Source organism: Mauremys reevesii, linkage group 6, assembly GCF_016161935.1.
Source record: "Mauremys reevesii isolate NIE-2019 linkage group 6, ASM1616193v1, whole genome shotgun sequence".
Lineage (NCBI taxonomy): Eukaryota > Metazoa > Chordata > Testudines > Geoemydidae > Mauremys > Mauremys reevesii.
The window spans coordinates 73,458,922-73,981,029 of NC_052628.1; the positions used below are offsets into that span (position 1 = coordinate 73,458,922).

At 40.7% G+C, this 522,108-nt stretch overlaps 2 protein-coding genes and 4 long non-coding RNA genes across 33 annotated transcripts; 2 read left to right on the top strand and 4 right to left on the bottom strand.

Annotated features, from left to right (window-relative positions):
* Positions 1 to 46,590: 46,590 nt before the first annotated feature.
* On the bottom strand, positions 46,591 to 127,920 carry CEP120 (centrosomal protein 120). 4 transcript variants are annotated; one of them, XM_039544934.1, is made up of 21 exons: positions 127,830 to 127,920; positions 112,720 to 112,876; positions 108,274 to 108,388; positions 105,547 to 105,688; positions 102,261 to 102,409; positions 98,306 to 98,503; positions 97,015 to 97,242; positions 96,539 to 96,755; positions 89,765 to 89,878; positions 88,091 to 88,265; positions 86,468 to 86,617; positions 85,058 to 85,240; positions 80,557 to 80,653; positions 80,313 to 80,462; positions 78,240 to 78,329; positions 77,723 to 77,815; positions 74,774 to 74,935; positions 70,011 to 70,133; positions 62,999 to 63,097; positions 49,806 to 49,951; positions 46,591 to 49,149 (listed from the first exon to the last, which is right to left on the bottom strand). In XM_039544934.1, exons 2-21 carry the CDS (start codon positions 112,845 to 112,847, stop codon positions 48,912 to 48,914), a joined length of 2,997 nt encoding a protein of 998 aa, XP_039400868.1. In that variant the 5' UTR covers positions 112,848 to 112,876; positions 127,830 to 127,920; the 3' UTR covers positions 46,591 to 48,911. The 4 variants fall into 4 exon arrangements, with proteins under 4 accessions (XP_039400868.1, XP_039400869.1, XP_039400867.1 ...); XM_039544935.1 differs by lacking the exon at positions 127,830 to 127,920 and adding an exon at positions 123,738 to 123,805; XM_039544933.1 differs by lacking the exon at positions 127,830 to 127,920 and adding an exon at positions 116,769 to 117,162.
* Positions 127,921 to 148,042: 20,122 nt separating this feature from the next.
* LOC120407743 lies at positions 148,043 to 160,277 on the bottom strand. Of its 2 annotated transcripts, XR_005600229.1 has the most exons (5): positions 160,162 to 160,277; positions 155,476 to 155,529; positions 154,502 to 154,578; positions 149,747 to 149,870; positions 148,043 to 148,965 (listed from the first exon to the last, which is right to left on the bottom strand). It is a non-coding gene; the product is annotated as an uncharacterized LOC120407743 (long non-coding RNA). The 2 variants fall into 2 exon arrangements; XR_005600228.1 differs by lacking the exons at positions 148,043 to 148,965; positions 149,747 to 149,870 and adding an exon at positions 149,986 to 150,644.
* CSNK1G3 (casein kinase 1 gamma 3) lies at positions 160,194 to 319,175 on the top strand. 24 transcript variants are annotated; one of them, XM_039543712.1, is made up of 17 exons: positions 160,258 to 160,322; positions 176,759 to 176,834; positions 187,122 to 187,551; positions 196,187 to 196,227; positions 211,662 to 211,730; positions 215,337 to 215,406; positions 230,347 to 230,421; positions 250,476 to 250,624; positions 251,981 to 252,215; positions 268,975 to 269,060; positions 269,188 to 269,272; positions 270,309 to 270,457; positions 274,194 to 274,289; positions 275,935 to 276,030; positions 301,624 to 301,730; positions 302,151 to 302,174; positions 316,758 to 319,175. In XM_039543712.1, exons 3-17 carry the CDS (start codon positions 187,374 to 187,376, stop codon positions 316,810 to 316,812), a joined length of 1,515 nt encoding a protein of 504 aa, XP_039399646.1. In that variant the 5' UTR covers positions 160,258 to 160,322; positions 176,759 to 176,834; positions 187,122 to 187,373; the 3' UTR covers positions 316,813 to 319,175. The 24 variants fall into 24 exon arrangements, 20 of the variants coding, with proteins under 20 accessions (XP_039399656.1, XP_039399662.1, XP_039399655.1 ...); XR_005600224.1 differs by lacking the exon at positions 302,151 to 302,174 and adding an exon at positions 297,882 to 297,945 and having other exon boundaries at positions 160,272 to 160,333; positions 316,758 to 316,782; XR_005600223.1 differs by lacking the exon at positions 316,758 to 319,175 and adding an exon at positions 297,882 to 297,945 and having other exon boundaries at positions 160,272 to 160,333; positions 302,151 to 302,177.
* On the bottom strand, positions 211,220 to 217,295 carry LOC120407744. The gene is made up of 4 exons (XR_005600230.1): positions 217,263 to 217,295; positions 214,633 to 214,754; positions 212,069 to 212,222; positions 211,220 to 211,392 (listed from the first exon to the last, which is right to left on the bottom strand). It is a non-coding gene; the product is annotated as an uncharacterized LOC120407744 (long non-coding RNA).
* On the top strand, positions 217,317 to 220,899 carry LOC120407742. Its single transcript, XR_005600227.1, has 2 exons — positions 217,317 to 217,376; positions 220,157 to 220,899. It is a non-coding gene; the product is annotated as an uncharacterized LOC120407742 (long non-coding RNA).
* A 95,713-nt stretch (positions 319,176 to 414,888) lies between the features above and the next one.
* Positions 414,889 to 417,087, bottom strand: LOC120408254. Its single transcript, XR_005600569.1, has 3 exons — positions 416,885 to 417,087; positions 416,053 to 416,175; positions 414,889 to 415,181 (listed from the first exon to the last, which is right to left on the bottom strand). It is a non-coding gene; the product is annotated as an uncharacterized LOC120408254 (long non-coding RNA).
* Between the last annotated feature and the right edge of the window lie 105,021 nt (positions 417,088 to 522,108).

The window sequence follows — 522,108 nt, forward strand, 5'->3', positions numbered from 1 at the left end:
CTGAGAAAAGGAACTCAGGTTCTGGGAGTGTGGTTTTATGGGTACATCTATACTGGGGGAGGGTGGGAAATACCATGGCAGCAAGTCTCAGAGCCCAGGTCAAGTGAGTGGGGCTCGTGGGACTCATGCCATGTGGCTAAAAATACAGGTGTAGATATTCCTGCTTGGGCTGGAGCCTGGACTCTGAGACCCTCTTTCTTCACTAGGTTTCAGGGCCTAGGCTTCAGCCCAAGTGGGAATGTGTACACTGCTATTTTTAGCCTAATAGTGCAAGCCTCATGAGCCCAAGTCAATAGACCCAGATGCTAAGACTTGCTGTGCGTTATTTTTGGGGTTTTTTTGGGGGGGGAGGAGGGTTATTTATTACATAGACATACCCTATGACAACAAATGACAGGATCAATTATGTATTTTAAACCTATTTTTAGTTGTCAGAGAATGTTCATCTATTTATTTTATTGGATATAAACAAACATTTGGTAACCCACTTGCTCTTAACACTCGAGCATTTTTGTAGATTGAGAACCAGCTAAGAGTGAAACAGAAAACGTACACACAGCTGGCCTTTGGCAGCTGTGGGCGCAGCAAACAGAAGAGTCTTAAGACTTGCTTTCCCCTTTGACTACAGCAGAGCCAATTATAAATTAATGCAGCAGACAAACTGGATCTGAAAAACAACTGGAACCAACTTCAGGGCAAGAGGAAAAACAAAAGGGAATGACTACGTAAGTCTGTATATTAGGTACAGAGATTTGTTTTTTGGGATCTCAAAATATTTGCACTTCACCCTTCAAGTCTCACCTCTGAGAGTTACTTTGTCAAATCATGTTTTTTGTTGTGGAATAATTAGTCTTGTTTTAACTAGGCCTTTATCCTCAGTAGCCTTCCACAATCATCCTTTCGCAAGCCAGACCAGCCAGTCATAGGCAATACTTTATAGACAGACCTGTACCACAGTCGCTTTTTCCCAGATGTCTTCTCCAGGCTAGCAGCTGCAGCAGCTGATTTTTGGCAGTGTATCTTTAGGGAATTAGTCTTTTTTCTTTCTTCATGCCCCCATTCTCTCTGCTTTCACCACTCCCATCCATTATACTTTTATTTCTCTCTCTGATCATCTTTCACACCCCTCTTCCACACTTCTATGTTCAATCAAAGTCTCTTTCTCAAGTTTCTTCAAATGAGTATGCATGTGACTATCAAAAAAACCTGCCCTTGTTTATGTTTCACAGTGGATCATTGGACTTCATTTTCTTTTCCATAACCTAGGCAGAGGCATGGGTCTGGATTTTTTCAGAGTAATTTGGATTGCAGAGTTTGCACCTCTGATGAATAAAGCATGGTAGCTTTCATTGTGAATCTATTTAGCAGAATTCTTTTTTTTTTTTTGAGCTTTCTTACAAGTGGCAATTGTTTTCTGGTGTTAGTGAAGTACTAAAAATCATCACAAAACTGGGAAATTGAAGGATGGCCTTAGAAAATACAATGGAGGGTACAAAAATGCACATTAAAGTTATCCAAACCACCATTAACTGTGGTCCCTGTTTTCTACATTGTGTAACCATCATACCTTGTAGTTAAGAGAGAGACACTGGGCCAGATTCTCAACTGATATAAATAAGAGCAACTCTTTTGAAGTGAATGGAACTACACTGAGTTACACCAGTTGAACATCTGGTCTTACTGTGATGACTTTAAAAAGATTTGCTCCAGCCCGTCACAATTTCAAAGCCTCAGCGACAAGTCTGTGCTACCATGTCCCACGGAAAGACAACGCCTTTGCATTTGAAATACCCAGGTGCTTTTGTGGATATGCCCCAAATGTCAGTTATTTTTGAGGAATATAGAAGGGGAAAGCCCATCTGCGGAAGTTTGCTGTAGCACTGCACAACATGTCAGTTTAAATGCTGCAGTAGAATATGATCAGTCTGCTAACAAAAGAAAGGATCTAACTGGTGTGCCTGTCTCAGATTTTGAAACGATCAATGTGCTGAAGATGTGAACTACTGCAGGTAGGAATCTCTGACTCCGAGGCTTTTCCTTGGTCTGTGGGTAATGCCAAAAAAATAAGAGCTGGTTGGGAAATGATTGTTTTCCCTTTGGAAAATTTGAATACAATGATTTTTCTTCTTCTTTTGTTTTTTTTTTTTAAAAACCTCTGAAATTTTGAGGGGTTATGTCAGAAAACAAAATGCCAAACAAAAATTTTCAGTAAATAAAATTTCATTTTTTGGTGAAAACTGAAAAATTTCTGCAAAAAAGATAATTTTTTGATGAACATTTCCCTTCCTTCAATTTGCGAGTGACTTTCTGGTATAGACGTTCCCAGTATTAAATAATCTTGCCACGGTTGCTCCTGAACCATCCCTTTCTGATGGCATCATACTCTGCAACCCAAGAGTACATTGGATTTTCTGCTACTAAATCACATGGCAAAGTCCTATCTACTTCACTGTCCCCTATTACTTCTAGGTGCATTTCAGTAGTAAAGCTTTACAGGTTTTTCCCCTCCCATTAAGTATCTGTATTTTGGACAGCAGCTGCTTCTTTATGGACTTTGCTCATTTAAAAAAAATGTTTTAAGCAACAATAAGTGGCAGTGAACTAGCTATACTAGGAATCACTCAATTACCTGGCATAAAAGAAATTGACTGTTTTAATAACATTTTAATACAGTATATTTTATATCCTGATTACTGCCCACCTCTGGATATAACACTGCCTCTAAAAGCACAGGCACATCTAGTAATTTATATTTAATAGATTCTCAGGGTGAATTAGAATGGACACATACCATAGCCTTTGTATGTTCATAGTGTAGTGCCATTAAAAATGATTCTCTAGTGATGTTGATGAGGGAGGAGTTGTCACTGCATACCTGATTATCCCCTGCAGCAATTGTACATACATTCAGTTACGTATTCCTAATCACTGATTTGTCTTTGAACACTTGTTTCTTTTTTAAAAGAAAGACTTTGTTCATTTTTCACAAAATACTGAACCCACTTAGTAATGTCTGGGAAGATGAAATCTATCCGCAAAACTCTGTCACCAACAGAGGTTTAGTCATTTAAAATAACCAATCAAATTATCCAAGTCTTGATTGTCCGACGTTCTTTCTGGCTTTACAGTTTTGATTAAGAGGCTCAGCAAAGAGGTGAAGTTGCAGAATAGCAAAGGGTTCCTTGACCTAAGGAACTTGAAGTCAGCAGGTCACTTATAGTGACTGTGATTTATTGATCAATAAACATAGCCTTTCTAAACCCTTCTTTTTCTTGTCTCGCTGGCCTATTTTTGCAGGCATAGTGCTCTCCTTCAAAGGATGTGTGCAGTGAACTTTCTGAAAGAACATTCAACCACACATATAAAATACAGTGAATCCATATCATACTTTTTAACCCTAATCATGTGTTTTAACAAACTGGACTGTGTTTGAGCAACTATACAATGATCTTTGGGAAAAATGTGATTAACTAATATTAAAATCTGTATTGAAAGAAAGAAAAACATTAGCTCTCAGTTTGTAAAAAACCCTTCAGCCAAAACTCAATCAAGAGAAAAACTGCATATCCTGCAAATTAGGTTGCCCTTTAGTGAACCGCATGATTTGAACATTTTTGGAGAGATGGGGAGGAGCAATTTGCCCTCTAAGCAGCTTTGGTTCCAAGAAGGAGTCTGGTGGCACTTTAAAGACTAACACATTTATCTGGGCATAAGCTTTCTTCTTCAGATGCTGGGTTTTTTACCCACGAACGCTTATGCCCAAATAAATCTGTTAGTCTTTAAGGTGCCACCGGACTCCTTGTTGGTTTTGTGGATACAGAGTAACACGGCTACCCCCTGATATTTGGTTCCAAGAACTCACATAGCGCTTAGACAGCAATTTTCAAGATCTAGCTACACCAACTAAAAATGCGATGAAATAAAAATAAAAATAAAATAAAATAAAAAGAGGGGAAAACAGAAAAAAGAAAAAGATACATTGTTGCACAGAAACCAACTCTTCACTACCATCATTACAGGGAACTGATTATGATTTATAGCTATTTTAACAGATGGATTAGAAACATGAGAAAATAAATCTAATTTGACTAAAGACATAGGCAAGATTTAAGTGACTAAAACTGTTAAGAAAATATGTAATTGAAAAAAATAGTATTTTTAAAATTAACAAGCAGAATCCCAATATAGCCTATGGTCTTATTCTACTGTATAATTTATGTGCTAGAAAAATACAGTCTATGCATTTTTCTTTTCTTAAAGATCTTTAAGAAGTTTTTCATCTTCTAAATACCTAAGTTATATGTAAGTGGAGGGAAAACAGAGAATGGTCGGAGGAGGGGGATAAAAAGTCAAGTAATAATAAAAAAGTAACCATATACTAGAGAAAATTAAGGGTATGAATGTATCATACAATTTTTTCATTAAAACACTTATCACAAAATCACACAAATAAGTCCTTCATTTGTCTCTAGGTTGAAGATACTGTATTGCATTTTATCTTGCATTAAATCAAGGTTCTCTTTCCCTTGGTAGATCATCCCACTGCTGTTCTTACACACTATAGTACTTATAGCCTTCTAAACAATCTTCACTGTACATTTGAAATGAAATGTGCCACGAAGGAATAAAAATAAGCTTCTTCAAACCAAAATTGTTCAATGTGAGGTGGATAGGCTTTTTGTTGTTTCTAAAGATTCAGTCCAACATATACTGTACTTTAAGAGATTATTATTACACTTTGTTTTGTTCTGGCTGTTTTATTTGGGGTTCCAATTGATAGTTATAAACTATAATCCCGGACTGGATCCCAAATTGACTGGATTCTTTTCTTAAACCTGAAACTTGCAGAGGAATTAAAAAAACAGGAAGAGGCAAGCCCACATACTTCATTCCATACCAAATCAAGCCACAAAGAATAGACATAAATAAAGATAAATAAAGTCCTCTAAATGCCAGTCATGCTACAACAACAACTGTGTGTTCATCAGAAATAAAATCTTCAAGAAAGCAAACTTTTTGTTTTGTTTTGTTTTCACAGTTTTTAAATTGGTAACCTGGTTCAAAACTTGATAAATGGAAAATTGGCACTGCATTCCGTTCTGTCTGTTCCATTAGGACAATGTTTGGTTTCTATGCCACCCATGTCACTACAGATGAACAATGTTTCAGAGAAAATGTACCCACCACCAGTTCTGAGACCACATGTGCAACATAAATTATGTTCTTAATGCTCGTCCATGGTACCCCTGTGTTTCTAAATGCTTTATGCCACTATGAGTAAATGATTTCTTTCCACTACTGCTCAAAGTGCCAGAAGGCAGGCGAAATTTAAACACAACTAAGATCAACATTGCAAGTTTACTTGGCCTCTACATCTAGCAACACTGTCATAAATTTCTTAGGCTTCTTATTTGAGAATTTAAAAGGCCCTATAGACTTGGCAAGGTTTATATAACAACATCTCATCTATATGGATTATAAACTTTGAAATCCTGAGCAGTGGGCTTTATATCCTATTTGGTCAGTGGGTCATTGGGTGACCCAGCACTTACCCAATCAGATGCTTGTTCAGTGTTGACTATTGTGATGGTGACAATCTCGCAGTACCAAAAGCAGAATTATTAGCAGCACTTCAGGTTCCATGGGGAGGGGGGAGTTCTGACATTGTCCCTGCCTACAAGAAACATTTTTTTATTTCATTTTTATAGCTTTTAGTTTCTGGAATTATTTTTATCTGTGGGCTGTGTTACACCCCCCCCCCCCACACACACACACACCCACACACCCCTACCTAAACCAAGCTTCTAGAAGTCATATAAATGACCAGGTAATACTTAAATAGTCAATACTCTATTGTAATAGGGGTACTGTGAAATATAGGAAGAGACTGGTCTTTATTCCCGACACCAGTCACTTGACATGAGTCAGGGTTACCAAAACTTATTCCCTTGTCTCAGCGAGGTTGACATGCACCGACTCCAGTGGCTACCGCTACATTTTGACAGTGGAGAGCACAGCCATTCAAATGTTCCCTGCTACCTTCCAGTCCACTCACTTGCAAATCAATGAGATCTGTACAGATACATTACTAATGATGGTGTTTCTGCTGTTTCTGTGGGAACAGGGAGTCTTGGGATGGCCAACAAATAAAACCAGTTTAATTCTCATCGAAGACCCCTTTATTATAGTAACTCCATACAGACTCCATTAACCCCCCAAATGGATTGTATTTTCCTCCTTAAAATATACTGTGATTGAAGTTAGTGAAGCATTTTTCCTGAGCTGCATATTATGCATTATGGAAAATATTTTACAAAGGATCCACTATTGTTTCCACAGTTAGTGACTTAGCCCTCTGAGAAAAGATAATGCCGAGCATTAACATGGTACTAATAGTGTGTCAGTAAGTACTATAGATAACCTGTTACCATCATTGTACTTTGCTTTTATAGAAGAGGTGACAGCACATGTCCAGCACACACTGTTAAAAACCCTAAATTGCCTTAGCTAACATTACCTCAGTTGTTTAGCATATTCCCTACAATAAGTAGTCTTACAAATACTGAGCATCATCTAAAGAAAACTTTGAAATATGTACAGATGACCACTGTCCTATGTGGTGATTGTCTCCCTTCTATATTCCATTGTTTATTCATTTAGGTGAAAGAGACTTATAGGCCATGGGGACATTGTTTGAGATCCTGGCTCCGAACTTGCTGAGGCCCAAATGTGGGGAAATAGCCCAGTGACAGACATGACGAAACTACAGTGAATTTTCAACAATGCCTTGTAAACCTTTTTAGAACCAATGGTCTTGAGTGCAGCCTGAGTTGAGTTACTGGAAAGAAAGTGAGATATATCACAAGATCAGTGTGAAACAAAGACAAATTCAGGACTAAAATCAGGGTGTATATGTTGCTTATGTTTGGTAGTAATATGGTGAGGATTACTACATGGATTCAGATCTGCCTTTCCCTCTCATGGAATGACCTACATGTGCACAGCACAGATCTACACAGATCATTGTACAGGAATCAAGCTGCAGTCTTTGCTGAACCACGTGGGCTCTTCAGCACTTAAAGATGAACTGAAAATAGAGCTTAGCCCATATATATGGGTTGAATTTCCCCACTAACCAGACTCTAGGGGACATTCAGAACAGAAATACATTTCAACTAATCTTTTTAAACATTATTTTTCCTCTGTGAAATCCTCTAGGTTTACTGCAGCTATCCCGTAGTGCATCATTCAATGACATCACAAATACAATGGATTTAATGGCTACACTAATATTTCTCATATTTGTCATATCACCAAATGATGCATTATGGGATATCTGCAGTGAACCAGGAAGTAGCAAGAGGACTTCACAGATGAAAAAGAATTTATAAATGTCCTGTACTGAATGCTCCTACAGGGGGGCTATTCAGCAGAGAAATCAAGACTTAGTTCAATTTTCATTTTGGCTTTGCAGCTGAACTTTTAAATGTAAAGACATGAATTTGAACAAGAAGCAGACTGCAGAATTATTTGTCATGTCTCTCTGCTAAAATTCTCTTTTCCAGCAAATTAACCATCAAAATAAACAAGTCTCAGACACTTTCTTACAAACAGTAAATCACTCAGCCATGATGCTGAGGAGTGGTATATCTGCCTCCCTGCAGTGTAGTTCATCTTTGCCAAGGAAGCTGTTCTCAAATACCCCCACTCCCTAATAAGGTTATTCTAATGCTATTTCTAACATTCAGTGAAAGAAGACAGAAGTAACGGGATTAATTGGTGAGATATGACTCCTATTTGTGTTGTGGAGTAATTTTTCTTCCACGCACTTTCATTTGCTTCCCAAGTTACACAGAAGAGGCCTGTTTTTTGGGCCACAAACACAGTATGAACATATGAGTGTAACTCATTCTTTAATCCTTCTTCTCTCAAAGTCCACTTTGAAAGATGCTAGCAATTCAAAACCCTGGAAGAACCTGCTTCTTGTTGCCTATAGATCAAAATATAGGGCCAAAAGAACAATTCTGATATATACCAGCTGAGGATTTGGCCTATAGATTACAGAAAAAAGTAACTATTTTCTCAGAGTGTTAAGGCCCAGCATGACTAGAAAAGGTACAGAGAATGGCTATGAAAAATATAAATGATAGAATGAAATGTGGAGGTGATTTGTGGTGGAAAGCTCTTCCATATGTAGAGAGAGTAAAAGATTATAAATTTAGACAGGAGACATTTTTTAAAGGGGATGTGAGAGAAATATATCATTGTAGGCCTGATCAATAGCTTATTGAAGCCACTGAGGTCCCTTTATTAACTTAAATGGGTATTGGCTCAGTTCCTTAACCAACCATCCCCTGAGCTGTCCTATTAAAACTTTAATTTTGCAAATTTCATACATGGGTTGTCAGCTCAGCTACAAATGCTTAAAATCTGTTGCATTTTAAATAAAAAATAAAATTTAAAAAAACAACAATAAAAAACAGGTCAAAACTGAATAACAAGTCCTGTCCAGTGCAGTTACTGCAGGTATTTACTAATGCCTTTATTGATGCCCTTAGGACTTGATTCAGGAAGGCACATAAACGTGTAAGTCCATCCCCATTCAGGACAGCATATAAACATATGCTTAAAATCCATTTGACGTCAATGAGATTTAACAACATGCTTAAATTAAGCCCACATTCCCAAATAGGAACTCTTTCCTGAATCAGACCTTTAGTTCCCTTGATAAAAGGCTATACATACAACAAATACAATTCTTTGATGATATGTTGAGAACCACAACAACAAAACTGGATTGGTCTGTAAAGTTGTCAGAACATTGAAGCACACACCAGTTATTTTGTTTCTTAACTGAATGATCTATATCCAGTATTTGATGATTATTATATGATATTCATAAGAAAAACATGATTTTGGCAAAATCATGACAAAACATATCCCTCTCCTTCCTACAAGTTAAGTTTTAATATTAATCTGCTTGTTACAGAAACTTAGAAAGAAAAAACAGAATAATTTTTTTTCATTATTTTCCTCCAAGTTTTAAATAAAAAAAGAAAGCAAAAATGTTGAAAGGGAGTGGAAACAAATTATAAGCAATATGTTTCATTTGGTACTGTAGAAAGGAAAATTACTCTGCTAAGAGACTATGCATAACATTAAGCAATACCAGATGTGGTAGAGAAATTAATATTAGCAACTTCTGACAATTTTTATACTCAAGTTTCCTTTCCAGGCAGCTATGAACAGGTAAATGTGGTGGGGGTGAAAATGTGGTGCCAGAAGAACTCAGCTAATTATTTGAGTTAAACCTGCTGTAAAAATATCACATAGGTTAATGAAGTTTGAAAAAACACTTTGGTCCATATCTGCAAAGGTACATTAGGTGCTTAACTCTGGGCTTTAGGCACCAAGTCCCTGATTCAGATTCCTCTGCAATCCACAACCCCTCCTTGCCCTCTCCCCCCACCACGACCAATCTCTGTAGGTGCCTAAACTCACTCAGCACTTAAATTTTCAGAATAAAAGTTCCCTAGGTGTCCCTGAGCGTGCATGTAGCTCCCTGATTCTAGGTGTTCAGATGCCTATGTCCTGCCTATGGCCCCGAGTGATCCATGAACCAGGAGAAAAGAGCAGGGCTTGTGTGTTTTGTGTGGGGCCCAATCTGATAGGCATGCTCAGAGACCATTTACCAGATCACATCCCATCCACAATGTGGTGGTGGTGACAAGCCTTATAACTTTTAGCCCAGTGGCTAGAGCAGGTTCAATTCCCCACACACTGCCAGAGAGGGAGAAAGGATTTGAAGAGGGGTCTCCCACCTCTGAGGAGACTGCTTTAACCATGGAGTTATGGGATATTCTGATGGGTGAAGTGCAGGGGACTCCCTTAGTCTGTCCTGTCGCAGCTGTTCCACTGTGTATAAATAATTAAAGTCACTGAGCAAGAGATAGAAGGAGAAAGTGAAAATGACTGTAGTCCTGTGGTTAGGGCACCACCTGGGAGGTGGCAGACCAAGGGTCCAGACCCTCTGCTCCAATCACTTTTTCATTACTAGGGTCATGGCTGAAGTGCTGATGTGGTCTGGTGATTACCAGCTACCAGAATAGTCCATTGAAAATGCTCAAAGTTGTGCTAGGGGGCACTTATGCCCTTTACATGCCAAGCCTGCTTTGTGCCCCCAGCCTCCTGATCTGCACCAGAAGCTGTTCTATAATTATAGCTTATAAACTCTTTGGACCAGGGATTGCATCTTCATATGAGACCGGGGCCTCTAGATGCTACTGCAATGTAAATATTAAATAATATTGCCACATTATGATGCTGTAGCACTACATCACATGGCATTTTCACATCATGTCACTATATGAATATGTGATTTTACATATGCGACCACAATGGGAAGATTCAATGCCATTATAACGCTCTATCACACAACTATGTTGCAACATCTAAAATATATTTTCCCATGTGGAAGCTTCAGAACCCTCTTTCTATGCACCATTGTAAAAGATAACCATATATGGTAACTGTCTATTGTAGATACAAATATACAGATTATATTGGACAGGTCAAATATGTTTGAATTCTGACATTTTTTAACCAAACCAGGGACAATTTTTTTTAACTAAACAATTTCCTTTTTTTTTTTTTTTAAAAGCCAGCTCTCGCTTATATTGTAAACGCTTCAAAAACATTCTCTAGTGAACAATCCTGCAGTGCCAGGCAGACGATTAAATGAAATAATAAGGCTTTGCCAGCTGTAATTTTTCTGGTTTGTGCAGTATATTCTAAAGAGCAGATGCAGACAAAAATATCCTCTCACTGGATAGGTCAGCCCAAGAAAACTTCATAAGACTGAGCTGCAAAGCTGGCCAGCAGAAGAGAATTCCAGTAAATTAGAGCCTCACTTCTCACATTCAGCTTCTTCTCGAAGTTAGTTTGCCCATCCACGCCCCAGACTTTTCATAGATCTATATGCTCCATTATGTCTTCCACTTTTTGCCTGCCCCAAGCTTTGGGTGCAGTCTTTAGGAAAGCAGTAATTGCCTATTTTTTCCTCATTCGTGATGCTGTTTGGGACAGAGAATAATCTGTATGTTGACACGTTTCCCTCTCCCTCCTTCCCTCAAAATTTTTCTGAAATGACACCTCTGAAATGTGTTTATGTCTGCACCTGGGAAAGAACAGTGTCATGAGCCTATATTATGATTATTCAGATAGGTATTAACAGACAACATCCTAGAAAAGGTTCAGAAAAGGGCAACTAAAATGATTAGGGGTTTGGAGAGGGACGCATATGAGGAAAGAGTAAAGAGGCTAGGACTCTTCAGCTTGGAAAAGAGAAGACTAAGGGGGGATATGATAGAAGTATATAAAATCATGAGTGATCTGGAGAAAGTGGATAAGGAAAAGTTATTTACTTATTCCCATAATACAAGAACTAGGGGTCACCAAATGAAATTAATAGGCAGCAGGTTTAAAACAAATAAAAGGAAGTTCTTCTTCACGCAGTGCACAGTCAACTTGTGGAACTCCTTGCCTGAGGAGGTTGTGAAGGCTAGGACTATAACAGCATTTAAAAGAGAACTGGATAAATTCATGGTGGTTAAGTCCATAAATAGCTATTAGCCAGGATGCATAAGGAATGGTGTCCCTAGCCTCTGTTTGTCAGAGAATGGAGATGGATGGCAGGAGAGAGATCACTTGATCATTGCCTGTTGGGTTCACTCCCTCTGGGGCCCCTGGCATTGGCCATTGTTGGTAGACAGATACTGGGCTAGATGGACCTTTTGTCTGACCCAGTATGGCCGTTCTTATGTTCTTATGTTTATGTTCATGGTTGGAGAGCCCAGTAACCTATGGAGCTTCCATGGGCCAGCAGACAATGATGGTTTCTGTTCCAGGGTCTAAGAACTGATGTAATTCTTCATGAAACTCCACTGATTCAGAGTGACACCAAGGTTCTATGGGGCCATAAACATGCAGCCTCCCTGAGACTCCTCTCATATTTAATCTGTAATGAAAAGAATGCACCTCAATAAATTATGAATCAGCTGCCCAGCAAAAAACACATAATTCTAATGAAAGTAATTAATTGGGTCATCAGCATCCACCTACATAGATATTTGTCAGAGGCATATATTTGTCTGGGCCTGTTCCTGGTCTGGAGAAAGTACTAAATAATTCCTGTGTATTCACTCAACTTCTCAGCCAGTCAGATCTTGTTTACCTATTGCACACTCCCAATATATTATTATATATGCTATATTTCTTTGCAAATAAGGTTCATGCCCTAGCCTTTGTCTTGCTGTAAAATAAACGAACAAGTATGAGAGGTGGTTATTTTGTTCAGTCGTTCCACATACATTCTTATCTTCCTTCTACTTTTGTATGGTTTTATTTAAGAAAATATTGAGATATTTATATAGGAAGTCATATCTAAATGGCATGCAAGACAGGCAAGCTAAAGCCTGCAGTCCTTGTTCAGTCATTATCCTGGCACAGCTCCTACTGGAGTCAATGGGCATTTAGCCTGAGTAAAGACTAAAAGCTGCAGGATATGGCCCACTGCACATAATTACTAGAGATGGACAAACTAGTCTGGAGAGAATAAGAAAACAAAAGAAAACCTTTGCTCAAAACCCAAACCATACTGAAGCCAATTGCTTAGCCTTCTGCCGTTGGTTTTAATATTTGTGAATGACAATATTCACAGGCCCTCACATGATGTTGGCACTGAATGTGGTATCACAGGATGTTGGGCAACTTCACACAGCAGCCTTGTCTTATTGCAATAGAGGCACTGAGTTTTCTGATCACAGGTATTCTGCTATATGAGAGCAGAATTCAACTCTGCTCCGCACCACAGCAGAACCAGCAATGATACAAATACCTCCTATAAAGGTCAAGACTTACTACAGAGAAATGTTTGAGACATTTTGTTTTAGGAAAACTATGTACATTTTAAAGAGGCTGAGTTTCCATGAAATGAGGATTGAAATCCCAACTATCTAGCTATTTGTTCTGCTTTTGCTCAGCTCCCTCAATCTTCCATTCCCCTAGTTTCCCTGCAACAAGCCTCCAGTGATGTCCTGCCCTCTGCTCCATAATGAGCTGAATAAAGTGGCGTTCTAGTCATGGGGCCAGCAGACCAGTGCTCTCAATGCACCTTTCATGATAGCATGATAGTGCTGCTCTACCAGCCTGGCAAGAGAGGATGCCAACTCATTCAAACCCATCAATCTTTGTGTGCCTCTGCACATTCTGGCCTGGACCATAAAAAACTATTTTCACACCATGTTGGACCCCAACAGTGAATAAAGTCGGTTCAAACAGAAAGGTGAGCTCTCACCGCGCCAGCCAAGGAGCAGGGGGAGCTTGGAAGGAGCACTGCTAACCCACCTGGGAGAAAGGCCTCCATCCCATGCTTTCCTTTACCTTGACCCAAATTAAGGGCCCAGTTCTGCAACCTTTACTCACAGGTGTAATCCTTACCTCACATGAGTAGTCTTGTGGCTGCAACAGAACTACTCCCATGAGAAAGTGTTATTCACAAGGGAAAGGTTGTCAGATCCAGGAAGGAAGGGCTGGAAAATTCAAAAGAAATTCTGTTGTGAGATATCCAGCTGTATGTCAGGAAAAACAATGTTCAGATAAACTTTGGATAAAGTATCCAAACATGTGGATGTTTAGCTGATCTGAACCTTCTATGGCCTGAGAGTCTCATTAATAATAATCATCAGAGTAATGCAGAGAGAACAACAGATATTTGCATTTTGCTTTATAAAAGACAGAGTTTTAAATTCTGGTAGTTAATATATGTAACAGAAAACAACTCAGCTAATTTACTAGCCCTCCTGTTGGAGCAAAAAGGTGGCAAATCACTTATATAGCTTCAAGCTGGAAAAGTTCTTAAAACTCATATTTATCAATTGAGTGATTGAAAAATACACTCATATTTTGGAAGGTATTGAAAAGTAGCCTCATAAATTTAATCCTCAGATGTTATGGAGCCTCAGTGATAAAACTTAAAAAAACCCTTCTCCAGATTATTCAAACTGCAAAGGCAAATGTACCTGCTATATATTAACATTTTCAGACACCTAGGCATTACAGTGGATTTTAATGTGCTTCCTCAAAACACTTAAAGGCACTTTTTATAATATATGAACCACTAAATAAAAAACATGAAATGTAATCTTCAAGACACAGTGATTAATGCACGATTGACTCGAATAAATGCAGTTTATGGCGATAGTCCAGCTTGCTCTCTCGATGCTAAAGAGAGTCATACAATAGTTTTCCATTTTCAAAATCACATCAATTTTTACTTATAACATTTTGAAAACAGGTACAGCAACTTCCAATCAGCTGCCCTGCAATAATTTAAGATACCATTTCCATTACGTTGTAAAAGTTTGAATCATGGGAAGAGGACAAAGCTTTACAGTGTTGATCTTCTGGCTGTCATCATTTCAAGCATTGTCAATTGCTGTACAGTACATGTCTCTATGAAGACATGAATAGAGCTGGTCAATTATTCATTGCAAATAAGTTATCCTGATGAATTTAGCCCTTCCTCCCCCACTCCCATTCATGAACCAATCCTGATGTCTCCAGATATAGTTTTAATGACAAGTATTTGTGGAAAAGTTTATGTAAACAGATGCAAGGCTGGAGATTGTTCATGAACTATTTGTTTTGATTGTTTGTTGTTAGCGCTGTGCAAACTGTCACTAACTCACATAGTATTTTCTCCTCCCTAATCAGAGGGCAAACTTTTTGAAGAGGAGAACAACAAATGAAATATTTGTGAATAATTAATAACATCCAGGACCAGAAAAAAACAGACAAACATAACAACTCTGATTAACATGATTTTTAAGAATAAAAAAATTGGCTGAAATTGCAGTGTGCAAAGAGCTGAGCTGTTGTGTGAATCAGGGCTCATGTTGTGCTGAAATGCTCTGGAATGCTGTTCCAGGCACTATATGTACACACAACCCCACATACATCCACTATACATCCACGGTCAAAATAACTGAGCAATACACTATACCTATATAATATATTTTGCAACTTTTTGTGGGATGTGGCACATCTCTTAGTGAAGTGATAGACAAATCAGAGCTCACCTTTGTTAATCTGGTGTGCTCAGATCTAAATTTAGCTGAACAGAATGCAGCATTTCTTTCCTGACTGACAGGAGACTCTGTGTTCTGTACAACAGGCATGTGCATGAAAAGGAGAGCAGGTAAAGCTTTTGGGGTGATTGGCCCCTGCAATAGGTGCTTTTAAATTTTCATCAGGTTAGTGTGATATGGGAGATGGTTTGGTGACTCTAGTCTGGCCTTTTGGCAGAAATGGATTATTGAAGCTGGGAATCAAGGAGGAAGCACAAGCTCACACATTGGGTGAGCAAATCACCCAATAACAATAATGTCCATCAGACTCTCCATTGCCTAGGAGGAGTCGGACAGAAATGCCAAATCCTCATAGTGATATTTGTGGAAGTATGTCACGGAAAAAGTGCTCCTCCCCACAAACCAGCAAAAACGTTATGAAACGTTTTACACAGTGCTCTGTCTGGAACATTTAGAATGTTGGGTGCATTTCCAAGGCAATTTAGATCCCCAACTGACCTCAGCTTCTTCCATTGCTTGAAGGAAATTCAATACTGATTAAAATATCCTTTTCACAATTTCTTAGAGCCTGTGGCTGCTTTGTGACCTGGGAGTAAGGATCACAGATGAGCAACATGGAGGTGTTATTCCAGGCACCCCATCTGTAAGTGGGTCAAAAAAGGCATTAGGCACTAATGAAAGATTTCACCACACACAAAGAAAACAAAAAACAGGAAATGAAAAAGAAGCAGGGAAAATAAAGTTCAGACAAAGTCTTCACGGATTCCAACATCAATATTCATTTTTAAGACTAAAATGTTTGAACCATTTTTATGACAAGAAAAACCTTTTTTATTGGCTGCTGAAAGGTTTATGCTAGCTCTATGATCTAGTCTATAATTTCTAAATTATTCTTAAACTTGTCCCTCAGGAATCTCCCTCCTGGTTAGCCAGAGGAACTTGAAACCTCACAATGTCATAGTCATCACTACTGCTGAAAAAGATGCAGGTTCATAGTTACTGGCACAATTGTGTCTTGCCCATTTAACCTATACCAAATACATACAAGGAGGAAAAGAATGGTTACTAATCTGGTATGTAACTGTTTTTTACAAGATGAGTTGTATATGTCCGTGCTGCTTCACTGAATCAGAGGCAGTTCAATTTGGAGGTGGGTTTCAGAGTCTACCTGAACAATGACTGAAGAACTACTCGTCCAAACTTGGTATCATCCCTGGGATGCTGAGATAGAGCATAACGGAGTTGTAAGAGTATGTACTGATGACCAAATTGCAACTCTACAAACATCTGTTATAAGTACTTGAGCAAAAAACTGTGGAAGCTGTCTGAGATCTGATAGAGCACACTACCACTCTGCTTGGTGGGAGGAGGAGGGGGTTAATGTTGGCAACGTCATTGCACAGATGTATGCAGGATGAAAGGTTTTTCATCTGGTCCATGAACAGTTTGGATGAAATCTAAACAACCTAGTTCTGTCCAACTAAAAAGTCAATGCTGTTCCAACATCTAAGGTATGGAGCCTCTCCTCATTCTTATGAGAAGTGAGGTTAGGAAAGAAAGTCAGAGAGACTATATCTAGGTCCAATGAGGTAGAATTCTCATACTACTTTAGCCAGGAAATTTGGATGTGGACATAAGTATATCTGATCCTTTCAAAAGCAGTATATGGAGGTCAGCTACCAATGCTCATAAAACTCTGCCAACCTTCTCACAGGTATAATAGTTACCAAAAATGCTACTTTCATAGACAGATGCTGCAAATTCAGATAGCCATAGGTTCAAAGGGCAGACCCAGTGCTATGAGGATCACCCTGCTTGAGCTTGACCATCACCTTGGGAAGGAATGGGAGCATAGGCATGAAATTTGTCTTTCCAGGGAAGCATCTGTCAGTGAGCCCTGACTGTGACTTTCCCTGGAATAAAACAGTTGGCACTTTCTATTGAGATGATTAGTGAACAGGTCTATGTGAGGGACCCCCAAGGTTTGAAAAATTAATCTAATGAGATCTGGCCTGAGAGATCTCTTGTGATCTCTGCTGAACAATCTGCTCATGAGATCCACCAATCTGTTCTGAACACCAGGAAAGTGAGACGCTTTGAGATGTATTGTACTGGTGATACAAAACTCCTGAAGGTGTATCTTACACTTCTCTGTCTATTCATGTAGGACAACATCACAGTGTTGTCCATGAGAACTTGTAGAGTCTCTCCCCTGATGTGAGGGAGCAAAGCCTGACAGGCCAGATGAATAGACCTCAACTCTGCATCTTTATGAGGAGAATTAAAGACCCAGGGACTGAAGCCATGAATAACTGTGCATAGAATCTGGCTGCTGAATCTCCCCCATCCAAGGATGCTTTCAGAGAGATCTGAGCCATTATTTTGCCTTTGTGCAATATGGCTTGGAATTTCTGTTTAGCATCCTTTTGCAACTTGTCTGAGGACTTCTCCATATTGTCCCAGAGAGAGAACCCATAACTTGGGAAAAGATTTTGTGGTTAGCAATGCAAAATTGTAGACCAGATATGGAATACATTTTTCTGTTGAAAAGGTTTAATTTCTTTGTGTCTATGTACTTTAGGGCAGATGATCATCCTTGATGTGCTCTTTCATTTACTGCTGAGATAACTGAGGAACACAGCTAAGAATGAGTATAAAAATGTTCATAGCCATGAGACGGGACATGGTACCTTCTCTCAGTTCTGAGATGTCAGATTCAGAGAAGATGATGTTCACTACAATGATTTTGTAGGCTCTAGTATGGAATCATTGACAGGTAGAACCCTCTGCTTAAACAAAAATGTGCACCAGCCTGTGAGAACTCTCCTAGACCACCTAACAGGAACATCAAGAAAGGTAGCTATTCTCTTTAAAAGATCTTGATAAGCTCTCTAATCATTGTGGACAGGTGAGGAATCCCAGGGAAGTACAGTCTTATCAGGTGATGAGGAGGAAGAATGTGAAGGAATTGTAGGCTGATCCTCCAGAAGTGCAGTGGGTTGAGGTTCTGAAACCTGACTCAGGCTTTGAGAGTCTTGCTTGGTGTGGACAACACCCTGTTCATGTGAGCTAGTCTGTTATCTGCTAGGAGATCTGAAAGGCTGAGGAACCAGAGAGGATCTGGAAGTGGGAGGCATGCCCTATGGCCATGAGTACAGCATAGGACCTCAGCCATGACTGCTGCAAGCATCCCTTTCCCTGGACTGTCTCTAGACATCCAGTGGGTACCGGTAGTGGAATTCCCTTGATGAAAGTGAAGGGGAGTTCTGTCATCTATCCGAGGCTGAGGAGCATAAGAACTTACTGTTCTATTAATTTAGAATATAGGGGGCACAAAGATGTTAACATAACCCAGTCACTGTCCAACATTAAACTGTGTTAAAGTTCAGGAGTTGGCATACAGACACTTCGGCCTGCTTTAGTACCATGGCAAACACACCCTTAAAAATTCTTTTAACCTTTTACTAAAGATACAGAAAAGAAGGAAAAACAGCTAAAGCTTTTGAAATATAAAGGAAAGCTTTCATTTCAATAACATATTTTAGAAGGAAAAACCCCTTGTCTGACAGTATCTTAGATGGTATCAAAGAAGTTAATAACTGTCCTTTTGGGGGAAAGATAAAAAGTTGAGATGGGCTGAAGCTGTTGTTGTTGCTGCTAGTAAAGTTCAATCCTATTTCGTCTCAGGTGTTGTTTGGGATTCAGTTAGAGCTGGTAGTGGTGGTGATGTCATCTGGATCCCTCTCTTTGGCCCGGTCAAGTCAGGACATATCTCAGGGTCAGGATGACAAAGGCCCAGGGTCCCAGGAAATGGTTGCGGGTGTTAACCATGATGGTGCAGCTCGCTCCAGTAACCTCCATCTGGTTCCTCCATTTTCCAGCCTCGTGTCCCCCACAAAAGTCTCTTCCTTAAGGGAATAGCTCATCCCCTCATCATTTTGTTTACCAATTAGGCCTATTTTTGACTCACCAATTTTGGTTTACTAATTTCTGGTTCCACATCTTTTGTTTCTACTAGGCAGGATTTTAACATAGGCCTGCTCAAGGACTTTTTGACTACCGTAATTTAGTTTGTCTCTCTTTTGTACATTTTCCTATTCACCTTTGTTATTATAGGGTATTTTGACATTTTATCAGTTTTTTACATACTTTTCACAGCTGAGTTTACAATTAGTGTAAATTTGTAGGCCCAGTTATTACAACATAATCCCTCTTTTTTTAATGAGCCAATTCCACCTAGGACTGGACATATGTTTAAAAAAAACGCAATTACAAACAGAAACCTTATTTTAGTTTAAGCATTTAGAAGAAGGAAAGGAAAGATATTTGGTTATATTTTAAGGTTTGTAATTTGTGTATACCAAAATTGGGAGATATTACATAGTACTGGAGTAGATGTTACAAAAATTACAATTCAACCCTCCAAATATTAACAAAGACAAGAATTTACAACTTACTTTATTTGTAGCTAAAACAAAACTTGAAACTGTTGCTGTTGCTTGTTTGTAAGATGTTAAGAAAAAAACTAGCTCTTATCACCTCTTTGGCTGCTTGCCCATAATGAGTAAAAATGGCAAAAACTCCCTTCCCCATTTTGCTGCTAACAGTTCATGCTGTATATTTGCACAAATGACAAACATTCTATGCATTAGTGGTTACGCTTGCTTACTCAGAGAAGAACTTCAGCCCTGATGGCATTTTTAACCAAGAGTGTTGCCTCCTTTAAAAAGAAGCAACAAACTGATGTTCTTTTGGGAATCATTTTTGCATTCATGAGCTGTTTGAAACACTCAACAAAAAGGGGAGAAACACTGGGGAAAAAAATTGCACAAACAACTAGAAAAATTTAAAAAATCAAAACAATTAGAAAAGTAACCAAAAAGTTTGGTGGTGCTTGCAAGAGCCTTTGGTTTTGGTGGTTTGAAATTTAATTTTTAGTCAGTGCAGCAGCAATTCTGAATTCAGCTGGCATTTGGTTAACAAGGAGGACTACCCAATATGTTATTTTAGTAAAAAAAATCTGCATTAGAAACTTAAAAAAAATTAGTTAAACCTTTAAAATTACTAATCAAAGAAAATACGAACCTTAAAATAAAAAATTGAAACAAAACATTTGTTAACATATTTTACAAAAAAAACCTTTAAAATTGTTAACTCTTTTTTTTAAAAAAAAGCAAAAACATCAATGGATTGCTTTGTATGCTTATTTTAAACAAGCTTAAAACATAAGAATTTTTTTTTAAACTATTGTTTTAAGCTAACTTTGAAAACCATTGTTTTTTCTAAGGCATCAGCTTTTGAGTATGTATTAATCCTAATGCCAAAAATGTTGTATTAATATAGAGGGAATATAGGGGCCCAAAGATGTTAACATAGTACAGGCACTGTCCAACACTAAATAGTGTTAAACAAGGCTTGGGGTTTGGTATACAGAGACCAAACACACCATTAAAAATCCTTTAAATCTTTTATTAAAGATACAGAAAGAAGGGAAAACAGTTAAAGCTTTTGAAATATAAAGTGTTAAGAAAGCTTTTCATTTTAACATTAACATTTTTTCCCTTTCCCTTCAGCTGGAGGTTTTAGAAGGAAAAAAACCCTTGTTGGAGAGTTGCCTAGATGGTATCAAAGATGTTAATAAGCTGTCCTTTGGGGAAAAGAGAACAAGTTAGTTGAGATGGACTGGAGCTGCTGCTGCTATTAAAATCCAATCCTATTTTCATCTCAGGTGGTTTTGGGATTCAGCTGTAGCTTGTAGCGGTGGCAATGTCTTCTGGACCCCCACCTTCTGGTACAGTCTGATCTAGACACCTCTCCAGATCTAGATGACAAAGGGCCAGGATCCCAGGAAACAGTGGGGATTCCATACTTTTACATGCTTTTTATAGTTGAGCTTACAATTAGAGTAAATTTGTAGGTCCAGTTATTACAACACTGCTTCAGTTTCTGAGGAGGGCCCTGAGTCACCTGACTACAGTGGTGCTGTGCCAGGTGATACCGAAGTCCAGGGGTGTCTTTCCAGAAATATTGGCACCAGGGACAGCATGCTGGGTGTACCCCAGGACCGCACCAGTCAAGAGAGCACTGGACATTCTGAAGATCTAGACCTCCACGGTCCTGAGAGCTTAATCACAACTCTGAGGTGAGTCCACAGCCAGGACCTGATGATCCACTGGTACTGCCTGGCTTGTTTCCTGGACCATCAGAGAGTCTGGTACCAAGAGGGAGAGTAGGTCTCATGCTGTTGCATAGGCCTCCAATTTCATTTGTACTGAGAGACTTTCCTGGTGCTGTTATTCCACCGAAGGAGTCGGCACCTTAGTGGGGGTTGGTGTTAACAGCCTGGGCACTGGTGCCAACAGCCTGGGCACTGGTGCCAGAAATGATAACACCAGACAAGAAGAGGTTAGTACTGGGGAACATCTCTTTCCAGAAGATGGTCTATCCTGTCCTCTTGATTGTTTACTGGTGGACGGAAACTGGGACCTTGATTCCCTAGCAGGGCCAAATCTTGGATCCTTCAGTCAGGGGTCTGATCTTTTGTGCTTCTTTGTCAGCATTGGAGAAGAGGATTGGTGCCAAAGTTCACTTCTTACCAATGCCAAAGAAGGTTCAGAAGGCAGATGCAGGGCAGCCTCCATGAGGATGTGACACAGTTGCATCTCTGTTCCTTTTGCTGGGGTTTGAAGTCCCCGTAAATCTGGCAGTGATCTTGAATGTGACCTTCACAAGACCCTTCAGGCAGGTGGAATGATGGTCACTCACTGCCATAGATTTTTTGCAGCTGTCACAAGGCTTAAAATACAGAGACTGATGCATACCCTGGTAGTGGGCATGAATAAGAGGGAACCCACACCAAGGAAAACAACAAAGGTGACCTACACTAATCTAATACTAATGAATATCACTATCTTAACTATTTACAGAAAGGAGGATAATTTCCCTGCAAAGTGAGTTGCTACTGCAAGTTTCTCCATGCAGTTTGACTACCAATCATAGGTAGTGAGAAGGAAGCTGGGGGTGGGGTCAGAGGCAGCTCAACCTTTATACAATTGTGAACCAACATGAAGTGGCTGGTGGCACATGTGCTGCCCTGGTGTACCACTAAGAGAAAATATCAAGAACTGTGGTGCACTGGGCATGCACACACCTGAAGTGTGTAGTGCACACACGTGCAATTGCCCAAAGAAGAATACATGGGATCAGGATGTTTAAAAAGAATTGTTACTGAACAACAAGAAGCAAAAGGAAAATGGTTCTGGATCTGATATAATTAATACTTCTTGGTGGTTTGTACTTTGTGTCCTAGCAAAATATTTCAGGTTGGGGGGTGGTGGTGGGGAAGGAGCAGGACGGACTGACAACACTGACAACTTGGAAAAAGAACACAGCCCTTTAAAAGATGTGATAGCCATTGAAACAGCCATGTTAGAAATGGATAGCAGTTTAACTAAACTAGACACAATTAGGACTTATCTGTCCCCACTCTTATGCAATTCAGAGCTCCCAAGTTTGGCTGTTAAGGCTATGATTCTTCAAGGTACTTAACCACATGCACAACTTGAAGCACTAAAATCAGTGGGGTAAAGAAGAAGGGTACCATGTAGGAGATGGCAAATCCTGAAGGGTTCTTTTTGTGTTTGGGGTACAGAATGGCCTTAAACTTGGCTTTGCTCCTGATCCAAGGCCCCCTTCTCATTGACTTTAACAGACTTTGGGTCATGCTATTAAAGGTTATGTGTAAGATAATTCCCTACACCTCAGTGATCCAGTGCTACCCCAATGGGGATGTGGGCAGTCAGTATAATTTAGAGCAGCCTTTAGGCTACATTAAGCTGAGGGAAACAGCACTGGTAAGCTTTGTACTTCATCAAGCTTGTTGTAGTTCTCATGTAGCACCTGAGATAATATGGCAGAGGACCTTGGACAGAGCTTGCCAGCCAAAACAGACTGGTCCAGATCAAATAAAGCTGCTCTGTAGCACCTTGAACCATACAATGCATTAAAAAAACCACATCATTATTGACATAAGTTTACAAAAAGTGTAATAGAGATTTCCGTTACATCTAGCAAGTCTTAGTTTTGAGCAACAAAGGACTTCACTGGAGTCTTTTAAGCCTGGTGTTAGGAGTACCACAGAGCCATCAACCCCAGTGGGGGCATAAGCAGCCATTCTGTTTCAGGGAGACAGTATGCCTCATCCCAGAGCTCCTTGTCATGAGGAGGGATCATTGTCACTGCTACACCCTCTTATGGGATGCAGCTTGCACTGTCTTGGTCTGTGAACCTGTGCAGAAGAAGGTCAGAGTCATGGCCCTGCCTGCTATTTGCCTTGTTTGGGGTAACCTGTAGCCTTGGGAGAATATTCAAGGAGCAGTCTCTGCACTCCCCTCCATGCACAGGCTACATTTCTGCCTGGCCCTCTACATGCACAGTGCATAGAGAAGGGGAAAGCTCTTTGTTGTAGCCCTTCCCTCATTGTGCTCCTGCATAAAGGCCAGTTACGATTTGTCCCATTGGGAGAGCAATGCAAGGAACAGGCTATACTAGTAAGGAATTGCAAAGTTTTCACAAGGGCTTTTTATCATTTCTCACTCTATAAACCAGTTTTCATTTTGATGCTGGAAGAAAGGTGCTGATTAAAGATTCTTCAGCATATGAGTTCATAAGGTAAGAGCCTCAGGTTAAGTAGCAATACTAATGCTCTTTCAAACTTGGCTTGGGTCACTCCCCAGCCTCCCAATATCATCTCCATTTCAATTGGAAAAAAAATTAGTTTGAAGTAGCCAAACACATATAATGTTTTTCTTTCTTTTTTCTCCCACCTCCAAACCTTAAATTCTTTTGCCTTGTTCAAACTCCCTAGTGTTTTATGTGAGAATTCAGAAGTCTGGTTCTCTGGAAACAATTGTTATGTCAGCTGATATTAACACAGCAAGCACTTTAACTATTTTTCCACCATATCCATCAAAGGCAATGGCCAAAACATTTTCATTACTCTTCAACAAAGTTTCTCATTTTCCTCTAATTCCATCACTACACAGCCTCTGTGCAGGCTCACTTTACAAAGCTATCAAGTCATTTAACTGAAATGACTTTAGGAAACTTTTTTTGGTGGTCATTTATGACACATTTGAACTCTTTAGGTCATAAGAGAATGAAAAATATGCAGTTTCATTTACATGAGTAATCTAATTATCTATCACTATAACTAATTCACAAATTGGGGAAGTGAAAATGGTTTTTCTCCCCCCACAATCACCTAAAAACAGTCAGAAGAAAAACAGAGGCAAGAGATCTGCTACTAAAACTTGGAAAGATCTAGTTGCTATTGCTGCTCGTGACAATGGGACATTCATAGGATGCACAATTAAACAACAATTTTAGAGATGTCAATTCCAAGTTTTTCCAATGAACATTGTTCGAGGAAGTACAGGGGAAAATTAGCTGGAATGCAGTTTATTATATGTATTTATATCACAAGGTAGTTGCAGTTAAAGGCTTAATGTAGGAGAGAATCAGGCCCTCAGTGTTTACTAGCAATTCTACAGCAAGGTATCTAAATTACAACAGTTTTTGCCTAGGAAATGGCATCTCTGATACTTTTTACATGAAGTAAAGAGCCCTAAGAGACACCCTAATCTACATTTCAGTTTTAAATACTAGCTCAAGAATTTATAGAAAAACTACTGTTAAGAGAAGTAAGCCCTTTTGGTACATGTTACTGGATTTATTTAAACAGAAGAATCATATCAGAATAACTCCAACATAATTTCTTGATGCACTCAGGATTTATGTGCAAAAACTCCCACTGGTATTAACACAGGTTACCACCAGTAATATGCCTTGTAAAGCAAGAGGAGAGTAAGAGCCTAGGACATACAGAACTACACACACTCTGAGTGATAATATTTTGAGGAATTGATCATCACCTCAATGAGGCAGAAATAATTTGAATGTGAAAATCCTAGCAGAGTTATTAATGGTAATTATCCATTTCAATTTCTTGCACAGCCATAAGGGAGAGGGGAAAATACATACAGACACATAAAAAATGTCCATATAGATGAATCCATACTCATCCATACACAGGTTCTCAGTCTAAGGTCTATGGAGCACTGTCTAGAGCTAGCTAGCTAGCCCTCTAGGAAGAATAGCATGAAGGGCACAGATCCCAACCATATACTATCCAAAATTGCATTACTTTTTTTTCCTGCCACATCATGCTGCAAACTCACATCTAATTTTGCATGTCTAATGTTCTGTCCACTGTCACCCCCAGATCTCTTAACAGCTTCCCATGGATTTTCCCTCCTATTGAGCATATTATTAGTAATTCAGTGTTACATCCTATAATATAATAAAATAATAATAATAATAATAGGAGATATACCTATCTCCTAGAACTGGAAGGGACCTTGAAAGGGGACCCCTGCCTTCACTAGCAGGACCAAGCAGAGCCTCCCAGAGGATTCAGAGGGTCTGGGGCAAAGCAATTTTGAGGGCCCCATCCATTAAAAAACAGTTGCAATACCATAGAATACTATATTCTTGTGGGGGCCCTTCTGAGGCCTAGGGCAAAGTACTGATTTTTGCCCCAGATCCTTAAGTGGACCCCTCAAGGATTGAACTCACAACGCTGCGTTTAGCAGGCCAATGCTCAAACCACTGAGCTATCCTTCCCCCAATAACAAAACGTATGCACGTAAACCACTGCTGAACCTGTTCTCAGAAAACTACAAATGATTTGAAGCAGCATATTCCGAAGAGCAATTCAGTGGTAGAAAACAGATAACTCTAAAATGAAAATCTTGAAACACTTGTAAAGGGTTCATTTTAGCTAATATGTTCCAGAAATACAAGATAACTTTAAAAACACCTTGCAAACTGCAGATAATCCTTAATACTCAAATGTTTTGCAGAGAAAGACATTGTATTATCTAGAAAAAGACCTCTAGAGTAAAACTCCATATCTCTAGGTATTTCTTTTAAAGGGGAGTAATTTAACAAAAACAACAAAGACAGAAACCAAGAACATTAACTTTCACTTTGACTAGTTACATGCTAGTATTCTTGCTGTAATTATAACACAGAGGTCATTCCATAGGAATTACCAGCCTTCAAATGATATGAGACAATTATTCTCAAGGGAGTCAAACAAATTTGTAATACAAATACAGTTGAAATTTCAGACATCAATCTCTTTTTTACCATAGCATGGGAACAAGGGAGCTGTGAAATGTAATTTTACCCTAAGGCCCAACAAACGATCACATTAAAATGATTTTTCCCTCCCCAAAAAACCTTGACATGTGAATATATCCTAGAAAATGAACATAGTGTTCAGCTTTTATAATACAGTTTCCTGTGGGTAATAGCATTTGAAAAGAACCAAGAAACAGTTCTGAAAGGCTTTATGGATCTAGATATAAATTCACTAAACCACAACCAGTATGTAAAGACCAAGCAGACACTCATTAGAAATCAGACTGAGCATCAATATCCAGATCTAGAGCTGAACTTTCTCAAAGTTTCGTACGTTTGAATCTGGGGTAAGGATATAGTCCATTATAGGGATTCGGTGCCAGACTTCCACAAAGTTCAGATCCAGGGTTTTGATTTGGGTTTCATTCTAGTGACATTAGTGGGGACCCTTAAATTGCCACTTACTGACTTCAGTGGTATTCCCTATACTTAGGGAATTTCCACAAATGCATATTTTTAAGAGCATTCACTATCTTGAACTAGAAGCAGCTTTTGTTACAAAAAGTGAATTTCCAGGAACCGAGAAGAATGCCAGCGCTTCATTTCAGCCCAAAGTGAATAAGAAATGAGTGAATTAAAAAACCCCACAACAACCCACAACCCTTCACAAATGGGAATTATAACAGGAACATCAACAGACTTTTAATTGTAGCTGCTGCTGCGTACTGCTCTCATTAACAAGATACATTCTTTTCCCTGGGGACAGGAAAAATAGGAAATGGTGAATGTAGCCTCTTATGCGTCAGTGAATGAGCTTTATATTACCACATCATGATAATGGAAAATGTAGGGAACTTTCCCCAAGGAGAATTCTGTTCTCATGAGCCAGTTATACCAATACTTGGAAGAAATGGATAAAATTAGTTTTGAGTGCTTTTTATCCACTAATATACTATTTGTGTGTGCACCAGTGTTACTGTGGGTCTGATACTGTGAATTTTAGTATATACAGGTGGGAAAATTCTGCTGTCCTAACTCAGGTCGGTGTCTATTCATCTGTCTGCCTGAGTTATTTATATAGTGTCAGTCGTAGTAGTATTGATTTAAACAACAGGATTTAGCTCAGTATTCAAAGTTGTGAAGTCGGAATAGATAGAGGGGAACTTGTTTTTGGCTAATGTTTGATTTACAGAAATCTATAACACTCTCTTTCTTCAGATAAGTGCATTTCTTCAAATACCATTACTCAAAAAACAGGCTTCTTAGATATCTTTGCAGCTGACAAGTTACAATGTGACTTTTGACAACTTAGCAATACAGTGCTTTATGGTTTTTATTGTATTTAAATAGTATACTTATTTTTAATCATATGTGGAATTTAGGCTTAGTCTTTATGAAATAAAATCTTTTTTTTAGTTTCTCTTAGGCATTGTTTAATTTGTGCATGTGTACACATCTATCTACAGAGAGAGAGGATGTGTATGTACACACAATTTTTCTTTACTATCCATTTGTTATTATGATGCATTCTTGTCCTTGGTAACATATACTGTCAACAGCTGACTACAGGATTGCATTAGATATAGCCTGTGAAAATATTTAGGTTTACCTGCTGACTTTCGTTGATTACACAAGAATGATTCCCAAATGGAAGCTGACAAATTAATGAGACACGCAAACACATTCCGGTGCAAATGACTGCAAAACAAAGTTGTGCCTGTCTGACTGATGAGGATGATTGACTTAGGAAGCCTGTGCAGTGACCTCCCTAGGTACTTGGGATGAGGATAGTGGTTGAAATGTCATGTTTCTACTTACCAGATCGAATAATCTCATCTCCCCCTCTCATCCCAACAGTGTTTCTAAGGTACTGTAGCTTCCCCAAGAGATCTTGAAGAGTTAGAAAAAATGGAAAAATCTATGTGAAGAGCAGCAGACATTTTGAAGCTGCCTTGAAGTGTTTTCTAGCAATACACCCACATCTAACTGATGGTGGGAACCACCTTGGAGCCATATAATGCCCCAGCAAATTCCCAGCAGTACAGAAATTATGAGTCCCTTGTGTCAGTTTCCTAAATTAGTTGTAAACTAATGTGTTGTTACATTGTTAAATTGCGGGAGGGGGAGATAGGGAATGTCCAGAACAGCAATAAGCAGAACAGTTAAAAAATATATACACATGGATTTTTTTTTGTAAAATATATTTTCTTGCCCATTTTCATTTTTATCTGACTTAGGCAAGTCTCAGATCATGGCAGTGGTGGTTCTTGGATCGTTAGGATACTGTACTCCCCTGGTTTTCAAGCACACTTGAAGCTCTATTTACTGAATGTGGGGTCAGTACATTAAGCATTGGTAAGGGGGCATTTTGTTTTGATGGAGCATCTGACATGCTTCAACCAGAAGCTCTCTGCTAGCATGAAGCTGCTCATACTCCAAGCAATGTAGCACAGGATATGAGCAATAAATAACACATGCTACTATGGCCTCACCACAACCCAGGCTCCCCAGTAGCTGCAGTTCTAGGAGCACCACTGGAATGGGGTTTGCCTTCTAGTGATAGGAGTTGAAAAGTAGGAAACCTAATAGTCTAGGAAAAGTTTGGGTCTGCCTATTGAAACATATATTCAAAATCCGACAAGAACACAAAAGATTCTGCATAACTGCAGGATAGCCTGCCTATTTATGCAGTGATTCAGAAAAATTATGAAAACAGAGGCAGATACTCAGCTGGTGCAAATTGTCAGAGCTTCCTTAGCTGAAGTCAGTGGAGCTATGCCTATTGACATCAGCTGAAGATCTTGCCTTGGGAATTTTGAATTCTAAATTATTCTTGAACACCTACTACAGATTGGCAGGAAGGAATTAACAGTGAGAGTTATTACATATATGACTTACCTGTCTTCTCTATTTTTCATTCTGCTATTCCTACCCATCGCTTTTTAAAACACATATGCATTTCCTATAATTTAAGGTCCTAGGCAACAATTTCTCACCTGGATTAAAACCAAGGGACCTTGCAGAGCTAACTATAATGTCGTAGGAATTCTAATTTTTCCTGTTTTAAAATTTAATTTAGTGCTGGTGAAAGGTGCCAGATGGTTAGCTCTGAAAACTGAAATCATCCATTAATTCTCAGAATAGGGTGAGTATAGTAAGAAGCAGTACATGCACACCCCTGCCCGTTGACTTAACAGGCTTTAAAGGAATGATCTCTATAGGGTGAGAAGTTAGCTTCCTTGTACATTCAGTCCCAGGCCACTGTGTTGCAATTGTCAGACTAACAGCCAAACAGAGAGGAGGTTTTGCGATATGGATCTATGTCTACATGGAGCTAGATTTAAAGAATCAGCTCATTACATATAAGCCACTGAACACCTGGCATAGGACTCACCACTACCAATCTGGACTGAGTTAAAGACCTGGACTGGTGTGAAAGACACTGAATATTATATTTCATGTCCAACTTTCTGAGCAATGTAGTCCTCCTATCTGATGTGGGTTTCATTCAGAAATAGACACAAAATGCATCTTTTACCTCTTCTCTCCACTTCTCTGAAATACTACAGAAAGCATGGCCTAGCAGAAGACTGGGAGCCAGGATTGGGAACTTGGTCATGCCTCAATGCAGGGGGCTGGACTAGATGGCCTTTTAAGGTACCTTCCAGCCCTCACTTTCTACAATTCTACAATGCCAGTGTTCCAGTCTTAGTACTGACTGACTCCTTTTGTAGCCTTTAACAAGTCATTTAGCTTATTTACTTCTGCTTCTTCATGATAAAATATTTACTACCTCAGAGGGGTGTGGTGAAAACATAATGAAAATTAAAAGTACTATGTGTCTAAACAGTAGTAGCATACTCTTGAAACCCAAAATTAAACATACTAGTAACATTAAATGGCCCCAGAATATCAGTGATCATTCAATGTCATTCAGTGGAGGCTCACTCCAGGGAAATTTTGGTACTGCTAAAGCAGACCACTATACATGAACCGAGTAATAAGAATGATCCTCTCTCTCTGGCTTTGAGATGTGTGAGTTTTATTACAAGGAATATACAAAGCAGTCACAACAGTTTGCTCTTTTTTGCCAAAGGGGGACCCTGAAAGATCAGAGCAAAATTTCAAGTGAATAATAAACACCACCAAGTGCCAGACAGCCTACTAAAGCCTAAACCTTTTAACCTGCTGAAGAATTAATGGGACATCCCCCACTAACACTACATGTGCTTAAAGCTAAGTATGCACATAACTGCTTTCCTGAATGGGAGGGATCTTAAAGATGACTGAGGTAGAGAGAAATGGAAAAAGAACCACTGGACTATACTCTGCAAGTACATCATCTATTTTCTCCTTGAGCAAAGGACATCTGATATTAAATTGATACTATGCTTGAGCTTAACCAACAGGCCAATCTGCTGTCCTCTGTTTTACTCTGAAAACATTGTGTGTATTTACCTGCAACAACCAGTTTTTAATTGATTTTTTTTCTAAAGGTATTTCTCTCTCCCCCACCCCCTTCTTTCACTCTGATTAACAATCATATCATGACCTCATCAGGCCTAGACAAGTATTGATGGGTTATAGTATCATGAGGCTAATAAAGAGTGTTATCCAGTATTTTCTCCTGACACATAAAAACTCCCTTATGAAAGATACAGGAGACAGAGTACAATATAAATGCCATTCTAGTAACAGTGGTATTACAGAGTACATATAGCCAGACATTAGTGCATTCATTAATGGACTTAAACAGGGTTAGAAGTGTATGTGTGTGTTTGGGGAAGGGGGGTCACTAGAGGAAGGTAGAGGAATGGAGTAGTCTCCAACACAGTGAGCTTTCCAAAAGTGCAGCTGTTATGATTGGGGTGAAGTCAGACAGGTCCTGGTGCACTTCAGAGGAAAATAAATCCTCTGTGTGCTCAGTCTGAAACACTAGCTTAGGACCTGATCCAAAACCCTTCCAGTCAGTGGAAAGACTTCCATTGACTTCAATGGGCTAAACAATTGGCCTATGGAATACTACAAGAATGCTCTGTCTTTTGTGTTCAGGTCTCTCTTTCATTATTTACATACTGATATATTAATATAACACCAATACCCTGGCTATATTCCTGTAGCCCTGGCTGTGTTAGACCTTTGCCTGTTTCAAAATAAATAAAAATGTTCACTGGAGTAGAGTTCTGTTTCACACCATTTGGGGAAGTAAATGTAAACAGGAGGGATTTTGATTCAACAAATACCTCTACATCTCTTAATAAACCCGAGAACGGTACCCAAAATAATAATAAACAATCAAATATCTTACATTTATGTAACACTTTCAATCACAAAGCATTTTAAAAGTAAAAGCCCAAAATACACACAATTCACTGATTTTTTCATCCACCACTCTGGAGTGAAAGGTGGCAAATGGAGCATTCAGCAACAATGCACAGTAGTTTAGGACACGAATTTAAACTACTGCTGGAATTTAGGTAGCCAGGAAAATCAGATCTTAAGCTCAATTTTTTTACAGCTTTCCATTGGCATAAACATAACTGATGTTTTTGAGCAAGGTTAGATGATGTGATAAAAATGCCTGTGTTTGGTCTACACTAGAACTTGCTCTATTGATAGCACCAGCGCAACTGCACTACTGCTTGAAAATGGGTATAAAATGTGGCTTAAGTTTTCAGAAGCATCTGGTGATTTTGGGTGCCTCAGTTTAGACACATAGGAGGGGCCTGATATTCAGGAAATGCTGAGTACCCCCACTTCAGAAATCAGCCCTCTGTAAAGTATCTAAAGTTTGGCACACAAAAATGGAGGCACCCATCTCCTAGTGTAGATGGACACTGGATGGTTACACAAATACCACATGATTCAGCACCACAGCTAATATTTGCTCAAGATCCTAGGACAGGACTGCAAGTTTGAGGTGCTTTGGCACAAATGTGTGGCATATTTGTATATTGCCTGCTCACTGTATACTTAGTCCAGACCAAAGCTACTAAATTATGCCTGTATAGTGCCAGCCCACTGTATTCCTGGTCCAGACCAAAGTTATTAAGCCTTCACTCTAAAAGGGGAATTAAGTTCACGACATATTAAAAACAAAAAAACTGGATTCCCACATTGCTGCAAACATATCAAAACCATATATGTACCCCCACCTGCAGTATGTTTGCATGTGTTACACTCTTCACCACAGCATGTGTACACGTAGCCTATGCTATCACACAACACAGTAGGCATGCACAGATTATTTCTTGTAGGACATGCAAAAAGCTATGGCTGTTTTTCTTAAGCTATTTTACTGCTGCACTTACTGGCTTTTATAAAGAAAAGAGGGAAATCCTGATATTCACATCTGCGAGGGAGAGAAAATATCTTTCTTGAATTAAGTAATTTTAGAGGCTTGATGAGGATGGGGCCAGTCACTTCATGAAAACCCAACAACAAAAGAAAATCCCTCTTTTGTATGTCTTCATCCCCGCCCCAAACCTTTGGAAATAACTTCACTCCCACAGAGTCCTTGAATATAAACTTTGCTCAGCACACTCAGGGTAATCTTTTCACATCATAAAACTTATAATCCTCCTAAAGTGGTTTCTTAGGGTTTGAGGTATGATGCACTTATCAAATAACTGGAACAAATAAATCAGCTTATTTAGGCTGTGGGTGTGGGTGTGGGTGTGGGTGTGGGTGTGTGTGTAGAGGGAGGGAGGCCAGCGCCATACCAACATTTGTATACATTAGCAACAAAGCTGTCTGTGACAAGCTGTCCTCTGCATAACTAAACATTTAGTTGTATATTATAAGTAACTTCTGAAACGATTAAAATGAGTTAGAGTGTGCTTTTCGTTTGTACTGAATGCAATATGGGAAGCCTCACTAGTATGTAATTATAGGCAGCATGGCAGTGGTGATTACATGTGTATAGGGGATAACTTTTAGCACAATAACTTCAAGCTGAGATACAAAAGGAGAGGTTACTTACTATTCTCTGCTGCTGCCATTGCATATTCATGCTGTTGGGAAAAGGAGCCCTGCAGCCATTGAGTTCCAGAACCTTCTAGCAAAGTTGTGCCTATTGGAGACCACTTCAACACTGCCTAGTGGAACTGAATGTTCAGTTACTGAAGTTATATGAGGGAGAAGCAGTCCCAGCCACTTCAGTTCTTTTGCCCCGGCTACGCAGGAAGACAGGCAAGGTGCAATGGATGTGGTTTAATTAAGCTGCAACATTAGTCACTTAACATATCTGGGAATACCTGGCAATGAATTGTACAGTGTAGGTCATCGTTCTTTCCTTCATCATTTCCACCCATTTTGAAAGGCTGCCATCAACCCTCCCCCTTCCCAACCTGGTCCCAGCCATGAGCTGGCTGGGACCCTGCTATCCTCCTTGTGTTGTATGAGTGTTAATGGGGGGTGTCTCCCTGCTGTAGCAAATGGTAGAAGTCCCAACCTCTTTTTTCCAGTTTCCTTAGAAAATGCCTCTCACAAATCCACTTTCAACTCCTGCTACAGGCTCCCTGATAAACAAGTACCTGCACTGGACGCCTTGACAAGGAGGCATCAGCAATTAGGCCGGATGCCTCCTCCACAGCCAGTTTTCACATACTTTACAGTTCTTTCCTTAACATCAGCCAAAAATATGACTGATGAGAGCGCGCGCCTTCTGGACTGCAGGGGGTATAAATACCTCATTCTCTCCCCTCCCCCACCTGCAGTTCACACGGTGGGTCAATGCCCCCATCTGATCTAGCCACTTCTTGTTCCCCTCCTTTACTCTGCTCAGATAAGTCCACCCCCCTTTCCCCTCCCTCATACCCCAAATGCAGTAGAGACCTTTAAACAAGTCCCATCTACTTTTTCATGCCAGACAAAGACCCACCACATTGAGTTGAGGTGAGCACTTCTCTCTCTAGTCACCAGTAGGTGGAACTACCTTTTCTCTGCATAGTCTGTTTTCAACAAGACCAGCCTCTCTCTCTCTTTTTTTGGGGGGGTGGGGAGGCATGTATGAAATTTAAAATGAATCTAATTAATTGTATTTTTAAAAAAATCATATGTACATTTTATTATATATCTCACTGACTTGTAAAGATTACTGTAATGCCGTAGTTCTGTTGTGATGGTATGGCAACTCTGAGGAAAGAATTTGTGGTACAGAGAAGGATGCAAAGAGCTGATGTTATTCTTTGGTGCAAATTTTACTAAAATGAAGTGCTTGGGTTTTTTTGTTTTGAAAGAAAATAGCATTTTTTGCCTGAATAAAATTCCAAATTAAAGTTAACTGCCTTGTGGCAACTTGAGGGTGCAGAAGTTCAGTCATGTGGATCCTGTTCTATCATCTGGCCCAGCATTTGTGGTGTTTTACTATGAGAAAAAGGTTTCAGCCACAATTTGCCTACTTTGAACAAGGACGTGGAACAGACAAGTTGAACAATCTTCAATAATCTGTATCTCTTTTCCTTTAGAAGAGTCATACTATGGAACAGGACAGACAGAAATTGCCCATCATATAACAAAAATAAAAATAGTTTATGCAAAAAAAATTGACAGTTGCTCCAGTGTAATAACATAGCTAGAAATTTAAAAAAAAAAGTCCTATTCAAAACTGGCTGAAATAAATCTCACATAGCTTTGATTCCTACTGTTACTGGCCATGTTTTAGCATTCATTGAAGCCTCCCAGACACTATTGTAAGTGCTCTGACCGTGTGCCTACACTAACCTGGTCTCCACCAGCAGATGCTACCTCTAAGACTTTAAAATAGGAATGGGAAACGTATAAACTGTGGTTCTTCCCACTAGTTCCTAGTGGGAAATGGTTAAAGCAGTGCTGGTCACACGACTGTCACTGTGTTAGTTAAGGGACTGTAACAGTGTTTTCACAGACCATGCCATATCCCAGCACACAGTTACTGTATTCCGCAGTCTAACAAGGTATATACCAATACCAACAATGTGTGACTATTTCTCCATTTTAAAGATGTAAATATAAACAAAAAAACCCAAAAACATCAGAATGGTTTCAATTACAAAAATAAAATGAGTTCTATCATCTAGTTTACTGTATGCCCTATTTTAAAGATTGTACTGACACCCATTGTTGTGTAAGAGATTTCATTATATACATATGGGATTTCTGTGGATGGAGGCATAGGATTTTTTTTTAAACGTTCATGTGTTACAGGAGGTAAATAATGAAATTAAAATGAATAAACAATTGCTAGAAAGTCTGCCAGGGAAATAATCTACATTTTAAATTATCTACAGTAAATATGTATTCACATGCTAGTTCATAACAGCTCTGCAAATACTGAATAATGGATATTTTAATTATTGACATAGTAAGTATATTTGCTTGAAAATGTATGTATTTGCATAGACAGAACTATTAATGCATTCATGTAGTTTATAGCACTAATACTTCTGTTTTAAAGGGACATTGTCAAAATGGTACTACAAGGGGGAAAAATGATTTGCCTATTGTGTTTTTGAACACAGGTTTACAATACTTTCCCTAACCCCACCTGTTTTGTGGCAGTAAAGCAAAACTGAAATCAAGAGACAATTACTGCGGTTGGATTTTAAAAGAATAGGCTAACTTTATGATCATTGATAACATCTGCAGATCTGCAAGCAACAATGATGATTCTGCTCATGTAAAGTACCTTATGCTTTAAGTCTTCAGTTTAGCAGCTGTGCAGGGAATTAACTACCAGAGAGCCTAAACCTGTTGTCACTGAAGAGACTAGGAGACTTGTCATGGCTTCAATGGGTCCACATATATACAGCATTGCACAATGGGCTAGATGTGATAGTAGGATGGGGTTCATCTGCCACTGCCAAACACTTAATTTCAAGGACATAGAAAAATCCTACATTTCTATACAACAGGACTTACATCAATTTCATTTTACTGCCAGGATAAAATAAAATGGGGGAAAGCATTACACGCAACTGAGTGTATGCCCACACACATGGAAAAAGAACCCTTGCACTACTCTGGCAACATAGAGCTGAAAGTTTGAAACAAATAGATCAAACTCAACATTGCAGCCCTTATTTAATATCATCACTACCCCACCACCCAAACACTGAGCTTCTAAACAGGATACAAGGCCTAGTGCTGCAATGTACTAAGAACCCTTCCTGGACAACATAGGAGTGAAGGTCTCTCTCAGACACTTGTGAGATCTGGACCATTGTGGGCCAGTTTCTGCCACATCATATTGAATGGTACATTGTGCCTCAAGCAGGCCCACTGAGTTCTGCTTGGGACTACCCAAGCAGTGAAGTGCTACTCAGTGTGAAGAGCAGTCACTGAATCTGGCCCCATGAACAGATGAATGCTTCATTTGCTGGTCTGCAATAAAAGCTACATGACATAGGTCAGATTTTTAGTCTCAAGTGTAAATACATAATTACTGGCTTTCTAATCTACCATGAACAACACATTTTAAAAGTTAACAATTAGTGGTAACATTTTCAGGATAATCTCTATGGTTTGTAAGCATTATTACAGATGAGAGTAAACAGCAGCACAATTGAACGAGTTCCTCCCCTGGAATGCATATTAACGCGAAGTCCTGCCCTGTTTTTTTTTTTTAAACTTAATTTTTATTGAGAAATGTCATACTTGAGACAATGACAACAAATCAGCCTTTATTCAAGTGTGAAAATTAAGGCACAACTTAATTCCTTTTAGCTCTCAAAACAATGTCCCATTACAAGAAATGTGATATTTTGAAGAGAAACAGGAAAAAATGTATCAAAGTTTTTGTTATTATTGCACTATCCTCTTGCTTGATCTACCAACTATAGATATTCTGGGCCTGCTTAAGTGCTTTTCATTTTTCCCATAAGCAAATTCTGGTTGAAGACCATATATCTTTTTACTCTTGTTCACTGCTAGTCTCAGTGCCTCGTTACAGCAGAGCACTTTTTGAGACCGAGCTACAGCCCAGATAAATGATTGTATAAAGTTTTAAATAAACATACAACATTCATGTTATGTTGTTGCACTGGGATGATTTATAGTCATTTTCTTCTTCCAGTTCTGAGCTCTGGACATAAAAGACACTGAGCTCTCTGCTGTTTATCCAAGCTAAATCCTCTGTTTGTTCTGCATAAGCGTTCTTGATTCTTTAATATATTGCAGGCTTTAGTTTCAGGTTTATTCCCTCCGGGAATGGTGGAATTAGATACATTAACTGACAAAGATAAGGTACGGACGTTGTAGCTTAATAGCCATTAAAACAGATACTATGATAACAAAAATGGAACTAGAAAAAGCAGTTTAGATTGTGATATTTTAAAAACATGTATTATGAGGATGCATGAATGTAGGATTTTAAATCTTCCATTAAGAAACCTCCCAAAGCTTGTGTTAAAGAGGTGAAGGAAACAAGAACAAAAGTTGGTATTAGCGCTAACCAGGAATTCTAGCTCATGAAAACCTCATGCTTGATGTTGCCTTTAACCCTCACCAACGATACTTTTAATCCCCAATAAGTGTAATATCCATTTTTATAAGAAAATTACTACAATATTTGATGTTGGTGCCCCCAACTTTTGTGATGCTGCCCCATAAAAAGGAGGAAAAAATAAATAGCAGTATTTTCTATCTTGAAGATGTCTAACTATAACGCCTATCAACTCCATATTCTACTGTTCAGCAGCACATTTTAAAAGAAATCTTGTCTAGTGTTGTTCTATGCTTATTCCATACTTCCATCCCTTCATAAATGGATCTTGTTCCTCTTCTCTCAAAAGCAAACATTTGCAAAGGGCTTCAGCAACTTCTGTTGCTAATGAAAATGGAATAAATCTCTAGTTAAACCTCTGATTAAAATAGACATCCCTTATTATAATAGAAAAGAAATCAGTCAAGTTAAGACTTCAGGGACCATTAAAGAATTTTTTTTTTATTAAAAAGAAAAAAAGTCAGTATTAGGTAGTATATAAATAACAGTCTGGTACTTTCACTGCTAAAAGTTATCTAACTAAAAGTTTGAATCCAGCAATATAAACAACAGACCTGCCTGTTCTCACATAAGTTTGTTATTTTGTGGTACACAAGTTACTATGTTGTTCATTCTCTGTAATAGATTGCATTCCTTACAGCATGAAATGTGTTTTTATCTGAAACTTGAGTGGTAAAATAAGCAGCAGCAAAATGAAGATATGGACAACCATTTATTTTTTAATTCTAGAAGTGTTTGTTATGGCTAAGGTACATTATTTCCATTTTTAGCAGAATATTTCCATTAGAACTGGAAGGACAATGAAAATTAATTTTTATGAATAATTTATTTGATGACTGCTGGGAAATAAAACTGCCAAATTATTTCCCGAACACTATTTGTACATCTATACATGCAAGTTAAAAAATTAACACTTGAGAAAAAAATTTTGGGAAAACACTTCAGATTTTTTTGCGGGGGGAGGGGAACAGATACTCTGATCTAGTTTAATTTTGAGGTAAACACTTGAACATACAGCTTCTATTTGCATTTACCCGCCATGTGTTCATTCACACCTTTCATCAGTAACAATTTCACTATTAATTTCTGTTTGTAAGAGGAACCTGCCTCTCTCCTGCTGTGCACACTCCAAAAAGAAAAGGGGGAAAAAAGCTCCCTTGTGGAGTGCGATTTATCAGTTTTTTATCACCCGTTTAGAATGGATAGACTCTTCACTCTAATCTAAGCTCTATAGCACTAGCCAAGGAGTAAGTGGCAAAACAAAGAGCTGACTGCCAAATGGACTCTGCAGCAGCCGTTAGTCCTGCACAAAGTGTATCAGTCTCTCCCCCATCCCGCCACTAGCTCCCCCTCAGAGATCAGATATTTTCCACCATCACAAGAATGCTGGTAACTAGTTGATATATAGGGAGATTTTTAGGTTTTGTGATTCAGCAGCTGATAGTGAGCATTCTCTGCAATAGACAATCAGCCAGAGCTAATCAACTGCTTTGTCTGCCTCTTTCTCGCTCTCTCTGTGGTCCAGCATCCCCTCAGAGTGTTTATGCTAAACTCCAGGCCAGTTTAGAGAATTTATAGCTTTATCATTGGAATTAAATTCACTGATGAGGTATGTGTGTGTCTCTGTGAGGGAGACATTTGGCTTCACACAGGCTGAGGGTTATTGTACAAATGCTTCCCTCCAGCTCTTTAAGTTTCACTTTGAACATTATCAGTCATGTTTCTTAGGATAATAAGGATTCACTTTTATTAGTACTCCAATACTAATAAGTCAGGAAATGATTTTCCTATAAAAGAATTTGCTAAAACCCTCTCAATTTCTTACTCACTTAACATAAAGGATCTGATAATAAACAATGCCTTGACTTAAATGTTTTCAAAGCATCATACAAACATTAACTAGTTGATCCTCAACACCCCTATTGGGATGCATCATCTGCATTTTATAGATTGGGAAACAAAGGCAGAGAGGAACTGCCTAGAGGCCACACAGTAAATCAGTGGCAGAACCACAACTAGACTCAGAACACTATAGCACACCCCGCTCTGTGCTACACATCCATTTCTTTTTCTCTAGGAAAAAAGCAGCCTGCCCAAGGTTCTCCTGAGAAGTCATGGGACTGGAAAAACCTCATTCAATTTTAGAAATTAAAAATGAAAAAATCCTCTTTAAGAGGCTCTTTATGCTTAAATTGCTAACCAAACTAGGAAGTCATTGTTAGATTTTGCTGCATCAAAAGAAACTAACATAGGCAACTTCTATTGACTTGCTCGAGAAAGACAGTTCCAGTAGTGGCTAATCCCTCCCTCCTTCCTTCCTTCATTTTTGTGTATTAATGAGATAATAAAAACCCGCTCTGATGTATTGCTTTTCATCTGCAGGCCTCCAAGTGCTTTACAGAGGTGGTCAGAATCATTAATTCCATTTTATGTATGGGGAAACTCAGGATCAAGAAGATGAAATGACTTGCTTGAGGTCACTCAGCAGGTCCAGTCCTGTGCACTATCCACTACGTTGCACATACCACGGTGATATTAGGAGCATTAGGAGAGATCAGGTCTGTTAATTGAAGCAATTAAAATTGTCATTCCACATTGTGCGATTGTTGTAGGGATGTTCCCTTTTGTTGATTTCTCCTACCACCCCTATCTGTCTGTTTTCTGTTATGCTTCACCCACACCTCCAGTAACCTGTGAAAATTAAATTTAAAAAAAAAATCAATCTTATAAGAATCTTTACTCATTTTAAAGGTTTAGAACCCTTTTATTTTTGTGTAGAACAGTATCTGAACTGGACGCTGAAACTTAGTGATTTCAGGCATGTAAACTTAGTCTTGACTAGACTTTCAGACAGCATGAACAACCACTAAAGCTCCTTGGCAGTAGAGGTAGCAGTTGAAGATGTAATTCTTTAGACTCACTAAATCCTTGGAGTGGTAAACCAGAGACTCCACTACTAATGGAATATTTTAGCATTGACTTCAATAATTTGAAGGCTGGTTCTAATCTAAAAGGGACTCTAAAATAGCATTGTGGGGTTCCATACACACTGTTTCAAATGACTCCAGATCAGATTTGCTCAGTTAACTAATAAAGGGGTGGTTTTTAAAGCTACCATTCCATACAACCTCAATCTGGCATCTAAAAATCAAGATGTATTCATTCTGGCACATGTATCACCGAGAAAAAAAAATTCAGCAGTCCAAATTCTCCCCTCAGTTACACACGTGCAACCTCTCTGACTTCAAATGAGAACAAATGCTGGCCCTGCACAGTTTCATTTTTGCTGATGATGCCTAGTCCAGAATATAACCCAGCTCACTTTACTAGTTATGTTGGTTCTGAAGAGCTAAGCAGGAATAAATGGTAACAAGCTACTTATTGCTAAAATCAACAGATCTGACTCTCAATACAAGTATAATTCTGATCTGCTGAGTAAGAAGGATCGTTTCATTTCTGAGCTATTCTTATATCACCTCCTCTCTGAGGGGAGGAAAGCTGTGACTGTGAGCTAATCATCATTACCATGATCCTTTGGATTTAGAAAGGAGCACAACACCAAGAGCAGCTGCTCACCAGCCCTATCCCAATCACTCATCTCCTACCCCTTAAACCTAAAAAGGAACTGCTGCAGGCTTCTAAGAAGAGAAGTGTGCAGCTTCCATCCCCATCTGTACCAACCTACTCACCTCAGCACATGGTTTGCTACTTTAGTCAGATAATCAGATTCCTCCTTTTTTATCCACTCTACATTGCATATACATGCACACACACTTGTAGTCCTACAATGTGGGCATAATATTATGGTTGAGGGAGACTCTAGACACTCTCCAAATTCAACTAACTTTTGACCATTTTAGATATATGATGGGGGACCAATGATTTGTTTTGTATGCAGTAGGAAAATACAATCCCGGAGCCATAAAATTTCACTTGTCCTCTAGAGACACTGCGTTTCCCACCAAGGATCACAATGTTATTCAATGGTATTCACAAAGCAAGGCAAGAAGCCCCCAGGAAGACAAGTATAGAGGTTTGGATATAGTCTCAGGACTCACATGGTGCAAACTGGTTGTTCATGATAAGGCGGTACAATAAAAAAAATCTACAAGTGGGTCAAAAGCAGATGGAAAAATGGTGGTGGAACTGGTAGGAAACAGAAAGCAAAGTCATTCAGAAAAGCAGTGTGGGTAAAAACTTCCCCCCTTTAGAGACTGGTGACATACATGCAAGCTTTCCCAAAGTGGTAGCTTCTTCTCCCTGGTAGGGAGCCATGGTACAGATTATGGTATGTGTGTGGTAAGCCATCCTGTGCTCTTGCTGACATCCTGTGAATTTGCTTCAGGTTATTCTGGGTTGCTAACTCACCATTTCTTCAGCAGAAATGTTTGGGTTATGGTTAGCCCATAAACATCTCCAGAGAGAGATGAAATAATAAAATAGATGTTTCAAGCAACATCATAATCAGCCATGCTTCCGAAAACCATAAATAAGGAAAAAAGTATGTTAGTTAAGTGAATACATTATAGAAGTTATACAAACCTGATAACATACCTTGACAAACATGAACTTTGTTTTTAAACTCTTTTCTCCACACAAAGTTTAAAAGGTTCTCAGAGAAGTAGCCCAAACCAGCTCTCTACACTCACAGGTGTGTGACTGCTCATAAAAATAAGGGATTAATAGTATTAATTTAAATTACTGTACATAAAAATAAAGCTAATAAGCTGTATAAACTGTAAGCTGTTTGGGGTGAGAACTGTTTTCTTATGCATATACAGTGCCTAACACAATGGGACACTGCTCTTTGATAGGGGGCCTTTAGGTACTACTATAAATAAATATGACAACTATTTCCAGTCACAGCCCTGCCAATACACCTCAGTCCTGATCTGTAACACCTGGTCTGCTCAAGTCCTGGACGTCTCTTTCACAAACACAGCCAAATACATTGCACACATTAAAAGGCTGTGTGTGTTAACTTCCACTAGAATTTAAGGTGAGACCAACAAGCTCATTTTCCCATTGGTGACCTACAGCAGAACTTGAATCATGTCTTGAAGTAAAAGACTAGTGCATCATCCATCTGTACCACCTTGCAACAAATCAGCAGCTTGGTTTAAAATACATGATAATACATCATATGGAACTCATGTTAAACGATTTACCAACTAAATGCTTTGTTCAGCTGCAGTGACATTATGACTTGATGTACTTTATTTAGCATTTTATGCAATAAAACAAACAGTCTTAAACATGACATAGTGATGACACTTCTGTGAAAATAATTTTAACTGTTTCCTCTTACTGGTTAGAAACAGGATGGAGCACCCCAGTGTGATCATTTGACTTATCAAATATTGTTCTTCTGGAATCCTAAAACATGAACCTACCTTAAAGTCTCCATATATGTTCTGAATGTTCATCATGAATTATTTTGTCAGTGCAAATGTGCCTTTGTCAATACATCCGCACATGCACTAAAACCATCTGATCAAACATTCAGCATACCTCTGTACTACTACACTGGTGTATTGTGTGTACACTTGTGAGGCAAAACTTTCCTCCATAAACACACAAAACTCTCAAAATTCTGTCAAGCTGCAAGTATTTTACTTGAAATAAAACTGGCCTACAAATTAGTGGGTGCAACTTTTCCAAGAGCATTATTAATGGACACTATTTTAGTCTGCTATGACGAAGAATGACAGATTTGTGGGGGGATTTTAAATTAATAATAGAAAACAATTTCTGTACTTGCAAGAATTCAATTCCTCTATCTTAAAGCCTCCATGGGTTTACTGTACATTTATACTCAAAGTCAGTAAATTATTTTTCCATAAAATTAGTCTTTCAAAGCTGACTCCCCCCCAACCCTTTTCTTTCTATCCTGGATGCCAAACTCCTGACTGCTTCTCCACCACAGAGACTTCATATCTGGAGAGCCAACATCTGTAAAAACATTTCTAATGAAAACACTACTAATACAACCCCCCGGAGAAGCAAATGAAATGAGATCTAAGTATATAGCTGCTTTTCTGCAGCTCTGTCTTTAACAATAGCAGAGCTGGTGCTTCCTCTTCGAGACTTGACACAGGTCATGATCATTTAAGCACAGTAGTAGCAAAATAAATAATAGAGTAAATATGTATTAACTAGTATAGACATACTTCAGTAGCACTTAACAGATGTAATAGAGAACTTCCATTCTTGATCATTGCATCATGCGTTTGGGGAACCTCAGTGGATGGAAAGGAGAAGCATCTTAATTCCAGTGAAAAAGGGTAGGGGTAGAATACATGAAACCTCAGCATCAGACATAATATTACCATTGTAGAAAAGGTGCAGATCTTGAAAGTGGATTACAAATTGTCAAATAACTTAAACAATTATAGCAATGAAGTGCAATTGCCATAACTCCACACAAAAAGCAATATATAGGAAAATAAACCATGCAACTCTATTTTAAAAATCTAGTTCCAAAGCATAACACCGCTGTTTGTTTTCTTATATATATATTTCACCTGGCAAATTTCTTTATATACTGAATTCCATTGCACTGCAGTTACAAATTTTTTTAAAGCCAAGATATTTCAGATAAGCATTTTAGTAATTAAGAAAAATTCTTTCAATTTCTACAAATCTCAAAACCTTTATCAAAGCTCCACTGTCAGTTGTGAGGGTATAAAAACATTACACATCTACCCTTCTATCTTTAACCAATAGCGTTACATAGTTATTTCAGGTAACACTTCTAGTAGTGAAGTTGTGTAGTGCCAAGCAAGTCAGCATTGCTGATATATAAATATTCAACAATTAATGTGGCTAAGGGAGATGAGAAAATGGCTATCACATATAAGTAATGAGTTTGCAGATGCCCTCATTTTTGGAGGTACCAATGACCCACCACCAGTTAAAGAACTGGATTTGGACAAAAATGGGCCCAGGTCCTGCAATTGATTCCATGCAGGAGTCTGCCCATGCAGAGTCAATCACAGGGTCAGGGCCATGGCTATCTGGTAGATTAAGACAAATTGAATTAATCTCTTAAAAAAAAAACACACACACACCCTGGAGATCTATGACTCTTTGAGAGGGTGGAGGGGGGGAGACGCTTATGAAAGGGTACCTAGGGAGTTGTGACATGTTGGTGGGGAAAAGGAGCGGGGAAACTTTCTTGCATTCATGAGAAAAAAGATAAACTCCAACTGTGGCACATTACAACCAACTGTAAGCTTACACCCATGCACGTATGAGTGCAGCACAGCAAATCAGCATGTCACACAGGCACTGGGAACACCATCAGAGTGGCACCTGGACCCTCACTCTGCCAACAAGGCAGCTGAAGCTCCTACTCTCTTGGTGCTGAGAACCAGAGGCTTGCTAGGGAACAAAAATGGGGACTCCCTCAAGGGGGTCAGACATGGATGTAGGGGCTCTTGTGTCTAGGTGATGTCAGAGGGGCTAATGGAAGGGGTGAACGTCTGAGAGGTGGTTATGAGGGGGGTATGCTCCATGCCCAGTTTTTCTGCATCTTAGAGGTGCCAGCCCTATTTATAAAAGTATTATAAAATTGGGATCACACTATTGCAATTTTTTGGATGGTCTAGAAATGGTTTTTCATGCTTTTAATTTTCAAACCCTGAATCTCTCAGACCCTTCAGGGTCACGTTAACAGAGGTGAGCCCAAAGGGGTCACGACATGAAAAACTTTGGGAACCACTTAAAGCTATTTCAATCTAAGGACCTAACACTGTAAACACTTAGAGATATGAATCCCATTTACTTCATTGGTGAAATCCTGACCTACTGAAATTAACAGGATTTTTGCCATGGACTCTGATGGGGCCAGGATTTTAACCATGTGCATAAGTGTTTGCTGGAGCTGGTGCATGTGAATTTCCTAGGAACCTGTTTCAGTTATCCGATAAACTCAAATAAACCCAAGTATCTTGTTTGTGTGTGTATTGGAGGGGGGGGGGGAAGGAGAGGACAGGGAGTTGGTCTTTTTCCTGCCTCACTGAAACATTTTACGGCTGAATGAAGTGAGATTTGGTTTCACTGGATTGTTAGTGTGCTGGAACAAGACCAGATCTTCAGTTAATTCAATGCATTTAAAAACAGCTCTGGAACACAACGCACACACACAAATACATAACAAACTTCTAGAAAAATGTATTTGTACCAGACATAATAAACAGCTATTTTAGCTAGAAAAGCCTTTGGGCAAGTTATGTTTGAAATAAACTAAACCTACTCTGCATATACTAAAAAGTGCCTAAAATTCCATCCACATCCTTTTCAAAATAGAAACACAATCCATTGTCAATAGGTACTAAGAAAAATGTACAGAAAAGCTTTTATCTAGAGGGTCGCAGAATATACATTTCCCATTCTTGCAATGCTGTTTTTAAATGTAAATGCACATGGACATCTAGGTAGCATGCCTAGAAACAGCTTTATTTTTTTTTTAAAGTGTCCTTATCTTGTGTATTACTAAAAATGTTTTAGTTGATTAAAATGAAAAATGTTCATGGTGACGAGTTCTTAAAAAACAAACAAAAAAAACTTGCACCACCGCCACCTTTATTTTTGTTATAAAAGACATGTAAAAGTAGCCAATGAATTAGAAACAAATGAGTTTTCAAACAATTTGGCAACATTTTCATTGATTGAATATACAATTATGTGAAAGCATCTAACACACTAAGAATAGATTTTTTGTAACAATAAATTGAAGTAAAATGTTTTCCCGAAATATACAGTTTGAGAATAAAAATCACTCAGTCCTCTGTAAAATGTGAAGTTGTTTAAATTCAGATTTTATTTGTTAAATAACAAAAACATGAAAATCACAAAAATTTAAATTATAATTTTAAATATGAGAATCTTTACATTCACCTAAGCCAAAGTAAACGCACTTTAGTATTTTAAGAGAGTTGCCTTTTTTTTTTTTTTTTTTAGTCTAAGGCCCCCTCTAGTGTTGGAAAAAATTATAATCCCAGCAAAGGAATAAACTTTGAGAAAGATGACTCAAAGAACTCGGAACGGGTCTTCAATTCAAGAAAATAAAACATCCCACATTTATTTGACTATATTTGCATATAATCATACATCAGTGATACAGAATATGTAGCCATAGTTAAATATCTACAATTCTCCATGGATTTATAATGGTTACCTGAGCGTTCATTATTCCCATAGCCAGTGGAGGTTTTTTTGCTGTATTTTTTTTTTAAAAACTAGCATCTTTAAACCCATTAACATATTACAATAAACATTTTTTAAACACTGACAAGGTTACTAGGTATTGCTTTTTTTAGTTATGAAATGTATCTGTTTATTGATAAATGATCATTCCTCATGAAAAAGTTTTATGGTCACTTTTCCCCCCACAAAATAAGTGTTTTAAAAAGTTTGTTTTCTTCCAAAAAAGTGACCTAAACAAACCCTCCATTAAATAAATTACTGTCCTGTGACAGAATAAAGAAATACTATCCTCTTTATCAACAACATGTCAGAAGTAAACCCAGAACCAATACAAAATCTGTATTACATGAATGCAAAGCTCCAAAAGAAGAGTATGGCACTTATATGACTGGGGCACCATAAAAGTCCAGTGATTATTTTAAATAAAAAAATTAAGTTCTCTGCATTAATTGTCTTCATTCATGTTTGAAGTGAAACTGAATTGTTAGGGTTTGTTTTCAGTACTATGAGATTTGCACCAGTCACTAACATTTGCGCTAGCAGGCGATATATCAAAACCCCAGCATTCATTGATAGGAGAAGAGATTAAGTCTAAGCTTTCAGCCCTGCCCACATTACAAGTTTTAATTGTGCCAAAATAGAGTAAAGGGCTTATAATGCAGAATGATCCTTATTCAACTTTGGCAGTCAGAAAAAAAAACAAACGCCCTATTCTTTGTGCTCTTCTCTTATGGCAATTAACAAATACTGTATAACATTTCATTTTTTTAAGCTTCTTTATGTCTCAATTTCACATAAAAATTTAAAACTGAAAACCATAGATTGAAAAAACTCCATAGCCACTGCCATTTAGACCTTCATTCAGGAAAGCATCTTTGTTTACAAAAGCACTAATTATAATTGTATTGGCATTAAGCACATATTTACGTTTAAGTGTGTGCTTACAAAGAACTAGTGTTTTCCTGAATAAGGATGGACTTAAAGCACATGCCTAAGTGTTTTTCTGAATTAGGACCTTAACTGCCTCATAAGCAACTAATACCTGTTATCTCTTTGTATGCAAAACTCTCATCAATAGCAAAGAGATTTCCATGCTAAGAATGGTTACAAGATCAGACTTGGAGTTACCTAATAATTTGTGCAGTTTCAGTTTGGTAAATTATACTTCTGGTTTTATCTTCAAAACTTTGTCATCTACAACGGGTACAAGTTTAAAAAAGGTGTTCTGCTAAAAGAATGGTGAGCTACAGAATTTATGATAAAATAATTTTAACTGTGGTCACAGAAATAGTTTACAAATTAAAATACACTAAACATATTTGCAAATATAACAGGACATGACATTTGTAGAAGTGCAGCACTTGTTTTGGCTAAGAATTAATAAAACTCATATCACTGGGAATTACTGCAGTTGCTTTTTACTAATACAATTTTATTGAAAAACCTATTTTGAAAGAAATCCATAAAACAAGTTATGATAAATACTGAAGAGAAGCTTAGAATAGATATTTTTAAAATTTCTATCATAAATAAATCCAGCCAGGGTGATGGGGAGAGGTAGAAAATATTTAAACAGAAAATACAAAAAAATATGTAAGTATATTTACATATAAATATATTTTAACAAAGATGTGTTAAAAAAACAAAAATAAAAAACCTTATGCTCTGATCCTGCATAAAAACTTACACATCTGCTTAACTTCACATCCTGTGAACATTTATATTGACTTCAAAAGGTCTAAGTGCATAAAATATATCATGTGCCTAAGCCTCTTCAGGATCAGGGCCTTAGTTTGTAAAATTAATCATTCTAGTATGCTAAAACATACGGTATCCGACTTAACTTACAAAAATATTTTCCAAATATACTATTTACTGCTGCTTCTTTTTGCAAGAGCCTCTCTGATTTGGCGATCCAATTCACTTACTATATGGTCTTCATGGTTATATACACCTGTTCTCAACAATGTATCTCTCTCTTCTATCAGGCGAGTGAGATAATCATCCAAGCTTTCATTTAATTGTCTAGTATGAAGACTACCCACTCGCTCAACTGAAATATCTCTGGAATCTTGTGATTGTTTTTTGTCTTCTTGTTGCTTTAGCCTGACAATAAAAGAAGTACATCATACAGGTAAAGGACACATGGAAATTCTGTCTTGTTAAATACATTCTAGATGAATTTTTACTGAAATTTCTTACTGAAGTAGTGGAAATCAAGGAATTTTTTTTTAAAGTAACACAAACTAACCCTTGCTTGATTAAATTTAAAGGAAGCCTTTCGAATCTAAGAATACCTTAGATCACTTGTGTACATATTACCATGATTTCATCAAGGTTTCTGCACTGATAATGCAGTTTAAAAACCCACATAAGTGATCAAGCTCAGGTTTCAAAATTACTTGAAGCATAATAAATGGAGGACATCATTACATGTACTTAAAATATAAAGATATGGGCCAAGAGGAGAGTTGAAAGAATCACCATTAGTGTAGCTTTTTATGAAGCAGTTCTGCTTATGGTTGAGGGTAAAAAAGGCTTGCTGCAGTATAAGCACAATCATGACAAAAACTGGTCATAGTGGCCTTTGGCATAGATTTTCTATAATACAGGACTCTTACATTTTATAAATGAGCGATTTTTTTCCTAAGGGACACTAAACTGTGTTCTTTTACTGGATTGACAGCCAATTAAAATTTGATTTAACTGAACCTTCCCCTATTTTGAGGCAGAGGGAAAAAATCCTACAAATGCTATAATACCTGTTCAGTTCATTTCTGATATCCTCCAGTTCTTTTCGCTCTGTTTTCCCCACTTCTTTCTCCTCTGCTGCCAAATAGCGCAGTCTCATGTGTTCCAGCTCTTGTTGCTGCTTTTTAAGGCGAGCCATAGCATTTTCTTGCTCACGCTAAGGGGGAAAAAAAAATCATTTGACATTAAATATTACAGATAAAAAGTGCTAATTCTAACAAATCTTACAGTGTTTCAGAATCCACAAGTAATAATATGGAAACAGTAACTAAATAGCACAAGTCAATACAAAATATTTAATGTAGATATAAGATTAATTCTGATGTCGGTCAAAATGAATAAGATTGAGGCAAAAGATTGCCTCAGTCAAGATCACACTAAACATTTGTCCACAACAGATTGCAACCAAATCTGAGGGCAAAAGTACTAGCTCAACTAGTAGCAGACTATCCAAGGGGTATATATTAGAGGTGATGTGCATGGGTCTGAAGATTTTGCTTAAACTGAAACACAGACTAGTGTCTTAAATACCGCTCATGTAACTACAGTGACACGGGTTATATAAATACCTAGACACATAATTGTAAGCACAAAAATTCAATACAGTGAGAATTAATATTTCAAAGCCCTAAGTAGCTGTATGCGACACTCTCTCCCTAATAGCCCTGCTATGCATAGCACCACAAAGTTTTGTTCGGCAGAGATAAATTTATAATTGTGAAAAGAACTACTTTCTAAACTGGTATCCAGTCTTGGGGCATGTCTACATGAACATTTAGTTCACTGCAAGCTGGGATGTGAATCTACCCCGCAATCGCCTGTCATACACTGTCATTGTGGACCGTGTTCATATGCACTAACAGATAGCGTGCTTTAATCTACTCCCGTTTCAAAGTGTGTAAATTAAGCCACATTAATGTACTGGACATTTAAGGTGCTAGAGGATAGTGCGGGGTAGATTCATGCCAGCTTGCTGCAAATTAAATGTTCACGAAGACAAGCTCTTAGAAAGTCAGGGGTGAAAGTCTAAATACTTAGATTTCTTCTTACATTTATTCAATTTTCAAACTCAGAATAAAAGCCCAGAGGGGGAAAAACAGAACAAAAATTAACTCAATATACATTTTTAAAAAACTTCGTTCAATTCCTAAATGGGTTTTTCAAAGTCCCATAATCTAAGATATAGTGCCTTGCCCAGCATCAAAGATTACATTTTATAACAGAACCAGGGACAAAACCTAATTCTTCTTGGTGATATTCAATTGCCTTAACAAGGACTATCCTTTCTTTTCCTCTTGTTTTCTGACTAATGCTCTACATAACCCTGCTTCATTTACTGCACACAGTCCATCCTGTGCAGTACAAGAGGCAGGGGTCCTGGAGGGAAAAAAAAAACATATGATCATGTTATTAAATACTACATCATACTGCATGGTCCCCCTTAATGCTGGCACATCTTAACTTGTGCTTGCTTGACTTTGCAACATTTTACATTTTTTGCATGGGTTTTACTCTCCACTGTCTGTCTGACTTCATTAATAAAATCTATTTGCGCAGTATATGTAATTCACCAGTCCTGGCACCACTAGCGAGCAGAAAAGAAGAGAAGAATTAGGAAAGGACAGCAACCTGTAGGTGCCAGCAACTGAAGAGAGAGTGTCCAACAAGGAAGAACAGATTTTGTTGTTAATAAATAAATGAAGCAACTACCAGGTTGCAGACCTGCAAATTTCCTCATGAAAGCACTATGTCTCTCTTCCCATGAGCCAGCTGCTGACTTACAGGCTAGATGAATGTCTGCTTACTAAAGCAGAAGTAGTTTCCCTACTGACTTGCAGACTGGAGCAAAGGACAGTAAGTCTATTTTGCTATATGGGCTTTGGACACAGTGAAAAATCCTACTGAAATGGGGCATTTGTTATTAAATTCAATGGAGCAAAGAGACTATGACCTCTTTAATATCACAATATGAAACAGAGCACACAATCTGTAGAAGGATACAGTACTTATAGGTCTCAGCAGCCACATAATAAAGGCAACTTTCAGTAGGACAGAATAGGCAAAAAGGAGGAAGAGTAACGTCCTAATTAATGGTTTCAGAGTAGCAGCCGTGTTAGTCTGTATCCGCAAAAAGAACAGGAGTACTTGTGGCACCTTAGAGACTAACATTTATTTCAGCATGAGCTTTCGTGAGCTTCAGCTCACTTCTTCAGATGCATAGAATGGAACACACAGACAGGAGATATTTATACATACAGAGAACATGAAGAGGTGGAAGGTATGCATACCAACAGGAAGAGTCTAATCAATTGAGATGAGCCATCATCAGCAGGAGAAAAAAAAACTTTTGAAGTGATAATTAAGATGACCCATAGAAGGTGCCACAAGTACTCCTGTCCTAATTAATGTGAAAAGCTCAGTTCACTTGGGACAAAACTTCCAGAGTTGTTCACAATCCTACTTTTGTCCAGAAGAACTGTAGGAAAGGTTCTCCTTAATGGTTAAAGCTCCAAACTCATTTAATCTGCAGGAAGAGGTAAATGCCTAAGAAAAAGTTACTTCAATGGTAAGAACAAACAATGAACATATCATCCTGGGCTCAGATGGAGACTGGTACAATGTCAGCAAGACCAGATTAAATGTACATCTATGTAAGAAGTCAAAAGGCTGGTTTGATCATCTTGACTGCATAGAAGTTTAGAAATATGGAGAAGAGGATCCAGTGCTTCTCCATATATCCTCAAAGCTCCTGGTGCTCCCACTTGAACCTGTAAGCAGCTTAGCCTTTGTGAAAAGAAGAGAAAGAGAAAATAAAAGTCAGTCTCCAATTAAGGCAGTGTTAAGATTAATACTAAAAGTAGGAAATAAGGCTGCATACAGAGACAGTATTAAACCTTGGTTGTACAGTTTTGATTGGATTTCAGGAGATTATCCACCATCTGAATAGAGTAAATCCGGAAGTTTCAGCCTCTCAGTCTCTAGATATAAAAGAGTCTAGAAAAGTGCGTTCAAATAGCTAACCATGTAGTCTTTCAGAAGACCCTCAACAACAGGAAGTCTGAAGAGGTTTGATAGACAACTCCTTGAAACAGCTGCCACTAAAAGGTGGAATGCCCAACCACCATTATTACTTCATCTAGTCCCACCTGATTTTCCTGTTGACGCTACCTAAACAATGATAAAAGAGGTATAGAAGAACCTCACTTGAACACAGTAGTGAGAAGATTTGACCTGCCAAGCCATCTTTACCCAGTGTCTGGGAACAACTGGACCATTTTTTGTGACTGTAGGGTAAAGCTGTGTCTACCTGTGGGGTTTCCTAGAAGGCCAACACCCTGCAGAGAACCCTACTCCTTTGGCTTGAGAACTAGCCCAGATGTTGAAAGTTTCTTGTATATAGGAGGATGACATTATGATGTTCTTTCAGCCCAGATCAGAATTCTGACGAGAAGAGCTCCAAGGGCCTCTCTCTCCTCTTTAAACCTGTATCACAATACAAGCTGCTTAGTTGATATGTTCCAAAGGATTGTTATGGATTCTGGGGAAGGAGTGAATTTCTAGAAGAAATATCCTATGGTCCTTAGGTCCAGCTATACTTCAACTAACCTCCTTCTCTACTGCTGCTCCTGTCATGTAAAAGAAACTCAGATGGGTGTCCCAGGTCCTCAAACTTGTTTCTCTCAAGATTCAGATTGAGAGAGATTCTGGGGGAGATTTCACTTGATTATCGGGAAAAGTCCACCATCTCAGCAAACAAACAAGCTGGAAAGGTGATATATAGATTTAAGTTCTCTTCTTGGTAGTCTCCTCACAAGAGCAAAAAGGTCTGAAGAGGTTAAGAGTGAAGCCTGTCGGTACACAATATTATCTGTATTACCGCAGAATATCATGAGGCATGGAAGGTGAAGAAAGCATCAGAGGGCTGTGAATGGAGTGAACAGAAGTATTTTGATTGTATCCTTCAGTTTGTGGAATGTGTCACCGAGAAGAATCACCTCCCTGAGGTGAGAACAGGATCTGGCGCTTAGGTGGTCCAAGCTCCTCAAAAGGCAAGCCTGAGCTCTTGCTGAGATTCGGCATAAAGCAGTGGTTTTGGAGAACTGAAAGAACCATGTTGGGGCCTTAGGAAGCACTCTGAAAAGAAGAAACATCATACAAGGATTATCTAAGTAATGCAATAAACTGATACCTTCCCATTTAAGGCTGGCGAGTACAATCACCAGGAGTTTCAGTGTCTTGGGAACAAAGACACAACAAAAGGCAAGACAACATGCTGGTAGTATCATTTTGACAGCAAAGAAAACTCAAGTGTGCTAGAAAGTGAAAGTACACATTTTTCAGGTTGATGGACCAGAATCATCTTTGGCTGGGTGGATACAAACTAGGGAAAGGCTAGAAACCTCTAGATTCTTTCTTAGTCAAGACACAGTCTGGAAGCCCTCTTTTATGCTGGAATGGGCTAACAGTCCTCATGTCTATAAGTTTCTTGATACAGGTAATAATTACTGACCCTTTATAAGGGCCACAAATGAGGGACAAGCAGAACAGCAGTCACAAATGGGGTCTGTGGAGGTCACTGTGAGGGAGACCTTGTGGAGAAACAAGGCCTACATGAAACTATCTTTGTCCTGCATTGGTCATTTCATCCTGGCAGGATGGGTTGCATCAGGCCTTCCAGCCTTGCAAACAGGCTGAAGCAAAACTTCCCTGGAAGTGGAAGCAGAGCTGACTGGTGATTGCACAAAGCAATTTTTTCTAAATGGGCAGGGAACTGAGAGAGTGAGCTGCAGCAATGTGGCTCTGGAGATGGTTTAATTTGAGTGTGCTGAAGTGCCTCCTGTCCACACAAACTGGGAATTGGTCTCCAAGAATCTTTTCTCCAATGACAGCTGTGGACAGTATTTCCCAGCAGTGTGAAGATTAGTAAATTGGGTACAGTATGGTAATTTCTGTGTAACACATTTCTGATCAGATAAGCAAATCTTAACTAAACTTATTGCAATACAATCCTTCCACACAGTAGAAGACCAAGTCTGGTATATTTACTGCAAAGTCATTTTTTATTTCATTACTTTTGTGGGTTCACATTAGATTATTATAAAAACAATAAAAAATAAGTACCTTTATACCTTAAGAGGGTCAAACAAAACAATAATGTGAATTACCTGACTAGATGTGTCACTGGAAGATGTACTTATATTTTTAGCATTGTCCTTTTCTCCTTTTTCAATACTACTTTATCACAACTATCAAAGACCAATCTTCCCCTGAAAAATCCATAAAGTACATGGGAAGTGATCCCATAGACTACAATGACAATTTATGGTGTATAATGTAATTATGTAGTTTAAAATGCAAACCCACATTCTAAACTACATATTATTTATCCAACATAACTATTTGTAATCCTTTATAGTCTGTCAATCTGTATACTGAACATTCATAAACAAACATGATTTATGTAACAGTCTGAACAGAAACTAGCTCCCCATATAATCCTTCAATAAAGGAAAATGATGTCAGAGAACGTACATTATTTGTTTGATATGGATAGGAGAGTTAGCATACAGTATGTGAAAATCATACTATGTATGATACAATTCAAAGCTAAGATTTAGTATTAGACCAGATCAGAGGTCACAAAAGGAATGGATCCTTTGTAAAACTCAGATTTTGGGAAGGGAGGGTGAAGGAAAGATTCTTTATTCATATTTGGTAATGAAAATTGCTGCCCTTTATCTAAGGCTCTTTCAGATAACCAAAAACACAATCACACTTTCAATACCACATTATGCAACAAGCTCCGTAATCATTGGTGCTAAAAGTAGTTGATTGTGTAGGACTATTTCAATTTTCATGGAAATTAGTGAAAAACATCTTCTGAAACCAGGAAAAGATATATAAAATGATGTAGCATTCTCACCTTCATTTACAGTATCTATATTACATACTATTCACACAATTGACAAAACAAGAACAAAATTAATTTTTTGCAATTTCTATAATGTTAAATACTTTCAGTATAAATCTTCTACATATGAATATGAAATAGGAAAAAAGGTCTCAATTTTCCATTGCTGAAATCATGACACTTGGACTGCCACTGCAAAAATTTATACTGCCACTGATACTTTGGATTAATCTTTGCATTAGTGTTACCTCAATTATAAAATATCCTCTACCAGGGTTGCTGAACAATTTGTATAGTGGGGTGCTGAAAGCCATTGAACCAAACTGTAAACTCTGTATATAATGGAAATCGCAAGCCAGAGGGTATGGAAGCACCCTCAGCACCAGCACCTATGTTCTCTACCAATTTATCTTAAATGAAAAAACATGGTTAATACATTTTTAAAATGTATTTGATCTGAGCATTCCATTTGTAATACTCCTAACCTGAGGACAAACTGAAGAGTTTTTTCAGCTCTGAAACTGCACTCATTGCTTACTGAGCAGTTTGTCCCCTCTCCTCATGTGGCAAGATGTATGCCTTAGACAGATACTTTGCCTGGATGGGTAATTTTTATATTACATAATCAAATTTTGAAGTTTAAAATCTGAAGATGGTTACTGAGCCCTGGAGCAGTCTAACTGGTTTCACTAAATGGTTGGAAAAAGTGTGAAATGTTCCTGAAATATATTTCCTCAGATGAATATCTGCTCGCAGAGCAGAGAACTACAGCTGCTGCAGGAACTGCAGAAAAGCCAGAGGAACAGCAGTGTGGTAGGAGATGAAGGCTGATAGTGCCTCTGAACTGAAGGTACCTCTGGTCAAGTATACCAGGCCTCCAAATATCAGCAGTCGCCAGTACAGCAGTGGGATAAAGTAACCTCAGAAGACCCAGATGCCCATGATGTCAGCAAACTACATTTTGTATTTGCTGAAGTGATTCTTTTTTTCAAATGAGACAAGAGTCCTGTGGCACCTTATAGACTAACAGAAGTATTGGAGTATAAGCTTTCATGGGTGAATACCCACTTCGTCAGATGTTCATTGGTTATCTGATCCGGCACCATTCTATCACTCTCTTCATATTGACAGTCTCACTCTCCCTGCCTTCCATGCTGTCCTGTCCTTCCCTTCACTTTTCCTCCCTCTATAATCATTTATTCCTTTTTCATGTTCTTATCCTCAGGTTAACTCTGCACTCTTGCTATTCCTCCTTACTCCACCAATCACCAAAAAAAAAACCACCCCAAACATGTATAGTTAACAAGAGGTGTGCCAATCATCTGATTATTTATGCCTGATATATTCTTTTCCTCAATCCTTCATTTCTTTGTGTGTCTTGAGATTGCAAGCTCTTTGGGGCAGGAATGATATCTTCTTAATGTTTGCACAGTACCTTTCACAAAGGGGCTCTAAATAATGATTTTGGGCCTTTGGTACTACAGTAATTTAAACATTAATCAATCAATCAGTAAGAAAGAAAAATAATCAGATTGTAAAAGAATCCCATCATGCTGCCAGGTGCTCTAGTTAAGAGGCTCTTCAGTCAAAAGAGGACAATCTATTTTGCCATAGCTGCCTATAAATCCAAAGGGGAGATGTAAACATACATACACTAGACTAAACAATGGCTAAAGAGCAGCCACTATTCACTCTCCCACTCACGCATACCATGCAAGTGTGTGGGAAAAAAATTACGATTGAAGCTAAGGAACTCAAGTAAAGTTTTCTGAAAATAACCCAGAGCTGACAAGTCAGTAGGAGGGCCTGGATGGTTTCAAGACACAGTTTTTAACCAAGACTTGGACCTCCAACTGTTTTTTTTTTTAAACAAAGATTTACATCCCATCCTTGGCTAAATTACTTATAAATTAATCAAATTAATTACTCTGAGTGGATAAGCAGGAGGCTGGACAAGATAGAGCTGATGTCAGCCAATAAGGTCTGTGTTGTTTTAAACAAATCCATCAGTTCTGCTTTGAACAAATCCATAGAGTACAAATATGGTAAGAGACTTAAATCCTACAATAAAACCTCTTATCCCAAAATGTACATAATTCTAATTTAAGCGTAAACATTGTTTTTGTTAATTTTCCAGATCAGAAAAGGGAGATTATCAGCCTTCAAAACTGACATAACACTGTTGCTAGTTACAGCTGCAATGGTAATATGCTGCATTATTTTTAAAAAGTGATTTCCTGCATCACTCAAACATTTGTTAAATTTTACATCTCGAGCCTGTAAAGTCTTAAACGTGTGTAACTCAGCACTTGAATAGTTCCACTAACTTTAATGGCTCTACTTCCATGAGTAAAATTACACATGCCTAAATCTTTGCAGGATCTGAGTCTAAGTTGGTAAATTTTAAAGGCCAAGATTTGAAAACCTTGAGTTGTAAAGAAAAAAAAACGCTTGTACATGCACCAAATGTACACATTTTTGAATTTTTGATCTTATTTTTGAGTAAAACATTTTGTTAAACAGTACAAATTAAAAAGTTACGGTAAATACCTTCAAGAAAAAATGGGAATGAGGGAGAAAGATCTGGGGGGCCTTATGATAGTCTGGATTTTCAGAATATTTTATAAACGTTATACACCATGATCAAATCCGTTAAATGTGTAATTTTGTAGTTTTCATATTTAAAAGATGAGCCTATGTCACAAACATCGGTGTGCTTCAGGCCTTTCTCTAGTTATAACTGGTATTATGTTTTATTATCCAAAAATTCCAGAGAGAGAGATTATGAACTTCTTCCTTTTAATGTCAACACAAAATTTTCAAAGTTACAATGCACAAAACTTCATTTTCTACAGAATATAAAGCCATCACAACAGTGTTCTAACATGACTAGTTCCCAAAGAAAAAGAAAATGCTATAAATTAAGGAAACATGGACTTTTAAAGTTGAAAAATCAGAAGAAAAGAATATTTTGCTAAAATACTCAGCCAGTTGATTATGCTTCTTTATTTCATAAATTGACTGTACTAGGTCACCTTTGAGTAATGGAAATCTCTGTTTAAACAGTTCTTTGGCAATGGGCACAAAGCATTAGATCTCATTTCCAAGACTTACCAGCTGGGTTTTGTCATTAACATTTATTAACAATCTAAGATATGGCTTTCAACGTCTAATCCTCACTACACAAATGTTTTGTATAGTCCTCCAGAGGGCTTTGGTGTGACAAATTACTGGCACAGATTACAACCCTGTGGCTATTCACCCAAGGCAACACAAAATTAATATGGTACTAATCCAATTTAAACAAGAAATTGGATGAACTATTGCAATTGCACAAATCATCTGAACTAAAGCTGATGTGGAATTCCTGAAGGCAACTAAATTTCCAAATTTATATTCAGACACAGTCCACGGGTTCCTGATCAGTTTTGCTTTTTTAATTTTTAAATAAATTTAAAGTGCCAGATTGACTAAATCCTATTTATCAATAGAATAAGTACAGGATTAACAATAGTAGCATAAGCATTAATATATTTCCCACAAAAAAAAAAGCCTCCATCTAATTTTAAGTGGACTACTTTCAGGGATAAAGTTTTAGGGGAGTTTAATAAGTTGATCTTGATGTCCATTCATTTAAATGGTTCAGATGTCTAACAAGGGTTTCAGCTGGTCCTGGACTGGAACCATTAGTTTAAAGTTACCAAACTTATCGTCTAGTGATGGTTTTTGTCACTACCCATCTGGCATGACTTGAACCAGTGAACTAAAGGTGAAATGCATCTAACAGGAATCTAAAAAGCCTTTAAGGGAAAACAAACAAACAAACAAAAAACCAGGCAGGACATTTTAGTGCTTCCTTTGGGAAATCCAGCGTCTGGTGTGAAAAGATTAGAGAGGCAAATGATCACCCTGTCGTGCATAGGTACACCTCTACCCCGATATAATGCGACCCAATATAACACGAATTCGGCTATAACACGGTAAAGCAGTGCTCCGGGGGGCAGGGCTGCGTGCTTCGGCGGATCAAAGCAAGTTCAATATAACACAGTTTCACGTATAATGCGGTAAGTTTTTTTGGCTCCCGAGGACAGAGTTATATCGGGGTAGAGGTGTATTTCAGAAATATTATAGGCTAATTTCTGACACCTACAATAATTAGACAAAAAGGAACAATCTGAGGACAGCACATAAAACTGAACCTTTGATTTTCTAGCTATTATCAAATATACATTGCGCTAATTTCTTTGATTTATCTGTAAGTTATAAATAAAGAGCATTGAGAATTTGGGATCTCAAATTAATTGAGTTAGATTTGGGCACTCAAATTGATTGGCTTATCCAAAGATTTTGACAATGACCCTGCCTTAGGCTCCATATCCCTCCTTGATTAGCACCCAAATTTCTCCTCTCCTCCCAACAAGACCATTGGACTCTCACTGAAGGACCTTCTTGAAGCTTCAGTTATTCATTAGATTGTGTTTTCTCTTCACAGGGGAAGGAAAGGAAAGATAGAGAAGTAGCAGCATCCTGCTTATCCTTTCCCGTATCCAGAAAGGGTCTCCTTTTGAGCACATATCCAGATAGCTAGCTCCTCCTCCTTCCCAATCCAGTAGACTTTGCTTTCCAATCCACAGATGTAATTTTCTGAGAGCAACTGGTTGGCCTATTCTTCAGTAATGTCTCTGCTAGATCCTGCTAAGTTACCCCTTTACGGACTGCACCAGAAAGATCTCTAGTACTGCAGGAAAAAAGAGTGAGTTAGCCCCCCCCTTTCTTGCTTTTCCTCATAACTGGGTGTCTATATTCCTAGGAGATCAGAGCCCCTTTCATGCCACTGCAAATCTTATGGAAAAACAGGGAAGGCAGTTTTTATACTGCAACCTGGATCATACACATCAAAACCTTGCAATGGAAAAGCAGGGGAACATAATCCAAAGAGTTACTGGGTCCTGCTGAATCAAACTTGGATTCAGGGAGCTGAGGTGCTCACTTATTCTGTGAAGGGTGTCCCTAATGCTGGAGTGAATTAGAAGTGCCTCTCCTTGAAAAGGAGCCCTTCTAGAAAGCAAAAAAAAGGATGGGAAACAGGGGTGAAGATGGAGTATGAAAACATGAAGACGCTTGTCTGAACCCTCAATCTTTAAATGTATTAGGCTTTGTTTCGACCTAGGAATTGGTAAAATTCTTGCTTTTTCTAGTGTGTTTGACTGTACCTAATGGAAGTGCTTATGGAATCTTAAATTACTGCAAGCTCAAACCATACGATATTTATAGAAGGCAGTAGGTAAAGGAAAAATAATATACTGGCATGTATATGCATTACTGAGGATGAAGGAACTGCTGCTACATGTTTGCTTGAGACAGATTTTAAAGGCCTCACTGACACACACAGAAAAATCCACAAAAACAAACCAACCAATAAAACCCTCTACTGGCACCACTGATGGGAAAATTCAGAGACAGGAAAAAATTGTGTAACCTGTGATTTCCAGATCTCTTGAAGTTTGCTGTATTCTGCAATATTCTACAAATTCTATCACTCTTTAAAAGCTAAGGCCCAGATTTTTAAAAGGTATGTAAGTGTTGCAGTATACCACACTGAAATACCCAACTGATTTCGGAGCATACATTTTATTTTTCAAAAGTGATTTAGGCATTTAGGAGCCAAAATTCTATTGACAGTGGGATTTTTGGCTCCAAAGTACCTAAATCCCTTTTGCAAATGAAATTTAGGCTCCTAGATACCTTTAAAAATCTGGGCCTAAGTATTCTTTATGACCATATAGCTGTCACAGTGTAAACTGATGTACTGATGCCTGTTAAGTCAGTTTTGCAAAAAACAAAAACAAACAAAAACAAGCATGCCTCCTAACCAACAGCAGCAAAGATGGGTACTTACCTCTACCCTTCATTCAACACACCACAGTTAGGATGTAGACTTTGTAAGCATTAAAAAATTTTTAAAGTATTTAAACACACAAGCAATTTTTACCCTCAGTCACACTTCTGTTGGAAAATACAGAAAATTAAAAACACAAAAACCAGAGACTAATGCAACAAGGTTTAATTCAGTTAATACTGTCAAACATGAATATACAATGGATCCTCAGATACACGGGCGCCTCATCCCCACCAGAAACAGATTAAAATGCAAGAGGGTTTATTGCTCACGTTCCAGTACTACAGAATATGGCGTACAAACTTTACTGACAGTGCTATGCCATCATAACCTGAGACACCTGGAAAATAAGATATTTAACTAAAACAAAACTCTAGCTAAGGCACATTGTAGGTAGCCACTTCCTGTTTAGCAGGAAATCTCCATCCACTATTACAAAGTCTACTTCCCAACTGCACAGTACTTCTGGACACATGATTTATACCTCTACCCTTCCATTTGACATTGTAAAGGAATTTGGGGCAAATTCCATAAGAGGCTGGGCAGCAAAGAACTTTTCCAAGTAATTCTTTTGATTTTGCAGCTAGTGGTGAGGGCGCAGGTTCAGAATCAATGCTCTGTTTCTCCCTACTATTGAATGAGACATTCTAGATTTTCTTAAAGCAGTCCTGAATGCAATGTTAAGGTTACACAATTAAAGTTAGGGTGTAAAGGAGAAGAAATGCCAGTTTAGATTCAAACAGTGACATTAACTCAACTGCATTATTCATGCATAGCATTTTTCATTCTTGTTTTTCTGGTTCAATGTTGAATATGGTTAAATGTTAAATATTGCAGTTTCTGGCATAAAATATAAAAACAGCAGGATTTGCACCAGGGCCAAGATAAACCACTGTAACTTATTTTTTGACTTTTTCCAGCAGATTCTTACTGAACATCCCCAGAAGTAACCTCTCTTTTTTTAAAATCACCCCAGTTCCAAGCCAAGCAAAGGCCTTGGTCTACAATGAGAATTATGTCCAAGTTTACGTTCCAAACTTCAGCCAGTTGTTCTGTATCCTTGTTGTTTTAAAAATAAGTGTAGTCAGAATTTTTTTAAAAAATTTGGCCAATAGATATTTTTCCATTTTTCCTACACTCAAAAATAGATGAAGAGATTTTGCTAAAAATCACTGTCAGACAAAGCCCAGTTGCAAAAAATTCCAGCCCAAAGCTGACTGTTTAGGAAAGTTTTGACCATTTTAAACATACACTGGCCGTTACAATGGAGATCAATACGCAACAATAGCAGGCATGATTAGCACATAATTATTAATATTAGTTTTTATCATAGGAACACAAAGAAAAAGACAGCTACATCCTTATTGTGCATGTGCTCTACCCTATTTACATACCTGTTTTAGTCTTGCAAGTTCTTTCAGAGCCCTTGCCCACTGTTGCTTGTAGTGCAGCTTTGATTTGGTAGCTGATTCCAACTTTCTTTCAAGTTCAACCTTATTGTGAGTAAAATCATATCAGCTGAAACACTATACTAGTGGTAACAATCATGGAAAGATTATATATACACGAAGAGTCCGTTTAAGAAAAGTGCTTATGCAGTATAACATACAACATCTAAAGCTGTTATATAATTTAATGTAAATATTATGACACATGAACATTTTCTTGTTTAAAATATAGTCTTATTTTTATTGTCTAGCAGTCTATACAAAAAGAACTAGATCAGTCTTAGCCCCAAGATAGCTAATGTAAACTTTTTTTTTTTAAAGAGTCTCAAAGCGGTGAAACACACATTCATTTTTCTATAATAAGCTCTAATTGTTAGCATTCCAGTTTAAGGGGCACTCTAAACTCTTAGGGCCAAATCTTGCCTTTAGAGATGTAGGCAGCTTACTAAAGCAAATATATGTCTCAGAGGGCAGAATTTGGACCTTTGATTGTTGGGGGGGGGTGGGGGGGAAAATCAGGAAAGCTGGCCTAGGTTTCATTGTTATCCTCTATACAGAGGCAAATTTGCTCTAGAACATTGCAAAAATATTTTGTTGTTTAACTTATTATTGATCAAGATATAAAACCAGCTAAACAAATATTTGAAAATTACATTAGAATGGTAAAACATGGTAAGAGATAGTTACAATTATAGGCAAATACTTGTTCAGGCTATATTTAAAATATACGAAGGCAACTAGGCACCAGTGGTTATATCAAAAATATTTATTTTTATATGCATTAAGCAATCTGTTATACCTGCATTAAAGCCAACTTGGCTAATTTTCAGGAATGCGCTGCCTCAATGTCTCAAACTAAGAACCAAGTTAATTATTGTGGCCACCACAGAGTTTGGAGTTTTATTAATTAAGCGACAACAGAAAATCTGTCCAGGTTTCAGTATAAATTCTCTCTCATCTGATCTGACAAGTTGTGATACAAACAGAATGGCTAATTTTATCATTTCTGAATTGTGAATGATTTTGTAAAATTGTATCATAAAATTATTGTGTCATGGAAAGCCTACATATGTGGCTCCACCATGGGTTAGCAGAGTTGTGTCATAGCTCTGCCAAGCCAGAACCAATGGTGAGTGATGTGCAATCATCTATTCAACGTAAAACATCTTGGAACAATGGGTTAGCTCTAGCTGAGAAAGATGTCCTCCTCTTGTCTGAAAAGGGGGATGTGGGCAGTGTTTGAGAGAAATGGAAAGTTGCCAGGAGAACTAAAGGAAGCAGGTAAACACCAGCAGCAAACCATAAAAGGGACTCATGTGGGGGAACTAGAGAGAAAGCCTTTTTGTACCAGGTTAAGATGAGGAAGGCGGCTGCTGGGACCGTGTATGCAAGGGAAGGGGGAAACTTGCCAGTCTGCTTGCCTGACAGAACACAGATGGATCCCACAAAGACTTCCAAGAGAATCGTGAGCTAGTGAGGGACACAGCGTTTAAGATGTTTTATTGTTTTGTATGACCTGTACTCTCCTGTGCGTTATCTACTAAGTAAAAAGAGCATAAAAATGTAAGACGAAGCAACGTGTGTGTGTGTGTGTGTTGACAGCTTCACAACTACTGCATGCCCCGACAGAGTTAAACTGTAAATTAGAAGCTTCACATCTATTGGGGTGGAGTCCTGGGAGAGGGGTGTGTTTAAGTACTAGGGAGTCTGGGGCCAGTGCTGAACTCAGAGGGGCTTGGTGGCTGAACAGCAGATTCCAACATGTAGAGGGAGGTGTCAGACAGAAGGTCTGCACCTTGAGAATGCGCATAACGACCTCAAGATTGGGGCAGTGCTGGACTGTGTTCAGGCTCCAGGAGCTTGAAACATCCCAGGGATCCACAGCAGTAGAGGTTTGGAGTCCCCTCAGAGCAGTCCTAGTGGGTGGCCAGGCAGGAGTGCTCTCTAGGATGTGAGACAAGACATGGTTCAAATATAAAATAGTTCAATCTTTTTCCTGACTATTCCTGTTCTAGGCATGGAATACAACTCCGACAAAGAAAATGAAAGGTAAATGTGAAATGCCACTGCTTTAGAATTATGAATCCTCTACTTTTATCACAGAGAAGTTTAGCATGATATACAGAAGTATTAAACTTTATACTACAATTCAGCTGCAGAAATTTAAAAATAAATTACATTTTGGTAAGAGAGATCTGATATAGCATATCCGAACATTTAGCATGGCTATCCTACCTCAAATTAGCAAATGTTAAATACTTCAGAAATGGAATGACAACTCCACAACATGAAAAAGAAGGGAGCCAAACTTAACAGCCACAGCTATCTCCTGAGTAAATGCAAGAAACAAATTATCATCCCCAGAAGACTCACCACCCATAAACCTCTGGCCACTATATACAGTTTTAAATATGCTGAACAGCTCTGCATAAGGACTTCAGGAAAAAATAAAGAGACATCTACATCTCACATAATTCCACCTCAAAGAAGAAATCATCAGATGCTCCCACAGAACTGAAGGCGGGTGGGGTGGGGGGAACTCCAGAAACCTAACATACAGGAAATCCAAAGCAACTATCAAAACTTTATGACAGCCATCCAACACAAAACCAAAAAGTGGAACCGACTACAACTCCACAATCCACAGAACAACCTCCAGGAGAAACCACAGCAGCAAGACTCAGCACAGGACACTACCTGACACCCCATCAGAATCATCAGTCTATCAAGACTGTCACTAAACAGAGTTGAATTATGTAGTCTCTCCAAAGGATTGAGCTTCTGCTCTGTCACAAGCATGTGGAGGAACTAGAAGAACCCTTTCACTCACTCAAGGCTGGTCTTCACTATGGGAAGATTGCTGCTGCTGCAATCAATGCAGCAGGGATCAATTTAGTGGGTCTAGTGAAGACTCGCTAAACCAATGGCAGACTGCTCACTGGTCAACTCCAGCTCTCTGAGAAGAGTAAGGGAAGTCGACCGGAGAACGTCTCCCGTCGACACAGTGCAGTGAAGACACTGGGGTAAGTCAACATAAGCTACGTTGACTCCAGTTATATTATTCACATAGCTGGAGTAGTGTAACTTAGGTTGATTTACCCCCGTAGTGAAGACAAGCCCTCAGTCTCAAAGAATTCTTCCTCAAAGATGACACCACCCACATCCCCATCGAGAGTTACAAGAAAAGAAAATAAATCATCTGACTGGACATCTCCCAGTGGGCAAAACCACACACTTGCTTGTTACATTGATTGCTTCAGGGAAAACAAAAAACAAAACTGAACTCCTTAAACATCACATACTCTCAACCATCAAGAGGATTGCTATATAGTCCCTGAAGGTCAACCACCAAATTGTGATCAAATCAGCAGACAACCACGATGAACGTATCAATGAGGCCAACCAACATCTCTCAGAATACACCAACTATAAAGAACTCAAGCCTTAAAGACTACTTTGAGTCTACTACAGTTCCCACAGAAATTTAAGGATATAAACAAATCCTCCCCCAAAAAACTCCAAGAGAATCTCTACATCATTATTCCCAACCCCAAGGACCGTCTACATGCTTCTCAAAATACAAAAACAAGGGAACCCAGACAGACCTATCATATCTGGCCATGGCACTCTTACTGAAGAAATATTAGGACTCATAGAAACCATCCTCAAACTACTCCCCACACAAAGAGCCTGTTACCTCCAGAAACTCTGCAACATTAAACACCACCGTCTTTGCCACCATGGTCTCACCTCCTATACACCAACATCCCTCACAATGACAGCATTGCTGCCTACCTCATATATTTAGTAGACAATGGATAACCCTCAGATATCCATTTAACAAACAAACACTTTGTCCAAACCATGGAAACAGCCATGGATATTAGGATAGCCCCCCAATATGCCAACCTTCATAGGCCACGTTGAGGAAGAATTTCTGGACAAATGCACCATGAAACCAATGATATACTTGAGATACAGCAATGATATTTTCATCCTTTGGATAGACTACCTAAACTCCCTCAGTTTTCTACAACTTCACCACCACCACCCATCCTTCAAACTCTCTCTAGAATACTTCCACATGACCATTAACTTCCTGGATACCGAAATCAGCTTCAACAATGGAGACCCTAGAGACAATTATGCAGAAGAAACCCATGGATCTCCACATTTACCTTCACAGATCTAGTAACTACCGGAATACACCAAGAAATCCATTATGTATAGCCAGGGCACCACAGAACATGCTCCAAGGAGAAAGTCTGAGATATATCCTTAATGTAATTAAAACCACCTTTACCAAACAAGGACATTTCATCAGAGAAGTAGATCACATCAAAGAATGGATCACTCAAATACCCTGAGAGAACCTCCCACAATACAGGGGGAGAACACAAAACAAAACAACAAAAACACCCCACCACTGCATACTTCTGGTTGTCGCCTACAATCCCACACTGGAATCCATACCAAGTATCATCAATTACAGTCATATTTGTAGGGAACCACATCCTGAAAGAAATGTTTCCCAACCCCCAATTCTGGCCTTCGAACAATGCCCCCAACCTCACCAACATTGTCATCAGAAGTAAGCTCCCCACAGATCAGGATACATCAACTCAAAGGGGCACTAGACGCTTCCATAACAGATGTGAAACCTACAGACATACCTCACTGCTATGATGATCAATAACTCCCACAACATGCCTTTCAAGATACACGAGTCCGACACACGCGGTATAACCTCATTCAGTGCATCAAATGCCCCAACAACAGCTAGTCTGATTTCACCCATGTCACTACACACTCAAGTGAACAGAAAAATGATAAAAGACAAATACACCTTTTCACAAAGCCATCACTGCATTTCTGATCTCTCAGTCCTTGCTCTCAAAGGAAACCTGAATGACACCTTTAAAAGACTAACTTGGAAACTTAAATTCAGACGTCTTCTAGACACCAAAAAACGGACTCAGAGACACTGGTTTTTTGACTCATTACAAAAATCTGTAATCTGCTAACCCTCTTGTGCTATGACTGCAGAGGTGTTAATTGCCTGCTTCATTTTAAGTGGTTTCTTGCCCCCATGTTAAACCCTAAGGGCATGGCTACTTTAGAGAGAGTTTACAGCAGTGCAGCTGCACTGATGCAGTTGTGCCGCTGTAAACTCTCTAACGTAGCCATCCTAAACGACAGAAAAGAGCTCATCTGTTGGCTTAACTTTTCCAGTCCCTGCAAGTGGCAGAAACTTACCGGCGGGAGAGTTTCTCTCACCAACATAGCGCTGTCCACACCAGCGCTTATGTCAGTGTAACTTATGTCACTCAAGAGTGGATTTATTCACATCCCTGAGTGACAAATTATGCCAACCAAAACTGTAATGTAGACAGCCTTATTCTTAATCTGCCCGCCTTGTATTTTGTTACCTTTTTCAGACCTGAAGAAGAGCCCTGTGAAGCTTGAAAGCTTGTCTCTTCCGCCAACAAAAGTCAGGGCAACAAAAGATACTACTATCTCACCTATACTGTCTCTCTCAGATATGGAAGACATTTACAACGTCTTCTGAAGTAATACACTTAAGTGTGTTGCCATTACCCTATGAAATTCTTCCAGACTTCAGTCAGTAGTAAGTCATATTTTTAATTCTTATATGAAAAGCTAATTCTTTTGATATTTATTAAGCTATTTATCCCCCAAATCTTATGGCAGCAAGTTTCATAGGTTAATTGTATGACGTATTTAAAAAATATATATCTTATGGGTCTTAATTTGATTTTGTTAATTTTGAGTGCCTGTTATGTTGTATTCTGGAAACGAGTAAGTGTTCTACCCAAGTAGTCCTAAACATTAACACACAACTTTGATGAGATTTATAGTTTTTAATAATACAACTATTTACCATTCAGTCTTCGGGGATCTCAAAGGAAACTGGCTATGAAAAACAAACACAAACATTGAAAGGCCAAAAATTTCAAAAAGGAGACACATGGTCTGACGGCAAAAACCATATACTGAATTATGTGTGTGCATAAACCTCTGTTCTCACTTTTTAAAAATGTGAACCACAGAGAAAAATTCACAGTTTGACTCAACTCACACCACCATGGTAGGCAAAATAGGGATCAGTGGCCTGAGTTGATAACAGAATATCTGGGGCTGGATGGTTCAGTGGATTAAGCAATGATATGGTCACTGCTTCTTAGAAACCAGCTCAAGTCAGTAGTAAAATAAAGTGACCGCTGTTCAGTGACCCATTTAAAATAAGTTGATGGCTTCAGTTAAAATCTCTGTAAACAACATCCAGATGGGAAATGCACACTCTCACTGGTAGTCAAGCAAGAATGCAAAGAACAAAAGGAACACAGACTAAAACTACCCTCTCACTCCTAGTTGTGGTGCCATTCTATCTAGGGTTGAAACTCATTGAAGGAGTTGAATGGGGGTAGTTATCATTGCTAAAGCAAATGTGGTTTCTGCCTGTAAACAAACAAGGGACTTCTTTCTGGAGCACTCTTGAAAAAGTAATAGTGGAATGTCCATCTTAAACTTACCTTAACAAAAAGCTAGGAAATTCAAAACTCTCAATTCTTTTTCTCCCCAAGTTTTGCTCTTCAGAGTCCCCCAATTCTAACTACAGTGGTAGTCATTAAAACATAAGTATTTTCCAAGTGATATGTAAGTTTCTACAGTTTCCCCCTGTATTTAGAACTGGATATAAATGTGGTAATTGTTGTCAAATGTTGACTAATAGTCAAAAACTGTCAAAAAAAGTTATATAAGACTATTCTACAAGATCAGTTTTACCTACAAATGGGTTCTAAATATTTAGTGGATGAAGAAATTGGTGGAAGAGACAAAAAAAATGGAGATTAACCCATCTTGGAAACAGATTATTCTTTCATCTTCATTAATAATAAGAACATCATTATGGAAGATTAGTAAAGTCCAAAGGTACCTTTTCTAAAGTGAGAAGATTTATTTCTGATTGTAACCGGATTTCTGGTTTGCTGCATTGCTGTTCCTTGTACTGCTGGAACTCCTTTTCCAAAATCTTATACTTGTTTTCTGCTTCATAAAACTACATTAAAAAACACCCAGATATGAAATCCATTAGAATACATTAATTTAACAATAAAACACATTCACAGGGGATGGAATGAGTCACAGAACTTAAATTAGCCCCTGGACCTAACATTTTATTTCAGTCAAGTAACCGATATAAAACAGACACTGAAAGCTTCACATTCATAAGTAATGAATTCTTGATTATGGGCTATACAAAGAGCGCAACAGAAATAATGTTTAAGGAAAGTTTTGGCTACACAGGAAAGAAAGTTCTATTTCCCTCTGACATAAAAACAAAAATGTATAAATATAGCTGTTCACCAAATTTTTCAAGTGAGACTTTGTAATTCTATAGAATTACAACCAACAATGCATTTTTATCAAGTTTGTACACATGGCTGCTTTTTTTTTTTTTAAGTCAACTATATTCGTATCTTCTATATGAAGTTATTATTATTGACTCAACTTCACCAGTATAGCTTGTCCAGGAATGTCTGGAAGAGGAAATAAATAATATTTTGGTTAGCCAAATAATGATTTAAAAGGCTGAAGCAGCAAGACTTCAGTGACAAATGACTTAAATGTTAGGCACCTTTGCCCTCACAGCATACTTGCAGAGTTGCAGGAAGACAGGATTTTTGCTTTCTAGATAGAAATGGATAATTTCAAAGATGCTGTATTAACCAACGTATGACCATATCACTCCATCAAAAGAACTATGCAAGTCATATCTTTAAGTAACTAGCACTTTCAATACTCCAGATTGGAAATGTAATGTAAAGAAAATGCCTGGCAAAACAGTTTCAATTACCTACTGGGAATAGGAGTACATAAAGTAATGATTAAGTTAGTTAGTTAATCTAATTGAATAATTTTCTAACCAACTTGGTTCACCTCAATAACACATTTCACTTCATTAGTGGAAATGAAGCATTTCTGAATGTTGGATTTTGCTTCTCTTTTAACATGTAAATATAACTCTCGCCATAGGTTCTCTTTTTAGTTTAGCAGTTTACGACCAAATATTGGGGAAATTATTCATTTTGGTTAAAGGCATGAAATTGTTGCATTAATACATCTATTTATTTGGGCTCTCTTACTCAACACATTTTGGTATCCTACATTTAAAACTGTCTATTGTTTTGTATAGAAATATTATCAGAAGACGGTAGTGCTTAAAAAAAAAAAAAAACACCACACACAAGGCGCAGACATTTAGGTTCCAGTCATTCTCATTTACACCATTTGAAAAGAATTCATCATACTTGTACTGTAAAAGTAAGGCAGCTAACATACCATCTCTCTTTTTATTCCTACTAATTCCTTTGTAAATATGGCATATATATGTTGACCATCAACAAGGCAACTAACTGGCTCGGTTGTGAGGAAATGCCTGTAATGCTAAAAACATTTGCACCAAAATGTCTAATTCCTTGCTTGTTTTCCAAGACCTGAGAACCACTTCCAGGAGAAGTGTGGACATGTCTTGTAACCAAACTCAGAATAGATGCCCATGCTGTGCAAACAGTCAATGAGACTCTGCCACTAGGAAGTGTTACAAAACAATATACATAGCTGTCAAAAACAAAAACAGGATTCCATTATTCAGTAGGTCTGAAATAGAACAGTTTGAAGACGACAATCCAAATATCCGTTCTTGAAAATGATTGGGCTCACCTTCACCCATGCATGACAGTCATTTAAAATGGTATTTTGAAAGAATTCAAGCATGAAAATCAGGAATTTGAACTACAACTATCTAAAATAGGCAAATGTATGAAGAGACAAAGATAGGCCTTTTAACAGGACAGAAAAATGAAGAAGCCCACACTAGTGGATATGAAGATCCTGCATGGGGTTACAGCTGTCCAGATTCAGTTAGCTGGCACTAAACAAAGATACCACAGGTCAGACCTCTCATCTCCCATTCGCTGCAACTTTAGGCAAAGAAAAGGCAAAAGCTTTCTTAGTTTTTCATACTTTAGGTTACATTTATTTGAAGAGCCATAAAAATATCTGGGAAGCATGGAATGTAGTGAAGCATTTCTTGGTAGGTCATTCTTTAATTACTAAAATCACTGATACGTATCTGAAGGAAACTGAGTAGCATGAATTATTCCTTTATATCAACATCAGGCCACTGGCAGTGTCTTTGGGGCAAGACAGCACTTGGTCTTCAAGCAATCAATGTATCCAGGCAAAATTGAACCAGCAAATTTGAAAGCAATGCACTAGGTTGGGCAAATTTGGGGACACACTGCTGTAACAATACCAAAATGTCAAGATCCAGCAAGTGGGGTGGAAGAGGAATCTGGTTGGTGTAAACCTGCATGAATGCCAGCAGGATGCAATAAGCTTGCCCACTGTGAATTTCAGGGGGACTGATAGGTATGATGTATGTCGTATAAGGACAATGGCAGGTGGTCAGCACTATGCTACTCTGCTGAGGAAAAAAAAATATGGGCAATTAATTAGTGTGTCTTCTGGTTACTAATATTAATGAATTTTAAGGCTATATTTAATGATCATCAGAGGTTAGCTTTGTACACTAAAGGCCAGATTCAGATGTGTTATCAGTGGAGTTGAACCTGCTCATATCATGTGTGAATATGGCCCTCAGTGTCCCACGCTATGGTTTGACTGGGCCTCTGGTAATGAACTAATATACTAACTTAGGACAGGAGCAGGCAAACTTTTTGGCCTGAGGGCCACATCAGGTTTCCAAAAATTGTATGGAGGGCCAGTTAGCAGAGGCTGTGCCTCCCTAAAACAGCCAGGCATGGCCCAGCCCTGCCACCTATCCAACCCCTCCTGCTTCTTGCCCCCAACAGCCACCCCGGGACTCTTGCCCCATCCAACCCTCCCTGTTCCTTGTCCTCTGACAGCCCCCGGACCTCCGCCCCTGACTGCCCCCCGCTGCCCCATCCAACCCCTCCTCTCATTCCTGACTGACCCCTGGGGACCTCTGCCCCATCCAACCACCCCTTCTCCCTGTCCCCTGACTGCCCCCAGAATCCCTACCCCTGACTGTCCCATGCCACCCCCTTTCCTTCCTGACTGCCCCCTGGGGACTCCTACTCCCATTCAACCTCCATTCCCTGCCCTCTGACCGACCCGACCCCTATCCATACCCGTGCCCCCTGACCACCACCTCAAACTCCCCTGCCCTCTATCCAACCCCCCCCTGCTCCCTGCCCCCTTACCGTGCTGCCTGGAGCACCGGTGGCTGGCGGCGCAGCTAGGATCAGGACAGGCAGCCATGCTGCCCGGCTAGAGCCAGCCACGCCACCACGCAGCACAGAGCACTGGGTGAGGCCCCAGCTCTGCAGCTGCACTGAGGGGAGGGGCCGGGGGCTAGCCTCCTGGGCCAGGAGCTCAGGGGCCAGGCAGGAGGGTCCCGCAGTCCACATAGTTTGCCCACCTCTGACTTAGGATATGAACAGAGATGTGGCATGACCAGGTCACATAACTGTATAAAAGTATTTCATGCTCTGAATATTGAAAAATAGTTTAAATAGTCTATAATAAAAATAGTTAATATGATTTATGTGAAAATTGAAATGTATGCTTGTGTGATATATTCACAATTTAAAATGCTGGCTGAACGCAGCAGAATGAGTTTGGAAGGTGGAAATTTTTAAATGATCAAATATGAATACAACAGATGTCATGCTTGTAATCAAAAGTCAATGATTTTTGACTCAACAGCTGGGCTATTTCTAGGTTGTCAACATCTCAACACCACAATGGAAAATTTACATTAAACCTTGATAAACTGGATACTACTTTTCACATGAAAAAAAAAGTCTTAAAACCAAGATAATGCTAAATGAAAATTAAAGACATACTGAAAAGGACAAAATTGAAAAAAACCCAGCTGTTTCTAATACAAAGGATTCCTCTAGCAAGATACAGATGGATCTCTTCATTAGTCAGCGCTACTGTGGGGATTACCAATCCATAAACGCTAATGTTAAGAAATGAAAAACACATGAAAAACACTAAAGAAAAAAATATACCATTCAAATGAGCTAAACACACTGAAAAATATTTAACCAATATTCCGTAGTGTATTTCCAGTAACAATAACTGAGAGAGAGCTGTAAAATGGCTCAACGAACTGTTAGAAATAATGCTACTAGAATTAAAAAGAAAACATGCTTTATTTTTCTGTTAACAACATCCTTTGTAACATTCAACAAAAAGGGTTTACTACCCTATTCACATGATAGAAAGATAATTATACTGAGTGAAAAGAATAATGTATTCTCAAAACTATTTTTTCCATTTTCAAATATTTAACTATACTAGCACTGCTTTACGATTGGGCTGCAAAATGAAATATACACTACACTTCAGTAGCATCTCTCCCAAATACAATACACCTTTGTAATTTCAATTTGGTTTTCAGCCTCAAAAAGAAAATAATGCTACAATATCTAAATGGTAAAATAAGGCCCTGCTCCTGCAATAAGCTTCCTATAGGTGGACGTCTATGCTTGCGTCAAGCTCATTGAATGATTGGGACCAAAGTGTTGATTTCCAAGTTGCCAGACTATGCTTGTGTCTAAATATACAACTTTTTAACGTTATTTGTATATTTATTTCCACTCAACCCAGCGGGAAGGGAGGTAATTTAATTTCTTTACTTACATGCTGTTGCAGGCGGATCTTGTCCTCTTCCAACTGTTTGATCTTTGACCTCTCCAGTTCAACTTGATGTGCACATTCTTCTTTGACTCGCCGCACAGAATCCTGCAGTTCTTGAAAGTTTCGTTCGTGCTGTGCTTGTAACTCTCTCTTTACTCTTTGGAGCTTAAAATTAAAACATTTTTGAAGGCCATAACAAACAGGTTTATGATCTTTAGTTGGAAGTCTTCATTAAAACGGGTACTAGCGGTTGTAATAAATTCTCATTACACTTGGATCCACTCTTTACGGCTCATATCTATGAAGTATTATTTTCACTTCCTTGATTTCTATATTTCCAATATGAACTATAGTCATTCGTTATTCCCTCCCAGATTCGAAATAGTGACCTTCACATTACTACATACTGGCCACAGATCTAACTCTCCTCTAATTCACCTGCCTGTTATGGGCCAGAGATACCAACATCTTACTGTCCAAGCGTAGTCCACAGACATTGCACTTCCTCAGTCCATCGTAAGCCAAAGAACTGAGTTTATCCCATCTAGCCAATTATAGTGAAGCAATAACAGTGAGATCAGATTTAAGGTTGAATCAAGATGTTAAGTTCAACAGGTCTCAACCTTCACATCCAGAACTGAACATGCAATATGATCTTTCTTGGATGCTTGAATTTTCCAAAAAGATATGAACAGTAGGGTTGTTACAGGCTGAATAAAACTCTCTCAAAAAACCTCCTTCTGAAATTACATACATGCTAAAGACTTTTTTTTCTTTTAAACCATGTTGCACAGATACTGTTGAACACAACAGCTTCTTAATATCTCTAAACCTTCGGGTCAGTGTCCCATTAAATCCAAAGCAAATTTTGAGCTAAAAATATTTGTAATTCAAAATTAATAAGAATACCTTCCCTCAAGACTGAAATGACCATGGCCAAACTCTGGCCACTGGGTATTTGAATGAAAGCTAAAAAGGAAATTTGTCAGATATGACTATTTACACAGCAAGTTACATCTCAGGTATGCAGGGAATCTCAATGTAAGGCAAGGCATGGACAGAGCCAGGACAGCTCATTCTGAGAGCACTCTTATCTCTGTCCACAAACCTCAAAAGAAGTTGATGAAATGGAATGATATTCATATTGGGGGTGATAAAACCCCCATATCTACCCACACTGCTAAGAAAATGTCCAGAAAGGGGGGCAACAGAGAAGCCCTCCCCACCCCATATTCTCAATTAGCTTTCTCCTCCCCTGATGTGGAAGATCCACTTGGTCCCAGCAGCATTGTTAGGTTCTGCTGCTCCTCTTTCTCCCTTGTTCTTGGGGCTGTCATGCTAGGAGATATACAGCACACACATTTTATCTGGTTGCCAGAATCTGAACAATTCAGCCCATCCACCCCCTGCTTGGCACTCTTGTACATTAAAATGGGAACAGAGGGCAGGTCCATACTCACCGTGCGGGTCGACGCGGTGAGTTCGACTTCACGGAGTTCAAACTATCGCGTCTGATCTAGACGCGATAGTTCGAACTCCGGAAGCGCTGCGGTCGACTCCGGTACTCCACCACTGCAAACGGCGGTGGTGGAGTCGACGGGGGAGCCGCGGAGTTCGACCCCGCCGCGTCTGGACGGATGAGTAGTTCGAATTAGGGTACTTCGAATTCAGCTACGCTATTCCCGTAGCTGAATTTGCGTACCCTAATTCGAACCCCCTTTTTAGTGTGGACCAGGCCAGAGAGGAGGTGGGGGAGTCTCTTTCTGAAGCTATTCGAATAGGAGAGTAGGGTTCCTCTCTAAGCAACTTCTCCACCCAGCAATCTTCTGCTCACTTGCCAGCAGGCAAACGCATCTGGTGGCCCTGATGAGGCTGCTCAGACAACAAAGGAGCTCTGAGGTGGAAGCAGGAGTCTCTGTAAAAGGGGCAAGAATTAGAGCTGGGGGAAGGCAGAATGCCCTTGCGGGCAGATTGATGCTGTCATCTCCAACTCAGAACCACTTATACTAGGATGGGATGGTGACACTTTGGGGTGGTGCCACTACTGGGTAATGCTGATGCATCCAAAAATGCATTCCTTATAAGGGGAGGCTGACAAGGGGAGCTATTTGTGGATGTGAAGTCTTGGAGAACTCCTCCCCACTTTAGACCACTACTACAGCCACTGCACAATAGGCACTTAATACCTGCCTGCTTCTGCCTTTTGTCAAGTCAACCTCCATATTCCACACACACCCTCCCTCCCAACTGTTGGGTCCTTCACAAACAAACAAAAAAAGGCCACCCAGGAAAACAGCAAACAATCAGAGACTTTGTTAAAGTCAGTTGAGGCACATCTAGGGCATAACCCACCCACTCACAAAACCTTAAAAAAAAAACCCACCACATTGAGAAAATTGCACATTAGAGAATTTTTTCCCTGTACCTTTTCACCCATGTATCAAATTACATACTGTCTATGAGACAACGTGGCCCCCCACAGAAAAGGGATGTCCATTTCTAACAGATAGAGGTACATAATACACTCACCAAATTCATTTGACTTGCAGTGTAATGCAAAACATTAACTATGACCTCAGTCTTTCCCCAAGGACATTTCCAATGTCATCTACAACCGTTGCAGATGTCTTCTCTGCACACATACTACTGTTGCCGAGGTCACAATTCAGATTTTCCATTACCGCAAATGAACAGGTGAATTAGGTGAAAGTAGAGTATTGCCACACAGATACTGGAAATAAAATTGCACTCTTATCTATGTCCACAAACTTCAAAAGAAGCTGATGAAATAGAATGATATTCGTGTTGGAGGTGATAAATCCCCATATCCACCGAACTGCTAAGAGAATGTCCAGAAAGGGGGAAAATAGGAAAGCTCAAGAAAATGTATATGCGCATGCAGGATTTAAACAAACAAACATTCTCTTTGACATATTGATAAGTATTTTTTACCTCTGATTCTGCACTGACAAGCTGTCGTTCACGCTTCTCTAAATCTGTCAAGGTTTTCTGAAGTTGTTCTTCCAAATTTGTATATTCTGCTACCTAAAAACAAGCACCGATTTCTTGATTTTTTCTTGTAATAAAATCCCAATTTTAAATAAGCCCAGAGCTCCAGACATATATACTCCAATATTTATATAAACAGAAAAGTAATGAAACTTAAAACATGCATGTATTAGGATCAGAAATTAGGGATGAACTTCTATACTATACAAGGCAAATCAAATCTCCAAATATTAAGGCTGCCTAATATAGAAATTACATGGCATGGCAGAGATCCTTTTTCTCTTTCTAATACACTACCTCAGTACCATGATTGGTAGCACAAGTGACCTTTGTTCTAGATTTAGTCTGCCCTTTTAATGATGTGAAGTCTTGGGCCCCACTAACAGCCGCACATCCCCAACTATGCTCTTGTTGGAAGTTACCATATTGCAAAACAATTTGTATGGGTCACTCTCCTTACCTTTTTCTTTACTAATGCTTCTCTTTCTTTATCCCTTTTTTTCCACTCCTCTGCAAGTGCCTGCATGTGAGCCAACTCCTTCTTTTTTAGCTAACAAAAAAACCAAAAAAAAACAAAACACACTTCACCTTTGGAAGTCAATAAAATAAAGGCTATAGAAAAAATTAAAATGCACAGCTAGCCAACTGTAAAGTAATTATTTAGGAGAGTCTTCCTGAAGAATGAGAACAAAATTCTGTTCTCAGATCCACATAGCAGATTTTAGTTAAAATATTCTGGCTTTACACAAGCGGAACTCCTAGGGAGATCTGACCTGTAGAGGAGCAGGATACTGAACATGCTGGGCTTTTAGTAGAAGGATGCCATGAACAATACTTGTTAAAACTATTTAATACATTGAGCCACTCTGCATCTGATTTAATAGTGTAACACATACTGTGATATTGAAACATCTTTGTACTTTAATAGCATTTAGCAGTACAGCATACACACAGTATGATATGCAATAATCTTTTTTTATATTCACTATGATATAAAATTTCCTACTTAAACCCAGGATCCCTTGAATTTTTATAAGAACGTTTGCCACTATTTTTGAAACAATGTGTATGCTATAAATATTATGATTTCATGAACTGAAAGACAGCAATGGACAAAACATCCTAAGCAGTAGATTTTAATAGAGAATAAAAAATATTCAGGTTGAATAGTGGGAGAAAGTTAGAAGATAATACCTAACAGTGGTCTTTTCAACTCGAGTTTCATAAAGTTTAAAAACTCAAGAATCTATACGTTTTATTATATCCTTTAAAAATATTCTCAGGGATATATTTGAGCTCAGTGGTTCCCAAACTTTTTCCTCCCACGACCTCCTTTGGGATTACCTCCATTAACATGGCCCCCAGGAATCTATGAGGTAGGCGGTTTGAAAATTAGAAGCACAAAAAATCATGTTTAGACCACCAAAGTGACAGGAAGGGGAGCAAGTGAAGCAACTGAAACTCAGCAGTGGGAGGAGGGGGGTGCCTGGTGCCCTTCTCCTCCCATCCTCTGCACCTACCTTCTCAGTGGCTGGCACCTGTGCCCCCTGCCCAGCTGCCTGTGCCCTGTCCTTCCTGCCCCCAGTGGCTGGCCACATGCTCTGAATCCTGCCCTTCGCTGGGCCAGGTGTCTCCACCAGGTGCTACCTAACCAACCCAGGTGGACAACCCAATCTTATGCACCATATCAGCCACTCCTCCCACCCATGTCAAGAAATGGTCTGAAGTAAATATGATGAAATTCAGTAAGGACAAATGCAAAGTACTCCACTTAGGAATGAACAATCAGTTGCACACATGCAAAATGGGGAAAGACTACCTAGGAAGAAATACTGAGGAAAGGGATCTGGGGGTCATAGCGGACCCAAGCTAAAATGGGCCAAAAGAGTAACATTGTGGCAAAGAAAAAAAAAGCAAACTGGAATAAATTGCCTAGGGAGGTTGTGGAATCTCCATCATTGGAGATTTTTAAGAGCAGGTTAGACAAACAATTGTCAGGGATGGTCTAGATAATACTTAGTCTGCCATGAATGCAGGGGACTGGACTAGATGACCTCCTGAGGTTCCTTCCAGTCCTATGATTCTATGTGCATGGGGAAGGAAACATAGCCAGGGCCCACTCTCACCTCGTTAGATACAGTAGCAGAAGAAAACATTGGAGGGTGGAAACATACATCAGTCCCCTCTCCCCAATCCCTTCCTTCTCCCTCCCCCAACATCCCACAAACCCCCTGATACTCTTTGGGGGGTCGTGACCCATAGTTTGTGAAATGCTGTTTTATCTCATAGGGTCATATAAACCTGCTTCAGTCTATTGCTAGGTGATCAAGAAGTAACCTACTACTGACCAGTAAGAAAAGCTTGGTCATATGATCCTGTATCAGCCAACTGAATTGTTTGGGTTTTTTTGAACTACAAGTAAATTAAAATTTAAAAAAAAGTGTATATCTAATGATTTTCCCCCCATTTTGTTAAATGTCACTAAAGCAGAGATGCAGTCTGAATTCTGTTATAAAAATAAAGGTAAAGGAACCTGGTTCTCAAAGATGTCCTCTTGCATTTCCTTCCACATTTCTAACTCAAGTGCTGCTTTGTATTCAAGAGTTTCTCGTGGCTCGGGCTCAGTTTCTGGGACATGATGAGGCTGAGGTGGAGGGACCTGCTGCTGCCCAGCACCTAAACACTGATTATGAAAATGATGCAAATTTTACTTTTTTCATTAACGTTAATTGAAACTTTAAACAAAAAGGATTAGGTTAATGTACTGTATAATATACCTGAGAAGAATCTGATACCAGAACTTCATGCATTTTCACAAGCCCATAATCTTCCAGAGTCACAGTGTAAGAAAGTTCTGCTATTCTATTGTTTGCCCTAAAAATAACATAAGAATGATTATGCTTTATTTTTGTTGGAAGTTCCCATAAAACGTACTGTAGTTCATTTATGGCAAGGTAGTGTAGAACAGCAAGGCTAAAAAGGTTGAACAAGTTTACAGTGTACTCTGTTTGAATCTCTTCCAAAGCATAGCATGCTGTATGTGTGAGTTCTAAAACACCATTAATTTACAGAACTTACAGTACTGTTTCAAGAACAGTTAAGACTGTTGCTCCTTAGGGTTTTATTTTTTTTCTTGATTTTTTTTTCTTTTATTACACATAACACCACAAAAAAGAATCAATGCTTCAGTTGGGCTACAATCTTAAATCTCCAATCTGAAAAATATACTTCATTAAAGTATTTTCCAACTGAATTTACTCCATGAACCCTATATTCAATTGTATGCTCAACTTTTTAAAAATCAATTATAAAAGAAATGACCTAACTGAGGTACTACTTAGCAACATACCTGAATACTATTCTTTTAATCAATACATCTGCCCATTAAAGTGGAAAAGGTTAACAAATTCAAACTCTTGACATTTTAATTTAACCATTTTCTCACTAACTCTCGTCTTGTTTCATCACAGAGCAGCTAGTGAGATAGTCTGAACTATTCCTTCCAAAGCCCCAGTCTCAAATACGTTTTATACAGAATGTGTTCACAAGTGAAAAGTCTGTGGGTTCCTAATACTCATTTTAGAATGGGGAATTATTTCTCTCCACATCCTATAAAGAAAATCTGAACCCCATCTAGGGAGTCTCATGACAATGCTACTGTACTGAAACTGATATGCAAAGTGTCTTCAATAAGAGATTTACTATTCTAGATATAAAAAAAGGAGACATCTTTTACAATTTGTGAGTACACAGAGAGTAAATGATGCCTACTAGCCAAGAGAAAATTTTGCCTGCCCCATCTCTCTGGGTGTGGAAGGCAGTGGAATCAGTGTGTTTATATTGCATGAGAAGAGGATGTTTAAAGAAAAGTATGCATATAAACGCCATAGAGATGAAGGCAATCATCATTCCAACATGGACGGCTGTTTTGGTACAGAGAGTTCTGGTCCAAGTACTTCTTTATTCAGCATTGTTTAAAAAGATATACTGAAGTGTTTTTAAAAGCTATATTCCATAGGCGTAGTTTGGGGAGAGCAGGGGGCATGTTGCCCCTTTCCCTTCCCTCCCTCCTCCCCGGCAAACTGCAAGCCTTGGGCAGGCACAGAATTCCCCCTCGCCCCCCATGCGTGGCCCCATTGACCTGACTTGAGCTGTCCCCTCCCCCCCCAAATATAAAAGTCAAACTACACCTATGTTATATTCTATTTTCCAAGGGAAGAAGTAAACTAAATTTGAGAGTGGAGTATGCAAGATTATATTAATTTCTCAGAACTGTCTAAACTTCTGATTTTCTGAAAACAATATCCAAAATATTTATATTTTTCTAGGTTATATTAAATGTATGCAGTTTACATAAAGAGATGAGATGTTAAGGTAAATTGTCTCTTTGAACATGATCAAATCCAAGTATTCACTATAGTACTAAATGTTATGTCAAACGAGAATGAAACTAAAAGTCACTGCCACAATAAAAACACATGCTAATTATATTTTTGAAAGTGCCATCTATTGGTAATTAAGTTTTGTGCGATACTGCCATGTGTTTCATTTTGAACAGAGATTTTCACCTCTTGGGAAAAAGTCCATTTGATTCTATAAAGGAAGTCATAATTTAGACCGTGATCCTGCAAAGAGCTACACATATGGTTACATTTACAAACTAGGGGTAAAATCTTTGCCTTATTTAAGTTAATGGAAAAACTCCCATTGGTTTCAATGGGGCAGGATTTCATTTCATGTGTAGTCCCATTGATTTCACCGGGACTTTTCGTAATGTGTAAAGGTTGAGGCCCCTAAATCTAAGAATTTCTATTAACAAGTTATTGTACTATTAGAAAGTCCTCTGAAGGACATTGTCCAACAAACTCCTGCTCAGTTTCTTATAGATCACAATACTGATTCAGGACACCTAAATGAAACCTCTTGCACTCTGATTCAGGAAAGCACTCAAGCATATAGCTAACTTGCATTGAAGTCAATGGGATTTAAGCACATATTTGAAGTTAAGCATAGGCTTAAGTGTTTTCCTGAACGAAGGCCTTAATGAATGGGTTTTACTTTACTACTCCTTCTCTGTTGTCACCCAAGATTACAAAACATATAAAGGTTTGTAAGCTTTGATAATACTAATTCTGAAGTTTCATACTAAGGAAGTGATATTCATTTTGGGCAGCCTCAAGCTGGAAAGTTTTAAAAGAATAATATGTTCCAAAATGGAGAGCAATACAAGATGTATTTATCCTAATTTAACAAACAAAACAAAAAAAACAAACAAAAAGTATGGAAGGAGAAAAAAAGCCAACAACAATTACAGCCTACATTTTGTCAGCTAAGAACAGACCCAGACCTAATAACTTGCATGGAAGGAGGAATGAGGGTGCAGTCGTGTTTACAGCCGGATCTGAAAAAACTAAAACTGGTTATAGGCTACGTTATTTCCAGGAGGTAAAAGCCACAACAACATAACTTGTCCAAACAAATAATTAGTGGGAATTTTCAGCACTGTCACTCTCTTAATGGTCCCTGAAGTTACTGTTGTCCAACTGCCTGCTTCCCAGGCAAAAGAAAAATTTGACTTAATGCAATACTGAGAAATTGTCCATGATTCTCAATATATTTATAGTCTACAGATATTAATAAGGACAGTGTCCTAAAATATTTTGAAAAATAAAAAGGTCGTTACATGTTACTAACACCACTTCAGATTATTAAAATAAGATTTTTTTAAAAATCTAAATTTACTTTTCACTACTTGTTCTGATTACCTTTGAATTTCTTAAATTGGAAAATTAAAGTCAGTCAATACAAATTTCAGTTTCTCATACTCCAGGACTATCATTTGTACAGTTCCAGAAGGGAATGTTTATTTAACTACAAATTACAAGAAATATTTATATTGGCTTTCCAATCAGTTTTGTGAAATCTTGCTTTTACAAAAATATAAGTTTGGGGCCAAATCTGATCTACTAGTAGGACAGTATCCCTTCAAAGAGCAGCTCAACTGAATATTTCGTTGGACTGTCAAATAACATTTCTTACCTATTTTCAAATTTTAATCAGAAATTTCAGCAATAAGTTAAGTTTCTACAGCACTTTGAACAAATTCATAGTTATGATAGGTACATTTTTCTATACAGAAATTCTGTAAAGTTGTTAAAACATGGGGAAAAAAGATCAACCCCAAATACCACGACCGTATGTATTACAGCTATTCATAAAATTCTGTGAATGTAAAGTTCTATCCCTTTCAAGCATCTGACCCAATGCTTCAAATGAAAGTTAAGAGTAAAAGATTTTCAAAGTAGGATAAGGGTCAAATAGAGGGAGGAAGGGATTCTTTTATCAGGAGAAAACATTAAACAAATAAAATTAAAAGCTAAGACATGCTATTATGCAAACTCCTCTACCCTGATATAACGCGACCCGATATAAGGCAGGTTCGCATACAACGCGGTAAAGTTCTGACACGCTGCTCTGAGCAGCATGTTAAGGGTGCCGGGCCAGGCCGGGGCTGAGGGGTTTGATAAGGGGCAGAGGGTCTCGGGGACAGTCAGGGGCTCCCACCCCCCCAGGGTCTAGAGGGCAGAAGCTGTAGGAGGGCACTTTTGGGGGGCTTGCAGTGCCAGAATGGCCCGGGGGATTAGCGGGGGGCCAGGAGCAGCCCGCTCTGCTTCCCTCACCCCATTCCCAGCCATGCAGCTCGGGGGAGGGGACTTGGGGGAAGGGATCCCCCTCGCACTCACCAGCAGCAGAGCAGCCCAGCCCCCTCCGTGGCGCTCCCCTCCATGGCGCTCCACTTCCCGCTGCAGGTGAGTGCAGGACCTTTCCCCAGCTGCCCCCCAGTAACATGGCTGGGGCCGGGGCAAGGAAAGTGGAGCGGGCGCGCCGTTTCCTGCCACAGGTGAGCATCCTTTCCCCAACCTCCCCGCACTCACCGACAGCAGGAAGTGGAGCGCCGCCGACTGGTGCCGGGCTGCTCCACTTCCCGCCGCTGCCAGTGAGTGCCTGTCGGGGGCGGGGGGAATAGGGGGCGGAGCAGTCAGGGGTTAGAGGGGGTGGGGTCCTGGGGGTGATTAGGGATGGGGGTCTCTGGAGGGAACGGTCAGGGAATAAGGAATGGGGTGGGGGGGGGGTGTCAAAGCAAGTTTGATATAATGTGGTCTCACCTATAACACAGTGAGATTTTTTGTCTCCCGAGGACCGCGTTATATCGGGGTAGAGGTGTATATATATATATATATATATATATATATTTTTTTTTTTTAAAAAAGGTTTTACCCTTGTGCTGCCATAACACCAACTGTTTCACTAAAGGTCTGACGCCAACATTGTTCACCATTAGTACCCAAGAATCGGGTTTTTTCCAAGCCCAAAACATTTGAAAGCTGCAGCCTGGCAACTCCCAGAAGTATGTCTTTAGTCATTTTATCTTTGTGCCACAATTCAACCAGCAGTGGTAACCTGAAATACAGAAGAGTATTTTAGTAGTATCAGTAGGCCAGACAAAAGATGACAGTCACCTACATGGAAAAGCAAGAAATAACTTACAGAAATAACTTCCCAAACCAATCTAGCTCATTCTTACCACAGCATAAACATTCTCCTGTGGGAATCAAGGGTAAGACTGACTGACAACTCTGCATCTTCTCGTGCATTCCGTCACTTTGGCTAGATCACTACCCTGTTCCAGTTTGTATACAGAGAACAATCCTGCACTGACATGGTGATGGGCTGGATGATCTTATAGGCCTTTTCCATTTCTGAAAATGCCAATCTACAAAACCTCTCTCCTCTACCCTTCTTTCCAAAATACCACTGTGTTTTAGGCTTTAGGGTGGGAGTATGTGTGGAAGATATTCTTCACCCTACTTACATGCCTACAAAAAGGGAGCAATGTAGTGGGGAAACATTCCACTACAATTTCATTTTTCTAATCCTTACAGCAACTATGTTTCACAGGTTATGGCTGGTTTGATTGCCAGACTCCAAGTCAGCTAGAGTAGGTTGCACACCTAGGCCTGGTCTACACTGGGGGGGAAGGGGCAAGGTGGAGGGGAGAAGAAAAAAATCGATCTAAGTTACACCACTTCAGCTACATGAATAACGTAGCTGAAGTCGACGTACTTAGATCAACTTACCGTGGTGTCTTCACAATGTTGAGTTGGCTGCTGCTGCTCCCCCATTGATTCCACTTGCGCCTCTCACAGTGGAGGAGTACAGGAATCAATGGGAGAGTGCTCGAGGAGTCAATTTATCACGTCTAGACTAGACGCGATAAATTGGCCCCCACTGGATCGATCGCTACCCGCTGACCCAGTGGGTAGCGTAGACATACCCTTAGAAAACGTACTATAATTCTGCGAAAGCAGAACTGTTTTTTTCAGGCTACATCATGTAACCCTTACTTTGATAAGGGTTTACCCAAACAGATGCTCCAATTGATATCACCACATTTCCTGTTTAAGTAAATGTTCACGAATATGAGTAAGGTTTGCATGCTAGACTAGACAGCCTCAAAGGGCAAGAAAAATATCTTAAGTATTCTTGGTTAACTGCTGGATTTCTCTTTTACACAACTTAAATTATTTTAAGACACTAAATTAAAAAGTGTAGGATTTACAAATTTTTATACATTAAAAAACAGTTAAATAATGCTTCATGTAATAAGATTAAAAATACAAGTGCTACCTGAAGAAGGTGTCTTGTAGCTGATGAGGCATAGTTGCAAAATCAAATGCACAATAGGACTGGGGTAGGAAAACTTCCATGTTTTTTCTCACTTCTACAGGAGGGTTTGTCATAATAGGTGCCGCACTACCAAAAAATGGATATGAGTATCTAATGAGAAAAAAGAAAATGCAAATTTAACTCAAGTCATAGTCTTGTAGGCAAGAAAGTCAAGGAAAATCGTCATCAGTTGATGACCCTAGTAGCTTAGGACCAAATTCTACTTTTGAAATACGCATGTGCAATGTCAGTTGTACAAGCATATCCAACATCAGAATTTGGCCCTTGATGTTCAACAGCTCCCAATTATGTTAACAACGCAGAATCAGAGTCAAAGTTCATTATCACCTGAACACAAACACCCTTTATAGCTATTACTAATCTTCAGGACTATGAAAGTTATATTTAACATTTTAGCCTTCTGTAGCACACATCTAGTTTCTGTAAGGGTGTGGGAGAAAGGAATCTTCATATCGGATTTAGATTGCAGAGATCAACAAGTATTTAAATTGGATATTAGCTACAAACAATTACATTCAAATCCTGAAAACAATAAGCCTTTAACAAACAAAACCCCACAAACCAACAAGAAATTTAGGTTTCTACTCCATTCCAGATCTGTATTTGAAAAAGCTGCTTAAGTTCCTGCTGCTGCTAAAAGTCCAACTTTCTTTGGTTGTGTATGTAAATACTGCTGTTGAAAAAGTTGGTTTAGACCTTCACTGAAAATTTAACTGAAGATGCATATTAACTTGTTAGTTAGAATATTTGTCTGCTTTTTAGGACTTTGAAGAAAAAATCATCTCTGGCATCAGCACAATTATTTTGGAATATACTAAATAGGAAAAAAATATTCTTTGTCTTAACTACTAAAACAAAATGCTCATGTGATGCATGATGACAATTTGACTCTGAGCTCTGTTGTTCTGGAGTGCATTTTCTCTATTTGTTCTTCCACTTAGCAATTAGGTGGGAAGGTGTGTTCCCTTACAATCCAGAAGATCCCACTTGAGCCTAAAAAATGAATGGTGACAAACAAACAAACCAATCTTCCTGTCTTCTCTTAGGGCTGAGCGACAGTCTGTATCACATGGTCTGCAATTTTCAAGTGATAGGCACAATAGGAAAATCCAATATAAAAAAGTACAGATGCTCCCCGACTTATGCAAGTGTTCTGTTCCAGAATGCCTTGTGTAACTCGAATTTTGCGTAAGTCGGAAACGTATACTTGACCATTACGCAAAAAACCAACCCACACTCCTATTTCTAGCTTACAGAACTTTTTCCATAAGTGCGGATTTGCATAACCCGGGGGGCATCTGTACTAAGTTTTATACACTACTAGAACTCTCTCAACTTTCATTTGTGATGAGCAAACCTAACATTTCAAAGTGTTTTGCCCACTACTGAAAGGTAGCTACTTGAGAAGGCATCGGGTTGCCTGTGCTACCAATATTCCAAACCGTGTGTAGTTTTCCTTTTTTTTTTTTTTTTTTTTTAAATGGGGGAGGCAGAAGGACAAAAAACAAAACCATACCCAATACCCTTTTTCACAGTAAGGTCATCAGCTGAAATATATCATACCTTAAAATGCAATTGACTGGAAACCCAACCTCGAGATTGTGAATACTCCGTAAATCTATTGAAAAGCAAAAATGATATGATGCTGCTGGAACTGCAATTTTTTGTCCCGAAGTAGACTCAGCACTGGACGCAGCTCCAGGGTGGGACTGGGAAACAGGTGCCAGAGCATTCAAGGCTGAAAATATAAATACAAGGTGTTTTGCATATAGTTATATATAAATAAATATTATTATTTTGGATAAGACACAACATGCCTGGCACTTTAAATGGAAATAGACAAGTTGCCACTCTGAAACACACTACAATCTGTGTTACATTAGATGCGAGAAATGGCATTTCAAATTTTTAAGTGACCACTTTTCAAGTAGAGGAAACCATTTGGAAAGAAAAATCCCATATGGTCATAGCTTTACAGTGTGCATGAGAAGGAATATCGAAGGGGAGGCTACTTTACCATCCACTTTAAAATGGGCACTCATTACTTATATAGCACTGGTAAGTATATTCAATTTGACAAAATGGGTAAGGAGAGGGTCTTTTGGCACTAATTTTAGAACCTGACGCTGAGATTTTAGGGAGCATCAAACCTTGTAAAAAACACCCATTAAAGAGTTTAGAAAGTGTGTGCAATAAAACAACACATTAGCCACATGCAAATTACCAAGGAAAATGGTTGGACACAGATTCTAAAAGCTTTCCTTGAAGGCATGAAGTATCAGACAAATAGTCTGACAGATCCTTTGCTTGGAAAGAAGCAAACTCCCAGGCTTGTCCTGGGTGTGGAATGAAAGTGCTTAGATTAAGTAATAATGCCTCTCTCTTACTTAGAACTTTTCATCCTCAGATCTCAAAGCACTTCAAAGAAGTTTGATCTCCATTTTACAGGTGGAGAAACTGAGGCACAGAAAGATTGATCTTGGGCAAGACACACAATCAGCTGGCCAGCTAGGCCTCCTAAGTTCCAGTCCAGTGCCCTACCATCTACACCCTACCTTCCCAAATACTTCTCCAGGGAGCTGACAGAAGGTCAAGTTGTGGGTTTGATGAATGAGGCTACCAAGGCATAGCTTCAAATCTCAAAAGATATGTTTATTCACTCCTCAACCTATTTTACAATCTAAAATAGGGACAGGATTATCTTTTGTAATTGAAACTAATTTTAATTAGTTACTACAGCATATCCTTAAACACTGGTTCTTCTGCTTTTGGTCTTTCAAACCTGGTGCTATTTGTCATATTTTTGAAGATAGGTCTCATGCTAATAAAGAGGTAAAATAAATAAAAACTCATCTATCTTCTGCTGGCTGGTGTTTTGTAGCATTAACAGTAACAATATAAGAAAGGTACAGGAGAAAGCTAAATATGATGGCTTTCAAAGGATGCTATTCAATATATAGAGGGATCCATGGAAAACAGTTTGAGGGCAGTTTAAAATGTAGTATTTTACCCTTTATTGAAAAGATTCATTAATTGCATTATGTAGCCAAAATGACTGGACAGGAATCAGAGTTCATCACAAGCATTACAAATCTGTAGCAATTTTAAAAAAATGAATCTAAGCAATAAGGTTGACAAATTTTCAGGGGTATATGGAAACAAATACGTCTATTTTCTGTTTTTAAACAGAGTTGCACTGATTAGAGTTTTCTATGACTGAATATTAGTGAGCATTACATGAATTTTGCAGCTCTGACTGTAAAGGTGACTTTGCTTTGCTCTGAGATTTGAAAACTGCTAGCTCTTCAGACTCTTGGTTGTTAACTTCTTTGCAAGATTCAACCACCAGCTCTGAAAGATAATTATGAAATGACTTAGGAATAACTACTTCCACACTTGCAAAAATGTCTATTAAAAAAAAACAGCAAATACAACTCTGCGTTTCCCTCATAATCTACAGATTCACTCCCATGCTTGTGATTTTTATCCCTGTCATGTTTCAGATTAAGGGCCCAATCCTGCTGACTTCTCTTAGAGAAACTCTATTAATGATTAAACGGCTATTGCCTGAATAAAGGGAGCAGGATTGAGACCCAGAGTTTACCCCTGTAGTATGGTATAGGCCCATTCCCAGAAAGCTGAAGGCTGGTCTACACTAGGCGTTTAAACCGGTTTTAGGAGCGTAAAACCGATTTAACGCCACACCCGTCCACACTAGGAGGCACCTTATATCGATTTTAATGGCTCTTTAAATCGGTTTCTGTACTCCTCCCCGACGAGAGGAGTAGCGCTAATATCGGGATTAACATATCGGAATAGGGTTAGTGTGGCCGCAAATCGACGGTATTGGCCTCCGGGCGGTATCCCACAGTGCACCACTGTGACCGCTCTGGACAGCATTCTGAACTCTGATGCACTGGCCAGGTAGACAGGAAAAGCCCCGCAAACTTTTGAAATTCATTTCCTGCTTCCCCAGTGTGGAGAGCTCATCAGCACAGGTAACAATGCTGTCTCCTGAGAATCGAAAAAGAGCCCCAACATGGACTGCACGGGAGGTACTGGATCTGATCACTATATGGGGAGAGGATTCAGTGCTAACAGAACTGCGTTCCAAAAGACGAAATGAAAAAGTATTTGAAAGAATTTCTAAGGCTATGACGGATAAAGGCCACAGCAGGGACTCAGTGCAGTGCAGAGTGAAAGTTAAGGAGCTCAGACAAGCCTACCAGAAAACCAAAGCAGCAAACAGAAGGTCCGGGGCAGGTCGAAAAACATGCCGCTTCTATGCTGAGCTGCATGCAATTTTAGGGGGCTGCGCCACAACTACCCCACCCCTGACCGTGGATTCCGAGGTGGGGGTTGTAATCTCTGCCATGTCTGAGGATTATGCAGACGGGGAAGATGAAGAGGAGGACGACCTAGCAGAGAGCACACAGCACTCCGTGAGCCCCAGCAGCCAGGAGCTTTTTCTCACCCTGCCGGAATTACCCTCCTCCCAGCCCTCCCAAGCAACTATCCCAGACAATGACGCCATGGAAGGGACCTCTGGTGAGTGTACCTTTGCAAATAGCAAACATTGTTTTTTAAGCAAGCGTTTTTTAATGATTGATTTGCCCTGAGGACTTGGGATGCATTCGCAGACAGTATAGTTACTTAGAAAAGTTTGTTAACATGTCCGGGGATTGAGAGGAAATCCTCCAGGGACATCTCGATGAAGCGCTCCTGTAGGTACTCCAGAAGCCTTTGCAGAAGGTTTCTGGGCAAGGCAGCCTTGTTCCGCCCACCATGGTAGGACACTTTACCACGCCATGCATGTAGCAAGTAATCAGGTATCATTGCATGGCAAAGCATAGCAGCGTATGTTCCTGGTGATTGCTGGCATTCAAGAAGCATCCGTTCTTTATCTCGCTGTGTTATCCTCAGCAAAGTGATATCGTTCAGGGTAACCTGGTTAAAAATCAGGAATTTAAGTAAGGGGGATGGCCATTTTTCTACTGGGTTCGTGGACTGCAGCAGCTTAAAAAAAAATCCTTTCCTGCACGTAGCCAAGCGGGGAGAGGGGAGGAGTGAAATGCCGATGATCTTTTTTTGTGTTTGGTCAGCGGGGATCTTCCCCAAGCTACCAGCCACGCAGTGGGTGGGGGGGTGGGAAGGGTGTTGATTAGCAGGGAGCTAGCGTGGTATTAGCCATGCGTTGCGGGGAGGGGTAAATCACTACAGAAGCCGAAAGACAGTGGCTTACCATGGCCGCATGCAAGCTGAATTCTGATGCCCGGACCTGTGTCTGTGAGATCTGTAACTCCAGAGCTGCAGGCACTCAGTATTAAGATGAAAAATGCGACCTTGTAGGGAAATCACATGTGCTATGCAAGGTGAATAGTGCTGTTCACTGTGAAAGAGTATAACCATTGTTCTGTAAAATGTATCTTTTTAAATATTTCTCTCCCTCATGCAGCTGCAAATTTTTCAAGCGTCCCTCCTCCATCCCAAAGGCTAGCACAGATAAGGCGGAGGAAAAAGAAGACGCGAGATGAGATGTTCTCGGATATTATGGAAGTTACACGCAATGAAAGAGCTCATCTGAATGAGTGGAAGGACGTGGTATCAAATTACAGGAAAGATGCCAGTGAACGTGAGGACAGGAGGGACACCCGAGATGAGAGGTGGCGGCAGGAAGATCAGCGGTGGCGGGATGCAACTCTGGGGCTGCTGCGTGATCAAACTGACATGCTCCGGCGTCTGGTGGAGCTTCAGAAACAGCAGCAGGATCACAGAGTGCCGCTGCAGCCCCTGTATAACCACCCTCAACCCTCACCATGTTCCACATCCTCCTCACCCAGACGTGTAAGAACGCGTGGGGGGAGGCTCCGTGCACCCGCCCACTCCACCCCCGTGGACAGCCCAACCAGAAGGCTGTTACTGTGAAATTTTTTTAATGGCCTTCTCCATCCCTCCTATCCTCCTCCCAAACCACACCCTTACTTCTCTCCCTCTTTTTATAATGAATTAATAAAGAATTCATGATTTTTAAATGAGTGACTTTATTTGCATAAGTAAGCTGTACTCGAAGGGGGAGGGTGAGTTGCTTACAGGGAATGAGTCAATCAAGGGGGTTGGGTGTTCGTCAAACAGCAGTCACACTGTACCCTGGCCATTGATGAAGCTTGTTTTCAAAGCTTCTCTGATGCACACCGCTTCCTGGTGTGCTCTTCTAATCTCCCTGGTGTCTGGCTGCGCGTAATCAGCGGCCAGGTGATTTGCCTCAGCCTCCCACCCCGCCATAAAGGTCTCCCCCTTACTCTCACAGAGATTGTGGAGAATACAGCAAGCAGCAATAACATAGGGGACATTGGGTTGGCTGAGGTCTGAGCGAGTCAGTAATGTGCGCCAGCGCGCCTTTAAACGGCCAAATGCACATTCCACCACCATTCTGCACTTGCTCAGCCTGTAATTGAACAGATCCTGACCACTGTCCAGGCTGCCTGTGTATGGCTTCATGAGCCATGGCATCAAGGGGTAGGCTGGGTCCCCCAGGATAATGACAGGCATTTCAACATCCCCAACTGTTATTTTCTGGTCTGGGAAGTAATTCCCTTGCTGCAGCCGTTTAAACAGAATAGTGCTTCTGAATACGCGAGAGTCATGAACCCTCCCTGGCCATCCCACGTGGATGTTTGTGAAATGTCCCTTGTGATCCACCAGTGCTTGCAGCACCATTGAAAAGTACCCCTTCCGGTTTACGTACTGGGTGCCCTGGCACTCCGGTGCCAAGATAGGGATATGGGTTCCATCTATCGCCCCCCCAGTTAGGGAATCCCAGTGCAGCAAATCCATCCACTATGGCCTGCACGTTTCCCAGAGTCACAACCTTTCGTAGCAGCAGCTTAGTAATTGCTTTGGCTACTTGCATCACAGCAGCCCCCACAGTAGATTTTCCAACTCCAAATTGATTCCCGACTGACCGGTAACTGTCTGGCGTTGCAAGCTTCCACAGGGCTATCGCCACTCGCTTCTCTACTGTGAGGGCTGCTCTCATCTTGGTATTATGGCGTTTCAGGGCAGGGGCAAGCAAGTCACAAAGTTCCATGAAAGTGCCCTTACGCATGCGAAAGTTTCGCAGCCACTGGGAATCGTCCCACACCTGCAACACACTGCGGTCCCACCAGTCAGTGCTTGTTTCCCGGGCCCAAAATCGGCGTTCAGTGGATAGAATCTGCCCCATTACCATCAGGATCTCCAAAGCGCAGGGGCCCACGGTTTGAGAGAATTCTGTGTCTACGTCCTCATCACTGTCATCGCTGCGCTGCCGTATCCGCCTCCTCCTCGCCTCGGTTTGAAGGTCCTGGTTCAACATATACTGCACGAGAGTGCGCGAGGTGTTTAAAACATCCACGATTGCGGTATTGAGCTGAGCAGGGTCCATGCTTGCTGTGCTATGGCGTCTGCACACTTCACCAAGCAAAAAAGGCGCGAAACGGTTGTCTGCTGCTTTCAGGGAGGGACAATGATTTTTGCCCCATCAGGCACTGGGATCTCAGCCCGGAAATTCCAAGGGGTGGGGGAGCCTGCGGGAACTATGGGATAGCTACCCACAGTGTAACGCTCCAGAAATCGACGCTAGCCTCGGACCGTGGACGCACACCACCGATTTAATGTGTTTAGTGTGGCCGTGCGCAATCGATTTTATACAATCTGTTTTACTAAACCGGTTTATGTCAATTCGGAATAATCCCGTAGTGTAGACGTACCCCGAGTAACAAGAAGTGCATTTAGCAAATAAACTGAGTTCTTGTTGATTCCACTGGCTTGGGATGTTTAGCCAATCAAATTGCTTGACTAATATGCCTCTTTGAGAACTCTTGAATAATGTTCAACAGATAGTGTCAGTGTCTCTTCTGGGCTTTGTTCTTTGATTTTTATTTTATTAAATACAAATATCCCCCTTCGACCACCCCACCCAAAAAACCCACCTACACCTTTGTTGGGTCTCCTTTGTCTATGTTTTTATGCTATCATTGAATGTTTGGGCAAGATCAAAAATGCTTTATGGTTTTGGTACTTGGTATTGTCCAGGTAACCTACAGACAAATTAATGTGCATTTATAGTCATAGATGTGTTCTCAGACACCGAGTGGCCTACAATTGGGAGAGTATTTACTCACTGAACTGGTCAAAAAAAGGTCATGAACATTGTTTCCATTTTTGTCCAAGTTTCAAATTCCAAAGAATTCCAGCCAGCTTTAGTATATGTATAAAAGCAAACTGTTCATATTGTTTTGTACAATAAGGTCTTACTATTTTGCATCAGGCACTGGGGAAAAGTGATGCGAGTTAATGAGTGAGAAAACAAAAATCAAGAACAGTACATATTAAAATTATACTGTTTCCTGCCCCCCCCCCATCTCTTTTGTCAGAAGTAGTTTAAGTTATTTTATTTAGTAACGTAACTCACTGCATTCTAGTTGATTCCCTGATAAAAAAAATATGTAAAACCAGAGTTAAGGATGAGTACACATCAGTACTTTAAGAGTAAAACAAATTGTAGAGATGTTGAATTACCACAAAAACAAGCATTGCAAACCCAGGTATTTCAGAGTTAAGATTAACTGAAAAGAAATCTAGATATATTCAAGTATATAAATGCATAATTAAAGCACCCAATCCACCTTCACTCTACCTTGCAATGACTGGATGCAAGAACCACAGTTATGATTGGTGCACAATACTGATTGTAGTTACTGATTACAAGAAAACTGATTTTTTAAAAAGGTTTTTTTTTTCCTTCTTCCCACTCCCTCCACACACAGTAGAAAAATGGGAAAATTCAACTCAACCTTAGCCAAGGAACCAGGGGCGGCTCTAGAAATCGGGCTGCCCCAAGCAGTGCGGAGCGCTGCGCCGCCCTTCCCCGGTCCCGCGGCGGGTCCCCTCTTCCCGCGGCTCCGGTTGAGCTCCTGCCGGCATGCCTGCGGCAGGTCCACCGGAGCCCGGGACGAGCGGACCTGCCGCAGTCATGCGCGCGGAGCTCAACCGAGCCGCGGGAAGACGGGACCCGCCGCAGTCATGCCTGCGGCAGGTCCGCTTGTCCCGGGCTCCGGTGGACCTGCCGCAGGCATGCCGGCGGGAGCTCCACCGGAGCCAAATGCCGCCCCCCCGGGAAACGGCCGCCCCAAGCGCCTGCTTGGCGCGCTGGTGTCTAGAGCCACCCCTGCAAGGAACCAAGACTGGGGCTTCCATAATGGTTAATATTTAGTAAAATTAATTAAATCTAATCCCTCTTCTATTAAATCTCTGATGAGAAATGGGAAAGATTTGGGTTTTGAGAAAAACATTTGTGGATTAGCAAACAGAAAATTAGTGAAGTTCTTTTGTACATTTAAATATTTAATGTTAATCTGTAAATAGTTTTCCTTTTCTCTTAAGAATGTATCACTTCTAGGTTTCATGAAGTTGATGCACTACAATCATTAAAATAGGCAGCTATTCTTACAAAAAATAGATTCACATAGACCATTGTTGAGGAGCTGTTTCCCAGTTCCTTAAAGAAGTTTAACTTCAGGGTTAAATATCCTATGCTCCTCCTCTCCTTCCCCATTTAAGGTATTTTTTCATGTCAAACCTTTTCACCTACAAATTAAATAAAATATCTTTAAGATTTTTTATATAAAAATCTCTAACCCACCAATTCCCAAATTCAGAGAGAGGTCTTTAGATATTTGTGGCACTGCTGGTCAAATTGCTGTCCATGGACCACTGGTGGTCTACAGTGCAATGGTTACATGGGGCTGGCTCTTCTACTTATTTTCAGCTGCCAACACACATTAAAAAGGCAACTAGAATACATTAACTACTCTAATATTTTTTCCACATAAGTGATTCTTATTTGCCACAAGGATATGATCACAAATGGGAGAGGATAAATCCAGAAGGTAATCTGTGGGTTGCGCTATGAAAACATTTAAGAATAATTGTTTTATAAATTATGAAGATTGATAGGCATAAATCACCTACCTTTTTTGTTTAGTTTTGTGCCCCTGTCATATTGAAGACTTTCTACTTCGCTCTCTGTTGCTTCATCTTTTGTGGGAGGAGAATGGCCATTCTGAAGTGGGGCAGAAGGAGCACTGTGAGATCTTTGCTCTGGGCTCCTTGTTTTATCCCATGTGGGAGACAAAACTCTTTTCTGCGAGTGTTCTGGCTCAGTCTGAAGGTCTAAGTGGATCAATGACTGAACAAAATAATACAATTTTCTTATTAATCATAGCAGTGAAAAATTCTTTACTATATTTACAGAATTTTAGATTACTCTTATGGCATGGATAAACAGAGACAGAGCTGTAAAAATAGAGTAACAAATACACTGTAGCTTGTTCTTTCAGGCTTTTCTTTTCATGATTTCAAGTGTAAAATCTGATTCAACAAAATCAAACTTATTTTTTATCTTTTAGAACAGCACCTGAACCACAATCTAAATGAGTGGATTGTACCTGGGTATTTAAGCCTTCCTTTTGTAGGGTTACTGATACCCCAACAGTAGGAGCCATATCTAAGGCCAATGGTGGCAATTTTTGCTTGGCTCTATTTGGTGGAACAAGGTTGAAGGCCCCTTCAACTGCCACAGGGTGCTGATCAATCTCCACATTTCCTTTCTTCAGCAAGCCAGTTAGTGGTATTTCAGTGCTTCCAAGAGACTGGTCCCCACAGCAAAGATGGATCTATTGTAAAAAGAAGTGCTCAGAAAATAATTTTGATATATGCATTTACATCTCCCACTGCCAATATCTGAAACTGAACCTCTTTCTAAAAAGAAATGAAAAAAAGATGAGGAGTGAGATCCAGCCCCTCTCCAGTCTCTTTACACTGAATAAAGGGGCTGGAGTGGTGTAAATAGATCCTAAAATCTCTATCAATCTGGGTAAGGATTCTCTCAGAGCAGGCACTGTAGTATATAGACAAGATACACAATTATCTACACCACAGTGAGGTAGGCTATGTCTACAGTAGCAAGTGAAAGACAAAAAAACTTGTGTCGTTCAGAGGTGTTGTGGTTTTTTTTTTTTTTTTTTAAACACACACACACACACCCCCGAAAGACAAAAGGTTTGCCGATGGCAAGTGCCAGTGTGAATAGTGCTTTGTCAGCAGGAGTGCACTCCTGCTGACAACACTAACACTGCTCATTGGAGATGGAAATTTTTTGTCGGCAGGCGAACCAAACAAACAGCGGCTACAGTGCGCGCCTTTTAGAGGCATGGCTGTAGCAGCACAGCTGTGTTGCTAAAAGCTGCGTAGCATAGACATAACCATATGTAAAGGGAAAAAAGGTAAGTTATGTATCTGTATGCATCCACATATTTCAAGTATCATCCTAAGAATAAAGACTTTATGAACTACTAGGGGAAGTCTAAAACTGTACAGTTCATTAGAGAAAAGGTACAACAGGAAAAAACCCTCTATAAAATCAGCTCTACGCTTCACATTTAAACAACAAAAAAGGACAAAATGTGTTATGTTTGCCATATGACTTGCTCATCAACTGTCTCACTTAGGGCCCACTCCTACTCCCATTTGGGAATTTTTCTATTGACTTTAACAGGAGCATAATCAAGCTCTAAGAAGGGTTTATAAATATTACCCAATTAAACTCAAAAGATGACAAGATAAAAGATTAGCCAACAATATAATAATATTGATTTTGAAGTCTACTGCATTAAAGTTCTAGACTGGCAAGTTTAGATCTGAATTGAATTTTACCATAGGTGTGAAGAAACTATTTACCTGTATTTTTGGCTGTGCAGAAAAATAAACCTGAAGGACTTCAACAGTACTGCGTATTCGAACTGATGCTCTCTCTGGCTCAAAGTTTGGATTGATTAAATCAGTGAAGGGTTCATTTGTTACATCATTTCCCAGTAACGAATAGTAAAAGAAAAACTCAGGCTGTCGTTCTGGAAGTTTCATTGTACTAGGAATTAGCTAAGTGTGGGGAAGAAAAATCAATTTATTTTTACAAACAAATAATTACAGCTGCCTTCGAGCATCTGCTTAGAGTTATAAATACTGTAGCAAAAAAAACTGTCCCAAACTCCAGAAGACCAGACTAACCTAAACCCAGATTGCAAGAATGTTTTAAAATATCTGTATTCATGGACAGTCAGTCTTTCCATATTAATGGCCAGATTCTGCCACTTTTCCTCACACTGAGTGATACTTTACTTCAGATGCAATCCAAAAGACTTCAGTGGGACTACTTGTGGGGTAGCTTTAATTTGTATTAGGGCTGTCGATTAATCGCAGTTAACTCATGCGATTAGCTCAAAAAAAATAAATCACGATTAAACATATTTGTAATCACACTGTTAAACAATAGAATACCAATTGAAATTTATTAAATATTTTTGGATATTTTTCTACATTTTCAAATATATTGATTTAAATACAGATTACAAAGTGTACAGTACTCACTTTATATTATTTTTATTACAAATATTTGCATTGTAAAAACAAACAGTATTTTTCCGTTCACCTCATACAAGTACTGTAATGCAGTATCTTTACCGTGAAAGTACAACTTACAAATATAGATTTTTTTGTTACATAAGTGCAAAGTGACAACTCCACTCAGTCCTACTTCTCGTTCAGTCAATCAACGCAAGGTTTAAGAATCTGAAGTGCCTTCCAATATTTGAGAGGGATGAGGTGTGAAGCATGCTTTCAGAAGTCTTAAAAGAGCAACACTCCGATGCGGAAACTACAGAACCCAAACCACCAAAAAAAGAAAAATCAGCTTTCTGCTGGTGGCATCTGACTCAGATGATGAAAATGAACATGCGTTGGTCTGCACTGCTTTGGACTGTTATCGAGAAGAACCAGTCATCAGTATGGATGCGTGTCTTCTCTAATGGTAGTTGAAGCATGAAGGGACATATGAATCTTTAGCGCATCTGGCACGTAAATATCTTGCGATGCTGGCTACAATAATGCCGTGCAAATACCTCACTTTCTGGTGACATTGTAAATAAGAAGGCAGCAGTATTATCTCCTGTAAATGTAAACAAACTTGTTTGTGTAAGCAATTGGCTGAACAAGAAATAGGACTGAGTGGATTTGTAGGCTCTAAAGTTCTACATTGTTTTAGTTTTGAATTCAGGTTTGTTTTTTGTTTTGTTTGTTTTTTTAAAAACACACAATTCTACATTTGTAAGTTCAACTTTTGCGATAAAGAAATTGCACTACAGTACTTGTATTAGCTGATTGAAAAATGCTTTTTTTTTACAGTGCATATATTTAATTTTGATTACAAATATTAAGTGAACATTGTACACTTCATATTCTGTGTTATAATTGAAAATTAGTATATTTGAAAACGTAGAAAACATCCCAAAATATTTAAATAAATGGTGTTCTCTTATTTTTTTTTAAACAGAACAATTAAGCGCTTGACAGCCCTAATTTGGATTACACATTAGTGCCTAGAGGACTCAACTGAAATCAGGGCCCCAACACAATAGGAACTGTACAAACACATAGTAAGAGTCTAGATTCTCTGCACTTTGGAAACAAACAAAGGGAGGTCACAGAGACAGATGTGTAATGACTTGCCCAAAGTCAATGGTAGAGATGGAAATAGAACCCAGGTTGCCTGATTCCCATTTCAGTGCCCCAGCAACTAGATCATACTGTAGTACTAGGATTTTATAGTTGTATTTTGTATAATTTAGAATGAAAGAAAGAATAACAATGTAGCATGTATTGATGTGTGATATGATTTGACCATATTCTGCCAGCCACCCTTTCTGAAAGCAGAAAGGAATGGCCTCGTGTGCCATTGGTAAAGATGCATCTGCCAGAATCTTGTGTCTGAAGCTGATTTCAAGGCAGTAATAGACCTTTACTGTCACTGCTTTGTTGTAGGTTTAAAATCAGCATTTTGAAATAAGTAAAAGAATGCAATGATTATTTTCTCCTGCATTGCAATTTGATGTTCTTATTCAAATGTTCTCTGTAAATCAATCCTGTTTTGTGTGTGAATGAGGAACGTGTGTGTTAGAAGACAAGTGTGAAAGCCATCACCGGAGCAGATGTTCTAAGGAGGACAGACAAAAGCGCCAGAAGATTGCAACATGCCCTTATTGAGATGTCAAAGGAGGGCAGATTGATGACTCTAAAGATGAGGAAAGGACCTATCTACCAGGACAAGATAGCTGTGATCAAAACCAGCATGGGGTAATTCCCCAAGAGACTAATGAAGAAATAAAAAAAGAAGATGAACAACTTAAGAAAACAAGCACTTATCAAACGGCAATTGATTACAACATGACAGTGCAAAACTCATTGGTCCCAATGAAGGAAGATCACTATATAAACAGGATGCTTTGCCATTAAATTTTGGGTTTGTCCTCCCAAGACTTCCCCGGAGCATCATGTCGTGACTGACAGTAACTGGCTCCTCCCTGCCCGTGATCAACCTAGCCGGCCACTAGGTTGCTCCGGACTCTGGACTGGTAACTATACTATCGACTGGCGGGACAGTGTGTATGTGTGTGTGAGACTGAATGCATATGCTAATTGTTGTATCTTCAATAAATGCAGTGTGTTGCCTTTTCCCCTGAAAAAGATCCCGTGTGCTTCCTATAAATATAAGAATACCATTTTCAAACAAGGTACTCAATGTAAAAGTAGCAAAATCTGGTCCTATGATTCCAACCAGTTTCATTATAAAGCTCTAATTTTGTTTCCCTATGATTTTGGCATGGAAAATTGCCAAATTTACTCAAGGAAAAGAAGAATATTTCTGTAAGATATGAAGAAAGTTCAAATAACTTGAGCTACAGATCATTTAAACACTACACTGATTTGAAAGTATTACTTATGTTTAACAATTATTTGTGTCCTTGTAATTCAAAAAGCAGCTTGTTGTGAACGCTCCACCTTTTCCATTCGTTAAATCTCTCTAAATTTATTTATGTCTATATTTGAAGAAATAGGTTGTATTTAATTAAAGTTATTGTGTGGATAGTTTTGAGCCCAATTACTGTGTGAGAGAGAGCATGTTGTATTTTCTGGGCTGGTTGCATCTTAGAAAGAACTTAGGATGACCTAGGGTATTTCTATAGGAAACAGAGCTTCCTTAACCTCAAGTGGCAGAGATCTGTATTTTTGAAGATGAAGGACCAAAAGTTTTCAAGCTTCAGCTAAGTGTGTAACATTGTATTAGAGAGAAGTTCTCCACATTTAAACTTGCAACTACAGTTCCATGATTAAGTTGATCTGATTGCTTGTAATTCTAAATTTAATTACACAAAGAATTTTTTTTAAAAATCCAAACAACTTGGCAAGTTCCAAATAAAAAAAACCCAAAAACCACTTTTTTAGAAATCAGTTAAGGTTGCTAAGTGATGACAATGTACTTTTAATGTACCTATCTCACCACTAACAAACCCAAATGCTGAAGACAATAAATGAATGGTTTGACATCATAAATCTTACACTGTCCACATAAAATTATTCTTACCAAGTATAAAGTAAAGTAATGCATAATTTTTTCAAAATACAACTTTAAATCTAGCCCAAAATGAATACTATTCTTTCACCAGAAGATGATAAAGATTTAAAAGACAAGTCTTGTACCAGAATACAGGAAATGGGAAAACAATAGCCAAACCATTACTTTTTCACATACTATAAACGTTTTATTGGCATAATAGTCTTAAAGGTGAATAATCATCATTACCTGTTCCAACTGTGTGGCAAATGCTATAGTCACAGACAAAACAAAGTATTCTCTGCAATATTCTGCTGGCCCAATTTGATGATAGCCTTCTTCCTCATTCAGGACTGCTACAATATTTTTAAGATCTAGCCCAGAAAGCAGAGCAGGCACTTTAAGAGAAGATAATTGAATTTATATGGTTATGTCCTTCTACATCTCCAGATGTGTATTTCATCTGTTCTTAAATTAAAAAAATCATCAAAACAAACAAACACACACACACACACACACACAAACTGAAATCCTCCCTCCCCAAAATTACATCATGGAGCATCAGACTGATATCCACCTGGGCCACCAGCAGAGTTGGAACTTTTAGATCCATCACACAGACAATGATTGCTTGACCTAACAACATAACTAATAGCAGTATCAGACTGGCATCTTCTATGTGGGCCAGAACATTTTACCAGTGGGTTTCCCAGGCATTTGCTGACAGTAGAGGAACTAAGAGACTCGGGTGACTTGGGAATCCCAGGCTCTGGAGGGGAGTGTGCTCTAGCAGACACCAACTCACATGCCCATTCCCAGGCTAAGCATGATTCCTTCTGCTCTGTCTCCTCCAAATTATCCCTGTCTCTGCCCCATCACCTCGCTGTTCCTGGCTCCTCCTGACCACTCTCATTCCCTCACCTAGTTAGTCTGTCTCCACTCGAGACTTAGGAGATACCTGGTGGTGCCTATTAGTCTACAGGAAACAGGGAAGACCTTGAGTCTTCACAAACTTCGAAAACCTTTCACATATGCCCTCATTCCTCCTTCCAGGGAAGGGTGAAAATTTAGAGGAGTGAGTTAGGCTGAAGGGAGCCAACTCTGACTACAGGTTATTTAACATGATGAAATTTAACACAGCATTGAACTGTCTTGTTGTGACAGTTCTCAGGGCACCCTGGACTGACAGTCATCTTGTTACCCGTGCCTCCAGAAGAGGGAGTCTTCCCTGTGGTAGCTGAGGGTCAGCTCCCTTACACCACCATCCTTTCAGCTACTCAAGCACTTTGGTCTGGGTTATGCCAGCCCTAGCTTCGCCTTGCAGGTTAACAATAGGTGTCAACAGATTAACAATTCCTGAGTCCCTCTGAATCATTCCTCTGTGATATCCAGCCCCTGGGTACTTACAGAAATCCCAGATCCTCTGCACTCAAACATGCACCCCAGTTTTATCTTAAACCACTGCTCCTGTAAACCACAAGGAGCTTGTGAGCACTTATAATTGTGGAAGTGGAGAAAGGGACAAAGGGAATTTGAACATAGAGATCCCAGTGTCTAGGAATAGAGCAAGAGTCAGGCTACCAAAGTCAGGCTGACATGGACTCTAATAACGCGAGACTTGAAGGGCTAGGCGAGTAGAAAGCGAATGAGAACAGAATGTAAGATACGGTTTTGACCTTGTGTTAGCTAAGAATGGAACGTAGACTGTGGCAGAAATTAATGAGAAAAGTGAGATATCAGAAAGAAAAATGAATAACAAAATACATTTGTTGCTCATTATTGTATGTAATGAAAGGTATAAGAGCTTGCCTAATTGTTTACCTAATGGAGACCTGCCTTGGGAGGGGAACCCCTGCCCAAGAGAACTCTCCCGTGCATTTGCAATTGCTCGAAAATAAAGCTGCCTCTAGCTTGTTGCTTCAAACTCAGAGAACTTGTTTTTCTCCCACATAATAAAACAAAAGTAGTTTTCAAAAACAATAAAGATTGAACTAGAAATAATAAGTGGTGAAAACAAACTGTTACAATTAAAAAAAAAAAGAAAGCATGAACCTGGGTCTACACTTATCAATAGTTACCTTTCATATCTAAGAAAGTTGATTTTCTTCCCCTCCCGCCAAAATTCAGTCTGTTGCAGAACTGGCTGGTTTCTCTAGAACCAGGATCCAAACATTCATAAGGGGTTTCCTCAGTGAATGGATGCAGAGTGTCCTTCCCCATACTATATTATATTGAAAAGTTGTGGTTTCTATTCACAGATAGGACAAAACCCTGCCTAGCTGTAAAGTTTCTTTTTTTACCTCTTAGTGGTTTTGATTGTTTCTTGTTGCCTCTGCTGGTTTCCCATTCAAAAGTCTTAGACTATGTCTACACTGGCAATTGAAAGACAAAACTTTTGTCTTTCAGAGGTGTTAAAAAAAACAAAAATAAAAAAAAATCCTGAAAGGCAAACATTTTGCTGCGACAAGTGCCAGTGTGAACAGCGCATTGTTGGCAGGAGAGCACTCCTGCCAACAACCTGAACACCGCTCATTGTGGGAAGAAGCTTTTTGTTGGCAGGAGAGCCGACAAACAGCAGCTACGCTGCGCTACTTTTAATGGTACGGCTGTGGTGACCCTGCCGTGTCACTAAAGGCAGTGTATTGTAGATATAGCCTTTGTATTATGCAGGGCTAAACAACCTAGCCTTTCTACTGCATCACTGGCCAATCAAGGCAGAGTGACAACTCCCCCTTGCCCATATGGGTCATCACCAAGACACTGTCTCCTTGTGATAAATTTCTACTCCAAGTCTATCAAGCATACTTTCAGTACATTATTCCTTAAACATTACCCATACACATATTTCACAGTGATTATGACTCTTGACAAATTACAAGCATTTGGAGTTATATTACATGTTACTCTCTATAGATAAATTGGTAGTGTTTCAGATCTGGTGCAAGAAATATTTACAAAGAAAGAGGATCCTTTGCCAAGGGATCTGTGTGTCTCACTCATTTTGGAGCAGGAGAGCACCAGCTCTCTCCCATCTTAAACTAAACATTAATAACATTTTGCACCTTCTGCTTTAAAATCCATCCCTGTATCTGTATTTTATTTTCCTGCATGCCCTGATCAACTCTTACTCATGTTCTCTACTGCCTCCTTTCTGGACTACTTGATTTCAATACTTTATGATCTTAAGTACAAACTATCAAAACTACATTCTGTCAAGGAAATAAACAGCTTGTTTGTTTTTAAATGACACAAACCTCACAACCATCCTATTAAAATAAACAAACAAGTACAGACACTTTACTGGATCCTGATATGATTGGAAAGCCATTATAAAATAACCCTTGCACTCAGTGCTTACATTTATATGTACTATATGCACTGTAATAGGTTGTAAATATTTTATATAAAAATGCTATTAAAGTAAAATGCACTTGTGTCCCAAAACAATGATTTGCAATAAATTGTATGTTCTTCAGGGACATGAAACAAAACTTTTCTGAATAAAATTTAATTAAATTTGGATTATGCTACTAACCTTTCCCTTCTCTCGGAGGTGCTTCTTTTGCTTTAAAGCCATCCACCGGTGCTTTTGTATCAGTTTCCAACACTATACTTATCTGTATCTCAGATTTAAATTTAGTATATTTGTTGCTGAGCAAAGGATACCATTTTGGTGCCTGCAGAATAAATAAATAAAATAAAATAAATAAATAAAGTATGTTCCAAAAATAAGAACGCAGAGAATGGCAAAGGCATATAATGTGGTTACAGGATTAAATACATCTTTTGGCAGTTAGGCTGTAGGAGAGTTAAGATGTGCTTCAGTGTTTATTTTCAATATATCAGACTGATTCTCTGTCACGTTCTACCGTAATAGCTTTGGTTTTGTTATATCAAATTTCTTTGGTAGATTGATGTGGACCAAACCTCTCTGCCTAACAGTCTAGATGTCTAACAACAATGCCTTGATAGGCTGCTTCCCATGCACTTCCAAAGGCTAAGATGGAGCAAAAATAAAAAATTACAGCAAGATCAGAGAGGTTTACGGGACCCCATGGCAACATCTGAAACTGAACCTCTCCCTCCCCACCTGAGACCTGGGGGAGGGTGGCAGGGAGAAGAGGAGGCAGAGAGCGAGCTTGCCCCACACTCACCCTGCAGAGGCGCCTCCTGTCCCGCAAGACTGGGCATGGTTCCCTGCTCCAGGCAGTGACCTGGCACATGGGATCACTGCTCACTCAAATTTGGCCCAATGACCTTTCCATCATCACAGAGGAGTGGCTGGGCCAAATCAAAGTGGCACTGTAACCCTGTGTGCCAGATCAATACTAGGTGCTCACTTCCACAGGTTTGGGAGCCCTCTTAAGCGGGGGCTGGGGGTAAACTGCTGTTTTTGCACATGCCCCATCCCAGGCATCCCTGAGCAAGGTTTACTCAAAAGTGCCTGCCATTCACCTAAAAAGGAAAAAATAAAGCAAAAGGCTGGTGTTTGGCAGTTTTTAGGAGCTATTTTTTTTTAACATTTTTCTATCTCTGTCCCTCTTTTTCTTCTCTAAGGTAGGCTAAACTGTGGCTTAATGACTGCAGCAGAGGGAGCGAAGTCTATTCCCAGTTTTGCCCTAATTCCCTTCATAACCTTGTGCAACTCATTACCTCTCTTTGTATATTAGTTTACCTATCTGTATAATAGATTGCACCCTAACTCACAGGTGTTTTGTGAGACTGATAAGCCCGGTCTTGATACACAAAGAGGGTGTGTTTTTTTAATCCAATTAGCTTAACATAACTGAAAAACTGAATCAAGACATAGACTGACATATCTGAAGCTATATTAGCTGGCCATATTTTAGGCTAGACTCCTAGAGGAAAAAAACTGCACATATTCCTTCCAGTGCCTGGGCATAGTCAACAAGATAACAGACTAAAACCACCATAGAATCTTTAATCAGAATAGAGAAAAAAAATCTTGTTTTTCTAAGATCTCATCTGACAGACCCTCCTCACATGGTAAAACTGTATGGAACGCAAGCTTTCTCAACCCTGCTAAAATGGGAACCTATGGCTCTAGGGAATCCAGGCTATCATATGACCAGCCATGGTGTAGTTTATACACAGAGTTTAAGTCCGGTAAGGACCATTAGATCATCTAACCTGATGACCTGTTTATCACAGGCATTAAAATTTCATTGTATTGAGCACTATATTTTACATTTGGCTAAAGCATAATTTCCAAAAATGCATCCAGGACTGATTTGAAGATATCAAGAGATGGAAAATCTGCTACTTCCCTTGGTAGTTTGTTCCAGTTTCACACTGTTAAAAGTATACTTATTCTGTCAGTGTTACTGTATTGGTCCCAGGATAGTAGAGAGACCAGGTGGGTGACATAACATCTTTTGTTGGATCAACTTCTGTTGCTGAGAGAGACATGCTTTTACAGAGATCTTCTTCAAGGCAACCCTGAAGCTGTCTCTCTCAGCAACAGAAATAGCCAACAAAGAGATCATGTTTTCACCCCTCAGCCATAAGGCTGCATCACCCACCTTGTCTACCTTATTTCTAGTTAAAACTTACTGGCTTCAGCTTGTTGCACATTTGTCCTTTAGTACTCAGTATTTTCTCCCTGGGAAAGGTACTTAAATGTTGTAATCAAGTCACCTCTCAATCATGATTTTGATAAACTAAACAGATTCAGCTCTCAGTCATTTTAATCATTCTTTGAGTGTTTTTCCATGTACTATTATTTCATTGTCATGATCCGAGGGCTTTTTATTTTTTTAAGAATGGAAATTTGGTTGTTTCATCAAATAAGAACCAACTACTCAATCACAGACAAAAAATAAAAATTCAATACTAGTCTGATTATTAGACACAGCTTACAAATACATCAATAATTCTCTGTATTTCATATGAAATTTAATATTGCAATTCTCAAAATCTTTAAAATTCAGGAAGGCAAAAGAAACTTCACACATGTTTAACTTGGCCATATCACAGTAATCTCCAATGACCAATTTAAGGGTCAGATGCATTTTACATTTCATTATGTTAATAAAATGTATACAAAATATTTGTATTTGTTCTTCACACATGCTATTAAAATCTTTTTTGAAAAGGTTTTGAACCTCATCATGCTCTGATGAGTCAACATTCCTTCAAATAGGATTTTCCTTTTAAGAACTACTTCAGTACCTACAAAAATGGAAAATGTAGTACTGTCAAATTGTCAGTTATTAACATCTCTTCATAACAAATAACATACCTGTTTCTTTTCTTGAGCAGCTCTTAAATCGAGTACAATATAGCCTATATTCTCTTTAGTTGTAGATACAGGATCCAAAGCAAAACACTGGAGTTTGATAGGTGTACGCTGTAGCCTGGAAGAATACCACAATGAAATCCAATTTGTGCCAACAATCCCTGTAATCAGACTTAACTGACGAAAAATGTCACAGCACGGAAGGATGTGAAAAATAAATGTGAAAATATAGCAACTTTTTAACTGGTTTACATCAAGTTATGGTACAAACTGAATGTACTGTTAAACTTCTACAATCTAACACTTTTATAAATGATAAGGAGTAGATAAACCCACTTAAAAGAAGTTAGTTCAGGAGACCCTCCTAAAGCACAAGCGATCATGGAAAAGATATAGTGGTATTATATGAACCTGTTCCTCACCAGAAAGAGAGGCGGGTTCAGATTCTACTCTCAGACATGTAACATTCATCATCTCTTATTTTTAAATCTTAAGCTAACAGTTGGATGTATAGTATTAAACTGACACACAAAATAAGCAGCAACACTCATTACAATTGGAATTTCACCTCAGTGTTAATTCAGTGGTTAAAAAGGTATAAATACGTAAAACAGACTGTTGAGTTAAATACTTGATTACGTCCTTTGGTTATTTTCAAGTATGTCTTCAGAATGTAAGTTTAACTACATCATTAAAAACAGTGGCCTCAAAACATTTGAAATTATTTTCCCCTCCCCCCCCCATATACAACCATCAAAATAAAGATGGCTACAGCTGCACAGAAAATGCCCCCTAGTGGTTTGTGCATTATCAATATATTTGGGCAGAGATGCTCATGCACTTGTCAATGGCAAGTGTGAAAAAATTTCTCTGATGATGGTGGTACCACTACTGAAAATGCATAGTAGCTAAGTGTGATGAATCTGTTACATTGAGCATTAAGGCTTAAAATTTATGCCACATATGATATTATATATGCTTAAGTAGGCTAAGTGACGTTGCTGCAGAAACCATAACTCAGAACTGTAATAGAGTTTTTTTGCATTTAATGTGGTGTAGGATTACGTTTTCTAGTAATATATTTTAGTGTATACTGTATGTATTGTAGCGTAATGCTCTTCTGCTATAAGATTTTTTTTTTTTAATTAAAACTCATACATGAGTTTTAGACTCCTTCAATGTCACTCACACTACCACTTATCATTTGTGCTGTAGCAGCAATGCCATGGTGGAAAACTTTCAATATATACTGTAATTATACATAGCAGACTGTACTACTCAGGGTGGATAAAAATCATTGATTTTTAAAAAATAAAAATAAAATACTAGTATTTTATTTAATTTTTTTTTTTTTAATATATAAAATGCTTTTTGTGGGGGAAAAAACCTATCTAAAGATAGCAGCAAAGAATCCTGTGGCACCTTATAGACTAACAGACGTTTTGCAGCATGAGCTTTCGTGGGTGAATGCCCACTTCGTCAGATGCAAGAGTGGAAATTTCCAGGGGCAGGTAAATATAAGCAAGCAAGAAGCAAGCTAGAGATAACGAGGTTAGATCAATCAGGAAGGATGAGGCCCTGTTCTAGCAGTTGAGGTATGAAAACCAAGGGAGGAGAAACTGGTTCTGTAGTTAGCAAGCCATTCACAGTCTTTGTTTAATCCTAAACTGATGGTGTCAAATTTGCAAATGAACTGAAGCTCAGCAGTTTCTCTTAGAAGTCTGGTCCTAAAGTTTTTTTGCTAGAGGATGGCCACCTTAAGATCTGCTATTGTGTGGCCAGGGAGGTTGAAGTGTTCTCCTACAGGTTTTTGTATATTGCCATTCCTAATATCTGATTTGTGTCCATTTATCCTTTTCCTTAGAGACTGTCCAGTTTGGCCGATGTACATAGCAGAAGGGCATTGCTGGCATATGATGGCATATATTACGTTGGTTCCTCACACACAACTATTTCAAATTTGATGACAATATATATCTCCAGATCAGTGGCACCGCTATGGGCACCCGCATGGCCCCACAATATGCCAATATTTTTATGGCCGACCTGGAACAACGCTTCCTCAGCTCCCATCCACTCACACCCCATCTCTACCTACGCTACATTGATGACATCTTCATCATCTGGACCCATAGGAAGGAGACTCTGGAAAAATTCCACCACGATTTCAACAGCTTCCACCCCTCCATCAACCTCAGCCTGGACCAATCTACACGGGAGGTCCACTTCCTAGACACCACGGTGCTAATAAGTGATGGTCACATTAACACCACCCTATACCGAAAACCTACCGACCGCTATGCCTACCTTCATGCCTCCAGCTTCCATCCCGGACACACCACAAGATCCATTGTCTACAGCCAAGCACTGAGGTACAACCGTATCTGCTCTAACCCCGCAGACAGAGACCAACACTTAGAAAATCTCCACCAAGCATTCTCAAGACTACAGTACCCACACGCGGAAATAAGAAAACAGATCAACAGAGCCAGACATGTACCCAGAAGCCTCCTACTGCAAGACAAACCCAAGAAAGAAACCAACAGGACTCCACTGGCCATCACATACAGTCCCCAGCTAAAGCCCCTCCAACGCATCATCAGGGATCTACAACCCATCCTGGACAATGATCCCACACTTTCACAGGCCTTGGGTGGCAGGCCAGTCCTCGCCCACAGACAACCTGCCAACCTGAAGCATATTCTCACCAGTAACTGCACACCGCACCATAGTAACTCTAGCTCAGGAACCAATCCATGCAACAAACCTCGATGCCAACTCTGCCCACATATCTACACCAGCAACACCATCACAGGACCTAACCAGATCAGCCACACCATCAGCGGTTCATTCACCTGCACATCCACCAATGTAATATATGCCATCATATGCCAGCAATGCCCTTCTGCTATGTACATCAGCCAAACTGGACAGTCTCTAAGGAAAAGGATAAATAGACACAAATCAGATATTAGGAATGGCAATATACAAAAACCTGTAGGAGAACACTTCAACCTCCCTGGCCACACAATAGCAGATCTTAAGGTGGCCATCCTCCAGCAAAAAAACTTTAGGACCAGACTTCTAAGAGAAACTGCTGAGCTTCAGTTCATTTGCAAATTTGACACCATCAGTTTAGGATTAAACAAAGACTGTGAATGGCTTGCCAACTACAGAACCAGTTCCTCCTCCCTTGGTTTTCACACCTCAACTGCTAGAACAGGGCCTCATCCTTCCTGATTGATCTAACCTCGTTATCTCTAGCTTGCTTCTTGCTTGCTTATATTTACCTGCCCCTGGAAATTTCCACTCTTGCATCCGACGAAATGGGCATTCACCCACGAAAGCTCATGTTGCAAAACGTCTGTTAGTCTATAAGGTGCCACAGGATTCTTTGCTGCTTTTACAGAACCAGACTAACACGGCTACCTCTCTGATACTATCTAAAGATAGTTTTAGATAAGATATCTTTGAGTTATAATATATCTCAGCATGGAATAGGGATTACAAATCACTTAAGCACTTAGATTCAAAGACTGTTGAAGTGATAATCTCACTTTAACAGCAGTAGCTTCTTCCGCCAATGTAGAAAGAATATTTTCTTCCTTTGGACTAATTCATTCCAAATTGAGAAATCGTTTGGGACCTGAAAACGCAGGAAAGCTTGTTTTTCTTTTCCAGATTACGAAAAAAAGGAAAATGAAGGTGAAGATGACGGAGTTAACTGCAGAAACCAATATTTTAAGTTTCTCATGTTGACCTGACTGACACAGTCATTAATTTTTGTGGTTTTTTTAAATATTTCATTTAACTATTTTAGTTTAAAATAATTTTAACAAAAACAAACCTGATTTTAAAAAACTTGAATGTTTAACTAAATTCAAATGCTTGTTTTGTTAAAATATTATATGTTTGCTGTTGAAGAAAAAAATCCATAATACATAACGTTGTTGTTTTAGTTAAATAAAACAATTTAAATGTCTGTCTGGTGATGTTCTCCTCCTAATACAGCATGGCAAGAAAATCCTCCAAATATTAATGATTAACATGTTGAGTTGGAGATCGTTTACTCCCGATGACTTCATAAATATCTGCTTCAATTACCTTTGGTAAATGAAATAACCAAACAATTATTCATTTTCTGATATAGCTGTAAAACTAATCTGAAAAGTTTTCAAAATAAATCACTTTAAAAATGTATAGCGTGTACCTTCTAAAAATGAAACCTACATCTAGCTGAGTTCTGAAGAATATGTATTAAAGTTGTAACAACCAAGAAGAATGCACTTTAATATAGAAATGCATGATTAATCTAGTCTTCCTGACTAGTGATTTAAATCAAATCTACCTTGGTACTACTGTCATTAAAATTTTTAGAAGCCAAACACACAGCTTTCATTGGCTGTAAAGATAAAAATAATGACAAAATTGCCAGTTTTATAATATAACCTGTGCTGGTGAAGTGCTTTCCTATCAAGCTCCCAAGCCAATTCGGTGGCAAACTCTGGCTGGTCTGCATGATCCACAGGATCCGTAGCTAGCTGTTCACCATCAAACTTTGCTTCTACCACAAGCATATGCTTTGCACGTCTGGGAAAATGGCGTCCTGGAAAAAATACAAAGGCACAACTATCAGGCATCTGCTGAAAACACAGAAGAACTTCTGTTTTTTGACAAAAAAACTGTACAAATAAGTTTCCTGTATCATTCTTCTTGAAGTTGTTTTAATATGTATTAATATACTTTCCACATCTTAATTTTAAGAAGTGGAAGGTAGACTTCAATACATAAAAGGTAGAAAAGTGTCCTGAGTAAATATATGTGATAAATAAATTTCTATTAAGAAACTGGCTTTTAATGCATTCGGTCCCAATCTTGCAAACATGTATGTCAGCAATTTACTAGCGAGTAAAGTTATTAAATATAATGGAACTACTCACGTGAGTAATTTTACTCTCCCATGTATATGGGATCAGGCACTTACTATGATGTTTTGATTTTTTTCCTTTAGTTCTGGAAGTTCATTGGGTTGTTTAAATGGGTATAATATGCAATGTTTTCTAACTTTATCTCAAGAGCCAGGGCTGAATTTTTACATTATTTGTTGTACACCAATAGTGTCCTAGTACTGTCATAAGAAAGGATAATTCACTGCCTGGCATAAAGAGCTTGCAATCAAAGTTGGACAGACAATACAGTCAGATACATAGTAGGAATGTTGCTGGTGCAGATTTTTATTTATTTGTAAGTGGTTCATTACAAGCTGCCATTAAGCTTTACACCAACCTGATGAGAGGTTCTTATTTTTTTAAAACAATAAGGGGTAGCGGAAATGAAGATGGAGTCATACCTCTTGTGTTCGTTTGTTAATTTTGTGATTTGGGTGCTCATAACAGCAGGATATTAAAAACACTCAGCCAAATAGGCATTGTGCAATTTCCCCCCCAAAATTTTCATAATGCTAGTCAAATCCCTAAATTAAGTATCTATCTGAATTTGGTATACAAGTTTTCAGCCCAGGAGCATTACCTCTAAAGATGTTTGAGTTGTATTATTGGAATGTAAAAATGTAGAACCACCTCCTAAAGTAAATATAAGCTGAATCTTGAAAGCTATTGGTCCATAAAGAGTAATCAGTCTTACCAAATTTTTATATATACCTGGAAAAGGAACATTATTACGTCCGCAAATATTTATATACATCCTAAAATTCTCAACACTGCATAAAAAGTAGCCTACATTTTCAAATGTGACAAGTTATTTTGAAAGTACTACTTGGGACTTTTAAAGAGGTGGGAGCTCAGTACTCTATGAAAAGTAGGCTTCCTTAAGATAAACTAAATTGGGTACCACCAATTATCTTTTTTTGAAAATTTAGATCAGCATGCCTCTCTCAATTAGTTACTACATAGCAGTGACTCCTGAGACAAGAGAGATAAGAGAGCAGTCTTCTGGCCGAATGGATTTCTCATTTTAAAGAAACGACAGAGTTTTTCTCCTTATGACTGTGAATGTAAATCAACATGTATTTTGTATTTACTGTAGTTATGTCTCAAAAATTTGTTATCAGACTATTGGAAAAGTTATTTCAAATTATATACTGTAGTGCTGGGCACTTTACAAATAACATTTAGAACAATTTCTGGAAAAACATCTTCCTAAAGTAATTCACTGAGAATCTAATGCTGAAACCACAGACAAACACACAAAAGTGCCCCATTATGATGATGTAATCAGATATTTTCAGATAGAGTAGAGTAACATTAATTTAGGACAAACTGCAACTGAAGCATAAAGAAGTCCAAGATATTTATTTAGCCGTCCTTTCCCCACCTACCAAAATTTCTGAAAGTTAACAGAAGGCTGTAAATTACATTTACAAAGTGTATGTCCAAACTGAAACGATTTTCAGAAGAAAGCTCTCTCCCGAGTAAAGACATTTTGTGTAGAGAAATGAGGTGTGGATACACCTGTAAGGAACATGAGTCCTGCACGGAATTTAACACAACATCTAAACCTTTCAGCTCCATTTGTTCATTTATAGTTTAGCTTTTGTCTTTATATTTTAAAGAAATTGTATTTCTATAGGGTTTGGTCAGTCCAGGTATCAAACTTTATTTGATTATTATTTTGTTAAAAAAATTAAGATATAGATCATTAGGATATGGCAAATAAATGGACATACAAACTTTTTAAAAAGCTGAGTAGAGTTGAGTGCCATGAGTATATCAAGAATGATACCTGTCTCTGAGTTACATCTGTAAAATACACAAAACTTTGCAGTCACCCTGTTTGGGTTTCTCTCCCCCCACCCCTTCTTTTTTTAAAAAGTCCCCTCCTCCATTCCCTGTTTATTTATATGTGAAAGCGCTGTGCAAATGAAACCATCAAACTGATCATACACAAACTGCTATCAAATGTTCTAACAACATTGAAAATTAGCTCCTCCTCACCCAATTTCTTTCTGTTAAAGTAATCATACAAACAGCAGCTACAACACTGAAAATGTTGTTTCCCTTTTACTGTTTCAATTCTAACTTATACATAGCCGAAAACTTACTTTCCCTCAAGTAAACCAGAATCAGAGATTAATCTAAAACCCTGGAATTGATTTTTACATCATCTAATTTCATGGTGTTACATGAATGAATGTTTTCTTTCAATATTTTCTGTAATTTAAAATTGGAGAAAAAGGGAGCACCACCATAAAACAAATTAGACTAGCAAAAGTTTAATACTTCTACTCTCCAATACCTTAGAAGGAGTACCCTGTTATTTGCATGTACCCTGAATTAGCCACAACATCCAGGGCAAGCAAGCAGAAAAAGGGAGGAAGTTCTTAAAGACTGCACAGTTGTTACCTCAACACCTGCTTCACCTTCCCAGTGGAAGGTAGTGGCTAGGAGAACCTTAAAATATGTAGGCCCTACATCCCCCTTACCATTAATGTTAGTCAGTTGCACTGAGAAACATGCCCATTTAAATCAGAGTTGAATTTGGTCAACAGAGCTTTCAACAAAACTAATGAAAGTTTGCTCATTCATTTAGATTTTAAGTAATTCTGACTGTATTAAGGGTATGTCTACACTACCCCCCCCAGGATCAGTGGGCAGCGATTGATCCACCAGGGGTAGATTTATCGCATCTAGTCTAGAGGCGATAAATCAATCCCCAAGAGCTCTCCCATCGACTTCTGTACTCCACTGCACCAAGAGGCGCAGGTGGAGTCAACGGATTCATCGCAATTATGATAGTCACATTAGCTGAAGTTGCATAACTTCGATCGGGGTCGGCAACCTTTCAGAAGTGGTGGGCTGAGTCTTCATTTATTCACTCTAATTTAGGTTTCGCATTTGAGTAATACATTTTAAGATTTTTAAAGAGGTCTCTTTCTACAAGTCTATAATATATAACGAAACTATTGTTGTACGTAATGTAAATAAGGTTTTAAAAATGTTTAAGAAGCCTCATTTAAAAATTAAATTAAAATGCAGAGCCCCCCAGACCAGCAGTCAGGACCCAGCAGAGTGAGTGCCACTGAAAATCAGCTTGCGTGCCACCTTCGGCACACGTGCCATAGGTTGCCTACCCCTGACTTAGATCTATCTCCTCCTAGTGTAGACCGGGCCTTTGATGGAGACTATGCCTCTAAGGAGTAATGTAACTTCAGTTCTCAAACTATTCTTGTATATTCCTTATGAAGTACTCCCTGTTCGTAATAAAGAGAGAAATCAGACAACAACAACAAAAAAGACATCAGTTGTAAGGCAAGCCCATATACATTACTTAAAGGTAATTCAGTCCCACATCCTGGCATGTTATTACAAGAATTACTAAATCCATCATCGTGGTATTTTAGCAAAATTTACACAGTCCAAAGACAAACAGAAAGTCTATTGAAAGAGTACAAAGATGTTAATGCCAGGAGGAGACAAACGTGTGCGGAGCAAGAGCCAGCTCTGGGCTCAGAGGACAGCTCTGGGCTCTCAGCACTTTACCTTCCAGGATGGAAACAACGATGAGAAGCTGGTCGGATTTGGAGACCATTTCTGCTTTGGGGCTGTATGTAAAATCGGGGATCCGGGCTAAGGCTGGCAGCCGGGGGGGCGTCCCTGGCCCTGCGGAGGGGCGGAATCTGAGGCCGGGGCGAGCTGAGCCCGGTTACGGGGAAGGGAGTCTCGGGCCCTGGCGGGGGGTCCCCACATGCAGCGTCTCCAACCTCTATGGGGACAGAGCAGAAAGCCGCTGCCGCCGGAGAGCGAGGTCCGCCGCGCCCAGCTCAGCTCGCGGTGCCGCCACCCGCAGCCCTTTGCCGCCTCGGACGCGCTTTAAACCAAACCGCTGCCTCCGCCTAGCAACCAAGCCGCACCGGGCAGCCTGGCGGACAAAGCAACACAGAGACTGGGGTGAAAGAGGAGAGAGCGCCGCTTCCGGTCTGGGGTCACTCCCGGCCAACCTACAGCCCAGCGTTCTCAGCGGCGTTTAGGGTGGGAAGAAGCGGCGTGTGTGGAGCAGCGCCACCTGTGGCTGAGGCGGGAGAACGACACCACCAGCGCTCTAGATGGGGGCGTGCCTAAGCAAGAGAAAAAGGGGCGCGTGCAATTATGTTATCCGTCCTCCTAGCGGTGCCATAGGGCTGGAGTGCGAGGAAAATGTCCGGGGGGGGCTGCAAGGAGTGATGGCGGTAGCCTCAGTTGCATACAAATCTAACAATCCTGGGACTGCCACTTTGCACTGAAAGTGGTGTAATCTGAAGCAGGAAAAAGGAGTGCTAGGTTAGAAGGCCCGATCTACAATTAAAGTTGACATAATTACAGCACTCAGGAGTGCTGAGTACTATAGCTAAATTGACCTAACTCCCACTGTAGCAGGAAGGTCAACAGAAGAATGCTTCAAGGAGCCTAGCCACTGCTGCTCAGGGAGGAGGTGTTCCTATAGCAATGGAAAAACCCCTTCTGTCTCTACAGGGTACACTTGGCCTATGCTAAAAAAAAAAAAAAAAAAAAAAACAAGGAATCCAGGGGCACTTAAAGACTAACAGATTTATTTGGGCATAAGCTTTCGTATGTAAAAAAAAACCTCACTTCTTCAGCGGCATGGAGTGAAAGTTATAGATGCAGGCATTACATGACAACACATGAAGAGAAGGAAGTGCCTCACAAGTGGAGAACCAGTGCTGAGAGGACCAATTGGATCAGGGTGGATGTAGTCCACTCCCAATAATAGATGAGGAGGTGTCAATTCCAGGAGAGGCAAAGCTGCTTTTGTAATGAGACAGCCACTCCCAGTCCCTATTCAAGCCCCAATTAATGGTGTTAAATTTGCAAATGAATTTTAAGTTCTGCTGTTTCTCTTTGAAGTCTGTTTCTAGTTTATGCTAGCATAGTTATGGCAACATAGGTATAATCCTGGTAGTGTAGATAGCACCTTGCATGGATGCTCTGAGGTTATATCCCAGTATAATGAGAGCAGTACCTTTATAGCCATATATAGTTATGCTGGTAACAAAACCTGGTTTTAGAGTCTCCAGACTGTTGCAGACTTCCTTAAGAAAAGTAACTTAAATTTCAAAGTAATTAAATTTCTATTTGTAAAATTCCATGCATATCCTTTTCTTTATTTATATTTGTTAATAAAATATTATGGATGTAATAACTGCAAAATATAAACAGAAGAGGTGAAAAACAATTTGTTTTATCTAATAACTTATTCCTAGTATTTACTAACTTGGCAGTGAAGTGCTACGAGAAACTATTTAAAAAACATGCAAATAATGCCAGTGCTACAGAAGCTGAGAGACACAATATAATGTAAAATTGTTTTTGCCAGGAACAAAACTGAAATATCTTGAGTCTCAAAATTAAATAGCCTCAGGTCACTATTTTTCATCCTTTTGCTCCATATAGCATAGATGATTCCCCTGTCTGTATACCAAAATGCAAAAATAAGTCCAAAGACCATAGAAGTTCTTCCAATAACTTAAATAGGAAGTGGATGCAGCCTTTACTTTGCTGCAAGTTTTATGTGCTTGAAATTTGTTAATTTGTTCATTTTTAATGCTGATCAAAAATGCAGAATAATATCTCAAAAATGAAAATTGACTGTAAAATAGTTGTGCATGCAGATCTCTGACATACACTCCATACCATCTGAACACATCAGGTCAAGAAAAAATAGCCAAAAGCTTTTTTTTTTTTTTGAAATGTACATGTAGACAAGTCACCATTAAAAAACAGTGTTGTCCAGGCAACAGTTGCCACACAGTGGTATCTGAAATATCACAGTTTTCCATTTAAATGTAGAATAGAAGGTATCTGTGGTAACAGTTGACAAACATTGACTATGTAAAAGCAACTGCAGTATATATTATATTGTGCCCCACTGAAGTCAGAGCTCAAACAAAGTTGTTGTGGGTTCAGTGAATTTTTTCACTATGATGAGGAGCAGCTATTTGCACACGTATAGTTGGTCCAATAAAATACTTTACCTCACCCACCTTGTCTCTCTAATATCCTGGTACCAACAAGGCTACAACAAACACTGCATACATATATAGGTGCATCATGCATGCAGCATGGCTGTGGTTGATAAGAAAAAAAAAAAAAAGCATGATGGACCTCTAACATAAATGTAGAATAAATAACGGAGAGCAAGACATAAGTGATAATCTTAAAGAAGGATTATTTTTACAGCATCCAAAGTATGCTAGATTTAATAGATTTTAAGACCAGAAGAACAACAAGGAGTCAGTTTTTTTAAAAAAACCCACAAAAGCTTATGCCCAAATAAACCTGTTAGTCTATATGGTGCCATCGGACTCCTTGTTGTTTTTGTGGATACAGACTAACCCCCTGATACTTAAGACCAGTTATGGACTCTTAGATCATCTAGTCTGACCTTCATTATAGCACTGAACCTAATAACTTGTGTTTGACTAAAGCATCTCTTTCAGAAAGGCATCCAGTCTTAATCTGAAGAAATCAAAACATGGAGAACACACTATTTCCCTTGGTAGCTTGTTCCAATCACCCTCACTGTTAAAAATGGTGCCATATTTCTAATTTCAATTTGTCTGGCTTTATCTTCCAGCCATTGCTTCTTGTTATGCCTTTCTCTCCTGAATAAGCCACATTCCATCATAGGCCTGGTCTACACTAGGACTTTAATTCGAATTTATCCAGGTGGAGTACGCTAATATCGCACTTGCTAGGCGAATTAGGCTTGGTGTGGATGCTAAACAGTGCACCACTCTGTTGACGCCTGGACAGCAGTCCGAGCTTGGATTCTCTGGCCAGCCACACAGGAAATGACCTTTGAATTCATTTTCCTGTCTGGGCGGTTTGAATCTGACGTTCTGGTGATGCAGAGCTCTCCAGCAGAGGAGTCCGGCAATCCCAGACTAGAAAGAGGTCCCCAGCATGGACAAGTCCAGGATCTGATCGCTGTGTGGGGCGAGTTCGGAGATGTGCTCTCGGAGCTGCGCTCCAACAAGGTCTCTAAAGCCATGAAAGACAAAGGATACAGCATGATGCAGTGATGCGTGAAAGTGAAGGACCTAAGACAAGGGTATCAAAAAGTCAGAGCGCAACGGACGCCCGGGAGCCCAGCCCCAGACATGCCGCTTCTACGAGGCACTGCATGCCATTCTAGGTGGGTCTGCCACCAGTGCCCCACCAGTGACGGTGGACTGATGGGGAAGATGAGGAAGAGTCTTTAGAGGACGACGGCAGGCGACATCGAACCCCACTCGCTTTCCCTGACAGCCAGGATCTCTTCATCACCCTCACAGAGATCCGGAATCAGGGAAGGATCAACAAACAGGGAAACATTTATTTTTTAAGAAACAGGGATTTATATAAAAATAGAAATACTATATAAACATTTTTAAATATGAAACTAAACAAACAGCAGGTCTACACAAACAGCAATGGAGCAATAGTCCTCTGGGGATATTTCAAAAAGCTCTCAGAGAGCAGCTGGAAAAGCCTCAGCAAGAGGTTTCTTGGGAGAGGTGCTTATTGGGTGCTCGTTTGAAGCACACTTTCCGCGCCATGCCATCCTCAGGTAGAGGGGACCATCGCCTCTACGAGCATGGCAGCGTAGGGTCCTGGTCTGTGCAGGGCTTCTATTAACATCCGCTCTCTGTGTGCGCCTGACACGCCTCAGGGTGATGTCGTTGTGGAAGTGCTGCATCTAATTAGTGGAATTAGTGTACTGTTACTATTGTGCATGGTAGACTTTTACTTTGCATAAGAATGACCCAGAGTTTTACTTTGCATAAGAATGACCTCGCTTAACAGAGTTTTACTTTGCATAAGAATGACCTCGCTTAACAGCCACTTGTGGCAGGCCTCAGAGGAAAAGCATACAGGGTCTTTCCGTTCACTGGCGGGAGATGCATCTTTTCTGCTTTGCACATTGCCTCCAGCAGGAGAGCACAGCTAAGCACTAACTGATAAGCACTCTGTACTGTAAGGCTTACCAGGACTTTGTGCAAGAGGGATGCAGCTGTCTCCCAGTGCAATGGCGCATTCAAATCTCGGACTAGTTCTGAGATCTCCTGAGACTTGGTTCCTCTTTGGTCTTGTTCACTGAAACTGACTAGACTGTGTTTACTGTTGGCAAACATGTATGTGTTCAAGGAAATCACCTACTTTCACATCACACAGCGCAGAGGCTGGCTCGGATTAGACGCAGAAAGAAAAGACAAGGGACGACATGTTCCAGGAACTGATGGCCAGCTCCAGAGCGGAGGCGGCAGAGCAGAGACAGTCGAGGGAGAGCCTGTGTCAGCAGCATCGCACACACCTGGAACGGGAGGATAGGTGGCGGCAGGAAGACCAGCAGGCGACTCAAACGCTGCTTGGTCTAATGAGGAGCAAACGGACACGCCCGGCGCCTTGTAGATGTTCTGCAAGACCGCAGTCAGGAGGAGAGAGCCCCTGCAGTGCATCTGCAACCGCCTCCAACGCCAAGAAGTCCTGTCCCCCTCACCCAAAGTGACAAGACGGAGACCTGTCCCTGCACCGCAGCACACCGATAATGTTAGAGACCACTGTCGCGCTGTGACTTTGTCCAAGCTCTTGCTTTACAGCATCAACCAGTCCCAACTCCAAGTTCAAACCCCACTGTGTATTACATTATTAAAAGCGGTTTGGTGTTACTGACTGTTTCCCACACGTTTCTGGTGTCCGAAGACTTTCTGTTGTTCTGTGGGGGGGGGGGGTAATTGTAATGTCACTGCATAGCCCACAGTGCCATGCTACAGACTTGGCTGCAGGGTCAACTGCAGGGCACACACAGACTGCAGTCACTAGGCACCAGGGACAGTCTGTGTGGTGTATGCTGCCCCGGTCTTTCCTTGAGGTGTATGCTTGTGCAGGGTCCTGGTGCCTGACATCCCGAATGTAAAGGCAGGCTTCCTTCACATGCATTTGGACCGTAGTCACGATCCTCCCGGTGCCCCGAGCCCCAAAAATAGACCTCATCCAGGGGCAGATACTCACCCTTCCCCCTCGCCCCTTCCTGCAAACCCACCCATCAGTGCACACCTTAACCAGCACAGAATGCTTCCATGTTTCAACGAATAAACAGAAATGAAAAGTCAACGAAAGATTTATTATTAATTACTAAAACATGTCCTTAGTTTTAAAACGTCCTTGGGAAGTGGGGAAAACTTGGTTTATGATCAGGCTCTCTTAAAATCAAGTGGACAGTCACAGGTTACCCTGCTCATGAAAACTCGCTTTCAAAGCCTCCTGATGCATATGCTTCCCGCTGGGATATTCTCTCAGCACGGGTGTCTGGCTGATCGTAAACAGCAGCCAGGCGATTTGCCTCAACCTCCACAGAGATTGTGGAGCACACAGCAAGCAGCAATAACTACGGGATATTCTTTCGCTGATGTCCCACCACCATTCTGCACTTGCTCAGCCGGTAGTTGAAGAGTTCCTTTTCAGTGTCCAAGGCGCCTGTATAGGGCTTCATGAGCCAGGGCATTAGCGGGTAGGCCGGGTCCCCGAGGATCACTGTAGGCATCTGCACATCCCCAACCGTTATTTTGTGGTCCGGGAAGAAAGTGCCTGCCTGGGCGTCTAAACAGACCAGAGTTCCTGAACACGCGCGCGCATGAACCTTGCCCGCCCACCCGACGTTGATGTTGGTAAACGTCCCCTATGGTCCACCACAGCTTGCAGCACCATTGAAAGCTGGCCTGGTGGGCTGGTGCCAGGATAGGGATGTGAGTCCCATCTATAGCCCCCCATCTATGATGGCCTGGACATTTCCGACAGTCACTACCTTTGAGAGCAGTTGGAATGACAGCAATCCACGGGTAGATTTGCCCACGCCAAAGTGGTTCGCCTACGACGGTAGCTGTCTGGCGTGCAAGTTTCCAGAGGGCTATGGCCACTCACTTCTGCACAGTCAGGGCTGCTCGCATCCTTGTGTCCTGGCGCAGGGCAGGGGACAGCAAGTCACACAGTTCAAGGAAAGTGTCATCCTGAAGTTCTGTGTCATCCCAGACCTGCAGCACTATGCGGTCCCACCAGTCTGTGCTTGTTCACCATGAACTTGACCCATTGCCACCATGATCTCCACTGCCCGTCTCTGCTGAGTGAGAGGGTCTCGCCCTCTCCTCTCACGTGCTGCGGAGCCTCAGCATCTGACTGTGGAAGAGGTGGGATAACGTGCGGAGAGGAGTTGAAAACCCCAAGTGCAGCGCGATGATCGAGCGGGCTCCATGGGAAGAGAGGGCGGGATTGACGGTTCAATGATCGACACATTTTTCCCCAGCATGCATTGGGGTGAAATCCCACCAATGGGGGCAGCGGGCGGGGGGAACTGTGGTATAGCTTCCCACAGTGCACCGCCCAAAGTGTGAATGTGGACAGAAGTTCGAATTTGTGTATTTAGTATGGATACACAAAAAATAGTCCTGTAGTGTAGACAAGCCCATACTAAGTCACCTTCACATCCAGCACTTTAGTCATTCTCAGTTTTCAGTCACTGGAAGCCACTTGAAACCAGGCTATGGGCACTTGCTTTGCCCCAGTCTTCGATAGAGCCTGGAGGCAGCCAACACAGTGCCTAGGAGATGAGGAGATAAGCTGAATAAGCACATCTCCACAGCATCCTTCTCTGGATCTTAGCTATTGATCCTCCTTAGAGCAATTGCTGGGGAAGAATGCAGTCTCAAGGGCAATTACTTCAAATCAGTTGGGTCCAGCCATCTGGAAGGCTATACAGAATAAAAAATAAAGATTGAATTTATTTATTCTAGAAATCAAAGTGAGTAGGTTGTTTGGCCCAAAAATGTAATTAGATTTAGTCCCATTGTGACTCAAGGACTTCTCGTGTCAACTGGCAGAGGACACCGGGACTCCCTGTATCTGATATTTACATGCAGGTTCCACCAGACAGGAGGCACTGACTGGCCACTGTGTATTGTGTGTCTTACAATGGAAGTCTATTTGCATACTTAGTCAATGCTAATGACCATATTGCAGAAACTTCAGGAGAAGAAATTAACAGGAAGAGATGAACAGCGGGGGAGAGGAAAGTGAAGAATAAAGAACTGGTGTAATACACATAGGGGTGCAGAGACAAACCTTGGCATCTTTCATCTGGGGAGACAAGCAGCCAGTGGGCTTGGGTACATGAAAGGAGGGTCTCAGCAATGTTGGTGAAAAAATGCTGTAAGAAGGACTTTGGGTAAGCAAATATTTCTATTTTGGTTTCCAATATTTCTACTTGCTATCACTAGAATGTCTAAGCTTTGTTCAATAAACATTCTTGTTTTTGCTATAAACAAATCTAAGTGCTGTGCTTTAAGTGGAGCAGTGATCAAGAGTGTAACAATAAAAGCTGGGGTGTACTGTTCTTTTGGGAGCATAAGGTATGGGAATTCTGTCAATGTTTAGTGGATCAGTGGCTGGGCACTCCAGGGGGAGGCCTGGAGCACTCAGGGGTGGACTGTATCTATTGCTAACCTGAAAAGGGATGGCAGAGCCTTCAGATGCTGAGAGGAGAATACTTGTGTTGCCTGTGGCTGGTGGAGTTAGGAATCTGAGCTCTGACATATGCAGACAAATCGGGGAGGTGGTAGCAAGATGCTTCACAACCCTGGGAAGCACCACACACATTTAGGTTTCAGAAGGATAGCCATGTTAGTCTGTATCATCAAAAACAATTAGAAGTCCTTGTGGCACCTTAAAGACTAACACTAAATTTGTTAGTCTCTAAGGTGCCACAAGGACTCCTCATTGTTTTTACACACATTTAGGTTTCCCTCTTCCTCAACACTGTTCAACTTCTGTGTTTCATCATGTTTCTCACCTCAACTTCTAACCTTGTTCCCTCCACTCATATTCTTCCATTGTCTTCTCTAATATTCACAACTTTGCTACCTCTCATTTTCTCTCATTTTTACATTAACCCCTTTTCACTTCTTCCATTGTGACAGAGTGTATAAACCCCCACCAGTGACGAAGGGGTTAAAGAGCTACTGTGGACAAAGCTGATTTCCTCCTACCTTCTCCCCTCCCCCCATCATGTCAAGGATGGAGTAAGGGTTTAAAAGCAGGAAGTTCCAAATAGCTGGACAGCTCTGGGGGGACAGACTGTAGCTCTACAGCTCACAGAGAAACCCCCAGGGAGCTTCAGGGAAGCTACCCTCCACAAGGCCACTCACTGATTCCCAAGCCTACTGATCTACCGACAGTGGAATAGTCTTGGCTAGCCCCATGGTAGTGAATCAGACTATGCTAAGAAGGAGTTGGGGAGTGGGAGCCAGGGCCCTCCTCCCTCTTTAAATGAAGGCAGATTGTTTAGCTTAATTTAGTATAGGGGAGTCTTGTTTTTGTGGATTGGAGTGCCCCCTTATGGGTTTAACCAGAGGCCAGACAACAGGAGTTCCCAGTCAGTAATCTGAGAATTGTGACACCCACCCCACTTCACCCACATTGATCTGGTCTGATTTTCCTCTTTGGCTAGTCTTTATAATAGTTTCCTCTCCACACTCCAAGCAAGTCTTTTGGTAATAGAAATCATTTACTCTAGGAATGAAAATTCATATGGCTAAATTTCTGCACATTTTTTATCTTTGTGGTTGAAAGGTTACCAGGATGGAACAATTTAATGGCCTTAAGACTTTAACAGGAACACAGGAGCTGGAAGGGGACCTAAATTAACACAATGTAAAGCAAATGACAGCATGAGTAATATTTTAAATGTTTCAGTGCAGCATATTTGTTTTAGTTGACTGAGTGAAATAAATAAAGGTGTCTGAAAATGAAAACAAAACTTCACATTCTAAATAAATTGAGATATAATTCAGACTGAACCAAATGTATGTCATTACAATCACTAAGAACAGCCAGTGTTTTCTTCAATAAGTAGTCAACCTCTGCCCCATTACAACTATTGGTTTCTGTGTGACTACTGAAGTCACCACATAACCAAAACATTGAAATCTTTCCACTTCATTGATTTAATTCTCGTTAATGCACATGCTCTACAAATTAAACACAAAATCCCCCATTTAGTAATGGGATTAGAATTACACGAGTTTCAATATCCATCTATCATTTTATAATGAAATTTGCATGTAGTAAGTAGCCCATCCACTGTCCCATGTCTCACTTCTACCTTAACTCCACAAGGAGTCTAAGAAGAAAAATATGTATTATAAATAGTAAGCATTAATTATATTTAATTTTCTACTACTTAATGTACTTCATACATTGTATTGCTAGACTAATTATGGCATAATTTGTAAATTATGGCTGATTGGTATTGTTAAAGTCTATAATGTAAATTAACTCATTTTTCCTTCCAGTCCCAGAAACTGTTCAGCTACAGTAGTTCTCTCTAATCATTAACATTCCCCTGCAATTTCAGTTTTCACTGATCTCTCACATTCTAATTTTGCACCTGTGCCCTAATTTATCCCTCATTTTACAAGGTTCATTACTTAATTCACAATCTCTTCTTCCTTCACTTCAATAAACATTTTCAATTGCTTCTCCATTAGTGGTGTTGTTGCATCATGTTTTTACCTTATGCACTCCTGTAACCTAACTCAACCCCTAAAGGAACAGTTCCTTCTATAATTACATTTTAGTTCATTCTATTCCTCTGTTCTTTTCTACAGAGGTTCTTGTACCATGCCTATCACTGTAGTATCTAAGCACCTTTCCATAGTGCATTAAGCAATATGACTAACATATGACACATATTTGTTCTCTCATTCTCTCCCCAGGAAGAGAAGTGTGTTCAGTGGAGTGGGGAATTTGGGATTTATTTTTTATTTTTCAATAATAGAGGCAATGGCCCAAGTTCATTCATCTCTGCTATAGTTAAGGTTGAGAAGCCCTTTCTGTTTGTAGCTTGACTCTTCAAAGTGCTATAAAATCTGCACTGTTACTTGAATTGTCTTGAAACAGTGTGTGATTCAGCTGGATGTGGGGTATGGTTGGTGGTCCAAATTTGAAGCCATTTGACCCAGAGGTTCCACAGATACAGCCCCCTTCCAAAACACAACTTTTCTTCCAGTTGATACATTCTAGGAATGGTTTTTTGCTCACTGGCAGAGACCAAACTGGGGCTCAGATCATTGTGCCAGGTTATCAGATGTTCCAGGGTTACCCCACCACAGTGCATGGCACCCAGCACCCTTTGGGGGAAATTAAATTAAAACAATATTTGAAAAAGAGTTGATGCACACCTATCTGGAGAAGCAAAGCGACTCTGAGCCCTGGTCTACATTACAAACTTATGTTGGTATAACTATGTCATTCAGAGGTGTGGACACAGTTATGCTAACCTAACTCCGGGTGTAGACACCGCTATGTTGGTGGGAATGCTTCTTCTATCTACATAGCTACCACCTCCTGTCATCTTAGGTAGCGTTTTCACTAAGCGCTGCAGCAGGGCTTGTCTATACTTACAGCTGCACTGCTGTAGTGCTGTAAGTATACAGAAACCCTATGGTTCATATGCCTAATCATGCACCTAATGGATTACACTGCACATGTGCATAGAGAAATTTTGAAAATTACCTCTAGATCACAAGACCTGGGTGGCTCTAAGGTATGTTATAGTCATCAAATCCAAGCACCAAACCATGCACTGAGTGCAAACCTACCGCAGGACAGAAACCTGAAATAAAACAAAGCAGACTTTGGTTCCAGTCTTCGTCTATCAAAGGGGGGAGGGTTATTTTGAGGAACTATGATCTAAGTACAGCAGAATATTCAGGGGGTGCTGAAACCATTTTGGAAAGAAAATAAACTACACCTGCAAATTCTCATTGGGACGGGAAGGTGTTGGGGTGGAAGAGTAGGTGAGAATAAGGGAAAAGGGGGTTGAGGGGTAGTGAGGACAGGAGCCATTATGGGGAAGGGGGAAAAGGGATGGGTGGGGTGTCAGATAATAGGAGGCAGAAGGAAACTGGGAAAAAAGACATGGGTGAGAATGGCAGTGGGCCTAGGAGAGCATGAACCTCTTCTCAGCAGTATGATTGCAGCAGCTAAGTCCTTATCTCTCCAGCATATTTCATTTATACAATTAATCCTCTAATTTATTATTCTGTTATTGCCTCCCAGCAGATAACCCACAAAGCAGGTATTCCAAAAACACATCAATCTATAAGGCTTATCCATAACCATGCAATTCATAACATACACACCCAACACATCAACAAAGCAAAACATAATAACACACAAAATAAATGGTGTAAATTCAAACAAAACAAAAAAAAAACACAACACACATAACATTAATAACATAAATAAAATAAATGCATAATAAAAAAAATAATACAGCTAACACCAATTTTCTTAATATCTAAAAAAAAAAAAAAAAAACTACCCTACTGGGCAAAGCATCATCATACAATATACAATAACCCTTAATACCATCAGGCAAAAAAAGAAAAATTACATCATCAATTAAATCATTTACAGTAATACAATTGCATCCTAACACACAAAAAATCACACTTATATGCCCCGTAGCTAATACAAATACAATATTACATAGCAAATATACATTCTTTCAGCTAATGCACAAAAATATTCATAGCCAAACAGTTACAAACTAATTTCTTTACCTACATGTATTTACAAAAATTTCAAAACACAAAATTTTTAGCTTATATTATTTAGCAAACTACAGAGTTAACTTTACTTTACTGCCTAACATATTACTGCTAGTAGTTTTTTTTTTACCTTCTAACTACTCCTCAAGGTTATCAACCAGTTTTCCAAGCTTGTTGTCTGTGCCATTCTCCCAAATTACCTAAATTTATGCCTAAATAACAGGCTTTTTTTCTCACTTGAAAAAAAAAAAAAAAAAACTCTCTAAAAAGCTGGGGCAATTAATTCACCATCATCCTCCCCATGTATCCAAATATATCTCAACAACAACAAATCAAATGGTATATCTATATATCTGTGGGGCAGCCTGGTGCTCAAAATCAGAACATCTCCCCAATGGCAGCCATTCAAAAAAAAAAAAACTACTAAACATACTAGCTCCGCTGGCAATGCTTTTCCTCAAAAAAAGAAAGGACATACATTTTCAATCCAAATAGGAAGGGGCTACCATGGGGGGGGCATACATGCAAAAAATATATATATCCAAAACACAGTCCAACATTCATCATCAGCAGAAGTCCAAGTCAAATTTCTTCCTGCCAGTGTATATATTCTTGCTTTTCTTCACCAGGTTCTCTCAATGTCTTTTTTCAAAAAATTTCTGGACTTTGGCAATATCAACAACGTGAATGTTTTGCAAAAAACAAAAAAATTAAAAAAATCATCAGTAGGAAAATTCTCCTGATGTGAAGGGGTCTGAAGGGTAAAAAAAATGGGTCCAGTCAGTCTCCTCTCAAAAAAAAAAAAGGGGCAGCTGCTAGAATGGGCAGCTCTTCCATACCTGTGAAAGGAGACAGACAACACATTCCATCATTAGTGCAGGGGATTTTTTTGCAGCTTTCATTTTTTTTTAGTTTTTCAGCTCTCATTAGTGTGAGCTGTGCCAAAAAAAAAAAAAATGAGCTGTCTTTGATTAACTCATGCTGTTCTTTACTTGCCCTGCTTTTTTTTACTTAAACTCCTGTGTCTGTGTCAGAAACCCAGTTGTTGCATATACAGAGAAAGAAACACGTTTTTCCGGCACTGTCCCAGGCTCAGACCAGCCAGCGAAACAGTTTTATCAAAGACTGTATTTGGTTTATCTAATTTATTATTCTGTTGGAGAGTAGGGACAGGGATGCCAGTCAGCCCAACATTCTCCCCTTCTGTGCGCGCGCCAGGATCTAGTGTACCTCTGCCCATCTGAGGGGTTCTAGAGGGGCTTGCCTTTCTAGGGGTGTCTGAGCCCCTCTCCGAACTGGGATCTTGGGTGCTACGTCCCTCCGAAGGGGGTCTGAGACCATCTGTGCACCCACTTCCCCCATGTGAGTCAATATCAGGGGAAGCTGTGTCTTTCAGGATTTGGAGCTTAGGATGGTGCATGCTCAGAGCATACACCAAGAACACACTGATGACACTAGAGTGAGGAGCTGAGAACTGGCACGCTTAACACATATTACAGCCTCTCCAGCAGTGGGTAGGGAGGATGGGAACACCCACTGACATGAATGGAGCAATAACAAATCTCAGAGCTGTTGTTTCAGGCTATAGGCGTTGCCATGGGGTGTTCTCTTCCTTCTGAGAGCATCTCACTAAGACTAATGGACCATCTCACACTTCTCTGCACCTGCTATGCTACTGCTGGATGCATAGAGCCCCTCCTCCTTCTAATTTCATACAATATTATAGCCAAGAAGGAACTGTCACTAGCTAAGGTTGGAAAGCCTGTCCTGTTTAAAGGATGACTTCTACACATGCGCTAAAATCCTGCTTGCACACATTGTCTTAAAATTTCCTATGCCTCATGGGAGCGTAGATAGGGTTAGCAATAGAGTGTGGGGGTGATTTGAGCAATGGGTTCCCGAGATACAGCCCCAAGAAGAAAAACAGCATTTTATTAAGTTTACACATTCTTTAAAGTTGGAAACCAACTCTGAGCAGAAATCTGAGAATGAACTGTACACTTTGGGGAAAATCTGTGTGTGTTAAGGATTTGTTGTTAGTGGTGATTGTAAGTGGTGAGTTTGTTTTGTGTGTATGTATGTATTTGTGAGAAATGTAATCTGAGTATAGCAGAATATTCAGATGGCACTGAAACTATTTTTGAAAAGAACATAAATTATACATACAAGTGCTTGCTGGGAGGCATGGTGTGATGGGGGGTGCAAGAGTCGGTGGAATTATGGAGAGAAGGGTTTGGACTCTGGCACAATGATCAGAGCAAGGGATGGGAATATTATAGTGAAGAGGATTAATAGGAATGGGTAGTTGGGAGGGAAGAGGGGCTGGAGGAAGAAGTAGGGATTACAGTGAGTGGGAGGGGTTGGAAAATGTGAAGTGTAGCAAAGGAAGTTGGGGACTTGGGGGGGGTGGGGAGGGGTCAATTATTCTTTCCTGCAGTGTGTGCTTTGGGATATATTGGAGCAGCGATATGATCCCCTCTCCCTGCCATTTGTTCTGGGGACCCCTGCTCCTCTTGAGGTGTCTGTGTCCCTGTCCCTCTATGAGAGCTTGGATTGGGCGTGGGGAGTGGACTAAAGACAACACAAATATAAACATCTGAAAGCCAGAAAATAAATATTTAAGATACACATCACCCCTGGGTGGGGTGAGGGGAGCTACCAGGGAGTGTGTGGGAAGGGCCCAGTTTTGAGGCACAGTGGACTGGGTAGACCCGGGACATGGCTAGGGAACCTGGCTGAAGCCGGAGCAGGAGTCCCAGCTGGGGATGGGCAATGGGAGTGAGGGGCCCAGCTCAGACTAAATAAGCATAATTAAGGTAGTGTGCAGCCCTCCTGTAAGCTGCTGCTTGTGATATGTATACACAGTAGCACAAGGCAAGAGGCAGCAAGGAGCTGCCTCTTAATTGTTAAAGCTGCAGTGCCAACTAATGGTTTTATGGGACAGGAAGTAGAGGAGAACTGAAAGAATTGGTGGGAGGGCTGCATATTTGAGGGAATGGTGGGGAAGAGGGTAGAGGAGAAGATACACACCAGTCCTACTGTAACCATTGTGGAATAGAACTATCAAGATTTGGGGACCTAGAGCATGGATGAGATTTCTCTCACCAGCCCTGTTAGTCGCTGCATATTGCAAATACTTCAAAGCATGACCACTGTCCCCATTCCAATATAACAAAAGGGGGATGGCGGGGGGGGGGGGGGGTAGAGCAAGCATGTGACCTATGGAAAGACAATTGGAGTGGGCACTGGCCTGCTGAGTGACCTTGGGCAAGTCACCTCACCACTCTGTGGCTGATGAAAAGCACTATGTGAAAGCTGGGTCTTTTTATTATTACCTAGCCACAGTAGGCATATCAACTGCAAACCTAGGTGAGAACTGTCTAAATGGCTACTAACTACTACCAACAAACATTTCTCTTTCTGTTTAAAAAAAAACCCAAAAAAACCACCCATAAAACACTAGTAAATCAAATGACAAAAATCCCCAAATAAACCCTTTATTAACACAGAGTTAAGGTTGTCAGTGACGACAGTGATAGCAAGTTCAGCAAGCTCACACTTCTGATAGCCAGGAAATAGACTTAAGGTAAAATAGCCATATAACTTTAACACCCACATACCTGCCCTCTTTAGTGATGCCCCACAACACCCATACTCCCACACTGCCTTTTCATTGTAACAGACAGGTGCTTCCTGAACCTGTCCCATGCTTAAACACTCCTTCTACAGCATACCACACTTGTAAAATTTAACAATCACTTCATACTCTTTTATAATGCTTCACACTTGCACACAGGATACCAACTAAACCCATGCTTTCCCCTACCCATCATTAATTCGCAGCACAACCTCACTACTGAGGATATCTGTGGCAAAAAGAACCCATTGCCCTGCTACTGACAACCTACCTAAATCTGTATTGAAATGATGTGGACTGGAACCTCTTTATTTTGAAAACACTTCTTTCTTTTGATTAACTTCTTTCCGTTGATCACATACCTCGGAGGACTCCTACCCAGATCTCCTCATATCACAATCACAACTTTTCCAAACTGCTTCAAGGTTTCTCCACCATTCAACACAGCTATGCCTGAATGCACCTGGAGTGCATGAAGATAATTCCTACTGGCTATTACCAGCTCTGGGGGTTTGTGGGCATGTGCAGAGCTAAGGTGGCATGGACATTTACCTCAGCTCTGTATTTTCTGTTTTTCAAAAATTTGAGTTTTGCTGAACTTGATGTTCTGGAAGGGCTCAAGCAACCTTAACTTGTCAATCAACATTTGTTGTTACAGTTTACTATGACATCTTCTGAACTTATACACTCACTTTTTACAGCTGAGCTCACAATTAGGGTACATTTGTAGGCCCGATTATTACAACATACCCTTCTATAACTAGAAATATAGAAGGGGGAGGGGGAGCAGAAAGGATATAAAGTAATATACTTTTATACAGTGCTTTTCATTAGCAGATCTCAGAGCACATTACAAAAAAGGGCAGTATCTGTAATACAGTGAAAGCAGCAAAGAGTCCTGTGGCACCTTATAGACTAACAGACATTTTGGAGCATGAGCTTTCGTGGGTGAATACCCACTTCGTCGGATACACGCTCCAAAATGTCTGTTAGTCTATAAGGTGCCACAGGACTCTTTGCTGCTTTTACAGATCCAGACTAACACGGCTACCCCTCTGATACTGTAATACAGTGGCAACCACCCCCTTGTGGCCAGGGGTGCCTCAACAGTGCCCTGCTCCTGTTTTTCCTCCTCTTCCTTAAATAAAACTCCACAGCTTTGCTCAATTGCAGCCCTTCTCAGGGTCTGGATATTTTATTATATTAATACAATACCCAAAAGACACTCACAAAATGCATCTTCCATCCAGCCTTAAACTGGACACAGCCTCTCCTCCCTGAGGTACTGTCCCTTCCTCAGGGACTCTGCAGGAGACTCTCTCTTGCTACAGCTTTATCTGCTATTCCCTTCTAGCTCTGCTTCCTTTGTCTTCTCCTTATTTTCACTCACTTGATCCTCATATCTACTCCCCGCATCAATCCCAGCTCCACAGTCTCTCAAACTTGCCCAGCCTGCCCCCTGGCCTTGCTGCCTTTTATATTGGAATCACTTGATTCCTGTCAGCTGGGGCTCCTCTTGTACTCAGGGCTGACTTAAGTCCAGGCATTCCAGCCCAGGGGCAAGCCCCCCTGTTACACAATTGTCATCTCCCTATTACAGATAAAGCAACAGACATAAAATGACTTGCCCAAGATCACCCAGCAGGCCAGTGACAGAGCCAGGAATATTGGTGTTCTGAGCCCCAGCACAGTGCTCTATCTACTAGGCTACACAGTTCTAGGTATAAGGGGTTAACACTTGTTATGATGTAATGAAAGAATCCTCAGCTGGAGGGGGAATATTATTTAAAAGTTTTTAAATTACAAGATATATATTACTTGCAAGGTCTAAAAGGTTTCCCTTCTTCTATATCACTGTAAAGTGCATGGTAACTGCTTTTTGACTTTCTATGTAAAGTTGTCAAAAACATGCACACACTTGTAATTACTGTCACAACTGGGGTGTGTTCCCAGTGGTTGGAACAGGAGCCAAGAACAAGAGTTAAGGGTCAGAGACAGTACTCCAGTATAAGAAGGCCTGGAGGAAATGAGGAACAAAGCTGAAACAAGGCAAATACCACCCCCACACACAAGGAGTAACTAGTGAGCTGCTGCTGCTGCTGCTGAGCTTAAAAGTAGGCCTGCTGTCTCCCTTCAGCCAATCAGGAAGGCCAGCCAATCAGGTGGTCCTACCACAGCCCAGCTGAGCTCATTAATGTGCCTGGAGGCTAGGCTGCCTAGTCCTCAGCCTCAGCCAAAAGAGCTCATCCCTGACAATTACAATGGTCTTTTCAAAAAAAAAAAAAAAAAAAAAGGTTATGTAGTTAATATCTAAGAGTGTTCACAAGATATTTGTGTATAGAATTGCAAATGGTCACTCCTATTTCATTCCTAGGGTAATGCTATTTTTGTCTACCCATTTAGGACCCAACTTGATGCGCACTGAAGTTAGTGGGTTTCTTTCTATTGACTGGAATGCTCATTAGATCAGGTTCATAATACAGCACTCTTTTTTCTGTACATTATTATCTGAAAAGGAAGAACGCTGTCATTGTGTTTTCTAGATTTTCAGTTCTGGTCTATGAATCATTCAGAAGGTGATATGTTTTAGAAATGTTGTTTCAGCATTGATAGCTTAAGATGAGGTACCAAGATTACATTAGTAAAAGTATATGACCTCTCCAAAAGAAAGCTGTCAATACAAATGTTTTAATTGACTTTTTGGTCATTAAAGAGATTTACAATGATGTCAATGAAATTTTGAGTCTGGTTTGGTTTCTTGAGCCAAGAAACAACACTGTAGATCATTGGTCAAATGCTTAGCTGATATAAATCCATGTGGCTCCATTGACTTCAACTGAGCTATGCTGATTTACACCAGTTGAGAATCTGGCTCAGAATTTTAAACAAACCAGATTAGTCTACTTTATATGACAGGGGTTTTCAGACTAAAGTAATTAATGTTATGCTGCAAGTGATTGAGCAAACTGTAAATCAGTACTACAGCCTATTGATTCCTTCATAGTTGAGGTGAATTTGGGGTCATGAGTTCCATATGAGTTCATGAGAAATGGTTGAGCAATAAGATATTAAACCTGGATTATTTTAAAGGGGACTTCAAAATAATCATACAGTTGTTAAATTCTTTGTTTAAATGGAAAAAAGTTGAAATTCTTACTCTTATTCACATGAAATTATAAAAGGTGTGTTAGGAAGCCAAGCAGCTCCACTAGTTCAGTAACACTGATTTGCACACCGTACAGTTTTCTTTCATGTTATGATTTCGTGCAGATGATTATTAAGCTATCCAAAATCCATCTAGGTATTTGGCATTGCTACCAACAGTTCACAAACGTATTTCCTTTCTTCTGTTTTCTCATGAAAGGTTTTCTGTCAATTTATTTAGCAAGAACTCAAAGTCAAATTTCAGCAAGGTTACATGGGTTAAATGTGTGCCTTGCTTTGTTTTAGCTAACACATGGATTTGTTATCCACAAAAAATGGGTTAGTTTGATAGCTGTGTGCAGTTTGCACCAGGGGAATATTTGGAGTCAGTTCATAATCTCTATACTGTAAAGTTAATGGCAGGTCAATGCAGGCACTGAAAAATTAATGTAATCCTAGATTTAATCAGATCTAATTACTAGGTTGTATAAACAGCCACTTGAAACGTGAAGTCCTCATAACAACTGATTCCTGCAAAGACAGTAACAAATACCCTTCTTATAGCAATTGGAGTGTCTAAAGTGCTGTGTTTATCAAATATGAATTATCATAAATTATATAGACTGTATATTTTCTAAAATATTGAAGAATTTTCTTTGTGTCAATACCTGTCTGTCAGAGGATTAAATCCATCTAAGGTAGGTAGCAAAATGGCTTAGGATACCATGTGCAGGGCTTGCTTAAGTTAGGATATAAGGTGGATATTTAAAATGTTTCAAAGACATTTTAGAATTTTAGTACAGAAAGGTCAAGTTATATTTTAACACCTAGCTGGTTGAGAAAAACCCCAAAACTCCCCCTTAGAATGAGGTTTATCTTTAAAATGACTTTCCATTCCAAAATCCCTAATCATAAATCAATAATGGGGTTTCTTAATGCCCTGTGGTTATAAACATGTTATAACACTTACAATGAACAAAAGCATTTATTTATGACTTAATTTGAATTGTGCACATCTGCATATTTACATCTCCTGACTTCAAGCTGTCAGAAAAAAATTGGACTCCAAAAGTGGGTTATTTCCTCATTGGAAAAGAAATGAGATGACAAATGTGAGATGCTGTATTCCTTACCTAATTTATTTACCAGATGATCCCTTGTTAAACAGGGATATTGCAAGATGTAAGCAAAGTGTAGCTTATCAAATATAGCATCCTGTCTTAGGGCTTGGCTACACTTGAAAATTGCAGCGCTGGGAGTTACAGCGCTGGTCATGCAGCTGTGTAGGGCCAGCGCTGGAGTGTGGCCACACTGACAGCTACCAGCGCTGCAGTGTGGCCACACTTGCAGCACTTTCCAGTGCTGTATTGAGAGGTGCATTGTGGGCAGCTATCCCACAGAGCACCTCGTCCCATTTTGGCGCTGAGTATTGTGGGAAGGGGAAGGAAGTGTGTGGGTCATTCCGCTTCCTGTGCCAACGCCCCGTGGTGCATCGCTTCACATCCCAGCATTCAGTCTTTCCGGCAACGTTTGGCGCCATTGTGAGTGTCTTTCTGTTTTACTCTCTGTGTGTGAATCGCGATTTCTGTGGGAAATGGAGCCCGAGCTGCTGAGGACTGTGCTGATGAGTGTCGCCAGCACAACACGTTTGGCAGTCGAGCTATTCCTTCAGCTCCAAAGTGACAGTGAGGAGTCTGACGATGATATCGATATCGATTCGCCTGCCGCGTGTGACACTACAGTGCTTGTGGCATTCACGGAAATGCTCAGCACCGTTGAACGCCGCTTTTGGGCTCGGGAAACAAGCACTGAGTGGTGGGATCACATCGTCATGGAAGTCTGGGATGACGAGCAGTGGCTGCAGAACTTTCGTATGAGAAAAGCCACTTTCATGGGATTGTGTGCTGAGCTCGCCCCCACTCTGCGGCGCAAGGACACAAGATTGAGAGCTGCCCTGATGGTGGAAAAGCGGGTGGCTATTGCAATCTGGAAGCTGGCAACTCCAGACAGCTACCGGTCGGTTGGGAACCAGTTTGGAGTGGGAAAGTCGACTGTTGGAATCGTGTTGATGCAAGTTTGCAAGGCAATTAATCGCATCCTGCTAAGAAAGCCCGTGACTCTGGGGAACGTGCAGGACATTGTGGATGGCTTTGCACAAATGGGTTTCCCTAACTGTGGAGGGGCGATAGATGGGACACATATTCCGATTCTGGCACCCCCCCACCTAGCATCAGAGTATGTTAATCGGAAGGGGTATTTCTCTATGGTTCTCCAGGCGCTTGTGGATCACCGTGGGCGTTTCATTGACATTTACACAGGCTGGCCTGGAAAGGTGCATGATGCACGCATCTTTCAGAACAGTGGCCTGTTCAGGAAGATGCAGGCAGGGACTTTTTTCCCAGACAGGAAGATCACAGTAGGGGACGTCGAAATGCCCATTGTGATCCTTGGAGACCCCGCTTACCCGTTACTGCCTTGGCTCATGAAACCCTATACAGGGAAGCTTGACAGGAGCAAGGACCGGTTCAACTACAGGCTGAGCCGGTGCCGAATGACTGTGGAGTGTGCTTTTGGCCGTTTAAAGGCCCGCTGGAGATCCTTGTATGGGAAGCTAGACTTGGGGGAAAGCAGCATCCCCGCGGTTATATCCGCTTGCTGTACCCTCCATAATATTTGTGAAGGGAAGGGTGAAACATTCAGTCAGGCATGGACCACCGAGGTTCAAGTCCTGGAGGTTGAATATGCACAGCCAGAGAGCAGGGCTAATAGAGAGGCCCAGCACAGGGCTTCAAGGATTAGGGATGCCTTGAGGGAAGAATTTGAGGCTGAAAGCCAACAGTAATGTTTGCTGCCTTGCATGGGAGTGAAGTGGAGTTTTTACACTGTTATTCTATTATCCCTAAAATGATTTGCAGTGCCTGTTTCTTTACTGTGCTAAGGTATCTTTCAGTATCTGCTATAATAAAGACTGTTTTCAAAGCCAAGAATTGTTTTATTGAAAAGAAAAAAACTTCCTTGACAGACAGACAGACACACAACATTTCATGAACACAAGAGGGCAGGGGTGTGGGTTGGTGAACTGTACAGTCACAAGTTTGCATATGTCCTGTCTGGAGTGCTGTGCAATGAATCCTGCACTTCAGGGTGCATATACTGCATGGTGATGGGGGTTGAGTGCAGAGGGTAAGGGTTGTAGTTATCAGGGCTGGTTGGTGAACGTACAGGTGTTGGAGGCAGCTGGTGGTGGTAAGAACCTGGATGCTGGGGAAGGGGGGTTTGAGCTGACATTGGGGCACAAGGCAAAAAGCTTTGGGACGGGGAGGGTGGGGGAGTAGCACGGTAGTGCTCTGCTTGCATGGCTACGAGTGACTCGATAGAGTCCGCTTGGCGCAACAGGATGCTTAGCAGCTGCTCTGCGCTTTTCCTCTTGGCCACTGCATTTCTCTGGCGGATCCTGCTTTCCCTCTGGCGGATCCTGCTTTCCTTTTCTCTCCACTCCTGCAAGTTTTTACTCTCTCTAGCAGAGTGATCAATAACAGTTTTCAGCATGTCCTCCTTGCTCTTTCGGGGATTTTTCCTCAAATTCTGCAGTCTCTGTGCTGTGGTAGATCTGGTCAGTCCAGCAGTCAAGGTCACTTTAGAAAGGCAGAAATGGCAACATTTAACAGGGTAGCATTGTTTTCATTATCTCATCCAGACAGTAATTCCCACACACTGAAGGAGTTCTTAGTCCTCACTTTAGCATTCTTTTACCACACACATAACACAACAGAAGCCACGAAATGGTGAGTGAGGGGTGCTGCATCGAGGGAGAAGTGGGGCTTGAGTGATAGAGGGGTGCTGGTTGTTTCGGGGAAGTGCACCGAACAGCTGCAGTGATAGAGGGCTTGAGTGAAGATGCAGCTGCAGGGGTGATCTTCACTATCTCCCTATCTCTATCACTATCTTCACTAAAGAGTCTCCAACATTTTTCACAGGAGTTACTCCTGGAAGATATCTCCCTGCTGCGGGTCACTAGGGAAGAGCAGGAGCTCTTCTACAGCAATGTGGATTCCGCCCTGGACCCTATGCAGGTTGCCTGTGTGCAGCAATGGTCCCCCCACCCCTCATGGCACAGTAGTGTGCATGCATTAGCCTGACTGGGACAAGGACCACAGTGGCTCTCCCTATAAACCTGTGCAGGCACATTGCCCACGCTCTGGCTCAAACTTCTGAGGAGATTACTGCAGCTGATTACCGCGACGTGATAGACCACATCAATGGGCATGCATGCAGCCCTAACCCCCCTTCCTCTCCAGAAACATTTCCACCCAGAAAATAAAAGCAGCTTACCGGTAACCCGCTGCTCTGGTTGTCCTTCTGCAACTGCTGGCTGCTGCGATTAGGTACTTTCCTCCTGGCTTGAGAAGAGCTCCTGGCTGCATGCCTCCTGGGACTCTGGGGTGTCTTCCCCCATCCCAGTAGCTTCACTCGCGTTTTCCTCCCCGCCCCGCCGCCTCCGCCTCCTGTCCCCCACCCTGCTCAGAAGTGTCCATCATGGTCCTGGGATTGGCAGTGGGGTCACCCCCAAGTATCGTGTCTATCTCCCTGTAAAAACGGCAGGTCGTGGGGGCAGCTCTGGATCGGCGGTTTCCCTCACGGGCTTTGTAATAGGCACTCCGCAGCTCTTTTACTTTAACCCTGCATTGCAGCGCGTCCCGATCATGGCCCCTATCCAGCATGGACCTTGATACCTGCTCAAAGATATCGTAATTCCTATGGCTGGAGCACAGCTGGGACTGCACAGCTTCCTCACCGCAAACACTAATGAGGTCCTGCAATTCGCCAGTGCTCCATGCTGGGGCTCGTTTGCCGCGTGGAGGCATGGTCACCTGTAAAGATTAACTGATTGCACTCCACACCTGGCTGCAGCAAACAGGAAGGAGATTTTTAAATTTCCCGGGGCATTTAAAGGGCGGGTCACCTGAGGCCAGAGCAGTAGAGTGCAAACTGATGAGTAGAGTGGCTGAACAGGAATTCTGGGATAACTCCTTATTCCCTGGAGAACAATTAAAGTGCTGGTGAGTGTCCACACCTGATGAGCAGTGCTGGATCACCAGCGCTGCATTCCTTATACCCCAACCCGAATGGGTTTTTAGCCAGCGCTGCAAGCAGGGACTTGCAGCGCTGGTTGTGCCCTGCAAGTGTGGATGGGGTGTAATTGCAGCGCTGGAAAGCCTCCACCAGTGCTGCAACTTGTAAGTGTAGCCAAGCCCTTAGATATTTAACTAAAGCAATACTGTTATTGATTTAATATTTTTACCAATTTTGCTACATACCTGGACTGCACATAATGTTTTCCTCTGAAACTAAGTGCTGTATATATAGCCTGAGACCCATGTACAAATTGCTGTGAAACAGTTCATATATAATTTATCATCTAATCTATTATCTAATGAACTAGTCCCTACTAGTCTAGTTAATTAGGTGGCTTTGCAACCTCAAAAATTATTTCAGAATTTAGAAAAGAAATTTACAGACACATTGATAGTAACTAAATGGATTATGTGATTGGTGGGACCAGGGTGGAATACAGACTGGCCTACTGGGGTTCCTCACCCTCTCTCTGGCCCAATTTGGTCAGGACATCCTTCAGCATTAGGCTGACAAAGGCCCAGGGTCCCAAGAGATGGTAGGGGTAGTAACCATGATGGTGCAGCTTGCTTCAGTAGCCTACATCTGTTCTTCTATCTCCTCTGCCTCTGCATCTCTTTCTTTAACGAAAATGGAAATGATGGGTGGAATCACCCATCTCCTCATTATGTTGTCCACAATTAGGCCTAACAGTTGACACACCAATTTAGGTTAATTAATTTCTGGTTTCACATTTTCTGTTACCAAGCATAGTCCTGGAATTATATCAGTAGATCCTTTTTAATTTAAATTAATTCAGTCTCTTTGCTCATTTTCTTGCACCTTTTTAATTAGTGAGAATAACTTGGCTTATTTTTCACCAGCATTGGTTATTATAGGTTATTGTAACATTGTCACAGAGTGCTGTTTACAGGGACCCAGTTCCCTGGTTGCTGAGATCAAAAAGAGTACTGGGCATAGTTAGAGTAGGAGGGAATGTGGTAATCTCATTGGGTTAAGAAGCTGAGTGGGGATTGCTTGCATTTGTAGGGAGTCCAATGAGCTAATTAGCTCACTAGTTAAATAGCTCAGAGGAAAAAGCAAGCCATATAAAAGGCTGGGCCAAGGAGCAGGAATGAGGTCCCCTCTATCTGCTGCTTCCCTCCTGTTGTACCAGGAGCATAAGGCAAGAAATAATAATAATAATAATAATAATAAATAATATTGATTCTTGGTTAATGTACCCTGCTAGAGTGTGTGCTAGGGTGATGAGACAGCAAGTTTGAAAAATCAGAGGGAGTAATAGGTGCCTACATAAGACAAAGCCCCAAATATTGAGACTGTCCCTATAAAATCAGGACATCTGGTCACCCTAGTGTGTGCTGTTAAATCACCATGATGGCTTACCTCCCAGGGCTGAAGAGGGAACCTGCTTACAAACATCTTATGACTTTCACATACTTTTTACATTTGAGCTCACAATCAGAATACATTTTTAGGCCCAATTATCACAACACACCTTTAAGGCATTTTGTCAGGCATATAAATACTGTTACTTCAGCAAAAGGTTTAGATAGAAGGGTATTTCTGGAGAGGGAAGATTGGGTTGAACCAGGAACTGAGGGGACTTGAAAAGATTCTGAGCTAAGAAAGGGTTGGACTGGCAGGATTGAATAAAGGGGGAAACTGAGGCAGTTGGTGAATGATGTATTGGTGAAATGGTAGCATACATGGAAGGGAGACAGAGAGATGATAGGGTGAAAACTAGATTGACAAGACAGAGACTAGAAGAGAACAGTAAAGGGGTCACAGAGCAATAAATACTGTTTCCTCCCACACTGCCCTTTAGTGAGACATGTCCCAGTTTTTTTTTCATTCTGAGGAGAAAAAAAGAAGCAGCCCTTTTCCATTCCACTTCACCACTAACATCCTTCATCCCCCATCAACATGTTCCCCATGATACCCCAGCCAGTATGTCAATTTTTCACTTCATACAATTTTCACAAAAGGGGAGCTCTGGTTCATGCAGCACTGCTACTTATTTTGGGCAAAAGCCCCTCCCCTCTTTGTTTAAATGGAACTGACTGCCCATGATATCTAATGTGTTGCTCTTTAATGCTCAATATCCAAGCTTCAGCAATTTCAATTCTTGCTATCTAAGAAGTAAAGCTGATAGGAATTGTATATACTGGCTTGGACTAATCACCTACTTAAATAGTAATATTGTGTTTACATGAAGATTCCAGTAACCAGCATCCTAACAAGTTTTCCATCCTAACAGTTTGGTAGTTATTGATCTGATTCTGAAAAATGTCTGTCCTACTCATCTTTGAAATTGGTGGCAGAATTCCAATGAGTATATACTTATTTACATATTACATTTTCATAGTTGCTCCCTGGTCCAGGAAGCAAAGAGCATGCTTTCATCACTAGTACACTGATATTTGTCATTTTTTATTACATTCCCCTTTGCAACCTTTAATGTTGTACCTTCCCTCTTCACTGATTTCTTGCTTATATAATAATAAGGAACCATTTTGAATCTACTAAGATGCACAGACCTGCATGGCAGAGCTGTAGCAGCAATAAATGTAAATATTAAAAAAGCATCACTGCAGGTGCATTATCTCCTTTAATTAGAGATTTATAATTTTTGTGTGTGAGATAAGACTGTGTCTTCATGGCTTTTTTATTAATAAATTATAAACAATATCTTAATCTGGTCTAGGAATTTTAAAAAGTTTATTTTTAGCACCCTTAAATGAACAGGGAGGCAGATGAAGTATTTTTTAAATGCAGGTGACCTTGTAGAAATCACCTGTCATATGCAGTTAAACTATAAGGAAAAATTATGATGACTCCAGGCTGATTTTATTGTAGCTCTGTACGCCAGACACATTTGACATGGATATTAGATTTGGAGGGAAGAGAACACTCTTAACTCTACTGCTGTCATCTCTTATTTATGATAACTAATCTGCTAGCTGTAGGAATAAAAGCTGGATGCAGCCTCTTCAAAAATCATTATTCACAGGGGTAGGATAGTTGTGGTAACTGGGCACATCCTGGCTCTGTGCCAGCTTTGTCTTACATCCAGTGAAAATGGCATTGGTAGATCTTATCTCTTCAAAATTGAAACATATCAAATACATTTAGTTCTCTGCATAGTTTGTTAGGAAGCAATAGGACTCTTGTTCCAGAAGAATAAAGGTATTTTTATCACGTGGGAGGTAAAAATAAGTCATGCAAGAAGGATTTCTGCATTAATAATAGGGCACAACAATAATAATAATAGTAAATGTAAAGGTGGAGCACTCTTGCTTCTATTTCTCTTGTATATACAGAATCTCAGTTGGCTATTCTGATTTTTAAATCTTTTTAAATGTCAAGCAATTTTTAACTTCCCTAGTAGTATATTTAAAAAGACTGTTAGAATCCTTCTTGTGATCTTGCTGGGATTCAGGAGGAGGACCAGGCAACCCAATAGACGTGTTGCTCTGTTCTAAACACCAGTTGTCAGCTGGAAGTAGGAAAAATCAGCTGGAAATTTACAGCTGAATTTTCCACTCAGTTGTTTTTTACAATAATTTATCAATAAGAAAAACTCTAGGAAATCAGTGTATAAGTATACTATGCCATCGGTGCCTCTCAGTAATTCATAATCTGTGCAATAAACCACAGGAATGTATCATTAATATGAAAATGAATGGTATAGTCAAGTGGTCTGAAACAGAAGTGTCTACACTCTATTCTCCTCTTTGATGCAGATTCCTTCTGTAGCCATGGGTTGCATCACATACCAACACATTTTCAAAATTGGCTTATTTTGGGGGGGCTCATTTTTTGGGCCCCCAATTTCAGACACTTTGTCTTTCATTTTTCAGAGGTGTGCACCCACAGCTCTCACTGAGCTCATTGGGAGTTGTAGGCGCTCGGCCTATAAGGCCAAGGCATCTCAAGTTTGGCACCCAAAAACTGAGGCACCCAAAAATTAGATCCTGCTTGTGAAAATGTGTGCTTTAACCTGTCTGCTTCCGACCAGCTTTAAAATGGAGATAATAAAAATATTTATTTACCTGCCACCTGGGGATGTTAGTGTTTATAAAGCAATTTGAAGATGTGATGAGTATTATTTTTATTATATTGGTTTGGAATTGTATTTTTTTGCTTGCATGGGACAGTCTTCATGGAGCTCTTATGGTGATTTACATATCTTATGCCATCCTCCGTCATGCTGTGACCACCATCTTACTGGATGGATCTCTTCCCAGGTGAAAGAGACTGGTCATCAAGCTTGAGCTGGAATTGGGAGTTGAAGTCATTCTAGCACCTCCGAATGGGCTCTCAGCATCCTGTAGAATTGGCCCCATAGCAAGGACAAAGGACTAAGAACCTGAATCCAGCTCCCACTGAAATCAATAGGAGTCTTTCCGTTGTAGTCATAGAATCATAGAATATTAGGGTTTGAAGAGACCTCAGGAGGTCATCTAGTCCAATCCTCTGCTGAAAGCAGGACAAACACCAACTAAATCCCAGCCAAGGCTTTGTCAAGCCAGGCCTTAAACCTCTAAGGATGGAGATTCCACCACCTCCCTAGGTAACCCATTCCAGTGCTTCACCACCCTCTTAGTGAAATAGTGTTTCCTAATATCCAACCTAGATCTCCCCCACTGCAACTTGGGACCATTGCTTCTTGTTCTGTCTTCTGTCACCACTGAGAACAGCCTAGCTCCATCCTCTTTGGAACCCCCCTTCAGGTAATTGAAAGCTGCTATCAAATCCCCTCTCATTCTTCTCTTTTGCAGACTAAATAACCCCAGTTCCCTCAGCCTCTCCTTGTAAGTCGTGTGCCCCAGCCCCCTTATCATTTTCATTGCCCTCCGCTGGACTCTCTCCAATTTGTCGACATTCCTTCTGTAGTGGGGGGACCAAAACTGGACACAATACTCCAGGTGTGGCCTCACCAATGCCGAATAGAGGGGAATAATCACTTCCCTCGATCTGCTGGCAATGCTCCTACTAATACAGCCCAATATGACATTGGCCTTCTTGGCAACAAGGGCACACTGCCAACTCATATTCAGCTTCTCATCCACGGTAATCCCCCGGTCCTTTTCTGCAGAACTTCTGCTTAGCCAGTTGGTCCCCAGCCTGTAGTGGTGCATGGGGTCTTCCATCCTAAGTGCAGGACTCTGCATTTGTCCTTGTTGAACCTCATCAGATTTCTTTTGGCCCAATCCTCCAATTTGTCTAGGTCACTCTGGACCCTATTCCTATCCTCCAGCTTATCTACCTCTCCCACCAGCTTAGTGTCATCTGCAAACTTGCTGAGGGTGCAATTAATCCCATCATCCCGATCATTAATAAAAATGTTGAACAAAACCAGCCCTAGGACTGACCCGATTGCCACGAATTTTAAAAAATAATGGCCAATGGCTCTGCAATCACATAAGCCAACTCACTCAGCACCCTTGCATGCATTAGATCGGGACTAATGGACTTGTGCATGTCCAGCTTTTCTAAATAGTCCTTAACCCAGGGGTTCTCAAACTGGGGGTCGGGACCCCTCAGGGGGTGATGAAGTTATTACATGGGGGATCATGAACTGTCAGCCTCCACCCTAAACCCCGCTTTGGCACCTGCATTTATAATGATGTTAAATATATAAAAAAGTGTTTTTAATTTATAAGGGGGGTTGCACTTAGAGGCTTGCTATTTGAAAGGGGTCACCAGTACAAAAGTTTGAGAACCACTGCCTTAACCTGTTCTTTCCCCACTGAAGGCTGCTCACCTACTCCCATGCTGTGTTGCCCAGTGCAGCAGTCTGGGAACTGCCCTTGTCTGTGAAGTAATAAAAATACCATAATGATACATAATTAATAATAAATAGTGTATAATCATGTCATAAAAACAAATTTTATTTCCAAGATCAATGCTTTTATAATTTATGCTCAGGTAAAGGAAAAAATCCCTGGAAATATTCATTTGGGGGGGGGTGTTTCGCAAGACTTGACATTTTAGTGAAAGGGGTTCACAGGTTGTTAAAGTTTGGGAACCACTTGATGGGCAAGATCTCCTGAGAGGCTAATCTGAGGGGGCAAGGAGTCCAGGAGAGCTGTCTGTATTTTAAAGAAGCCTTACTGCTCTAGCAATATTTTGCTAGAGTAGTCATCTGTCCAAATTTTCACTTCTTTTAAGCTTCCTTTTTGAGTTTAAGCTCACTGAAGATTTCATGGTTAAGCCAAGCTGGTCACCTGCCATATTTGCTGCTATTTCTGCACTTCAGGATAGTTTGTTCCTGCGTCCTCAGTATTTTTATTACATTATGAAAACCGTAACACTCTTTCAAAATCTCACTTTTATAGCTTGTATCTCTTTGAATAAGCCTGTTTATAAGACAAGGCTCCTATGTTTCATCCAGGAGTGTCAGATGTGAAACAGCATGAAGGTATTTAAGAAGCCAACTCAAAGAATTCCTCGTAAACAAGCATTAAGGTCTCGAGCAGTCCAGGCAAACAACACATGTTACAAGAAAGCTTAAACTTGTTCTTCATAATAATTTTAAAAACAATACTAGCTGCCTATTTAATTTTAAAAACAGCAAAAAATATCCACCTCCCTTTCCATTTCTTATAAGGAGTCTTGAAGTTTAAATCTCCTCAGTGTGATAGATATGCTTGCTTTGATCTGCTTAGCTCTTGGAAGTCCAGGGGCTCCGGGCTGCTGGCCCTGTGCTGAATAAAATTGGCATAATTTCTCCTTCCATTTAGTCAGAAAAATGGGTGCTTAACACACCCATTAGCTTTAACCAGGTCTGTGATTGTCTGTAGATCAAAAACCTGCTTGATGGCTGCCACTAACATCTTCCAGTATAAGAATATTTACCTATTTCACAATTCCTAGCCTTTCATCAAGTAAAGTTCTACTCTGAATTAAATATATTAAAAGTATATAATGGAATTCCATGTTTTTTCATTTTCTTCAATAGTGAGCCTGCTCAGTTTAGAAGTTAATTTATAATTTATAGGTGTTACTATCTGTCTGTTGGGTGGTTCCTACTGGATTCTGGGTCAAATAGCCAGGGAGCATATAGCAAAAATGCAAAAAAATAAAATAATAATAATAATGTAGATAACTTATAAAAATAGGGAGAGAACTTAATGAGTGAAAGTAAAATTAGATAAACCAGTATTTTTCATAAATCATTTATCAGCTTAGAAGGAGAACTCAGAATATTAAGATGGAAAAAGAGATTGTCCAGTTCTTATCTTTTCACATGGTAAAGAATATATTTGTAAACAGTATTCTTTAATTATGACAATGTTGGATATATGGACTTCAGTTTTGTAAAATTTGGCACACAAGTTAACTCCACTTGTTCTAATTACTGAACTTATAGTGTTTAAACAAAGCATTTAAATGACAGGTAAATGAGTTTACTAAGAAAGTGGTACAAAATACAACAGTAATCTATTTCAGAATGGATAATAAACTGAAAGAGGAAAAGACTTCATAATTTCCCCTAATACTTATAGTTCCAGTTGTTAGTTTTGTCAGGTGAAAAAGATAAGACAAATATCCAGTGGAATAGCTAAGAATTTTGTTTCTGGACTCTTAATGTAAATGGATTATAGGTAGAGTATTATTCAAAGTATGTAAACTTTTATATATTAACAGATGCTATCAAAATAAATGAGAAATCTTTTGCCTTCGAAATGGAAGAGAGAGAATGGAATGAAATAATATATATTAGGAGCAGTGCACTGCCTGCAACTTGCTGGAAACACCATATACACTTTTACAGAGTCTAAGTACATGACTGCAAGGCGGTGGCCCGTGAAATTAGTGTCACACAAGTAGCACTGGAGAAAGTGCAGTGAGAATGCCCCAAAAGATAGAACTACTGGTAGAAAATGTTACTAAAAGTATAGTTGGATTAAAAAATATTAAGTTCTTTCTGGAGCAGTTAATCTTTTGGAATAGACAATACTGAAATGGCACCTAAAGAACCACAGTAATTGTAAGGATGTTACTTCTAGCTGGGAATCATGCTATATAAAGAAAGTGGAAATCTCCTTCTTTTAGTGATTTGTTATGCAGCCTGGGGAGGAAATGGAGTTTTGGACTTACTCATTTCAAAAACTAAAAAACTTTGAAGACGTGTCCTCCTCTCTTAAATTGCATGGTAGAACATGCTTATGCTCTGTGGAAAAACAGAAGAGAAAAATAAACATCTGACCAATTTAAATGCAGTAGTTTGAAAAGAGTAAATCATTTGTGTGTCAAGTGTCAGAATACATTGGAGAATTCTTCAGTTGTTGGTTTCATAATCTACAATACCAATAATGGATATTAGAGAGATTTCCTATTTTATTATGTAAACTTCACAATATTCTATTTAAATACTTTATTTGACAAAAGTATGGGTAATATGGCAAAAAATGTACATTAGTTTATGTTGAATATAGCTTGTAAATATGTATTAACCTGATTTGTATAAGAGCTGGTCCAACTTCAATAAAAAGCTACTTTTACTTTCCTCTGCAGCATGGGTCACTTGAAGATTTAAACTAGGGTAAATGGTGGATTCTCTAAAACTTGCGGTCTTTAAATCATTATTTGAGCACTTCAGTAATGCAGAGGCTATGGGTCTATTAAAAGAGTGGGTGGGTGAGATTCTGTGGCCTGCAATGTGCAGGAGGTCAGACTAGATGATCATGATGGTCCCTTCTGACCTTGAAGTCTGAGTCTAATGAATCTTTGTTGGACTCTGCAACTCCATTGGATAAATAATGGAGTAGCTCTGAAATGTGGAGTAGGACTGTTTTGTATAAAGGCCAAGGGCCTGATTATCACAGATGCTGAGTGCTTGCAGCTTCTGCTGACTTCGATGGAAGTTGGTTTTGCTCAATAACCTTTATATCTTTTTGATATTTCTTAAGGTAGGATTCCAATGAATACAAAGGAATTATAATAAATCGTACCAAATTAACTTTCTGAGCAGAATGGGGAGTTCATCCATGGAAATTCACTAAAGGGAGAACTCTCTCTTCTTCAGATGAAAATAGAATGCATGCAGTGATTCCTCCAGGCAGCAATGTATTAGTCCTGAGAAAGCCAAGGGGGAAAAATAGTATAGGCATACATTAGCTACCACTATTCCTATGCTTCATTTGATCACATAGGACTAAAATCCTTCCTCATTTATACCTAGGTGGCCTTATGGAACAAAGTGAAATTTTGTCCATAGTTGCAGAGGGAACTTTTAGACAATGTTTATTAAAATAACTAAACTCCTAAAAGAGAAAAATCTGTATTGATTTTTCTATAAATTCACATATAGCAACCAATTTGTGAAAGCTCACAACACTCATCTATCTTTTTTCCAATTTGTTATATAGCAGCTGTCACCATTTATAGATTACAACTCAAGGTTTTTCATGGAGAAACAATTCATAAGTATGTCCTTGGCCTTGGCACAGTGCTCATTGTCCCCTGTGCTTAGCATTATACTGAAAATATTATGATCTTCCTTATTGTGAATGAAGGAGAATATACATCTGGGTTCTGTGGAAATATCCTTCACTGAAAAACATCATCCTTAAATGTTGTGACAAATTTAAATAGCAGCAGCAACAGCACAGAATACACAAACTTTAAAAAGCAGAAGGTTTTATGGAATTAACCTCATTCTCTTTATTTAAGGGAGCAGAAAAATTATAATCTCATGCTCTCTCTTGCAATCTAAGAGACTCCTGTTGCTTGGCTGGAATGAGACCTTTCCTGCAAAGTCCTGGGTTGAAGAGTTTCCATGATTCTAGACTGGATAGGCCCTGAGTCTTCGTGTAACATGCTTCCTGAAATCATCTTGAACATTCATGTCTGAAAGTGATAGATTTCTTTAGATCCTTTGGGTTGGCATTTCTTTTAGACTAAATGTAAGTAGACCAAATAAACTTAGACCTATTCTAACTTGTATGGAAGAAGGAAGGAATGTTAAAGAAGCTCCTGGTAATTACTAGAGTAGATATCAACTGACTTTAATTATGTTAATTCTTCTCTTTGAAGGCAGGCTGGCAGCAGGACTCACTCTTGGGGCTAGATTCCATCCTGATTTACAGCCTGGGAAACAGAAGAAGCTCCCTAAGAAGACTTCAAAAATGAGTATAATAGTATAATTACAGTTGGATGAGTAAATCAGGGGAACCCTGAATCTGAATATACTCTGAATTAGACAGTAGTATTGCAAACCTATTAGAACAAGATTTATCTCATTATGGATGTAACTTCCCCCCCTCCCCTTTATCCTCAGTGCAGAGACAGAGTATAGTCCTATGTTTGCACAATGCCTAGCACATTGTGGCTTGGAGCCTCTGAATGCTACTACAATACAAAAAATTAATCACAACATATTCTTGATCATGCTAAATGAAAAAATAATCAGTAGTTCAGAGGAAGAATTCTGTTGTGATATTCTTAGCAATCCAGTTCAATAGTGTTCTCCCTAAACCCATTTTTCTCAAATTTCCCTCCTGTTGTATTTGACAAAGAGCTCCTAGCCATATTCAGCACACCTTAGCATTATGTAGGGTGACCAGATGTCCCGATTTTATAGGGACAGTCCTGATTTTTTGATCTCTTTCTTATATAGGCTCCTATTATCCCCCACCCGCTGTCCTGATTTTTCACACTTGCTGTCTGGTCACCCTAGCATTATGGAACATTTTGCTCCATCCCTCGGCTGGGGAACCTTTACTGGGAGCAGAGAGAAGGCAGGTAGAGGTGGGAGTAGAAGAAAGCCAATGGGATTTCCTCTGGAAAACATTTGAAGCCATCATCTGCCATATGGGAAAGAGCAAGAGCACTTAAGGGGTTGATATGAGTGAGGGGGAGGTGCCTACATGAAGGAGCTGAAAAAGTGTAAGGTTTTTGTTTTTTTCCTGAACTTCCCTGTCAGTGCCTGGCTGTTCATATTACCTATATGGGGAATGATTAGGAGATCCTGTGGGTGGATTCTTTGAGGAATAGCAGTGGAAAGAATGGTTGGATAATGTGAAGTTTGGCATGTAAGACAGTTGCTCTGTTAATATACTTTTGTGGTGCTCTTCACATACTCCTTCTCTGTAGTAGAATCCAAGCTTGGTTAGTGGTCACTGCAGTTGATTTAATCAATAGGGAAACAAGAGGTGGGTGGGGGAGGAGAATTCCAAGATCCAGGGTAATGGAGTGAATGGTTAACTTAACATCCTCCTTCCAGGGGAGAGGAGAGAAATAATACAATACACAGTTTGATCTACAAAGCTTGAATTCTTCTTCTTTGACGTAAGCAGAAAGATCAACAGCATACCTTGTGATGAGTCAGCAAAACCAGGAAGGAACAAAGCTGTAACTTGAATAATGGCTGTTATAAAGGCAAATGGAAATACTGCAGAGTAGCCTGAAATACCTTGTATTCCTGATCATAAACCATGTATGTATCTATTACATCAAGCAGGTGACAAGAGTATGAATATATGCAAAGGTGCAATGTGAAAATCTATATAAATATTAGATTGTTTAATTTTCTGTTATAAATGTTTCTTTATATTAGATGTTTAATGCATTTTGCAGTCAGATTAATAGAGACTCTTCCAAAAAGCAGTATTGAAATATAAAATATTTAACAATTATATTTTAACATCTGAACAAAGTACAAAAGCTAAGATACTTTATAACCCTCTGGCAACTGCAGCTGAAGACTCCCCAGTGCAAAACAATGAATAATGAAACTTAGCAGTTGAAGGTCCTGGTGGAGAATTACACTTCTGGTGCTTGTCAACTTTGTGATAAAACACTTCATAAAATAAAATCTTTGCAAAATTAAGGGACTTGTTATACTGACAAACTGCCATATTACTGTATGCACAAGATATTTTCAAAACATTGAAAAGCCATGAAGGCAATAATCGGAAGACTGGGATTTAACTCTTGAAGCACTTTGCTTCACTTTGATAAGCATGCATAAATGTTGTTCAGTGTTATGAAAATCAAGCAATGACATCTTCTCTATTTTACGTACTCGATGTATGGTATGTCTGTGTGTTCTTAATGACTTAGGGTGTAGACACATTCTACATGGAGCAGTGATCCACTTCTTCCATTGTAATCAGTAAACAGTTTCATTCACTTTTATGCCACAAACCACTGATTTATTTTTTTATACCAGATTAAGACAAGTGAAGAACTATACAACTTCGCCACTCTGTCTCCTGTTCCTTTACTGACTGACACCTGACTGCATTCTAGAATTACAGGTTTTACTGTATTACTGATTAAGTGAACTATTGGGCCAAAATAAAGAGTAGTGAAATACCTTGCATTTTTGTTAGAAATCTACAGCTCTTACCTGCAAAACTCAGATTTATGAAAGTTGAGTTCAACAACCTGTTCAGAAAAGCAGTGTGTAGATAACAATACCTACAGTAACTCTGTAAGAATTTGTTCATGTATGATTGGGAATTGATAAAGAATTTGAGGAAAGATTCTGCCCAATAAACTCCGAATCGGACTGAAGCAAGACCTTTATTTGCTCATGACAGAACTAGTTCCTTTCTTCTCAACAGAACTTTATTTTATTTGAGGGACTGGGGTGGATACCTGCTGGTCAACCCAAAGGTTGACCAATTCCCCATAAGTCTATAGTTACAAGTTTGTCTTGGACAGAACTCTGACTGTATAGCCATTGCAGCTGTACATATGCACCCTTGAAGTACTGAGCTGTTTTGATGAAATTGTATTTTTCAGCTGTAAAACTTTTTGTACACAACACTCTTCAACCAGCTCTACTTCTTCTGTGACTCCAGAGTCCCCATCTGAGGTGGTGAGGAAGGAAACCTTTGGATTTCATGGAAAAAAGCCATTCCAAGGAAGAATCTCTGCTCAACAAGGTAATAGGGGAAGATTCCCCATGCATATGAATGAATGAGACTCAGTGGCATTGAGGTTAGCTTCACACACTCGCCTTCTACAGAGTAGTCAGTATGTTTCACAATTGAGAATTTTGTACCAAGATGGGAAGAAATGATGTGATTTTTCTCTCTCAAAGGGAGAAGTCTGTGTCATCCTCAGCACCAATGCTGCCTTAGTGCTGTCTGGAGTTAAACTGTTGGAGCTCCAGAGGAATGGCAATGTCCCTTTACTCCACAGCACTAAGAGGGTGTCTAGTGGGACTGAGTCACTCTGATGCTTAGCCTAACTAGACTCCTCCTCCTGACCTTTTTCATCCAATGTCTTACTGGATCTCATTCACCGCTGTTCCCCTACTGGTAATTCTGAGGGTCAGTCAGGTGGAATTGCTTAAAGGCCTTACTTAATCAGGAAGGAATGAAGTATAGATTCTGTCCCCTTGAACTCTTGCGGTGCTCTGTTTTGCACCACCTTCATCTCCCCAGTAGCTCAGTCTCGCTAAAGCAGAGCTCTAGAAATGTTTGTAGTAGATATTTGTATTGCACAAAAGATGCTATTTCAATCCAGTTAACTTTCTGGCCATCCTTCAGTACCAACTGGCAATGCCTTTTGGAACTAAGACCAAAATAACAAACTTAAAATGAAACTGAAAAATAGAATATAACTGACCACACAACTACTCGAAATCTACACTAAATTAACTAAAAAACATTGAGAACATGGAAGGGGGAAATAACAAGAATAAAGTGAAATCTATAAAAAAATAGCTGGAAGAAGCTAGAGCTGGGTTTTACCTTTGATGGCTAAAACTGAGGGGCAGGCCCTGTTGTGGTGATGGAGGTCTACAAATTTACCCAAATTGTTAGTTCAACTGTAAAAAAGAAGAAAAAATTCATAAGATGTTATACATTGTTGTGACCAGTATTGATTGTACTGACTTCCTTTCCCCCCCCCCCCCCAAAATGAAGACAGACTGAATTAGTCCAAGTGAAAAGGCCTACTGATGCAACTCAGGCTTGGTCTACACTGGGGGGTGGGGTGGGGTGGGGGGGCGGGAAATCGACCTAAGATACACAACTTCAGCTACGAGAATAGCATAGCTGAAGTCGACGTATCTTAGATCGAGTTAGAATCACTTACTTCGCGTCCTCGCGGCACGGGATGACAGCTGCAGCTCCCCTGTCGACTTTGCTTCCACCTCTCATCGAGCTGGAGTTCAGCAGTCCGACAGGAGAGCGATCGGGGATCAATTTATCGTGTCTACACTACACACGATAAATGAATCCCCAATAGATAGATCACGTCTGTCGGATTGGCGGGTAGTGTAGATATACCCTTAGAGACTATTAGGATAATGCCTGGTAAACAGAAAAAGTGTTGAACCAGAAATCTGTGAACCAAAATTGGTGTGTTGGATTTGATGGCTAATTCGTGGACAAAATAATGATGGTAGGGGGTTATTAAGCTGTCTGGAGTGGCTCACAGGCATAAGTACTATCCTCAGGGCAGACTGTTAGGAAGCAGGGCATAAACTCCATATGGGTTATGAGCTCTGTATTTAGATTTCCCCAACCAAGTACAAAGCATGAACTCGGGCATTCTAACAGCCTAACCATGGAGTCAGACAGTCTCTTTAGGTACTCCGATCTATTTAGTCACCCAAGTAAGCCTACCCTTGTGATAGATGGTCCCTTACTCCAAAAATCACAATACTCTAGGTTACTCCCAGTCCCAAAGAATCAGTCACTTGCCCCAGAACAGTTATTACCATCTGAGATTCTGTCACACCATGGGGTTTTTGTGTTGGAAAAACTCTTTCCAGCTAAAGAGAGAGGGAACAAAGGATGTTTAGTAAGGCTTTAATTTTAATACTCTACATTTCAAATGCTTTAATTGTTTTTCCTATTTGCTTATCTTTCATAAAAGATTAAAAGGATTTCTAATGGGGTGGCTGCCATGGTGCTAAGCAGGCTGAGGTCTCTGTCACTAAAGCCTGGACCTTGTTTAATGTTGGACAGTGACTGGACTATGCTGACATCTTTGGCCAATTTATGCTATCTAAAGTAATACAGCAAGCACCAGCTCCTTGCATACCCTCACATTTGAACACTTCTCCTGTATTTCTAAAGTTTTCTGGTGAACATGGGGAATACTCGTGTGTTCCACTACACTATATGGTTTTGTGCAAGCAATAAGATGTGACAGCTGCCCCTATCCTATTTACATGTTCTATCTAATCCTTTATGCATTTCTTAAAACTCAATTTTATAATACCAATATATATATGCAAACATTCAAAACAATTACTATACTTTCTACCTTCAGGTGAGGGGCACAGCAGATGCAAGGAGTTTATTTGATTTTTCCTTCCTTTGTTTCTCTAAAGTCATGAAGGTCAAGGTGTTGAAACAGGTATTAGTTACCTCACCTGCTCAAAGCTCCATCCTCCTACCTGGGCCGGTGTGGGGGAGGGATGGAATAAGAAAAGGGCCAAGAGCAAAATTGTTTCATCTGCACAGGTGTGATCTCATTATAGTGTTTATAAAACAGAGCCTAAAGGCTTCAACCAGGACAGGGGATTTGTTTTGCCATGTTTGCTGTACAAATGTAAAGTAAGGAGTAGTCTATGACAAGAAGAGCTTGCAGTTAAAACACAAGACAATGTATGTGTTGGAAAGGGAGACATTTGCTTCACTCACCTTACTTGTGTATATCACTATTTCTATGTTTCGGTTTAGGCAGTATTTTAATATCAATGTGTACATACACTTAATGTGTTATGGGATGAGGGCAGGGTGGGATTAAATCTTAGGTAAGAAAGAACGGGACAAGGAATACTGAGGGGCAGAGAGGAGGTTGGCAGGGAGCATAGAGGAATTGATGGTGGAGAGTGGGAATGGTGGCAGAAGGGACTATGACATAGGAGGATAGAGCAAACACTAAAGGTGAAAGAAAGTATACAGTAAACTGCAGAAGGCCCCTGACAGCAGGACCTGATGGTATCAGGGTGCTGGACTGAGATGATACAAAGGTGTGATGCTTCTGATAGAGGAACCTTAGAAGTGGCCCATAAATTAAACACTCCATGGACCAATGAAATGTACACAGAAGGCCATCTGCAAGAGGCAAATGCCCCCATGTAAAGCAGCTAATTTTACATATATACCTTTCCAGCTTCTGCTGCCCAACTGGGGAAGGCACTATGTGTCAGTCCTAATACTGAGGACACAAATAAATTACTGATGCAGGAAAAATTAAAAGGAGAGGATTCCTTCCTTCCTGAAGTGTAAATACCTCTATAACCTGCTTAATGAGTTTCAATTTCTGATCTAAATTTTCAAGAGTAGAAGTGAAGGGTCCCCTATTATCAAATCCTATGATCAAAACTAATTACTCAGAGCTCACAACACCACAAGTCTGGTTTAAAAAGGAGACAACACATCCTCCTTTCCCCCTAAAAAACCCACAAAAACACAAAAAAACCCAACACACCACCACCCCTCAGTGGACCAGACAACTAGCACTCTAGGTGAACAATAGTGTAAAAGAAATAGAGACAAAGACAAAGACATCCTTTAAAAACTGAAGCAAAATCCTATTGAAGAAAATAGGAGCATAAACTCTGGCAAGTCAAGTGTAAAAGTATAACTAAGCAGGCCCAAAAAAGAATTTGAAGACCAACTAGCAAAAGACATAGGCAAACAGATTTTTTTTTTAATACAGTAGGAGCAGGAAACCTACCAACCAATCAGTGGGGCTGATTCAAGAAAGACACATCTGTTGTGGAGAAGCTAAAATTCTTTGCAGCAATCTTCACTGCAGAGGATGTGAGGGAGATTCCCACACCTGAGCCATTTTTTAGGTGAGAAATCTGAGGAATTGTCCCAGATTGAGGTGTCAGTAGAGGTGGTTTTGATAAATTATACAGGAATAAGTCACCTGGACAAGATGATATTCTCCCAAGAGTTCTGAAGGCACTCAAATTGCAAATTAACTGTGGTAAGTAGCTTATCACTTAAATCAGTTTCTGTACGAAGTGACTGGAGGATTGCTTCTTTAATGCCAATTTTTAAAAAAGGCTCCAGAAGCAATCCTGGCAATTACAGGCTGGTATACCTAACTTCAGAACCAGGCAAATTGGTTTGAAATTAGGAACAGAATTATCAGACACATAGATGAACACAATTTGTTGGGGAAAAGTCAACACTTTGGTAAAGGGAAATCATGCCTCACCTATGTATTAGAATGCTTTGAGAGGGGCTCAACAAATTTGTGGACAAGGGTGATCCAATAGATATAGTGTATGTGGATTTTCGGAAGGCCTTTGACAAGGTCCTTCTCCAAAGGCTTTTAAGCAAAATAAGCCATCATGGCATAAGAGGGAAGGTCCTCTCATGGATCAGTAAATGGTTTAAAAAAAATAGGAAACAAAGTGTAGGAATAAATGATCAGTTTTCACAATGCAGAGACCTAAATAAAAGGGTCCCCTAAGGATCTATCCTGGGATTGGTGCTGTTCAACATATTGATAAACAATCTGAAAAAGGGGGCAAACAATGAGGTGGTAAAGTCTATAAACAATACAAAATTACTTAAGACCGTTAAGTCCAAAACTGACCATGAAGACTTACAAAGGGAGTTCACAAAACTGGGTGACTAGCAACAAAATGGCAGATGAAATTCAATGTTGATAAATGCAAAGTAATGCACATTGGAAAGCAATCCTCGCTATACATACAAAATGAAGGGGTCAAAATTCAGTGTTATCACTCAACAAAGAGATCTTGAAGTTAGTGTGGCTAGTTCTCTGAAAACCTCTTCTCAATTGCAGCAGCATTAAAAAAACTTAAATGTTAGGAATCATTAGGAAAAGGATAGATAAGACTGAAAATATCATGCATTATATAAATCGATGGTAGGCCAACACATTGAATACTGTGTGCAATTCTGATCACTGATCTCAAATAAGATATGATAGAATTGGAAAAAGTACTGAGAGGGGCAACTAAAATGATGGGGGGGGGGGGAGATGGAACAGCTTCCTGTGGAAGAAAGATTACAAAGACTTTGCATTGTTCAGCTTAGAGAAGAGATGACTAAGGGGAATATAATAGAGGCCTATAAAATCATTAATTATATGGAGAAAGTGGATAGGGAAGTGTTACTTTCACTGTCACATAACACAGGGGGTCACATAATGAAATTAATAGCAGATTAAACCAACACAAGGAAGTACTTGACACAACACACAGTCAGCCTGTGGAACTGGTGGCACAGAAATGTTGTGAAGGCCAAAAGTTTAACTGGGTTCAAAAAAAGAAGTAGGTAAATTCAGGGAGAATACATAGGTGCATCAATAGCTAATAACCAAGATAGCTAGAGAAACAATCCTATGCCCCTGGGTGTCCCTAAACCTGACTTCGAGAAGCTGGGACTGGATGACAGGGGATGGCTCACTTGCTAATAGCCCTTTTTTGGTCATTCCCTGTGAGGCTTCAGACACTGACCCAAGTCAAAGAGCAGCTACTGACCCAAAGGCCTATTGGGCAGACCTGACATGGCTGTTCTGCCACACCCCAATGGGACTGTTTATTTTCCTTTAGGGGGTCCCATTACCAGACTGATCTTCGTAACCCACTGGCTGGAACCGCAGGTTTTTCAGAGGCCACCTCGCTGCGAATCTCTTGCGGGTAGGGTAACCAGATGTCCCATTTTTTGGGTCTTTCTCTTATCTAGGCGCCTATTACCCCCATCCCAATTTTTCACACTTGCTGTCCGGTCACCCCAGGAGGTGCCGGGACTGCAGCGGGAGGCGGGTGTCCGCAGCCTGCCTCTCCCGGCAGCAGAGAGCGGGAACGACGCGCTCTCGCCAGAGGGGCCTCCCCGCAAGGTGTGAGCAGCGCAACCTGCCGCTGAGCGGCCGCGCCGAGGAACGGGGGAAGAGCGCCGCTTACACTACAGACCCCACGTTTTGTTGAAACGATTGAGGCTGCGATCACGCGAGTCACCCAACGCTTCTTATTGGCTTGTTCCCAGTTCCACCGGTCTCTTCGCTGATTGGCTGAGAGGCCTGTCGCTCTCTATTGGAAAAGGGAGTCTTGGAAAAGGGGTGGCTCCCGAGACCGTGGTTTCCCTCCTTTCTCCAATCACATTTCCTCTCCTTCCTCGTGTCATTCAGGCCCCGCCCACCTGCGAGTGTGGCCTCATGTGCCCCCACCCTTTTCCTTCCCTTCGCCCCGCCCCCTGCTTTCCTTCGGCCCGTTCCTGCGGTGGAGTCCGCGCCCCGCCCCTCCTCCCCGTCTCGCTTAGCCCCGCCTCCTGTGGCTGGTGGGGGGCGGGGCGGGAAGGGGCGTGCGCTGTGTGTGTGTCGCGGCAGCCGCTCCTGCCGAGGCGGTTTCCGCCGCCGTTTCCCTCTGACTCGGAACCCCTCTCGGGCTGCGCCTTCCTCCTCTGACCCCATTTTTTCCGCTCGCACCGCAGGCGGGGAGGGCGCCGGGCAGGATCCGAAGGGGTCAGCGCGCTGGGGGCACTCGCCGCCTTCCGGACAGCCCCAGCGAGCGCTCCGGAGCCGGCTCCTCTCCGCCCCCTGCAGCGGCGGCGGCGTCTCCTGCCCCAGGTGCCCGGGAGGTAACTGCCCTCTGCTCCGGGGTGTGACTCGCATCCCGGCCGGCGCCGCTCCCCCTTCCCCGGCTGAGAGCCTGGCGGCCGCGGGGCTCGCAGGGGAGCGGGGCGTGTGGGCTAAGCAGCGAGCGGAGGGCTGCGGTCGGGGGACTCGCCCGGTGTCTGACGTGAGGCGCTTGCTTGGAAACAAGCTCGGCGTGGGCAGCACCTCGGCGGGGCGGATGGAGGCTGCGGACGAGGAGGTCGCTGGGGCCGGGTGGAGAGCGCGTATTGTGTGGCGGGGGGCGTGCGTATGCGGGCCGGGGCGCTGGGAGGTTGCCTGGCTTCTTGGGTAGGAGGGAGTAGGGCATGATCGTCTGGTTGTGACTCAACAGGCACCCCCAGTGTGTTGCTGCGTTGTGTTTGTGTGTGTGCGCTCGTCTGGGGGACGTGCTTGTTTGCTCCTTTTACACGAGAGTGGAAATGACACCGAGACACATCTGTCCTTGTGGAGGAGGCGTGTGGGAGGGGGAATCTGGGCTTGACTCCCCGAGCCAGGAGGGAATCGAGCGTCTAATCTCATTCATGAAGGGACACGGCTCAACAGACCAGAATACAGATTTAAGGCGCTGGGGAAAGAATATTGCTATTGTTGCTGGCACTGCCGTGTGTTGTGCGTAACCCTTCCCAGCTTCGGGTGGTCAGACCTTACTACTTCTTTTGCTTTGTTTACTGTTTGCTGCAAAAGTCATTCTAAATCATCTAAATAATGCTTCTCCAATGACTTATTTTTTCTTTTCATTACGTTAATCATTCCTTGCATACTACTGATAACTAATATCCAAGAAATGATCTGTTTTTGTGGGAAATAGGTCAATATTTTCTGTCTGTAGAACTGTGTTAAGTACATTCTATTAGGTTGTTGAGTAAAGCGAGTCCAAGTGAGCTAGTGTTGATGTTTTAAAAAGTTCCGATTAACTTTAGTAAACAGGGGTTCTGTCAACTTGATTTTTTTTTTAACTCACTGATTTAAAAATAAATAAATAATTGAATTTCTAAGTGACCACCTTTTAAATGACCAAGAAAGCAGAATACATCAGATCTTGAGTACTGCTTTAATGCTTTGAATTCTGTGTTCAAAAATATTTGTCTTGGGAGTCAGTGTTTTTTGGGCTGGACCAAGATGAAAACACTCATGGGTAGTCAAGTTTCTACTTGACCTGCCTGATCCTGAAGAATTGCAGGTCATGTTTTTGATGACAACTTAACACTTCTCCCACAAAATACACTTACCTTTGAAAGTGCCAGTCCAATGATCTACTTGCTACAATACTAATTTGACTCATTGTGATCATGTTTCACTATCTATTAGATTGTCCCATAATAACTTTTTGCAGGAGTAATGTGGTTACTGTTTTTTTTCTAATCTTGCCAGTACAAGGTACCAAAACATAAAAAAATTCTCAAGTGCATATTGGGGAAACTTGCATTTGTAAACATAAGATTGTTGCCATACCCATTTTTTAAAAATAGCTGCATTAAGTAATCCCGGGAATATTTGTAACCGACTTGTAATATCTAGGTGTTCTGGGGTCAAATTGTTTTATCTGTATTTCTTTAAAAAAAACAACAGAAGCTCAAAATTTGTTTTGACGAATCATATCCTGGTTTAAAAAAACGCTTAAGTCTTGAGCCATACAGCATTAGTGTGTGTTTATTAGGATCCAGGTGTATTAAGGGTAGACCATCTAGGTTGAAGAGTGAAGTGGAGGTAGTTGCTGCTTACTAAATTTTCCAGATGTATCAAATTACAGAAATAATCATGCTAAAAAACAGTATACTGATCAGTTGCAACATTTAATAATTTTAAATGTCTGCCTCTAGTGGGGTTGCTGTAGTGTTCAATGGGGAAAAAAAGTTGTAGCACAGTGTAGTTCATTCCCACTTAAAGGACCTTTTTAAAACTTCTCAAAAAAAAAAAAGATAAGCTATTTCTTATCAGTTAGCTTTGATTTTTTAAAAACTGTTATTTTGAAATGAGATATAACTGCAATACTTGCATTGTAAGAGTGACCACAAACCATGTGAAGAAAAAAATTTACATGATGAAACTCAAAGTTAGCAATGAATCTGGGAGTCTTGCATGTTAATAGTTACTGTATATACACGTTCATTAGCCTGTTCGTTTATAAGCCGACCCCACAAAATTGATAGGTAAAAATAGCAAAAACTGTATGACCCTTTCATAAGCCGACCCTATATTTCAGGGGTTGGAAAACTTTGGCTCCCGGCCCGTCAGGGTAAGCCGCTGGTGGGTTGGGACGTTTTGTTTATTTGAAGCACCTGCAGGCATGGAGTCCCTCAGCTCCCTGTGGCTGTGGTTTGCCGTTCCCAGCCAATGGGAGCTGTACCACTTCCAGCAGTTCCCATTGGCTGGGAACGGCGAACCGCGGAGACAGGGAGCTGAGGGGCTCCATGCCTGCAGGCGCTCCAGGTAAACAAAATGACAATGTATTAGATCAGGGATTGGCAACCTTTGGCCCGCGGCCCACTGGGGTGAGCACCCAGGCGGGCCAGGCCGGTTTGTTTACCTGTCACGTCCGCAGGTTCAGCTGATTGTGGCTCCCACTGGCTGCGGTTTGCCACTCCAGGCCAGTGTGGGTGGCGGGAAGCGGCATGGGCTGAGGGATGTGCTGGCCACTGCTTCCCGCTGCTCCCATTGGCCTGGAGCGGCGAACCGCAGCCAGTGGGAGCTGCGATCAGCCGAACCTGCAGACGCGGCAGGTAAACAAACTGGCCCGGGCCGCCAGAGTGCTTACCCTGGTGGGCCGCGGGCCAAAGGTTGCCGATCCCTGTACTAGATATTCAATTCAATGATTCCATGGAGTTTAAAATCATCAAATGTTGGTGTAGACCCGTTTATAAGCTGACCCCCGCTCTTTGATGCGTCACTTTTACCAAAAATATTCAGCTTATGAACGAGAATATACGGTACATTGCTGGGAAACCACAAATGTACACCACAAGAGCAAGCAAAAGTGAGAGGTGCACTGATGGCAATCTATAATTCATTCAGTCTAAGGTGTCTATTTGTGTATCTTTCACGGTCTGGTATTGATTTACTTGTGATTTTAGAGAGATATGCAGTTGCCTTTCCCCAAATTATTAAATGTGAAAAATTGAGGCAAATATTCAGCTAATTACCACATGTTTATATTTGTAGCATGTGTGTAAATGGATTGGTAGCTTAAGTAAACATATATTCATATTTTCTCCTTCAGTTAAAATAAATGGCTCTATTAAATCTTAGTTCTGTGGAAATAGGATAGTCAGAAAGCAGTCTGGAAAGATGGGCTTGTGGTTTAAAGTACAGAGCTAGTAGGCAGAATATATGGGTTCTACATTGGTCTGAACCAGCTTCAGTGCCTCTGTTTCCTCATTTGGAAAATGGAAACACCAATCTCTGACAACAATACTGCAACAATCTTAGTTCCTCTTTGTTATAGAAGCTCAAAATGCTTTACACCATCAGTTCAGCGTTCTCCAGTCAATTGACAAATGCTTTAATAGTGAATAGTAAAATACTGTGAGCTGAGTACTCAAAAACACAGATGAGCCAGATTTTTTTGGCTCATCTGTTTTGTATCTTTATAATGGTAGATGTAGTAGTGTATTGGTATCCGCAAAGTAAATGGATAAATATTTTGCACAAAAAAACCTTTAACGGGGTATTGAATTTTGATATGCATAAAATCTATTAATTTACCTAATTAATTCTTTTACCACATCAGATGAACAACATTTTATCTCTTTATGTATTGAATTTATTTTTAAACAAGTCTTCACTATAATTACACATTTTTTTGCAAACTTATTCCTTTACCAGGTATTTTTAAAAAGGATGCCACTGTATATATGTGCTTAGAGTATACATATTATATATCTTGAGAATGTTAAATTTAATAATACAAGAAATTGAGAAGTAGCATCATAGTTACCAGTGGGCAATGGAAGTCATCTTCAATATAAAGTACAGTAGAACCTCAGAGTTACTAACACTAGTTATGAACTGACCTGTCAACCACACACCTCATTTGGAACTGGAAATATGCAGTCAAGCAGCAGCAGAGACTCCTACCTCCCCCTCCCCCCAAAAAGCAAGTACAGTACCGTGTTAAATGTAAACTAATAAAAAAGGGAAATTAAAAAAAAAATTGACAAGGCAAGGAAACTTTCTGTGATTTTCATTTAAATTAAGAAGGTTAAAAGCAGCATTTTTCTTCTACATAGTAAAGTTTCAAAGCTGTATTAAGTCAATGCTCAGTTGTAAACTTTTGAAAGAACAAGCATAACATTTTGTTCAGAGTTATGCACAACCTTCGTTTCTGTGGTGTTCATAACTTGATACTTTCCAGATCTAGCTGCTATTTGATGTATATAAATGTCTATCTTCAATATTGTACCTTAAAAAAAACACACATGCATTTAGCCACTGATGCTCCTAGTGTTCTTTTGCTGCCCTGTGTTTAGGAGATAGCCTTCATTGTAAAAGAATAGAAACAAAAGGAAGCCTTATAAAAGCAGATGAATAATGGGTCAGAGAATTGTCTTTACATGAACCTGTGCATCAGCTGGTAGTAGCACAGTGAGCTTTATGGCATAGATTGCAGGGAGGATATTTAAACATTGTAACTGTGTTGTAAAATTCACATACTGAGTATGTTGTAGTTAGATTCATTTGACAAAGCTGCTTTTTTTTTCATGTGCCAGTGACTGCCTCTCCTACTGTTTGCCTATTAACCTTTGTCCACCAGTTCTACTTCTAGCATTCTAAGCAGGGGCGGCTCTAGGCACCAGCAAAGCAAGCTGTTGCCTAGGGCGGCCAAATCTAGGGGGCGGCAGGCTGGGCCGGTGGACCTGCCGCAGTCATGCCTGCGGGAGGTCCACCGGAGCCGCGGACGACCGGACCTGCCGCAGGCATGACTGCGGAGGGGGCGCTCGTCCCGCGGCTCGGCTGGACCTCCCGCAGGCATGACTGCGGCAGCTCAAGCGGAGCCGCTGGACCCGCGAACCGTCCGCAGCCGTGCCCGCGGGAGGTTCGCTGTTCCCGCGGCTCCGGTGGAGCTCCCGCAGTCATGCCTGCGGCAGGTCCGCTTGTCCCGGGGCTCCGGTGGACCTGCCGCGGGAGCTCAACCGGAGCCGCGGGAAGAGGGGACCCGCCGCGGGACCGAGGAAGGGCGGCGCAGCACACCGCGCTGCCTGGGGCAGCCTAATTTCTAGAGCCGCCCCTGATTCTAAGCCTTTCAGTTTTATACAGATGCTGTATGTCACAGATTTCAACTTGTTGAGCCTCAAACCAAAGTAAATTGGGAGTGATAGAGGGGGTTCCACATTTGGGGAAAAAGGAGGAAATTTAATCAGAAGCTGGAGGTGATTGATGGCAATTTACATCTCTCAGGTTGTCTGTAGGCTCAGGAAGACAACTGTGAAACAGTTTTCATGTGCTTCATATTTGGAAGACTGCAAGGGTTAGAATAATGTTTTAAATGAAAGCTTAGAATCTGCTTCACAGCTTCAGGAACAGGCAGATTCTGTTGTAAATTTTGTAGCTTTGCAGTTGGAATGCACTGGGGCCTGGGTATAAGGCACTTGTTTCCTGGTCTTTTAGGTTAATAAATATCACTTCATAAAATCAAAACATTATGTATGAAAAAGTTCTTAAGTAACTTGGTGTTTTTTAAGCTGTTAGTAAAAATTTTCCTTTGAGGTCTGTGCAGTGAACTTGTGGTAATGAAGGTAGCTTGACTTTACAGTGGAAGGATACGAAGGATTTTTTTTTATACCAATAGCTTTTTAAATAATTTTATAAAACCCTTAAAAATGACAAATAGAACATGTGATGGGGTACTCGTTTGGTGACCTGAATAACTGAATCATGGTGCTGTCACACATGAAGAAGCCGACAAGCTGAAATGATGATAAAACTTTTTTCATCCCATGCCATTCTTGATTTTCATGTATATTGAGGGTATCCACATCAGATCTCACCAAATCTGAGAAATTGCTGAACCTGTATGATAGTGTATTTTGTGCCTTTGACTGCCTCGCCTGTGCACTGACCACTAAACATTCTTATTTGTCACTAATATTCTAAATAGCTTTCAAACAGGTGTACGTTTTTGGTTTTAATGATCTGATGCTAAAAGGCCTTTTCCTTTCCCTTCAAATGTAAGATTTCCTCATTCAACTACTCTGGTTTTAAGTTCTGGAAATATTCTATCCTGGGGCCTTTGGCAGTTCTGAGGTCTGATAGCTGATGATATGGCTAGAAACTCATGTATCACAGTGGAGAGTAAGGATCCCGAACGCTAATTATATTTAGTATTTGTTTCCAGACTTGATAGGTTAAGATCTGTCTGTCTATGGCTTTTGATAATAAATAGTACTTGTAAATCCAAATTGTATAGTATAACAATAAATAATACTAATAAACATAAAATAATTCATAAACAGATGAGGTAAAAACAATGTAGGGTAAACATTGTCTGTCTTCCTAAGCTTTTTTTGTAAGTTTTAACTTACACAAATATCTTAGCTATCATTGTTAAAATGTAACTTGTGATACCCTTTTGGAACTTAAAAAACTTTCAGCCTCTACTTCGGAGCTGTTAGGTTGCATTTGAGTTTTTTGTTCGTCAAAAAAAGGGGATGTAATATGTGACAAAGTTTAATTTTTGTTTGTTTAATCTCAAACATACAGGAAATGTGCAAAGTTGTAACTGGTTTTCGAAGCTCAAACTTGTGTTCTGTTTTTCCTTAAAATCAGTGGACATTCTGGGTGAAATCCTGAATCCTATTGAAGCCAGTGGCAAAATTCCCTTTGTTTTCAGTGGGATCAGGATTTTGTCCTTTGTGTTTACATTGGCAGTGTTAGTAATAATAATTAAAAAAGGTTTAGTTCATATTTACTATTGTAGTTCAGTTTAATATAAGTTCTTAACACTTAAGGGAGAGAACACGAGAACTCTTTTAGGCACTGATTCAGCAAAGAACTTGTGTGCTTGTCTTGGGGCCTGATTGAAAACCTACTGAAGTCAGTGGAAAGATTTCAATTGATTTCAACAGTAGAGGACCATCAGTAATAGCTGGGTTCTTTTGAAATGGAATGTTCAGAAGGTTCTCATATATCGAGTGACTAATTGGCTAAAATAAAGCAGGTTTCTGGTTTGCTTATTTGGTGCCAGTGATTCCTTTTACATTTTACTGTTTTACTAAAGTTAATTAGGTTTATTTTCCATAATCTTTTAATATAAAGAAGTTTAAATGTAGGAGTTACTGCAAAGTGTGACATTCTGATGCAAATAGGTTATAATAAAGAAATGTTTTATAAGTGAGTATTGCAAGGTCTCGGGTCACAGCTGCAAGAGTGGAAGTCTGATAGCAATTGGGATGTTCAGCAAAGGAGTTGGTGCTGTTGGTAGTATGTACATAATTAAAATAGGTAAGCTATGATTGAAGACGCATCTTGGAGATTTTTATAACGTCAAGATCCATTTGATTTTCATGCTGCTTGTTTGACATAATCAGAAACTGATAATTATAGTTCACTTGAAGTTCACTTTGTCAGCTTTTTTCCTGTAATGTTGTGTCTCAGTCACATTTTTTTGTGCTGGTCCTTTCATTGTAGGCACAGCAGCAATGCCTATAGTTAAGATCGCCTAACAGTTTCCATTGTCAGTGCCTGTTTTCAGTTGCTTTGTCTGTTTGGACTTAAACTTTCCATGCCAGGTGTTTTTGGAATTTCAGCAAAATCAAATTGAGCTATCTCTGAGAGTGAGGTTAGGGAAAAGTACATGGTTCTTCCAATGTTTTAAAAAAATCTCTCATCTGTTTTATTGATAAGTTCTAGCACCTCCCTGTTTTGAAGCAGGGACTGGAAACTTGACATGGAAAGGCCTAAGTTTAGGAGGTGCCTTTTACTGTTTCATGAAAATCCACTCACATTTGGATGAGTTTTAAGAATATTGCTACTTGTACATGCTTAGTAGAGGCTTGTTAGAGTTTGGCAGCTAAATTCTCTAAAGATCCAATATACATTGAGCATGCCCCAATCCAGGGTTCTAGAGCTGAGCAATACGTTTTCTGCAACTGCTTCCAGGGTGTTGACATAGCTTACAGGAAAGCAGCACAGACCCCGGTGCAGCTCCTGTTCCGGCTGCCTTGAGCTGGCAGCAGGGGCTCACAGCTTTGTTTGCGAATCTCAGCATCTTCACTTTCTGGCTATAAGTGAGTACCCTGTGTGCGGGGGTGGAGGGGTATGCAATACAGGCACAGTACAGTATTTGCATTTTTTCTGTTCCGCTGCTGCCTGATTGGTTACTTCCAGTTTCACATGGTGTCTGGTTCACTGGTCAGTTTGTAACTCTGGTTCTCATATCTTTAAGGTTCTACTGTAGAACCCAGAGTTTGAGTCCCAGTATTCCTCTGTTGACAGCAAGTAGCAGTAAAACACACTGGCTAGCTGTCTCATCTCCTAAAGGCTGGTCCTCATAGAGCAGGGGTGGGCAAACTTTTTGGCCCAAGGGCCACATCAGGGTTGCGCAACTGTATGGAGGGCCAGGTAGGGAAGACTGTGCCTCCCCAAACAGCCTGGCCCCTGCCCCCTCCCACTTCCCACCCCTGTCTGCCCCCCTCACAACCCCCAACCCATCCAACCCCCCCTGCTCCTTGTCCCCTGACTGCCCCCTCCCGGGACCCCCGCCCCCTATTCAACCCCCCTGCTCCCTGTCCCCTGACTGCCCCAACCCTTATCCACACCCCTGCCACCTGACATCCCCCCCCGGGACTCCCACGCCCTATCCAAGTGCCCTCTGCTCGTTGTCCCTTGACCACCCCCTTATCTGACCACCCCCTGCTCCCTGTCCCCTGACTGCCCTCCCGACCCCTATCCACATCCCCGCTCCCTGACAGCCCCCCCCAGGACTTCCACTCCCAACCCTTCCTGTTCCCCATCCCCTGACCACCCCCACAGAACCTCTGTCCCATCCAACTGTCCCCCAGGACTCTCTGCTCCCTTACCCAACCCCCCTGCCCCCTTATCAGCATCAAGAGCTCGCAGCCGCGACACCTGGCCAGAGCCAGCTGTGCTCCCCACGCTGCCCAGCGGGAGCAGTGGGCTAAAGCGCGGCCCGCATGGCTACGGGGGAGGGGAGACAGCAGGGGAGGGGCCAGGGACTAGGCTCCCTGGCCGGGAGCTCAGGGGCTGGGCAGGATGGTCCTGCAGGCCGTAGTTTGCCCATGTCTGTCATAGACCATAATCCCCTTCAACTGTTCTGTTAGCTTAACTGGTAGAGGTCTGTCAAGGTACCATCACTGCTGATGATCCATGTGAGGGGCCAGTATAAATTCATTGATGGGAATTTTTTCAGATTGCTTCCCAAAAATGTAGGAATTACTGAAAAACAGAATGCCAGACACTTTTTGCAGATACAGACTAACACGGCTGCTACTCTGAAACCAACATTTAAGGTTTCCCAGGCAACTTCTAAGTTTCGGTCTTCTTGTTCATATGCATGATGATAAGATCTTTGATTACATGATGACGTGCTGTTTTTTCCCCACAGGATCCACCCAGCTCATTCAGTACCTAGGATGGCCGGTGCTCACTGAATGGGTAGAAATATATTATTTTGTCATCACAATTAAGTGTGTGGCCCCATGTCGTATTTACCTCAGACCACCCAAACCCTATGTGAAACACAGAATTATTAATTCCCTTTGGATGCTCATCATAGTATCAGAATTTCAAACAGTAATGATTTTCTATTCCTAACATACTCGTGAAGAAAGTACTGTAGAAGCTGGTATTATTCCCATTTTATACTTCCTAACATGAGTGTTTGATTTTTGCACGTTTGGGTTTTTTAGCATAGTTTTTTATTGTGATGATTTAGACACTTTAATTTGCTTTGCTGTGTAATGAATTAAACACTGGTAGTACAGTGACCATTGTAGAAAAATGGAGCATGCATTATGTAGTATTAGCTAACTCAGCATTAACTTTCACTCAGCATTGGACATTATAACGTGTTTGGGAGAGAGGTGCCTTTTCTGACTTTGGAGAAAATGATTGGCTTTGGTGTATTGGGATCCTAGTTTTTATGTTGCTTCTGATATTTCAGATATAGGGCTGTGTAGAGCAAAAGGGTGGGGGTGGGGGGTTGGAACTGGAGCTGGCCTTTAATGTTGTTTTAACTTTGACCTGTGCTGCAACAATTACATTGTCTGCTCTGAATCACTGATGATCAGAAAATACTATATAAAAATGACAAAATTAGGCATGACAAATTGGGATACTAACGTTTGGTTTAGATAGATCTCTGAACATCTAAATTTTAACTTTAGACCTTTACATAAGAAAGTTACAATGATTTAACTAAAAATGAGTTTTTTAAACTAATGCAAAAGTCTGTGTGCACATCTATTTTGGCTTTAAACCAGCTCAGTTTAAATTGATTAGGAATTGGTTTAAGCTAAACTAAAATAACAATGTCCACAAAGGGGTTTGCACAAGTTTAACTAAATCAGTAAAATCACTCCTTTAGTTAAACATTTGCAACTTCTCTTGACAGACCTCACCGTGTTTAAATAAACTGTCTTTTATTATATAGTTTACTGACAATTTTTTTCTGCACAAAGGGCTGCGTAGGATAGATTAAATATGTGTATGTTATCTCTGAAAATTTGAACTAATTATATATTTAGAAAACGCTATGCTTGGCAATTAAATGTTGGAGGAGTTTAAACATAATTTTGGATTAAATTATGTAAATTTATGTGGTTTGGCAGATGAAATCGTCTGTGCCTTGGAAGTGTGTAATTTAAAAAAAAAAAAAGGCTTAATCCTGCAGTACTTATTCAGGTGAATAACTTTCTCATGCAAGTGGACCAGTGGATTTCAATGGGGCTGCTCCAGTGAATAAAGTTGTTTTTTTATCCGTAAGTGTTTGTAGAATCTGACCCAAAGTGTGCACTTGTAGGTTTTTTGTACAAACTACAGGAAATTATTCTTAGTTCAGGGACGTGACATAAGAATATAGAGTCTATGTTGCATGTAGATGTAGTAGGATGAGTTAAGGTGACTAGCCTTGATTTTAGAACTCCTTTCTGGTAGTTTGGTCTCATCACAAAAGTTGTTAGAAAGCAGTACCTGCTTACATAATTAAGCATCTCCGTTCTAAATTCTGTTTTCAGTTAATTTTTAATTCTGAAGCTTTCCTCTATTGTGTTGTAATTTCTCAGAGTTGGTCTGTGACTGCACGGAAATTCTCACGTTAAGCTTGAGCAGAAATGCTTCATAGATCTTTCAATTAGGATAGCAAGGGCCAAATACTTTCCTTTATAATAAACAATCTGATCATGTGATTTTGAACAGCTCTACAGTCTGGATTAGAAAGTTTAAATTTGGCATTGATGCTGTCATTGACAAGTCTGTTTTCATATGGAAATTTGGTTTGATTTCGCAGGCATATGGTGAAAATGGCTGTTAGGTTGTGAAAGGGATTTTCTCAGTAAGCTCCTAATGATCTGAGAGGAAGTGGTGCACTTGTATGCATAGCTGAGGTAGATGCATATTTTAAAAGTGCACTGAAGTGCGCATTACGTGAAATAAGGCCTGTTCAGGAGGCGCTTAATTCCACATGCACCTGGGAAGGTGCTGAGGGAAGGCTCCTGGAAGTCTGTAGAAGAGAAATGTTGAAACGTGTTTACACAGGACAAATTAAAATTTATTGTGTGAAACTAGTTTCAATTTCATTAACTTCTCCAATTCTCATATTACTAGATTCTGTAAAGTTATAGGAAACTTATGTATTATAGTACTATGAGGAATAGTAGTATGTTATGTAATTAAACTATATGGTAATGCTTATGCCCAAGAGAGCAGTTAAGATTACATGTTTTGTTTTAATTTAATCACTTTCTGATTCTGCAATGTTTTGTTTTTCAGTCTTAATGTTTTTAATAGTATTTTATTCAAGTTTAAACTGAAAGTGCATTAGCAAGGATAAAAGAAAGATCAAGTAACCTTTATGCTAAAGGTGATTAGTATTCTCTGATATTTCTTCAAATCTGCAAAAGTTATTCACTAAAAGTGTTCTCTGTTATTGGATCCATGCTCTTGTGCAAAATCAAAGTTCTAACGCTGCAGTAGCAACTGTCTAAAGCTATGTATGGACTAAAAATGTTGGTTGCCTAAATTGTGTTGGCAAACATGTTTTTTAAACACTAGTGTAGACATTTAAAAAATGTTACTAGTTACGGTCAGCCCTAGGCTTCACCTAGCTAATTTTTTTTAGACATCTATTTTTCTGGTCTAGACATGGCCTAAAGATGTTGGTCTGGGTGGGCTATTGTGTTATTCCCTGTAATACACCTGTACCCCGATATAACGTGAGCCGATATAACACAATTCGGATATAACACGGTAAAGCAGCGCTCCAGGAGGCGGGGCTGCGCACTCCAGTGGATCAAAGCAAGTTCGATATAACACGGTTTCACCTATAACACAATAAGATTTTTTGGCTCCTGTGGATAGTGTTATATTGGGGTAGAGGTGTATAATGTAAGCTTCTCTTGGTGGTTCAACCACCAGCTTTTCTGACAACAGTTAGACCCCCAATCCTGAAATTGACTGCAGGACTGGAGCTTTGTTCTTGCATGGACCCCATTGACTTCATTGAGGATCCACAAGAGGATAGAAATCTGCCATTCTTGTTTTTGTATAGAAACTCCCCAGGGTTGTAAAACTGGCTAATGTTGCTAGAAGCTTAGTATTGTTTTTGCTAGAAAAGAGCATCTTGGATGGATGGAAGAGTATTTCTTTTTCCTTGTTGGTGATGTAGAACATCGGACATTTGTGGTCATTGGCACTCCATGCAATTGTATAAAGATTGTATACAACACCAGAGCACTGAATGGGAGCTATGAAATATTGTGTGATTATGTAATTGAAGACTATTGCATCATAACCTTACCTCTGCTCTCCCGTGATTCTTATTGCTCATTGTCTGTTTTGCCGTATTGCTTATTTGTTTTTCGTTTTCAATACTATATATACTAGACACACACACATATATGGGTAAAAAGATGAGAAGGTTAAAAAAAATCTTAACTCTTGCAGCACTCTATGAAAATATTACCTTCATGATAGTTCTATAGACCGCCTACATACTCATCTACCATACAATGACATGTATGCAAGCAAGTGGGGTGGTGTACCAAGGAGGAGTAATAACAGTGCAGATGCTCATAATTTCCCCAATTGTGTGTCATGGACATGCATTTAAATCAGTCTGTGCTGAATGTTCCTTTCACTGTGTTTTGTTTGGGTTATTCATCATGTACAGTAACTGAGAGTGATCTCTTTTGATTTGCAGAAATTTAAGAACACTTTTAAATGGTGGTCTGCTTATAGGTCACCATATTCTTGGGTGATTTATATCCGTGTTTATTGACAAAAATAATGTCATTTGTAGTGGGTATAATACTTCAGCTTAGTGTAGTTTTGCTCTGAAGTGACAATAGATCTGTTTAGTAAGGTCACTTTTGCGATTTAGGTATTGTCGTATATAATTTTTATAACTAGAATATGAAGTTTTCACTGTCTTTTTAATCCTTATCCTTCACGGCTTATAGAGCTATGGGAAACGGCAGGATTCTGCTTTCAATAGTGTATCTATAAATGAATTTTTACTAAGTTTGATTTGCAGGGACCTCTGCCCTCTCACCTGTACAACCCCATTAAATCAGTTGGGTTGCACAAGGTATAAGAGAGGGTAGAATTTATCTAGTAGAATCTGTTACTTGTGGTGATGCAGAAATAGCACAGCTGGAATTTCAACTTTCAGATTGAATTTTCAGAACTATCTGCCAGAGGAAAACATCTTTTTACCTGTTAACTAAGCAAATTTGATTTGGAAGTCATCAAGACCAAGAAAAGAGGCTGAAGTGCAGTTTTCACAGATACACCTTAATTTTGGCATTTTCAGACTTTTGAGTGTTTGTCTTTTCACCCGTAATCTTTTATTATAGTTTCTTAAGTTAAAATTGAACTGCAAAAAATCCATCATGTGGTTTTGGCTCCATCTTCGGCCTTTGACAGTGTTCAGACATTTAGATCCACAGCAAAGACTCGTGTCACTTGAGCTAATTTAGTAACTGGCAGCACTGTAAAGCTGTTATCCTCTATGTGGGCCAGTTACTAGAGGCGGACAAAACACACTTTGCCGTGGGTTTCACGCTATTTCCTGACAGCAAAGTAATGTAGAGATTGAAGACTCCTGGATTCAAGCCTAGGTCCTGTGGCATTGTGCTTTAGTGGTTATAGGCCCTTATACTTCTGTGCTTTTAGTGTGTCAATGTCCTCCCTCTGCTTTTGCCCCTCTTGCACTTCTGTTATTAATCAGACCCTCCGATCAGCTCCTTTTCCCCCTGCTGCCTCATCAGGCTTCTGTCCCACTCCTCCTCTGTTCCTCCCTCTGGCTCTTGCAACCTCATTTTACCTTCTTCCCTGTAACCCTTCCTCACATACATAATACATAACTAGAGAATATCCTTATATTGCAGCATGGAATCCAGTGTTCTAGAGGCACATGGTTTCCTAATCTATACCCATATTCATGTAAATTAAGGTTTACACGAATATGGGTATAGAATTTTTTTCTCGGATGCATTTTATGGATTTGTATGGGAATTTTTTGTGTATGAAAATATTTTAAAACTGTTTTGAGAGAGACTGATTCAGAAATGGAAAGAAATAGACCATTCATAGAAAGACATGTAAATAGGCTTGTATATCACCACTTTACAATGGCGTCACTGCACAAAGGGAGGTTTTCTGACAATTGGAGATACTGCATTCTCTGTGTTTCTATGATGGCTTTCAGTAGGGTCTAAAACTATATTTTAATGAAAATTGTGATTGACTATGTGTTATAATACCTTTTTGCTTTTGTTTAAAGGACTGTATTGTAATAACTAAGTATAGCTGCGTCTCAGAGTGTTTTACTGTGTACTTAACTGATATGGTCCATTAGCAACATGCCCTTAAAACATTGATACTTAATTGAGACCTGCCATGGGGCAGCAATGGAAGTTCATTTTCCTCCATGAACTGGCTGTGATAGACACTGAAGTGGCCCTCATACTGCTTCTTGATGATGATGTTAAATCCATAAAACATATTTTAGGAAGGGCATTAATGCAAGTTTTCTTAAGTTTAATTATGTTTAAACTTTAAAAATGATTTTGTGTATTACATGTAGTTCTGTTGCCGGAGATCAGTAACTTAACCCTAACATGGCTAAAACTGAATTCCTGATTCTTCTCTCTCCTTTCCTGTTCTTTGTCACTTTGAATACATCATTGCACTTACCATCAACTTAGGCCTGCTACTGGGGCATCATATTTGTCTCCTCTCTTACTGTCTTCCCTGCCCTATGCCTAATCTTCCAGGCAGTGTTGGAACTTGCTGTTTCTCCCTTTACAACACTTGAGAACATAGGAACATTATCTTTCTGGAAAATAGCTAGAACTTTTCTTACAGGCCATTGTCATCTCCCTTCTTGATTACTGGCCTCCCTGATGCCCATTTCACCTCCCTACCTCAAGTCAATACAAATTGTAGCTGTTAAGATCCATCTTTTTTGTGCAGTATTCTGACTATAACCCCGCTATTGGAATCTCTCCTGGCTTCTCTCATTGGAACCAGACTTAAACTTTGTTGTGTTTATATACAGGGCCCCCTCATTACTCAACTCTTTGTCTTGTATAATATCAGTGCCCTGCCCTTTCCACTTCATCAGTGATGCCTTTTTTTTTTTTTTTGCCTTCATACTGCTCCCTAATTACAGAATGCTTTTCCTGAGCTGGTGGACAAAGCAATTGCCTCTCATTTAAATCCCTCTCTTCTTTCATGATTTCTACAAGAAACAAATTAATCAAAGTTATCTGTTTTTATTTGGTTGAGCTGCTTGTTTGTGTAGAGGGAGAGTAAAAAACCTAATGGGAAATTGCTGTGGTGGCAGAAGAGTGGGATGAATTGTGTAGCAAATCCAGCAAAACAAACAAAGTAGCAAATGTAATTTATAAGACACTTCCATACTTTCGTAATCATCTTGCTTGTATGAATTATCCCTTTACCCTCTCTTAATCTGTCATTTTAGTTGGTACGCTTAGTTTGGTGAAGGGTATGACTTCCTTTATATTTAGAAGGCTTCTGGTATATATAGGACACATTCACACTTACAATATTAATAGAAGCCTGCTTTCTACTTTGACTTAGAAAAACAACAGTACTAAATCTTTAATTTATATAAAATCTGAGTAAAACATCAGAAATGTTTACATGCATGAATGAGTGCCAGTATTACATATGTATTTCTTTACTTTTAGCATGCTGTTTACATCTAAAACGTGAACATTATGGTGAAGAAAAGGCATTGCCATGAACAGTGTACCGCTTTCTTGGGTAAGTGTGATTTGTGAATTCTAATACCACATTATGTATGTGAGGGAGACATGATCCACAATTTGTTATAGAGGGGGTTCTTGGCAAAAAACACCCCAAATATTCTGTTTACTTCAGATTAGATGGAAATTGTATAGTATAGCAAAGTGGAACATTACACTCAAGACCAGAGATAAGAGGGGTGGGTGTCTTCCTTTCTGACAGTAATACTAACATTGTTAAATATTAAAAGAACTTCCTGTGTCTCTGCAGTAGGTATCCAGTAACATCTGTTGAGTCAACAAACGAAAAGTGACAAGCCCATAAATTGCCACATAATTGAGAATTTTTTGAAAACTAAAACTTGTAGTTGCTTATCATAGAATTCAAGATCAGAAGGGACCATTATGATCATCTAGTCTGACCTCCTGCTAGATGCAGGCCACATAAGCCGATCCACCCACTCCCTTAGCAAGCGACCCCTGCCCCATGCTTCGGAGGAAGGCGAAAAACCTCCAGGGCCACTGCCAATCTTCCCTGGAGGAAAATTCCTTCCCAACCCCAAATATGGCGGTCAGCTGAACCCCGAGCATGCGGGCAAGACTCTCCAGCCATACCCTCTGGAAAAAGGTTATATCATATCATTGACCCATTGTACTATTTACCAGTGTGGCACTTAATTGACCTATTGACTAAGCCCGTTATCCTATCATACCATCTCCTCCATACACTTATCTAGCTTAAGTCTAATTTCAAGCCTGAATTTCCTGACTGACAATTTATATCCGTTTGTCCTCGTGTCCACATTAGCACTGAGCTGAAATAATTCCTCTCCTTCCCTGGTATTTATCCCTCTGATATATTTAAAGAGTGCAATCATATCTCCTCTTATCCTTCTTTTGGTTAAGGAAAACAAACCGAGCTCCTCAAGTCTCCTTTCATACGACAGGCCTTCCATTCCTCGGATCATTCTAGTGGCCCTTCTTTGTACCTGTTCCAGTTTGAATTCATCCTTCTTAAACATGGGAGACCAAAACTGCACACAATACTCCAAATGAGGTCTCACCAACGCCTTATATAACGGGACTAGCACCTCCTTATCCCTACTAGAAATACCTCGCCTAATGCATCCCAAGACCGCATTAGCTTTTTTAGTGGCCACATCACATTGCCTACTCATAGTCATCCTACAATCAACCAGGACTCCTAGGTCCTTCTCCTCCTCCGTTACTTCCAACTGGTGCGTCCCCAGCTTATAACTAAAATTCTTGTTAGTCATCCCTAAATGCATAACCTTACACTTCTCACTATTGAATTTCATCCTGTTACTAATACTCCAGTTTACAAGGTCATCCAAATCTCCCTGGAGGATATCCCGATCCTTTTCCGAATTGGCAATACCTCCCAACTTGGTGTCATCCGCAAACTTTATCAGCCCACTCCTACTCTTGGTTCCCAGGTCAGCAATAAATAGATTAAATAAAATCGGACCCAAAACCGAACCTTGAGGAACTCCACTGGTAACCCCCCTCCAACCTGACAGTTCCCCCTTCAATACTACCCTCTGAAGTCTCCCCTTTAACCAGCTCCTTATCCACCTCTGGATTTTCATTTCGATACCCATCTTTTCCAATTTAACCAGTAATTCTTCATGCGGTACCGTATCAAACGCCTTACTGAAATCCAGATATATTAGATCCACTGCATTTCCCTTGTCTAAAAAATCTGTTACTTTCTCAAAGAAGGAGATCAGGTTGGTTTGGCACGATCTACCTTTCATAAATCCATGCTGTAATCTATCCCAGTTGCCATCGGCCTCATGCTCCGGAACCACTCTCTCTTTTAAGATTTTTTCCATGACTTTGCATGCTACAGATGCTAAACTAACAGGCCTGTAGTTACCCGGGTCACTTTTTTTCCCCTTCTTGAATATAGGAACTACATTAGCTAATCTCCAGTCAAACGGTACAACCCCCGAATTTAGAGACTTATTAAAAATTATCGCTAACGGGCTAGCAATATCACTCGCCAATTCCCTTAATATTCTAGGATGAAGATTATCCAGGCCCCCTGATTTACTTCCGTTAAGTTGTTCAAGTTTGGCTTCTACCTCAGATACCGTAATGTCTACCCCCATATCTTCATTCCCATCGGTCCCTCTATCACTATTCCTTAGCCCTTCATTAGCCTCATTAAAGACCGAGGCAAAATATTCGTTCAGATATTGTGCCATTCCAAGATTATCCCTAATCTCCACTCTGTTTAAAGTTTTAAGCGGTCCCACTTCTTCTTTCTTGGTTTTCTTTCTATTTATATGGCTAAAAAACCGTTTGCTATTGGTTTTAATCCCCTTCGCTAGGTCCATCTCCACCCGTCGCTTTGCCTTTCTCACTGCTTCCCTACACCCTCTGACCTCAATAAGGTAGGTTTCCTTGCTGATCCCTCCCATTTTCCACTCCTGGTACGCTTTCTGTTTTTTCTTAATGACCCCTCTAAGACGCTTGCTCATCCAGCTCGGTCTAAAACTGCTACCTACGAGCCGTTTCCCCCTTCTCGGGATACATGCCTCTGACAACTCCTGCAACTTCAACCTGAAGTAACCCCAGGCGTCATCTGCCTTTAGATCCCTAAATATGTTAGTCCAGTCCACTTCCCTAACTAGTCGCCTTAATTTAGTAAAGTTAGCCCTTTTGAAATCGTAAACCCTAGTCTCAGATGCACTATTGATTATCCTCCCATTTATTTTGAAACGAATTAGCTCATGATCACTCGAGCCAAGGTTGTCCCCTACAACAATTTCCTCAACAAGGTCCTCGTTACTCACCAAAATCAAATCTAAAATGGCATCCCCCCTCGTTGGTTCAGCAACCACTTGATGAAGGAATTCATTAGCTATCACGTCTAGGAAAAGCTGAGCCCTATTATTATTACTAGCATTTGTTTCCCAATCTATATCCGGGAAGTTAAAGTCCCCCATGATCAAGCAGTTCCTATTAGTATTTACCTCCTTAAAAACATTAAAGAGCTCTCTATCTGTCTCCAAGCTAGATCCCGGCGGTCTATAGCACATCTTTGATTTATTGCTATACATTCCATTGAAATACTTCTAAAGGGTATTTCAATGGAAGTGCGTGTCCTATATATACACTAGATCACCAGAATAATTTATTTTAATGTTATATTTTAGAAAAATATTTAATAATCATTTTGCTCACTAAATATCCTATAGGTTTAAACATGTGATTCTTACAATTCTGTGAATGGTGGCAGCATTAACCAAAAAATTAGTGCGTTATATGCTATCTAACTGCTGATCAGATTGTGAAAGCGCATCCAAATTTTCACCAATATATAGCTCAGTGGTTTGAGTATTGGCCTGCTAAACCCAGGGTTGTGAGTTCAATCCTTGGGGGGGCCATTTAGGGATTTGGGGATTGGTCCTGCTTTGAGCTAGACTAGATGATCTCTTGAGGTCCCTTCCAACCCTAATAATCTATGATTCTCTTATCTTTGAGTATAAAGTTACTTGTCTGTTGCCTTGGGGATTGTGACTGTTGTAAAAATATGTATCTGCTTAGCATGTTGTAGCGTCTCTGTATGTGGTCCCACTTTTGAATCTTCATGTTAATGTTTTTTTTAAGGCTGAAATCTAAAGTGTTCTGATATTGATTCTGGGATCTCCTTTATTTAGACACAACTATTCCAACAAGGGTTGGTTAGAATGGCACTAATGTTGGTAGCTGTAAGCGCACAGTCTTTTTCTAGTCATTCCTTTGAACCCCCTTGGCCTCTCGTGTGTGCTTGTTTCACAAATAAGAATTTTTCTACCAACAAGCAGAAAATGGTGGTAGTCAGAAAAATAATTTAAATTAGCTGTCTCATTTACTTAGAGGAATATTTTCTTGATCTCTGTGACTGAACAAAGTTTGTCTTTGACATTTTTAGAGTAGAATTTCTGACTATCCTGTTTATTCATGTATAAATAATTGACATTTGACACTTTTTAAAAAAGCAAAAATAGTCTTTTCTACTGTTGGGTATTAGACCTATGTTTGTGTTCCTCACAACTTTTTTCCTTTTGCCAGAGAAGTACCAAGATGAGGTTATGCTAGATTAAGGAAATACATTTTAAAATTACTTTGATATATTCAAACAGATCTATTTTGTGTGTGTATGAAGGTTCCATGACTGTCACCCTCCACCCCAAGCCCCACTTTGCCTCCAGCATTTCTAATGGTGTTAAATATATTAAAAAGTTTCTTTAGTGTATAAGGGGAGTCGCACTCAGAGGCTTGCTGTGTGAAAGAGGTCACCAGTACAAAAGTCTGAGAACCCCTGTTCTTACTTCTTGTGGTAGTGGGACAGAACCTGGGCTGTGCTTGACTCTCACAGGTGTTTGTCCAAGCTCCAAATTTGTCTGAAGAAATACTCTGCACTTCTGTACTTCTTTTTAGTTGAATGTTCTCCTCTTGCCCTCCCGCGCAGCCCCCCCCCCCCCCCAAAAAAAAGTAATAGAAGAGAGAAAACGGGAAACCACCTGTACGGCAAGGCAAAGTAGTAAAATCATTGAAGGTAGACACTAAGTCCTTGGGGTTTAAACTCTGGCCTGCCATGCTATCTTGATGGTCTGGGCATCTTGGCTACAGGTGTGATACATCCCGAAGAAGGTTCAGGTGACCACCAAAGATATGCTGTTCAAAGGGATGGAACCCAGTCTGGTAACCGTCCCCTCAGAGGCAGAGAACACTATTTTCCCCCCAGACTCGTTATTCAGACTAACCATCCTGGAGGCAGTGACCACGATACTGTAGAAAGGTGTCAGTCATCCATGTACACCTAATTCCATTTCAGACTCAGTAGCCATGTGACTGTCAGGAGCCATGCTAAGACCAGGATCCTACAGTTGACTTTTTGGAAACTCTCCCCCCTGCCCCCTTTCTGTTGGACTTGGGCAGAGATTTTGGCTAACAAATGGGTACTAGACATTGTTACCCATGTCTACGCCATCCAATTCCTTTCCATACCCCTAAACCCTACTGCCCCTCTTCCCATCCCTTTTTAAGGATCCTTCTCATGAGAGCCTTTTACAAAAAGTAGCCTTGTAGCTCAGTCTTGGAGCAATTGAAGAAGATTCTCAATAGAGGGCAAGGATTTCTTCCATTATTTCCTCTTCCAGAGAAGAAAGGGACACTTTGTCTTCTTCTATATCTGAGGAGACTCAACAAATACACATGCCACCTCAGATTCAGGGATGGTAACACTTGTCTCCATCATTCCATTGCTTCAGGTACAGGACTGGTTTGTGGCTCTTGACTTGCAAGACACGTACTTCACATTGCCATTCACCTGGCCCACAGGAAGTTCCTCAAATTTACAGTGAGGCTGAATTCATCAGTCCAAGGTACTGCCCTTTGGGCTCTCCACAGTATTGTGTCTTTACCAAGGGCCTTACTCTTGTGGCGGAGCACCTGAAGAATCAAGTTATCTTTGCCTACCCATACCTAGACAACTGGCTTATCACAGCTGAATTTTATCAGGAAACTCTGACAAACCTTGGCAATGCCCTATCCCTGCTTGCCCCATTTGAACCTCCTAGTAATCTGAGAAATTCTCTCGTCACAGCACAGTAATTTATAAGACTCAGAATTCACTCTGTCAGCTAGGTCATACTTACCTCAATATAGATTACTCTCGTTTCAGTTGTTAATAAATGGGGTAATTGCTTGCCTGATTATGAGAGTATGGACTTACCTCACATTATTAGGCCATCTGTACATATGTGACACACTGCTTGCCAGGCTTTTCCTGAGATCCCTATGACTTTGTCTCAGGTCAGTCTATTCCCTGGCAAAGCATTATGAGCAAGACAGTTGTGACTTCATCTCACATCCTCAGGGAACTGTCTTGGTCTCTACACCCTAGCAATGTCAACAAAGGAGTACCATTCAAGATCCCTTCATTGTCTGGAATGTTAGTGATGGACATGTCCAAAATGGGATGACCCTTAGAAGACATGAGGCTATACATAAAAGTCTTGGAACTCAGAACCATCAGGCTAGTGTGTGAAGCATTCCTTCTGGTCTTCTGGCAATTGATAGTATAGATACTGACAAATACGTTGGCAATATACCATAAAAGAAACAAAGGGGCACCACCTTCGGTCCTCTCATCCCCCACTCCCTGCACTCCAGAGAGGGAGTCATACTATGGAACTGGTGTTGCCTGCATGACTTAATCCGGATAGCCTTGCACTTCCTGGGAACCAGCAACAATTCAGTGGATTTCCTGAACAGTCGACAATTAGTCGCAAGTGGTTATTGCTGCAGTCCCTCACAAACTCCTATTTCATCAACACAGGAATCCTGGTAATAGATCTGTGTGCCAACAGAAACAATGCAATGTGTCCCAACTTCTGTTCCCAAGTCTGCATGAGTCTGGGATCCTGGTTGGAAGCCTTTCTACTGCAGTAGAAATAAGGGCTGCTGTATGCCTTTTCTCTGATTGTGTTAATCCTCTGGATGACTGCTTGGGCCAGACTCATCCTCATAGCTGCCTACTGTCTGAAAAAGTTCTGGTGCTGAACTTGGTGAACACATTCCCACGGCCCCTAAATCAGGCTCCCAGACCTGTTGTCGCAGAACCAGGGACAAGTGTTGCACCCAGATCCACATCATTACAACTAACTGTTTGGATGCTGGCTGGATGAATACCATGGAAAAGGACTGCTCTTCGCATGTTCAGGACATCCTGGCACAAAGTAGGAACTAGTCCACAAGAAAGACTTACTTTTTTCAAGTGGAAGAGATTTTTCCATATGGAAGACCCAATATGGCCTAGTGCCTGAACAAGTGTTGATAACTAAAATTCTAGATTACTTATTGCAGTTGATCAGACCAGAGCGTCCAGACTGTTTCAGGGCACACCTAGTAGTAATATTGGCATGCTGTCTTCTGGTACAGATGGTCTTGGTCTTCTCTTTTCCAACCATATTGAAATTCCTCAAAGGTCTAATGCATGCCTACCCATTGATAACAGCTTGCATTGGGATCTCAACATTGTCTTTCTGAAGCTAATGGGGTCCCACGTGGAGTTGCTCCCTCCATCATATAACCCTTAAAATAGTCTTTCTAGTGGCTATCACCTCGGCCTGGAAAGCGAACAAGTTTCAGGTACGCACAGTCCAATCCCCATACTCCTTGTACCCCCAAGGACAGGGTGGTTCTGAGATGTGCAAAGTAAATCCCCAACTTGGTGTCTGAATTTCACTTAAACAGGTGAGTTAGTTGATTTTTTCTTTTTCTTCCTTAAGCCTCATTCCAGGCACGAGTTAAAACTGCACATGTAGGATATATCTCATGCCCTATATTACTACACTGACAGGACTAAGTATTTCCTAGTATCCCCATGGCTGATTGTGACTATAGCTGGTTGCTCGAAAGGCCAGGCCACTCACACTGAATTATCCATTTAGACAGTTGGAGATTATCTCACTGTTTTTTCCAGCTGGCAGAGAGGTACCACTCTTATTGATGATCAAAGCTTATTCAACCAGAGTCCAAGCAACCTCCTCAGTCTGTTTCAAAAATCTGCAGGGCCGTGACATGGAGAAATCTGCTCACACTAGTAAAGCACTCGATGTGGCTGCTAGATCTGATGCTAGATTTGGGATAACAGTGCTCAGGTCTCTGATGCAGCTGGTACTCCACATTACTGCCATGCTGAAGAGGACACTGCTTGCCAGTCATCTACAGTGGGACCCACACTGACACATGCTTGAAGAAGAGAATGGTTACTTTCCCTACAGTAACTGTGGTTCTTGGAGAAGGAGATGTAATTAGTGTGGATATTGTAACCCTCCAGACCCATTTTTGGAGTCCTCAGCTAACATTGACTTTGAATTGTGAAGAAACTGAGGGAAGGTTGTGGCCATTCCATGCTTTATGCTTGTGCACGTTAGCGTGAGGAGGCACAGGTGTATGCGTGACCCTGACAGACATGGCTGTGCAAAAGATTGAGCTTCGTGGCGTGAGGCAGTTGCGTGCCCGCAGCGACTAAAATATCTCAAAGAACCACAGTTTACTGTAGGGTAAGTAATCATTCTTTCCTTTGTCTATGACAAGTGCTTGGCACATACTTTGTTTGGGCAGTAGAGTTTACATAGCCTATCTAGTGGGGGTGTTGGATTGAATTTGTTGATTGTGTTTGAGGCATTTCTCCAGTTTCTGTAGTTAGATGTGGTTGAAGCTGGTGATAAACTAATCATGTTCTGTCAGTTCCTCCTTTGCTCCTCCTCCCCCCACCCCCAAATTCTGTTATCTTAGACCTCCCACAGTTGTTCCAGACAACCTATGGCAAAAGACATGAACAGGAATAACCTTGCAGACGATACTTAAATGCTGACCCAAAATGACCTTATGCCAAATCCTTTTGGGCTTTTCTGAATGAAGCAGAGACCCACTCTGAGGGTAGATTTACACTTACCTTCCGGATCGACGCGGTGAGTTCGACTTCTCGGAGTTCGAACTATCGCGTCTGATCTAGACGCGATAGTTCGAACTCCGGAAGCGCTGCGGTCGACTCCAGTACTCCACCACTGCAAACGGCGGTGGCGGAGTCTACGGGGGAGCCGCGGAGTTTGACCCCGCTGCATCTGGACAGGTGAGTAGGTCGAACTAGGGTACTTCGAATTCAGCTACGCTATTCACGTAGCTGAATTTGCGTACCCTAGTTTGACCCCCCCCTTCTTAGTGTAGACCAGGCCTTAGTATCTAATGTTTTAGAAAAGAGGATTGGAAATAGGCCTTTGTTTTATTCCTGGTCCAGAGGATGCCTTTTATACTCTCACAGGTACTCTTGAGAGTTAAGTTATCCGGTATCTTCCCTAAGCTGCCCATGTCTTATGTACTTCTCTCTGAGTTGACATGGTCAGCCCAATTGCTGATTGATTGGTGCTTAAAGCCACCACTTAAGATCATATCAGAAACAACCCTGATTTTGTTGGAGGGCATTCTCCCTTGCACTCTTGTACCATCTAGGCAGGGAGCGGCAATATGACTCTTCCTTTCTGTAGTTGCACTTTGATTTTGTAGCATCATGATAGTTGTCATGTTGATTTAGTGTAACAGAACATAGTGTTACTTTTTGTATATGCCAGAAGCAGATGAAAAATGTGACATCTGTTCTGCTAAAATGGTGTTTGAAAACGAGGTAAGTTAAACAAAGGACAATATTCCAAAACCAATGTGTTTTAGAATGTGATAGTTATAAAGTTTGCTTTAAAAAGAGACATCTTGAGTTTAACTTCCAGGTAATCCTAACATTTAAAATAGAATATATGTCAAAGGATATTGTTAAATAGTCTTGGGACCAGAATTTGACCTTCTCTAAGATTGTTGGAATGTGATGAGTAAATGTCATCTGAACTTTGGGGTTTTTAAATGACTTTTATCAAGTGATTCAAATAGCAAACAATAGCTGCCATTCATGTAGGGACTAAATAAAGTCCTTTTTTGATCCTTCTACTGGACTTATGACAGCAGTACACTAACATTTAATATCCCTTTTGATAAAATTCTTGTTTGAATAGTGCCTAAGCAGTGAAGTGAATTGAACCAAAAAAGTGTGTGGTGACTAAAATATTCCTTAATAATAATAATAATAATAATAATAAAAGATAAAGTTGGTAAGGAAATAAGTTTTATTTTCAAAGTAGCCTATACTAGAAATAATGGAGAACAATATATTAAAAGTACTTGGCACTCTTTTTGTTAAGCTTTACATTAAGCATAAAAAATAAGATGTCTTACCATTCAGAAAAAGGAAAAGAAACAATTGTAGTTTTGAATCTTTTTTTCCTTTTAAATTGAATGAGTTTATCAGCTTCAGAGAATGAGTATATATGGTGTTTGCCTGAAGTGCTATATCAGTTGCTTATAACTTTTGAGAAATAAGTGAATTTCTTCCCCGTTCAAAACTGCGATAACTGATTTTGAGATTTGATGGACATTCTTTAAATTACAGTATCAAGTTTGTACACTAGATAGTTCAGGCTGGATATGTTTTTGCAAAAAGTAATGTATTAACAATCTGTATTAAAATTCTGCTTTCAGATTTTTCTGCACAACTCTCATTGAAATCAGTGGGAGTTGCGTATATGAATCTGAGGACAAAAATTAGTCACTGTGGTAATGTTGTGCAATAAGGGTATATTAAAAAGTTATATTTATTATACTTTAATCATGTGACACTCTAGGAAGATACCTTGTTCCAAATATGTATACTCTGTTTAATTTTCTTTTTCATTTACAGAATCTCTGTAAATCCTGCTGGTAGGATACACACTGAGTATATATTTTGCTTCAAAGACTACCAAGGAAAACTATTTTGCGAATGGGATGAATATGCAGCCATTGACTACTTACCAACTACAATTTAGTGACTGATTAACCAGCTGGAGCACTTAACTAGTGATGTTTCCATTCTCACATTATCCCGTTTGAGTTTGCTTGTCTTAATTTAAAAAAAAAAAAAAAATTCAAAGTGGAGTACCGTAAACTTGATATGGATGGTAAAAAGAAAGACAAGGACAAACCAGATGATAGAATGGCACGGCCTAGTGGGCGTTCAGGTCACAATCCACGTGGCACTGGCTCTTCGAACTCTGGAGTGTTAATGGTTGGACCTAACTTTAGAGTTGGCAAAAAAATTGGATGTGGTAATTTTGGAGAACTACGATTAGGTAAGACTGGTATTCCTTATTCCACTCTATCTAATTCAAGATGTACATGCAAACTAGACATTCACAATATGTTTACCTTCCATATATACTATTTTTCCTATTACTCAGATTTTTTGTGTTGCAGAGATAACATCTCATCACACCTTATGAAATATTTTTTCTTACAGAATTACCTAGGCTTTAATGTGTGTGCGCGCACACGTTCTCTCTCTCTCTTTGTCTACAGTATTACTATGGTGAGCGTGTGAACGCTTTTGTTTCAGACTAAGTTAAATTCGCAACTTTCTGACCCAAGGGAAGAATAAACAGAGATCTACGCTTATGTACAATGGACATCTTGTATATTTAAGCACTTATTAAATGGTTGAGTTGAACATTATAAAGGTTGCAGTGTTTAAAAGTTATTTTATTTGCCTTAGGTACACTGTTGGGTATTAATTTTTAAAATCTAGCTAAGTAAAATAGTTCAGTTTTGTACAGTAGCCTTTGTGTTCTAGGTATCTCAGATTGAGTTTGACTATGCAGTTAGCGCAATACTATTGTTAAAAAAACAACCATTTTGTGCTCAGCCGTGACACAAGCATGCACTCTGTTTGACACTTGCATCTGTTTTGAGATAGGTTGCTGTTCAGGCCAACTTATTTTCTGAAGAGTACCATGGAATACAGACAATCTATGAATAATCACTGCAGGGCAGAACAGGGGACCACAGTTTAACTTTTTTGTCATGAGGAGGATAGCTTCTGTAACAATATCCAACCCTTGTAAAGCACGTTATTCTGGTTTAAGTCCAAGAGTGCATTTTTCTCAATGTTTTCATTTTCCAATATGTTTATTCATACTAAGAGCTTATAAACTTTTGGTATACTGTATGCACTTCTAGATTATCCAGTGACTTAACTACAATTCAGATATGTTACTGTTTTTTTCCCCCTTCCTCTTTTGCACTCTCAGCAGGAAACACTATGTGTTTAGTTGCGTTCTAATCATTTGTGGCTGTAATAAAACAGATAAAATAATACTGAGGGTCTAAATTTGTCCTCACACCTATGAAGTTCAGAATTTAGGCTATAACTCTATCCTTAACTTCTCTTTTTGCTAGATTTTTTTCAATGGATTTCATACATAGTATGAACTAAATTGAACCAGTGTATTAACTCTCTTAAATACCATTTATTAAGACAACTATAAGAAATTCAGGAAGTTTATTTTTTTTTCCAGACATTTCATAACAGAACTTATTTTTGTCTGGTCTCTTTTCCTTTTTTGATAAACACAGAAATGAAAAATAAGTTCTGTGAAATTTGACATAGCCTGTAGGAACCTGTTATCTGTCATGTAAAAGTATATTTATTATTGTGTATCTGTTTTGATATATTTTTACAAGGTTTTGGTTTTCCTAGTAAGTAGAAATGGAAGCAGGGAGAAATAGACTCAGTACTTGTAAGTTTTTACTTTGCTGCTTGTGGTGATTGGGATTTCCTAAGTGTGAAAGCAGCTGAAGGTAATAGAGAAGTCAACTTCTATCTCAACAGTTCAACTTGCAAGTGTGCATAACATGCAAAGTTAGCAGTGGATAATCTGCTGATTTTAGACATAGATGAGTGTGAGATTGAAACTTAAAAAAAACCATCGGCTGCACTCTGTGAGCGGTACTTATCAGAATGTACTGTATAAAATCATTTAAATTTGTAGGTCATTCACATTAAAAGTTATGATTAAAATTAGATTTGTCATAGACTCTGTTTTAATTTAAAACAAAAGCCTATGATTATTTGACACTTAGAATATTGCATGTGTGAATGTGGTGACAAATAATTTAGGCCCCCATCCTACAAAGACTTATGCATGGGCTTAATGTTATGCATCTCAGTGAAATTACTTACAAGTCGTAAAGTTGAGGCACATACATATATCTTTACAGGATTGGAGTCTTTGACCATGACTGCACTTGCAGATGTACAGCACTGTGAGTTAAACCTGCCTTCATACAGCTGAGTAGGGAAAGCGCTGCAGTCTGTCCACACTGACAGCGCACTGTTGTGGCCACATTTGTGGCACTTGCAGCGGCACTGGGAGTGATACCTTATGGGCAGCTATCCCACAGAACACCTCTTCCCATTCTGCCGCCGTGGGTTGTGGGAAGGAGGAGTGTGTGCAGGGCATTCCGGGTCCTGTCCCAACGCCCCGTGATGCATCACTTCTCATCCCAGCAATCCCTGTGTTTCTGTCCACATTTGGCGCCATCTTTCAACGGTTTCTGTGCAGTGCGATCTGTGTTCCGTTTCGGTCTGCGGGAAATGGAGCCTGAACTGCTGAGGAGTATGCTGATGAGTCTCGCCAGTATATCATGTTTGACAGTCGAGCTATTTCTTAAGATCCAAAGTGACAGTGAGGAGTCCGATGATATCGAGTCGCGTAATGCATTTGACACGAAATTGCTTGTGGCATTGACAGACATGCTCAGCACTGTGGAACGCCGCTTTTGGGCTCGGGAAACAAGCACTAAGTGGTGGGATCACATCGTCATGCAAGTCTGGGATGACTAGCAGTGGCTGCAGAACTTTCGGATGAGTAAAGCCACCTTCATGGGACCGTGTGAGGAGCTCGCCTCCACCGTGCGGCGCAAGGACATGAGATTGAGAGCTGCCCTGCCGGTGAAGAAGCGGGTGGCTATTGCAATCTGGAAGCTGGCAATTCCAGACAGCTACTGATCGGTCGTGAACTAGTTTGGAGTGGGAAAGTTGACCACTGGAATCGTGTTGATGCAAGTTTGCAAGGCCATTAATCGCATCCTGCTCAGAAAAACCGTGACTCTGGGTAACGTGCAGGACATTGTGGATGGCTTTGCACAAATGGGTTTCCCTAACTGTGGAGGGGTGATAGATGGGACACACATTCCTATTCTGGCACCACCCCATCTGGCATCCAAGTATGTTAATCGGAAGGGGTATTTCTCTATGGTTCTCCAGGCACTTATGGATCACCGTGGGCGTTTCATTGACATTAACGCAGGCTGGCCTGGAAAGGTGCATGATGCACGCATTGTTCAGGACAGAACAAGACTGCCCTGTTCAGGAAGCTGCAGGCTGGGACTTTTTTCCCAGAGCGGAAGATCACAGTAGGGGAAGTTGAAATGCCCATTGTGATCCTTGGAGACCATGCTTACCTGTTAATGCTGTGGCTCATGAAACCCTACACAGGGAGCCTTGACAGCAGCAAGGGAACAGTTCAATTACAGGCTGAGCTGAATGACTGTGGGATGTGCTTTTGGCTGTTTAACGGGCCGCTGGCGATTGCTGTATGGGAAGCTGGACTTGGCCTAACACAGCATCCCTGCGGTTATATCCGCATGCTGTACCCTCCATAGTATTTGTGAAGGGAAGGGTGAAAGCTTCACTCAGGCATGGACCTCCGAAGTTCACCACCTGGAGGCTGAATTTGCACAGCCAGAGAGCAGGGCTATTAGAGGGGACCAGCATGGGGCTGCAAGGATTAGGGATGCCTTGAGGGAGCAATTTGAGGCTGAAAACCAGCAGTAATGTCTGGTGCCTTGCACAGGAGTGAAGTGCAGTGGTTCCAATGTTAGTAGGAATCGGTGTTTGCTAAGCTGACTTTCAGTGCCTGTTTCTTTCCTGGGCTAAGGCATCTTTTACTTTATGTAATAATGAATGTTTTCAAAGTCAAAAAATCCATTTATTGAAAAGGAAATTCATTTATTGAAAAGAAACACAACTGCTTGGGAATCAGAAAGGGCAAGGGGGTGGGGTGGGGAACGGTACAATCACAGATTTGTATATGTCCTGTCTGGAGTGCTGTGTAATGAGTGCTGCACTTCAGGATGGCTATACTGCATAGTGATGGGGGTTGAGTGCAGAGGGTAAGGGTCGTAGTTTTCAGGACTGGGTGGTGAAGATACAGGTGTTGTGCTCCACCTGCATGGCTACAAGCACCTGGGTAGACTCCGCTTGGCTCTCCATGATGCTTATCAGCTGATTCATGCTTTGCTGCCGATGCTCCGTGCTTTGCCACCGGTGTGCTGCGTTTTCCTGGCGGATCCTGCTTTCGCTCTCCCTCTACTCCTGCGCTTTTTGATTCTCTTTAAGAGATTGCTGCATCACTTCTTGCAGTATGTCGTCTTTGCTTTTTCGTGGCCTCTTCCTGAGTCTTTGCAGTCTCTCAGCTGGTGATAACACGGACGTCTGAGATCTCAAGGTTGCATCTATAAAGGCAAAATGCAACACATAACAGAGGCAGCATTGTTTATACCAGACAGAGTAATGATTCCCCCGCACTTAAGGAGGGCACACACAGTCAACACAATAGCATAATTTTCCCATCCCAAAGAGAGTGCTCATAACGCACAGAAGCCCCAAAATGGTGAGTAAGGGGGACTGATTGTTTCATGGCTGTACTGTCCTCTGGGTTTCTGTGCCTTGGGGAGAGCCAACAGCTGCAGGGGACACTTATATTGAACAATGTCCCAACATTTTCCACAGGAGTTCGTCCTGGAAGATATCTCACTGCTGAGGGTGACCTGGGAAGCAAGGGAGAGTCTTCTGCTGCAATGCAGTTTCCGCCCTGGCCCGTATGCAGCTTGCCTGTGTGCAGCAATGGCACAGTGGCGCGGACACGTTAGCCTGACTGAGACAAGGACCACGGTGGCTCTCCCAAGAAACCTGCACAAGCGCATTGCCCACATTCTGAATGAGACTTTCGAAGAGATTACTGAGACCGATTACTGTGATGTGATAGACCACATCAGTGCACTATTCTGCATTTAGGCATGCATGCAGCCCTAAGTCTCCTCTCTGAAAGAGCCTGCAATGAAAAAATTCCTTCCCGAAAAAAAAGCCACTTACCAGGAACCTGCTCTTCTGTTTGTCCTCCACCAAGCACCGGCCACTGCAACTGGCTACCTGGCTCAAGAAGAGCTCCTGGCTGCATGCCTCCAGGGGTTCCGGGGTGTCTCACCCCACCCCAGCACCCTCACTCCTGCTTTCCTCCTCCTCCTCCTCCTCATGCTCTGAAGTGTCCATGGTGGTGCTCGGAGTGGAGGTGGGGTCACCCCCAAGTATCACGTCCAGTTCTTTGTAGAATCGGCCGGTCGCGGAGGGACACCAGAGCAGCCATTTGCCTTGTGGGCTTTGCAGTAGGCACTCCGCAGCTCCTTCACTTTAATCCTGCACTGCAGTGCGTCCCGGTCATTGCCCCTTTCCATCATGTCCCTTGATATCTGCCCGAAGGTATCATAATTCCTACGGCTGGAGCACAGCTGAGACTGGACAGCTTCCCCCCCCCCAAACACTGATGAGGTCCAGCAACTCGCCATTGTCCATACTGGGGATTGCTTGGCGTGTGGAGACATGGTCACCTGGAGAGATTTGCTAATAGCACTCCATGCCTGGCTGAGCAAACAGGAAGGGGATTTTTAAAATTCCTGGGGAATATAAAGGGCGGGTCTGATGGTTGGTCACCTGAGGCCAGGACAGTAGAGTTCAAACTAATGACCAGAGTGACTAGAACAGGCATTGTGGGATACTGCCAAATACTTCTGGAGGCCAATCAGAGTGCATTGGGCAGCCACACTGGGGCTGCAGCGCAGCAGCGGCAGCACAATAAACTTTATTCCTCTCGGGGAGGTGGAATACCAGCAGCGCTGTCGCCGCGGAGACACAGTGCTGTACGTGCCTTGCTAGTGTGGAACGGGGAGTGAGGCACAATGATGTGGGCGGCATTACTGTGCTGTAACTCACAAGTGTAGCCAAGGCCTCAATGTAGAGCAACAAAGTTAAGACCTGAGATAAATGGGAGATTATTAGATAGACAGTGGTTCTCAAACTTGTGTATTGGTGACCTTTTTTACACAGCAAGCCTTTGAGTGCGATCCCCCCCGTTAATTAAAATAACCTTTTTAAAAAATATATATTTAACACTATTATAAATGCTGGAGGTGAAGCAGGGTTTGGGGGTGGAGGCTGACAGCTTGTGACCCTCCCATGTAATAACCTCACGACCCCTTAAGGGGTCATGGCCCCCAGTTTGAGAACCCCTGAGCTTAGCAACAACTTGGAAGCTATTGTGGTCTGTCTATGCTGGAGAAAAAAGATGTTGCCATATCTTTATGGTGGCTTATAGTGGTTAGTGGCATGGTAAATTGATCAGGACATGCAAGTGTATGAACAGACACACTGGATGCATTTATGTGGTAGGCCACAACTGGGTTAATTTAACCCTGGGCAGTGTGCCCACTCCCCTGCTCTCACATACCAGGCATTTAACTGATTCTAGTGTGTGATGACAGGGCTCCCATCATATAACCCATAATGTGGGGTAGATTCCCTTGGGTTTCTGCACACTTTGTAATCTTCTCTCCTCCCCTCCTGATTGGTGTGGGGAGTAGAGGTTACCAAGAGGGAAATATCAGTCCACAAAGACTTCAGGTCTCCTCTCCTCTTACAGGCACATGGTCCACCAGCAAAATTCAGAATCTTACTGACTTTTGGGAGCTGGGGCTTTTAGCCTTTGTAAGCACTAGACACTGTGTTCAAGTTGCAACAAACTATACAGTCTTATTTTTCTTAATAGGACTTAATTTGCGGTTCCTATTGTTTTCAACTCAACCATGCCTCCATGATGCTATGAGGGAGAACTTATGTTGCTGCTGCCAGTGGTACATCGTGTGCCTAAAGAGAGGAATTAACTCTGCAGAGTTGTCAAATCTGATGCCTTTTATAAGTTCAATATATTTTATAATGACACAATTGAGTTTAATTTTTCAATTTAATTTGAGTCAATTTTCTGATAAATATATATAACTCTATAATTAGTTGTCACAACATTTTTAGTGGAGAATTAAAAAATTCAGTACTGACAGTCAGCAAAATAGTGAAAATGTGCATCTTACAGCATTTTGTATATGAAGGAAAACTGAAAAAAATGAAATAATTTTGTGGTCTTTTTGCCATAATAACCATCCAGGTTTGTTGTATTAATAGTTAATACAAAATTTTCCTGATTTGAAATGCGATTTTTCAAATTGATGGTATTTTTAAAATATCAAACTCCTCCCTAAAATATTGGCAAAAGGTTGTTTTAGGTGCTAATGAACTTTTATCCTCTTATCTTAACTCTGTTAAAATTTTTCATGACAAAACTGCAACCGTTGTTAGTTTACCTCATGCAATTGGCCGATATTCATCTTTTAAAACAAACCCCAAATCTGAAATTATTTGTACTAGTAAATTTAACTGTCTCAGTATCATGGCTGTGGACTTTTTCTTCAAGCATGTTTTTCTGTGAAATAAACAGTAATCAAATGCACCCCACTGTTCCACTTTAATACCAATTTTTCAGACTTTTTTTCTCTCACCACCTCTTCACTCCCTCTCAGTGTTTTTACTTTCCTCCTGTCTGTTCAGTTTCTAACTTTCCTTTCCCAAGTAGTAACAAAGATGTTACGAACTGGTGCTAACTAACAAGGTCACTTTGGGCCACAGAATAGCCTTGGAATTCTGTAGTGCTTTCTGTACAATTGGTCGGTGACCCATATTGTGTCTCAGCAAAATTTCCAGCTTTTGATGCTCTTCAGGGCATGTTCTCTGTGAAATGCATTCTCTTGATAATACAGTATTAAAACCATTAAATTCACTTCTTTAAATCTATGCCACTAAAGTTTAGCAGCTTAGTTAAATATATTTTTAAAGAAATAGCAAGAGGAAACTAGCTTTAAAAAAAAATCTAAACCTCCACTGAGTTACAAATCACTGAAAATAGGAGTTGGTAGAGCACAAATGTACCCTTTCTTGCAGCTAACTTCTTTTTGAGCTTTCTGTTCGAACAGTGCATGTTGTTTGTTTAATTTGTTTGTAGGTTGCACAGGAAAGAAAAATCAATGCAGTTTTCTTATTTGAAAAAAAATCCATATTAAATTGTAATCAAATGCTTAAATCTGATTTAAAATTATAACAGCATTTGATTTCCTTAATCTAGGCGTGCATAACACTGATGTGTTCTTCAGACAGCTTGTTTCATTAATTTTCTGTATAAATATTTTCTTACTGTGTTGAAAACATTGTTTTTTTCTTTCTTTCTGTGATGGTATCTACTCAGTCATGTATTTAACAGAGATCGGCCTGGAATTTTGGATTCAAAGTAAACAGTAGCAAATCTTGTTAGTTGTGTTAATGAGTAAGTTTTATAGCTGTTTCTGCTTTACTTGGGGTCTGCCAATATTGACACTGCGAATTTATCTTTCATAAAATACACTTTAAAATCAATTATGTATTAAATTAAAAGAATATTTCAATTTAATTGTTGAAATCACCCTTTTGTCAACCTGTTGGGTAAATTGCCATTCATTCTTTGGTCATGTGTTAAGGTCATGTGTTACTTCAGTGCAATGAAAACACAACATAGGGTGCTATTTAAGCTGGTCACAAGCCTGAGTGTTACTTTGTCAATAAGCTCTTTGGCAAGTAGTGTGTTTAGTTGCTGAACCAAATAGGCATAGTAGAGCCTCATTAATGTTTAATGTGGATGTAGTTTTTGGCAAAAGGGAGTTCTTTCAATGCTGTGTCTTTTTAAAAGCAACTCCTGGCAGAGTCTGACATTCTTGTTTTTGTCTTTCTTTAAGGAAAAAATTTGTACACAAATGAATATGTGGCAATTAAGCTGGTAAGTTAATATTTTTTGTATTCAGACTGACTTTTCTCAATATTTGAGATGTGAATTTGGTTAGAAATTTTCTTTCAAATAATGGTTTGTTTATATGCAATTAAGTCTACTTGTGTGTATACCACTGAATTATACTAGTTTCAACTGTTGTCACTAGTTTCATGGGTGAACCAGTCTGACTACTATTTTACGAATCTGTCCACCAATCATATTAGGTGGGTTCCTCTTTCCTGTAATAGCAGTAGAGGATTGAAAAATGTGACATCAGAGGAAAGCTCCAGAAATTCTGCTTCTGTCCAGCAGGAGAGCAGCAGTGGAGATTCTGGATGACTATTTTTCCAATTAATTCCACCGCCGACTTTTCAGATTATCTTGTCTGTCATGATTGCTATTCTTGCTTCTCATTGTGAACAGATATCTCACATTCTACAGCTATTTGATGTAATTTACTAATGAATGCTTATAATTTCCATATCAGATGTGATATGCTTATGACCATGACATTCTTTCCCAAACCACATTTTAAGGGCTTGTCTGCATGAGGAGTTTAATTCATAGCTTTTTGCTGTCAGGTAACACATGTTACAGAAGCTGCAGTAATAGCTTGCACCCAAGGCACTGTAACCTCTGTCAACAAGCATCACTGTGTACACTTGGCAGTGATTTGCTGCGAACTGTGTGTATGGCACTCTGTAAAGGTGCTCCTGTGCTTTGCTGTTGAGCAGTGTGCCTTCTGGGATTTTTCTCACTGTGTTTTGTGGGATGCATAGCAGGGCTGGTTCTGATTATTTTTTAAAAATCCTGTGATTCATTTGTCTCTGCCCTTGCCATTTTTAAGGGTTGGTAGCACCATTTTTGAATTGCTGTGGGGCAGCTTGGGCCCAAAAATGCTTGGCGCCAGTATGCTGGCAACCTTGATATACGCATAGCCTGTTTGGGCTGTATTTTAACACTCAAAGCTGGATGAATTCAGTTTTGATTTTGCCTGACACACCATCAAGCAGACAATGTGGCAGCAGCTCCTCCAGCAGCAGGAGGATCTCCAGTGGTGGCAGAACAAGGAAGTGAACAAGGAAGACACTGAGCAACTGAGTAGAGGACCAGTTCCTGGAGCAGCTTTACAGCAAGCGGCACTACTTCTGGGCTTGGAAAACCAGCATGGATTGGTGGGAAATGATTGTTCTGCATACCTGGAATGACCAGCATTGGTGAAAGAATTTCTGGATGGGGATGCCAACCTTTTTGGAGATATGTGCTGACTTGACCCTGCAGCTACAGCAGCAGTGTACCAACTTGCAGTGATCCGTAATGTGGACAAGCTTCATACCCATTGGGGCCATTGTCAGGCAGCTGTGTGATGCCATGGAAAAGATAGTGCTCCCCTGGGTTATAAAGCTTGATATAATGCTCAGGAGGTTATTGATTTTTGTACTCATATGATTCTCAGATTGTATTGGGACAGCTGATGGGCCCATGTGCCTCTTTGCCTCCTCTTCCTCTCCCCAAGTCATGGCTCAAAATTCATAAATAGAAAGGGGTATTTCTCCATGGTGCTCCGAGGGCTTGTTGACTGCCATTGCAAGTTTATAGACATAACTTCAGGGTGGTCTGGAAGAGTTCACAGTGTTAAGATCTTTTGAAATTTGTGTGTATTTAAATTAATAGAAATAAGACTCCTTGGCCCTGGGAATAGTGTGGACATTTCCTCCAGTTTTATCCTGGGAGACCTGGCTCACCCTCTGTTTCCCTGGTTAGTAAAGCCATTCATAGAAGCATAGGACTGCAAGGGACCTCGAGATCCTCCAGTCCAGTCCCCTGCACCCAAGGTAGGAGTACATAATAACTAGACTATTCCTGATGTATTTGTCTAATCCATTCTTAAAAGCCTCCAATGACAGAGATTCCACAACCTCTCTAGGCAATTTGTTCCACTGCTTAATTGCCCTGACAATTAGGATGTTTTTCCTAATGTTCAACCTAAATCTCCCTTGCTGCAATTTCAGCTCATTGCTTCTTGTCCTGTCCTTAGAGATCAAGATTTCTTCACACTCCTCCTTGTAACAACCATTTATGTACTTGAAAACTGGCATCGTGTCTCCCCTCAGTCTTCTCTTCTGCAGACTAACAAACCCAGTTTTTTCAATCTCTTCTCAGATTATTGTTTTCTAGACTTAATAATTTTTGTTGCTTTCTTCTGGACTTTCTCCCGTTTGTCCCCATCTTTTCTGAAATGTGACACCCAGAACTGGACACGATACTCCAGCTGATGCCTTAGCGTGACGTAGAGTGGAATAATTACTTCTCACATCTTGCTTACAACATTCTTGCTAATGCATCCCAGAATAATATTTGCTGCTTTTACAACAGGATTACACGGTTGACTCATTTAGCTTGTGATCCACTATAACACCTATATCCCTGTCCGCAGTACTCCTTCTTAGGCAGTCATTTCCCATTTTGTACTTGTACAATTGATTGTTTCTTCCTAAGTGGAATACTTTGCATTAGTCTTTATTTAATTTCATTCTGTTTACTTCAGACCATTTCTCTAGTTTGTCCAGCTCATTTTGAATTGGCTGCTTAGAAGATAGGAACTGTTAACTACTGTCTCAATAGTTGCAGAAAGACAGTTGAGAATGCATCTGGCTGTTGGAAAGGGATATGGCTTTGTTTGTGGAATAGACTAGAAGCAGCAGAAAAATTCCCAAATGTTGTATTTTCCACAATATTTGTCAGTGTCAGGGAGAAAACATTATCAATGGGTGGGAGGCGGTGATGCAGAGATTTGCTCAGCCACTTGAGAAGCCAGCAAAGTGTCCACGACAAAATGCAAATAGCGAGGGTGATATTGTCAGGGATTGCTCTTATTTTGAACCTCAGGCCTGACATTGCAAAGCTGAATTGTATTGTTTTATGGGTGTTGAAAATGCAGTGTTGTGGCAGTTCCTATTGCACCTTGTGTGTTTGCATGTGATTGCAAACCCTGATGAATTAGTGCAAATGTAATTATTTGCTGTGTAAAATGAACTGTTGATTTCTTTAAAATGTCATTTGTCGGGTTGTTTAATAAATGTATTACTTAACAATTATCTAATGACAAATAACCTTTTTCATTAAATCAGCAGTGAAACAAAACAGTAAAGTGCAGCAGTTCAGTGCAGGGAACAATACAAGGAGCAGGGGCACTTAAAGTCACAGCCGAGTAACAGCTAGGCTCTGCAACTTCTGAAGTGGAGTGCCAAGGCTCAAAAGTTATCTGGGGTGATAGAGAGCTCAAGAAAGGGGGTGCCAGGTGCCCTGTTCTCTGTGCCTTGAGCTGGCGTCCGGGAGGGGAATGGCTTCTGGGAGCAGTTCTGTGGGACTACAGTGAGGAGGAGTTGTTCCCAGTAGCCAGTGTTGTCTGTGGCCTACATAACTTAGCTAGATGCTGGTTTGCAGTATTGTATTGCCTGCTGCCCTAATAGTAACGTGCTGTAATGGGGCCTTTTGACTTCCTGTCTTCTCCAGGAGTTGCCTCTGCCATCTCCCTGTCTTTTTCCATACTGACTTTAGCCATGGCAGTGCAACTGCCATGCTGTCCATTGCCGCTGCCTGGAGAGCTCCTTGTCAGATTCACTCTCTGGCCTCAGATACTGCCTAAGTAAGTAATAGTAATAAAGTAATAATTGGAGATATACCAATCTCCTAGCACTGGAAGGGACCTCGAAAGGTCGAGTCCAGCCCCCTGCCTTCACTAGCAGGACCAATTTTTGCCTCAGATCCCTAAGTGGCCTCCTCAAGGATTGAACTCACAACCCTGGGTTTAGCAGGCCAATGCTCAAACCACTGAGCTATCCCTCCCCTCTCTCTTTTCTTCATCTCTTTTCTCTTCTCTCTTTTTTGGGGGGGGGGGTGAGGGTGGGGTTGGGAGGGGGAATGGAGACTCTCTAATGATATCTATGAAGATTTCGTCACAAATTTTCAGTTTTCTTCCCCTCAGGTTTGCCAGCCACTGAGCCATTGACAAGGGCCTCGTCTTTGAGGGTCTGGCCAGTGCAGGTGCTGTAGCTTTGGGGTATTAAAAAATGAGAAGGGAGTATTATTCATATTCTAGAGAGGCTGTGATAGCATTTTCATGCATTTCTGGTTTTACCTCTCTGAGATTCTTCCAAGTCTTGGGGGAACCTCTGAGATAGTAAGCAGTGTGTGCATTGGGAGCTGGGAGTCCTGGTGCCAGTGGTGAAAACACAGAGCGCACCATCATCACTCCGAGAGCTAGAATCATGCTGGAGAGGACCCTGAAGGATGCCATCTGCTGCCAATACGTGGAAAAACTGAAACAGAAGCCAGACCAGGGCAAGGCCTTTGAGGTGACATGCAGATGGGACACCAGCAACCACTTCCTCCCCGGGGGCTGCTTTACCTGATTTGCCGACTGGAGGTTCATCCACCGGGCCTGGCTCAATTGTGTCCCACTGAATGGAGCCATCCGCCACAGGAATCAGGACAAGAGACGCAGGAAGTGCGGCTATGCCAACCAGACACTACCCCACGTCCATAGGGAAGGTCACCGTGAACTCCACCGTACTCTGAACCGACAGCCAACTACGATCATCATAACCAATGGGTACTGGAAGAAAAACATCATGGTGGACGTCACAGTACCTTTTGAAAACAGGAACCCAGCTTTCCACGACTCCCAATCTCAAAAGCTGGAAAAATTTGCCCCTCTGGCTGACAGCGTGAGAGCTAGGGGCTACGAGGTCCAAATTCATGTGCTGATTGTTGGAGACCTGGGTGCATGGGATCCCGGTAATGAGCGAGTGCTGATAGAATGTGGAGTCAATCAATGCTATGCTCGGCTGATGCGGCAACTCATGGTGTCGGACGCCATCAGGTGGTCAAGGGACATCTACTAGAGCACATCACCGGACATTGGCAATACCAGGAGGGATGAGCAGAAGTGCAGCTGGGAAAGTAACTCAAATACTTTCCTGATGGACTGTTGTTGTTTTTTTCTCTAAATGGAGACATTTTTTTCCCCCTAAATTCTCAGTTACTGAGGGACAATCTTCACTCATTGCTATATTTTGCTTTCCGCCACCAACTCTCTGTATAACTTTTTTCATCAGTAATGTACCTGAATGCATGGATGCTAAATATCTAAACTGTATTCTTTAATTCATTCACCTAATTTTGGGTTATTGCTGATTATGTAATATATTTATCTTATGACTTTAAAAATAAACTTTGTATGTGTGAATAATCTAGGCACTACAGTGGAGTCGCATCATAGGTGCATTTAATTTACCCGATTTTAACTATACATGCTCATCAAAACAAAAACAAAAAAAAAGAGAAAAATAACAGTTTAAATACAGTACCTGTAGTGCGGACTATTCTGCTCGGCATTCCACTCAATGAGTGTTTGACTATAAGCGATTTTCGCCTTACGCGCTGACTTCATAACCTAACCCTCGCGTAATATGCGACTCTACTGTATATCCAGATGTACAGACACTTTTTTCAACCTATGTATTATATAATTTTTTTAACGTTAGCTTTAATAAAACAATTGTATGCTGTGTGGCTTTGCTGTTGTGCCTTGGAGGATTGAGGGTAAGGGTGCAGGGAGGGGAAAGGAGGTTGGGATTGGGAATTGTGTTCTTGTTCTTGCTTTGCAGTTTTGCTATGCCTTAGAGGTGCTTATTTGATGTTGGAGGGGTTAGCAGGGAGAATCTGCATAATAAACAAACTGCATAATAATTCCCTCTACATCACCAGAAGGCTGACTCTGGATGATATTGCACTGAGGCAGGTGACTAGGATGCAGAGACTGATCATATTCAAAAAGGGAAAGGGCAGACCAGGGAGATACACTGTGAAGTTATTCACTAAGATGGTCCCCTTAGAAGTGTTGCTGGAGTGGAAAGGAGTTGCAAACTATACCATTGGGGAAGGCTATGCAGCTATTCCTTAGTCTCTGAACAAAAATTGAACAGTTTCTTAGCTTTAGATTTTGCTTTCTTACCTGAAGACATGTTGAAAGTACAGAGTAAAATAGAAAGGGTTCTGCAATGATTGTTTGAAGCATTCACAGTTACCAATCTGTAAGAATGCATATTACTGGGCTTTTACAGGGGAGTTGTACTCTTTATAGTTTTGGGCATGCACTTTTGATGTCTATCTTACGAAAAGAGAGTGCTTCTTTCCTTGTAATCAGTGTTTCAATAAACTTCTGCATTTTTCACAAAATAATGTTTTCCTTATTTGAATCTGCTGTGGGATGGGGTGAAGGAGAGACTGTAGAAGTGCCATGCTGCTGGCTGCCATTTTGAGGTGGCAAATGGGGTTTGGAGCGGGGTGGGGTGGTATTGGGTCGGACATCTGAGGGAAGAGAAAAGAAAATATGTATATGGGTGGGGGCCCAAAAATGTTAGGTAGTTGGGGCTTTAACTTGAGATTGGAGGCCAATTACCTGGCTTCAGTAGCCACCATTTTGGAACAGTGAATGGGTTGGGGGGGAGGGGGGAGGCGTGGCGGCAAATGGACAGTTTGGGCTGAGGGTAGGAGGGAGATTTTGACCTCAGTCAGAAAGGCTTCTATCTCACATCAACCTACAATAGCTGCTGCTGTGGGGCACCCAGCATGGAAACTAGTATAGTATAATAATAAATTATAACTTAAATAGAAGATTTTTTTTGTTTTGTTTAAAAAAAAAAAAAGTACATGCAAAGGTTCCTCCCATAGGATCAGCCTCAGTCCTTCTCGGATTGCTGCCTGGGATTTAGGGTGTCTTGCTGGTGGTCCCTCGAGGAGGCAGCAAGCTCAAGTAGTTTCCTGGATTGGGTGGTTATGTAGTAATGTAAAATCCTATTCAGCACCTTAAAAAAGGACAGGTTATATATAGGTATATCTCCAACCTGTCCTTTTTTAAGGTGCTGAATAGGATTTTACATAATCACCCAACCCAGGATATATATATATATGGAGATATACCTATCTCATAGAACTGGAAGGGACCTTGAAAGGTCATTGAGTCCACGAGCAGGACCAAGTACTGTCCCTGTCAGGTTTTTTTTGTTTTGTTTTTTTTTAAACACGTTTCCTACTGGAGTTTTTTCCTGTTTTCCCTTATTTTAATGTAGGTGCTTGTGAGCTGTTTTACTGTGTATCTGGCACTGTTCAGCATCCCAGCTGTGGCCCCTCATGGACATCTGCCCAGCAATGTTCACAAAAATGTCTTAATTGCGGTGGGTGGCTACACGACTTTCCTGCACTAATGCTTCTGCCCAGATGGCAATGAGATTCAGGGTCTTGTAGGGCTTCTGTAGTATTATTGCAGGCATCCAGGAGCAAATGGAGAAGATGGTGCTGTATGCCAGTTGTAAAAAGGGGAGGGGACAGAGAAGAGAAGGGAAGGGCATGCAGGTAAATAGATAAGTCTGTAATGGTCATCTGCAAAGTGATGTGGGATAGCCATTGGTTGACTGTCAAAGTAGTTCTCAGCAGCATTCCGTGCACATGAACAATAGATGGGACCAACTCACTTTGCAGCAAAGTTAGTTCATTTAGAAACGAGACTCTGGAATTTGCGATAAATATGGAGTCAGTGCACTATAATGAATTGCTTTGTGTTATATACAAGTATTTTCAGAGTGGATTAACTGAAAAAGCTGTGGATTAACACCCCCATGAAGAAGAGCCCTAAGTTTCAACCGTTATTTAAATTGAAGTTCTACTGTGCTTGTGGATGTGACTTAGTAGGCCTTGTCTACTGTAAGGGGAAATTGGATCTTAGCTACTCAACTTGAGTTACGTGAATAGTGTAACTCAAATCAACATAGCTTAGATCTACTTACCAAGGGGTCCATGCTACGTGATGTTGGCCCAAGATGCTTTCCTGTCGACTCCGTGTACTCTTCTCAATCCGGTGGAGTACAGGAGTCGATAGGAGAGTGATCTGCGATCGATGACCCATTAAATCGACTGCCAATGCATCGGTCGCTGCTCGTCGATCCCCAGTAAGTGTAGACAAGCCCTAAGCTGTGGGTAAACCAATAATAGTTTCTATAATAATGAAGATATTTCAGAATGGATTGAGGTTTTTAAAAACAAACCAACCAACCAAAAAAAACCCCAACCTTACAAACAATGTATGAAGGTGTAAAGCACTGTAACTTTTATTGACACTTTTTTTGGAAAAACTTGCGTAGCTGTCTCTTGGCTCCACTAATGAATGCCATGGAGTTATTCCAAATCAGTTGTTGAATATTTTTTGCAGCACCTTATATATTGAATATTCTGGTTTATATAAAATGAAATTTAGAATATGAAAATTTGAGTTGTAGAATAGAGAAATAAAAAATGGCAAGTATAAAAAGTAAATGCTTTAAATATAATTATATAAGCAGCTTATGAGAGGAACTTCTACCAAACTACTTGGTGGTTAAGTCAGGGTTGCCAAATACAAAGTTCATTCCACGAGTAGGAACTGGTGTAAAAAACATCCCAAACTAACTTTTTTTCCAAAGAGCAAAATTGTGTATCCTTATCTTAAATTAATTTTCCTTTTTAAAATATGCCTGAAACTCTTTAAGTCCAGTACAAGTCGAGTTCTTTCTGTGTTCAGAATGTGATAGTTGCTGAGGTAGTGTAATCACAATAAACCTTTATAGTGTCTTTTGGAGCACTAATTATATAGTACTCCAGATTAAGAAAAAATGTAAATGTGATACTGTTTGGTTCATTCATGGATTCTTTTGAGCAAGTTGCCACATTCATAAACATTGCCAATTTATGAATTATTTATAGAAATAGCGTAGTAATTTAAACTCAGTATTTTATATTAATTTCATTCAACCTCTGAAGTGATTGTGCTTTGGCAATTTAGTTTTAGCATTTTGATTTGCTAATTCCTCTGAATCTTACAACAGCATCACTTAAAGCTGTGTAAAAAGCTTTAAGAACCATTTTCAAATAACTTGTTTTAGAAGTTCTGAAAGCGTTCTACTACTGGTAAAGCCCTAGTGTGTGTTACTACAATGTGCAAGACTCAGCTATAATAATTACTTGACCACTTGAAGCAATGCAAAGGAAGTAGTGTGTTAACATATAATAAACTAACAAAAGGCAGGAAATTCAAAGTTAAGGCCAAAACTCTAACTTTCACTATTGTTGATGGGTATAGACACCTCTCGCAAGCGTCCTCTTGTCAGAATGTACGTGCCTGCACTTTCTCTCTGGCTTGCAGTTGAGTCTTCAGCAACTCAGCCCTTTGGGCAGAGTCTCACGCAGTCTGTCTGTGAGATAAAAATCAAACCCCTTCCAGGGTATAAGTCTAACGGGGGGTGTTAAGGGGGAGGGGCTTTCTCAGCACCTCTGTAATGTTGCTTTATTTGCAGCTCTATCTCTGCGCTCGCTCCTCAATCAGTCCAGCAGGGCCTATCGCGGTACCCTGGTTCGATAGTCTCTCAGCCCCTTCTGGGCTCCCTCAAATTGTCCCTGCTCAGGTGTAGAGTGGTGCCCCAGGGCTCCCTCCTTGGAGGCAATGTCTTTGCCCTTTTGGGGCTGCTTAGACACAGGCTCTCCAGCTGGACCACCACAGTTCAGTTCCTCTTCCAGGGATGCATCAAAGTCCAGGCCACTTCGTCAGTAGTTGGCATGGGGGCCATTGGCCTGCACTACAGAGACCCTAAAGATAGCAACCATCCACCATGTCCCTTCAATTTAGCTGAGTCACTGCTACAATTCCCTGAGCCACTTCCCCGTGGCCCCAGCACTTTCTTCACCCTTATCTCAGGGCCTGGCCCTTGTTGAGTCCCAGCGGCCAGCCCAGAGCTCCTTCTTGGCCTCTACTCCGCCCCAGACATGCCCAATCTCTGCCATCACTGCTCTGTTGGAGGTCCTGTAGCTCCCTCAGCCAGTCAGGCACACCATCCACATTCCTCCAGCAAAGAACTGAACTCTGCTCTGCACTTCATGCCCCATTCTCTTCTCCTGGCACCATCTTCTCTCTCTTCCTCTAGCTTCTTTATTTTTCCTTCAGCTGGGTACTTCATGGTGCCTTCAGGTATTATTGAGGTCTCTTTTTCTCTTTGCCTTGGCCAGGGCTTTCCGCTGGCTCTGCTTGTGTTGTTTGTTGCTGCTGTGTGGTGATGTCCTTCAGTCCATCCCTCCCTGGCTTCCTTCTTTGGCCTTCCTCTGGGGTCTGGTTCTGGGTGTCTGGTCTTCTGTGGATCTGATTGTCCCTGTCTGCGGATCTGGAGAATCCTTCTGAGGCTGCTCTCTTCTTCTGTCTCTGGGAGTTCTCTCTGGTGGTTTTGTTGTGGTTGTTGTTGTTCCAGGTTGGTTTCAGATCTGGTTCATCCTGGACAGAGTTGTTGACAGTAAGTGATCTTGTGCCAAGGCTGGGCTCAGGAGCTCTCTCCAGCTGTAAGCTAGCTGCTCTTTGAGCTGTCTGCCTTACCAAATCTTCTGCTTCTGTGTGCACCTGTGATGCTCTTGATCTAGATGTTACCTAGGCTAAGGAAGGACTGCATGCCTTCCCTTCTTCCAGGTCTGTGTCATTGCTTGTGACTGCTTCAATTGATTGATGTCTTGATGGTGGGTGTTGGGGATTGTCCTTGTGGATGTTGGTGCCGCTCTGGCTTTACTGTGTTGAAGGTGTGCATCTGACGTTGCTTCTGCTGTTGTCTGTGTGCTCAGAGTCGCAAGGTGCAGTGCAAAGTCAGCCAAGCAGTGGTGTTCCACCATTCCATATTCCCCACGCTTTTTGTAAGTGATGATAATCATATAATCAAAGAGGCGAAGAAAAGAAAGAAGTGGTGTGACTTGTCATCCTCGGTGACGCACTGTTCGCACCCTTGTGCTGCTGTGCATGCTGCCTGAAATCACTGTGTATGTTGAAAGCTGTTTTATGATGTCTGATGACACCACAGACCACCTGATGAGGGATGCTGAGCTTATGCTGGGACTCAGCTCTCGATCCTTCTCCTGCATCTCATAGCTTTCAAGTCAAGTTGATGTTGAACAAGTTAGAGTTCCTCTCGCTGTCTCGACTTGATGTGCTATCTGGTCCGCTGGCTGTCTCATCTGCTGAAACTGTTTCTCTCTCTGATGCCTTGTCTTCTCTCTGTCGTGCATGATCCATTCTCTCTCACTCTCCTTCTGTTGAAGACCTTCCTGGCACCTGACACTCTGACTCTCGTGTGCTTCCTCCATAGTTGGGGTCTCCTCTCAGGGGGATTTTGATGAGATTTCCTCTCCTTCTTCCGAGATATCCTTCTTTCTTCTCTTCTTCTTCCCATATTTTCTTTTTCTTCCATTTCCACTCAGGCATTCTCATCCAGGGCTCCTGCCAGGAGGGGAGTCAGTCAGGCTCCCTTCTCCCTCTTTCTTCTCTTCTTCATCATGGCTCTGATCTCTCCTCTGGTTGGTTTATCTGGTTTTTCATTCTGGTTGGTGGCTGTTCTTGGCTGCTGGGTGGATTGGTGTGGTGCTGGTCTGTGGGGTGTTTTTGAGAGTTTCTCAGTGTCTCTCATCATCTGTTTCTCTGTAGTTTCTATTCCTGTTCCCTGCTCTCCCTGCTTGTCTTTACTTTTTGGCTTGCTGAACTCCAGAGAGCTTAGTAGCGTGCGTGTACACAGCATGTTACATTTGCCTGCTCTATGCTGCTCTGCTTCTGCTCTGCTCCCATCCACATCCAATCTCTCTCCTCCTTCCCTCTCTCTCTTCCTCACTGCTCTGTGGGCTTCAGCATACTCTTTTCTCTTTTTTCTTTTTGCTCTTGTCCTGCTGTGTTGTTGACTTTGCTCTTCTTCTCTTCTTCTTTCTTTCTTCTTTCTTTCTCTCTCTTCTCTCTTTCTCTCTTCTCTGCTGGTTTCTTCATTCAAGCTTCCCCTGGCTCTGCTGACCTGTGTCTCTCTCTTCTTTCATCTGTTCTCCTCTTACACTGTCTTCCTCTTCCTCTCCTGAATTACTGTCTACTGAAACTTCTTCCTTCAATCCAAAAAATCCTTGGTCTCCTGGTTCTTTCTTCTTGGTCTTTGGTTGTACTTTCTCTTCTCTTGGCTCTCTCATCAGTTCTTCAGTTCTTCAGCTCTTCTTCTTTTTCTTCACAAGTGATGGTCGGACGCCACCACTAATCTGCTTCTAAACTAAACTCCTCTGTCCTTCTCTCTGAAACTCTTGCTCTTGCTCTTCTGGACTTCTTCTTTTTCTTTCATCTGGTGCTCTGTGCCCAGGTACTCTTGTGCTGTGATCAGGCTTGTAGATGTGGCCTCCTGCTATGACTATATTGTTATGTGCACACACACACACTCTCTTCTCTCTCTCTCTCTTCTCTCTCTCTGCTCTCTCCCCCATCTCTCCTCCAGCATCCTGTGTTATCAGTTTATTTTGTGTCCAAGTCTCAGTTAAGGATGGTAATTAATGTCTTCTGGAGGAGTGTCTGAGTCTTTCTTCTGTCTTCTGTGTAGTCTTAGTCTTCCTCTCCTTCTTCACTATCATTGGTTGAGCACACAACGAACAACATTCATCTTAATCCTCTTTCATTTTGTTCTTTCTTCTGATTGATTGATGATCCTGGGACCATGTCCCTCCCAACCAGTGCTCTGTGTGTGCTGCCTGCTTGCTGCAACCTGAGCCCTGTGGTGTGTGTGTGGTGTGTGCCTCTCTTCTCTCTTGTCACACACACACAGCTCTGTCAACAGTCAGTCTCTCTGTGTCAGCTTCTCCATCTCTTCTCTCTAATGCCTAGCCTAGTAGGGTCAGGTTCCTCTCCTCTGCTCTGCTGCAAACCTCCTCCCTTCCTCTGCGTGCGGTCCTCCCATGTTCCATGTGCCCATGGTAATCCTCCTGGCTGCAAGAAGGGTGGTCGGTTAGTGGCTTGGCGCTTCACTTTCCCCACCCCACCATCTCATGCATCTTCGAAGACCCTTCTTTTTCCAGTAAAAAAAAGTCTCTGTTATTGTTATTGTTGGCAGCAAGCTGATTTTTTTTTTTGTGGAGTTGCTCCCCCCAGCCCAACCTCCTCCCCCCCCTTTGACTTGGGACAGGCAGATGGCCCCAAAGGACCTCTCTGGTGGAGTTGCTCTGCACTTCAGCTCCTTTTATATGGGCTTGCTAAACCCGGATTGGCTGCTCCTTGCTGCCCCTCTCTGGCTGCATCCCACGCTGCCACTCTAAGCAACTTGGAGGACTCTCTCTGCTGCCATTTTCTGGGGTGGGATATGGCAGGGCTGTGAGGCGTTCAGCAGGGGGAGTCAGGGCCTAGTTCACCTCATTACACACTGATATTCAAGAGGGGATGGTGTTCTTGGCATGAAGTGCGTTTTTAACTGTGTGTGGTTCTAAGCTTTAATTTTCACAAGGATGTTTTATTATGCTCTTTATGTAAGCAAGGAAAAAATTTGCAAACTTCAGTGTTTTTAAATGTTACATACACCATTGTGCAACTGGTTAAATGAATTTTAACCTTCTGAAACATCAGGTATTTGCACTCTCCTGCAAGCTACCTGTGGTTGGCAGTAGCAGAAAGTGCTTTTGCACCCACAGTCTCCTGACTTTAGGGATTCACGAATTTTTCATAGTGTGGACCACATCTTAATAGGTTCTCATGAGCAATCTTCTTTCCTGTTCAGAAATATATCACCACCTTCCTTCCCATTTATGATCCCCCACATCCCTGTATAAATTGCTGGAGTTCTTGTATGGGGAAAAAACTGGGTAAACATTTCATGTAGCTTTACTTTTCTGTAAACTTGGGCCTTATCTATACAGAATTTTTTTTTTATAACGTAAGGTGTGAATTAAACAGATTGTTTCACTGGTAACCCAAAGATAGATATGCTCTTCTTATTCTATCTCTCTCTCTCCCTCTCCCCATCCCACTCAAGTTAGTTTACTTGGGAAGAAGTTTAAATTTAAAACTGAAAAAGCCACTCTTAAATCTGAATGTGTGTTGTTTACTTGGGGGATTATATTGATATAACTGATCCTATGTACACAAAGCCTCAGTTTAAGATCTGAACAGAACTAGCATTGCGTGACCAGTCAGTGCTCCATTGACCACAGTTTGAGAACATCTGAACTGTGCACTCCTTGTCTTGTTAACATTTTTATTCATTTACTTTTATTTTATTATCTTGCAGTCCCTCTGTGGCAACCAGATTTCCTTTGTTACCCTGCTACATGTCATACTTCACTCTCCCACTCTTTCCATTATCTCCTCTTTGCTCCCACAAAATCACCCCCTCTGCATGTTAAACCACCAACCAAATAAGCTTCCCCCAAAACTTTATTCATAAACATCTATTACAGTTCATAACAAACATTCTAAAAAAATAGACCCATCAATATAAATACAAAACTACCTAAAGCAGTTCCCCACACTCAGTAGTTTTTCCTTTGTCATGCTGTATCTAAGCATACACTGTAAGCTATTTAGGGCAGGGATTATTTTGTCTGAAGAGCCAATGGAGCAATTTATGTAATAAAGTAATAGTAGGATATGTGACTTTATAGCCAATTAGTCTGATACAGTATGACAGATCCTCTGATTAGACCATATTCTAGACAATTATTTTTTAAAAGCTGAAGTTACACTAGTAGAAGAGGATTGCTACTTAATGCTCCACCCATCTGAAAATAATAATTCTTTCCATCACTAAATGATCAGATTGCCAAAATGATTGAGAGGAAGTTCCTGCTATTTTGTCCTCCATAGCCTTGAATCAGTTTATTCAGTCTCCATTCAATCGCTGCAAGATATGATTTCCCAAGGGGAATGAAGAGGAAACAAAAGTGCTGTGGTGTAGTCAATCCCAGAAGTTGGCAGAGCCCTTTGGATACAGGAGGCAGAAAGGACATTTAAGTTTTTAGAGATGAGATCGTGAGTTACTGCTGCCCAGAATGACGATATACTGAAATATCTGCAGAGAGAACCTGGATTAATTTTTATTTTATACTTGTAAATACAGACAAAGTTAACAGGCTGGTATGGTTCCTGGAATGAGTGGGCAACAAGAAGCAATACTCATGTGATGACCCCTGTCTCCAATTGGAATCTGCTCCCGGAAACCATCCTGCAGTCAGACTGGTGCATTGTTAGAGTATACAAAAGAGACTGAAGGAATACAATGTAGCAGCTCTGTAACAAGTAACAGTTACCATTGGACTGTGAGGCTGTAGTGGAGATAAAAATTGTTGAAACAAAGTGATTTGCAGCTGAGTACTTTGACATTGTCATAGGACAATGTTTTACATAGATCCTGGGTCTTTGCCCTTATGACTAGGGTGAGCAACTGTCTTCTGCAATGCTTAAATTCTTTTATCAAATTGTTAAATAAGGTAATGATATCTTGTTTCCTGGTGTGTTTTGTGTATACCAATTAATATACAATAAAAACACAGCATTCATAAATATTTGTGACAAGTGTATCTGTTTAACATAGGAAAGTCTCTTCGCAACCTATATGAGCATCTCACAAAAGCTGTTCATATTCAAACAGCATTCCTTTGAGGTAAGGAACACTTCCTGTTTCTCAAATAGGGAACTGAGACAGAGATTAAAGTTGTGTAGTAAACCTGCAGCAGAGCCAAGAATTCAGCCTAGTCTTAACCACCAGACTGTCCTTCAGAGGCAGACCCATTCTCACCTAGGGAAAACAAGGAACACTTTCCTTTTGTGTGGCAACTTGAATATAATTTAAAAAATCCTGGCTCTGCCTGGATGTAAAACTGACTCCGGTGAAAGCCTTCACAAAAAACTAATGATCTAAGGAATGCCGCAAGGCTTGTGAGGCAACTTTTCACATGGAAAATAGTGAAGTCTTGTGCTTATATATTTGAAAAAGCTCACCTTGACTCTTTTGAGAGAGCACAGTGTGCTGTTTGGATCCGTCAGCATTTGAACATCAAGAAAAAGTTAGGGTAGTGGCAAATACTTCAGCAGCATACTCTGGTAAATCTCTGGGACTGTAGTTCTAGGTCTTGGCGCAGGATGTCTTGAACAACTCATAAAACAAATTACATTTTTCTGCTTTTAAATCTTGATTTCTTACTTAAGCATTCTTGTATATAGTCAAAATTGTTCTTAATTGCTTTTAGACTATTAGTGCAAATTTTATTAAGATGGAGTTTAGATAGTAAAGAAAAACCTTCTTTACAATAGTTAAATTCAAAGTTCAAGGACAAGGCAAGATTATCCTTAACTATGCTCTTGTATCTTGCCACAGCCAACTGTGTATGTTCTCAAAATTGTTACTTATGGAAACAAAATACACTCTGTAGATTTAGGGATCTCAAACTCAAATGACTACAAGGGCCACATGAGGACTAGTACATTGTCCCAAGGGCCGCATCACTGACACACACATCCCGCTGCCCCTAAGCTCCCCACTCCACCCCTTCCCTGCTCCCATTCCAACCCCTTCCCCAAATCCTCTTCTCTGCCTCCTCCCCTGAACGCGTGGCTCTCTGCTCCTCCCCCCTCCCTCCTGGAAAGTACTAAGCGCTGCCAAACATGTTTGGCAGCGGGAAGCACCTGGAGGTAGGCAGAGGAGTGGGTATGCGGCGCGCTGGGGGGAGAGAGGGGTGGTGGGTGAGGGGATCTTGGCGGCTGCAGGATATAACTCAGGAGGGTGGCGGGGAGCTTGATGGGCTGCAGCAAATAACTCGGGGTGGGGGGGTGAGGAGGAGCTTGGCAGGGCACAGCAAATAACTCCACTGGCCGCATATTTGAGACCCCTGCTGTAGATAATTCTGCATTGTCCTCTCACTGGAACCACTTGTTATGAGAAATGAACTATGGTAGGAATTGCATTTAGTGTATGAAGCAGAGATAGTTGAACATTGTTCATCAAATATGTTATCCAATTTTTTTCCAGTATTAAAGCGAGTCTTCAACTGGTAGAATATTATGTTACACATTATTTGATGGATAATTAATCCCTTAAATCATCCATCAGATAATGGTGTAAAATGCACTAAAGCTGGAGAACATGGCCACTGGCCACTTCCTCTTGACTAAGAGAATTTTCAGCTGGTATAGAGCTTTCAGATTGGTTTGCTTGGCTGCTTTGCACTTGGCAAATGCATTCTATTCTGGTGGTTTCCCACAACTATTCTATCCCAGCAGTTCTCCACCATTGAACTGGAACACACCCATTTATTTTAAGACCAATCTCTAAATACTCTATAGTCTAATAAGTAGGTACATGCACTTCATTTAAGCGAATTCCTCTTCCCAATGAAAATGCAGTTCTGTACTGAGTGAGCAGATCAGACACACATACCTCCTTACCCTCAGAAGAGGAAGATACCACATAACAGTTCATGGGACATTAATATTGCATTATATAATACTAGTTACAGCAGAACTGCATAGTTTATAAAAACTTCTATTATCACAGCAAATTTCAACTATATTATTTAATTTTGTGTATTTGTGATCCTAAATTTGAATCCCATGCATTTGAGAGAAAGCAATATTCTGTACAACTGGATTAAAGACCAATATACTGTACATTAGTCAGTGATACTCCAGTATAGCCAAGTTTTCTATCTCGTTTAACTAAATATGCCAGTTAGGTAACCGTGATCAAGTGATAGGCTTTATTGGAAGGCTCCGAATAACCCATAATGGAAAGATGACTTCTAAAGGATCACAGCTATTATCAGTTTCTTGTGCTTTGCACATTTTTTTTAAAGAACAGCATTTTCACTTACATTGAGTTTATATTAAATGTGATACTATCTCAGATCTACCAAGACATCTGGTAGTAACCCCTGTATTTAGATTGCTGAACCCTTACAATTGTTAAAGGATTTTGGTACCTTTCCTTTGAGAAACTCTCTCATTCTTCCATTGTTTGCAGGAGACCTTAGATTCTCAAAGGGAGAAGTGTCCTTGAACTAGGGAAATGCTTTTTTTGTCATGAAATTTCCTTTCAGCTTTTGCTGAGCTATAAACTGTTTTAAAAAAAAATCATCATTCCTCTTCTTTCATGTGTTCCTCAAGAAAATTTTGACAGCTTGCCAAAATAACCGAACACACAAAAGGGCTAAGAAGCTGCTTCTGCTGCACATGCTGTACTGGGAACACCTGGGAGCTGTATGGAGGGATTGGGTGGAGAAGAAAGTTGAGCTGGGCTCTCCACCCCCTGGACACAGCCCCTGTCATTGGTGGCCTATGCTGCCCCGGGGGACTCAGCCTGGGCATGTTCTTCTCAAGTTTCCAGGGAGGAGGTGGCAGGAGAAGGAAAGAGAAGCATGAAGTGTTCTGGGCTACTCCTGGATTCAGGAGTCCTGTGTTGTGTACACACGTGTACACACACACACACACACACACACACACACACACACACACACACACACACACACACACACCCTTACCCTTACCCTTACCCTTACCCTTACCCTTACCTGCTATCAGTTATTGTAGTTGGTCCTGTAGGTCAAGAGTTAGTTTGTGCTGTAATGATGAAGGTTCAGGCTTCATTGCCCACTGAGTCATAATGAGGGGTTGTTCATTGCACACTGTAGAACTTTATTTTTAAAATAGACAAACAAACCAAAAAAAAAAAGGTAAATGTTTAGTTTGCAGAAACGGGCACTCAAAAGGTAGGAAATGTCAGATTTATAGTTAAACTTTACATCTTAATTATGCCCCCTTGTGCATGTGAATAAGTCTTAATTACATGATCACATACTTTTTTCCTACATGATTCCTGTCTCCTTCAATACACAGAGGTCAGAATGAAGATTTCATGGGCAACTGTAAATCTGGCATTTTCAAACTTTCAAGTGCTTGCCTTTGCAACCCAAATAATCCTGTTTTGACAGTTTTTTTGTTTTTTGTCTTTTTGTTTTTTTTAAAATCTAATATAGAATTAGTTTCGGATGGGTACTGCTTATCCTTCTGTAATCTGTTAACACCAGTTCATTTCACCGTGTACATTTTCACTAAGTATTGTCAGCATAAAACTTTTTTTGGTAAAGATGTCTTAACTATATATTGATGATTATTAGAACAATGGATAGTAAATAATTCAAAAACTGTAATTGAGATAAACTGTCTTATTTTAAATGGTAAATCCTTATTTTTTATTTTTTTTTGGTTAAATCAGGAGCCAATGAAATCCAGAGCACCACAGCTACACTTGGAATACAGATTCTACAAGCAATTAGGATCTGGAGGTAAACATACATATAGTGTATCAGACTATAAAATAATGTGAAAACTGACAATGGATTAAACATGAGTTGACTGATCTTGGAGTGTGAGTGTCCTTTAAGAACATCTTTTTAAATCGGCAGGTAACCATAGCAGCAAAACAAAAAATAGACTAAAAGCTGTTTGGTTTCATATATAACTTTATTGTTGGAATATTTTCATGTCAGTACTGGCCTATTCACTCTGATGGAAATATATTATGTAGTCTATTTATACACTTTTTTTGCAATTGTGAGTATATGTATTTAACTTAGATTTATTGTAAATTGATATTTTTTTACCTATTGAAAATATAGCTTCCAAATACTCAAACCTTTGATGTTATAGATGTTGTGGGTGTGAATTGGTGTGCTAAGGGCTTGTCTGTACAAACACTTAGTTGTGGAAAGCTTGTGTTTAAATCTACTTCTCACCAAGTGTCCACATAGCTCCTTCTGATACATACTAAAATTCCGTAGTGCAGTAATCTACCCTTTCTGAAATGGGAGCACATTAAAGTGCACAAGGGAACTTTTAGTGCATGCCAGCAGGGCTTATATGAACATTTAGTGTGTGGCAGGAGGAGGCTGTTCCAGAATTTCACTCATCTGATGGTTAGAAACCTTCGTCTAATTTCAAGTCTAAACTTGATGATGGCCAGTTTATATTCATTTGTTCTTGTGCCAGATTGGCCCTTAACTTAAATGAGTCCTCTCCCACCCTGGCGTTTATCCCTCTGATGTATTTATAGAGCGCTATCATATTTCCCATCATTCTTTGTTTTGCTAGGCTAAACAAGCCAATCTCCTTAAGTCTCCTCTCTGAAGGTTGGTTCTCCATTCCTCTTATCATCCCAGGAGCCCTTCTCTGCAGCTGTTCCAGTTTGAATTTATTTTTCTTAAACTTGGGAGACGATTGCACACAGCATTACAGATGAGGTCTCACCAGTGCCTTATATAATGGTAATAACACTTCCCTATCTCTACTGGAAATACTTTGCGTGATGCATCCTAGGATTGCATTAGCATTTTTCATGGCCGCATCACATTGGTGGCTCATCGTCATCCTGTGATCGACCAGTATACCTATTGCTTCTGACTGATGCATCCCCAGTTTATAGCAAAAATTCTTTGGTCCCTAAGTGCATGACCTTGCACTTTGCATTATTAAATTTCGTCCCATTTCTCTTTATTCCAGTTTTCAAGGTTGTCCAAACCTTCTTATATGCTCTTCTGGTCTTTCTCCATAATGGCAATGCCTCCAGCTTTGTGTCATATGCAAATTTTGTGCCAAAGTCATTAATGAAAATGTTGAATAAGACTGGTCCCAAGACTGATCCTTAGAGAAACTCAACTAGTAACCTCCTTCTGGCATGACAGTTCGCCTTTCAGTGTGATCTGTTATAGTCTTCCCTTTAACCAGTTCCTTACCCATCTTTCAGTTGTGTAGCTACAGTGTATCTTAATTATAGTAAGGATTTTGATGCAATCCCACCTGACATTCTCATTCTGAAACAAATGAGGCCAGGGAAGTTTAGACAGCAGCCTCATTCAGTATACACTGTGGTGAATTCCAGAGCACTATTCATCCTGTGCACTGAATGAGGCAGGAGTCCTGTGGAAAAAAATGGTATGTGATCATGTAGACTGTCATAATGCAGATGAACAAGGGGTCTGAAGTAAGGTTGTATGGACAATCTTAATTCTGGCATCTCCTAAATTTTGACTGCTTGACTTTGAAATCTTAATCTTTTAATATAGCTTTTTTGTATGTAATTTCCTTTAAAAAAGCAAGCCGAAAAGAAATTCCATCATGTAGAACCATAGCGACTTCCTCCTACTTCAACAGGAGGTTAGAACTTCCAGATCTAGAGTACAGTTCAAATGACGGCACAATTCTGACAGTAACTGAAAGCCACAGTAGGTTGTCCTCTTCTGTGGACCAGCCACTAGAGGTAGATGATACACATTTTGTCAGTGGGTTTCACATATATTTGCTGACAACAGAGGATTGTTGAAACTGAGTTCTTTTCCATATTCGGAGGGGAGTGTACTCTCAGGGTTATAGACCCTTCGGCCCCTCCAGCCTGTCCTTTCCCCAGTCTTGGTACCTCTCTCTCTTTCTCTCGCTTAAAAAAAAAAAAAAAAAAAAAAAAAGGGGGCGGGGGGGTTTGAAAAAATTTTATACACAAAATCCAGAACCCGTTACAATGTCTGGGCTGATTTACTCTTGTATGAATCCATTATGTAATAGTGAAAGGACATGTGGATTAAATTTATCCAGTACCTCATTAAGTTTCAGATTCACCACTCAAGTTGTGCTTTTACCTTGTTGGCCAGCAAGGGTAAATGTACTCTTACTTGCTACTTAAACTTTTTAATTATAAGATATGCTCCCAAAATAATCTTTAGTTTTTTTAATGTGAATTGTGATGTTGATGATCAGATTCACAGGGTCAAATGCTACATATTTTCCATACATTAGATTGGACTATGTTTTCTAGCTTTACATCAGCAGCTGCCACTATCTGATGCTCTGTGGAAGGTGACTTCCCACTCCCCGAAAATATATGCCCAGTCAGTTGTGCACTGAAGTGAGATAAGGAATCAGTTCTTAGTTAATGCAAGTGATTTTATTCTGAGGCATGCCATTTGATAACTCTTACTTTTGCTTGTCCTATTACAGTTGTCAATGGTTGTAAAATTATCCAGCCCTTAAGGGAAGGTGGGGGGAATTTCAGCCATAGCATTTGAATTAATGGTTTCCTTTGTCAATAAATTCTGCAGGATGACCATACATTATATAATAGTACTTCCTTTTTCATTGGTTCTAAATTAACTTGCTGCTAAGATCATTGAGCCCTTGATCTTTTGTTGTGGAACAGAGTAAAATAGAGGGAACTGATCAGTTTATATTATATAGGCCTTTCATAACTTAAATTATCGTAAGTCAAGTCTCTTATGCTTTGCTTTCCAGGCAAATGTTTCTTGTTTTTGCAGTCTCTTATGTGTGTCCTGTCATATTTCAGAAGTCAGGGTAAAAAGGTACGAAGCCCAGAATGCTTTAATGCAACTTGCATCTTGGCAATTCTTGGGGGATAAGTAATGGGGCAAAGAGAATGGGATGAATCTTCTAGATTGAGGAGTACTCTTCATATAAACAAGATGGGAATCTTGACCCTAAGAATAAGATGCTCTAGAAGAGTAGTGCAAATGGGTCCAAAGATCTTTGGGTGCATTGACACAGTTGGTGCACCTCTTGCTGCTTTCTGGAGTGTAGAAGAAAAAACATGGACTTCTGTTGGTGTGTACACTGCTGGTGGCCATGCATTCCACCAGAGCTGGTGCTTTACTGAAAATTAATTGGGGAAACTAGTTTTCTGAAATTAGATTAGTAAATATATTTAACACATTTAAGGAAATGAGTTAATTTATTGATCTTTCACATAGGTGATGTGCTTTTTGTTTAGCGTCAGACCCAATTGAAGAGTTTTGTGAAAACTCAGTCACTCCTTTTTACACAGTCACAATTCAAAAGTAAGAATAACTCAATGAACTATTGGCAGGAAAACTTAACTAAAGGAAATATTTATTTACCCAGCAAGCGATCAGTCTGTCAGCACTGTGGCAGTAAATTGATAAAGTCAATTTTAAAATGTAATTTAATTGTTGTTTCTAATACTCAAAACTACAGGACAAGTAAATAAAACTGATAGGCATAGGTATACAATGTACACTTACTGCAGTCCAGAACACTTTACCTTTCAGAAGTTCCCTGTATGTATTGTTACCAGTTTTTATCTGAAATTAAACTAGACACAGGTGCATGACTGACACTCAATTAATCAGTGCATATTACATTTTCTCAGTGCATGTCATATCTGTATGGATGATATGAGCACCATCCATCACTGTTCAGGCAGGTTGGCTTTGTGGCCCTGTACCTTCGGAATCTGTTCTCGTCTTGGTGTATTAAAGGAGGAATTGTGCAAGCTAGGACCCAAGGCCTTTCTTTCTGAAGGCTTGTTAGGCAGCCAACATTCTTTTCTCTTTCCTCACATGCCAAGCTCACGGAATTGTGAATGATTTGAATTGGACTTCTAACCAGGATATAACACTGGTTAGAAGTCCAATTCAAAGCCCTGGTAGTATGTTTCATTTTCCCCACATGCAACCATCACCACTAACATGTTGCAATGCCTACAAGAGACTAGCTTCTGGATGAAGAGCAGCGGGCTCAAACTCATTCTAGGCAATACCGGTGTGATGCTGGTTGGAAGAGGAGATGATGCTTAGAGATAATTTGTATATTGTTCTTCCCAACCACTGGGCATATGCACCACATTTGTCAAAGAGGTGAAATACCTTGTGGTCATGATAAGCTCATTACTAAGCCAATGTGTTTGGGTATCATCAGTGATTAGCCTTTTTTTAAATTTCCAGCTTGCTAGGAAATGTTGGTCCTTCATCTCATTTGAGGACCTGGTCACAAAGGTTTATATGTTTATCACATCCAGTCTGGATTATTGGAATTCACTGTATCTGAAGCTGAAAAGGAAAACATGTAAGGGATCCTGCTTCTGCACAATGCAGCTTTCTGCTGCCTCCACAGGCTAAACTACCTTGAGCACATCACCCTATATTCTAATCTCTCTGCCAGCTCCTAGTCCTTTTACACTATAAGTTCAAAGCCTTGGTTCTGATTTTTCAAAGCCTTTTATATGTCTGTTCCTAGCTATATTACAGAACAAATCTCCAAGACAATTCAGCTCCTCTGGAAAAACCTCAGGATGAAGCATGTGAGAATCTGTGACAAAACGTTCAAGGCTGTGGAACAAACTTCAAGAGATGAAACTAATCCAGAGTTGTCTCACATTTAGGTTTGACTGACAGACCTTTCTTTTAGATAAGTTTCCCACTATATTTGGAATATTTACAACTACCACCCTCATCTCCTACCACTAACATAAAAAATCTACACAAAGCAGAGTGTCCTATAACCAGAGAAGGGAAAGGAGCTTGAAGACTCTGTTAAAGACTCTGCTTGGCCTTTGCAATAGAAATCTAACCTGGAAGATGAATGTTTTATGGTGGTAAACACCTGTGCAAGAACCTAGAGAGACTATTTTTCTACTACTGAATTGAAAAGAAGACTCACCTTGAGGCCTGTCTCAACAGGACCCTGTAGATTGAGATAGGTACACTTGTAGAACGTGATTTGAGAACTGGCTGTCCTGATCACTAATATTACTTAGAAATGTCACCACTCCATATTCTCCAACATCTGGATAAAATACCAAATTCCATTCAAGGATTATGTGAGCGTACAGTAGTCAGAAATACAGTATATTCAGCCATCACACATTCTTTTTTTGCTGTCTGGCAATCAACATACAAGACTAGGAACAAAAGAGGGGTGGAGACAAATGGTTAAAATATAAAACAAAATAATAAAACTTAAACCTGAGTCTACACTGATTAATGGTCACCTTTCTTGTCTAATAAACTACGTTCTCCCTACCCCTCACCCCAGAAGATCAGTCTGGTATACAGCTGGCTGTCTTCACAGGAACGAGGATCCAATTTTTTGTGAGACTATACCTGAATCCCGCAAGACATCTCAGAGTAAATCTTCCTTTTATACTGAAACAATCTTTTTTCATAGACGAAGCAAACTTCTGTCTGTAACGTTCCTTTTTGTACCTCCTTGTGGCTTTGCTTGTTTGCAGTTGCCTCTGATAGTTTTTTCCATTCATAGTATTGGGATGGAGCAAGGCTAGACAACTGAGCCTTGCTTTACATCACTGGCTAAACTGGGAGGAGTGACAACTCCCTTCTGTGTGAATGAGCTATCACCAAAACACATTATCCCCTGGTGACTAACTTTTACTTGAAGACTATAAAGATACTTCCAATGTAGTTACACATATAGTAATATTTAAGGAATAATGTGTCTCACAATGATTGAGTCTAGATAAGTTATGAGCTTTCTGTATATACCCTACATCAGTGGTGAGTAACCTGCAGCTCGTGGGCCACATGCGACCCATCAGGGTAATCTGATTGCGGGCCACGAGACATTTTGCTGATGTTGACCTTCCTCAGGCACAGCTGCAGGGACGTGCTGGCCGCTGCTTCCCACAGCTCCCATTGGCTGGGAACAGAGAACCGCGGCCGCTGGGAGCTGCAGGGGGCCGTGTCTGCGGACGGTCAATGTCAGCAAAATGTCTTGCGGCCTGCAATCAGATTACCCTGATGGGCTGCAGGTTGCCCACCACTGCCTTACATGCTACTCTTTATGGATAAATACCCTGCACAATGCATTTGGTGTAGTGAGTTTGTTAGGTCTGAGATGAGAGTTGTTTGCACAGAATGGGCGACCCTTTACTGAGTAGCCTCTGTCACAACTACCAAGAGTCAGCCAGAAGATCTGGAGTGAAAAAACAATGGTGACTTTAGTAGCTGTGTTTTGGCTAAGAATGCCTTGGTTTTCTGGTATTTTCAATATTGCTTAGACAACTCCCCAAACTCTCTAAAGCAAGTTCTACTGTCTCTGATCAAATTATCAGCCAGAGTACCTTCCTGGTTTTTTGAGGGACTTGCACAAGTAGGAAAATAATATATTTAGAGGGTGTTGTCTCTTGTCATGTGTAAAAGCGTTTCTACCCATTTTTCTTTCATCAGAATACGAAGTTCAAACAATGATTCAGAAAATTTCATGTTTCACAGTAGACTTCTACATCTCAGATGTTAGATTGCCTGAACACAATTGTCATAGTTTCCCCCTTAACATGTCAAGTAGCTATGCTAATTTTGTATATTGAATGCTGCATGCAGAAGAAGGATTTAATTGAATGCAGGTATCAGATTCTTTCTCAGAGTTGTCATTATTCTTGTGGCATCTTAGGCCTGGTCTACACTACGCGTTTAAACTGGTTTTAGGAGTGTTAAACTGATTTAACGCCACACCCGTCCACACTAAGAGGCCCTTTATATCGATATAAAGGGCTTTTAAAACCGATTTCTGTACTCCTCCCCGACGAGAGGAGTAGCGTTAATATTGGTATTACCATATCGGATTAGGGTTAGTGTGGCCGCAAATTGACGGTATTGGCCTCCGGGCGGTATCCCACAGTGCACCACTGGCCGCTCTGGACAGCAATCAGAACTCGGATGCAGTGGCCAGGTAGACAGGAAAAGCCCCGTGAACTTTTGAATATCATTTCCTGCTTGCCCAGTGTGGAGCTCCGATCAGCACGGGTGGCGATGCAGTCCCAAATCCAAAAAGAGCTCCAGCATGGACCGTAGGGATGTGATCGCTGTATGGGCAGACAAATCTGTTCTATCAGAGCTCCGTTACAGATGACGAAATTCCAAAGCATTTTAAAAAAATCTCCAGACAGAGGGCACAACAGGGACTCAGCACACTGCTGCGTGATAAGCGTAACGGAAAGCCAAAGAATCAAATGGATGCTCATGGAGGGAGGGAGGGGGGACTGAGGACTCAAGCTATCCCACAGTTCCTGCAATCTCCGAAAAGCATTTGCATTCTTGGCTGAGCTCCCAATGCCTGTAGGGTCAAACACATTGTCCGCGGTGGTTCAGGGCATAGCTCGTCAATTTACCGCCCCCCACCCAGCCCCAGAAGGAAAAGGGAAAAAAATCGTCTCTTGACTCTTTTAAATGTCACCCTATGTGTACTGAATGCTGCTGGTAGACACGATGCTGCGGCACTGAACTATAGCATCCTCGCCCCCCCTCCTTGGTGGCTGATGGTACAATATGACTGATATCCATTGTCGTCATCAGCCTTGTGGCAGATGGTATAGTACAGAAGGACTGGTATCCGTCCTCATCATCAGCCCATGAGTGTTACTACTTCCCAGTAGATGGTACAGAATGGCTGGTAACCATCTTCATCATAGCAACAGGGGGCTGAGCTCCATCAGTCCCCGCCCTTCATGTGTAAAGAAAATATTCTGTTCTGCCTGGACTGTCATAGCAGCGGGATGCTGGGCTCCTCTCCCCCACACTGCTTAATGTCCTGTCTGGACTATCATAGCAGCTGGAGGCTGCCTTCCCCTCATTTTATCTCACTAACAAGTCACTGTTTCTTATTCCTGCATTCTTTATTACTTCATCACACAAATGGGGGGACACTGCAACGGTAGCCCAGGAAGGCTGGGGGAGGAGGGAATCAACAGGTGGGGTTGTTGCAAGGGCACCCCCTGTGAATGGCATGCAGCTCATCATTTCTGCGGGATCTGACACGGAGCAGCTGTGCTCGCTGGTTCTCTTAATACACTGGTTCTCTAGTACAGTTGCCCCATATTCTAGGCAGGACTGATTCTATTTTTAGATACCATAAAGGAGGGATTGACTCGGGGAGTCATTCCCATTTTTGTCTTTTGCGCCCCCGGCCGATCTCAGCCAGGGGCACCTATGACAGCAGCAGATGGTACAGCACAAAAGGACTGGTAACCATCATCTCATTGCCAATTTACAATGGCATGGTAGATGGTACAGAACGGCTGATAACCATCTCCGCTATCATGCAAAAGCAAATGAATGCTGCTGTGTAGTGCTGCTGAATCGCCTCTGTCAGCGGCATCTAGTACACATACGGTGACAGTGACAAAAGGCAAAACAGGCTCCGTGGTTGCCATGCTAATGGCGTCTGCCAGGGCAATCCAGGGAAAAAGGGCGCGAAATGATTCTCTGCCATTGCTTTCCCAGAGGAAGGAGTGACTGACGACATTTACCCAGAACCACCTGCGACAATGATTTTTGCCCCATCAGGCACTGGGATCTCAACCCAGAATTCCAAGGGGCGGGGGAGACTGCGGGAACTGTGGGATAGCTACGGAATAGCTACCCACAGTGCAACGCTCCAGAAATTGATGCTAGCCTTGGACCGGGGACGCACACCACCGAATTAATGTGATTAGTGTGGCCGCGTGCACTCGATTTTATACAATCTGTTTTACTAAACCGGTTTATGTAAAATCGGAATAATCCCATAGTGTAGACGTACCCTTAGAAACTAACAGATTTATTTGGGCATAAGCTAGCTCACAAAAGCTTATGCCCAAATAAATTTGTTAGTCTCTAAGGTGCCACAAGGACTCCTCCGTTGTTTCTGCTGATACAGACTAACACAGCTACCATTCTGAAACCTGTCATTATTCTGTTTCCCAACCCCTCTCTCCCACTCCTGGATTCACTGAGTTCCTTCATGGAACTTCAGGTTGGTTCTTAATGCCCTGACTGGACACCTATTCAAACCTCTCAGAAAAGCTTGCTTGTATTTCTCGCCATGTGGCCTGTCTGATAGCAATAACATCTATCTGTTGAGATCTGTGAAAAGGTGACCTTGAGTTTAAACCAAAAATATATTTTTCACAGAATTGAAGTTGTTGTGCAGCCCTCTTTTGTCTCAAACCATTTGATTCCATCCCTGGCTTAATCTTGGGTGTCTGCAGAACCGTGAGAATCCATTCCAACCTTCTGTTTGTTCTTTATTACCCAGCGCGTGAGCGAAAGTACTTAAAAATCTATTTCAGGATGATTGAGATGGTGTATTCATGAGGTTTAAAAGTCCGAGCATCTTCCCAACATTAAACATGACAGCCTAGTCTTAGGCTACATCAACACTGCAAGCTAGGGATGAGATTCCCAGCTCATAGACATACTGGTGCTAGCTTTCATCTGAGATAACATTCTAAGAATAATAGTGTAGCTGTGAAAGCACAAGCAGTGGGAGCAGTGTCACTGTGTACCCGTGTGTACCCACTGGGTTAAGGTGGGTTTGTGCTCGGGGCTGCTAGCACATGCTGCCACAGCCCATGCTACCATGGGTATGCTGCTATTTTTAGCATGCTGGCTCAGCTGATAGTAAGCAGGAGTATGTCTACTTGAGCAGGGAATGACACCCCTAACTCATGGCGGAGACATAACCTTAGAGTGGTAGCAGCTTCCTGGGCTGGGATATCTTACACAGTAAACAAAGATCTGTGGAGCAGTCACTGGGTTAGTTTGTTCATAACTTCTGCAAATTTGACATGCTGCACATATAGGCTTCTGCTAATATTGGCTTTGGTAAAAAGGTGTTCCACTGTGTCATCTTACAGAAAAGAATATATTAAGAGAATAAAGTTGGCCATTCAGTCTTAATTCAGACCCTTTGTTCACATCCATTACAGTGTTGTCTTTAATATTAATGATTACACTATTTGTTCTATCGGATCCCTGTTTCATTCTGTGCACAAGATGGACAGTGAATGAGAGAGAGGGTTGCAAGTAGAAAGGAATGTTGTCTTTTATGTTTAAGGCACTAGAGTAAGACCCAGCAGAGCTAAGTATTCTCCCTGGTTCAGCCGCATGTACTTTATACATTATTGTTGGAAAAGTCTGTCATGCGCATGTGCAAGTGAACTGAATTAAAGTTGCAAAGAATCCTGTGGCACCTTATAGACTAACAGACGTTTTGCAGCATGATCTTTCGTGGGTGAATACCCACTTCTTCGGATGCAAGAAGTGGGTATTCCCTTGCATCCGAAGAAGTGGGTATCCACCTACGAAAGCTCATGCTGCAAAACGTCTGTTAGTCTATAAGGTGCCACAGGATTCTTTGCTGCTTTTACAGATCCAGACTAACACGGCTACCACTCTGATACTTGAATTAAAGTTGTACAGATTACCTTAATTTGGGCATTTCCTAACTTTTGAGTGTTTGACTTTGTAGCCTTAATGTTCTTTTAATATAATTTTTGTCTAATACCGTATAAGGCATACAGCAGGATACAGTTTCATGGGAAAAGCTACAAGATGAGTGACATAACTTATTTTTTTACTATATACATGTTGCCTCCTGTACATTAATTACTGTTTACTGTTTATGTTCAGCTGACATCACTTTACTGGGATTAAAAAAAAATTCTCAGTTGTTTAAATCCTTCCTCAGTTGAGAGGCAGTAGTTTATTTATAGATTTGACACTATATGTTGTTAAAAGCAACCTTCAACTAGATTGCTGTTAAATATTACGTAACCGATATGCTCATTTTTTGAACATGTTCCTAAAATCTTTGGGTATGGTTAAATATCTTGTTTATTACCCAAAAGGACCTTGCTTATAATAGGAATTAATATCCTCCCACTTCTCTATTTAAAAATAAAAACATTTTGAATAATAGGAATAAACATAGTTTGAAACTGTTAAACAGATGAGTGTTTTTCTTCCACTTAATGTCTTAATGGAACGTTTAGCTTGTCTATTTGTATTTTAAAAGGCTAGTGTAGATAATAAAACAATCAATAATTTGTCTGTCAGTAACCAATTAATTGATAACCAGTAATTGACAGATAACATTTTAAGTTGCTTGACCTATTGCCTATAGGGGAGATAGGGGGATGGAAAACAGGTCCCTTCTGGTACCTAGCAAAGTGGCCAGTTGGGAAATAGGTTTCTCTTGGTTCTTGAAGTGGCTAGTTGGAGAGTTTGACCCTGCCTTTTCTTCTTTGCAACTGGAAGGGGGAACCGTGTGCTCTTAGTGGTACTGGTCATTGGTGCAGAGGGGGTGTTCCCCTGGTCGCAGTTGCGACTGCAGTGATAGGGGTCCCTATGCCATGATAGCTGCCTGAGTGAGCAGCATTCAGCTTAGGCTTCTTAAGGCGTGGGATGCTGTTCCTGGAAGGAGGACTGCTGGGAAGATATGGGATCCATGTGACTAAGAAGAGAAAGGCCATCTTTGGACAGTGACTCACAAACCTAATGAGGAGGGTTTTAAACTAGGGGCAAGCTGACAAAACCTACAGGTAAGAATAAAAAAGGGGTAGATTCCAGGAAAGACATGGCAAATTACAATAGTGTTGTAGGAACAACAAGAGGGAAAACAGTGGGAGAATCTGCTCAAAATCTTAGTTGTCTAGGCACAAATGCAAGGAGTATGGGGAGTAAAGAGGAAGAACTGGAAGTATTAGTGCATGAGCTAAATTATGATTTAATTGGTATCACAAAGACTTGGTGGTCTCACGACTGGACTATTGGTATAGAGGGGTATAGCTTGTTCAGGAAGGACAGACAGGGGAAAAAGGAAAGAGATATTGCAGTATAGGTTGAGAATATATACACTTGATGTGAGGTCCAGAATGAGTTGAAGCAGACCAGTTGAATGTCTGTGGGTAAAGATAAAAGAGGGAAAAATAAGGATGACATCATAGTAGGGGGTCCGCTGTAGACCACCAAATCAGGAGGAGGAGGTGGATGAGACATTTTTAGAACAAACAGAAATATCCAAAATGTAAGACCCGGTATCAATGGGGGGATTTAACTACCCAGACATCTGTTAGAAAAGTATAAGGATCTGATAAGTTCTTGGAATGTATTAGGGACAGAGTCTCATTTCAGAAAGTGGGGGAAGTAATTAGAGGGACAGCCATTTTAGACTTAATTTTTGACTAACAGGAAGGAATTGGTAGTGAATCTGAAGGTGAAAGGCAATTTGGGGGAAAGTAATCATGAGTGGCACACATCATGGTCCTGAGGAAAGAAAGGAGTGAGAGCAGCAGAATAAAGACAGTGGACTTCAAAGAAGCAGATTTTAACAGACTCGGAGAACTAGTAGATAGAGTTTTCTGGTAGGAAAATCTAACGGGAAAAAGTATTCTGGAGAGCTGCCAGTTTCTCAAGGAAACAATATTAAATGCACAACTGTCAACTATCCTGATGAAAGAGGGGAAGAATAATAAGAGATCAGTTTGGCTCCATCAACAATTTGATGACGTGAAAATAAAAATAAAAAATCCTATAAAAAGTGGAAACATGGGCAAATTGCTAAGGAAGAGTACAAAAGAATTGCACAAGCATGTAGGGACAAAATCAGAAAGTCTGCGGCACAAAATTAGTCACACCTAGCAAAGGACATAAAAGGCGTTAAGAGATTAGCAGTAAGAGAAAGATAAAGGTAAGTTTTTTTTAATTATTATTTTTAAATGACCTCTACTTAGTGAAGGAGAGCTAACAATGGGCAACATCAACAAGCCTGAGGTGTTTAATACCTATTTTGCTTCCATCTTCATGAAAAAGATTACTAGTAAGCACATACTCAATACAATTAATATTAACAAGGTGAAGGAATACAAGCCAAATTAGAGAAAGAACAGATTGAAGAATATTTAGATAAGTTAGATGTATCTAGGTCAGTAGTGCCTGATAAAAATTCATCTTAGGGTACTTAAAGAACTAGCTGAAGCAATATTGCGACTGTTAGCAATGATCTTTGAGAACTCAGAGGGGGTGAGGGAAGGGTGAGGTCTCAGATGACTGGTATAGGGCAAACACAGTACCTGTCTCTAAAAAGGGAAACGAAATGGACCTAGGGAATTATAGATCAGTTGGCCTAACTTCAGTGCTTGGAAAAATGCTGGAACAAATGATTAAACAATCAGTTTGTAAGCACCTAAAGGATATCAGGGTTATAAGGAATAGCCAGTATTGATTTGTCAAGAGCAAATACTGTCAAATCAACCTTATTTCCTTCTTTGACAGGATCTCTGGCCTAGTGGATGGGGCAGGGAGGAAGCAGTAGGGGTGATATATCTTGATTTTAGTAAGGCTTTTGACACAGTCCCACATGACAGTCTCATAAGCAAACTAGGAAAGTGTGGTCTAGATGAAATGATTATAAGTTGGGTGAATAACTGGTTGAAAGACTATTAAAAGATTCAGTGGTTTGCTGTCAAACTAGGAGGAGGTATCCAGTCGGATCCTGCAGGGGTCAGTCCTGCATCTGTTACTGGTCAATATTTTTATTAATGACTTGGACAATGGAGTGGAGAGTATATTTATAAAACTTTTGGGTGTCACCACTTTTGGAGGGGTTCCAAACACTTTGGATGACAGGACTGGGGTTCAAAACAGCCTTGACAAATTGGAGAACTTGTCTGAAATCAACAAGATAATTTGAATAAAGGCAGGTTGAAATACTATACTTACAAAGAAAAAATCAAAGACAATTACAAAATGGATAATAATGGGCTAGGTGGTAGAACTGCTGAAAAGGATCTGGGGTTTTATAGTGGATCACAATGGGAATAGGATGCAGTTGTGAAAAAAGCTTTTATCTTTCTGAGACAGCAGTGTCATATATAAAACACGAGAGGTAATTGTTCCACTGACTCTTATCCACAGTGATGAGGCCTGAGCTGGAGTACTGTGTCCTATTATGGGTACCACACTTTAGGAAAGGTGGACAAATTGGAGAGAGTTCATAGGAGAGCAACAAAAAATGATAAGTTTTATAAAACCTGACCTATGAAGAAAGGTTTAAAAAAAGGGCATGTTTAGTCTTGAGAAAAGAAGACTGAGGGGAAACTGCTAACAGTCTTCAAATATGTTAAGGGCTGTTATAAAGAGGATGGTAATCAATTGTTTGCCATGTCCAGAGGAGACAGAATAAGAAGTAATGTGCAGCAAGGGAGACTTAGGTCAGCTATTTGGAAAAACTTTAAAAAGGTTAGTTAAGCATTGGAGTAGGCCTCCAAGGGAAGATGTGGAATCCCCATCTTTGGAGGTTTTTAAAAATAGATTGAGCAATCACCTGTCAGGTATGATCCAGGTTTACTAGGGCCCGCCTCAGCATGGGGAGCTGGGCTGGAACTCTCAAGGTCCTTTCCAGTCCTACATTTCCATGATTCTCTTAGTCTCAGCCCCAGAAAGGGCTGAAAATGTTAATGAGTGTTAATAAGTTTAGCAGTTTGGGGTTGACATATGAAATAACTTTTTGTACTCCTCCCTCTTCAGCATAACTGATTCTTGTGGTGGTCATTCCACTGTGCATAAAACTATCCCCAGGATTTTGCAGTGGGCTAGAGAGTTAGTACTTGGGAAGGACCCCAAACTCAATTGATTCATTTTACATTTCAGGTGTGAGATCCCCAGCTTCTTGCTGCCAAAATGTTAAGGGCTGTTATAAAGAGCTACAGATTTCCTTCAACCCACGTAAATGTCTACATCAGTTTGCTTTTTCATGGTTATCATTTCAAGGAAAAGAGATATAGACCTATGACTTCTAGTAAAAGATTCTGCTTCATGGTGACCAAAGGACAATTTTGTTAACAAGGGGCTTTCACAAAACTACTCCAATGCAATGTTTAACAACACAAATATAGTATAATGTGGCTGTTTTCTTAATTTTTTTTCTACAACCTTAGGGAAGCCATAGTCAGCTTACTGAAAATGGAAATCACTGTCATACCATCAGATGGTTAGTTCCTTATGATCACTTCTAATCCAGGTGTGCTATGTACATTTCTACAAAAAAAATCTTGTTTTAAAGACAAGAAATTTGTAGGAATAAATTATGGAGTCTCATCTGAATAGTTAAAAATAAACTTAGTTTTCGTATGTAAACACAGTTTTATGGGAAAAATACTTTTATGGCATGGCACATGGAATGTTAATATTAAAGGTACTTCAAGATAAATGATTGGCTGAGTGAAAAGGTACCTGACTGTAGTCCAGGGGTTCTCAAACTGGGGATCGTGACCCCTTACAGGGTTGTGACGTTATTACATGGGGGGTGCGAGCTGTCAGCCTCCACCCTAAACCCCACTTCACCTCCAGCTTTGTGTGTGTGTGTGTATATATATGATATGGGTGTGTTTTTAATTTATAAGGGGGGACACACTTAGAGGCTTGCTGTATGAAAGAGGTCACCAATACAAAAATTTGAGAACCACTGCTGTAGTCCATGTACTGATTCCCATTAGGTTAGTTTTTGTGATTAGCTTTATTTGGGACAAACTTGTATCAGTGGTTTAAACCATTAATGTTCTTTCTTTAAATGTATAAATTTGTCATAGTATGTACAATTTCTATACCAGGAGGCTGGGCCGTTGGTATTGTGTGCATTATTAACAAGGCTAGTGTAGTATTCACTTTTACTCAAAACATTTCTGTGGGGCTGTAAATTTACACAATGGTTTATAGAGAAGACTGGGTATTGTAGATGAGTCACTAGGGACACAATTATCAGAGGGGTAGCCATGTTAGTCTGTTTCCACAAAAACAATGAGGAGTCCGGTGACACCTTAAAAGCTAACAGATTTATTTGGGCATAAGCTTTTGTGGTTAAAAAACCCCACTTCTTCAGATGCATGGAGTGAAAATTACAGATGCAGGCATAAATATACTGACACATGAAGAGAAGGGAGTTACCTTACAAATGGAGAACCAGTGTCAACAATGCCAATACAGTCAGGGTGGATGTGGTCCATTCCCAATAATTTATGAGAAGGTGTCAATACCAAGAGAGAGAAAATTGCTTTTGTAGTGAGCCAGCCACTCCCAGTCCCTATTCAAGCCCAAATTAATGGTGTTAAATTTGCAAATGAATTGTAGCTCTGCAGTTTCTCTTTGAAGTCTGTGAAGTTTTTTTTTTCTTGAAGGATAGCTACTTTTAAGTCTGTTATAGAATGTCCAGGGAGATTGAAGTGTTCTCCTACTGGCTTTTATATGTTACTATTCCTGATGTCCGATTTGTGTCCATTTATCCTTTTACATAGAGACTGTCTGTAATTTTCACTCCATGAATCTGAAGAAGTAGGGTTTTTACCCATGAAAGCTTATGCCCAAATAAATCTGTAGGAACACAATTACAAATACTTGTTTGGTTAGCTGCTACCTTTATAAATAAAATCCAATAAAAATAATAAATAGAGTGTTACTGATGTGGCAGTTTATTTCTCTGCCTGTTGATGGTACTTCCACTCTGTTGTGTTTTTTAAAAGAAATTCCTCGCAAAATTTCTTTTTATACAACATGTAAAATATAGCTACTTTATTAGAATCAAGATGAGTGATGTGGTACTTTTGATGAGTGTGCTTCTACTTGATTCTTCCTTTTTAAAGTTAAAATTAATATTAATTCCCCCTCCCCCCACCCCCGAATTGTATAGAGCTTGTTATAGCAGGGTTTGACTCTTTAAATTATAAATACACCTTAAAAATGCAATTACTTCAGAATTCATTGTACAAAATGATGCCTAGACTAGTCTCTACTGCAGGTTGTCTTGTCTAATATAGGTGGAACCGAAGCCAAATTTAGACTAAAAAATGTGTATTAACTCTTGTCTGTCTCAAAATGAATATAGCCCTTTTCTGTTTTGTTCTACTTATGATTCTAATTTTGCAAGGAAATTATTAGGCTGAGTTTGTGCTATGAATGGAAAAATGGGCTGCTTTACCTTGAATGGTCCTCTACAGTATGTGCTAACTAATTTCCTGAACCATCTGTTCCGTCTTGTGTTTTGCTGTGATGCTAGAAGTTCCTTTCCCAGACATGAAGACCTGTGTGTGACTTGAGAGCTTTTTTCTCACCAAAAGAAGTTGGTCCAATAAAAGTTATTACCTTACCCACCTTGTCTCTTTGGGCCATGAGGCATTTTTAAAAGAGCTGATCTGAGCTCTTGAGCTCTTTCAGAATGCTTTTTATCTTAAACAACTTTCACAATCCATTAAACTTTTTAAAAAATGTATGGACAAAATTTTACTTTGCCGTTATTCTTAGTTTCCTTTGATGCTACTGGAGACTTTTATTTTTATAACAGCTTTCTCCATCTTGTCAACTCCTGTTCTTCAGTAAAATTATAATCCTGTCATCATATTAGTCTCTTGCTACGGGAATTAGTTGTCTTATTTGTAGGAGCACAGTACAGGCTGTAATAGGAGTTCAGTGGATTTTTACATACATAGCATCTTGTTTGGTCCTATAACTTTAGTTGGAAGTCAAATAATGAAAGATGGGACACGAGCACAAATTACATGGTTTAATACACTGTTAATTAGCAAACATGGTAGGAACACTGGCAGTATGAATTTAAGATAGGTTTGAAAGTTTCCCGTAGAACTACAATGGTTAAATACTGTGTAGGTGAAGGGGTGGGAGTACAGAAAAGAGAGGAATTTTATAGGTGTAATATTCTGGCCTAATCTGACAGTTTGGATTTTTTTAGTACAAGGCAGTAATTTTGTGAGGAAATTTTTTGATAGTGTTAGGATGCAATATGAGTGTTGTAATTAGCAGCTGCATACTAAGATTGTTTTTTTTTGTATTCAATTAAGAACTCTGCAGTTGTTAATAGTTATTTACCATCTTAATGTAAAACAAAAGGTGACATTCCATGCTAGTTCTGTTCTAAAATATGACGTGGGATTCATTTTCTTCTATAGTCAGATGAATTATGTATTAGTGTGACAAATTATGCAGTTACACCACTGAAATAGTAAAGTGGAGTTGAAATAAAATTATCATTGGCAATTTAGAAATGTTACTTTTATATTTGTGGTGGTATATACAGTTTCATTAGCCTTAAGACCTAAATTGAGACTGAAATGACCATTTTAAAAGGGAGGAAGAACTGTTTAAATGCTTTCTATGACAGGATATTCTCTATAGATCTTAGGCTAATTTGGACTGACTTGAAAACCCAGGAATTGTACAGTTCTGTGTTCTAACTTTTAACCTTGTAGGGGGAAAAAATAGACTACAAAACTATTTGGGATCAAGTAAGGATTATTGACTGTTTGGATTGGGCCCTTGGTAGATGCCCAAATTAAACAAGCCATGAGAGAAATTATTATTACAATTTTAAATAGCCTATAAATCCTTTTGCTTTGAAACATTTTTCTTCTATTCATTTTAATATGCACACTGATTACAAGTATATTGAAGAATTTTTAATTTAAAAAGTAATAATACCTAACTCTTATATAGTGCTTATGCAACTATGTCTGCTAGACAAGGAACCACCTCCTTGGAGTTTCAACATTGTGCTGACAAGTTTGATAGATCCACCTTTTGAATCCCTAGCTACATATTCCCTCTTCCATCTAGCCATCAAAACAGGCTTTTTATTAGCAATAACATCTGCTAGAAGGGTGATGGAAATACAAGCACTAATGGTAGGACCACCTTTACACTGCATATATGTACAGGGTGACATTGGGACTTCACCTGAAGTTCTTGCCAAAGGTAGTCTCGGGCTTCCCTCTCAACCAAACAGTATTTCTACCTTTTTTTCCCGAGAGCTTTTAAATCTGCAGAAGGGAAGGCTTAACTTCACACCTTAGATGTATTTAGAGGTCTCGCCTACCTTGGCAGAAATAAACCATTTTAGGTGTCCTCTAGATTCTTTGGAACCTATGGCTATAGGATAAAATGTCAGGCAGTATCAACTCAGAGACTTTCTCATTAGGTTTCTACATATGTTAAGTTTTACTACAAAATAACCAATTTAGACACACTGTTGAGGGTTACAGCCCCTTTACCAGAGCTCAAGCAGATTCTACAGCATCTCTGAGAACTGTTCCAATAATAGAGATATGTCGGACAGTTACCTCAAGTTCAGTACATACGTTTACGCAGCATTACTCTGTAGTAGAAGCATCAAGATCTGGTGCTCATTTTGGTGGGGCTGTCTTGCAATCATGCAGGTACACTCCTAGCACCCCAGTTCTTTCCCATCCCCAATCTAGATCACTGCTTGTGGTCACCAACAGTGGAATATATATATGGATAGGCACTGAACAGAAAAATTACAGTAACTGTGGTTCTTTGAGAAGATGTCCATATATTTTCCATGATCCACCCTCTGTCTCAGCTACTGTGTAGTATTGTAATGCCTGGATTCTGTACTGGCAAAGGAAGAGGAATAGTTAAGGTTTCTCGTCCTTTATGGCTTTGGTTGGAAGGCCCGAGGATGCTCGAGGCACTGGTGCAGTTCCAATAGACGCTGTTGGCCAAAAGAATCTGAGCTCCAGTGCATAGGGATCATGCACACTAACAAGTGGAATGTATAGACAACACATCTGCCAGAACCCTGGTTACTGTAGAGTAAGTTTCTCTTCTTTCTACGGAAGTCCTCTGCCTCGACTGAACCTTCAGAATCTGTCTCATCCTGTTTAATCCCCCTCTACCAGAGCTAAATGACACCGCTACCCTTCTTGTAGTCAAGGGCCATATGTGACTGAATGTACTATCTGTAAGTGTAGCTCTCTACTTAGCAACAGAAATTTTCCTCCCTACTCCCACTGTGCATCCTGAGAACAGGCAAGTTAATGAGGAAGGGTTAGTAGTAGGTGCACCTTGAAGGCAGAGGGTGAGTTAGATGCCAAGGAGGGTGGGTATGTATGAGACTGAAAAAGGAATGGAGTGGAGGGCACTGGGGCCTCTGTAGACTTAGGGAAAGACTTGGAGAGGCTCCAAGCTACTGTAATGATCAGGAAATTGGGAGGAGGAGCTGAAAGTTGATAAAAATTGTAGATTATTTTCTAACACAAAAGGTATTATACCCAACATGAGAGAACTCTATTTTGTACCTATTTATAATGGATAAAGATGAATTAATCAGTCACTGGACTGGAAGTTAGTTGTGTAGTGATCAGTGGTTATGACTTGATTACATTGCATATGAGCAACTTGAGGATAGATCCGTCCAGTAATGCATGTACTTGGTACTTCAAAAGAGAGAACTTTCCAAGGCTGAGGAGATTTATGAGCAGGATTAATTGAGGCCAAAACTAAGAAAAACATGAATGAAAATTTGGAGTTCTCGAATAGTTTGACCTAGCCCAAAAGCCAAAATTTCATAATGAAGCAAGAAGGGCAGCAATGACTGAAAGCCCATACTGGTTCAGTAGCAAAGAGAAGGCAGGAATTGGAGGTTAAAAAAAAAGTAGCAAATAGAAAAAAGAGGAAATAGCAATCAATATAAATTTCAAATTCTGAATTGCAGAAAATTGATAGGGGAAGCTGAAGACCTGAGGGCAAAAATCTCTGAGTGACAAGAATAGGGACAACAAAGAGTTTTTAAAAATGTTAGAAACAAAAGAAATCCTAGCAATGGCATAGGCCTGTTTAATAGATGGGGATGGTAAAATTGTTAATGATGTAGAAAAGGCATAAGTCTTTATTTCTGTTCTGTATTTGGAAAGGAGTAGCGTCATGTACTTGTATCACGTGAGTATGAAGAACTACTTTTGTCTGTTAGTAACTATCCAGGATGCCAACATTTACTAGAGGTAACCATTTTGAAATTAGCAGGTTCAGGTAACTTGCTCCAGAGAGTTCTAAAAGAGTTGGCTGAGGAGATCTGTTCTGCTGATATTAATCTGTAATAAATCTTGGAATACCATGAATATTCCAGAAGAGCGCTAATGTTGTGCTAGTATTCAAAAAGAGTAAGTGGGATGACATGGGTAACTATAGGCTGGTTAGCCTAATATCAGTCCCAGTCAAAATAATGGAAATACTGATATGGGATTCAATTGAAAACTAAACAATAGGAATATATTTTAATGCCAGTCAACATGCTTTTGTGGAAAATAGGTCTTGTCAAACCTGATTTAATTCTTAGAGATTATAAATTTGGTTGATAAAGGTATTAGACTTTGGTAACATATTTGACTTAATGCGGCATGAAGTTCTGATTTTGAAAATTAGCAATATACAGTATCAATAAAATACACCAAGTGTATTAAGCACTGGCTAACAGATCCCAAAGTGTTTGTCAGTGAAGAATCCTCATAAAATAGGGATGTTACTAATGAGGCTCTGAAGGCATTTATATTTGGCCCAATACTATCCAACGTTTTCATCAGTGATCTGGAAACATAAAATCACTGCTGATAAAATTTGTGGACTATGTAAAACCTGAGGGAGTGGTAAATAATGACAGAACAGCCATACAACCAAATGCAAAATTGTACACCTAGGAACAAGGAATGTACCCCATACCTACAGAATGGGGAACTCTGTCCTGGAATGAATGGACTCTGAAAAAGGTTTAGTGGACAAGCAGCTGAACATGAGCTCCTAGTGCGATTCTGTGGCAAAAACAGCGGACGTGATCCTTGGATGTAGATGTAGTGAATAGAAGTAGAGAGATGACATGGCATTGGGGAGACCAGTACTGGAATACTGTGTACATTTCTGGTGTCAACATTTTAAAGAGGATGTTGACAAATTTGAGTGGGTGCAGAAAATAGCCACCAACATTATTTGAGGACTGGAGAAATGTTTTACAGTGAGAGACCTAGAATTCAATCTGATTATCTTATAAAAAAAGAGGATTGAGAGGTGACTTGATTAGTATATAAGTACCTTCATGCAAAGACAATACTAAAGGGCCTCTTTATTTAGCAGAGAAAGGCATAACAAAAAACAGTGGTTGGGAGCCAGATAAATTCAAATTGGAAACAGGCACAAATATAATAGAGGGAGATTAAACATTGGAACACATTGCCATCTACCCTGGTGGATTCTCCATCTCTTAATGTCTTCAGATCAAGACTGGATGCCTTTCTGGAAGATACGCTTTAGCCAAATGCATGATACTGGACTCAATATAAGAGTAACTGGGTGAAATTTAATGGGCGATACAGAGGAGGTAATCTAATTATCTGGTCTTAACTCTGAGAATCTGTGGAAAAAGGCAGGTGTTATAGGGGAATCCCATAAGATGGGTTCAAGTGGTGTAGAGGAGGCAGCTGCTGAAAGGGGTAGTTATCAAAGCTTGCAGTGCCGCAAAAGCAAATTACTTGAGATCTGCAGTCGCTCACCAACCAAGTGTCTGGCACAGCGGAATTCAGGGTTAATGATTGACTGTAGTGAACCTGAAAAGGGTTATGTAGGATTTGGAACACTTATTTTCATGGTTGAGTCTTGAAGTACAGCAATTAAAAATCAAGAGTATCCCATCTCCATACACAAGAGATGCTTGATGCATTGTCTGACTAAAGGAAAAAAATTGTAATTCTAAAACAACTTGTTAGAGTGACTGCTAGAATTATGTTACAGTTGAGAGTGGGAAAGAAGGTGAGAAAGTAGTCACAATAATGGGTTTTAATGCCTCTAACTCATCCCTTTTCACAGCTAAAAACTCTTTGGTGGACCAGCATAAATGTACCAATAAACTTTTCTAAGTACTGATCTTAGACTAGTGATCATTAATAAAAATTTCAATTCTGGACTAAACAAATGAAAGATAGTTCATAAATATAATCTGATTTATTTTGACAAGTGTACTGTAATTAAGTTTTAATTTTTGATACTTTACTGTATATTAATATACTACAATATTTTTTGTGCTTATTACAGCTGCCTGCTATTAATCTATGCTGAGAAGTGAGTTGTGACTATCAAGATTGGTGGAGAGTTAAGGGATTATCAAAATAGTGATGTTGTAGGGTATATTTTTCCCTTTTATCTGCAAACATTGAGATAACAATACCCCATTGACCTCAACAATAACTTTTACCCATGAGGGCTGTAAACCTCAGCGCAGGTAGTTATTCCAAATGGGAATTCTAAAATAACTTGGGCTATCTTCACTATTTAATCTCAACTTTCCCTATTATAATCCTTTTATCAGTCTCCTTAAATTGAACCTTCAAGGTCAAACAAATAGCTTTCATTCTTGTATTCAGATAACTTTAAAGTATGTAGTGAACAGTTCAAAAAAAGGAAATGTGTAGCTCAAAAGGATTTTTCTTTTTTACATAAGCTACAGGAAATTAAATATAAAGAAATTGAAATGTACTAACATGTCAACAATAAACATGAACCAAAACATGATCTGCATTATTGGAGTTAAATGCGTAAACCTTTAAGTCAACAATTATAAACAAGTAAAGAATATTATAAAATAGGCTAAACGTAAGAACATTATGTCCAGACATAGTGCTGCATGTGTAGTAAGCATTAACTATGCTTTATAGTCAGTACTCTGTTATAAATACGTAATAAGCCAGCTTTCCAGAGCAACTGATTGCTTATGTTCTTCCAGATTCATTATGGTAGGCTGTCTGATCATTTGCTTGCATAATCACTACTATACTTCCTGTTTACAAACAAGGATCTCACAAACTTAGAGCTAAGACTACTGAAATAATTGATGTAATACTTATGCAAAATGCATAGTCAGTATTAGCTATAAGAAGCCCAGAATGTCACCAGATTCAATCATCATTGGGATTTGTGGACTGTTATCATCCATCTTTTAAGTTCTCAACCATTTTGACTTAATGGATTACATGCATGCAACAGCAAGCCGTGTATCTATGCCACGCCGAGAGTCCTAGACCATTGTGATATCAAAGGTAACTCAACCAATAACCACCCTTAAGAACATAAGAATAGACATACTGTGGGTCAGATGAGTGGTTCACCTAGCCTGGAATACTGTCTTCCGATAGTGGCCAGTACCAGGTGCTTCAGAGGGAATGAACAGAACGGCAATTATCGAGTGATCCATCCCCTGTCATCCAGTTCCAGCTTCTGGCAGTCAGAGGGATGGTGACACCTAGAGCATGGGGCTGCATCGCTGACCATCTTGGCTAATAGCCATTAATTGACCTATTCTCCATGAACTTATCTAATTCTTTTTTGAACCCAGTTATACTTTTTTCTTTGACAATGTTCCCAGCAACGAGTTCCACTGGTTGACTTTGTGTTGTGTGAAGTACCTCCTTATGTTGTTTTTTTTTTTAAACCTGTTGCCTATTAACTTCATTAGGTAATGCCTGGTTCTTGTATTATATGAAGGGAGTAAATAGCACTTCCTTATTCACTTTCTTCACACCATTCATGCTTTTATAGACCTCTATCATATCCCCCTTAGTCATGTCTTCTCTAAGTGATCAGCTCCAGTCTTTTCAATCTCTCCCCATATGGTAGGTGTTCCATCCCCTAATCATTTTTATTACTCTTCTCTGTACTTTTTCTAGTTCTAATATATTTTTTGAGATGGGGTGACCAGAACTGCATACAGTATTCAAGGTGTGGATCAGGGCCGTCCTATGTAGTATTATTAGACAGGTGCCCCTATGCTCCACAGCAGCCTGGGCTCGCAGCCTGAGGGGAGGGACGAGGCAGCAAGGATACCGAGCTGCCCGGCTGCCTCACGTTGGTGGAGAGTCACAGTTCCCTGTAGAGACCCCCATACCCTCTCCCTCATGCAGAATGTGCGGTGCCTGCGCATTTGGCTCTTGAATATGGCCCCTGCCTAAGGACACTACAGTGCGCACTGGGTGTGCGGGAGCCAACCCGCTCTTACCTGCTGTTGTGGGCAGTAGGTGAAGCTGCCGCTTGAGGAGGCTGTGGTCTCGCCCATACTCCACCCCTGCTCTGCCCCAGACCCCGCCCCTACTCTGCCCAGGCCCCACCCTCCCCCACTGTCTCCCTTCTCTCTTCTCTCCTCCTCCCTGCTCACCCCCTTCCAGCCAAATCCCTGAATCCAAATAAAGCAAAGGACATTAGAAAGAAATTGCAGAAGAGTGTGTTTTTCCCCAAAAGAAAATGGAGCATGTTTTCAACTACATGCCAGATGGTGAAGACTGGACATGCAGAAGGTACCTAATTAAAAACACTAAATTTGGGAATAAAAATGTCAGTCACAGGTATTTTGATATATCCTGAAGTTTGTCAGAGATTTATTTGCAAAAACTTCGTAGTAAGGGCAAGTCAGCTGTCCTGCTGAATACATGATACAATTCTTCTGTTTTACGTTTTCTTAATCCGTATTTCTAAGCTGATTTTATATTTGAAATGTACACTTAAGCCTTCATAAAGTAATCATTGCAGATTACTACATATTTAACTCACTGAAACAGACATTTTAAATTAATCAGTCACAGAGGTTTAGTGTGTTCATAACAATGTTCATAGCTTTTAGAAAAAGGGAACACTAATTTTCTTTGTGATCTCCATAACAATAGACATGTTTATGAAATTTCACCAACTTTTAAAAAAATGTTTCCAAAGATTTTAGGCATAACAAAGTATATCTTAAGGATTTTTTTTAGAGATGTGATTTTATAATCTTAAGCAATCTTGTAATGAAATATTTTTAAAGCAAATTTCAAACTAAGGGCCTGTAGACTAACATATTCTGAGTAAATATTACAGTCATGCACAACTGTTTTTATCAGTAAATTCAGAAAGTGACAGTATATACTTAGGGGTTGGCAAATGCCTGTTAAATGGCTTCATACCACTTGAATGGCTCTTTAACAGTGTCACTGTTGTGCTAATAGGTCTGGCAGGCTGGAAGGCTTTTTCACTTTTAAGTTACTAGATCCCCTCGGGAGGAAGACTCACCAGGCTGCAGCAACTAGCTGTGGGAACCTGCAGCGATAGGAACGGTGGGGGAGGGGAGGGAAAATGTGGACACTAAGACCCAGGGGTGTCCCAAATTTTGGTGCTATATGCAGCCACATACGCTGTGTAGGGACAGCCCTGTGTGGATGAGGAGGCTGTGGTCTCGCCCATACTCCACCCCTGCTCTGCCCCAGACCCCGCCCCAACACTGCCCAGGCCCCACCCTCCCCACTGTCTCCTTCTCTCTTCTCTCCTCCTCCCTGCTCACCCCCTTCCAGCCAAATCCCTGAATCCAAATAAAGCAAAGGACATTAGAAAGAAATTGCAGAAGAGTGTGTTTTTCCCCAAAAGAAAATGGAGCATGTTTTCAACTACATGCCAGATGGTGAAGACTGGACATGCAGAAGGTACCTAATTAAAAACACTAAATTTGGGAATAAAAATGTCAGTCACAGGTATTTTGATATATCCTGAAGTTTGTCAGAGATTTATTTGCAAAAACTTCGTAGTAAGGGCAAGTCAGCTGTCCTGCTGAATACATGATACAATTCTTCTGTTTTACGTTTTCTTAATCCGTATTTCTAAGCTGATTTTATATTTGAAATGTACACTTAAGCCTTCATAAAGTAATCATTGCAGATTACTACATATTTAACTCACTGAAACAGACATTTTAAATTAATCAGTCACAGAGGTTTAGTGTGTTCATAACAATGTTCATAGCTTTTAGAAAAAGGGAACACTAATTTTCTTTGTGATCTCCATAACAATAGACATGTTTATGAAATTTCACCAACTTTTAAAAAAATGTTTCCAAAGATTTTAGGCATAACAAAGTATATCTTAAGGATTTTTTTTAGAGATGTGATTTTATAATCTTAAGCAATCTTGTAATGAAATATTTTTAAAGCAAATTTCAAACTAAGGGCCTGTAGACTAACATATTCTGAGTAAATATTACAGTCATGCACAACTGTTTTTATCAGTAAATTCAGAAAGTGACAGTATATACTTAGGGGTTGGCAAATGCCTGTTAAATGGCTTCATACCACTTGAATGGCTCTTTAACAGTGTCACTGTTGTGCTAATAGGTCTGGCAGGCTGGAAGGCTTTTTCACTTTTAAGTTACTAGATCCCCTCGGGAGGAAGACTCACCAGGCTGCAGCAACTAGCTGTGGGAACCTGCAGCGATAGGAACGGTGGGGGGGGAGGGGGAGGGAAAATGTGGACACTAAGACCCAGGGGTGTCCCAAATTTTTGGGTGCGCTATGCAGCCACATACGCTGTGTAGGGACAGCCCTGTGTGGATGTACAATGGATTTATATAGTGGCATTGGGATATTTTCTGTTTTGTTATCTATCCCTTTCCTAGTGGTTACTAATGTCCCATACTGTGCAGCTAATTTGTGCACAACAGTTTTACTGGCTGCATGAAGGAGACTGCATAGATGGTGGATTATTTGGCTTAACTGTCAGACCCATGAAACAGCACAGGGTTTCACGTACTAGTTTTGTAAGCAAGAGAAAACTGACCTCAGCTCTACATTTAAAAAAATGAGTCACTTGTAAATTAATAAAACTCATGAACATTAAATTAATTAACTTCAGATTTCCTTAAAATTCAATCCATAGCTTTAGAATAAGTGATGCTGATCACAACCAATATTACACTTGTCTTGTCTAAGAGGGATTTAAAGCCTGTTTTTAACTGGAAAAATGGACACATCCTTATTGTATAGTGTCTGCCAGTGCCTCCATAACATTGTGAAGTAGAAAAAAAGAGTTATGCACATGTTTTGGCACATCTCCCGTGCACGTCTGCCATTGTTAACTCTGCCTACATACCTGCCAATGCAGCCAAGCAAATTCCATTCTACAGCTGTTTCCTTCGTAACCAGCATGTAGCTGTAGAAATGAACTACATAACTCTAAAGGAAACCCCAAAAACCTGCTAGTTTTCATAGGTTTTTGACAAGTATTTTGAATGCCTTAAAATATTACAAACAGATTGAAAAAGCAGTATTTATGGGCAACAAAGATGGCAATGGAGATGAACAATTCCTGAGACTTTGGAGTTAACAAATCTCTTGCTTGTGATCCAGTGAGGATAAAAATAGTTCTGTTTTTCACTGTGGTGGTGTACTCACAATATTTTTTAACAAGATGTATCTTCAATTCTGAGAAGTGTTAAACTATATTAAGTACTTTGTGGACCATCGGTTTCATTATTCACAACCTTTCTTTTCCCCGCCTTGCTTGCAACAGTTTTACCTTTCACTAAACATTCCTCAGCTGAATGATCATTATGGAATGTTCAGTTGCTGCATTTTTTGTTAGAAAAAAGTACTTGATGAGAAAAATGTGTTAGCTTTTCCAACTTTGCCACTCTTGTATGCACATATACAGAAATAGACAATTCTAAAGGTATGCTGTGTTCCTTGCCAAAAACGTGTTTTCCTTGCACGTAAATTTGTCCCATTACAGTTATTCTTTTTTTATATCTCCAACTGTCTGTGCCTCCTCTTTCTATAAATCATCTGGCTCTCATTCTTGGATTTCTGCACTTACAGGTCTATTGGATAAGCCAGAAGTTTGGGTTTGGGTTCCAGAAAATGGAAACAGAGCACTTGAAATTTTGAGTTACGATATCCTTTTGCATATATACGGTATATAAAGCCGTAGACTTGAGTCTGGTCTATAAGCTAAGGGTATTATTTTTTTTGTTTGTGTCACTGCAGTAGTGTGTGTACAGTTATAATGGTATAAATGTACCTTATGCTGGTATAGCCTATTCCCTTTCCCTTATGTAAATAAGCTATACGGATATAAACACTTACATATTGGTATAACTGCGTCCATACTAACTATAACAATCTAGATAAATTGGTACATTTGTGAGCTGATAAAGCCCTTAATTGTCTTCAGAAGGTGGAACAGCAACCAAACTGGTTTGCTGTTATGGTCTAGCAAAATGGTTCTCACTACAACCACCAGTAACAAGCAAAAAAGGAGGAAAGATGCTTTCAATGGGGCACATATGGAGGGTGGCAGCTGCTTCCACTGCTACATTTGTGGCACCCACAGTCAGCTACTACCCACCCACGCCCACATGCAAGGGCCTGCTACAAGGTTAAAGACATTTAAGTGTTAGACCACCTGCAAAGGATTGCTGGATTTTAGTAGCAGGACAGCTATTTGTGGGTTCTGGATCAGAAAAGATGGGTGAACATAAGAACATAAGAAAGGCCGTACCGGGTCAGACCAAAGGTCCATCTAGCCCAGTATCTGTCTACCGACAGTGGCCAATGCCAGGTGCCCCTGAGGGAGTGAACCTAACAGGCAATGATCAAGTGATCTCTCTCCTGCCATCCATCTCCATCCTCTGACGAACAGAGGCTAGGGACACCATTCTTACCCATCCTGGCTAATAGCCATTTATGGACTTAGCCACCATGAATTTATCCAGTCCCCTTTTAAACATTGTTATAGTCCTAGCCTTCACAACCTCCTCAGGTAAGGAGTTCCACAAGTTGACTGTGCGCTGCGTGAAGAAGAACTTCCTTTTATTTGTTTTAAACCTGCTGCCTATTAATTTCATTTGGTGACCCCTAGTTCTTGTATTATGGGAATAAGTAAATAACTTTTTCTTATCCACTTTCTCAACATCACTCATGATTTTATATACCTCTATCATGTCCCCCCTTAGTCTTCTCTTTTCCAAACTGAAGAGTCCTAGCCTCTTTAATCTTTCCTTATATGGGACCCTCTCTAAACCCCTAATCATTTTAGTTGCTCTTTTCTGAACCTTTTCTAGTGCTAGAATATCTTTTTTGAGGTGAGGAGACCACATCTGTACACAGTATTCAAGATGTGGGCGTACCATGGACTTATACAAGGGCAATAATATATTCTCAGTCTTATTCTCTAGCCCCTTTTTAATGATTCCTAACATCCTGTTTGCTTTTTTGACCGCCTCTGCACACTGCGTGGACATCTTTAGAGAACTATCCACGATAACTCCAAGATCTTTTTCCTGACTCGTTGTAGCTAAATTAGCCCCCATCATGTTGTATGTATAGTTGGGGTTATTTTTTCCAATGTGCATTACTTTACATTTATCCACATTAAATTTCATTTGCCATTTTGTTGCCCAATCACTTAGTTTTGTGAGATCTTTTTGAAGTTCTTCACAATCTGCTTTGGTCTTAACTATCTTGAGTAGTTTAGTATCATCTGCAAACTTTGCCACATCACTGTTTACCCCTTTCTCCAGATCATTTATGAATAAATTGAATAGGATTGGTCCCAGGACTGACCCTTGGGGAACACCACTAGTCACCCCTCTCCATTCTGAGAATTTACCATTAATTCCTACCCTTTGTTCCCTGTCCTTTAACCAGTTCTCAATCCATGAAAGGACCTTTCCTTTTATCCCATGACAGCTTAATTTACGTAAGAGCCTTTGGTGCGGGACCTTGTCAAAGGCTTTCTGGAAATCTAAGTACACTATGTCCACCGGATCCCCCTTGTCCACATGTTTGTTGACCCCTTCAAAGAACTCTAATAGATTAGTAAGACACGATTTCCCTTTACAGAAACCATGTTGACTATTGCTCAAGAGTTTGTTTTTCTATGTGTCTGACAATTTTATTCTTTATTATTGTTTCAACTAATTTGCCCAGTACCGACGTTAGACTTACCTGTCTGTAATTGCCGGGATCACCCCTAGAGCCCTTTTTAAATATTGGTGTTACATTAGCTAACTTCCAGTCATTGGGTACCGAAGCCGATTTAAAGGACAGGTTACAAACCTTAGTTAATAGTTCCGCAACTTCACATTTGAGTTCTTTCAGAACTCTTGGGTGAATGCCATCTGGTCCCGGTGACTTGTTAATGTTGAGTTTATCAATTAATTCCAAAACCTCCTCTAGTGATACTTCAATCTGTGACAGTTCCTCAGATTTGTCACCTACAAAAGCCCGCTCAGGTTTGGGAATCTCCCTAACATCCTCAGCCGTGAAGACTGAAGCAAAGAATCCATTTAGTTTCTCCGCAATGACTTTATCATCTTTAAGTGCTCCTTTTGTATTTTCATCGTCAAGGGGCCCCACTGGTTGTTTAGCAGGCTTCCTGCTTCTGATGTACTTAAAAAACATTTTGTTATTACCTTTGGAGTTTTTGGCTAGCCGTTCTTCAAACTCCTCTTTGGCTTTTCTTATTACACTCTTGCACTTAAGTTGGCAATGTTTGTGCTCCTTTCTATTTGCCTCACTAGGTGCATAGTTAAGACACCTAAACAACCTTAGTTCTATCTTGTAGTGACATCACGAGGAAAAAATATGAACACTATCTAATGTGCCTTTAAAAATCAGTTTAATTCTAGATCACAAGCACTAATATGCAGCAGTCATAATTGTATGGTTATTGTGTAACATCACTACAGGGCAGATTTGAGATTGCTTTGATGTTAACAGCATTTTTATATCTTCACATGTTTGGATTTCTTTTGAGTTTATCCTTACCTCTTAAATTTCTTGGATTTATAATATTTGTTCTTGGGATAATTACATAATCCCTTTAATGGATTTTTACCTCTAATTACTGATATGTACTCTCAACTGCATCTCCATCTTTATGTAGATTTGTCTGTGAAGATGGTAAAATTTTCCAGGAACACTATCTCTCGTAAGCCACATGTTGGTCTGAATTTTTTACTTACTGTTGAAAGTATTACTTAAGAGTACTATAACTGAATGATTATAAAGAAAAACTTTTATCACTTTGTGTGTATTACAGTACTTCATGCATGATGTTTCATAGTTTCCTATGTGTAGTCAATTAGTCATTTTTATGCTTTTTATGAGTCTTTAACAGTGACCGACAAGAAAAAACATTAAACAAAATACGAAAATGTTACTATAAAATCACAAAAATTAGCAACAGAATTTGTGAGCATATATACTTTAACTCATGTACTAATTTTTTAAAAAGGAATCTTCAACTAGATTTCAAGTAGACACGAGTGTCTCTTCCCCAGACATGTTTGTTGTACCCAGCTGATGATCTCTAAAGAGATATATGACCATGGCTGCATTATTGCTCTGGATAAATCATACTAAGCTAGAAAACATATTGTTTTTTGAGAATATTAGATATATAGATACTTTTAATCAAAATTAGATATTTTGTATTCTTGTATGCCAGTACTCGGAATGCTTTTTCATCTAACAGCTTTTTAATATGGCGCTGGTGTCTGAGATTTGGGATCAAAGCAATAAATTTGGGTGTATTCTACGTAATACTTAAGTGAGAATAATGGAGGACTTTCTTCACTTCTAGTCTCAATGCCTTGACAAAGACTATGTTAAACATCCCATAAAGAGTTAAGTTGAAATGCCAATAGACATTTCTTACCAAATTTACCACTCAAACAAAGAAAGAATTGGAAAACGATTAGGTGCAGTACATTTTGAATACAGTCTAGGTTAACATAAAAATAGTCCTATTAGCATCCCAGTTCTTGAGTTTGGCAACATGTGCTCTAATTGTAGATCCCAGGAAGATCTCCAAGAAGTGCAAAGGATCACGTTATTCCGTTACCATCCATAGAGTCTATGTACTATTCTTAGTGCCAATAAGTTGAAAAGAGATATGAACGAGAGAGAGAGAACAGTATAAAGATGCCAAATAAGCTGTAATTACAGTTCTGTAAGGGAGAGTGAACACCATTTTAAAGTATTAAAAAGCGGTTACAGTCTTCATTTGTTTTCTAAATTTATTCTATCAAATGTTTCCATTCAGAAAGTACATTGATTAAGTAGTTAATTCTTACGTGAATCAGTAATTTAAGGTATTCATGTGGCCAATGGAAGGTAGTCATGTCTATACTGCAAACTTCTGCTGGCAAAGATATGTCAGTCAGGGGTGTGAAGAAGTGTGATGCCCGGCTGACAAAACTGTGCCAGCAAAAGCCATTATGCCAGCCATTATGTAGTTGACAGTTATATCAGTAAAATAGCAGTTTGCTTATATAAGCTGCATCTACACTAGGAGCGCTTTACTGATATAGTATATTGGTATAGCTATACTGAGAAAGTGCTTTTAGTGTAGACGTGGCCAGTAATGCAAACTCAGTAACAGATTTTCTCAACTCAGCACATAGGGTTTTATTAATGTAACTGTGTTACTTCCAAAAGATACTTTTATGGCTACAGCACTGGATGCTGTTTTGAGAAACGCATATTCCTGTGTATGTTTTCTGTTAATGTTTCTCATTGAGTGAGATGAAGAACTCTAGTAGTCACCACAATTAATTATTTTGAGAGAGCCTACCTGGCATTAATGGAAAAAAATAATAGGAAAACTGGATGCCTAGATAAATGCACTTTTTTGTTTTTAAGGTATCCTTACACTATTCATTTTCCTACAGATTTTAGTAAAATATTTTACTAAAATGGATTTTTGTAAAACAAATAAGACTTAAGTTAGATACTAAATGTCAAAAGTGAGCAAGATCCATGCAACTAAGACTTTTGTCATGTATATTAAATTCATAACATTGAAGAGATATTGCCAGAACACATTTGACTTTAACTTTAGGTTTTGTAAAAACAAGGTTTGCAAAAGTCAAAATGTTTCCATGAACTTAAATAAAAATAAATCATTGGGAAGGTTTTTCTAACAAATATTTCCATACGTATTTGCAATCCACCATTGCTATTTTGTGCTAGTGCGGAAAGAAACCAGAAATGAAATGGACTAGGTATTGGCTTGTTTCTTCCTGTCTAAGCTAAGAGAAATGCAAAATATCAATAGCATAAAGTTTAAAGTTGAGTTCTCCAGTTTTAATGATGAAAGATGTTAACAGCATAAAAGAAACTTAAAAAAAAAATCATGGTTAGGTGTCTAACTCCCATTGTTTTCCATTGAACATCCCACTAGGCATCATACCTTTGAAAATTGGTAGAGGGAAAATAAGCTTTCCTGCTTTTTCAACTCGCAAGTGATTTCTCACTAGTCCAGATGAAGGAAGTGTTCTCTGCACCTGCTAGCTAAACTGAAACCAAAAATAATTAAGGCAAAACCTTTTGTGCACAACAGCAATTGAAAGTACTTAACATTTAGAAAAATTTAAATACCATCATTCACTCTGTTGTAAAGACTGAAAATAATATAGATATTTAATGCAGTACATGAAATTGTGACCTGTTATAAAGCCTGAGTTGACCTCAGAAATTAAGTGTGTTTTTTCCCTTGATTTTTTTTTATGTAATTAAAAAGAGCAGCACCTTGTATCTCATTATTATTTGAGGAGTGCTCATTGACGCAGTACATTTTATTTATGTAAATAATTTTAATAGATTATAATGTTTAGACCTTAACATAGCTTGTCATAATTTCAAATTAAATTTTAAACACACATTATTAAAAAAGGAAAATGTATTTGAATTATATAAAAAATCCAATTTAAGAAAATCTAATTTTTTTGTTTAAAAAATAGTACTTTTATCCATTCTGAACAAAAGAACAATAGTTGAAATAAAGTACAGTTTCATGAACTGAATCTGCACTTACTGTCTAATGTGTAATGGGTAGCTCTTGATTTTTTTATTTTTTTTTAAAAAAAGCTTTAATTTTTTCAAAATTGTCAAATACCTAGTTTCCAGAAGAAGGTATGAAATGGATACAGCAGGCATAATGAAGTTAACTGCTTTAACACTAATAATTTTTCATACAGCTTTAATATTAGTTTTTATCAGACAGATACGTTTTAAAGTGTAGATCCAACTAATAAGCCTTAAAATTAATATTGCTGTAAGCAAGAAATATGGTATATGTTTACATTTAGGTAAGTACTCTATAACTAATTACATATACATATTCTTTTTCTTTTCCAGACGGTATACCTCAGGTTTACTATTTTGGCCCTTGTGGCAAATATAATGCCATGGTGCTAGAACTACTGGGACCTAGCTTGGAAGACCTATTTGACCTGTGTGATAGGACATTTTCTCTTAAAACTGTTCTTATGATAGCTATACAGTTGGTAAGTATAAATATATGTGTGTTTATATATATATATATATATTTAATAATCTGAGCGTGTTTGGTAGACCAGTATGTGGACAGTCTTTGTACTAGATTAAATACTAATTTATCTGATAAGGGATCTATAGTATACAATCTGTTAAATTGTGTTGGCTTTATTGCAATCCTTTTTAAAGGACACCCAACAATGAAGTATTGCTTAGTTGTCATTTTTTTATGTGCCATAATTTTTGCCTTAGTCTTTAAGGACAGTTGCATAAATTCAGTATCTGTTTTGAAGAGCTCATTTAATTGTAGCCTAAAGTCATAAGGCTCAGTTTGACACACTCATTTCCATTAAAATAAGCAGATTAAACTCTTAAGTAACATAGGCGTTTGCCATCTTACACATTGTCTTAGTCATAAAATTAGGAAAGGGCAATACAAAAATACATGGTACAAGCAAAATTGTTTAAATGGAAAATCTGAGGTTTTGAGGCATTTTTTCTGAGTAGTCTGCCATCAGACTAGATGAGAGTAAAAGCCAAATAATATTGTTTTTATTTTCATTGGTGCAGATTTATATTTACTAAGTAATTGCATCTTTTAAAATCCAGATATATAGCGCACCACTTTTTTTTCTCCACCATGGGTACAAATTTTAAATGCCACTTGGGCATTTTAAATGCCAGTATTTCAGTAATAATAGCATTTAAAATGAAATAATTAGTATGAACATGTTACTTAAATGTCAGTGAAGAGGGGGATATCCATTTTATGGCATGAATGGCAAAGATTCTATTAATCAATAAAGGCTTATAACATCACAAATGCAAAATCATTTAACAAGCATTCTTTTCCGAATATAAAAATCTTTTTCAAAGCTTAATTTATACATCTAGGAGGAAAGCCGTATTCATATTGGCAATGCACTGGCTAAAATTTATATGTACAGAACATTGCATGTCCTTACAGATCCTTGCTTCTGATAGCAAGACAGTGTAATTTCAGGTCTTAGTTTCACGTCCAATAATGTGCACAAAAATGCATTCATTACAGCTTGCTCACGGTCGACTTTACTTTGTTTCTTTTTTTGTGATTCATATGAAGCTGTAAGTATAGATTTTTTTTTTTATATGCAAGTGGTGGAGTGTGTTTTCCTCTATACACGTGCTCATGTCCCATCAACATTAAGTGGAATTTAGGCATATGTTGAGAGGAAAATAGTTGTCTATAGTTTGTTTTAAAGGTGATAATACTTGTGTATATATAGAGAGAAAAAGCTGATGTAACAATACTTGTTTGCATCTATGACGCTTTCTTGTGGTAAACTGAAGATTAAACTAAACTCTGTCCTTTCTTCTCTTTAATAAAGATTTCTCGTATGGAATATGTCCATTCAAAGAACTTGATATACAGAGATGTAAAACCTGAGAACTTCTTAATAGGACGACCAGGAAACAAAACCCAGCAAATTATTCATATTATAGATTTTGGTTTGGCAAAGGAGTATATAGATCCAGAGACAAAGAAGCACATACCATATCGAGAACACAAGAGCCTTACAGGAACAGCTAGATACATGAGTATAAATACACATTTAGGAAAAGGTACGTTTGCATTTTAAATGCACAAACTAGAATTCAACAACTATACTAACTTTGTATGAATTAGTATTTACCTCTGAATCATCCAGTTTGCAGATGGTTAAAGAAACAAATTCTAATCTGTGCTCATCAAAAACTGAAGACTTATGCACTGAATCAAATAGTTATTAAAACACTATAAAAATAGGTAATAAAAGTAATAATTGGAGATATACCAATCTCCTAGAACTGGAAGGGACCTTGAAAGGTCATCAAGTCCAGCCCCCTGCCTTCACTAGCAGGACCAATTTTTGCCCTAGATCCCTAAGTGGCCTCCTCAAGGATTGAACTCACAACCCTGGGTTTAGCAGGCCAATGCTCAAACCTCTGAGCTATCCCTCCCCCCAGGATTCTCTTGGTTCTAAAGTCATCCTATCCCATATCATCTCAGATCATGATCAACTCTGTTTACAAATATTACAGTATGTTTTGTCTTATGGAATGGTTAGATAACAAGGGTGGCCAAACTTCCTGACACTTCCCTCTCCCCCCCTGAGCCACATATGACTATCTTCAGAAGTTTGAGAGCCCGGGCACACCTGCTGGGGCTTAGGCCTTCAGACCTGAGACTGGGCTTGGGGTTTCAGCCGCACTCCTGCTGAAGCCCTGAGCCCTGGCAGGTGTGCCTCACTGGGCAGAAGCCTCGAGTTCCTCCCCTACCCCCCCCAGGCAGAGACCTCAAGTCCCCCCTCCCCACTGGGCAGAAGCCCCAACCCTATCACCCGCTGCAAGGCAGAGGTCCTAAGTCCCCCCCACCCCCAGTCTGGTAGGTGGAGGCTCTACGAGCTGCACTTTAAGGGTAAAAGAGGCACATGTGGCTCACGCCACAGTTTGGCCATCTGTGTTATATAATGAGGATGAAGTATGTGTGATTAACTTTCTTTTAAAAATGTGTTTAGAAGTATCACAATTTGTTGTTTTTTAACTTACAAAGTGAATATATTGGATGTGAAAGGATTGATGTTTTCCAAATGCAATAATAGGTACAGCTTAGACAGCATGGAAATCCTGTAGTGTTGCTATCTTGCCAGCTTGCCTGATCCCTTACATGGAGAAAGACCACTCATTGGTGTCAAAGGTAGTTCTAGTTTTGATGCCGATTGAGTCCTTTGCCCTTCTGCTCAGTAGGGGTGTGTCAGTTATGAAACGAACACTTTCCATAAAGAATTGTACTCTTTGATTAAATTAATTTAGGTGACTGAAATACCTGCCTATGGTCACAGCTAATTTTAGGTATTATGCATTTAACAATTTTTTTATTTTACTTGTGTTTGTGCACACTATAATGTACATGGAAAGAAAAATAAAACTTTTGGAGAGCAGTCCATAGTACAGAACCCAGCTATTAATGTATTAACATACACAGATCCAGCAAACAGAAGTAATAGAAATCACAAGACTAGCAGAGACCAAACATCCAGTGTTGTCTGAGAGAGAGCTTCTTCAAGAAGTAATATTGAAATAACCTATGTGACTTAATTAACCTTTGTCTTCCTGAACACATTCTTAAATGTTATCTAAAGAGAACCTGTTGCACACAGACACATTAAGCCTTTATCCTACTTTTTGTTTCTGCGAAGAGCATTAGGCTACCATTTCCATAGGCACAGGTTTTTAAGCCTCTCCTCCCGCACGGCCCCCCTTCCCTACCCCCCAACTCTCTTTTTTTTCTTTAGTTCCAAGTCTGTACTTGGGTTTTAGGAATGAGAAAAAATGAAGGATTTCGGTAGGCTTCAGTGTCATACTTTAAAAAAACAAACACTACACAAGACTACAGATATACTGCTTCTGTTAAAGTATAAAACAAAAATGTGTGTTCAGTGCCCTGCATGCTTCTCATACTTCCTTGCTTAGAGTTCTGAGGGGAATGGCTGCAACTGAAATTCAGTTCTTTCTGGCAGCTAACATTGCAGCAAGCCCAAAATACTGCTCTCTTCTGCCTCTTTGAGTACTCTCTTTCTTTTTTGTGTGTATAGTCAGAGAGATTTTTGTGTATTTAAAAAAAAAATTGTACCTTTGCCATTGCAGGCATCATCTGGGACCCAGCCATTTTGGGCTGTTTCCTCTTCACCTAAAGCAGTCCTAATAGGATTGCTCTTTTTTGCAGGTGTTTTTCCTTGTCTGGGTCCTCTGACTCTGCAGGTAGCATGGCTGAAGTAGCTAAGAAAATCCAGTTTAATGTACATTGTTTTTTCATAGAGTTAAGGGCAGAAGGGACCATTAGATCATGTAGTCTGACCTGGTATAGCATAGGCCATTAAATTTCACCCAGCTACCCCTGTATTGAGCCCAAAAACTTGTTTGGGAAAAGCGCATCTTCTAGAAAGGCATCCAGTCTTGATTTGAAGACATTAAGAGATGAGGAATTCACCACTTCTTTTGGTAGTTTGTTTTATGTAAACTATTACAGATGACCATGTTTAGTATCTCCAATGCTGGACAAAAGTCACAGTTTAAACAGGCACATGCTTTCCTTCTCTTTCTTCAGGGGAGCCTGCAAAGATTGGAAGTACTGCCTCAAAATCTAACTGATTGGCGGGAGGGAGGATTTTTAAACTCCTTGTCAATTGAATTTGGCACCAAACATACATCACCAACTTTGAGGCATGTTGATTTTGAAGACTTTGCTAACCTGACTTGGTATTGAGCAAAAGCAGGACTGAGATTGTTGCTCTCACCTGGGTTAAAGGACATTGAAGGTTGGTGCCCTGATTTTCCTGGTTCGAGCCCAGCTAAGCAGGCTGGAGATTCCAAGTTGCTTATCAGCTTCTGAGCATCCAGGACTCTGTCCCTGGATGGAAGGAGAGGTAGAGGAAGAAGAACCATGCTTCTGAGGGAGGTTTAGCCTTTGTGTCCTGGAACCTCAATCTCGGTCTCACTGTATCAAGACACTCAAAAGGTGGTTTCAATATTTTTACTCACTCTGGCTTCTCTGGTAATGACAGTGGTCAGTGAGAAAACTCAGCAGGCTTCAGATCTTTGATCTGCTTTGCTCATAGTAGCTGAGGATTGCAACTTACCAAGAAGTGCTGGAGAAGCATGAATTCTTCACATGGGATAAAATGTTGGCCTTTCTAGATCAGCCCAAGAAGAACAGAAAATGGATTTCCGCTCCCAACTCCAGAGGCAAAGCTCTTCCTGACTTCAGGTTTGACAGAAGTCTTCTTAACAGTACTGTTCAGCTGGGAGCAGCTGATCCTTCACATCAAGTTTTAAGCAACTGGTTAGCTGAGACAATCCTGAAAGACACTTGCTTTCACATTATCTGTTTTGGCTCATTAAATATACCCCCAGTCCTGTGTAGCGGTGAAACCTGTATGAATATTGTCCTTTGGTATTTGTATGGCATTGAAAACTTTCACTAAATGCCTAATTGTCATAACTGCTTTTTTCAGACAGTTTGGCATCATGTCTGCTTATATTTAAAATAATAAGCTGAACAGATCACTTTCCCCATCTTCAGCTCTCAAGAAAATGGGCACAGTTTTCCAATTCTAATAAAGAAAAATCCACTTTCATCTTGGCACAAAAGATGGAGTTAAGTGGAGACTCCATCACTGCAAAAGCTTTCTTGAGAGAGGATATGTTTCATAACCATCATGGAGACAGAATCCTTTTGTAATTCCAGTCTGAAAAGTATATTGTGGCTTTTTACCAATATTAGGCCTTATGATTCCATGTGCTTATGTGACACCATTGCCCATTCTGGATCTTAGCTGCTACAGGGAATGCTGTATATCAGTGAGTATACTTGCAGTGCAGGCAGAACTCAGCATCAATGGCAGATATGTCTCTCCTGGACTGGGGACAGAACTTTCTGTACTCATTCCCTCAAAAGATTATTTGGAAACTTACAGGATAGCAGCAAGATGCTGTGGCCTGGGCTCTGTAGTTTTGATCTTCTGATCTACTTGAATTGATACCACCGCTGTAAGTCCTCATGTATCATATCTTCTGTCTTTTGGGTCTGGGATGAGATTCTTCACTCAGCTCCAGTCTCTCTCAAGTATTCTGCTGAGGTACAAAATATGCAATCAAAAAGCAGGAAGCTTTCAAGCAGATATATCCACTTGATGAAGTGGAGATTTCATTTTGACAGCTTTAAAGTGAGTAGAACCAATATGGTGATCCATTGCTTTTATCTTAGACTGTTACACTTGGAAGAATATGAACTGTCTTACATTATGCTCACTTGGCTACCATCTCTGTTTTCTTCTCCCTGGTTGAATTGGTTGGAAAAAATATTTTTCACTCTGCAGCTATCAAGTTTCTGATAGGATTCCTCCAGTTTTGTGCTGGTGTATGAACTAGCTCTACCATGTAATTCTAATTTTGTTCCCACAAAACTTCTGGAATCTCTATTTGAACACTTGTGTAACTGTTCTCTGTACCATTTGTATGAAGATGCATAGCTTTCCTCCATGGATATGACGTGTTCAGTGCGAACGAAATACAGCATGATTGTACTGTAAGGCCCCGCATCCTCACCCCCAAATTCTTACCTAAAATGGCCTCTGATTCTATCTCAATCAGATCATTAACCTGCCTCTTTTTTCCCCAAAGCCTGATTTACAGGTAGGGAGGTCACTTTCCATACTTTAGATGTCTATTTAAGAGATCACATCTATTCACAGGTTCCACTGACATCTTGTGACATGTGGTGTTAAGGCCATAGATCAAGTTACCAGTTCTGAAAGGCTGTTTCAATGGATCATGCACATGATTATGACTTAAGTGTTCAATTTCCCAAGAGTGGGTATTTGTAGGAGCAGTTTTCAATATAAAAGTTTCTTTGCCTCTGTAAAAGTGTGTTTGAAGATCATCCATATGAATCCAGGCTTTCTGCCTTTCTTATAGAAGCAACTCTGAAGAAGAACTGTATTGAATTAGTGAAAGTAATTGAAGGGTAGGTGGGGCCACTCCTCTTTTTAGGCCATTGGAACACTGTATATGAGAGTCTAGTACAGGGGTGAGTGGCCTCACCTGAGACGCCGGTCTAGAAGATTGTGTGTTCACGTACCAGGAGAGCACTTATTTCGAGAATGGATCATGTGGGCAATCATCTTGAAGAACCACAGTTATTATCATAAGTAACTGGGTTTCTTGGGGTGATTTGGACTTTTGGCACCTGGAATGCCTTGTAAAGTGGTTTGTGATTGTGTGGATAAGCAGCTAACAGCACTAGTTGTTTTGCAAACTGTTCTGTTTATCATCATTACTATATTGCCCACTCTCTGCTTTTAATTTAGTTATTTTTAAAGGCTCACACAATTGAATGTGTCAAAAACATACAAACATGAAATTTACCTCTACTTCTACCTTACCTGTACTAAAACTGGTCATCACATAGAAACAATGGTAGCAGATGAGAAATTATCTTTTATTTTGCCAGGGAGTGGAATCTTGGAGCTCCGTGGAAGACATTTATAGTCACCAACCTTCCAAAGTTGTTGTTCTGCTGATTTAATCCAGTCCTGGGCATCCATCAAATAAGCAACTCCCTGGCAGGGAGACTCATGAACAAAAGCGCTGAGGACCATAGGTTTGCTTGGAGTGGGGCAATAGAGAAGGTTATCACTCAAGGCTTTCTGTGTCAAGGCTAAGAAATGGTATTGTACAAAACACTTGAGGCTTCCACTTTCACAGTCCCTGAGTCCATGGAAGATTGCCAACTCATTTTAAACCTAGCTGCAGAATTAGTTTACCCTCTTCTAGATGTACCCTCTTTAGATATCCTTTAAAACAAATGTGTCAAAGGCAGGTTGGAGGAGCCTTCTTTCTTTGCACAGTAAAAAGTAGACTTTACATCTTGTCAGAGGCCTTCTCAATATAAACAAGTTAGAGCTGCTACTTGTCTCAAAATTCTTAACCACAGTATAGATTTTTCAGAGCATCTATTTATAGATACTGTCAGGAACACTCTGCAGTGAAAGCTCAATTGATCATGTCAGCTGTCTCACAATTCTTTTGAAAGATTGACTTTGAGAAAGAGATTATTTTGAAGACTGAATTCAGAATAGAAAAAATTCAACTTAATTCTCATTCATATAGGGACTTGTTTGTAGCTTATAAAGAAGGCTGCATTTTAGTCATGGGTATTTTTAGTAAAAGTCCTGGACAGGTCACAGGCAGTAAACAAAAATTCACGGCCCGTGACCTGTCCATTACTTTTACTATATACCCCTGACTAAAACTTGGGAAGGAGGGGGTGGCGCGGGAGGTTGGCAGGGCTGTGGGAGGTTGCGTACCCAGCTCCTGGGAAGTGGCGACCTCCAGCTCCTAGCTCCATGTGCTGCCTCCACTCCACCCCAAGCCCTGGTTCTGCAGCTCCCACTGCCTGGGAGCCGCGGCCAATGGGAGCTGCAGGGGCAGTGTCTGCAGGCGGAGGCAGCATGTGGAGCTGAGGGAGGGGAGTTCCTGTCGCCCTTCCGGGGAGCCCCCCCCCAGGTAAGCACCGCCCTGCACCCCAATCCCCAGACCTGAGTCCCCCTATACCCAAATTCCCACTGCTCTGGGATAGGAGGGCCCGAGGCTGCCCCAGCAGCTGTTGGTGCGACTGCCCGGGGCTGCCTGAGCTGCTTAGGGCTCTCAGGCCAACCGAAGGGGCCATTGCAGAAGTCTCAGAGGTCACGGAAAGGAATCTGTGACTTCCATGACCTCCGTGACAAACATGGAATCTTATTTGTAAGAGAGAAAATCCCCTCTAGAATTTAAATCTGTTTGTCATCTGTCTAACTAAGGCAGCAGCAGCAGATGGAAAATTCACTGCAACTATAAGTTGTGTGCTTCGCCCTAGCCTTAGTACTCCCAAGTGTTTCCAGGACCACAAAATATAGTATACTGACCTACATAGCCTTGATCAAAAATATTAACTCCTAACAATTAATTTATTTTGTGATGTCAGTGTTTTATTAAACTAATTTCTACAGATAATTCCTCTTGCAGCTTGAACGATCTAGCCATGCTTGTTAGTTGTCTGATTGTCCATGGTGTCTGAACGGGCCCTCCTGAAAACCAATGAGCTTTGGATGAGGGAAAAATTGTAGGCTATGAATTGTCTGTGATCCAAACTCCAGATTATTTATAGCATCTTTTGATCTACACTGAAGGATCCAAGGAAAGAAGGTTTTAGTTTACTCTTTGACAGATGCAAATCTGTGCAACCTAGTGAGATCTAATACAGACAGGTTGTCGATTAAATCTCATATAAGCAATATGGCGCCCGCTCTTTCACAGGGGTATACATTTTACTTTAGTTATGAGGGGATGTGAAATTGCTAGTGTGCTCTGAAGGCTGGATGCTCTCAGGGTACCTACATGGGGACACTCCATTACATCAGGCCTGTACTTGAAGGTTCTCTTTCTCTGAAGAGGACCCTTTCTCATGTAACACAAGCTCCCAGATACTCACCAGTCTGTCAGTAGCTCCACATTTTTTCAGAGTCACACCTTCCCAGGATAGTCTCCCCAATTCTGTGTTTCTCAATGTATACACATGCATTTAGCCATATTATAATGTATATTGTTTGATCTAAATCTCCCAATTTATCAAGTGCTTTAGATCACTCTGAATCAGTGAACCTGACCTCTTCATTATTTAGCCCTCCCCAAAATATTCTCATCTGCAAACTCTATTAGTGATAGCAACAAAGAATCCTGATTACACAGGATTCTTTGTTGCTTTTACAGATCCAGACTAACACGGCTACCCCTCTGATACTCTATTAGTGATGTTTTTGTTTTCTTCCAGGTCAATGATAAAAATTAGGGCTGTCAAGCAATTTAAAAAAATCACAATTTCGCAATTAAAAAAATTAATCACAATTAATCGTGCAATTAATTGCACTGTTAAACAATAATAGAATACCATTTATTTAATTTTTTGATTTCAACATTTTCAAATATATTGATTTCAATTACAATTGAATACATTCAATTACAGAAAACAAAGTATACAGTGCTCACTTTATATTTATTTTTAATTACAAGTATTTGCACTATAAAAAATAGTATTTTTCAATTCATCCAATACAAATACTGTAGTGCAATCTCTTTATCATGAAAGTTAAAATTACAAATGTAGAATTCTGTATTTAAAAAAAAAAAGGCGGGGGGGGGGGTTAAAATTTTAGAGCCTGAAAATCCACTCAGTCCTACATCTTGTTCAGCCAATCACTGAGACAAACAAGTTTGTTTACATTTGCAAGAGATAATGCTCTCCGCTTCTTGTTTACAGTGTCACCTGAAAGTGAGAACAGGTGTTTTCATGGCACTGTTGTAGCCGGCGTTGCAAGATATTTACTTGTCAGATGTGCTAAAGATTCATATGTCCCTTCATGGTTCAACCACCATTCCAGGGGACATGCGTCCATGCTGATGACGGGTTCTGCTTGATAACAATCCAAAGCAGTGTGGACTGATGCATGTTCATTTTCATCTGAGTCAGATGCCATCAGCAGAAGGTTGATTTTATTTTTTGGTGGTTCAAGTTGTGTAGTTTCCTCATCGGAGAGTTGCTTTTTTAAAGCTTCTGAAAGCATGCTCCACACCTTGTTCATCTCAGATTTTGGAAGGCACTTCGGATTCTTAAACCTTGGGTCGAGTGCTGTAGCTATATTTAGAAATCTCATATTGGTACCTTCTTTGCGTTTTTGTCAGATTTGCAGTGAAAGTGTTCTTAAAACAAACTATGTTTTGGGTCATAATCTGAGACTGCTTTTGCATGAAATATATGGCAGAATGCAGGTAAAACAGAACAGGAGACATACAGTTCTCCCCCAAGGAGTTCAGTCACAAATGTAATTAACACATTGTTTTTTTAACAAGCATCATCAGCATGGAAGCACGTTCTCTGGAATTGTGGCCAAAGCATGAAGGGACATATGACTCTTTAGCATATCTGGCATATAAATACCTTGCAATGCTGGCTACAAAAGTGCCATGCAAATGCCTGTTCTCACTTTCTGTTGACATTGTAAATAAGAAGATGGCAGCATTATCTCCTGTAAATGCCAACAAACTTGTTTGTCTGAGCGATTAGCTGAGCAAGAAGTAGGACTGAGTGGACTTGTAGACTGTAAAGTTTTACACATTTTTTTTTTGAGTGCAGTTATGTAACAAAATAAAATCTGTGTTTGTAAGTTGCGCTTCTTTGAGTGCTGTCCCTGTGGGTGCGCAACATCAGGTGGAGATGCGTCCCATCCTTTATCTAAGACGACTCAACAAATTCGTCTGTGCCCACAAATTCAAAACGGTCACCATGAGTTCAATCATCCCTATGCTGGAGGAAAGGGACTGGTTCGCAACCCTCAGCCTACAAGACGCATACTTTCACATTACAATCCATCCAGTTCGCAGATGCTTCCTAAGTTCACAGTAGGACAAAAACATTTCCAGTACATATTGCTACCATTCGTCCTCGATGGCACCAAAAGTATTCACCAAAACACTTGCAGTAGTAGCAGCTTACTTACGGAGACGAGGGATACTGATATCCCCTTACTTAGATGACTGCCAACTCAAAGGCACCACGAAGACAGAAACAGAATGAAGCATTCAAATAACCATCTCTCTCTTTCATTCCTTCGGACTGCAAATCAATGAAAAGAAATCCACCCTCACTCCAGTACAGGAACTAGAGTTCATTGGAGCTCACCTGGACTCTCTCATGGCCAGAGCATCACTACCAAGGCCATGTTAACAACAATGACCTCCCTGATATCAGTGGTCTCTCACAGTCCATGGGTAGATGTACGAACATGCCTACCACTATTGGGACATATGGATGCTACCACGTTCATTGTAAAACACGCCAGGCTACACATGTGATGCCTTCAGAGATGGCTGAGTGAGTATATATCCCACAAAGACACAGTCTAAACGAGAGAATGACACCCACCATAAAGTTGATATGATCACCATGCTGGTGGACAAACCCAATGAACATTTGCTCTGGTGTACCAGATCCAACAGGATCTGTTCAGATCACAACAGATGCCTCCCTGAATGGATGTGGGGCTCACCTGAACCAACATACCACTCAGGGCAAATGGTCCCCTGTGGAAACACATTTTCACATAAACCTACTAGAACTACACGTGGTACGCAATGCATGCTGCCACTTCCTTCCTCTCATAAGAAACAGAATGATACAGATCCTAACAGACAACATCGCATGTACTATATCAACTGCCAAGGTGGAGCATGATCCCGCTCCTTATGTGCGGAAGCTCTAAAACTATGGAACTGGTGCATAAAGCGCAATATCACTATCACAGCATCATACCTACTGGGCTGCCTGAATATCACGGCGGACACACTAAGCAGACAGTTCTCACAAGAATACAAATGGAAACTCAGCGACGAAATAACACATCATATTTTCCACAGATGAGGAACTCCAGTGATAGACCTGTTTGCGAAATGAACAAACAAGAAATGCCCAAAGTTTTGCTCATGTGCAGGGCAGGGAGCACAATCACTGGGAGACGCATTCTTTATCGAATGGAATGCCCCTCTCCTATATGCCTTCACACCGATTCCTCTGATCTTCAGAGTCATGCACAAAACATGAACCGACAGGGCCAAGTTCATCCTTATAATACCAACATGGCCCAGACAGACTTGGTTCTCTTGACTCGCAAGGCAATATGCAAGCCATTCACTCTCTCCCATCTACACAATCTCTTGTCACAGGACAACAGTCTAACCCTCCATCCAGATCCAGGGAAACTCTACCTGAAGGCATGGCTCTGTCCTGAGGAATTAACCTGTTCTGACCAAATAAAATAAGTACTGATTAATAGTGGGAAACAAAACACGCTCTACTTACCTCCAAAAATGGAAAAGATTTTCCCTGTGGTGCCAAACGAAACAAATATCTGCACAACAGGCACCACTTCCTATCATCCCGGATTACCTACTATCTTAAACTCAGGATTGGCTACAAACTCGATTAAAGTTCACCTTGCAGCCTTCCACCAACAGATGGATGGGACATCAGTATTCGCCCATCCCACTACTAAGAGGTTCGTAATGGGGCTACAGAACATGTACCCGGATATCCATGAACCCACACCAGTATGGTATTTAAACATGGTATTCAAATGCCTAATCAGAAAACCATTTGAATCCTTAGCATCGTGTTCTTTACTTCACTTATCTATGAAAGTGGTATTCTTGACAGCCATCACATCGGCACAAAGAGTGAGTGAGATAGGGGCACTCATGGCTCACCCCCTATACACACTATTCTACAAGGACAAAGTGACTCTTAGGACACATTCTAAATTCATGCTCAAAATATCATCCTCATTCTACCAATTCACTTACCTACATTCCATCTGAAACCACACAACAACTCCCAAGAGGCGTTGTTACATACATTAGATGTCTGTCGCGCCCTGGCTTTTTATCTGGACAGAACAAAGACCTTCAATAACTCTTTCTGTCATTGATATCAATAGTCTGTAAGATCAAAGAGTGCGGCTATATCCACGCTAAGACTATCTAAATGGATATAGAACTCCCTATATAACAGAGAAGCCCCAATGGGCATCAGAACACACTAGACAAGAGCCGTAGCGGCTTCCATAGCATTCCTGCACAACATACCTATTCTAGACATATGCAGAGCAGCTACATGGACATCTGAACACACATTCACTAACCAGTATGCCATTATGCTCATCATGAGTGCAGACACAAGGGTAGGCTTCATAGTCCTAGCCGAAGCTACAGGCTCAGCTCCGAAGTCCCTTCCATTTTCATGAAGGCACTGCTCTCCATTCACCTGAAGTAGAGCACCCACAGGGACAGCACTCGAAGAAGAAGGGAAGGTTACTCACCTTGTGCAGTAACTGAGGTTCTTCAAGATGTGTGTCCCTGTGGGTGCTCCACTACCCACCGTCCTCCCCTCCACTTCGGAGTAAGAACTAAATGTTCCACGAGAGAAAAGGAACTGAAGGGGTCGGGGTGTGTGCAGGCCAGAAGAGCCACCAGCGGCACTGCGAGACAGTTATTCCACATGCGTGCCCCGACCAGACACTGCTAGCAAAAATCTCCAATCAACTGTGCCAGGACGCACTCCACCTATAGTGGAGTACTCACAGAGACACACATCTCGAAGAATCTCAGTTACTGCACAAGGCGAGTAACCTTCCCTTTCACAGCAAAGAGATTGAACTACAGTATTTGTATGAGGTGAATTGAAAAGTACTCTTTCATTTATCTATCATTTTAATATTGCAAACATTTTGTAATAAAAAAATATGCAATTTGATTTCAATTACAACACAGAATACAATATGTATGAAAAGGTAGAAAAACATTGAAAATATTTAATAGATTTCAATTGGTATTCTATTGTTTAACAGTGTGATTAAAACTGCAATTAATCACGATTAATTTTTTTTTAGTTAAACGCATGAGTTAACTCCAGTTAATGGACAGCCCTAGTAGAGATAGATAGCATTCATGGAGAATATATCAATATCTCCTTGGACTTTCTAAGACAATGTCCAGAATTTACTTGTGTGTGGAAAAATATGAACTTTATAGCCTGAATCTTAAATTTAAATCTCTTAATTTGTTCCCCCCCCCCCCTTGAATAAAAACTTCTTTCTTCAAAGTAAAATTAATCTACCTCTACAGTATGTTATAGTTTGGGGAATATTTTCTAAAATTGGTTCCTCTCTTGTGACTCCAGTGTGAAGAAAATGAATGTCAATGTCTGTCTTTGTCTGTTAATTAAGGGCATAACAACCCCCTTTTTGAGCCTTTGCTAGAAAGTTGCTTTTTTTTTTTATTTCTGAAAAATGTTTCTGGTGGCCATCACATCCTTCTGGCTGACTCACATAGTGTTTAGTAATTTTTGATTCTTACAGTTGTATCTTGGGAAGATTCTTTCTGGAGAAGTACTGCAGATGTATCATCATAGAATATCAGGGTTGCAAGGGACCTCAGGAGGTCATCTAGTCCACCCCTCTCTCTGCTCAAAGCAGGACCAATCCCCAGACAGATTTTTGCCCCAGATTCCTAAATGGCCCCCTCAAGGATTGAACTCACAACCCTGGGTTTAGCAGGCCAATGCTCAAACCACTGAGCTATTCCCCCCTGTTAGAAAAAGCCAGATTAACAATTAATCTAATAATGATAATAATAATAGTGTAGAATACGACAATCTTAGTAAAATGTGATAGTGAGCATAAGTTACCAAAATATTTAAGCTTGGGCATGATCAAAGTGGGGATCCCTGCTGTGCATCTTAAAATGTTTTCAGAAGCTTTTTCTAACTTTTATTTCTGTGTATAGAGGAGGCCTTGCTTCCAGAAGCTGCAGTTCCCTGAGCTGACTGGTTTTTATGAGAAAACCAACTTATATCTGAAAGCAAAATTATTTTATTCTCTAAAGAATGTTATATTGTCCAATGTGATTTTAGTATATTACACATGAATGTCCAGATTTCATCATCTCTGAATTTTCTGACTCATGCAATTAATTTTCAACCTTTAGGTCTTAGTAGTGTAATGTTTTATAGTCATGCAGTACAATAAAAGTTAATTTGAAATTGAATGCATGATGGATCAACTGAAGAAAATGTGTTTTGAATGCAAGTTCAGTCAAGTTTTCTTGATAATGAACTACTGATTTAGGACTAGGATGTGATCTTCCCTTATAGGAGCTTTTAAATTTCTGCCCTCTCATGTGCCCTGAACCAGGAGCTGATCCTTGCAAGCAGGGCTAAGTCACCCTTTCTCTAGTGCAGGGGTAGGCAACCTATGGCACGTGTGCCGAAGGCGGCACATGAGCTGATTTTCAGTGGCACTCACACTGCCTGGGTCCTGGCCACCAGTCAGGGGGACTCCACATTTTAAATTAAGCTTTTTAAACATTTTAAAAACCTTATTTACTTATATAACTAAACTACTGTTGTATGTATTATAGACTTATAGAAAGAGACCTTCTAAAAATGTTAAAATGTATGACTGGCACGTGAAACCTTAAATTAGCGTGAATAAATGAAGACCCGGCACACCATTTCTGAAAGGTTGCCGACCACTGCTCTAGTGCTTAATTTGTAATGAAAGGGGTGCTGGGGCTCAAGCAACTTTACTTGCATAACTGATGCAGCAAGCCCAGACGTGTCAGGGCTATGAACTGTCAAGTCTAGAGCTGCTGGGGCTCAGCCCTGGTGCAAATTAAGCACTGCCCTTCTCTCCACAGTTGAGACAAGTTCACGTCCTCTTACTGCACAAGCCTGCAGAGTAAGGCTGGCACACCTGGTGGAGCAATCTGCATTATCCTAATGCATGATGCAGTGTGTGTTCTTTCCATGCCCACTGAACAGCTCTGGAAGAGAATGCTTCTTGCGCCTTTCCATTGTGTAAGGCTTTGTTCATCTTGCTCAATTACAAATTTATCTGAACTGCTAATAGAGCTTCTCCTTGCTGTTTTCTTTTAAATAGGACAATTGTTAAACTTTATCTATGCTACTAAATTTGGTGATATTTTTAATTTTGTCTGCTTCTCATTGTGAACATTTTAATCTCCTCTTATAGTGACAAGTACTTCAAATCTACCTTTTTCAGACAAACTATTATTTAGAACACATTAAATGGGTTTAGCTGTTGAATACCATATGAACAGCATATTCTCTTCTACGAGTTATGACCATTTAGCTTTTGTCTATAAAAGGCCCACTAAAATGAGTGGTCACTCTTAGAGTGCGGCTTTTTCTAGTTAAATTTTAAACAAAAAACTGCCCTATGTTCTACACAAATTACTTCAGATTAAAAATTTTTTGTAGCAATGTTTTTCACATTTTCTATAACCTAAGAAAAGATGGGAAAAGAAGCATTAATCGCAGCAAACTTTTTTCTTTATTTAAAATACATGAGTCATAAAAACAACCATTAATAGGATCCTTAAATAACTACTGGCATTGCTTAGACAATTTTAATAAATATTCTATTTGGAAACAGTTGTCATCATACTATGGTCTGACACCTCTCATTTCTTTGCTTCTTTATTACCAAGTGCATTTGCAGGGAAACAGAAGAGTTTATTTAAATTGTTGTTGTTTTCCCATCTGTATACTTAATCATGTTCATGTTCATGGAAATTTATTTCATCATAGGAACTTAGGAAAACCTGTCAGGAAAAAGTACACCAACTCAGAAAAGTACATTTTCTTGCAGCTGTTCTTCATGACAAATGAGGGGAAAAATACAGCAAATCTGAATTGTGAAACAGATACTATTTAGAAACAAAGTATCAACTGCTCTTTGAAAGAGAACTCCAAGTTAAGCAGTTTTGTCAAATTCAGTTGTAAAATATGCTACCTATTTGTCAAAATGCTGTTTCTTTTTAAGGTCAAGTCCTTTTAAAGGAATAAGCATTTTTAAAAACCGGTTCTGTTGGGAAGGGAAGCAACTGTAAAATGTAAGGACATCACAATGCAAAGTAAATTCACAATTCCCTAACTGTGTTTAAGATTTGGTCTGTAAAGGCAAATTTTGTGCTATGAACTTCCTGATCTACTATAAGGAGTAGACTAGATAAGTTTGTTCAGCATTAGCCATATCTATACTCTCTTCATAAAGATAATTAATAGTAGTAATCTATTATTGCTTTAAAACTGAGTGACCAAACAACATTATACTGTTGAGACTGAGGAGTTACTTGTGTATTTATGGAACTTCTCTCAATCCAATGAATCACCTCAATTAAAAAAAAAAATCCTATATAATTGTATGGCTCCATCTCCAGTAGTAGAAGGCTAATATTGCTGACTTGCAGCAGTAATTTTTCTATTGGTTTTAAGATCTTGGGGTATCATATTGTATAATTGAATAATCTGAAGATAATTGAATTACCTATATTGAAGACTCTTAAATATATTGATATCTGTAATTTTAAAATGTGAATAATACTTTGTCAATAAGAAATATGTTTTCACTTCAAAATAGTCAGATTTTCAGAAACCGAAGGGCACTTGTGAATTTTGCAAATTTGAATCACTTGAGTTCTCTTTTGGAATTTACTGTTGTTGGTTTTCTTATTTTATTCTCTTGTAAACTTAATGGAATACTGTGGCTAGAATTCTAATACTGACTAGCACTTCATTCATGTAAACAAAAATTGTATTACTGCAAAGTAATTCCATTCACAGTTCTACTCTAAGGTCAACTAGATACGGGAATAAGCTACAGCTGCTTGCTTCCTCAATGGTGCTTTTCGACTGAAAAGTCAGTTTTCCATGTAAGACTTCTTTCATCCCCAATAAAACCTTCGGCTTCCTACAAAACTCCATTAAGTGGATAGTTGGGGAACAAATATTACTTTTTCCATGTATCACATTAATTTTCATCATTTTAAGAAGGAAATTTGTTCAATGACAGACTTAAATTGTTCTAATTTAACATAGTTGAAAAATGTGGACATGTTTAATGAAAGTATAATTTTAAATATCAGATCAGTTTCCTTTTATAAAAAAAAGACTTGTATTAGTAAAATGAACATACCAGTATTCTGCATTGGCATTTTCTGTTTAACTCTGCTCTTAATAGGATCCACAATAGGCAAAAATGTGTACTACTTTAATATAAAATTTTACATTGTTAAACTTCTAAATATATTAAAACTTTTTCTAAATCATGTGAAAAATTAAAGTATGCATTAAGCAGATGTAATGGTCTAATAACCTTTTTATTGTATGTTTCAGAACAAAGTAGAAGAGATGATTTGGAAGCTTTAGGACATATGTTTATGTATTTTCTCAGAGGGAGCCTTCCGTGGCAAGGTTTAAAGGTAGTGCTTTTAATATCCGCATCTCTCCTTTTTTTTAAAAAAGTCATCTTCTCCATGGTGTTTCCTTAGTAAAGTTGTCTCCTAAAATACTTTCTGAAGTTATAAATTTATATCTTTCACATCATAGGCTGATACATTAAAAGAACGTTATCAGAAAATTGGAGACACAAAACGAGCAACACCTATCGAAGTATTGTGTGAAAACTTTCCAGGTAATGACTGTGTTACTGAAGAAGAATCTATGTTTAAAATCATGCTGCAGTAAATCCTTTAATACTGTAGGACTGTATACGTTACTAAGAAAAATGCCTTTCAAATACATATAATATAATGTGGTAATGAATGTAATTTAAAATACCATGAAACATCGCAGAGTTTTGTCACTGCCTGTTATTGAAGGGGATTAGGAGAGAGGCCCCAAACCACTAATTGTTCAATATATTGACATTCTATGGAGAGGAGAGAAGAGAGGAGGAAGTTTATTTCCAGTTCCAGGTAGTGATCAGTTTGTCATGAAGCATAAAATTTTGGTCTCCCTTTCATCTATAAGAAAGCAGATAATATTTAAAAAAAATATTCATTGTAACACTTTTCTTACTGGTAGATGGACCATCACTTTGAAGTTGACTTACTTTAAACTACTTGTAACTCATTATTTTGGGCATTACTCCTGCCTCAGAGACCCCGCTAACAATTTTTGTGGTATTATAGTTGCATTTTCCTATACAAAAAGATATTTTATTTCCCTGGTTTCTCTGTAAAAGACTCAGGTATATGAAACTGACTTGCTTACACAGAAGCACCCATGAAATTGACTAAACAGAAACTTCTCTCAAAAACACAAAATTGGGGGGGGGGGGGAGAAAAAAAAGTTTTCTGGTATATTAACCTCTCGGGTCTAGTAATGATAGATTTTTAGCATGATTTTTAAAAGTTGATATTTTTTTGGTCTATTTGGCTCCCATCCTGCAAACATCTACACATATGGCAGTTCCATTAAATTCAATGGGATACTCATTAACATAAAGTTAATTGGTGCATAATTGTTTCAAAGGGAAAAATGCATTAACTATTGTGGAACATGAAAACTAAACTGATAAGTAAATTAACATGACATAAAATCAATCTGAATTTTATATAGAAAGCTAAAGATTTATTTGGTTTGTTTTTAAGTATCAGTGATTAATGTAATTGTTTAACCATTAATAAAACAGAAATGGCAATTATGAATATTTCTCATTTGTATAGAGGAAATGGCTACATATCTGCGTTATGTAAGAAGGCTAGATTTTTTTGAAAAACCAGACTATGACTACTTAAGAAAACTCTTTACAGACTTATTTGATCGGAAGGGCTATATGTTTGATTATGAATATGACTGGATTGGGAAACAGCTGGTGAGTTCAGTTGAGCAAAGATGCTGTATTTTTGTCTAACCAGTTTTTTAGTCTTAATATTTGTATGATTTTTCTTGTATATTATAAAATTTACTAAGATTATGAGTCAAGATACTTTTGTGAAAGCTGCAGAATAGTTTCCATTGTAATCCCCTGTTTTTACGTATTGTGAAATTTATGAAATATCACATTTTGGTCTGAGATTTTTTTTGTACCGGGTCTCTTCCCAAAGGTGTGGTGGTGTTTTTTTTAAACATCAAATAAAATTCCTTCCTCTGTTTTTATAATAGGAGGTTGTAGGAATTCTAATCATTTTTTTAGCAGAGTAACAGTTTGTCATTTGAAACTTTGCAAGGACAGAGTCGTCATTGGGAGTGTGTGGTTGTTTCATTTTGGGGAATTTTTTCCAAAGTTTTAAGCAACTGAGAAATCACTTCTCAGCATCTGAGGTTTATTGCGGAAACTATACTAAAGCCTCGTTCCCTTTGTGACATCAAAGTGCACATCTTCCCTCTCCAGCCTGACAGGCCCATGAGCTGCTGCTTTCAAGCTTTTCCTGAGACGGGTAGCTTGAAGGAGATTCTAAGTACTTCATTAAAATACTCAATAAAAATGTCCTTTTCAAAACATTTTTTTACTACTGTCAGGAACAGTAGAAAAGTTTGCGTGTGACTAAAGGATTAGACCCCAAAGTTAGGGTCTCAGTTGATCAGAAAATGGTGGGGGATAGTATCTGTAAAAAAATTCTGACTTTTCACTGAAAAATTAAAAAAATTCAATTTTTGGCCAAAAAGCCCCAAACTTTTTTTTGAGAAAAGCCAGACAGAAAGTCAGTCAAAGACTCACGGAAAATATAGTCTAAGTCATGCTCCAATATTCTACAAGTTCTAAGCTTTCATTTTACAAAATTCTGTATTTGGGTTATAGAATTTTTTTTCTACAATAATCTTGTAACACTTTCTTCTCTTTTTACTTACACTAAATTTAATGTCATACTCCTGTATATACATATTCTTATCTACTTACATATTTTGATAACTTATTCTCACAATCACATTTTACTAAGATTGTCATACTCTACACTATTATTATTATTATTTTATTATTATTAGATTAATTGTTAATCTGGCTTTTTCTAATTTTTGAGGGCTTGGCTTTGCAACCCAAATAACATTCAGTTAACATTGTTTTGTTTTGGGTTTTTTGTACATAACAATTATTTTGTATTGCAGTAGTGCCTAGGGGCCCTGTCACGGATAAGGTTCCTGTTGTGCTAAGCAGTATAAAAACACAACTAAATGTGTTCTCTGCTTAGAAGAGCCAACAATCTAATATGAGACAGCAGGATATATATTCTCTTCATCCTTGCTTACATGCAATAATGTATACAGGGATGAAACAGTGACTTCAAAGCTAACCTTGATCATGTGCATCATTGATTCTTAAGTGTAGGAAAGTATGTGTCAGTTCCCTATGAAACAACTGTGTGCTTTTTATATACACGATTTTATAGGATTATGGCATATACATAGTACTACAGTATGCAGCACATAAAGTTATAGCAACAAATGTAGCTTTTAACAAAAGTTAATATTCTGTAGCACTCAGAAGGGGACAGTCCAAGTTTGAGGGCATCTGAAATCTTTTATTTGGCACATTCTGTCTTTGATTACTTAACCATGCTTGTTTAACATTGTACAAATATAATCTTTCAATAGATTTTCTTTACTTAAAGTAAAAAGGTAGGAGCTTCCCTGTTTAGGATTTGGAAATTCTGTTAGCTTCTACAAATTTGAAGTGTGTTTAAATTCCACAATCTGGATCTATTTATACATCACCAGAATGCCTTCTCCCACACATGCTTAGATGGTGTATAGGAAGGAACACCTTCCTTGGGCATGATCAAAGTGGAGCTCCCTGCTGTGCATCTTAAAATGTTTTCAGAAGCTTTCCTCAGTCCCTACGTACCTTCTGTCCTCAGCAACTTTATAAAGCTTTCACTACTTAGCTAAGCTGATCTTGCACATAGCCTCAGTGAATCATTCCTTAGTTACACATCTTACAAACTAAGTGAAAAAATTCCATTGTGAATAGTTGGTAAATCATTTTTAAAAAGCGAATAAGATGGTGAACTCAGATTTCCTCTGTAACAATGAAATGCACTGCTTTTCAGTAAGCATTCTTCCCAGACAAAATTGTATCTTTCAAGCCCCTGCCATTTTGATTGTCTGTTTTAAAAATAAATAAATAAGAGTATAAGAAAATTTGTAAAATGGTAATATCTTTCATTTACACTGTGTTCACATTCAAAAGTGACTTAATCTTATTTTTCTTCATACTTCATACTTTCAAAGATGGCAGAGATTAGTCATAGAAGATTTCAGCCTGAAATCTTACAGGAAGCTATCAGTAACTGGAATAGGTTAAAACAACAAGGAGTCCTTGTGGCACCTTACAGACTAACACATTTATTTGGGCATAAGCTTTTGTGGGATATAACCCACTTCATCAGGTGCATGGAGTGGAAAATACAGTAGGCAGGTATAAATATACAGCATGTGAAAAGATGGGAGTTGCCTTACCAAGTCGGGGGGTCCGTGCTAACAAGTCCAATTCAATCAAAGTGGATGTGGCCCATTCCCAGCAGTTGACAAGAAGGGGTGAATATCAACAGAGGGAAAATTATTTTTTGTAATGACCCAGCCACTCCCAGTCTTTATTCAGGCCTAATTTGATGGTGTCAAGTTTTCAAATTAATTCCAGTTCTGCAAGTCTGCACGTTCTTGTAGTCTGTTTTTGACGTTTTTTTGTTGAAGAATGGCGACTTTTAAGTCTGTTATTGAGTGACCAGGGAGATTGAAGTGCTCTTCTACTGGTTTTTGAATGTTACAATTTTTGATGTCTGATTTGTGTCCATTTATTCTTTTGCATAGAGACTGTCTGGTTTGGCCAATGTACATGTACAATGATAGTCTATTACAAAAAGTAATTTTACTTCTATTGATATTCACCCCTTCTTATCAACTGTTGGGAATGGATCATATCCACCCTAATTGAATTGGCCTCATTAGCACTGACCCCCTGCTTGGCAAGGCAGCTCCCATCTTTTCATGTGCTATATATTTATACCTACTTACTGTATTTCCATTCCATGCTTCTGATGAAGTGGGTTATATCCCACAAAAGCTTATGCCCAAATAAATTTGTTAGTCTCTAAGGTGCCACAAGGACTTCTCGTTGTTTTTACTGATACAAAATAGGTTAGAATGGATACTTCATGCAACTTTAACTGTAGTGGGACCAACACTTTTAGCTGGAGTAGTGGCAAACTTTTCAAATTAAAATTTAAGAAAACAAAAATTCAAGGAACTCATCACAAAATGTACTTTCTGCTTTTATTTGGACCAGTTTACAGTAACTTGTCATGTCCTAAGTGTACTAGTGAACGCATTACAGCATAGTCTAGTGAAGTCTTCATCATTGGGCATCATTACAGCAAGTTGCTCCTAAATTTTTGAGAAGGGAGAGCATGTTACTGGTTTTCGTGAGGGAATTACCAAGTTTGAGAATTAGTGAGGGTCTGCTTCATGACTTGCTGTTGGTTTTGTATGGCCAGATCTCTGTACATTTCCATGGCAGGTTCAGAAACGTTTTGGATTACAATTCAATAATTGTTGGTATGTAGAAAACTTAAATATTTTTTAACAATTTGCTACATAATATATTCTGTTTGTAGCCTACTCCAGTGGGCTCAATTCATTCAGACCCCGCACTGTCATCTAACAGAGAAGCACATCAGCACAGAGATAAGATGCAACAATCCAAAAATCAGGTATGCTGCTCACCTAAGATTTTACCAGCATTATTTTATGTCATCATTTCTATAAAGTTTGTTCTTTATGCCAAAACAGTTTTGCTATTGCTTGTGTTACACAATTTCAAATTGACTCCAGTTTCTGCTGTCCATTTTTCTCTGTTTGCTGAAGGTAGCCTTTATTAATGCATGAATGTTTTTGGTTTGTAAGCCTTAAATAAAGGTTGTAAAGGGCTGTCGTGTTTTTAAGTTGTAATTATAAATAAATGGGAGCCTTTTGTCTTTTTTGATCAACTGCATCCTAAGGAGCATTGCTTGTATTTTCTTCCTTAGTTTTTCTGTTTAATCTTATAGTCTCTTACTTTGCACCCAGTACAGTGACTCATCCACTAGTGTTAAAGGGTTCATTTTCCTAAGATTGTATTTTTTGTCCCATCATATTTATAATTCACTGCCACCTTAGTAAATTCAAAAGGCAGTAAAATTTGTGAAAATTCTAGATTTTCTGTTTCAAGTATTCTTAGGATTTTCTTAAAGAAAATACTTAATGCACAATCATAGGCTGTAAGAACAGGTGGACTGCTTAAGATTTGAATTCACTGTTACCTGGTGGTCATAGCATGTACAATTCTGAGGTGATATTACCAGAATGTTGTCATGAGAAAAATGTATTTTAAGTACTTTCTTACAGATCAATAACGGTTTTATGTAAAGGTTGAAATAGTATCTGTACAAAATTTATAAATCATATTTTACTTTGATATACTTCACCCACCCTGTGTGTGTGTGTGCGCGTGTGTGTGCATATGCACATTTGGTTTATTCTGGTATTAAAAAAAAAAGTGTATATGCATATAGTTACCCACTTTATACATACAAATGAGATTTGCATACATAATTTAGGTGGCTGGTTTCAAAAGCTTCTCCCTAAAAGGTTTATGGTTTCTGTACAAAAATCAGTTTTTTAAAGGATATACTAGTGCCAAACTAGTGGAGAATTACAGTATGCTGATAACTTTGATCAGTATTGTGATTTTATACTTTAGTTTGTTTCTCAGAAAATTTCAGGCCTTTGTTGATGCAAGGGTAGGAATATACAATATAGTAATTGTGCACTGCATTTTGTGTTGCATTTGTTGAATGTATATTTTCAGTTAATATAACATGCATGATGTGCAATTGGAGCAGATTGTATTTTAAGCATATGTAATCATGAGTTCTTGTTTTCTTCTGGAGTATCCATGATACTTTTAATTATATTGCTGTGTTTGAGAGAAATTTTGCATACCCCAAATGACTTTATAACCATTTTGAAGTTACTTAAAATAATAAAAACAGTTTGTTTGTTTTTTAATTTGTGTTTATTGTTTTGCTTTCTTCTATTTCTAGATTCTTAATCTGTCTGGTAGTTCATGTTTGAGTGTATACATTTTTGTTCATTTTTAGCCACTCTACAACTTTTAGCTATAGTAAATAGCAAAGTTTAAACATGTATCTATCTACATTCATGTGCATATATACATAGCTGGTTACATTCTGTTTTTGTGTTGTATTCCTGTGGGATTTTTATTTCACATTGTAATACAAGCATGAGGTGTTTAATATGTTTTGGGTTTTTTTTCCTCCTCTTCCATGCATGCTTAATGCATTATATAATTGGCAGTCGGCAGACCACAGGGCAGCTTGGGACTCCCAGCAGGCCAACCCCCATCACTTGAGAGCTCACCTTGCAGCTGACAGACATGGTGGCTCGGTACAGGTATTTTCTGCTTCTTTGCATGACTGATTATTTCCACATTCTGCAACCTATTCCTCTGTAACTCATGGCATGATTCTTGTTTTCAGCGGAAAAGTTTGCTTCATAGTTGTGTCCATAATTACATTCCCTTGTTCCTTTTGTTCTACAACTGCCAAATTGGAAAAGAAAAGTGCAGAAAGTTTGACTTTTTGTATGTTGAATTTCTACAAATGCCTGTTGTAGTTTAGCAGTATAGCTTTCTAAAATTTATATCAACTAAATTAGCTAATGTTAAGACTTTAGTTCATTTTAATTTTATATATAGTTTAAATAGATTTTAACTACTCAAGTTTATTTAATATTAGCCTGTTTTGAGAACTTGGCACAGTGCAGCACTTCACACTTTTTAACCAGGGTAAAAAATGAGAAACTAATGAATATTAGTAATATTTAGTTAAGTACTTGTTTTCAACTAAATATCTGTTTTAAATAGTCAGTTTCTACACGTAAGTATAACGGCAGCTTTAGATATTATACTTGTCCCTACCAAACAAATGTATTTTCTCCCCTCCTCATAGAGAGGCCAATGCAAAAAAAGGAAAACTGGTTATCTGACCAGACATGGTGAATTTACATCTACACGGCACTGTGAAATTCACAAAGTAGAAAACTAAAAATGGGGGCAGGGGGTTCTGATCATTTTTCACTGTCTTAGATTTTGCTTTTAAGAACAGTAGTTTAAAATATTCAGACAGTAATGGGATTTATGGCATCCCTTTAAGATGTTAGAGGAATGTAGTTATACATAGTGACTAAAGAGCCTCCAGAAAGCTAATTTTATTGCACTTCCACTTGCAAGTGAAAAACATAATAATTTCTGTTTAACAGAAGTAGGTTATCACATCAAAGCTTGAACAAAGTGGTGTACTCAAGACGTTTTTGAGTTCACTAATTTGTTTGCTCAGTTGTGCGCAGCCGTAACAGCTATATGTTTCTTTGCCAGCCACCAAAATGCTCAAATGAAGTTTGATTCCCAGTCCAGTAGCTTGAGGGGATTAATTTACTAAGGTTGGCCAATTTAGAGTTTCTGTCTAAGTTGAATGCTGACTCATTCTCTCATGTTAATTCTCCACCCAGACCCTGTTATAGTCCAAACTTTCTTTCTTCTTGAATGCTTAATTTCCTTTATCAGATGTTTGTAACTTTCAACCAGGTTTTGCTTTGCTTGTGTATGTGTTGTATGTGGTTGCAGTAATTCTTGGGAAATTTAAGGCACAAGAATCAAGAAGATACTTGTCACATCAGATGGCTTGAAAGCTGCCCCGTTTATGTGCATGCACTCTATTCTTAGTACTGTATATACTCATTCATAAGCCAAATTTTTTTAGTAAAAAAGGGAAGCACCAGGGAAGGGGGTCAGCTTATGAACGGGTATAGAGAGGGAGAGGTGGGACACAGCCCCTCCCCAAAACAGAGGAAGCAAGGAGAGGCAGCACAGCCAGAAGGGAAGAGGCGGGGCCAAAGTTTCTCTGCTTCAGGCCATGCTGCTCTCCCCCCAGCTGCAGCTCCGGGGCTGGTAGGCCGCAGCCATGTCGCTCGGTCCAGCCCCCCAGAGCAGGCTGTGGCCATGCCACCCGGCCCTCTAGAGCGTGCTGCGGCTGCGCCACCGAATCTGGCCCACTGGAGCAGGCTGCGGCCGTGTTGCCCAGCCTGCTGGAGCAGCTCCAGCCAGGTCAGAGACATCCTCCCCTAGCCCTCCCCACATAAGGTGAGAAGGGATGGGATGGGGAGAGCGTGGGGGTCCCGGGATAGGGATGCGGTCATGTGGGGGGTGGTCACAGGGATTTACTCCTCTGACCCCCAGCTTCTCCCCCACAAAAAAAATTTCCCCACCAGTTGCTGTCCAGGTCCGTCAGGGTAAGCAGCTGGCGCACTGGGACACTTTGTTTACCTCCGTGCCTGCAGATGCTGGAGGTAAACAAACAATCTCGGCCCACCAGTGGCTTATCCTGACGGCCCAGAGGCCTAAGTTTTCTGACCCCTGAATTATAGGGTCGTCTTATGAATGGGTTATAAAAATTTTCCATTTTTACTTATCCATCTTGGAGGGGGCGGGGAGGGTTGGCTTATAAGTGAACCAGTTTAGGATCAAGTATGTACGGTAATTCGTTTCCATCAAAATCATAATAATTTAGCATTATAACAACAAGTTGTATGGAACATGTTGTGTATTTTCCTTGGAGCTGTATTCAATACACTTTTTGAGCATGAGACTGAGAGCTCTATCTATTTTTTATATTTTAGTTTTTTCTAAATTATCTTGTTTTTTTCTCCTCTAAGGCAAGGATCAGGAATAAAATTGCATACTTCACCCTGATAATTCTATACAATACGTTTTTTGCACCTTTAAAAAAAATCTGAGTCTTGAATTGAATTGCAAAATTCTAAACTGATGCTTGGAAAGCTTTTGTTTGTTTAAAATAAAATTAATTGCATAAAATAAAGTGAATTTTGCAACTCATCAAAGATTTAGTTGCGCTAAACCTTTTATAGATAGATAGATATAGATATAGATATATAGTTAAACTACATAGCTTCCCGGTAACAAGCAGTTTGAATGTCAGACCAGTGTTCTGATCACAGCAACTCTTTCATATCAATAAAATAAATTTCAGAAGGAAAGTAGTTGATTTGTCTCTGTCATAGGTTTATTCCCCCACTTGGAGCTTTTGGGTTCCAAGATGGGGACCTGCATGGACTCCTCTAAACTAAAATCCTAGTTTAGATCTGGTTCTCGCTGCCACCAGTCAGTTTTAAGTGTCTGACACACTCCCTGTTCCCCCAAAAACTTCCCCTGGGGAACACATATCCAAACACCTTGAATCTCAACACAAAGGGAAATAATCCATTTCCCTCCTCCTCTCTCCTAGTACTTAGGAGAGATACCTGGATTCAAACTCCTTGAATCAAACAAAGAGGGATTCACTTTTTCCCCCTCCCATTCGCCTGAAAATCCAAACAAGGGAAGAAATCAATCTAGTTCTAAAAAAGAAAAGATTTTATTAAATAAAGAAAAAAAAGTACACTCTCTCTGTATTACCAGGATGCAAAAATACAGGGTCTAACTTATAAAAACTGGAGAGACTTCCCCCTCCCTCCTCCTCAGAATAATCAGTAACAGCAACAGAAATAAAGAATTGCAAATGTAGAAATCAAATTATAAGACTAATTCGCCTTTCTAATACTCACTATACTGGATAGTAGGAAATACTCCAGGAGAACTTGGAGACATGTCTGGCCTCTCTTAGATCCAAAGAGAGCACACAGAGCAAACAAGGAACACAGACAAAGCCTTCCTTCCACAGAGATTTGAAATTATCCTGTCCCTTGATTGGTCCTCTGGTCAGGTGTTCCTCAGGTTACTGAGCTTGTTAACCCTTTACAGGTAAAAGAGACTTTAACCCTTAACTATCTGTTTATGACAGTCTCCTTGAACCATATTAGAATGTGAAATTAGCATTGGATTTGAGTTTAAACTGGATAAAATTATGAGATTTCTTAAGTACCTTCTGGCTACATTAAGAAATATTTCTATCTATGTTTAACCTATCAGTGGAACACTTCAAATAGTTTATGAACATAAAAACAGCCATACTAGGTCAGACCAAAGGTCCATCTAGCCCAGTATCTTGTCTTCCGACAGTGGCCAATGCCAGGTGCCCCAGAGGGAATGAACAGAACAGGTAATCATCAAGTGGTCTATCCCCTGTCGCCCATTCCAGCTTCTGGCAAACAGCGGCTAAGGACACCATCCCTGCCCATCCTGGCTAATAGCCATTGACGGACCTATCCTCCATGAATTTATCTAGTTCTGGCGCATTTGATTTATTTAGGTTTATGGCACATTCAGTACTTCATTCAGAATAACTATTTCAACAATCCCAGAATTTACTGAGAAAAATTTCAATATTTTGCTTTTTCTAACCCCAAAAAACCATGACCACCACCAGAACAGTTTTTAATTGATCTTAACATTTTGGTCCATTTAAAGCTACAGGGCAAATTCAGTATTTACCTTTAAAAAAAGAAAATATTTTTTTAGGAAATGGTGACAGTGTGCCTTATAAATACAGAGCAATAGCAAATTTTTATTTAATTCTTTAATAGTGGAAGCAGAAATTGCAAGAGTTCAGACCTTTTAGGTCACCTGGCAGCAAAGTTAAATTCCTGCAAAAAGCTTAGTTTAAAATTGAAACTATAGTATTAAATTGTCCCAATGCTTTTAATCTTAGATGTTATATAGAACAGTAGTTCTCAGCCAGGGGTCCGGGGCCCCATAGGGAGCCTCAAGCAGGTTTCAGTGGCACCTCCAAGCAGAGCGATCATTAGGCTTGCTGGGGCCTAGGGCAGAAAGCCAAAGCCTCACCATGTGGGGCTAAAGCCCAGGTCCCTGAGCCCCGTCACCCGGGGCTGAAGGTGAAGCCTGAACAATGTAGCTACATGGGGGCCCTGTGGCATGGGGCCCCAGGCAGTTGCCTTGCTTGCTACCCCCTAATGCCGGCCCTGGGTTTTATATGCAGAAAACCAGTTATTGCGGCACAGGTGGGCCATGGAGTTTTTAATCGCATGTTTTGGGGGGGCCTCAAAAAGAGAGAGGTTGAGAACCTCTGGTATAGGAGATATCTGCACACCTATTGAATTGTGGATTGTTTTTGTAACATAGTGGCAAAGGATTAGTAATGTTTATTTCACAGTATCTGCTACTAACAATGTAAGATGCTAATTATTTTTCTTACGGTAGAGTTTGATATTGTGAATAAGTGTTGTCATGTATATCTTTCAGTTATAACTGAATTTTTTAAATCAAATTTGGCCAATAAATCAGGGCATTGGCTAGTCTAGTACCGTAACCTAGATTCCTTTGAACAATTAGCTATAGTACTTTTAAGGCCTGTCTACACTGAAAAAAAATTGAGGAGTTAACCAAAGGTTTGGAGTTAAAATGCATTAAAGCCTTGTATGGATGCTCTCATTCAGAAGAGAATCGGCTATGCTTTGCTTCAATTTAATCCCCTGCAGGAATGAGAGTATCTGTGCAGTTGTTTAATGCATTTTAACTTCACATCTTTAGTTGACTTGTCCTAACTTTCCTGAGTGTCTTGTGTGGCAAAGCCATAAGGTTGTATATTGTATGACAGAAGCTATAAAGCAGGGGTCCCCAACCCCCAGGCCACGGACCGCTACCGGTCCGTGGCCTGTTAGGAACGGGGCCGCGAACCGACCCCTAGCAGCGTGTCTCCGGCGGGGCCCCTGAGCCCCGTCCCGCTCAGAGCCGCGTGGGGAGGGGGCGGTGCTGCGAGCTCCAGGCTGAGCTCAGCTGCCTCCGCTCGGCGTGGAGCTCCCAGCCCCGCCCCCTCACCATGCGGCTCTGAGCGGGACGGAGCTCAGGCCCTGCCGGAGGCACGCTGCAGCTGTCGGGCAAGGCGCTGAGGCTCCGGGTGAGGAGGGAGCCGGGGGTAAGAGGCTGGGGCCAGGGGGGTTGGCTAAGGGGCAGGGAGTCCTGGGGACAGTCAGGGCACAGAGAGGGGGCGGAGGTTGGGGGGGTTGGATTGTGGGTGTTCGGGGTCTGTCAGGACTCAGCGGGGGGGGGGCGGATAGGGGTTGGGGCAGTCAGGGGACAGGGAGCGGAGGCGGGTCCCAGGGTGGTGGGGGTCTCTGTGGGATGGTGAGGGAACAAGGAGCAGGATGGGTCGGGGATTCTGAGGGGGGCGGGCAGTCGGGGGGGCAGGAAGTGGGTGGGGGTCAGACAGGGGCAGGGCTCCCACTAATTCTGCATTATGGTCAGTTGTATAATTATTTCATTATATATTACAATAATAATAGAAATAAAAGTACAAAAATAAATGTAATGAGCTTGAATCGTCCCAAAACCATCCCACAGGTCCGCGGAAATTTTTTTTTCTACGAAACCGGTCCCTGGTGCCAAAAAGGTTGGGGACCGCTGCTATAAAGGGTTCAATGAAGTTGTACAGTATTTCTTTACATTGGATTTATTGCTCTGTAAGGTGCTATAGGAGCAGTGGTGGGAAAAGACTTACCTTATATGCACTTTGTACTCTGCCAAATCACCTTATGCATTCTAGAGGGCCACCTCTAAACTAGTTCACTCTTCATGACTCATTTTTATTCTTGGTACCTCTGAGATGGCAAACAAAGGTGCTAATTGTGGTGGTGTATTGTTTGTGTACAGAGGAGTTCTGTAAGAATTAGGACTTAACAAAGTGAATGTTGAATAAACTAATACAAGTCTGCCTGTACATAGCCGTAAATTCAGATATATGCATTTGACTTCTTTCTTGCTGCTGAAATATATTTGTTTGCTTTAGCAATAGGATTGTTGATATTCAATGGCCGACTGCTCTTGTTACCACTTTATTGGAGACTGAATTAAGTTCGTGTTAATATGATAGACATTTTATTGAAATGGTGGGAAATGCTTTGTACCATATACTGAAATAACTTAGTGTCAAATATGATTTCTGTTTTGCCCTGCAATATGTGACAGTCCAGTATACTATAACTTTGTTACTGTTTCAGCATCTGAAAATTTCAATTTTGCTTTAACACACTTTTAAATTTACTACTTCTAAGTCCTCTAAAAAAAGAACGAACCAAAGATGTTGAAATTTGAAGGAAGCCCACCTTTATTTTTTAAAAACAGTTAAATACTGAAAAACGTTAGGTTCGTCTTCAAATGCTCAGGTCAATTCCATTCTAGGTATGTGCATACTCATTTGCACAATTGTCGGAGACTTTTGCCTTAGCGGTATCCATAGGTCGGCTGTGGCACCCTCTGGAGTGCCGCGCTCATGTTCCTTCTTACCTCCCACAAGTGTTCAGCGGTTTCCTTTCTTCACTTCGTGTATTAGAACTGTAAATAGTTTCGTTTACTGTAGTTACTTAGTAATTAGTTAGTAATTTAGGGTCCTGGCAGGGACTTTGCCCCAGGCAGGGCATGCCCCAATCTCCGGGTTTTAAGCCCTGCACTGACTGTTCGTGACCTCCATGGCAGCTGTCTGAAGTGCTAGGGGCAATCTCATGTAAAAGAAAAGTGTTACATCTGTAAGCGCCACAGCCGACCCTACGGATACTGTTAAGCCAAAAGTCTCTGACAGCTGTGCACGTGGCACGCACACACCTAGAATGGAATGGACATGAGCAACACATCTCAAAGAACAATAGTTATGAAAGGTAGGTAATCGTTTTTCATATTGCAAGAAATTTTTCTCCTCCAGAATATCTAATGATAGAGAATTTTTAATTATTTCAATTTTTTTTAAACAGGAGCATGCAGCCAGCAAGAATTCTATAAACTACAGCTTTTTTGCTGCATCCCTAACTTAATCTGAAATAGAAATTTTCTGCAGCGTGAATGGTGACAGCTGAATTTTAGCAGGAAAGTAAATTAATGAGTCAGCATTGATACTTGAAATCAGCTATGTTTTGAATCATCAGTTTAAATGTAGGTTGCTATATTTTGTCTGCAGAAAATCTTAATTTTAGTTTACATAAGAGTGCCAAGTGCAGTAAGAAACTTCTCTGTTCCTTTGAGATTCCTGATTGATTACTGTGTGTTACGTCTCAGCCACGCAACAGCCCACTGCGATCACATTAATGTTAAGTAACACTGGATTATTTCAGAGAAGCAAAGGATTTTTCCTTCATAGATCACTTCACATTAAAGACAGCTAGTAATTTGATCTATGAAGGAAAAATCCTTCGCTTCTCTGAAATAATCCAGTCATCCTATATGTGAAAAAGGCTGAATCCGTGACAGTCTGTTTTCTTAGTTTTTATAACTTCATTAGTGGAAAGCAACCTACTGTACATTGCTTCAGTTCATTAGTTAACCTCCTACGTCCTTGCTTCATAAAAGTGTGGGTCAGTTCCCGAAAATGTCAGATGAATAGCTGATTGTTTCCTTCTCTTCTTGGATTACTAACACTTTATGCACTTGTAAAGACCTTATTAAGCTGTTCATTATTTTTTTGTTCATCATTCATTATTGTCCAGTTAGCCAAAAGACCTGCTTCTTACTGCTGGAATTTCATTACATGTAAGAACATAAGAATGGCCATATTGCGTTTTACCAATGGTCCATCTAACCCAGTATCCTGTCTCCCGACAGTGGTTAGTTCCTGATGTTTTAAAGGGAATGAACAGAATAGACAATAATCAAGTGATCCATCCCCTTGTCCATGTCCCAGCATCTGGCAGTTAGAGGCCTACAGACACCCAGCGCGTGGGGTTGCATCGCTGACCATCTTGACTAATAGCAATCGATGAACCTGTCCTTCATGAACTCATTTAATTCTTTGTTTGAATCCAGTTGTAGTTTTGGCCTTCACAACATCGCCTGGCAATGAGTTCCACAAGTTGACTGTGCTTGTGTGAAGTACTTCCTTTTATTTGTTTCAAACCTGCTGCCTATTACCTTCATTGGGTGGCCCCCTGGTTGTTATGTTATGTGAAGGGGGTAAATAACTCCACACCATGATTTTGTAGACATATATCATATCCACCTTTAGTCATCTTTTTTTCAAAACTGAATAGTCCCAGTCTTTTAAACTCTGCTCATATGGAAGCTGTTCCATATACCTATTTTGTTGCCCTTCTCTTTACCTTTTCCATTTTTAATATCTTTTTCTGAGATGGGGCAACCACAACTATGTGCAGTATTCCAGGTGTGGTCATACCATGAATTTATATAGTGGCATTAGGATATTTTCTGTCTTATTATCTATCCCTTTCCCAATGGTTCCTAACATTGTTAGCTTTTTTTGACTGCTGTTGTTTTGAGAGAACTAGCCACAAAGGCTCCAACATCTCTTTTTCTGAGTGGTAACAGTTAATTTAGACCCTCATCATTTTGTATGTATAGCTAGGATTATGTTTTCTAATGTGCATTACTTTGCATTTATCAACATTGAATTTCATCTGCCATTTTGTTGCCTAATGACCCAGTACTCTGTAACTCTTCACAGTCTGCTTTGGACTTAACTATCTTGAGTAATTTTGTATCATCTGCAAACTTTGCCACTTCACTGTTTACCCCTTTTTCCAGATCATTTGTGAACAGATACAAAGGAAAACAAAGGGTGCTAAAGGAGTTCCGAGGGTGCTAAAGGAGTTGGCGGATGTGATTGCAGAGCCATTGGCCATTATTTCTGAAAACTCATGGCGATCCGGGGAGGTCCCGGATGACTGGAAAAAGGCTAATGTAGTTCCCATCTTTAAAAAAGGGAAGGAGGAGGATCTGGGGAACTATAGGCCAGTCAGCCTCACCTAGTCCCTGGAAAAATCATGGAGCAGGTCCTCAAAGAATCAATTCTGAAGCACTTAGAGGAGAGGAAAGTGATCAGGAACAGTCAGCATGGATTCACCAAGGGCAAGTCATGCCCGACTAACCTAATTGCCTTCTATGAGGAGATAACAAGGGGAAAGCAGTGGATGTGTTATTCCTTGACTTTAGCAAAGCTTTTGATACGGTCTCCCACAGTATTCTTGCCGGCAAGTTAAAGAAGTATGGGCTCAATGAATGGACTATAAGGTGGATAGAAAGCTGGCTAGATTGTCGGGCTTAAGGAGTAGTGATCGATGGCTCCATGTCTAGTTGGCAGCTGGTTTCAAGCGGAGTGCCCCAAGGGTCGGTCCTGGGGCCGATTTTGTTCAATATCTTCATTAATGTTCTGGAGGATGGTGTGGACTGCACTCTCAGCAAGCTTGCAGAGGACACTAAACTGGGAGGAGTGGTAGATACCCTGGAGGGTAGGGATAGGATACAGAGGGACCTAGACAAATTAGAGGATTGGGCCAAAAGAAACCTGATGAGGTTCAACAAGGACAAGTGCATTGTCCTGCACTTAGGATGGAAGAATCTCATTCACTGTTACAGACTAGGGACCGAATGGCTAGGAAGCAGTTCTGCAGAAAAGGACCTAGGGGTTACAGTGGACGAGAAGCTGGATATGAGTCAACAGTGTGCCCTTGTTGCCAAGAAGGCTAACGGCATTTTGGGCTGTATAAGTAGGGGCATTGCCAGCAGAGCGAGACACGTGATCATTCCCCTCTATTCAACATTGGTGAGGCCTCATCTGGAGTACTGTGTCCAGTTTTGGGCCCCACACTACAAGAAAGATGAGGAAAAATTGGCAAGAGTCCAGTGGAAGGCAACAAAAATGATTAGGGGGCTGGAGCACATGACTTATGAGGAGAGGCTGAGGAAACTGGGATTGTTTAGTCTGCAGAAGAGAAGAATGATAGCTGCTTTCAACTACCTGAAAGGGGGTTCCAAAGACGATAGATCTAGACTGTTCTCAGTGATACCAGATGACAGAATAGGGAGTAGTGGTATCAAGTTGCAGTGGGGGAGGTTTAGGTAGGATATTAGAAAAAACTTTTTCATTAGGAGGGTGGTGAAGCACTGGAATGGGTTACCTAGGGAGGTGGTGGAATCTCCTTCCTTAGAGGTTTTTAAGGCTGGGATGATTTAGGTGGGAACTGGTCCTGCTTTGAGCTCCTGAGGTCCCTTCCAACCCTGGTATTCTATTCTATGATTCTGTGTTGAACAGCACTGATCCCAGTACAGATCTATTTATCTCTCCATTCTGAAAACAACCATTTATTCCTAACCTTTGATTCCTGTCTTTTAATCAGTTAGTGATCCATGAGAGGACCTTCCCTACTATCCCATGACTGAATGCTTGCTTTGCTAAAGAGCCTTTGGTGAGGGACCTTCTGAAAATCCAAGTACACTCTATCAGCTGGATCACCCTTGTCCACATGTTTGTTAACCCCCCTCAAAGCATTTTAACAGATTGGTGAGGCGTGTTTTTCCTTTACAAAAGCCGTGTTGACTCTTCCTCAACAAATCATGTTCTTCTGTATGTCTCATAATTCTGTTCTTTACTATAGTTTCAACTAGTTTGCGTGATACTGAAGTTAGGCTTACTGGGCTGTAATTGCCAGGGTAACCTCTAAAGACTTTTAAAAAAAATTGGAATCACATTAGCGATCCTCCAGTCATTTGGTACAGAAGCTGGTTTAAGTGATAGGTTACATACCATAGTTAGTAGTTTTGCAATTTCATATTTGAGTTCCTTCAGAACTCTTGGGTGAATAACATCTGGTCCTCTTGACTTATTACTGTTTACTTTATCCCAATACCTCCTCAATTGGCCCTTCAGTCTGGGAGAGGGCCTCAGATTTGTCACCTAAAAAGAATGGCTCAGGTATGGGACTCTCCCTCATCTTCTGCAGCAAAGATGAATGCAAAGAGTTCATTTAGCCTCTTCACAATAACCATGTCTTCCTTGAGTGCTCGTTTAGCACCTTGATTGTCCAATAGACACACTGATTGTTTGGTAGGCTTCCTGCTTCTTGTGTACTTAAAATATTTTTTGCTGTTAATTTTTTATTCTTTTGCTAGTTCGTCTTCAAATTCTTTTTTGGCCTGCCAAATTATATTTTCAGAATATTTTTCCAACCAATGTTGTTTTGCAGAGCTTCAAAATCTGCTCCTGTTTGCCCTAGTATTTTAGTACAGGCTGGACTTTGAAGAGAATACGGAAGAGAAAAGGTTCCCTCCTCCTTTTTTCTTTCTCCATTTTTTTTTTACTAGGAGAACCACTAAAAAGAGATCTGGGATAAAGGATCGGATTCAAGAGTCCGAAATTTGGAAGATCTGGAAAGAGTTTAGGGAGTAAAAGCATTTTTGGAAGTTTATATAACTGATGTAATAGGAATAAGTACTTTCTCAGTTGCAAGATGCTAATATTTCAAGGGGGAGAGCTATTAGCATGTTAGCTTACTGTACTAACTTCCCCAGATTTTTACAAATTCAAAAGCTTCTACATGAATTATTACCGTGTATCCTTGGATCGCAGAATTAGTTTTGTATTGATGTGTATTGAGTGAGACATAATGAGCTATGATGCCACTAATGAATTGCTCAGGTATATTGACTGACTTCAGTAATGAACTTTTTAGACAGGAGAATGCAGTGTTTCTTATATTTGCAATTAAACAAGGGATTGCTTGCTATGTTTCCCTGTCTTTCATAATTGTTTATTGTGGTGCTGAACACAAAAATCTGTCAATGGTTTTGTGAGGCTTTTTCCCCTAAACTTAGAACATCTTAAAGAGAAAATGTTATCAAACCATATAGTAAAATGAAAGCATAGGACTGGCCTGAAGATGTTCTGCCTTTTGGAGGATCAGTATTCAGGACTAAACTTGATCTCTCATTCATTGTCGGGGGGCGATGGAAGTTTGGTGGAAATCTAAAGGAGTCAGTGCTTAGCCTCATGTTGTGATTATATACATAATGATTATGCTTATTAAGTAGCTCATTAATTTGTTCCATATATCCTCTGATGTGTAGAATCAATGCAGAATATGGAGATTAAAACATGATAAACATCTGATGTTAGTTTTGATAGTTGTGTAAGTCTTATTGTGAGGATTCACAGAGCTGCAATGTTTGAATATCTTACAAAGCTGTATTAAACCTTAAGTCATTTAACCCTCTGTCAATCTTTTACCGGACTATAGCTCTAAAAAGTTCTCTTCATGTCTTAGTTGTGGTAATATTAGGCCATACCTAGCCTCATGGGTTAGAGGAAAACCAGCACTATCTAATCAGAGATGTATGTGCCCCCATTCTATGCTCTTATTTTGAATTAAGACCCGTCATAATGCTAGAAATAGGTTCATTTTGAAGAATTTCGATCTAAATTAAGGACAGGGATGAGATTTTGCCAGGGTATTAAATGCTTAGCTTGGACCATGTACCATATCTTATAGGAGTTTCATAAGTGGGGATATCTGGAAGACAATGACCCATTTTTACTTATAGGTGAGTAGTTTGAGTTCGTTTTAGCTATCCATCTTGACACCACATTTGATTTCAAACCTTACTTTTTAAGGTTTTGGTAAAAGTCATCCTGGTAGACCAAAACTATATAGCTGTTGATGAAAGTCTTCAATGTTTTGCTGGAATACATCAAGCTGCAACATGGGTATCCATGTTTATGGGTACAGAGGTGTCTTAATTTTCTAAAATAAATAAATGATTGTGCTATTTTTATGCAAATTATTCAGGAAAACCGTGAACTTTTTTGTAAATGGAATAGTGATATCGAGTTGCAGTGGGTTAGATTTCTGTATATAGTTTTTGAGTAGTATTTCCACCTAAAGGGTTAGATCAGGGGTCAGCAACCTTTCAGAAGTGGTGGGCCGAGTCTTCATTTATTCACTTTAATTTAAGGTTTTGCGTGCCAGTAATACTTTTTAACGTTTTTTTAGAAGGTCTCTCTCTATAAGTCTATATAGTATATAACTAAACTATTGTCGTAAGTAAAGTAAACAAGGTTTTCAAAATGTTTAGGAAGCTTAATTTAAAATTAAATTAAAGTGCTGATCTTACGCCACCGGCCCACTCAGCCCACTGCCGGCCTGGGGTTCCATTCACCTAGGCCGGCAGTGGGCTGAGCGGGGCCTGCGGCCAGGACACTGGCTGGCAAGGGGACGGCAACCAGAACCCTAGACCGGAAGTGGGCTGAGCGGGACTGGCAGGCGGGACCCCAGACCAGCAGTGGGCTGAGCGACTCAGCCTGCTGACGGTCTGGGGTTCCGTCCACCGGCTCCTGACAGCCAGGGTCCCAGCTGCCGGCCCCGCTCAGCCCCCTGCTGGTCTGGAGTCGGAGTCCTGGCCCTGCCCACACAGAGTGGGTACTTACCTTCTTCCTGGTTTTAGCCCATTCTCTTCTCCTCTCTCTCTGTGCACTGAGCTCAGGGTGGGAGTGCACTGAGCTCAGGGCTGGGGGTGAAGGAGCAGGCTGGGGGTTGGGGTGTAGGGTCTGGCCAGGAGCTAGAATGAGGGAGGGGGCTCAGGTTTGGGGCAGGAGGTTTGGGTGTGAAGCGCTTACCTGGGCAGCTCCCATTTGGTGTGAGGGGTGCAGGTGGGAATGTGGGGAGGGGGGGTGCAGGAGCTTCCATTTGGTGCTCAGGGTGGGGGTGAAGATGTGGGTGGTGCAAGAGTCAGGGCATGGGGTGTGGGGGTGTGTGAAGAGGGTTCAGGAGTCAGGGCAGAGGGCTGGGGGGATGTTGAGGGTTCAGGAGTCAGGGCAGGGGGTTGGGGGTGTGGGCTGGAGTCGTCGGGATGCACCCAGCCCCCTGCCCTGAGCGGCTCACAGCAGAGGGCTGGAGGAGATATGCCCTGATTCCACTCTCCTTCCCCAAGGCCCCATCCCTGCCTCTTCTCCGGAGCAGCGAGCATGCTGCGGCTGCAGTTCTGGCTCTGCTTCTCCCTCTCCCTCTTCCTCTCCAGGGCTATCAGCTGTTCGGCGGCAGGGATGGAGAGGAGGAGGGGCAGGAACCCAGCATGCTGGGGGGAAGAGGCGGTGGAGGAGGGAGCATGGCTGCCAGTGGAGGCTGCCCTACAGCAGCAGCCAGCAGGACCAAGCTTCTGCCCCCGCAGGAGAGAGCAGTGGGCGGAGAAGAGCAGGCTGGGCCTGGCACGATTTTTAATGGCACTCTGCCACTGGCCGGGACCCCGGCAGGCAGCAGCGTGCCATTAAAAATTGGCTTGTGTGCCATCGGTTGCCAACTCCTGGGTTAGATCCTCTATGGTGCAGCCACTTTGTACCCTTAGCTCCAGGAGGTTCTGGTTGCATACTTTTGGTGTATCAAGCCCTGGGAGGATCACTGCAGTGCAGAAAGCATCCTCCAGTGTCATAGAGCAATCATGAAAACTCCTATACTACCCATCATCTCTGCTGCTGGCATATTGGGCAGTGTCAGGTGACCCTTTATACTGTGCTTGTCCCTGGGGCCATTAGCAAGCCAGTATTACTTGGAGGACCAACCCGGCACATACTTCCCCCAGGATCAGGAAAATGCAAAAGTTAACTTTATATCATTTCACTTCTCCTGCTCCATCAAGCTGTGATATGTGCTCCTGCTTTTTTTTTTTATTTTATTTTTTAGTATTTTACGGACATTAACTTCCTTTGAAGTATTAGTCCTATAAGTTGTTTTGGGACTGATGGGAAGACTGAGTCAGAGTACTTATGGTTTGTGTAAGTCCACAGAAGAAGTCAGTACCAGCACAGGTATTAGAACTAAGGAGCTCTTGGCCTAGGTGCAGACTTTTCCCATTAGGTAGGTCTTTATGATGACTTAAAAAAAAAAAAATCTGCAAGGAGCCCACCAGTCTGATATCTGGGCTGCTGCTCCTTGTTACATTGCTGCATTACCTTCAACCAATAGCTGGTTGCAACGCGTTTGGCAACCATCAGAGTCCCTCCTGCCTGTGATGTGTGTTCTCAATCCCAGTCTGCTAGTTCATGGTCAAACCAAAACTCTTGTTGGAAGGTTTACGACGACAGCTAGCTCCAGGAGATATTCCATTCCCTGCCTCAAAACCATGCCAGAGAGTCCTCAAAAGTTCTAAAAATGTCATATGATCTCCTGAAAGGGAAGGACCCTCTCCTGCTTCTGGAGCAAGTCCTCAGGGATTCACTGTCCTGAATTTGATCTGGGGAAGACGCTCAAGAAAATAATCACAAAAGAGGCTATTCTAGTCTCGGAAATAGCCCTGTGCCTACTCTCTTTCCACAAGTACAGCAAGGAAATTGTTGGGGAATACTTGAAAAAGCTGCATGCTTTCCCTGCTTTAGGTCAATGTACTCTCTTTGCCATCTGCTCAAGAACAGGATCATTGCGTAGCTGAAAGATGCGTAGCTTAAACTCTTTGATCAAACTCTTGAGGGGCTTCAAGTGGGAAAGAACATTCTGCCAGAGCACAATAAATCCTCCTTTGCTCATTAGTATTGTTCAGACCCTGCCGGGTTCTTTGTTAAATACTGCTACCAGAGATTCTGGAGCTCCTGCCAGGCAAGAGCCCCTAAGAACACATCCAACTGGCAGGAACCAGCCCGTGGAGAGTTTTTGATGCCATGGAAGCAAACCTTCCTTTTTCCTCTTCCTTTTTTCTGGGCACTAGCCTGCCTTTTTCTGCTGGCAAAGTAGAGCAGATCAAAAGCACTACCAAGTATTCTTTGATTTTCACCAGGATGTTTTGTCTGAGTTCCCTCAGATTTTTCCTGTCTCCATATCTTATCAGTCAGAGAGCCAGGAAGATGTAGGGCAGACTGTAATTTTCTGGCTGTCAAAGTTGTTTTGAGTGCTATAGCAGGAGTGCTTTGAAGAGGTTGACTCTGTTTGCTTTGCTAAAGAGATAAAGGAGTCCAGTTTTGGTCGTGATATCCCAAAGGCTGAATTACTTTGTTGCCTACAGAAAATTAAAGGTAGACAAGTGATAGCAGCAGTAGAACCTAGAAACTTACTTCTCTCCATCTAAAAGTTGCCTGCCTGCATATACTCTTCATACAATTACATTAAAAAAATCTGGGTTGTGCATTTTCAAATCTAATTTTATCCTTTTGTGCTTGTTGGCTACCAGAGTTTCACATCTTAACACATCTCCAACATATGGCAATTAACAAGGTAGTTACCTTAGCAACTCAGATCAGGAAGTCAATTGGATTTAGCACATGCTGGGCATTGTCATCATTCATAGATGTGGTCCTATGGGCTAGAAAATCCACTTGTTCCTTGATTCAGCCTCTTTTAGCTTTGTGGACCCCACTTGAGGGAGAGTTGCAGGCCAAAACCATACTATTTCTGCAAGTCCAGCACTTGTGTTGTGGAAGGACCACTACACATCTCTTCAGAGGGGGTGTCTTTCCTCAAGTCCATTCCTCAAGTCTAGCAGGTGGTTAGCTCTCTGTGTCCTGTCTCAGCCCAAGGATCTTGATCCATCGGAGAGATTCCCTTTACTCTTCAAGCTGTGGACAGTGAGATTGGTCCTCCTAATCTTCAGGTCACATGTAACAAACCAGGGCTGATTGTTCAAGCAACACAAGGTTTATGTCATAAATCCATTTGCAGGGTGACAGGTTAGCATGAAAATCACTTCAGAGATCTCAGGTGGTACTGACCTGGTCAGGATGTTCAATCTTCCAAAGGACTGGCTGAGCCATATGTCTCTTCTCCCAGGGAAATGGGAGCTAAGCCAAAGAGATTCTTGCAAGTGTTCAGGTAAACTGACATCAGATCTGTTTGTAACTACCCAGAATGCCAAGCTTCATGGCTTTGCAGTCTCAGCAAAGAGGAAGAGATGTGATGTACACCTTTGCTATCTCTTAGCAAAGGTCTTTAATTCCATGATTACACCTCTATCTCGATAGAAAGCTGTCCTTGGGAGCCAAAAACTCTTATAGAGGTGAAATCACTTTATATCTATCTTGATATGATCCGCTGGAGCACGCAGCCCTGGCCCCCTGGAGAGCTGCTTTACTGTGTTATATCCAAATTCATGTTATATCGGGTGGCGTTATATTGGGGTAGAGGTGTATATACTTGGTTTTTTCCACTAGGACCCCTGCCTCATTCAGTGCACAAGATGGATGGTCTTCACTGATTGGGTTAGCTGTTCAATATTTTATTTTATCCTCATGTGGCTCTGTGCCCTATTTAACACACACCTCCAAACTTTGTGTGGAATACAGAATTATTAGTTTCCTCCTGAGCTTTTATGTGATGCTTATCACTGTAGCAACAAAGAGCTTCTGATGTACTTAAAAAACATTTTGTTATTACCTTTTGAGTTTTTGGCTAGCTGTTCTTCAAACTCCTTTTTGGCTTTTCTTATTACATTTTTACACTTAATTTGGCAGTGTTTATGCTCCTTTCTATTTACCTCACTAGGATTTAACTTCCACTTTTTAAAAGATGCAAAGAGTCCTTTGGCACCTTATAGACTAACGGACTTATTGGAGCATGAGCTTGTCCGTTAGTCTATAAGGTGCCACAGGACTCTTGCTGCTTTTGCAGATCCAGACTAACACGGCTACCCCTCTGATACTTTTTAAAGGAAGTCTTTTTATCTCTCAGTGCTTCTTTTACATGGTTGTTAAGCCACGGTGGCTCTTTTTTTAGTTTTTACTGTTTTTTAATTTGGGGTATACATTTAAGTTGGGCCTCTGTTGTGGTGTTTTTTGAAAAGTGTCCATGCAGCTTGCAGGGATTTCACTGTAGTCACTGTACCATTTAATTTCTGTTTAACTAACCTCCTCATTTTTGTATAGTTCCCCCTTCTGAAATGAAATGCCACAGTGTTGGGCTGTTGAGGTGTTCTTCCCACCAGAGGAATGTTAAATGTTGTTATATTATGGTCACTATTTCCAAGCGGTCCTGTTAGTTATCTCTTGGACCAGATCCTGAACTCCACTCAGGACTAAATCGAGAATTTTCTTTCCCCTTGTGGGTTTCTTTACAAGCTGCTCCAAGAAGCAGTCATTTAAAGTATCGAGAAATTTTGTCTCTGCATTTCGTCCTGAGGTGACGTGTACCCAGTCAGTATGGGGATAATTGAAATCTCCCACTATTATTGAGTTCTTTATTTTGATAGCCTCTCTAATCTCCCTTAGCATTTCATAGTCACTATCATTGCCCTGATCAGGTTGTCAATAATAGATCCCTACTGTTATATTCTTCTTAGTGCATGGAATTACTACCCATAGAGATTCTATGGAACATGTGGATTCATTTAAGATTTTTACTTCATTTGATTCTACATTATCTTTCACATATAGTGCCATTGCTTCCCTACCCCACCCCCAGCCCTCCGCACAATCTGTTCTGTCCTTCCGCCATATTTTGTATTGCGGAATTATTGTATTCCATTGATTGTCCTCACTCCACCAGGTTTCTGTGATGCCAATTGTATCAATATCGTCCTTTAACACGAGGCACTCTAGTTCACCCATCTTATTATTTAGACTTCTAGCATTTGTGTACAAGCACTTTAAAAACTTGTCACTGTTTGTTCGTCTGCCCTTTTCTGATGTTTCAGATTCTTTTTTATGTGAATGTTTCTCGTCTGATCTGGCCCATACTTTATCCTCTTCCATTCTGTCCTCCTGATTAAAACCTAGAGAATCTCTATCAATAGTCTCTCCTCTAAGAGAAGTCTCTGTCTGATCCATGTGCTCCTCTGCAGCAATTGGCTTTCCCCCATCTTAGTTTAAAAACTGCTCTGCAGCCTTTTTAATGTTAAGTGCCAGCAGTCTGGATCCACTCTGGTTTAGGTGGAGCCCATCCTTCTTGTATAGGCACCCCCTATCCCAAAAGTTTCCCCAGTTCCTCCCTTCCTCGTACACTCATCAATATCTTATATGAAAATGGTGTAATTTGTTAGCTTTAACTGTATACTGTGTTGGCCAAGAATGCAGCTGTCTCAGAAGTGGGATACAATTTTGAAAAACGGAGATTTTGGTCTCACTTAGCTTTCTTTGGAGAAAGTCATTTGACTGTCAGTCTAGAATTTGGGCTGCTGTTCCTCATCACCTTGTTATGGTTTGCTCCACTCCTACTTAGTTGCTTAACAGACCACTCTCCTACAAGCAGCCTCTGATCTTCAGTCAAAGCTTCTTGAGCTTGGAACGCTAACTCAAAAACCTGAGAACTCTGAAATTAGCCATTGTATAAAACTACAGGTATATGATAGGAAGAGATGATAGTAATACTTGAGGTTGTCTAGCATTTTTCATTATAACTAGTTGCTGACAACTTTGTAAAAATAAATAATTATACAACCATGTAATTGAGACACTCTAGCACCTCCATACTTAGTGGTGGGAATTTGAAATTTGGCAAGGGGTCCACTTGGGGGTCAGAGGTGCCTTTTGTTGTCTTTGTGAAAATCCACCCACATTTGGTTTAATAAGCCTCTGGAAACTAAAGTTTGCATAGACTCAGTACAGGACTGAGCAGCAAAATTCTCCTAAGATTCCATCTGCAAAGGGAAGCAGAGGGAAACCTTCCCATAGTTAGGACCTTCCTTCCAGATGATTTTGGGGTATCCTCTCGCACTGAGGTTACCTCTCCGGTTGAGGGAACTCCAGGCATTAGGAAAAGGCAAGTGTTAGTAATGGGAGATTTGATCATTAGAAACATAGATAGCTGGGTTCGTGATGACTGGGAGAACCGTATAGTGACCAACCTGCCTACCTGGTGCAAAGGTTGTGGATCTCTCGAGGCATCTAGATAGACTTATGTGTAGTGCTGGGGAGGAGCCGGTGGTCGTGGTATATGTAGGTACCAATGACATACGGAAGGGTAGGGGAGACATCCTGGAGGCCAAATTTAGGCTGCTAGGAAAGAGACTGAAATCCAGGACCTCTATGGTGGCATTCTCAGAAATGCTTCCAGTTCCATGCGCAGGGCCAGGTAGGCAGGCAGAGCTTCAGAGTCTCAGTGCATGGATGAGACGATGGTGTGTGCATACTTAATGAGCCACACATATTTTTAATATTTTGCGCCAAAAAAGCTGCCAAATTGTTGCTGCAATTCCACCTTTTGCCCACCAGAGGGGGCTGTGGCGCAAGAACAGCAGCAGCTCCCAGCAGAAAATTAATTTCTTCAGTTACACCTTTTGCCCACCAGCTCCCAACCATCTAGGGAAGAGAAAGAGCCTGCCTTCTTTGCAGCGCCTGTCAGGCCAGCTCAGGAGACTGGGGCTATGGGGAGACAGACAGCATGGGGTGCTGGGGGGGGGTTGTCAGTCAGGGCTTCATAAGGGCTAGTGGAGGAGGACAGACTGGGGCAGGGGCTGAATGGGAATGGAGTCACAGGGCCCGGGGGGGCACATGGTGATGGGGGAGGAGGTGCAGAGCTACATGGGGACAGAGGGTGGCTGAGGGGGGCATGGAGACAGGGGGAGGAATTACAGGGAAACATCTGGACGGGGTGGCTGAGTGGTGGCACAGAGATCTGGGGATGGCAGAGGGAGTCACATAGAGACATAGTCACATAGGGACTCCAAGTACACAGAGTTACATAGGGACAGGGGAAAGGGGTGCAGGGCCACATGGGGACGGGGGCAGATGTTCCTGACTGAATGGGAGAGCCTAGGGGTCAGCGAGGGTCTTCATGGAGGAAGCTCCCTAATAATCCCTCCCTCCCCCCCAAAAAAACCTGTTCCATACTTTTCCCACCCATAGGCAACAACCCCCTAAGTTCACACCCAGGCTCTTCCCAGCAATTTACTTCCCTCTCCATCATTACCCCTGATTCCCCCAACCCTTTGCACTGCTTCTGAGGGATGCGGGAAATATGGTTCTATATTGTAGCTTAAATGAATTGTTACTCAGAGTTCTGTATTAATATGCCTAGTAAGGAATCTATTTGTCAAAAAATATTTCTTGAATCTTTTTTGTCTGTATTGTTACAGACATACTTGCTTACAGGTATTTTGAAATAAATGACCAAAAATAATTAAAACTGTTGTGATTATATTGTGTTACTTTGACAAATAAAATATGCAGAATTTTGCAAAATTTTAAAATATTGTGTGCAGAATTTTAAATTGATGCAGAATTATTTATTTATTTATTTTTTGGTGCAGAATTCCCCCAGGAGTAAAATTAAGTAATTAATTCTTCAGATTTGTTCATGTTTTGCTTTGATTGCTGTCTTTCCATATCTGTAGTCAGTGATAGGAAAGGTGCAAGAGCTATGTGGGTGCTCATGCAGTAGAGTTCAGACTAAATCTGGCTGGCTTTAGGAACATCTGGTAAAATTTTTACACTGCATTGTTATCTTATCCAACAAGTCTATATCAGTTTCAAAATCGCATAATTTCCCCAAAGTTGGATGATGACATGCAAGCCATATGTATTTCTATTACATGTTGTCAAAGAGTGGCATGAGCTAATCCCCATACATAACCCTATCATCTTCCCCAGGTGATCAAATCACAAGTCAGCTGAATCCCACTCCAGGAAAACACTAGGAAGGAAGGCTAAAGATGTGAGTGCATAGTCTACTGAAGAGTTGGATGTACAACTGGGAGCAAACTGAGTACCACTTGCCAGCCACCCAGACAACTGCTTTCAAGCACTGGCAGTGACAACTGATATGTTGGTTCCAGGGCAGAAGGGATGGATATTTTAGTAGGAGCTCCATCAGCATTAAGGATTCTTCAGAATGAGTTGTCAACCTTGGTTGTCATGCCTACCTTTCATTCTTTATGGCCATATGGGAAAGAGGTTCTTCAATTCTTTTTGGTTGTAGCATGAAGTCAGAGTGTAGAAAATATCAAAAACCATTGGTCTAGAGGATGACAAGCAATCAGTACCGAGTAAAGAGGGAATCTCATGCTCAGTGAAGAAAAACAAAACTTTGACACAGAAGTTCTGGGTTTACCTGAATACCCTTTTGCTCTGTTTTTGAGAACCAGAAGGGAAACTCTAACTTGCCCCATTCTAGACATAAATATCTAATCAGTGGGATGCCTGCCAACACACACCCTTCAATGCAGGCCACCTGATGAGGCTCTTCAGTCACTGCAGCCCGCTTGCTCATCCAGTAAGCCAAGAGGAAAAGATCTCCTTAGGATAACAATCATTCAGCAATGGAGCAAGCTTAGCGCATGGGCCTGTAGGATTCCCAAGTGATGAGGAACCTTTTGTCTCATGTGGAGCAATAATTTCTAGCTAAATCCTTCCTATTTCTAAAGCTGATAGAGCTACAGAGTTGAGGGTCCAAGGTTTTCTGCAAGAGAAAAGGGAAAGGCCACAGAGTGAAAGTTGGAATGTGAGAGTGCCTTCTCACCTATAGCCAGAATGTACTGCCCATTTATATATTTGAAGAACTGGCCATATATTATCCAGTTCCGCTGATTACCTGAAATGTGCTGCTACCATATGCCCTTCTTATATTAGTGATGGTTCCCCAGGCTCCTTATCCCCATGTCTCCTTGCCCAGCTAGTACAAGTCCCCCCACCATTTCATCATCCACTCAGTCTTCCCCTACAAGCTTTCAGTCATCTCACCCTGTTTATCCCCAGCTGGCTCTTAGTCTCCCTAGTAGTGGTCCTCAACCAATTTTAGTCCCCACCATCCCAGCTACTCATTTGATTTGTCTTCCTGTCTCACAGTCTGTCTACTGGAGGTAATTATATGGCCCTCCTGAATATTGTGTGGGAAATGTATTTACCCTCACAACACCCTTGTGAGGTAGGGAAGTGCTATTATCTCCGTTTTACCCTGTCCCAGTTTCTCTCCCTTCCAGCCAGACTCCAGACCCAGCCTATATCCTCTATCTTGCTCCCAGGCTCCTTGTCCCAGTCTTTTCCACCCTCTTCCCATATCAGGCTCTTGGCCTTTCTGCATTCTAGTCAGGTGACTTCCTTCTCAATGCTTCCTGGGTGCAGCGGCACAAACATTGAGTATACAGGAGAGAGTCTCCCTATTCTCACTTGCCATGCCTGGCCTCACTCTAGCCTGCAGCACCTGGGAGCAGCCGTTGCAAGGGAAGTCCTTCTCATCCCCTGCAGCCCTGGACCAGAGCATGCTCAGAGCAGATGGAATCTTTGCATAATTTAGCTATATTGTAGCAGGGCTCTGCTAAGCACATGCATATGAGATTTTTCAGGGGCTTGTAGCTTGTCCAAAATTGAATGGATTTTTATGAGGATGCAAAATATACATCTCTTCCACAAAGATTGTCGCCTGGGGAAATTTCAGATCCCTGTTCCAAAACATGGGCATGCTAGATTTTCTCAAAGAAAAGGTCTTCATTTTTTTTTTTTAAACATTGGCAAAACCAATGTTTTTTCCTAATCTCAGTCTTGGAAATGGCTGACCCATTTTTTAAGCAGACACCTGGCATAGAAAATTTCAACCCAGATGGTTAAAGATTGGCAAAGTTATAAGCAATTAAAAACAGGGTTTTATAGTAGGAAGTGTGGGGCCACCTTAGCAGGTAGTGCTGCCAGCTCTGCCAATAATTCCACAGTAGCTACAGTAATACAGCTTGTGAGAGTAATCCAGTAAATGGCACAATAGGGGTGATTTTCTCACCTGGCTTGTCTCCCTATATAACCCTTAATCACAAGAGGTTAAGAATCTTCTGAAGTATAAGCTCTTGGGCCATCTTCCTATTCCCGAACCATAATATTGACTTGGTTGGTGACTCCTATCTGTCCTATCTAGTTTTATCCTACTTGCTGTTCTGGGCACTGACTGCATGCTAAGTTTCACCTCTGTGTCCTACAGGCTCCTGCCACCATATTATCCCAACTGGAATTGTATCATCATGCAGATACAGCTTTTATGCACTGGGCTGGTAGACCTGCCCTTTGCCTTACAGGGTGGGGTCACCTGATCTGATGTACACTCTGTCTTCAGCCACCCTCAGTCAGCCAACTGCCTGGCAAACTGTCCAAAATAAAATCAGGGAGAAGGCTCTGGAATGGCCTCATTTGCCCTGTTGGTGGCTAGGGAAGTGATAATAGTTGTAGATGATAGTTGGCTAAAAACCAAGCCAGGGGTCCTGAAAGCCAGGATGGTCTGGGAAGTTGGGAAGGAGTTTGAGAGAAGATGGGTGTAGAAGGTAAGAGCATACCTATTTAATGGATGGCAGTTAATGCTCCTGTGTTGCAGGAGAACTTAGAGCAAACACTTTGGGCCTTGCAGCCAACAGTCTTTCCACCCCTGGTGAGTGCTTTTTGCAGAATGACCCACCTGGTTCCATCTGGGACAAGGGTGGGGGGCGGCTAAGCAACTCAGAGTGCAAAGTGCCTGCTCTTGGGGCAACCAGGAACCATTAGAGAGGCCTGCAAGCATTGTAACAACAGTGACTACTAATCAGGAGGGGACAGCCACAGCATTGCCAGTGCAATCTTGCCTTCTCTGACCTGGAGTCCTGGAGATCAGCTGGCCAATAGTGAAGGTGACATTCCAGGAAACTTCTGAAGTCACATGAAGATTGGCAGATGCCCTGGCTGCCTCAAATGGCCAGAACAGTTTCTTCCTTAATATCATCATGTTCTTGCTTTGGCTTAGTAATTGTATCAAAGAAAGCTGAGATCTGGGGCTATCAGCCCTAAATAGGGAGGGGATAGCTCAGTGGTTTGAGCATTGGCCTGCTAAACACAGGGTTGTGAGGTCAATCCTTGAGGGGGCCATTAGGGATCTGGGGCAAAAATCTGTCTGGGGATTGGTCCTGCTTTGAGCAGCAGGTTGGATTAGATGACCTCCTGAGGTCCTTTCCAACCCTGATATTCTATGAGTCTAAATACTGTGGTGCTGCACTTAGGCTATGTCTACACTACGGACTTTACCACTCTCCCGCTGACATAGTGCTGTCCACAATGGTGCTTTTGTGGGTGAAAGTTATGTCGTCAAGGGTTTGTTTTTACCACACGCTGACCAACAAAAGTTTTGCTGACAAAAGTGCTAGTGTAGACAAAGCCTCAGTCTGCCATGTTTAAGGAGTCAGTCTTGTAGATTGCTTTTCTTCTAGCGGCAGGAGAGTGAGTGCATGGAGCAAAGTTAGTAAATAGTATTAGAAGAATGATGGTCATGATAGTATCTAAAATGGTAATATATTAATAACGCTAATCTGGATTTTTCTGTATGTTATGCAGTTTCAGAATCCTACATGTGCACTTGCATGACTTAAAATACTTTTGGTAATTGCAGGTTGTAAGCTCAACAAATGGAGAATTGAATACAGATGACCCAACTGCAGGCCGTTCGAACGCTCCTATCACAGCCCCTACAGAAGTAGAAGTAATGGATGAAACAAAGTATGTATTGTTCTTATCTATTAAAGTTTAAAAGGCAGTGTTTTGATCTCCAGTACTGAGCTAATCAGCATTTCATTTACCAAGTTACTTATAAAAAGAACCTTGCACACTTGTACTAGGAAGTGGCAAGATACTTCAGTATTTTTGAGCTTTAATTATGTGGGCTTCAAATAATTAAATATTAGAATATCTGTTATCCTTAATGTTGACTCCATTAGTTAAAGTTAAAATAACACAAATTGTTCGCTTTACAGTAGTGAAATCCATACTTGATTTTGACATGCTAGCTAACAGCTTGGTAAGAAATTTTACTGTCTTTTAAGATCACTATACTGAATACAACTCTCGTGAGAATTGTAGAACTTTTGCATGGTATATGGTGTTCTGATTCTCTTTTTTCCTTTATTTTTTTGTGCATAGCTGCCAGAAAGTGTTGAACATGTGGTGAGTTCCAAAGTGTAGGCAGGCAGAAATAGCTCCGTTGGTTTTGTTCTCATTGCGTGGCTTAAAACTTTATGGAGGAAAAAAAAGCCTTAAAATGGCAATTACAATTGGAAAACCTATGCAAAAGGATTTGAAGTACATAGTACCATTAGACAGCCTGTCTTGGAGGCAGGAAGAAATACCAGCATGTTAAGGAGCTGTTTTGCCTGCTTCAACTCTTGTTTGTTTCAAGTGGTGTAGTCTGTGTGTATTTTCTCTAATACTTTTAAGTGGACAGTACAATATCAATGTTTTTTTAATATATTATTTGCTATGCTGTTTTAGTGGAAAAACATTGATGTTTTCAGATGTTTTCATATTCGGCTAACAACTTAATATCTAGAAAATAACTAATTTATCTGAATTGGCACCAAATACTAGAAGATGTTTGAACTTTGCATTTTTTTTTAAAACAGTACTTACTAAATTATTAGTCATTGACAACTTGCTAACTAATTACAAAAACTTAACTGCAGGGTACATAAATCACAGTGAAAGGGAAAAGTATTTGTTGATGTACAGTAACTCCTCACTTAATGTTGTACTTATGTTCCTGAAAAATGCAACTTTAAGTGAAACAATGTTAAACGAATCCAATTTTCCCATAAGATTTAATGTAAATCTAGGGGTTAGGTTCTAAGGAAATTTTGGAGGGGGCAGACAAAAGGCATTGTATACTGTACAGTACTGTCCGGTGATTGGGAAGTGCCCCTGGCTTACCCCACACAGGCACAGCCTACCCGGCAAGGATGCTAGGAAGCACCTTTACAGCAGCAGCGGCAGCTTCCCCGGAGAAGAACAGGCTTGGACTTTTTGTCGGGAATGCTCCAGGCCCGCCTCTTCCTGTCCCCGCTCCAGTCCAGGCCCACCTCTTCCCACCCCCACTTCACCTCCTCTCCAGAGAACGCAACATCCCCCCCCCCAAGTCCTAAGCTTCCCTGCTCCTTCCCCTCCCTCCCAGAAAGCCCTAAACGCAAAGTGCTGGGAGGGAGGGGGGAGGAGCGGAGAAGCCCTGCATCTCTACTCCTCCCCCTCCCTCCCAGAACATCCTAAACACCTCTAACAGCTGTTTGGCGGCCCTTAAGACTTTCTGGGAGGGAGGAGGAAGAGCAGAGACACGGTGCTTCCCCACTCCTGCCCCTCCCTCCCAGAAAGTCCTAAGTGCTGCCAAACAGCTGTTAGGTAGCACTTAGGATTTTCTGGGAGGGAAGGGGAGGAGTGGAGACGCATCGCTTTCCCGCTCCTCCCTCACCCTCCCAGCACTTCCCTGCCACCAAACAGCTGTTTGGCGGTGCTTATGACTTTCTGGGAGGGAGGGGGAGGAGCGGGGAAGTGCTGTGTCTCCACTCCTTTCCCTCCCTCCCAGAAAGTCCTAAGCGCTGTCAAACAGCTGTTTGGCAGTGGGGGAAGCGCTGGGAGGGAGGGGGAAGAGGCAGAGAAGCGGAACTTGTGCAATGCTCCCTTGTAAAGTCGCTTCTCTTCCACAGAATCTTACAAGCAGGCAGCCAAACGACGTTATAAGGGAGCATTGCACAACTTTAAACGAGCATGTTCCCTTAATTGGGCAGGGACATAACATTGAAACAACGTTAAGCAGGACGAGGTTAAATGAGGAGTTACTGTATAGTATGTGGGAATTAAATACACCCATCTGAGTAGTGCAATTTGTAATAAAGAATAAAACAGATTTTCCTTGATTATTAGAAAATAAATATGGGGTTTTAATTGACATTTTTGTATTGCTTTGGAGAACGTGATTTCACAACGGTGTGTCCAGCTGGTCATGAGATGGAGACACTCATGCATGAAGGTGGTGGTACATTATTACTAGTGATAATAGAAGTATTACAGTAGTGCCCAGAGGTCAGACACAGTTGCACTGGGGCCCCGTTGAGTTAGGATCTCTAGAAAGAGATACAGTAGTTCCTTCCCCAAAGAGTTTATACTCGCATGTGTTTCTTCTTTGATATTAGAGCTACCCAAAACATTCATTCAAATAGTGTTATCAAGATGGGAGATATTAGGGGGAGGTAGGCCACTTGTAAAGCCTTACAATAAATCTCAATTTATAACATTTCTTGGACTATACTTGCAGTGGAAAAATCTCTTTTGAAAGTCCATCACTATATGCTGAAGGTATATGCTGAAATGACTCACTGTACAAATAAATTTGCCTTAGAATATTATTCTTAATGGTATGTAGTAGTATTTAATCACTGCTATGACCTTGTTTCACCAAAGCACTTTTAAAGACCATAGCTAACTTCAGATTATTTCTGATGTTACTGATTTTCAGGGCAGCTACTTAAAGTTCATTATGTAATTTACAAAACACTACTTGCCTCAATAGTCTACGTACTAGATGATTTGTAGATTTGGCTTGACTTATACTAAAGCTATTGCCAGGTGCTCATGTCTGGAAAAATGATGAAGAATAAGGCCAAAATTTTCAAATGTAGAAGCTTAGAGTTAGAAATTAAATCCATATTCAGGCACCTAAAAAAATGAACTCCAGGCAGTTTTAAGAGATGCTCAGAAACTGCTGCTTTCTTTGACTTATAAAGCATTTATCTTCAGCATCTCTGAAAAAAATCACTTATTTAGGTGCCTATCTTTGAATTTTTTTGCCTCATTTTTTTTGCTGTTGCATCTCATATACTAAACAAGTGAATCTTAACCTGTCTCTTTACATCTGACTCCTATTAATCTTTTTGATACATGGGAATCTCACTTTCCCAGAAAGGACAACTATTTTATTGCCGATGGAATCTAAACCACACTTTCTGCTTCACCATCCTTTTAGAACTGGTTTTATGTTTTCTTAGTAATTAAAGGAAAAAAAAGCTGCTTCAAGCAGCACTATACTAGGTGTATGCATTAGGGATCCTTTCAGGTATTGAGTGCTTTATAACTATATATTGCAAGAATCTTAAACAACTACAAAAATAAAATAAAACTTAGTTCAGAGGGTGTTGTGATGACTACTTAATGTTCAAACAGCAATGTAAAATGTAAGTACAACTATATTTTTCATATCTGGACTGAGGACAGACATATGTAACTTTTTTTAAGGAAACTTGGTATTTTGTCAAGAAACTAATTACTTTTTGTTCCTTTGCCTAGTCTTTTCTCCCTCTGAAAATATGAACAAAGTTAAAGCTTTCCAGAAATTTTCATTTGTAATATTTTCCCATATTCTAGGAGCATGAATTTAGTATTTGCCCAAAATATCATTAGTCTCTCAGTTTACTGCCAAGACAGAATTTATTTTTGGTTTCAGAGACTTTTTCAGATTGCAGAAAAATTGCTCTCACAGCTAGCTGCCAGTGATTTATGGACACAAGAATAGTTTAGCCAGATGTAGATACACCACTTCTGTTTCAGGGTTAACCTTGTGAATCTGGTAGCTTGTTTTCCTGTAAGCATCCGATTGCTAGCAAATGGACACTTTATAATTGTCAGCCCAACAGTATTTTTACTGTGCTTTCTGTGTGTGTATGTAATATAATGTGTGTGTGTGCACACAAAATATACAAATATGCTTTGATATCACAAAACTAATGTGATTGTGTTTGTCATGTATTTAAAATCAGCGCAGTATTTACACTCACCCTAATTTTGAAAAATGAAATACTCTAATTTTAAATTAAATTTTTTCTATTATGTATGTGGCTATTTAATTATTTGATAGTGCCATAAGTTTGCATTATGTTTTATAGCTTTAAGACCAGGTTCCTGTCCTAGAGAATTCACAATCAAATTTTAAGAGCTAGTCAGGGATTTTGTCGGTGTTTTTTCTGTGGAAAATAGTTTCCACAAAATCAAAGTTTTCTGCAGGGAAAATAAAATTTTGTCACTTTTGCCAATAAAAATGTTTTGGCTCAGGTTGTCCTGAATGGCAATACTTCGATTTGTGGAACCAAATCAAAACATTTCATTTTAGCTCAGTTCAACATTGAATTGCATCTGCCTAAGCTGTTGCAGTGCTTTATGGGAGTTTGTTTCAGATGCTGCATGTCTCCACTGTCCATTGTGGGTTGGACTCCTTAACTATGTTACATATCCCAAGATGCAGCACAGTCTGTCCTCCGGTTGAACCACCATGGGCACCATCACAGACGATTTATTCTGGCCAGGGAGTCTGGTTTATAGGGAAGATTGGGAACATGAGGATCCCGAACTACAACTCCTATGAACCACTGCAGCAGCTCAGGCAAATGCAGTTCAAAGTCAAACTAAGCACAAACTGAGTGTTTTGATTCTCTAATGGCAGTGTTCCATCTTGGTCAAAATGTTCCAACATTTTGAAATCAGATTTTTTTGCAACATTTTATTCTGTGAAAATTTCAATATTTTAACGTTTGTTCTGATTCAGGTAAACTTCTTGGAGTGATTGCTCATGTCCATTCCATTGTGGTGTGTGTGCTTGCCACATGCACCGGTGCCCGAAGTTTTTCCCTCACTGGAATCCATAGGGGATCAGCTCTGGCTCCCTCTGGAGTGGCGTGTGTATGTGCTGGTATAAGGGGCACCGCCAGCTCCCCCTCCCTCAGTTACTTCTTACTACCAGTGATGGGGCTGGAACATCTCCTTGCCTCGGCATTCTTTCCTTCTCAACTGTGACTAGTTGTGAATCTCTTGTATATAGTTCTTATAAAGTTTGTATAGTTTATTATTTCCCTTAGTGCATAAGTTAGAAATAATTAGTTAGTCCCCTATGGGACTTAGCCTAGGGGCAGGGCATTTCCCGATCCATGGGCTTCAAGCCTGGTGATGGCTACAGAAAACCTATGGCAGTCAGTGATCACTATTGCTGTCCGAGGTGATTGGGGGAGACCCACGTGAGTGACAAGTGTCACATTTGTAAAAGTTTCAAGTTGCGAACCAGAAAGGAGCAGGACATTCTAATTAGAGTGCTTCTTAGGGAGTCGGCCGTTGCACTGGCCTTAGAGCTGGCTAGATCGGACTCCGCTCCAAGCACTGCAGCATTGGTGCGGAGTGCACCACTGGCACCAGCCTCTGACCGACACCAATCTCCATGCCTGGTACCAGCTCAAAAGCAAAGAAAGGCTGGGATAGGGCATTCTTCTATGTCCCATAAAGGGAAGGAGAGGGCTGGTGGAAAGCAAAGACCAGCCTGGGGCAGTTCCTCCCTCCAGACAGTGGCCAGACTCCAGCACCCGTTGAGCTGTCAAGCTCCCTTTGAGACCTGCCTGCCACCCCGGGAAGCAGCAGAGGTACTTGGTACCTAGTGGGCCATCCACGCTGAAGGCCTTTCAGCACCCCTGCTTTTTTCCAACCACTTGTCTTCCTTCCTCTCTGCCTGGGCCTCTATAACATCGGATTAGTGGGTCCTCAGCACAGCAGCAGGGGGGATACTCTCTAGTTTATTTCTATTGCCCCCTCCCACCCTCTCTCCCCATCCCTCTTCAGGGACCCTTCTCATGAGCATCTGCTCACTCACTAGATGCAGGGCCTTCTGCGGGCGGGAGCCGTGGACAAATCCCTCTGCACTTGAGGGGGAAAGAATTTTAATCCCGCTATGTTTTTATCCCAAGTGCGTGGTGTCTACGCCTCATCCTCAACCTGCGGAGCCTCAACAAGTATCTGAAGAAGTTGAAGATCCGCATGGTCTCCCTGGCCTCCTCCATTCCTTCCCTGGATCCGGGAGACTGGTACTCCACCCTTGACACGAAAGACACTTACTTTCACATATCGATATTTCATGGACACAGATGATTCCTAAGTTTCATAGTTGGGACCTCCCACTACCAATTTGCAGTGCTCCCTTCTAGCCTAGCAATGGCAACAAGGGTGCTTACGAAGTGCATGTCGGTGGTGGTGGCCTACTTCAGATGTCAGGGTATCCAGATCTACCTGTACATCGATAACTGGTTCATCAAGGGCTGATCCAGGTCCAGTGCGGCGTCGAGATGTTGCCGACCACGTCTCAAGCTCTAGGCCTGTTGATAAATGAACAAAAATCAACCTTGGTCCCAGTCCAAAGGATATAGTTTATCAGAGCGATACTCGACTTTACCCAAGACAGAGCATTCGTGCCAGAGGCCAGGTTCAAGGCAGTATCCGATCTGATTGTCAGCGTCACTTCCCATCTGCTCACCACTGCCTGGGTCTGTCTCAGACTATGGGGGCACATGGCAGCATGCATGTACATTGTCCGGCATGCGAGACTCAGGCTGCGTCCCCTCCAGATGTGGCTGGCATTGGTCTACTCACCGGCCAGGTGTCACCTGGACAAGCTCCTCATGATCCCGCCACAGGTACTTACCTCCCTGCAGCGGTGGTCCGACACAATTCTCGTGTTGGAAGGTGTGCCATTCCTAAGTCCGCGACCCACAGTCTATCTGATTTCAGATGGTCCGACCTTGGTTGGGAAGTGGATCTCAGTACACTGTGGACTCAAGGGTTATGGTCACGAGAGGAGCTCGCATTACATATAAATGTCAGGGAGCTCAGACCCATCAGTCTGGCTTATGGAGTGTTCCTTCCCTAACTTTCTGGTCAGGTGATAACAGACAACACAGCCTCCATGTTCTGTGTCAACAGGCATGGGGGAGCTCATTTGTCGGCTCTGTGCCAGGAGGCTATCCGTCTGTGGACTTCTGCATTCAGCATACAATCCACCTGTAAGCCTCGCACCTCCCTGGCATCTGGAACATGCTGGCAGATTGCCTCAGCAGGTCCTTTTTCTCTCACCATGAGTGGTCCCTTCACTCTTCCAGAAGTGGAGAGCTCCCCGAGTGGACCAGTTCACCACCAGACAGAACAGAAAGTGTCATCAGTTCTGCTCTCTGCAAGGCCTCAGCAGAGGCTCACTTTCTGATGCCTTTCTCCTGTCATGGTCAGGAGATGTACGCTTTCCCACCAATTCCATTCATCAGCAAAGTCCTCTTAGAAATCGAGAGACAAAGCATAGGTCATTATGATTGCTCCAGCATGACCTCACCAACATTGGTTCGGCATGCTCAGGGACCCAGCTGTAGCAGCCCCATGGCCTACTCTTGCAGGATCATGGTCAGCTCCTGCACCCCAACCTTGCCTTTCTCCACCTCACAGCTTGGATGCTGCATGGCTGAATCCAGAGGAACAAGCCTGTTCTAGTCAGGTACAGCAAGTTCTCTTGGAGAGCAGAAAGCCCTCTATCAAAGCAACTTATCTGGCAAAGCGTGTGTCCTGCTGGGTGTTGGAGCAGAGTATCTCCCCAACCCAGTTGTCTCTGGAGTCCATTCTGGATTACCTGCTTCACTTAAAGCATTAGGGCCTTGCCTTCTCTTTGATCAAGGTTCACTTGGTGGCCATATCAGCCTTCCACCCTCGCGTCCAGGGTAGATCAGTATTCTCGCATGAGATGACTTCCTGAAAGGCCGTGAAAGACTCCACCAGTCCGAGACCTGGTCCCCCAATGGGATCTCAGCTTAGTCCTCTCCAGGCTTACGGGACCGCCCTTTTAGCCTATGGCTTCTTGTTCCCTTTCCCACCTGTCATGGAAGGTTGCATTCCTTGTAGCTATTACCTTGGCGAGATGAGTCTCTGAGATTAGAGCCCTTACTTCAGAGCCCCTGTATGCAGTGTTCTATAAGGACAAAGTTCAGCTGCAACCCCATCCGACCTTCCTGCCAAAGGTGGTGTCGCACTTCTGTGTCAATCAGGATATTTTCCTCCTGGTGTTCTATCCAAAGCCTCATATGACCAACAAGGAGAGCCATCTGCATACTCTAGATGTCAGGCGTGCACTGGCTTTCTACTTGGGGCGCACCAAGCTCTTCCACAAGTAGACTCAGCTCTTTATTTCAGTAGCTGACAGGATGAAGGGCCTTCCTGTGTCCTCTCAGAGAATTTCGACCTGGATCATCACTTGCATCCTGTAGCGATGCGGGACTCACACCTGTGGCGTCTCCTGCTGGTTGTCTCTGGGAATTAGCTCGTCCAGCCTCCGGAGCGCCCTCTGCAGACCGGTGTCTCGCTGCCGCTCGGCCCCCATATCCCTCCCGGACGCGGTGCCCCGTTATCTGGGGTGCTGCCCCTTGGCAGTAACCCCTCACTCTCGGTGTCTCCCCTCCCCGGGGAACCCCTAACCCTCTATCCCCACCTTGCCTCAGTTGTGGGCTACTGCCAGTCACCAACTAGCCCCCGTTCCCTGGGGCAGACTGCAGTGTCAGCCACTCATCACTGGCAAGGTTGGGTCTAGACCTGCTGCCTCTCTCTGCAACCTAGTGCCTCTATGGGGCCTTGGACAAGGCCCTGCAGCCTGGGAGTTGCCAGCCTGGAGCTCCCCAGCCCCTCTGGCCTTTCCCCAGCCCTGCCTCACTCTAGGCACCCTGAGCTTCCCAGCAGCCAGGCCCCTCCCTCTCCCAGTCTCTTGTATAGGGCCAGCTGAGGCCTGATTGGGGAGTGGCCCAACTGCGGCTGCTTCCCCAATCAGCCTATTAGCTGCTTTCCCTTCCACAGCCCTCTCCCAGGGCTGTTTTAAGCCCTTCAGGGCAGGAGCAGGGTAAGTACCCCGCTACACATCCGTACTGCTGCGAGGTAGCAGGGGCTGTGCCTCCACCAATAGTGAGGGCTTATTCGACAAGGACACAGGTATTTTCAGCTGCTTTCCTAGGGCATGTCCCTATCCAGGACATCTTCAGGGCCGTGTCGTGGTCTTTGGTACACACATACATGACACATTACGCTGTTACTGAGCAAGCCAGAGATGACACTGGATTTGGTAGAGCTGTGTTGCAATAGACACATCCATGAACTTGTACCCGCCTCCATAGGTATTGCTTGGGAGTCACCTACAATGGAATGGTCATGAGCAATCACTTGAAGAAGAAAAAACAGTTACTAATGTTTTGTAACTGTTGTTCTGCGAGATTTGTTGCTTGTGTCCATTCCATGACCGACCCTCCTTCCCCTCTGTCAGAGTTCCAGCAAGAAGGAATGAGGGGAGCCAGCAGCACCTCTTATAGCAGCGCATACACATGCCACTCCAGAGGACGCCAGAGCCGGTCCCCTACAGATACCACTGAGAGGAAAACTTCCGGCACCAGTGCATATGGTGAGCACGCACACCTACAATGGAATGGACATGAGCAACACATCTTGAAGAACAACAGTTACAAAAGATTAGTAACTGTTTTTTCCCCTGGAATGGAACTTCCGGTTGTTGATCAGTTCCACTAATTTTTTGAAATTGTAAGCCCTCCAGGACAGGGTCTTTGTATGTGCAGAGCCTAGCACAGTGAAATGCCAATCCTGATGAGATCAGTGGGAATGATTGTAATATGAATATTAAATAACAGATAAAATGCATACAGATATCAAAGATGAATGAAATTGGAGTGATGTTAAAAAAGGGAGACCAGGGAAAATCTCTTGGGGGTGCTTTATTATATTTGTTACAATGGCTTCATTAAAATATAATCATATCCTGGATAAGAATAGGAGTGGTATTTGGGGAAGTACCTGAGTGGAGGCTAGTGTGATAGCATCAGAGCCAAAGGAGAAAGTTTAATATTGCAGCATCTTAGACGCAAATTGAAGGAGAGTGAAGCTGCTTGGTACACTGGAGGTAGGAGGTTATCCAAGGTATAGGGAGCAGCATGAGCGAGAACATGATTTGGAGGGAGGAGATAAAAGCAACAAGAAAGAATGTAGAATTAACTGAGTGAAGGTTATGTGAGAGGCAACAGCAAAATAACAAAACACTTTAAAGGTGGAGATAGGCATGAGAGAGAAGTGAAAGGAGACTGAGCAATGAGAGACTTGAGAAGCACAGTGATATTATCGTAGCAATAAGGTAGATACGTTTCTTGACTATAAACACTTTGGATAAACTAGACTAAAGTGAGGTGGAACTCTGTGGTCAGAGAAGATGACGTAGTGGCAGTAAATAAAGGGGGAAAGAATAAAGGCTTGTCTATACAGGGAATAGTTAATCCTGTTTAATTAGGAATAGTTAACTCCATCTGTGGACACTCTTATTCCAAAACGGATTAAGCTAATTTGGAATTAAGCACTCTTATTCTGGAATAAGAATTTCCGCACACAGAGTTAATCAGTAATAGTTAATCCTCTTTAAATTCACAACCTAAACTGTTGCTTTCCCTTAGGTATGATAATCACTGTTTATGCAACAGATGAAAGTTATTACACCCGCAACAAAAAGTTTAGAAAACATGATCAATTTTTGTCATATAGAAAACATTTTTAAATGCATAAAATATTTGTTAGTACATGAGAACATGCCTTGCAGATTGTGGATACCTTCCTTCCTATCAAGTATAATAGTAACTTTTAACATTTGTGTGCATACTTAAAGTTGTGGTAGCTGTGTGTTTCAAACACTTAAATGCACAGAGAATTTGTGCGCTATTAAAATTGTTTTATAGCAATTCAGTAGTATGTTTGATAGTGAGGCCCTCTAGTGACAGCACATTTAAACACTGAAGGATTTTTGTTACAAATTGTATTCTTCAAGGGGTTGTAAACTGTCTGTATACATTTAGGGCTAGTCTACACTTACCTGCTGGGTCGACGCGGAGAGTTCGACTTCTCGGAGTTCGAACTATCGCGTCTAACCTAGACGCGATAGTTCGAACTCCCCGCACGCTCCGGTCGACTCCGGTACTCCACCACTGCAAACGGCGATGGCGGAGTCGACCTTGGAGCCGCGGACTTTGATCCCGCGGCGTCTGGACGGGTAAGTAGTTCGAACTAGGGTACTTCGAGTTCAGCTACGCTATTCACGTAGCTGAACTTGCGTACCCTAGTTCGACCCCCGCCCTTAGTGTAGACCTGCCCTTAGAGACACAAGGTGGGTGAGTTAATATATTTTATTGGACTAACTTCTGTTGGTGAAAGAGACAAACTTTCGAGCTTACACGGAGTTCTTCAGGTCTGGGAGAGGTACTCAAAATGTCACAGCTAAATTCAAGGGTGGAAGAGATGAGTTAACACATTTTGCAAGAATCCATTCAAGGTAAAGCATGCGGATAACAGCTCTATAGTCGTAGGATAAAGAAGGGTTAGTGGGTTATAGATTTTGTAGTGAGCCATAAATTCAGTGTCTTTATTCAATCCCTGATTTTTGGTGTCTAGCAGAGTTATCTTTTGCTGTGTTTGTGCAAGTTTCCTTTGACGGTTAAGACAGAGGACTTGACAAGTGTTCAATTACGGGTGATATGGGGTTTTTTTGGTCATTTATTATTTTCTGTGTGAGTTCTTTTGAGAGTGTAGTGACTGTCTGTTTTCAATCCATGTAGTTGCTGGGGCATTTGGTGCACTGGATGAAGTACACCACATGCTGTGATAGGTATGTGTAGGACCCAAGGATCTTGAAAGGTGTGTTGTGGTATTGACCATCATATCAGTGAAGATATGTCTGCAGGTTTTGCTTTGCATCCGGTGTTATGGGAGAGGCTGGTGTTGCTTAGAGTTGGTGTCCTGGTCTGTGAGGAACTTGCTTCTGCTGAGGAGCTGGAGGATGGGGGGAGGCTTGAAGGCCAGAAGAGAGGTTTCAGGAAAGATCTCTTTCAGGATATGGTCCCCATAAAATATGGGTTGTAACTGTTTAGTGATAACCTGTATATGTTCCAGTATGGAGTGGTAGGTGACAACTAAGGGTGTACAGTCAGAGGGGTTTTTCCTGTATTGAAGTAGGTTCTGTTGTGGTATATGGGTTGCCCGTTCTGACGCGATCTACTTCTTGGTGGAGTGTCATTGAGTGAAGGTGGGGTTAGGTCTGTTAAGGTGTATATTAAAATATAAATTTAGCTCTATGTTAAATCTTTCCATAAGAGCTTTTATGTTAGGAGATCTTAAAATAGATGTCTACATTTTCTTACATAAATTTAGATTTATTTAAATGACATTTATTAAAATTAGAGGCTTTGAGAGTTCCAACACTTTAGATGTTCATGTATATTAGTAGTATCGGAGCTTCCAAGTCTGTTTAATGATATGGAATGTATATGTATGTTCCTCCAACAAAAAACATTATTAATACATATTAAGATTCAAGGATTTATTTCCTCTTACCAATAGCTTTTTGACTTCAGCATTATATAGTGAAATCCTCTTAATTGGGATACCCTGTTAGATCACATTTATCACAATTAAGATCAATATCCATTAGAAGAGATCTTTGTAATAGTAATACTTCGAAGCTCATGAGGTTCATGAAGTTGATGGGAGACACTGTCTGGATTGGTTAAGGATGGAATTTTTCTGCATGCCCCGTGCCAGTTGTATTGGCAGTTGTGCAAAGTCCACATGTAGTTGGCATGGAAGGAGCAAACTAATAGTCAGGAGCAGGAACTAGTGAAGCATTACATGCATAACGTATAGATCACAACTAAGGAAGGACTGAAACCTGATAGGGAAGGAAGCATACAGAACCAACGTCCCTAGATCAGCTTCAGCATGGTCCACATGGACTGTTAGGCCATGGCAGGCTATTCTGGGGTAGATTCATGCCCCAGTTTGTCACAAACTAAATATTTGTGTAGACAGGCCCTAAGTGAACCTATAATACAAGGCTAAATCCTTCTGAGAGCTGGAAACATAAACTGAGGCAGTAGCCCAAGTGGCATATCACCAGAACCCTAAGATTAAATGTCCTGGTATTATGCCATGGGTTTTGTCAAACAGTGCATTGATGAGTGATTGTGCCATGCCTCCAAAGGTGTGATAGCTAGTAGTGAATGGTGAATGAAAGCTTGCAAAGGGATTCAGTGAATGAGGAGTTGGCAGTGAACCAATTTCTGCAGATGTGCTTTCAGGTTCAGAACCTAAGCACAAACTGTAGTGGTCATAGCTTGGCCATTCATACATGGATGACCAAAAAATCTAAGGATTTATGAACAGATTTTAGGTGCATTTGTTTTTCTTCAAGATCTGCCATGTTCTATTTTTTCATAAGGACTATATAAATAACATTATGTTGCTGGTACCTATTTCTTGAAAAGAATTCTTTAATCTATATAGCTTCTTCTTGGTCTTCTAATTGTGGGTTTCCTCATTATCAATAACTAGTGCTTTTTTTTTTCTACTGAAAGTCATGTAACTCTGACCAGCTTTGGTCTGAGTCTGTCCCCCCAGTTCTGTTCGTGATTGAGCTACAGAGTGCCCTTGGATAATATTTTGAGAAAGTGACTCTCCCACTCTCCTCTCACTATGGATGGATTCCTCATCTCTCTTAGAACACTAATGACCCTCATTTTTTCTCCCTTTCAAAATCCACATCTCAACCAAGCAGGCAGGGTTCCTTTTAGAACATAAGGAATGCTGATGCTTGATGAGTGGAAGGACTGCTGAGATACTGAAAGCACACCAATCCTCTTAAGTGCAGTAACTATAGAATATGTCACTTCCACAGCACTTCTCACCTCGAGGAGGAGACACTGTGGATAGCAATCCTTACCTAGTGTGCAGCACAGTAGTACAGAGCACTACCAACAAATCATCAAACCTGTCCTGGGCAAGCTATCCTATATTCTAAAATAAAGTTTGCCCATTCACTTCTGAAATTATAATAAATAAAAAAAATAATGTGGATATTTTCTCCATTGTTCATTTTAACCTTAGAGCAGATTTCCAGGAAGTCAAAGCAGCTTTTATCTTGGGGTTTTAGAGAGAGGGCTAAATTCCTTTATGCTAACATAGCAAGGAAATGCCACAAGTGTAGTTTCTTCCATCTGTCTGTTCCTTCGGTCCTCTTTTTGTCATCTTCTCCCAGTATTTTTTCTCTTGTTTAGTCTTTGATTTTTAAAAACACTTATCTCCTTTCTTCTGTTTTTCTTTCCTCTGCATCTTCTGTCTCTCCTTTTTTAGCTTTTTATTTTCCGTCACTTTTTTTGTTCATCTGTATTTGTTTGCTCTCATACCCCGGTCCCCTTCATTTATGATGTTTCTTCACAGCACTGAATCAGAACGTGAATTTTAAAATTATTATTAAATATTGTTTTGAGACCTTTTTTTTTTTTTTTTAAAGGTCCTTTCCCAAGCTCTAAGTGCTTAAATGCCTTTAAAATTATCTTGGGCAGCAACAGCAATATTAGTGAATTTTAGTATAGTGGTTTAGTATATAAATATTTAAATACATTTACATTCTTGTTTGTCATACTAGTACTTAATGAAAAGTAATACACAGGAGATCAAAACACTTTTATTTCCAAAAATACACCTTTCATCCTCAATACATAATGCTTTATTATAACTCTCAAACTAATACGTCTGTTCTGTCTTGGCCTGAAACTATAATAGTCACTTTTATTAGTAATTCTCTTGTCTATTATGTAGCTTATTTGACTGTCTCCAAAGAAAGGGTGAAAAGAGTTGGAAATGATTCTGCTGTAATTTTGGCTTCAGTAATGTGTCAGTCACCCTCAATGGAGGTTAATATGTACCTTGCAGTGGTTTATAACTTTATGGCATTTTAACTGCATATTTTAAATTAAAGAAGTATGGCATTAGATATGATTTATTTTTGTGCTTTCATTTTTTTGTTAAATGTCGTATTTCCTGTCACACTTGCAGGTGCTGTTGTTTTTTCAAGCGAAGGAAAAGGAAAACTATTCAACGCCATAAATGACTCTGGAAGCAGGCAGAACATGGGGAATTACTTTCTTGTTCATCTGCTGTCTTGTGATTTAAAAAAAAAAAATCATTTCTGTAATGACCACTAATTATTTTCAAAGACTCCATCTTAAACAAAAATGTCGTGCCTCCGTGCTTTGGTTTGGTTGTCCTTCATTTGTATTTTATTTTTCATCCATCTCTTCTGGAAGCTTTAAAGTTTTATGAAACATGAGTGCTTCTTTGACCATCAGTAAATGGACCAGTGAAATGGTACAAATGAACACTATCTTCAGCAAAACTAAACTTCAAAAGCATTTCTTCTGTCCTAGAAAGCAATTATCAGTGTCTTAGCTGAAGATCAGATATGTCATAAATCTGGTTTTTGATTAGTTCTGTAACAGCAAGTTGAAAGCAGTCTTTTCAAGAGGATAATGAAGAAGAAAAATATAGTTGCCCAAGCATTTAAAAATAATAAAAAATCTTACCTTAAGATTTCTTATTGTCTGTGACATCTGCATTGATTGTTCAGTATTACTGATGGTACTGCAGTCCCAAATTTTATTGTATTAACATAAAATCCTCTCCATGATATCATGGTACAGTCACTACCTGGAGATACTGAGGAAGAAGCTAGATGGATTCTGCTGATGGCATGGTCTATGCTGTAGTTGATAATGAACAAAAGTATCATCAGTAGACTCTGGGTTTGAAAATATGCTTTTGTTGTGCCTCTAATGGAGTTGCAGTATAGTAGAAATGGCAACGATGCTTGTACAAAAATACAAATGTTTGTATAATGTAAGTTGTGCTTCTGGTTACATTAGACAGGAAGATGAAATACCTTCAAAAGAGAGAAGATATTTAAGAGTTATAAAATACACTAAGAGGAAATAAATGTGAATCTGCTTAAAGTGGAATGGGAATTAAAGCCTACAGTTCCCATGAAGGCTACTGCTGAATGGCAACATCCTTCTTAAACTGAAAATTTGGATGTGCCATGTAACTGTTAGAACTTGTTGGTAAATTATTTTACTCATTGATTTAAAAAAAAAAAAAGGCAATGGAAATGGGTTGAACTTATACTGCCTTCTGTGTACTAGACTGTAGTACCTAAAACTTTGCTGTAGTTTTCTGGAACCTTCTTAACTTTCTGTGTAATATTGCAACTGATGTAAGATATTAGGGAAAGGATGGATCAGGTACTTTCCCCCACAGTCCTTTGAAGTGCCTGCAATATCTATAAACCAGCTGTTCTGTAGAAAAGGCAGCCCATTCCATTTTTTCAAGTCTGCTTCATTTAAAGCCATAATGACAGAGATGTGCTTTTGTCATATTTAGCTGCAAGTACTTGGAGAGATGGAATAAAAGGACGGAAGTGGCTAGACAGACTTGTTGACCAAAACTCAGATTAATTCTCACAATTTTTAAAAAAGCCTCCAAGAGCTAACTTGTAATTTTTTTTCTATCAACATATGCCTTCTGGCATACTTATTTATTTTTAATCTGTTTTGTGGTAACATTCAAAATGTGTATTAAAATAGATAAATGCACACCTTTGAATTCATTATTGCATTTACAGGGATTTTAGTTGTATTTTATAATTTATTTTTTCTTATCTGCCAAAACTGCAGTGCATTGTTTTGATGAATGATGTGTTCACATGAACACAAAAATGTGTAATCTGGTCATTGTCACTGTTTCTGTTAATAATAATAATGTTAAATTTTTCTTTTAAAGACCTGAACTTGGCCTACAAAAGTATATACTGTATAACTGGGTCAACAGTTTCAACTCAACCTGTTTGTATTACTGATTGTCTTAAACTCATGGACAGTTACACAATGTTCTTTATTTTGATTTGAGCTGAAGAAGTAAGTTGACTTGACCATTCTAATGTGAAAACCTGACTGTCTTTGCAGTATTTGACCAAATTTGTCACTCCATAATATTTGTAAATACATGCAGTATTGTATTTCTTATCATCCAGTTTTGTTTAATTCTCAAGGGGTATTTGGCCTGTACAGTGTTTATATGATCTGAACTCCTTATACACATCAAGATGTGTATATTAATCCAATTATGGACTTAAATATAAAAAAAATATAAAATCTGTTTATTTGCTGCAAAGACCATTATTTAGGCATTTTGCTTTTTAGCAATATTTTTAAGTGCTCTGTTTTAATGCCGAGGATCATTTCCTTCTGGCAAAACACACTGGTCAATAATAAGTAAAGCAGGTATGTTCAGGTTAAGCCAACAATGTTTTGCATTTGTATGCTTTTTCCTTTCTAAACTAATGAAGTCAACATTGCCTGAATGTCAGAATAATGAAATCCCTGTTTAAAATTATGTAACTGAAGAAGGAAAAAAAAATAAAGGTAGTTTTTTTTAACTTGTCTTTCCCCCCCTTTCCGACAGGGTTGGATATAATAGTGGAAGTCATTAGTCTGGGGCCTCCCAAGCAGTTATAATCAATCTATTTGGACTCCTAAAGCACTGCTCTTGTAAAAGAAAGTCACTAAAAATAGCAGCCTGATGATGCATTTACACAGCAAATGGATGGAAGTACATAAGCCTGATTGGAATCTGCTCGGTGATGTGGTATTCAATCTTTGGGAGCTGCCCATGGTTGCAATTAGGGTATTTTCCACAGTGTCTGGCATATAATTTTAAGAAGAATATTCTTGTGGAGTTGATTGCCTATCGCTTTCCTATATAATACCATGATTTCAGTTGCTTATAACGTCTCCAAACTTTAACTGTTCAGGCTGACATTTTTCATGCAAGGTGCCTGTCTCAGGTGAAATTTTTTAAACATTTAAGATAAAATAGCTCCACAGTTTCCAAATATGAGATTAGGGAAAAAATACATTGCTTTGCCTTTGTTGCCTGGACTGAAAAAAAAACTTAACCATTTCATCGAGAAGCCTCAGCATCTGTATGCTGTCGAGCAAGGACTTGAATTTTAATTAGGGCTGTCAAGCGATTAAAAAAATTTAATTGTGATTAATCGCGCTGTTAAACAGTAATAGAATACCATTTATTTAAATATTTTGGTTGTTTTCTACATTTTCAAAGAGATTGATTTTTCATTACAACACAGAATACAAAGTGTACAGTATATTTATTTTTATATAACTAATATTTGCACTGTAAAAAAACAAAAGAAATTGTATTTTTCAATTCCCCATTGCAAGTACTGTAGTGCAGCTCTTTCTCATGAAAGTTTAACTTACAAATGTAGAATTATGTAAAAAAAAAACTGCATTAAAAAATAAAAGTGGACTTGTAGGGTCTAAAGTTTTACAATCAGTCCTACTTCTTGTTCAGCCAATCGCTCAGACAAACAAGTTTGTTTACATTTGCAGGAGATAATGCTGCCCACTTCTTGTTTAAAATGTTACCTGAAAATGAGAACACGCGTTCTCATGGCACTGTTGTAGCCAGCATCACAAGATATTTACATGTCAATTGCCCTAAAGATTCATATGTCCCTTCATGCTTCAACCACCATTCCACAGGACATGTGTCCATGCTGATGATGAGTTCTGCTCGATGACGATCCAAAGTAGAGCAGACCGACACATGTTCATTTTCATCATCTGAGTCAAATGCCACCAGCAGAATGTTGATTTTCTTTTTTGGTGGTTCAGGTTCTGTAGTTTCCGGATCTGAGTATTGCGCTTTTAAGTCTTCTGAAAGCATGCTCTATACCTCATCCCTCTCAGATTTTGGAGGGCACTTCAGTTTCTTGGGTCGAGTGCTGTAGCTATTTTTAGAAATCTCACGTTGGTACCTTTTTTGCATTTTGTCAAATCTGCTGAGAGTGTTCTTAAAATAAACAACATGTGCTGGTCAACATCCAAGACTGCTATAACATGAAATATATGGCAGAATGAGTAAAACAGAGCAGGAGACATACAATTCTCCCCCAAAAAGTTCAGCCACAAATTTAATCAACTTTTTTTTTTTAATGAGCCTGATTAGCATGGAAGCTTGTCCTCTGGAGTGGTGGCCGAAGCATGAAGTGGCAGACAAATGTTTAGCATATCTGGCATGTAAATACCTTGCAATGCCAGCTACAAAAGTGCCATGCAAATGCCTGTTCTCACTTTCAGGTGACATTTTAAATAATAAGCAGGAAGCATTATTTCCCGTAAATGTAAATAAGCCTGTTTGGCTGAACAAGAAGTAGGACTGAGTGGACTAGTAGGCTCTAAGCAGTGGTGGGCAGCCTGCAGGCCGTACGCTTCCTGCAGCTCCCATTGGCCAGGAACAGTGAACCGCGGCCACTGGGAGCTGCGGGCAGCCGTGCCTGCAGATGGTCAATATAAACAAACTGTCTCACGACCCGCCAGCGGATTACCCTGATGGGCTGCAGGTTGCCCACCACTGTTCTAAAGTTTTACATTGTTTTGGTTTTGAGTGCAATTATGTAACACAAAAAAATCTACATTTGTGAGTTGCACTTTCACGATAAAGAGATTGCACTACAGTACTTGTACGAGGTGAATTGAAAAATACTATTTCTTTTGTTTATCATTTTTAGTATGCAAATATTAGAAATCAAAAATATATAAAGTGACCACTGTATCCTTTATATTCTGTGTTGTAATTGAAATCAATATATTTGGAAATGTAGAAAAACATCCAAAATATTAAATAAATTTCACACTCTTAAGCTATTGCTTAAGAGTGTGATTAAAACAGCGATTAATTGTGATTAATTTTTTGAGTTAATCACGTGAGTTAACTGTGATTAATCGACAGCCCTAATTTTAAATGAGGGCCACCCTTCTGTCAGGTATGTGCCTTTTATCATCCAGTAAGTAAATAAAACCCGTCCAAATCTTGCCAAGGTATAAGCCTTTGAATATCACTATTCACACATACTTGGTATAGTTTTGCTAGAGGCTGGCAGCATTACTCTGTCAAGATTCTTACTCAGCCAAGTGGATTGAGTATGCGCCCTTCCCACAGAGCAGCTGGGCATTCCGCATCCTGAGCAGCATTTTCCATATAGTTCTATTTCGTGCAGGCTAATGTGGTGCTGAGCACTGGAATTGAGAGCAGGGAGACTCTTCTGTGCTCTGAATGGTCCTGCTTCTTGAACTCAGGCACCATGATGGTGAAAGTAGTTTGATTCTGATGCAGAGTAGTGGGAGACATGCAGGAGATACTCTAGTGGTTAGGGCCCAATTCCGTACTCCACCACAAACTTATTTCCTGTCATTTAGTCTTTCTGTGCCTCAATTCCCTATCTGTAAAATGGGGATAATAGTACTCCCTACTTCACAGAAGTGTAGTGAGAATAAATACATTAAAGATTGTGTGAGGCACATTTAGAAAAGAGCTATGAAACCCACTCGTAAATTTTTATTTCCTGTTAAATGGCTGGATGACACAGAATGTAAATCTGCTGCTACCAGTTAATCCACTAGTTCATGTGGTAGAAATCCGTACTGTGGATCTAAAGAGTCCATCTATGGGGAAGACCCACATGGAGGTCAGTATGATTCCAATTGATGGAATTTATTTTTTCAGTTTACTTAAAAAAACAAAAAAACAAAAACAAACCCAAAAAAACCCACTCAAAAATCAGGAAATGCCAGAATGCACGTACAACTTAACTTCAGCTCCCTGTGTGCATATGCATTATGATAGCCTTTAATTCCATATCACATTTTTCCCCACAGGAACCCTGCCTCATTCAGTGCACAATATGGACCATATTGAGGGAGCAACTATTCCAGATTTTGCTTTCCCTTCATGATTCTGTGGGTGGCCTCAGGCCTTATTTACCGCACACTATTCAAACCCTGCTCTGAATACAGAATTACAAACTTCATTCTGGGGATTTCTGTGATGTTCATCATAATATCAACTGAGTGCTTCATGAACACCAATGAATTTATTTTCACAATGCCCCAGTCGGGTGATTTTACACGGGGAACTGAGGCACAGAGGTGTTAATTGTGAGAAGCATCCTACCACTCAAGAAAGAGATCTTGGAATCATTGTGGATAGTTTTCTGAAATCATCAACTCAGTGTGCAGCGGCAGTCAAAAAAGCGAACAGAATGTTGGAAATCATCAAGAAAGGGATAGATAAGACAGAAAATATCATATTGCCTCTATATAAACCCATGGTATGCCCACACCTTGAATACTGCGTGCAGATGTGGTTGCCCCATCTCAAAAAAGATGTATTGGATTTGGAAAAGGTTCAGAAAAGGGCAATAAAAATTATTAGGGGTATAGAACGGCTTCCATATGAGGAGAGATTAATAAGACTGGGACTTTTCAGCTTGGAAAAGAGGCAACTAAGTGGAGATATGATAGAGGTCTATAAAATCATGAGTGGTATAGAGAAAGTAAATAAGGAAGTGTTGTTTACTCCTCATAATACAAGAACAAGGGGCTACCAAATGAAATTAATAGGTAGCAGGTTTAAAACAAACACAAAGTTTTTTCGCAAAAAGAACAGGAGTACTTGTGGCACCTTAGAGACTAACAAATTTATTTCAGCATAAGCTTTCGTGAGCTACAGCTCACTTTTCTCGGATGCATAGAATGGAACACACAGACAGGATATATTTATACATACAGAGAACATGAAAATTTGGAAGTATGCATACCAACGGGAAGAGTCTAATCAATTGAGATGAGCTATCATCAGCAGGAGAAAAAAAAACGTTTGAAGTGATAATTGAGATGACCCATAGAAGGTGTGAGGAGAACTTAACATAGGGAAATAGATTCAATTAGTATAATGACCCAACCATTCTCAGTCTCTGTTTAAATCTAAGTTAATTGTATCTAATTTGCATATTAATTCGAGTTCAGCAGTCTCTCTTTGGAGTCTGTTTTTGAAGTTTTTTTGTTGCAAAATTGCCACCTTCAAGTCTGTCACTGAGTGGTTAGAGAGGTTGAAGTGTTCTCCTACTGGTTTTTGAATGTTATGATTCCTGATGTCAGATTTGTGTCCATTTATTCTTTTGCATAGAGACTGTCCGGTTTGGCCAATGTACATGGCAGAGGTGCATTGCTGGCACATGATGGCATATATCACGTTGGTAGATGTGCAGGTGAACGAGCCCCTGATGGGCATGGCTGATGTGATTAGGTCCTAAGTTTTTTTTGTTGTTGTTTTTTTTCCCACACAACGCACTGTCAAGCTCTGTTGCCAGAGGGTGTTGTGAAGGCCAATACTATAATGGGGTTCAAAAGGGAGCTAGATAGATTCATGGAAGATAGGTCATCAATGGCTGTTAGCCAGGATGGGCAGGAATGGTGTCCCTAACCTCTGTTTGCCAGAAGCTGGGATTGGATGACGGCATGGATCACTTGATGATAACCTGTTCTGTTCATTCCCTTTGGGGCACGTGCCATTGACCACTGTCAGAGGACAGGATACTGGGCTTGATGGATCTTTGGTCTGACTCAGCATGGCCATTCTTATGTTCTTATCCTCTAATTTTGGTGCCCAATTTGAGAGATGTAGGACCTGATTTTTTTCAGAGTAGTTACAGTTTTATAGCCCTTAATATGTTCAAAGCACAATTCCCAGTGACTTCAGTTGTAGCTGTAGGTGCTCAGCCCAAGAGTCTCAAGTTGGACTCCCAGAAAGTGAGGAACAGTGAGTTACAACTGTGAAAAGTTTGATTTAAATGACTTGCCTAGCATCACATAGGAACCATGTGACAGGGGCAGGGATAGAATCAAATTCTCCAGGGAGATGTTCCACTGTCTGGCCCTGATAGATGATCTGCTGCTGTCAATGGATAGAGAGCAGACGTTCATTCTTATCCTCCTGGCCCTCTCTGCAGCGTTCAACACTGTTGATCATGAGGTGTTGATGTCTCCCTAACAAAAGTAGAATGAGCCAGGGTAATGCACTAAAATTGTTTGAGTTCCTCCTTGAGGGATGCACCCTATGAGTATTAATGGGAAACTACACCTCTATTACTAGACCTCTCGCTTGTGGAGTCCCACGATGATTAACTTCCTGTATTCAACATCTACATGAGCTACTAGATGAACTGATCAGACAACATGGCCTCAAGCACCAGCAATTTGTAGATGACACATAAGTCTTCCTCTCCTCTTGACCATGCTACTACTACAAAAAAAGGTCCATTGCTTAGAAGAGATCAGTTCATGGATGAAGGATAACTGTTTGAAGCTGAACACGAGCAAGACAGAGTTTGTGCTGGTGGGCAGAGGAAAGCATTTTGAAGAGTTTGCAGGCACAGGGAAGTCTCCTTTGCTTGAAGATACACACCCACAATTAGGTCAGTCTGTAGCGTATGAGTGCTTCTTGTTTCCTCGCTGACTCTAAGCTCCTGCATAGTAGCATCTGTGAAACGCTTTCCATCACCTCCAGTTGGCTAGGAGACTCTCTCATTCTGGCAAATGATAATGTGGCCTCAGTTATGCATGTCTTCAGGGTTTATGAATGCTGTACTATATCTCCTCAGCAATAGGTATACAATAAATGTAAAGCTTTCTTGGGGGCCAGCCTAAGATGGGAATGAACTCCCCCAGGAACTAAGGACCATCACAAATCTCACTGCCTTCTGCTCTATGTGCAGGATGCATTTCATAGACCTTAGCTTCTCTAATATAACCATATAGCAGTGTGCCTATATAATATATATTTATATGTCTCCCCTGTGGAAAGGATGATGATAACAAACATGATAGATGTTAGTTGCATTGTTTAATACACTGTTGGTGATTAAGCATGGCATAAGAACCTACATTGAATAGAACCATGAGACCATCCTTTCTCTTCCTGCTGTCCCCTATCTGATTTACGACACACTTTCCCACTTCTGTAACAAATGAGGCAGGGATCCCACAGACAACTACTTCCATTCTTTTTTTGAGTGCTTGCTCATGTCTATTCCAATGTAGGTGTGTGCTTATCCTGAGCATCACAGTCGGAAAGTTTTTTCCCCCACGGGTATCCGTTGGGTCGGCTCTGGTGCTCACTCATATCGCCAGTATAAAGGGTCCTGCTGACCCACAGTCCCCTCAGTTTCTTCTTACCACCCATGGCGGTCTCTGGAACTACCTTGTCCTTGTGTTCTGCAAGTACACCCTCAGTGGACTTTTTTCAAACTTCATTGTATATAGTTATCTTGTTCTTATAAGAACATAAGAATGGCTGTACCGGGTCAGACCAAAGGTCCATCTAGCCCAGTATCTGTCTACCGACTGTGGCCAATGCCAGGTGCCCCAGAGGGAGTGAACCTAACAGGCAATGATCAAGTGATCTCTCTCCTGCCATCCATCTCCATCCTCTGCCAAGGCTCGGGACACCATTCTTTACCCATCCTGGCTAATAGCCATTTATGAACTTAGCCACCATGAATTTATCCAGTTCCCTTTTAAACATTGTTATAGTCCTAGCCTTCACAACCTCCTCAGGTAAGGAGTTCCACAAGTTGACTGTGCGCTGCGTGAAGAAGAACTTCCTTTTATTTGTTTTAAACCTGCTGCTTATCAATTTCATTTGGTGACCCCAAGTTCTTGTATTATGGGAATAAGTAAATAACTTTTCCTTATCCACTTTCTCAACATCACTCATGATTTTATATACCTCTATCATATCCCCCCTTAGTCTCCTCTTTTCCAAGCTGAAGAGTCCTAGCCTCTTTAATCTTTCCTCGTATGGGACCCTCTCCAAACCCCTAATCATTTTAGTTGCCCTTTTCTGAACCTTTTCTAGTGTTAGAATATCTTTTTTGAGGTGAGGAGACCACATCTGTACACAGTATTCGAGATGTGGGCATACCATGGATTTATATAAGGGCAATAATATATTCTCAGTCTTATTCTCTATCCCCTTTTTAATGATTCCTAACATCCTGTTTGCTTTTTTGACCGCCTCTGCACACTGCGTGGACATCTTCAGAGAACTATCCACGATGACTCCAAGATCTTTTTCCTTACTCGTTGTAGCTAAATTAGCCCCCATCATGTTGTATGTATAGTTGGGGTTATTTTTTCCAATGTGCATTACTTTACATTTATCCACATTACATTTCATTTGCCATTTTGTTGCCCAATCACTTAGTTTTGTGAGATCTTTTTGAAGTTCGTCACAGTCTGCTTTGGTCTTAACTATCTTGAGCACTTTAGTATCATCTGCAAACTTTGCCACCTCACTGTTTACACCTTTCTCCAGATCATTTATGAATAAATTGAATAGGATTGGTCCTAGGACTGACCCTTGGGGAACACCACTAGTTACCCCTCTCCATTCGGAGAATTTACCATTAATTCCTACCCTTTGTTCCCTGTCTTTTAACCAGTTCTCAATCCATGAAAGGACCTTCCCTTTTATCCCATGACAGCTTAATTTACGTAACAGCCTTTGGTGAGGGACCTTGTCAAAGGCTTTCTAAAAATCTAAGTACACTATGTCCACTGGATCCCCCTTGTCCACATGTTTGTTTACCCCTTCAAAGAACTCTAATAGATTAGTAAGACACAATTTCCCTTTACAGAAACCATGTTGACTATTTCTCAACAGTTTGTGTTTTTCTATGTGTCTGACAATTTTATTTTTAACTATTGTTTCGACTAATTTGCCCGGTACCGACGTTAGACTTACTAGTCTGTAATTGTCGGGATCACCTCTAGAGCCGTTTTTAAATATTGGTGTTACATTAGCTAACTTCCAGTCATTGGGTACCAAAGCCGATTTAAAGGACAGGTTACAAACCTTAGTTAATAGTTCCGCAACTTCACATTTGAGTTCTTTCAGAACTCTTGGGTGAATGCCATCTGGTCCCGGTGACTTGTTAATGTTGAGTTTATCAATTAATTCCAAAACCTCCTCTAGTGATACTTCAATCTGTGACAGTTCCTCAGATTTGTCACCTACAAAAGCCGGCTCAGGTTTGGGAATCTCCCTAACATCCTCAGCCATGAAGACTGAAGCAAAGAATCCATTTAGTTTCTCCGCAATGACTTTATCGTCTTTAAGCGCTCCTTTTGTATTTCGATCATCAAGGGGCCCCACTGGTTGTTTAGCAGTACTGTTTCTGATGTACTTAAAAAACATTTTATTACCTTTTGGAGTTTTTGGCTAGCCATTCTTCAAACTCCTCTTTGGCTTTTCTTATTACACTCTTGCACTTAAATTGGCAGTGTTTGTGCTCCTTTCTATTTGCCTCACTAGGATTTGACTTCCACTTTTTAAAGGAAGTCTTTTTATCTCTCACTGCTTCTTTTACATGGTTGTTATGCCACGGTGGCTCTTTTTTAGTTCTTTTACTGTGTTTCTTAATTTGCGGTATACATTGAAGTTGGGCCTCTATTATGGTGCCTTTAAAAAGGGCCCATGCAACTTTCAGGGATTTCACTTTAGTCACTATACCTTTTAACTTTTGTTTAACTAACCCCCTCATTTTTGTATTGTTTCCCCTTTTGAAATTAAATGTCACAGTGTTGGGCTGTTGAGATGTTCTTCCCACCACAGGGATGTTGAATGCTATTGTATTATGGTCACTATTTCCAAGCGGTCCTGCTATAGTTACCTCTTGGACCAGCTCCTGCGCGCCACTCAGGATTAAATCTAGAGTTGCCTCTCCCCTTGTGAGTTCCCGTACCAGCTGCTCCATGAAGCAGTCATTTAAAGTATCGACAAATTTTATCTCTGCATTTCGTCCTGAAGTGAAATGTTCCCAGTCAATATGGGGATAATTGAAATCCCTCACTATTATTGGGTTCTTAATTTTGATAGCTTCTCTAATTTCCCTTAGCATTTCATCATCACTATTACTGTCCTGGTCAGGTGGTCGATAATAGATTCCTAATGTTATATTTTTATTAGAGCATGACATTTCTATTCATAGAGATTCTATGGAACATGTGGATTCATTTAAGATTTTTACTTCATTTGAATCTACATTTTCTTTCACATATAGTGCCACTCCTCCCCCTGCCCGACCTGTTCTGTCCTTCCTTCTTAGTAATTAAGTTTCAGTTTTTAGATAAATAGATTAGCAGAACCCTGCTCAAGGGGGTTAGTCCCTGCCTGGTACAAGGGCATGCCTCTCTGGGGTTTAAGCCTTGTGCCACAAGCCTATGCCTGTGAGTGACCCCCATTCCAGCTGCCTTAAGGGCCTGGGGAAGCTCACATGCGGGAGCGCTGTAAGATCTGTAAAGACTTCAGGCCCTGTACCAAAAAGAATAGAGACAAGCTAAGATTTAAAGCTAAAATTTATCCTCATGGAGGCAGCACTATGATCTCCCTTGGATCCAGATCACTCAGACTCTGCACCGAGTATGTCAGCCTCAGTAAGGAGCACCCTGACTACTCTTTGAGATACTCAGCACTGTCCCTCATTACCAGCACTGAGAAAATATGCTGCTTCTGCTTCTCAAGAGTCTCGGCGCCATCTGCCATTCCCAGCACCAAAGAAAAACCTCAGCTCCGCTCTCCGTCACCAGTGCCAAGAAAAAGGCAGAAAAAGACTGATAGAGGTTGATCCCCAACCCCGAGTTCGGTGGAGCAGAGAGATGCTAATAGAGTGCGACCCTCAGCGGGCCACTCTGTGGCTCCAACAGCCCGTGCAACTCTGTTGACTCTAGCCCTGGCACGGGTACCTTTGTGTCCGACACTGATGGACTCTTCACCACAGGAGAGCCACTGGAGTTCCAGTGCCCTGGTGGTACAATTGATGCCAGATGCATTTGCTGCAGCAAGAGATTTACTCTCTCTGCTGGTACCATCAGGGAACTGACAGATGTGGCACTGGCAGGAAGGACCTCCATGGTACTGAAGCCCTAGGTACCTTCAAAGGGGAAGTTGGCCATGATGGCCCATCCCCGTCTTCTCCCTCACGGCACCACTCACCAGCAGCAGTCAGCACTGCTCTACTCTGGTCTCCAGGAAGGGAGTCTTCAAAAACAGACTCTTGAGTCAGAGTCATATTCCTGTGGCAGGAGATGTTACCATCACTCCACTTGGCAATATATGGCCAAGGCATCCCACCCACGGCGTGGTCCCTGGGCCAGTGGCAAATGCCAGTACAGTGGCCTTTCTGAAACCATAGGGCTTTCCCACTGATGCAGGGGTCACAGTCTAGAAGGTCATACTCCATGGTATTGGAGTCCCGAGCACCACTCCACTTAAGGCAAGATCCAGGTTCCAGTATCAAGGTTGGTGCCAAATATCAAGACCCGGCACCAGGAGACCTGTCCAGTGCCAAGGGTGAAGAAGTGCCCTCTCCTGGTACTCTTCTTCTCTGGATGAGACTGTCACGGGAGCAGACATAGCACCCTCCCAGGATGATTATAAGGCACATTGGGAACTCCTCAAGAGAGTAGCTCAAAACCTGTGGATCCAGGTAGAGAAGATAAGAGAGTCCTCCATTGCCCTGTTAGACATTCTAACAGCAACAGGCCCTTCAAGAATAACATTGCCCTTAAATGATACTATTATGAACCTCATCGAGGCACTGTGGCAGACTCCAGTGTCCGTTCAGCCAACAGCAAAGAAAATGAAAAAGAAATACTTTGCCCCGGCTAAGGTTTACGAATTCCTTTACACATGCACACCACTGGCCTCTTTGTTTCAGCAGCCAATGAGAGGGAATGGCAGGGGCCAACCCCCAAGGCCAAGGACACCACAGGGCTCGGGTGGATGCAAGGTGGAAATTTCGCCTAGGGCGTGAAACATCCTTGCACCCGCCCTGTTCACAAGGTATTTCTAGGGAGCAGAAAACAGTCCACTAGAGCTACTAACCTGGCAAAGTGGAAAATGTTCTCAATCTGGTCTACGCAGAAGGGTTTCTTACCTACGCAATCAATAGTACCATTCATTCTAAACTATTTACTGTCCCTGAAACAACAAGGGCAAACCGTGTCATCTATTAGGGTCTATCTGGCCACATCTCAGCTTTTCACCATGGGTGAATGGTCATTTCATGTTCTCAAACACCATCTGTAGTCGTTTTCTTAAGGGCACTGAGAGATTGTGCCCCCAGGTACGGCAACCAATCCTTCCCTGGAATCTCAACCCGGTATTGTCAAGACTGACAGGACCCCCATTTTAGCTGCTATGTTCTCTCTGTCCTACCTTTCCTAGAAGGTGGCCATTACTTCTGCAAGAAGGGCCTCGGAGATCCGGGTCCTGACTTCAGAACCACCATACACAGTGTTCTTCAAGGTTAAGGTCCAATTGCATCCTCATACAACTTTCCTTCCAAAGGTGTTCTTTCAATTCCATAGTAGCCAGGATATCTTCTTACTGCTTTTCTATCTGAAACTGCATGCCAATAGAAAGGAATGGAGGCTCCTACATAAAAAGGACTAAGTCATTTCAGAAATCTACTCAACTATTTGTGGCCATTGCAGACAGGATGAAAGGTCTTCTAGTCTCAGCCCAGAGAATTTCATCATGGATCACTTCCTATATCTGCACATCCTATGATCTGGTGAGGGTCCCTGCCCTGATGGCACATTCCACAAGGGCCAAAACATCTTCAGCAGCATTCGTGGCACAAGTTCCTATCCAGGATATTTGTAGAGTGGCAACATGGTCGTCAGTTCACACTTTCACATCTTACGACACCATCACCCATCAGGCTAAAGATGATGCTGGATTTGTCTGAATGATGTTACAATCAGCATGTCAATAAACTCCAAACCCTGCACCTGCACAACTGCTTGGAAGTCACCTACATTGGAATGGATGTGAGCAAGCACTCGAAGAAAAAAGATTATTACTAACCTTTCCATAACTGTTGTTCTTTGAGATGTGTCCATTCTAATCCACTCCCCATATCCCTCTGTCGGAGTTAGCCAGGAAGAAGGAACTCTGGGTGCTGTGGGTTGGTGGGACTCTTTATACTGGCGCTACGAGCACGTGACATCAGGGAGCAGCAGAGCCAACCTGATGGATAACACTGGAGGGAAAACTTTCCAGTGGCGATGCTCAGGGCGAGCTCACACCTACGTTGGAATGGACATGAGCAACACATCTTGAAGAACAAGAGTTACAGAAAGGTTAGTAACTGTTCTTTACTACACAATCTTATTTCTTCCCTAGAGCAGGTGCATCCTGTGCAAGGAATGAAGCAGAGGTTCTGTGAATAAAATAACAAGTGATCATGCAGTTAGACCAGGGGTAGGCAACCTATGGCATGCGTGCCAAAGGTGGCACACAAGCTGCTTTTCAGCGGCACTCACACTGCCTGGGTCCTGGCCACCGGTCTGGGGGGCTCTGCATTTTAGTTTAACTTTAAATGAAGCTTCCTAAACATTTTAAAAATCGTATTTACTTTATAATATATAACTAAACTATTGTTGTATGTAGATTTATAGAAAGAGACCTTCTAAAAACATTAAAATGTATTACTGGCACGCAAAACCTTAAATTAGAGTGACTAAATGAAGACTCGGCACACCACTTCTGAAAGGTTGCCGACCCCTGAGTTAGACTGAAGCATAATGCATATGTACAAGGGAGGCAAAAGTTAGATAGGCAACCATAATTCTGGAACTTGCTAACTTTTGAGAGCTTGACTTAAAACCTTAATATCATTTTTGTGTATAATTTGCTAGGGTTTTTTTGTTTTTGTTTTTTAAAGCAAACTGGAAAAACAGGATTTGTTTATCAGTAAGGTCGGAACCTTTAGATTCATAGCACAGACTTCTGCCTCTTGAGTTAACAGCATAACTGAGAGCAGTATCAGTTGTCATTCCTATATGTAGATCAGCTATTAGATGGGGACAAGACCCACTTTGCCAGTGGGTTTCACAGATATTTTGCTGACAGCAGAGGAATGATCACATCAGGAATCTTGGGTTCCATTCCCAAATTTTGGAGGGGACTACTCTTCAGTGGTCATCCCCCTTTCTGTCCCTTTCCTCTCTAAGCCTGTTCCTCTGCCAGTCCTTGCCTCAGATCCTCATCCCACTCTTTCTCCCCTTACCTCTCAATTCTCAAAGCAGGGTTCCAGGGAATTTGAGAGCAGAGGAGAGTCTCCTCTTCTCCATTCCTGTGCTCGGCTCTACAGAAGCCCCTGGCAGCTATGAGCAGCACTAGCAGGGAACATTCTGCACAGCCCAGTAGCCTGAGCGAAGTATGCCAGGTATAGACAATCTTGTTAGCTGCAAGACTCAGCAAATATGAACTGAGATTTTTCAAAGGATTATAACTAGGGCCCTAGCAAATTCACAGCCATGAAAAATGTGTCACGGACCGTGAAATCTGGTCTCCCCCCATGAAATCTGGTCTTTCGTGTGCTTTTACCATATACTATACAGATTTCACGGGATACCAGCGTTTCTCAGATTGGGGAGTCTTGACCCAAAAGGGAGTTGCAGGGCATCTCAAGGTTATTTTAGGGGGTTGCAGTATTGCCACCCTTATTTCTGCGCTGCCTTCAGAACTGGGCGGCCAGAGGGTGGTGGCCGTTGGATGGGTGCCCAGCTCTGAAGGCTACATGCCACCAGCAGCAATGCAGAAGTAAGGGTGGCAATACCATACCATGCCATGCTTACTTCTGCACTGCTGCTGATGGCGGCTCTGCCTTCAGAGCTGGGCTCCCAGCCAGCAGCTGCCACTCTCCAGCCACCGAGCTCTGACAGCAGCACTGCTGCCAGCAACAGCATAGAAGTAAGGGTAGCAGTACTGCAACCCCCTCTACAATACGCCTTGCAACGCCCCCCCCCAACTACTTTTTGGGCCAGGACTCCTCCGGTTACGCCACCATGAAATTTCAGATTTAAATATCTGAAATAATGAAATTTATAATTTTTTAAATCCTCTGACTGTGAAATTAACCAAAATGGACCACGAATTTGGGAGGGCCCTAGTTATAACTTGGCCAAATGTGGACAGTTTTTCAATGGGACTACAAAAGGCACCTCCCTGACACAAAGACAGCCCATCTACACCTGCTTATAATTTTCAAGATTTTGCTCCAGAGCATGGAGATGTTGGAGCATCTCAACAAAATGGTTGTAAGAATTTTAAGATGGGCAAAATGTATTTTTTCTTAATCTTGTTCTAAAAAAATGGCTGAACCATTTTAGCTGAAATTTAGCAGAATTTTCATCATGGGAAATTTAGGCCCAGACTATTACAGTTCAGCCAAATTATAAGCAACTGAAAACAGGGTCTTAAAAACGGAAGTATTGAGTAACCTTAACTATAGATGGCATTACCAGCTCTGCCTGCAATACCTGTGAGGAACCTATTCTGCTCCATCTGCAATAAAATAATAGAAATTATTATCATTGATTGGTCATGATCAGAGAGTTGAGAATAAGGGTAGTAAAGATGATTGTGTTCCATTGGCTAAACTTTCCTGCTTCCTAGATGTCCAATGCCAAGGTCTTAGATAATTTTTACATTTGGAATATGTAAGCCCTTTTAATTTCTATTTCTTTTAACTATCAGGTATTCCAAAACTGCTGGCCTTTTTGTCATTCAGTGTAAGTATCATATTATTTGACATAGGGTCCCCCCTCAAAATGGGAACCTGTATTACTCAATCACCTACATCATGCTCCCTACGGATGGTATGAAGCCAGGGAAATTAAACCTCACCTGCCCCAAGTACAAGTTCTGGATTTCATTTTTGAGAGACTTAGAACAAGTTCCCTAAGTGAGTGCATGCATCTGTTACTTAGCCTTCAAGTTCTCTTGGATGAATGAGTTTGATTTTTTCCCCTTTAATTTCTAGAATTTGAACCACCATTTTTGAGATTCTTTTGTGCCAATAGATGAGATTTACGCATTGTCCTCAGTTAGTAGATTTCTCCTGGAACCTTGAAGTAGAGTGACTCAAGTTTAGAGCATTAGGGACCAATTTTCAGTTGGGCATCCCTTTTTGGAGTTGCAAACCTTGTCACTTAGGTGGCCAAGTACAATCATAATCAGATACTTAGCAGGCTTAATTGTAAGATTTGTGTGCACATGCACACAAAGTGGTAAATTCTGCTGACAGAAAATTGCACCAATGAAAAAAGGATGTTGCCTTTAGAAATCAGGGCTTCAAAGTCAGCTTTCCATAATCTTGGAAGGAAGATTGTCTTGTCTAAAGTTAATTGAGTTAGGGATGTTGTCTAGGCACCCTTTCCTCCCATCTTCAATTCTCTCTCATGGGAACAGTTTTTATTTGCCTTCAGACTTGCTGACTTATTTACCTCTGTTTCAGATTACCCAATTTTATCTAGCTACGTAAGATCTTCAGCTAAAGGCTTTGCTAAAATGGGCAAAGAGGTTGCTAAGGTCAGACTTCCTCAATAGTTAAATAATATAAAGGGTTGTCATTAACTTTAAATCTAGTCAGTTTCAAAAACTTAGATAAAAGTAGTGAAAAATGTCAGTTAAAAGTAGTACTGTATGTGCCTCTGAGTCCCTTTGTCAATGGCCCTAGCTTTATATTTATCATTAAAAAATGTTTTTCTCTCCTCTGTTGCTGTATGTAAGATCCGTGACTAAAACCAGGGAGACTGCCAAATGCAAAAAGTAAACAAACTTGGAAATATGGATTTTTTCCCCTTAATCTTTCATTTTAGCTTAACCATCTTAGATGCTGTAACAACAGAAGTTTAAAAAAACTTCAGAAGGGTGTGGTTTTTTGTTGTAAATTGATTAAAAAATAATAATAATTAGCTTGAAAGTGAGTAAAAACTTATCTGAGCTATTCAGGCTTATCCTGTAATAAATCTGTGTTCTTGGGTAAAAGCTGAAACCACAACGGATAAAACATGCAGAATAGCTATACATTCATTGCTTGCTACAAGCAATATTTGTCTGCATGGGTATGTGTGTGCATTTCAAGCCCTTGGTTAAAGTAAAACATTTGCTTGCATGGCTTGCTATAGCAGCATGATGCAGTAGTGTTCTCTTTATAGGATGAGGAAACGGTGTGCAAAAATGTATTTACCTGTACTTGTTGTTGGTCTTCTCCTCTATCTCATCCTACTTCACCCTGCCCCCCCTTTCCCAGTTTTATGGTTAAGTGCTTTTTTGCTTTGGAAATACTCAAACTAAGTAGGGTAGGGGAGGCATTGCTACTTACAGAGGAGTGATGAATTTTCTTTGCCTCCTGCTCCTAAGTGGGTTGAACCCAGGGGCGGCTCTAGAAAATAGGCTGCCCCAGGCAGCGCGGTGTGCTGCGCCGCCCTTCCTCGGTCCTGCGGCGGGTCCCCTCTTCCCGCGGCTCCGGTTGAGCTCCCGCGGCAGGTCCACCGGAGCCCTGGGACCAGCGGACCTGCCGCAGGCATGACTGCGGACGGTTCGCGGGTCCGGCGGCTCCGCTTGAGCTGCCGCAGTCATGCCTGCGGGAGGTCCAGCCGAGCCGCGGGACGAGCGCCCCCTCCGCAGTCTTGCCTGCGGCAGGTCCGGTCGTCCGCGGCTCCGGTGGACCTCCCGCAGGCATGACTGCGGCAGGTCCACCGGCCCAGCCTGCCGCCCCCTAGATTTGGCCGCCCTAGGCAACAGCTTGGTTTGCTGGTGCCTAGAGCCGCCCCTGGTTGAACCATATAGCCTGATGCAACTGTTTGCAGGATGAGGAAAAGGAGAGAATTACAATTTGCCTGTGATATATATTGCACTGCGGGAGAACCCTCTTTGCTTGTATAGTTAAAGCAGCAAAATCCCTAGTATGGATGCAGTTGTACTGGTATAAAAGTGCTTATGCCCATATAGCTTATTCTGGTTTGGAAACTGAAATAAACTGCACTGATGTAAGCACCTGTATTCCAGTATAACTGTATCCACAGAAGGGATTTTACTGGTATAACTATGTTGATTTTAAAAAACTCATACCCTGAACTTGACATAATTATACCAGTAAAACTTTATAAGTGTAGGCCAGTCATAAAACACAAAACTTGCTGTTCTGAAGAGATTACAGTCTAGCACACCATTAAGTAACTCTTCCTTTAGGATGAAATAGAAAAATAAAACATTAATGAAATACAGAATGCAGAACTTACTGCAATGGCATCTGCTGTATGAACATCAGTGTTGGCATTCAGTTTAATAGAAATTATACATTAAAATGTGAACCTCATGCTCTCATTGCTCCAGGTGATCTTCATCAAAGTAGTAACCTGCCTTCCTGGGCATGAGCTGAAATTTTTAATCCTCATGCCTGACATCTACCTATTGTGCTTTCTTGATCCTCTGATTATCTATAAATAGATAATGTGGAAACCAGTGCTGCTTCCTTTTCAGAAAGGTTCTGGATCTCTTGAGACTTCATGAAGGAACAGGAAACATGTCTATTCAGCCATGGCCTTACATTGCAAAAACACAATTAATAATGGATTACATGATCACAGTAGTCATTAGATGTTTTCAGTTGCTTTATCCCCTTTATGTAATTATTCATTAGTGAATTATACATACACCAATTCCAATGTTGTATATTTGTAGCAGGAACAAGATAGTGGCAAGGATATTTTTGTTTAATGAAGCAAGCTGCTAATGAAGAAAGACATTTTAGTGTGAAAGCAGTAAAATTATGTATTGCCCTTATTTGCGTGGGTATCCACTAAATTATTTTGAAATGCTTCTTTCAGTGTTAATTGCTAATAAGCTGAAAAACTGGAACTTTTCACTCTGAAGCTGGCCTTGGGTTTTACAGGTATAAAACTGCACCCACAATTATTTTGGGCACATTTCATAGCATTTAGTTGACTAACAAAACGATTGTACCTGCAAATCAGGTATGTGTGTGTGCAAGCACTGTGTGAATGGCAAGTGCTTCTCAAAAACAACCCCTAGAGTAAAATATTTGTTTGGAGTGTGTGTTTGGGTTGAGAGCAGAAGCATCACATGCTACAGGTTTGCTATAAATTGTCATTTTTAATGGTTTTTTAATGTCAGTGGAATCATATGCAGAAGTGGTTTGCATACAGAGATGCCATCTTTCCTTAAGAGAACTTTGGATTGTTCAAAGGCCTGGAGAAATTCAAGTTCACTGAAGGGTAGTTTCTTTGCCTGTTCATCCATCTGGCTTTAAAGATAGTAGCTCCTTATCAGCTTAGGTTTTGACTATAATGTTAACTTTGTCCTCGGCAAAATCCTCCTCATTCTGAGCTCTTAGCATGAGAGCTATAGCTTTAATTGACCCATAACAGGCACTTGATTCACCAAAGATTGGAACAATGCAGGGATCAAAAACTGCTGCTGATTCTGTGCAACAAATTGAGATTGTTTTCTCTATTTCCTTCCCCAAATTACATTATACTTTGCTCTTCAATAGACTGTTGTTTAAAAAATTACTAAGCAAGAACAAAAAAATGCACCTACTGTATTTGCTTGCCAAGTGCTACCGTCTCCTTCCTTGGTTGATGTTGCTGGAAAACCATATTGTTTAAATGGGATGATGAATGAATGGCTCCTCGCCCCTCCTGTTTGCAAGTGCTCGCACTTCTGGTAGAAGGGGTTTATCAGAGTAAGAGGGAGCCCTTTGTTCAAGTATCTGGCTGCATATAACCATGCACAACGGCTTCAACCATTGGGTTGTGGGTGATTTCAAAACTCTTAGTTGGGGATATTGTGTGGGTTTGTCAGCTGGGAGATGGACTGGGTGCTGTTCTAGCAGTTGGGATGAAAATGATTGCCAAGAGAAATAGTTACTGACCAATGACTGTGCAACTTCAAAGAGATGGTCAACATTCCCTTCCCCACATTCCTATTCCTTCAGAGTGTCTGTTATGGATTCTGAGTAAGTGGAAGGAACTGAAAACTAGGATTTGACTCTTTTACCCTTAGATTGAACATTTGGTTTGGGAGAAATGGGGGAAGCAGTTGTATGCCAGCAATCACTGCCTTCTAGAATGTTCTAATTAAATACCCTGGGTGCACGTCTATCCTCAGAGTATGGATCCACACTGACAATTTATATTAACTGACTGGTAAGTAGCCTCTCTGCATATACTGTTTCCTTAAAATGATATAAGGACTGCTATAGCAAGCCTCAAATCTATGACTGCAGTTTTAATCTCCTGCAGCTATATGTTTTTTCATCAGACCATACAGGTTAAGGTTTGGTCGGGGACAATACTTGGAAGGAAAACTTAGGGGGCTACAAGAAATGAAGTTGTTTCAGTAGGTAGCTCTCTTTTCTCAGAGTTGGTGCTAAACCAATGCATCGGTATGATCATAAGGGGAACTTTATTGCTAGCAGTGTTTCTCAGAGATGCAAAACTCATTAAAAATGTTCGCATCTTTTGCAAGAGATGGGCTTTTTAGGCCCATTGTCTTAACCAAATTGCAATTTAAGTGATGACATTCTGTATACCTAATTTCCACTGTACCTTCAAAGGAGTAAGGTATGTACTTTGTGCTAATGTTGCTGTAACTGTCAGGCAGTTAGAATCATTTCACCCCAGAGATGGGTGCATTTCTGTGGTGAGTGATGTTATTCAAATATATTGCAATTTTGTAAAAACTGTAAAGCACTTGAAGAGCCATCATGAGACAAGATATGTTGTTTTTCTTCATTTTTCACATAAGCAAATTCTATGTTGTCATAGCATACAGTGAAATACCTCATACATTGAAAATTATATTTTGTTTAGTCTTAGCCAATACTTTTTTTCAAGATCTTCTTTCCAAATGTCTGGACAGCTCTTCTTCCTGCATTTTTGTGCTTGTTCATGATATTCATTGCCTGCCTTCGGTAAGCATCTTTAATGTAACTCAGAAAATAACATGCTAAATTAATAATTAGTTAGCTGCAGGAGTGCTCAATGGAAGAATTACTCATACTTTGTTTAATGTGCCTCTGAGGCACTATACTGTTATGAAGTTTTAACGAGCAAAAAAGTGACTACCTTTGCCCGCTTTATATAGGGATCGTGTGACAAATCACAGCCCAGACATGTTTTGGTTGTAGATTCTAAATAAATTGATAAAGATTAGATGATAAAAATAAAGTGTATAAACACAATTATTTTTAATGCTGTGTACTGCATTTGTTTTGATTTCCCAGATTAAACATGGTGGCTGATTTCACTCTAAATAGTAACACGCTTCCCATTAATCTTTGTTATTTTATTAGAAGGTAAATTGAAGGGCTTCTACCTGCCAAGGTCAGACTTCAAATTTCTATTTCACAGCTGGTGGCAGCATGAAGTCTTAAAAGCAAAGAAGGAGATTGTGTTGCTTCCCTGCTTTACAGGAGATGTTCATGTGAAGCCATCAACAATAGGAGGGGAAACAGAATCTCAAACTAAGCTCTTGGCATGTAAATTAAAGAAGGACTGATTTTGAATATATTATTTTAAAATATATTTTTAAATTTTTAATAATGGAGATATACTGATCTCCTAGAACTGGAAGGGACCCCGAAGGGTCATTGAGTCCAGCCCCCTGCCTTCACTAGCAGGACCAAGTACTGATTTTGGCCCAGATCCCTAAGTGGCCCCCTCAAGGATTGAACTCACAACCCTGGGTTTAGCAGGCCAATGCTCAAACCACTGAGCTATCCCTCCACCCACTCTCTTGGTATCTAAATGCATTTTTGTGATTCATTTGTGCAGTGCGGTTTGTTTTTATAGTTTATCATTAACAAAACATGGAGTAGCCATTTTATATTGAAAAGACACACAAGACCATTTTAAATATGAAATAAAGGATGAGATCTGATATTCTGTAAAAAGACTGGGGCTTTAAAAAGTACCAGTCAATTCTGAAGAGAGACTCCATTTTTTAGCAGATGTATTAGTTCAGAGTGAAATCCATTGTGATGTGATAGAGAAATGCAAGGCCCCCACACCACTTAGGGCAGGTCTAGGCTATGGGACTCAATCAACCTAAGTTATGGAACTCCAGCTACATTGATGTACCTTAGGTCGACCTTCTGTGGTGTCTACACCACGCTGGGTCAACAGAAGAAACTCTCCCATCAACTTACCTTATGCTTCTCATTCCAGTGGAGTACCAAAGTCAACGGGAGAGCGATCAGCAGTCGATTTAGCGGGTCTTCACTAGACCCACTAAATCGACCCTAGTGGGTCAATCGCCACGTGTCGATCCCCCGGTAAGTGGAGACAAGCCCTTAGAGTGAGTGGTGGGGCTGTGCTGGGTGGTGACATGAGAGGTGGAGGTGATGTCCTACTTTTTCACAAGAAATAGAATCCTCAGTACTCTGAAGGGGAACATGGTCCAGCAGGCTCTTGGAAGCCTTTTCCTCTCCTAGCCAGCATCACCTCACTCTTGCCTGGGTTAAGTTTGAAACACTTCCTTTTATCCAGCTGATCTCTTGCAGGCATGTCTGTGGCACCTTGCCACCTCTCCAAGTTGTAGTTGTAGAAGAGCAACTGAGAGAGAATGGATTCCACAGGTGAGGACTCTTGGAGGAGAAGGAGCAGATAACCACCCCTCTCTGAGCTCTCTTGTAGAGGAATGATTGGAATCATTGTGTAGCTATGCCATGTATTCCAGATACGTCATGTAGATTGGTCAGAAGCACTGTAAATTTAAAGCACATTCAAAAAGGGGGAGGTTGCACGCATTGAATAAGTGATACTGCTACTTTCAGTAAAATTTAATTAATATGCTTTTATTTTTTCACAAAATGTAAAAATTAAAGATGCTTTGTAAAAGCGCAAATTCTGCATTTTTTTGCGGCAAACTGATTTCTAGATCCATGCTCATAATTTAGTGCCAGAAGGGCTGTCTTCATGCTGTGCCTCATTTGGAATCCTGATTGCAAAGCATCGAGGATTTTGGCAGGTGTCACGCTTGTTGAAATTTGGCTGGCACCACTAGTAAACCTGACTGATACATTAAGGAAACAATCATGCAATGTTTCTGGATGAGATATCTGGATTATTTGGAATACAAGGACTAAAATCACTTAATATGGAACCTGAAGAAATCAGTGAATAACTCCTTCATGCCACCACACCCCACAGTGATGAGCTATTCCACTACAAAGGCCTTTACACATTCAAACCTCTTCTATAACTACTTTCAAATTGGATTTTTACCCGATGATTACTGTATAATTAAATTGTACCCTGTATAGATTAACAGTCCATTCTTCTTCGAGTGATTGCTCAGGTGTATTCCACAGTAGGTGTGCGTGCTTGCCACGCACACCAGTGCTGGAAGTTTTTCCCTTAACAGTACCCGTACTGGGGGAGCGCTGCTGTGACCCCTAGAGTGGCGCCTCTATACTGTGCTATAAGGGGAGCTGTGCACTCCGCCCACCCTCAGTTCCTTCTTGCTGCCAGTGAAGGTAGTCGGAACTTTGTGCTCCTGCCTGACATGGGACCAGCCTCCCCTCTTTCCTTGTCTCGGTGCCACTGCGAGGTAAGACCCTTTCCCTGTTTCTTGGAGGGGGAGCAGTGCCAGCTGGTAGAAGGGGCCTCACTATGCACCGACGATGCACGGCGGGTGCCGAATCCGCCCGGCGTGCCTGAGTTGGGACCTCTGCTGCAGCCTTTGTACTCGACCTTAGTGGTACCGTTCCTGGAATTGTTACTTCAGTTTTTAGAGTGAGCTCGGGGCATGCCCTGTGCCCCAGGCTTCAAGTCGTGTGACTCCTGTCACCGTTCTATGCCTAGGAGTCACCCACACGCTCAGTGTGTCTGCTGCTTGGGTGAGACTCACATCAGCGAAAGTTGTAAGATCTGCAGGTCATTCAAGCCGCGGAACAAGAAGGAGAGAGAAATTAGACTCTGTGCTCTCCTCATGGAATCAGCGTTGGTCCCAACTCAGGCATGCCAGGCGGATTCGGCACCCGCCGTGCATCGTCGGTGCATAGTGAGGCCCCCTTTACCAGCTGGCACTGCTCCCCCTCCAAGAAACAGGGAAAGGGTCTTACCTCGCAGTGGCACCGAGACAAGGAAAGAGGGGAGGCTGGTCCCATGTCGGGCAGCCCATGGCTCCCCCCGGGCTCAAGGCCTCCGACTCGTGTTGAGCCGAGCAGCCCGGAGCCATCTGCTCGCACATCTTCGCCAGTACGGATGCCGTTGATGCTGGAGGTGATGCAGGCTGCAAAAGACATTGAGTCTGCCGGTTCCAGGTGCACAGCCAGTGACAGCTCCCTGGTCTCAGGGCAAGCCCCCACTGGGTGCCCATCAGACCTCTCCTGCAGGTCGCAGTTCCCGCTTCGAGGGCCACTGCCCGCACCGTTTGGCACGGAGCGACTGATCATCTGGCAGCTCGCGCCCTCCCTGGACACCGACCAGGCCATCCCGGTCACCACCCCAGGTGTCCGCAATACGCAAACGGATCACCTCAGCGGGGTCTTCTCCCCCCAGTACGAGTGTTTGCTCCACTCGGAGGTCGCTCACTGGCTCTTCTGAGAGTGGGGAGTTCCCCAGGTCAATCTCTTTGCAACTCGCCAGAACTGGCGTTGGCCCCGGTTCTGCTCCAGGGGAGGGATGGGGAAGGATGCAATCTCTGATGCATTCCTTCTGTGGTGGTCAGGCCGGCTCCTTTATGCTTTTCCACTGTTTCCCCTCATTGACAAAGTCCTGCAAAAGGTAAAAGCAGCCAAGGCAAGAGTCATCTCCATAGCCCCGGCCCACCAACACTGGTACAGGACCCTCCTTCACCTCTTGGCGGCCCCCCCGAGGATGCTGCCGCTTTGCCCGGACCTCCTCTCCCAGAATGGGGGCCGTCTCCTCCATCCCAATCTAGCTGCGCTCCACCTGACAGCATGGTTGCTCCCTGGCTAGACGAGGAGGAGGGCAGGTGTTTGGAGCAGGAAAGGCGAGTCCTCCTGGAAAATCAGAAGCCGTTCACGCGCCGTACATACGTGGCGAAGTGGTCCAGGTTCTCCAAGTGGGTGAGTGAGCGGGGAGTCTCCCCCTCCTCCGCACCTCTTCATCTTATTCTGGACTACCTCCTGTCCCTTAGGATCCAAGGACTGGCACCCACCTCGGTCAGGGTACACTTGGTGGCCATGTTGGCCTTCCACCCGCCGGTGCAAGGGCACTCAGTCTTCTCTCATTCTATGACCTCCCGCTTCCTGAGGGCCTTGACCATTCATTCCCATATGCTAGATCCCCCGTGTCACAATGGGATCTGAAACCGGTTTTGTCACGACTCACGGGTCCTCCCTTTGAACCCCTGGCCACGTGTTCCTGGTCTCGCCTCTCATGGAAGGTGGCCTTCCTTGTAGCAATCACATCGGCCCGCCGTGTCTCGGAACTCAGGGCCTTGACCTTGGAACCCCTCTATACGGTCTTCCACAGGGATAAAGTCACACTTGGCATTCTTCCCAAAGGTGGTCTCCGCCTTCCATATGGACCAGAACATCTTTCTCCCCATGCTCTGTCCTAAGCCCCATGCCCCCAGCGAGAAACACCAAGCATGTGGAGGCGATGTATGTAGAACACCGGCATTTTATCTGGATCAGACCAAACCATTCCGGAAATCCTTACAGCTTTTTGTTGCCTTGGCTGAGCGGGTGAAGGGGCAACCTAGCTCCACCCAGCGTCTTTCCCGCTGGATTATCTCATGTATACAAACGTGCTATGACCTGGCAGGGGTTCCCCCGCCACCAATTGTTAGGGCACACTCAACGAGGGCTCAGGCCTCATCAGCTGCCTTCGTAGCCCATGTCCCTATCCAAGACATTTGTAGAGCGGCCACTTGGGCCTCAGTTCACACATTCACTTTGCATTACACGATCGTCTCCCAATCTAGGGATGACGCTGGGTTTGGCAGGGCAGTACTCGGTCCCGGTCTATCGTGAACTCCTACCCACCTCCAACAGGGAGAGCTTGGAATCACCTACTGTGGAATACACATGAGCAATCACTCGAAGAAGAAAGGACAGTTACCTGTTCCGTAACTGGCGTTCTTCAAGATGTTTTGCTCAGGTGTATTCCACATCCTGTCCTCCTTCCCCTCTGTCGGAGTTGTCCGGCAAGAAGGAACCAAGGGTGGGGGGAATGCGCAGCTCCCCTTATAGCGCGGTATAGAGGCACCACTCTAGGGGTCGCAGTGGCGCTCCGCCAGTACAGGTACTGCTAAGGGAAAAACTTCCGGCACCAGTGCACGTGGCGAGCATGCACACCTACTATGGAATACACTTGAGCAACACATCTCGAACGCAGGTAACTGTCCTTTTCTCATTTCTCCACTTAGGCCTGTCTAGTAAGCCACTAAGTTTTAATTTATTTTGCAGTTTTTGTTGGGGGTATTTAGTTAGAAAGTAGTTTTAAAACAATTTTAATGAAAGGTTATGCCAAAAAATTGGACTGCCCAACATGACATTTTAGCTTAATCTGTACAGACTGAATGGTTTGCTGTTATCCTGAAACAGTTTTCTATGTCACTCTCCTTTAAGAAGGAAAAAAAAAAAGGGTTTCTGAGTTTAAGAAATCTGCTACAGAGAAGCAGTAGGGTTAGTTTACTCACAGTGTGAATCCAAGCAGAAGTACTTTTCATGTCTGCATTAAAGGGAAGTAAATTAGTTATACAAATAATCATGAATGTTAAATACATCCATTATCTAATTTCTTTTGGTGGATATCTCTCTGTTTCTTTTTCATTTGTCAGTTGTGTCCCTCAAATGTAAAATTAGCCTTTGCATGAGAGGAATCCATTTGTTGGGTGTGGTTTTGGAAGGAAGGTTGTTTGGGAGGAAAGGGCTGGGTTATACCATTGGTTTGTTGACATTACATTTGTCTATAATTTCCTGTGTTCAGATTTCCTACCCTCTTAGTTTAAACAAAACCACTCAGGGTGGAATGCCCACCCACAGTGTTTTCACTGTCAAAGGATATGTCTGCACTCATTGCAATTAGACACCCATGGCTGGCCAGTGCCAGCTGACTGGGGCTTGCGATGGTTGGGCTAAGGGGTTGTTTAATTGTGGTGTTCTGAGACCCTTGCAAGGTCAAAGAGCCCAGACTCGATCCTGAGCCTGAATGTGTACATTGCAATTAAACAGCCCCTTAGCCTGAGCCCTGTGACCCAAGTCTGCTGGAACAAGCCAGCCATAGGTTTTTAATTGTAGACATACCGTGTGTGTGTGTGTGTGTGTGTGTGAGAGAGAGAGAGAGAGAGAGAGCGCTCAACTGATTTGCCTACTCATTAGTCTTGTGTATCTCCTATTCTTATAAATAGGATATTCCAGGTTTCCCTGTAAAGCTTTTTCAGGTGCTAAACCCTGCACTCACAATGGGAAGACTGTTGTTTCCCCTGGTGAAGATACTATTCATTCTTTAATCCCCCTGCAGTGTACCCATAAGTTTCCAGAGATCAATGTGCCCTGTGTAGTCTGAGGGCTGCTGCCTAGAAGATGGTGCCCTGGCCCAGAGACGAGTGTGTGTGGTGTCCCTAAGAGGAAGGAATTATGGTGTATATGAGAATTAATGTCATCACAAAGTCTTTGTCATGTATACTGTACACATACAGTGTTGCGGTTGAGGCTCAACCTTAACTTGAGTATTGAGTATGCTGCTTTAATGGTGCCTTAAGGTAGTTTTAGCAGATATATCTATAATCAATTTTATAGATGTCTAAAATGATTTTACATCTAAAAATTCCAGCCCACCAAAAGATGTTCTAGTCTACAACCACTAGGTCACCAAAATCATACACTGTTTATCAGTTGATAGTTGGAAGAGGTATTACTTCTGGGTAGGTCTATTGGCAGAAATTGTCAAATGTGCTGGAGAGTGGTGGCATGTGGGAATTATGTGATGTGGACAAATGTCCACTAGAAAATAGGTTGTGACTCCATCAAATACTTTATAAATGTGATCCAAACAAGATATTTATACTCTGCTTTTCAGAGGTAAAACACTAATATATTGATCTACTATGCTGCTCAATTCCAGGGTTCTCTGTGTTTGGAGTATAATTGTAATGTAAAACTTGTTGAATTAACCATCCCATGCATAAAGGGAAAGATTAGGAGGCAGTAGGATAAAGAACTTTGCACACAGGAGATATTTAAAAGAGAAAAACCTAATCCCTATATGTTTTTTTGAAAACTACATATATGATACTGTGTAGTCTTGATTTGAATGATCCAGAAAATTAAGCCCTATTCAATCCTGTATTTTTAGGATTAGCAATAAAGGCCGCACATCTTAAAGTGTGGTTTTGATTGATAGGTATTATTTTTATGCTCCACTGAAGATAATTATATTCAAGCTTTTAGCTGGTCAGCTTTTCTTTATGATATTCCTGCCATAAAGGATCTTTTTCTGAGTACCTATTGCATTTGCTGGATGAGTTACTGGCACATTAGATAACCACATTAGATGCATCCATGAGAAGGCATGTTTTAAGATGCATAACTGTAACAGCTAATTTGAAATGGGCTAGTCATATGTGGCACCGTCCTATGAATTTGTTTTTTAGAATCCATGTTAGTTAATTTATCAGAGGGAACTGTAGAGGTGATTAAACATGTATGTTATGGAAACTTTACTGAAATCTGTAGATAAAATGTCATTTGGGCCAATGATAGTTTACAGTATGACTGTGGTCTGCATTCCTTTAAGGTAGAGGCTCAAATTCACAGCTGGCATAACTGGGGACATCTTCTGTAATGAAGTTACAAACTTTTGCCAGCTTTAAATTTGGTCTTGGTAGTCCCATTTTAATCGTATGTCACATCATGGTACATAAACACTGATGCCAGATTTATTTTAACCTTATTTTATTACACATTGCACTGATATATAAGCCTACATCTGAGGATATCAGTGTTTCATCAAAATGAAGCCTCAGCACCCACTTCTGTAGTAGGTACTTGCATGTGTGGTTATTTTTATTGGTAGGTGATTGCCCAAAATCACACAGCAAGTTAATGGCAGAAACAGGAATAGAACTTAGGAGTCTGAACTTCTAGGGCCCAGCTGTAATCCCTATGAAACACTGGCTCTCAAATTTTAAAAGTTTGAGTTAAATAACCATGTAAAGCAGTAATGTATTACTTTGCTTTGAAAATGTGAAAAACAATATTTGACAACTGGTCCCCACTTGGTATGTCGGCAGGAATTCTGATAAACTATGGACATAACTATCAGGTATTTGATAAGGGCAGTTGATCCACCAGACCATGACTGTGTGTTGAAAGAACTATGTATACAGTAGCTTGAGAGATGCAGACTACACATCTTTGACTAATAATCTGAGCATGGGTGCAAGAAATGGGCTTCTGTATTCTGTGATTACTTGAAATTCTCCTCTCTCCTTTCTTGAAAAACAAAACAAAAAAGACCCTTTGTAGCAATTTTTTTTTCTTTAATGCCTAAGTCTACAATGTCATTTATTAAATTAAAATATCTGGACACAATGGGCATGCTTTAATAGTGGTACTGTTAGAGTTCAGGTCATTTCTGTCAAGTAACGTCATTTATCTCATTAACATTTATTGAACACTTAATATGGACTCAGACACAAGATACCTGTAGTGTAAATATTTCATTGTATTAACAGTATTAATGTTATAGCTCACTAACCTCATGCAGCTATCAGTGAGCACAGACAGACAAATTTTCACTCTTTAAAAAGAGTTATGGATGTCCATCATTCTTAGTCCATCTGATACTGAAAACTCAATACAGAAGAATAGAGATTAATATTCTGTTTTTTCTTAAATAGCAATTTTGAAACCCTGTATTACGATGCAGTATTTTACTCTCTAATGATATAGGGTTTCCAGACTTGTTGTTTAAGAAGATCACAATATTTATCTTCATATATAATATATGACAGCACAGTAAATAAAACTAAATATGTTGACACTGAAATAGTTTATGGCTCAAATATAAACTATACTTCCTAAAAAATCCCATAGTCCAACAGACAGCATGCAGCATATAAGTATGGCTATAACTGTTTTGGAATGCATAAAAAGAAATTTTATATAAAACATTCTGGCCAACATTTTCAAACGTGGGTACCTAAAGTTAGACTTCTAAATCCATATTTATATTCCTAAATGAAAGTTTTGCCTGTTTTTTAGAGGTGTTTTTCTTTAGAAACCTAACTTTAGACATCATACAAACAAACATACAACAGTGTGTGCTGCTTGATGTTTTAATTTGGGTACTGGGACTCTACTCATGTTAATATTGTGATACTGGAAACCCTAGATAGAGCTTAAATCTTTGTAGTATGTGATTGCTTGTCCATTATTTTTACCATATAGCATACATATAGCATACATACTTAATAGCTGTAATTAACATATGTCATAATCTAGATTACTAAAGCAGTTTCCAAATAAAATATATGTAATCAGGCACTTAATGAAATAAGTAATAATTAATAAAATACTCTATTTCCCTAATCTAAATACATTTATTTTTGATCTAATATTAATTTCAGTGTTTTATTTTAAACACTTAAATTTTGACATCCTTATGTACATTTAAATAGGTGTCCCATAATATTGTAATTATCCCATAAGATATAATTATAATAGATGTATTAATTTTATCAAACATGTCACCAAATGTTTGCAAATGGATTAGGGCAATACTCTAGATGAACCAGGTTATATAATTACTTTGACTTTAAAGCTTCCATAAGGAAGCTTAAAATGTTAGAAGATATTTTTCCATAATGTATTTTAATTACAAAGTTGTATTGCATTGTACGCTACAACAATATTGAAGTCAATGGCACTCTTTTGTGGTAATCTTCTTTACTCTCTACTGGTATCTATGATGGAAACATGCCTACAATATATATATAAAACATAGCTATTCTAAGTGTTCTTGGCATAGAAAAAGTGAATGAGCTCAAATTAGTTGCAGAAATCATTTATAATTGCTCTAATTCCTTGTATCTCCTAATTACCCATGTATGTTTTACGGTTTTTTTAAAAAAATCTATGTCCCAAAAGCTAGTACAAAGAGCAGTAGCTATAGGCCTGGTCTACACTACACGTTTAAACCGAATTTAGCAGCGTTAAACCGAATTAACCCTGCACCCGTCCACACAACGAAGCCCTTTATATCGATGTAAAGGGCTTTTAAAACCGATTTCTGTACTCCTCCCCGACGAGGGGAGTAGCGCTGAAATCAGTATTGCCATGTTGGATTAGGGTTAGTGTGGCCACAATTTGATGGTATTGGCCTCCGGGCGGTATCCCACAGTGCACCATTGTGACCGCTCTGGAAAGCAATCTGAACTCGAATGCAGTGGCCAGGTAGACAGGAAAAGCCCCGCGAACTTTTTTGAATTTCATTTCCTGTTTGCCCAGCGTGGAGCTCTGATCAGCACGGGTGGCCATGCAGTCCCAAATCCAAAAAGAGCTCCAGCATGGACCATACGGGAGATACTGGATCTGATCGCTGTATGGGGAGACAAATCTGTTCTATCAGAGCTCCATTACAGAAGACGAAATGCCAAAGCATTTGAAAAAATCTCCAGGCTATGATAGACAGAGGCCACAGCAGGGACTCAGCACAGTGCTGTGTGACAAGCGTAATGGAAAGCCAAAGAATCAAATGGATGCTCATGGAGGGAGGGAGGGGGGACTGAGGACTCCAGCTACCCCACAGTCCCCGCAGTCTCTGAAAAGCATTTGCATTCTTGGCTGAGCTCCCAATGCCTGAAGGGTCAAAAACATTTTCCTGGGTGTTTCAGGGTATATGTCGTCAATTTACCCCTTTCCCCCCCATGAAAGAAAAGGGAAAAAAATCGTTTCTCACCTTTTTTCAATGTCACCCTATGTCTACTGCATGCTGCTGGTAGACAGGGTGCTGCAGCACTGAACAGCAGCATCCGCTCCCCTCCCTGGTGGCAGATGGTGCAAAATGACTGATATCCGTCCTCATCATCATCCCATGAGTGCTCCTGGCTGGCCTCGGTGAGGTCGGCTGGGGGCGCCTGTGCAAAAATGGGAATGACTCCCTGTTATTCCCAGCAGATGGTACAGAAGGATTGAAAACCATCCTCATCATAGCAACTGGAGGCTGAGCACCTCCCCCCCCGCTTTAATGTCTAATGCAGATTCTGTACTGCCTGGACTATCATAGCAGCGGGAGGCTGTCTCCCACTCATTTTATCTCACTAAAAAGTCAGTGTTTCTTATTCCTGCATTCTTTATTACTTCATCACACAAATGGGGGGATAACTGCCATGGTAGCCCAGGAGGGGTGTGGGAGGAAGGAAGCAACGGGTGGGGTTGTTGCAGGGGCACCCCCTAGAATGGCATGCAGCTCATCATTCCTGCGGGATATCTGGGGCTCTGACCCGGAGTGGCTGTGCTCTCTGATTCTCTAATAGACTTGCCCCATATTCTAGGCAGGACTGACTCTATTTTTAGACAAAACATAAAGAAGGGAATGACCTGGGGAGTCATTCCCAGTTTTGTCCATGCGCCCCCGGCCGACCTCAGCAAGGCCAGCCAGGAGCACCCATGACAGCAGCAGATGGTACAAAAGGATTGATAACAGTCATCACCAATTTCCAAATGCAGATGGTGATATAGGGCTGGTAACCGTCTCTGCTACCTTGCAAAGGCGAATGAATGCTGCTGTGTAGCACTGCAGTACCGCATCTGTCAGCAGCATCCAGTACACATATGGTGACAGTGACAAAAGGCTAAACGGGCTCCATGGTTGCCATGCTATGGCGTCTGCCAGGGCAATCCAGGGAAAAAGGGCGCAAAATGATTGTCTGCCGTTGCTTTCACTGAGGAAGGATGGAGTGACGACATTTACCTAGAATCACCCGCGACACTGTTTTTGCCCCATAATGCACTGGGATCTCAACTCAGAATTCCAATGGGCAGAGGAGACTGCGGGAACTATGGGATAGCTACCCACAGTGCAACACTCCGGAAATTGATGCTAGCCTCGGTACATGGATGCACACCACCGAATTAATGTGCTTAGTGTGGCTGCGTGCACCCAACTTTATACAATCTGTTTTAAAAAACCGGTTTCTGTAACATCGGAATAATCCCGTAGACATACCCATAGTTACTGTATACTAATGACCACCCAGAAACTGAAAAGTTGGTGTTTACATGGAGCCGAATTGGAAATAGATTACAGGTCTTTCATCACGGAACTAGACTTGTGCATTTATTAATATCGATGTGTGTTAATAAGAACATAAAGGTAACAGCTTATAAATCTCTATGGGATCCTTTCATTTGTTTGCAAGATTCAGAAAGGGAAAAATTCTTTTGTCAAGAGAATAAATACACATGATTAGAACTCAGCCACAGCAAAAATCCTTAGAGTTCACAAAACAGTTCCATACATTTGCCTGTGCGGCTTACTACATTTTGAATGGCTGCATGTGGTATCTTTATCCTGTAGGTGGTGCAGTGCTAATGATGATAAACAGGACACCCAACTTAGAGGAAAAAAGGAGACAGTAAAAATAAATAGTGGCAAACATCAGACTGCAAGCGATTTTTAAAAGGCATTTAAATTCTACAACACAATTGAAAAACATGAAGCATTTCATTTCCTTTCACATGAAGCTGGTGTGACCTTCACGGTTCTGAAATAACAGGAAATATTATTTCTCCAGTACATTTGCAGCCTGATGGTAGTTAAGCAGAAAGCTCACTATGAATAAATACAGATAGAAATTGTCACGTCACATTTCAATGAGAGTTCATGTTAAGCAGTAACATAAATGTAAGAGCTCACTATGAAATGAAATTCATAATGTAAAGGTCAAACCTGCCTATAAGAGACATTTTAAGGCAAGCTGGTGGATTGAAAAGATGATTCCAATTTTGTTTTAATAGGTGGTAACGTATTACAGTTAAGGTGATATGTTTCTACTGGATGGAACACGTAGCATAAATTGGGCCCTGATTTAGCAAAAACAGTGTTTGGTTTCCATGTGGGTGATTCTTCCATGCTGCAGAAGTAGATTTATTCTTCCCTGAATGTTGCTGTTAGATATAAACAAAGCAACATCTGGAAGTATAGAAACAGGCTGGCTGTTCTTGCTTTTGAAATATCTATTTTATAATGGAACTTGATGGATATTTTGTAACTTTAGTGGTTTAAATTCAAACATTACAAATACCTAGAATAACTAAAATATTAAAGATCATTTCAGATGTTACATTTGTTTCTGCCTTGCTTTTAGTAAACATAGTGCTTTGCCTGCAAAGTGTACGTTATGTACACATCACTCAGGATTCGGTGTATATATATAAATAAATAATGAAGCTCAATAACTTCACAATCACGTAAGAGGGGTCTAGCCTATACGAGGAGATGGAGAGCCAAGGACATAAATTGTCAGGGACGGGTCATGAGGAGCCAGAGTTTACATTCATGAAACAGGAGTTGAGAATCAGCTGGGTCAGGATACTGGGAGATCAGAAGCAGGAGACAAACGAGATCAGAACCATGATTTTTGAACTGGAGTCAGGCCAGCTTAGGATGCCAAGAGGTTAGAGATAGGAGACAACTGAAGGTCAGAACTACGAGTCAGATGGCAGGAAATCAAGCTGGGGGAGCAGGAAGCACAAGGCGCACAGTCTAGAACAAGGAGGAGCCCAGTTGTTCAGGCAGCTTCCTGCTGCTGGCTTAAGTAGGGCCAGTGGGACAATCAGCTGCTCTGTGACTCTGCCAATGGGGCCTGAGGGGTGGAGCCTCAAAGTGGGACTGGGCTTCATGGATCCTAGGTAAGTAGATGTCAGCACACTGCCAGATGGAAAATTGCATTGTGGCTGCTTCCTTAAGCACTACAGACCTGGATTCGAAACCTGCGGGTCATGACACAATTTCAGTTTGCAGGGAAGCTCAAAAGACCATCCCCTGATTAGAATCCTTGTCACCCCTGATCTGTCAGGGACAAGAACAATCAATCTGCGGGCCTGTTACTCAACCATCTTGATGAAAACAGCCAAACTATGAGAACTTAGCAGGAGTCCTGAGCCTGACTGGTGGTGACTAGAGCTGTGTGGGAACCTGAATTTCCATATCATGGGAAATTCTGCAATTTCAAAATTGGTTTTTGTTCCAGTCAGAGCTCTTGTGTAGAACAGGTGAAGGAGGCTAACAGCATTTTAAGAACTATGTTGTCTTAGATTGCCAGTGAGCAGGGTTAGATAATGCACTGTTAAGCCATTGCAGGTCTGACTCTGTTAGCACTCTCACTATTGCTATCCACCGTGAAAACAGTGGTGGGGAAGTTTACATATGGACCCACCATTAGTTGTAGTGGTATTTCCTGAATGTTTTCACTTCCCTAGGCTTCCAGACCAAAGATTGCTGCTTTTTTTCTTTTTGATTAGACAAATCAATTATTTCTGTTGCAGCCTTTAATGACGTTCTACCCCTGTCTCCCCAATAACAATAAAAACTAGAAACCAACACTGCCACCTGTCTCCTCATTTATGGTCCATTTTTACCTGAGTCTGTCCCAAGGCTCCCCTGGCTTGTGTTTTTGGTGTTTGGATTTTCATCTATGCTTGTTTGCATTGTATGGACCACCTAGAATTCTCCTCATTTGGCACTCCGTAATTGGGGAGTTGATCAAATCAATTTTCAATAAACAGTGAATTTCTCTATTAGTAACTAATAAAAGATAAAATGTGGGCTGTTTGGTTATTTCCCCTTAATTATAGACATCTCTGTTTAAAATAAATGTACAAATAGCTGATGTCTTGGAGCACTCGAAAGAAGAAATTTTAATAGTACAAGCTATGTACCACGTTTTAGCACAAGAGATTTGAGGGTTGGTTCCCAGTACCCCTGCAGGCCTTCAAAGCTGAAGTTTGATTGACTCCATTTTAATTGTGGAATGAACTGTGTGGCCTATATCCCAAATACCTTTCCAAAACCATTCTCACAAACTCTAAAATAATTAATTCCCTTTAAACAAGAATTTAAATAAACAATGTAACTAGCAATCCCCTCCCCATTAACTTAACATTATGCACACACTGTACCAGTTAGGCAGCCCCGTAACCTTATTCTATGTAATCCTTCCTTGCTCTTGCCTGATAGCTTTCCCTAGTGTCCTGTATCTCTATCAGTTTAGATTGTAAGCTCATCAGTGCAGGGGCTGTGTCTTTATTTGCTATGTAAAGTAGCATGCTATAGTGTTAGTAGTTCTGGTGGAAACCATAGAATTGTAGGACTGGAAGGGACCTCAAGAGGTCATCTAATCCAATACCCTGCACTCATGGCAGGACTAAGTATTATCTAGACCATCCCTGACAGGTGTTAGTCAAACCTGCTCTTAAAAATCTCCAATGATGGAGATTCCATAACCTCCCTGGGCACTTTATTCCAGTGCTTAACCACCCTGACAGGAAGTTTTTCCTAATGTCCAACCTAAACCACCCTTGCTGCAATTTAAGCCCATTGCTTCTTCTCGTATCCTCAGAGGAGAACAGTTTTTCTCCCTCCTCCTTGTATGTACTTTTATGTACTTGAAAACTGTTATCATGTCCCCTCTCAGTCTTCTCTTCTCCAAACTAAACAAACCCAATTTTTTCAATCTTCCCTCATAGGTCATGTTTTCTAGACCTTTAATCATTTTTGTTGCTATTCTCTGGACTTTCTCCAATTTGTCCACTGCTTTCCAGAAATGTGGCACCCAGAAGTGGACACACTACTCCAGCTGAGGCCTAATCAGTGTGCAGTAGAGCAGAAGAATAACTTCTCATGTCTTGCTTACAACACTCCTGCTAATACATCCCAGAATGCTGTTTGCTTTTTTTGCAACAATGTTATATTGTTGACTCATATTTAGCTGCTTGTCCACTATGAACCCAGATCGCTTTCTTTTTTTTTCTTTTTAAATGAGTTTATTTACAGTGCTACTTGAAAACAATATATATATTTATATCTATCACCCTTGTGATGGTTTGTGCCATAGAAAATGCCATAACTGGATCGGCTTTAATTTACAAAAAACAGCAACAAGGTAATCTGGAAGGGGGATGGAAATCAAAATTTGGTCCCTAATTATTTCTCTTTTTCTTCTTTTTTTTTAAAAAAAGCCCCCAAATGAGGAAAAACTGCAAAACAAATTGATTTATACATAAAAACAACCTTTATCCTCTGGAAAAAAAATCATGGGGCCAGTTTACCTGTCATGTACCTACATTTCTGCCTGTGTGTATGTTTTAATAAAAAAAAAAGTTATTTGCATGTAACATTCCTTTTCTTTCTTTCTCAGAGGGATCAGATAGAAGGCAGTTAAGGGGAGGCTTAGGATAGGGAAATATCAACATGAGATCCCTGCCCTCAACCTTCTGTATCCCAAGGAGGATGTTGGAGGGAAGATCTCAGAAGCAGAGGCAGGCGAGACTCTTGATCAAATTAGTGGAGAGAGGTGGCAAGTGAAAGGAGATTAGAGGTGCTTGTTGTGGGATGAGTTTGGAAGTTGGGATATGTCAGGTTGCTTATTGGGAGAAGGAGGGTCATCATTTTGAGGATCGCTTTCTGCAGTATTTATTCCTAGGCAGCCATTTTCCATTTTGTATGTGTGCAACTCATTGTTTCATCCAAAATAGAGTACTTTGTATTTGTCTTTATTGAATTTTATCCTACTTTTTTCAGACCATTTCTCCAGTCTATCCAGATCATTTGTCCAGAATTTTAATCCTATCCTTCAAAACACTTGCAACCTCTCCCAACTTGGTATCGTCCACAAACTTTATAAGTGTACTCTCTATGCTATTAATGAAGATATCGAACAGAACCAGATGCAGAACTGATCCTTGTGGGACCCCATGTGATGTGCCCTTCTAGCTTGACTCTGAACCACTGATAACTACTCTCTGGGAATGGTTTTCCAACCAGTTATGCACTCACATTATAGTAGCTCCATCTAGGTTGTATTTCCCTAGTGTGTTTATGAGAAGGTCATGCGAGATAGTATCAAAAACCTTACTAAAGTCAAGATATACCACATCTACCACTTCCCCCATCCACAAGGCTTGTTACCCTGTGAAAGAAAGTTATTAGATTGGTTTGACATGATTTGTTCTTGATAAATCCATGCTGACTGTTATCACTGTATTATCTTCTAAGTGTTTGCAAATTAATTGCTTCATTATTTGCTCCATTATTTTTCTGGGTACTGAAGTTAAGCTGACCAGTGTAGAATTCCCTGGGTTGTCCTTATGTTCCTTTTTATAGATTGTCATTATATTTGCCCTTTTCCAGTCCTCTGGAATCTCTCCCATTTTCCATGATTTTTTTGGAGATAATCGCTAATGGCTCATATATCTCCTCAGTCAACAAATTGAGTATTCTAGGATGTATTTCATCAGGCCCTGGTGACTTGAAGGTATCTAGCTTGTCTAAGTAATTTTTGACTTGTTCTTTCCCTATTCTAGCCTATGATCCTACCTCATTTTCACTGTCATTCACTATGTTAGACATCCAACCGCTACTAACCTTTTTGGTGAAAACTGAAATTAAGAAGTCCTTTAGCGCTTCTACTCTTGCCACATTTTCTGTTGTTGTTCTCCCTCCTCACTCAGTAATGGGCCTACCCTGTCCTTTGTCTTCCCCTTGGTTCTAATGCATTTCTAGAAAGTTTTCTTGGTACCCTTTATGTCTCTAGCTAGTTTAATTTCATTTTGTGCCCCGGCCTTTCTAATTTTGCTCCTACATACTTGTGTTATTTGTGTATATTCATTCTTTGTAATTTGATCTAGTGTTCACTTTTTGTAGGGTTCTTTTTTGAGTTTCAGATAATTGAAGATCTCCTGGTTAAGCCTGGCCAGTCTCTTGCCATACTTCCTATCTTTCCTATGCAGTGGGATAGTTTGCTCTTGTGCTCTTAATAATGTATCTTTGAAAAACTGCCACCTCCCTTGAACTGTTTTTCCCCTTAGACTTGCTTCCCAACCCACTTACCTACCAACTCCCTGAGTTTGCTAAAGTCTGTCTTCTTGAAATCCATTATTTTTATAGTGCTATTTTCCTTCATACCATTTTTTAGAATCATGAACACTATCATTTCATTATCATTTTCACCCAAGCTGCCTTCCACTTTAAAATTCTCAACCCAGGTCCTCCCTATTGTCAAAATCAAATCTAGAACAGCCTCTCCCCTAGTTCCTTTCCGCACCTTCTGAAATAAAAAATTGTCTCCAATACATTCCAAGCATTTGTTGGATAATCTGTGCCCCTCTGTATTATATTCCTAACAGATGTCTGGGTAGTTGAAGTCCCCCATCACCACCCAGTCCTGTGCTTTGGATGATTTTGTTGTTTAAAAAAAAGCCTCAGTCACCTCTTTTTCCTGGTTAAGTGGTCTATAGTAGACACCTACCATGACATCACCTTTGTTTTAACTCCTTTTATTCTTAGACAGAGACTTCCAACAAGTCTGTCTCCTCTTTCCATCTCAACCTCAGTCCAAGTATATACATTTTTAATATATAAGGCAACACCTCCTCCCTTGTTTCCCTGCCTGTCCTTCCTGAGCAAGCTGTACCCTTCTATACAATGTCCCTGCTTGAACATCCATAGGTTTGTGAGAGGATGGCACTATATAGTCTCACAGCTACCTTATTCCATCCCTTCTCAAATAATCCCACAAGGTTCCTTCCACACAGTAAGGCAACGCTCTCCACTTCTTCATGGACAGCATCCCTGAAGGATCACCGCAATGAATCCCGTGGTCAACGAAGCCAAATGTATTGCCATGAGGTATTATGTATGCAAATGTTAAATAATCAAGGGTTAGGACATAAGTTTCTTGCCTCCTGCCTTAATACCATTACTTACAGTTTATGAACTGTTTACTGCAACATTAGGCACATGATAACAACATGCTGGAGTCATAACAGTTGAGTGCAGTATAATCAGCCCTTTAGCCATCTGGGCTTGAGCCACTGGCTATTCTCAGTAAGTTCTTGCTGTTAAAGCTTTGCAGAACACCGACCATGATATAGCCTGGCAAAGATTGTGATGGCACCTTTTTGGTTCTTTCATTACCTGATACCTCTCAAAGAAATAATAAAAATGAGTGTGTATCCCATTCTACCAAGTGTGAGATTTCAGTGGCCGATGCTTACAATAGGTTGATCATTAAATGGTTGCACACCTGGAAAAACAATTGGCTTGGACCATCCTCTCTAGTCCTTGCAGAGGACGGGATCCTTCAAGGATGCTGTCCATGAAGAAGTAGGGAGTGTTGCCTTATTGTGTGGAAGGAGCCTTGTGGGATTATTTGAGAAGGGTTGGAACAAGGTATCTGCTAGGCTATATGGTGCCATCCTCTCACCAAACTGTGGATGTTCAAGCAGGGACATTGTAGTTAAGCATTAACTCCTGCTGTGTCACCTGTGTAGATGCTACCATACAGTTAGCGGGTGACCTGGCCACTAATATGGTTCCTACTGGGATCGAGCTGCCAGGCTATGGGAGAGCAGCAGAGGTGTAATGATCCATGCAGATCAGTTGCTGACTTCATAGATCTGGGGTTTCTTTTCCATGCCTTGACCCCTGTGAACTTTACCTCCTTTGAAGGATTATTTGCAGGAGATCTTCAAGGTTCACCTTGCTGAACTGTCCCCTTTGGCCCCTTCATGTGGGTTTCTTCTATGCATGAGGAGGCAACCTGGTTCACACAGAGCTCTCAAGTGGGCCTGAGGTAGCTTGATGGTTAGGAAGCATGCAATAAGGTAGAAGCTAAGTCTGAGGGAGCACTTCTCAGTTTAAATGGCGAGCTATAGCTCTTACTGCCCAGCCTCCTCAACTCTGGAGTACTTTTACCTATTCATTTGTAATGCCCATCCTTGAGGTAGAGGCCTGTGTATTAGGAACAAGGCTGATGTGTGTTTCAGGTTGGACACAAATCTAAGTATATTTTGATTTGACTTCTAGTAACTGGATTCTGTGTTTGACAGTACAGCCATTTGCTAAATGGGGAGCACTAATCAAAGTGGTTGTGATCTAGGGTCATGCCCAGCTGTTCTCTCTTTCCTTACACAATCAAAACACTCCACTCTTTTCACCTTGTTACCTGCTCTTTTACTGCTCTCTGGTGTTAACAGCCCTTCCCTCCTCTCACACCTCTTGCACTTCCATGAAGCAAAAGAAAAAAAAAATTAAACTACCTGCCTGACCCGTAAAATGTTGTTCCAAATTAACTTGCTTCATTGTCTGCTAATGCCAGACCCACCACTTCTTCCAGAGAATTTTCTGTCTTGTCAGAAGCTAAATTAAATTGAATGTAATTGAATTAAGCTTCTATTTGTTGGCTATTGTGTTTGTTTATCTCACAGAGGCATTGTGAAGTGTGTTGTTTGTGAAGTGCTTGGAGATACTCACATTGATAGACATTATAGGTTCTATCCCTTGAGCTCTTCAGGATCCTCACCTCTGAGCTTACTGGGAGGTAAGTGTTCAGCACCTTGGAGGATCAGGCCCCATGTAGGGTGCAGACTAGGCATTTCATTCTTTCTCAGATGTCCATATGGACATGTTTGCATGGGGAAAGGGTCTCTGTGGTCGTTTTGTGAATCGGGCTCTGCCAGGGCATGAAATGTTTTTACTGGAATTTCATTCTTTACCCTTGTGCTGAGGATTTGGGGCTGGATCATAGCCATGACTGCATGGAGTTGTAAGGGAGAGTAAGCCACCCTTCCTGGTCTCCCTAGACCTTGGGGCTAGACCCATATGGACAGGTGCTCTGCCTTTGATACTCTCCCCCACATCCTGGGCCTGGAGGTGGGGAGTGGGCTGAGTTTGGTCTCAGCCCTTGCAATGTGCTGGCCATAAGTGCCCTTGGTAAGAGCCAGTAGCACATTAGAACCTGTGGGGCAAGGTAGGGAGTGGGAGAGGAACTACGCCAGGCAGGCCTCTGTGGTGTTCCTGGTGTGGCAGACCAGGGCTGGAAAACCGCAGCATAACCATTAGTGGAGGGAACTTTATTGGCCATTCTGCAACTTTTAGTTTGGCCACGTGATGGCAGCATTGACTACGGGTTCGCGCGGAGCTTTATTGCCCTAACGCTAGACTGAGATCTTCTTGTTCAGCCTCGTTTAACATCCGCCGTGCAAAAAGATTGATAGCAATGCAAATGTATTTATAACCACTAGAGATAGTCACCTTCCACCCCAATTAGCCTCTGAATTGATTTAGTGAGAAAACACATCTATTACTGAAAAACAGTTTTACAGATTAGTGGGGCATTATTTCACTACATTTGAAATCTCTGTAGGGAAATGGCCCTTACAGGCATAGATAAGCTTTATTATATGAAGGTGCTTTTTGCCTACATCTGAAAAAAAATGCACAAAGGTGAAGGTTTAGTCACTGCGTAAAATACAACACCAGTTAGACCCAGTTTTGTTGGCTTATGCGCCATTTGCAGCGTCTGTCTAATAGAAAGTTTTTTTCCTCTAATGTTTATAGTTTTGAGAGAGATTTATTCATGAGAAGTTGCTTGGAATGAAACCCCTGATGTGCAGAAGCAATGTGTGTTTCAATCTGCAAGCTGGCAGAAATCAATTGTGTTTGGAAGAAAAGGTTGTGTCTTAAGCAAGCTCCCCTCCCCCCGCGCTCCCCCTCCAGCCTGTGTGCTGAAAATGGTCTCAAGTGCTTAGCGCGGCAACAATTCTCTCCTGGGGACAGGGACACATTCTTAACAATCCTCCAACCATGCTGGCGGCAGATCTCTTGCTGGGAGGGGCCAATCAAGAGTGGACCTGTGTTGTATGGTTTACATGGAGCCAGAGCAGTGATTGTAGAAGGCAGTGGCAGCTCAGTGCTTCTACTCTGAAGGAAGTAAAACATATGCTCCTGTTTAGAAACAAGCACAGGCGAGTTGGGGGGCAGTTATTTGACTTTTTTGATTACTGGGTAAAGTGCTGTTTCTGTGCGGCACGGTATTCTCCTGGTGTTCTGTAGCAGTGAACCATTGTAGCTGTTTTCCAGCTGTCTTGCTAAGGAATAGCGGGGCATGAACAAACAGGAGACTCAGACAATGGGACAGGCAACGTAGCTGAGCATTTCCTGAGCTGTATTTTCTTTTCACTCACACCAGTTTAAAAACCATGTAACTCCCGTTTTATGTATTTAGATTTATGCAAAGAAGGAAGGAAGTCCATGCTCACAGCAGTATGTACCTAATGTGAGACTAGATCAAGGCGTGTATGTGTGTGTGAGAGAGAACTTTGAACTGCCAGCATTCCAGCTCTCATTATGCTCCAGTCCATTTTCCAATATATGCTCACAGTGTTAACATTATTAAATATTAAACACATTTTGAAATGACCTTTTGTGTCCTTTTAATTTTTTAGTCCAAAATTATGAATAACTGGGTTTTATGATGACCGAAAAATATTTCATATAAACCAGCCAATCCCCCCCCCCCCCCCCGGAACTCTAAAAATACATTTTTTTAAAACTAATAGCACATTGTGCCCAACTCAAGGCATACTCTAGCAAGGACCTGATTCATGAAGAACACCTGGCTCCAGATGGCAGAGTACTTTGATTTTATTTTTAAATAAAGTTCTACATGAAGTTGTTACTTCACTTGAGATATTTGTAGTCATGGCCCGTTTTCCAACATTACATCAATGGTGATGTGAACAAAGAAATGACAATACAAGCAGGGAACACATCTGTAACATTCGCAGAGTATTTCTGTGTAATGAAGGAGAAAGATTTGCTTAATCCATGCCGCCCTGTGCAAACTGAAAGTAAAGTGTTACTGAATAAAGAGCCCTCCTTTGATGTTCTCTTGAATACCGGTATTAAATATGTTTGATGCACTGAAACATTGATATCAGATAGTACAATATTATCTCTACTTAGACAATGCAAAGAGCGCCCAACAATCAAAAATCAGCTAGAGGCCAAAATCTCACTAAGGCAGCCATGTTTTAATGGGATTTATGTGTGCATAAGTGTGAGAGGGAGACATGCAAATTTTCGATCCTGAATGACATGCATACCTGCTATACTAGGATTAAAAACATATATTATGTGGTCAGCAAAGGATTTGCTTTTGCACATGCTTCAAGCCTTGAGAAATAACCAGCAGTTCAATAAAAAATATCCAGGGAGTTGAAATTGGCATTGATTCTTAATTTATACAGAAGTTATTACAAATATATATCAGTGTCAATTAAAACAGTTTCATTGCCTACTACATATAGGAAATCAAATTCCATAATTATATTTGCCACATGGACAGAAACACTATTTTCAGAGTTTAAAAGTCACGTCAATTAGCATAGGAGTTAAAATTAAATTACATTAAATACTGTTCACTTGCATTGCTTACAAATTTGACAGGAAATTATGGATGTTAAATATGAATCATATATACTGGCGCAAAACATTAAGTATTTTTTACATTTGCATTTTTAGATGTTTAATTTTATATTCAATACATATCAAATGCTTCTATCTTCCCTAGGTAACCAGATAGTGCCTATTTACCATACAAACAAGGGTTTATGCAATATATGTGGTCTTGGAACACAACAGTGCTGATAAGACTACTAAAAATGCAAAGGTAATAATCTGGCCATGGTAACACATTTCACAGGATAGCAACAAAAGTAGCCAGAACCAATTGATAACTCTAGGCTTAAATTAATATTTTTTTAGCCTTTTTATCCATTTCCCCTTCCTCGAACCTCCTTTGTTGGATTCCTTCTCAAGTTGCATTATGTTTTCTAATGATTAAAACAATGTGCACACTCTAAAGTCTGACTGGTGTTTTCCTTCTAGAAAGGGAATGCTAGTGTTGAAGGTATTTGAGAAGAGGGATACTTATGGAGGGGCACATCTGAAAATACGTCAATTTACTTTGCAGATCAGGCTGATTGATTGGCTATAAGAACTGCTGCTCTGGAGCAGTTTTAGTGGTATCAAGGCAGGAAGGGATAAATGCAGAGTCTGCCCTAATTGAGTCATATCCAGTGTCCTACTCAGAGACTGTAGATGCACTTGGAAGATCTGCCTAACCATATGCAAGTTGGATCAGTGCCCTTTGTGGATGGTGAAACCAGTAGGGTATATTTCTGCAGGGCCGCCCAGAGGGGGGGGGCAAGAGGGGCAATTTGCCCCAGGCCCCGCGTCCCACAGGGGCCCCCACGAGTGTTTTGTGGGGCCCCTGCGGTTCCGGTTGAGCTCCCGCAGGCATGCCTGCGGCAGGTCCACCGGAGCCCGGGAGGAGTGGACCTGCCGCAGGCATGACTGCGGAGGGGGCGCTCGTCCCGGGCTCCGGTCGACCTGCCGCAGGCATGCCTGCGGGAGCACAACCGGAGCCAAATGCCGCCCCCCAGGGAAAGGGCCGCCCCACGCGCCTGCTTGGCGCGCTGGGGTCTAGAGCCGCCCCTGAGCAGGGGCCCCCCGCCGCCGAAGACCCCGGGCCCCCGGAATTCTCTGGGCGGCCCTGTATTTCTGGGCCTATTGTTGGCAGGGATTGTTAATGTGTCTTTAAGTCAGGGCAAGCTGTCAGCAGCCTTCAAACATGTGAGAGCTGATGGCTCCGTCTTTAAGAAATGTTCTGTTGAGGTGACTTTCCTCTCTATTGCCTGGTCTCTGTGTTCTGTATGCTGATAGCATTCAGTACTTTGTGTGGCAAAAATAGGGACTTGGCTGAGAGTGAGTTGGCTTAAGCTCAACCTGGACAGGAGGGTAGTACTTTGAGGAGGTGGAAAGTCTATGATGGCTCCACCATTTGAGTGAATATGTTTACTCATTGTCAAAATGGACCACAATCTCAGGGTTTTACTAGCTACATCTCTGCTTCTTAAGATCCCCGACGACAGCAGAGGCAAGAAATGGCCTTTCCCACTTCCATTAGGCCAAAAAATCATGTCCTTTCCTCTCTGGTGAAGACCTTAATAGCCCTGTTGCAATAGCCTGGCCTGGAGGTAACAAAGGGCTTCACCACAAAGGCTGCAAGGAAATGTCACATATTGAAGAACATGCCTGGCAGCCTTCTGAATATGGCAGGCTCAGGGGTGGCTCTAGCCATTTCGCCACCCCAAGCATGGCGGCACGCCGCGGGGGGTGCTCTGCCGGTCGCCGGTCCCGCGGCTCTGGTGGAGCTCCCGTAGGCGTGCCTGCGGATGCTCCACCGAAGCCGCGGGACCAGCGGACCCTCTGCAGGGACGCCTGCGGGAGGTCCACCGGAGCCGCCTGCCGCCCTCCCGGCGACTGGCAGAGCACCCCCTGCGGCATGCCGCCCCAAGCACGCGCTTGGCGTGCTGGGGCCTGGAGCTGCCCCTGGGCAGGCTGGTAAGTGTATTACATCGACACTCCACACTCTGGGTAAGATCTTCACCCCTACTTTGCTACCTTTGTGCTGGGCAAAAGGGCTGGAATTATGTAAAAGGCCTCAAAAAGCATGCTAAAGATTCCCCCTATGACAGTCTCTTTAAAAGGCTGTTCTTCGGAAGCAAAAGGAGTTGTTAGTATTAGAGATTTGCATAATAAAACTGGTGTTTGTGATGGATTTTAATGAAGCTGGAAAACCAAAAAATAATGGGGGTATAGCGTGCACTAACTCTCTCTCGCTTTCTCTCATAGATAACAATCATACAAGTGGAAACTGGCTTTGTATGTCACCTCATATGAACGACTAGTGAGACCATGCTAACAAAAGGTGTTGCGGTTCTATTGGGTTTGGTTTCATTCTGGATCTGGCCATAGGTCAATGTAGTCTAGAATACTGCTTCCAGCAGTGACCAATCTATAAATGATACAAAAGAAATTGAAAACTGTCATAATACACCTAGCCAATTGTGTGAAGATATATATGGGGAGTGTGTATGGAATTTCTTCCTGATCAACACGGGTCATCAGTTTTTTCTTGATTATCTTAAACTCAATAGCTACAGATGCTCATAGTTGTAAAATTATCCAGCTCTTTAAAAAAAAATACTGCCACTGTATTGGATTTAAGAGCATATTAACCCTCTGGTAGCTACTGTGCACCTTTTTTGCATACTGAGAGTGTTTTTATTGCATGGCAAAAAAATGAAAGTGTAATAGGTAGACTAGGAGCTTGATCCTGTAAACCATTACTCACCTGAGCAGTCCTAACGCATATGGATAATCTCATTGACTCCAGTAGGACCAGGACCTCTCTTTGTAGCTATTTTTGTCCTCAAGGAACACCAGAAATCTTTCTGCAGTGTGTAGTTTAAAACAAACAAATTCCATCCTCATTGTTACTATTACCCTTTCTCTTAGAAAAGAGAGACAGGTTCTTTTGGACAACTGGTTGTCTTTTTTTAGAAAGCTGCTTTTATTTTCTTTCCTCCTCTGCTGCGAGTATTAGCTTCACTTCTTTACAAATGAGGCCAAAGACGACAACAATATTTTCTGTCTGAGAACGTTCCAAGATAAAAGTATTAAAGAGTAACTTGTATTTTTTTTTAAAAAATGCCTCATTTATAGTTGGGTGCTTAATATTTTTTTGGCAATTGCAGGGGAAATGTTTAAATATTTGCAAAATGGTCCATCTAAGAAAAACGTTTAAAAGCTCCTCATTGTCCTTCAAATCTCTCTTGAAACACGCCTCTGATTTGATGGAAAACTCAACAATGATGAGACAGCTGGTGTGCTGTGACTACTGCTTTTCAGGCTGACCCGCATTGTCTTATTGTCAGCTTGTACTCCCCGTTCAGTCTGTACCCATCTGTTGTTTCTTGTCTTCTAAGCTCTTTAGAACAGGGAGTGTCATTTTGTTATGTTTGTACAGCACCTGGCACAGTGGGGCCCTGATCCATGGTTGTGATCCCCATAGGTTACCTCAGTACAAATAACAAAAATAACAATATAATAAAAAACTGAGCTTTTCAACTATATTTTTATATCCTATTCAATATGCTCATTATTTTTGATATGCAGAGGGCTCCAAAACCCATTGACTCCAGGTCACTGTTTCAAATATGACTCAGACTGAAAGTAGTTACCATCTCATGACTGTTCAGTGTCCTTCGTGCTCTCAAACTAGTTCTTAAATGACAGGGGTTCACATGACACTAACCGTCATTACAACTGTCACATTTGTTGGCAATTTCAGTCAGCTCAAAGGATGAGATCAAGGCTGGGACTAAACAAGTTAAGGACCAACTTAAGAAGTGGATAATGAGTGTTCTGGCGAATGAACTAGGTGACAGACTGAATTTGAGGGTGATGCCCTGCAATTGCGGATAATTTGAGAACAAGGTCAGCTGTTGGCAGGAGACTTTGGGAGCAGCTTTCCCACATGAGAACACTTTCTGGTTCACCCTGCCCTTTACAGATGACAAGCAGATTCCTGTGGTAAAACCCTGACCCCATAAGTCAGTGGGTAACTCTGATTGACTTCAGTAGAGCCAGGATTTCTCCATAGATGAGTGTGCACTGGACTCCCAACACCTCGTCTTTGAACTTTAATGCATTCTGGTGCCCAGTGCACTCTGAAACATGTCAAACTCTAGTAAATAATAGATCCCAGGAGACCCATCTTTTGTTTTGCATGAAGTCACCTCTAAAGAGTCAGGGGCAGGTTCCCTTGCCAGTTATGGCCCCTTCACACTGCTCAGAGTTTATTGGCCACTTTCATGAAATATAAACAGAACGTTGTGTGACAGGCTGTAATAAAAAACTGTCATACTTTAGGCTACCCTTTAATACATGTGCCTATCTATCTAGATATCTCCTGCCACTGTAGGATCTGACCACCTCACAAACATTAACAGAATTATTCCCCCAACACCCTCTGTCAGTTAGTAAAATTATCACACCCATTTTACAGATGGGAAACAGAGGTAAAGGGAAGTTAAATGATTTGCCCAAGAGAAGGGATAACACGATCCAATGGCTGGAAGTTGAAGCTAGACAAATTCAGACTGGAAATAAAGTGTACATTTTTAATTGGGAGAATAATTAACAATTGGAGCAATTTACCAATGGTTGTAGTGGATTCTCCTCACTGGCAATTTTTAAATCAAGATTGGCTGCTTTTTTTCCCTAAAAGATATGCTCTGGGAATTATTTTGGGGGAAGTTCTATGGCCTGCGTTATACAGGAGGTCAGACCAGATGATCACAATGGTCCTTTCTGGCCTTGGAATCTGTGAATAAGATCACACAGGAAGTCTGTGTCAGAACTAGGAATTGAACTCATAGCTTCTGTAATACCTCATCTATAAGATCAGCATTCCTATCCCACTCCAAAATGGGGTTTATGGGGTTGCCTATGGTGTGGTGGCTTTTATTTTTATTACACATTACCAGTAGCAATAACATATTAAACTCATGCACATATACTATAAATAGTGGTTCTTTGCAGTGTATAGTGTGTTTTGTTAGTATTTGTTCTTTTCTGTCTTTTTAGGGAACTGGGCTCCTTCTGCATTTTGGTTAGTTTTAGCATTTGGCTCCTGTTTTCTGTTGGTTACTTTTTATACTTTGTTCAGGTGTAATTAATGATTTCATCTTTTTGTTTTTTGCTGGCTCCTTTGATTGGTGGAAGTGTGGAATTTGTTACCATGGTAACATTTAGGCTTCAAGGCTTGTGGGAAGAAGAATAGTAAGTGTATGATTTAGGTTATAGCTGCTGAGTTTAATTGTATTTAAAATGTGGTTAAAGTGGGGCAGTTAGAGGAGTGAGATTTCAAAGGTTTGACCAAAACACTTTGCAGATTCCTTCATTGCTCTGAGGTACAGTTGATACAATGAGAGTTGACTCACTTTTATTAAGTGAAGTGCTGATGGAATGCTTACGTTTGTGGACTGTTTATAGGTCTGGTGAAGTGGTGCTTGCCCACTAGTGTTACTTTAGTAACAACTGATTGCAATTTGTATTTGTTTTGGGAAAAGCAGATTGTGCTTTTATTAAACCTCAGGGTTGAAGTTGGAACTTTGAGCCCAAACTAAATGTGTCATTTCAGGGCATATCCAAATTCAAAAGGGACCCATTTCCTGAGTTAATTCAATTGTACCAGAAATCTTGTAACAGCAGCTGTTCCTATGAGATTTCAGCTCAAGGTGGTAGAAATCTCATGAGATCACATAATGCTGAAAGATTTCTACAATTTTGGCCCCCAATCTTTTGAAAGTTCAGTGCTGTCAGATCCGAACATGAACCCTAACTCTGATTCAACCTCAGACCCTAGCCTAAATCTGATTTACAGAGGAATGCTACCTTCTTGAACCCCATTCTATTATGTAATCTACACTGAGTGGTTTATTATTGTTTTTCTTGTTAGGGCTGGAAGATGTCTATGAAGGATTACTCTGGGGCTGTGCAACTTGATGGGACTTAGACCACATCTCTGTATTGTTTTAATGCCACTTTCAATTTTTTTTCATGAGCTTTCAGTTTGTGTCTTCACTTAATTTTTTCTTTTTTTGGTCTGATAGTGACAAGCTGCCTCTAAAGGTCTCTGTGTTCTTTGTGGATTTTCTAATTATCAGACTTCATTAATTGTTGAAGGGCCTTGCTGTTTTGATAGTAAAGTAGAAGGGGGTAAATGACATAAAAGGTTAATAAACCTCTGTTGGCCTCTGGAGAGCTAAGTTTCAATCCTGAGGTCACTAATGAAAATTAGTTTAGTCTTTTGATCCCAGTAACTTACTGCACATTTAACTACCTAACAAAATAATCACACAATTTGGTACAATTGGTAAGCCCCTCTCAAAAAAGACCTAGGGCTGGTACAGCAGAGATGTTCTAATTACTGAATACTATCTCTGCCCTTGCTGGATTAGGTTACTGAGAAAACAGATGAAATTGAAGCAAAACCTGTTCATCTTCATAACAAACTGTTTCCCATCAGTTTCCTGTAGCCTTTCTGCCATGAGTGAAGACAAAGGTTTACTGACATTCACCAAAAGATCAAATAAATGAAAATAAGGAATCAAAGCTTCCTAAAATCTAGGAAAGTCAATGAGCAGAATTCATTATATTGTGTCCTATGGAGAAACCTGTGCAAATCTACACAAATGTATGTAGCACTCAGATTTAAATATTTTATTAAAGTTAATGTTTAAAATTAAATATACACAAGTTAAAAGGGAAGGTACTGTACATCTGGGGTCAGGCTTGAGTTATGAGGGATTACAGGTATCGCTTACAAGGATCACAAGATACATACATAACATATAACCAGCATAGACCCAGATTTGGGTGCGGGAGTTTTTAAAGCGTCAGTGGATAAATGGGCTCGGGTATGCCACCCATGGAATGTATTAAGAGTCCAAGTCAGTATCAGTGTAGCAATAAGTACATGGGTGGGGTGTGTCCCTTGGTTCGTCAGGGAAGGAAGTTGGTTATTTCGCTGGTCGATGGTCTCGGTTGCTCAACCTGGTATTGACAGTGTCCCGTGATATGCTCTGTATAGATGTCTCTGGACCACCTGATGGTGTCGGACACCATGAGCTGTCTCATGAGCCGGGCATAGCGTCAACTAACTCCGCACGCTTTCAGTACCAGCTCGTTGTGGGGGTCCCACAAGCCCAGGGCTCCCAGGATCAGGGCATGTATCTGGACCTCATAGCCCTACGCTCTCAGGGTCTCGGCCAGTGGGGTGTACTTCAACGCCTTCAATGCTTGGGCCTCGTGGAAGGCCGGTGACCTGTTTTCAAATGGCACTGTGACATCTACCATGAGGACCTTCTTCCTTTCTGCATCCGTCACGACAATGTCAGGTCGCAGTTGGCTGTCTGTCCTGGGGATGGCGGAGTTGACAGTGATCTTCCCCAGGGACAGTGGGATGGCTTTCACCAGCCAGTTCTGGATGGCATTGTGGTGTGCCATCAGGCTCTGGAGTGCTGTTTGCATCCACACAGGATGGGGCAGGGGCAGGGTCTCATTGGCACAGACACACTTCCTGCAGTGCTTGTCTTGGTTGCCGTGGCGGACGGCTCCGTTGAGGGGAACACAGTTGAGTTGGGCCCAGTGGACAAACCACCAGTCGGCAAACCTGGTGAAGCTGCCCCTGGGGAGGAAGTAGTTGCTGGCATCCCACTTGCTGGACACCTTGAACACCTTGCCTTGGTCTGGCTTCCGCTTGAGGTTCTCGGCATAGTGGGCACTCCTAGAAATATCTGAAAGGGAGCGTACATAAATGAAGAAAGGTTGTGATAGATCAATGTGGCTTCTTTAGGAGTCCCTAACAGTCTTCTAAAGAGACTACCTTAGTGTCCTGTGCCAAGAAATGCTTTCTGGGAGTGAATAGAAATGAGGTGTCTCGGTAGATTTTTATTAGCTCAGCAGCATTTGATACCATTGACCATGAGGTGTTGCTGACTTTCCTGTCAGATCTGGATTGGGTTGTTCTTTAGTAGCTTTGTTCTTTCCTTTATGAGAGGTCTCAGAAAGTGGTACTGGGTAATTGCTCACCCATTCTGTGGCTCTTCTCATGTGAGATCCTGCTGGGTTATATGGTCTGTTAACCTTCAAGTTCAATGTGTACTTTGTGTTCTTTGGGAGGCATTTGGGGTGACAGTGACAACAATATGTTGATGGCATTCAGTTCTATGTCTCCATTTCCTTAAGATCCAGACAGAAGAATCTCCTTGTTTTCCCAGTGCCTTACCAATAGAAATATGTAGTTGCACTTGCAAAATGGATAACTAGCGAGCCCAACAGCTACTGGCATGTGCAAAACAGGTAATCATGTATTTTATAAATGCAGCAACCTGTGTCTGAATGTGTCTGAAAAAGTGGCTCTTTTCTCATCCCCACCTACTTGGTAACTGGATCTCTGCAGGGGAAAGGTCACACAAACAAGACCATTTTCCGCAACCCTTTCCTTTGGCAAGTTTTCTTCAGAACAATGGTCTGCTTCATATTCCAGTCTCAGGTGATGAGTCCAGTAACAGGATCTTCTGGACCTTATACTGTGATCTGCAAAGTCTGGGAGAGTTTGGAGACTGTGGATTGGATCCCCTAGAATTGGTTCCCTGAAATGTCAGTGGCATTTGAATCTCCAGAGCCATATAAATCCTATAAAAAGCGACAAAGAGTCCTGTGGTACCGTATAGACTAACAGACGTATTGGAACATAAGCTTTCGTCTGTTAGTCTATAAGATGCCACAGGAGTCTTTGTCGCTTTTTACAGATCCAGACTAACATGGCTACCCCTCTGATATAAATCCTATGTGAGACTTCAGAAGTGCATAGACACTAGCCTGCAAACTATTGGATGTGTATTATGCTTCAAATTGATGCTTTCTCATCCCTTTTAGTAATGGATAGGGAACCAAAAACTGCAGTAGGTGTGACTGGTATAACTGTACTTCCTGGTGTAAAAGAACATGTAGTTATACCATGCTTAATACTATTGGGTCCTGTTCCTGATCAGGCCTCTGAAAGCTATTGCAATACAAATAATAATAAAAAATACCTTTGCAAAGTGTCTTCCTCATCATCAGAAACACTGGCTCATGAGTTTCTCCAGAAGAAAATGGCAGAAATTATGAAAGTGAGTAGATGCAAACAATTTACCAAAATGAGACATTTTATAGCTGTGTTATGAGGAAATCCATGCAGAACAGATGAACAATTACATTTAGGAATATCATTTTTGTACTTAAAAAGTCCTGTGAATAAAATAAGTCTGAAAAGAGAGAGGAAGAAAAACTTCCTTTATTTGTGGTGGTAGATCATACAGATGGGCCCAAACCAAAACCCAATCTCCCCTGAACTTAGAAATGTTTGAATCCAAAGTTGGTGATTTGCAGGGCCATCCTTAGGATTTATGGGGCCCTACACAGTATTAATAAACTGGTGCCCCTATGCCCGACTTGCTCTTAGCAGCACAAAATGAATACGACCCCTGCCTTCTGCCTAGTAAGGAGACTGCAGTGGACGCTGAGTGTGCGGGTGTCAGGAGCCGACCTGCTCTTACCTGCTGCTCCTAGCAGTGGAGAAATTGTAACAGTCATAGGATATTAAATGAAGATAGGTGTGATAGCAGGTTATAAACAAGTGGAGAAATTGTGGTTGTATTTATTTACAGGTTACAGGAGATGTTGAACCTTAGAATTTATTTGATGAATGTCTACATTAGCTTTGCCTGTCCAAACTATATTCCACCTCATCTGATGGAAGACCCATCGTTTACATGGCTTGTCAACATGGGCCATATTCCTTGCATAGACAGGGCCTTGGACAATCTGACTTAATAAACACACCTCCTCGAGCAATGGTTTCAATTTCTGCACCTTACGGTCAGCCTAACCCCTTCCAGTTCCCCCAAAAAACAAACAGAAAAGGTGTTAAAAAATAGAATAATCCACCATTGTACTTCATAAAGAAGTGGCAAATGGCACAAGTCATATTTTTGTCTTCTAGACTTTAAGGCCAGAAGGGACCTTCATGATCATCTAGTCTGACCTCCTGCACATTGCAGGCCACAGAACCTCACCCACCCACACCTGTAAAAGACCCATAAGCTCCGGCTGCATTACTGAAGTCCTCAAATCATGATTTAAAGACTTAAAGTTACAGAGAATCCACCATTTACACTACTGTAAACCTGCAAGTGACCCAGCCCCATGCTGTAGAGGAAGGTGAGCCCCCCTCCTCCGGGGTCTCTGCCAATCTGACCCAGGGGAAAATTCCTTCCCAATCCCGAATATGACGATCAGTTAGACCCTGAACATGTGGGAAAGACCTTCCAGCCAGACACATGGGAAAGAATTTTCTGTAGTAACTCAGATCCCTCCCCATCTAGTATCCCATCAGCAGCTGCTGGAGATATTTGTTACTATCAGTCGCAGATCAGATACATGCCGTTGTAGGCAGTTTCATTATATCATACCCTCCATACACTTATCAAGCTCAGTATTGAAGACAGGTTCTTTTGCCCCATCTGCTCCCCTTGGAAGGCTGTTCCAGAACTTTACTCCTCTGATGGTTAGAAATCTATGTCTAATTTCAAGCCTAATCTTGTCAATGGCCAGTTTATATCCATTTGTTGTGGGGTCTACAATGGAACTTAATTTAAATACCTCCCTGGTATTTATCCTGCAGATGTTTTTATAAAGAACAGTAATATCTCCTCTCAGCCTCTATTTGCTTAAGCTAATCAAGACAAGCTCTTTGAGTCTCCTGTCAGAAGAAAAGTTTTCCATTCTTCTGATCATGCTGGTAACCCTTCTTTGCGTCTTTTCCAGTTTGAATTCATCTTTCCTAAACATGGGAGGCCAGAATTGCACACGGTATTCCAGATAAGGTCTCAACAGTGCCTTGTCTAATGGTCTAATTGTCATGGAATAAGAGAGAAGGTCCTCTCATGGATCGGGATCTGGTTAAAAGATAGGAAACAAAGGGTAGCAATAAATGGTCAGTTTTCAGAATGGAGAGAGGTAAATAGCTGGGAATGGGTGATGGGATGGATCACTTGATGATTATCTGTTCTGTTCATTCCCTCTGGGGCACCTGGCATTGGCCACTGTTGGAAGACAGGATACTGGGCTAGATGGACCTTTGGTCTGACCCAGTATGGCCATTTTTATGTATGAACACATCCCTATCTCTACTGGAAATACATTGCCTGATGCATCCTAAGATTGTATTAGCCTTTTTCATGGCTGCATAGGGTGACCAGACAGCAAATGTGAAAAATCGGGACAGGAGGTGGGGGGTAATAGGAGCCTATACAAGAAAAAGACCCCAAAATTGGGACTGTCCTTATAAAATTGGGACATCTGGTCACCCTATGGCTGCAACACATTGGTGAATCATAGATATCCTGTGATCAACCAATACACCCAATTCTTTCTCATTATCTATTACTTCCAACTGACAAGTTCAAGCTTATAGCATAATTCTTGGTGTTAGTCCCTAAGTGCATGACCTTGCACTTTGCACTATTAAATTTCATGCCATTTCTGTTACTCCAGTTTTCAAGGTCGTGTAGATCTTGTGTGATGTTCTGGTCCTCTTCCATACTGGCAATACCTCCCACCTTTGTGGTCATTCACAAATTTGATAAGCAGATACTCATTTTTTGTGCCAAGCTCATTAATAAAAATAAATAACATTGGGCCCAAGACTGATCCCTGAAGAACTCCACTAGTAACTTCCCTCGAGCCTGAAAGTTCACCTTTCAGCATGACCTGTTGTAGTCTCCCCTTTAGCCAGTTCACATTTAACAGATGGGTATTTTGATGTAGCAGTGTGTGTAAAGTCTTAGGTCTGGTTTCATATTCAGGAATTCACAAATGGTTGAAATTAACCCCTGTGCAGAGGACCAGCATGAGGCCTATGCCCTATGGGTCAAGTGGGATGTAAGTGGGACATAGGCCCATTGGCTTAAGTGGGATGTAAGTGGGACATGAACATTGTCCTGGCTGTCTGCACAGGTGTGAATTGAATGCACTTGTGAATATTCAAATGGTGGTCTAGAGAGGAAATTTATAGGTAAGGTAGAGGTGCTGTGCCTTTGTTATTACATTTCATAGCTTGATTTGATAGCCCACACAAGTCACATATAAGTCAGTACTAACATTCTGCCAAACTTTTTAGATCTTCTCTAGTGACCATATGATCCATGGATGTCTGTACCTATGTAGGTAAACTAACAAAGCAGAAATGGATTCTAGCAAAAGAGCTAATGTGATCCTGGGATGTATAAACAGAGGAATCTTGATAGAAGTAGAAATTATTTTACCTCTATATTTGGCAATGGTGCTACTACTGCTTGGAATATTGTGTCCAGTTCTGGTGACCACAATTCAAGAAGGATGTTGATAAATTGAAAAGGGTTCAGAGAAGAGCCACGAGAATGATTAAAGGATCAGAAAACAAGCCCTATAGTGATAGACTGAAAAAGCTCAATCCATTTAGCTTAACAAAGAGAAACTTAAGGGGTGACTTGATCAGAGTCTATAAGCATCTACATGGAGAACAAATATTTAATAATGGGCTCTTCAGTCTAGCAGAGAAAAATATAATGTGATCCAATGGGTGGAATTTGAAGCTAGACAAATTCAGACTGGAAATAAAGTATACATTTTTAATAGTGAGAATAATTAACTATTGGAATAATGTACCCAAGGGTCATGGTGGATTCTCCATCACTGACAATGTTTAAATAAAAACTGAATGTTTTTCTAAAAGATATGCTCTAGAAATGATTTTGGGGAAGTTCTGTGGTCTGTGTTATATAGGAAGTTGACTTGATGATCACAATGGTCCCTTCTGACCTTGGACTCTATGAATCAACACATTTCAGATCTGTAGCCAGCTTCTGAATACCTCTGTTGTTTTGGGGTGTTTGGTTCTAGGGAGGCTGTATTTTCCCCTCTTTGCACATGCATAATTCGCAAATTACAAAACATGTGTAAAGACGAGGAAAATAGGAGGAGTTAGAGCCATTTACATGGAAGAAGTCCTTGAATGTTTTATAATAAGGTCACACAAAAGAATAGTTGGTGAAAGTGAAATCTGACATGCTGTGATATGAAGTGAAATGCTGTAAATCTTGAATAGGTTTGGTTTTTTTTCCCCTTGTAAGAACCAGAAACCTCAGTGACATTCACTCAACTTCAGATCAAATCCTTTGGACCTGAGAAACAATTATTCTTGTAAATATGCCCTTTACTTTTCCTCTCAGTTGTTTTGGGAACTTTTCAATCCTTCTTGCACTTGGTATCTTAAACATAAATGTCAATGTCAATGTCAATCATCAAAAAGAGAAGAAAAAAGTAATGCACCATAAAATATTGTAAGTCACATGCATGTCAGCATTTCCAGGTGTTTGAGCAAAACTTTCCTGAAATGAATGTAGTTACTCATTTCCAGTCCAACTTGATACTCCCTCTCCCCTTTTTTTTATCCTTTATTGACTTTTAAAACAATTTAAGTTACATTTCAAGAAGGTGGAAAAAGCTGCAAGACAAGCCAATGAATGAGTAATTATTGTAACAATAACTGAAGTGACAGGAATTCAGTCTCTTGGTGTTGCTTGCTAACCCTAGAGGCAAAAATATAGATGCAATTAGGGCACAGGGCCTGTGACAATGATGGTTACCACAGGAGCTGCTAGTTATGGAGACCCTCTACTCAGCTTCATGTCAGTCAGTGTATAGTACAATTTTATGGTTATGGACAGTAGTGTTGGATAACGATTTTTCAGGTAGGTTCTGTAGTCATATATCAATTTGTAGGACACTTAGGGGAAAACCACAAGCAGGCAAACATTTAGTTCTACAATATTTTTTTTTTGCTGATGTTATGTTTTTCTTGATGGATTACATATCTGGGAGAAAGGAGATTTCGAGATAAGTAGTGCATTCTTTCAAATTGAAAAATATGAAATGTGTTAAGAGTTTCTGGGGACCTGACTGTGAATAATCATTTCTAGGAGCTTTGTCTGTCTATAAGACCCAAATTTGCTTCCCTGCACGTGTGTATTGGTCCTTGGGGCCTAAAAGAAGCAAATGTTGACAGCAGAGCTTAAATCAGTGTGGTGTTCTTTACTGCAGGCGTTTTTTGCTTTGCAGAGACATAATGGTCATGCTGTTGTACATTTTTTTTCTTCATTGTAGATTACATTTGCCAGGTGAACAGAACTTCAGACGTTCAGAAGATATAGTATCTCTGCAAGAAATTATGTAGTGGGGATAGAGACCTCTTCCTGAATAATTACAAAATAAACCTGCTCTCCCAAACCCATCCTTATGCTATTGTTACCATACAAGAATAAGTTATGTCATCCAAGTTTTGTGTCACTTTGGCGTTAGGCAGCACAAAATAAGCTACTGGCTTTTTTTACTTCTACATGCTTTGCATGATTTATCCAAAGGGGAGACAGGAAGAGCGTCTGCTTGAGGCCAGAAGTGCCTTGGGCCAGCAGTAGGGAAAATGCACTTGTTTTGCTGGAGGGAGTATTCAATATGCACATTTTTCTATTAGAGTACACAAAACACCCATGCCCCTGGCCTAGCTGTGAAATTTGGTTGTCTGTTTGATCAGTAGGCTGTGTGTTTTGGTAACTGTTGATACAGCATTCAGCATCATCAGTCAAGAGGAGATTTATTTTGCTTAACCTGCTGCTCTGTTCCATTCCACTTCTCTATCCTCTTTCAATCATAATCAGGAAAGCAGAGTTCACCAGATCAAAATCATATTTTTTTAAAATCTGCTAATTTACAGTATTTTAAATATTCCTGGAAGGTTCCTTACTCCATTCTCTAAATCGACTTCCTCTTACTACTTTAGTTAAATTAAGATATTCAGGGAAATTCAATTGTACTGATTACTTGGCTGCTGGGATCAAAAATTACTTTCCCAAAGCCTTTTCCAGTTGGTGCTGAGGTTTTCCTTTTTAATATTGAACAGTTGAGCATTTTATTGTAAGCATCAGGCTGGAAGTAATTTCCTTGATTTTCTTGGATCTCCAAGTATGCCAGAAATCGACCCTTTTTTAATGCTTCTTAGCTGCGACTTCTGCGAGTGCCAGTTAGGGATGATGATAAGCTGACTGGCATTGATATTACAGTGCCTATCTCAGCTTGTTCTGTCCTTGGTAAATGGAAATTTTGCTTCTAAGCATGTATCTGAAATGCTTGTTGGACCTAGAAATAGTGATCATTTAGCTATGATAATCAAAATTGTTTGCCCAGATCAATCCTTATAACAGGATTCCATGGCAACACTGTGGATATTGGTATATTACAATAAAATTGTCATTGCAATGGCTGCACTGGCTGAACCCCTGACCTTGCAATGAACTCTCTGTGTGTAGAGTCTATACTTGTCTAATCACTGGCATTTTCACAGCCTGTTGAAATGAGCTGGCAAAACGCTCATAGGCTTGAAGGGCAGCAGGAAAGATTGCTGTAAGACTGATATAAAACTGGAAAAGAGTAGGGTAGAGGCAATGGAATACAAAGCAAACATTTTAGGATGTGCTGACTGATACCTCTAAAAATATTGTACTACTCGAATTATTGGCTAGTGGCTAGGATTAAGTAAATATGATAAATGCCATAGACATTGGGACATATTCACTGCTGATGTAAATGTGGAAAACTCCAATGAGGTAAATTGTGGCCAGTTAGGGCCCCAAAAGACTCCCGTTGACTTCAATGAGCTTTGGTTCAGGCCCATACACTGACAAAGACTTGAACCCATAATATTTTGTAACAGTCCATATTAGGGTGACCAGATGTCCCGATTTTATAGGGACAGTCCTGATTTTTGGGTCTTTTTCTTCTATAGGGTTCTATTTCATAAGAACATAAGAACGGCCGTACTGCGTCAGACCAAAGGTCCATCCAGCCCAGTATCCTGTCTACCGACAGTGGCCAATGCCAGGTGCCCTAGAGGGAGTGAACCTAACAGGTAATGATCAAGTGATCTCTCTCCTGCCAACCATCTCCACCTTCTGACAAACAGAGTCTAGAGACACCATTCCTTACCCATCCTGGCTAATAGCCATTAATGGACTTAACCTCCATGACTCCCACACCCCCATCCCGATTTTTCACACTTGCTATCTGGTAACCCTAGTGCATACATTTAAAATAAGTGAAAACCCAAGTGTTATTTTAAAGATAATTTCAATAGGTTATGCAGCCTTATTTCCCCAAACTGAACCAAAACAGCACTTGCTTTGGCCATTTAACTCCATTATTTAAATAGAAGCCTTGTGCGATTACTTATTATTTGACTAAAAAATCTCCTCCTGCTTTTAATCTAGGAGTTCTGCAATTTGTGAGCTTATTTTGCAGGTTTGGTTTTCTCTATGATTTCCAATTTGACTCAAATCACAGTCATCACTTGATTTAAGCGATGTTGACATTGCTTCTAAAATGACAAATTTACGGGTCCCAAATGTATTGGAAGTTTTATTGTTAAATGCCTTGTTAGCAGCATACCTTGTTAGCTGCTATCCAGTCCTTTTTAATGTTAATAGAGTTTTGATTTATAGCCAATGCCATTAATAACCATGAGAAAAAAGGAATGCATAAAAGAGAGATGAAAGTTATTTCAGAAGTAGTAGGTGAAGTTGATGACAGGCAGATAATGAATCGATGTTATGCTCGAAGTGGAAAATTTCTTCTAAATAAATAAATAAATAAATAATAAAAACTATTAATTCATTCAAGAAGCAATGGGCTTAAACTGCAGCAAGGGAGATTTAGGTTGGACATTAGGAAAAAGTTCCTAACTGTCAGGGTTGTTAAACACTGGAATAAACTGCCTAAGGAGGTTGCGGAATCTCCATCTCTGGAGATATTTAGCAGTAGGTTAGATAAATGGGATGGTCTAAACAGTATTTGGTCCTGCCATGAGGGCAGGGGACTGGACTTGATGACCTCTTGAGGTCCCTTCCAGCCCTACAATCTATGAATCTGTGAATCTAATACAAAATATCACTTTTTTGTCTTAGACATCTGTATTACTCTTTGCATATGTGAAACAGCAAAACATTTATCAGCAGTAGCAGATGATCAAGTCTATGATTGTTTTTAACTGGATTTAAAACCCAAGGACAAGGAGTTCAAACCTTTCTGTGTACAGGATCATTTTTTATCCATAATGAGCACATTAATGGAGTTAGTATCTTAAAAAGAGAATTCTACTCTGAAACCAAACTTAAGGGATATCTCCAATACAGTGTTAAAGTACCATCTTCTCAGAAAGGACTGAAAGACTGAAGAATGCTTTTGAGCACTCTTGTATGTATTGTGCTAGACATTGTACATACACATAGTAAAAGACAGTCACTCACTGAAAAGAACTTATGGTCTAAGATTCTGATCCAGCAAAGGCATCTTTGAAGTCAATGGGACCCACTCACAGTGCATAAGGTTAAGTCTGTAAGTCTTTGCAGGATTGAGGCTGATATAGACAAAGGCAGAGTGGGAAGAGAAACTTGCACAGAGCATTCAAGTGACTTGTGCAAGGTCGCACACCAGACCAGTGGCAGAGTGAGGAATAGAATCCAGGTCTTCTGAGCAGGGGTGAAAGTAACTTAAAGGACTTACCGGTACTCCGGAGTCCTGCAGGGGGAGGGGCCTCAACTGGAAGAGGCGTGGCCTCTGTCGGAAGAGGTGGGGCCTTTAAATCCTGGGGCTTTTAAATCAGGATTTAAAGGGCTTGAGGATTCGGCTAAAGCTAGGAGCCGGGCCCTTTAAATCACCCCCCGGAGCTACCAGCTGCAGAGGTGGCTGGGAGCCCTGGGGTTTGGGCAGAGGTGAAAGTAATTTACATTTCTTACCCATATGGTCCAATCGCAAGCAACCCACCTCTCCTACATACTTCATGGAACCCTCCCATTGCATGACATAGATAGAGAAAATAAAGCTACTATTACTACTACCACCAGTACTGTCTGTAATAAAACTTTACTATTGGAATAAGCCTGAAAAAGTGAAACCCCGCCCCCTGTCACATTTTTCTCCGTGTCTTCCCTCCTCCTCCAGCCAGGCTGCCGACACTAGGCTCCATGCTTTCTCCCTGCCTGGCACTCAGCAGCTGCAGGGGCTTTCCTCTAGCTTGCAGCAGGAAGACTGGCTGAGGGACGGAGAAGCCTGCCTCCTGCATAAGAACAGTTTAAACTCAGTTGTTCCCTGCGCGGTTCAGTAACATTTCAAAGAGGATCTGCAAGCAGTTTGGACATCACAACCATGATCCTCTGCAGGGGAGGGAATGGGATAGATTTGAACTTGGAAATGGTTCCTGATTTTGATTGTTTTTTGTGTATAGGAGATCCCCTCATCCCGGGGGCAGAAAAGAACTGCCCCTGCCATGGTCACACACACCCTCCCCCCCTCCCCCCAACAACAACAACAACTGGGAGTGAAATTAACAAGGATGCCAGAAACGACTCCTAACCCTGGGGGCTGAACTGCGCAGGGAACAGCTGAGTTTAAACTGTTCTTATGCAGGCAGCAGCAGCAGCAGGCATCTCAGCCAGTCTCCCTACTACAAGCTAGAGCCTAGAGAACCCCTGCTGGGGGGAGAGGAGGGAGGGAGGAATGCAGAGCCTTGTCTGCAGCCTGGCTGCAGGAGGGGGAGGGAGGACAGTGAGTTTTCCCCTTCCACCTGCTTTTATTAGTTCTGGATTTAAGCTGTGCAGCCAAATGCTTGTATTTGTTGTGTATATTAGTATTGGAGAGATCCCCTCATCCCGGGGGCAGACAAGGATTGCCCCTGCCATGGTCAAACACACCCTCCCCTCTCCTCCCAGCTACTGTGAGTGAAATTAACAAGGATGCCAGAAACCGCTCCTAACCCTGGGGGGCTGAACGGCTCAGGGAACAGCTGAGTTTAAACTATTCTTATGCAGGGGGCAGGCTTCTCCCTCCCTCAGGCAGTCTCCTTTTCTTACTAGTCCCCCATACCGGCCCATACCGGCTTACTTTCACTTCTGCTCCTGAGTCATATATTCCAATGCCCGCACCACTTGGCCCTGCAGCCTCTCACTGAATAGCTCTAGGGCTGGACAGTAACAGCAGTCTATCACAGTTGCAGAACTAGTTGCACTGCTGTCTCCTCCTTGGTCTCTCGGTGAGTGCCCCACTTCCAGTGTTAGACCTTATGGGCTGGGATCATGCAGTTCACGTCTCCTGGCAAAGAATCATACAATTCTCTCACTCTTTGATTGATCCCTGGGCTACAGCTCCCTGTGGATCCCCTGAGTTTACACACAAGGTCTGACTGACTTCAACACCTTTGGTTCTTTCCCGTGGTAGTCTGTGACCAGTATTGACTAGAGTGACCAGACAGCTAAAGTATTGTTTAACCTTAATACGAGCAACAAAGCATAATATAAAAGAAAAAAGGATTTAAAAATAACAATAAGTAGAGGCAGGCCTCACTTTCCCACGCTCTCCTAACCTCTGGCATCTGGATGTTCAGTCTCTTTCCTTTAAATGTGTCTCAGATAATTACACACCCTTCCTGGAGAGTGTGTCACTTTTATCCATCCAGAAGTCCTCTGTTATCTCAGTTTCTGTGGCTTTTGGCTCTACTCTCCAAAACCAGTTTGGTGAGCTCAGTGGGAGTGGCTTGCCCTCCTCCCAGAGTCAGTGGTTATCCCATTGTCTTGTTACAGCCCACAAGTGTTTGATGGGTGTGGGTGTTAGCTTCACTCATTGGTTCCCCTACCAGGCTGTTTCCCAACATCCCTGTTGATCTAAGTCAATATAGTCATACAGTGAACATCCCAATAACTTGGTCAACATACAGTTTTCATAAATTATTAGAGTAGCCTCTCTTCTGCCAGACACTCTATGAATGATGTGATAATGAACAAAGAAACAACAGTGACTCTAGTATTGTTCCTTTGAGGATGGGAAGAATGGGTTTCAAAAAGAGATGTAAGTAAAACTAACAAAAATATGTTTTGTGAGATGTGATTATGGCCTGAAGGGGCATATCCAAAGGCTGTTTAGTAGCAAAAGGGAAACCACAATCTTGCTTGTAGACATTTGCACTGCACAATATCCTTCCATACACAGCCTTTGCACTAATGAGAGTAAATTCTGTGCAGTAAGAATGTCTGCCACTTTTTATAAAGTGCTGACTTCTCTGTTTTAAATATAGTAAAAACAGTTGTGTTAACTCACTTAACAGTAGTTGTTTTTCAAATAACAGCATGTTTCTCATTCCACAATGGCCTATTTTGAGAACCATTCTCCCAAACCACCAAAGGGTGTTTGATATAATTTCTCCATTTCTTTTTGGCCTGTATTACAGTTGTCAAAAAGTCAAAACACAAACACTAGTTTCACAGACTCCGTTACATTTCAACAAGGTAATTGTTAAATCATTCAGGAGGAAGAAAACCAAAGGGTAACATAAGTAGTTATTATTATGCATGTGTATTCTTAATGTCTGATTCTCAGCATAACCTTAGATTACAATGCAGGTTAAATTTCCCTTGTTGATTTATAAGTATAATGTAAACTTTAGGCACAGTTAATGATATTGCAATGTAAAACAGTTTTGTTGCAAACTAAAGACCTTGCTTAGCACCTCAAAGCTCTAGGTTCATTTCAATGTAATCATTCAGGCACTATGTAGAGATTATGCTTTTATTGTATTTTTTTCATGAATACATGAATGAATAATAAGTTCAACAAACAAGAGTTTCCTACTGGGTATGTCAAACAAATCATTCTGTAAGGTGCTCTGAATTTCAATCAATCATCCTCAACACTTCTTGTCCTGCTGAGGCCTCTGCATTAACGAAGTCAGCATTTGGAACCACTATAAATGGTCTTGAGCAGAATGGGTTAGATCTGCATGTTCAAAAGGAGTGCAGGAAATCAATGTTCCCCCACGTTCATTTGTATTTTGGTTGTACCTGCCTTTCCATCTTTGAAAAATGTTGCCTGAGTTAAATTTGCATGTCAAGGGGATGATGTGTTTGCATTGTGTGGCTTTGCCTTGAATGAATAATTTACCTTAAAAGCTATGGGATGACAGAGGCCATTTTAAATCTGTAAACACACACAATAAAAGTTGGCTAATTTGCATCATGTGTTCTTGTTTATATTAACACACAAACTCAAGAAAGGTGCCTAGATGATCTCAATGGTCCCTTATGGCCTTGAAATCTATGAAATTAAGGTTGCAGGCACAAAATAGTCTTTTGAGTGTCTGTTGGGGCTGTTCGTAAATTACATAACACATTTTTGGTAATATTTTTCAAGACACATCCGCCCCTTGTAACATTTTGTGACACTGAAACAAACATGCAAAATTAAGGACCCTCCCAGCCTCCAATGTGTTATGTAATTATGGACAGCCACTTTCCACTTAAGAAAATTAGAGTTAAAAATAGACACAACAACAAAAATACTAGAAACCTAGAAAATGCTGAATTGGGGGTTCCATTTTTACAAGAAGCTGGACAATCACTGCTCACATAACCACCATAACCTTAACTACTTCAGTAGAGATGCAAAAATTGAGTTGAGTAAATGTGGGCCCTAGGGTGGTACACTAAAGGTGAAATCCTGGTTCCATTTAAGTTAACAGCAAAACCCTCACTCATTTCAATGGGGCCAGGATTTCAGTCCGAATGCGTTAAGTTGTTGGTGAAAGTTGCACCTCAGGTTTTATCACTGAAAGATAATATAAAAAAGACGAGAGGCAGTAGAAAATTTTTTGACAATTTTTTTGGTAGAAAAATGCCATTTTGTCGAAACTGAAATGTTTTGTGGAATCATAAGTTTTGATAGCAATTCTATGGAGGAAAGAAAGAGAAAGCTTCATCCCCAAAATAGTCAATAGCATGGTGGTTAGGGCACTTAAATGGGATGTGGAAGACTCAAGTTCCTATTCTGCCTGATTTGGCGTAGAGACTCAAACTGGGTATACCACTTCCCAAAGATGACCCTAACTACCAGGCTCTTCTGGGGTGGGTATCTCTAACACTTCAGGTTTTTCCTCCCCATGGAAAAATTTCTCAAGGTCTCTCTTTCATTCTGCATTGGAATGAAACTACATGTCAAAACCTCAGTATTTTGCGACATGGAATTGTTGTTTTCTGGCCAGCTCTTAAAAAGATACACCTAATTTATCATCAGGCTCCCAAATGGAAAACCTGAGGATGACTTTCAACCAGATGCCTTGCCCTCAAAAAAGTCACAATTCAGCTCCTTCCTTACAAGCACCTTTCAGGTCAGTACTAAAACTTCTCAATATATAGTTGTTCTTTCCCAGCATGTTTTTGTGCTAGCTGGCCTTTTAAATTTGACAGAGACAAGCAGCTCCAGCCCTACAGCAGCCTGGTAGCTGGATGCTTTTGACTTAACTTCCTTCCCTCCCAGCCAGTAAGTATTGCTCTTATGTCTTCCATTTCTTTTATCATTGTGGGGTTGGCACATCCTTACAGTACCGTTCTCAGATTGATTTAGGAAGTATTGGACAATGTTATTTTTGCAGTTCAGCTAAAGGATGTCTGTGTTTTCAGGGGGCTATCTTCACGTGAGAGAGGTCAGTTAAGAGTGACGGTGAAATCGCTGACTTGATTTATGTGCTATCTGTCAAACTCAGTGCACGAATTTCAAGCATGGAAGGTCATTTGAAAAATGTTTTCTGTCTGTAAATACCAACATAAAAAGTTTGCTGCCTATAACTTTGAAGATCTGTCTGCACCTTTTAACATTGAATAAGTGGAGGAATGGCACCATAGTTGACTTCTTGATTTAGGACCATATTTATATACAAACACTATGTTTTTAAAAATGCTTTAATAATGTAAGACACTTTGATAAGATAAAAAGAACAGGAGTACTTGTGGAACCTTAGAGACTAACAAATTTAGTTGAGCATAAGCTATCGTGGGCTACCGCCCACTTCATCGGATGCAAAGTCCACTCATCCGATGAAGTGGGCTGTAGCCCACGAAAGATTATGCTCAAATAAATTTGTTAGTCTCTAAGGTGCCACAAGTACTCCTGTTCTTTTTGCGAATACAGACTGACACGGCTGCTACTCTGAAACCTTTGATAAGATAGTTAATCGTATCTAATTTTTAAATTAGAACCAGACAATCATTTTGCATCTGAAATTCTGAAAAGGAGCAGATCATGTGACTAGGTTGAATTTGAAAGTGGTCTTGCACAGTGGCAGAATGTATAAAGCTGATATTTTGGATGTGTGTATGGAATCTGCAATGGAGTGCATTGGGAAGTGTATTTATTGCAGGTGCTCCACAGGGAGCCATCTTCCTACTTTAGTAATACAGACACTTTACATCCTGATGACAATTTAGTGTAAGGAAATTCTGTGTCCACCGTCCCTTCAGATATGAGTTTTGGCTTTTGCTGTCTTTACTGGGGCAGAGTTAAGAAGATATTGGTAAATATTTGATTGACTGTGGCTAGTAGTGGAAATTCAAAATTTAAAAAAACTCGTGTTCTTGAAAGATGAAATACGGGTATCTTCTTGCGACTTTAACGTCACCATAATTATTTTTTTTGCAGAGCATTTCCTTTTCATTTTTTAAAGAGGTTAAGATTTGTTAGATAGGAACCTAGTTCATACAGTCCCGTGGGGGAGGAGGACCACAAGAGGACAGTCCCAATCCAGAAAATGACCTGTGAGCTCAAGGCTGGAATTCTACTACCAATTCCCCGGACCCAGCTATTTGCTGGCTTTGGGAGAAGAGACCACAAATCCAGGATCAAGCTTGTGTTGCTCAACACACTATCAGTAATCAATAAAAGCACTATCATCTATTATCTACTTTCAGACAAGTCTGTGATGCTGACAGGTCAGGTGCCAGCTCTTGCCAAGGCTGCAAGCATTAGCTAAGAACTGACAAACTCACCACTGTCGACCAGACCAATTCACTTTTATGTGTTAGTGTTGCTCAAAATAGGTATTAATCTTATAAGAATCTTTTAAGTGTTTAGACTCTATAGAATGTTTTTAAGTTGCTGTGTGCATTAATCTTACTTGTAATGTCTATAATCCATGCTCTAAGGAAATATCTAACATTTGCTTCATAACTTTGAAAATGTTTGCTCTGAACTTGTGAACTCAGGCACGGGATTGATCCCTGCCACCAATCCAGGAGGACTATCAAAAATTAAGTGGGCCATCATAAGACAAAAGTTTTGTTAATTGCCCCATCCCCTCAGGGAGAATTATGTGCAGAAGGCCTCACCCCATCAGTTTGAATGCTGGAAGAGGGAAATAAAAATAGTGGACATGAAGATTTTTCATCTTTGCTGTTTGAACATCTGTCATCTTTATGAATGATAGATGATAACTAGTGTGTGTGTGTGTGTGTATCTATGTGTGTTTGCTTGCTTTAATCTGTAAATAACTATCATTTCTTTTTCTTAGTTAATAAACCTTTAGATAGTTTATTACAGGATTGGCTACAGGCGTTGTCTTTGGTGTAAAATTTATGGTACCAATTGATCTGAAGAAAGTGACTGGTCTCTTGGGACTGGAAGCAACCTGAATGTTTTGTGATTTTTTTGTTTGTTGGTGTAATGACCATTTATCACTGCATCCAGTTTGCCTGGGTGGCAAGATAAACTGGAGAGTCTAAAGGGACTGTCTATGACTCCATGGTAAGACTGTTACAGCGATCCAGGAGTTCATATTTGTCAAAAACGGGGCAGACATCCAAACTAGTGGTATGTTTTCTAATTAGATTTCAGCAAGCCAGTAACAGTCTGCCCTGAGGTTTGCACTTTGAGTCATGAGCCACTCTAGACAGTGTGACAAAATCATTTCCAGCAAGGATGGTTTAGCAGTATTCATAAAAGTGGGAGATACTAATAATCAGAAACAGGGAAATTGCAACAACACTTCTTTTACCTTGGTGGCAAATTTAAACATGGGGATTCTGGGATCCCTCTTCAGCACAACTTTGGTCCACTCCAAGTACCAAACCTAGCCTATTGATTTAGACATGGCTTCAATGTTTTGTTCTAACTACAAGCCTTTCAGTTCCCCCAGTTTGGAAATACTTGCATGTCATAATCATTTTGGTCAGGCTGTAACTCAGTGTCCCCTACATTTTTGAAAGCTGAGCCTCCCTTCGGCAAATTTAAACCATTTGTACCCCCTTGAGTTCCACAGTGTATCATTAAAGGTCTACATGCATTAATTTATACATCTCCCACATCCCCTCACTCCCCAGCTAGTCCTTCGTACCCTGCACTTTAGGAAATGCTGCTGTAACTGTTATGTAATAGAAACATAGTATTGATGCAGAAAAATACTACATGATCCAACCTTGCCCATAAAACCTAAGGAAATGATCTGTGGCTCATCATCTATTCCAAAAGAGACCACTTAATGACTGTACTAACCGATTCATTCCTTCTCCAGAAATGTTTCAAACTCCCTTTTGAATTGATTTTCACCACTTACTGCTTTTGCTTACTTTGGCACTTTCTTCCATACCCAGTCAATGTTTATGTACAGAAGTTCAGACTGGTCTTTTCTCTCACAGTCATCCATAAAAACATCTTATTTTTAATCAATTAGTATTTTGAACAATTATTAGTTTGATTCCATTCCCTGGCTTTCTGGTTCTTTCATAGTCTCTCACTTGGCCCTTTTCCCTTCAGTGCTGGAAACAAGTCTTAATCTCTTAACCTCTCCTTGCAACGTGTACCCTCAAAACTCCTGGATAATTTGCCCTTTGCAGTCATGGCATTGTCCATTCTGCCATCTATTGACCAAAATGCACACAGTATACCAGATGTGGTTTCAATACCTCTTTTTGCAATTTCATCTGTGCCCTTCCCACCATTTGGAACTTCCTTTTTCACCCAGAAACTTTCCTCTGAATGTTCAAAATATTGTCCTCCAACTACAGATCTTTCCACCAGCCCTAAAAATGAAAAGGTCCCATACCTTAGACTTCGATCCTATGAACCCGTACACATGTGCCTAACTTTATGCACTGCGACTAGTCTCATTAAGTTGACTTCCTGCCGCATTGCAATCTGCTGGCATTCGCCCTCAAGCTCCTGCCATGCCCAATTCAAGGATTAAAATTAAAAACAAGACCCAACAAATGAGCATAACAAATGAGAGGTTACAATGTGTCCAATGTGACATTTCCAAATAATTTAACATTGTCCATTATTTTTAAATCTTCCTGTCACTTTGTAATTTTATGTACTTCCTTAACATTTCCCCTACCCTTGGCTCAAAGCCTATTATATTTTATATTTATTTTTTTCTCCCCTTCTATACAAACAATCCCCAAATGCCCAATTCCTCAAGAATGTTTGTCCCGAGCGTTCTGGTGCACTCTGCAAGAGAGAAGGAAGCTGACTACTGCATGAAAGGCAGTTTGCTGTTGTTTTTATTAGTTGTGTCTCAATCTCTCGGTTCCCATTATGCACTGTACATATGCATAATAAGAGACTGTCCTTGCTAGAAAGAGATGACAATCTAATTAGACCAGGCAGACAATGCATAGGATAAAGGAAATATGATCCCTATTTTACAGGTGGGCGACTGAGGCACAGAGAGATAGTGATTCACTCAAGGTCACACAGGCAGTCTGTAGCAGACAGTCTGTAACAGTGCCTTTGCCAGAAAACTTCCTCCCTCTCTCTGATAGGAATCGTAATGAACAGAAGAAAAATAATAAATGTATTTAAAATTATACTCACCTGCACTAAGCATACATGTATCTAACCATCAGAGTCAATACTTTAGCCATTTGGTACAAAACAATTGTATTTGGTTAATGTCTTTATGGATTCACACAGGTTATTTACTTTTTAAAAGGTGTCCAGAGTATAGTACATTAATTTAAGAACCAGAAGAGCTTATTAGCTGGCAAAGTGTAAGACAGGGATGTGCTGTTATGCCCCTGTGAACTGTTCATTTTCCAACTCATCTTCAGGTTCAATAAATTACACATTTGTTTGTTTTGGTGGTTTGAAAAATCCTTCTAGTTCTTTTTCATGTCTGAAATGGTTCATATTAAAGCTTTCATAATACCCTTCAGTTTCTGTGTTAAATTGATGTTTAAATTGGAATGAAAGTAGGATCCTTGGCAGTTTAGATAATTCACTTCATCTGGTGGCCAGCTATGTTAACAATCACATCATATGCCAGCACTTACACTAGATGAAAGGAGTCCCTGGGGCACTGGAACTGCATTTTAGAAGCTGAGTGAAAATATAGTTATAGTCTTTGTTCCATCGTTTTATTTTGTAAAATGGTAAATTATTTTAACTGGAATTTTAAAGTGTTAGAAGAACAATTTAAAGGTTATGCTGAGGGTTATTTTGGGTGGCTTAGCCTTGGAAACTGAACGACGATTGTTGATCAGTATTCTGGACAGGAAGTGTTTGGCACAATGTCAGCAAATTATGGCTTTTTATTCCAGTGTACTGAGCACTTGGAGGAAATGGTATATTGTTAGCATTTGAATAACATTAAAGCCCCACATTGCAAGATACATTTCAGTTTTCTGAAATAAAATGCATGGCCTCCCCTTCATGTATTTAAGTGCCTCCCCTTGTAATAGAGTGCACGCTTGAACCAAGAGCTTTTTCCTTCATAGTATGGGCAAGTTGAATTTCAGGACTCAATTGCTGGTGCATGACTGCACATTCCATCACTTAGTAGCAAGCATTTTCAACAGCAAATTGGCTTTTCTACATGGAGGCTAGAAAGTATATTTGATTAAAAATAAGGTTTGTACAGGACAGGGAAGAAAAAGGGACACTTTTGGAAGAGATTCCTGAAGAATGACTTTATATCTGTATATCCCAATAGTTCCAGAGTGGTCTGTAAACACTTACCATTTTAAAAAAAGTGTGTGCTTAGCCAATGCTTCATTTCAAGGGGCAGACGTGGATTTCTCTTTCACTACATCCTTATGCAATTTTATTTGTACATGCAAACAAATAAAACCACACATGTCCCCAAATAAATGTCTCTCCTTGTCTTCCCCACCTCATCACAATCCTAAGCAAATCCCTACCCAACCTGCTCCCAGGTTCTGTTTAATGCAAGAAATGCTTGCATCTTAAAAATCATAGAGTCAAATAGGCCATGGGATGGGAGCCTGTTTGACAGCTTATCACAGACAAAGTAACTCCAGATGCGTAGCCTATTTAGTCTATTAGTTCAAGGGTCTAGGTACGAAATAATGTCAGTTTCCATTACTGTTCAACCAATGGAGATGCTGGCTTATGATGCCTCTACTCATTTTCCATAACAGCTTTGTTTTTCAGTGGAATAGCACAGCATTTTAAAATGAGGTTCAGTAGAATTTAGGTTAAAAACTTTGTCTCATATGAATAAATGGAAGTTGGGGGTTCACTACCTCTCAGGATGTTTGAGGCTATGCTGATTTGCACCAGTTGAAACTGGTTCAATATATATTTTTAAGTATCAAATAATTATCAGTCTTTGCTGTCATACACCAATTTTCATAATGTATTGGACAAATGCCTTTGCAGTCTTATTCATCAAATTAGAAAATGGTGGCGGGGAGGGGGGGAGACAGTTTCTGAAATACTTTACTATGAATATTGTTGTAGTTACATAAATAATGAAAAGGCTATATGCAGGGCTTACTTCTGCCATGCTTGCGGAGGAAGGCTGTTATCCAGTAAAACACTTGAGTACATATTTAACTTTAAGCCCATTGAAGCTAATGAGACTATGCACATACTTAAGTGTTTTGCTGAATTGGGGACAAAGAGTAGTACTTTACTAAATGAACAGACTCCATGGCTTCAAATGGCACCACTCACGGAGTAGGTACCATTCAGCATGATTAAGAGTGGCAGAATCTGTCCCACAGTTTAGTAAAAATGGTACTGTCTGCACAGTTATTGAAGTGTGTATATGTTCCTTCCATATTGACACTTAGTTTAATGAATGCCTCTATCTAAACCAGTGATACTCAGACTGAGTTTTGGGAGCTGCAAGTGGCTCTTTAATGCGTCTCCCAGGGCTCTTTGCAGCACATGATATTAAAAGACGGTGTGATTTTAATTATTAACCAATCTGGATGCTTTTACTATATTATTAACCAATTGTAGACTACTTTGTCAGTTATTTTGCTGTGAGATGAATATATATATATATAATACAGAGAGAGAGAGAGAATTAATTCACACTCCTGTGGCTTTTTTGGGTAACGTTGATTGCTAATTTGGCTCCTGAACCACTGAGGTCTGAGTATCACTGATCTAAACAAAGCTTTAATAGAAAGAGCTAAGGCTTCAAATCACATAGTTACCACAATGGGCATGATTTAAGTTCACAATCAATCATGCTCTCTCTCACTCACTCACGCACATCTGTAAACAAATCACTGACATTATCCAGACTGTTTTTACACTAAAGGCATCATTTTAGCATCATGCAAGGCACACAGGAAGGTAAAACAAAATTCAATTAATTCTAGAAAAGATCCATCAATTTGGTGTGCACACATGGCCTGGTTTAAAAAAAAAAAAAGGTCATTATTGTCTTTCCAAGTATTTCTCTATCACTTAACTCATTTTTATTTTTAAAAAGGCAGCTGGGAAAAATAGTTCCCTGAAATGAATCTATAACATTAAAAGATGGATCAGCCAATGATGATGACTACGTATTTGGGATTATTGCTAGTCCATCTGCACTTAAACATGTGCTGAACATTTAAAGACATCTCAGGTGGTCTGAAACTCTTGCCACCCAGCCTGATTTTGGTTTTAGTATACTATAAATAAATGTCAGAAACTGCACATTGTTATTAAACAGTGCTGTGGTTACTCTTAGGACCGGCAATAAGTCAGTAAGAATGGTCTGTTAACATGAGCTGAAATCTAGAGTTATGTTTTTTTAAGAAATAGCTGCCCATCACAATGGCCTAACTGTGCCCCATACATCATTTGGTGATGGAGTGGTGGGATTAAAGACTCTATGCTAATTGGCTGCCAAGTATATTTGTAATATATGACAATAAGAAAATGCAGGCTCTAGTACTCTTTAGAGGTTAAAACATTTTGTAATATTATCCTGTAGTCCCATTTTCTAATGCTCAAAGTTGTGGTGAGTTGTCTTAGCCAGAAATTCATAGCTATGACCAACAGGACCTTGACAAACGCTGGAGCCGTTATAAAGGTTTAAAACGGCTGTAACTTGTTAAACACTGAGTTTTCCTAATGAATCCCAATCCCGGAAACACCTGTCCTAAAGAGCTTTGTGTTGATCTGCTGTGGAAAATTGGCAGAACATTTTCACATTTGCTGAATAAAAGTAGGGATGTTGGATAGAAACCTCTTCAAGGCCTTTTAAAGACATTCTCTGACATGTACGGTACATTTTTGTTTTTAAAAAATTATCTAGATGTATTTTCACCCCCATATTATGTATTTAATATTTACAAATGAGCAAAATACTACAGCTAAAATATTAATGATATAGCTGAGTGTGGCATATAAAAGGGCAAGGACTCAAGCTCATCTGAAGGGAAAAAGGTCTGGAGATTCAATACAGGCTGGTACAAATATGCAGGAAGTAAGGACAAGTTACTGAGACAAGGGTTTTTTTTTTAAAAAAAAATATTTTTACTGCTGTAGTGCCAAGGGACCACATACATAGATTAGGACCCCATTGTACTAAGCACCATACAAACAAATAGTAGAAAGATTGCCCTGCTTCAGAGAGCTCACTAGGATTTAGACCAGGGTGGGCAAACTTTTTGGGCTGAGGGGCCACAGCTGGGTGGGGAAATTGTATGCAGGGATGGGGCAGGGGATTGGGGTGCAGGAGGGAGTGTAGGAGGGGATGCAGTGTGCAGGAAGGGGCTCAGGGGAAGGGATTGGGGCAGAGGAGGGTGTAGGGTGTATGAGGGGGCTCAGGGAAAGGGGTTGGGGTTCGGAGTGCAGGAGGGGGCTCAGGGCAGGGGAGCGCACTGCGGGAAGGGGCTCAAGGCAGGGGTTGGGGTGCAGGAGGGGTGCGCGGTGCAGGCAGGGGGCTTAGGGCAGGGAGTTGCAGGGTGGGGTGCAGGAGGGGTTCGAGCTCCAGCCCTGCACCACTTACCTAAAGTGGCTCTGGGGTGGCAGCAGTGCGCACTGGGGTCAGGACAGGCTCCCTGCATGCCGGCCCCGGCCCCGGCCCCAGCCCCGGCCCCGTGCTGCTCCAGGAAGTGCTGCAGCCCCTGGGAGCTGCGGGAGGCGATGCCTGGAGGCAAAGGCAACGTACGTGGAGCCCTCTGCCCCCCTTCTGAGATCAGTGCGGGGCCCGTGGCACCACAGGGGGCAATCCTGTGGGCCCAATCCACAGCCCTGAGGGGCTGGATCTGGCCCGCGGGCTGTAGTTTGCCCACCCCTGATTTAGACAATACAAAGCAGGTGAATAAACTCACAAACTGGAGGGAGAGGGTGGGAGGACAAGATGATGAGGACAGTGGTGAGCTCATAAATTAGTATTTACAGTGATCTCAGTAATAATAGGTGATTGTCACCCTGGCCCATGATTACTAAGACCATTCAGTATGTTTGTATTATGGTATCATTAAAGACTGAGGCGAAGTATTTGTTTAGATATTGGGCCATGCCTAGATTATCCTTAACCTCCACTCCATCCTCAGTGTTTAGTGGTCCCACTTCTTCGTTCTTATTTATATGGCTATAGAACCTTTTACTATTGGTTTTAATTTCCTTTGCAAGGTCCAACTCTACATGGCTTTTAGCCTTTCTCACTTTATCCCTACATTTTCTGACCTCAATAAGGTAGCTTTCCTTGCTGATCACTACCATCTTCTACTCCTTGTAGGCTTTCTGCTTTTTCTTAATCACCTCTCTGAGATGCTTGCTTATCCAGCTTGATCTACAATTCCTATCTATGATTTTTCCCCCTTTCTTGGGATGCAGGCTTCTGATAGTTTCTGCAACTTTGACTTGAAGTAATTCCAGGCCTCCTCTACCTTTAGATCCCCAAGTTCTTCAGTCCAATCCACTTTCCTAACTAATTTTCTGAAATTTTTAAAGTTAGCCCTTTTGAAATAAAAAAACCCTAGTCACAGATCTATTTTGTTTATCCTTCCATTTAATTTAAACTGAATTAGCTCATGATCGCTCGAACCAAGGTTGTCCCCTACAACCATTTCTTCTATGAGGTCCTCGCTACTCACCAAAACCAAATCTAAAATGGCATCCCCTCTTGTTGGTTCAGCAACTAGTTGATGAAGGAATCCATCAGCTATTGCATCCAGGAAAATCTGAGCCCTATTATTATTACTAGCACTTGTCCTCCAGTCTATATCTGGGAAGTTGAAGTCTCCCATTATCACACAATTCCCATTAGTATTTATGTCATTAAAAACATTAAAAAGGTCTCTATCCATATCCAGATCAGATCCCAGTGGTCTATAGCACACTCCAAGCACTGTCCCAGAGGAGTCTCTAGTAGCTTTCTTCCCAATGTGATTTTTGCCCAGATAGACTTTGTTTTATCTATTCCATTCCTTCTTATTTCTTTACAGTCTACCTCATCATTGATATACAATGCTACTCCACCACCTTTGCCTTTATTTCTGTCTTTCCTAAACAGCACATACCCTTCAATACCTGTACTCCAGTCATGACTACTATTCCACCATGTTTCTGTTATCCCTATAATATCCAGTTGCACCAGTAACTCTAGTTCCTCCATTTTGTTACCTAGGCTCCTCGCATTGGTGTACAAACATCTTATTTTTTGCTGTCTGGCTTCGCTCACGTTCTTTACCCGATTAGGCCCAGACATTCTACTGCCAATATCACCTATTAGACTGGTATCTACACTACCCTTCCTCCTTATGTCCATTCTCCTACCCACGGCTGTATCCTTTCTTGCTTCGTTTTTTTCCCTCTCAATGTTAAAATCCGGCATGGAGATTACCTGGACATCTCCCAACCATCTCCCCCAAATTCTTAGTTTAAAGCTGTCTTTATCAGTTGTGCCAGCCTCCATCCTAGAAGGCTGACTTTTAGCTTGAGAGCACTAAACATAAAGTATTGGCTGAAGTGTAATAGTAAGAAGATTTTACTACTCAGCATTGCATATCCTGTCTATTTTCAATTAGTGTTACCACGACATAATATTCTACCTGGCTGCTAGTATATCAAGCTACACCAGTTGAAGTACCCTAATGGTTTAAAGGTACTTTTGTAGTTTTAGATGTAAATCTGGGACCCAGGAGATCTGGGTATTTTTTCTGGTTATGCCGCTTAATTCTTATGAGATGTTGGGTTAGGCTCTTGGACACTAATCCAATTTCCAGGGAAGTTAGTGGAAGGCTTCTATTGATTTCAAGGGAAGCTGGATCAGGACCTTAATCTCTTTTCTGTGCTTGAGTTACCCCATCCATAACATAGGGATAATAGGCACTTATCTTGTAGGTGTGTGTGAGGCTACATTCATTGTTTGTACAGCCAGTGGAGATCTTTGGATGGAAAGTGCTATGGCAGTGTAAAGTATTATTTTTTTATTGCACCACAAATATACTGAAAGGAAATAAATACAGCCACTTTGGTTTTTAAGAGAAGGTAGATGTAATTATCCCCATGTACCAGGTATTTTGTCACTACCCACAGACTAAGCAATAATGGTCTTTTTGCTATCAACTTTCTCTAATTATATTTGCTATTGAGACTTAATAGTGTTGCTATTTTATTCTGCAATAAATTACAGTTTCACTAAATCATTAGGGCTGGCACCCACAGCTATAAGATTATTGATTTTTGTGTTAACAAGCAGAAAATGCTAATCGATTGCATAAAATGGTTTAATGGTTTATTGGTTGCTTTTATGATGGTTACATTGCTTCCAGGAGGAGAATATTGACCACTGGATATAGTTGCAGGTGGGATATTAATGTATATTCCCCCTTTTACTTCCATCTGAGGAGGTCTGAGGTAAGTTGTACCATTTCTGACTCTTGGAAAAAGCCAGAAATAGTGTCACTAAAATTAGTAGTAGGGGAACTGTGTACCTGATACAGTATTACATGATCAAGTAGCTGCACAGTGGATTTTATAACATGGAATACACTATGAAAAGTATACCAATAAAAAGAAAGCCTTACTCTACAGGATGAGGCTCATACTTTACTACTGGTAACGCGTACAAAATGCAGGAGCTCAATTGTTACAAAGTGAAAACTAATACATATCAGTGGTCTTCAAACAATGGTTGTACTATGTATGCTAAAGTCTGGAATTTCTACTGCAAGCTTCCATAAAGATCTTTGACCTTTAATACAGCATATCCCATAAATCAATAAGGTTTAAATACTGCTGCCCTCTTGAACACCTGCTTATCTGTCTTGAGAAAATTCTGTAGTGTTTTAAACATCATTTTATGACACTAAAAGTAATGCCTGCTTTAGAAGCACTTGGAAGAGCCATTAAAGTTGAGGATCTAGCAGCATTTTCATTATAAAGCTTGATTGAAGTGGTTTATAGCTCTGTCGTTAAAAAATGCAGTGGGCTGAAATTTGGTATACAGCATAAAGTTTTCTTTCTCTTTTTAATGTCAGACAAATTGTTTCAGATGCTTCCCCCCATCATAGATATAAATATTTTCATTTATCAAAGACATTTAATTTTTACAGACTAGTAGCCTTGCATGTGTATGTGGTTCCTCTTCCACATATATATTAAAAATGACTTTCATAGGATTGTGATCTCTCTCTCTCTCTCTCTCTCTTTCTTTGAAAAATAACTGAGAACATGAACTAATTGCTTGCTTGCCATATTGTGTTTTAATATATGTAGACTTAATTAGACCCCAGATTTAGGCACTACTGCGATCCACAAAACCCTTGCTTAGCTATCACCTAACTCTGTAGGTGCCTAAATTTCTGCTGTAAAAGTTCTCTGGGCACTTAAATTTCTGCATCTGGACATGCACGTTGCTGCCACAGGCAGGTGCCCAGATTCCTATCTCCCGTGTAAGCCCCAGTCAGATTCTCAAACCGGGGAAGATAGGCATTGCCCTGCCTATCATCTGTGCGGGGCATGATCCGGTAGGTAAGCTCTGAGCACACCTAACTCCACATAAAATGGGGAGGGTGGGTCCCTTTGTGAATGTTGCCCTGGATATTTACAACTCTAGCAATTCTGCTGTATGTAGAGATAGGCAGCCATTGTGTGTTTATATTGTTTTAGAAGAGACACACTGTGTGTTCTCCTTGGGTGACCTGATAGCAGAGTGAAAAATCAGCATGGGAGAGGGGTAATAGGTGCCTATATAAGACAAAGCCCCAAATATCAGGACTGTACCTATAAAATTGGGACATTTGGTCACCCTAGTTCTCCCATGGATAATTTAACTTTCCCCCCCACTTGCTCTCTTAACTTAAAATCTGGGTAATTCTGAATGTATATTTGCGCTGTTTGTGGACCTGGGATACGTAGATAGAGTATTTTACATTTACATTCTCCTAGTGAATGACAGAGCTTGTACACAAAGGTAGAATTAGTGGCTAGTTCTTTCCTGAAAGAAAATCTGAATCTGCTTTCAGTTGATTTTTATCAATTGTCTGTTATTAGGCCAGTCCCAGCTAATTTAAGGAAATCACAGGTGCAGCACTCAGTGGTGACCAGTGGCTGAGGCAATGTGGGTGTATGTCAGAAGCCTGCTTTATTTTTCTTCAGGCAGAAGCTCCAAGTAAGTAAGAGGCAATGCTCCATAACTGTGCACATAGGTGAAATGTGCTGGGAAAAATTAACCCTTAATTTGTTTTGTTAATGAATGCTTTAATTCTTGTGAATTTTATCTCCCCTTTTTTCTGGATCATTTTTCAAGCCTAACCTAGTCAGCCAGCCTAAGCCTAGCCTGGTCAGCTCTGCTGTCACAGCATCTTCCTGTGGTTAGACAGGTGATGAGTTGTAACTTTTGCTCCTGATTGGCTAAGAATTGCTCATATCATGTAGTCTAGTTCCTTCGCCTCCTCCACTCCAAATCTATGTGCTTGTCCCATCCATCCATTTTGTCCTGTCTTTTAGACTGTAAGCTCTTTGGGGCAAGAATGGTCATTTTATTACTATGTGTTTGTACAGTGCTTAGTACAATGTGACCCTAACCTGGTTGGCTGCTAAACTCTACCATAATATCGGTGTTAATAATAATTATATGATTTCTACCTTCCTGGTGCATGACTGTAATTTGTGTAGCATCCAAAAGCACTGCTGCTTTGGGTACACACATTCTCATGATGCGGAGGGATCTTGGTTTGTCTAGGCAAAGAAACCTTGTTGCTACTGACAGAGTGTATTAATTTATTTTTCCGTGATTTGCTTATAGGGTAACCTATAATCTGATCTGCTAGTGTGGGGCACCCATTGAAGTAAATGGGATGCTTAAAATCATAGAACAGAATAATAGAATATCAGAGTTGGAAGGGACCTCAGGAGGTCATCTAGTCCAACCCCTGCTCGAAGCAGGACCAATTCCCAACTAAATCAAATGCTTGGATGTGGGTGTCTGAGCTAATGGATCAGATTGCCAGGTCAGGGTCCTGGTTTATAAACTTTGGATGAAGGACTCATATTCTGTCTGTAAAGCACCATGTGTGCCCATGTGCCTTGTCAGTAATAATATTAATGTATGTGTACAATATAGTACTGCAAAAAAAAATCAGTAATGGAGGAGTAGAACTTCTGATTGACTGACTTATTTTTTTGAAACTCCACTTTACAGGACCGTAAAAGGAAATCAAGTGTTTCTACATAAGTCACTGGAAAAATAAATATTCTAGAAGTCTCGCTTCTCATCATGTTTAACAGTTAGCATGTACAGCTGAACCCTCCTGCGTGTGTTTTTATAAAGGAGAATAGAAAGTACCATTGCTCTCAGAAATTCAAATGACGTAATGATTATTTTGTGTTCTGAGAATGTTAGTTAGGAAAATATATGTCATTTCCTCCATTATTCAGAAATGATAAAGTGTCCAGGGAATAAACACACACAAAATTAAATTCAGAACTTAGTATCTCACAAGTACCACCATCTGGTAGATTTTTACTTGCACCTTTGACCCCTGGATAGCACACCATTCCAAAGAGGGTACTTTGTTCAAAGTGCTGGCTAACATTTCCCATTACACCTAAGATCACATATGGATCCTACATGGGGGTGGAGGGAACCTAATACACTTAACACTTCTCTCATCGTCTTTTTCATGTCTCTCAGCTTTTAATTTGTGAGTGATTTTAGTGCTCATGAAAATGAGAGAGTAATTGTTGATTAATAAATGAATGTCTGAGTTGAAATAGTCTGATCCTTATGATTAAGTAGCATGAGCTGATCCTGCCAGATACTGATTTAAATGGAAGCTAAAGACATCATGCAGCTCAGACTCCAAATAAGGAATAAGCCATCACCAAGAACCTTGGAAATGTTGTGACCTATTGGTTATTCAGTAACCTGAATTAAATTTTAATAATTGGAATCTTGTTCCATTTTTAAGACAACACCCACATCACACAATATAATCTCATTAGGTAAATTAGGACTGAACTGTTGTCTGGTTGCTAGATGCCTTCACTTCAAAGGAGGGTAAATTGAAGCACAATGGTGGGGATTGGTATGGGAAAGTTTGTGCAAAGTATCTTTTTTTTTTTGTAGTCAGAATCTCAATTAAAATGAATGAATACCTAGTTATCAACACACTTTACAAAGGTCTGTATCATTATCCCCATTTTACCTATGGGGAAACTGAGGCACTGGGTGATGAAGTGATTTGTCCAATGTCACCCAGTAGGCCAGTTGCATATCTGGGAGTAAAACCCATATCTTCTGAGTGCCAGTGTAATGCTCTAACCTGTAGGCCACACTTTCCACTGTAGCCCCATTCCGAACAGCAAAATTTTGATTAAAAAATAAAATGGGGTTAAAAAGTACTTAACGAGCCTGTGTATGAGCTGTCTTTTATATACATACATTACATACACACAAATTTTACAGACACCCCCTCTCCCCCCAAACACACACCAAGGACACAACTGCCTGAACTTTGGGTAGTGAATTAAGTGGGGGTTGAACGAGAAGGGATCCACATGCCAAGCTGTGGGAAAGGTGTAGGGGAGCTCCCCAGCCTCTCCATTGCTGCTACTGAAGTCTCTGGGATAGAATAGATCCAGGTACTCCTGAATATCCCTTTTATGGCCAGTGAATCAATATAAAAGTGGATCCAGAGAGCACATGCTCACCTGTTGTTTTGGCCAGTCCTAAATGTTTCAAGGAGGTGGCCTCCCTGTAATCCAGCTCCATGCACACACATGGTATGCAGTCTCTCTATAGCAGGAGTAGTCAATAGACAGACTGGGAACCAGATGCGGACTACCAGATGCTTTTGAACGGATCACAAAATCTTTTTATTTACTTATCATCATAATTGTTATTATTTTTGTATTATTTTCTCTGGAGTCTGGACATAAGAACATAAGAAAGGCCGTACCGGGTCAGACCAAAGGTCCATCTAGCCCAGTATCTGTCTACCGACAGTGGCCAATGCCAGGTGCCCCTGAGGGAGTGAATCTAACAGGCAATGATCAAGTGATCTCTCTCCTGCCATCCATCTCCATCCTCTGACGAACAGAGGCTAGGGACACCATTCTTACCCATCCTGGCTAATAGCCATTTATGGACTTAGCCACCATGACCTTGACTATACCTTGATCCTGAAATTTGGACCTTGACAGAAAACTATTGATTACTCTTGCTCTATAAGCTTCCTCCTGTGCTGAAGAACTGTCTTCATTCTGTTGCACTGGGACCTCTCTGTGGCCTCAACACTCTGGGTGATCATCTCCCCTTATTGAGCATTGATTATGTATTTGTAAAGGCAGTTTTCAGATTTTAATATGTCAGACATTTCTTTTCATAGCTGGTAGGAATATAGTACAGAAATAGCTTAGCTGCGCTCAGAGTTATTCACAAAAATTGTCTTAATCCTTAAAGCTGTTTTTAGATTATAGATTGGCAATGAAACCATGCATTTCTCAGATCTTCAATAAAAAAACAGGATGATAATCCTCAGCTGTTATGGGTAGAAGCCCTTTTTGTGTTTCCAAGCAGCGGATGAGTGTGTTTTATGTTTACCTTTGCATTATTTTAATTTGATATTATTATTATTACAGACAGGTTCCAAAAGCAAAATTCCAATCCAGAATTCAACCCCCCACTCACTCCAAAGTTCAGTACTGTTCCAGTCTGGGTCTTTGGTTTGGTCCTTTATAAAATAGGGATTGTTTTTAAAATTTGGATTTAAGGTTGTTTTTTAAAATCTCCTGAATTCCAAGGGTGTCTGTAACTGGCATTTTGGTTAGAGCCAGTCTCTTTAGATTTCACTGCCTATTTTAATAGCACTTTAAATAACAAGAACAATATGCAATAGCATTTCATGTTAAGAGAAACCTATATTTTGGTAAACATATGTTTATTGCATACAATGAGATGAAGCCCATTGTTCTGTGACCAGTTTCTAGTAAATTGATTATTTTCATACTGTACAGAGACTGATCTCTGTTCAGTGGGCTCTCAGAAATAAATTGGTGATCTCAGTGCATTCCCTAATAGCCTGATGACCGTATCTCAATCTTTCCTCTAACTGTAATATCATTATTTGGCATTCTTGCTGAGACCCTCAAACAGGAGAGCAAGGAATCAATAAGATACTTGAGCCCACCTCCTCAAAGGTATGAAGGCGCCTAACTCCCATTGAAATCAACAGGAATTAGGTGACTAAATAGCTTTGAGGATGTGGCCCTTAGATATGAAAAGTGTTTTAAAAATAACTAATAGACTGATCTCTTTCTATTAAAATCTACAGTCATTGACTGAGGCCTGATAGTAGCACCATGCCATCATGACTGATGCTCATGATAAATTCTAGCACCACCTGCTATTATTGCTCTAATTGTGTTTGTGTAGCTCATGGCTGTCTTGCTCAGTTAGGGGCACACTTGTTCTAACATTTTTTGAGTTTGTTGCATGAACTAGACAACACAATTACAGAAATGTGTTGGGGAATCGTGTCACGGCTTTAGGTCATGTTCTGTCCACATTACAAAACCAGACTGGGATATGGATGATCTTAACTGTCCCAGACAAATATGTGTTGGCCCAGTGATAGTTGTACTGCAGATGGGTTCCAAGCAAAGCCGCAGTAGCGACTTGTGCATCAGTGTCAGGGAGAATGTAGTTTCTCTTTCTTCCATTTGCTTCATGTATTAATTTGCCTATTAAAGAGTAATTAGAAAATTTTAATTTTCCATAACCTTGTGCGAGAGATTTGTTTGGTACCAGTATCATACTACATGTTATATTAATGTTTCTGAAACATATTTTTTGCTCCTGTTCACTTTTTGAAACAAATGTAAATGGTCTGATCTTAACCCACACCCAGGGAATTTAGACCTGAGGTCAGTGTGATTCTCTGGTAGAAGAGGGTTAAGCAAGTAAATATAGTGCTCTTACTCTGCTCTTCACTCACTTTGCTGAGATGCTAGTATTGCAGCTTAAATGGTGTCTAGCTGCAGGCTGACAGTAAGTAATCTTCTATGAAGGGGAGTAACTAGTATCCCTTTCACAAAGGCAAGAAACGGCAGTCTGGGGTCTACCTAGGACTGTCGGAGATTTAACAAATTATTCCAGGACAGTAGATTGTATAAAGTAATCCTCTTTCTGTCTGACATTATTCCAGTCTTCATTAGCTGCCTTTTTTCTTCTGTGTCCCTTGAAAACGATAGCCCCAATTGATGTTTCGTGGTTAGGTTAAAATTTAAATTAAAAAGAAAATCCTCCTGTGCTGAAATGGTTACTTTCCTGCTAACACATTTTAGGAGCTGCAAGAGTTAGAGACATTGAAGTGAGCCAAATTGCCCCTCTGCTAAGGCCCCTCTGTTGGAGGACTGCTCTGTTCTTAACTCAAAATTGCCTTGTTTTTGTGGGTAACTCAGTCCCGTCTCCATCGATGTTATGATTGTATTGCTGTAATATGCTCCAGTGTAAACCTGAGGGGTCTTATATATCATTGTCTTACTATTATGTCATACTGTGTAGGCCTTTTTGAAGTTTGCTAGTAAAATGTCAGTACTTTGGGGAGAGTATCAGCATTTCTAAAATTCCATTCCATTTTATTATTTGAATGAATAATCCCTCCCTTCTCCCTGGAAAATATAAACTTTCCAAGCCATATTGCCTAAATTTACATGTATCAAATGATCAAGCCATACAAGCTTGGACACACTGCAGACATTTTCTGCATATCCCATGACAATCTGCCAGCCAGTTATCATGAGCTTTTAATACTGTAGCCTACTCCATGCAGAAAGGAAATTTAATATAACACAGCCTAACGTTTCTTACAGCCTATTGCATCTGGTACATTGTGAATTTTTTTAAAACTCCTCTAGGGAGTTTGGATTTAAAATGATCTCTTTGCCACATATTACAGGAAAGCACACATCATTCTTGAGTGAGGAAACCTTTTGTGTTCAAAGGATTTATTAATCACAAACATCTCTCAGCAGTATGAAAACTGAAAGATTTATGGGAGTCATTCTTTAAATGTGTTTGTAAATAATTACTGCATGTTTATCTGAAATAACCTGGTCTTGGTATTTTCCTGCTTTTGTTTACTTTCAAGTTTGAATTGGCTTGTTCATAGGAAGTCTTCAGATCTGTTTTGTTGAAACTATGGACTCAATCCTTCAACCTTCCTCATGTGAATAATCCTTATTCAAGCGAATAGTCCCTCTGAAATAAATGAACCTATTTATGGGAGCAGAGGTTGCAAGATCAGGTCTTATCTGAGCTATGTTTCAGCCCTTTTCATCCTCAGCTATATGCTTTGTTTGGAGCTCAAACAAAGCCAATCAGATGACGATGACATACTGTAAAGAAGAGCCTGTCTCAATATTTTTGTCTTGTATCATGAGCCAGAGAGACAGCTGTTTTCTCTCCTACTGTAAAGAAGTAGATGCATATTAAACTGTGGTTTCTGGCTGCCTTTCAGAACAATAAGAAACTGCACACCTGTCAGCTCTTGGCAAGCAAGAATAGTAAAATTACTAACTGTGTTTCCACGGCATTCTCTCACTGACAAACACACCATTGGCTTCATTTTTCTCTCCATCACTTCTCAAAAGGCTTAGATTTCTCCCTAGAGGCACAGGAGAATTAAGCAGTTTTTACTACTGCGTCTCATAAATGGCTTACTTTTTGAAAGGGTACATTTTCATGCTAGGCCTGCTTTATTACTACTATTCCTCCTGAACATTTTTTCCCCCCAATCAGTGTTTTGCATCTGTAAGCATTTGTGTTATACGGCATCCTGCTTTCCTAAAGTCAATCCAAAAACTCCTTTAGCTAAGGGCTCATTTAGTGATCAGTTTGTCAAATAATGTTCACAGATGTTTTTCTGGTAGTACAGTGCAGCTAATGGCCATATGAATGATTTCTTCTCATATGTGGCTAGATACAGAATTTGTTTTGAGAAGTGTAGCTTAGAGTTGGAGTTCTTAATCAAACTAATTACATTCATGTTTCCTTCTTCCCTGATAAGATTTTAATCATGGCATTTAATTTTCAATATCAAAATGTGAATGAGTAATAGTGAAACTCTGTGTGTCTCTAATAGCTCATGTGATCAGCTATTGGGGTCAGGGTCCTTAGAATAGTGGTGTGATCTTACATACCAGGTCAATTGCAATATCAAAGCATGAAGGGGGGACTTAAGGACAGAATTTCGGTCTTGTCTCTGCATTTCCTGGCTTTTGTGGCTTGGAGCCAGACTCTTAATGTTACGAAAACAGAGTTTTCTTTTCTGGTGCATGAATAATAATAATAAACTGAACAGAGGAAGACAAGTTAAAATGTTTTAAATACCAGCTGACATCTCTTACTGCCCGTCCCCAATTCCTGGTCTGCAAAAAAGTTAAAAGCACACATCAGGAATTCCACAGAAACAATCTTTTATGGGGAATGCTGAAAACTTAGAAGACATTAATCTGAAATGATCTGTCAAAGATCTAGAAGAATGGAATCCAACTGAACTTTAACTACTTTATCCTACTTAAGCTGGAACAGAACTGCTGAGCCGAGCAATTTAAGATTCCCACAGCTGCACTAGCTATGTTTTCGTTCATGGTACTAAATTGTTTCCATTAGCCTGAAAAGGGTTATAAAACCTACAATCAATTTAGTTTCTGGGGCATTGTGTTTTGAATACCATTTAATAGGGTGTGACAAAAACACATAATTTCTCCACATGTTCTTACATTGCAAGCAGATTTTGCTTGGTGCTAAGCAGTGTACCAAATGCTCTGGACAGTAGAGAAAGCTTTGCAATTGGAAATAAAGGAACAGTATCAGATAGCTAGAATGCCCAGAGCATGACAAGAATCTTAAATGGAATAGCTGAACACAAAGGAATAATAGCATCTTTATTATCCATTTGTTCATCAACTCAGCATTTGCTATGGATACAAATCATTAAATTTGTTTAACGTAGGGGAAAGAATAGGTTCACATACTGGAAACATAAGTAAACTCAACTGGACAGGAATATATTTAATAACAACATTAATAACCAGAGATGGGTTGAACGTGATGAGCAGATGTGGGCAAAAGGAATTCTTGCTCCCTTCCAGCGAGTTGAGTAGCTTACTTTCTCAACCCAATACACATTTTAAAAAAAGAATGATGGCATTCATTTAAATAAGACTTGTTGCTTGAGGGAGGGAGGAGGACAGATTGAGTTACCTACCTTTACCAATGTTCCTAATCTGTTTATATTCCATACCTCCTTACAAGTTAACTAGTGTTTAATATTCACAACATACCCTATACCAGGCTACAACACAGATAAATGAGTCATTTTAACAGTTTTATTCAGAAAATGTGAATGCATATATTTTAACAAGTTATGTAAATCAGGCATTTCTGAAATTGTAATGTACAGGAAAATTCAGCAGCCCTCAAAAGCACATACATAATGGTGTAGTGACATGGTGCATTATTAGCATGCTGAACTGCAATAAAAAAGGAATACCGTCCATCATAAAATCTCCTAGAGTGTTTGTTTCCAACAATGGATGAACTTAATCAGCTTTCTATATGTATTTCATTTAGGGCTGTCAAGCGATTAAAAAAATTAATCATGATTAATCACTCTATTAAATAATAATAGAATAGTATCATTTATTTAAATATTTTTGGATATTTTCTACATTTTCAAATATATTGATTTCAATTACAACACAGAATACAAAGTGTACAGTGCTCACTTTATTTTTATATTTGATTACAAGTATTTGCATTGCAAAAAAACAAAAGAAATAGTATTTTTCAATTCAGTTAATACAAGTACTGTAGTGCAATCTCTTTATCATGAAAGTTGAATTTACAAATGTAGAATTATGTATGAAAGAAACTGCGTTCAAAAATGAAACAATGTAAAATTTTAGAGCCTGCAAGTTCATTCAGTCCTACTTCTTGTTCAGCCAATCGCACATACAAGCAAGTTTGTTTACATTTTCAGGAGATAATGCTGCTCACTTCTTGTTTACAATGTCACCTGAAAGTGAGAACAAGTGTTTACATGGCACTGTTGTACCCAGTGCTGCAAGATATTTTTGTGCCAGATGCCCTAAAGATTCATATGTCTGTTCATGCTTCAACCACCATTCCAGGGGACATGTGTCCATGCTGATGACGGATTCTGCTTGATAATGATCCAAAGAAGAGAGGACTGGCACATGTTCATTTTCATCGTCTGAGTCAGATGCCACCAGCAGAAAGTTGATTTTTTTTTTTTTGGTGGTTCAGGTTCTGTAGTTTTGTATCTGAGTCTTGCTCTTTTAAATCTTCTGAAAGCATGCTCCAGACCTCATCCCGCTCAGATTTTGAATGGCATTTCAGATTCTTAAACCTTGGTTTGAGTACTGTAGCATTTTTAGAAATCTCACATTGGTACCGTCTTTGCATTTTGTCAAATCTGCCGTGAAAGTGCTCTTAAAACGAATATGTGTTGGGTCATCATCTGAGACTGCTATGACATGAAATATATGGCAGAATGCAGGTAAAACAGAACAGGAGACATACAATTCTCCCCCCAAGGAGTTCAGTCACAAATGTAATTAATGCATTATTTTTGTAACGAGCATCATCAGCATGAAAACATGTCCTCTGGAATAGTGGCTGAGGCATTGAAGGGGCATACGAATGTTTGGCATATCTGACATGTAAATACCTTGCAACGCTGAATACAAAAGTGGCATGTGAATGCCTGTTCTCACTTTTAGTTGACACTGTAAACAAGAAACAGGCAGCATTATCTCCTGCAAATTTTACCAGGGCCGCCCAGAGTGGGGGGGCAATTTGCCCCAGGCCCCCACGAGAGTTTTTCGGGGGCCCCTGGAGCGGGGTCCTTCAATCGCTCCGGGGGCCCCGGAAAACTCTCGCAGGGCCCAGGCCCCTGGAGCTTCTTTTGCTCTGGGTCTTCGACGGCGGGGGTCCTTCCACCCCGGGGCAGAAGGACCCTCCACCACCGAAATACCGCCGAAGACCCGGCACTTCGGCGGCGGGTCCCACTTCGTCGGCAATTCGGCAGCAGGGAGCCCCCGCCGCGGATCTTCAGGGTACTTCGGCGGTGGGTCCTGGAGCAGAAGGACCCCCTGCTGCCGAATTACCGCCAAAGCGGGGGCCCCACCCCGCCAAAGACCCCAGGCCCCCTGAATCCTCTGGGCGGCCCTGAATTTTACCCAAACTTGTTTGTCTGAGCAATTGGCTGAAGTAGGATTGCGTGGACTTATAGGCTCTAAAGTTTTACATTGTTTTATTTTTGAATGCAGTTATTTTTTTGTACATAATTCTACATTTGTAAGTTCAACTTTCATGATAAAAAGATTGCACTACAGTATTTGTATTAGGTGAATTGAAAAATACTATTTTGTTTTTTTACAGTGCAAATATTTGTAATAAAAATAAATATAAAGTGAGCACTGAGGTAAAGTTCTCTCAAAACAGTTGGGCAAATTGGGGATGCTTGCATAGTCTTGTCACACAGCAATTTTTAAGCTGGCACTGAGCTGACAGCTAGAGCTGAAATTAGTTGTTATAAGAAGAGCAACCATCCCAAATGTTATGATTGCCTAGTGTTTCCATTTCAACCCCCAACTTCCAGCTGTTTATACCTGTTTAAAAAAATTTCACCTCTTTGGCTGATTGTTTTCTCTCCACCCTATCCTTCTGGGCTTTGTCCCTGTCTGAAGTTGTATTTTTTTTCTCGCCTTAAAGTTTACAACAGTTCAGCCATTTCTTAGGAGATAGCATATAGGAATTGGGTAGTGTTTCTTTAAATAGTTTGTGAGCCCTCTAGTGGCAGAAGCTACCAGAACCTTGTCAGAGCAGTAGTAAATAGCTAAGCCTTTCATGTCAGATTCAGTTAGTAAACATGGTTATTTGGACCGCACTGTGCCTGTGTGGTTCCTTCATACTAAGCGTGCTCTATAAAGAGCAAAAGACCCAATTGGTGATGAGGATGGGATTCTAATCCAAGAATACAGTAAAATAGAGTGATAGTGGAGGCCTAGTGAAACTAAAGGAACATAAGAATGGCCATACTGAGTGAGACCAATGGTCCATCTAGCCCAGTGTCCTGTTTTTGACAGTAGCTGGTGACCGATTCTTCAGAGACAATAATCAGAACAGGGCAATTTCAAGTGGTCCATTCCCTGTTGTCCAGTCCCAGATTCTGGCAGTCGGAGATTTAGGGATATCCAGAGCCTGGAGTTGCATTAGTAATGACCTTGGCTAATAGCCATTGGTGAACCTATCCTCCATGAACATAAGGTAACCCGTGGGACATGCCAATGAGAGGGGTGTGTCCTAAGCTCTGTCCCTATCTGGGAGTTAGGTGCCTAAGTCAGGACTGTAGGAAGATGTCTATTTTTCCTAGAGATCCACAACTGGGAACCTCTCTCCTGGTGTCAGGCGGCTTAGGCGCCTAAGTCATTTCTTGTGAGAATGAGCTGAGTATCTGCATCCCTCCAGACAAAACAGCTGGAGGACATGGTGATGCCACTGCCCAGATTATAACTTTTAGCCCAGTGGTTAGAACACTCAACTGGGATATGGAAGACTGGGTTCAATTCTCCCCTCTGTCTGCTGGGGAGAAGTGGTTTGAACAGGGGTCTACTGCCTCTCAGAGGAGTTCTCTAACCATTGAGCTATTGGATAGTCTGATGTAAGACTCCCTCAGTGTCTCCTGTTGAAGCTGTTCCATTGTGTATAAATAAATAGTCATTAGAGCAGGGGGACCAGGCCCTGGGTCTTCCACCTCCTAGGTGGGTGCCCTAACCACCAGGCTATAGAGTCTCTCTCTCTCTCTCTCTCTCTCTCTCCTTCCGCCCCCCCCCCCAATGACAAAGAGTGGGGCTGTCCATGTTTGTGGTGATGTCAAGGTTATCATTAACCCAGTATTGCATTCAGATAGGTATCCATTACGTAGAGGATATATTTGCCTCATTACCTGTTTATAAGTATTTCTCTGAGATCAATCCTGCCCAAGCCAATCTACAAATGAAGACTGAAGAAAATGACAAAAAATACCCCATGATTAACAAACACAAGGGCTTATTACAATATAACAGACTAGTGGACTAGCATCCACACTGCAATTTGGCAGTGACCCTTGGACTGGATATTACAGAGTACTCCTGGCACTTGGTGTTACTTGGCTGATATAGTGGCCATGGGAGCTAATGATGAATGACACCTAGAACCTCCGCACAGCTCTGTGAGCAAACTTTGCAAGGCTTTGTTTGGAGCAAACAAGGGAAAATGTGATTTTTTTCAAAAGTTAAACTGCTTTCTGTGGCCATACCATTGATGAAGATGATTTGTATAAATCACAAGACAATGTTGAAGCTATCTGTACTGCAGCCCTGCCACAAGATGTGTTCTTGCCTAATATAGAGAGTGTTACATTCTCTAAATGAACCGTTACACAATGGACAGAAATTATGTTGGTCCCACCCAGTATGTTAAGGCTTTTGATGAGGCCAAGAAGTTTACAATCTCTGAAAGGGTCCTTCTTACGCACTACAATGCATCTTTGCCTACAAAGTTATCTCGTGCCACCTCCCCATATGGAATAGGAACAATAATGTCACATGTTTATTTGCCGTGGCTGCATCAAGGAGTAAGTATAATACATTAAATTCTTATTGAAAATGTTTCTGCCAGTGGTTGTATGTTCTTGGATCTCTTCAATCAGCGCACAAATATGCTGAATCATCGTGGAGTATGCAAGAGATCACAAGTAGCTTCTCTTTCCTCACAACTTTCTGGGTCCCAGGCCCATAAGAAGAAAAAAGTCAACTACCATGATGAGTGTTGTCTCGCTTCCCTTGAGTAAGTGTCCTGGCCAGCTATTTACTTTTAAAGAGCTGGGTTGGTCACAAAGCTAAGATTAGTTACTTTCTAAGGCTTTGTATGACATGTAATGCCTCTTGTCATCATACTTGGTCAGATGTATTCCCTCCACCTCTGGAGATTTTCATATTACTGCCTATGGAAATTGACATAATGAGCAGGACAGATAGCTTAAATCATTTTTATCACACGTTCCATCCTTGTTGCATTCTCTTACAGGTTGAATAATGTTGTATTTATATTTGCCACAAGATCAAGTGTATTTGATATAAATTATGCTCACAGTAGCCTTTTTAAACATTTCAACTCTGCAAATATACATGAGTAGGTTTACTAGGGCTAGTTATGTGCATAAAGTTACTCACATGAGTGTTTATAAGATTGGCGCCTTGGTGTTTAAAAGCCCACTCAAAGTAGGCTATATTAATGTAAAAACTATACAGAAGTCAGCACTGCAGTTATTGACAGGCTCAATATAATGGCTAGGAAAAGAGTTCCAAAGATCTCTAATGAATAAGTAAGTACAAAGTTAATGGAAAGGAAACAAAGAGAGAGACAAACCTCTCAAAATTGGATCAAACCAGAATTACTCAGGCTTGGGCTGTGGTTACTGATTGGTACAGTAATTGAGCCTGAGTATAACTAAAAGTTGATTTTGGAACCTACAGTGCTCTTTTTAACGTGCAAATATGCATATGAAAAATACATATTAATTATCTTAAACTATTGGAAAGATCAATTATTCTCCCCAAAATTATAAACCATCTTTCCTGAAATGTGACTGTGTAAGCATTTACTCATATTGTAGCTATCTCTTTCAATATTTTTACTAAAACTTCACCATTTACTTTTAACAATGACTAGATGGTGTTCACTGCAGAATGATAACCCAGTTATTTTGCTATCTTCCTTTGTCTGGCCAATCAAATAGTTTGGTTTTAACAGTTAAAATATAAAGTTTACTCCAGTCATGGTATTTAGGAGTCCTTTATGCAGAACATCAGGGTCTGCAGAAATCATCTGTTATCAAATCACTGTGCTGGTGAACCTGAATGACAAAGGGGAAATTAGTACAGAGGGGGAACTGAAGAGTGACTGCCACTATAATCTGATCATCTGGCCTTCATAAATATGAAAGATTAGACATGCTGATTGACTGTCAGCGTAACAGTTGCACTTTCCATCCCTGGAAAATGGGCTAATACCCACATCGATGCAACACTTCATTGCATAGCCAAAAGGCTTTCCAGTGGGAGTGGGGTGAACTTTTGTATAGTAAGATCAATTCACATTTGTTCACTGCTGTAATTACTTAGATTTTTATTTAAAAATCCTGGAACAGCATTCCTGAAAAATGAGGGGCAATTCTTTCTCCTAACTAGCATCACTAAACCATAGACACCTAGGTAATTGTCTAATTGAGGTAGGTTCTTGCATATAGACACGGCAATAATTTTCACTATTTGGCTCAGAAATTGTCCTTCAGAAGTGTTTCAAAAGCCTTGACATAAAGGTTTCTCTACACTGATAATTTGAAGGTCAGAAGGTTATAGACATCTTGAAAATGATGATCTAACTTGGAGTTATGCTGTCAGAACTGTTTTAAGATTGCTTTGCAAATAATGGAAAGTATCAACCATCTATATTTCACTATGGTAATCAGGGTTTACAATTGAATAAACCCTAAATTTGCTAAAGAAAATCCTGTCTGAAGTTTTAAATGTTCTGTTACTGAGTTGACTTTCTTTAAGTGTTGTTAAAGAGAGAACAGTGTGTTTGGCTGTGTTACAGATGGTTGGAAATTTTTTGACAAAATGATTTTTGTCAGAAAATGCTGTTTATTTACAACCAAATCTTTTTGCAGGAAGGGGTCAGTTTTGTCAAAAAATTTATTTAAAATTTTTTTGAAATAAATTTTGGAATTGTCATTTTTTTGAAATTTTCTCAATGAAAAATTCTGGTTTTCTGGTTTGAAATGACTTTTTGTTTCAAAACATAAGCGAATTATATTTTTTAAAATATTTAATTAAAAATGGCTGAAATTGAAACATTTTAAAATTATCAGAATGAAATATTTTTATCAAAACCAATTTTTTTTTGTAATTTTTTTTGAGATTTCAACTTTTCATCACAATTCAAGATGGGAACATTTTTTGATATATGAAAAAAATGTTGTGGGGCAGGAATACTATTTTCTACCGTGCTCTAGTGTCTGTCTCAAATAAGAAAAATGGATCCAAGACTCCAGCCTACCAATTTGTAATGCAATTGCAACAGAAGCTAGTGGTACAGTCCTACTGGTTTAACCCTTTTTCTTCCTTTCTGTATTCCATACGTCAACCAAAGGTTTTTGTGCTAGATTTTTATTTAATTTCATAATTGAAATGAACTTTCCCATTTAGACAGAACTCCCCTGACCTCTAATTACTGAATGAATTCAAGCTAGGAACTTATAGATGAAAGGGCATGTTGCCATACTGTTAATCCCCTCTCGTATTCACTTGCCCATATTGGACTTGCCTGAAATTGGCTCATTCAATACTATTAACTTTATGTTTTTATTATCATGGCAACCTACACTGTGATACTGTTGAAATGGCGAGCGAGCACAGATGGGACTGTGGTGGATGTCGCCAGTGATCCTCGTCTCGAAGGCAGTACCGCAGTCAGTCACAGCATGACCGTTGATGCCCTTCCCGCTTGGGATCCTGCTCAAAGTCGCAAATGGGGGCTCGCTCGGTGGCTGGGGTGTTGAAGCACCATCGTCCTTCATCCCTAGACCACCGAGGAAAGAGTCGACGGGACCCGCTTCCTCGGGTCCGTGCCCAGAGTCCGACCAGGTGGTGGATCCTCCGGTGCTGGCCGACACCCAAAGCACCACACCGGCCTCCCCTCTCCATCTGGAGGAGCTCATTGCGGCCCTGCCCCCCTCTGTCCCACAGGAGGACTACTGGGCCCATCAAGGATTATTAAAAATGGTGGCAGCAAACCTCCATCTCCAGGCAGAGGAAATGGAGGAGCCCTCAGACTCCCTGTTCAATGTTGTGTCCCCCTCCGCACCTGGCAGGGTGGCCTTGCCGCTCCATGAAGGGGTGGCGAAAATTTCATGTGCCCTGTGGTAAACATCAGCCTTGTTGGCGCCCATCTCTAAGAAGGCAGAATACAAGTACTTTGTACCCACTAAGGGGCACAAGTATTTGCATACCCACCCAGCACCCAACTCCTTCTTGGTCAAGTTGGTCAACCACAGGGAGCAACAGGGGCAGCCAGCCCCGACCCCAAAGAACAAAGACTCTCAGAGTCTGGATGCTTTCGGGAGAAAAATGTATTCATCATCAAGCTTCCAGTTGAGAGTAGCAAACCATCAGGCTCTTCTGGGTCGCTACAAGTTTAATCTCTGGGCATCTCTCCCCAAGTTCGAGGACTCCCTCCGGCAGTGCAATAGAAAGGAGTTTAAGGTGCTCATGGAGGAAGGGACAGCTGCCGCAAGGGCATCCCTGCAGGCCGCTTCGGATGCAGCGGACACGGCCACACAGTCCATGGCCTCGGCAATGTCCATGAGATGGGAGTCCTGGCTTCTGCTCTCTGGGCTATCCAGCGAAGTGCAGGGATCTCCCTTTTGACGGGAAGGTGCTGTTTGTGGAGGAAATGGACACAAAGCTGCACGGCATGAAAGAGTCCCACATGACCCTCCAGACCTTGGGCCTCTATGTCCCTGCTCCAGCAAAACCCAAGTTCAAGCCACAGCAGGCTCCCGCCCAGGCCACCCTCCCAAAATATGAGGCCACCCATAAGAAGCAACGGGACTATAAGAAATGCCTGTAAAGACAATACCGGTCTGCCCCCCAGCCTGGGTCCTCTAAGGGCAAGCAGGCAGGTAAAAGGTGGTTTTGATGGGATGCTCAGGGATACCCTGCCAGTTTTCAGCAGAGATCCACCCCCAATAAAGCTTCCTTTTTCCAATCAGTTGTGTGCGTTCCTCCCGGAATGGTCGCAGCTCACCTCAGACTGCTGGGTCCTCAACACCATCTCCCGAGGTTTACCTCCAGTTTACCTCCTACCCACCCAACCACTCCCCATCCCCGTCCCTCTTGGGGGACCCATCACATGAGGCTCTGCTCGAGCAGGAGGTTGGGAGGCTGCTGGAACTAGGGGCGATAGAGGCGGTGCCTACGGAGTTCCTGGGCAAGGGGTATTACTCCCCGTATTTCCTTATCCCGAAGGCCAAAAGGGGGCTCAGAACCATACTGGAACTGTGAGGGCTGAACCAGTACTTGGTAAAATTCAAGTTTTGCATGGTTTCCCTGGCCTCCATCATCCCCCCCTGGATCCGGGGGACTGGTATGCGGCCCTCAATCTATAGAACACGTATTTCCACATCAACATATTCACTTCCCTCCATTTTGTGCTGGGACAGAATCACTACCAATTCACGGTCCTCCCGTTTGGTATCTCCACTGCCCCCAGGGTCTTTACAAAGTGCATGTCGGTAGTAGCAGTCTACCTCAGGCACCGGAGGCTCCAGATATTCCCCTATCTGGACGACTGGCTGGTCAAGGTCACCTCCCAGTCATAGGTGAGGGATCTTGTGGCACTCCTCGTGTCCACATGCACTGCCCCGGGCCCGCTGGTAAATAACACCAAGTCCATGTTAGTCCCATTCCAACGCATAGAGTTTATCGGGGCGCTCCTGGATGTAATGTCGGCCAGGACCTCTCTCCCCCCAAGACAGGTACAAGACCCTGAAAGGCTCATCAACTCGATCGTAAGGTTCCCAGTGATGACAGCCAGATCCTGCCTACAGCTGCTAGGTCACATGTCGGTGTGCCCGTATGTAGTCTGCCCCTCCAGGCTCAGGATGAGGCCCCTCCAGCTCTGGCTGGCCTCACAGTTCTCCCAAGCCACAGACAGGTTGGACAAGGTCCTCACTGTGTCAAACTTGGTGACCGCCTCCCCACGGTGGTGGTCCACACCGAACAACATGCTCCGAGGGGTCCCATTCAGGGACAGGGCCCCGTCCGTGAAGCTGGTATCCAATTCATCGGACCTGGGCTGGAGAGCCTATGTGGGGAATTTTCAGACCCAAGGCCTGTGGTCATCGCAAGACCTGACCCTTCACATAAACATCAAGGAACTCAGGGCGGTGCGGCTGGCATGTACGGCCTTCCGCTCACACTTGAAGGGCAAGGTAGTCAGGCTTCCAATGGACAACACGGCCTCAATGTTCTATAGCAACAGGCAAGGCGGGGCCCGATCCTCCACCCTCTGCCACAAAGCCCTCAGTCTGTAGGACTTCTGTATAGCCCACGACATCCACCTAAAAGCCTTTCACTTACCGGGCACCCAGAATGTGTGGGTGGATCACTTGTGCAGAGACTTTTCTTCTCAACATGAGTAGTCCCTACACCTGGAAGTGGCCCTCCAGCTTTTCCGGAGGTGGGGAACTCCTCAGGTGGACCTATTCGAGACCCAACAGAACCGATGATGCCCCCGGTTCTGCTCCGGAGGGGCCTGGAGAGGGGCGGTATCGCCGATGCCATTATCCTGCCCTGGTCTGGCCAACTCCTTTACGCTTTCCTCCCGTTCCTGATGATCAGCAGAGTCCTATAGAAAATAAAGATAGACAAGGCCAGGGTCCTCCTCATTGCCCCAGCATGGACCAGGCAGCATTGGTATGGGACCCTCTTGGGCCTAGTGGTGGCTCCACCATGGCCGTTGCCGCTCTGCTGGGACCTGCTCTCTCAGGACCGGGGCTGTCTCCTTCACCCTAACCTGGCAGCTCTTCACCTCACAGCATGGTTGCTCATTGGGTAGGTGGCGAGGAGAGGACATACTCAGCTCTGGTTCAGTGTGTCCTCCTTGAGAGTAGGCAGCCCTCCACTTGCCGCGCCTACATGGCGAAGTGGTCTCGTTTTGCTAGGTGGGTGACGGACCAAGGTGTATCCACAATGGCTGCCCCAATCCAGCTTATCCTCGATTACCAACTCCACCTGAGAGCCAGGGCCTGGTGCCCTCGTCGGTCAGGGTGCATCTGGCAGCCATATTGGCTTTCCATCCCCCAGTGCAAGGACACATGGTGTTCTCTCATGCTATGACCAGCTGGTTCCTTAAGGGTTTGGACTGGCTTTACCCATATTCTAAGCCCCTGGTCCCACAGTGAGACCTGAATCTGGTGCTGGCTCGGCTTAAGGGGCCCCCGTTTGAGCTGCTGGCCACATGTTCCTGGTCTCACCTCTCATGGAAGGTGGCCTTCCTGGTTGCTATCACGTCGGCCGGTCAGGCGGGTGTCAGAGCTCAAGGCCTTGACCTCCGTATACTGTGTTTCATAAGGACAAGGTCCAGCTCTGCTCACACCCCGCATTCCTCCCGAAGGTGGTCTCCACCTACCACAAGGGTCAGGACATTTTTCTACCAGTCCTTTGCCCCAAACCTCACATGACTAATAAGGAATGATGCCTTCACATGCTTGACGTGAGGCGAGCTCTGGCTTTCTGCCTAGAGCCAACCAAATTCATAGGCAAGAGTTGTAGACCAAGCTGGATAAGCAAGCATCTCAGACAGGTGATTAAGAAAAAGCAGAAAGCCCACAAGGAGTGGAAGATGGGAGGGATTAGCAAGGAAAGCTACCTTATTGAGGTCAGAACATGTAGGGATACAGTGAGAAAGGCCATGCAGAGTTGGACCTTGCAAAGGGAATTAAAACCAATAGTAAAAGGTTCTATAGCCATATAAATAAGAAGAAAATGAAGAAGTGGACCGCTGAACACTGAGGATGGAGTGGAGGTTAAGGATAATCTTAGGCATGGCCCAATATCTAAACAAATACTTAGCCTCAGTCTTTAATGAGGCTAATGAGGAGTTTAGGGATAATGGTAGGATGACAAATGGGAATGAGGATATGGAGGTAGATATTACCACATCTGAGGTAGAAGCCAAACTCGAACAGCATAATGGGACTAAATCGGGGTGGGCCAGATAATCTTCATCCAAGAATATTAAAGGAACTGACACATGAAATTGCAAGCCCATTAGCAAGAATTTTTAATGAATCAGTAAACTTGGGGATTGTACCATATGACTGGAGAATTGCTAACATAGTTCCTATTTTTAAGAAGGAAAAAAAAAGTGATCCCGGTAATTACAGGTCTGTTAGTTTGATGTCTGTAGTATGGAAGATCTTGGAAAAATTTTTGAAGGAGAAAGTAGTTAAGGACATTGAGGTTAATGGTAATTGGGACAAAATACAACATGGTTTTACAAAAGGTAGATCATGCCAAACCAACCTGATCTTCTTCTTTGAGAAGGTAACAGATTTTTTTAGACAAAGGAAACACAGTGGATCTAATTTACCTCGATTTCAGTAAGGCATTTGACATGGTTCCACATGGGGAATTATTAGTTAAATTGGAAAAGATGGGGATCAATATGAAAATTGAAAGGTGGATAAGGAACTGGTTAAAGGGGAGACTACAACAGGTCATACTGAAAGGTGAACTGTCAGGCTGGAAGGAGGTTAGTAGTGGATTTCCTCAGGGATTGGTTTTGGGACCACTCCAGGAGTTGCGGGGGGCGCTCCCCTCTAAGGGTACTGCTAGGAGAAAAACTTCTGGCACCGGTGCACGTGGCAAGCACGCACACCTACTGTGGAATAGACATGAGCACCACATCTCAAAGAACACCAGGTACAGAAAAGGTAACTGTTTTCTTGTTTTTGAAGAAAGAAATGAAGTACAAAATTACTGGCTGAAGAGGAATAGTCCCTATGATTTAGTTCTCCACAATGTAACATACTGGCTAACTGATTAACCTTACCAGCAGCCTTCCTCCCTGGCAAGTTATTGCTCTGGAAATGAATAGAGTAATAGACGAAGCTTTTCATCTTAGAAGGAATGCTGTTTCAGAATTTTTCAATGGGAAGCAGAAATAAACAAATCATGTATATAATAAATGGACATGCAGATATACGCACATGTCTGTGTTATATATATTGTGTGTGCGTTTCATACCTAAAATCTTTATACAGTAGGTCTGTGAAGAATTATAGAGGGTTTTAAAAAATAATCTGTCATAGGCTTCCAGTGCATTCTCAGTAAGGCATAGTCTGTTTTGACTGAATGAATACAATGACATTTCCAGACTGTAAACCACACAACTGGGATTTTTCTGCGTGTTTGTTTTAAAAATAGAACAAAATGTGAAAGCATAAAGAAAGGGACGTGAGCAATGACCAGTCTCAGTCACTTGTACAGCTCTGCCACATTCTGCAGAACAAACAGCTATTAAATCTGAGCACACAAAGCATGTAGTAGGCTTAGTAATGACAAGCAGTGTCAGCACACTATAATTAACATAAGGTGGTATAATTTATAAGGAATGTGCCATGTGGTTTAACACCAACGCAGAAGGAGGGAGGGAGGGAGGGGAAGAATCAATTGTTAGTCTGCAGAATCAAAAGTGGCTCTTATCACTGGATGTAAACATCTTATTTTTCAAATGCTCTTTAATTTTTTTTTATTACCAACAAAAGGCCTCTGTCATTTTGTGTTAATGCAGTGCCAGGAAAGAGTGCGTCATGACGATGACCTCTATCCTTGTGCCACCATATTAATCTGAAAGGGAAAGTCTCAGCAGACTGTTTTTACTGTACATAATTAAGCAATTCTGAATGCTCAGTGAAACTTGAACGGTATGGCATAGAGCCTGGTAATATGACAGTTAATGAGATGAGACTTACATTTATTCTGCCTCTATAATAAGTGAAGGCTTTTTGCCTTCAGATTGAGGGCAGACAGAGACTGAGGAATTCATTAATACTGCTAAGGTCAACAAAAAGGGGGCTGTTCTGTGGCTCTCTGTTTTATGACTGTCTCCAAAAAAAGAGAAACTAGATGAAATTACTTCTTAATTATATTTATTCAGTATCTGTAATAGCCTATGACATCTGCATTCATGGTGGAGTGGACAAGAAAAGAGACATTCAAGAAAACTAGTAACAAGAAGGGGGATGATTTATATTGCTTTACCTTTCTTTCAGAGTCCAAAATAGTCATAAACTGTCTGCAATTACTTAATTAAATTCATTCTGTATCTGTAATAAGCAGATAATTTTGCCTTCAGAGGACAAGAAAAGGTGCACTGAGAGAAAATAACAATAAAAGGCTGTTTGTGTTGCATCTCTTTCTCTGCTTATCATGCTCACACACATACACTCTCTCTCTCTCTCTCTCTCTCAATGAAATTGCTCTATGGGCAGAAAATTCTATTACTGGTGTTGTGTGTTTGCAGCCATGTGACCGTTATATCACTAATATTAAAACTCTATTTCGGCTTCCCCATGGAATTACAACAGTAACAATCCAGAATAGGGATCATATTTTAGAAAATGTATTCATTTGGACAATAAAGAATGCAAATTAATTTTGGTACATGCAACCTCTCTTTGGGTAGCGAGAGTGTCATGAATCTGCTTCTGAATGAGTATTTCCATTGTATTAACCCTGAAATCTGTGCACTTGGTTTTCTTGAAATTTCTTTGTGGGTTTGGGGAATTGTCCATTCAGGGACAGACACTCTGCCATGTGAATTAGGTGACCAATCCCACAGCAAATAAGCACACTGAGAGCAAGACTGCACTGTACTAGACACTGTACAAATATACAGTAAGAGACATTCAACTGTAACTTTTGCTCTTGACTTAACAAAATGGGCACAGCTGGATTCCAAATAACTATGTTTACTAAATATGTACCAATATGCCATTCCTAGCTACATCCATACTGCTGCTCTGGCTAGTTTCAGGTGGCTTCTACAACAGAAAACACAATAAATTCCACTAGACTGCTCAAAACTATTTAAAGGGACACTATCTTCTGTAAATACACTACCTGGTCCCTACCCCAGAAAGATTACAGTATAAATAGAAAAACAAAAAACAAACAAAAACAAAGGGTGGGAGAGGAAACAGATAGAAAGGTGAAGCAAGCTGCACAAGGTCACAAAGCATGTCAGTGGCGGAATAGGAACCAGGTCTCCTGAATTCAGGGCCACCCAGAGGATTCAGGGGGCCTGGGGGCCGCCGAATTGCCGCCGAAGACCTGGCACTTTGGTGGCAGGTCCCGGGGCGGAAGGACCCCCCGCTGCAGGTCTTTGGGGCACTTTGGCGGCGGGTCCCAGAGCGGAAGGACCCCACCCCGCTGCCGAATTGCCGCCAAAGACCCGGAGTGGAAGAAGCTCCGAGGGCCTGGGCCCCACGAGAGTTTTCCAAGGCCCCCAGAGCGAGTGAAGGACCCCACTCCAGGAGCCCCAAAAAACTCTCATGGGGGCCCCTGTGGGGCCTGGTGTAAATTGCTCCACTTGCCCCCCTCTCTGGGCGGCCCTGCCTGAATTTCAATCTAGTGCCTAATTCACTGGACCACGCTGCCTCTTGTACATAACTTTTGTCATTACATTTTCTAAAGATGCAAATTATACAATTTAAAAACCAGCACATTTCACTGCCTTGAGCCGTTTACAAATCTGCCAATACCTGACTTGCGAATTACTCAGAGAGATTGGTCTTTGCTAATCACAATTAATTTGTGATCAGAAGTTCACATTTGGAGACCAAAAAGAGTTCCTGCTGTGTCCTTCACTCCAAAAGCAGACATTGGGATGGGGCTCTGTTCCCTAGAGAATTGTTCTGTTTTGTATTTTTCTTGGATTGTAGGATGTTTTGGCAAAGGATCAGGAATTGCATGGCTTAAGCAATACCCTGTATTATGTAATGACTTCAATAATTCATTTTATTTCAAAGTCAATTTTGTAATTGGATAGAAAACATCATATGTTATTTTGTGTCATACCAGCAACCAAGGTTTTTAATGACACAGACATGATTTATTCAAAGATTTTTTTGAGACCATGGGATTGGATGCAGAAGCTCATACCTGAGACACAACTCCTGTTGATGACAATGGAAGTTATACCTGAGAATGGGCTGCAAAACCAGGGCCAGTCTAATATTTATTTATATTCCACTGACACCACGTGTACATTTCAACAAACACCCTCTCCCGTTGAAGATATTTATTATTATTATTTTATTTTAAAAGTCATATAGAGCAAGTGAATGGTGGGTGGGTGGGGATTGAGAACGTTTCGTAATTCTTGCAAGGTTAATTGCACTATTTATAGATGTAACTGTAAAGGAAAAAAAACCCCTCAGCATGACCCTGCAGGGTCAACATAGTAATAGCAACCTAAATGGAGCTCTGACCAGTCATGAATTACTGTCTGTGATACTGAGAATGCTGACAGTTCTATCACAGCACTGTTTCAATGGAGAACTCCATATATTTAAAGCGCTGATACTGTTTTCCCTCTAAATGACAGGCGTGACAGATGGGCTGAAAGCGCTGCAGACATTTGAACAAGGAAATAGAGAGGGAGCCTGCTGGAAGCAGGGCTTCACGCAGCCAGCCGCAAATGATGAATAGAGTGTGATTGTGTCTGACAGGTAGTAATATAACTATTCATTCACCACAGAACACCTGGAGCACACTATATTAAATGGTACAAGATGGAGAGATTCTGTGACAGGAATAGGAAGTGTGAATACTATGCTGAGTTTAGGTACAGCAATATAAAAGGTCAAAGGTCATGCAATATAAACTGCCTCAGAGAACACTCTAATTAAATTATTTGCTTCCTAAAATGTTTCTCATGTTTTGCTAACATGTTGCCAGGTTCATTATTTCAGCTTGGCTGAAATGAAAGCAGCAAATGACTCTTTGCTAACTAATGCTATTTTATTTTGCATTTGGAAGCTCACTGGTGTTGTCGTTATTATATGTCACTGAGCAGGAGTGAGGAAGAGTTGAAGCCCCTACTCTCTGCATAGACCTAAAACCAGTGTGCTGTTTGATGTGTAACATTTGTGAAGCTTTTAGCTGATCTCATTTTTAGGTTGTACTGGGCCAAATTCTGCACTGATGTAATAGCCACTAAAGTCAATGGTCAGTGGAGTTGTGGTGTATATAGCTATGTATCTGTTGTGTTTTTATGTTTTGTGTACTGAACCTTCAAATATCTAGAAATCTGCTCTCTGCTGGAGGAAGCTGCTATTTTGTGCTGCATATTATGAGACAGAGACACTGTTCTCTCTCAGGGAAAACTTATTTTTGCTTATTCTTGTTTTATTTTCCTGGATCTAAAATAAAACATTATTCACATTAACAGTAAATAATTGCTCTTTGTGTATAAAAAACAAAACTTCAGAGTAGAATTTTTACATGAATTGGAGTTGGGCTTGAATAACTGAGAGCATAATTTGGACTGTTTCTATTAGAGGACATTTTCCAGGCAGAGATGGTTTAAAACTTGGGGGAAAAAAGTGTTTTAAAATATTCATTTGGCATTTATAAACTATTTAGTAGGTTTCCATGATGATTTATGCATAGTCTTGCCAGAATTTGATTTTTTTTAAATAATTTTGATGGATAATATCAATGTTTATTTTTAAGCATTTTAAATTGTATCTATTTAAATGTTCACAGTTATGGGAAATTATGGGGTCCAGACAACAATTATTGAATGACCGTAAATGTTTAGATAAAAAAAGATAACCCTTCATAACTGTTAAAACACAAATTGTCGACATCATACATCAAAATACACAAAGTAAATATTCATAAATCAAACTCTAATGGGGTCTCAAGCAGCATTTTTCATTATCAATGGAAATTTGTTTTTAGCAGTTGTGTGTGTATGGTAAAATTGACATTTACTGACATTTGCTGATAAAAGTCTAATCCTGCCAAGCTCATTTATGTTTGAGAGTGTTTATTTGCAAGAATGGCAGCATAAAGTGAGTCTTGCTAATGATCACAGAAGTAGTTGTTTATGTGAAGCTTTGTACCAGAAGTGCACATGTTGGTGCTTAGTCAGAATTTAGCAGGCATGACACCAGCATTTTTTTAAAAAAGTGTATTTTTTGTCCTTTATGTGACTGTTTTGTGACTCTGAAAAGTGTCACCACAAGAGGGTCAAAGTTTTGCTTTTGAACATATGGTCACCTAATGCATATGTAATTACTGGTAACTCTCCTGATTGTGCAAATGAAGCTTTTACAATTGCAAATGTAAGCTGAGCGGCAGAGATAAAACGTGATCTCCCGAAGTTTGCATGACACAATTTACAGAGGCTCACTGAAAATCTGGCTCATGCTGTCATGCTCAGAAGTATTGCCTTCAGGATTGGCGTGCTTGACATTGAGTACTTGAAGTAGAGCTGGTAAAAAAAAAATAATTAAACATTTTTCAAAATCAAAATATTTCATGGGAATGTGTAGATTTTGATGACACTTTTGTCTGGAAAAAATCTAAATGAATTCCCTGTGGAATGGAAATTCTGTTTTTAACCAGCTCTAACTTTAAGACAGTGCTGGCCACTTATAGTTTGGCGGTATGTCAGATATTCAGAATACTTGACCTCTTTGTAGATTTCAAGCACTGCTCTGTTTTTCTTTTCTGGACTGTTCTGTTTTAATTTCTAGCTATAACAACAATTTATTATTGCACTCCAAAAGCTTGGCTTCTGTGATAGTTGTTATAGAGACTGAAGATGGATGACTTTATTAAATAACATACTCAGGCATTTTGACAATTATTTTAGACATCTTATCAAAAATAATCGTCAGACTCATATTTCTAAAAGTACAGTGTCACGATTCCTGACATTTCTCCAAATGTCCTTGTGAAATGAAATACTTGCTTGTTGATTTTACATGGGAGAATGTTCACTAGCTTTCTTCTCAAATTAGTTTTGCTTGTCACTTTCTTTATTCACAGAATCCTCTGACTGCATCAGTTACTGTCTTTGTGATTATATAAGAACTTCTTCTGAAAGGAGAAACACCAGACACTTTTCTCTTTCACTTTCTTTTTTTCTCCACCAATTTAACCAATGAAAGAAAGACTCAAAAGAAAGGATTGAAGCAAAGGTGAAACTTTTATGCTGCCGGATTTCTTTGCAAAAAAAAAATTGGAGTTTTAAAGTGTCCCTTTTTAATGAGAGCAAAATGTATACAGAATAGATCTATTCATCCTTTCTTAGTCCACTGCAAAGTGAAGACACTGCTCTTGTACATCCTGACAAAGGTTTTAGCTAGAACATTAACACATTTGGCCTTTGTGGGTTGGCAAAGGCATTAGCACTATTAGTTAAAATCTGTCTTCTTCTTACCACATGGTTGAACCTGTCTGGGATGATTTCCTCCAAATGGTTTAGCAGCTTCTTTGTCAGATGGTTGCTGCTTACCCATTTATTGCCCGAGGTAGTGTCTTTGACTTTGTTGCTGGCTAAATAAAAATTCCCCGAGACCATAAGAGATGACCTCAACAAATACATAAAATAAATCAAGCCCGTCTGGCATGTAAGCATGAGTTTGGTTTTTAAAAAGCAAACAAAAAAAGTGCTCTAAATTTGCAAGGTCCAGAAGTCTCTTCTTTCTGTCTTCCAGTCGCTGTGGGGATGGTAGTATATGTGTTTATAAATATATATTAAGGTAGCACCTAATTTTAAGAAATTGTCTGTTTAGTATAATAGATTCATTCACTACCTAGTTTATGTAACTGCTTACTGTGTAAATTAATCAGAAGCAGTCACATGTAATGTATGTTTGTGGTTTCCTTAAATAAGAAAGGAAGGATTTCTGACTATTTTGCAAAATAAGGAAAGTGGACATTATACAAAACAGCCAGCCAACCTGTCTTTCAGAGCAAGAGAGTTGGCAGGGTGACCTCAATGGGAGCTGAGAGCAATTACAGCTTTCCATGAGCAGGGCCTTAATTAGTAAAGAAATAAGCAACAATGCAATGCCTGATACACAAAGGGATTTTCTATTTCCCTCTCAATGTTTGACAATTCCCATTAGTGCTAAAGGAGTTATGGGTATGATGACTCAAGAAAATATACTTGACAAATTTGCTCTCTTTTATGGTTGTTTCAAAATGCTGGTGGCAGGAACTATGCAATGTTGTGAGTATAATTTTATTGTATTTGAGGGAACAGTCATTTGGGATCCATAGCTTGGCCTTTTATATTGAAAAATGTGTACTCTTTCAGTTTTTAAATTATTAAGCTAAGTCACCTGAGTGCATGGGAATGGGCACCAATAGACATTTTAAGCAAATAAAATGCAAACTAAACAGTTCTTCACTGTAGGGATGAATTTTTGAAAGACATTGAGGCTGTACGTGAGTGGAGGAGCAACTTTCAGGATCAGGGCCTACGTATATATATATGGAACAAAAACCCCAAATAGGGTTAAATTCTGCCTATAGCTTTCTTAGAGTATGGCTGTTCAAGATTTTGTCCTTAGTTTGCACTTGTCTGTGTGTCAATCTGTCAATATCTGTAGACAATATATCCCATCAGAGAGCTATTTTAGTGCTATTTTGATTTCTTCCCTAAAGCTATAAAAAGAAAAAAGACGTTCCAGTATCAATATCTCTTACTGTACTTACCTAAATTTAATGTATATCTGTGCAATATATAACCACACATATAGCTCATTTATATAATATCCAGTTAGCCACCAGAAAATATGTGAAGTGATTCAAAATAATTTCCATCTGCTTTCATTTTAGCTGCCCTGCAAGATAATCATATGAAGCTGACATGATGTCACCCAAGAGATAACCTTTAAAGTTGACCACATTGATATTCAGATCTCCAGTATGTGCAGTACCTGGCAGGATTGCTTTGAATAAGTTTCTAGTTCAATTTCATCTTTGTCTTTGTTTGTCTCTGAATGGGATGCTAAGGTGTCTTTAGCAAATTCTCAATAATTATATAACTAATACAGAAGACTATTAGAGTTTGACTAAGGGGGAAGGCAGTGTAGTCTAGTGGACAGAACAATGGACTGAGACTTGGGAACCTGCGTTCTATTCCCAGCTTTGCTACTACCATCCTGGGTGAGCTCAGGCAAGACTCTTAACTGCGATGTGCCTTGGTTTCCCCATCTGTAAAATGGGGATAATGATACTGACCTCCTTTAGGATCTACAGTGCATATATAAGAGCAGGGTATTTATTATGAATAATTTAATTTTGTATATGTCCATGCAGGGTATTTACATGTTGGTGCTGTCTTTTCTATCTCTTTAGGCATTTACATGCCTCCCATCACTCTAGTGTCTGAGCATCTCCTAATTATTTAAAGATAGAAATAAGAGTATCATTTTATCTGTCTTCCTTCCAAGGCCAGAAGATTAAAGAAATTACTTTATAAGGTGTATGAAAAACTGAATAAGGAAAAGCATAGGCAGAGAAATAAGTTTTGCATTCAAGGCTGTAGTCATTCTTGCTTCGTATGGGAATTCTAAAGTCTAGGTCTAGCTCCTGTGAGAACTCTTTTCCCACGTTACTAAACCTCCTTTAATGGCCTTTTGTGGTTCCAGTGCAATGTAGTTATCATGGTCATGGAGGAAGGTGCTCCATTAGGTAATAAAGGGAACTAGCCTCTGGGTAACTATGGGCCAATCCTATAGAGTGCTTTGAATATTAGGACAGAGATCTTAAACAGAATTGTTCTGTTTCTGTGGTGCTGGCCACTTCTTGTCCCCTCCTCTTTATACCTGTACCGCTGTTCTCTTCCTGCTCAGCAGGGAACTCACTGGGGAGTGAGTTGGATCTTTTAATAGTGAGTGTCTCTAGCCTGGCTGGTACTGAAGCTCAGCCCTTTAATCCAGAGGAATAATGGGGAATGTAGTCCCAGATCAAATGACAAAAGCTTGTGTGACTATCAGGACTATATAAGGAGCTGCCTATGGTTCTGTCAGATGGAGGGAGTGAGAGAGCTGCAAGGAGGAGAAGGATGTTAATGGAGAGACCTGCATGGAGTTGGACGATGAGGTGAGGTGAAAACTGGGGAAAGATTCTCCACAAAGAGGGCTAGGGAAGTGCTGAGTCCTGAAAGGGGTCTGTAGAAAAAGCCTATGAGGCGGCAGGACTTAGAAGGACTCCAGCGAGAGTGATACAAGAAGGAAAAGGCCTGAGGTAATATAGCGCTGCACTGGCGTGAGCTAGAAGATCAGTATTTGGCCAGTCTTTATGAAGGAGCCTGGAACTGGAGGCTTCCAGTGAGGGAGGGAGGAAGGAAGGAAGCCTTCACTTCAGTCCTTCCACATCTGAGTGAGGAAATGTTGAGCCTGGAGAAGGGAAAGACTATTGGATTATGCCCTGTGTTAAGATAAATGGTGATCTGGGAAAGGCCAAGGACATTACTACTTGGGGTTGTCCTGACCCTGGATTAACAGAGTAGAAGAACTGCCAAGGGCTGGAAGACTTACTTATTTTGGACTGTTTTATTTTGTTGATAACAAAACCTCTAACTGAGGTTTGGCTGGAGAGTTGAATCACAACAAAGCACTAAATTGCCCATGCACTGGGGGAGGCATTAGGTCACCAGTTCAAATGGTGAAGCTGAGGCACAGACATGTGTCCTGACCCCAGAGATGTAAGAGACTTGTTTATATTCAGGAAGATTGAAGGATACAAATGCTTGGACTCTCTAAATATACGATTTATCCCATTCCTTGTTCTTGTAATCTGTATTAGCAAAATGTTTTAAAACTTTCAAACACTTTGCTTAAAAGAAGCAGATATGAAGGATTTATTTATCATAATCCTCAGAAGGCCAAAATCCTGCTTGACTTCTTCATTCCAGAAATACAATTGGCGGAAGTACTCACATAAGTACTCATGTGAGTAAAGTGAAAAGAATGTGTAATGCATCTTCATATGAGGTGACTGGACTGGATAGGACATGTGGACTGGAGGAGTGAAGTTGAACTTCTATTACCTGTTTTTTTGACTGCTCAGTGTCTGACGTGTTTCATCTTTATTTCCTGAAAAGCCTCTGAGATATAGATGGGTATCTTCTCAACATCCTCTTTGGTAAAGATTGACACCAATACGTCTTTTAGCGTCTCCGGAAAGTCTGAGATACTACTGTGATGAGTGCAGTATAAGAACCTACATAGAATAGAATTTATCATTCTTTGTTGCTGCCTTTATTCCATTGTAGTCTAGGAAATCCATCAATCTCTTGCAGACTTCCTGCTGATGATATAATTAAATAATTTTCTTATGTGTTTTTCTGTCCTTGGCTTTTTGCCTGTTAAATTTTTCCTCAACCTTCCTAATTTCCATCTTATATTTTACCTGTGATGTCTTCCGTAGGATTAACTTGAGCTGGGTTTGCATTTTTGGCAATTTACATGTTTGGATTGCATAACTTTTTGAATCTTGCTTTTTACCCGTAATGATTTTTTTCATGCTTTCCTGCTTCAGTTTTTTGTTTAAGGGTATGAATCTCTTCTGGGCCTTCATTATGGTATATCTTTACTGAAAGATTTCAATGTTGTCAGTTTGGCTTTAAAACCTTCATTTGCTTCCTCAGCTAAAGTTCAGTATAACAGTGCTATTTTCAGTATGATTCATCCCTTGAGAATGATTAATTTAATTATACTGTGGTCACTATTACTTAGGGGATCATCTACAGACACCTCTTGAACCAACTTCTGTATATTACATAGAACTAAGTTCATGATAGCCTCTCCTCTTGTGTGCTCTAGATCTAGCTATTCCAAGAGACAACCATTTACAGCGTTGAGTAATTGCTTTTCTAAACTGCGTCCCCAGGTGCTATTTAACCAGTTTATATGCAGATCATCCTTATTACTGTTTTATTGGAGTTAGTTGCCTCTTTGATCTCCCTCAACACTGTTCACTCTACAGCCTTTTCCTAACTTGGAGGTCAGCCATATAACTCTCCTAAAATATTAATATTCTTATGACTTTGAATTTGTATTCTTACTGGTCCTCTTCATTCAGAAAGATATTTACAATTAGAAGATGACCGTGACAGTGAATTACTAGGTCTGTAGTCATTTAGCTTCCTTTCTAGATGATATGATATTAGTGAGTATTTCTGATAATCCCATAAGAATTTAATTGTCATTTCTGAATTTGATGGCTGCAGAGACAATAGTCAATGTGATTTTACGTGTGGAGGTGCTTTTATCTCTCGTCCTTTGTAAAATGGCATTAATTGTTCAGACAGTATGCTTGGGATCTGAATTTAGTTCATGGGCTGTAAACAAGAGACATCACTAAAGTCCATAATCAGCTCATTAACATTCTGCTCATGCAAGCTAGTGTGAGTACAATTTTCAATGGCCTAATGTGACAGGTAATCATAAATTAGTATTTGCTTTAAAACAACACCAGATTACATAGCCTGCATTCTTAAAGAGAATAACTTAGTCAGTAGTACAGCTCTATAATGAAGTGGGATCTCATTAAATAGATGCTATCTACTTCAGTGAGCTACATAAGCAGCAAACAAACCAAATGCAAATGTTTCAGCAAAACACTGCAGTCAACCAGAACAAGTTCAGGTTCATTTGCTGTGGCATCATCTACAGGAATTAGTCACAGTAATAATTAAATAGTACCTTGCTAATTTATCATTTTACATTTGTTATTGAATTTGCATAATATGGTGGTTTTCATGTCTTTGGTTACATTAAACCTCCCTCATTTGTGTATATACCATTCCCCCCTGCAAGAAAACTGTGGGTGATTTTAAGACTTATCAAACTACTAGCATTCAGCATTTGGCTAGTGATGTCCTGACTGCTCAGTTCACATATTTAAAGTCTCTTTTTCTGACTTGTATGTTAGATCTTTGCATTGCTATGCCAGTAATGAGCATCCAGAAAAATGTCCGATGAAAGGCTGAGAATGTAAACGTTGTCATTTTTTTAATGCACCTAGGTTAGAAGCATGCAGGTAGGAATAGTGCCTAAGCATCTAAGGTTTTTGGAAGTTAGCATAGGATACCTTTTCAGTAAGTGGGATGGCCAGAATAACAATCCATTTGAACAGGATTTCATGCATAATTTTAAAAGGTCATTATTAGTTTTGCAGTGCATTAGCTGAAAAGGGCTTTAGGTGGTTTAAGAAGATCTGCAACTGTTAGGGAACAACAGTGCTTTATAGAAGTATTGCGCTTAATATGAAAGAGATTAAACATAGCTAACAACCAGAATGTTTTAAAAATTGATTCTGTTCTGGGTATAGAAGGCTCTGGTATTATCAACAGATATTCCAAACTATCCAGAAGTGTGTATGAGTTGAAGATATTAAAATAGATGTAAATTGATTGTGTGAGTGAATTTTTATATTGGATTGTGGCTCTAATTTGGGTTTCCACCTGTCTTGTTTTTAGTCAGCCTGGCCGAATTTTGTATTGCCTTTCTGGTTAAAAGATTTAACATGACATAGAATTTTGATCCCTCTGATAGTCCAGTTATATTGTTAACCCTGAATAAGTATTTATTTTTTCTATCCTCCCACAAAGCTCTTAGCAACCTAGACACTTGCCTAAAATTACTTTTTCTTTAGAAAAAAGAACAGGAGTACTTGTGGCACCTGTGGCATATTGACTGGAAACATTTCACTTCAGGACGAAATGCAGAGATAAAATTTATCGATACTTTAAATGACTGCTTCATGGAGCAGCTGGTATGGGAACCACAAGGGGAGAGGCAACTCTAGATTTAGTCCTTAGTGGAGCACAGGAGCTGGTCCAAGAGGTAACTATAACAGGACCGCTTGGAAATAGTGACCATAATACAATAGCATTCAACATCCCTGTGGTGGGAAGAACATCTCAACAGCCTAGCACTGTGGCATTTAATTTCAAAACGGGGAACTATGCAAAAATGAGGGGGTTAGTTAAACAGAAGTTAAAAAGTACAGTGACTAAAGTGAAATCCCTGAAAGCTGCATGGGCGCTTTTTAAAGACACTAAAATAGAGGACCAACTTCAATGTATACCCAAATTTAAGAAACACAGTAAAGAACTAAAAAAGAGCCACTGTGGCTTAACAACCATGTAAAAGAAGCAGTGAGAGATAAAAAGACTTCCTTTAGAAAGTGGAAGTCAAATCCTAGTGAGGCAAATAGAAAGGAGCATAAACACTGCCAAATTAAGTACAAGAATGTAATAAGAAAAGCCAAAGAGGAGTTTGAAGAACGGCTAGCCAAAAATTCCAAAGGTAATAACAAAATGTTTTTTAAGTACATCAGTAGCAGGAAGCCTGCTAAACAACCAGTGGGGCCCCTTGATGATCGAGATACAAAAGGAGCGCTTAATGACGATAAAGTCATTGCAGAGAAACTAAATGGATTCTTTGCTTCAGTCTTCACGGCTGAGGATGTTAGGGAGATTCCCAAACCTGAGCCAGCTTTTGTAGGTGACAAATCTGAGGAACTGTCACAGATTGAAGTGTCACTAGAGGAGGTTTTGAAATTAATTGATAAACTTAACATTAACAAGTCACCGGGACCAGATGGCATTCACCCAAGGGTTCTGAAAGAACTCAAATGTGAAGTTGCGGAACTATTAACTATGGTTTGTAACCTGTCCTTTAAATTGGCTTCTGTACCCAATGACTGGAAGTTAGCTAATGTAACACCACTATTTAAAAAGGGCTCTAGAGGTGATCCCGGAAATTATGGACCGGTAAGTCTAATGCCAGTACCGGGCAAATTAGTCGAAACAATAGTTAAAAATAAAATTGTCAGACACACAGAAAAACATAAACTGTCGAGCAATAGTCAACATAGTTTCTGTAAAGGGAAATCGTGTCTTACTAATCTATTAGAGTTCTTTGAAGGGGTCAACAAATATGTGGTCAAGGGGGATCCAGTGGACATAGTGTACTTAGATTTCTAGAAAGCCTTTGACAAGGTCCCTCACCAAGCCTATAAAGTAAATTAAGCTGTCATGGGATAAAAGGGAAGGTCCTATCATGGATTGAGAACTGGTTAAAAGACAGGGAACAAAGGGTAGGAATTAATGGTAAATTCTCCGAATGGAGAGGGGTAACTAGTGGTATTCTCCAAGGGTCAGTCCTTGGACCAATCCTATTCAACTTATTCATAAATGATCTGGAGAAAAGGGTAAACAGTGAGGTGGCAAAGTTTGCAGATGATACTAAAGTGCTCAAGATAGTTAAGACCAAAGCAGACTGTGACGAACTTCAAAAAGATCTCACAAAACTAAGTGATTGGGCAACAAAATGGCAAATGAAATTTAATGTGGATAAATGTAAAGTAATGCACATTGGAAAAAATAACCCCAACTATACATACAATATGATGGGGGCTAATTTAGCTACAACAAGTCAGGAAAAAGATCTTGGAGTCATCGTGGATAGTTCTCTGAAGATGTCCACGCAGTGTGCAGAGGCGGTCAAAAAAGCAAACAGGATGTTAGGAATCATTAAAAAGGGATAGCGAATAAGACTGAGAATATATTATTGCCCTTATATAAATCGATGGTACACCCACATCTCGAATACTGCGTACAGATGTGGTCTCCTCATCTCAAAAAAGATATATTGGCACTAGAAAAGGTTCAGAAAAGGGCAACTAAAATGATTAGGGGTTTGGAACGGGTCCCATATGAGGAGAGATTAAAGAGTCTAAGACTCTTCAGCTTGGAAAAGAGGAGACTAAGGGGGGATATGATAGAGGTATATAAAATCATGAGTGATGTGGAGAAAGTGGATAAGGAAAAAGTTATTTACTTATTCCCAAAATACAAGAACTAGGGGTCACCAAATGAAATAGGCAGCAGGTTTAAAACAAATACAAGGAAGTTCTTCTTCACGCAGCGCACAGTCAACTTGTGGAACTCCTTACCTGAGGAGGTTGTGAAGGCTAGGACTATAACAGCGTTTAAAAGCGAACTGGATAAATTCATGGTGGTTAAGTCCATTATTAGCCAGGAAGGGTAAGGAATGGTGTCCCTAGCCTCTGTTTGTCAGAGGATGGATGGCAGGAGAGAGAGATCACTTGATCATTGCCTGCTAGGTCCACTCCCTCTGGGGCACCTGGCATTGGCCACTGTTGGTACACAGGATACTGGACTAGATGGACCTTTGGTCTGACCCGATACGGCCGTTCTTATGTTCTTAGAGACTAACAAATTTATTTGAGCATAAGCTTTCGTGGGCTACAGCCCACTTCATCAGATGCATAAAATGGAACATATAGTAAGGAAATATATATACACATACAGAGAACATGAAAAGGTGGGAGTTGCCCTACCAACTCTAAGAGGGTAATTAATTAAGATGAGTAATTATTAGCAGGAGAAAAAAAACTTTTGTAGTGATAATCAAGATGGTCCATTTCAGACAGTTTGCCAAGAAGGTACCTGGAAGACACAGAACTGGAACAAGATCATGTGGCTGACCCTGACACAATGAGGCCTCTGGAAGAAGCTAATTACAAAAAGCCCAGGAAGGGCCTAGGGAAAAGATCTCAAGAAAGGCTAATGGTAGGAGGGAGTCCAGGGAGGCAGTGGAAAGGCATTGGAGGTAGCAAACCTTGGCTGTTAGTCCTTAGAGTCCCTGGACTGGAGCCCAGTGTAGAGGGTATGCCTGGGTTCCCTACCCGCTGTCACACCCCAACCCCCCCCCCCCCCCCAACACACACCTCGGGGAGTCCCCTCTGCAGGTACAAGAGGCTGAGAGGGGAGGGAGAAGAGGAGCAGAGAACAGGTTAACTCAACACGTCAACTAGCTAGGTGCTCAGGTCGATGATAAGACGCTGGCCGTAGCCCAAGGACACAGCTCACAGCCGAGGCTTGGCTGTGAGCCGAGAAAGACAGGGGCATGAAAGTGTTCCGAGCAGCCGTGAGAAAGAAGAATCCAACTGCACAGACCTGCAAGTCAGCAAGGCCAACAAAGAAGACAGCAAGCAGAGTGTGAAAACACAGACAAGATGACAGGAGGGGGAGCTGAGCCGGGATGTTGTAGGAAAGTTGAAGAGACCACAGAGAGCCGGTTTGGACTGGCACAAAGGGCACCAGAAGTCACTCAGTGGAAAATCCACCTCCCGTCCCCCCCCAAGGAGCCCAGGACTTAAAACCCTCCTGAGAGTGGGAGCAAGGTGGAGATCAACCGCAGACCTGGACAGCCTGGGCCCAGGACAGCACTCCCCTCCACCCTTCACCCACTCTTCTTTTGACATTACACCCAGGCCTGGCCAGTTTTGTGTTGTGTTGTGTGTGAGTATGAAAGTGGGTTAGGGCTTGGGGAGTTAATGCTTTCTTTCTTCCCCTGAGTGATGTAGGAGCGTTCCCAGCACTCTCTGCTGGTATTTTATTATTTTATCAATAAAGCTTTAAACTTAGACCCTTGATGTGCTTCGTCATCTCCTCCCTAAAAAGATCCTGTGGCCTCAGCCTGATCAGCTGACGCCTTCAGGCAGATTGGTAACAAAAATCTGTCACACAGCCACTGGGAAGGTGGCATGAAGTCTCCTGACGTAAAGGGGGATTAGGACAACTCAGAGTCTGGAGAGAGGAGTGTTAGGCCCACTAGGCCTAGAGCCCTAACACCAGGATTGGAATTATTTGTTGGATTTTCTGTTACCCTGACAGGTGTGTGGAATAAAAATATGACCTGGCTGGAGGGCCAAGTTGTGAGAAGAGGTGCACCGCTATAGGACTGGAGTGATCATCAGCAGGGGGCGCTAGAGAAGACCCAGCTGTTCTGCCAAACCCAGCCATGAAGAGGTGCACCCACGGTATATTTAGACAGATAAATTAAAAAGCCTAATTTTTCTAGAAACATTTATTCTATTGCATCAGTTAAAATATCAACTACCCAAAAACCCCAAAGCATCTTGAAGTACACTTTGAAGAGTTGTGAATGAGGAGTTATGGTTATTGGCTAAGACTGGGCCTCCATGTTCTAGCACAATTCATACATTTGGTGCAGGTGTGTTTCAATAGCTGGTATCATTAAGCTACTTGATCTGTGCTGAAATTATGTAGTTAGAAACTGATAATTCATGAGTTTGGGGAATAGTGAAACAATCTTAACTGAAGTAAGAAGTTGGTGGTAATATGATAATCTGCACATGTTAGAAATGTCGCTATCATTGTCTTGTAAATTAATTAGCTATATGAGATTTTTTTATTTTAGTCATCCAGTAGTGTCACTGAAAATTAGTATCTGTCACAGCATCAATAAATACCTAACTGTTTAGTTCATAAAGCCTACATCTTATTGTTCATATTCAACAGCTATGAAGTTTCCAAATAGGTGCTGTGTTTAAGGAGTGGCAAGCTGCTGTCAAGACTGAAGCTTTCAGTGAATGTGCCTATCAAACGGCTGGAAACAAAGTAAAAACATGCTCATGACGCATCTTTCCTATTTCATGCAGTTTACTGATAGAGCAGCTGAAATCAATATGACTGGAAACTCTAACTTGGCATGATTCCCCATTGACCAAATCTGCTTTTTGAATATATTTGATTCAAAATATATTGAAATGGTCAGCTAGTGAGTCCATTTGGATTTCTTTCAGGAAAGCTTCTGTTGCTGTTATTAACTTTACTCTGTTTATATTCTTATTGTGCAAGTATCTGTAAACTACAGTCATGGTACATGTATTCAGTTGAGATCTGCTGACAAACTAAGTGACAAGTCAGAATCTGCTGATTTCATCAAGGCTACTGCAGCACTAGCAGTGCCTGTTAACTTCTTCAGTTTCTCTTTTACAGAAAAAAAAGCCTTAAAAAATAATTGACAGTTGCCACCCTTATTTGATGGGGTCTGGTTGCTGCTCTCCAGAGCTGATGTAACTTCATGTATAATGCTGCTCAAATGCTTCTCAGATTTGGAAATATTTTGCACTTAAGCCAACTTCTTTCACAGTTTAAAACAAATTGACTCTTCCATGAATTCCCTAAGAACAACTGCAGTTGACATCCATAACCAAAAGGTGTTAGCATGGGTGTTTTTGGACTATCAGTAATAAATTCAATCTGTATAGAAACTACGTAGTGGACAAATGAAATTCTCATACTATCTTAAATTATTCGAGCTGGCAAGCCATGGTACAGTCCCAACCCCACTGTGTAACTTTAATAAACAATGATGACCTCTGATTTTGCCATCCTCCTGGCCATTTTCATTAAAGTATCAAAGTGGCCAATATTACATTATCTTCTCCAGATGCATTGTTCTTAAAAGTGCTTCATTCCTTCTGTCATTCAGTTCAACATACTAGATTGGGGTCTGCTGAGTTTAGCCTTTAAGTGATGTGTGGTCCAGGTTACCAAGTCTCTAATAATTCAGTTAAATTAATATGAATTATGGATTCTTCATGAAGTGAGTCAGATTCAGAAGTGATGTTACACAATGGCACAGGAAGTGGGTACAAAAAAGCATAAGGGAATCTAAGTTGGTAGAGTAAAAGTGAGATTGAAATGGGGTTGGCACCCACCTCTTGCAAGCGCCCCTTTCTGGTCAAAACATGCCTGCAATCACTCAGTTTGAACAGGGCGGCACCCGCCTCTCATGGGCACCCCCTTTCTGGTTGGATGTGAGCTTGCTTTCCTTTCAGTTCTTACAAAGGGGTGGCACCTACCTCTCACAAGTGCCCCCTCCTTTCCACAATGATCTGTGGACACATGTTGCAGTCTGTATTGGCTCTGTGTGTTTAATCACTAAAGTTTGCCTGCTTGGTGTGCTTTAAGGGTATGTCCACACTGCAATAAAACATCAAGGGCTGGCCCGGGTGAGCTGACTTCAGATCGAGGGGCTCAGGCTTTGGGGCTGTAAAATTGCAGTGTAGATGTTCAGGCTTGGGCTAGAGCCTGGACTCTGGGAGCCTCCCTCATGAGGCTTAGGGACTGGAGCCCAGCCTCAGAGACCTCATAAATGGGGAGCAGCCCAGAGCCCAGGCTCCAGCCCAAGCCCAGGGGCGGCTCCAGGCCCCAGCACGCCAAGCGCGTGCTTGGGGCGGCATGCCGCGGAGGGCGCTCTGCCGGTCGCCGGGAGGGCGGCAGGCAGCCAGCCTTCGGCGGCACGCCTGCGGGAGGTCCACCGGAGCCGCGGGTCTGGCGACCGGCAGAGCACCCCCTGCGGCATGCCGCCGTGCTTGGGGCGGCGAAATGTCTAGAGCCGCCCCTGCCCAAGCCTGAATGTCTATACTGCAATTTTATAACCCCATTGCCCGAGCCCCTTAAGCCCAAGCCAGCTGACCTGGGCCAGCCATAGGTGTCTTATTTCAGTGTAGACATACCATAAGAAATCACTATATTGCTTCTATGTTCTCCTGCATACTATTTTGACTCTGTCCTCATGTTGTTTTTATTCCACCAATGCTATTTTTCTAGTTATTGAAACCTCCTATTTGGAATGTGTCATCAAATTTGTTTGCTCCCAGTACATGGCACATGAAGTAGAAGGCATTGTCTGCACTTAGGCTGTATTTAAGCCACAGGAATTTCTGAAACCACTGTGGCTGAAATTTCCACTGATGGTTTCCAAATTACAGATAGCTGCACTGTCAATTGTGGCTCAGTCAGTCTAAATGTAATATATTTCATATGTACCAGTCTCTGTGAATGGAATAGTAACTTCCTGTGATGCCGATCGTCAGCTAACTTAATTTGATCACGAGAAATGGTCCATCTAAAATCAGATCATTGTAATTCTCAAACTTTTTCAAATAATTGACCATTTCTGAAAATAGATCTGGAACACCTTTTCTTTTCTCAAAGACCCAACACTTTCCTTATAGCAACTTTGGGACTTGGTTATATGTTGGGAGAGAGGAAATATTAGGGAGGTTAAATGAGAATAAATTCACTTTACTGCACTAGGTGTGGCTGCCTGGTTACATCCTTTGCCTTTTGTATCTCTGCTGTTTACTTCCTCTCCCTAGGTATAAGGTGTTACATTTATCATTATTAAATTTCCTCTTGTTGCAGGCCATCTGAGCTTCTCTGATCTTTCCTATTTTCATTCATCATTTAGCTCTGTCCATTGCTGCACCTCTATAAGAACCTGTGGGACTAGAACCTTGGCCCATGGGGGAGGGAATTTTATTGGGGGCGGGGTCTGGGCTGCTGAAGCATCTGGATCACCATTGGAAGTTTAGTCTGGGTTTCTGCTATAGGACCCTGTGAAGCTAAGCTCTGAAGGAAGTACCTGCAGGGCCTGAGTTGACCTCTCACAGCCTATTGACTAGCTCATGCTAGTATATAAAACAGGAAGCCATCATGGGAAGCTATCTGAGCAACACTGCAGACAGCCAGCTTGCCTTTGCTTCAGATCGTACCTTGCTATGGATCCTAGACTCTGGCTTCTGACCCTGGTTTGGCCTGGATTCTGCTATTTGCCTGTTGTCTGTAATCAGATGCCTACCCTGATATATTGGTATCCTGATGTGGCTCGACCCCAATCCTGCTATTCGTTGCCTGAGTGTAATTTGGTAAATGACAAGTACACATAGGCTGCCCATAGCCCAGCCCTGACAACCTCCAACCTGGGTTTTGTCTACAAATTAGATCAGGGTTTGTATTTACATGGATGAAACACCTGGCAAAGAAAAACAGTGAAGCAGCTGTACAGGGTGAAAATTACATTCTCATGTTTGATTGGTATTTGGATGATTTTCCTATTCGAGTTCTACTATTTGGTTGATATACAGGCACTTTCAAATAGGAATCTAATCAGACTCCATGTATTTCCCCCACCACTGGACACCCACGGCCCCAAAGAACAGAAGACTCCTTGTCTTAGGTGAATTTTTGAGGGGATACTATGTTACACCTAACTTGGGGGTTGCTCCTATCCCCAGCCCACCATCTTGCATTTTGTTGTGAGTGCACCCATAGTCTTTTTTCTTCCCTCCCATTCTATCCCCAAACCTTCCCTGTGGCTTCTGGCAGCAGCATTTCCGCCAACTTTTTCAAAGCAAGTAGGTTCATCTTAGGAAGGCCTCTTCACTCTCCACTATTTCTTCTTCAACTGGCCCTTTGAAATAATTTAGACACAGAGTATTAGAGTGCCCTGGGCTATTGGCCTAGTCTCTGAAAATGGGGATTTACCAGTTAAAGTTATAATACTGAAGTGCTCAGGTCTGCTATTATCATCTGCAGCAGGATGGGCAAGTGGAATATTGGACTAGGTGAATATTGGGCCAAATCCTTTCGCTGGCAAAATAGTGCTGCTATTCATGCTATATGGCACGTTAGTAATTCAGGACACCAATCCTTAATGAGTAGTACACTTTTAAAATTCAGCATCCATAGAATTTCAGATGGTTAAGTAGTGCATGGAGAAGGCTGTGGAAGAAACTCCAGTTCAGAAGGAAAATTGTTTAAGGTAAAATTGGAATGGGCAATGAGTGATTGGAGGCTAGCAAGAATCCAGCAGTGAAAATGAATATCCGGTAGGGTAATCTAATTTATCATCTGATCACAACACAAAAATGGAGATAGAAAAAGTGGGATTCTAGTAGATAAGTGGATGGAAAGAAGTGAAGATAGTCAATCAGAATTACTTTACAGAATTAGTTTTATTATTTGTAAATTTTTGGAAAGACATGAAATGTTTCTTGTGTGTGACCCTGTTAGCTATGCAGTGGTGAAATTTTGGATCACAGTGTAGCAAAGAAGTTATAGACTCCTAATGGAAGGAAGAAAGTAAGGAGCAAGAAAGAATAAGGCTTTGAAGAACTAATAAATAATCTGATGTGAAATTGGAAATACAGCATAAGCGTGGCAAAGGATAAAAGTGAATGTTGATCTGATTGAGGAAATTCTTTTTACTGGAGGTTTGTCATGCAGAACATTGAGGGCATATTGGACTCTGCACAATTTGTGTTTATTGCAGTAAAGTTATTCTTGAGAAGTATAGGAAATCAGCAAAAAATAAAGAAATGAAATGAAGGAAATAATATATTAAGAACCGAGTGAGGAAAATGTAGAAGTTTCTAAACAGACCAGCAAGATTGGGTACTAAGTACCTGGAGAATACAATCTTCAGTTGGGGACAAGTGATTGAAAAGTGAGAGAGCTACTGATCCAACTGAAATTGAGTTTTGTTCCATACTTGGAAAATAATGCCCTGAATTTTTGAAGATAAAGTGTGTGTAGAAGGGTGGATGTTATTTGGCTAGCATCTTTGGGCATGGGAAAAAGCTTTAATAGCCAGTTGAGGCCAAACTGTAAACAGGGGTAGACAACTCTAGAGAAGCTTTTGTTTAAATACAAAGGTCAACGAACTCAAACCCAGGATTGAACTGAAAACTCTTCCTTGCCTGGGGTCTGGACAGTAGGTCTCTCCTGGCCAGCTATGTGGATAGAGCCAGCTCCTTCTTCTTTCTAAATGCTCATGATGAGCTCACAAAACCAGACTCTTCTTCAGGGCCGCCCAGAGGGGGGGGCAAAGGGGGCAATTTGCCCCGGGTCCCGGGCTCCGCAGGGGCCCCCAAGAGAACAGCGGAGGCTCCCGCCTCCGCCCCTCTCCTGGAGCCTCAGCACATCAAGCGCCGAGTCTCCACCGGGGCCCCTGAGCCCCGCTCCACTCAGAGCCACGTGATCAGGGGGCGGGGCTGGGAGCTCCGGGCTGAGCTCAGCTGCCTCCGCTCGGCGTGGAGCTCCCAGCCCCGCTCCCTCACCACGCGGCTCTGAGCGGGACGGAGCTCAGGCCCCGCCGGCCACACGCTGCGGCTGTTCCGGCGAGGCGCTGAGACTCCGGGTGAGGAGGGAGCCGGGGGTAAGAGGCTGGGGCCGGGGCGGGGGGGAAGCGGGACCTGCCGCCGCCGAAGCGCAGCCCGGTCTTCGGCGGCGGGGCCCCTTCCGTTCGGGACCGCGCCCGAAGTGCCCAGACCGTGGCGGGCCCCCGCGCCGAATTACCGCCGAACACCGGGCTGCACTTCAGTGGCGGGTCCCGCTTCGGCGGTAATTCGGCGGCGGGGGGGGGGGCCCGCCGCGGGTCTTCGGGGCACTTCGGCGGCGGGTCCCAGAATGGAAGGGCCCCCCGACGCCGAAGACCCCGGGCCCCCGGAATCCTCTGGGCGGCCCTGCTCTTCTTAGATAGCTGTAGCTACCCACACTCCAGGATCAGCCTTCCAAAGTATCGGCTCTCTGATGAATACAGTGTTTGTTCTACTGCTGATGGGGCTCTAAAGCCTGGGTTCAGTTTGGCAGACAAAAATGTGGTATGTTCAGATTTCCTTCCAAAGCATTATGTCAGGCTTTAACAAAAGAACAGTTCTGCAGAGCTCCAAAAATATCAGGACAGATGGAAAAATATGAGCCATTATTAATTATGTTAATAACTACTAAACCACCATTGTTAGCATCACTGAGAATGGATTTTAGTCTAAGAAGGTACAGAAGCAAAGTTAGATTTCAGACAGGCAAAAGGAGCTAAGGGAGACAAAGTGATACCAGGGTTTAAATGGATAAGCTACAGTAAGCCAAGGAGAGTGAAAATGGATGATCAGCCCTAGGTATAATATGCATAGTAGAGTTTAGATAGCTTAAGCAGAGTTCGAAAATGATGCTTATGACATATTAAAATCAGAGGAAGGAGTATGATAGTTGTTTTTTCTCTCTCTTAACATAAAGAGTAGCTTGTAATAGGTAGGAATTGAAGAGGCTGGGTGTGACACATGGCCAAAAAGCTTGCAGGCTAATTGACCCAGATTCAAGCTACAGGGACATATTGGTAACTACTGTCCGTGGTTTTGTGTGTTTACATATCTTGTCAGAGGTTAACAATATAATCAAATGGTCCCTGTCTATGTTGTATTCTGTTAATTCAGGGATCAAAAGGAGATCTTAACATTTAAATGAACTGTAAACATAGTGATATCACTGTATTCATCTCTCTTTGAAATGTATAGAAAATCATCTGCGAATGGTGGAAAACAGGCAATTGCCTTATGTTAATCTCTGTAGCTAATTACCCTTGATGCTTAGGAAATAGGTCTACTTCAAAGTCTCCATGATTGCCTATTGTTCACCTAAGGACTCCGAGCTGTCAGAAGAAGGCCTGGTACTGTATAAAGGTGTCTTGGGTCTTGATCCTTTTCATCTCAGATCTGCTTGATGCTTTATGCAGGGGAAGCTTGAGTCGTAAGACTGAGATCTCTAGTCCCATCTGGATCACCCTGAATATGAACATTGGACTATAACCTATGGACTAATTCTGAAAAAACTCTTTGCAACTACAAAGCTCACCATCTCTCCTATGAAACTGATCTCAAAACTATATTCATGTCTGTACGTATACGGCTCTTTTAACCAATACTCTCTCTTTTCTTTTTTAATAAATTTTAGTTTAATAAGAATTGGCTGTAAGCGTGTGTTTGGGCAAGATCTGAAATATTCATTAACCTGGGAGGTAATGTGTCCAATCCTTTGGGATTGGTAGAACTTTCTTATATGATGAATAAATTTTTCAGTAATCCTGATCATATTTGACTTGGGTATCTGGATGGAGGCCTGAGGCTGGGTTGCTTTAAGGGAACTGTATTGTTGGCTTCTGGATAACCAGTAAGGTATTATAGAAGCTGTTTTGTGCTGGCTGGGTAAATCTAAGTATTGGACTATCCACCAGCTTAGGGGATTGTCTGTCCCATTCTTTGCAGTTTACCCTAATTGAGTAACCTCAGTGTGGCTCCCCCGGGACTCTGATCACACTGGGCAAGTGAGATGCAAATTATGCTGACCTGAACCGAGTACTGTCAATCAGCTTTAGTTTGGGTTCATACTACATTTGCAAGCAACAGTTTGAGAACTTTTGAGGCCTTAAACCACCACTTCCCCTCTCTTTCTACAGATCTGTGAATTATTCCATGTTGCAGTTATTTACAACTAGTTGTGAATTTGAGCATAACTCGTTGGACTAGGTCACATAGACAAATCACCCACTGGCCCTTGAATGGTATTTCTCCTATGCCTCTAATTGGTTGAGCATACCTCTTGTGTTTAAGAGGGTTCACCTAGCAGAAGACATTTTCAGCTGGCTTCTCTTGTTCTATCCCTTGCGCCTTTGTTTCTGGCAGTCACTTGTCTAGCTAATTTGTTACTTTCTGTCATTAGCTTGGGAACAGTATTTTATATTTGGCCTCTGAACAAAGAGACTTGAAAATCAGAGAGATGGTGGTTGAAACCATTGGAAAGTGTAAAGTCTCCAAGAGGGAAAGAGAGAAGGGGACCATGGACAGAACCTGAAGGAAAGCCAAGAGACAGAGAAAAGGAGGATGAGGTTTATTGGTTAATAATATCTTCAAACTTCAGTTTTAAACAGAATTCAGGCAGGTACTATGTCTGCAGTATTCATTGAGTAATAAAATCATGCATGGTATAACTTCATTGAAAATTACTGAATTTGGCCCAAGGAGTTTTGAATGAAATGCAAAATCTGAATTCTGCTAGAGACTCTTGCTTGTACTGAGTGCTAGATACAGCACCTTAGCTTTGGCTAAATACAATAAAACAAAAAACAAAAAAACCCCACAACCCTAGCAGAACAAAATTAAACAGACCTTTCCACCAATGTGAAAACCAGTCTTTACTAGGTCTTGTTATATTCAAAAGTATGTGGTTTCCACTAAAAAGGAGATAGAGACTCTGTTAATCAATTCCCCTACATGGAGAGAGGCTGCAGCTCCTGTATAATATATCTTCTAGCCAAAGTGTTGTAATTGACCAGTTTTCTACCTTTTGGAGAAGTTTTTGAGTTACCAAAGGAATCTCAGAAGATGCATAGGAAATTTGTATGTGGGAAGTTGAAGAGCTTATTTTTGGAAGACAGCAGAGGAGCAAGTGCACATTGACTGAGCTTTGTCCTTACTACATTAGCTAGCTACAGACATGAAGAAATTGACAAGAACAAAACCTGCAAGGACTATATCTAAAAGTGTTACAAATTTGGTGGCTGTCAGCCAGAAAAATGGAGCGTCCGTGATTGTCACAAGAGCATGAGGGAACAAAAAAGACTTTTTTTTTTCCGCTGAGGAGAAAGATTATAGGGCTGGGAATAAAGAGTTTAGAAAGGAGCTGAAAATGAAAACTTAACCCACACAAAATGGGGACAAAGGAGAGTTGAGTGTTCAAAGAAGGTACATTCAGAGCCAAACAGAGTACAATGATGAGTGAAAACCACAAAGGATCAGTATGTCTAGGGCTCTTTAGTAAATGCACTGGTTTCATTCTTGGGGATGAATTCAGAGGTGACACATAAGTTACATATCAGTGAGTGGGTGTAAGGGAGTCTAAGTGTAACTACTAAGCTAAGAATGTGTAAGTTAAGGAAAAGAATGGTGCACTTTAACTTACACTTTCTTACATCTTTTTCCTCCATTTAATACCCTTCTCTTCCAAGCCCTCAGAGTGGAAATTACAACAGCCTCGACTCCTTAATGAGTCTGAATTAATGTAAAACTTGCAAATTGAAGGGGGTGAAAGAAGGGGTAAATTACACCAGTTTAGACTCGTTGCTGAATTAGCCCTCCGGGCCTGATTGTGTCTACAGCAGGAAAAGCATAGAAATATTTTGTAAAACCTAGGACTCTTGAACATAGAAGAGAAACCCACAATGAGGGGCAGATTCAGATGCTGTTTATCTCTTTATTATAAGAGATTTCTAGTTTAGAAATAAAGTAACCAATGCTGACCTATGGGTTGAATTTCAGGAATGTTTTTTGAAAAGGCTGTGAAGGTTTAGCAATGATATTAATGTCCCATCATTTAATGTTCTTAAATCCAAGAAAGTCTAGCAATTTAACAAAAGGAATAAAGTTAATATCAGGGATAAATTAACTCCCGCTAGGGCAGAGAGGCTCCCTCTCTTTCAAACACCTGAACTCATGTTATAAGGGTTCATAGGGTTCTCATAACTTGTTCCAACCTCTTCCCTGTAACTTTAAAACAGAGCTTTTGGAGTGCAGCACTGGCTGGTCTGGACTCTCCTGCAAAACAGGAGTGGTGGGGGGCCTTGTGTTACTACTACTTTCCCCACCAGCAGATTTTCTGCTGTGGTCTGTGCCATAGGAAGCTGGCCTAGACTCTGGAGTGACTCAAGCTCTAGTTATTTTTCAAGAGTATTCAACGTAAATAAAAACAACCACCAAAATCCACATTTTGTTAGCTAAAGTGAAAACAATGTTATGAGTTAGGGCTAGATGAACAACCCTCCATCTCTCCCTCCTCCCCCAAAAGCTGCTGGTCCGAAGTGGGTATCATGTACGATATGGGAGGGGGCGCGTTATGTGGTTTGTTTTGTTACTCTTTCCATTTCTTTTACTCTCTCCATTTTTCTCCAGCTTTTCTTGCAGTTTCTCTATATTTCTCTAGAACCTGGAGTAGTGGAAGATCCTGGGTTTCCATAGTACCCCTGGGAAAGTTGCACAGTCTGGAATGGGAAAACTGCCTGAAATGGCACTGAGACAGCTGGTCTGGTAAGATTTTGTTATTCTGGAAGGGGAAAACCATATAGTGACTTAGCTGGAGGGCCAAGCCACAAAGAAGAAGCACTGTGACTCCTAGAAAGTGAGAAGGGCTGTGGCCTGAGTGACTGAAGGAAGCGGGTGTTGGGCTGGCAGAGCTAGTCCTCAGATGCAGCCACAAGGGGGTGCTCCACTCGTGAGTGAACTCTGTGACAAGAACCTTACTTATAGCTTAACAGGCAGTATTTTAGTCCAGGTTGGACACTCAGACTAAAGGCAATCTCTTTCCTCAACAAAATTGTGCAAAATTCCCTGTTGGCTTAATTAACATTTTCCCCTGTCAGTAATCCTGAACATTTCTGTTCCATGTCTGAACGCATAACACAGTGCTAGTCAGTGTAGTATCTGGGTGTTGGTTGACTATTGCATTGTTTCGTGTGACTTCATCTAGAGAATGCTGTCCACAGTTGACTTTGAAGAACATGCAGTCTGCTGGAGAGTATAAATCCAAGATTTGTGTGATTTTCCAATAATAATTTGCAAACAGGAAAGTCTTTTTCCATGTGCCAGAGCAAAATTTATACTGAAGCACCTTGAAGTCCTTTACAAAAAGTGTCTTTCAAAAGAGGACCAGAAGGTGAAGTACTATTATATTAAAAATGAGATATCAGTGGAGATACTAAAGATCTATGTAGAAATATAGCTTTCTGAGCAAACAAATGTATTTAATAAAACAATGGAGGCTTTTAAGGCCTATTAAAATAGATTTAAAACCACTTTTTTGCATGATGAGGATATGCATTTAATAGGGTTCTGCTGTACTGTTAAATTTCAAAGCAAGGAAAAAGTAGAAATATCTCAAGCAGAGCTGGGTAAATATTAGAAAAACGTATATGATTGATTAGATTATATTAGTATTCTCTTTTGTTCACTTGTCCATGAGCAACTGTCACTTTTGAGGTGGTGGGGATTGCACTAATTTAAGGGAAGGAGATTTTACTTGTGCATTATTTTTAATTGTACTTCTAAGAGCATTGCATTAGAAGTGCATGCCCTGTTAACTCTTATGGATCCTTGCTTGATATGGCTGGAAGTGAGGAGCTTAGAAGGCAGAACAGAGTTGGTGATATTCAGACAGCTGACGGAACAGTCAGCAAAAGCCTCTGTGAGGAGTAGAGGATAGGAGGGAGAGGTGATGAAACAGCAAATGAGATCCTTTTCTTGGAGACAATTTTGCACATATTGTCGCCACAGAACAATGAGGAGGAAGTCTGAACTTTGCTCAGATATTGATTTGGGGGAAGAGTAGGAGTTGGCATCAGGGCACAACCACCTAATATAACCTCCTGTATAGTGAGCACTGGGTCATGTGTTCCTGGGCTGTATGATCATCAGTGGCAAGCTTGCACATGTGATTTAATGACTGATAAATAGCCTCTGAATTATAACCTGGTCTAAAGTGGAGATCAATGGATCCAATCTATGCATAAAGTGGATAGAAACCTTCACATCCCATATGGGAACGGAGAATACACAGCAACTGTCAGAAGAACCAGTGTTTTCATGACAAAAGTTAGTTTCTAGCTCTTATGTGTGTAGAGGAAAGCTTGAAAACATGAAAGCTTAAAGGCTTAATACCCAGAAGACAAATAAAAACTTTTATTGTTAAGTCTCATGAGTGTTAGAGGGGCCTGATTAATGATTTTTGAACACATAAGGCTAGCATTACAGCTGATGCATTCATATTTGAGAATGTATTTGGGACGAACGTGAGAAGAAAATGAACTGAAAGTCTACTTTATAGAAATGTGTCCTAATTTATTGCTGTAGCTAGTTTAGTAAGGAACCCACCTATTATAAAATCTTAAGATATACTTACATTGTGTAAAAGAAAACAGGAAGATATCCTACATGTTAAAATTTGTCTCCCTCCGTATGGTGTTCCTGACCCACTTCTTGAGAGATTCAACATCCCAGGCACTGTCCTCTCATTAAAGTTTAAATTAACCAATCAAGGAATAGAAAGCATTCAGTGCAAGTTAGATGGTGCTGACACCACTCCTCCCCCGTCTCCCCAACTCCATTTTGTTTGGAATTAGGCACTTGCCTAGTTCATTCTTACAAGGAATGCCTCAGGTAAGCACCTGACTCCAGGAGAGAGGTTCACAGTTGTGGATCACTAGCAGAGACAACTGCCCTGGACTTAGGTGCTGCTCTCTGAGAGGGTCTGGATTTAGGACACATCCCTGTCACCAGCATTTCCCACTGGCTAGCTTAGGGGGCTCCCCATCTACTGTGCTGGCCTTTGTGAATCCCACTTGAAGGAGCCTATCTCTCCTCATGCATTGTATTGGGAGCCTAGTTTTTCCTTGCAGTGTTGTGCCTGTGATTTTCTAGGTCAGTAGTTCCCAAACTCTTTTTACACCAAGGACCCGTTTGGCATCTGACTAAATTTCCTGGACCCCTTTCATTTTTTTAATACATAAATTTAATGTTGTTCTATTAGGTTAGTTCATTATTTTTTTTAAAAAAAAATTAAATTAAAATAGGACTCACAAAGGAAACACATAACCCTTATTTTCACTTTAACTAATTTTGTGGTGTAGTCCTGAATGGGAAAATACTGGTACTACTGTAACACCCCAGCCAGATGGGGAATGTTCCTGCCAGCGTAACCTCTCACGTGCAGTACTGTAGTACATACTCTGTGGAAGATGTCATTTTGAGAACAATATGCTGTCCTCCATGTGGCAAAACTGCTGGAACACTGTTCCAGTCCCATTGCAGTACTCCTCAAGGGACAGATCCCCCATAACCCATGTTGGACTCCTAAGCATCCAGGACCTCACTTTGGGAACCACTGTTCTAGGTGTATAAAAATTAGGTGTTGTGACACACTCTTTTTTGTGAATCTAGCCCTAAATTCCTTCAGAAGACGTTTGAAAAAACTGGATAAGAAATACACATAGGAAAGACCAGTCAAAAGATCAGCCCTTCGTCTGTACCATGGCAATGCTTCTTTCCTATCAAGAGCCTGGGGATAGTGAGCTTTGAAGTCCAAAACCAGTGTTCTTAAGTTGACTTACCAGCTTCAGGCCAAGTAAATAACACCAGGTGGCAATGAATGCTATGTGATTTGCCTGCTGCCACACAACTGGGATGGATAGAAATTCAAATATTTGAATGTTTTTTTACTAGTGGTTCAGCATTTATCATAATTCACGCTTTAGTCAACTTATTTTTAATTTAAATGTTTGTTTAATTTATTTAAGTGTTATATCAATAATGCAGTAAATCATGTAGTGGTCTTGGGCAAATTATATTATTGCAGTTATTTGATACACATGAAATATTATCCCAGAGTCATTAGCAGTTGTTAGGTCTCAAAGTACTAACCTTTTGCAGGTAAAATATTTACTCAGAATACCTGAGTCAGACTGTAGTTCAAATGTTCTGCTGTCTTAGGCCTCATAAACCCCATTTCTTTTATTTCTCTTTGGAGACAGAGAGAAAGTAAAAGAAAAACAAAACATTTGCTTCCATTGGCATAAACACAAGTGGAAACAGAATTAGAAAACCAGTTTAATTTGTAGATATAAATTAACACTTAGTAATCTGTTCTTGTAGAACTAAAGGAAATTGGTGGGCCACATTCTGGTTTCAGGTAATCATATAAATCTGGAATCTCTCCACCGTTGTCACTAGAGTTACTCCAAATTTACACAGGTGTAATTGAGAGCAGATTCTGGCCCAAGTGACTTTGCCTATTTATAGTCACGATGGTGAATGAACTTCCATATTTATAACTACTCCTACATAAAGTGATCCCTCCTGTTTTAGCAGGGGTGTTTGGTTGGTCTGGCAGGGGAATGGACACTCCCTGGTCAGAGGAAGGGTGTTGCCCCTCTCTAAAATGAAGTTGTAGTCTGCCATTTGTGGTCTGCTACTTTAAAACAGTCTGCATGTCTGTCTCCGTTCTCATGTGAGTCCTGATCAGAACATAGTGTAAAAGTGTGACACTAGAGTACTGATAAGAGACTTCTATTTATTTCCTTGTCTCTGTCATAGGACATGGATCAGAATTTCATGGCATGGGATGGGATCTTCTGACTCCATTGGCTACTGTTTCACCATGCACCAAAAAAGTTCTAACCTATGTTTTAACTCAGTCTTACACAGGCAAAACTCCCATTCATGCCAAAAAAGTAAGCAAGGATTTCAAGATTTGGTTAATAATTTTAGCAATACATGATTAAGAATTATTTTGGGAGCCCAAACTATGACTATTTTGGATTTGAACAAAAGTAATTTAAAACAACTGTGATGGAAAATCACTAATCCCATTTCTTGTTTTCTGTCCTTTTGGAAACTCTCACTTCATTATTCAGTTGCTGGAAGCATATGTGATTTGGGGATAGGATAATATGATCCTCACTGGGGCTTAGATACTATTGTGATTGAAGTCATTATAAAGAACTAAGAAAGAACAATAGACAAGCTTTGTAATTCACAACTGCCAGGATATTACTGTTTATTTTTACTGTAAAAATACAAGCATGAAGCATTTGATAATTTCATCTTATGCATTTTCTTTTGAGATGTACAGTTCATGTGTTAAAGAACTGTAAAAGAGCACTGACTGCTGCCTATGGGTTGTTGAGAAGCACTGTTTGTATGGTTGTGCTGTATATCATAGCTCTTATTAACTCTAGTGCCATTGCTAATGTTTTAATGTATGTGTGTATGTGCCTTGAGGGAGTAGTTTGTGTGTTTTACTGGCCTGATGCACAAAAATGCTCCCTTCCTTTTCTATCTATTATAAATTAATACATGCCATTGGGGACCTCTTATTGTGTAAAATTGTCGTCTTGTGAATGGTATGGATAAGCTAACTTTGAAGTGAAACTGAACAGTAACCCATACTATGAACAAGACAAAACTTACTCTACCAATCCCTGATGACTTGTGTTAATTTATTATGAATAATTCACATTTCTTTATCAGTTACTATCCCCTGCATCATTTTTGTTAATAAATTATGACGAGAATGGCACATCCTCCACTACAGTAAATATTTGAACAAGAGGAAAACGAATTTCCTTACCATTCAATCAGAGTTCTCCCATATTCTGAGATCTGCATGGTTTAATTATGCCTAGGTCTGACATCATGCTTTGAAAAATAATTGTTTTATAATCCTGCTATCTTCATAAACCTGTTAACTCAGCATTCTGTAATTAGTGTTTTAACTGAGCAGCTAATGGGTTAACAGTTATATAGCTTGATCAATGGTGACATAGTGTCTGTGTTGCAGAATAGAATGGTTGCCTGGCAACTATACCTGTAGAAACGACATATTGTATTTCTGCCTATTTAAACCCTCATCTTGTGAGGGTTTATGGAAAGGAGCTGCTCATTTGCCAAGCCTTTGGAATTCTTGTAACATGGCTGAAAGTATTGCGGTATGAACATCAAAGGGCTTAGAAATTTGACTCAGTAAATGAAAGCCTTGATACAGATGCTTATTTAAACTTTTTGAAGTCTCCTTTCTGCTTTTCTTCTTGTAATTCTATCAGGCCACTCTCCAGCATCCATCTGTCCTCCTGACCTGAATCCTACCTGCCTCTGTAAATCCCCCTACCAACACCATTGACCTCCCAATTCTTTTTCTGATCATCAGGTCCTTTCATACCAATTTCCTCTAATGGTTTCCCAAGAAACCCTCAGACTTTAGTGATTCTAGATCATTAGGTAGGGGCCTGGCACTTTGTCTTCTAACCAGTTATTCAGTTTCAAAGGAATCTCAATTTAGGGTTTATCCAAGTTCAAGTAGTCCCAGAATGCATTGCCAAGCCATTCCCTGACTATGGGGAAGAATCAGAATGCAGATATGAAGGCAGCTAACTCAACAGAGAGTGCCTTTTTTACTAAGGCCTGAAGGGAAGAGGTCCATGGTTTGTGGGGAGGAGTGAAGAGGCTTTCTCCAAGCACTTTCAAGATCTAAAAGGAGCTTTGGAAGGGGGTTGAGCCTCTTTGTCTGAACTGCTTTTCCTATTGCTAGTGGAAAGGTCAGTATGGAGCTAATGAAGTCTGCGTCATCCCTGTTTGAAGGCAGCACTGGGTCCTATTTGTATAAACTCTGAAGTGTAATAGTCTAGCACAAAATAAAATATCCTGAATTTTATTCTGTTTATGCAAATCAAGCACTTTGGTTAAGTGGCACATTAAGTTATTTTGCCCTTTCAGTTAGCAAACTTCATTGCTGCTTTTGATCCAGTTTCTGTGGTTCTCACCCAATGGAAGTACCAGTGTGTATAAATGCTACTCCACATGAGCAAAGATTGCAAAATCTACAGTTTAAAAATGTTTGTTTAATGGGAACCTAGATTTTTGTTACACATTTTTAAAATCTTCCCACCCCTGCCCCACACCCTGGGTGGCTAGCTTGGCGAGGACATTCAGCTTTATAATGTTAGGAAATTTATCTGCATGAGGTTCTCTAGTCACTGTACTTTTTCAGCATCCATTTATTTGGGAAGGAAGAGAAACCACAGTGGTCTTTGACATTTATATACTCATCATCCTTTATGTGCAATATCATTTTTTTAATAATATTGTTATACATTTTTTTATAATATTGTTTAAGGTGGAGCCATTGTGATTCGTGCTGCTCTCTTAGAAGTCATACAGTGAGAACTTTTTTCTGTACAAGCATCACAGACATATAAACAGTTTATAAACCAGGTTTCATGACTCAAACTTCAACAAATAAAGCACTATTCAAATAGCCTGTCATTTATTGCCTCTTCATAAAATATGTTTAACACCCAATGCGATAAGTATGTGCTGCTTATTTCATGTTTTTTTGTCATCCAGATTTTGTGTCCCAGCTGCTGGAGGCTCAATTGCAGCATTTTACTACTGTTGCAGGTAAGATACCCCCTCAAATCCTGTAACTAGCTTGACTGTTTCTTGAGTCTGTTTGCAATAATCTGGAAGAGCTATTGAACCATCCCTTTGCATGGGAGCTGACAGTTCTTTGACATGCTCTGTGTCTGTCATCCTGAGACCTTATAATTAGTCTGTTTTTGGGTCTCTGCTAGCACTGGGCTCCTATGGACAAGGCACTAGTCAGATTAGTTAATGAGATTTGCTGAAGGGGAAAACATAATAAAGATTAGGATAGGGACACACAGGGAAGGAGGTTAGGGCAGAGGGTATCAGAAGGTAAACTAGACAAATAATTACATCTTCTTGTATATGAAACAGGCCAATAAAAGAAGACAAAAAGTACAATACTGTAAAATGTTTGCATAATGTAAGGGCTGCCTTTCTTTTATAGTAGAGCCTACTTGTTCTTTAAGTGATTAATGCATGAAATTTTACGTTTGCTGTCAGGCTGAAACTCTGATCTTGCATCAGAGAGTGTTTTGAATGCAATTTTTTATTCTGTAGCTGAATGGCCGATGCAGGAAATGAAATAAACTTCAAAAATGATACTACAGGGTATAGTGGGAACATAGACAATAAAGCTGAGGAAAGCTAAAATGCATCCTCTGCATTTAACAATTGTCACCTCTTCCCCCCGCCCCCAGAAATATTTTCTTCCAAATACTTACCAAACCCCTTTTTTCAAATATTTGTATTAATTGCTTCTCTTCAGCCCTTGTATTTTATCCCTAACATTAACCATAATTATCAAATATGAAGCTAGAACAATTATTTGTGGTCTAGAACCAGACAGTGGCATGCTGGTAATGCAATGGGAGTGTTTGTTGCAGAATACTGGATTAATGGGAGTGCAGTGACTACATAGTGGTTTAATGATTGTTGCCTTATTGCCCCTTCTTTTGACCCCAGTGTCTCCCCTCTGCTGAACAGTAGCAGATGTTTGGGGCCTTGTAGTTCTGCTTCCCACTGCAGGAGAAATCAGTGATGCAGAGTCTGGATATATTCTAAGTGTAAGTTGCTTTAGTTACACACCTACATCACTCCTGAGCTGAGACAGTCAACAGGGGATCCAGGAATCTCAGCCCGACACTAATCCTGGGTACCCAGTGAACAGTTCTGTTTCACAAATGGACTCTAATCAGAGCCCAAGACTGAGGACAAACTCTTCTGCAACTCCAACAGTGCCCTCTCTCCTGAAGTTGACTGCACTAAAAATCTTGCCTAACCAGAACTAACACAGCATGTCTTCTCAAGAATCAAAACTTGCTCACACACCAAGAAAAATAATTTGTAAAACTATGGCAACTGTGCCACCTGCCATAAATAGTATCATTTCAGCAATTTTTTTGTAAAAATGTAATCATACTGGTATTAGTTACCTACACAACCTCCTCTATGAGAATCCTACTAATTATTTTTGTTTGCTGGCTGAACTGAAAAATAAATTGGTTTGGGTTGACCTGAAACAAAATTATACTCTTGTCAAACAAAATATTGGTAAAATATTCAAAATGGATTTTTTCTTTTTAAAAAATAAAACAATATTGAGGTAGATTTTGAAATGAAACATCCTTTTGAATCAAAATGTCAAATTATTATTATTTTTTTTTACCAAAACATTTTGGCAAATTTGACACCAATTCACACAATCATTTGGTGGATCTGAATTTGGATTTTGCAACCAAAAAAGATTTGGGGTGAAATTTTCTGCCCAGCTCTAGAGCCTACCATTGAGCATGGATTTTGCAGGTGATTGTGCTTTGGTTGTGTGGGCCTTGCAGTGTGAAACTTGCTACCCATTTCTTAGCCATCTCTCTTTTGAAAAGCATCTTAAAACTTGCCTTCCTAGCCACAACCACACAGCATTTTTAGAATAATCAGAATAATTATCTGCTCTTTTAATTCAGTTCTTGCCTTCTGTCCAGTATCCAGAAAAGAGATCCATGTAGACAGGCCTTTTTGCCTGCTGAGATTTCCATTGACTTCAGTGGGTCTCTGCTTACACTTACACAGATCACTTGGAGGACAACAGTCTTAAACTGGAACCTTTCACTTGCTCTTATGTGTTTGTATTTTAGGAAGGTGGGATTTTATGTTGTTCCATTGGACAGCAACTTTGGTGGAGGCAGCAAGGAGGCAGTATATAAAACATGTTTATAATTAGTAAGACTTAATATTCATCTTTAGCTAGCTAGTAATACCCTGCTACTGAACAAAGAATAACGCAGTATCTGGAAACGATGCAATCACATTGGGCAAATCCTGACTCAGTTTTGTGTGAATAAAGTCCGAGCCCAGAATTAATGAGAACTTCAGGATTTAGCCCAATAGAATGATAGAACTGTAACAAATTAGTGTTTTACCAAGGGAACCATATCTAGAAGCCTAATGGCAACCATAGTGACATGACAACTTCAGGCCGCGATGAGGTAACAATACCATACAACAAATGAACTGTCTGGGATCTTGGAGTATGGTTCTAGCTATGGTGCTGAAGAGCCATTGTGCTTCAGTATAGTAGTAATGGTCTGATTTTTATTTGCAGCACAATATTTTGATGTAATTGTTAACCTAAAATGGTTTGGGTTTGAGTTCTTTAGCTCTTTATTTAAAGCTTGTATAATTTTATATTAATGCTCTCTAATTCTCTTTGTGTAATCTGATGGGGAAGAAACAAATTCCGCAAGAGAATTAGAGAGTATTTAGCAGGCAGTCAGGAGTGCGAGTTAAATATTACTTGCATTTGCAGCATACAGTTTGAGGCTGAGGGAGAATTCTGGAATTGAAGGACTTGAACATTCTAGGCCCAGTGTCATTATTAGTGAGAAAAGGTGCTGGGAACTGTATCAACAGGTGTAGCATTGTGACCTGATTTTTTCCCCTTCCCTCCTGAAACTTGGAGGCAGATGTTGAAACTGTCTAGAGACAAACCTTCTATTACCATTTCTTATACTGGAGACCTTATTATGGCTATATTAGGGTTATTGTATTCTAAAGCAAAAGGATTACAAATATCTCAATGTCCTCTATTACAGCAAATAATTATTCTTGCTTCCAACTATTTTACAATCATTAAAGTTCAAATTTAGGTTGCAGCATTTCTTGCATGAATATTTGCATTTAATTAATAAAGGATGCTTTGAGTGTTTCCAGAATATAGCTCGTAAACCTAGGAGAAATACCTTAGAATAACTGAGGACGTTCTAAAGGTCCCCTCCTGTGTAAAGAAATGTTGTTTGAATTCCATTACTGCCCACCTCTTCCATGCCCCTTGACCAAGGTTGGTTAAATGTTCTTTTCTTTTGATACCTAGTGCATCAGGTAACTTTGTTTTCCTTTGACTGAAATGTGGCCTCTGATGTGTGTGAGCTGCTGTGTGTATCTTTCTAAGATCAATAAGCAAAAAGTCACCAGCAATGGGAAGTGAATGGGATAGTTAAAGCACAGTAGATGATAGCTGTTAACATGCTGAGGGTAAAAATGCTGCAATTTCACTATTCTATAACAAACTACTGATCTACTAATGGAACTAAAATGTTTTGGCTCCTATTTCTCATTATGAAATGCGTTGGTTTTCTCCCTCTTTTTTTTTTGGTGGGGGGAGGGGAAGAAAACTCTCTATGTAACCTAAACATTTACTGATATCCTCTGTGAGAAATAATCTTTTAAACAAATATTAAGAGGGATGGGAGGGACGCAAACCTCAAACTAGTGCTTAGACCGCAAAGGCCAAAGGCGTTTGTGTTTGTTTCAAGATAGTTGAGACCAGAGTGGAGGTCTGGTATTTTGCTGGTGACTGTTGAAGAAGATGGATTTGACTGCTGGCAGAACATAAAGCAAAGCTGACAACAAAGCTTTCCTTTCATGCTATCCAAATGAACACATTTCTAATCTGAAATTCAAATACTTGACAACAGAGAGCCTGTGAGCTGGGCTTTGAACAGGAAATTGCTTCATGGTTTTAGCATAATGAATTAGGCAGTTAGAGTAAATCCATTTAGAAGGCATAGAATGCTTGCACATTCCTTGTAAGAGCTAAAAAACCTTGCTAATTTTCTAAATTTCTCATGACTTGCAAAAATGTGAAATGTTCGGTGCAAATGTTGTGCATGTTATGTTTGGCATATGATTTAGAAATAATTGCACATCTTAAATGTTAGAATAATTAAATACCATAAATAAAGGTGGGGACATTCTCAAAAAAACCTGTGCTTCCTTTAATAGTATAAATACTGTAATTAATCCTGACATCCTCGTCTGGTCAATTACAATTACACATCCTGGAGATGCAACATTAGACTGAAAAAACAGACTGGGTGGGTGAACGCCAATAAAATCAATTCATGGGTCTCCGTTTGAACTCAAACAGGTAGTGATCAATGGCTCGATGTCTAGTTGGCAGCCGGTATCAAGCAGAGTGCTCCAGGGGTCAGTCCCGGGGCTGGTTTTGTTCAACATCTGGATGATGGGATGGATTGCACCCTCAGCAAGTTTGGGGATGACACTAAACTGGGGAGGGAGGCAGATATGCTAGGGAGTAGGGATAGGGTACAGAGTGACCAAGATAAATTGGAGGATTGGCCCAAAAGAAATCTGATGAGGTTCAACAAGGACAAGTGCAGAGTCCTACACTGAGGACGGAAGAATCTCATGCACTGCGACAGGCTGGGGACCAACTGGCCAAGCGGCAGAAAAGGACCTGGGGATTACAGTGGATGAGAAGCTGGATATGAGTCAACAGTGTGTCCTTGTTGCCAAAAGGTCTGATGGCATATTGGGCTGCATTATTAGGAGCATTGCTAGCAGATCAAGGGAAGTGATTATTCCCCTTTATTTGGCACTAGTGAGGCCACATCTGGAGTATTGTGTCCAGTTTTGGGCACCCCACTACAGAAAGGATGTGGACAAATTGGAGAGAGTCCAGCGGAGGGCAATGAAAATGATAAGGGGGCTGGGGCACATGACTTATGAAGAGAGGAAGAGGGAACTGGTCTTATTCAATCTGCAGAAGAGAAGAGTGAGGGGGGATTTGGTAGAAGCCTTCAACTACCTGAAGGGAGGTTCCAAAGAGGATGGCGCTAGGCTGTTCTCAATGGTGGTAGAGGACAGAACAAGAAGCAAAGGTCTCAAGTTGCAGTGTGGGAGGTCTTGGATATTAGGAAAATCTATTTCACTAGGAGGGTGGTGAAGAGGGTGAAGCACTGGAATGGGTTACGTAGGGAGGTGGTGGAATCTCCATCCTTAGAGGTTTTTAAGGCCCAGCTTGACAAAGCCCTGGCTGGGATGATTTAATTGGGGGTCGGTCCTGCTTTGAGCAGGGGATTGGACTAGATGAACTCCTGAGGTCTCTTCCAAATGTAATCTTCTATGATTCTGTGTTATACATCATGCTGACAATAGACATCCTCACGTTAGCGTTTTAGGCAGCACTTGGACCAACTTGTCATGACAGCTTTCGCACCCCCTTAAAGGGACTAAATGGAGTCAATGTCACAGGTAGCAGCACTAGAGATACGGTTATGTGTTTGGGAATGAGGTTCTGTTGTTTCCTTTGTGTATTATACTTTCCCTTGGAAATCATTTGGCAGCCCCCCTTGGAGTAAAATATTCCATTCTTCTATACTCTGCTTAAATCAAATAATCTCAAATAGTATAAACTGGCAAGAGAGAGTTAAATTGCATCCCAGTCATGTTTGCAGAAATATTTTTTCATTGGTAATGTCCTGCATTTTATAATCATGTTTTGGAGAATATAGAGAAATGTTCAAACTCTTGTTTTCAGATTCTATTCTGCCAGTTCAGAAGACAGACTGAGAGTATAGGCAATAGCATAATTGCGCTTCAACAAAAGCACACAAATAGATAATAAAGCATGACATTCTTGTATTCATAACTTACTAGGTTTCACAGCAGAGCCATTTTGTTCCCCATGGAAACAAACTGCATAAATAAATGGATTTTATTTTAACACATTGTCTTTAACTTTCTAGTCAGAGAGAACGCAATACAGTGGAATAGTTCTCGTTGGCATAGTGATAAAGGAATTTATGATGGATTATTTTATGAAAGTTTTTTTTAAATAAAAAATCATTGAGTGTCAAGCCTCTAATTAATGTTTACAGTTAAGAATGTAAAGGAAATCTGTTCTTTCTCACAGCTGCTAAAATATGAATAGGTCTTTTTTCCATCCTTGGAGATGCATACTGAATATATGTATACAAGCAACTTAATGTATGCATGATGAATTAAACTGAGGAACACTGACATTTAAATGCATTAGAACTGTGCTGAACTGAAATAATAATTATCACCAGCAGCACAATATAAATATTTAAAGATACTGTACCTATTCAGTAACTGCAGAGGCACCAGGCTGAATTTATCAAAAATCAATTCTGAATACCTCCAGCAAAATAATAGAATCTGGAAGGGAAACATCTTTGAATCATTAATATGGAAGAAAATTTAATCCTGTATGATAAGCATGCTCCTAGATGCTTGCACAAACAGGGTTCCCACATCGAGGCTTTTACATAAACAAGAAGGGTATAAATATCAGGAAGTGCAGTTGAGCTAAGACCTACCCAACTTTTTCCACTTTATTTCCCAAACTATACTGTAACTTATTGACTAGGACATGGAGGCAATAGAACGACACACACATGGAATAGATTTCAGCATCAGGCTGAAATGTTAGTGTGACGAAGTGGGACTGGTCTTACTGGGGGCTGGGTACAGATCCTAAGTATCTAGCAGCAAAAGTCCATGCAGCAAATGCCTGACACTCTGTCTCCTAGCAACTGATGGCCGAGCCCCTCCCTACAAAGGTGCTGGCTAAACGTGTTGGAGACAAAGGGGTCAGGTGACCTCCTAGCCCGGGAAAGAAGCTGAGCAGAGAGGAGGGGCCAGAGGGGGTTGAGGAGACTGGAGTTGGCTGGAGAAAAGAGGGGAAGCAGGGAGAGAGGGTCTGATCCCCGAGAGGGGCTGTGGGGTCCCAAGATGGACCTAACAGGGGGGATCCGGTTATCTGTGCCTGCAAGATCTGTGTTGGACTGTGTTCCTGTCGTCTAAATAAACCTTCTACTTTACTGGCTGGCTGAGAGTCCTGGTGAATCGGCAGGGAGCCCGGGGGTGCAGGGCCTGACTCCCCCACACTCCGTGACAACTGGTGGCAGAGGTGGGATGACTGCACCCCGTAGACGGCGCTTCCTGCAGTAAGTGACTGGGGAGCAGTAAAACGAAGGGGCGATTAACCCCTAGGAGAGTGTGGCCAGAGAGAAGGCTTTGCAGTAACAGGGTCCCCCGGGGGATCACAGCGAGCGGTCCCGGGGCGGAGGAGTCTGCAGCTCGACCCTGGCAGAGAGGTGGTGACCTCCAGGACTGGCACACTAGGGGTCCCCCTGGAAACCATGGGGAGCGGCGAGCACCCCGGCCTGCAAGCGGCCAGCAGGAAGATGTATGCCCAGCAGCGCAAGTGTGACCTGGTGGAGCTGTGCAAGCAGAGGGGGCTGCGCAGTGGGAAGCTCACCAAGGCCCAGCTGATTGCCCGGCTGGAGGAGAGAGACCGCGTCAATGAACCGGTCCTGGTCCCTGAGGGAAGCAGCCCAGCAGATACAGCACAGGCACCAGTGTCTGTCCCCGCTGGGAGGGGTCAGCCGGCCGCTGAGGGCTTCCCGAGACCCCCCACCCCTAGGCATAGGGGGAGGGGGAGCCCAGCGACTACTGAGGGCTCAGTGGCCAGCAGGGGATCGTCCCGGCGGAGCTCCCTGTCCCTGGAGCAGAGGTGGCTGGAATATGACAGGGAGGCGCTCGAGTTAAGGAGGCAAGAACTGAGACAGGAGCGAGAGGAGAAGCAGAAGCAGCGTGAACACGAGGAGAGGGAGAAGGAGAAGCAGCGTGAATACGAGGAGAGGGAGAAGGAGAAACAACGTAAACATGAGCTGGAACTGGCCCAGCTGAACAACAGTAAGGCCCTGGCTGCGGTGAGTGAGGGGGGGACCCAAGCCTACAAAGAGCTTTGATAAGAGCTTCCTGGCCTGGCGTAAGGAGGGGAAGGACATAGACACCTTCCTGACGGCCTTTGAGAATGCCTGAGAGCTGCACCGGGTTGACCCTGCAGACAGGATCCAGTTTCTCACCCCCTTACTGGACTCCACCACCGTGGAGGTGTACAACCGAATGAGAGGGGCGGAGGCAGGGGACTACAACCTGTTCAAAGAGGCCCTGCTCCGCGAGTTTGGGCTGACCCCAGAGATGTACCGGAAGAAGTTCCGGAGTCAACATAAGACCCGGGAGGTCACATACCTACAACTGGTCAACCGGGCGCAGGGGTATGCCCGCAAGTGGACGGCTGGGGCCCAAACTAAAGAGGACCTGCTTGACCTATTCATACTGGAGCACCTGTATGAGCAGTGCCTGTCGGACCTGAGACTGTGGTTGATGGACCAGAAGCCGGAGAACCCGCAGCATGCAGGCCAGCTGGTCGACCAATACATGGGCAAGGGATAATAGGGAGGCATCTCGAAGGAGCAGGTCTGCCTCAACGCAGAGAGAGAGTCACCATGGGACCTCCCAGAAGGGGCCGAGGGAGGGCCCCCACCAAAGGGAAACATCTGGCATCAGGTCCAGCCGTCCCACTCGAGGGGACCCATGAGACATGGGCTGCTATCAATGTGGCCAACAAGGCCACATACGGGCCCAGTGCCCCAAGCTCCGGGACAAACTGAGCAGACCAACCCCACACCGGGTCAACTTGGTAGAGACCCAGCCGGATGAGGAGCAGCATTCGCAGGAAAGGGGGGCTGGCCGCGTACCACCTGCGAAGGAGGGAGGGGGGCCCCGGGTCGACCCCTCCGAGGGGCTGGATGCTCCCAGCCCTGAGTTTTGGGTTTACAGGGTGGGCACGGGGCTACCCCTCTGGAGCGAGTGCCTTGTTCCCCTGGAGGTAGACGGGAGGGAGGTCACTGGGTACTGGGACACGGGCGCAGAGGTGACGCTGGCCCGGCCCGAGGTGGTGGACCCAGATCGGATGGTGCCCAACACCTACCTGACCTGAGGGGTGTGATCGGGACCCCATTCAAGGTGCCTGTGGTGAGGGTACACCTAAAGTGGGGGGACAAGGAGGGCCCCAAGGATGTGGGTGTGCACCCACATTTGCCCACGGAGGTGTTAATGGGGGGGGGGACCTCGAGGACTGGCCAAGTAACACCCGAGGTTCCCTGGCCGTGAACCGTAGTCAGAGTCGACGCAGGGCTCTGCACCCTGACACCGGGGAAGGTACTCTGCCCGAGCCGCAGGACCCTGACCTGGTGGGGAGGGAACGCCCAGGGACAGGGCTCAGAGAGGCCGTGGCCTCAGACCCAGCCGGTGAGAGAGAGCAGATCCCCATCCCTGCCCCAGCGGCTGAGTACCAGGCTGCGGTGCGGGAAGACCCCTCCTTGCGGAGGATAGGGGACCTGGCCAACCTCGGGGGGGGACAGACCATGGGACGAGGTGGCCGGAAAAGATTCCTGTGGGAGAAGGGGTTCCTGTACCGAGAATGGACTCCCCCAGGGAAGATGGAGTCAGGGGGGATCAGGAGGCAGCTGGTGGTACCCCAGGAGTATCGCCACCAGCTGCTGTGCCAGGCCCATGACATTCCCCCCTCAGGGCACCAGGGAGCCTGGCGTACCCAGCAGAAGCTGCTACGGAGCTTTTACTGGCCTGGGGTCTTTGCCCATGTCCGGCAGCACTGCCGCTCCTGTGACCTCTGCCAGAGGGGGAGGAAGGCCCGGGACAGGGGGAAGATGGCTGTAAGACCCTTGCCCCGCCCCGAGGAGCCTGTCCAGAGGGGGGCCAGGGTCAAAAGGGGGGCTCTGAACCGAGAGAGCCCGAATCACGGCCCCCCAGACTGGAACGTGGGAAGAAGGCCCCAGCCCTGCGTGCACCCCAGGGGTATTGGGGTGAGGAAAGGGCACGGGCGGCATAAGGCTTCCCCCCTGCAATCTGCAAGTGCCCTCGAGTCCCCCCGACCTACAGGGGGGCAGGAAACTGGAATGGCCTGGGGTAACTCTTCCCCCAGAACGGGGGGGGGGACCCTGGGGCCTCTGTGGGAATGTAGGTGGGTTCGAACTTCCCCAGGTCACTGGCTGGAGTGACCCCGCTCAGTTTGGTCTCGAAGGGGGGAGAGGTGTGACGAAGTGGGACTGGTCTTACTGGGGGCTGGGTACAGATCCTAAGTATCTAGCAGCAAAAGTCCATGCAGCAAATGCCTGACACTCTGTCTCCTAGCAACTGATGGCCGGGCCCCTCCCTACAAAGGTGCTGGCTAAAGGTGTTGGAGACAAAGGGGTCAGGTGACCTCCGAGCCCGGGAAAGAAGCTGAGCAGAGAGGAGGGGCCGGAGGGGGTTGAGGAGACTGGAGTTGGCTGGAGAAAAGAGGGGAAGCAGGGAGAGAGGGTCTGACCCCCGAGGGGGGCTGTGGGGCCCCAAGATGGACCTAACGGGGGATCCGGTTATCTGTGCCTGCAAGACCTGTGTTGGACTGTGTTCCTGTCATCTAAATAAACCTTCTACTTTACTGGCTGGCTGAGAGTCCTGGTGAATCGGCAGGGAGCCCGGGGGTGCAGGGCCTGACTCCCCCACACTCCGTGACAGATAGTAATTTAGCACCAGGGTGGGGGCTCCCTCCCGACTCCTCTCACAGACCAGACCTTTAAGTGTGTCTAGTGTGGGGTTACAGGGCTCCTACTATGTGACCAATAATGTAGTGTAGACCATTCACAGCCTATCCACTAGGACTCTGCTTACTTCTGAATTTCCTGTACAGAGGAGAGGATAGCAGTTTCCAAAGGGGGGACATCAGTCCCCAAAGACTCCAGCTCTCCCCTTCTCCTATAGGGAGAAGGTCCACCAGTAAAATCCAGGGTCTAATTTATCCCTGGGAGCTGGCCTGTTCAGCACTGATCTGCCCTAGACACTGTCTGAAAGTTGTGTTAAGATGAACAATATTTTCCTAATAACCTTTTCAAATCCTATTGCTTTCAATGCAATTATGCACCCATGATGCTGAAAGGATGCTGATGTGGTCCAATGGGAAAAATTACTTCCTGATCCCAAAATAATTTGATGATCAGATCTGCAACGTAACAAAAACACAGCGTCCAAGCTACAACTTAGGGGAGGGTGTGTATGAGAGAAAAAAACCAAATGCAAAAGCCAATCAGCTAATCCAGTCTCCCGTTCCCAACCAATTGGAAGGCAGCAGATCTGAGGTGGGGGCAGCGCCTTTCTTGCTAGGCATGTACTCTCACATTCTTCCTTCCAGATGCTGCACTATAGCCCCTGTGGTCCCTTCAAAGTCCCCCTCCTCCCATTTGATTGCAGGGGAGAGGGCAGTTTCTATACATTATTTGAGGTAGAACATGCACTGCATGTAGCATGGCCCTCCTCAGGCTGTTCCAGCTTTGCCATTTAAGAACTAGCTGTGAAGAAAGTTTTTATTGAGTAACACTTTCCCTTCCTTTCTCATACAGATGATGTACATTGCTGGAGTCAAGCAGCATAATTTTTCTGTAGAATATATAGTGTATGGCAATTTGCCAGGGGAAAAATATTCATGGTGGTATAAGATAAGAATTCATAAAGAAAAATACATGGCTATCTTGACCATTAACAGAGGGCAAATCATCCAATTTAATGAGTAACTGCAATGGCATTTATGTTTAGAGTGCACTTTACCACACATCACTTTCTGCCGTGTTTCCTCTTAGTTCTTGTGCCAAGAAAAACAATTTTGTTTCATGACTCCATTGAAATGACTGATTTCTACAGAATGCCCATCATTGCAGTCCCTTGCTCGGCAAAATTCCCATTGAAATAACTGGGATTATGTTGAAGCTGATGGGAGTTTGTATCGGTGGATTGCAAGGTTGAGTCCAGAATCCTCATCTTAAAGAGATGTCTAAAGCCAAATCAAAAGATAATGACTGAATGCTTAGGTTACAAGGAAGGCCACCATGTTATGTGATGAGATTCTAAATGCTCTCAACTTCAATAGTAGCAAGGTCACTCTACATCTTTCAGATGGGTTGCAGTACATCATAGGACTGATGCTAAGAACTAACAAGAATTCCAACAAGAAATAACTAAGCAAGTAATGTGTGCTAATTAGTTGCAATTTTAAAAAGGCTTTTAATGAATAATTTCTGACACTTTAAGTTTAGATTCTTGGTCTGTGTTAACTAGTAGAACACATCAAATCGCTGCTTATTTTCCTTTGTTGCTGGGTGCTCAGTGTTCAGAATCAATAGTGCAAGCATTAGTGAAGAAGGGAAAGAGATTACTATCTTTTCCTCCTGCCTGATAGAAGTAATTATCTCTTCTGCCTTAGTTTATAAATTAAAATCCCTGTAATAAAACATCTGAATAAAATACTGGTAATCACATTCTTTAAAGTATGAATATACAATAATATTTTTAATTCACTTCTGGATTCCACTGCTTAAATTGTGCTTTAATGTTTAGAAAGCAAATAAAAACAAAGTACAGTTATATTAAGCCAAAGTCATATTCAAATGAGAGACACAAGTATTATCTTTGGCCCCACCCTGTAACCCTGACTTCCCACTTAAGTCTGGAAGAGAGCTTTTGTGCTGCATCTCTTAAAGGTGCAGCACAGAATGTACAGTCCAATAAAAGCAGTGGGCTTTAAGGCAACTTTCTGCCTTCCTAATCCTGGATGGCTATGTGGACTGGATACTCCTGGCATAACTTAAACCTCCAGGGTTGTCTTCATAGCAGCTGGGCATCATTTGCTATGGGGCAAGAGGCAGTTGTCTCCCCAGACCTTGGTTTGCCCCCTGCTGACTTTTCTTAGGTATATGTGCTCCATTAGGTCTTCCCCTCCTGCCCTCGCAACTTTGGATGTGATCATTAGTAAGCAAATTTTGCACCGACCTCCAGATGTTTCTGAAATTATGTGCCTGCTCTCTAAGATGCCTTATCAGATGCAACACTGTCCAGAAACGCTGTAGTACTGTGTGCTGCAGCCTATCCTCCAACACCACCCTGATGCCACCAGCCCCACTGAGCACATTCCCCATGCTGGGACTTATGTGGGGTTTTTGGAGGAGAGTGCTATAGCTGTCCTCCATGTTACATGCTCTGGGCCAATCCACATCGAGCTGAATGTGATGCTTTACATTGGTCTCTTTACACTTGTCTAGCTCTCTTATCCAGCATCAAGGAGGCAGGCCTGCAGGATCAGGCCCCAAGTCACATGGGCCATCTGTCAGCTAAGACAGGATTGTTTCCTACAGTGTTTCTTTTAGTATTTTGTTCAGCCTTAGGGTCAATGCTCTGAATGATTAGGCTTCCACTTCTTCTAAATTCTGTCTCTCGAGATATTCCTCCAAAGCTATAAATCAGGGTTTCTTCCTTTCAAATCAACATTTTTTACTTTTAGTACCACAACTGATCCCAAACAATTAAAGAATAAACTCATTTCTCAAAAACTGATGTTAAAATGAGGCTTGAGAGAAAATTTTATCTTTAAAGAGCTAAAAAAGGTACCAAATGCTTTAACATAGTTGACAAATCCACAATCAGGAAATATAATGTATAAAATATCTACCTGCCAGTAGTGAAGACTTAAAATAAAAAATTAATGTTCCGAAGTAGCCAGCTTTCTTCTTCACTTTGCAAATGTTTACATGGTGAGGGAAAAGGTTTGATCTATTTTTTTCCAATTGACTCCAGTTAAGATAGCCAGGTGTAAGTTTAGACATACATTTATCTTAATGACGGTAGAAAGTTACAATACTTTTGAAAGCTAAATGTATGTAAAAGAAAACTCCTTCAAAGCAACTCAGCCCACTAGTGTAAGGTGATGTGAGTTTTAATGTGCTTTAGTAACCACAAAGATACAAAAACTGAGTTTCAGTAAAGCAATCTTTGCAGCAAATTTACTGTAGTGATAATCCAATACCTTCCCAAACTGATTAATTCATTGAAGGGAATTCTCCTGCTCTCTGTTAATTGTCAGAAATGTCTAATTGCTTGGAAATCAAATACCTACTGCTTCAGAAGAGGCTTCAAGAAATACTATAAGATAATTAAAACATAAAGGTTATACACAAATTCCAAATCCATCAAGACAGTAAACATGCTTTAGCAACAGCCCTGAGTACATTTTTTTTTCAATTGCAAAATGTAAATAGGTTTAGAAAACAGCTTGCTGGTGGGATGATGGATAGGATGCCCATAACAGTTTAATTAACTCCAGTTTCCTACATGTTAAAGGTTGCTCCAGTCCACTGGCTCATGTAACAAACCCTCTTAGGATTTCATTAGCTGTTGCTTGATATGAAACCTGGTATACCTTCTTAGGGGGTTACATTTTGCTCTGGCCTTCTGCTGAACTAAAGGCCTTATCAAAATACAATCTCCTGTTTTCTTTACAACTATCCAGACACTTTAAAATCTCAAGTGTAGGTTTTTGTTTCATTTATTTATTTATTTATTTATTTAACTTTCTGTTATCAAGGCGGAAAAAAAGTCAGAAACATAAGTACTTCTTAAATTCATGGCCTTTGAACTACAAAGGTTTGTAAATGATTGATTTTCATGCTAATAATTAAAGCGTTTTCACTATGTGGGCCAAATTTCTGCATTTCAATACTCCATGCAACCTCACTAGATAAAAATTGGCTCAGAATTTAGCACATTACCGTCACTCCCTTTTTTAAACTCTCCAATAATTCAGACTGTTGTATAGACAACATGAGAGAAACCTTGCTGGTTTCAACCTGAAGAAAGTAATTGTAAGAGAATTCGCACACAGGCTACAATAAAAATGTTTTTTTTCTGTAGTGAGAAGTCTTTATTTACAGTCCTTCACCTACTCAAAAGGCTATTGTACATGTTCCATCTGCAATGACAAATTCTGTCATTCAAAACAGTAGGTGAAAATGAAGCTGAGGGGGGCTTTTTTATATGTTTTTTAAAAAGACAGAAAACAAATATAATAAAATCAGCCTAGATCAGTTGGCCTTCAGATGATTTAGCTTTACCATTAGCAAATAAAAATGTTATTTATCTTTTGACCTCACCAGAGTAGCTTGATATTTAGTTTAGAAAAGTTAAAAATAAAATTCTAGCTACTTCAGACAGATTATTCTTGCAATACCACTAGAATGCTATTATACAGAAAAACATCATATGTAATCTCAATTAATAAAGATCTATTTACACAGCTACTTAAAGAAGCAGGCTATTATAATGCTCATTAACACCATTTTCTAATGTTCCCATGGGAAAGGTTATCAAGCTGTCTATTAAGGACTTGCTTCCTTTACATTAGTAATTGCTGACCTACCCTGTGCAGAAGCTATTATGAGCAACTGTGTTTTGATTCTGTCATGGCATCATTTTATTACAAGATGAAATGACAAGTGTATTTCATGTGCTTTGGCGATGGCTTTCAGAAACTCCAATCACATTTTAAAACTACTCTTTTAAGCTGCTTCCTAGTGTCTCCAGACTTAGTCAGACATGCATGACTATCCTTATAAACAATGATTTAGAGGAAGAAATTTAACACTCCAGAATTGCCACTTCCATTTGTCAATAATTTTGTACTTTCCTTGCCCTCTGCTATGTTATCAGTCATCTATGTCCCATGGGAAATGCTGCAGGCTTGCGGTAAATTAAGGTTCTATCTCTAGTGATTGTCTTTAGCAAACTCAGTAGGTTCCCAAACAAACCTTATCTGCATTGAATGCAGCCATAAATGGGGACAACAGGGACAGCTTTCTTCCCCTTTGACATAAATGCTAAGATTAATACAGAATAGTGCTGGAAAGGCAAAAAAAAATAACTGAGTTTAAATAAATTGTATATATATTAACCTATTAATCAGAACAGTGCTCTGATGTGGGGATGGGTTTGGGATAAAAATTCCCAACCCTTATCTGGAGAAAAATAAAAAATGGACTCAGAAAGGAACACTATTATTGCATCTCTCACCTTCATATCTGGCTTTGTTTTTTTAATGTAGCTTCTTTGTGTAGTATACTTTGGCCACTGTGACCAAACTTTTCTTCTGTACTTTGAAGAAAGGGAACCTTGTTTATGGACTCATAAAATAAAAGCAACTGAAACATATGAAATAAACATGATTCACTCCTCTGCTATGGGGAAGTTGGGTAGAAAATTAGGCCATGGGCCATTTGTAGATATGGGGCCAGATCCTTAGCTAGTGTAAATCTGCATAGCTCCACTGAAGTCAATGGAGCTATTTGGATTTACATCAGCTGAGCATCTGGCCTGGCACTTGACTTGACAAACAGTGCCTGGACTCTGTTCAGACTCTGGAGGCTTAAAGCACATAGGATAGCACAAAGCACAAAGACCTACTACACACCAGGGTGAGGTGGTATTTTCTCAGAGGCAGGAGGGCTACCTGTGACAATTTGTGGCAGAAAGGCTACATCAGCAGGGACAGCAACAGGATTCTGTCACATTCTGGGGTGCAATCCGGACCAGTGAGGGGTTGTGTCACCTCCTGCCTTGTAGCCCTGGCTACGTTAAATGTTCTGCTGCTGTGGCTTAAAGCCTGGACACCAAAAGTCAGCAGACAAAGATGCTCTGAGTGTTTGTGATTAGCTGTTCTGACTCAGCAACTGATTCCAACAGCCTGCTTGTATACCAGAGTGTGGCTGGGATGTAACACCAGCTCTGGTTACACCAGGCAAAAATTACCTCAACCCCCCCATCCTGAATGTTTCCAAAACCATGCATTCTGTAATGTCCTGTCCTCTGCTAGACCATTCAAAAGGAATAATACAGTTTGTTTGCTCCTCTAAAGAGACAAAATGTACAGCTTATCCCTTGAACTCAAACACAGCACTGGCTAGGTTTAGATTAAAAGTAAAACAAGTTTAACACAAGGAAATGGGATTTGAAGTGTGTTGAAGTATAAAGGATAGGGTTAGAAATGGTGACAAGCAAATAAATGAAAAAAACTTTCTAGAGGCTAAGACTTAACAAAACAAGCTACAGCCTTTATTTAATGTAGTTTCCTTACCAATCTAACTTCCAGCAAGATGGCTGACCATGCCTCTGGTCAGGATCTCCTACAAAATCCAGACTGCTCAGTGCCTTTTTCTTCTTAGGTGAAAGATAACTTGGGGTTCTTTCTCCTCTTTTATAGTCCAGGGAACCTTTGACATGGATTCTTCTGAAGGTTTACCCTCCCCACCCATCCCCAACTGAAGTTCAGTTAAATCAAGCTGTGAGGAAGGTGAGTTGGAATTTCCTGGTGAAGGAAGTACTGTATGCTAGTTTCTCCCCTTGTTGGTGTTTGCTAAAATGCAAATTGATCTTTTTCCTGCAGTCGCCTCCCTCCCACTGTTGCTTTGATGGTTCTGTTTATCTTTTGTGTAAATTGCATTCCCATTGTCCCAACGTACCTTGGAAATACCCTCAAGATGGCAGAACCACATTCCTTTGTCTAGGGTGGGGTAACATAAAATTCCTAATATGTTTGTAGTTTTGAATTTGTCCTCCATACCTTTACCATGCAATCTTAATGATCAATATATTATTAGCTTTCTATGACACCTTTTAGATTTAAGTTATGACATTAGTAAGTCAGTGTACATTGAACTGGTCAGGCCATCTGAAACTGCCTACCAGATTATAGTGAGCCTCTTGCATTGAGGTGCTGTTAGGGTCAGTCTGAATGTGCTCTTATGATGCTGGGCTACTCTTAGTCCTTTCTCCAGGTGTGGATGATGCTCTGGATGTGGTCTCCTCATTCCACACCATTCCTCCAGGCTCCACTGTTTTTGTGTAGGCAGGCTCCTTGTTTTCTGCTGTTCCTCTGCTGTGTCCCAAAAAAACTGAGAAAGGAATTTGTGAACATGGTATTTCTTTGTCTTAAAGAACCTCATGGGAACAGGGTTAGGTTTGCTACTGTAAACATGTGGTGGAGATTCTTTGTATTCATCACCACAGCAAGATGTTTTGAGTTAAAGCTGTTTGAAATAATCTTTAGTATTGGAGATGGGCCCCTGGGGGAAAAAACCTGAATTTCAGGAACTGAATTTCACATCTTATATAGAGAACCAAAAAACAGGTTTAAAATCCAGATCCAAATCCAGACTTTCCCATGATTGAATGGTAAACTCGGATCCTAATCTGGAACTGGGTTTTGGTTCAGTCTCATCTCTATTTACAGTACCAATAAATAGTACCCCTCCCCCAGTGGTTTTGCAGAAAGACTTAATAGGGATTTATTTTAGGGTCCATTACAGTGAAATTTGAAGAGTTACTTGCTCTTCCTTCCTTATACCCTCGTGTGCCTCCTTGTTGTATCATCTACACCCATTTTTTGCACACCAACTAATGTAACTGGCAACCACTTAACCCCATTTTATCACTACCTTACACCTGCCATGTAACTTTATACCATCTGTAATAGCCAACATTGATTTATCAAGTACAAGGCATATCAAACTAACCTAATTTCCTCTTTGATGAGTTACTGGTCTACTGGATTGGGGTGGGGAGTAGCAGTAGATGTTATTTTATTTTAGTAAGGCTTTGACACAATCCCACATGACATTCTCATAAGCAAACTAGACAAATATGGTCTAGATGAAATTATTGTAAGGTGGGTATCACAGCTGGGACATGGGCAGTGAGACCGAGTGGTCAGATGAAGAGTTGGGAGTGAAGTCCCAGGAGGTCAGAGTCTAAGACAGGACAATGACCAGACCAAGAATCAGGAAGCAGGCAGGGTCAGATTACTGGAGATCAGGGTCAGGTGCCAAATTCCAGACAGCAGTCAAATAGCAAAGGCAACAACAAAACAGGTTGGAAGCCAGAGCCTAGGGTTTATCATGAGCGGAGGCAGGCAGGCAGGCAGTCTGTGTTGTTGCTCAGACAGCTCCCTTCATGGCTTCCTGGTTTAAGTACTGATATTGGCCAATCAGTGTGTTATGAGGGGCTGCCACTCAGGTCCTGCTGGGTGGTGCATCCTGCTGAGCCCAGCCCCACAGGGTCCCTCTGTGGGAGCATGATCTAAGCCTTCTGTGACAAATCAGAGGTGTTAGTGGCCCAGAACCCCTATGGTCCCAGGTTACAGTGCTGGAGGTTCTAAAGTAGGTGCAAAACTAGTTGAAAGACCTTACTCAAAGAGTGGTTATAAATGGTTGGCTGTCAGACTGGGAGGGAGTATCTAGTGGGGTACTGCAGGGGTCAGTACTATTCAGTATTTTAATTAAAGACTTGGGTACCAAAATGGGGAGTATGCTTATAAAATTTTTGGATGACACAAAGCTGGGAGGGATTTCAAGCACTTTGAAGGACAGGATTAGTATTCAAAACTACCTTGACAAATTGGAGAATTAGTCTAAAATCAGCAAAATGAAATTCAATAAAGACACGTGCAAAGTATTAGACTTAGGAAGGAAAAATCAAATGCACAACTACAAAATGGGGAATAACTAGCTAGGCAGTCATACTGCCAAAAAGGATCTAGGCATTGTAATGGATCACAGATTGAATATAAGACAACAATGTGATGCTGTTGCCAAGAGGGCTAATATAATTCTGGAGTCATATATAATTCAGGAATGTCATACATAAGATACGGTAGGTAGTTATTCTGCTCTACTGAGACGAAGCCTCAGCTGGAGTACTGTGTCCAGTTCTAGGCACCACACTTTAAGAAAGATATGGACAAACTGGAGAGGGTCCAGAGAAGAGTCACAAAAATGATAAAAGGGTTAGAAAACCTGACCCGTGAGGAAAGGTTAAAAAAACTGAAGGATAAAAAAACAACAGAAGACTGATGGGGGAACCTGTTAACAGTCTTTAAATATGTTAGGGGCTGTTATAAAGAGCATAGTGATTAATTGTTGTCTACATTCACTGAAGATAGGACAAGAAATAATGAGCTTAATCTGCAGCAAGGAAGAGTTAGGTTAAATATTGGGGGGGGGGGGAATTACCTATAAGGATAGTGAAACACTGGAAAAAAGCTTCCAAGGGAGGTTGCAGAATCCCTTTCCTTGGAGGGAAGAAGAGGTTAGGCAAACACAGGTCAGGTTTACTTGGTCCTGCCTCAGAGATGGGGCTGGACTAGATGACCTTTGGAGGTCTCTTCCAGCCCTGAATTTCTGTGATTCTATGAATCCTATACCACAGAACTAACAACAATACATTTCTTCTAAGATCAAACGGTGCTCCCATGCTAAGAATTTGTACGATTATGTGTAACAGTGTCATCTAGTGACTGCTGCTATAATTATATATTAAGTCATATGTGATTTAATTGATGTGATCCATCTCTGTCAACCAAGTTGCAAAGCTCGAAGATGCATGATAAAATAATGCCGCTATATTCTCTCAGCCTTTACTTCACACAGTGCGCTGTGAACTTATGGAATGCATTGCCAGGGGATGTGGTGAAGGCTGAAACTATAAATGAGTTCAAAAAAGAAATAGATACGTTCATGGAGAATAGGTCCATGGGCTATTAGCCATGATGGTCAGGGAGTAAACTCTATGGTCTGGCTGTCCTTGAGCCTCTGACTGCCAGATGCTGGGACTGGATGATAGTGGATGGGTCATGCGATAGTTGTCCTGTTCTATTCATTAAATGAAAATCAAGCTTAATTTTTATTTAGATTAGTCTTGCAAAACCATCATGAAAATTTAGCAGCCAATAGACAGATTCTACTCATCCTCCCTTTACCATGGTTTCTGATATTGGAAAAAAATGAATATTTCATGCTTGTCAAAAAAAAATCATACAGGGGGTGGGTAGAATTTTGCCAGGCTGCTTTGCAAATAATAACATATGGCCAATAGTGACCTAATTAAGTTAATTTGTCATTACATTATGAACTAGTTTTTGTTTTTTTTTCCTGAGGAGGAGTAAGAATTGGGTTGTATATTGGGAACTTTGGAGAAGAGCATTGATTCACAATGTACCCATGATGAGTATTTAACTTAATTGCACTACTGTACAAAAATATGAAATGTCAAATCTTAACAAAGCTATGATTATGAATTAATATGAATAGACATTGTAAGGTTATTTCCAAGTCACCTCACACATTCAGAAAGGAAAGGTCAACAAGTCATAATCATTAGTGTCTCCCTTGTGTCATATTTGCATTTTTCAGCTATGAATGGTTTGCTGATTCCATATAAGTTTGCAATTTCAAAGCAACCATTAAGTGAATAATTTCTGTCCCTAAAGAAACTGAGACTATTGCATTCTCTTAGGGATTTTAGTGAAATAGAAATGACCTCCATGTCATGAGATGCTTAATATAGCAACCAATTTCAATCTACAAGTCATTAGTATCAGAATGGTCTTAATTTACGCTTTTTGTAAGTAGTGTTATCAATAGATGAGCAACATGCAAACTGACATCCTCAGCTATGTTTACCAAATACCAGGGCAGAAATATTTCCTATTCAGAGATTGTTTAACTGAGTTAAAAGATGGAAGTGTCACATAGACTTGGATAGCTCCCGTTTCACTGTAGTTTGTTGCTATATTGAAAAATATTATTTTGAAAAGGCATTTTGGAACCTATTACCAAATAACTTTGGAGTCAATAAATGCTAAGTAGATGATTCTCTGTCTACAGAGAGAAGTGGAATTGTTGTTCAAAGAAGCTGACTGCTTTGATAATCATATGTGTAGGAATTGCCCACACAATTGCCCAAGGTCTAGTATTTTGAGATACTGGTAACTTTTTAAAAAGTCACCATTATTAAATGAAAGGCCTGAATCTGTAGATTCTCTGTGCACATAGGTCTCATTGACCTCAGTGGAATTGGAGAGGCAGCAGGGTTAGACACTAGGACTGCACTACAAGGATAGTTTATAATTATAATGAGGATGCTCACCTTTTTACATTTGCTAGAGAACATTGTCTTTCTAACATATTTTTGTCATAGGCATATTTGTGTCTAACAAAGATGTGACCCCTATAATCTCTTGGCTTCTGTATTTATGTGCTGGGACAAATAGGAATGAGATAATGGGCCTGATCTGTTATGGTTCATAGCTCCTGTGACAAGGTAAATGCCCTCAACTGCTATGGAAGTCAATGGCAGGTGAAGGTGCCCACTACTTTCATGGGATGGGAGGGAAGGGGATATTCTCAGTGGTATACTCATATCTAAGAACTATTTTAATATAATATCAGTCTGAGTTATGAGTTTTCTGTTTAGAAGTGAATGTAAAACTGAGTGTTCTAGAATGAATCTGAGTGAACAGAGAACTCTAAGGAGCTCTGAATAGGATAGGAGAAACCATGAAGCAGCCATTAACATCTTGTAAATGGGACAATGAGGAGTACAGAAATATGTGATACTGAGATTCTTTTCATTCTAGTGTGGCAAAATCCTGATCAGCTCTTCAAATACATTTTTCTGTATATGATGTTCTTTTCCCTCCCTTCCTGTTTCCCAAAGTGCCAAATATACTAATTAGCACAGCCAATCATTTTTAAATTCAGTGTTGTCTCCTGTGTACGCTGTTACGCATATGTCAGGTTAATTCATGTCAAAGGGCATAATGTAACCTGATGCAATAAAATATATTTAAAAAGCCTGACTTTTTAATTATTTTATATAGGCAATTCTCATATTTGCTACTGGTACTACACCTTTTATTTTTAGTTTTTTTTAATAACTACACTCTTACACACCTTTAATTTTGTTTGCAGTTGTAGGTGTGTGTGTCTTCAGATGACTCCTACACTTTGAAGTGTTAAAAATGAAAATACAGGCTCCAGATTTTTATGTTAATTGCTTTCCAGCTCATGTTAACAGCTTACAAGTAAATTGCTTTGGGGGCCAATAATGACAACATGTAAATATTAAAAAAAAAAAGTACTTGAAATTAGATCTAAAATATAGTCAATAACATAGAAATTAAACTGTCAGAGCATTTTTCATTTTAAAAACATTCATCTATATGTGCTGATGTTTCATTTAATTTAAATCTCAATTTACAGTCTGCAAAACATATTAAATGTGTCCCTCTGTAGAGGAAAAAAGCAGTTTTAACCGAACATAACTTTCCTTCTCTTTTTTGCCTTCAGGCTGTTTTCTTTGTTTTTCCTCAAATACACACTTTAACAAATGCTTTCTTTAACTACTTAACATTTCTGTTTGAAAATATCTGATAAAACTTTGTGGAAGATTGTATGAGCCTATATATGTATTTAGTTAATACCTCATCATATTAGTAAGAGTCCAATTTTGGGGGATTAGATGGCTTAGGCAATTGAAAACTGGCAATAAAGCCTTTCATCTGTGACTCAGTGGTTCTAGAAAAAACTATTTCCATTACTGAACTTCTGGAAATGATTTGAACTTAATCCACTTCATTGCCAACCAGCATGGTTCTGATGATATGGACAGCTACTGACAATCTCGACAATGGACAGAATGGGCATAGAAATTGAGATATGCTTTTACTCACAGAGAACAGGAATGCGTCTCACGGGCAGGGCAGTGATTGGGCGCTTACATTGTTGAGGCCTCTGGTCAGGGGCGGCTCTAGACATTTTGCTGCCCCAAGCAGGGCGGCATGCTGCGGGAGGCGCTCTGCCGGTCGCTGGTCCCGCAGCTCCAGTGGACCTTCCGCAGGCGTGCCTGCGGAGGGTCCGCTGGTCCCGCGGCTCCACCGGAACCTCCGCAGGGATGCCTGCGGAAGGTCCACCGGAGACGCCTGTCGCCCTCCCGGTGACCAGCAGAGCGCCCCCCGCGGCATGCCGCCCCAAGCACGGGTTGGACTAGATGACCTCCTGAGGTCCCTTCCAACCCTGAGATTCTATGATTCTATGATTGGCGTTCTGGGGTCTGGAGCTGCCCCTGCCTCTGGTGTATTACAGCTGGTCAGCACAGCTGATTCAATAATAGAAAAATGAATATATTTGCTAACAAGTATCTTGAGTTTGATTTGCTTCTATCTAAGGGCGGTTATACTTTTCATTATTTACAAATATTTGTAAGGCTGCTGGTATTTGTGACAATGTATACACATCCCTAAGTTTCACAAATTTTGTACCAAATTTTGTAAGGTGCATGATTAGCTATTCACCGTTAGTTATTTGCCATTGTCCTCTGAAAAGGCTGGCATCCAGTCAGGGAGCAGGAAACATGCCATATGACCAATCACTGATGAAAAACCCATAGACAAGTATTAATCTAAACTATATATTATTCATAACTATACCTTATATTTGTTCTTTACAGACATAAATTTCATCCTGCGTGGATTGTTCTAATTAATACAAAAGGGATTTACATGAGTAGTTGTGGAAAATATATCTCTGTTTCCCTTAGTCTCACTTATTTAAAAGTTTTTCCTTGAATTTTTCCAAATTGCAATTTTATATGCTATTCCTAGAATTATTTTCCCCAGGGACTTTCATATACTGTATATACTGCACAATTATGACAGAATCTTGCATATTTCTACGGCCACGGTATGTAGACCACTGCTGATGCAGGACCAATTACTATACAAATGCACTTTATAAGTAACAGGAATGTAAACATAGATAAGTATGACCTGTTATATGTATATAGCGTCTGACGAAGTGGGTATTCACTCATGAAAGCTGATGCTCCAATACGTCTGTTAGTCTATAAGGTACCACAGGACTCTTTGTCGCTTTTTACAGATTCAGACTAACACGGCTACTCCTCTGATACTATGACCTGTTGTTTCACTGGAGAAGTACCCACTACTCACTCCTGCATACCAAAATTGAGAAAGAAGTTTTAAGTTTGTATTCCAGTTTTGTTCAGTTTATGCATGGTTAAATAAAATGTGTGTATATAATCTCTCAAACCATTTGAAAATCATGAAAGCATTTAACAAATCCTATGCCATTCCAGCAAATAGTTCAAAGATAAGATATGATGGCTTAATACTCACACATTAAATACTTCAGCTATGGTATAAAGCCATACCTATGAACTATTTGCTGGAGCGCCATAGGTTTGTTAGATGATTTGTTAACTGAATATTATTTATATCTGCCTTAACTTGTAAACACGATGTACTTTATGGGTTAAATACAGTATAAGCATAACAATTTCGAAGGTACTGCACTAGTCTATACCATGACTGAATTTTTGGCACTATATATATGCTAGATATACACACACACATACTATTTATAGAAAGATCAGGTCTGAGCAATGGATTGCTTGTTTGTTGGTCCGGACACCTCTTTGCAAAGCAGGACAGATCTACCTGCTTGTGATCCTGATTGGACTGGATAGTCAAAACCTTTTCTTAATGAAAAACTGTTTTCCAACAATTGAAAATTTTTGTAGAATATTTTTGATTGTTGAAATATTTCAATTTTTGACAAACAATTCAAACTGAATCAGTTTTTTCATTTGAAATGAAGGGTTTTTTTTGGATGGGGGTCAAAGAACTGAAAAAAAATGAAGCTGGAGAAGGGAGGAAAACATTTAAAGGAGAGAGAAAATGGAGAAAAAACAGTTTTTCATTGAAAATAGATAATGAAAATATTTAATAAAATAAAAATGTTAATATTTTCTTAAATTTTTCATGTAATAAAATTTGATTTTTTCAACCAGTTCTACTCCGCACTTGTCTCTTCTTGCCTTCTTGCTCTGCCTTTAGACAGGGGAGTGAGATTGATGCAGAACAGAAAAATGCTCCCTATTGTGCCTCCATAAGTGATCACATCTATCTTCATGGGACACCTTGACAGCTGAGGCCAGCCTCAGGTGCTTGAGCTGATAGCCCACTGGTATAGATGTAAAGGGACTCCAAGCAGAGGATTTCATGAATGGGCACTTGACTTTGGAGCCTGTTTCCCACCTTAATCAACAGCGCCTGAGGGCTTGCCTACACATGAAAGTTAATCCGGAATAAGATATGGTTTGAATGTAAAGCTAATTAACTATTCCTGATTACATCCATGCGTAGATGCTCTTCTTTCAGAATCAGAGCATGTGCACAAGGAGTTCTTAAGGAATAGCTATTCTGAAATAGCTCTCTGGGCAGAGAAGCCTTGGCTAAGCTGACTTTCTGCAATGCCCATCTGGTTTCCCAGGGTTTTTGAGAAGAGGTTAGGTTAGGGAAAGTGGTAGTGATGTATTTACACTGAATCTGTATGGTATGAGTTGGATTAAGATTTAATTTATGCTGGTGTAAATTAGGAGTAGCTCTATTGAAGCTAATGGAGCTACACCGGTGTAAAAAAGGAGACTGTGTGTTTATGTATGTCTGTGTGCTGTTGATGCAGCTATCTACACACAGTAAATGATCATTATTAATTTGTAGTGTGACAGCACCTAAGAGCCCCAGTGATAGACCAGGGCACCATTGTGCTAGGCACTGTACAAACATGAACAAAAAGACCATCCCTGACCCAAAACGTTTACATGGTAGAGTGCATCTAGAAATGCAGGTTATGTTTGTCTAATCTAATCTGTCTACTTCTGTTCAGGTTATCTAGGCCTGTCAGTTAACAAAACTACTAGTTTTCCTTACACGTTTTCAAACTCAAAATCATATACTATCGCCTGTCTCTGCAAATTTTATCCAGTAGGAAATTTTTATTTTTGCTGGTGAATACAGTACTGAGGAACTGGTGAATTTTGATGGATTTGCCTTAAACAGAAATGTGACAGTGTTGCTGGAAAGTGGCACTATTTGGTCACAAAATCCCATCTTCTTACAAAAATTGAGATGAAACAAAATGCTTTACTGTTTTCAACTTCAAGAGAGTTTGTTTTCTTCTGAGAATGCATTGTTTTCTTTTTTTTAAAAAATAACCTTTTATTGAGGCTACCCTCATCCTCCCTCTCTGATCTGTATTTGACCTACTGTATCTGCTGTACTACATTAAAAGGAATGTGAGATCACTCGTAGAAGCCTTTGATGGAAAACAACCTGTGTAACAAAAATCTTTGTCTGCTGGAGTAGTGCAGGTGGCAATAAACAAGGCAGTATATGTTGTTTTTAATTTTGGATTTTACTGCCAACACTTGAATAAGAGACTTTTTGGAGGTCAAAAGATTTCAATGTATTATACATTATTTGTTGGTTTAATGAAAATTGTATTACATTCATCTACCTTGTCTACATATTCAGAGAGAATCATAGATGTTCTGATTAGACGAGTTTATTATAAAATATTTATTCATTAATATAGCAAGCAAACGACTTCCTTCACCTAAATGGCTTGTTTTCCTCTTAACATCATTTATCACTCCAGCACTCTTCTGCCTTGTCATCTGATTACTGTTACAACAATAAGAACTGTCACACAGGAGTTATCAATACATCCAGTCTGTTATTCTTTCTTTGAAAATGATGGATGCTTAAAATCCATTTGATAACCTAATTATGGGGACTTTTCTTCCTGACTCCCTGCTTGGGATCATAGTATATAGCATGAGGGCTGATGAAATTTTATCTTGCATACTTTAGAGTAAATGCAGGTGTTGTGTATTTTCATTTGTATTACAATTTTTGTGGGTAATATACATCCATGAGAAATGATGGATTGTTTTAGTGATACCCCAGTAGAGTTGGGCCAATGATTACTATGGTCCTGGGTACATGTGCTAATTTAACAAGACTCACTCAGGATTAGCTATCCTCCTTCGCCATCTCCCTTGACACCTAGCAACCTGTTGCTGCAACGCTTTTGATTCTTATAATGGTTGTTGAAGCTACATCTTAGTCCTCAGAAGCATGATTTACATACTAAAATATCTTTCTAGCCAGGGATTATTGCATTTTTATTACTTGAGTGTCTTGCACTGAAAGAATATTTATCTGATTGAAAATGGGTGAACTGGTAGCACTGGGGGGAAAAGTCAGTATTTCATTGTTAATAAGATGACAGATTGAACGGAGGCAGCCACCAAAATGAGCTCCCTTCCCATAGGCTTATGGAAAATATAGTCTCCATTCTGACTCAGAGCAGAGACAGCCAATTGTGTGAAACTGGGCAGAATTCTGTGTGTGGTTTGTAATATACCTCTACCTCAATATAACGCTGTCCTCGGGAGCCAAAAAATCTTAACCCGGAGCACTGCTTTACCGCATTATATCCGAATTTGTGTTATATCGGGTCACGTTATATCGAGGTAGAGATGTATCTACATGAAGAATTTTGGAGCTTTGAAAAAGTGATCTCTAATGACAATAAGATGGCAGTTTATCTTGGACTAAGCTGACATTAAATGACTTTGACCTTCTGTTTTTCCCTGGATTCAAGACAATTCCACATAGGGGGGAAATGAAAATACAAATAAAAAGGCAAAAAGTCTTAAATTAAGTCTTCTTTCACTTTTCAATAACATGAAGAATTCACAACTCTGTGTAATTTACCTATTTCTAGTTCTAAGCATGTTGCTTAAAATATTTAGGAATAACAATGTTTATACAGAGAAATAAAATAACAAGTAATTCCTAAATAATAGTCTATCATATAATTCAATTACAGCATACTTTAATATAATCAGTTTGTACAAAAACACACATTAAAAGAGACAGTCTGTCTCATTAAAATTCAACAGACATTTAGCTCAGCTGGAATAGGACTTATTTCAGACTCATGCATGAATTTTCAGATAGATTACAAATATACTGGCTTACAGAAAATTAAATATAAAATATAAGAGCTGAAGTACTGATATTATTTTGGTGGCAGCATCTGTATATTTTTATGACATACTGTATCATTGCCTTTTCATATTTGAGTAAATTACAGTTTTGCAAACCATAATTACATTGGATCATACTTGATGGTTATGCTTTATAATGCTTAGCTAATATTAATCAAGTTTTCCTAAATTTATGTGTAGTGTCTCTTATGTCATGTTGGTACTTATATGCTTTGGGTAATTATAGTTGTCTATAACTTTTATTATGTGGTTGGATGCCACTCCCATGAATCTACACATCTTTGGGATACAAAGAATACCACTGTGGTTCTTATCCAAACTCTGTTTTGCTATTCACATACTTTTAACTGAGTGATACTTTTCACTCCTTCACCACAGGAAAAACAGATCACGTTTTCACACTTTAAAAAAAATACAGTTAAAAAATATGGTTAAAATTATGGTTAAATGGTTTAAAAATATGGTTATTTTTATAGTGTACCTCCCAAAGTTTCAGCAGTAGCATTTGCAGCATTTGTGTTATCAAACAAAAGAAAATCAGATGCCTCACAACTTTAAGATTTTAAATAAAGCTCTCCCTTTTTGTGATAATTACAGGAGAGACAGAGGGCCATATGGTATCGTTATCCAAGTAAAACAATGTCGAAGAAAGAATTTTTTTCAGCCTGCTCTTCCAAAATATGCCTCTCCACTGGTAAAAAGTATGTGTGACGCTCAGTAGCAGCCAACAAATGAGTTGTGACCTCAGTCACAATTTTCCTCTGCTTCCTATTTGCTCAGAGGCATGGCAGGTGGGCAAGAGTAAGTTACTTTGGGCCAGATCCACAAAGGGACTTAGGCATTGCAACTCTTAGCATCATAACTTGAAGGCACCTAAAAAATTACAGGAACAACACTGTGATCCACAAAGACTGAGCAGGCGTCAACGCTCCCTAGAGTTGAGTTGCTAGGCTATCGAATCTGGAGGCAGCTGAGTACCCTAACCACTGGGCTAAAGATTATAGAATCATAGAAATGTGGGTCTGGAAGGGAGCTTGAGAGGTCATGTAGTCCAGCCCTCTGCATTCAAGAGGACCAAGTGTATCCATCCCTGACATGTTTGTCTAACCTGTTCTTAAAAACCGTCAGTGATGGGATTCCACAACCTCCCTTGAAAGCCAACTCCAGCGCTTAACTACTCTTTATGGTTAGAAAGCTTTTCCAACTATCTAATCTAAATCTCCTTTGCTTTAGATTACTTCTTGTCCTGTCTTCATTGGACATGGAGAACAATTGATCACCGTCCTCTTTATAACAGCCCTTAACATATTTGATAACTGTTAGCAGGTCCCCATTCAGTCTTCTTTGCTCAAGACTAAACATGCCCAGGTTTTTTAACCTTTCATCATAGTTCAGGTTTTCTAAACCTTTTATCATTTTTGTTGCTCTCCTCTGGACTCTCTCCAATTTGTCCACATCTTTATTAAAGTGAGGTGCCCAGAACTGGACACAGTATGCAAGCTGAGGCCTCACCAGAGCTCAGTAGAGTGGGATAATTACCTCTCATGTCTTACAGATGACAATTAGCTTTTTTTTGGAACTCCATCACACTGTTGACTCATATTAAATTTGTGATCCACTATGGCCCCCGAGCCTTTTCAGCAGTACTACCATCTAGCCAGTTATACCCTAGTTTGTAGTTGTGCATTTGATTAAAATGGAGGCCACCCCCACCAGCCATTTTTGGGGAGTTAGGCAGGCAATTAACTCCTTCTTGCAAAAAAAGATTTAGGTGCCTAAAGTGTTTGGCTCCAAGAGGAGTTCATGGTGATGGATTGCAAGTAGAGATAGGCACCAAACTCTGTGAAAATGGTGGGGCTTAGGACATGCCCCCCTCTTTGGCATCTCCCACTGACTAGCTTAGGTGCCTCCCCACCTTGCATTTTGGCTTTTGTGGATCCCATTCTTACTTGCAAATCTCTCCCCATGCATTTCCTCCAGAATTTAGTCACCTAACTCAATTTTGTGGAACCCATTGTCGTTCCAGTGATTTTCTAGGTGCCTGGAAGTCCCTTTGTAGGTCCACGCCTTTACTCATTTTTGTGAAGTAGCTTATTCTCCACTACAGCAAGTCCAGCCAACTCCCCTGACTAATGAGAGAGAAAGGATCAGGGCTCTTCAGCTTCTTGTTGGCAAGGATGGGAGAAGAGCATCAGGTAAGTACCTCTTGTGGCCAAAGTCACAATCTGAGCAGGGTAACTAGGGGAGCCCTACTCCCTTGCACAGCCAGGTAGTGGCTGCAACAATCTAATGCATAGAGCTGTCCCTAGGAAACTCAGTAGTTGATTCTGCCATTTTTCCTTACAATTTGCTGATGTTATTGTTGTCATTCCTTGGCTTCAGATAATGTGGGGAAAGCTTTCACCAGGCTCAGACTTGTTCTTATCTTTTCTAATATCAGCAAAGAATCCTGTGGCACCTTATAGACTAACAGACGTTTTGCAGCATGAGCTTTCGTGGGTGAATACCCACTTCATCGGATGCAAGTAGTGGAAATTTCCAGGGGCAGGTATATATATGCAAGCAAGAAGCAAGGTAGAGATAACGAGGTTAGTTCAATGAGGGAGGATGAGGCCCTGTTCTAGCAGTTGAGGTGTGAAAACCAAGGGAGGAGAAACTGGTTCTGTAGTTGACAAGCCATTCACAGTCTTTGTTTAATCCTGAGCTGATGGTGTCAAATTTGCAGATATGTTGTTTCATGGGCAGGTGCTCTGGGTACTGTCTTATCTCTGTATCTTGGGAATGTCATCTGGGGCACTGTCAGCTGTGTGTGTCCCAAAGAGTTGCAGCTCTCTTTCTTAGATGGAAAAGTGGTCTCATAGTTGGGCACCAGCTCACCAAGAGCCTTAAAGATTGAGACCAGAGGCTTTAATTGGCACTAGAAGCACTATGGAACCTGTACTACTACTACTACTGTCTACAGCCGTGGTTGAGAATGTTTGTCTGTAGGGAAAAGAAAATGTCAAATAGAGGAAGGGATTCTTATGAAAACTGATTGTGACCATGTGCCTGTATCCCACTTTTGGGGTTGCTTAAATCCATTCCAAGAGTTGAGAAGAAAAACCCAGCTTAAAAGAGTCTTCTATTTTCAGTGCCAAGCTTGGGGAAAAGAGCTGACACGGGAGGGATAATGGAAATGCAGTGCTGACACTGGTGCTAACCAAGAAGAAACAGAGGAAGCTATAATTTTCAATAGTAGGTGGGGCACCCTTAAAAAAGGGTTGGTCTTCTTTTTGCATTGAGGGCTGCATGTAGTGAAGACTCTCTCTCTCTCTCTCTCTCTCTTTTTTTTTATTCCTCCCCCTATCTGAGGTAGGACTTGAGCTATTTTACTGAACCCTTCTGAAAAGGGAACCGTTTTGTGTTTATTTAAGCTGCTTTGCTGAGAAGGGAACAGTTAATGGTAAATTTCCCTCCCTCAAAGGAGAAGAGGACCTGTTCCTCTTGCCTGTCCAAGAAGGGACCCCCTGAAAAACTGCTCCTAGTGCTGGACTTCAGTCTCGCTTGTTACTTAGGTTGCTCTTTTTCTTTTTTTCTCTTCTCTTCTCCCTTCCCTTTCCCACGCCACCCCCACCCCCCATATCTTTTTTTGGTTGACAGTCCTTATTCCACAGGTTGACAGGTTGTAGTGGTAACGTCATTGCATTTTCCTTTCAATGTTTGTTTTGAAAACAAAAGAAAATCAAGATACTGCAGTTTGATGAAAGAATTATCATTTATCTCATCAGAGTATTAACTCTTTCAAAGTTAAATTCAGCTAGGCAATGCATATTTTAACACAACTATTATGCAAAGTTTTTTTTAAATGTGTAATAAGTTTTATTTTCAAAGGCATATTATTAATGTAAAGCAGGGGTGGCCAACCTGAGGCTCTGGAGCCACACGCGGCTCTTCAGAAATTAATATGCGGCTCCTTGTATAGGCACTGACTCCGGGGCTGGAGTTACAGGCGCCAACTTTCCAATGTGCTAGGGGTGCTCACTGCTCAACCCCTGGCTCTGCCACAGGCTCTACCCCCACTCCATCCCTTCCCGCCCCCTCCCCTGAGCCTGCAGTGCCCTCACTGCTCCCCCCTCCTCCCCAGAACCTCCTGCACACCATGAAACAGCTGATTGGGAGGTGCGGGGAGGGAGAGGGAGGCGCTGATTGGCGGGGCTGCTGGTGGGTGGGAGGCACTGGGAGTGGGGTGGGGGGAGCTGATGGGGGGCTGCTGATGTATTACTGTGGCTCTTTGGCAATGTACATTCTGGCTCCTCAGGCTCAGGTTGGCCACCCCTGATGTAAAGGATGTATTTTGCAGAATCCATTTTTTTTAATGCCTCTGGTCATTTCTGTTTTGTGTTTCAATGACATGCAGTTTGTTTTAAGCTACAAGGAAGCAATGTACTCCTGACTTTTATGTCCTTTACCTTACCCATAGGAGCTACTTTGTCACGTCACCAGTGCTGTATAGATCACTTGTACTATAGAGGAAGTAACTAAGAAACCAGTGAATTGCAGTTGCTTTTAAAAAAGAGCTGAAAATCAATAATAAGTTATTGTTCTTTATAGCAGTTTAGGTTCCTTGTATGTCCCCTCTGACATGTAGACGTAGCTATAAATTAATTTAGTTTGAGACCATAAAGAACCTAACTTGCTCTGTAGTGACTAGCGAATGTGCATTAGTGATATAAAAATAACACACCTTGGCAGAGTAGCTTTCTAGGAGCTGTGGAATACTGCAAGTTATTTTTATAGTTTAATGAGATATAGGCCCATGCTTCCAGAGGGAGACACAGTGAGTGGAGCACTCTATAATTTACTGTTGTAAAATGATCAGGATTCATGTTGTCTATAAAACATGAAAAACATTCTTCATTCCTTACCAATTAGATCATAGTTACAACTCTCAGTTCCTTTGAGCTTAAAAGAAATTTCTAACTGCTAGACATAAATGAATGCTGTGGTTAAATTAAACCCTTCAACAGCCCAAACAGGCTTGAAAGAAATGCCTTCTGGATGTTATTAACATGCATATTTAAGTGCTATTTTTAAAATTTAACTGCAAGCCATAGCAAGCACAAATGTTTATAATAGCTATTTCAGAGTCATAGCATTACTTTGAAAGCATTTTCATCACTGCTAATTCCTGTCCAATAATTTTATTTCAGCTTTTACTATTGTTAATATTTTTTTTGCATGTGATGACAGGAAATTTGAATTAAAGGAACAAAATGTTGTATTTTTGCAGTCTAGAAACTGTGGCACAGTTTTAATCTCAGGCCCTGATTCTGCAAACACTTGTGCATGTGCTTAACTTTACTGAATGAATAGTTTTATTGATTTCAGTGAGACTACTCACTGTAGTAAAGTTAAGCATATGTAAAAGTGTTTGCAGGATTGGGGCCTTATTCTTGCAGTAATAAGTAAGTACAAAAAAAGCTGAATTTTTGAAGAGCATACTAAGTACTTGTGAAACTGTATAATTTGGGAAGTATTATACTGATAATAGGTTTGGGGGTCAGTGTGCCTTTTATTGCTTATGTCTCAGGCCCAGATTCATGATATGATGATACCTGTAAAAATTGCCAGATTGTATGCACCCTGAAATACTGTAAGTGATATGATCACAAAAAGGGTATTGTATGCTCTGATGTATGCAACAGTTTAACTGAACAAAACTAACCATAGCCTGCCCTGTAACAGGGTGTTTGTGAGTTAGTGGGTGGCGGAAGAGGGAGAAAGATGGATAACAAGGGGTTTAGGTTTTTTGAGTCACAGGTTACTGACATGGTGAATCCTTCAACACTTCACGTTTTCAGTGTGTTTCTACTTTGGTCACACTGACAACCTGCAAACATTTCTCGTCCTTTTACAAAAAACGTTGATTGCTAGAAACAAATGAATTCAGTGGTGGCTGCAAAGTGACCTTGCAAGACTTCTAAATATCAAAGTGTGTCATTCTGATATGACTGATAAAAGTGCCATTTAAATATCCATGGAAACTGGCTTTCATAGTCAACTCTGGGGCTTTGGTCATAAACAAAATACAGTGCTGTAAAGAGATTTCAAAGATATACCTACTTCTTTTGATCTTTGCAGCTAATCCTCCCCTCTCTCCCTCCGCAGCTCAATCCATTAAAGGTGTTGCTAAGACAAATGTTTAGTGGGAGTTTCTGTAGTCTGTTTGCTTATTGGATGTACTGTATGGGCTGTCTATGAATGAAGAGTCTATGGCAAAATATATGTGAATCTCCTCCCCTCTTTAAAAAGGAGGTGTGGGGCAGGGAAAAAAAGCCAAGCAATTGCTACATTAGCAGACTGGCAGTGAGGTCTTCAAAACTGATAACATAAATTGCATGCAAATGACCAATAGCGTGCACAGCTGAAACAGCAACTCTTGAAATTTGGTCCCTTGGTTGAGCTGTGTATTGAGGGTCTGCATCCTGTCCTTTGTTTTCACAGTGTACTAGCATTTAGGTCCAGCATTTAAATAAATCAGTGTGTTATGGATGGGTTAATAGTGGTCTGTTTGTAGGAGAACAGTGTTTCCTCTTTTCACAAACAAACCTTTTCCTTAACAAACATTTGGCAAAAAGGTAAATGGATGTACACCTTGTCCAAAGCTTGGGAAATATGTGACAGTAAACCTATTAATATAAGCATGTTGAGATCATCAAATGGAAGACACTATGGAGGAGTCAAGTATTTTATTATTATTATTTATGATTACCACCTTGTTCACGTAGTGTTTAAATGTTTATAAGACTAAGTGATTGTCCCTTTATTAATATCTCTACCATATTTTTAACTCTAATTTAAAATGTTAATAAATTATGGGGCGAGGAGGGAGGAGACATGCATCTGTGCTCAAACAAGCAATAACATTTGCATATCCACACAAGAGCTGCCAACAGGGCCTCTACTGGTTGTGCTTTTCAAAGACAAACAGAAGAGTAACTTTATCACTAGATATACTACTATATCTGATTCGTGGTAGCTAATGAATGATACTAATGCTTTGCACTTCTATAATGCCTTTCATCTGAAGATTTCAAAGCACTTTTAAATGCTAAATAAGTTTTACTATATCCTGTGGTATGGGCAGGTGAGTAATATTATCCCTATTATCAAAACCGCCACCTGTAAAGCAGTCCTGGGCCTCTCTTGGGTGGTGAAAACAAGCCATGAACTACTTTGTCAGTAGAAATAATTATGCTTTCTTTAGAGAAGTGAACCTGGCAACCTCATTGAAAAATGCACACTTCAGGGCCCCTTTATGTGCCTCTAGTAGTGTAAACTACTAGAGGCGCATAAAGGAGCCTCAGTGTAAATGAGAATGTGGTACACAGATTGAAATAAAAGAGCATATTATCGTTCACTGGGTTTTATTCATTCAGATTTGAATCTCTCACTCTGGCTCTCTCTCAAAGTATAATGAGAAGAAATAGCATGGCATTTTTCACATAACGGTTACTAGGCTATTTGTAGGGGACATTTGACCTGTTGGACAAAAAACATGGTGCCCCTGCTTTTGCAATAGAGGAGGGAAAAGAGCAATAAATGATGGAAGTTGATGTGTGAGGAGAGTAGACTTACAAGAAGAATATGAAGTGAGCCAAAGGAGATTCACTTTAACTGTGTAGATGGGGTGGGTGTTATCTGCAGGAGTGTCACCCACAGTCTCCCTTGAATGAGGAATCATGCCTCACAAAAAAAGTCCACCGTAAAAACAAGTTTTAGCTGTCATTGGCCATAGGGATAGCACCTGCTTTGATCTTCCGCTTACTCAAGCAGCTTCCTCCTGTTATACTTCAAAGTTGGGTTTTATAACCTAAGGGCATTTTAATAAAGCATCCTCAAAAGCACTATGCCTATTGGCCATGATTTGAGGAGGCTGTGCAGCTCGCCAGGTGATTCAGTGCCAGAATCACAGGAATGCTTATATAAAAATGAACACTGAGAAATCACAGGAATAACTCTTGTAAATGTGTATTCCTGATTCTCCCACTTCTGCGGCAATTCCTTACCTTCTGCTCTTGGGAAAGCAATGTTATACCACTTCCTGCCCCCCTCAAAAAAGGATTAAAATTGATTAGGTTAAAATAAAGTTGAAGGAAATGAAAGAAAGTAAGTATATGACAGATAATTAAAGCATGAGGCGTGGAAGGTGTAAACTGATTATGATGTGTTTGGTTTTTAAAAAGACAATGCAAATATATGGTAACTGAGAGACTACAAAGTGGTAAGGTTTTTGTAAACCAATGGAAAGGGTTTATCTGAGTCCTGAAATGTGTATATTAAATTAGACATGGTAATTGATTCTACTGTAACTGAGCTGCATTTAGATCAGAGAGCTGTAGTTATAAAAAAAGTTTGCATGCCGTTAAACTAGGGTTTGTTCTATTATGAGAGAGCTGTGAAGATTTGGATACAGTCTTTTTTGCTTCTAATTCCCAAGTTGTGGGACAACAGGCCTGGAACATGGTGAACCTGCTGAATTTCCATTCATGGGACTGGAAAAGAAGGCAGCATGCATGGGGATTCCACATCTTCTGTGCAACATGGAACAGTGTTCTGTCATCTCTTGCAAATCTGGGAGAGAAGGGTAAGTCCATGGCCAATGGAGTGAGTGGATACCTAGCTCCACTGGTTGAAACCCCATGTAAATGGGACACAGTATTCACAGTTGCTAATACAGCCCTTGGGCCTATTGTAGAATCTGCAAAGTAGCTGCACTAGAGCTCCACATCCTGCTGAAGCAGATTCAGTTCCCCTTCCTGTCCTCCTTCTTATGAAGATCTCTTTTTTGAAGGAACATTGTGCTGGCAACTAAAATTTGGCCAGAAGCTGGCAGGAAGTGGTTAATTAATGTAAAGCTTCACAAAGACTCTTCCCCCCCCACTCCTCTCCTCCATGGCGTACAGATCACATCTTTCCCTTTTCCCTCTTCTGCTTCTCTTCATTACACTTTTCTTCTTCTTGCTCCTTTTTTGCTCCCCACTTTTCTTTTTTTCTCTCATTCTGTTCCTATTGTCCACTTCTCTTCCTTTTTCTTTTATTCTCCTTCCATCCTTATCTACTTACTTTTCTCCCCTATCATGTTATTAAATCTGAGTTTGATAAAGATGTTTGCCTCTTTTTATTAACCATTTTGAGATCTATTGCTAAAAAAAGCACTGAATATTAATGATCACCTCTTCTCTTTCCATCCCTCCTCCCCTCCCTGTCCTACATGTTTAGCTACTCCCTTTTCCATTCTTTTGATCCAACTCTGTGCATCTTGAAGCAGTGCTGTGTCAGCTCTCTCCAGGTTGTTGTCTTTTCTTTGCTTATCCTCCTCTAGCAGTCTCCGCTTCTTAATGTTATCTTTCTGTTATCCCCTTCCTTTTCCCTTTCCCTGTTTCTCTTATCTTTCCATTTTATTTCCTTTTCAGATTTATGATGAATAGATTGTTGAAAGCATTGCTTCACAAAAAGGGTTGGGTTTTCAAAAGTCAGCTACAGTGAACAGCCCTATATCCACCCTGATATACATTTAAACTAACTGTGCAAGTCCTGAGAGTCTAATGAGGTGAAAAGCAGCAGGAATCTAGTCTGGTAAGTCTAGAAGCCCTGTGTTGGCCAGAACTCTGACTTCTGGTGAACCGTAGGTTTAATATTAAAATACAAATTTATTTGCAATTCATGAACCTCTTTGTGAAAATGGACATTTGAAATACCTGAAGGATACTTCACAATTGGTTTTGAGGTACTGTCAGAATGCCCTTGGGCCGGTTCTGAATCACAAACATTCTTTGTCCAGTGATGGATTTTCTTCATGTGCTCCTCTTTGATTCCTGCATGCAGCTATGCTGCACCCTGTATCTCACCTATAGAGTAGGGCAGTGATGCCATGACATGATGTCTTTTAATTGACAAGTAGAGGAACAGAAAGGGAAGCTGTGTATGTTAAAACCTTTTAATACAGAACACAACTATTATACAATTCTATACAATTTCGTTTGTTTAAAGTCTCTAATCTGTAATGATGGAAGAATGAAAAACATACTGAAAAGGTCAAGGATAATTCTGAATGGGAAATTGGGGACTCTTACGTGCATGTCCTGTATAAGAGCTTCTGGTAAATTAATTTCATCATCATAACCAAAATGGAACCTTTTGTTAATTAGAAAATCGGCCCTCTGTGGAAACAAGAGATTGTTTTCCTCTTGTTTTTAAGCAGAACAGAATGGGGAGGGGGAGGAGTCAGAAGCAGAATAGAAATGAGTGGGGAAAGGAAACTTTAAGGGAAAGGAAGGGGATTTGTTCCTTATTGCATCATTGAAATGCCTGGTCTAAATTTTGCTCTCACACAGAGCATAAATTGGGGCAGAATTTAGCATTTGGTTTGTAATTATATTAAATAGGCTCAGTTTTTAATCCCTGGAGAAGAGATGCAATATTTGGCTACAACTTTAGGGTCAGATTGTGGCTCATGTCATGTGTTAGCAAAGGGATTAGTAGGGTTGTAAAGTATCCCCTTACTTCCTTTGCACTGTACCACCTCTTCCTGCATGCAGAGGGAAGCAGGCTCTGCAGAGCTGCTGTGTCCCATCCTGTGTAGCTCTCCTGAGTTTTCTTCCATCTGAGAGTTGGCTGTCCTATCCACTACCTTGCTATTCCACCCTGTGCTGTTTAGGAGCAGAGAACAGCATTGGGATTCTAGTCAACATCTACCATAATCAATTATTCTAATCAATATCACACTGCAGGTACTGCATATAGAATAAAGCAGTGTGGCAGGTCAACACAATGCAGAGTTAAAAGGGAAATGGGAGTAGAAGACACAGGGTCAAAAGGAGGATTGAGACAATTCAGGAGTAGAGCTGAAGAAAGAGTAGGAAAAGCAATCTGCAGTTATTTGTGACAATTCAAAATGAACTTTGTTTAGACTGTGTTCACTTAACTTCATGCCTGCATTCTATAACACTGAAGCATTTGTACTATATGTGTATTCATGCCAAGAACACTTTAAATTTGGTGTGCTCGAATATTCACTGAAAGCGTATTCTGAGTAGTAAAATTTAATTGCACTATACAAAATTTGTGCTGTGAAGATTACCAATGTCATCCTGTCAGGGAAAACCAACAATACTACCTGATTTATAGTAAAAAAAACAACAAAAAAACCACACAGCATGTCAAGGTGTAACTGTTGATCTGCTTGCAAGTTATTCATATTGGCAAAAATATGGCAAATTTAAAATAAGCGAGTAAATTTGAAGTTTTCTAAGGTTTGCCTGAGAACATTTCACAAGCAGAAAATGTGAAACTCAACAAATAAAATATTGACTCAGCTGTACACGGACTGTAATGAAGGGACACAAAGGAAAAAGAGAGAGACTGGGAGGTGTGACTGTTAGCACGCCTGTATTCCCATTCTACACACTATTGTAATAATATATACAAAATATGCCTTGTGTGAGGTATCTTTTCAAAACTAATAACTCAGTCATCATTAATATTGAAGCATGATGTACGTATTTGGTGTTAGTAAGAGTTTTGGATATATGCTAAAATTATGACTAAATGTGTTTAAACCAGGCATGTCAAGGGAAGTTGGTAAACAGACAAAGGAATGTGTTTGCTTCTGTGACCAGCAACCTAGTTATTAGGCAGAGACAATGAAAGTACATTTACACAGGGCTGGATTTAGGGACCGGTGATCCAGGCAACTGCCTGGCGTGCCAGGCCTGGGAGGTGCTGGATTTGGGATGATGTTGGTGGTGGCAAAAGGGAAAATAGAATGTTTGAAGAAACAAAGAAACATGTTTCAGGTATTCTTTATGTGGATTCATTTTTCACTAACCTTCTAGAATGTTCTGGACCTTCGTAGAATCTTGTGGAACAGTCCAGACTTTCTGAGAACTACTTTTTTCTCAAACCTCCTAAAATGCTGTTAGCCATGTCCTCATGAGTGTATAAGGGGCAGGGTGTTACCAGTCAGTGAGATATAAGAACAAACTAAAATGAAGTGAGAGCCCAGTTGCGATATTATGAACCTTGTGTAATTGTGAAAGTGTACTTGTGTTTTAAGACTTGAAGAGTATAAGTAGTGATTAATAAAGGACATCTTTAATGAGACGCTATCAAACCCCTATCTATGCAACAATATAAAAGGAATATTGTTACTTCTTTTGCCATGATTAACATTTAATGTTTGATGTCTTTCTAAGACTGCAGAACATAGACTTTTGCTCTCCCCAGTACTGCCTGTTTTCCCCTGTAGAAAATAAAAGATGCCTCAAAGAAGCTTCCAGGAGTGCAGTATAGGAAGCGAAAAGCTCAATTGCAATTAAGTTTGCAGCAAGGGGCAAATTTGATGGGAAAATATCTGAGACAGAACAACATAGACTGGGCTTGAGGCAGTAGCGATAGTCCCAGTACAGAAGAAATTGAGGAGTGATGCATAAATGATGGAAGTCCTATTGCTAAGGAATTAGCAGATTTAGCTAAAGGTAAGGAATGGAAATGCAGCGTAAAGGGGAGTAATGACAAAGAAAAATCTGGTTTATAAATAAAGAAGAATCAGCCTTGCATGATGACAGAAACAGCAGTGAGAAAAATTACCACAAATCAATACATCATATCCTGCTTCATGGCCAGCAATCCTAAACTCTGCCGTCACTGCTGCCAAAGAATTGGCAGAAAATTTAGGAGCTGAGCCTGTCTTCAAGGAAACTTGTATTCATTAGAAGAAGAGACAGTTTAGTTGTGAAGGCAGATATGAGGTAATTGGCCATTATCTTTGAAAAATCATGGCGATCGGGGAAGGTCCCGGATGACTGGAAAAAGGCTAATGTAGTGCCCATCTTTAAAAAAGGGAAGAAGGAAGATCCAGGGAACTAAAGGCCAGTCAGTCTCACCTCAGTCCCTGGAAAAATCATGGAACAGGTCCTCAAGGAATCAATCCTGAACCACTTAAAGGAGGGGAAAGTGATCAGGAACAGTCAGCATGGATTCACCAAGGGCAAGTCATGCCTGACTAACCTAATTGCATTCTATGATGAGATAACCGGCTCTGTGGATGAGGGGAAAGCAGTGGATGTGCTATTTCTGGACTTTAGTAAAGCTTTTGATACAGTCTCCCACAGTATTCTTGCCAGCAAGTTAAAGAAGTATGGGCTGGATGAATGGACGGTAAGGTGGATAGAAAACTGGCTAGATGGTTGGGCTCAATGGGTAGTGATCAATGGTTCCATGTCTAGTTGGCAGCCGATATCAAGTGGGGTGCCCCAAGGGTCGGTGCTGGGGCCGGTTTTATTCAATATCTTCATTAACGATCTGGAGGATGGTGTGGACTGCACCCTTAGCAAGTTTGCAGATGACACTAAACTGGGAGGAGTGGTTGATACGCTGGAGGGTAGGGATAGGATACAGAGGGACCTAGACAAATTAGAGGATTGGGCCAAAAGAAATATGATGAGGTTCAACAAGGACAAGTGCAGAGTCCTGCACTTAGGACGGAAGAATCCCATGCACTGCTACAGACTAGGGACCGAATGGCTGGGCAGCAGTTCTGCAGAAAAGGACCTAGGGGTTACGGTGGACGAAAAACTGAATATGAGTCAACAGTGTGCCCTTGTTGCCAAGAAGGCTAATGGCATTTTGGGTTGTATAAGTAGGGGCATTTCCAGCAGATCGAGGGAAGTGATCATTCCCCTCTATTCAGCACTGGTGAGGCCTCATCTGGAGTACTGTGTCCAGTTTTGGGCCCCACACTACAAGAAGGATGTGGATAAATTGGAGAGAGTCCAGCGGAGGGCAACAAAAATGATTAGGGGGCTGGAACACATGACTTATGAGGAGAGGCTGAGGGAACTGGGATTGTTTAGCCTGCAGAAGAGAAGAATGAGGGGGGATTTGATAGCTGCTTTCAACTACCTGAAAGGGGGTTCTAAAGAGGATGGATCTAGACTGTTCTCAGTGGTAGAAGATGATAGAACAAGGAGTAATGGTCTCAAGTTGCAGAGGGGGAGGTTTAGGTTGGATATTAGGAAAAACTTTTTCACTAGTAGGGTGGTGAAGAACTGGAATGGGTTACCTAGGGAGGTGGTGGAATCTCCTTCCTTAGAGGTTTTTAAGGTCAGGCTTGACAAAGCCCTGGCTGGGATGATTTAGTTGGGTTTGGTCCTGCTTTGAGCAGGGGGTTGGACTAGATGACCTCCTGAGGTCCCTTCCAACCCTGAGATTCTATGAAGCTCGGAAGAAAAATTCAAGAGAGAGTGTTTTTGCTCACTCATTGACACTGCTTGAGTGTCCATTGAAGAAAGGTTCAGACAATGAAGCACTACAAAAGGATTTGTGGGGGCGGGGTTGTATAACCTTAGTAAACTGGCAGATAGGAAAACACTCTTGAACAATTGTATGAACTTTCACTGAACACTGACTCATGGGGAATGTTCAGATGTCAATGATAAAGACCTCTGTGTTGAATTGTACAACATCCATCACATTTTACAACATGGGAAGCACTCTCCACTCCAAGTTCTCCAGTTCATTCATGATGCAGAGCTGAAGGACACCTTTCCTAATGTGTGGATAGCTTTGAGGATTCTGCTCACGCTGCCGGTCATAATCGCAAGTGGTGAGTGCAGCTTTTCAAAGCTCAGGCTCATTAAAAAATATCTTTGAGTGACGATGACCAATGAGAGTCTGACATCGTTGCTATTTTGTCGCTTAAAATGCCATTGGCCAGTCTTTGGATCTCTCTGATGCTGTGCTTCAGTTCATGAGGGCAAAGGCGAGAAAAGTGACTTTTGGAACTAAAGGACTGGGGTTAACATTCTAAGGCTGTCACCTACTGTAACACTAGTCCACCCAATGTTGGTGCACAGTTCAATGTCTTGATGTTAGTACATTTTAGTTATTCTTAAAATTAAAAAGTTTCTATAAGCTTAGAGGAAATGATTTTTTTATTTGCTTATATATGGCATGAATAAAATATAGGTTTACAGATCCTAGCGTGCAAATGTATACTCTTATACAATAAGGATAAATGAAGCATGCAAATCATGCATTGAAGCCATGAAATGGGCTGCAAATGCAATAAAAATAAGGTATTCAAAAGTTTAACAAATGGAGGGGAGACGCTGAAGACACTTCTCACCTGGGGCACCATTTGGTCTAGGGCTGGTCCTGCATTTACATATCAGATAAACAAAGATTTCCAGCTAACAAGTGGGAGAGGAGACCATGTGGCATCTGTGCTCCGGCAGCAAAGAAAAGCTTGGTCTGGGTTTTACTTTTCAAAAAATACAGTGAAAGGTTTACTGGTCTGTAAACTTTGGGGGGTGGGCTGAACCTTAAGTGATAAGCAATTGAATCAACTGATTGTATACAATATTACTGTATTATAAAAGTGTATAGAGCGAGGTCTTTTCTGAAAGCTAATGACACATTGGTGATTAATATCATTTTGAAATGTATGTATTAAGAATATATGAGGAAATATGAGTACTTAATGATATTATGCTTTAAAGTTTATGGCCAAACAGGGAGAAACAGGTTCCCTCCAAGACAGAAGAGAAGGCTGCTATTTACATGTCTCAATGAGATTAAGGAAGATGTGACCAAAAACAATGGAAGCCTCATTTACATAGAAATCAACAATGGGATGGAAAGTCCACAGGAAGAGAAGAACAGCATGAGCTCATCCTGCTTCTTGAAACACAGTCATTGAACTTTGGAAGATACAATCAAAGACAGGAGCCATCTTTGGCATCCATCACTAGACTGACTCAAGAGCCAGAGCTCTTGCAAGTTGAGAGATATGAGTTCTTCAACTAAAGTGGAGTTGAAGTCTCTGGAAACAGAGAAACATGCTTAGACAAAGATCTTTCCCTTAGGAAGACAAGGAAAGCAAGCATTTTGTACTTCTGTGCAAGGTTCCGACTGAGGGAAAGTCAGCCATTGCTGGGAAGAAGAATGACTAGTGGGAGAAACCTTCTTGAACAAAACCTGTACCTCACTAGATTAAGTTTTAGACTTTTAGATGCTTGTTTTCACTTTTATTGCTAGTAACTATCTTTACTTTCTTTTACTTGGCACCACTTAACCTATATTCTATTGTTGATAATTTTTTTTATTTTCACTATAAACCAACTCAGTGCTGTGTTTAAAGTGAAGGGTGTCTCTACCCTAGTTAACTAAGCTGTGAAGTGCTTTTGTCTCTTTAAAGGAACAAACATTATTTCTCTGAACTGTCCAGGAGAGGGCTGGAAATTGCAGAACACATGGTTTTGGGGAAAATTGGGACTGGAAGTGTGCTCGGGTTATCTTGCACACTTGTAACCAAGTTGTAACCATATGGAAGCCAGAATGGGGCTATGAGGCTGTAGACAGGCTGCTGGGGTTGGAGCTGCTGAGCCAGGGCTAGTTGCATAGCACAGACACTTAGGGTGTGACCTGCATGCTTCGTGCTATCTGTAAGCATCCCAGACAGAGAGCTACAGTATCCTACTACTTCAAAAGCACTGTAAAGCACTCATGGTTGCAGGGCAAGTGGTGACACAACCTCTTATTGGTCTGGTTGGCACCCTTGAACTCCATGATAGGAGGATAGTGTATGAATGGGAAACCTGGCAGACGTAGAAAACATATAGCTGTTCATGTCAATGTCCTACTGGTTTTGATACCATAACAGAATATCTGGATGGCAGGGATCATCATCTAGACCACTGGGCCACACAGATTTTTTAACCATCATGTGCATAGTGCTGCACTACTTGTATAAAGTCAAAGGTATGTATTTAATCTGACTGCAGTTTTATTAAATGATCTTTCTCCTTTTTAACTGGTCTTCCATGATATATTAAAATAAGCAAAAATATGTGCTCTTTGGTCTACCCTCCAACTAAAAACAAAATTAAAGTCTTTTCTCTTTTTGACACAAAAATGGCATGTATTCTATATTGTCAGAGTGTTCTTTCCCAGTTCACTAGAATTGCATGACTGAATTCTGCATATTGTAGGAACACTCCCAGTTTTAACCCTCTAATATGTTGTCAGATGAAGATCTGCACTTGTATTTCCCTTCTTTTCAACACAGAGAGGTTGAATTATATTTATTGTGTTAATCATCATTGGACTTTGAGCACCTTCCTAAAATATACAATAGAATAATGCATTAATTCAGTACAATGGTTTTATCTCAGCAGCAAATGAGAAAGAAGGCCTATATGCTGGTGCTGTGTGCCAAGTAGATGATATTTCTTTAAAAAGATACATTGTCTTACATTTGTGTGTGGAGGAAGGATTCAAAATTATTTCATTATGAATCAAAGGCTCTTCCATGTTCTTAGATCTTTATCAAATACTCCTTTTTGTGAGTCACTTTTAGAAGGTTCTGACTCAAGAAGGTAATAAGATGGTTCTCTTTGAAGAAAACCTAAACCCACAAATGAAAGAATATGTGCTTTTGAAATGTTTAAGAAAAGTTTTTTTTACTGATATAAAAGAATGTTCATGAAGAATATCATCCACTTGGATGCAATTATCATTTAATAGCTCAAACAGCTGCTACTGAGAGCTCATTTTATCTATCTAATATAGATGTTAGCAGTCTGGATGAGCTCTCCTTTGACATCTAGTGATGAACTGGGGGAAAAGATTTCAGGAGCAGACTATTTGTGTGGACACACCTACTCTGCCTGTGTTCAGCAGACAGAGCTGCCTTGCCAAAGTGATCACTTTTGGCTGATTTTGGGTTATAATTCACTTTAGTATTGAATGCAGGGGTAATGAAATGTTGTTGTTCTTACTGTATGAGTAGAGGGCAGCAGAAGTGCTCTTAGCATGCCCTGACTGAGGGGGTCACTCTTAACTGAGCCTCACTTACTGAGCAAGGGGTAGGGATGCCAAATGACCGTGAAAATGAGTAGGGGTGGGAACAGGTGTTCCTATCTAATTGTGTGGATGCCGCCTAAAGAGTCCTAGGCTTGGTCTACATCAGGAATTTACATTGGTGTAGTTATATCTTTCAGAGGTGTGAAGAATCCACACCCCTGAGAGACATGGCTATGCTACCTAACCCCCAGTGTGGACAATGCTAAGTTGATGGAACAGTTCTTTTGTCGACCTAGCTACCACCTGTTGGGGAGGTGGTTTACCTATGCTGATGGGAGAAGCTCTTCCAGTGGTGTAGGTAGTGTCTACACTGAAGTGTTACAGTGGTGCAGCTGTGCTTCTGTATTGTTTTAAGTGTAGACATGCACCTAGACACAAGCTGGCCCTCCCCTTGCAGTGTTTAAAGACAGAGCTGAGTGGACTCAATTGAAAGTCTTTGTTTCTGTTGAGTGGTTACTAGAGCTGAAGTCACTGATGAGCAGGGCTAGAGGCTAAACTTTAGACCTGGTGTGGGGACAGTGTTGCAGTGAAAGACAATGAAGAGGCAGAAGCAGAGAGGTTCCTCACTACACAGTGAAATCATTAAGAGCTGGACTATATCATGGAAACTCAAATAGGGCATTGCAGAAGTGGGAGTGAGCTGCAAGTGGTAACAGTGGCGGAGCTCAGTGGCAGCAAGTGGCTAGTGGTGACAGAGACAGCAGAGATAGCAACAGGTGTAATAAGCTAGTTGCAGAGGCAGTGCTCAACACTCCCTACTCATTTCAGGGGAGGGAGGTGAGCCCATGAGAACACACCCCTGAACTCTGGGTCTTCGCTGAGCAAGGACAGCCACTGTGAGTGAGGTGCAGCAGAGGGAAAGGGGACTGGCATATTAAAGGGCTCTTCATTTGTTGGACTTTCACAATGCCAGGTCCAAGTGGGAAACTGAGGCAAAGGACATCGTCCAATGTACTGTGGGATGGGCGTTTACTTATGGTTACATGCTTTTGAATTGTGATTGTGATGTTTTCCCAAATTAATGCTGGGCTCTCTTTCCCTTGTAACAAAAGTTTTATTTTGTTATACACAGAATCAGTGCTTGCGAGAGGGGAAGTATTGCATCTTAGAGGTGTTTAATTTCCCCAGATTTCTGGATGGGTGCTCATTACGATTCTGTTTTGTATTATTAAGAGGAATCCCTAGATTTTGACTTGTCCCTTGTTGCTTCTGACTATACCTCACAGAAGGGTTTTATATATATGTATATAATGTTTACATTAGGAGGTTATAAAACTCTTCGACATGACACAGATCCTATTTCCTGAAGCCAGAGAACATGCCTGCAGTAGTCACAAGAGAGCCATGCAGTACATTTGCCTGATGAAAGGTATCTTACTTAAAAAAGACATTTCAACACAACATGCAGTTACATTCATTATTCTTGCTGTGTGCTGGAGTAATTGAGATTTAATCCATTATTTTTTATATGTTGGTTAGGGGTGTGAAGCTGGATGGAGTTAGTGAAATGATACCTGGATATAGCAAAGGGAGAGGGAAAATTATTTAAGTCTTCTGTTGAATACAATTTCTTGATAGTCTAGATTTTTCTTACATCTCTGTGAGGAATCTACTAGGGAGACAAATAATAGCCCTTTAGAGAGGCAGCATGGCCTAGCTGATTGTGCATTAGGCTGGGACCTAAGCATTTTAAACCTGGCTGTCCCGTTGATTCATCCAGCAAGTCACTTAGTACAAAATTCTGTTCTAATTGGCACCCTGTGCAACCTGATTGACTTCAGTAGGATTGAACAGGGTATAAATCAGGGCAGAATTTGTCCATTAAGATCTAAGGGCCAGGTTTTCAAGTGCTCATCACGCACAATGGGGCCACATTTTCAAAAAAGCTTAGCTCCCATTTAGGCAGCTAAATAAAGGCCAGATTTTCAAAAGTCCTCAACATTCAGCAGCTCTCATTGTGACATTTGTGGACAGATTTTCAAAAGAGCTCAGTATACCGAAAATGTGGCCACTGCTGACTAAATGGGAGCTATATTCTCAAAAATCTGGCCCTGCTCATGTATGTTGAGGACTGTCTGTTTTCCCAGTTTGTAAAAAGGGGGTGATAATGGGGGAGGTTGATAACTGGGATTTGGGGAAGCTCAATTAGCTAATACTTGTACAAAGAAAAACATGATATAAATGCTAAATATTATTATTATTATTTATTAGCACTCAACATAGTGCTCTCTTTATTGTTTGGGCATAAGAAACAAGGATTTCATTTTACTGCAAGCTCTTCTCATTGTAATTTGGTGAGGGGCAGGAATGTGTTTTTTTTATTTTTGTGTGTGTCTCTTGCAATCTTTTCTTCCCAGCTGGGTCCAATAAATTGTGGTTTGCAGTACTTCAGGAAGGATTATTGTCCCTTCTTGCCCCATTGACTTGTTTTTGCACCTCCCTGTGCAAAACTTCAATGAGTCAAATGTAAATATCTTTCTTGAACTGAGCACATTTGATGGAGCCTCACTGATATCCCCAGGGCAGCTGAACCTGTTTATTTTTCCATCTTCTCCCTGCTTGCCTGAAGCAGGGCTAATACACCCTAAAATATTGTGCTCTTGTCACTCAGCAGGATCTTTGCTCAAAAGTAGTCTCCCTAGGGAGATTGAAGGAAGGCATACACAGGGTTTATTTACATGAGAAAGTTGCACCATTTTAACTAAAGTTGTGATTTAAAACCAGTTTAGTTAAATGTGTGCAAAACATTAGTTTGGTTTAAACCAGGCTAATTTTATGTATCTTAAACCTATTGGGAATTGGCTTAGTTTACACTGAAATAAACCACCCTTAAACTGAAATCCAGATTGGGATTTCTACCAGTTTAACTAAATAAATTTAAAACCTTTTGTAGATAAGGACTCAGTAGCTCAGGAGAAAAAGGTAGACGATCCAGATTCACTGGGGACTGAGAAAATAAAGTTGTTCTGTATGGAGAAGTGGGATGGAGATCAGAACTAGTAAAAAAAATTGCCCTTTTTCCATGGAAAACTTTGACAAAAACAAGGTGAAATTGATTTAACTGAAAACTGTGGATAGCTACCACAATGCACTGCTCTTTGTGACATGGCAAGAGCTGCTAATGTGGCCACATCAGTGCACTTGAATCTGACAGGGTAAGCACACAACAGCGTTTTCCCTGCTGCGGTCTCTAAAGGTTTGTTTAACTCCCAGCGCTCTACATCTGCAAGTGTAGCCATGCCCTAAGATTAACATCTAAAGCCCAGACACAGCATAGCAGTTAAGCACATACTTAATGTTAAGCATGTGAGTAATCCCATTAAATGCTTTAGGTCAGGACTTGAGAGAACATAGACTTGAAATAGTTTAGAAATGAAACTAATGTCTGTAGATAGATATGTTACATCCCCTCACTTTCCTTTAGCCTAACCCTCTTTATTTACTTTGTGAATTATGGTGAATCTGGTATTTTGGTATATTTGTTATATTTGGAAAAAAATAATAAAAAGTAATAATAAGAAACAAATGTTATACTTCATTTAACTGCCCTTCACCCAGACATGAAGATTGACCAATTTCCCTTTCCCATTTTTCAGAAACATCACTGCTGTGTTTTTTCTCTTCTCGTTTTACACTATGGTTCTGTTTTTGTTTTTTCTTTATTTTCCCTACTTATTTCCTGACAGGTATGTTAACTACACTTTAAGACTGAAACCACAGAATTAATTTTGATATTTCATTTGCACTGCTAATGTCAAACCAGAAGCTTTACTTTGAAATGCGCTTTATATGTACTTTGATTCCAGCATATTTGTCTATAACCATTGGTACCTAGAGTTTCATTTGAGCTTTTCAATTAATAGAAAGTGCTCACTTGGAAAAGGAAAAAAATCTTTCCATATACTAGATGAGCAAAATATACTAAAGAAAGTCCTGCCTGTAAGTATATATGAAATAGAAATTTTTTTAAAGTACAAAAGGCATTCAAGTTGTGAAATGTCATCTCTTATAGATATTTAATACATATTTTTCAAATATAAATAATTACAAAAGAATAAACCTTTCACATGTTCTGAGGCATAATTTTTAATGACATGCCGTTTTTTATAGATAATATATTTTAATCACTTGTGAGACCTTACCATCTGTGCTGGGGAAAGACTTGAATTTTTCTTAATTATTCCTATAATTCACCAATTATACAATAACCTTTTTCATGGACAAAAATAAAATGCCAGTTCTCCTAAGGAACAGAGTGTGCACAGTGTGAATGTAAAAGCTGCAGCAACCAAAGTTCTGAAATGATGTGAGGCAGACCAGGGAACAAATATTAAATAGTTGGCCTGGAAATTGGCACATTTAGCTTGAAATGTTGAGCTTTCCAAAGTGGCTGGCTATTTTTCCATTCCCCTTTGTCTTGTTTAAAGTCTGGTGTATACTGTAACTGGTAAACATCCTAGTAATTAAATGGAAATATGGTTTGTCTGAACAGAAATAAGAGTGGTTGTCATTGTCCCAGACGCAGCATGAAAAAAGACAAGACACCAGGAATGTGGTTTAATGAGGCCACAACTTTATTAAGAAACACATCTGGGAACTATCCAGCAATAACTAGTCCAGGGCAAGTCATCCATCCTTTGTAATCCATTCCACTTGGTAGGGGGTTGCTGTCAGATTCCCACTCCATAAACCTGGTAACTGCACTGTTGCTGGGACTCCACTACCTTCCCCTTGTATGAGTAAGCGGGTGGGGTAGAGGGGTTGTCTCTTCATTGTATCAGACATCAGGAGCCCCTACACCATTCCCTATCTACTTTACAACATGCCTCTGGGTCCCTGGTGAAAAACCCCACCCCACCCAGGCCAGTCTGGCAATGAGGGAAAAATTCCTTCCTATCCCGAGAAAGGTGACCAACGTGATAGCCACATTAAAGCCCCCAAACCTGTCCTGTTCTTATCACAAGGGAAGGAAGGAGGAACTTTTTCTTCCAGGAGCAGAATAGTGCTTCTGGGAAACTGAGTGCCCACCAGGAGGAGTGGTGCAATACTTTAAGGAGCCATGGGTTTTCTTTCCCCTGCTTGCCCAGACAAAGGCTCCCCACTTCTGAGGCTATGTGTAGATATGTGGTGGAGCTTTTCCCATCTCTACAGTGTTTAGAGTGTTATTTAAAAAAAAAAAAATTTTTTAAAGCAAAATGTATCCTAAATCCCCAAAACATGGGTCTGCAATACATGGATCCTTCAAGACTGTGACCAATCCCTTATGTTTTCAATCAGAAGAATTACTTATGCACTACATAATTGTGCAGTGCTGTACAGGAAGTGTAAAATTCCTTCTTGATGACAGTCCATACGCTGAATCATGCAGTTTGATTACTCTTACTACATATAACAAATGGTCATTATACAGTGCTTTAAAAAAATGAGTATGCCCTCTTGTGCTAATGAATTAAATAGGTTTAATTACAGTGTGCAAAGTTAAATTTAAAACAGTTCAAGGAAATGTATCAGTCACTTGCTTCATTAGGTGACTTTTTTGCTCTTGTATTATTCGACATGCATGGTGGAGGAGGGCAAAAGGGAGACTGATCACTTTCGTTTCAAAGTCTATAATTCTGAATGTTGCTATCAGGTGTCCTATAACTTAAGAAACTGGATGATTTGGGCTGTGTCTACACTAGAGCAGAGCAAACAATTGATTTTTTGGGTTCAGCCACCCAAAAAGTTTTCCTTTCTAAGGACCCAAAGCAGAAATATTTTCATTTTTCTTGCCAAAAATAATTTTGGATCAAACATTTCATAGGTTCTAAGGCCAGAAGGGACCATTGTGACCTAGCGTGACCCCATCTAACACAGGACATAGAACTTCCCCTCAATAATTCCTTTTGAATTAGAATATATTTTTAAAAGGAAAAAAAAACAGTGATAGAGAATCCACCATGACTCTTAGTAAGTTGTTCTAATTGTTAATTACCTTCACTGTTAAACAATTACATCTTATTTCCAGTCTGAATTTGTCTAGATTTAACTTCCAGCCCTAGGATTTTGTTATACCTTTGTCAGCTAGATTGAAGAGCCAATTATCAAATATTTGTTCCCCAAGTATGTACTTTAGACTGTCATCAAGTGACCCTGTAATCAGGCACAGACTCACCCAGCAGCACCTCCTGCTGGTCATCTTGGGAATTAGCTCACCAGTCATCAGACCACCCTCTGCAGGCCAGGTGTCCTGCCTGTCATTGTCCCCCATGTCCCTCCCAGACCCCAGTGCCCTTGTCTTGGGTGTTGCCCCCCTGGCAGTACCCCACTCTCTCTGGGTCTCTCCACCCAGGGGAACACCCACCCCTTTCCCCACATTGCTTCAGTCATGGCTACTGCCAGTCACCATCTAGGCCCTACACCCTGGGGCAGACTGCAGTCTATCAGCCAATCATCACAGGCCTTCAGACCTGCTGCCTCTGCCTACCCATCGGCTGCCCCATTGCAACCCTGCACCCATTTGGCCTATAGTCAGGCCTGCAGCCTGGAGCTTTCCAGGCCAGAGCTCCCAGCTCCTCTGGCCCTTCCCCAGCCCTGCTCCCAATATAGGTGTCTTGCTTAAGTCTCTACATCCAGGCCCTTCTCCCTCTATAAGCAAAGGGAGGCTGACTGTGTGAGCGCCTGGCTCAAGCCTTTATAGGGCCATCTGGGCCCTGATTGGGGCATGGCCCAGCTGAGCCTGCTTCTTCCCAATCAGCCCAGGCATCTTGCCCTTCCCCAGCCCTCCTCCAGGGCTGTTTTAAACCCTGTCGGGGCTGGAGCGGGTAACCACCCTGCCACAGACCCCTTAACCTTCTCTTTGTTAAGCTAAATAGATTCAAGGAGCTCAATTTATTGCTATAAGGTATGTTTTCTAATGCTTTAATTATTCTTGTGGTTATTCTCTGAACACTCTCCAATTTATCAATATCCTTCTTGAATTGCGTACACCAGAAATTGACACAGTGCAGCGGCTGCACCAGTGCTAAATATAGAGGTAAAATAACCTTCTACTATTATTCCAGATTTCCCTGTTTGTGCAATCAAGGATCACATTAGTCCTTTTGGCCACAGCATTGCTTTCGGCGCTCATATTCAGCTGAGTATCCACCATGACCCCAAATCCTTTTCAGAGTCACTGCTTCTCAGGATACAATTAGGTTTATGGCCTACATCTTTGTTCTTAGATGTACACATTTACATGTAGTCATATTAAAACACACATTGTTTGCTTATGTTGAGCTTACTAAGGGATCGTGATCTCTTTGTATCAAAGATCTGTCCTCTCAATTATTTATCTTTCTGCTAATCTGTGTCATCTGCAAACTTTCAGTGATGATTTTGTTTTCTTCCAGACCATTGATTAAAAATGTTAAACAGTGTAGGGCCAAGAACTGAACCCTGCAGGACCCCACTAGATGCACACCCACTTGATGGTTCACTGTTTACAATTACATTTTGAGACCTATCAGTTAGCCAGTTTTTAATCCATTTAATATGTGCCATATAAATTTTGTATTGTCCTGTTTTTTTAATCAATGTCACGTGGTACCAAGTCAAATGCCTTACAGAAATCTAAGTAAATTATATCAACAATATTAACATAATCAAACTTGTAGTCTCATCAAAAAAAATCAAGTTAGTTTGACAGGATCTATTTTCCATAAAACCCATGATAATTGACACTAATTATATTATTCTCCCTTAATTCTTTATTATTAGAGTCCTGTATAAATCTTCCATTATCTTGCTGGGGAGCAATGTCCGACTGACAGGACTATAATTACCCAGATAATCCCATGTACCCTTGTTAAATATTGGTGCAACATTATCTTTCTTCCAATCTCTTGGAACTTCCTTTGTTTTAAAAGACTTATTGAAAATCAACATTAACAGTCTAGTGAGAGCCCCTCAACCAGCTCTTTTAAAACTCTTGAATGCAAGTCATTTGGACCTATTGATTAAAAAAATGTATAACTTTAGTAGCTTCTATTTAACATCCTCCAGAGATGGAGGATCAAATGAATAGAGTGTTATCACCATCATGTGATGAGATTATATAATTTTTCCCGAACTACACAACAGAAATATTTATTGAACACTTTTGACTTTTTTGGCATTATTGTTAATAATTCTACCATTTCCATCTAGTAATGAACTAATACCATTGTTAGGATTCTTAAAAGACAAACCTCTCCTTTTTGGTGTCCTTAACTCTGCTGATTATAGAGTTTTCCTTATGTCCCTTGGTTTCCCTTATCAGTTTCCCACAATTCCTGGTTTTTAATTTATATTCATTACTATTGACTTTCCTTTTCTTCTATTTGTTATATATTGTTTGTTTTTTAATTTGTTATAGCTGCCTTCAGTTTCCCTCTAAATCAGGTCAGTTTAAATCAGCGTGCCTGCTCTTTGACAGTGTGATTGTAACTTTTTGGACATCTGGTAAAGAGTTTTTAAACTATTTCCAATTAGCAGTCACATTTTTCTCTGTAAATTCTTCCTTCTAGCTGATTTGTCTCATAATTGTTTTCAGATTTGTGCACAAAGTACATATATATATATGACTGGTTTGTACTTTACATTTGTAATGTGCAAACAGAATAACCACATCATGATCTTTTGTACCTAAGCTACCACTAACTTTTTGTTCTGTGATCACTTCTTATCTGTCAAGATGATGTCTAATATAGAATTCCCCCATGATGGACACTTTTTGAATTAGGAAATTGTCATCCATAATATTTAGAAATTCTAAGGATGTTTTGGTACTGACAGCATGAGACCTCTGGCATGAAATATTTTTTTCTGGGGTTTTCATTTTGTTTTTTACCCTTTCTTGTTTTTAAACTAAGTCTCATAGACTTTAAGGCCAGAAGAGACCTTCATGATCATCTAGTCTGACCTCCTGCACATTGCAGGCAACGGAACCTCATCCACCCCCACTCCTGTAATAGACCCATACTCTCTGAGTTACTGAAGTCCTCAAATCATGGTTTAAAGACATCAAGTTACAGACAATGCACCATTTACACTAACTTTAATCTGCAAGTGACCCATGCCCCATGCCACAGCTAACCTTCAAAATGAAACGTTTCAAAATGAAGAAGTCAAAACATTTCATTAAAACAAAATATTTTGTATTTTTTTTTCAAAAAACTTTTGTTTGAAACTATAAACCAAATTCTCAAATAGTTTCAGTCAACCTCAAACTGCATTTTTCAGTGAATAAACTATTTGTCAATTTCCCTCCCCTAGCTCTAGTCTATAATAGCATTTTCCTTTCAATTCCCCACCTTTGCGCCACTACCCAATGCTGCTCCCACAGGGATGGCAACAGTGATCAGGCAGGGCAGGTGGAGGTCAAGTCCCTAGTTCCTCCCTCCATGGAAAATATAGAACATGATGAGAGCTGCACATGCTCACAACCTACCTTTTCACTCCCCTTGGGACTAAAGAACTTTAGCCCCCCAAAGTCTAAGCAGCCTCAGTGCAGAGCTCCACCCCACCTCAAGAGCAGCAGCAGGAGTACAAGCAGAAGAAAGCAAAGAAAGGGTGAGTGAGGAGCTGGCCAGCCAGTGATTACAAAGAGACAGCAGGTAAGGGCCTGTGATGAACAATGAAAGGAGAAACGGGGCTCTGTCACCTGATGAGGGATTCTGCCTGCTTACTTTTGAGAGGCACAGGGAAGCAGTGGTGGGAGTTACAGCCGAAACTAGGAAGGATGGGGTGAGTGGGTAGAATGTATTTGTTGGGTAGAGGTGAGTACCCCAAATTGTTTAGTTGGATGAACATCTTGAAAATGAGCTGCAGAGCTCCAAGACAAGATGGCAATTAAAAAGCACCCTAAAGCAATTTTCAAAAGTGCCTAAGTTGCTTGAGCCTTTTGAAAATTCCAGAAGCACCTGCTTGCCTCTTTAAGCACCTAAGGACTTTTACAAATCTGGTCCTAAATAATTTGCCATTCAAAAAGCCTACTTTTAGCCATATGGGTCACTGAGATAAATTAATTTGAGGTTTCTTCAAGAAGTGCAAAAAGAGCCTGGCATACTTGTCACTCTTCAGCAACTACCTTTTATTGCCCTAGCCAGGTAATTTGGACTCAGTCATCTGAGTGCCCTTTACTCCTACATACTGTCCCTTAGGACATACTGTCCCTTTTCCTTCATCTTAGGGATCTTAAAAAAGGCATGAAAAGATATTTTACTTTTTTCTTAGAAAATCACTTTAGTTTCCTTCTATTCTGGACAAAGATTCATTAAAAGGGATTTTTAATTGCAATGATGTTCCATATCTTAAATTAAGTTATGAGTTTAATTCCCATAATTTTCCCAGTGTAATGACAATTCCAAAGCAACTTTTCTCAGGATATTCTAAATTTAGGATTCACTTTAAATAGGCAGTTCAAAATTGTAAATAGATGTTGCCAAAAAATAATATTCTCACCCAGTCCTAGAGACTACTTTTCCTTAACCTTAAAAAAAAAACAAAAAACATTTGAAAAGCTTGCCATAAATTGTATGGCTAGAACTCAGAGTTGGAATGTTTCATTACATCAAATGGCTTCACTTGATCATTTAATTATGTATAAAAACATGTTTATTGAAAACTGTATTTGAGCAGCAAGTACTCATGGAAAATAGCTAAAAGGTAAGTCTACCACCCACACCAAATCTTAAATAAAAAACTAAGGCCCAAATTCACAAAAGGACTTAGGTGTCTAAAGTAGGATTTAGGTTCCTAAGTCTAGTATTTAGGTGCCATTGAGATCCTCAAAACCCCTTCTCCCTAAATCTGCAGGCACTTAAAATCTCTTGGTGCCTGAATTTTTGTTGTAAAAGTCTCCAAAGGTGCTTAAGTTTCAGCTTCTGGGCATGTGCACAATGCCTCATTGTATGTGCCCTGCCCTATCTCACATGGATCCTCAAATCAGGTGAAACTATGCATTCTCCTGCCTATCTTACCTGCTGGGCCCAATCTAGTAGGTCTTCACATAGCATGCTTTATACCACACTGAATAGGTAGAAAGAGAGGGGCTGTGACCTGCCTTTAGCTCAGTGGTTGGGGTACCAACCTGACACATGGGAGACCCTGGGTCAAATCTTCTCTCTACCTGTGATGAGGAAAAGAAATTGAATATGGTTTCCCCACATCTCAGGTGAATATCCTCATCACTGCATTATAAAATCATTCTCTTTCTGGTCCAATTCATATTTAATGAATTAATATACAATGGAATAGCTTCAACAAGAGAGACATCAGAATAGCCCTGTGATTAGGGTAGTCACTTTAGAAGTGGAAAACCCATATTGAAATCCCTTGTTCACAGCAGGGAGAGGGGGAAGTTGAACTGGGGTTCCCTGCATCCCAAGTGAGTGCCCTAACAGGCTAAAAATCATAAGGGAGTATGTTTCTCCCTGGGCCAGCTTGTGTGTAGTTAGACATGCACAATTTTTCAAATCTTGACATTTTTGGGTTGGGGGAAATTGGGAAGAAATGTTTACACTGTTTTTCAATCAAAAATATCTGTCAAACTTTTTTTAAAACTAAAAAAAAAAATTCAAAAATACGTTCACAAAATTGCCTTCTTTGACATAGCTGGCTTAGGCAGAGCCCTGCGTAATGGCTGTTGCAGAAGTTCATGGTCAAAGTGGAAACGCCAAGAGGGATTTTGCCTGAGGCAGGCCCAGTGAGGAGCAGTTGTGCACTGGAGTGGTGCCTTAAGAATGATGCAGTCAGCTTCACCTACTGTGGCCCTCTCCCATTGTGCAAGTTGGTGAGGAAGGGGGACAGGGTTATGGATGTGCTCTCTTCGTCCTCTTTTGAAAGGGGCATATGCACAGTGTATATGAAAGGTATCATGTGTCTGCTCCGAGGAACTGTGTCATCCATTGTGAAACAAGGGCAACACTCCTCAGGCTTTCAGGGAGTACTGTGTGCAGCGGTGCTGGAACAATGTTTACAAAGGCAGTGCTGAAGGCAGAAACCATGCATTTTTGTTGTTGTTACTACTGCACACCCTAGCTTGAAGTAACACGACCAACACCTCTAATTCCAGCACCTATGACTGTTTGCAGACAGAATGCATGGTGTGCAACAGAATCAGGGTGGCTAAAATGAAAGCACTGCACTATTGCATTCAAACAGTGCAAGCTACAAGGAGTCTCAAATGTAGTCACAGCCTCTGACCTGCGATAACAACTCCCACTTTAACAGTCTTGGTGCTGGAGAGTTGTTAGCGTTTCCTTCTCCCTGTTTTAGCATTGTTGAAACACAGGCAGTCCTAATAAGCTTTATAATCATTCTTAAGATGAAACGAACATCTGGCACATGAAAGAGCTATGATGAAGACTAGGAAAACTCAGGTGATATATCTGCCTAGAAGCTGTTCAGAGGCAAATTTGTGTTTCAAGGATAAGCTGTGAAAATGTTCGAAAGAAATGCAGGAACTGTGATCATGAATCATCACTGATCCATTGTTACATATTCTCCACCCACTTGTTACCAAGCATGGCATATAATTAGAAATTTGTGCATGTTGCAGAAAAGAAATTTTATTGTAATTTTTTAAAATATTGCTTTCAATCCGATTTCACTTACAGACACACACCCTTTGTTCCAGCTATATAGTCTAGAAATTAATTGTCCATTGGTTCCATTGTCAAAATGACAGCATGAAAAGAGAAGCATGTGGATTGTAATAATAATGTGGTACATGTGTAGGAGGTCAGAGAAGCAACAGATTAACATTCCAGTAGAAGATTTCCCTAGGGACAACTCTTGAAAATATCAAAGGTCAAAGATCATGACACTGATAATGTGTCTTGTGCTGTTGGTAAAGTTGTTGCTCTTATTTGTCAGTGCTGGGGATAAGACTGTGGGGTTTTTTTGGGGGGGGGGTGGAGGTTTCAGTCAATTAGTTGGGGAAATCTTGTGTGAACATTATAAAAATAGTTCCATAAATATTAATTTAATTATAGACCAACATAGATAGTAATGGGATTTCAATCAACAAACTGCTGCTTTTTTCCATAATTTTTTTTCTATTAAAATGAAATTGGTTATCTGAAAAAAGACTTTTTTTATTTTTTTTTTTTGCTGTGGGCCAATTTTTTGACATTGAAAAGTTTAGAATAAAAGTCTGAGTATTCTTTATTCCACCCAGTGTGAAATGAATGCTAATCCATTTCTTCATTCAAGGTATAAAAACTGATATTATTAGGGAGAAAAGATGTACTTTAAGGTGTGATCTGTAGCCTGACTTATAGATTATGAATAAAAATTCCCAGTTATCGCTTTGAGGGTTGACAGGTTCTCACCCCAAGATCAGGCCCAGTATTATTAAATTATTATATAGTTGGGAACCCCGATGTGCACAGGAACTAATTTATATTTACAAATAAATAATTTGTTAAAACATTTAGCAAAGTCACACACACTCTAACTTAGAAGGTAGATAGAGATAATACAGAAAGTACATCTGAACATCCATACTCATACTATTCCTTGCAGAACAACCTGAAATGTTAGCCATTATCTTCCTCATTACCATCACCTTCCTCATCTTTACCAGTGGCCATCATTCTGGCCCCTCCCAAGGGCTACATCTCTCTCCCCTACTGCCCTGGGATGCCACTCTTATAACCTGTTACATTACCATGTCTAATGCATATTCAATAGGGGTTTCTCCCCTCTTCCTTATTTGTATTTCCTCGCCTTACCAATGTGAAGGTGTCCCCCTTCTATAGGTTAGTGTATTTATGATTTCACCCCATTATTATATATGTCAATTCATTGCCATGGCACTCTTGTGGTCAGATGTTCTGTCCAAAACCTTCCAGAAGCTGGTGTGAGTTCATGTTCTGTGGTTAGATGATGTCATTATGGACAAAATTCCCCTCCTTACACACACACACACACACACACTCTACAGTTCCCCAAAACTTATGAGTTCCCTACATTTATCTCTGCCAAAGTTCGTAGGCCTCATGCTAAATGCTGAAGCCAGTGTCTTACAGGATACAAGCCTGTACATTCCTTGCATTACTGCTGAATATAATAAAGCAGAGTGTAATGCAAGCAGTGAATATAATAGAGGTAACCTGGCCCACTGTGCTACAGATTTTACTCTGAAAGGTGACTGAAAAAATGGCATTGTGGGGTTCCCTTGTTGTCTTCCAATGTTTTCCACATCCAATATACCTAGCTGGTAAGTGAAAAGATGTTTCCGCTAGCTGCTGGGCTGCAGAACCCAAACTGGGATCTGAAAGTCAAGATGAGTTCTTTAGTGGATAAAATATTTGAAAATGATTAAGAATAAAATCTCCTAATGGACTGAGCTTTTAATTAGCTTATGGTACCAAGCTGAAGATGTCAGTTACTCCTGTATTACTCACCATTTTAATTGTTTTTATTCTTAATGGGATCATAACAAAATGGAATATGTGTCTAACAAGTACTTTATTATACAGAATTAGAAAATGTAAAAACGGATTCAATATACAAGATATGGGCTTGTGATGGGGCAGAGAGGCCACATACCAACAGAGAAGAAGTTAAGAAGAGTTTTTGGGCCCAGCTAGCCTCATCCTGCTATACCTGCAGCCAATGCCAGGCCTGGAGGGGGAATAAAAAGAGAGAGTCTGGGTAAGTTCAGAGCTGAATGGCCAGGAAAGAGGATAGAGCTCTGTGTATCTGCCTGCCTGCCCGGAGTTTCACTTGCAGAGCTGTGGAGACAGTCCTGTTAGCCAGAAGCAGCCACAGGGGCGGAACAGCCAGACCCCAAGGATGAAGCAACACTCAAATCAGAGACTGGGTGGGGAACCAAGCCCCAAGGAAATGGCAGGGATGCCCCTTCCTTCCCCTGCCCACCTGGAAGACTGGGGGATGGCCCAGTATTGAGTTACATTTTTGTTGGGTATTTTTGGTCATAGAACATTTTGGGGCTGAGTCCCCTCAACCCCAGCCTAGAAGAGGATTAAGATTGAAGGGACAATTAGCTGGTGGGATGAAGCCTGCCTCAATGGACTCCAAAGGTAGAGACACTTTCCACCCCCCGCCCTCCTCAGCCACTTGCATCTGGACTCCTGGAAGGTCCACTGGGGGCACTGCTCCAGCCACACCACTACAGAGCTGCAGCTAGCATAGCTGCATACTCATTAACATGCTCATATAGCCAGAAGCAAGCAGCATTAACAGATCCAGTGACAACTTGATGACTTTGCATACAAAGAGAAGGCAGAAGGATTTTGGCAAAAAGGAGTAGGAGACAATGCAAATGATAACCTTTTTGTCTCATTCTAGGTTCTCCTGCTTCCTAAGATACCAGAATGTCTGTTCTGCTGAATGTACTGCTTCTTTTATAAGCTTCTGGAAATGCTCCCATACCAAAATTCAAAACATAGCCACAAATCATTTCTAGGAGACAAAAAACAATAAGTAGTGTCAGCACAAAGGGATATATCTTACTTGGTCATGCCATGAGGAATTATGGTATGCTGTGATGAGTGGAATCTAATGTAACATAAGTTGCCTGTTGACAACAAGTTTTGAAATTCAAAAATGCAAAACTCATATCCCCACAGTGTCACATAGCTCTGATTTTTTTTCTTTTATGGCTTTTAGCTGGATATTATGTTTTTTTTAAGAGCCCCATAATTCTGTAAGCATAATTTAAGTATGTGCTGTTTATGTATTTTATTTGTTTAGTTTCAAGCATTTCATAAACTGTTGCACTGAATTCTAACTAACTTAAGTGATCAACCTTTTGTTTAAAGTTGTGCTCATAGATGGTTTGGGTTGGGTCATAAAATGTCTGGCCTCATTAAATATATTATATTTAATATTATTAATATATTTAATACATTATATTTAAAGATATTGCATGTCATGCAACAACAAAAATCCTGCTTTAATCTTATTTTTAATGCTATTTCAAAAAACTAATTATAAAAAAGTATCTCTTCAAGAAGCTGACAGCAGCCAAGTTCAAATAAGAGCTCTTCAAGAGACAGATGGTAATAAGCAAGTCATGCAATTAGATGGTGTTTTATTTGCTAGACATTGGCGGTGGTGTAACTACTGACCCATGTTAACTCTGGCAAATAAAATGCAGAAAACAAAACTACAGTGAATTACTCTTATCCCAACTGATTATTAGAATAGACTTTAATTTAAATCTCATAAATATTAGTCAGCAGTGTGATCTGGTAACCTTTAAACCATTGCTACCTAGATAATCAATTGCTTACCACCAGTCTGTTTTTTTTCACCAGAAAATCTGGCTCTAAAGAAGTCAGCAGCTAAGAGTGGGGGAAAGATGTCTCCTCTTCTACAAAAAGGCAAGGGCCCTGCTGTCTTCAAGGTGCTAGAAGACCTTGAAAAAGGGATGAGGACAAAAGAAAGGGGGCAGGGCTGTTGGAACAGGGAAAGACAGCAAACTGACAGTTAATGTTTGTCATCCAAATGGGCTAACCTGTCACAAATAATGACTGAATAGTTGAAAGGGACAGTTTTCGAATGATCTATAGGCTGAAAGTCATTCATCCAAACTACATGAATAACACATACATTTGGAAAAAAATCTGGACTGATTTGTGAAATGTTACACAGTTAACCCTGCTTTGGGTTAACAAATGTGACTCGTAACAAATAGCTCAATCAATTGTAGCAGTGGGGGCAGGGATGCACAACTGTTTCTGTGGTCCAATTCAGTGCCGCTCCCTGCCACACTTTCATGTGTAGAGACAGGAATGCTTCAGGCCTTAGTTTTCTGGAGCTGTTAGAGAATGGGAGTGTTAGTAACTGAACCAGTAGGATCACATCATTTTTGAGCATCAGAGATGCAGTATTTCCACACTAGTCGTGATGTGTTGGATGCAGATTTGCTGTCATAGTTGGACTTCCCTCGGAGCTTCTGTCCCACAGTTCTTGGCACTGCTCTCTCAAGCAGTACCAGACCATGAGGATGAGAGCTCCCGTCACCGTGGAAAAGAGAATGAAAGGTGATTGCCCTATGGAAGCTGGCTGGCTCCAAGTGTGATGGGTCAGTTGGGTACCAGTCTGGGAATGAGAGGTCTATGGTGGGTGCTGAATGGCATTACATTGTATGTTGCAGGGACATGTGATCAAGTTGGCCAGATTGCCTGAGATCATCAAGCAATTTAAATAATTATGCTTTCTGAACTGTGCATGAGCTGCTGATGGAATTCATGTGCCCATTCTGAACACTCCTCACCCTGTGCCTTCAAACACGCTCAGGACTATATTAACAGAAAGGAGTACTACTCAGGAAGTCCCCAGTGGTCCATGGATCATTGTGGCAGTTCTTTGATATGTACACAGTGGGTCTCAGTAGAAATAATGCCAGAATTTTCAAATTCTTTTCACGAGTAGGCAAAGTGGAACTCTATTCCCATTGCATCACAATAACATTAATGGTTTCTCCATTCCCGCCTGTGATTCTGGGTTATTGCATATACCCACTTCTGCCATGACTTCTGAAACCATTGCCAGGTTACACAAACACAGAGACACTGATTCAGCTATATACTCAGTAGGTATAGGATTATTGAAATTAAGATGGAGAGGACTGTTGGCCCTTATGCCAGTTCAGTGACTAATGCAGCAATTTCATTTTCTGCCTGCTGCATTTTGCATAATATATGTGAAAGCAAAGGTAGAATCGTCACTGCAGGCAGTAGTATTTGCTACCACCTATGCATAGGATAGACAAGCAGTTGCAACTTAGGCTGTTGTTTACATTAGCATTGTCGTCAGTCAGAGTGCTGTCAGACTAGAAATAGTCTATGCACACACTGTCAAGCTGGCGGTAGAGAATTGGGAATGGATCATATCTCTCAATGACAAATGTCTGTTTCTAGGCTACTTTTAAAAATTATGTCCCTGCTTGTCTGCCATTTTGAGTCTAGCTCCCCGCTAACTCCTCCAGCAAATTTTGACTAGCCCTCTCCCAAATTCCTTCAGCTCTGCTACATGGAATGCGAACAGCTAGTATTATTGGCAGACCAGGTGAGAAAATCCCTTTTAAAAAAATAAATGTACTGTTGTGTGATGGGATGTTTTTATTACCATATTTTTAAAAGTTGTCTGTCTGCTAGGGAAATATAATGACCTAGAAAAACATTACATCAGTTGTACATTGCTTGGTTCAGGGAATTAATCTTCTTGCTTTTGTATTGCTAAAAAGCACACTACAAATTGAACATCAACACATTAACATGAATAAGAAAGTCACCCTAATAGTTTTTTTTATTTTTCTCTCTTGCTATTTCTAATTCTTTCTCTTTTTGTCCCCCCCCCCCCCCCACTTAAAGTTACATGTGGCCTATACCAGGTTGGGAGTCCCTTCAGTTTTATTGATGAAAGTAGAACTGACTGAAGTTCCTTGAAACCATGTTTTGCCAAAAAATACAGATTTAGGTTCATGGAAACAACTGCACACTTATTTTTAAAAAGGGATCTTCTAAGCTTGGCTGCTAATAATACACGGAATGCTGATCCTCAGTAGCTGAGTTCAAGGAGTTTGGGAGAGGGCTAGTCAAAAGAAGTGGAGGGAGTAAATGGGGGCCCCCCACATATCTCATTTTGCTTAGGGGCCTGAAAAATGAAGGTGGACCTTTTGGGGGGCTAGAGTAAAGACTGCCAGACAGAAGATCCAGGTTCTGTCACTGGCTTATTGAGTGATCTAAGGCAAGTCACTCAGGACAAATTTTTCAAATTTGAGTGCCTGCTGCCAGGTAGCTAAATCCACACTTAGTGATGTGATTTTTTTTCCCTCAGTGGTACTGAGACACCTATAGCTCCCATTGACCTCACTGGGAACTGGGGATGCTTGACATTACTGGAAAAAACATGAAAGAAAGATAATCATGTATGGAAAACATAACTTGGATAGTTTTAAATAGGTCAGCTCAAGCTGCAACTGTCAAATGTTTCACCAATTTTCCACTTTTATTTAAGTGCCAGACTCTTGCAATGCAGAATTGTTTGGAATTGTTGTTAGGCAGGCAGGGGGAAGGGGGAGTGATTGGAAGTATACATGGAGCTGATGAGCAAGGGTGGAAGGGGTAGTGTTTAAGTACTATACTATGAATGGCAAAGAAGGAAACTGCATTAAAATGAGGCAGGCTCCCTTGAGATGAAAGAAACTGAGCTAGTCTGCAAATAAACTCTCTCTGAGGCTATGGTACCTTTCTTTTCCCTCAGTTTCACGAATTGGATAAGGGTAAGTATTGCTTGTCAAATAGCAGTTTGTTAGCTGTCAGCAGCACCCAGAGATGACAAAACCCAAAATCAGTTTTTGTAGGTTCCCAATAGTGGCCAGTTGTTGAGCTGAGAAGAGAGGAAACATCAGATGTTGCTTATCAAACAAAGACCCAGTTTTCATGCTTAAACCTCAAAGATAACTTGGATTTTCAGTTCTTAAGACTGTGAAAAAAAGACCTTTGTTCCTTTGAAGTAACAGCAAGCTATGTGAAATGAATTTTAATCAGGACCTGCCAATATCTATCAGTGCACAGCATTTCATATCACAGATAATAAGAGTCTGGAGAAAATGACAGACTGAAGAAAGTGAAATCTGAAAGCAAGGCACAGAGTTTTTGGTATCCAGGTCAGACAAGGGTACAGAATGCCTTTTGCAAATGAGCAATGAATGCTCTTTGCCATATATATACAGAGAGAGAGTTTTTTTAAACTAGGGAATTTGGTTAATTCTTATTTGCAGTTTTAAAAAAAATCTAATCAGATGCATATGTTAACAGAAAATACAATTTATTGGAAACAAATGGAATATATTATCTACGTGCTAAAGTAGTATATTAAATATTTATTGCCAAAGGTGCCCAATACAATCTTTTAAAAATAACCAACTCTTACAAATACAGAAGCCAATAGCATGGCTCAATAAATACCAGTGGAAAAAAGACTAGGATAATATGAAGGGAAGGATTTGAGAAATGAGTAGTAAGATCATCCTGATGTTAAATTGCTCATATTTTGGGAGGCATTATACTTAAGGATCCCTTTTTCCTATATCATGAAGTTATGACTATGGATTGTTTTCCAGATAATGCTAACAAACATTTTAAAAAAGGAAATGAGATGATGAAGTCATTGTAGTTTCATTACTATTGCTGGCAGGAGAATACAGAATAAAATCAAAGCATGAACCTACAAAGCTCATTACAGATGAATGGTGTTGAGGCCAAGAACTTAGATTCTAAAAGGGATTGGGAATTTATGTAGATAATGAGACTATCCAGAATTATAATGGTTTATGCTTACACCATTTTGGAAGTGATATTAAATCTCATTTTTTCAGGACTGAAGCCAATCTTTATCTTTAAAGGATTAGGAGAAGATCTATTATGGGGGATAGAACTGCTCCACTTCTGCCAGCTGCAGGATTCTTACCATTTTCTCTGAAGCACCTGATGTAGGTCATTGGCAGAAACTGGACAGGATGGACCTCAGGTCTGATCCAATATGACAATTCCTCTAATGCTAAATTCTATGTTCTCCCTGCAAGGCTGCACTGCGCCTTCCTGTTCAGCAGTCACTACTCAGAGGGGCTCTATTTTAAGGCCTGGTCTACACTGGGGGGGGGGGTTCGAACTAAGGTACGCAAGTTCAGCTACGCGAATAGCGTAGCTGAACTTGAAGTACCTTAGTTCGAAGTACTTACCTGTCCTCACGGCACGGGATCGAAGTCTGCGGCTCCCCCGTTGACTCCGCCACCGCCGTTCGCGGTGGTGGAATTCCAGAGTCGACAGGAGCGCGTTCGGAGTTCGATATATCACGTCTAGATGAGACGCAATATATCGAACTCTGAGAAGTCGATCGCTACCCGCCGACCCGGGTGGGTAGTATGGATGTACCCTTAGATTTTATACTGCTGCCCATCAGCATAGTATCTGAGTGCCTTACCCCTCTTCTTAGGGCTGGTATGGAAAGGAAAGCACCAGTACTAGCAGGAGTGAAGGAAATAGTAGCTAATGGGCAGAGAGACAGAATGAAACTTTGCAGGGGCAGAACGGAATATGCTTCCTGGAGAGCCCACCACCGAAGAGAAGGGAAACGTGGAATTAACACAGGCTATCTTGTGAGCTACAGATACTTTCACATGTGTGGGGTTGCTCGGCATGGGGAAGGACCACTAACTCAAAACTGAGTAGGAATACAGCAGTGCTGTTTCTGTAGATGCAATGCTAGGACGATCAGGATCACGTGTCCTTCCATCCCTCCCAGACTTTGTACTCCTGTGCTGACCACAGTATGACTATGAGACTCATACATTTTCTCTCCTTCTCTTCCTCCAAATTGCCCCCCTCCCCATATGTGGTCATATTTCTTGCTAATGTTCAACAGGGACTCAGGTGATTTGGATTGGCGGAGCAAGAATCTCTGGCTGCATGGAGGGAGACCTGAAAAGTATGCACACAACTCTTGCAATCATGCACCAAATATAAAGACCTGAGAGAGGGAAAACTTTCTGAGTCAAAAGAATACTTCCAGAGTCTACCACCATTTGGCTGCTCTTGTACTATTTCCCCAGCAGAGGAAGTAAGAGGTAGCACACTGTCCTGGAACCTTAATGCTATATGTGGGCGACTGCAGTGTCCCCTCTT

What these genes read in the sequence shown, in the direction of transcription:
- CEP120 (XM_039544933.1), bottom strand. Translation starts at nt 116,817, where the DNA reads ATGGTCTCCAAATCCGACCAGCTTCTCATCGTTGTTTCCATCCTGGAA. An exon ending in CGTTGTTTCCATCCTGGAAG is followed by an intron (nt 112,877 to 116,768) that starts GTAAAGTGCTGA and finishes TATTTTTTCCAG; the next exon opens with GACGCCATTTTCCCAGACGT. An exon ending in TTGCCACACAGTTGGAACAG is followed by an intron (nt 98,504 to 102,260) that starts GTAATGATGATT and finishes CCCCACACTTAG; the next exon opens with CTAATTCCTAGTACAATGAA.
- CSNK1G3 (XM_039543712.1), top strand. Translation starts at nt 187,374, where the DNA reads ATGGATGGTAAAAAGAAAGACAAGGACAAACCAGATGATAGAATGGCA. An exon ending in TCAAACAGCATTCCTTTGAG is followed by an intron (nt 211,731 to 215,336) that starts GTAAGGAACACT and finishes TGGTTAAATCAG; the next exon opens with GAGCCAATGAAATCCAGAGC. An exon ending in ACAGATTTCCTTCAACCCAC is followed by an intron (nt 230,422 to 250,475) that starts GTAAATGTCTAC and finishes TTTCTTTTCCAG; the next exon opens with ACGGTATACCTCAGGTTTAC.